At 34.6% G+C, this 576,716-nt stretch overlaps 1 protein-coding gene, 1 long non-coding RNA gene and 1 other non-coding gene across 3 annotated transcripts; 2 read left to right on the top strand and 1 right to left on the bottom strand.

Moving 5' to 3' along the window:
• Positions 1-6,312: 6,312 nt before the first annotated feature.
• LOC141510426 (U6 spliceosomal RNA) lies at positions 6,313-6,417 on the top strand. Its single transcript, XR_012474915.1, has one exon. It is a non-coding gene; the product is annotated as a U6 spliceosomal RNA (small nuclear RNA).
• An 88,292-nt stretch (positions 6,418-94,709) lies between these two features.
• SATB2 (SATB homeobox 2) lies at positions 94,710-308,889 on the top strand. The gene is made up of 11 exons (XM_074215380.1): positions 94,710-95,771; positions 97,084-97,311; positions 120,284-120,460; positions 178,579-178,705; positions 180,319-180,442; positions 191,745-191,847; positions 212,158-212,630; positions 237,747-237,959; positions 243,520-243,675; positions 267,024-267,221; positions 305,744-308,889. The coding sequence occupies exons 2-11, from the start codon at positions 97,143-97,145 to the stop codon at positions 306,203-306,205; spliced, it is 2,202 nt and encodes a 733-aa protein (XP_074071481.1). The 5' UTR covers positions 94,710-95,771; positions 97,084-97,142; the 3' UTR covers positions 306,206-308,889.
• A 35,675-nt stretch (positions 308,890-344,564) lies between these two features.
• LOC141522431 (uncharacterized) lies at positions 344,565-361,211 on the bottom strand. The gene is made up of 3 exons (XR_012478213.1): positions 361,045-361,211; positions 358,662-358,744; positions 344,565-344,680 (listed from the first exon to the last, which is right to left on the bottom strand). It is a non-coding gene; the product is annotated as an uncharacterized LOC141522431 (long non-coding RNA).
• Positions 361,212-576,716: the final 215,505 nt, after the last annotated feature.

Here is a 576,716-nt window from a genome sequence, read left to right on the forward strand (position 1 = left end):
GCACTGGGGTTGAAGGAACAGAGAGAACAACAACTGCTCATGTCGTCAGCCTGCCAACAAGAGTTGGAAGAGTGAAATACAACAGAATCCTTTGAGAGGCATGCTAGTGCAACTTGTGTGGCCCACAGCCTAATCAAGTGCTACATCAGGAACACAGAGCAAGGTACATATGGGACTCATTCTTGTCCTTCCTATGGGCTGGAGAAATGTATTGGATATCCCATTACACAGCAAAATGGCATGAGTACTGGAGACTGAAGGTCCAAAAAATAGTCATTTTATGTACTATATTAGACTTTCCCCCCAAATAATATGAACCAAAGTTGTTCAATGATTTTTGTGCTTTATTTAGATTTATTTATTTAGTCATCATTCCCTATAATTTTTGTACATCATATTTCTATAAGCATTCTATCACCATTTCCCTAAAGTCTGGGCTATATTCAGTATCCATCATGTATTACGCTTAATTGTGGAATCTCCAATTTAAGAGATGTGGAAACTTTGGAGAAGCTTCATAAAAGGTTGCAGGGTTAATTAAAGGGTTGAAGGAAAATAGTTATATAAAGTACAGTTAAGGGAAATAGCCTTTTCTAGGCTTAAAAATGCTGACTAGTAATACACATACAGCATATGAAAGGTTTTTACATGAAAAATGAAAATTAGTGAGTTCTAATCTCTATTTAGAACAAGAATGAGACATTTATCTGGAATGCATGAAGCATGAAAGATTTAGGTTAGACACAGGAGAAAAACTTTCTGGTTATAAGAATTGTTAAATTCCTTAGTTAAAGAGACATTAAAAATTTCATTTTTTTGTTCATTTCAGTTGTGTCTGACTCTCCACGACCCTATTTGGAGTTTTCTTGGCAAAGATACTGGAATAGTTTGCCATTTCTTTCTCCAGTTTATAGATGAGGAAACTAAAGCAAACAAGCTTCTGGTTAAGTGACTTGACCAGGGTCACACCACACAGCTAGTAAATGTCTGAGGTTGGATTTGAACTCAGCTCTTCCTGACTTCAGGCTCAGTGCTCTATCCATCTTTACCATCTAGCTGCCCTCCAAATTTATGTTATTAGGGTATAACTGGTACAGTTATGAGCATTCTCATGAGACGATTAGTAAATAGATCAGTCTGGGTGAAAAATCTCTTCTACTTGGATTGGTATTGTGTGATATGTTTGGATACTAGTGTTTTCACTCAACCTCAGAAACCTTATTTTGACTGAAATAGAATTTTAAAGTTCTTTTGCTTCTTGCTCATTTGGATTTTTAAAAATGTATTTATTCATTTTCATCCATTTGTGCATGCATATTTCCAAGTTACAAAATTTTCCTCCCCCCTCCCTTCCCATCCCCCCCTCCCTTCAGCAGGTAACAGTCAGGTTAGCCATTACATACATATTTTGTTAAACATATTTACAAATCAGTAATTTTTGGCATGAGGAATTAGGATTAAGGGAAAGAGATACATAAGAGATCATTTTTATAAGGTGTTCATCAGATTTGGAAGGGTTTTTTTTCCCCTGTGTGTTTTGTTTTGTTTTGTTTTTCTTCCTCTGGATGGGGATAATATAGTCCATAACTAGTCAAATACAGTTGTCTTAGCTCTCTGGACTGTTGAGAGGAGTTACTTCCATCAAGGTTGTTCCTCTCATAAGGTTGTTGATGTGTACATTATTCTCTTGGCTCTACTCCCTTTGCTCAGCATCAGATCCTGTAAGTCATTCCATGGTTCTCTAGAGTCCATCCATTTATGAATTCTTATGGAAATACTAATATTCCATAGTATTCATGTACCATAACTTGTTTAGCCATTCCCCAATTGATGGGCATCCTACTCATTTGAAATTGACAATATTCCAGATTGATGTCAATGTGTTTGTTTGTTTGTGTGTGTGTGTGTGTGTGTGTGTGTGTGTGTGTGAGAGAGAGAGAGAGAGAGAGAGAGAGAGATTATGTTAACAAGATGTTGGCCTAGTGTTGATCTGCATGACATAGATCTTTTTTTTTCAATTGTGAAGTATACACTAAAAGGTATTAGAGAAGAGAAGAGGGCATATTTGAGAAATTTGCAAAGGTAAAAATCAATAGATCTTGGCAACGGATTAGATATTGAGGGTTGGGGTGAGATATTTAGGAATCTAGGATGACTCCTAGATTGGTTGTTTGAGGGTCTGGAGGATGGTGATATACTTTACAGCAAATGGAAAAGTATGAAGGAGGATATGGATTCTCATCTTTCCAATTTGAGTAGAAATATATATCTGGGAGGAACAAACACATTTAGTACCTGGAGTTTTTTTGTGTCATACTAGAATTCATGATTTAGTTCAATAATACAAAACACCAGGATTTATTCATAAAATGTTAAAGTTTCTTGTGGTATTTCCTTATTTATTAAATATGCACTTTCATCATCTGGTTTTGGATGAGATTTTTTTCAAGTAATTTTCATTCAGAAACTTTCCCATCTGTGGAACAACTATGTGGTTGTGACCTGTAATTGAGATCTGCTGATAAACTTTCACCTGAGAGTCTGAAGTTACAATGTGGTTTTCTAAGATCTTGTTTTGAAAGACAGTTACTTCTCCTGTGAGAGGATGTTTCTATGTTAACAATGTTTCTATGGTAAGTGTTTCTATGGTAATAAAAGTGTCCTTCATGAGTTGCACAAGTTTGTCTCCTAATCACTATGTCACATTGATATCCTATTAGCTTTCATTCCTTAGAATAAGTGTTCTGAAACTTTTTTGTGTCTCTAATGCTCTGGAAGTCTGAAGCTTGAAGAACCCCTTCCCAGGATAATATTATTTTTTAAAAATTTTAATTAATTAATTTATTTTTCCAACTACATGCAAAGAAAGTTTTCAACATTCATTTTTCTGAAAGGTTTTGAGTTCCACATTTTTCTCCCTCCCTCTCTACCCTTCCCTTGACCTATGTAAGTAGACATATAGGTTATATATGAACAACTATGTTAAATATATTTCCATATTGGTCATATTGTGGAAGAAGAATCAGAACAAAAGGGGGAAAAGCCATGAAAAGAAAAAAAAGACTAAAACAAATTTTTAAAATTTTAAATAGTGTACTTTGGTCTGCATTCAGACTCCATAGTTCCTACTCTGGGTATAAATGGTATTTTCCATCAGAAGTCCTTAAGAATTTTCTTTGATTACTGTATTGCTGAGAAGAGCTAAGTCCATCATCATTGATCACACAATACTGTTGTTAATGTGTACAACATTCTTTTGGTTCTGCTCACTTCACTCAGCATCAGTTCATGCAATTATGTATATATATATATATATGTATATATATATGTATATATACATGAATGTATATATCTTTATATATAAATTCAGGGGCCAAAAGACCCTACAATGGAAGGTCTGGGCACAAGAATCAAACCTATTTTAAAAGTTTTTTGCCTTAATTTAAAATTAGCTTTTTTATGACAAAATTACAAGGAAGAGATCATATATGTGCTCTAAGATAATTGGCAAAGGGGAAATACTTTTATTCTGAGTGAACAATAAAAACAAAAACAAATTGCTAAGTATCAACTGTGCACAGAATGCTCTGCTAGACCCTGAGACAATGAAAAATTTAGAAAGAAAAAAATCACTACCCTCAAGTTGTTTATATTCTAGTAAATATAACCTCTGGCAAGACCAGGGAAGTCTTCAGGAAAGATGAAATTTGAGTTAGATCTTATAGGAATAATAAGATTTTAATGGGTGGATAATGGCAAGTATTCTGAGTATAAGGAAGAGCATTAATAAATACATGAGGTTGGGAAAGTACAAAAATATGTCCTTTAATTGGCAGGTAGAAAAAGAACTACAGAATCTGAGTTGTAAAAGAACTCAGAGATCATTTTGTCCAGTCCATAATTCCTCAATAATTCCCTCCAGAATATTCTTCCAAAGTGGTCAACCAGTCAACACTTGAATCCTCCAATGGAGACCCTGCCTCATCCAAAAGCTCCTTATTCCACTTTGGTATGACTTGGTTTGGACATCCCCCCCCCCCCCCTTATATCCCCTTATATATAGTTCTATATGCTAGTATCTTACATCCTTGCCTCTGGTTCTACCTTCTTGGACTAAGGTCTGACATCTTTTCCAAATGCCCAAATAAACACAAAGTCTTTAGATATGCTCTATTATAACACCCAACACCTTGTCCCCAAACTATAACCAAGTGGTTTTCTTTTCAGACTAAATGTCTTCAGTTCTCCACTGCATTGTCGATGTCCTTGCTATAATGTAGCAACTGGATTTGAAGTCAGTGTCTAGATATTGTCTGGTTACAGTATAATATATCACATCTCGTGCCTCACTTGTTCTGGACATTATGCCACTCTTAATTCAGTCTCCACTTCCAGGAGCATTCAAGCACCATTCTTTCATACCAAACTTATGAAGAGTGGGTTGTTGTTTTGTTTTTAAAGATTTTTGAATTTCTGAAGTTTGTCTAATCCTTAGGTATTAAAAAAAGTAGACTGATAATAATGGGCAGCTAGGATAGAGTGTCATGCCTAAAATCAGGAAGACTCCACTTCCTACATTCAATTCTGGCTTTAGACACTAGTTGTGTGACACTAGACAAGTCACAATCCTGTTTGCCTTAATATCCTCATCTTAAAAAAGGAACTGAAGAAGGGAAAGGCAAGCTTCTCCAGTGTCTTTGCCAATAAAACTCAAATGAGATCACCAAGAATTGGACATGACTGAATGACTGAACAACAATAAGCTAATATAAACCTGGAGAAATAAATTTGAGATAGTTTTCAATAAGTTTTGATTGTCAAACTAAGGAGTTTCAATTTAATTTAAGAGGCAATGGGGAACCATAGAAGAATTTTCAGCAAGAGAGTAATGTAGTAAGAGCTATGTTTCTGGAAGGTTAGTGGCAGCAATGTAAACAGTGGATTGGATTAGGAAGTCTGACTACGAGACTAATAAAAAAAAGCCCAAAAAGAAATAAAGTAATGAAAACTGAATTGGGGATGGTTACAGTAAGACTGGAAAGGATGAGTAGGATTTAAGAGTCATTTTTGGAGGTAGAGTAAACAAAATTTGAAGTAACGGATTGCAAGGTAGAGAGGGAGCAAGAAGAGTTCAAGATACTACAATTTTGAACCTAGATAATAAGGAGATAGTGGGGACATTTACCCAATCTGGAAAGGAGGAAAATGGATAGGTTTGGGGGAAATGGTTCTGAACTCATCTTTGGATATGTTGAACTTGAAGACCCAGGGACAAGTTAAAGTGGAAATACACTGCAGCAGGTGGAGACTTGAGTCTTTCCTCAAGAAATCAGTGCTAGAGAGGGAAAGGGGAGGAGATTTGGACATCACCTACTAGAAATTGAACTCCTGAAAGTATTTGAGAAGCCAAAGGGACAAAAAGAGTAAAGACAGAAGAAAAGATCACTGAGGATAGAGCTTCAACAATGTCTACATTTAAATGGCAGAAGGAGTAAGCAGAATCATGAGACAGAAAAGGGTAAAAAAATCTCAAAGTGGGAAGAACCAAGAACATACATCACATAAATAAAGAGAAAAAAAAAGCAGTTGTAAAGGAGTACTGAGTCAAGTCTGGCAAAGATATACTGCAGGGACATTCAAAAGCACTTAAAAAGCCCTTTGGATTGAGAAGTAATGCAATACATTGAATGGTGAACATGGTATCTGGAACCAGAAAGGCTCAGGTTCAAATCCTGCCTTTGACACTATGGTTATGACACTGGGCAAATGTTTAACCTTTCAGACTCAAATTTCTCATCTGGAAAATGGGAATAATCATACCCATGATTAATATTGATTAGTCAATCATGGGGTCACTTTGAGATTCAAGTAAGATAATGTGCATAATGTGCTTTGAAAACTTTAAAGTACTATATAGCTATCAAGTCATTATTGTATTAATTATTATATAATTTGACATATATCAATGATAATACTGGATGACATTCAATGGAGCAAAATTAGCCCCCCTCCTCCCTTTTTTGACAATCTTCTGTAGCAGGAATAACAGATTGGAAACCTGGAAGCATCAAGGGAGTCAAAAAACTGAATAATTACAGGAGAGCATTTCTGCTCCAATCAAGACTTTCTCCAGAGGCCTGTTTCTCCCCACCACACTGTACCAGCACTGTACTAGAATTTTTTGTGCTGGTGTTTTTGTTTTCTAGTTGCAGACCCAGTTTTTCTTCCTTTTTCTCTCTAACCTCATCCCCTATTTCTTCTGAAAGAGAGGCATCTTGCCAAATACAGTCTTTTCATAAGATCCAAGATTTAGTGCTCACTTCAGCAGCACATATACTAAAATTGGAACGATACAGAGAAAATTAGCATGGCCCCTGTGCAAGGATGACATGCAAATTCGTGAACTTCCAAGATTTAGAGAGTACCTTAGAAGTTATCTAGACCAAGTCCCTCATTTTTATAAATTCTATAGATTCCAGAGATTTGAAATGATTTGTCTGAGGTCACACAGGTTTGAATTGGAAGAACTGTGTTTACTGACTCTGAAACCAGGGTTCTATTGCAACTCTCTATCTGATTTCTATAAAATGGTTCTATGTCCTTTGCATTAGAATGAACTACCCTGTGGCTGTGCCTACCTAACCTGAACCTACTCTGATTATTTAGCAATGATCACGAGTCCTTAATAAGAGAAACTATGTGAAGTGCTAGAAAAATGAAAGCTGGCTCAGACATTTTCTTACTGTGACTAGACAATAGTAGTATCCTACCTCACAGGGCTATTGTGTGGATATAAATCATTTAGTAAACCTTAAAGGGATATAAGAATACACACTGTTATTAAGAACAAGACATATTACATGCCTGAAATCATACACAAATCCTAAGAGGAAGGGGCACATCTCTACTTCATGGGTCAAGTCAGAACTAGAGATAACTTGGCTTTTGGTGGGAAAGCCTCAGGCATCAGAATAGGTTGAGATCTTTTGGGTCTGCTCTCTTGCTCTCTTCACACTCTTGAATTTCTCTCCAGGATAGTTTTAATTCACAGAGTTGTAAACAAGAAGGTTCAAATTAGTCCATACAGTTAAACCTGTGTATTGTTGACTCAAAAAATTAGAGAACAATGATAAATGGTATATACTTAAGTATTCAATTACTACCAGAAGCTATCATAATGCTTGCACTTCATTAGACCTGAGAGAGGAAATAGTAATAGAGGCCTTCAATTTTTATTATAAGAGTAAGATATCATTTTTAAAGATTATGTAAAGGTCATCTTTTTTTATACCTCAGATCATTCAAGAACATATCAGATTATCTGATTTCATTTTATAAAGTCAATGTGTGAGTCAAAATGATAGCAACTCTGTTGGAAAGGTTGGAAAATCATTTAGCTACATTAGGAATGATTTGTCAAGAGCAGTTTTTTATAAAAATTAAAGACAATATATCAAAATAAAAATATTATGATTGAAATACATTTTAAAATACATCATGAATTTGTGTTCCATTAAAAATGCAAAAATCTAATAGAAAGATTACAATTCATAAAAGGAACATAGAGTCCAAAACAGAAATGGATATGGTTGAATATAAGCATGGACAGAGAGTCCTTTTTTGCATTCTGAATAGGTTATTCTCTTGCTGCTATCCTAACCCCATGAAGAAAAATATCTTTTCCTAAAGTGTATAATTACCCTCTGTCACTCTTAAATCTCCTCTGGTGTCTGAGCTCGTTTAATAATGGTGAACAGATGAGCAGAAATTAAAAATAAAGGGCTCCCACCAATTGAGCACCCGCACATAATGTACCTATAATGAGAGTTTGATTGCCAGTGCCCATTATTTCTGTTTCTGTCTTTTGGGCTATTACTGCAGCAGAGCCCTGGATTTCCAAAGGAATGCATCATTCTCTTCTGGAGAGCCAGAACAATTTACATGAATACAGATGTTAGTCCTTATTAGCAAGAAGACAGCATAAACCATGAAAAAGAGAATACCATGTGAGCCCACCCTATAATATCAGGGGTATATTCTCACCTAGAATACTTTTCTTAACTTGTGGTTTATTTTGTAATCAAAAAAAAGGAACTAGGAATCAAAATAATTTTTAAAAATAGGGGGAAAAGGAGAGAAATATTCAATTTATGTGTACATTAGGATAACAAGTGTTTCATATCTCTCCCTGCCTCCCTCTTGCATGAAGCAAGATAATAATATTATCTCAACTAAACCTATTCTTTCTGTTTAAGTTTAATTTTTATTGGGGAGGCTAGGTGGTGCAGTGGATAGAGTACCAATCCTGGAGTCAGGAGTATCTGAATTTAAATCCAGCCTCAGACACTTAATAATTACCTAGTTGTGTGGCCTTGGGCAAGCCACTTAACCCCATCACCTTGCAAAAACCTAAGAAAAACATATTAATTTTTATCTGCTAAGCATCTATTTCTTTTCATATAATTTCCCCTAATAGAATAGATTCCTAACCTGGATTCTTATGTCATTCTTATGTGGACCTCTTTGGCAGTCTGGTGAAGATTATGAATTTCTCCTCAGATTGTTTTTCAAAGCCTAAAATAAAATACAGATGATTAAAAGGGAAGCAAATTATATTAAAATAGTTTATTTGCCATCTAGCTATCTATTGTCTATCTTACAAATTCATTTACCAAAGGTTAAAAAACCCCATCCTACATCATAATTTTGGTGAGGAAGATTACAACCTCCTATTTCTTTATTATGAAGACATCTTGTCTTAAGGGCTTTAGTTTTAGTGATAAGATAGAATGACAAGGGCAAGTGGCCTTAGGTACATTTTAGTTATTGTTTACATGAGCACATTATGATGAGTTTTTACTAGAAAATTCTTGCTAGAAATGAGCTGGTCGGAGTTATCAAGTTAAGTTAAATTATTGGTCTGATTTTTGGGGAGAATTTTGGAGAGAAATGGGAATGGGGAGAGATGGTGAATTGTTTGATTATAATTTGAAGAAACTGCCTTATATTCCATGTGCCTCAGTTTCCTTACTAGAAATTTGCCTCTATCTTCTTAGGGATATTATGTAGATTGATAAATATATGAAGGATTTTGAGTTCTTCTGCTTGTGACATTGTGAATAAAGGGCATGGAAGGTAACACCAAAGAAGATGAAACATTATTATTTAATAACATAATTCTATCAAAATGCAATAAATGTAAAGTACTCAAGGAAAAATTCATCTTTTTTTGAAATTAGCTTAGTACATTTTCTTAAGGCATTCTGATGAATGCATGTTTCTGAGTGAAATGATAATAATAGTGTTGATATTTGAAATCTTAAAATTTCAGAAAATGATATTTTTCTCCAATGACCTATGGGATTGAGCATTAGAATGATGGGAGATTCTCAATTACCTTAAAATGAATCTATATAGTCTTCATTCATATGTCACTTTTTCTTTATTGTCCAGGGCTTTTCCTGTTCCTCACAATTCTTTGTGCTCTTTTCCTGTAGTAATTCCCTTGTAATATGCTGGGTTTTTGCTTTTCTATGAATGTATTGTTTCTTCCACAGTAGAACAGAAGTTCCTTGAGGTAAGGACTATGTATTTTTGTCTTTGCATAGTGAGAAGCTTGTTTATAATAGACATTTGTTGAACTGAATAGTATTTTCAAACACACACACACACACACACACACACACACACACACACACACACACACACACAACTGATCCTTGTCTCTGAACTACCTATGCCAGCAGCTCCAACACTTGTCATGACTATTCATCAGTCCTACAGTTTTTTCCCTTAATTTTCCCTACAACATTTGTTTCAAGTTCCCCTAAGTGACTCTGGGGCTTGGCTAAGGATCTGTATCCACTTCTGATTGTAGCTTTCAGCTCAGAGTTGGTGTGTGACTGTATTTTGAAAAGACCGTGGTTTTCTATAACCCCTGCAAATCTCTGATCTGTGCTCTTAAAGGAGGGCAGTCTGTTAGTACAATTTAATGTATATTAAGTGCCTTTCATGGGTTTAGAACTTGAGGAAATATGCAACAGACTTCCTCATGAAACAAGGGTGAATAGAACCAAACTGCGAAACTTAGAGTTTCAGAGGGCTAGCATACAAGGGAGTCCTGTCTACCTGGGACTTCTGAAAATATCTTTATACCAGCAAGCATTGCCTTCCTTATTTTAGAGCTAGTCAAAAATCAACAAACTGAAATTTTTCAGGGTAAAACTAATAGAAATGAAGACTAGAGAGATGACTTATTCATGGGAACACTCTATCTTCTTTCTTTGGCTAAAGGACAATCATTGGAACATAGTATAGCCTTCTATAGGAATCTGAAAAGATTCTGAACTCCAGGGAGAGAGAATTACCTAAGGAAAACTCTCTCTAAATGAGAGACTCAATGGACAGAACTAGTAACCATAATGATAAATCCTAGATTTGGGCTCTTTATTTAAAAATTTCAGCATTGATCAGGGCCTTAGATGAAGAGTCTTTACTTTAATGTTTCCATTGATAAGCATCTCCTTCATTGTCTTATGAGGCAGCCCATCCTATAATAATATTAACAACATCATTAACAACAATAATAAATAAAAAAATTTATCTAACATGTTCCATATTAATGAATATGACCCTGTGAGGTAAGTGCTCTTATTATCCCCATTATACAGATGAAAAAATTGATAATGAGAAAGGTTAAGTGACATATCTAGGGTCACACAGCTGATGAATATTGAATCAGTATTTAAACTCTCAGAGTCTTCCTAATCTAAGTCTTGCATTCTATTTACAGTGACACCCAGTTGTCTCTACTTCTGGACCATTCTAATCATTAGGGAATGTGTAGTTACACTGAGTCAAGATTTGTCCCCCTTGTGATTTCTACATAATGGTCTCAGTTCTACTTTTTGGGGGTCATGTAGAATAAGTTTCATCTTCTGTATTTTCTCATTGCCCTTTTTTCTTTTGAGGGTCCAGTCCATCTTGGCATTCTCTCTCACCCAACAGAGTCAACCAGTTGCCCAGTCTTACTGTTTCTATTCCCGCAATATACTCCTTCCCTCTATTCACATTACCTCATCAGGAAAATGGAATTTAACATTATTTGTACTATCCACGTGATATAATATTGGAAGGAAATGCATATATACCATATGTTCAACATTAATGCAATAAACTGTTTTATACAGTGTAAAGTACAATAAAAATATGAGCTTTATTATTATTCCACCCATAGATCATGTCAGGGGCATTGTGCTCAGACTCAGTCATGGCTGGTATATACCTGGAGAAGGTGAGTAAGAGAGTGAAAGAATGTGAAGCAAAGTTATATACAAGGATCATTTGAAGCTACTTGGGATATTTTACCTGGAGAAGAGAAGACTTGTAAAAAGAGGAGGGATATTTACAGGGGAAAAGGAGGAATTTAAATATTTAGAAGATCATCAAGCAATCATCTGTAAAATGGGAATCATGATGACCCCTGTCTCTCAAGGTTGTTGTAAGGATAAAATGAGGTAATGTTTGTGAAGTACTTTGAAAATGTTAAAGCTCTGTATAAATATTACCATTATATTTATTGGACAGAGCTAAGAAAAAGGTATTTTGACCATATAGATACAAGAGATGGAGTGTCATATAGAGAGAAGTAGTACAGTAGAAGTAGTCCATAGAATCTAGAAAAGGAAGTAATACACAGCAAACCTGGAAATGCAAAATGAAAGTAGACTATAATGGGCTTTAAATGCCAAATGGAAGAAATTGTGTACAATCATAAAGGTATTGGGGAGTAGCTGAAACTTCTTCAATAAAAGAATGACCTGGTCAGACCTGGGCTTGGCAGTTGGGTGGAAGTTGGGAGCCTCTTTTTCAATAGTCCAGGGGACAATTAGGGGTGGTTGTGTGGGAAAGAAGAGGATATGAGAGATGTTAGTGATAGAATCAGCAAGATTAGGCAACTGATTGGATATTGGTGGGAGTAGAGGCAAAGCATGAAGAAGAATGAAGAGTGAAGTGTTGAGGATGAGTTAAGTTGCAAACCTGAATGACTAGATGGGTAAAGATACCTTTGACAAAAACTTGAGCCATTTTTTACCCTTTATTTCATTTCATAAATACAATTACCTGCTATTGTTATGTCTGCTTCTACAACATCTCTTACACATTCCTGCCTCTACACTTATATAGCTAAGACCCTACATTAGGCCTTCATTGCTTCTTACCTATGCAATAGTCTCCTATTTGACAAGCATCTTCCCATTCCAAACCTTCTTCCATGCAATCATCAATATGATCTTCCTAAAGTGCAGGTCTAATCTTCTCCACACCTCCCCCCACCCCATAAACTGTTCAATAAATTGAAGTGGCTCTATTGCCTCATGAAGCAAATATAAATTCTTCTTTGAAATTTCAAAACCTCACAGTCAGACTAACACAGGACCTATCAGCCTCAACATTGAAGGATCAGAAGAACTGGAATAACATTTCAGAGAACTAAGGACCTGGGATTATGAGCCAAAATGTACTACCCTGTAAAATTCAGCACATATTGTTAGGGGAAAAGATGGATGTTCAATGAAATACAGGACTCCCAGAATTTCCTGTCACAAAGATCAGAACTGAACAGAGAATTCAATTGCCAAATACACAACTGAAGATTTATATAAAAAGGGTAAATGAAAAAAGGGACTGAAAAAACAAAACTAAAAGACAAGCTATAACAACTTTAACTCATTAGAACTTTACTTCTCTAAGGATAATTAGAGGGTAGAATATAATTGAAGAGAATGAACCTAAGGGATATAGGTTTAATTGGGTTTTGTCTCTCAGTTGAAGAGGTCCAAGATCACATCACTATGTTTGAGATAAAAAACACTGAAAAAAAAGCAGAAGTTTCAACTTTGACTTAAGTATCTCATTACACTCTGACTGACTTTAATTACAAGGTGCTAAGCATCTTGTCTAATGAGAGCATCATAAATTGTAAGGACCTGAGACAGTGTCTCTATCACTTACAATCACTTGTACAGTTCTCAATGAGACTTCCAAAGCCTCCCAGTACTTAGAGATCTTCAAGATACCTTCAGTTAATTAGATCAGGGTGCTTTGTGTAACAAGGGGTTAAGAACCCTGGGTGGGGGGTAAAGGGGGAGAGACAAAGGACCTTGGTTTACTTAACAAAGTTTTAAGTACCTTGGGTAGAGGGTGGGGAGGTAAAGTGAGAAAGAAAGTAGGCAGGTGGGGGGGAGAGACACAAATAGTTAAAGAAAAGATACGGTTTTGGAGTATACTTTGGCTTGTGAAGAGGACTGTATGTACTTGAAAGATATTTGAAAAAGGGGTAAGGTTAAAAAATGATTATAATTATAATTTGAAGCAATTTGAGTCAATGCTGCTTATAAAACAACCAAGTAAACAATCTGTGATGATATCTTGATAACAATATGAGCTTATCAAGCAATCAAGAACTGTGATTGATAATACCTGACTAATAATATTAGAGCACTAAGGGAAGAGGCACAAAGCTTTATAATTAGAGGGGGGAAAAGGGAGAATGTGAATGTTTTATAAATTCTATTCAAGAGATTTAGCCCAGTGAGGACATAAGATCCATAACCACTTGGATTTAAAAATCTAACAATCTACAGGGAAGGGGGAACTAGGAAAGGGGAAGATGAGGGAAGAAGAGACTGATAAAAGGGAAGGAAAGATATAAGTGAAAATAAATTGAAATTTAAATTTTTAAAAGATAAATCAAAGGGGAAAGGTAGTAAAAGTTTGGTGAGGAGGAATAAGAGAATAGGAAAGAAATAAATACAAATGGAGAAAGATAACATAGAGGGAAATACAGAGTTAGTAATCTTAATTCTAAATGTGAATGGGATGAACTGTCCCAAAAACCTGAAACAGATAGAATGGATTAAAAACAAGAATCCTACAATATGTTGTTTACAAGAAACACATAAGAAGAAGAAAGATGCACACAGGTTAAAGGTAAAAAAGGTTGGAGCAAAATATATTATGCTTCAGCAGAAGTAAAAAAATCTGGTGTAATGATTCTAATCTCAGACAAAGAAAAAGCAAAAATCAATCTCATTAAAAGGAATAAGGAAGGAAACTACATCTTAAAAGGCACCATTGGAAATGAAACTATATCATTACTAAACTAGCTTCTAGATTTGTAGAGGAAAAGTTGAATGAATTACAAGGAGAAATAGACAGCAAAACTTTAATAATGGGAGACCTCAGCCTTCTTCTCTCAGAACTAGATAAATCTAACAACAAAATAAACAAGAAGGAAGATGAGAAGGTGAATGAAATCTTAGAAAATTTAGATATGATAGACCTCTGGGGACAAAAAAGAATATAACTTTTTCTTGGAAGTACATGGCACCTTCACTAAAATTGACCATGTACTAGGGCACAAAAACCTTAAAATAAAATGCAGAAAGGCAGAAATAATAAATACACACTTCTCAGATCATGATGCAATAAAAATTACATGTAATAAAGGGTCAGGGGAAAATAAACCAAAAACTAATTGGAAATTAAATAACTTTACCTTAAATAATGGGTAGATCAAACAGCAAATAATAGAAATAATTGATAATTATATCCAAGACAATGATAATAATGAGACATACCAAAATTAATGGCATACAGTCAAGGCGTTTTTGAGGGGAAACTTTATATCTCTAACTGTCTATATGAATAAAATAGAGAAAGAGGAGATCAGTGAATTGGGTATGCAAATAAAAAAGCTAGAAAAAGAACAAATTAAATATCCCCCAATTATATACCAGACTAGAAATTCTGAAAATCAAGGGAAAGATTATTAAAGTAGAAAACAAAAAAACATTGATCTCATTAAATAAATCTAAGAGTTGGTTTTATGAAAAATCCAATAAAATAGACAAATGTCTAGTTAATTTATTTTTTTTAAAAAAAGGGAGAAGATTACCAAATAACCAGTATCAAAAATGAAAAGGGTGAACAAACCACCAATGAGGAGGAAATTAAAAGAGATAATTTGGAGTTACTTTGCCAAACTGTATGCCAACAAATTGGACAACTTGAGTGAAATGGATGAATATTTACAAAAATACAAACTGCCCAGGTTAACAGAAAAGGAAATGAATTACTTAAATAACCCCATTTCAGAAAAAGAAATTGAAGAAACCATCAATAAACTCCCTAAGAAAAAGTCTCCAGGTCCAGATGGATTTACAAATGAATTCTATCAAACATTTAAGGAATAATTAATTCCTATTCTACATAAACTATTTTTTTTAAAAAGGAGAGGAAGGAGGTCTACTAAACTCCTTTTATGATACTAACATGATGCTGATAGCTAAACCAGGAAAAACCAAAGCAGACAAAGAAAAATATAGACCAATCTTCCTAATGAATATTGATGCAAAAATATTAACTAAAATTTTAGCAATGAGATTACAGCAAGTTATTCCTAGACTAATACACCATGATCAGTTTGGATTTATATCAGGCAAGCAGGGATGGTTCAACATTAGGAAAACATTCAACATAATTAAACACATCAACAGTAAAACCAACAGAAACCATATGATTATCTCAATAGATGCTGAAAAAATATAAATATAATATAAATATAATAATAAATATAATATAAATATAAATATAACATCCACTCCTGTTAAAAACACCATAAAGTATAGGAATAAATGCAGTTTTCTTTAAAATAATAAATAGTATCTATTTAACACATCATCCAATATTATATTTAATGGGAATAAACTTGGAGCACTTCTATCACCATTACTTTTCAATATAGTATTAGAAATGTTAGCAGTAGCAATAAGAAGAAAAAAAAATTTGAAGGAATCAGAATTGGCAATAAGGAAGCAAAACTTTTACTCTTTGCAGATGATATAATGGTATACCTAGAGAACCCAGAAAATATCTAAAAACTCCTTGAAACAATTAACAAATTCAGTAAAGTGGCAGGATATAAAACAAACCCACATAACTCATCAGCATTTCTATAAATGAACAACAAAACCCAAGAGCAAGAGATAGAAAGAGAAATTCCATTTAAAATAACTGTAGGCAACATTAAACACTTGAGAATCTACCTCCCCAGGCAAACCCATTAATGGTCTCTTCCTTCTTTTGAATAATTATGACAATCTTTGCCAGTTTCTACTGCTATAGCACTTTTTTTATCCTCTGGAATTAAAAAAAATCACCAAGAACTGTTCCTCTATCATATCTAACAGTTATTTCTCTGTCATTATATAATGCCTCTGACTTTCATGACTTGAATTCATTACTACTATCTAATTAATTATCTTATTTTTCCAATGCCCTCTCACATTCTTTTCTTCTGTCTTTTATAGTCTTAACAATATAACAATAAAAATAATACTAGATAGCATTATCTAGCACTTGAATATATATGAAGCATTATAAAAATATTATCTCATTTGGTCTTCATAACAATCCTGGTAAGTGGGTGCTGTTATTATTATTTCATCTTGTAGATGAAGAAACTGAGGCAGAGAGAGAAATCTGAGTCTTGAACTCAAATCTTCCTGATTCCAAGTTCATCATTCTAAACACTGTGCTATCTAGAACATCCCTCTTGATAGGGGGTGGGGTAAGAAACCAAGAGAAGAACATAGTCTTTTTCTGTAATTTGTTTGAGACTGTGGTGTAGTGGCACGTCAAAAGGTAAAAGTAAATTTCTAATCATAGGTGCTACTAAGTATTCCCTTTCATTATTGGAGGATGATCAAACTGACCTAATAATATTCTCCATCTCTAATCTCAGTAAATACTTGCATATGTTGCAACTCTACATGAAATGATGAAAAAATAAATTTTCCTTGATTAGGCAAGACTATTGACAACATAAGTTGAATTTTTCTTCCTATGCAACAGTATTTGAGAATACTCTGCTAAAATTCAAGTTTGCTGATTTTCATATTCATTTCTCTTTAAATAGATAAAAGATCATATCTTTCATGATATTAATTTACCTTCTCTTAGTCCTCTACTTCTCCATTTAAATTATACCTGTTCTTTGAAAATGTGAGCCCATTTGAGCTCTTCAAGCAAGGATATTAATTTGTTTGGCTATCTCCTCTTTTTCTTCTTCATCAGAACGATGTTCCATTGGGGCATTACAATTGTCCTTGGGGTTTTTTCTATTTCTTTTCACTTCTTAGATTTTAAAAATCACCCTTTAATAATATAATTGGTCAATCCCACTATGGCAGAATTTCTTCAGATAGTTAAAACTCTGATCTGAGATGATTCGATTATATTTTAATGAGTAGTAAAAATAGTTTTTAAAACCAAGTTTGACTTTTGTTTTCTTTTTCTATCACCTGCATTTCCCAATGTATTCATTCTTTCTTCCCCTCTCAGAGAGTCCAATTCTTATAACAAAGAATTCTTAAAAAGAAAAACAGTTGAGGCAGCTAGGTGGCATGGTGGATAGAGCACCAGCCCTGAAGTCAAGAGGACCTGAGTTCAAATCTGATCTTTGACACATAATGATTGCCTAGCTGCATGACCCTGGGCAAGTCACTTAACCCCACTGCCTTGCAAAAAAAAAAACTAAAAAGAAAAATAATTCAGAAAAACTAAGTAATACATAAAAAATGATTATATTTCATGTAGTATTACACTCTTAAAATATCCCTCTGCAAATAAGCAGGGTAGGGGATATATTTTTAATATTTCTTTATGAGTCTAAGCTTGTTCATATTATTTAAATCACTCAGTTTTTATTGTTTTGCTGTATTTTCATTTATAGTATTAGAGTCATTGTATATATAATTCTCAAGAATTTGTTACTTCATTTTGCATCAGTTCATATGCTTTCCCATACTTTTCTATAGTCATCAAAGTCATAATTTCTTATTCAATCTATGGAAATTCATTGCTTTCCATTTCTTTGCTGTTACAAGAGGTGTTATAAATATCTTGGGATATAAGGAGACTTTCTTTTTGTCTTTGATTTTCTTGGGCTTGATAGCTAGCAATGGAATTTCTCAATTAAAGGGCAGGGATATTTTAGTTACTTTCTTAATTCCAAGTTGTTTTCTAGATTTGTTAGACTAATTCACAGCTCTACCACCAAATGTATGTCTTTCCACAGCATTTGCAACACAGACCATTCTTATCTTTTTCATCTGTCCATTTTCCTTTCAACCTAGATTTCACAACTTACCTTTTTAGATGAGTAAACTGCCAGCCAGCACTTTCTCTTCATTATTTTGTTATAGAAAATTTTTGTTCAGAGTTCAAGAGAATTGTCTAAGTTCATACACAGTCTGTACAACAGGGAACTTGAATTCAGGTGTTTCTGACTCTGGTTGCATTTCTATCCAATGTACTACTTTGTCTCTTTTGTAATAGATGCTTTTAAAAATATGTATTTGATTTTACAAGCATTGATTTATAATTAGATGTGATCTGATGAGGGAATTGAGAGGTCTAAGTGATTTGTTCAAGGTCACATGAGTCCCAGTCTTCTATCACCATATCCTACATTTTTTCCCCTGAACCATACTGCTGTACCCTCTTTATTTTTTAATGGAAACATCCCTTCACTTAAAAAAAATAAAAACTTTGTCACTATAATCATAGTAAGAAATGATTTACTGGTCCCTGAAAACTTCAGGAGAATATTCTTAATTGGGTCATTTCTACTGCTTCCTTGTTATCGAAATAAGGTAGCAGGAGGAGTACTTAGGATAAGAGTAAAACACTATAGGTGTAAGTCATCATCTTTCAGACCTTCTGTGGGAGGTATATACAACAGCAAAGTACATGATGACTATGTTAAAAAAAAACTTTCATCCAATTATATTTCACCCATCCTAGCTTTATTCAGCCTAATATCCCCTAAATTCATCACAACTTTGGAGAAATGTTTCATTGTCATAGGGATGGCTATCAGCACCCCAGCTTTAAGGGATCTAAAGAGCCAGTCAACCAAAGGTCCATATTAGCACACTCACTTTCCCAAGCAAAGACCCCTCACAATAGTTGTGCATGATAAGTCACAGTGATACCATGCTAATAGCCAAAAGGACTCTTGTTTGTTTGGGTTTTAAGAAGAAACGTAATTATCTGCTTAAGAAGTTGCACAAACAAAAGCCAAGAAAAGTATGAAATTTAATATTAAGAAAGACCTCCTAATAGAAAACCAGCCTAATGAAGCTCTAATAGAGGCAATATCACAAGGGCCACACTTTAAGTGGGGAAGACTTGGATTCAAGTCTCTAAAAAAAAACAGATAGACATAAGAAAAGAGGAGAGGAGAGGGGAGGGGAGGGGAGGATAAAAGAAAAACAAATATAAATTAGATTATCAGTCTTCAGGAGGGGAAAAATAGACCTTGTCTTTCAGCTGATGTTAAATCTTGATTTTAAACATTTATAAATTCTAGAATATAGGGTAGATCCTCTGTAGATGATTTACAGAAAGGAATGTGCATTACACAGTGAAGCAGGAAAATTTAGATCATATTCAAAATTTGGATGATACTGAATTGAACTCATTAGGATACCTAGAGTAAAATAGTTTCTGACTTTTATAAGGCATCCTGAATGCATCCATTTTCTTAAATATTTGCTCTTAAAAAGAAACCAAGGAATATAGAAGGAATAGAAAAGGGAAGGGAAAAAAGATTTGTTAAGCATCTTTCATGCATAATATTCTTTTTTTTAATAGGGATTGTGCTAACTGCTTTAGAAATATTTTATTTGAGCCTCACAATAGATGGATTCTTGGTGGCACAGTGGATAGAGTGCCAGACCTGGAGGGGAGAAAACTCAGCTTCATAGGTTCAAATATGGCCTTGCATATTTACTAACTGTCTGACTTATGGCAAGTGACTTAACTCTGTTTGCCTCAGTCTCTTCATTTGTAAAATGAGCTGGAGAAGGAAATGGCTAACCATTCTAGTATCTTTGCCAAGAAAATCCCAGATGGGGGAATCACAAAGTGTCAGACAAGACTAAACAACAAACCTTCATAACAACCCCAGAAAGTAGATAGTTCCCCTGGAAGCATAAGTTAAAGAATAAACATGTTAGTAGTACCACCAGTTAATAATTCACAAAGTGTTTATTGAATATCTATTATGTGCCTCTATGCTAGGTATTTTGATAAAAGATACTCAACAGACATAATTTTTATTCTTTAAGTACATATAATCTCAGTCTTGTGCAGAGGAAAGTGTAATGAACATAGAGGGGGAAAAACCTGAATTCACATCATAGCTCTGCTATTTACTAACCTTGAACATGCCTTAATCTGTCTCGGTCTTAGTTTCCTCATCTGTAAAATGAGGCAGTAGAATTAAATGACCTTTAAGGTCTTTCCTAGGTCCAAATCCATGATCTTCTGATAAGATCCTACATTCTGTGAAACTATTAAAGCACAAAGCAAAGGCAATATGTCATCAAGACAGACAATATAGTAGAAAGAGTAATGTAGAAGACTGAACAGGTTTTAGTCCTGACAGCCTAACAGCCTGAGGCAAATCTCTGTCTCATAGTCTTTCCACTTACAATTGTAAAATGAGAATAACAATATCTTGAATCTTCCCAACTATTTGGTGTCCACTGGGACAATCCCCAGTATTAAACTTTCAAGAATGTTTATGGATTATGAGAGGGGACTTTAAACAGGCAGCATTTAAGACTTGCTAGCACTTCTTTTTGGTGGACCCAAGTTTAGAATTATCTCTTCAACTAAATTAAGCAGTTTGATGTCTAGAAGGGACACAGCATCGAGTTCATTTGTTTCTACCATCATTTATATCTGACAGAGAATGCTTCACAAGAAGCATTTCAATTTGAGACAGTCTCTGCCACAGCACCATCTGCCAGTCTGATAAAGACAATCCCCTTTTAATTAGGAATATTGAAATGTTGGAAAACCAGGCCAACTTTTGGCATTAGAAAGGAAACTGGATAGTGGAAGGGGGATATATGGAATCCATTGAAGAAAAAAAATCAGAAGTTGGCACTTATCTGGAGATTTTTAAAAAAAAGGCACACCTTTCTGGACTGGACTATAAGCAGGTTTGTCCAGAGGCCATCACCTGGCTTCATTGTCTTCACTAGGTCTTGCCACATTATGTAATTGGATGCCCACAGATCATGGTGCCAAAGGGCCAGATGCATCATGAGGACTTTGCATTTGTGTTCATATGTTTTCAGCTCATTTCTTTTCATATGTGTTATTTTTTTTAATGAGAATTTGGCCACAAACTTGATCCCTCTTTTTGAATATGCAGTTCTTGGGCAGATCCTGGACATTTCTGCAGATGTCCCACCAAACTGGAATATGCTAAGTACACATTGTACCCTGATTGTGGTTTGTATTTTTACTTGGGACCCAGGATAAATTCTTTCTAAAATGATGAAAATAAAAATTGGCCATGACTCAGAACGGTTGCATTTGGAGAATATATAATTTTTGTGATTTGGCGTATGTTGTGCATGGAAGACAATGCCATTTTCAATCATTACAAGGTGATCTTACTATCTTACTCCTGTCAAATATAGAATTTTGTTTATTGGGGTTAAGCGATGGACTTAAGTGATATTGAGAATTTGGGACCAGAAGAAAAGGATAAACAAAAATTCTCTAGTAATACAATAAAAAATGCCTTTGTTTTTGATTTATTTGTTCCTCCATGGGAAGAAGATAAATGGCATATGTGCTCTTAGCCACCTCTGATTTGTTTCTTTAGGTTAAATAATTATTTATTACCAGAATTGCCCTTGATGGGATTGCCTGTTGACTAAATTTTCTGTGATGCTTTGATAGAAATACATTCTTCAATTCTGCAGAAATAAGTGCCTTAGAATTCAAAAATAAGACTCTCCTTGGTATCACAACAATAAAAGGAATAAATAAATGGCTAATTTTAGCTTTAACCAAATTGTCTCAGATTCCAAAACCTCAGATGAGAGGTTAATAAAGTAGCCTTGACAAGATACTTCATTATTCAACATTACAAAGTGCTTCTACAATTTAAAGTTATATGCGATCACTTCTTTTCTCAATAATGATCTGGAAGGCTGTAGCATAAGTAAAGGGATTAATTTCATTTGGATGGAATATACCAGAAAACCTAAATTATACATACATACATAGATGTATGTATATATATATATATATATATATATATATACACACACATATATATATATATATATATATATATATATATATGTGTGTGTGTGTGTGTGTATGTGTGTGTGTGAATATGACAAGATAGATAGAATACCAACCTTAGAATCAGGAAGACCTGAGTTCAAATCTTACCTCTAACATGAGAAGCTGTGTGACTGTGGCTAACCATTGTCCTCTCAGAATCCTGAGCAACTCTCAAAAACTCTAAAGTACCAGAATAGTTAATATCTACAATAGTTGAGGAAATTCTCACAACTACATTACTCCTCGTGGATAAAATTACAGGTGTAGACCACACATATCCATCCATACAAAAACATAAATCAGCTGCAAAGAATTGAAAACAAGCATTATTTGATGGCAGAAGAATATTTCCCCAATATTCTTGGTTCATTGTTGTATTTAATGCTTGAAGAAAACCAAAATGGCATCCCTATGTTGGGATCAAGATACAGTTTGTCTGGCTGTGGCAGATCACATCAATACAAATTAGGAATGCTCTACCACAGATCAGGCACAAATAGTTCATTTGAACATTCAGAATTTAGATGTCTCTAAATTTGTGCATTTCACATTTCCAGTCTGCTGTTCTATAATTATATCAGATATATGTATGCATATGTACATATATATGCATGCATATCACATAAGAACATATACATACAGGTAATTTGTTATTTCATCCACCTGGGAAAGAATTGTGATAGATGTCTTTATCACTCTGTTTCTCTGTTTCTCTCTCTCTCTCTCTCTCTCTCTCTCTCTCTCTCCCTCTCCCCCTTTCTCCCCTCTTCTTTTTCACCCTCCTTATTTCCCTTATTTCCTCCCTTTCCCCATTTATATTTCTATATGTACCACAAAAGTTTTAATTACTAGACTATCATAACCACTGTTATTCTTCCTCAATACTTCTTTTTTTCTCTCATCTAGAATTGCATAGATTCTACTTAAGAATATAAATTTGCAATCTCAAATGGATTGTTGAGAATAATAAAATGATAACAAGTACAAGCAATGGAGTCTAGTGGATAGAATTCTGTGTCTTGCAAGCAGAAAGACCCTTGATTCCAATTCTGATCCTCAGCTGTATAAACATGAGTAAGTTGCTTAACTTCTCTAAGGCTCAGGCAAGACTTAATCTACTAAATCATAGATAGTTGTGGTCTACTTGGTTGAAGGATTTCCAGGAGCTCCTTACCCTGACAAAAATTCAAATTCTTTCTGGTTTTTTTTTGCATAAATATGTCCATAGCATGCACATTTATTCATTTATCATAATATACTTTTTTCAAATACTCAATGGGGAAGCAGACAACAAGCATTCATTAATTGTTTACTTCTTAAAAATTAAAGTGTTTAAAAAATAAAAAAAATTGAAGTGTTTAAAGTTAAATTATGTTTCTACTTAAAATTTAAATGTTTATTATGAGCCAGATTTTGTGGTAAACACTAGGGATGCAAATCCAAACAAAAAGGAAAGGTATACTTACCTTTTAAAGGGAACACAAAAAGGGAGCTAGAAAGCATAGTGCAGGTAGGAGCTTGAGGTTGGGGAGGAGTACCTCACTGAGGCATGATACTAAAGTCTAGAAAAGTAGAAGCACATACCCCTACTGGGGAATGAAACTTGGCCAGTCTGGGCTTATCTCCAAAAACAGAGGTCCTAGAAGGAACCAGGGACACCTAGGTGGCATAGCAAGCTGAGCCTGGAGGCAGGAAGACTCATCTTTCTGAATTTAAATCTGGTCTCAGATTCTTACTCCTTGTGTGACCCTACCTCAGTATCCTCATTGGTAAAATGAGTTGAAGAAAAAAATGACAAACTACTCCATTATCTGTGCCAAGAAAATACCAAATGAGGTCAGGAAGAGTTAGACATGACCGAAATGACTGGATAACAACAACAAAGACAAAAAACAAAACACCCCCAAAAAACCCACCAATGGGAGAAGAGAGTTGACTTGGCAGAAGTTCTGGAGCGAGAAGGTAGTTGAGATTATTCCTCAATGAAGAGAAAATTCCCATAGTACACAATTCATCCATTCATGCCCATTCTGTGCAATTCCTATCCCTATTTTCCATAGGAAGTCCCACCCAATTTACTGAAAGCCTTCCTCATTTCCTTCATTCTGCAACACCACCAATATAGAGAGCAAAGGGCCTCCATCAATTACCCTTGATTCTCAGTCTTGCCAACTGTCTTTTTCAAATATTTCTTTGATGAAAATCTTTACTTTGCTTTCTTCCTCTGCTTTTTTGTAAATCCCTACTTCATAATGACTTATAGCTGCCCCCAACCACTCTCACCTCTCTATTGCCTTCTGAATGATAGTAATTTTCACTCCTTCCAAACTGGGGATCCATGCCTTGTAGTCATTACAATAACACTGAAAGAACACTGGTATGGAAAAGCTGAACTTTTGTTTGGGATCATTAAAAGAACCTTGCAATTCATCAAAGACAATCTGGCCTACTCTCTTCTTGTACTATATATTTTATAGTATCCACATGGTTTCATATAAATTAAGGAATTTGGTTGTTCTAGTCCCCACCTCATCTCTGTTTACTTACTGTGCATCACTTAAGTTAGAGTTTTAGATCTTTCCACGCTTCTCCGTATTTGTCACATTTGACATTTCTTATTTGTAATTGCTGCTCAGTCAACACTTTCTTGACCTCATGGATCATAACACAGGGTTTTCTTGAAAAGGGGGGTTTCAGGGGCAGCTAGGTGGTGTAGTGGATAAAGCACTGGCCTTGGAGTCAGGAGTACCTGTGTTCAAATCCGGTCTCAGACACTTAATAATTACCTAGCTGTGTGGCCTTGGGCAAGTCACTTAACCCCATTTGCCTTGCCCAAAAAAACCTTAAAAAAAAGAAAAGGGGGGTTTCCTTGAAAAGGATACTAGAATGGTTTGCCATTTCTCTCTCCAGAGGCAAACAGAGAGTAAATGACTTGCCCAGGATCTCATAGCTAATAGGTGTCTGAGGCTTGCATTTGCTATTTTTTTATAGCAAAGCAATATTCTATTACATTCATCTACCACAATTTGTTTGGCCTTTCCTCACATTATGAGAATCTACATTGATTCCCATTCTTTGCTAACAGACAAAGTGCTATTATAATTATCTGGGGACTTCCTTCTTACCAATGAGCTACTTGGGATAGATAGCATAGATTTTTATTGATTTTTCTCCTCCCTCAGGTTATAATCTCAAATTCAAACATTAAATCGTACTTCTTAAAGCCGCACTATCATATTAGGAAAGAATCATTGCAGAGCAAACAAACAAAAATGACACATCTTTAAAATTCAGGCAAGACTTAATAACAAAAAAAAAGTTAGTTTTTTTAATGAAAAAATAGTACAGGATAGTTAATGACTAGCAAAGACCATTGACCCTCCTTTTATTCTTCTTGCTAAGATACTAAGCTCTAAGTAAATATCGGTCTTGTCTGACAGAGCAAGGTAGGCTTTTCAATCAATGATTCTTGTTGTCACCACTATTTCCCTAACACAAACTTTTGTCTTTTATCCATATACTAGAAATGAACCAACCCTGCTTAAAATGTTATTCACAAGTAAAAGTAGATATTTTTGTGAATCTTAAAGATTAAGTAAGAAGAGTCAGTGAAGTATAATTGAATCAAGGTCTGGGCTTATGTTCATAATCTGAATTGAAATTTCACTTTTGAAATTCAATAACTATGTGATCATTTTTAAATCACTTAGCTTTTCTGAGTATCAAGAAGCTTCCTAGAATTTAATCTAATAAATCATGAGTGGCTGGGTCTCCCTTATTGAAGGGAATTCCAAGAACTTCCCTTTCTGACAAAATCTCAGTTCCCTCATATTTTTACATAGAAACGATAACACAAAAGAATTCTGAGCTGACTTGCCATTTCACTTTACAGTAGGAATATTAGATAAAAATATGCTTAGTTGGTTCAGACAAGAACTGCCAAGATTTTTCAAGCATGTCTCTTAATCTTAAACTCATAATAAAAAGGAAAGGAAAGAGAGATATCATGAATATAAGGAAAGTCTGGCCATTTGGCATGAGAGTAAGCCAACATTCTCAGTACAAAAACTTTTAGGACTCAGATCTACAATATAAGTAAAAAAGACCTGTTTCTATAGGGAAGTGCTACCTCTTGGGCTGGAAAAGTCCCACAAGGACAATAAGAGTATAAATATGAAAAGACAGCAATAATTTGATGTTGGATAAATGTAAAAAAAAAAGAACTGGCAAAAGTACAAAGTACAAAGTAAGGCTATGACTTTTCAGACCACAATGCAAGTGTGCACTAGAACCAGCTCAAACAAGTTCAAGAGAGGTGATTGTTAAATTATCAATCTGAAATTGAAAAACGTTATAAGTGAGGATTTGATTTATTGTTCTGTTGCTTTTCTAGATTTAAAAAGTAATGGGTAAGGGGAAATCTCAATAATGCAATGAATAGAGTACCGGCCCTGGAATCATTAGGACCTGAGTTCAAATTTGGCCTCACACACTTAATACTTACTTAGCTTGTGTGACTTTGGGCAAGTCACTTAACTCTATTGCCTTGCAATCCCTCCCCTAGAAAAAAGAATGGAAAAAAAGGTTATTAAAGTGCATTAAATTTAAAAGTATGCTGTGTGTAAATTTTTTTTCAGTCAGTTTTTAGATTTTAACCAGATATATCATTGTTTAAGGGACATAGTGAAATTTAAATTCTATGTGAATCAATGAAGGATATGGCAACCAAAAAAGTAATTTAATTTTTAAAAAGCTTAACAGATTTTGGATAACATTAACAGAACTAAAATATTCGATGTGAAGCAGGTGGCATTTCCATTATCTTCTACTCTATCTAAATAATATGTGTAGTATTATATTCAGTTCTAGGCACAAAATTTAGAAGAAAAATTGCCAAACTGGAACATGGCCAGAGAAGGTCAACCAGAAGTAACACCGACAATTAATAGTGTGCCAAACAGTGATGGAACTCAAAATTATCTCAGAGAAATATTAATTGGAAGAAATGAGAACATTTAGTCAGGAGATGACATGATTTAAGGTATTTGTCATATATTTTCAAATATTTTTTATATATATATTTTTAGAGATATCAGGAGGGAGTCATGATATTCTTGTTCTACTGGTGCCAGAGAGCAAAGGTAGAATGAATGAGGAGTGGTTACCGTATTAAGCAAGACAACAGTCCTATGAGATGTGCAATACCTCAAATCTGCTTTAAGTGTTCCAGAAATGTGAACTCAGTTCTAAAGAATGAGCACTGAAATTCAAATCAAAACAAAATACTGTCACCTTGAAAATGCCACCTTTGAAAGCATCCACCTAATTTCTGTAAGTGTCTTCCCCCCAAAGACTTAGTAAGGTAGAGTTTAGGTATGTTACACAAGAATAAAAAAGACCTACAAGTAAAAACTCTGGGTACCCTGATGTTTTGAAGAACAGCCATAGTTTTATGTGTGAGAAAGCTGGATGGCCTTCCATCTGAAGAGCTGCTAAATTGGATTCCCCTACCTGTTTCTTGACCTGTGGAGAAGTTTCTTACTGCAACTTTTCTCTTAACAGCAGTTTTTCTTTTCAGAAATACAAGGGCAAACAAACAAGCTGCTTGTCTTTAGAGCATCATTTAAAAGGCTGATGAGTTTATTTAAAATGTGGTAGACTCAGGGTGCTGGTGGGAGGGGATTTGGGAAAGTGACCAACCCTACCACAGACTCTATAGGAACGCCATGGCCCTCCTGACTTTCCACCCAGCCCAGTGTAAAAGGATGTGGGGGTGGGGTAATGTTTCCTACCAAATAACTCTAGCAGAGGATTAAACACATTTCTATGTGACTGTGGCAGATTTGGTTTTTATTTTTACCCCCACAGTCCTTAAATTACAATACTTCTTTTGATGCGGCATATGCACATTTTGGATTTTTAACTTCTAATTTGGATATATTTGGGGCTTTCCAAAACTCCCTCCTCTTTTTTGTTGTTGGGGAGGTGGGGTTTTTTGTTGTTGTTTTTTGCTTTTTCACTCAAGATGCCAATAAACATGTCTTTAGGGGGAAAAAGGATAAACTGTACTTCTATGTCCTCTTTGTTGTAAGCCTAATAAGGCTTGAAGTTTATATCCTAATACTGAATCTTTTTTTACCACCACATCTTGTGGAAGAATTCTTATTTTCCTTTAAAGGAAAAAGTCTAAAAATCATTTACTTTGCTTTTCTTGTGTGAAAATTCAGGCTATCTTTACTATGTTGCAGAGTTCAAAAAGACAGAAAAACCCAATAGCTTGATATCACAAAACACAAACTGTTAAGAATTTATGATGGATGGGGCAGCTAGGTGGTGCAGTGGATAGAGCACTGGCCCTGGAAACAGGAGTACCTGAGTTCAAATCTGACCTCAGACCCTTAATAATTACCTAGTTGTGTGGCCTTGGGCAAGCCACTTAGCCCTATTGTCTTGCAAAAAAAACTAAAGAAAAAGAATTTTATGACGGGAGGCTGCATCAAGAAATCAGTATCCTTTCTTCTTTTTCCTCCCATCCATTTCTATTCTTATTAGTTATAAAAAAAAAAAAGGAAATCATTGGTTCTCTCTGTGACATAGTTTCCTCATATGTAAAATGGGGATAATAATACTTGTACCACCTACCTTAGAGGTTTGTTTCAAGGCTCAAATGAGGTAATTGTTTTTAAACACTTGGCAATCCTGAAGTATAATACAAAAGCTTGCATTGCCCCCAGAACCTTACCCCAAAGACAGCAAAATTTAAAAAACCCAAAAATTTATAAAACTCATTCCTCCAGTAGCACAGTAGTACAAAATCAGTGTACAGCACAGTGCTAGGTTCATAGCAGTTTCATAAGAAATGCTTGTGTGAGGATGGAAGGAAGAAAGAAGGAAGGAGAGAAGGATGGAAGGGGGAAGGAGGGAAGGAAGGAAGGAAGGAAGGAAGGAAGGAAGGAAGGAAGGAAGGAAGGAAGGAAGGAAAGAGGGAAGGAAGGAAGCAGGGAAGGAAATAGGGAAGGAAGGAAAGAAGGCAGGAGAGAAGGAAGGAAGGAAACAAGGAAGGAAGGAGGGAAGGGAGGAAAATCAAACTATAGTAATTAATTTCCCTTCCTACACAACTGAATTTATTTTAATTACTTCTTGTATTCTTTTTGTGTTATGAATTACAAAGTTCATATGAGTACATTTTAGTATTATCTACCTAGGATATTTTTTTTTAGGTTTTTGCAAGGCAAACAGGGTTAAGTGGCTTGCCCAAGGCCACACAGCTAGGTAATTAATAAGTGTCTGAGATGGGATTTGAACCCAGGTACTCCTGACTCCAGGGCCAGTGCTTTATCCACTATACCACCTAGCCACCCCCCTAGGATATTTTTTGATCTGCTTTGTTCCAAATGCCAGAACTGCTAGTTACAGCTCTGTTGACATTTATAAACCAATATTATCACAATTATCATTATTAATATTGCACCTAAACTTGCTACAATTTTCTTCCATATTCCCTTCATTATTTCACATAACATTTGATGTTACATACATGTAACATCCCCAGTAGCTCCTCTGAATGTCATTTACTTGGTCTACATTCTGGTCTCTGGTTAACAGCTGTGAAACTGAAGCACAAAGATGTCCAGCAACCTACAAAGATCTCATCTTTGAATTAAGGGGATTATCAGTTTAGGAACATACAGGGTCCTGTTTAATTTCTCCCTTTTCTTACCCCACTAAGAATCTTGGCATTTTGGAGGTCACTGAGGTTAATCTGTCAGACTTTGATGACATGACTTTTTTTTTTTTTTTTGGTCTCTGGAGTCCTGTGTTAGAGCAAAGTAGATATAAACTGGACTTGTGGCTTAGCCTTGTTGCCAAGCATAGCTTTGTGTGTTGGTCTGACCTTTTCACTGGCATTATTGTAGCCTTGATTGAGTAAGTCTGTTGGTGGTATATTTTAGGAGAAAATAATTTTAGGGCAAGAACAAAGATAATTTCACAGTCACATCAAGTGGTCTTCATATTTCACTATATTTGAATAGTGAACAAATGTTCATTAATCATTCGGAATTGGAAAATGCATTTTTATTTTATTCTCTTTTTTTATTTAGATGTTTCCATATTCACTTTGAGTTTTGTAAGAATGAGTTATTATCCTCCAGCTAATGTTGAATTCTGCTTCTGAGAGAGTCCATTGCTGCCTAATCTTCTGAAATCCTTTATTTACAACATTTGATATAAATTATTTGCTATCTTCAATTTGTGCTTTGTTTCCTCTTCCAATTATTTTTTTTAAAGTCTATTCATCAGCAACCTAATCAAAAACTTTGCTTCCCTACCTAATTGATGACTTAAGACAAAACAGTCTGCCTCTGATTTCAAAACTTTCTCCCCTTTCAACGAATCTTTGATGTAAAAGATGTTTGGAATAAAACAGAACAGTACAGAAAAAAATAAAATTGAAGTGTATACATTTGGAGATTGAAAGAAGGGGGAAGCTATATGAAGGAACTTTTCCTAACTAATATACTCATGCATGGAAGCAAATAGGACAGAGTATATATTTTTTTTCTCTATTTATGTAGCCAATGTAATTCTATGACTAGCTTACTGTGTATTTCTCTATTTATGTCCATATATGTATGGAATCCATGGGGTTTTCTATGTGGGAGGATGTGTGGTCAGATTATATGGATATGTTTGTGTGTGGAGATGTATAGGGTGTATACAGGAAATTAGGAATTACAAACTCTTATGGTTTTGTTTTAACAGAGGTAAGGAGGCTTCCATTTTTCATATGAAATCATTTAAGCTGGCATCATTCTTGAAATGCACAACAAACATGAAACTGAAGCTATGTAAAGAAATGAAATTCTCACAAATAGTGCCAGCCTAGAAAAACTTGAAGACCATAGGGTTATAAGATTTAGATCTTGAAGGAACTTTAAGGAAGTTATTAGTCACATCTCCTTATTCCATTGATGAGATTCTAGGTCCCAGAAAATAAATATCAACTGGACCCATTCTTATTCTTCTCAAGAAGTAGCCAGGGATTATCTCTGCTTTATTTCTATAAAACTATAACATTTCAGGTCAATGCCCCCCCCAAAGTAAAAAGCTAATTTTGAGTAATTGCCCAATTTGGGCTGAGTATATAACCATCTATCCAGAGATTCCTAACCTTAAAGTCAGTAAATGTGGCTAACAGCCAGGCATTTCCAAAAAAACATGTAATTTGTATAATGTTGGGAACTTAAAAAAAGATACCAATATCCACAGATGGGAATTCTACCACATCAAAATCAACATGGCAAAGATAGAAAGAAATTAAAAATGTTGATTTCACCAGGAAATAACATGAATCGATCCTGATAGGAGTATTTCTCTCCTTATCGACTCCAACAATTAAAAAAAATCACCATCAGCTTTTTAACTTTTCTATCCCCCTTTCTTTCAGCGATCCCATGGTATTTTTCACATGACAGCCCAGAGTTAAAATGGTCTAATGATATATATGGGCTGTTCTTTCCATTTGAAAATTGTTCTTTTACCGTATTAACAGATGGAGAAAATAGGGTTCCAAAAGAATGAATAACTTTCACAAAGCTAAGCAATGGAGTGGGAGGATTAAATCTCCTGGCTCTCAGTCTAGTAAACTCCATCCCAGTTCAATATAATTTCCAACTTTGACCACATTAACTCAAGCAAAAAAGTTAAATGACCCAATGTGGGCCTTCTTCTTTTTCCTCATTCAATATCATTATTTCTCATAAGTCTAAAACTCTGGTTATTCATTTTCTTAACTATACCTCAGTTTATTCACTGACAAAAATCTTACTGCTATATATTTGTCTTGGAAATTTTTAAGAGAAGCAGATTTAAATCAAGGAATAATTTCCTAAAGTTAACTCACATTTCCTGGGTTCCACAGTTTTTACTTGGTGGAATGGTAAGTTTATATTCTTCCTTTTGTTGCTTTCTTTTGGGGTTATCTAATGTTTCTAGAAAGGAAAGAAATAATAATAACTTACTCCTTTGTAAGTAACAAAGCATTGTTAAAATAAGACTAATTATTATAATAAATATTTATCATAATGAAATGATCCTCTATAAGTTATGGAATGATTTACAAATATAACAGGTATGAGGTTGATTAGGCTTAGGGTGCTAATATCTCCAGCATTGCTTCTTTTTTAATTTTTGTAAGACAATGTGATTTATCCAAGGTCACACAAGTGAGTAAGTATTAAATGTCTGAGGTCACATTTGAACTCAGGTTATCCTGACTCTAGGACCTATACTCTATCCACTGTGCCACCTAGCTGTCCCTCAGCATTGCTTTCTTGTTACTCACAGGATCTACTTGGAGCTTAGGTTCCATCTGCTCTTGTCCTCAAGATCTATCTATTTAGATCCAACCATTTAAAATCACTTATACATCAGCATATAATAAACAAGACAATTTTATGAAATTAGAGAAAAATATGGTAATATTTCATATACTCCCAGGCTAGAGTTTGATTTTGCTTCCTAAATTCCTAAATTCCCTTTGTTCCCACAATTGATTCATGACATCTTCATAATTTCTATAAACCAATTTCACTGTCTTCTGTGTGTTGTCCCTCTACCCCCATATCCCTCCATTAGATTGCAAACTTCTTGAGATAAAGGATTGTCTTTCTTTTTAATAATTATATCCCCAGTATCACAGTGTTTGACACAAAGTAATCACTTAATAAATGTTTATTGGATTAGATTGGTCTTGCAGATTAAGACTGAAATCTGGTTAATTTAGTGCTTCACATTTATATAAAGGACTACTGGACCTCAGAAGGGAGCCAAGGCTCATCATATATGGTGATAACCATGTTAATCCCTCCATCCTTTATTCCTCCCACCCATTTCATCACTTCTTTCATCGAGGCTGGTGACTTTTGTACAGCTTTCCTTCACTTAAATCCAATTCATTTGCAAGTCATCTTCCTGATGTCATGGTCCTCTTTGAGAGTGATGGATAAACAACAACAGTTCTGTACCTGTTCTGCCTCCCAGGTACCAAGAATTCCAGGAAGAAGGAATGTACAAAGTTGATCAAAAGCAAGCCACTAAGCAGTTTTTTTGTGGAACATCATCCAGAAAAATACAAAGTCATATTTATTCAGAAGAAACTGTAATCACCTAAATATCATTCTTTTTTTAAATTATATAAATAATTTATTTCTTTTCCAATTACTACAATGATAGTTTCTACCAATCATTTTTTGCAAGGTTTTGAGTTTTACAATTTTTCTCCCTCTCTCCCTTCCCTCTCCCTCACCTCAACAGAAGGCAATTTGATATAGACTTTACAATTTCATTTAAGATATGCATAGATCAAAATTGAACGTGTTGTGAGAGAAGAAACAGATCCAAAAGGAAGAAATTTTCAAAAACATTAGAGATAGCCTAATTATGTAATACAAAAAGTTTGGTCTACGTTTAAACTCCACAGTTCCTTCTCTGGATACAGATTGTATTCTCCATCACAGATCCCCTAAAATTGTCCCTGATTATTGCATTGATGGAATGAGCAAGTCCATTAAGGTTGATCATTATCCCATATTGTTGCTGGGGTGTACAATGTTCTTCTGCTCATCTCACTCTGCATCAATTCATGCAAGTTTTTTCAAGCTTCTCTGAATTCCCATCCCTCCTGATTTCTAATAAAACAATAGTGTTCCATAACATATACATACATATATATATATATATATATTTATATCACAATTTGTTCAGCTATTCCTCAATTGCCATTTCCAGTTCTTTTCCACTACAAACAGAGCTGCTATAAATATTTTTGTACATGTGGAATTTTTGCTCTTTTTCGTGATCTCTTCAGGATACAGACTCAGTTGGTGGATCAAAGGATATGCACATTTTTATTGCCCTTTGGTCATAATTCCAGGTTGCTTTCCAGAAAGGTTGGATCAGTTCAAAACTCCACCAGAAATGTATGTGTCCCAGTTTTCCCACATCCCCTCCAACATTGATCATTTTCTTTTCTGGTCATATTGGCCAATCTGAGAGATGTGAGGTGCTACCTCAGAGATGCTTTAATTCACATTTCTCTAATAAGTAATGATTTAGAGCAATTTTTCATACGACTATAGATAACTTTGATTTCTTTCTCTGAGAATTGCCTTTGTATATTTTTGACCATTTGTCAACTGAGGAATGTCTTTTTTTTTATAAATTTGACTCAATTCTTTATATATTTTAGAAATGAGTCCTTTGTCATAAATACTAGTTGTAAAAATCCTAAACACCATTCTATTTGATAAATTTTGTGAGATCATTGTATAGCTACCAATAAACTCCATTTTATAGATGAGGAAATTGAGAAGCTTTATATTTAAAGGACTTGCCCAACATCACATAGGTAGCAAATAGTGGCAAAGCTGGCACTGTCATTCAGGTGCTTTCACTTCAGATGGAATCATCTATAATACCATTGTCCTTCAGTTTAAAATAGTATAAGGTATCATATAAATGTATCCTGTTAGGCTCTACCCTAATGACTTGGGAAAAGTAAAGGAAGGATGAAAATGTCACTAAGGTAGAGTTTCCATTGAAGAGACAATGTGAAAATAGTAGGGTATAACTGTGATTATTTGGAGTCAGTAGAGTAGAAAAAGGTTTAGGTATCCAATGTGTGCTGATCCTCAGGGAGTCTTTCCTGTCAGCTAAGTCAATGGTAGGGAGGCTAAGAACAGCTCAATAGACAGCATAACAGAAAAAGAAGTAGAACTAAGCAGATTGGACAGGATAAAGTGTTAATATTTGAAGAGAGTCTCATAGAAGTGACTAGAGAAAGTTTTAAAAACCTGAAATTGTGGAAGAGGACCAAAGGATTTATGTTCCTGAACTTCAATTCATGGATAGGTTTCAGACCTGTCTGTACTGTACAGATTCATAAACAGGAAATTAGGAAGGCTGAGGTAGAGAAAGGAAGTTAAAATTTTGGGTGGGGCTGATGTAAACTCTATCTTTTAATATTCAGTGTTGTAGTGTGGCTTCTTTAGGCCTTATCATCTTCCCTAGGTAAATTGTAAACTCCCTGAGGGTCCTTGCATAACACTATATATTCACACCATTTATTCATTTATTCATTCACATTCCTTCATTCATTTATTCATTTCTCCATTTACTTGATTATTCAGTTATTCATTCACATGAGGAGAGAGTTCAGATCTTAGTTCAGAGCTCATTGTTAAAGAAATTCTTTCTGTTAATAGAGATTAAGAACTGTTCTGAAACTTCATAGAGAACTGTATGGACCACAGAAATGTTGAATAACTTGCCTAAGGTCTCATAGCCACTGCATGTAGGAGGCAGGACTTAAAGCCTTAAGTGGGAATTTCCCCCCAGAGTGTGAACATTGCAGTGGGAGGAAGGGGTAATAGCCTGGCAATGCATAGATTCACAAGAGGATGAATCATTACCTCTTCTGGTGTTATTTTGACTACAGTTTAGAATGTCTTCGTTGCTGTAGTTTCTCCCTATCCCCTACTTGATCTTCAGTCACTACTAACTACAGATCTGAAAATGGAGACAATAATAATGGAGTATTCAGGAAATGTTTTAATTGTTATATATGGTAATGAACTGTATTACTCTCAATAATAATATTAATAGTCATGTCCCAGCTTGAGACTAATAAAATCATCAGAAATAAGACCAGTCATTTAAGATGAGGTCAGTATATATAAAGCATTGAAACCAATAATGAAAAGTTTTCTTTGAATTTAGAAGGTCATAAGGAGATACTGGAATATATAAGTAGGGCAAGAATGAGGTCTGAGTGGCACTTGATGAAAATTATTTTGGTAGCTGTGGTTTAAATGAATTACAGTGGACAAATGGCAACAACCCATGAGGACGAGATTACAGTAATCCAAGTGAGATAAAATAGATGCCTGGATGAAAACTGTGGCAGCGGAGCTGGAGAGGAAGGGACAGTCTCAATTGGTTTTAAAAATAGAAATAGCATGATTTTTATGGTTGAATGAATATAAAGAATACTGAAGAATTGGGGACTTGAATATGACTCTGCTGTTTAGAGAGGTCCAACAGAGTAATGGTGGTGTGAATATATTTGATGTTTTATTTAGGTATCAATCTTAGAATTTTAATGTAGTTTGATATTCAGTTGTGTCATTTCCCTCTTAATATTTGAACATATAACTAGATGGTGTCTCAAATGTCTTAGTGCAATTTTTAAGCTCTTTCAATTTTGACAACTTAAAACTACAGTCTCAGCTTGAGTCCATATATATGTGTATAGTATGTATTTTTATTCTTTCAAATTTTTGAGTTTCACTAAGACATTGATTCAAGATTATATTCATCTGAACAAAGGGACAAAGGACATATAAATAAAATGATATTAGGGCATTCAGGAAGAACAAGTCTGTAGGAGTAGGAAAATCTTAAAAATCTCAAAATCTCAGCAATGGAAGTGGTCGAAAAAGATATCAAGTTCAACTTATAGTAGGTAGAATGATCAATGAGAATCTTCAGTTAGGTAACTCTGCTTTTCTTTTAGTAACCACAGCCAAGAAAACCAAGGAATTCACTCTCCTGACTAATGAGAAAAGATTCTTTTAGAGACAGATGAAAAATATTGTCCACTTCCAGAGAGAAAACTAATAAAGTCTGAGCGCAGATTGAAGCATAATTTTTTCACTATATTTTTCTTGCTTTTTTTGTAACATGTGCCTAATATGGAAATATATTTTGCATGATTTAACATGTACAATTGATAACACATTGCTTGCCTTCTCAATGGGTGGGGAAAGGGTGGGAGAGAGGGAGAGACTTTGGAAATCAAAAAATTTTCTAAAATGAACTTTAAAAATAAATAGTTTTTTTAAAAGAAGAAAATAGAAACTCAGAGCTCAAGTTTCCACACAGTTATATTGAGTTTGGAGATTTGCCCCATGATTTTCTTCTTCAAATGCTTAATATTTGAATTGCATGCCATGGAAGTGGAGAAGACCTCTTAGTGAGAGAATTGTAGCCATAAATGGAGACAAAACAAAGGGTTTCTTTTTCCCTGGTTCTGTTTTAGACACCTGAATATTAGGGCTGCATATTTCTGTTTCTATAAATTTCTTTGTTTCTACTTATATCTGTATTAGGTCTAGAGTGGTTAATAGAAAAAATGTTAGTAAAATGATTCCCAGTCTTCTCTCCCAGCAGCAGTGTCAATCATGTATTTTGTCATCTCTTATATTTCCCTTTTGAATCTCAGTGTAAGTTAAACCCCCACTGTGTTCAGTCAGTCAGTCAGTTAGTCAATCATCAAGCACTTCTCACTAAGACAGTATACTAAAAAGTACTGAGACTTTTGAAAAAGTCAAAACCAATCCTTGCCTCAGGGAACTCCTATTCTAAAGGGAAAAACATCATTTAAATAATGAAGTCTGGAAAATATTCACAAAGGAGATGTAAGGGAATCTAAGAAGGGAAGAGATTAGGAGCTGGGGGAACCAGAAAAGAACTCTCATAGAAGATCTGTTTTGAAATGAGTACAGAAAGAAGCAGAAATAAGGAAGGTGAGAACATTCTACACATGGAGAGACAACCAGTAGAAAGGCATGGAGATGGGAGACTGAGGTCCTATGTGCCGAACAGAGACAGAAGTTAATGTGGCTGGTGATGGAGGGTGTGAAGGGAAGTTAATTATAAGAAGATAATAAGAGCAATAATAATGATAACAATAAAAAATTAGCATTACTCTGTGCTAAGCATTTCACAATTATGAACTCATCTGATCTTTACGAAAGTTCCAGAGAATGGGTACTATTTTTATCCCCATTTTACAAATGGGAAAACTGAGATAAACAATAGTTGTGACTTGCACAAAATCAACACAGCTAGTAAGAATCTGAGATCAGATTTGTACTCAGCTCTATCCTGACTCTGGTCCTATTCTAAAGCCACTGTGCCACCTAAAAGGGGCCAGGTTAAGAAAAAAATATTAACTGTCAAACAGAGATATTTATATTTGATCTTAGAGGTAATAGGGAGCCAATGGATTTTGTTAAATTTGTACTGAGGAAAATCATTTGCAGCTAGTTATTCAGTAGATGAATTAGAAGGTGATTTCAGTAGTTCAGGTGAGAGGTGATGAGAACCTGAAGAAAGGTGGCCTTTCTGTAATTGACAAAAAGGAATATAACTGAGAGATGAATCAATTTGAGAGATGGGAAGGTAGATTTGAGAATGGATTATATCTGTAGAACAAATGAGAGCAAGGAGTTAAGGATGACTCTACAGTGGTGACTCTAAGTGATTGAGAGGTTGGTAGTACCCTTGATGAAGATTCTCAAGAAGAGGTTTGGGGAAAAGATAATGAGTTCTGCATTTGGACATGTTGAGAGTAAGATATTTCCAAAACATCCATTTTAAGATATCAAAAAGGCAATTGGTGATGTGGAACTGAAGCTCTGTGTCATATATCTAAGGACCTTGGGGGATAAAGATTTGGAATTAGATGAGCTTTCTGTGTCTTAATGCTCACTCCTCTCTTCCAGGATGGCATATGAAAGACTAATTTCACTAATCCTACAACAAACAACCCATGAACCAGTCAGTTTCCTCTAAACCACTGGTCTCACTAAAAGTTTTTCCCATGAAATAATTTAGGATTTTCTTTAACTTTCATGAAATTCTTAGCAAATTTCCGGGCAATTGGTTCTGTGCTGTCACAGAGTCAGAAACAGGGCAGCAGCAGTTTATGATTAGAGAGACATTTCATTTTCTCTGGTTGTGATCCCTGTAGATTCATAGGTTTATAAAGTAAAGAATTGGGACATCTAGGTGACACAGTGGATAGAGTGCCAGTCATGAAGTCAGCAGGATCTGAGTTCAAATCCTGCTTCAGACACTTAATTACCTAGCTGTGTGATCTTGGGCAAGTCACTTTAACCCCATTGACTTGCAAAAAAACAAGCAAAAAAGAATCTCAGAAGCCATCCAGTCCAATCTACTCATCTGAAAGATGAGTAAACTAAGGCTCAGGTAAGGTTAAATGGCTTACCCTCATTATACAAGTAGCAAGTATCCTAGGCAAGTCCTCTGACTCTGTAGTACCACTTTGTTTCTCATTAGAGCAAAAGAAAATAGCTCAGATCCTTGATCTAAATCCTAGTAAGTGACCACCAGTTTACTATATATTCAGGCACAACTTTGTTCCTTTTTAATCATCACTCTGATTAATGAAACCACAAAGACTCAAACAGCTGGATTAAATCAATCAATTAAAGATATATAGCATTTATTTTTTTAAATCCTTTGGAATAAAGTGTTTTGATTGGATAAAGACAAATGGCATCACAGCAGAAATATGGTAAGATTAGTTGAAACAATCAGACATATTTCTGGGAGCCCAGAAAACTAATTCAGAATTGAACATTATAGCAACAGACCTGTAATGAAGAATCTCTGAGAGGGGATTTCCTTTAAGAACACTGGACTGAGTTTCTCTCAAGCCCCATCTCCAAAAATTGACCGCAAACATGAAAATGTAAGATCTAGAATTTCCAGGTGAGTTGAAGTCAGTAATAGTGCCCCCAGAGCTGTAATATCTGATGGCAGTATCTGTATTAGGAGCTTAAAAACACACTAAAAAAAAAAGAGCAGATTTCAGTCTCCACAAGGTACCTGACCCTTGGAGCTCAGCAGAGAGTTATAACTAAGGGGAACCTCATAAGAACCCCATAAAAGATAAGAAGGAATTCCAATACATGCACTTAAGTTTGAACTCAATCTTTTCAGGGACTTTGCTTATACAAAGGGAGAATGAGCACCTAGCTTGGGAGGATGTCTCTAGGAACTGTCATTGATATGCCCATTTAGCAAATATCCTTTCAAAAAGATTAATAACTGATGGTTAATTAATGGGATACATCAAGAAGGGCTCATGAGAAGCAGTTCTAGAAACCCAAACCTCTTGGGTTTACCCTAAAGCCCTGAAGGAAGAAATAACCAAACTTCCTCTATTGAACTAACTAGAAGTTGAGAAAGAAAGGAAAGCTACATTTTATTTGTCCAGATTTTGACAGAGAACCTCCTAGCCTATGATTTCATGCAAATAACAAGGTAGAGTCAAAGGAGGGGAGGAATTATGAGCTCATCATGCAGTAGAAGACCCAAAATGTCCAATCTTATTTAAATTAACCCTTGATATACTACAATAGGAATAATTTTTTAAAAAAAATTATCATTTTTGTTGCTCTTTAGGGTTACAAATTTAATTCAATTCAATAAGCATCTATATTAAGTGCTTAATGTGTTCTAGGATACTGAGAATAGAAAACAAAAAAAAATTGTTCCTTTAAGGAGTTTATCATATACTGGGAAAAGCAACATATATATATATATATATATATATATATTATATATATATATATATATACACATATATATGTATATATATAAACATTCAAAATATTTGCAAAACAATTTTATGTTCATTACCATTTATATATATATATATATATATATAGTTATGTATAGATATTTACTTGTTCTTCACAACAGCTCTCCTACTTCATAGGGAGAATCTCATCATACTTGTTTTATTCTCATTAGGAAACTGAGGACACAGAGAAATTAAAGGACTTATCCAAAGTTATGCAGCAAACTATTTGAATCAGGATGCAAAGGTAGGTTTTTATGACTCTAATTCCAATGCTTGCCAAGATTTCCTCTATGGCAGAAGTTCTTGAAATGGAGTACATAATTTAGATTTTTAAAATATTTTGATAACTATATATCAATTAGATGGTTTCCTTTTAATTCTAATTTATTTTATTTTATAAACTGAAAAAATATATAGTTTCTGAGGAGAGGTTCTAGGCCTCAAGAGACTGTCGAAGGAGTGCCATGTCATAAGAAAATGTTAAGAATTCTTATTCTAAGATTTCTGTCTATCCATTCCTCCACTATCTACTCATTGTGTTTATGAGGGGTTTAGCTCAGACACAAAGCATTTAAATTTGGAAGCATTATTAGATTGACCTTTATTCTTTCCAACTTGCTAATACTAAGACATCTTTCCAAATAAATTTCAGTTGACTTCTAGAACCACATAATTGGAATGTTCTTAGCAATCATGCCTAAAATTTATTCAAATCAGTACCAATGTTTCCAGATTTCATATTTCATCAATTAATCAATCAACTAGCATTTATTAAACATCCTTAATGTGTCTGGCACTATGTCATTCAATATTATCTCTTCACTGCCTTTAGTTTACTTTTCACCCTCTTTACCTATTCACTCTGGATAGCCTGGCCCCATGTTGCTGTGCTAAACAGTGATTCAAGCAGACAGGATTTGGAGGAAGAACTGAAAGTATTGACAAGAAGGGTAAACTCAGTCTTGATAGTCTCAATCTATCTCTTTCCTCAAAGTAGGCTTACTTGGGGATCACTTGTTTTAAGATGAACAAGAGTGTCACAGTTTAACATGGATCCTCTAATTACGAGTGTGTGGTCAGACCCCAGCTGTCAACAAGGTTTATATTCTCTGCACAAGGAAGCAGTTGAAGTCAGGGCAGAGGAGTGGGCAAGAAGATAATCAAGTGCTTGTCCTGGGCAGGCAGCCTACTGAATTTCTCCTCTGCTCTGTAATCTTTAGTGAATAAAAGGGAGGGATCTCAAAGTTTGGCTATGTCAATGAAGGATAATACTGTTAGGAGTTAGAGATCTTGGATGGGCTCCCATGAGTCATGCTTAGGAGGAAATCCTTTTCCAGACAAGAGGGGACTTAAAAAATAAAATAAAGCAAAAACCAAAAAGCCAGGCTATACTAGCCTTAGACTTTCTTTAGGGGACCAAAATTCAAGAAGAAGACAAAAACTGGAGATCTAATAGATGAAAAGTCTTGGGTTGGGAGATCACTTACAGATTAGGCAGGAGGACATAGGAATAGATAGGGAGTTAGTTGATTCTTTGCTTGATTCAATTTTTCAGATCTTGGACTTCAAAAAAAGTAGTGGCATTTATTCTGTTAGTTTACTGATGTGCCTCTTCCTGATTCCATCATGCCAGTAAACAAGCCAATAAGTCCTGAACGAATGTTCAGTAATGGAGGTGCCTGCTCTGCTAAACTAGTCTGGTCTTTTCCTAGAAATTTGCATATGGATATGATCTTACAAGCTAGGCAATTTCTGTCCCCTCTTCCCCCCACCTCAATGCTAATGTCATTTTTAGTTTAGACTTGCCCTGTGATTTCACTGGTATAGAGGACTGGAATAAGGAATTTCCAGTGAATAAACTCCCTCTTCCAATAGAGACTGCTAACTGTTCCACACTTTATAGTCTTAAAATAGTCTCCTGGGATGTAAAGAAGCAAGTGACAGTCAGTCACACAGCCAATATGTCAAAGACTAGAAGTGAATCCAAGTCTTTTTAATTTCTGTAATTGTTTCTCTATCCTTTAACCATCCTGCCTTTCCAGAGATTGTAATTGTACAATATAAAATAAAATAGAGATTTAGCTATCATCTAATTAATCTATAATTTAGATCTCCAAATGAACATTTTTTGGGTAATCATTCAATGATGATAATCCCATCCCCAAAATCTACTTTAGGACCTGAAAATCAACTTTAGTTAAGATCATCCCATTTGATTCTACTTACCAATGGAATTTGCACATTCAATGTCATCTGATCATCTTTAATTCAACAAAAACTTTTAAAGTGCTTATACTATGGAAGGCTGGATATAGATTGAGGTATTTGGTAGTACAGTGGAAAGAATATTGGATATAGAGGCAGAGTTGTGCTGGTAAATATTTAATACCTAGCTCTGAGAAAAGAGATAACATACTTGGAACTTAAATATGCATTATTCACGTTTTCTCCTTCACTTTCTTAAAAATAGGCAACCAGCAAAAAAGTAAATTGTCTATACTTGGAACATTTGCCTATTTCGAAGGTGTAAATGTTAACATAATAATGAACTGTCTCCAGTCCTCCCCTGCCTGGTGGCAGGAAACATAGTCTCCTCTCTGCCATTTGTTAGATGCATAATTTTGGAAAAGTCACTGCTCTCAAGTTATAGTTTCTTCATCTACAAATAGAGGAAAATACAAATTGTGCTGCCTACCTTCCTAGATTCCTGTGAAGACCAAATGAGCTCATGGATTTCTATTATCCCTAACACCTTAATATAGGGCCTTGTATAAACATGTGTGAATTGAATTGAACTGATTAATTCTCTTTTCTCAGGGAGCAGACTCATAGATTTTCAATAATCTTTTATTATCTTTGCTTCATTTTGTACTATATAAACAGTGGATGTGATATAAAATTGTTAGAATTATTGTCCCGCTGTTTAAAGGCCCATTATTGGAATTACAGGGGTATCTGAAAGATTTCTATGGGACACAGTTATTGCCACAGAATCTATACTGGTGAAAAGTCCTGCCTCCCTCAACACCACCATCCCTCCCCTGGAGATGGGCACACATAGATTGTGAACACTCAATAAGCAAAGAACAAAAGTCACCATTTGTTAGTTAATTCAAGGCTCCCAAAATGCATTCCTTTATTTTTTTGAGGGGTGGAGGTAGGATTTAGTCTGCTAATTTTCTTAACACTAATGATCTATGTGAACAAAAAAGAGGTTGTTGGATTATTTTTTAAAAATCTGTTATTTCTCACTACTCATAGCTATAAATAAATTCCATTGAAACCATATTAAAAATGAGTAACCCTTCCAAAAATTTTCCCTTAGAATGCATTTTGCTATTGATATTTTAGTTAAAAATATATTATATCTTAATTTTTTGTTAAGTGCTCCGAAGTAGTATGTAAGATGTAATTTGGAAGTTTCTTTGGAAATGAGTGTGGAATAGAAGTGATGGTTTAGTAATATCAACTTCATTAGGGGGTGGGGAAGGTAATCCAGAGAATGTTTTAAGTTTCAGAAGGGTTTAAATTTACAAGGGCATTATTTTTTCCTACTGAATTCCTAGATGTTGCTATTAAAAGATAGAATATGTGTAATACAAATATTTATATCCCAAGGGACAATTCAAAATGATTCTAAACATGGAAAGTTTATGGAGGAATCCAAAAAGCAAATGAATATGTAATCTACTTTCCCAGATTACATACAACATTAGTTTGATTGAATGAAATAACATTAACCTCATAATAAGGAAACCTGTACAGTTATGTTAGATTTCAATACCTGTAAATCTAGGATTAGGATATTAACACCATCTTTCTTTTTTAAATTTTTTTTATTAAAGATATTATTTGAGTTTTAAAATTTTCCCCCCATCTTACTTCCCTCCCCCCCACCCCCACAAAAAGCAATCTGTCAGTCTTTACTTTGTCTCCATGTTGTACATTGATATAAATTGAGTGTGATGAGAGAGAAATCATATCCTTAAAGAAGAGACAAGAAGTCTAAGAGGTAACAAGATCAGACAATAAAATGTCTGTTTTTTTCCCTAAATTAAAGGGAATAGTCCTTGCACTTTGTTCAAACTCCACAGCTCCTTATCTGGATACAGATGGCACTCTCCTTTGAAGACAGCCCAAAATTGTTCCTGATTGTTGCACTGATAGAATAAGCGAGTCCTTCAAGGTTGAACATCACCCCCATGTTGCTGTTAGGGTGTACAGAGTTTTTCTGGTTCTGCTCCTCTCACTCAGCATCAGTTCATGCAAATCCCTCCAGGCTTCCCTGAAATCCCATCCCTCCTGGTTTCTAATAGAATAATAGTGTTCCATGACATACATATACCACAGTTTGCTAAGCCATTCCCCAACTGAAGGACATTTACTTTATTTCCAATTCTTTGCCACCACAAACAGGGCTGCTATAAATATTTTTGTACAAGTGATGTTTTTACCCTTTTTCATCATCATTTCAGGGTATAGACCCAGTAGTGGTATTGCTGGGTCAAAGGGTATGCACATTTTTGTTGTCCTTTGGGTGTAGTTCCAAATAGCTCTCCAGAAAGGTTGGATGAGTTCACAGCTCCATCAACAGTGTAATAGTGTCCCAGATTTCCCACAACCCTTCCAACAACGATCATTATCCTTTCTGGTCATATTGGCCAGTCTGAGAGGTATGAGGTGGTACCTCAGAGAAGCTTTAATTTGCATTTCTCTAATAATTAATGATTTAGAGCAATTTTTCATATAGCAATGGATTGCTTTGATCTCCTCATCTGTAAATTGCCTTTGCATATCCTTTGACCATTTGTCAATTGGGGAATGGCTTTTTGTTTTAAAAATATGACTCAGTTCTCTGTATATTTTAGAAATGAGTCCTTTGTCAGAATCATTAGTTGCAAAGATTGTTTCCCAATTTACTACACTTCTTTTGATCTTGGTTACAGTGGTTTTATCTGTGCAAAAGCTTTTTAATTTAATGTAATTGAAATCATCTAGTTGGTTTTTGGTGATGTTCTCCAACTCTTCCTTAGTCATAAACTGCTCCCCTTTCTATAGATCTGACAGGTAAACTAGTCCTTGATCTTCTAATTTGCTTATAGTATTGCTTTTTTATGTCTAAGTCTTACAACCATTTGGATCTTATCTTGGTAAAGGGTGTGAGGTGTTGGTCTAATCTAAGTTTCTTCCATATTAACTTCCAATTATCCCCAGCAGTTTTTATCAAAGAGGGAGTTTTTATCCCAATAGCTGCACTCTTTGGGTTTATCAAACAGCAGATTACTATAATTGTCTCCTGCTTTTGGACCTAGTCTATTCCACTGGTCCACCACTCTATTTCTTAGCCAGTACCAAACAGTTTTGATGACTGATGCTTCATAATATAATTTTAGATCAGGTAGGGCTAAGCCACCTTCTTTTGCATTTTTTTTCATTAAGCTCCTGGAAATTCTTGACTTTTTATTTCTCCATATGAATTTACTTACAATTTTTTCTAACTCATTAAAGTAATTTTTTGGAATTTTGATTGGTAGGGCACTAAACAGATAGTTTAGTTTTGGTAGAATTGTCATTTTTATTATATTAGCTCTACCTATCCATGAGCAGTTTATATTTGCCCAGTTATTTAAATCTGATTTAATTTGTGTGAGAAGTATTTTATACTTGTTTTCAAAAAGTTTCTGAGTCTGTCTTGGCAAACAGACTCCCAGGTATTTTATATTGTCTGAGGTAACTTTGAATGGGATTTCTCTTTCTAGCTCTTTCTGCTGTATCTTGCTAGACATATATAGAAAAGTTGAGGATTTATGAGGGTTTATTTTATTACCTGCAACTTTGCTAAAATTGCTAATTGTTTCCAGTAGTTTTTTTGGATGATTTCTTGGAATTCTCTAGGTAGACCATCATGTCATCTGCAAAGATTGAGAGTTTTGTCTCTTCCTTCCCAATTCTAATTCCTTCAATTTATTTTTCTTCTCTAAATTGCTGAAGCTAACATTTCTAATACAATATTGAATAGTAGTGGTGATGATGGGCACCCTTGTTTCACCCCTGATCTTATTGGGAATGCCTCTAGCCTCTCCCCATTGAATATAATGCTAGTTGATGGTTTTTAGATAGATACTGCTAATTATTCTAAGGAACAGTCCATTTATTCCTACACTCTCTAGTGTTTTTAATAGGAATGGGTGCTGTATTTTGTCAAAAGCTTTTTCAGCATCTATTGATATGATCATATAATTTCTGATAGTTTTGTTGTTGATATAGTTGAGTATACTAACAGTTTTCCTAATATTGAACCAACCTTGCATTCCTGGGATAAATCCTACTTGATCATAGTGTATTATCCTAGTGATAACTTGTTATAATTTGTTTTGCTAAGATTTTAGTTAAGATTTTTGCGTCTGTATTCATCAGAGAGATAGGTCTATAATTTTCTTTCTCTGTTTTAACTCTTCCTGGTTTAGGTAACAGTACCATATTGCTTTCATAGAAAGAGTCAGGCAGAGTTCCATCTTTCCCTATTTTTCCAAAGAATTTATATAGAATTGCAACCAATTGTTCCTTAAATGTTTGGTAGAATTCACTTTTGAATCCATCAGGCCTTGGAGATTTTTTCTTGGGGAGTTCAATGATGGCTTGTTGAATTTCTTTTTCTGAGATAGGATTGTTTAGGTATTTAATCTCTTCATTTAACCTGGGCAACTTATATTTTTGTAAATATTCATCCATTTCACTTAGATTATCAAATTTATTGGCATAGAGTTGGGCAAAATAATTTCAGATTATTACTTTAATTTCCTCCTTGTTGGTGGTGAGTTCACCTTTTTCATTTATGATGCTAGCAATTTGATTTTCTTCTTTCTTTTTTTAAATCAAATTGACCAGGGGTTTATCAGTTTTATTGGTTTTTTCATAATACCAACCTTTGGCTTTATTTATTAATTCAATAGTTTTTTGATTTCAGTTTTATTAATTTTTCCTTTAATTTTTAGAATTACTAATTTGGTATTTAATTGGGGATTTTAATTTGTTCTTTCTCTATCCAATCCTAATGTCTCTCCCCAGGCTCCAGTCTCTTATGACTAACTTTCTATTGAACAATTCCTTACATCCAATGTGTCCAAAAAAGAATTCATTATCTTCTTCTTTAAATACATATCTATCCTAACCTTTCATATTATAATGGAATACAAGACAGTGCAATTCAACAAATACTTATTATGTTCCTGCTGAGTTGGGGGTACTGGGTTAAGCCTGAGGATATAAAGACAAAAAGGAGAAAAAGTTCCTGACTTCAAAGGGCTTACCTCATTGTATCAGCTTCTTTATTTGTCAAATGAATAAAGCTTTTCTTACTCTAAATCTATGCTGCCCAGTTGTTCTATTTAGTCATTTTCAATTGTGTCTAACTCATTATGATCCTGTTTAGGGTTTTCTTGGCAAAGATACTGAAGTGGTTGGTTATTTCCTTCTCCCATACATTTCACAGATGAGGAAACTGAGATAAGCAGTTAATTGACTTTCCTAGAGTCACACAGCTAGTATTTGAGGTCAAATTTGAATTCAGGTCTTTCCAATGCCAGACCTGAGGCTCTGTCATCTAACTGACTTCTAAATCAATGATGCTCTTGAAAGTTTCCTTTAGTACCTCTCTTTTGTGGATCTTTCCTTTGGCATTAATATACTCTGCTTCTTATCACGTGCTATATCTAGACCTACAAATAAAAAGCTATAAATGTAAATAACTTTTTTGTATATAGAGTTAAAAAAACATTTTTTGTTTATTTTCTTGTCTGTACTTATATGAGAGGAAAACTCAACTGTTCTTCAAAGCTTACCTCTCTCAATGAAATCTTCAATGATTAGCCCTATCAAAAAGGCCTCCACCTGCTTCACCTAAGTGGCATGGTTTGTATTATGTTTACGCCTTAAATTGGGAAGTAATTGATTGTATCTACATCTTATCACCCCTTCTAGATTATAAAAACTTTGAAGTCAGTGACAATATCTCATACCTCTTTGTATTCCTTCCAACTCCTAGTATAGAACATGATGCATCATAATTATTAAATTAATTAACATGAATGTTGAACATTTGAGAGATTTTAAGTTGTTTGTAAACCAGATTATTGATGAGTGTTCTTTATCTAATTACCACCCTTTCAAAGCATATAAATATATGTTTATATCTGCATGTATATAAATATATATATGTTGTATGTATATGTAGTTGTTCCCAATTAACTGTTCTTATCAGTCAAAGAAGGAAGTTAGTTTTCTGATAGGATTTGTTCTTTATCAAATCATGTTAATATTTATCTCAGGTCTGTGATCTTCCACACGGTTATGGAAAACTTATTCCCTGAGTTCCCAGAGAATAAAGAGCATGACAGCAAAGAAAAAAAACACATCCCACATGCTATTAATTATTTCTGTTGAAAAATATAAATATCCACATCAAAGGCATGACCGTAAAAGACTGATTCCATAAGCTATTCTCAAAAAAAAAATTGTCATTTTATAGTCACAGTCATAGGTCATGGATACATTTATAAATGTTATTTAACAAAAGTCCTAAGTAACCCCCAAACAATTCCTGAGCATGTTCCAACAACTATCATATCCATGCCTTCCTTCTTCTGCTCTTTTCCTCATTCCTTAACACTTTTTTATCATTTCCCACTATCTTCCCCCTCCTGTTCAGTCTTTGATGAAGTGATTACCTTTCTCTTTTCTAACACAGATGAGGAAACTGACGTTTCTAACATTTCCAGGAATAAGGCATTAATATTAGTCACACTCTAAATTCTGCTTTGGTCAGATATATATACACTAGAGTATTATACTTGGTTTTGGACCCCGCTTTTTTTTTTTTAGGTTTTTTTTGCAAGGCAAACGGGGTTAAGTGGCTTGCCCAAGGCCACACAGCTAGGTAATTTTTATTAAGTGTCTGAGATCGGATCTGAACCCAGGTACTTCTGACTCCAGAGCCTGTGCTTTATCCACTACGCCACCTAACCACCCCTAGACCCCACTTTTTTGAAAGGACATTGACAGATTGATAGAATGTGTCCAAAGGTGACAGTATGATTAAGTGCTTAGAGTTCATCCCATCTGAGGATTGATTTCAGGAAGTGAAGGTGTTTAGGACATAGAAGAGAAAATTGATGGAGAGGGGGATAAGGATGTCTGTTTTAAAAAATCTGAAGAATAGAGTAGCTAGGTGGTGCAGTAGATAGAACATCGGCCCAGGAGTCAGGAGTATCTGAGTTCAAATCCAGCCTCAGACATTGAATAATTATCTAGCTGTGTGGCCTTGGGCAAGCCACTTAACCCCATTGCCTTGCAAAAAACCTAAAAAAAAATTTGAAGAATCATCCTATGGAAGAGGGATTAGATTTCTTCTCTTTGACCCTGCAAGGATAAAACAAAGATCAGTAACTGAAAGCTGCAAGAGGCAAATTTAGATTTGGTGTCAGGAAAAAACTCTCCTAATTGAACTATCCAAAAATCAAATGGAGTGCTTGATTGGTGGTGGGTCCTCTCATACTAGAGATATTCTAATAAATGCTAGAGGTCTTTTTTTTTCTCCTATATTTTTTGGACCAGGTGTCCTCTAAAGTCCCTCTTAAATCTGAAATTCTGTGATTCTGTGAAGTCAAGGAAGGGACATAAATGCAAAATGGGTAGGGTCTTTCTCTAAGTGTCTGCAATACAAAAGAATGATAATTTAAGGGAATGACAGAATCTAGTGAAGTTTTTTGCTTTGCTTGCTTTTTTTTTGAAGGATTAAAAAACCTATATTATAATAATAGGTAGAAGGGAAGGAGTTTGTAGAAGAGTAAAAGTTGGAGAGGAAGAGAATGAGTAATAATAGAAAGTAAAAAGTTACCTCAAAAAAGGAAAGGTAGTCAATTACTATTTTATTAAGTTCCTACCTATGGGCCTATACTCTAGGGAGAAAGGGCAAAAGTCGAAATTTTAACAGTCACTACAAAGAATGGGATAGAAAGTTAATAATGGTAAAGTAAAACAGTTATCAGGGAGCACTAATTGATTTAGGTTCACATACAACATAATTTAGGAATGGCCCATCTTGAGCTTACCTTTTTTCTGACAAAGAACATTTAGATATTTATAACCTCAATCAAAGGCTATTTGATCAAACATTTATTTAATTCACTCCTCTAGATTTATTGAATGTGGAGTCCCTACACCCATCCTGCCTGTGGTCATCTTGGAAATGTCAGACCAATAGAGTCGAAGGAATGAAGGTTTCCCCCCTCAATACCTCTTGAATAGAACATTAGGAAAGATGCACAAGGAACTATACAAAGCTCAATTAATATTGGCTTGCAAATCACTTTTCTCCCAACAATTCTATTATTATTCTATTTTACAGATAAAGAAACTGAAGCCTTGAACAGCATTGCTGTTCAAAGTATATGTGTCTGGGGACAGTTAGGTGGCGCAGTGGATAGAGCACCAGCCCTGAAGTCAGGAGGACCTGAGTTCAAATCGGACCTCAGACACTTAATTACCTAGCCGTTCCACCCTTGGCAAGTCATTTGACTCCATTGCCTTGCAAAGACAAACATACCTTCCAAGTGTATGTATCTGAGACAGTACTTAGCCCCAGGTCTTCTAATTGTTCTTTCTGTTAAATCCACTACCTCAACTATAATTCTGGGAGGTAATAAGAAATATATAAGCAAAGTTCCTCATCAGACCTAAAGGAGAAAAGTCATTATCAACTGAAGAAATAAGAGAAAGCTCCTTTCTCTATCATATTTCAATAACCTTTGCACCCTGGAAGATACTGCCACCTTTTAACCCTTTCCTCTGATACATGAATTCCTCCAGGAACCTCTTTTTTTAAAGAAGGGTTCTGACAAGCCATGCTCACTCCTTCATTCCTCTCTAGGTTCAGTTCAGTGACTTTCCTGATTTCTTTTTTCATCTGGTGGGTGGGTGCCTTCCCCCCCTCTCATTTAATTCTGATTTTTAACTTTCTTCTAAGTCATGGATTTCCCCAATTAGAATGTAAGTTCCTTGAGAGACCCCCCAGTATTTTTCATCAGTATTCTCAGGGCTTGGCATAGTCATGTAACAGTGATAAACACTTAGTAAAGGCTGTGTCCTAACCTTGAAAGGACTCAGACTTTTAAGATCAGTTTAAAGGATGGGTTGGAATCATCTTAAACTAAATTATTGAGGGCTTTGAATATTGGTGAAAGAGTTTTAATTTTATTTACTAGATAATGAGAAGATACTTGAAATTTTCAAACAAAAGGAAAGAAAATCTCTCCTACCTCTTTGCCTTTAATGATGGTATATATATATATATACACACACTACCCCTGCCTAGACTACATTTCTTTCTCATTCACTTTCAGAATTGAAAAAAAATCTTTTAGGTTCTGATCAAGCATCACTTCCTATGTATAAGTCAAATCTGTGCTTTATATGTCCCAAACCACCCACTAGAACATGTTATCTCCTTTCTCATTGCTTTTCCTAGAGCTCTTTGCCTCTATCATTTCTTACCTTATATGAAAATGATCTAGATATGTCTCATATCCCCTCCATCAATCCCAGTAGAATGTAAACTCATTGAAAGTATTATTTAAAAAATCTCATATCCCTAGTACCTATCCTAGGGTCTTGCAGATAGTAGACATTTGAAAAATGTAGGTTTGAACTGAACTGATGAGATCAAGGCTTTAGGATCATGAGAATCACAAAATATTGGAGTCAGAAAGAGAGCTTAAAATAATTTATTCCAATACCTCTCATTTTTACATATGAGGAAAATTGATCAGAGAGGTTTAATGACTTGCCCAAGGTCACACAGCCAGAAAGTAGAAGAACTGGTGGTTGGTAGTTTGTAGGATAATTTAAAGGAAGGGAAAGTTTGTAGGCAGGGAGACAAATTAAAAGGCTATTGCCATAGTCTAGGCAAGAGGTAACAAGGGTCTGAAACAAATTAAAGGGAAAGGTTCCATCTGCAAATCAATTTTTTATAATGCTGCACACATTAGCATTTTTCCAGGAATGGAAGTTAATATGATTAGTCTCTAATTTCTAGACCCACCCCCCCTCCATCTCTCTAAAAAAAAAAGATCCTCTTGCCTCTGACTTTTTTTCCAGTTGTTGTTGACGACCACATTGAAGTTTTATAAATTATCCATAATCATTGCTATTGGTTTTACTATTTTCATTCTATTTCTTCTTTATAAATCTTAGAACTGAAATTATTAGGATGGACAGATTTAAACATATCTAAACTTTAAGATCTACTCTTAGAGGCTATGCCCTTCAGTTGCTGAGCTCTAATTTTTTAGGTGCTCTAATAATATATTAGAAGTTACATGACTACTGACAAAGGGTTTGGAGGTGCAACTAATTTGGTGGCAAAGGACTTGTTTCTGTATTTCAATTCTGCCACTAATGCTATATAACTATGGACAAATCATTTAATCACTCTGAACCTCCCTTTTTCCATCTGTAAAATGAAGAGTTTAGACTAAAATACCTTTAAATTCTCTCCCTTCTTTAAGCCTATGATCCTCTGGGGAAGATCCCCAGCAGAAGATAGCCTTGAAGCTATCTCCTCTCCTGCTCCTCATCCTCCTCACATCTCTCTCCCAGAACTGAACTTCCCTGATTTGAGTCTGAAAAAATAGTATATCAGAAATTATCCACTTCATTTCTTGCTTCAGCTCTTAGTGGCTTTATCTTTGTAAGTATGAACTCCATTGATCACCTAATGAATTCTATTTTATTGAAATGATTTTAACTATACTATTGATTTGTTTCTCCACAGCCTTTCCTCTTTCTATTCCTGTTCACTTTTGTACAGTTGTCTAATAAGCAGATTGAGCAATAAGCATAATAAAGAGAGTTGCTCAGAGGGGGAGAGTCCTTAATAAAAACAAAAGGAGGAGACATGGCTGTCTGTAGTCTCTTGTTTGTGTCCTTGTAATTTTTATAGGTTTGAGGGTGGAGAAAGTCGGGCAAAGTCCATCCTATACTGGGGCTTCCTTTTGGAAGCTGATCAGAGGTGTGTTTTTCATTATGCCATATTGGATTTTCTCATTCGAGAGTATAATTACCAAGCCCAGCCCTCAAACCACTGCACAAACATCACATGCTCCTCACACACATTTTTTCCTTTCAAACTGGCACTCACAAGCCCACCAGGACCCTGCCCACAGTAGGGTTAGTTTAAAATTCTTTTCAAATTCAGTTGTAACATGGCATAAATCCACAATCCAAGTATTATCAGCTGTTAAATCAATAGGATTATTATTATATTACAGATAACTAGATGCATTTAATGTATGATATTTATTATATTAGTCCATGAGTCAGATTCTCCCAGTTTATAGATGACTCCTTGGGCGTTGAGTACTTTGGAAAGCTGTATTCCTTAACTCTTTCAGGTCAAGAATATATTTAGTGCAGAAGTCAGCAATCAGCCTTTGAAGAATGGAAGACTACATTAGAGTACACACAATATATACATTTCCATTCCTCTATTGCTCTTTATACAGTGAAATGTTTGTTGGTATTTATAAAATTCCTACTAAACTCAACCTTTAACTTCCTTTTGAGTTTCCCATGCCAGGGAAATCACAGGTCTTTATAAATTTGGGATTTACATTTTTCTCTCCCACTTCTTCCTATATAAAGCCCTTCCAGAGAACAGGGAGAATCTGTGAGACACCTGCTTCCAGCCTGTCCACCTAAACCAAACACCCTTATCTACAAAACTGGGAGTCATTCAAATTCTCTGAGCTCTTTCTCTTCTCCCTGAAGGTTTTAAGGAAAGGTAACTTTCTGATTTCTTTTTGAATCAGCTACTCCAGAAAGTGTACCTTAGTGACCTGAAAGAGCTAATGCAATTTTAAAAATTGATTTACAAGCTGTTATTGATGCACTTAGGAGAATGTGACTCAATTTTAAGGTCTATAGGACAGGACATGTGTCTGTAATGATTATCTGGACTCCACCAGGTTTTTATGTTTCAACCTTACCTCCAGGGTTTCCAGTACCTGAGAGAGGAGTCTCTCATCTCTGCCAATGGTTCAAGCTTCCAATGATTGTGTTCCCCCAGTTTTAGGTATCCAACCACCTCACCTATATTAATCCATGTAATAGTTGGATCAACTTTGAAAAAGGAACATTTACTTCAATAGCAAATATGTCCCCTCCCCCAGAGCCTCAAGGGCATACTCTCCCTTACACCTACAGAGTCTCTGGGGAAAAGAGAGAGATTATTAGGTTCACCACTGAACTCAGTTCCTACATAATATTAGTTCCACCCCAGGGCCGTGGATTTTTAGAAATTTCTTGCTGGTCTGGTTGCAACATCCAGCCTGGAATCCTGGGCTCCTAGGTCCCTGTGGCTTGGGACCCCAAGTAAGGGACTTAATTTCCATTACCTAGAACAGAAAAACAAACAAACAACACTGACCCAAATAACAATCCCCTTTTTTATTGCCTCAGGGCTTTAGGAGGGGGAAAAGTGCCCACTCCCTCCATAACTCCCTTTCTTAGTTTACTGCCTGATGTCTCTGCTATGAATGAATGAAAGGGAGAACAATACCCTAATGAGGCAAATTAAAGAGTGGGCAGCTCTGACTAAGCAGACAATGGCAAGAGCCTGCTCCCATCATGTTATGGCTACCAACATCTCTCTCACAGGGGACCTGGCCATGCACCAAAGCCAGAGTACAGGTCAAATTGGGGTAGTAATAGTAGTAGTAGTAGTAGTAGTGGGTAGTGGTAGTGGTGGTAGTGGTACAGGATCACCCAGTATGGCATGCCCTCATCTGAGATGATACTTCACTCTATGAGCAAATCAGAATGGAAGCAGCTCAAAGGAAACATGAGATACATTAAGTTTAGAGTAACCATCCAAGGTGTTCACATGAACTATTTGTGCCTGGCCTATAATAGAGCATTTTGAGCTGGTATTGGTCTAATCAGCTTCCCTCAGATACACTGTAAATTGTCCCTATAGTGTGCCATTTTGGTGTTCTTTGATAACAAAGGACAAGAAACAACCAATAGTGGTAGCAGTGGTAATGCTGATAGTAGAAATGGTAGTAGTAGTGGTAATAGTGGTGGTAGTAGTAGTAGTGGTAGTAACCGGTAATAGTAGTAGTAGTGTTATTGATAGTAGGGGGATGGTGGTAGTAGTGGTAGTTGAAATAGAAATAATGACAATAGCAATAATAATAACAATACCTCAAAATTTGACCTTAACTAACCAAATGCCAGTCATTGTGAATGAGGTAAAAGTGAACTGAGGCGGCCAAGAATGTGTTTTTTTTGTTTTCCCTTTAGCTACTGATAGCTTCATTCCTATCTGTTGTCATTTGTTCTCTGTGACTCATACTGATCAATTAAAACAAGATCATGCAAAAGAGCAGAAGCCAAAGTAATGAATCAACATGTACTCCAATGTATATCCAACTCTGGGTCCTTAGTTCTGGGTCTCAGACCTCTGCTCAAGAACAATGTTCTGCAATATTTATCTTAAGGCTACTAGGTTGTGTGTTTAGAATACTGGACTGGGAGTCAGGAACCCTGGGCAAATCATTTAATTTCTGTCTGCCTCAGTTTCCTTCTATGTAAAGTGAGAATAATAAAAGCACTTATAAGGTCTTTGTGAGAAATGAATGAATTAACGTGTATAAAGTGTTTCTCAAATTTAAAAGCAATTTATAAATGCTAGCTACTATTATTTTTATGCATTATCAAATATTCAACAAACATTTATTATGCACCTATTATGTTCCAAGCACTCTGCCAAGGGCTGGAGATGTAAAGACAAAAATGAATATATATGTGCTATGTATGTGAGTTACACACACCCATATATCATTACAGAAAATCACAAGTTTAACTGAATAAATGTAAGAAATTTTGTTTGGCATAATGCCCAGAAGAATTTTTTTTCCTTGGTGTGCCAGACTGGTCTGTCAGTCCGAGACTAGGCTAAATTCTTCCCATGCCTTTTGTGTTATTCTCACCACCCCTGTTTTAATTGTTTTTGAAAACACAAGAATATTATAAAGAAACAAGAAACCATTTAAAACTGAAGCCAATTGACTGACTCTTCTCTCTTTTCACAGCATGGGATAAAATAACTGAGGAGACTTGCAAACTTGGACACCAATGCCTGGGGGAGATAAATAGCCTCATCAGAATTTTAGCTTAAAAATTCCATGCCAAAATAGGAATATTCTCCATCATGAGTTAGAAGTAGAATCTGTTGCCAATAGTTTTAATCCTACCAGACTTGACTAGATGAATTAGTGTTCTCATTAGAGTGAATGCTGCCACATCTCCCACCCATTGTCTCATTATCACCTCTGCCTCCCCATCAGTTTTCCAAGTCTTGCTGTCATCCATTCACTCTCTTTTACCAAGAATTCTTTATTTTCTCACACCCCTTTTCCATGACTACTTTACCAAATAAATTGATAGAGCAGAGTACTATAGTTAGTGGGTGACAGAACCCACTACTGTCACCAGTCCTCCATGATGTCCATCCTTTCTAATCCTTCCCTTCTTCCTTGATGAGGCTAAAATGGCAGCCAAAATTATCACAGTAGAGCAAGGGAGAAGCTAAACAGAAGCTTGCTTCTTGACTTCTCCTTCTTAGCCAAGACTCAAGTCTCTGCTCTGGGTTTTGGGTTTTCAAGCAAGTTTCTTTGCTTCTCCTCATCTGTAATGTCAGCTTATCCCTGCCTCTTCCTCAGAAGAGCTTGGAATGAAAAAAGAAAAGGAAGATGAAGGAAAAGGAAGCCTCTTTAAACTCTCTTTGTCATAACGTTTATTTTTTTAAGATTTTATATATTTCCTTTTCTTAAAACACTGACTTTTTTCCTTCATCTACCTTCATTATTTAAGTTGGGAGTATTGAAATAGGATATTGTGGTTGGAACCACTGTTGACCATTGGCTAATTCTGTTTGGTAGGAAGGGCCACAGCAACTGTTGTCATGTAGTTCAACACTCCAGATATCATGCAAAAATCTCAGTATTGGAGGACACTACTAGCTATCAGCCAATGCTCCCAAGCCTCTATATCTTCCCTTATGACTCTGCCTTTCATGGGTCATGATCCAACATCTTATATTTTAGAAATTTGGATGTGTACTTATTCAATCAGGTTTTGGGATCTCACCGACACTTCTCAGTAGGAAACTCTACTCCAGGTGGGTTTTTGGATCTCAATGCTACCACTTACCAGGAAACTTCACCGTTTGATCTGGTCATGATGCTCAACTTTTGAAGTCATTCACAAATGCCTGCTGTTTACTGTCCTTTAGTCATATTAAAAATGAGTCAAACCATCTTCAACTACACCTGGAGAAGCATCTCTTTTCATCCCATGAATACTCCCCAGCTCAGACAGCCACTATGCCTCACCTGAAGAAAAGCAAAAACCTGATAACTCAGTCTCTTTTCTGTCACTTTGATAAAATTTAGCCGATAAACTCCTAGAGCACTTCCATACATGGAAAAACCCCTCTAGAAGGTGGACTTCTGAGCATGTGTTGTAGGAACTCAGTCTTTTTAGTTGGTCTCTGAATCTCAAAGCAGTTGGGACTGGGTTTTGCTACCCAACTGGATCAGGGCGAATCCCCTCCTCTAGTCAACCTCACCTCAGTCTCTACTATCAGTTTACCCCTGCATTCACTCACTGCTTTAGTTGGACCTGGTTCACAAATGGAAATTTCAGCCTCTCTATCAAGGCCTTAACATAAAGAAATAACTTATAGGTGAGAATCATGTTAGCTTTATACTTGATTGTCATTTTGGTATTCCTATTTGCTGGTACCAAAGTTTATTCTGTGCCATCTCAGACCATTTACCCTGGGCATTTCTAACACCACAGGCATCTCTCCTCAAGTTTGTTGTGGGCCTATTCTCTCCTTGTACCCACCCCAATCTTCTCTTCCTGCAAATGTGGTGAGTTGGCTAACTTGTCAGTCAATAAATAAAAGTTACAGAAATAAATTTCTAAAATCTCTTATAATTTGGGGTTTAGTTTCCTTCTTCACAGAATCCCAACAGTAATCTGGACCTATACCCAAATGAACATTTTTTTCTGTTGTTGTTAGTGGTGGTGGTGGTGGTGATGGTAGTTGAGTCATTTTAGAGATATCCAACTCTTCATGACCCCATTTAGGGTTTTTTTTGCAAAGATAATTTAGTAGTTTGTCATTTCATTTTCCAACCATTTTGCAGATGAGGAAACTGAGGCAAGCGGAGTTAAGTGACTTGCCCAGCAACCCACAGCTAGTCTCCAAAATCAGATCTGAACTCTGAAGTAAGATAAATCTTTCTGATTCCAAGCCCAGTGCTCTATCTACTAATATAGCATTTCATTCTTGACTTGAAGATTTCTAGGGAGCAGAACCTCTTCAGGTTACTCATTCTTTGCTGGGATCACTCAATTGTTGAGATTGTTGGGATAAATTGTTGAGATAACTTGAAAAGATTTTCCTGATATCAACCTTGTTTCTGCAATTTCTGTCTATTACTGCTGGTTCTTGCCTTTCATGCCAATAGAATAAATTTAATTCCTATTTCATGGAGTAGTCCTTCCAGTATACAAAAGAATTTCTCCCTACCCATCCCCCAAATCTTCTCTTCTCTAGACAAAATATTCCCATTTCTTAAAACCAATTATTCTATTGCAAACACAAACTATTCCCAGATTATAATGGTCCTTTTAAAATGCAGAACTGAATATAGTCCTCTAAGATGTGTTCTGACCAAGACAGAGATCTTTAGCATCCCCAGCCCTGAATATGCCTCTCTTAATGCAATCCTGAGATTACATTAGCTTTTTTTTTGCTACATATTGCTGATGTATATTGAACTCATAATCCATTTAATCTCTAAGACCTTTTTTTTTTTTAAAGAAAATCTATCTGATCATACTTCCCTGTCTTGGAAGTAGTCTTGTACTTTTGAGGTTTTTTTTTTACTTCTACTCGGAGATTCTCTCTATATGTACATATACATACATACATACATAAAGCCCCATTGCATGTCATCTTCTTGGATTTGTCCTAATGTTTATTTTAGACTATCTAGATCTCACCGGACACTGATAATTACAGTGAAAAATGAAAATTTTCAATGGTATTGCCCTAGGTCAGGAATATTCCCCATCTTTATCTCTGCCTTTTAGTTTCCCTGTTTTTCTTTAAACCTCAGTTAAATTCCAATTTCTGGAAGAAACTTTTCCCATTTCTTTTTAGTCCTAATACCTTTCCTCTGATATCATCCCAAATTTATTATATATGAGTGTATGTATACACATACATAATCTTACAAAAACATGTATACACATATTTCACACATATATACATACCACACACATATATATGCTTTTATGCATACCCAACATATATAAAATCTTGCTTATATATAGTTATTTGCATATTGTTTCCTCCATTAGACTGTGAATTCCTTGAAAGCAGGGATTATAATTGTTTGGGTGTTGTTTTTTAATTGTATTTTGTATTTTTTAAATTGCCTTGCAAATCTTGTTGTACAGATTGTGCTAAAATCTTAGATCAGCTTTAAGCTTTAATAGTTACTTAAGATTTTTTAAGCTACTAAAGCTAAAAAAAATAAGTACATTAAGACTTTCGAGATACCCTACACTTGAAGAAATGAGTCCAAAGAGTTCAGATTATTGAATTGATTATTGATACTCCTGTCTTCATCTTTTCCCCTTTCAACAATTTTTGTCTGACTGACATCAAATATTGCAGTAATACATAACTCAGAGGACTCATTCACACTGTGATAATAAAATGAAAATTTGAAATCTTTTCAACAATCCTAAATTGAGGCTAAAAACATTAGTCAGTTACAGGATGAGAGAAAATTCATCATTCTAGCAGGTCATATGAAAAATACCTGGTTGATTGTAAGTTCAAAATGAGACAACAAGGTGAGTTGATTGCTTTAAAAAAAAAGCCATGCCATTTGATACTGCATTAATAGAAGCAGAGTATCCAAGCAAGGAAGAAGGTAGAATATAGATTTTACTCATCAGATCTTATCTGTAGGATTATTTTCAATTTGGGTGAGATATTTTAAAAGGGAGATTAAGAAACTATTGTGTATAGAGAAGAGTGATCAGAATGGAAAACGATATGGAAATTATATTAAAGGAACTATGTATATTGTAATATTTACCAGCCTTGTGACTGTGAGCAGCTCACTTAACTTCTATTTGCCTCAGTTTCCTCAACTGGGAACCTTCCTTAAATGAGATCATGATCATATTTACTGACCAGAATTGTTGGGAGGGTCAAATGAGATAATATAGTAAAGCACTTAGCACAGTGCCAAGAAAAACAAATTGCTGCATTGTTCATATCCAAAAAATATGTCTCATTCTTCATCCTAATTTTCTGACCTTTCTGGAAGGAAGTAGATAGAATAGTTGATCCTGTGGAATTGGTCCAGAGTTCTTAAGTCTTTAAAGTTATTTTCCTTTGTAATATTGTTGTTCTTATATAAATCATTCTCTTGACTTTTCTCACCTCACTCTGTATCAGTTCATGCAATTCTTCCCAGGTTTCTCTGAAATTATTCATATTATTTCTTACAACACAAAAGTATTATAATAATAATAATAGCTAGCATTTATATAGAGTTTATAATGTGCTAAATCATATGCTAAGAGTTTCACAGTCATTATCTCATTTGATCCTCACAACGATCCTGAGAGGTAGGGTCTATAGATGAGATAAATAAGGTCAACAAAAGTTAAGTGATCTGCCCAGGATCACACAACTAGTGAGTGACTGAGGTCAAATTTGAACTCAGATCTTTTTGACTTCAGCTCTGTTCTCCATTTATTGTACTGCCTAGCTACTCCACATACAATATTCTATTTTATTCATGTACCATAATTTATTAAGCAATTCTCCAGTTGATGGTTTCTCCCTTAATTTCCAGTCCTTTGCAACCCCTAAAGAGCTACTATCAATATTTTTGAGCATTTTTTCTCTTTCTTTGACCTCTTTGGGATTGATCCATGACTGGATAGAAGAATATGCATAGTCTAATAATTTGGGGGATATAGTTCTAAATTTCAGAGCTGATGTATATCACATCACAGGGCTACCAATGCCATTTCTAGTCAGGGAAGTCAATGAAAGAGTTTTTTTAGCTACAAAGAGAGCCCAGCAGAGGGTGCTGAGAATCTACAGTAAGAAAATGATGGCAGAGGATTCTAAATTCCTTGGCAACTGTCCCTAGGGCATGTTGGGAGGCAAGATAGAGAAGGGAAGACTATTGAAACTACTGTGATAAGAGTCCATTTCCTCAGTTTATGAGTTCAGAGTTTGGGTAAGACTGAGAGCTTATAAAAAATAAGATTCATGCCAACATAATGATCCCAATTATGGCCAGTTCTGTGATGGCAAAGCAGGCATGTATCTATGAAGTAGGGATAACTTACACATCCATAGAGTGTATAAATATCATCCCCATCTTGTTGGTAAGGAAATTGAAATTTGGAGAAAGATACTTGACTCAGTGTGTATCAGAGTCAGAATCCAAAGAAAGGTCTCCTGACCAGGTTAAGATTCCATGTTACTATATCTGAAAAGATGACTTCTTTGTGGAAATATACATATGAATATTCATATATTTCCTATAGCCAGCCATTCCATCATTGGAGATTCCAGTCCTTTAAATTATATCCATTGCATTGTCTAGAAATTTTCAGTTGAAATTTAAATACTCATCAGAGTTGAAATTTAAATGCTAATAACTGAATAAGTAATTGAACAGATAAATGAATGAAAAACATTTGTTGTTATTTTTTTATCAGATTACAGCTGTCATTTGTAAAATTCCCTAGAGAATGAAGCAAAACTCAAGCATGCTTTGTTGGGGAGAAAAGTGGAAGAATAAGATTCAGGAAATGGATTACTACTCAAATGGAAAAGGGGGGCCCTTTTGTCAAAGAGTCAAAGAGGAGTGCACAAATGGGAAAAGGAATAGCAAGAAGACAAAACTTCCTAGCTTCGTCTTAATAAGTTCTGAGTAGTATATATTGTTGATTGTTAGATGGCTAACTTCCTGACTGAAGTCATTTTGATGTACTTTTCAAGTGAAATACCAGGAGGCAATTCACAAAATATTGGAGACCAATAGAAGGACTAGTCCAACATATAATAATTAATAACACCAACAATTAATCATAATAACTATTATTTATATAGTAATTTAAGATTTTAAAAATTATTTTATTTTATCTTCATAACTACTCCATTTTACAGATGGGGAAATTGAGGCAGACAGAGGTTAAGTGACTTACTGAGGGTCACCCACTAGTGAGTATCTGAGGCTGGATTTGAATTCAGGTCTTCAATATTCCAGGTCTAATATCTATCTATTGTGCCATTTTGTTATTTTAACATATGACAAGGATTTGGGATCTGGGGATTGGTTCTAGAACTCATGAAACAACTGTGTTGCAGGATTCATTCCAATCCAGAGATGCTTCCAAGAAGTTCAGTGTTTGTATTTAAAGTTTTCTAAAAAGACTGAGTTTATTTTAAGAATCAGTGGGAGTTTGGATCTAATCAGAATCCCTAGACTAGATTAGTAGCCCTGTTTCTCCCTCTCTGTAAACACTAACCCCCAATTACCAATATTGGTTTTTTTAATTTATTCAAAAGGTTTGGTACCTGCTTGACCAAGGCTCTGAAAATGCCATAATAGTGAAGGCTTTAGGGGATGGGTTTGGGTAAAGGTGCCCAAATGCTAGGCACATGATGTATGGGCACATATTTTCCAGAATCAGATAGTAGACCAATGGGGCTTCTGAGTACTCAGAGGTCAATTCACTGCTAATAATTCCCCACATATTTAAAGAAGGAAAGGGGTTAGATCCCGTAAATGTAATATTCTATATATGTGATAATTTAAAGACTGGCTAAAAAAAACTGATCCCACTAACAATGCAGTCACAGAATATGAAAGCTGATTGGGACTTAAGAAATCTACTGTAATCCCTACTACATAATGGAGGTTAGGGAAGGGCAACCCAGCCATCTGGAAAATCTGAGTAAAAGTTTTTGGCCCTCACTTTGTACCAGAGAAGAAGCCTGAATTCTTTTCTTTTTCTTTTATGGAGTGTTTACAGTAACTTATTGTAAAATTTGGGTTAAGTATTTGGTCATAGGCCATATGTAGGTCAATGTTAAGCAAAAAACAGTATGAAAAAGAAATAAAACTATGAAATAAATATAAAAATTAAAAATGTGCTAAAGGAAAAGGAGGATCTGCACCTATAGGGATAGGATACTGGAGTGGTGGGAGGGTAGTCCCCCAAAGAGTAGTGGTAATTTCTTTACTGACTTGTGATATATCAAAACCACAATGGGGAAAGTCATGATGTGGAAGTTATAACATAGTCCAATCCATCATGTTGCTGATGGGAAAAGAGGTTTAGGCAAAGGATGCAACAATCTGAAAGTCATGTGTCTAACTATTTAGTACAGATCCCTTAAATGACCTGAGGATATTTGGTATAGAAAAAAGAATTATTGGCTCTGACTCCTGCCTCCAAATATCTGAAGAGTTGTTAGATAGAAGAGGGATGGGCCCCAAAAGACAAAATGAGGATCTAAGAGTGGAGGTTCTAGAGAAGCAGCTGCTAGTTTCATGTGAGAAAGATCTTTTTAAAAAAAAATTATATGTTTTATTTTTTCAATTACATACAAAGGTATTCATTTATTACATTCATCCTTTTGCAAACTTTTGAACTTCACATTTTTCTACCACTCTTCCTTCCCTCCCCTTCCCTTCCCCATGGCAGTGAACAATTTTATGGAGGTTGTAAATGTACAATTATGTTTAACATATTTCTAAATTGATCATGTTGTGAAAGAGGAATTAGAACTAAGGAGGGAAAAAAACCCATGAGAAAGAAAGGAAAAACAAAAGAAATTTTATGAACACACACACACACACACACACACACACACACACACACACACACACACACACACACTTTGCTCTGCATTCAGACTCCATAGTTCTTTCTCTGGATGAGGATGGCATTTTCTATAACAGGTCTCTCAGGATGATTCTTGATCACTGATATTCTGGGAGGAGCTGCTTCCATCATAGGTGATCATCTCACATGTTGCTGTTTAAGGAAGAAATTCTAACAATTAAAGTCTTCACAAATGAGCTGCCTCAATGGGTAGTGAGCTCCACATTCTGAAAGGTATTCAAGGAGGCTGGATAATACTTTAGAGAAGAACCATGCTTCACATAGGGATTGTAGGAAATTACCTTTGAGTCACCTTTCAACTCTTTGATTCTCTAATTCTGTGAAAAATACTTACCCTTATTTGCCATATTGCTAGAAGTCCATATCTTTATTATCTTTCATTGAGGTTTTTCTAAATCTGGGATCAGTAAACTATAGCCCCAGGATCAAGGTCAACCCTGCCACCTGTTTTTGTACAGTCAGTGAGCTAAGAATGTTTTTTACATTTTAAAATTAAATTAAAAAAAACACAATACATTCTTAGCTTGTGGGTCCTAAAAAAACAGGCAGCAGATTTTGTCTGTGGGTTGTAGTTTGCTGACCCCTGTAATCTAGAAACATGCATTCCCTAGCCAAGCAAGGTCTGTTTTTATTGTCTGAGGACTGGCCCATCTAAATTTGGACAGATTCATCCTCAAAAGGCAGGCTATCAGATGATGTTTGCTTATAGAAACTCAGTAAGATTGTTTACTAAAGAATAGAGGGGTTCCAGTCTTTTGAAACAGAGGATAATGACCTGAGGAGGCCAGAGGGCTTTGGGTGTCTAAGGATCAGCAGTGAAGATGACAAAAAAAAAAAAGAGTTTTATTGTTTGAAAAGGGTACTGCATTTAAATCCAAATGTACCACATTTAAATCCCAGCTTGGTCACTTATTGTGTGACCTGGGTCAAGTCATTTATTCTCTCTTTCTGATGTTCTTCATTTGCCATTTCTCAGAAGGAGATGATAATAGTTGCAATATCTTCCACAGGGATTTACTGGGAAGATCAAATAAAATATTATAAAAGGCATTATAAAATTAAATTATACATTTATAAGTTATAAATTTACAATAAATTACAAAATGCTATATAGATGTGAACCATTACTAATATAATATATTTAATATAAAGATAGACTTTGTCTGCTTCACAATTTTACATGAGGCTGGTCCTGGCACTAAAAACATCCAGATCCAGTGGGTTGACAGTCCTTTTGGCTGCCTCTTTAAAGATTTGTTTCTCTAACTTGGCCTTGATTTTTGTAATGGGCTGCAAGCCATTGTGGTTTGGGTCTGATTACAACAGTTATTTAGGTCATTTCTTCCTGATCTGGGATGAGGACATTTTAATAGGACTGCTTTAAATCATTCTCAAATGTATTAGTCCTTAATCACAATTAATGGGGGAGAAAGAGAGCCTTGGTCTTGAGTTGTCAGAGTCTATCTTTGGTTTTAACATATTTTGTTAATGCTTTTATAATTGTTGTTGTTGTTGTCATGATTGTTGTTGATGATGACTATGCTTTTAAATGAACTGGGGTTGAAAGAAGTTTTTCTGGTTATAGTTTTCAAACTAGTATTTTAGGAATAAAGGTACAACAGGACATAGTTGCCATGTTGTATATGTCACTGAATAGTCATCTTAAAGATGATTGAAACTGGTGACATGAGCAAGCCTACTCCTCTACACCAGAAGTTTTCATTTATCTCATTTTTCCACTTCATGTTCCATATGTATACAGATGACACACAAAACTAACTCTTTAAAAGCTTTCTCCCACTTGTCATTTTTTAAAAGAAACAATATTTTATTAGTTTTTAAAAATATTGTCACCACTTTAAAATGATTCCTGTTCCATCATAGAGCTTTCCTGTGTACAAAGGAAATATATGTATGCAAAACAAACTAGCACACTGACCAGGCCATATAACTCACTATGAACCTTATAGTCTATCACCTCTTTGCCAAGAAGAGGCAAAACACATTTCATCATCAGTCCCAGAAACCAAGTTCAATCAATGCATCAATCATAGTTTTTATGTATTTTTTTCTTTCTATTTTGGGGGGGGGGTTGCAAGGCAATGGGGTTAAGTGACTTGCCCAAGGTCACCCACCTAGGTATTATTAAGTGTCTGCAGCTGGATTTGAATTCAGATCCTCCTGACTCCAGGGTCAGTCAGTGCTCTATCCACTTTGCCACCCAGCTGCCAATGATTTTAATGTCTTTCAGAATTATTTATGTTCTTCCCATATTCAAGTTCTTCAAAACATTATAGCTATAAGATTTTTCAAAATGGACATCACAGTGAATCTCCACCTAGATATCTAGGACAACTAGAAAAGAGACAAAACTACTCATCATTCTTCCATAGTATTCTCCAGGACAGCTAAGTGGAAAAGTGGATGAGCACTGACTCTGGAGTCAGGAGGCCCTGAGTTCAAATCTGATCTCAGACACTTAAGAATTACCTAGCTGTGTGACCTTGGGCAAGCCACTTAACCCCATTGCCTTTCAAAAAAAAATCATAACATTCTCCAATGCTCAGTTTTCCTACCACAATGGACAAGTATAAACTGATGGACATTTGCCTGGATTTTACTTCATAATTCTGTGGCCACTTTATATCCTGCTCTTTTGAACTTTACATCTCCTGAATCTCTTTTCTTCCAGTCAAAAATCCCTGCCAGGGGTGGCTAGGTGGCACAGTGGATAAAGCACTGGCCCTGGAGTCAGGAGTTACCTGGGTTCAAATCTGGTCTCAGACACTTGATAATTACCTAGCTGTGTGGCCTTGGGCAAGCCACTTACCCATTTGCCTTGCAAAAACCTAAACAACAACAAAAAAAACCCTGCTAGATTTCTCAACCTAAATAAAATTGAAAAGTGGCTGAAATTTTCTTTGGTGCCCCTTTCTTTTTTCTACTTTCATTTTTTTATGATTCCTTCTCCCATACATCATTCACCCTGGTTCTCAGAGCTCTCCTTCCTCAAACATATAAACTTAATCAATGCTATTGATAGGTTGAGAAGAAGAAGAAAAAGATTATGATGTGGAAAATGAGGGGGTGCCCATCAATTGAGGAATGGTTAGACAAATTGTGGTACATGAATGTTATGGAATATTATTGTTCTATAAGAAATCATAAATGGTCAGACTCTAGAGAAGATAGAATGAGTTACGGGATCTGATGCTGAGCAAAGGGAGCAGAACCAAGAGAACAATGTAATATTAACAAACATCATTGTGAGATGATCAACCTTGATGGAGGCAGTTCCTCTCAGCAGTTCAGAGAACTAGGACAATCATATTAGACTGGCTAAACACAAGGATCTCCCTCCAGAGGAAGAAAAACAAAACAAAAACAATCAAAACAAAAAACCCATCTGATGGGGCGGTTAGGTGGTGAAGTGGATAAAGCACCGGCCTTGGAGTCAGGAGTACCTGGGTTCAAATCCAGTCTCAGACACTTAATAATTACCTAGCTGTGTGGCCTTGGGCAAGCCACGTGACCCCATTTGCCTTGCAAAAACCTAAAAAAAACAACCATCTGATGAACACTTTATCAAAATTATCTCTTATGTATCTCTTTCCCTTAATTCTAGTTCCTCATACCAAAAATGACTAATCTATAAATATGCTCATCAAAATATATATATATATATATATATATATATGTACAATGTTAACCTGACTGTTCTCTGCTGAGAGGATGGGGGTGGGAAGGGAGGGTGGAAGGAAATTTTATAACTTAAGAATATACACATGCATATGGATGAATGTTAAAAAAAATAAAATAGATTAACTTTTTGGGAAAAAAGATTATAATGATGATGATGATGATGATAACTACTTCAATGTCAATTATGGCAATATAGAAGAAAGGTGTGATCAAAAAAGTTAGAAGATGTTGCAGAACCATAAGAAACAAAAGAGAAGGGAAAACGTTTAAGTCTCTTCTAGTTCAATTAATTCAGTTATGTCCAACTCTTCTTGATACTGGAGTCATTTGCCATTTCTTTCTCCAGTGGATTAAGACAAATAGAAGTAACTTGCCCGGGGACAAAATAGTTATTAATCTGAGGCTGGATTCGAACTAGAGTCTTCCTGATTCTAGGCTTAGTGCTTTATCCCCAAATACCTAGCTGCCTACTAGATTCGTTAATAGTTTCATTTAATATTGAGAATTAGATAGCATAAGGGCTACAAGAAAGTCACTGGAGAACTTTAAAACAATAATTTCATTCAGTAATAGAGATATTAAAGGGAGTAATATGAGAAAAAATATTGTGAATAGGTATGAACAAAACCACTGGATCTTTGGATTGGAAGAAATCATAGAGATCACTCAGTTCAGGGATTCTTAGTTTCATGGATCTTACTGGCAATTTGGTAATGCCTATGGATCCTTTCTCAGAAATTTATTTCAATGCATAAAATAAGACTCAGCATTATTGCAAAGGAAATAAATTATATTGGAATCAAAATGTTTAAATAGTCATGAACTCCAGATTAATAACTACTACTTCCAATTTAATCCTCTCATCTGAAATAGGAGGAAATGAGAACACAGAAACCAAACTGTATAAAATAATTTGCCAAAAGTTGCATGACTAATAAGTAGAGGCACCAGAAAGCTCTGATTTTAGTAATTTTTCCTTTTTTGTACACAGTCTCTTGGAGTTCACCTTCTCTCATGGCTTCTAAGACCCATACGAGTTAGAGCTAAGAAAGAGATCATCTAGTTCAACCCTTTCATTTTACAGATAAGGAAACTGAAGTTTAGAGAACTAAAATCAGCCTTACTCAAATGGTGAGAAATGGGTCTTCTGACTCCAAATTTTATTCCCTTTTCTATTACACTATGCGTTTTAATAACTCTTCCTTGCAGATAGCTCCCAAAGCCAATCCAAATTTTTTGCCTGTTTCAGTTCTCTTTACATTTCTCTATAGGATAATTCAATGTGGATGTCCTGCCACCACTTCAAATTCAACATCTCTAAAATTGAAATAATATAATTCATGTATAATCTATTCTCAGCTACCTCATTTTTACAGATAAGTAAGCTAAAGTGCAATATTACATCAATAGTTAACAATAGGTGTGAGAAATCATGTTCATATCTTCTAATCTTAGTCCACTATCGTCTGTTTAGCACTAAACATCTTCTGCACTAATTTAATTACTCTGCCCTATTACATCATCAATGGAACTATCACTACCTGAGATTCTCAGGCCACAGTCACCATGTTCATTCTTCCCTTCTTATAAGCCTTCTATCTAATGTCATCAATCTCTCACAATCCTTCCTTTGACACATCTCTTAGGTTGGTCTCTTTTCCCACTGTTGCCACAACAACCTTCTTAGTCCAGATCTCCTCATTAATTTTTACTTGAATTCTAAGAGATTATTTCTCTATTTCCAATCTCTCTTTCTCTCTTTCCTCCAATCTTTCCCAAAACTAGTGCCAGATGCCAGATTATTCTTTCAAACCACATTTTATATATATATATATATATATATATTTAAAATTAAGGACCTTTGGGTTTTTTTTCAAGGGCACATAGGTAGCACAATCAGTAGAGCCCAGGCCCTGAAGTCAGGAGGATTTGAATTCAAATCCACCCTCAGACTCTTACTAGCTGTGTGACCCTGGACAAGTCACTGAACTGAGTTGCCCCAGTTTTCTTATCAGTAAAATGAGGATAATAATAGCACCTGCCTTCCTAGTTTGATGTGAGGACCAAATGAGATAATAATTGTAAAATACTTACCACAGTGCCAGATATATAATAAGCAATATAAAATATTAGTTTTTATTAGTAATATTATATCATTTTCTTTAAAAAAAATTTTTTTTTAAGTTTTTGCAAGGCAGTAGGGGTTAAGTGGCTTGCCCAAGGACACACAAGTGTCTGAGGTTGGATTTGAACTCAGGTACTCCTGACTCCAGGGCTGGTGCTCTATCCACTGTACCACCTAGCTGCCCCCACTTTCATTTTTAAAAACATTCTCTCCTTTACCTTCCCCCCCCAAAATCCTTTATAATGTTTTTAAAAGAAAGAAGGGGGAAAAAAAACAACTCAGCAAAACTAACCAACACATTGACCAAGTCTGATCCTATATACAATATAGCCATAATCCCCTACGTCTGTAATGAAAGGAGGAAGGTGCATTTCATTTTTCCCTTTCCTTTCCTGGATCAAACTTAACCATCAGAATTACACAGTGTCACTTTATTTTCCGTTCTATTTATATTGTTGAATTTGCTGTGTATTTTGTTTTCACTGAAAATTTTCTATACACTCTATTATATAATGTAGATTCAAGATTTTATTTTTTGCAAGGCAATGGGGTTAAGTGGCTTGCCCAAGGCCACACAGCTAGGTAATCATTAAGTGTCTGAGGCTGGATTTGAACTCAGGTACTCCTGACCCCAGGGCCAGTGCTCTATCCACTGTGCCACCTAGCCACCCCTGTGCATTTTGTTTTCCTGGATATTCTGTCTATTGCTTTGCTCAGACCTTATGTTCTTTGGACTGAAACATTTTACAATTACACAGCAGACGACAGAATAAAAATGTTTGAAGCTAGTTTAAAACTCAGACCTTCCTGACTCTAGGTTCACTTAGTCACCTGCATAATAATAACTACCATTCATAAAGTACTTTCAAATTTGCAAACACTTTACATACATTTTATCATTCAGGGGAACTCTATAGATAAAGGCTACAGGTATTATTGTCCCTATTTTACAGATGAAGAAATTGAGGATCAGAGTCTTTAAATGCTGTTAAGTAGTCATAAGCTAGTTAGTTAGTGCCAGAGGTGAGATTGCAGCCCAGGTCTATCCTGATTCTAAGTCTCCTACTCTTCCCAGGATGCATTAAAAGAACTTTAATGCTCCTCTTTCTACAGACTCATGTAACTTTCTGGCAGCGAGTCAGAATAATTTGTAGGTGATGCCCCTGCCTCTATTTTCTCTTTGTTTCTGTTCTCTCTCTCTCTTTTTTTCCATCAAATAAGAACATGCAAGTTCATAATAAAACAGATGATAGTTTTGCAAAAGTGCAAGGAAGAGAAGAACAGTATGTTACTGCCTCAGGCTCAGGAGTCCATCTTTATTATATAACAACCCTATTGGCCCACAATAACCCAGCAATTTTCACTTTAGTGGCTGTATTCCTAACTTTTTTACTGGCATGGTCTCTTCATATTCAATACATTATTTACTAGTATACAATATCACCTTAAGGCAAATGGTTTCTGGGAGTGGACAAGGTCTGGGAGTTCATTGAAATTTTATTATCTGACCTAAATGTAAATATGTTGAATGAGCTCATAAAAAGCCAAACAGTGAATCAAAGTGAGAAAATGACCAAATAGCGCCTTGGTTTTTTCCTTTCTTGGTGTTGTAGTTGTGGGCCACAGAAATTCTATCCATCCAAGTTCCTATGCTCCCAGTTCAGTTCCAGCAAATAGTAGGAAGGTATGAAAGGACGTAAGTGAAAAGTGGCTTGTCTTTTAGTGTGAATCTGAGAGATGAAAGAATGCCAAGGGACATGAACACAATGGGCTTTAAACCGTACCCTATAAAGTTGGAGTGGCTTCCACTCAGTGCCAGGAAATCAAGCCTTTGGGTGACTCAATATGGATTCTCTTGTTGGAGACCCATGCCCTTAAATGTATTGATCCGAGCGAGCCAGATCTGAGAGTTAGCTGCTACTCTGTTTTTTCAAGCTGCTTTTTAATGGACTGGCCTTACCCTGCAAGAAGCAAAGAAATATAACAGGGAAAGATTGTTTCAGTTGTGATGATACCTGGAGTCTGCTCCCTATCCCTACCTGTTGTGACTGGTTCCTTTTTTAAGAAAGAGAGTTAGTTATTACAAAAAAGAAACACACCCATTCCAGTTTTTAAATAACAGAAATGATAACTAACATTTATATAGAGCTTACTATGTACCAGTACTATGATAAGCACTTTATAATTATTATCTTATTTGATCCTCAAGACAACCCTGAGAGGTAAGAGTTATTCTTATGCCCATTTTACAGATAAGGAAAATGAGGCAAGAAGGTTATGTGGTTTGCCTAGGGTCATATAAATGTCAAAGGTTGGATTTGAGTTCAGGTCTTCCTGGATCCAATCTATAATGCTTCCTATGACACTGATAATTCTTGTTGTTCAATGTTTAGGTGAATGTTAAGGATAAACTTTGGATAATAGTCTGTCTCTCTCCATAATAGGAAAATAGGAAATTTAAGGTATTAACAGCCTGCCTGAGAATTATTTTCCACCCTCTGCCAAGAAAAAAAAAAATATTAGAATTGATCTCTACAATTGAATGGTGAGAAGTTATATGTAACTAAAGTTTGCCTTTGCTCCAACGGTGCTAGGGGCGTTTACTATGTGTAATCAGCAGTGTTCTCAGAACATGCTAGCTCCTTGGTAGTTCGTAACTAGTTCACTTTTTCAGGGAGGGACCCCTGACCAAAGGGACAGGAGTAAGGGAGTTTGTTGGTGAAGGTTTGAGGAGGATTACGCATAAAAAGTTCACCATTCTGCAGATACCCAAATACAGACTGTTTAGCTATTTGTTCCAAGGAAAATGGAATGTTTTAGACCACCTGAAGCAAAATGTCTACCTTCTCATCCATATGTTGGGGTGTGATTGTTAAAAGAAGGAAAGTCCATTCATGGAACCTGTGACCTATTATCATAAACAACCATGTACTTAAGCTAAGAAATTCAAAGCAGGAAGCTCATTCCTCTTGTATTTATAAAATAATAAACAAGAAAAACTCTTAATAACAATTAGATTACCTTCATCAATAATTTTCCACAAACAATATTTTATTTTTTCAAAATTTATGTATGCAATTCTTAAAATAAAGCAAAAACAAAACAAAAAACAAAACTTCAGTGCTCTGTTCCCAGGAAAACAATTCCAAATTTCCCTTTTAATCATGACCCTAAACTGGGGATAAGCTTCCCCCAAGATTCCAAAAAGTTCCCATTCCCTTTACCATGACCACTATGTACCCACCATCTGACTTTTTTTTTTTGTATCTGGTCGATAAAGGGAAATAATGATCAAGATGATAACTTTTTAGGCAGAAAATAAGTTTCTCAGACTGGTCCCAAATTCCACTATTCTAGGCATCATTCATCTAGTCTCTCAAGAAAGGCAGAAACTAGACCCAAGTTGGGACCCATGATTGGGGTAAAGTGCACCACATGCCATGGAAACACACACCTCCCCTGCTGGGTTGAGCCTCCTCTCCATGACAGTGCTCCCAGACTCCTTCCATAATACAGACTCTGAGAGTATCTGGCAGGAAGACAGAATAAGGTCGGAACTTACCATGGTGAGTAGGCTTTTCCTAGAAGATGGTGCTAAACCCAGAGGATTGAGTTAAATGAATAGAAATCTCTGGAGGGGAAAAAATATTTACATCCTTGTTTTGTTTTATTTTGTTTTAAGCAAAGCAGGAAAAATGAAATAGCTAATGTGAAATTGTGTTTGGAATACATTATAGTAAATTTCTGTTATTCAGTACAGTTCCAGCTCCCCCATATAGAGTTTTGAGAGAGGAAGTCTGAGGTTTGGTTTTATTCATTTTTTGTAACTTTGCTGTAGATACTATTGAGTATGTGGTAATTCCAAGGCAGATGTTACAATTCAGTTTTTCTGGGAGGTATAGTTGGCATTTTTTTTAAACAGGACTTGGATTAAAAGTCCTTTTCTCCCCCCTCCCTTCCCCAAGAGGAAAAAAAAAAACACAAAAGGTGAAAGTTTAATTATTGGAACTACCTGCATCCTTATTTTGAAGTTCTCTCCTGAAAATTAGAGACATCAGAGAAGTTTTAATTTTCTTTATTTCCATGAATCAGCTCTGAACCATCACAGGTTTGGGATAGGCTATTGGAGACCCCCCATTTGGGAAGTTAGTGTTTTTTGTGACCTATGAAGTCTATGCATGGAAAAGCCACTGTAACACTTCAATTAAGCTTAGTCTTTTGGTTGGGCTAGACAATATCATTTATGGGGATGTCCATTTGAAAACAATAGGGATGTATTCTTTCCTCTTGCAAATAAAACTGTATCTTTCTACCTTCCATTAAGTATGACAAAGTTCCTAAAAACATAATGTTTTCCCTGAATGTCTTCTTCACTATTTTCTTATTTTTACAGGAATGAGATTAGATAAAGAAATAAAATGGTCGGGGGTGGGGGGGGGCAAGACCAGTAAAGAATATGATATGTCCAATGCCACCCCATAATGCATTTGTAGAAAAAGGATTTCTGAGCCTTCAATTTTATCAGCCAAATGCAATTTTGGCTGATAGGATAAGTATTGCACATCTCAGCCAGCCTTGTGTTTTTTTCCTCTTCTATCCCATTCCCAAAGGACTTTGGAGAAGTGGAAATCAATAAATCGATCAGGAAGTTGTCTCATACCTACCTCAGTAATATCATGGTCCAATTTTCTAAAGAATAGTTGTTCATTATGGAAAGAGACTGAAGCATTTCCATTTAACAGCTCTATCTGTTTTTACTATAGTACAACAAAAACCAATGGAATCTTCTAGTGTCTTCATAAATAGCATTTTTTAAAAGCTTGAAAATCAGAAAGCATTTACATTTATGCATTTTTGATCATTTAAATTTCAATAATTTAGTATTAAAGCATTTATTAAATTCCTATTAAATTAAATCCCTATTAAATTCCTCATGTGCTGAGCACTTTCTAAATATTCTATCATTTTGTCTTCACTACAACTCTGGGAGATAGGTGCTATCTTTACTCCCATTTTACAGACGAAGGAAACAAACATATTGAGGTTGGGTGATTTGGTCAGGATCACACAGTTAGCTGTTTTTGAAACTATTTGAACTCAGGTTTTCTTGGCTCCAAATCTACAGCACTATCTACTGCACTGCCTAGCTGCCTCTATATTTTTCTAGTCATTTATCTATGGTTGCTATTTCACAAATAATATTCAGGTATATATCATTTATTTAATAACTTTTTACTTTATATTCAAAATTCTGAAAATCAGAATACATTTTCCCATGAATCATTTTAGGACATTTGCAATTTATTAGTTCTTCAGGCATCAATATCAGTCAATGTCAGCTTATTATTATTTTTGCTAGATATTTAATCATAAATAAGAATGTATTAAAGGACTTCTCATTAAAAAGAAAACAAGATCAAAGAAACCTAGGAATTCAAGGTGACATTATAATGTTTCTTAAGTGTTTGGGGATGAAAGGTGCCATCTATAGATATATTGAACACCAAGAAAATGATTTTATATATGACAGATATACTAATACAAATACACTTATGATTTATATTATATTTGTATGTGTGCATACACATATATGTATAGCATATTGTATTCTGTGAATATATGTGTTTGCATATGTGTATCTGTATTTTGGGGGGAGGGTTAAAATGTACAACCATTTCTTGTGAGAAAGTCCATTGAATTGATTGGATTGATACTGAGACCTTCAATTTTTGCAATCATGACATGGCGAAGTTCACTGGTGCAGCTGGCACAGTGTATAGAGCACCTACCCTGGAGTTGAGGGAGAAAAAGATAGAGAGACAGAGAGAAAGATTCCCAAGTATGGAGTCAGGAGATTTGGTTTTTAAATTTGGTAGCCATGTTCCCTAGAATAAATGATCAAATTCTCTGTGAGCCTTCACTTTGTTACCTAAGGTTCGTCATATTTTTCCTCCCTCTCTCACAGGACTGTTGTGCCCCAAGCGTTCCGGTAAGGCAGCACTGAATTTGGAATCAAAAGCTTGGATTCAAATTCTGTCTCTGCTATTTATTATTGGCCTCCTGTCTTTAGGGATTTTTTCCAACCACTTGACCACTAAATTCCATATGTAAAATGAGAATTATCTTATGCCTCCTAGGATTCTGTGAAGCAAGAGTTTTGGAAATCTTAAAGTGTTATATAAATGTGAGATGCTCTATCATCACCAACAGCAAAAAATCCACAGAGTTTAGTGAATAGAGAGATGATGACCCTGGAATTAAGTGATTGGTCTAGCCCATTAATTTCTTAGCACCTCCAAACATTCTCTAAAAATAGAAATTGTGAACAATCACTGATCAGGTTGGCAGATGGAGTTTCCTCATTAAGAATTCCCTATACAGGGGAGGCTAGGTGGCATAGTGGATAGAGCACTGGCCCTGGAGTCAGGAGTACCTGAGTTTAAATCCAGCCTCAGACACTTAATAATTACCTAGCTGTGTGGCCTTGGGCAAGCCACTTAACCCATTGCCTTGCCAAAAAAAAAATTCCCTATACAAGTGAAATTACAGTTCTAAACTTCCCCTACCCTCAATTCCATTTTAAAAACTGACACATAAGATATATAGGGATGTGCATCAGTTCTTAAATTTTCAGTGTGATCCTTTATACCTTGGAAACAGACAATTGCTACAAATCAGGACTTGATTTATTGTTCTGTTGATTTTTTAGTCTTGAAGTAGTTGAGAAAATGTTACTAATACAAATTAAATTTAAAAGTGTGCAGTTACTTTCCCCTTTTGGAGAACTGGTTGTTAAACATTTGCCAACCTATGTCCACTCTGAAGTTTTGCAAGGTACCTTACATTAGAATCCTAAAATGTGTAAAGATAGGTATAACATTAAAACCTATCTTTCTATCAGATTATAAACTTTTTACAGAGGTCAAAAACACCAAGAGTAGATGGTAAATCTTAATTTTTAGTCCCTCTTTTCCTCCCTCAATCCATTGTGCATAGTATTTTTTAATAACTGGAAGTTAAAAATACTATCAGTGAATATCTCAGCAGTAGAACTGTCCTTTTAAGATTTTCCCCATCAGTGATGATAGATTTGCATTTATTTTGCAAATTCTTTTGCAAAGGCCTCCTTGGCTACACAGGGAATTCTTTGGAATCAACAGAAGACTTCACCAAAGAAATGTTTGTCCTCCATTTCCGAAAAAGGCTATATCATCAAGGAGGTGATGTATGACAAGTACATGAATTGGATTTGAGTGAGGCAGAGCTGTGGGGCATCACCAAACTAACTTTCTCCTCCAGAGTCATCTGGATCCAGTGACTAGATATGAATCAGAACCACTAGAATTGGCCCTGTGTGTGAGGCAATAAGGGTTAAGTGACTTGCCCAAGGTCACACAACTAAGAAGAGTCAAGTGTCTGAGGCTAGATTTGCATTCCCATGCTTCTGACTCTAAGTTCAGTGTTTTATCCACTATAACACCTGACTGCCCTTTGCTAAACAAAAGTGATATAATCTATGAATGTAGAATAATAATAGCTACAGAGATCAAGCATTTGACCTTTTCATTATTAGTACTTTTTTTGGGGGGGGTATTTATTTTGGATGAGAATGTATCTAAATTATATAAAGTTAAAAGCTGAAAATTTTTGAATCCATCCCTGGCTTATGCTATCAGTAAGGAGAATTTATTTGTGGAACTGCTGGGTTGAAAATGGCATATGTGCAGACAGCAAAAGATTTGGGGCTATAACTTAGTACATGTGTTATATGACATTAAAAGTGCTGCATTTAAAAGGAAAGGGTCTCATTTTGAATCTTTGCCTTGTGAGTTACTGTCTACATCATTTAGAGCAAATCACTTCATCCTTCTAAGCCTCAGTTTCCTCATGTGTAAATTGAGAAATTTGAATTATAAACCTCTAAGCTTTCTTCCACTTTAAAATCTATGATGCAGGACTACACTTTGATTCCAGTTAAGATTTAAGGCTTGCCTACATGGGGAAAAAAAACAAACTATTTTATAGTTTAATGAGTGCTTATAGTAATATATGTTTTTGGAAACAATGATCTGTGGGAAAATGTAATGAGACAGGACTGAACAGCAGGAAGAATGAAGAAGTGGGAGTCCATAGAACTGGGTTTGAATTCTGCCTCAGTCACTTGCTAAGAAACCACTGATGAAATCATTCAAAGCCTTTTTTCCTCTTTTGTGAAATGGTACTAATACTTGTGCTATCTTCTTGACACAGATATTATGAGTAAAGTTCTTTCACAACTTTGTCACTATGTAAATGTGTTAGTGGGGTAGTAAAAGGAAAATAATCTCCCCAAATCTTGATATAAAACAAACAGGGACAAAAAGCGGTTCTCAACCAGAGAAATAACAGGGAAGACGATCTACTGATTTACTCTTCCCTTCACAGTCTTTTTAAAAGAATCACATTTTATCTTGTCTATACTTGGCCCACAATCTTAGACCAAGTCTTGATGAATTCTCTTTTATTATACAGTGCTGCTTCAATTATTCCTTTCAGCTTTGTGTCATCTGCAAATAAGACCAGCATTCTATCTTTGCCTTTGTCTAAGAACACTATTTAGATAACAGTCACAGATCTAGAGCCAGAAGGAACTTTAGATGCCTTCTGACCCAAGGTCCTCATTTTACCTATAAGGAAACTAAGGCACAGAGAGTTGTGACTTGCCTAAAGACACGCAAGTAGTAAATGACAGAGAGGGAATCTGAACCCAGATTCTCTTTAGATCTTCCACCACACCGTTCGACCTCAGGCAAACTGTAGTAGGGATTCTCATTTTCATTCAGGTGCAGATTGGACTAGATGATCTTTGAGGTTCCTTCCAATTCTGAAATTCCTTGAATCTTTGCTTTCATGTCTCCTTTTAGTTTTTCCTTTTTTTTTTTTTGTAAGTATTGTCTTTGGCAAGAGAGGAGCTTAGAGTTTCCCCTTTTGACAGGGTTCCTAAAGCAGGAGCTGTTCCCGGGAGCAGGTAAGGTAGTCTGTGGCACTCTGCTTTCTGGTTGGCCGAATTGGTGTAACTGGTGACCGTGGAGCCCTGGATGAAGGTTAGGGAGCCGGGCTGGCTCTGGCCCCATCCAATTACTCTGAGGCTGGGGGCAGTGAGGGAGCGGCGCCTTGTTATGCTTCCCCCTAGAGAAAACCAAGGGTATTGTCTATGGCGGTTACCCAAGGAGCAGAACCGCCCGCCCGCCTGACTGACTCCCTCCCTCCCAAAGTCTCCTCTGGTTCAACCCGTGCGCCCAAGGAGCTGCGGCAGGCAGAGCGCTCCATCCAACCCTCCGTCTTTGTAAGGAGCCTTTTCCTGCACAAAGCAATTAGATCCGAATAAACATTCGAAACAGCCACTTTGTAAACAAAGTGCACAATAGCTCCCCCCGTGTTCTGTAGCTCCGGGGTGACAAGAGGAGCAGTGAGAAATAAAGGAGGGGTGCTGTATGGGGAGGGAGGAAGGGGAGGGAACGAGGGTCAGGTTGCTGCCTGAACGCACACAGAGACCAGAGCGCTTCCTTAAGTTTCTAATGGAGTAGAAGGTTGTCCTTGGAAATTAAGTTCACATTCTCTGCGACGCAGTCACTGCCCACTCCAGTCTGGGTGAGAAGAGTGTTGTAGCAGTCCCGAAATCATGTGAATATAATACAGATCCCCTCTTTTAACACCTCAGTCACCCCTAGATTCTTTGACTTTCGTCCTTGATAGAATTAGGGGAATGAGTTGACGACCCAGACAGTAGTGGAACGGCCACTACGTAAGAGCAACTTTTTTGGTTCTATCTTGATCGCTAGTGTTGAATTCTGAGAGGTCAGGCTACTTCTCCCTTCAGGAAGACCAGAAATGCAGGGATTCCAACAGATCCCCTCCTACCCTGAGTTCGGTCTCTACTAGGCCGAAACTATAGGACCTTGGTTAACTTCGGCTGGTCTCGGGTAGGTGAAGAGGCACCTGGCAGCGGCCCTGGGGGCACAGAAGAGCTCGAGTTCGTCTGCTGGGTGGGTGGGGTGACCCCTTCGAACACTTTCTGCCACAGCCAGCCAGTGATCACTCATCGAGGTCCCCCTTAAGGGGGCACAGACTCATATTTCTGGGGCTCACGCCCGTTTCCAGTCCCGGGGACCTTTGCAAGTGGTGTGAGTACTGAGCAAATGAAAACCTGACAGTCAAAGAATAAACCATTCGAAAGGCAAACACCACAATCTCCTATATTAAGCTAACGTGCAAGGACAACCACGGTCTATCAAACAAGGACATGCTCCTAAAAAAGGAGGGTGAAATAAAAGGATCCTTGTTCTCTGACAAGGTAGACAGACAGGTCTATAGGTGAGGGTCTTTTTTTGGCCTTCGTTCCGTCGGCCTGCGGTTTTCTCAGGAGTCATGTGTGAAATAAAGACACTGTGGCCGTACGGTTTGGGGAGTCAGGCCCCAATGCAGGGAAGGCCTGGATCGCAGTGATCCGACCCATGGCCCTGCTAGTACAGTCCTGTGTCTTCTTAACATCACCTGTGAGGGAAGGACGGACACGGGCCTAAATTCTAGGGAGTTTAGCTAAGCTAGGAAAGATTTATTTGGGCGGGGACAGTCTTCAACCCCGAGTCTAAAAAAAGAAGAAGGCTCTTTTCCTCTCACTTCCTAGAGCCGACTAGACCTTAGGTGAAAGAGGCATAGACGTGACCCACACCGGCTTAGGCTAGATCATCGGGACAGTGGGAGGGGGTGCTGAGGAGGATTCCCTTGACATTCTCTGGGAGGGGAGGCAGAGATATTATGGGTGAGATCCATTGCCTCTTTACCTTTTTTTCTTCTTAAAGAACAATTTGGGAGAAGAAGGGGGAAGAGGTCACAATTATTTTTAGGCTTTTTTCCCTTTTAACTTACTACTGGTCCTAGCAAGAATAAAGGACAGCGAGTTAGTTTCCTTCGCATTGGCTTAACAGGTTCCCAGGCTGATCTGAGCTAGGCATTCTGAAGTACGTCGAACCCATTTTATTTTTCAAAGGTGGATCCCTACCTGTAGTCAGGATAATTTCCGCGTGGGTGCTTTATCCCACTCCACCCCTACATTCCCCACCTTGCTTTCCCACATACCCTAGTGATTTTGTGTTTCGACAGACATTCGGATCAAGACTTCCCAAACTTTTTTCTCCCTCCTTCGTTGGAGGTGGTACAATACCTCCCAGCCCACCCCACCCCCCCTTTTTGCGGAAAATGTGGGTAATGTATGTGAAAGGCAACTAATTCACTGTGTCTAGCAGCGCCACAGACATCCCGGGGGAGGGGGGCTTATTTAAAGAATTTGGTGTTTCTCTCTGAAGTTACCGAGGTGCCCATTAAAAATAGGAGCTTGTCTTGTTTACATCTGAGATGCCGGGTCTCCGGGACTGAGGTCTCCCAGAGAGCTAACACCTTGGTTCAGAGAACTGCAGAAGCTACAAGTTGTCACCCGGATGCACTGATGCGGTGAGTACCTATGGGGTTATTATATACCACCCTTATTTATGCTCCAGCATGTGACCCATCATCTCTAAATGGGCTTATTGCGAGTGACAGGGATCTCTATATTGGCAAGGCGGGCTAATTAGGTGGCTATTACCGTCTATGCTTTCAAGAAGGCAGAAGAAGCAGACAGGTAATCTATGTCCTCTTCTCTTCTTCCCTCTTCTCTCTCTCTCTCTCTCTCTCTCTCTCTCTCTCTCTCTCTCTCTCTCTCTCCTCTCCCCGCCCCCCCTTCTCACTCTTATTCTCTATTCCAAAGTTCAAAGATGAGGGTTTGTGACAGAGATCTTGGGTGATGCCTGTGTTTCTTGTTTAGGAGGGGTAGGGAGGAAGAATGAGGATCAGCATCTTCTAAATGATCAACATTTTTTTCACTTATATCTGGGGGAGGAGGGTGCTATGAGACAAGCAGAGGGATGGCTGGTTGGCGTCTTACTGGAGAAAATGGACATTTGGGAAGCTTATTTAAAAGACATCTCAGATGGTAACTTAATTTTTTTTTCCGGATGGAGAAAAGTCTGCAAGTATCATATTGGTTTATTAGTTTCTGCGTCTTTTCTTGGGGTTGGGAAGGAAGTAGCCTTTTCCCAGGTAAATGATCTTGTACTTTTTCATGATAGAATGATCTGGTTTTGGTGTCATGTCTTCCCTAAGATTTTTCTTAGAGGGGAGGACGATGCTTAGTGATATTTACAGTTCGAAGAGCACTGAACTTAGAAAAATAAAATTCTACTTTTGGGAGGAAGTTTTGGCGATGTTTATGGGTCCCCCCCACCCGCTTTACCCCCTCGTCCCCCCCCTCCCCCTGCAACTATTTCTATGAAATTTACCAGATTCCAACCTTAAGGCAAGAAAAAAAAGTGTTTCATATACAAAACGATCGGAGTATTTGCAGATAATTGCGAATGTCAAATACTCCGGTGTGATGACAAAGTGCAGAGATTCTTGGAGCTCGAAGCCTGAAGGGCCAGGGGCCAGCGCTCTGGGCAGGACCTCCTTTGGCCACCTAAACCCTGACAGGAGTCAGGGAGCCGCTGAAGGAGGGATAGAGGAAGCAAAGGCCAGGGGTGGGGGGTGGGGTGGGGGCGAGTAGTTCGGAGGAGAGAGAAATCAGAAACCAACTGGAGACAACTCCTGTAGCCCTTGTCGGTTCCTCCAACGACTGAACAATTTGTTATTCATTTTAATCACACTCGATCAGAGAAGGAAAGCGGGATGATTTTACAGGAATCACCCACTGGCACCTTCATGATCGTTGATTCACTCAGGACGCAAGTCATAATAAATGTACAGACCTTCAGGGTCCTATTCTTAATTGAGGAGGCTAGAACAGCACCTTCCTCTCTCAACACTCCGACTGAAGAAGAGCTTCAGAGTTCGTGGAACCACTCTCTAGAGCATACTTAAAAAGACAGGCATTTCTTTCTTCACACCCCACTTCCCCTCAAAAATGGAATGATCTTGTGATGCTTTCTGTGTTTAGGCATTAGATATTATTAAGCATTATTGCTGCAGTTTTAGAATAAGAACAAAGGGGTCTGTGTGTCTGGTTGGTTCGGGTGATTCTGACCCTTTCCCTCCTGGGGTCTTCTGAAAGAATATTGGGAACCTTCTGGGAATTACTCTGCAATTCACAAAAAATACACAAAAACAAATCCCTTAAAATTCAAAATAAACAGTAGAAGGCAGACCCCCATATGCTGAGAATACTGATCAAGGAGCATCTATGAGGCAGTTGGTAGAAAAGGAAACAACTGTTTCTTTCTCAATTTTACAGAAACTAAGTCTGTGGCTCCCCCCCCCCCCCACTTTTAAGATTACAAATCTGTTGAAAACTGAATGGGTGGGGCTTAAAACAAGGGAACTACTGAAAGGATATCCAGGTGAGAGGAGGATAGATATATACTCCTTCACACCCCAGCAATATTATGTAAGGATCTGTTAGGGGTATTAATGTCTCTGCTTCTTTCTATTAGTGGAGTGACTCTGAAGGTGATGGACTGTCACACATATATCTTTTTGCAAGAGGACCAGGAAGGAATACCACGGATTTAGCCCCCTAGGACTAATAGGGACCTCTGCCAACTGGGCCTATCATATAGAGGCCCTCTGGAGAAATCAATTCAATGAGCACTCATAACAGTCATCCACTGATAGAATACCTTTCTTTTTGAAGAATTTATTCAGGATGGAATGCATACTTTACTCAGACTCCTGAAGGTCTAGGGAAGGGGTGGGTAAGTGTATATTGGTATTGACAAAAAACTTGTAAATGCTTTGAGATGGTCTTTATGTGTACTTGTGGACTTTTGTCTCCCTATTCTACCTTTCATCTTCCCTATAGAGTGTGTACAGGTTTATATGTTAAATTATTGGATGGAAACTTTTAAAGTTTTATACTGAAGTTGTTTTGTGTTTTTGGTAAGGGTAAATAAGCTTTAAAAAATTTGCCATTCTACAATACCAGGTTATTTTGGAGGATGGGGTGGGGAATGGGGATGGGATGGAGGAGAGGAGATTAAAAAAAAAGGCACAGTTTCCCCAATAGTTCTCACCTTTTGAATTTGAGGATACCGAGACCAAAAGTGCTGGAAACCAGAATGTCTCCAGCAGGGAAGCCCTGGCAAGCAGGATTATAAGGAGCCTGGTTTCTTAGAGCAGGATAAACAGTCTTTCTCTACTTGCCCACATCCTTTTAAACAATTTGCTACTACAGTCTCAATCTTTGTATTGTAGTAAGATTTGCTGGAACAGACATAAGCAAAGTTCAGGAGCAAGATGCCTCACTTTAAAGGAGGCAGTCACTGGTCAGCTCAGTGGCAAAACAGTTAGGGGGTCAAGCTTTGGGGCTTCAAGTCTTATTAGGGTTGTTGTAAACTTTTAGTGTCTGTCCTGGAGCTTGAGTCCGACTGGGGCCCCAAACATGTAAGATCTGATTCTGTTTGACTTTCCAAATCAAAGTGCATTGATTGGGCCCAAAGAGTTCATGGTGCATAAATACTTTAATTAAACCTGCAGTAAACAGACAAATCACTTCTCACTCTTCCATAGAGAAGTTGGGCAGATCTCCCTGTGTCTGGTTGCAGCTAGATCTGGGAGTTGTTTAGTTTTTTTTTTAAATGAGAGAGAGAGAGAGAGAGAGAGAGAGAGAGAGAGAGACAGAGACAGAGACAGAGACAGAGAGACAGAGAGAGGCACACACACACACACAGACAGAGTTTGTGCCGGGAAAAAGCATTATTTTTAACACAGATAAACTGGAAAACAAAGTTTCTTGTGAACTCCAGGTGATGGCTTCAGGAAGGTATTGAATTTAGGTAGCTATGTGTCTTCTCCAGGATTTGTTTGTGCTACCTTCCAATATATTTCTAAAAAAGAAAGGCAAGGATAACGCCACATTGGGACAAATGCGCTGGGTGTACTTGAAGGATTGCTGAGATAGTCAAATCTCAGAGTATTACTTGATACTCTGGGGCTGCCAGCCTGAGTATCAATTCCTCTAGCGGCTTCCCCTCCTTCCCTCCCCCTCCTCCAGTCCCTAACTCCTCCTTTACCAGTTTTGGTTATTTTTAGCACTGGCTCGGCTCCGCAGGTTGTCCTGACCGTGGGGTGTCTTTTAGTCATTGCCCTTTGGTTACACCACGGATATTCTTTGTTGCTAGCCAAGAAGCCCTGCCTTGGCCACATTGAAGCCCTCTGATGGAGGTGCTGGGGAAGGAAGAAGCTGGGTTGTGGCAATGTGAGGAAAAACTCAGTTAGAAAGCAGGTCATGGAAGGAAACTTTGGTTCCCTGGGGTAGGGAGAAATTAGTGTTAGATCTCAGTGGCTACTAGATCACCACCCTCTTTGCCTATCCCCTCCGCCGCGGCCTCCCCCTCCCCCAACCCCTAGGATATGAAAGTTAGGGGGAAGAGTAAATTAATCAGGACTGAATCAGTGGTTAAGGAGAGTGTTTGATGGGTCTTGCCCTCTTGAAAGTTGAAGGAAAAACAGAAGCTAGAACTGCTCCCACGTCATCAGAATGATTTAAAAAGTGGTGGTACTATGGAAGCGGGTTCACATGAACTGTGCCAATAATTCCCCAAACCCATGTTCCTGGATAGATAAAATTACCTGGCAGATCTGTTTCATAACCTGAATCCAAATCTTCTAAAAATGATAACAGTGATTTCAGGTTAAGAAGTTTCAGAAAAGAATCAATAGTAATCCAATGGATTTTTCAATCGTCAGTATCTCATCTTTATAATATGAAGTTAATATGGCTCAGGAAATAATATATTCATTCATACATATATATCACATACATTCATGTATACACATTACATGTATCATATACACATCACACAGATATTATATAAATATGTGACATATTTTAATATGTATGCTTTTCCGAATGAGGCCAGTTTTCCATTCGTTTACATATTTGGATTCGATTTTTAAAATTGAGTGCTTAACATATGAGTCTAACATATCTGTCTCGGAAATATTATTCTTCATTTCTCTGGTGTTACACTAATAGGGTTCTAGTTTAGTAACCACCAAACCACTTGTTCAGGTGCGGAAAAGATTTACTAGATTTCTATTCCCCAAACCTGTCCTTCACCAATTTACCTAGCAAAATGTAAAGGAAATAAAGACCAAATTTCGTACATTCCTTAAAAGACGTTTTGCCACTAACATTTGGCAAAAAAATTGAGTTTTGATTTCATTTCAATTTTTATGCAGAATTCCACCGGAACTTAGTAATCAGACATTTGCAATGGTTATAGATAAGAATATGTTTAAATAGGGAGATCGAGGCAAGATGCCCAGGTGGAAAAATGCATGAAAAGTTTTAAAAATTGTCAGAAAAGGGAAAAATTATTTTAAAACAAACATCTAGAATTTATTAGATCATGAAAAACTTATTTGACACAGCACAATGTCACCATAAGACACAAATTGACCCACCAAAATGTAATAAAATATCTTTCTATTTGCAAGTGCATTTTATAGCTATCCCGATGGGAAAATCTAGTTGTCTTTCTATACATGATACATAAATATGATTAACTTTGTATGAATTCCTTTATGTTACTTTCCCCCTATTTTTTCTGAGTTGCTTTTCTAATCATTTTCCTTCTCCGAAACACCAATCAGACACTTCCCCACATTTCCCGACATATCTTGACGCAATATACGGGAGATTTTGATTTTTTTTTCCTGTTAAAGGCTTTCTTGGAAAACTCTCTTTCTGCGTAGACACAAACTCCTGTGTTCCCCAAATTTCGAAAATCCTGCTTGAGAAAACAGAGAGAACAAGTTGGAGAACTCGGACTCAATGAACAAACGAACACGAATTTCTTAACTTTATTGGCTTACTCGTAAAAGTCGTGATTAAAAAACACAATTCTTTTAACTGCTTATCTAGGAATGGGATCAAGTAACAGCCTCTTTCTGCTTGTTCCAAACTAGTAGTACTCTGAGCACAGGCACTTTGGGTCCCTTTATTTTTATCCAAGGTGTACGGGAGGCTCTAGGTAGAAACTCGTTATCCTCACATCTTTTACATTTAAAAGGAAGAGAGAAGCCTTGAAGTCTCCAGACTCGGGTCTTTATATTTTTAATTTCTTAAAGCAACGAAAAATATGATTTCAAGGCCAAAATGCCTTGCTGTGGTTAGGGTGCCCTCAAAGAAAGGAGTAGTCCCCGGGTGGAGATGCGGTAAAGACAAGTACAAGTAGAAAGGGACCCGCCGCGCTGGTTTTTTTACTGGAGGAAGTTCGGGTCTTTAGAGAAGATTCCGGGCCTTGGCTGAGCTCTCACAAACCTTTAGAGCACCTGTCCCTAGCTTTCCTGGCCCGGGCCAGATACTGGCAAGTGAGGGTGAGACTACTCTTCTCATCTGCTTTTAGACCCACTGAAAAATGGAAGGGCACGTTATAGTTTATTAGCAGTCAGGGATATTATTATTTTCTTTTATGCCGAGAGCGTATTTGGAAGGATGCTCGGGGCAACACTCCTGTGTTTTCTCCAAATATTTTGTCGTTTTTGTCCTGCGAGACTGTCGATCTTAAATTTCCTTCTAATGGACTATCTTATTAAAAATCAAACATCTCAGACCTGGCCGCAGCCATGTTTCACTCCAAGCTCTCGTGGTTTTTTTTTTTTTTTTCGCCTGGTGGCCTAGAGCTCTTAGAGAACAAAGCAAAGTGAGACATCAAGGCCCAACTCTTCAGTCCCAGGAGGCAGAAGAGGAGTTGGTTTCTGCTTCAACTCCAACCGGAGAAAGTGCAGGGGTGTGTGTGGGATGATGGAAGGACGACCTGGCTGCAGTCAGGTTTTTCTCTGCCCACTCAGCCTACCGCCCCCTTCTTCAATCACCACTTTTAAACCTCGTATATTCTGAGGAAGTTTGGAGAGGGTTAGTTTAATTAAATCATAATAAAGAAGAGAATGGGTGATGAGCCGAATCAGAAAGAGCAGAGGGAGATGAATAAGGAAAGAGAAAGGAAAAGAGAAAGAAGACGAAAGAGAAAAGAGGAAAAGAGAGAGGGCTAGAGAGAAGAATGGAATAGAGAAAAGGAATGAATGTTGGGAGAGGGAGAGAGAGAGAAAGAGGGAGAAGGAGAAAGGGGGGAGGGAGGGAGAGAGAGAGAGAGAGAGAGAGAGAGAGAGAGAGAGAGAGAGAGAGAGAGAGATCTCGGTCAGCCACATAGAATATCTCAGTCCCTTCCGTCTCCTCCGGCTGTGAATAATACTTCACCCTATTCCTACACCTCCCTCTCCTGCCCTCACCTTTCTGGGTCTCATCTAAAGCCAAGCCAAGTCAGGCATAGGAATGTGAAGACCCCCCCCCCCCAGCCCTCCTCCCATCATGTTTTAGAGGACTAGAGGATTGCAGATTGCCGGCAATCATTGTAAAGGGTTAGAAAGAAGGTTGGGAGGAGATGGGGTCTTGTAACCTGGAATTTCCACTACTCATGGTTAATTAGATTTTGTCTATGTGCCTGAGCTAGTATGTGTAGGGGTTAAGATACTTTAGAGTTTTCCTTTCTGCTAGTTAAGGCAGAATCTACTTATGTTTCTGCTGCATCGTTTTACTGAACGGGTCCCAGAGTCATTAACCCAGGTACCCCTTTAAACCCAGTAGAGTTGGCTGAGAAAGGTAGATGAGGTCTGCAGGCAATCTTGGCCTGGGACCGAGTCCTAACTAGCTCAGAGTTGACTCTGTGCCGACTTTCCTCGACGTAGCCCACGCGGTGGCGCTGTTTGGAGATGGAGCGGTCTCGGACACAAGGAGCAGGGCCTGGTCATCTTGGGGCGAAAGAGAAGTGAAGTTATGGCCCGGGGATAAGAGTGCGAGGACCCACACTAGGCTCCGGGCTTTAGGCGCGTCTGCAGCTGCCAAGAAGGACTGAGTGTGCGATTCAGCTGCACGAAAATGCTTTTTCAGAGGAGAAACACAATACCGGGGCTTCAGCTTTTCTCCCAATTCAGACCCAGATTTATTCAGAGAAAGAGGAGTGGAGTCTCATTTTTTTGGTATTTTGTCTTCCCCTTCTCATTGGTTCTCTCCCCTTCCCCCACCCCATTTACTTACAAATAGACCTGATTTACAGAAATTCGCTTCTCTCCAGCATATTTAGCAAAGCAACTTAACTGCTTGATCGAAATACCCTAGTTAAGCGGCTTATTCTTAAAAAGCGAAATAAACTAGGAATCAGTTCTCTGAACCTGGAGTCCTCCCCAGAATTCTCTTTGCCTCCGTCTTTCACATCTACTTCTATTTTGGGAGATGTAGAAATTCTCCACCCTCTTCTTCAAAGCTTCTTTCCTCCTCCCCCCCTTTTCCCCCATCCCTTTACCTGGTATACCCCAAACTCCCACACTTTCCTTTCAGTTCCTTGATTCCTAACGCTGCGAGGTTTTGAAGGCCGTCCTTCCAGATTTCTCATTTCTCAATGCTCACGATTTCTCTATTTTTCTTAGATTTATTTCTTCTCTCCCACCTCCATCTCCTTTGTTCTGTCCAGTCTATATCAAAATCTCACTCAAATCTACTTTCCTACCGTAATTCAATTGTCTTCGCCCCGGGAACAGTTAGTAACAACTGATACATAACTTTATCTCCAAAGCAGAGGATTTATTTTGTTGTCTACTCGTTCAGCACCCCTCCCCTCAAACCTCCCTCAGCCCTATTCCATCATAGTACCATGAGATGCGTTTTTTTTCTTTCGCTTGCCCCTTTTGAAGTTTGCCTGGCTCCTGTCAGCAGCACGGGATCCGTGCTGAAAATGAAATACGTTGGGTTTCTGTCCTTCTTCTTGGGTTTTTTGGAGGTTCTTTCCCCCACCCCCTCTACCTACCCCATCCGATCTCAGGTTCTTCACCACCCTCCGGTGCCGCTGGGAAACAAGTCCTTGTCCAGAGTTGTTTTCCCCTTTTCTTTATCTAAAGTAGATGCGCCTGTCAAGGCCCAGTGCATACCAGCCCTTCAGCCTGAAAGAATCTCGAAAGATACATGCCAAGCCCCGATTCACTTCTTTTTCCTTCGTGCCCACCCTCAGTAACAGTAAATTCTAACACTGAGAAGCTGTCTTCAAAGAAGAGAGCAGGAAGAGGCTGCATTAGTGAGCAGAAGTTGAGGGCCGCATTTGTGAAAAAACAAAACAAAAACAAAACATTTCTTCCATCTAGTTCTTCCCTTTCCCACGGCTGTATTTTCGCTAGAAGAAAAATACCCATTCCTATTCCCATTTTCCTGTGCTTTCAAATGCGATCTGATCTTACTCTTCTGGAATGTTTTCCACACTAGGAGTTGGGTTCGGAAAGATCCGGCACCGGCTTCAGAGATGTCTTAACTAATCACATAAAACAGAACAAAGGTTTCTCGGTCAGCAGGGGCATGCCTGTGAGTCTGGAAAGGAGTTATTTTAGATTTCTCGAGGAGTCAGGAAGGTAGCACGGAGTTGTGGACTTTTTCTAGACAAAATTTCTTGAGCAGCCCAAAACATCAACACCAAAAGAAAGGTTATTTACAAGGGGACTGTATATCGAGAAAACCCTGGCCCAAGAGAAAGAGGGACATAGAGGTGAAGGGGAAGGAAATAGTTAATAGAAAAATTCGGTCACTAAAAGTCAAAGGCAAAAAAGTAGAAAGAGAAGAGGCAATAAAAATAATATTTAGCCCCCCCCCCCAACAAAAGTCAAGTTTGAGTTCAGGTATCAAATAAATAAGAAATCTGAGCCTAATTAGTAAAGGATAGTCGCCTGAAGTAGTGTTCTTGCTGACCAAATGACCGAAAAACTTTCCCCTCAGGGAGAGAAAAAAAGATGGGGGGGGGGAGAAATCTGATAAGTACGAGATAATCATCTGAGAGAGCAATCTGAAAGGGAAAAAATGATCCCCAAATGTGGGAGTTTGATTTTATATGCTTCTGAACCTGATAACACAAGATCATGGAATTTAAAGCAGGATAAATGCATCTCGGATTAATGTATTAAAAGAGACATAATTAAAACCAAATCCTTTCTTTGATTTTGTTTGAAAATGTTTGGAAGAAAACCACTTGAGGTTTAGAAAGAGAAACCAAGCAAAAGAATAATAATCATTCATTTGTCCACTGTTTTCAAAAAGTAGAAAATTATAGCATAACATAAAATGTCATTTGATTTTTTATTGTAAAAATTAAATACGGTAGAAATGATGGGTTGCTTCAGCTGAAAGAAGGTCAATGGGAAAATTATGCACTGAAAAGCATATGCAATTTGAAACAGAAATGGCCTTTATTAGGAAAAGCAAGAAAAAAGGAAAAAACCAGGAAAACACAAAACTTTCTAGCATTCTTATTTTAAATCGAAAGTGCAAAAATTATCAAGCAATTATAGTTATACATTCATTGTAAACTTTTTTCTTGTAATGATAATCCCTCTTCTGCGTTTTGTTACCTATTGACTCATTGCCCTTTGCAAATCGAAAGTCTAAAATATTTTGAGATTTCTACAAGAGCTAAGGCGAACAAATAACTCAAAAAGGAAAATGACTTCTAATGATTAAAATGTAGTGAAATAGTAAAAGACAAATTGCCATCTACATTTAATCACATTCTTTATTTAAATCACCTTGCTCTTGCATTTAATCATTTAGAATCATTAGTTTCCAGGAAAACTTTATAAAATATTTACACTTTATAAAATATTAACCGATTAACAATACGGTTGTGTCGTTTATAGAAGTTTAACCAGTACTGTAATCGTGCTGTCGATAGAACTCTCTTAGGCTAGTAAGGGGATCTCGTTCAAGAAATGTAAATGAAGATCTTCCGACAGTGGTGTTTATAAAATAGCTCATTAATGGTTTTGGATTGAATCGTTCCAACCATCCGCATCATCAGTTATAATAATAGTGACGAATCAGACAGGAAAGATTCTGGCTAAATCATTTGCATTTTTTTTCCAGAAGTACTGAAGTCCTAATATCACCAATTCTTCTAAGTTTCTGGACACTGATCTGGAGGATTTCGTAGATCACCAACAAGGTAAGAAAAAAGAAACAGCAATTATTATTGTTATTCATTATGAAGGCATTGACGAGAAATAAGGTTTCCGATTTGAATCATACAAAGTTTTACGTTTTTGTTGAATTTCTTTGACCTACTTTTCGACATGAAAATACGGGAGGGGGGGGGAATAAGATGGTCACCCTTGCCAGCCAGTGAGTTAAGCTTTTAAAATACTAACTTGGGTTGATTTAATTCAACCAATCTGCTTTCACCAACTCCAAATTCCGCATGCCCTTTACCCAATTGACTCAACTGTATGGGAGACTAAAGTGTTGAAGGAAAGGGGGCAAGAGGGTGGCATTGCTTCAAAAAAGAGTAAAAGATCTTAGCTCATTTTTTTCCTGACCATCCTTTCTGCGGAGCCCTAAACTCCACTCTTTCTCTGGGCGGCCGGAGGCTCTCTTTCTCCCAGGCACCGGCCAGATGTTCTGGGGGCCCTGGCTGCGGGGTTGGAGCTACACAGAAACCTCTCTTTCTGCAGCTAGCACAGCTTCACTCCCCCCCCCCCCCCGTCTCCGTTTCCCGGGTTCCGGGAATCGGAGCTGCCCTGGTGGGCACCGCGGGGTGGAAACGTAGCCCCTTCTTTCCCTAGTTCTCAGATCCCCCCCCCCCCCCCAAGCAAGCCGGGCTTTCCAGAGGTGCCGGCTCCAGTGCGTTTCCCTAAACAAAACTTGATTTGGCCCTCTGGCGCCGCCATACAAGCAGTGCTTCTTAAGGGGGACCGTCTGCTTCGGGAGCCACAGGCTTCCCAGAGCCCCGGGGGAGAAGTGGACGTGTGGGGGGTTCCGAAAAGAGTGGGAGGAAGTCAGGCGGGAGGGGAGGGGTGGAGGGGAGGCTCTGAAGGATGCCTGCTTCTCTGCCCCCCCTTTCTCCGGGCTCTCTTGTCCTCACCGTCCTCTCCCCCTCCCCCGGTGGCGCGTGTGCCCGGCAGGCTTCTAGCTGGGGCCGGGACCCCTCGGCTCACGTGCCCTCCTCTTTAAGGAAGCCCGGGCCGCAGGGCAGGCCGGCGGAGAGGCTAAGGCCGGCCCGGCCCGGGGCTCGCGCCACCTTAAGCCGGGGCTGCCTCGGCGGAGTCGCGGAGCTCTCCGGGGAAGGGAGCTAACCAGCAAAAGTTTGGGGTGCAGTCGGGCGTTTTCGGGGACCGGCCGCGGGCGGCTCCGGTGCCCTAGTCCCCTCTCCGCCCGGGCTCTTCCCCGCCCGGCTCCGGGGTGGCTCCGGGAGCCTCGCAGTCCGCCCTGGCGCCCCGGGCCCGATCCTCCCGGAGCCGGGCCCCGAGGTGCCGGCCCCGGCGGCGGGAGGCAGCCACAGGCGGCCCCGCCGCCCCGCGCGCCTCGCCCCGCTCGGCGCCCCGGGGATGCCCTCGCGGCGGGGCTCCGCGCGCCTCGGGAGCACGCCTCGCCGCCCCGTGCCCCGCTATTGTTCTCGGACACCCGGCTCTTTCCCGTATAAAGCGAGAACGTGCATACGTGCCTGCCCCGGGGCCGGGATCCTCGGCGGGCCCCAGCCGGCGCGCTCCGGGCCGAGGGAAGCGCCCCAAACACGCAGGGAAAAGTTCCTGGCGGGGGCGGAGGGAAGCGGCGGGTAGGTGGGAGCTGGAGGGGAGCGGGGGGAGGGGAGGGCGGGGGAGGAGGTGATCGCCCTCCTATCTCCGAAGTCGAAAGTACTGGGCGCAGTTGACAGGAAAGGAAGCGGCGAGAGAGAAGCGGGCTGCTCCGGGTCTCCTCCGCCCGCGACGGTGCGGGGCTGCGGCGGCTGCGGCGGCCGCGGCTGCCTCCACCGCCTCCCGCACGCCGGGAGAGGCGCCTCCGCTGCGGACCCGCCTCGCCGGTCCTGGGTCCCCTCCGGCCCAGCCCGGCTCCGCGCCTCCCTCGGGGCCCTCCGGCCCCCCGGGCCGCGGGGCTGCCTCTCCTCTCGTCACTGCCCTTCCTTTCCCTAGCCTCTCCGGGCCGCCCTGAGCCTCTTCACCCTCCAGCTCCCATCCACTCCGGCTTTGCCCTCCCCCTCTCCCCCCATCCCTTTCCATCCTCCCTGCCGCCCCCGCCCCCACCCCCGCTTCTGCAGCCCGGGTGCAGTTGGGTCGCTCCGAAATGGAAGATTGATTGATTGATGTTTAATTTCCTGCCAGGCGGGCACCCCCTCCCTCTTTTCCCTCCCCCGAAACCTCCCCAATCTCCCTCCCTGCCCCCATTCACTTCCCTCCCTCATTGCGGTGGAGGAGTCTGGATTGGAGTTTTTGGTCGGCATTTTTTTTTTTGGGTGCTTGATCCCGAAATATCCCAGAGACTTTTTTTTTCCTTCTAAATTATTATTTTGAAGGAGCTAGATCTGGGGACTGAAAGGAAAGGGGGGGGGAGAGAGGAAATCGGAAACCAAGGACAACCCAAAAGGACTCACTTTGCCTGATGACTCAACGCAACTAATAATCATCTCCCTCATAGAGTGTCTCTCTCTGTGGCGTGTCAGTGAGTCCGGCTGGGCTGCTGCTGCTGCTGCTTGCTGCTGCTGGCGGCGGCGGCAGAAGAGGGAGAGACCCAAAGTGACATATCTGGGGCTGCCGCTCTCGCCTCTTCCTCTCTGCCCCCCCCCCCCACTTTTCTCCTTGATTGTAGCACCCGCTCCAGCTGCTGCCGCTACTACAGCTCTTCCTTTCCAGAATAGCAGCCCCTTTAGGAGCAGCAGCGGCCGCGGTCTCTCGGTTTACCCTGCTTTTTCTTTCTATGTATTGGTTTCCTTCCTGAAGGTGTGAAAAAGCCTGTTTCCCCCTTTGCCTTCGTCTTTCTTCTCCCTCCCCTTCTCCCTCCCCCAACTCCTCCGCCAGGAGCTCTATTGCCCCTTTGGTAGAATCTTTCTCCTCCTCCTCCTCCCCCATCATCATCATCATCATCATCATCCCCATCACCATCATCACAATCATCTCACAAGAAGAAGACATCCTGACCTAGGACCTTAAAACATTAGGACTGGAGGAAGAGAAAAGGGCAAGAAAACAGAAAGGAAGAAAACAAGAACGCTAAAAAGGGAAACAAGAAACTTTCCACCCTGGATTCTCTACTTTTGATCCATGGACAGAGCTCAGCTCAGCCAAGTTACAGACAGACTATAAGCAGTAAGTACAGAAGATAAGACACTCATACTGTATAACCATCTTTTATGAGTTACGATAAAACACGCTGGGTCAGATATGGCTCCATTCTTGACTCCCCTTCCTTTCTTTTCCTTCTAACAGCTGATTTAATTGGGAATGAATCGGTCCTATCCTCAGTCATCTTTCCTCCTCTTTCCCATCCTCACCTGGTTTCCGAAATCTTTATCAATGCGACTTTATCAACCGGTGAAATCCCCTTGCGAGTTCTGGCGCAGTTTGTTGTGTTTTTACTACTTTATGAAGTCAGCTGGCAAACGTGAACGCGGTTTAATTAAACGCTTTTTCCCTTTTCCACCCACCCCAAGGCCTCCTTCCTACCCAGCCCCAATATTAATTGGTGCGACCTGCAGGTACGGTGATGAGAGCATTGAAAGTGAAAAAGGCCCAGGAAAACTTTCTGAAGGTGTTCCTGAATATAGATTTTAATATAGATTGGCGTTTCATCAATGAGTCAAAATGATTTTTAACCTGTGTGTGTGCTCGTGTGTGTGGATACCCCCTCCCTTCCCAGTGAAATTCAGGGTTAGACAAAGATTAAAATGTTGCAAAATAATAATTGCAGTCTCTCCCTAGATGTAATAGAGATTACACTGGTAAATACCCAGAAGCTCTTTGAATGCTGATTACTGTTATTATAGATTTGGGTCTTTGAAAAGTTATTTGTGTTTTTGTATCTGTTTTTTCTTCCTTCTACAATGATTCTGCAAAAGATAAAGGTTTTTTTTTAAGGATGCCACGTTCCCCCACGTTTGTGCAGCATGGCCACGCAGCACCTAGTGCATCCTTCATCTGGTCAACTGGGTTTCTTGATAGATGTGCGAATGTGTGTGCACACCCCTCCCCCTTTCAGTGTATGAGTATGTGTAGTGTCTTTTTTCCCCGAAGTTCAGATCTTCTCCCGCCCTCACCCCGAGCACGGTGAGATTGTCACGCCCAGGAATGATTTATGCCAACGAAGTTCAAATGAATGGGCCACTTCTAGGAGCCCTCTGGAGCTTGCTTGTGCCCCGGCTGCACAGTTGCGAAGTCCGAGCGAGAGAGCTGGGCTAGTTTAGTGGTGAAAGCACTAGCTTCCGATCCACTTCTGGCTGACAAGTGCAAGCTTGTGTGCTACATGCACTCAGCAGTTGGACTTTATTTGGCTAACGCGGGAGGAGGAAGTTTGTATTTATTTTGTAAAGCAATGTATAACTGGCTTGAACATCTATCACGTGTGTGAGCAGTTTTTCCCTCTTTTTTCCCCCTCTTTCCCTCCCCCTCCTCTTTCCTCTAGGTCCTTGCTCATTTTATTGCGATCTGCCTGTGGGAACTTTGTCTCCGAGTCAAAGTAGCATGGAGCGGAGAAGCGAGAGTCCCTGTCTAAGGGATAGCCCAGATAGAAGGAGCGGCAGCCCTGATGTCAAAGGTCCTCCTCCCGTGAAGGTGGCCAGGCTCGAGCAGAATGGCAGTCCCATGGGAGCCAGAGGGAGGCCCAATGGCTCCGTGACCAAGTCAGTGGGAGGTAACCATCCAATAGTATTAACGTTCACATAACAGACTGGCAGCAAAGTGATAATGGCATCAGGGTGTCAGGGTTCATGTTGATTAAGCTTTCCTTCTTGGTGTAGGATTACAGGAAGTGGATTCCAGATTGTTAAATAATGCCCCACTTGCCTCTCATCAGCAAGTAGCAGCTTCATCTGTAAAGTTAAGACAGAAAGTGGTTTACCCAGAGGGTGGCATTTTTTGGGCACTTTGCCACTGTGTGCTGAGGTGTTGGCAGGTTTATGTCACAGCCAGCTAACTGTTTCTAGCTTTTCCTAGAGAGCATTTTTAGCAATTTTACTCTCTTCATGAGCCTAAAAGGGTCTACAGAAGAGATTAGGTTTAGGTGTGCTTGCTTTCACATTCTGGTCAGTAATGATCAATCTAATATACTCCATAGCTTCATTTTGCTTTTCTGCCAATGCTTTAAAGTAGAATAATCTCATTATTACTCTTCTTTTCGAATCTGAAAGTAAAAAAAAATGGGTCAGAAAAATCTGTGCTGAATTTCATTTTGGTCTCTGGATACTTATTGCTACCTTTCCCATGTGCCAGTAGTTACTTGGGGCGAGGGGGGAAAAGAATGATTGAAGCTTTTAAAATAATGAATTTGTAACTTAGTTATAGATTGCATCATAGCCTTTAAAATTAATGGACTGTGGGCATCAAGTACGTTCATTCATTCATTCCTGAAATTTTCATTTGAAGAAAATCCATAGTAATGTTTTGCTTGTAAGCATGATTTCTTTCCAATTGAATGGGAAAAAAGCCCCCCCAAAGTTAAACACATCAGGGCCTATCAATGTTAAGGGGGAATTTAGGGGGGGGAATTGTATATTTAAGAGTATTTTTTATTTCTATAACTTTTTGTGTCGTTTTTAGACATCAAATTTTTCTTGGTTTGAAACTTTGAGTGCTTTAGGATGCAGCTTACTGTAATACTAGTTTCATTCTCCCCTTTTTCGTTTAGCTAATGATTCAGTTCAAATAATAGTTGTATGATATTCTTTGGGGGGGGATGTTAGAAGATATAATTTGATGGAAAGGAGTGGAGATTTGTTTTGGGGGTTTATTTTTTGTCTTTGTTGTAAGTGTCCAGATTGTGTGTTTCTAAATGGATAATTTAATTCTGTCAGCTCTTTTTTTTAAAAAGTGAAGAAACAAATAAGTCATAAACATGTGTAAAGGAACGTATTTATTTTACCATCAAACCCTTCCCCACCTCCCCCCCCCTTCATTATTCTATTGTGGAAGTGTAACACTTTAGACACTTACCTCACTGTAATTGCCACCCCATGTGGGTAATTGAAGGTATTTACCCCCTAAATTTCTGCAGCTTAGCCACATACTGAGAATTTTAGATTTGAAAATTTACCCCAATAAAATAAGAAGAAATCTTTATGGCTTTATTTTCGGTAGCATTAAATTAATGACTAGTGTCATAGAGCAGTAGAAATTAACTTGGCTGTAAGTCTACTAAAATATTCTAGTGGGGCCATGTTTGAAAGGTCTCAATTCTTCACTATTGCATAGTGATAGCCCATTATTAATTTGATTTGAAAGTGTTTGTAATACACCAATAAGCTTGGAAAATAATAAGTAACCTTTTCTTGAGAGAGAATAAAATATCCCATGGGCCTTGTGATTAAGGAAAGAATGGGAACATGAAAGTTTTTTTTTTAACTTTCCCTTATGAAAGCAAGGACAAAACATTTTATGGCTATAAATTTTGTTTTATAATTATTACTCTGCTTTGCAAAAAGAATTGTGTAGGGGTTTGTGATTATATTAGTGGTTAAGATTGAAGCTGGCCTTTTTAAAGGAGAAACATTTCATTCAGTTTTACATGAATACCATCACAGTTAAAATTAAGGATTAAAAAATAACCTCTAGTAGGAATTTTTTTATCCTATAGCATATTATAAGCGTGATTTAAACTGAAATTTTGATATCTGGAGAAGGATGTTAGTTATATTTTTTACCAAATTTGTTTGTGCTTCTTCATTTCCCCAGACTTTTACAATACTCCAAATGTTGTGATGCTTTTGAAGACAAAATAGAAAAATGAATTTGTTTTGTTTAAATTTAGAATAGCTACAATAATCATTATTAAAGTAGTCAAATAATATAATTGGAAGGATGACAATTAAATTAAAAAAATAAATCTCACAGTAAAAATAGCATAAAATATTTCTAATTGGATTCCGAAATGCTATGTTATATTGTTGCCTTTTGTTCAAAATAGCCAACACCTTCAAGTTTGTACATACTGAAGAGAATTTTCACTCACCTGTTTTGTGGATTTAAATTCAAATGAGGTTCCAAAGTATACATTATTATAGCAATAATTGTGGTTTTATAAAACACAGATCTATAAATTGAAAAGCAATATAATGAACACACTTTTTGGGACTCATATTTAAACCTACATTTAAAAAGTATGCAAATGTTTATGTGCAAGTGAAAATATTCTAATGGGATGGTTTTATATAATCACTTCAATAATTGAAAAAGCTTTATGACCATCTTTAGTATTAGACTATAAAGAACATTCTTCTACCATGCCATCTTCTTTTAGCTTAGTTTTTTCCAGAAGTGTTATCAATTTATATTACTTCAGAAATGCATATTATTGATATTTCTTCAGTGATCTTTTCTATATTGTGGAAAATAGACAATCAAAAAGTGAAAAAAAGAGTGCGATGTCATATTTTAGGGAAACTGAATCATTTAAATCAACTTTAATGGTCTTAAAAATTCAGAGAAACAGGAAATATTAAAATTAATTTCATTAGAAATGATTATTTCTGCTGTTCATTTTGACAAAGATTGAGATGGAGAAGCATTATGCATTTTTATTGCAAATAGAAATTTCTAGTTGGTGTTTCTTAATTGTTTAGTTTTTTTGGATCAACTTTTATGAAAATTAGATACATATAATGAAAACATTATTATGGTGACCATAATAAATTAGTGTAGTAATAGGTACATAATCAATACTTTTAAAGTTGCTTTTACATAGGTGTTTTAAAAGTTTGATGTTTACAGTGTGGCTAATGTCAGCAGGTTATGCTAGAAAGTAGATCAGTTTTTCTTTGTCTAGTCCAACACTTTTTAGGATGTTTTAGTACTTATCTAGGCAGACTGTTTTAAAGCATGTATGCAATAAAATGTATATGCTCAGAAGTGTATGACTGGCATGTTTTATAGATAGTCTTCAGAAAAAAAGGCTAATATCCCTTTAAAAAACATATGAAGCCTGGGAGAGAGTTTAGAGCAAGCAAGAGCACTGTGGTGTTGACAGCTTTATATCCCTGTTGGGTAACATTCACTTACTAGAATTGGTGTCCCCTCACAGTTAGTAATTCACTCCATAAGGATTTTGAAAAAAGGGATGATTAATAGTTAGGGTAGTCATGTTTGTAAAATCATTGTTTAAAACTTGTGAATCTGAATATTTTTTAAAGGAGAAGATTATTAAGGATTTTGAAAATAAGAGTTTCAGGATTCCTTAACATATATTAGCATATGTGCCAAAACCATTCTTCTGTACATAGTTCAGTATGGCAAATTCAGATAGAAATGACTAGCAATACTAATGAAATACTAGGGAGAAAGCAGAGAATTGTATTTTTTCCAATTGAGATTGTATCAATAGTTTAACTTGAGTTTTAATAATTTCTGTTTTTCATTCTATTATTAATGCAAGCCTTTTATTTTTAATTATTGATTTAAAGAAAAAGTGACTTTCATATGAATTTATTTAAAGTGTAAGGATGGTACTCCAAGTTATTTAATTGTTCAAAAGAGGTTTTATACATTAGATTTTTTTTACTTTGTTCAGTTTCAGATATTTTTTTCATGATTTTTTTTGGTGTAATTTTCAAAGAAAATACATTGATATTTAGGTATAAGGTATTGGTATTCTAATATTTGTTTCATTCTTGAATTAGGATTTTAATATGCTTTTCAAAAAGATAATTCTATTTTTGTTAAAGGATTGTCTATCCAAATTACTTTTTTTTTTATAAATAGTTTCCCCGAAGAGGATGAGCTATCCTTCTTTGGTTTCATGTAGTCCTTTCAAAAACATAACTGTCTTGCAGGGAAATAGAATTGTTATATAACACATACTGATGTGGTCAAATAGAGAAGGAAATGTGATCAAGATTGTTCGAAAGATCTCATTTAGTGTTGAATATTGTCTACGACATCAGTTAGTTTAATTGTCTACATGTGGAAAGTTTTCTTATCAGTAAAGATTGAAGTAATAGATGCTACAATTCATCAGGTCAGGTAAAGAAAATATAGTAACTATTGTAGTGAGTTTTCCTTTATGAAATGATTATATCTATGCAAGTTTGTAAGTTACTTGGTGAATTGGAAACATATTGACAAGTTAATGTAGGCGTGAGCCAAAAAAATCCCCTCAAATTAATTTTACCAAAAATATGAACATAATATTTATTTCTCTTTATGATAAAATTCGATATCATTTCCTAGACAGAGAAAAGTGTCCCTTTTTTTTTTCCTGAAAAAGGCTTCATTTTTAGGTCTCTTAAATAGAATCAACTTAGCCTGTGGGGTCATCCAACATATACTCTATATTTTTGCTGAGATAGGAAAAGTAGCCCTAAGTGTTTTCAGCCTTTGGCCTGTTATTAAAATAAAGACATATTTGGTTAAAAAATATAGGCAATTGAACATGCACATTAAACAGAATATAGGGTATCCACCCATTCAATGTCCTAGGCATAATTTGATGTTTAAAGTATCTTTGGAACTTTAAAATTCCATTCTGAGAAACCCACTGACCATTATATATTTGAATTTTCAAGATCATACACAGTAAAATTAAAAAAAAAACTCTCACTATTTAGCAGTCACTTGAGGTATATCTTATACTTACAGAAAATGGCCAGTGCCATTTTATCCAGCATGTGGAAAACAATGAGTAAGCCCAAGATAGTTGGAATATCCAAGTCTGATTCTTTTTTCCCTTTATGAGGATGTGTGCCATTTACATCAATAAGGAAGAAAGGCAACTTTATTGAAAATTATTTATTGGATAGTTGAATTAAACATTATTGTTATTAGCGAAGTTCTAGTAATTCTACTAGACCTTTTGCACTGTTGGATGCATCTAAGAAGGTGGAAAGCAGTGGGAAATTTAGCAGGAATCCTAACTAAATGCCTTGATAAATTTATTCTCATTTTTAAAATGTGAAATATCAGGACATAGCCATCCTCAGTTGAAAGTGAAATTCATTTAGTAATAGTAGAGGATTTCTAAAAGTCCCCCCCCCCCCCCCCCCCCCCCCCCCCCCCCCCCCCCCCCCCGCCCCGGCCACCTTGGACTACTTTTCTGACGCCTTTCCATTCCAATTTAAATTACTACTAAAAAATGCACCAAGAAACAAAAATATCTATAAAGCCATAGTTTGGTACTCTTGCTCTAGAATTAGATGCTTAGTTCAAATCTGTCTTCTGCTTACTACTTATGGAACCTCTTTGATCATTCTCTTAATTTCTCTGATCTCCAGTTCCCACCTTATTGTATGAGTGTTTGTGTTTGTGTGTGTTTGTGTGTGTGTGTGTGTGTGTGTATGCTGTAAAGGGTAGAATAAATAGTTTCTGATATCTTTTGTACTTTTGATCCCATGAATTTATACCTATCAACATACTATGTGTACAATATTAATCATTCAGCTTATTTTTCTTATCTGCAGCCTAGAGCTTAGTTACTTATGGTACTCAATACAATAGAAAATATTTAATTTCATTTTTTCTAATAGATGATATTTTCTCCCCACCTTTTTTTTTTACCAGTGTCCCATAGTCTGGTAGCATTCATTTTCCCCCCTCCTTCTCCCCCCCCCTTAACCCCCCCCCCCCACAAATGCTGAGATACAATGGCATTTTGGAACATATTTGAAGATGGAGTGTGTGACAAAAGTTGTATGTGTAACAGTTTGTCAGTGAAAAGTGACAAGTGGTAAATGACAAATGAAACGCTGGCACTGCTACTCTTTATTTTGATAAAAATGTCTCAATTTGCAGTGATATAATACTGTTTCATATTATTTCATGAGTAGTGTTAGATGCATAAGTAGAATTTAAATTTTGTGAACGGAAAATTAGCAGCCCAGTTATCTTTTCAAAAGCTTTGGCAGCAAGTTTTTTCCAATCCCCTATCTCCACCCCCAGAGGATAGGAACAGCAGTGAATTATTGGACCTGACCCATATATTTTTTTTAACTCCTTATACTTATACTTCTTTCTTTTTGGATGAAAAGTCACTTCTTAAATAACTGAAAATGGTTACAAATAAGAGACCTTTCAGTTGGGCTTAAAATAAGTTAGAAAGTTTGCCCTTTAGTTTAAATTCTTTTATAAATAATTTCCTTTAAAATAAATACTAATTTGGATTGTACTGGTTAACAGTAGCAACCACTACAGTTTCTTAGTAATTTAGAGTGCATATAAAGATACTTGTGAAAAATAGGTTCTTTTGTTTCAACATGCATTCAGAGTTTCTAAAACATCTAGGGTGTGTTAAAATCATCATTTGATACAGATTTGTAATCTGACCATATTACTGAAATGACAGAAATACTCCAAATTAAAGTGAGTGCTTTAAGTGAAACTCAATTAAAACAAAAGATTTGAATCTTTAAAATTTTTGGAAAAATGATTTGTATCCCCAAGCATATTATTTTCCTTCATATTTCAAAATGCCTTCTTTCTTAAGTAGTATATATTTTCTAATTAGAATAAAGTGTTTAATATTGTGAAGTATTGAAAATACAATTCTAATAAAAGAACCTATGTGAAATTTTGCTGACATTATAAGATATATCTTACTTTTTAGTTTTTTCAAATAATTATTTGATGCTAAATGAAAATTTTATTTCATTTAAAAATTAAGAGAAAACAAAAAATAAATGAAAATGAAAAGAAAGTGGTCTAACCAAGCATAAGTGAATAATAGAGTTCACAATGACTTTCTATTTGTGAAGCTCTTTTTACTTTGAGGGGAAAAAAGAAGCACATTTGGAGCTGATAAAGTTGGACTTTTCTCAGATATTTTGGTCTAATATTCAATTCACATAATATATAGAATATCTTCAAAAGCAGAAATAAAATGCCTCTTGGTGACAATTTTTTCCTTTTAAATTTCTGTCTGCTATTAAAGTTAAAATTATTTGAAATTAAGATTCTCAAAAATTACAAAATTACAAAAATTGTTTTGTCAAAAATCAAATGCAGCAAGAATGGGATTATTGAAAACCAACTACCTGAATACCTGTTAATAACCTATCAATCAATGTACATTCCTTAGATATCTGCTATCTGCCAGACACTATGCAGTTATACTCTAACCAGACATAAAAAATAGGAAGGAATCATTTAGCTGTCATCATGGAGATTCAAATGTAATCATTAAATTACAATGGAAAAAACAGAACATTAAAATTGACATCTATGAGAACAATGCTGCTAATAGCAGGTCAACTACAATGAGAAGAGTTATGTCCTGAAGCTAATCAAATGAATAATAAAATGGAAGTCAAAGTAACAATTTTTGAAAATATTTTTAGTACATCATATGGTTACATAAAATCTTAAATGATATTAAAAAGTAGAATAAGATATTTGAAGTACCACTGGTAAAAATAAGAAATTAAGAGCAGAAATAAAAAGGATGCTTTCCTGTTACCATATATCTGAAATTAATGTCTTTTATACCTTGTCAATTGTACAGTGTCCACTAAGGGCTGCTCAGTCACTGAAATTTGCATAACTAGTTCAGTGTCTCCCTTTGTTCCACTGAAGACTTTACACAGAGATGAGGGAAAATGCCTAGAGGTTCTTCTGAGAATAAATGTTTTCTAAAGCTTTAAAATAGGAGACATAATTAGTAGTAATATTTTTATAGTAATATGAATTTGATCACATTAATCACAGATACATTTTTCTTTCTTTAAAAGTTAATTTTTTACTTTTTGGCTTTTCCTTTTGCTCAGAACCAAATATATTAGACAATTTGTAACTAAATATGGTCAATATTTTGTTGCTTTTAAGAATTTTTTTAATTCAAAACTTTTGTTAGTCTGAATTTCATTGTGATTTTCAGAATATTGAAAATATATATACACAAACTCAAAAGGAATATCAAAGGAGACACAGTTAGCATTTTTTTCATGTTTAGTGACCAAACTATGTGTTTACAATAAACTATATTTTCTTCAATTGATATTTCCACTATTCATAATATTACAGTGGGCAAAATTTAACATTTTAAATAGTTATTATATAAAAAATTCCTAGAATTAGATGATATTATTCCAACTTAGCAAGAACTTGCTTTTGTCATAATCCAAAGATGCTATCAGAGAAACATGATAAATGTCTCTTTAAGTGTCGTAGTAAAAGAAAATGACTTGTATTCTTAGACAGTGGATAGTTTATGTTGTTTTGGACCCATTTCCCAAGCAGTGATCGAAAACAGATTACAATAACAATTATACAGTCAGAAGATGCAATATCCATTTCTGTTTTAATTGAGTGAAAGAATAATAAAAACATCATTAAGAAAAATGAGGTGGACCTGTCATGCAATGTACAAATTTTTAGACTCCGAGAAGATGCAGAGTAACTGGAGTGCTTTTAGTTTACTTTGTCACATTTATTAGCTAAAATTGATTTGGTGGAAAAGAGCATTCAGCTCTGACATTTTATAAAGAAGGTCACAGGCGGAGTCCCTTAGAATTGATTGTTAATGAGATATTAAAAGTAGTTATTAGTTTTGCTTTTCCATTCAGGTTTGGAGAAAAATTTACCTTTTCTTGTTCACACATCATTTCTTACCCCCCCCCTCTTTTTTTTAAAATTAGGATAGGAAGCTTAACCTGTTAGAGAACTCCAGGTTTACCCCATGTTGACTTAAGTAGGAGTTTTGTCTTTATCACACAAACGTTGTAACTCAAGAAAGGCCTAGCTAGCTATGAATATAGGCTTCTTCACACTGCATCCCTACCTTCTGACCCAATTGAAGGAGAAAGATCAAGTAGAAGGGTTTTACTGACTGAACAGGGCCTCCTCACTTGTTTTTCCTTCAGCATGTTTGGAGGTGGTTAGGAGATGAGGGGAGGAAAATTGTAGCCTTTTCTTTTATATATCAGGATAACTCTACTTGTCACACGAGACATAGCAGGCTCTGAGCTCGATCAGCAATAATTTGGACCATTAAGTTGATAATCCCTAACATTGCTGGGCTTCTTGCTGACACTCCCCAGAGGTGTCCTTTCAACAGCTTGTTAGGGAACAGGAATGGAACAGGAAGAAAGAAAGGAAATTAGTGGCCAGTTTTCCACCTTTTTAGACCTTGAGTTTAATTTATTCACACAGACTCGGAGCTATTGGAAGCTTGGGTTATGGTAAACTTCACATAGACTGAACCAGGAGGTTGGGAAGTGATTCAAGGCAACCATGATAGTATGAAGACATTATGGCATGAAGTAATTTTTACTTTCTGTAGTAGCTGAAGCCCAAATTTGGACCCAGTTGGCAAATAGATGTATATTTTTGCTTGTCAAAGAGCACTTTGGTCCAGGAGTTTTAGATTTGTCTTGGACAGAAAAATGAAGCCACTGATAGAAATAAAGGAAAATACTAGAAATGATAATTTTTGGTTGAGACCTCAAAATCTCAGGAATATTTAAAACATGTCTCTTCATATCTTTCCCAAGATTGAGGTACCTAGTGCCCACCTCTCCCCCCCAAACATACAACATAGCAACAATACCCATTTTGTTCCTTGATTTATATTGCAGTGTGCTTATTTCAATTTCAGAAGACTAGTTAATATTTGCATTACAATATTTTTGTTAATGAAGTTTTTTAACTTTAAAATTTATATAATATCATTGATTGGTATTGCAAAAGTTATTGCTCCATAACTAGTTCCATTTTTTCATAATTTAACCATAAATGTTAATTTTAGATGGAATTTGGCTTAAAATTTCTTGACCCTGGAGGGAATTTTTTGTTGAATAATTTTTTAAAAGTTTTTTTTAAAAATACAAACATAAGACTTTCAAGAAAACAAATTTGTAGTCTATTATGTTATAGTCTAAAATATCATTTTAATTCAAAGTCAGAACATTTTAGTGTTTTTGATTTTAAAAAAATCCACTTGGTTCCTTGGATGCATTCATGTGTTTGTTGTTTATTAAGTACTTTAACTATTTTTAATTTGTATCTGTTATCAGATTTTTGAATTACTTTTTTTACTGAGTAATAATTGATTCTTTTTTGTTGTTGTTTAATCGATACTTTGTAACCCAAGAAACTTATATGGTAAAAATTTGACAATTGCATTTTTTGACTTCCTTGAGATGCTGCCAAGCAGTTCCTCTTATTGAAAACTGAAGGACATGGAGTAAATTCAGATTATTTATATACTGAGTTTCTATATGGACTTTCAGTAGGATGGGAGAAATTGATCTATTGGGAATCAGAATATATTGGTACATAATGAATTATTTTGAACTATAAAACTTCTGAGACGGGGCGGCTAGGTGGCCTAGGTGGCGCAGTGGATAAAGCACTGGCCCTGGAATCAGGAGTACCTGGGTTCAAATATGGTCTCAGACACTTAATAATTACTTAGCTATGTGGCCTTGGGCAAGCCACTTAACCCCATTTGCCTTGCAAAAACCTAAAAAAAACCCCAACCAAACAAAAAAAAACACAAAAATTCTGAGACATCTATTTAAAAACAAACAACTTCTGAAGTGCTTATGTAGAAGAGAGCTAGGAGGGAGGACAGTTTAAGAGAGGATTAGTGGGGTTGTGAATAGTGTTGCTATAGGAGCCAGTTTTTGCCCAAGGTATACAGTAGAGATGTTGCATTCTAGTCTCAGGAGTACAAAAAAATACTTTACCTCTTCTACTCTAGCAGACAGGTCATTAGAAGATCAAAAGTCATCCTTGGGTGAAGGGAGGCCCCCCAAAATGGAATTATAATTTCACTGGAAATTTAATGCTCCTTAAGACCTAGGAGAAGAAAGGACAAACAGGTTGTTCCTAGTTTTATTGACTATAAATCAATCACTAAACAATAATATAGTATAAGATTGTTATAAATGGATGTCCCTTTGGCCCCCTACTGCTTGACTCCTCCCCTCAAAATAAATCTCTGTTCACAATCTCAGACTTCAAGTTGGAGTCTGAAATAGACTTTTTCACCTGACTTGTAAAGACCCAAAAAAGTGGGATTAAAAAATTATTGATAGACTTCCAGTGCTTTCACAAATGTCTATTAGTTCTGACTTTGAAAAGCATAGAAATTGTAAGGAAAAAATTCTGGACTTGACCAAGCTTTTTGACTGCTGTGAGCTATTTGGGGAAGGCCAAATAGGTTTGTGATGGATACTATACAATCTTCTGTTTAATATATAGAATTCCAATTAACACTCAGTTGGTGTATAAATGTAACTCTTTTCACACTGTTCCAAGTAGTTAGTCAAAAACAAGCCACAAAGTAATTCCCCAGACCCCCAATAAAAAGATTTACAGCGAAATGATTCTCAGTCCCATAATGGGCCTGTTGTAGGTTTGTGTTTGATATTTATAAGGCTGAAATATACTCCATATACCCCAAACCAACATTTATTGTAAACAAGTTAACTGCCAACAGCTTATATTATGTCAAACATAATTACATTGAAGATTGATGCATAACTTGAAAGTAAGTTTGGGAGAAACTGATAGTTATTTCCTCCTAAGGGTTTTTTGAGTTCCAATTTTTCCTTTTACTTTGATATAGTCACATGGTAAAGCCAACTTTCTTATAGTCAGTTGCTGTTAAGCATAAATAATATCACCATGCTTATTTTCCAGATATGGAGAATGCTTTTCTCTTTTATCATTTTGCATATTGGATTTGCATTTTAAAATTATGTCCCATAGGCATTTTATGTATAGATTCTCTTTGGTTGAATGTATACAGTGAATTAAACAAAATGGCATTAAGATAACATGACTAACTGTTTCACCATAATAGATACTGAAAAGACATTTTGGACTACATTAGAGCACAGTAAACGTATGTCAGATTGAAAATAAATATTTTATGTCCCCAAATTATTTTAAAAGGAATTTTGGCATTTTATTTTATTATTTTGCCGAGTACATAATAAAGTGAGAACCCTTTTGAAATCGTAACTTTATATATATATACTATATATATATATATATATACACACACATGCAAGTATATTTGTGTATTCATATACACACACACACACACACACACACACACATACACTAGAATGCCAGAAATTTGAAAGAAATGAAAGAATACTTTGGTAATTGGAGAGTCTCAGGTTCAGAAAAACTCAAAGTTTGAGAGAGACCATTCTCTAGCTCAGTGCTCTTTTGATAAGACATTATCTTTTTTCTTTTTAGAATAAGAACTTTCCCTCTTTGATCTTGCCATAAGAAATTGTGTGTTGGTGGAATATTTCAAATTTAGTATCAAAAAGGGTATTTTTGTTTGTATCAGTGGTTTGTATCAGTGGAAAGCATTCCATTAAGTTAATTTAGGATGAAAATAGAATTTCAAGATATTTTGCATAATGTTAGTTTTTTTGACTGGTGCATTTCTCTATTTGTTTATTTCTTAAGGAACAAAATTTCCCTATCCCCAGGAAAATGATCTTACTGAAGAAATCATGAATCAGAATCAGAATCATGAAGTGGAGAGGAATATTTGACTATATCGCAAGAATGTTTGATCCTTTTTTTTAGTCAGATGCTTATTATTATTGTTCCTTTTTATTAATCTAATAAAATATCATTAATGGTATAATTGTGTATATATATATGTATATATATATACATATATATATACACACACACACGATTTTGGTCACCACAGATACTTGTATTTCTGTATCCTTACTTTTGTACGCAGGATTTTTTTAAATTGATCCAGTCGCAGTCACAATAGAAATACCTCAGTGATTGAAAACCAGAAATGCCAATATTACCTAAGAGAATTGGAAAATATTTATATAATAATTTTGTTTTTAACCTCCCTTTTCTTCTTCCTCCATTCATATTCTCTGCCTGCAAATCTTTGCCCTTTTTGAGAGCTTAATATAGGATTATCTTTCCTATATATTGTTTTCTGAGGCAAAATTCAGAAACTATGCTTTTTTTCAGAACATCTGGAAGATTGACTTTTAAGGGTCCTTTTGTTTAAAGATTTATGAATCTTATTTTCATTTTTAAATTTTGTATCTATTAAGTATCAATAAATTATCTGCTGTTTATACATCTAATCAGAGATACCAGTTTTTTTTTTTTAAAATAGGTGGCATTGTCTTACATTGACTGTTGCTGTGAAAACTCTATTTTATGCTTTTTTTATTTGATAAAAATCTCTTTATTAAAGTGTGATTTCTTTTGGGATTTTGTAACAGCATTTGATCTCAATTTTTAATAATTTTGATGGGCTCAACTCCCAGAAGAAAACATACTTGTGCAATGTTATATTCCCACCAGAAGCCTGGGTAGCTTTAAAACCTTGCCTTGCCCAGAACCAAGAACTTTTTTTTTTTTATTAATTCCTTCCCAGAGAACCCAAGTACAGCAGATCTTTCCATAATACCACAATGTTGAAATTAATCAAGCTGTTTGTGAAATTGTTTAAATTAGCTGAAATAATACCCAGGCAGACCAGAAACCTGGACTTGGAACAAATTAACTTTAATCTGAAGGCACTTGTTATGGGCTTTTACTCTAATTGTGGTATTTATTGGTGGTAAACAAACAACCCACAATGGATGGTGGGGAAAAATACATAGGGACCTCCATTAGCTTCATCTTTTACTTAGTGTCACTTTTGTTACTTTTTCTCTTTAAACCTGTACTGTGCAATCTTATTTACAGAATAAACAAAAAAAACCAGAAGTCCTGTCATTAAGAAATAAGACTAGAGACCTTTTAGATTCTAATTATTCAAGGATTGCATTTTGTCCCTCCACATCGTTGAAGGAAAGAATCCCAGTTATTTTTGAACTGGAGATTTTTAAACAGCTGTCAGAGATTTACATTTTATGTTGACTTCCAAGCAGCATTCTGCTATTTTCCTTTGGCCACTTTCCATTTACTAGTCTTGAATCCAGAAGGTTCGTGTTAGTGTAGTGTATGAGTAGAGAGTTGGATGGAGATGCAGGTGGAGCTAGCATTGGCTTTGGGATCTCTACAAGCACAAATCAGGCCATGGCATCAATGAAATTGCATGCCTTAGAGATGATAAATCAAATCTTGTTTGCCAACAGTGATCATGTATGGTGGGTCTGTGATCTGTCAGTCTTTTCCAAGAGAAGATATAGAAAACTCCTTCATTGAGTTGAGTTGAAGAAGGCATTCTCTTTCATTTGTATTGCTTAGAAGCATATTAGGATCACAGTGCTGCATTCAACAGAAGTATTCCACATGTTGTAGATGATTGAAGCATTGTAAAAGAATAGCAAAATTGATTAGTGCTTGAAGTAATAGATTGCTTCAGGCAGCCCCCTGAAGTCTAGAAGGCCATCTAACAGAATTTCAGCATGTTTGTTATAAGCATCAATTCAGTGAAGGAAAATAATTTTTATTTATTATATTTATGGAATGTTATAGTGCATAGAGATTTCAGGACATCTCATTGTTTCTATGCCTAGAGTCAATTTCATATTTTTTTTGCTGAAGAGACTTATGAGTTGAAGTAGGCTAGATTGGGCATGGCAAAGTAGTTAAGGCCTGACTGATTATAAGTTTAAAAAAAACAATTATAAAGGTTTTGTCTTTCTACAGCAATTCAACTTTATTTGGTCATTTTTAGGCCCAACTTAATGAAATTTCCATTTTCAATGTGGACAGACTTGCCCATATTTAAAATAAACTTAGGAGAATTGCATATGGTCTATTCCTAAACTCTCCAGGTTAAGCTTGACTCCTTTTCAGGACCATTTTGGTGATTTATATACCTACTTTTACCCTTAGGGGCTAGAAGTGACCTGATAAACTGGTTTGTTTTTTTTTCCCCTCTTGACCTTCAGAGGGTCATGTTTAGCTTCTCACATCCTTACTGGAAATTTTGGTAGTTTGGGTCTAGAAATGACTAAATAAAGGTATTAGGACTCTGGGGGAATGTACATTTATTTGAGTTGTTGGAGAGAGAATAGACAGTTATTTTGGAGAAAGAGGGTAGGTCTGAAGTAGTAGTCTTTAGGTAGTGTGGATGCACTTGTGGAGAAGCTGATAAAGTGTACAAAGAGTTATGGGAGGATGCTGCTGAATGATGTTACTTCTAATTTTTGTCTGTTTGGTTTCACACCCTAGCAAGGATATTTTTGTCATATAAGTCAGACTAATGTCTTTAGTGCCATGAAATATTTCTGTTAGGCTTTCACTTTTGTTCTTATATTCCCAATAACTTTCACTGTGCTCAGAAAATAGTTTAATAATTTTTTCATTCATTCATTCATTCATTCATGCATTCATTCATAGGTCAGCATTATGGTATAAATGGACTTTTGTGGGTTGCCCCAGGGAGCCTAACTATCATTTACAACCTTTTCTTTTTAATCTGGAAAATGTGTTCCAAGCAACTAATGTAAAAATTTTTGGAATGAAATATAGTTGTAAATTTGGGAGGTCTGGGAGTAGGGGAGGTCTTGCTTGTAATACAGAATGTTCTCGATTCATAGAGTTCTCTTAAATCCTGTTTCTGAGTGGAATTGTTCTTCAGTGCACACAGCCAGAGACTGTATTCAGTGTATAGTGCTGTAAAATGGGTTTGGCAGTGAGTGTTGGCAAGATATTTTTATTCATATCTTTGTGTGTGTTTGGAAGAAGTTGTGTAGCAGATAGTTTGCTGACTATTCTTTTCCCAGTAAATCTGTAGTAGAAAAGTTTCTTTCCTGAGCATAGAATTGTCTGAAATAGTTGATTTCTTCTTATATTCAGGTTTGGTATTTCTGGCTGTAGTTTTCCATTTTTCATTTATTTTGCTGCTTCATTGTCCTTAGCATGTTATCCCAGGTTGAGTTCTATTTTCAAAGGACAGATATGAAACCGCTTTCCCTAAAGCCTTTATAATCTGCAGCCAGCACTAGGAACACACAAGGTGAATGGGTCAGATATGATGCAGGCAATAGAAAATGGGAACTAGTCCTTGTAACTGCAATTCTTCAGGAAACAGATGGGTTTTTAGGAGTTTTTCAGAAAAATGGGAGAATAAATGGGAGATGCCTATCATTCTGTAAGGCTGGACTCCTATCATTTAGGAATCAGATTGAAGAATAAAAGGTGACTCAGAAAATTTTGTAAAATCATTAGTGGTAGCAAAGGTAGCTCTAGAACATATTTATACCAGACTTTATCCAGCTTGTCCTATCCTATTTGTCCTTTATTGAAAAATTGCTACTTCTTCTGTGTCATTATTAAGTATAATTTTAACTAATATTTACATAGCAAACTTTTGTAATGGTACTTATTTAGTGATTCCCCTCCCCTTCACATGCTAAATGTTGCATTTGTATGGTTTTCAGATTTTGGACATCTGTCTGTCATGTCAGATAAGACAGTCCATTTACTCTCCAGTTCATTGTGTTAATATGAGAAGTTAGCAGGAGTGGGAGTAGCACATTCCAGTATATTTGCTTAATGCTGTTGTTCTGAGGAATATATAGAAATATATAGAAAAATTAAAATGCTTAAAAATGTTAACTTTAATACTGCAGATGACAAATTAATCATTTCAATAAATGTACCAGAACACTGTGCCCCCCTCCCAACCAAATTATCCTTTCTCTAAATTCAGCCTTATATTGTCAGGATTAACCTTCATAACAATATAAAGTGCTATCTCCAAAATCACTTGACTATTCACTGCTGTGCAAACTATATGACCCTGGCTTAAGAATTTTGTTTAATAGGGAGAGGGAAGGAGAAACACTGGGAAAAAAATCTACTTATGAATACAAAAACAGATTGCATTCATTTTAGGAAAGAGAGAATCATAAATTTAGTTATGTAAAGGAGCTCAGAGGACCCCTAGCTTAATACCCTAATATCATAGATGAGGAAACAGAGATCCAGAGCCTTGGTTATGTGACTTGCCCAAGGTTACACAGGTAGTAACTAGTACAAGTGGAATTTTAATACAGATCCTCTTGTTCCAAATCTAACATGCTTTCAATGAAATGATGCTTATGAACTTTTTTTCCTGTTTTGTTTTTGGGATTTACCCAATAGTGTTAGACTCATATGTCATAGAACAGAGGGAGAGAAATAACTAGGATGACTACAAGTGTAGTCATATGCATATTTTCAGGCATCCTTTTTGGAGGGAGATATTCTGTTGAAAAACTTTGCTGGTGTTTTATGTTAGATAGCCAGCTTTTAATATAGAGTTATCAATGCCCTAGAATAAGTTGTATAAATTAAACAATTTTTCCTCATAGCATTAATGAATGAGGCCATTCATATATTATCAGTCTTATTTTTGACCTCATTATTAAGTTTATGATGTGAGTTACAATAAGAATTCTGGGAGGGGAGTGTGCTGAGAATTATATAATATACCCCAGTGGATAGACTAAAGTGATCTGTCCATGGTAGATTTTAATATCAGAGATCATGCCTCATTGTGTTTTAGATTAGCCCTGGGAAATTTCTAACTTAATCTCATTTTCTTCCTCTCTGAAATGGGTATAGCAATAATCCATTTCATAAGGTTGTATCACGGATAACACAGGGATAAAACTCTGATAAATGCTTTGCAAAGAAACACATGCATACTTTAGGAAAGTTGACTTTAATACTTTGATAATACAAATGACAAATTGTTCTTCATAAATAATGGAACAAACGATTATTAGTAAAATAAGTATTAATTTTAAAGGGGATTCCATTCTTATTCTGCTTCTATGGCAATGAAATTTATCATTTGTTCCAACAGCTAGAATGTTTTTTTTTTTTTAGAAAATGTTGAGAGTGATGAACTTGTCCTCTAAATTCAACTCCCTCAATTGTAAGGAACTTAAAAAAGATTTATAATCAAAGGTAACAAAGTTGATCATTTGGATATAGGCTTGGCTATAATTAAAAAATGCAGAGAGTTATATGTTGTAGAGTTGCTATATTAGAAAGATGACTTTCTTTTATTTCCTGGAACATTTTCCTTTAATTCCTGCACTCATTTTTTTCATTTACGTCTATGTTTTATTATTCTAATTAAAAATTTTAGTTCTTTATTTTAAATTAATTTTTTTAAATTTTAAAATATTTTCTCCAGAATTTCACACTTGTGGTTGTGCATGTAGCTTAATATTTTTCTACTTAGGGCAGAAAGAATACTTGTCTCTGTTTCTGACTGTCTCCTCTCTCTCTCCTTCCCTCTCTTTCCCTCTCTCTCTTTCTCTTCTTTTCTCTTTAAAGTTTGTTTCAGTGGGGTTTCCTATAAAGGAGTATTTTTGGGTATTGGGTATTTTTTGGGTATTTGGATATTTGGGTATTGGGTATTTTTCTTTACTTTCTTTCCCCCAAATCTTGTATTTCACTGTCATCCATTTTCCTTGTGGTAATACTCAGTAATCACTTTTCTTTCTACCTTTGTAAAAGTTGCATTACAATATAAAACCTTTATTTTTATATCATATAACATTTTATAAAACATTTTTATTAGGGGTTAACAGAGGTCAATTTTATTTTTTGTATAACCATTTCATATAAGGGGCTTCAGTTATTTTAAATATATTAGTTTAGAAATTATCTCTAAGTCCAGGAGATATATAGTGTCATCACCATCCTCTTATTCAAAAAAAGAAAAACTAAGACATAGCAAGGTAAAAGTGACATTCCACATTTCATGTTTAATGGGGAGACACAGCCAAGTCTGATCAAGAGCTTATGATACCATAATCATCTCAGAGAGAGGTTTCATAGTACATGGAAAGCACTTAGTAGTGCTATAGGACCTGATTTCAAATCCTAGATTGTATCCTTAGAAAAAGTAACCTAACCTGACTGGGACTTAGTATCTTCATTCTTAAAATGTGGAGGTTTGAACAATCTGATATTTAAGGTTTCTTCCAGCCACTTTTTAGTTGTATGATTCTGTGTGAGTTACTTATCCTCTCAGAATTTGAGTCTTTTCATCAAGGAAAGGAGGGGGGAGGATAATATTTATACTAGTTCATAAATTTATTATGAATAAATCACTTTGAAAACCTTAAAAGCACTATATAAATATAAACTGTTATATGTTTTGTCATTGTAGCAGCTAATAGTTAATAGATGCTTTTTTATTCATTGCGCTGTCTTAATCTTCTATAGCAACTAGTTATTGCTTCCATGCAGTTATCACTAAAGATAATGATCTAACTAAAAAATCATTGGAATTGAAACTACAACAACAGAGAGATCTTTGAAAATAATATCCCATATGCATAGTATATAATTTGTGCATTGGTTGATAATTCCATATGCGTTTTTGTTTAATTTCTAATGCTTCAGAAAAAAAATAACAGGACTTGCTTCAAGATCTTTAGTTGACCACAGAATTAAAAAGGCTTAGCCATTGAACATTTTAGGAAGTTTGGAGAAATTGAATTCTTTTAAATTATTTATATGTGATTTCTGACTGTCTATTACTTATTGACACCAAGAATCAGAAATAGACTTATAGCTTTGAAACCTATGTATATAGTGGTGTTGGCATGATTAATTTATGGAATTAAGTGGCACCACTGCATGTATTATAGGTTCTTGAATCATTAGGAATTAATAGATTTTCTTCAATTCAATAAATATTAAGTGTCTACCATAGTCATCGAACTGTGCTAAGCACTGGAAAAGGATCATATATTTTTTTGTCTGAGATGTAATGGCTTTTTCAATAAATAATCCCTCTCTTCCTGTTTTATCAATCTCAACTGGAAATCCTACACATAGGACATTCAGCAAATTGGAGGTACTGTTTTTTAAAACATCTAGCTGGTGTATGCACTATTAAACCTCTCAGGTTGTCTTGGTCTTTCTTTGTCTTGATATAAAGATAAAAACTGACCTATGTCCTTTTCTGGTTGTTCTAGTCATCATTACATGATTTCTCTTTCTGAAGATGTCCTTGCTAAAGTGCTTAAGTCTACAATTATGGCTACTTGATTTTTTCTGAGGTTGTGGTATTCAATGGTTTGCTAGACTATTGAAGAATCTTCTTGTTAATGAGGGTTGTTGTTTGTGATGGTAGAAAGAAATTTGGACTTCTTGAAAGTATTGAAAGGGATCGACTGGGGTGGCTAAGTGGTGCAGTGAATAGAGCACCAGCCCTGGAGTCAGGAGCACCTGAGTTCAAATCTGCCCTCAGACACTTAATAATTACCTAGCTGTGTGGCCTTGGGCAAGCCACTTAACTCCATTTGCCTTGCAAAATCCTAAAAAAAAAAGAAAAGAAAAAAAGAAAGTGATCGACTGTATTGACTATCTAATGAATAGCTGAGTTTATATAGAGAATAATTCATCACCAGAAGACTGGCCTCCCAGGTAATTCAGTTTTTTTATCCATGGGATTCCATGAAATAGATCTAGGAGGTAAGAAGTTTAAATAAGGAGATGTTGCATGATAGTCAAGATCTAATGTGAGTAATTGAGGAAAGTTTCTCAATTTCTGCTCAGGAAGTTTTTATAATCATTTGGTTACTTTTTGAAAGTTTGTGGTCAATAATTGTGGAGTAATCACATCCTCTCATATATTCTAATAATCACCACAACAACAATTGAACAACAATGATTTTAATACCTTATCATTTATCCAGGTTAAGAGATCTTGTTTCCTCCATTAAAAGTGGTGCTGTGGATAGAGCACTGATCCTGGAGTCAGGAGGACCTGTGTTCAAATTTGACCTCAGATATTAATAATAACCTAGCTATTTGACTTGGGCAAGTCACTTAACCTCATTAACTTGCTAAAACAAAACAAAACAAAACAAAATAAAAGAAACAAATCTGCTTTCTTTCTGTCTTCACCCAAAATCATCTCTCTGTGTATATATAGACACTATAGATACTAGTATTATATTGTAGTTCTTAAAAATTAGCCTTCAGCAGTAAGTCATAGGTATGGTATGACTTTATTGGACTGTTGTGTAGTCTTAATGATAATGATCATGATAGTTTAGTGATAACAATTCTTAATGAGTATTATTACCATTAATAATTATTATATTTAATAATTATATGCAATACTTATTAGCTTTAATAATAATAATTAGCACATGGGAACTAGTCAAACCATTTTATTATCTTTGGAACAAAAATCTAAATCTGTTTCACTATAATTTCCAGTATGTCTTCTTCTACCCTCTGGCTTTTAGAAGAACAGAATGAGTCAGTAGATTCCTTTTTAGGGATGGTAGAGGAAGGAACCTTCAAAATCACTGATTATGTGTATTTACATGTGACTTACATTTGTAGTTGCTTTACAAAACAAGTCATTTTTCAGAAGGTAGTCCTTCCCATCTGTCCTACCTTCCTAGTTCACAAATGACACATACAAATAAATGCATACATAAATGTGCATATATTCTTTGTGTCTCTTCCTATTCTCTTCCTCCAACTTTGTATTGCTTTGTTGACATCAGCAAATAAATAAAGCCAAAACCCCAGTGAAGGTTCTTGTTTCATAATATATCAAGAACAGTGGACCCTGTAAGGAATTATCAGTGTTCATTACCTCTCTATGGGAATAGCTTTGATCTTCTGATTTCTCTGCTGAGTTTAGATTTAAAAGCCCTTCTGACTTGTTTATACTAAAAAGCATTTTTTTAAAAAAAGCAAGCCTCCAGTGAATTACACATTGCTTAACATTTCACACTTTAATACAAAGCAGAGAAACATTTCAATGACAACAGATTTCCAATTAGCCTCTAAAAGCCAAAAAAAAGAGATTCCCTTTTCAGCTGCACCTGGTGTTGACAGTGCATTTTCTCAAAATATTTTGTAAGTATATGCTAATTTTAACATAAGTTCAATTTAAGTTAAAAACATCTAGGGTCAGGGGTTTGAGAGAACTTCTCTTGAATCAACTAAGATCAAATTGATCTATGGAATTAAAGATGGAAGGGACCTTAGATATCATTTAGTGCAGCAAAGAAAACTGAGCCCAGAGGGGTTTTCTGCCAAAGTCACACAGACAGTAAGTAGCAGTGTTAGAATTTGAATCAGGTCCTTAAACTGAATCCAGGACTTTCTTTTTCTATGATAAGGTTTGATAAAAATAAGAAAAATAACTTTTTATATTAATGTGATTATGTTTCATCTAAACTTTGTATCTAGAAGTGTTTTATGCATAAGAATTAATAAATGTTGAATACAATTTTTTTGATACATTTTTGTTTCTCTACACATTCAGCAGGATAGTGCTGATAATAATAGAATAGCCATGGTTAATGTTTTAGAATTACATTTATTTTTAAATGAACTTTGAGGAAAAAGTAAGCCTGATCCAAAAATATTAATATTGAACAATAAACATTTTCAAATTATAGAAAATCAGAGATCCTAAGTATCTTTCTGCTAACATTAACTTGTAGTCCTATAGTAAGTACACCAATGATTTGTCCCATCTTATTTAAAAAGAAATAATAGAGTTTCTACCACAACCCTTTGGCTAATCTGTTGCAGTATGGTAATACACACACACACCACACACATATACAAAATCCCCACAGATTTGCATTAGGCTGATGTAGTCAGGAAGCATGTTTAATCTAAACCATTTTAAAGCACAGATGAATGACTTTTATAACTCTCTCCCTCATCATTGTTTCTTATATTTACTTTGGAATATTTTTGTTTTGCTTTTGAATTTTTAAAAATCCATCCAGGTTTGATGATTCCTGTTTTTTGCGTGGTGGAGCAGTTAGACAGCTCTCTTGAATATGACAACAGAGAAGAACATGCAGAGTTTGTACTGGTTCGAAAAGACGTGCTCTTCAGTCAGCTGGTGGAGACAGCACTCTTGGCCCTTGGGTATTCCCACAGTTCTGCAGCTCAGGCACAAGGTATTCATATACTCTTCTCTCTTTTCATGCTCTGTATATGGATTTGGTAAACTAAGTTTCTTTGAAATCATCTTCTCTGAAGGGGATAAAGGACGATTTGTCACTCTCTGGACAAACAGCTAATATAACTTTTTTTCCCTCATTTGGTCACAGAAAAGTCTTATGCCTTTTGCTTGTTCTGCAAAGTATTAGATTATAACCTTCTAGAAATGCCAATAGCTTTCCTGCAGTTTCGCCACTCCCCACCCATTTCTATAACTCTTCTTGTCTTTAAGTCCTAAGATCTGTTGTCTCACACTCATTCAACCTATTAAAAGGTCAGACCACCTAGAAGAGGGAGCTATTGGTGTATGATGTGACCAAGTTAGACCTTCTCTTGTATTCATGACCTCTAAGTTTTACTAACAGATTAAAAAATAATAATAACAATAAACAAAAAACAACACACGCACCATTATTCTTGTTTTTAAAAAAGACAATGGCTCTATGCATGAAAAGCATTTTGTAAACTTTAACATGCTACATAAATACCAATTATTATTATGTTGTCTTTTTGTAAAAAAAATTGCACTATTTTTATGATTATTTCATTTTACCTATTTTATAAAAATGATGTATTTTAGCATGTACTGCTATCTTTGGTACACAATCATATACAAGCCATCCTGTGGATCTATTGTTTCATTCTATAGCTTGGGCCATTGTTCTCAAAAACCACAGAATATAAAACAAACAAAACCTTTAGGAAAAGACTGAAAATGAAGTTATCTCATTGAAATAATTATCCTTATGTGGTAAACAGAAATGCCTGAATGACATAGATCTATGTGAACTGTTACATCATAGAGAAGTGGTCAGATTATTGCTTTTATTTAACATTTGTAAAGTTTTTTCCTATGGTCAGAGATCTTTATTGTTGTTTTTATGGATCCCTCTTCACAATATTCTTCTGAGATTGGTTAGTAATATTTCAATTTACTGGTAGGGGAGCAATAAGATGCTAAGATACAAAACTGTATGGTAAGTGAGAAACAGAAATTGAAACTCCTGAGTTAAGGATGTTTTATTTATGAAAATAAATCTTAGACTTTTTGATTGTTTTAATTATGTATTTTAATTACAACTTAGTCATTCTTATATGCCACCTTCCTTCCCCCTTGCCTCAATCAAAGATTAAAGAATCCCAGTCAAATACAAGATGTGTTCTCCATATTGGGAGAGAACACCAGAAGAGTCTGAATTTGAGTGGTCTGCAAGCTTAGGTCCAGTAATGCTAGCTTAATCCTAGAGCAAACTACTTTAAAAGCAGCATGATAAAGGATGATTCATTTCCTTCCTCTGACTACTTTCCTTCTTGTGAGAGGGATTCAGTATTTGATCCCAAGCAAATTGCATACAGAGCGACACTGCTTTTATTTCATGCTTTGCACTTAAATGCAATAAAAGAAGGGTTTCCCCCCTTCTTTTTTTCTTAAACTCTTCATGCCATTTCAGGGACATTTTTCTCTCAATGTAAAGGTCATTGTATCCCACTGTTTCCATCCTGTTGTGCCAGCTTCCTGTTTGACAGCACTATCCATCTCAGTTAGCACGGCTGCTCAACATGTTGTGAGCTAACATGTGGAACACAGAGCATTAAGTGGCCAAGATTTGATTTTTGGCACCCAGTGAAGAAAAGGGTTTCCTTCACTGGCAACTTAGAATGAGGTAGCACTCTGCTGAAGTTGGTCCTATAGACTAGAAGCCCTACTTCTTAGAGCAATGAGAGATACTTTAGCAATATTTTATAAAGTGGGAATAAAAAATACATAAAAATTGATTTCTCTAATGAGAGGCTATTTCATTTTTGAACACTGAGTCAAGAAGACAGAAAGTGAAAAATATTAACTATCATGTACATGTTTTTTTCCCTTTCTGAATTAGCTTTATAATGCTACAGATGGATATACTTTATTCTCTAGGCAAGAAAAATGCTTATTTTTACCTTTTATTTAATTTCTTTCACAAGGGTCTATATTTTAATACACAAAACTATTGCTTTGGAAATATATGACTGAATGAAATGCAGCATTCTTTTTCTTTTTTTTAATGTAGGCTATAGATCTTAATTTTCCTTAGGTGATTACTTAAGTGGATTACTTCAACATTAATTTATTAAATATTAATTTCATACAGATAATTGAAATATGCTATTTGCTTTATAGTTATAATAAGACAAATAACACAAGTATTTTAAGTATTTATTTAAAAATGTTACATATATAATGCTATATACATATATATATGTATAAGCTAGATAGCCTTTTTGTGTGTTGACTATCCAAAACAGCTTAACAGAAATATGATTGTAAGCATAGGTATGCTAACAAATTTAAAATTTCAATCACAATATTTTATGTCATCTTTTTGTAAAAAACAAAATATTTAAGTAGTCATCTCATATGAAGGACAACTAGGTATTGCAATGGATAGAGCACTAGACCTGGGGTCAGTAAGATCTGAATTCAAATCCAGCCTCAGACGCTTATTAGCTGTCTGACCTTAGGAAAATCACTTAGCTCTTGTTGCTTCACTTTTCTCATCTGTAATTCCCAGAGTTGTCATGAGAATCAAATGAGATAACAATTGTAAAGCACTTAGAACAGTGCCAGGCATGTAGTAAATGCTATATAAATGTTAGGTATAATTATAATAATTATTATTAGAATCCTGGTGAACTGTCCCAAATTTCTGAGCTAGAAAAACATTTTAAAATCACTTTCTGCATCTTGAGAGAATAGTTAATTGTCGAAACAAAAGCAAACAGACTGCCATCACTACTTGTCTGAATCTATTCTAAAAATGAGAAATTGTGTCAATAAAAGAATGAGTGAAATGAATTTTGAAGAATGGGATCTGATAAAGGACTCAAGGGAATCTTTTTTGGAAGAATGATGCAGAATTGAATTGCTTAGGTAAAGACTTACTTTATGAACAAATTTCTGTGACTAATAATCAGGTCTTTTAAGCATTTTAAGTATACTTATCTATTCAGAGTAATCAACTCATTTAGATAGGAGAATATTCCTCTGAAAAATCTAAATATGCATCGGTAAAAGATGCAATTAATGAAATGGCACCCAGAAAAAAATTTCATAGTTACTTAACTTAGTTGAATACTTATTTCACTGGATTGCCAAATTAAATTTGAAGTATTAATTATTCAACAGTTAGGGACAAGGAGAAATGACTTTGCTGTTATAGGAGCAGGCTTTTGAATTATTCCTAATTTCCCCTAGTCCCTATCTCCTGACTTCACCCTATTGCCATGATATTAATGCCTGTAATTCAGCAGTATGTGATTAACAAAAGTCACCTGACCAGTTGTTTATGTTTTTGCCAAAAGTAGGATGATGACAGACCTTTTGCTTATCTAAGGGAAGATACCATTTGAGGAAGCAAATAATTTCTTGCTCTCCACTGAAGTATCATGGATTCACAGGAAGTTCTAACGATTTGAAAAGGTATAGGCAATCTGTGGCAGTGCTGCCCCTCAGTGGTATCTAAAGCAATGGCTTCCAGTTAATGACCACTTCCCCACCATATATCAGTGCCTTCTTTTCTTTATTCTTACACATTATCGTCTCATTTGTTCTTCTTATTTCTTTTCCTTTTTACATTCTTTTCTCTTTTGTTTCTATCCTAGGCTTGTCAGAGGAATTTTTAGGCATTCATGGCCCCTCTTAGTGATGATTGACAATCTCGAGGTTGTCTAGTAATTTAGATATCCACAGACTTTAGAATACAGATAACAGGGGTTTAGGAGGATTTAAGGCTTTCTGCTTTTACCACATCATCCCTTGTGTTTCTGTTGTGCAAAATTGACTCCTCTGTAAGAGTGTTTTTAGTCATTTCTTTTACTTTCAGTATATGATCATGGCTCTTTGAGACTTGTTTCTAAGTACTCTTAGTTAATTAGATGGTATAGTGAGTATAACATATGTGTACAATAAATATTTATTTAAGTATTTAAGTATTAAAACCTCCCTACAATGACTGACTGAATATTTGTGTGGTGCATATTGCTAATAGTTTATGAGTAGTTTAAAAAATTTGGTATATATAAGCACTTCTAAAATGTTTCAACTATAGGTCATGTAAGGAATATGTTATTCCTTGAGTGATATTTAATATGAATAATGAACTAGAACTAGGTAAGAAATATGCAGATATCTGGTTGGAAAAAAAGAAGGGATATTAATAAAAAGTTTAGAATGGTTGATCACGAGGAATTTCCTCCCTGTTTTCTAAATGGCTGTTGCCTCTTCCTCCTTAATGCTATGGAGGTTCTTTTCTAATTTTCTTTTGAATATTTTTGTGTCCATTTGCTTGGTTACTTCTGGAATTATTAAAGTTAATTATTTAAATTGATGAGAATACTACATAGTACCAGTTTAAAACAGTACTTTAATTATTAGCTCATATTTCCACTTACTTTTATTCAGAAGAATAGACATTAAGAAAAAGGTAACATTTTAAACCCAAATTTTCTTTAGAAATATGATCAGTTTCAGAAGAAAAATATATAACTAATGTTGTGTTTTGAGGTTTGATGAACATATATTTTCTTGAGCCATAAAGCGAATCTCAGCAATGAATTTTTCCCCTACCAATAAATTCATCAACAAACTTTTATTTAGTGCCTAGTATGTCAGGCTCTATGGTAGTTTTGGGGACATAAATCCAAGGAATGAAATAATTCTTTCTCCCAATCAACTTACAAGTGGAAGACAACAAAATAGATAGTAAGTAAAATCAAAGAAATACATAGAGAATACTTTAAAATGGTAATTTAAAGTAAAGTCAAAAGATTTGGGAGACAGATTAGAAAAGGCTTCATGTAGAAGGAGGCTTTATGAAAAAAAGCTTCATATTGAAATGTGAAGGATTCTATGAAGCAATTAAATGAGGTGGAAAGGAGAATGGAGTAAATTCTAGGCATGGGATATGATAGCTAATGCAAAGACACAGAGATGGAAGGTGGACTGTCATGTATGAGGAACTGAGAGAAGGCAAGTTTAGAAAGCAAGATGGGATTAATTGGGTTTGAAAAGATAGGTTAGGTTCAAATTAGGAAGGACTTTCAAAGTTAAACACAAAGATTCCTATTTTATCCTAGAGGAAATAGGGTATACTGGAATTGGAGCAGGAAAGTTACATAGATAAATCTATGTTTAATGAAAATCACTGACAGCAATGCATAGAAGAAATTGAGTGGGGGAGAAAACTGAGGCAGTAAGACCCATCATGAGGTTCTTGCAGAAATCAAAATAAAAGGTGATGAGTGCCTGAACTAAGGTGAAAGCTGGGTGAGTAGAGAGAAAAGGGAAGATAGAAAAGAGGTGGGGGTAGAAATAATAAGATGTCAATTTATTGAATACATGGGATGAAGAAAAGAGAGGAGTTCAGAATAGTGCTGAGGTTATAAATTTGAGAGATTAGAATTATAGTGGTATCTTTTAGAGAAATAGTACTGTCTAGAAGAGGGGAGGGTGGGGAGGGAAAAGGGTTAGCGTTCTATTTTGAACTTTGAGATGTTTTTGGGATATTCAGCTTTTATGTTTAATAGCCAATGAATGATGTAGGACTAGTGCTCAAGAGATAGTTACCTGTATATAGATCTTTGAGTCACCTGCATAGAGATGAAAATTAAATTGTAGATGCTGATTAGGAGAAGGGTAGGGAGAGAGCAGTTTTAGTTGAGGTGAGGTGTAAGAAGCCAGTTTGCAAAGGGTTGAAGAGTGAATGAGAGAGGAAAGGAAGAAGAGGTAGCAAGTTTAGATAACTTTTTCAAGAAGTTTGGCCACAAAAGTAAGTAGAGATATAGGACAATAGCTTTAGGGGCTGATAGGCTATGGTGTAAGGTTTATTAAGGAAGGAGAAGATGGGTATATTTGAAGGTAGTAGGAAAGGAACCTTTAGTTAGGGAAAGGGTGAAGGTGATAGGTAGAGATAGATGGAAGGGAGAACTGAAGGACCAAGTACACTTGTAGAAGTTTTAACCTTGTCATTTTCAGAGACTGGGGAAGGAGGAAAGAGTGGGAAAGATGTCAATGGATTTTTGAGTTGAAAAGAATGGGAGAAGAGGGCACTCATTTCAAACTATCTCAGTTTTCCTCAGTAAATTGAGATAAAGTCTTCAGTTGAGAGATGGGGAAAGGAAGGCATGGGAGACTTGATAGGGAAGAAAAGTTCATAAAAGTTTCTATAAAAAGTAAGATTGAAAACCATTTAGGAAGGAATTTTTAAAAATGCAGCAGGGAGGGCTCAGTTGAAGTTGGATAGCATGAATTCATACCAAGTGTGTGATTTCCTTCAGTTCTATTCATTAACAGATTAAGAAGCAGAAGGTGGGAATAATCCAGTTTTGAAATTTGGAGGGCAAAATATAGTTTAATGGGGAAAGGTGGAATAATAGGAGCTCATGGTCAGATGGAGGAAGGTAAATATTTAATTAAGGAAATGGAATAGTTGTGGGTATTAGTATGAGAATTGGAGATAATGAGACAGGTGTTAAATGTCTTAAGAAAGTTAGTATTTGGTATGCCTATTTGTGGTTGAAGCACCTTGAATAACCTTGACCATGTCACTGCCTTCCAGGAGACAGGGTAGTATCTGTCCATCACTTACACATTACATGCATAAAATTGTACTTCTTTGTCACCTATATTCCCTCCCACTTATCTTTCCCTTTCTCCTATTTCCTTCTCCTTCCATCATTATTTAAATCTCCCAGGGAAATTGATACTTTTCCCATACATTCTGCAACCAGAATTTCAGGGTCATTCTTCTTTGTACCTTTATTGTCTCTCAATTATTTGCTTTGCTAAACGAGCCTATTTACTTCCTCTTTTATCTGTTTCATCAATTCAAGATCTTGATGCTTTCTTTATAAAAAAAAACTTGAAATTCCTCCTTCTCTAGGAAGTCTTCCCTGACTATGTGAGAATGATTATTTCTGTCCTTGCTTTTAATTCTAGCAGACCATACTTTCAATATTTCATATTGAGAACTATACTTAGGTTTTATTCCTACTATATTCTCTCAATTGACAGGTTACTCTATGTGTGTGTGTGTGTGTGTGTGTGTGTGTGTGTGTGTGTGTGTGAGAGAGAGAGAGAGAGGGAGAGAGAGAGATTGATTCAGTCCTAAGCTTCTAGAAGGCAGTGATTTGTATATTATCTAGCACAGTTAGGCATAATGAATATATGATTATAATTATGTATTTAATTTCTTTGATGATGTACAAGGAAGGATATAATTTCTCAGGTAATCTATTATCAGATTATTTAATAAATCTTTTATAGCTTAAAACTGGCACCTTGAAGTAGAGCATCTGTATAAATGAACTGGTTTTGGTTTAAAACACTTTTTATTTTCATAAGATTAGCTATAACATTAAATGTGCAATTCCCCCCTCACTAGACTACCCTAGGCCTTAGAACAATTTTTTAGTTTATTGTGGAAATTTGAATGATGAATGAAAAATGTTTTCAGCCTTTATGAACATGCAACCTGAAGACTTAGCTGTGAATGAATCTTAAATGTTTAGAAGCTGTGACTATCAGCCTGAAAGTATTGAATGTCCTAGTAGCTAGCTATTAATATGTTCCTTAACCTCTTTACTATTATGTAAACTCATTTTGGATTAAACATTTCTTTTATTACTGAAAAATTCTTGACATTTATCTTCCTATATCTTCAGACTTAGACTACTAGGCTGGAAGTGTGGGTTCTATAGCCAGCCAACCAAGGTCTTGCTTGACCCAGGGGAAGCCATTTTCACCTCTCTCCCTGGTCATTTTCTCCAGTAATAAAATAGGACTAACTATACTTAGCCTTAGACTGATCCAGCTGTTAAAAACCATTCTGTTTTTTAGAGATCTCTGCCTTCTTTCAGGGCACAAAGGTAGTATTTAGTGCCTTGGGAGAACTAATACATTACCAAATATGACCATTATACTTCCTATCATCAGTAGGATCAGATCCATAAAATATTTTGAGCCCTTTGGAAAGAAACTACTCCACAAATATAACATATTTTTAAGTTTCAATTTTGTCAATCTACTTTTTCTCCACTGAGAGCATTGTACTCATATATTTCTCATATCAAATTTGTAAAAATTCTTATTTTCTGAAAAAAATTTTGTCTGCTTTAAAACTTACCGCTTTCCCCACTTTCCATAGTTAAAATGAACGATATTAGGTAAACATACAATAACCTTAAAAACAACAAATTAGAATTATTTTCAAAATACTTCTGAATTTTGTCATCATATAGGATACTAGCCAAAGTTCTGCTTACAAGTTTAGCTTTATTAGATGTTGTAATTGTCCTTATAGGCATGCAATAAATTCATAGTCTAAGAATCTTTCAGGAGACTCTTTTATAGGAAAAAAAACCACAGCAGAATAGCCTAGAAGGAACAGGGGAAAACCTAAATAAAAAGGGGGATGAGAAAAAAATCACTGAGGACATATATATATATATATATATATATATATATATATATATATATATGAAAGCTGGAATTTTTGGTCATTTAATAGTAGTATTAAAAATTATTAAAGCATTGAAAATGTTAAAGGCTATTATAAAATTTTGTTAAAAATTTAGAGAAAAAGAATAATTTTAATTTTGGTTTTCACTATATAGCTGAAAAAAATCCTTCCAGTTTAAATTGAGTCATTGTCATTAAGGTGTCTCAAATTTATTTTTCCCTTAATTTTTTTTGATTCAGTAATGTTCTTAATTCAGTTGATGTCTGTAAATAAAAAGATACCTTAAATTCCTCCCATAGGAAGCCAAAGTCATACCTACTTATTGTGTGATCTAGGACAAGCCACCTTCACAGTTTGTTTCCTTGTCTGTAAAATGGGACTTAAAATAGCACCTACTTCCCAGAGTTGTGAGGATCAAAAGAAATAAGATAAAAACGTGCTATTGTTTTAGAATTAATTAATATCTTTTGTGATTGAATTGGTACTGTCCTTTCTCTACTGCATTCCAACCCATCCTGCACCCCACCCCCACCTTTGCAAACATTCCTTTGTTGTCTTGTTCTCCATCTTGTAAAATAAACTCCCTAAGGACAAGTTCTGCATTATATTTAACCTTGTATCAATCATCAAGGGAGCATTTATTAAGTAACTACTATGTTGCAGTCACTGGGATAAGCATAGAGGATACAAAGACAAAAAAGAAACAATTCTTGCCTTCAAGGAGCTCATTAAGCATTTATAACAGTGCTTTGCACATAATCAGTGTTCAATAAATATTTATGGAATGACATAAAAACCAACGAAGTATGCTACGAAATCTAAATTAGTGGTTTCTACCAATTTCTGCTCCTTTTTTGGTTTGTTTAAAAGCAACTTGGTGTTTGGAACCAAAACATTTTTTTCCATAATTTGAAAGATTGAGGGGACTTTAAAGTGATTTTTAAAGATCATTTTCCCAATTAGAAATGTTTAAGAGGCTTTAAAAATGAATTCAAGCCACCCACATTTGGGAGACTCTTACCAGTTCTGTCCTTAAAAAGGATAACATTGGAAACAAGGTGCATATTTATAAATTTGAGAGCTTGGAACAAAGTCCTAATGAACAAGCTGCCTTTAAAAAAACAATTCTGTTGCTTTGACAAGGTGTAAGAGAGTTGAAGGAGTTGCTCAGTATTTTTTTTTAAATGTGCCAACCTTTGTCAAAGCTCTGGTGGTCACATCTTAAAATAATAGGTTTACAAACCTTTAATGATTCCCTTTTTTGCTTTCATTGGCTTTGTAGTCACAGAAAATCAGAAATCCCAGTTGCAGTTAAATATAAAGGAACAATTGAGGCCTCCTCCTTGTCTTTACCCATTTCTGGAGATGAACACATTCTCTAACTTGCCACATACACAGAAAAATAAGACCATACTGTCCTGGAAATGTTCTTGGCCCTTAAAGGAACTAATCATCAGTGTTCCAAGTGATGATATTCATGTAACATTTTCTAGGTTTTTTAAAAAAAGAACTCCCTATTAAATATATATTTTCATTCAACATTTAAAGTTATAGTTGCATTTAAAAACAAATTTTTGCATTGACAGTAGGGGAGAAACTAAGTGAATTTTTATAATTTATATTGGGCTTATTAACTTCTAAGCATAGAATTTTTTTGCTAATCAATTTAGCAAACATCTATTAATTGCCTACTCAGTATGGAGCACATTACTTTTTATGTTAATTCATAGATAATAGAGATAAAAAGCACAGAACTCCTTATTTGAAGATATCAAGCATTTATACTTCAGGATTTTTTCTATTTTTTCTCATTTTAAAAGCACATTTATCAAAAAGTTCATAAGTCCTCAACAGAGCTTGCTACCATTTTAAGTAACTTAAAGTTTTTTTAAGACCCTCTTTAAAAAAATCTACAACTTAAGTTGTATAAGACCTACATATTCTAAATAAATACATAATAGCCAGGATACTGGTTCTAGCTGTTAAACAGTTTGTAATATTAGAGGACTTGACTGAAGTGCTCACATTTCTAATTTTCCATTTTTATTCCAAAAAGTTGTATAAGACCTACATATTCTAAATAAATACATAATAGCCAGGATACTGGTTCTAGCTGTTAAACAGTTTGTAATATTAGAGGACTTGACTGAAGTGCTCACATTTCTAATTTTCCATTTTTATTCCAAAAAATAGATTACCATCTATCATTTTTCATATAAATTTATGCTTTTTTTAGATTTTTAAAAAATGTTTTAAAACTATAACATTTTCCTTTCAAGATCTTCAGATTACATATTTTATTGGTGTAGTGCTAATATCCCTATTTTTATATACCTACTACATTTAATTTTCATGTGCCAAATGATTAATATAGCAGTAATAGAACTGTTCATATATCCAAGTAAGATCAAGCAATTGACAATTTATTAATTAAATTTTTGGACAGTTTAAATATATGTAGTTTTAGGTAGGGCTCTGAATATTTAAGCCATTGATTTTCTACTTTTCTCCTGGGATGTATCTGAATGGGTGGGAAGAAGTGTAGTGGTATTTGGATGAAGTGTCCTGCTCACATTTGGGCATGGTGGTTTGTTCCTAGGGAGATAGATTTCACATGTCTTTAATATTGATTTAAATCCCAGTGCTTAGAAATGTGTTGTAACTGGAGGGTTAATTTTAGAGCTCTTATGTCAACCCTGTCATATCTTAGAGCCTGAAAGCCTTGTGTATGTTTCAAAGTTATAATTGGCAAAATTCAGAATGTCGCCAAGAGAAAATGTAGATTTTTGTCTGTCTGTCTGTTTTACTGTCTTTTACATGAACAACTATCTCCCAGGACATAATAACAAATCTGTGCTACAGTTTAACAAATATTTTACTCCATTTGTAAAGGATTCTTGCAGTAGATATGCTAATAACTAGAACCCTATGTCTCACATAACTTAGTTTCATACTCATCAGAGGAATACTTTTTTACATATTCTTTTTTGTCAGTTTTGTAAATCAAAGAATGAAATACTGGGAAGTTTATAGAAATTTCAAATCTCTGCCCTCAGTGATTTGACTGTAAGGAGCCTAATAATCTCCTAGACAAAAGTAGCACTCAGTATAATAGGAGACAGCTGAAAGTTCGGTCTATTCTTGATCAAACTAGTTTACTATCTGCACATGATGATTCCTCTGGATTCTGTAGGGTCCCAAGCCCATGTTAATAAATAATAATTTCATATGTCTAGTTTTATTATTATGAATATAGTGGTTTCTTGAAAAAATGATAGAGGCCTTTAAATTTTGAAAAGAAACTGTTTTGCATGTCTACATAATATAAAAGCTAGATAATATGAATTTGTACAAACATATCAAAAGATAGACTTTGAGGAGAAAAATAACTCTTTATAGTCATAAATTTTTGGAGCACTCCTTCAAGAATAGTGGTAATAAGAATTTTTTCTCTACATGTAGAAAAATTAAGACAGAGGAATTTTGTTTTACATACTCTGATGAAGACCTTAAATCTCTGATTCTCTACAAAGTAGTCTTATTTGTTGGGATACAGGAAGGGGGGAGAAATACATATTTTTATAGCAATTATGTGCCTGTCACTATGCTAAATGATTTTCAAATATTATTTTATTTAATACTCATTGTAAGGTGAACCCTGTTATTATCTTCATTTCATAGTTGAGGAAATAGAGAAAAATAAAGGTTAAGTGACTTGCACAGGATCATGTAACTACTAAGTGTTTGAGGCTAGCATTTAATTCAGGTCCTGACTTCAAGTCCCATGGTGGTTTTGAGAAGGTAGGACTATTAATATGTATTTTGTATCTTTGGGTATATAATTACAATTAATGACACATTATATTAATATACTACATATTTAGAAATCAGACATTTGTTAACTTTTGAATTCTAGAACATAGCTCTGAAATCATGAGTAAAGGGAGGGGTGGAGTGGGAAGGTTTGAAGTATCTCAGTAACAGAAGTCTGTTATTATTTATTGTAAAGGCAAATAGATCTATATAATACCTATATAGCTCTTAAGGTTATAGCATCATAGATTTAAAGTTATCAGGGACTTTAAAGTTCATTGTGTCCAATTTCTCCTGCCTCCATTTAACAGATGAGGAATTTGAGACCCAGAAATGTTAAGTGACTAGTGAGTGAGAGAATCAGAACTCAAACTCAAGTCCTGGAGATCCAAATCCTGTTCCAATCATACAGTGTCCACTCTTATTATTCAATTAAAATAATACCAACCTGTGAAGAAAGTGCTTTACCAATCTAAAAGTGCTATGAAAGTGTTTTTTAAATTTTAGTTAAATTCAATTAAATCACTGTTGATAAAAATAAAGCTTAATAATTAATTGCAGTATACTGAATTAATCATTTAAAATAACTCCCCTAAAGTTACTAAAAAATTATGTTTAGTATGTTCTGTTTATGAATGCATGTGTAATTAAAAAAAAGATTTTGACCCCAGATATTTAAGACACATTTTATAACCTAAAGGACAAGCTTCATTCATTTGGAAAATTTACTCATGTGTAAACACCTAGTTTTTAGTGAGACTGGGAGGCTTTGCTGAAAGTATTTCAGATTGAAGTACTTTTTGTGTGATAGAATGCGATTACCTGTGTGTATTTATCTCAAATGATTAAGAGTTTATTCAATTGTATTTTACAACCAAAATACCCATCCATTTTGGAATCAAAACTTTTTCTCCTGAGGCCAGAATTTGAACTAATAATAATATTCTATAGTGACCTTTTGTGATTTTGGTATCATTATAATTTTTGATTAAATTTGACATCATTTTAAGTAACCAAATTGAAATTCATGGAATCTAGATGTGCTATCTAGATACAGCATTTTCCTGTTTTGGTTAAAAAATAAAACAACTAAGATTAGACTTAATTTTATATGACTACTCTTCTACTTCTATGTGTTTATCAGCTGCCTTTATTTGGAATTGTTGGAACATACGTGAATGCTAACTAAGGAGATCATTGAAGTTATGAATGATTATTTGTAGGGCTCTCATAAAATGATTATTTGTAGGACATCTAGTCAATATATCTGATGCTCTGTGATCATGATGATCTGCCTCAACTGATGCAATACATATTTTTATCCTTTGAAAATAAATTCATTTTAAATTAAGTTCATGTCAGGGAAAATGACTAATTCTTTTAGGAGTTCTTTCTGGGCAGTGATTACTTTTCTTACCTGTATTGGTATTATAGAATTGCATTTTTAAAATTAGAAGACTACCAACATTGTATCATTCAAAATTCTTGTTAATTGCTTTCACATTTTGTTTTTATAATAGATTTATAGTTATACACATTTTGGCCTCCCCCCCCTTTTTTTAAAGAAAAAGTCCAATCAAAGTCCAATCACTGGGTGGGTTAGCTACCAAGTGCTTAATAGCTTCACAATAATAGTACTGTATCAAAGGTGTCCTGTGTGGGGCAGTTAGGTGGTGCAATGACTAGGGCACTGGCCCTGAAGTCAGGAGGACCTGAGTTCAAATTTGACCTCTGTCACTTAATAATTATCCAGCTGTGTGATCTTGGACAAATCATTTAACCCCATTACTTTGCAAAAAAAAAATCCCCAGTGGCCCCAGAATTAATAAACAATGACAGTGATTACCTGTGTGCATTTATCTCAAATAATTAAAAGAGTTTATTCAATTGTATTTTATAACCAAAATACCCATCCAATGTCAATTAAAAGAAAAATAAAGCATACAGTGTGATGTAGGTTTTTATGCTGTAGTTTATGTGGACTTGGGCTTATATTCAAATCAGTCAAATATTGATCAGTCATGGGATACTGAATCTAGAGATGGGCAGGATCTCAGAGGCCAGCTAGTTTCACCCTGTCTTTAACACTTGATTTTTTTGTGCCATCTATTAATCTATGAATCCACTCAGTTCTTTGTGCTTGATCTGTAAAAGAGAAACAGCAGAATTAAATGTATATATATATTTGTAGATTAAACATAAATAAGAAAGCTATATTTTTAAATCAAAAGTTAAATTATTTTTCTACTTTATTAAAAGGCATTTCTAATCATGAATAATGAGAGTATAATAAATTTTGGCTGAAATACTTGGCCCTTATTAATTTAATTAGATAAATTAAAAAGAGTTGGCTTGGTTTTGTTGTAAATTCAGAAAGATTAAAATAAAATTCTCCTTGGGAGTAACTCGTTTTCCCAAAGGTATTATTTAATATTCAGTAGGGTATAGTTACCATATTGTCCTCAGGTGCCCTAACAGAATTAATTTATTAGACAGGAAAGCATTCTCAAGCACTGTATCTCTTTTCTTGCTCCTCGCATAGGATTGGATTGGCTCAGTAATGTCTAGTCACCTCTGTGATTTTCTTTCTTATTTTTAATCTCTGTTATTTTCAGTATTGGTTCAGAAATTGCTTATTAAATAACCTCCTAAGCTATTAAATTTTGTTTTGTTTCTCCTGACTAGTTATAAATGCAGTTGGTCTTTGTCAAGTAATTAAAATATTAGGAGCTTGTATGATGCTTGACCCCAAAGGAGAAAACTAAAAGAAGATGTTAAACAATTTTTTGTCTTCCCCCCTTTCCTTTTGCTACTACTATAGCAATCTGAGTTCATTCTTTTTAACCTGAAATATTTTAATGTGTCTGGAAAAGTAAGATAATTTAATTTCATATATAATTGCATAAAGGATTATAAATTATGTTTTCTAAAATACCTATGACACTAAACCACCAAATGAACAGATAAAACTGATTTGTTCTCTGACAAATCAAGATATATGGCAATGTTTTCATTACAAATGCCATTTGTGTGGATAGAGTAGCTGAATTTGTTGCAATATGACACAAACTGTTTTCATTGCCTTTCACATGGGGTGTCCTGGGGTGATTTATAATGTGCATTAAAAGAAAAAAAGGAGCCCTTGTAAGCTAAAACCTGTGTTATATTGTTTAAGTCATAGAGAATCTATCTCTCTTGCACAGTCTTTTTTTTAAAAAATAGACTACTGTTTGGGAATGTTCTTTTATCCCATTGAGATGAATGAATCTTTTCAAGCAACAGGGATATTATTTACTAAATTATTTCTTTCTGCATTTAAATGTTTTCTTTGGAAAGGATATACTGATTTCTTCCCTAGAATAATGTTTCCTTAACATGGTTTATATTATAGATAAGTAAAATGTCTAAGCTCTTGGCTAAAAATTTCTAAATTATAAAGGCATATAATACATATGTATATATTTACTGAAAGGTTGGTGAAGCATAGTGGATGCAAGACTTTTCTTAAAGTGGGAAAACATCAAGTCTAACTTCTAACACATACAACCTATTTTACTCTGGGCAAATCATTTGAGCTCTAGTGTCCTAGTCAACTTTATTTTTGCTTTGTTTGTTTGTTTGTTTGTTTGCAAGGCAAATGGGATTAAGTGATTTGCCCAAGGTCACACAGCTAGGTAATTATTAAGTGTCTGAGGTAGGATTTGAACTCAGGTCCTCCTGACTCCAGGGCCATGTTATATCCACTGCACCACCACCCCACCCTCCCCCACCCCCAGTCAATTTTTTAAGACTATATCTGTAGAATAATTGTTGAGCTTTGTTACAGGACTTCTGATCATGATGGGGGGTGCTTCCTTATAATAATGAAATTAGCAGATGACTATTAATAATTAATGTTTTTATTTTGCTTTAAAGAATTTGAAAAGTACTTTACATACATTCTTATTTGATCCCACATTTCCCAATGTGTTCTCCTCTCTCTTAGAGAATGATCCATCTGTTATTACAAAAAGTGCAGTTCATCAAAATTAACTACCATATCAAGAAAGTCCGACACTATATTCAGTATTCTACACCCATTCTGCCTTCTTCCTGCCACTCCTCCCGTGATTCAAAGAAGACAATGGATATGCCTTTTCTTTGGGATCAAATTTGGATATGATAATTTTAGTGCATTTAGTTATCCTTTTTGCTATTTTTAACATTTATATTGAAATATGTCTTCCTAAATTTCTAGTTTATTTTTTCACTTCATATAAATCTTTTCATACGTTTTATGTTGCTTTTAGTCATTCCTTAATTATGCTCTACTGCATTTTTATTATTAGGAGTAGGGAGGAGAATTTAATTTTCTATTATTTTTACTTAAAGGAATCATCAATATGTCTAATAAATATATATAGGAGAGAGAATATATATATTTTTTATATATGCATATATATATATATTCACACTTATGGTTAAGTCATTCTTATTTTTTTGGTAGAATTGTTCAAACTGTTTTGTTCATCAATATGAAATATTTAAATTCAGAACTACAAAAAAATAAAATGTCATTGTGACACCACTTAAATTGAACTTGTCTTACCCTGGCAGTTTAGTGACCAGTGTGGGGATATGTCCCATTCAGAGCAACATCATCTTAAGTGTTTTTATTGTGATCTCGACCTTTGCACAAAAAGACTGACTAAAATTTTTTGTTCATATGTATTTTTCCTATTTACATAAATTAAGTTAGGCTGTGTTTTCTCTTGTACATCAAGAATGAACTTCTTAAGTTTATAGGTTTAAAGAAGTAAAATATTTTTTTGTAAAGTTCTGCAGACTGATAAATTTGCCACTGATTTGGTAGCCAAGAAGTTTTGTTCTGTAGAGTCACTTACATGCAGTAAGAGTGGATGCCTATTTGTTTACTGGGCAAGAAAATGAATGTTTTCTATATCTGAGGAATATAGGGATATGAAAATACTGAATTTGAATACTGTGGATTTAAGTAGAGTTAAAAAGGTCTGTGTTCATTTGGTATCATATTTACTTGTATAGATTGAAAAGAAAAATCAGTGACTGCAGTGTACAGAATCATATGAACTGAAATTTATAAATTGCATAATTCTAGATCAAATCCCTGATATATATATGTATATATATATATATATATATATATATATATATATATATATGAATGTAAGTGTATACACACACACACACACACACACACACACACACACACACACACGAAATACAAGTGTTTTGGATTTGAAGTCAAAATACTTGGGTTCTAGTCAATTAAATAGCTGGGTTTGGCCAAGTCATTCTTTTTTATTTTAGTTTGATGACATTGCAATAACAGCATTGTACTAGAAAATAATAGTAATCATATAGTGCTTTTAGGCTTACAAAGGCCTTTACATTGATTATCTTATCTGATTTACTTCAACGTTCCCTTCCAACCATGAAATTTTGTATTATTATAGAAAAATCAATGTGTTGTCTTTCAAATAATGAGGATGTTTCATATGTGATGTCAGTAGGATGTATATTTTTGACTTTTTTTTTCTTTCTGGCACTAGGTTTTTTTGAATGACTCAAGCCCTCATTTGCCTGTCTCTAGTAATACAATAAATGACCCAGGATTAGAAATAGAATATTTGGTTTTGGAATGATTTTTCTCAGAACAAAGTGACCTGGTTCAATGAGAATTAAGTTCAACTCTTTGTTTTTTAACTGAAATGAATATCCTTTCTTTGTGAGTCTTCTCCAGCAATATAAATAGCAATCTGTCCATGTTTACCCATCCTGTGGAACTTCTGTCCATATTTTCCCAAAAATTTGCCACAGGGAGGTTCCATACAACACACACATTACCTTCCTTATTCTCTCCTGACCTTGTGAGAGAATAGTGAAATACTCTAGTGGGCTGTCTCTTACCCATTCTTCTGTCAGTCTATGATCCCATCTAATCTCACATCTACCATATATTGCTCCATTATTCTTTGATACCCAAGGCTAGTTCTTTTGCGAGAGTTATATTCTATGTATGACTGACCTTTAGCTTTTTTGCCTAGTAATAATTAATTTTTATTGCTTCTTTATACTGCTTTTTGTTCTAAAATTTTTAAAAATATTCTGTTACAAAGTCAATTGAAAAAGTTATTAAAAACTTAATATCATTTATTTATGATACACCCAAATACAACAATTGGTTTTGAGATTATGAACAAAATAGTTTCTTATGCAGAAAGTGAAACTAATTAATCTAGTTAAATATTTTATGAAATACAAATTTGATATAAGCATCAATTATTATTTTTATTGATCTTCATTTTACACTAATAAACATATTAATATACTTTTCAATGAAGTTATTTAGGCTTTGACTATTTTTCCTAATTTTTTCACCATATCCACTAATATTTTTAAGTACTTATGTTGGTTAAAAAATTCTTAAATGATTATAGTTAATTTGATTTGAAGTCCAGATTCATAGACCCTAGCATAAAATTGTATATTAGTCTATGTATTTCTAAAGCTGCAATGATTAGTTCTTTTTTCTTTACTATCATATTGTACAGAAGTCTTGTATCATCACTGGTAGGGCCTTTCCTTTCACTGGCATGAATCATAGCCACCTCTATAGCTTCAGGAGATTATTTTTATGAATGGTTATAGCTCTCAGAATTCCCCAGTGCTGGGACAACTAGGTGGCACAGTGGTTAGAGCATCAGCCCTGGAGTCAGGAAGAGCTGAATTCAAATCCAATCCCAGATAATACTTACTTAGCTGTATGATGTTGGGCAAGTAAGTTAACATTACTGCCTTGCAAAAACCAAAAAAAAGAGAAAAGACTTCAGCAAGGCTCATTTACAAAAGTAATCTGCCCCATAACTTGCATAGATCCATGTGATTCACAATGTGGTTAGTACTCTTTATTAGGTAAAATTCAGGACAGAGATTTGATGTTACTGCATTAGAAACTTAACTTGGACTCATCCAACCCTGACTGAAGGTCTCTTTCTGCCTTAGTCTTTGACTGACCACCTGGTTTGAATGATGAAAGTCATCCATCAACTGTGTTCCTTCTATCACCCTGAAGGACCTCCAGGCCTTATCATCTGACACTTTCTACTTAGGTCTCCACTAAACTTGCCATTTCCCCTGCCTCTATGCCTTGCAGTCTCCTGACATTGTGATCTGATCTACTTATGTAGCTTAAAGACTTCTTCATTTTCCTTGACACCTATGTGCTGAAAAATTATTTCCCAGTTAGGGCATGAGTTTTTTGAAAGAAAGGTCTTACTTTTTTTTTCTGTTTTCTATTTCTTGCACTTGTTCCTAGAACAAAGTAGGTCCTTAATAAATGCCTACTAACTGATTAATACTTAGCCAGCACTTTTTCATATATTTTATTCCCCATAGTCTTGAGGTATTGGATTAGGATTTAGTGAAGATTTTGAATTACATTTAAAAATTTTATTTATACTATTCATGAATGTGGTTGTTGGATTTTTTTTACCTTTGATTTTTAAAAAGTAATCCCTGGTCTTATTCTGTTGCTTTGCTTAGTTGTGTAAGTATTTGGAAGGAGAGAAGACAATGTACAACTTTTCCTCAGCTAAATTACAGTAGTATGAAATTTATTAATCTTGGATCCAGCATAATTTTAGAGGAATTTTAGAGGCAATAGAATTTCATCATTAAATCATCTGGCTAGAAATTGTGCAATATTGTTTAATTCTTCAGAGCTGTCAATTCTTTTCTGAGTTACTGAATTAAAAAAATCAAGCAAATCTTAAGTTTTCACTGATTGTGCAAACAAGACAGATGTCCTATACTAATAGTATTGAATCTGATGTTACAAGATTAGTATTGGCAACAACAATACTAAAGTTTAATGTAAAAACAAAGGTTTATTAAAAATTTACATATATTTTCTCATTTGATCCTTACAATAACATAAGTCTTCTCATCCCCATTTTATGGATGATTAAACTGAGTTTTAGAGAGGATAAATTATGTGCTTTGTGATATGCTAGCAATACCCTCTTTTCTGACTCTTTTTCTTCTACTTCTTACCAGTATTGATGGTAGATAGATCATTTTATCTTTTTTGGCTTGAATTTCTTCATCTGTCAGATGGGGATTATAATTCCATTATTTGTCTATGTGGGCCAAATAAGATAGTATATATGAAGTGCATTGTAAACTTAAGCATTTCTGAAACCCAACTTTTGTTATGAATTTCCTTAGGCATATGATATATATATATATATATATATATATATATCTATATATATCTATATATATATATATCTATATGCTCCCATTTCTGACTTTATTATATTTAAGCCATCTCCAAACATCAAGATAGTCACATAGTCAAAAGTAACATTTATATTACTTTTAAAAAGCTTATTTCAATATAGCAAGTATCTTGACTAATCAGGATTCAGGCTTCTCTTTTCCCAGAAAATGCCATTTTCCCCATCCCTACAAATCTTTCCTGGACTTTTCAAGTGGTTTCAGAGGTGGAATTGTCTTTAAAAACATCTGAAAGATTACTAAGTTAGAGGAAGTGAGATGAATTTACTTTGGATATATTGACAGTTTTAGACCATTTGGTTCATTATAGAGTTGGGTTTTATAGGAACCACATTTTACAGTGTTATGATTTTCTATTCTACTGTTCTCACTTGAAATATCAAAAATGGATTAACTTGATGAATATAGTAATACTGTTACATCCCATAATATGTTGCTAAGGTAATATTATTTATATTTGTAGCAAATAGACAATGTGATTTTTCATGATAAAATAGTTCTGAGATAATAATTTGATTGAATCCCAAGTTTATTAAATACTCTTTTCCTTTCCTGTCTTCATCTTTTCTCCTATATATAACTCATAGGAGAAGGTTCAAAGACTGTTTGCATAGGTATGAAATATCTTACTCTAAGTATAGTTGAAAAGAATTGACATCTCTGAAGAATTTGAATGTACATTATTTACTTCATTTTAAATTTGTTGATAAATTTTAAATTCTCAGATTTTAGTCATTGCCTAAGAAAAAATATGTAATGAGTAGAGTAAACGAGAAGCCAAAAAAGCATATATATTCCATAGTCAAATAGGAACTTGAATTCATGTGATCTTGGAACAAAATAACATTTATAGAAATGTATATAAAATATGCCTTCAGTTAAAAGAAAATAATTTTTGATGAACTCTGTAGTACTATAATTCTTATATTTTTCATTAATTATGCATTTCATAATTCTTTATATAGTATTATATAAGTTATTTATAAATGTATCAATTTCTATTAATGTAAACAATTGAAATGTTTTCCATAGTGATCAATAGTTATGCAAACTTGTCCATGAATAATATGGACAAAAATGGGAAGGATAGCTTTCATTTTGGGTCAGTCTTTTTTTATTTAAAAATCTTGTTTTCCCTTATTTGTGTCATTTTGTCTTCTTTACTATCTTTAAATTGCTTACCAGCTGTACTATATTTGGCTACAGATCAATATCTTTCATTCTTTCCAGTTTTAAAAATCTCTATTTTGTGTTTCCTTAGTATTGTTCAGTGATCTCGATTATTCTAGATGAAGAATTTGATGCTTAGAGAGTAACTGGTTCCTTGTTAACTTTAACTGGGATTAGCCCTATTCTTACATACTCTCTGCTGTCCTCTGGTGTGACACTTGTTCTGCTCTCCTTACTTTTGTGGAACCTTGCTCATACCTGAATTCATTGAGTTGCTGCTTCATTTAGAATTGATAAGGGAGAAGTATGCTGCCTGGCTGTAGCGATCTTCTGAACAGAAGCCACACAGTCCTTCAAAGCAAAAGGCACATGCAGACTGTGGCATGTGACAAGAGAGGATGGTGCATGTTTTCTTGAGTGAGTGCTTTGACACACTGTGTAACAGCCCATTATCACTTGTGGTGGTGTCAAAACAATATAGCAGCCTGAACTGTAGCCCAGCTTACATGATTTTCCCCCTGCTGTCTGTCACACACAGTATCTTAGAACTCATTACTGTTTTGGCTTGGACTCCAGGGGATCAGAGAGATCTATAGTTAAAGTAGTAAAGGTTGAAGTGTCTATTGAGAACTTGTAACCAAGTTTTATTTATTTATTTTAAAAGTGAAATGCTATTTAGGCAGTAGAGAAATGAGAGTGCACTTAAAGAGATGTCTGAATTTTTTGTGATATTTAAGTTGATTACTTCATAATTTGGTTTCAGATTTAGAATTTCATTCTCATAATTATTTTACAGCAAATAATGATCTCAGCATACTTTTCAGTTTAATTGTTCTCTGGATGAGCTCTGGCTAAGTTTACTGAATCATAACAAAGATAATTAGAAAGGTGGAAAGAAAGAAATTCATTTGAAAATTTATTTTTATGTGGTAAATTGAAGTGTTGCAAATATGGATGTACTTTTGTATTAATTTGGATAAGTAAGAAAAACTTGAGAGATATGATTTACTCTTGATCTAGTATGTTCCTGCTGTACTAGCATCTCTTTAGAGTAATTCTAAATTCAGATAATTAGGTAAATAGCATTATTTATGTTATTTATATAACTCTATCCTAGAGTTAGTCCTACTGAACAAAGACAGACTTCCTTCTTTGATATGTAACCTTAATGCAAACTTAGTTTCCCTTTTATGATTTAGGGGCATCCCATATTTCTTATTTCACAATTAGTTAGAAGGTAATGAAAAAGTTGGTTCAGGTTTCTTTTCTTTTTTTGGTTTTTGCAAGGCAATGGACTTAAGTGACTTGCCCAAGGTCACACAGCTAAGGAATTATTAAGTGTCTGAGGTTACATTTGAACTCAGGTCCTTCTGCCTCCAGGGCCAGTGCTCTATCCACTGCACCACAGGGCTGCCCTCCCATGATCTTCTGATCCTACTTATTAATAAATATTTTTCTTATCTGCAAACATTATGCTGGAAGTGTGTGTGAGACAAATCAAACCATTACAGCTACTACCTCCCCTCAAATCTAGCTTTCTCTTTCCCCCTGCTTTTAGCTCAGTCACCATCTAGGAACTAACCCTTGTAAAGATATGGCTTGGTAACAACCTTTGCTAGTGGTACAATCTGCAATTCTTATCACTTCACTAAAATCTTATCACTTATCACTAAAATTAAAAATGGGGGGGGAAGAAAATTTTAACACCAAAATCCTTGATCTTTTCAAATAGTTCAATCTCATAAATGGATTTTTTCAGTAAAAATTAAGAGTAAAGATGATGCACTATCATCTATTTTGCTGTGTGGAGGCTTTTAATATGACTGAGCCAAAATTCATGTTTACTGTGTCCCTCATTGGAACGTGAGCTTCTTTTTAATAGGGATTTTCTTGCATTTTTTCTTGCCTTCAGAAAATTCAGTAAAGTCTATTACAGAAACTAAGACCTTAATTAATGCTTTTTTCATTCATTTACTCAGTTCATCATTCTTTGGGAGGGAGAAAGCTATAAATTGGAATCTTTGCTACCTTTGGGGAGTTTATGGTACAGTCAAGGAATAATAAGGCTAGTACCTTAGAAAGTAAGCAAGATAGTGTAGTAATGATGATGATAATACTAATAAAGTTTGTAAAGTATTTCACATATGTAATTTCATTTAACCCTCACAATAGCCCTGTAAAGCTAATGCTATTATTATCCTCATTTTACAGATGAGGAGTTGAAGCTCAGAAACATTAAGTGATTTACTCAAGACTATATAGTTAGGATATGCATGAGATGAAATTTGAACTCAGTTTTTTCTAATTCTAAGTCAGTCTCTGTCTCTGTCTGTCTCTGTCTGTCTGTCTGTCTGTCTCTCTCTCTCTCTCCTGCACCACTAAGGATATCAGTAAGTGGAAATATGGAAATATATTAGGGCTTCAGGCATAGTGGGAAGAGCGCTAGATTCAAAGTCTAATTTGGATTAGAATCTTGCTCTAGAATCCTTCTATGAAATAGGGCTAGTGAGACTTATATTACCAATGGTCAAGGCTATCATATATGTCATCATATGTAGAACCCCTTTCCTTAGATCCTACTTCTCTATTAAGCAAAGATAAAGTATGCTTCATTATTCACTAAAATGTTCTGATCATTTCTGTTCCTTCCTTTCACCAAAGCAATTGATTATGCTTGTCTTTCCCCACCCCTTGTTCAATGAATTAATTTTCATTAAAATAACTCTTAAAACCCAATCTCCTCTAAGGAATTTCGTTAAATTCTTGAGTGTAGAGATGATGTCTTTCTTTTAACCTACCTTATTTGGATGTCTAATCTAATATACAAATCTTTTCTCTCCCCCCCACCTCCCCTGCCCACGCAACTTTCTCACAGATTTTGAATTTATTTTTGTTTCCTTGTTAAAAAAAGGGTATTTGCCTTTGATCTGCACAGCTAAAATAAAGTTTTGGGTTTGCCTGTCTAAATATCCATTTGAATTTTGTATTTCACTTTCAGCATGTCTCTTACATGTTACTTGGCATCCATCTGTGTTATGTCTTTCATATAGGAAACGACCATATTTTTTGTAGTGGTCTTTGAATCCTACCTAAGATAACAGTCTGTGCAATTGCCATTTGAATACAGTATTGGTGTTTTTTTCCCTTTTCTATTTCCTTGTCCCCCTACCTATTTATTTTGTGAATAAAAATCATTTTTTTCTACTTTCCCAACTCCCATTGCTCATTTCCCCCCTCTGCTTGGAAAAAGGCAACTATTGCTGCTAGCACAGACTTTGCTAAGCAGCATGTACTTTGTCCTTGCCAGGACAAACAAAGGATTAAATTAAAAGAGAAGCCAGCTGCTTGCCACTGGCTAGGAGAATGTTGCGCTGTGTGTGTGTGTGTGTGTGTGTGTGTGTGTGTGTGTGTGTGTGTGTGTGAAGAGGGAGAGAGAGAGACAGAGGAAGAAAGCAAGTCAGAGAGAGAGACAGACAAACACCCACCCACCCACCCACAGAGAGAGAGAGAGAGAGAGAGAGAGAGAGAGAGAGAGAGTGAGAGAGAATGAATGCCCTTTCACTCCTTTATGCCAGCCAAGTGCCTATAACTTTCTTCCTTCTTATTATTTTCTTACTTCTGTCTTCCTTGGTTTGAATGCACAAGGTTTTTATTTTTACTTCTTTCTTCATATCCATACTTCTCTTCTTTTTTTCTACTTAAGTTACCCATTGCATTTTGAATCCTGGATGGAGACACACAGTAGTTAAGTGAGGATTCTGTAATTATCTGGTTCTTTTTCTAACTTTATACTTGGAAAGAGGAAATTCCAAAAGTAAATACTGTACTTAATTTCTTTTTTTTACAAGCAAACATAAATATACAAAGTGTTCTTTTTTAACTTTACTATATGAATAATTGACAAAGAAGGAAAACATTCAGATTCTAATTGTTATTGATACTGAGCGAGATACATGAACTTCAAATGCTCATAGATAGCCAAGAGTGACAGCACAGGAAGGCCTTGATAATTGCATAACTTTTTAATCTCCCCATTCTTCCTTTGTTGAGGATAAAAATATCAGTGAGAAGAATGGGAAGGTGAAACCTACATTTTTTTTGTTTGATGACTTAAATAGACTTATGTGTTTAATAATTGTCAATTATAGTGCTAATTTTAATACATGTAGTTAGAATAGGCAACCTTGGTATTAGGCTTTATTGGAGGGGGGTGCATAGGACATAGACTTACTATTGTAGGTAAAAAGAAAAGCATGGAAAGAAATATCAAATTGGGAATGAAGTAGTAACAAGGAGACTTTCTTAGATTGAAGGAGATGATATGAGAGGATGCAAAGTTTGAAATTAAATAGTAGTGTTGTCTGATTTGGAGATAAAGTGATGTAGTCAGAGTACTAAGGTCATTTGATCCCTTCAAAAGAAAAGAATTATACAGATTAAAGAAATATTATATATAGCAATTACTCTCAGAAATTCTTAATGAAGAGTCTTAAGCTTTCTAAGAGTTCTTAGGAACTCAAGAAATTTTACCTGCTGAATATAAGAAGTAAAAATTTTGTGGTTCTTTTATTTAAAATTATTTTTGGTTTTGGATTTACTAAGAGGAGAGCATTGGATTTTTAACCAAATGACAGGAAGGCAGTTTTTAGTCACATTCTTTTTTTTTTAAACTTATTGACTGCTTAGTTATAGTAGGAAATTTCATTGTAGAGTATAATTTCAAAATAGTCTTGTGATGTCATCATGGTTGTACATCACATTAAAAAAATTTCACTGATCACCAAAAGCAGCCAACTCAGAGAATAGATTGTTCATTCTTTATGAATTATGGTATAAAATCCTGCATTTGTGCCAAAACTTGAAGTGGAAAGCAATCATTTAGAAGACTGTAATTATAATCTTAGGACAAAATAAAGGATTTATAAAAATGAAAAGCTCTAATTTTTTTTTGTTTTTTGTAAAAAGAACTAATATCAGAGGGTTATACTATAAATATTGAACCCTTAGGAAGCATAAAGTTTGGGTTGATCGCATGTAAAGAGAACAAAAGTTTTGCTGGAATGGAAGGGTAGAGAATAAGCATTTATATGTATCACTACTATATAATGCCTACTATGTATTGGGCACTGTACTGACTGCTTTTTAAAAAAAATTCTAGAAGGTAGAGATTATTTTTAACCCTATTTTTAGGAAATGGAGGCAAACAGATTAAATGAGTTAATCCAGGATCCCATAGCTAGTGCATGTCAAGTCTTCTTTGACTCCAGGTCTAGTGTTCTATCCACTATGACACCTAGTAGCCTAAATAAAAGTAATTGTGAAGGCTATGATAATAGTAACTGGAAGAATCACAATTGACCTTGGTAGGAGATTACGCTTGACTTGAGCCTTGAAAGATTCCATGAAGGTGAGGAGCCAGTATATTCAGATATAGAAACAGCTTGTTCAAAGGCATAGATGTAGGAGGTTGGAGGAAACAGCAAGAAATAAAAGATTTGCACTTATCTGGAGAGAACTACTAGAGCTCTTGAATAGGTAAGTGTTATAGTCAGATCTATGAGTAAGGAAGATTATTTAGGTGGATGATGTATTAGAGAAGGGAGAGACCTGAGGCAAGATCCATTTCAACAGTCCAGGAACAGGAAAGTTAGCAAAAATGGTAGATTTTGTTGGAAAGATAAGGAGTTCTGAATTAAATATAGTGAGATAAATATATGATATCTAATTGGATTTCTCCAATATTGGTATCATAGGATTAATTTTCAGAAGAGAGATTAGGACTGGATATGTGTGTGTGTGTGTGTTTGTGTGGACTAGTTGAGATTAGCAAGAGGGAAAATGTAGAGGAAGACAGGAAGATGGTTTAGAACAGAGCCAGGGGTTACACCCATGTTTAAGGAATGGAACATGGGTATGTTTTAACAAAGACTGAGGAGATACAGGAAAGGAGAATCACCTCAAAGGAGTAGCGTTAAGAAAACCAAACAATTAAAAAAAAAGAATGACTAAATAATGTGATAGTCAGAGACTAGACACTTGACTCTAAGAGAATGTGAATAATACTTATTGAAGGCCTGAGGGCTGGGCAGTTTGACTCTAAAAGAATATTAAACAAAGCTTCTCAGACACGAAGCCTGGGAGATAGAAAGCTACACTAACCTGCATCAGAAGCAGCAGAGAGAGAAAGAGAAGAAAGTTTCCTGGAATGGCAGCAGAAGAAGCCAGATACCAAGCAGATATTGGAAGGGAAGGGAGAAAGACTGGAGAGATAATAAAGATAACTGACTGCAGAGAGATTATTTTAGGATGATGGAACAGCAGTAGAGGTGGAGCTGGCTGTGACTGATAGCTGTAATGGTGGACCTGAAGCAGCTGATAGCCATAGGGTGGAGAGAACTGTCTGTGTCACTGCTAAGGAGTTAGGGAATTGCCAGGAAAAGAGTTTTCTATCAATCTGGGACATCCTCTTCCCAGACTCACTGAAGGAGTGGTTTAGGGTTTTAGGAATAATGGACATCCTCAGAATATGAATTCTCTATCTCTTCTCTCTATCCCTGGTAGTTGCTCAGTTTTCTTTACCTGTGTGACAGTTAAGGGGAGGTCAATATTACTTTCCATTTGTTATGAAGAATTAAGAATAGTTTTATTGTATATGTTTTCTTTGTTTTGTTATTATTTTCTGGTCTTTAAGTGGAATCACATATCTTTAGGGGCTTGAGCAGAGGGTATGTTTTCCTTCTCTCACCTTAAATTTAAATTATGACATATGAGGTAGGAGATTGTGTAAGGCAAACAGCAAGAAACAGAGGGTTTTGTGTTTTATCCATAGGAAGCCACTGGTGTTTTTTGAATAGGCAAGTGTCATGGTCAGACTCCTGAATTGGGAATATTTCTTAGGCAACTATGGAATCCCAGGATCATGAAGTATGAGACCCCCATCATTGACAACTTTTGAGGGTAAAATATGTGACTAGTGTCATTTCCCATGAGATTAATGTGCTTTGAATGTTGAACAGTGATGTGTTTTGCAATATGACCCCAAAATTCATCATAGGTGATATTTACTGGCTCCTATTCATGACAAATTTAACCTCAGAGACTGGGAATCCTGTTCAAGTTTACAAAGCCACTTCTTCAAATCAAAATTAAGGAGTCTTTGGAAAACTTTAGGAATTAAAGGGAGAACAACTTGACTAGAATATAGATAGGTAGAAGTTTCATTCTTTAGTTATTTTGGTCCCTTTTAGCTTCAAAATGAACTAGCCCTCCTGCCCCCCATGAAAAATGGTTAGTAATATCCATAAGAAATTGTTTGCAGGGTGGCTAGGTGGTTCAGTGGATAGAGCACCGGCCCTGGAGTCAGGAGTACCTGAGTTAAAATTCGCCCTCAGACATTTAATAATTACCTAGCTGTGTGGCCTTGGGCAAGCCACTTAACCCCATTGCCTTGCAAAAAACCTAAAAAAAGAGAAATTGTTTGTACAAGTTATTAATGATTTCTTGGCCAAAAACGTGGGTAGAAGAGATAGAAAGGAAGAAAAGAGAAGTTGATTCACACAAACCTTCACAGTGATTCTTTGCAGACTTGTAATTAAATCCAGACTTAGAAGCAGTATTATTACATTGTGAAGATGAGCTAGAAGCTCTTTTGAAGTTAAATTTCCTAATGTTACCCCCTACAGTAGAAAGGGCTATCACACTGGGACCAATCTTTAAAAACAAAACAATACCAAACAGCGAATGCATGCTCCAACAAAGATCCTTCATGGAGATTCTGACATTCTTTGCAGGTGTTGCTAAGGCACGGTGGGAAAGAAAAAACTCATTTTGATTTTTAAAAGCAAGGTATTTAGAAATGTGAAATAGGCAGAGTTGGAGGGCACAAATTAATTTAGCGGTTATAATTGTGTTAGTTCATTGCCTTGTCCATGAAAAATAGCTATTCCTGAGGGAGGTAGCTTCACTGTGCAGTGACTTAAGGAGAAGGTTGCTCTATTGAAAATGCTCTCAAGTTTACAAATTATCTAAATTCATCTTTCTAACTATTATTTATCTATTTTTTTGCATCAATACATTTTCTCTAAAGTATTTTTATGGATATGCTTTATATGCCTGCTGCATCTCAATTTTCAAGTAGATGCAAATTTCTCTAGTAAAATTCACACAGTTGTAGTAAAATTGCGGCTTTCCTGTGTTTAGGAGACTGATGGTGAATGTTGAAAAGCTCAAATTAAATCTTTGAGCTACAGGCTAAAAATTTTAGAATCCTAGTATTGGAAAGGTAACTCATCTAGTCTAAAAGGCCAGTTCAGGAATTCTATCATAATCCTGATAGCTTCAACCTCTTCATGAATACCTTCAATGATAAGGATATCACTGTTTTGGAGGGTAGACTGTTCTTTTGTTTGAATATTCTTCATTATATTGAGCCAAAACACAGATTCATCCATTATTCCTAGTTTTGCTTCTAGAACATTAGGAAAGGTCTAAATCATTTCTTGTTTCATAACCCTTCATATAGCTGAAGATGCTAGAGTATCCTTTCTAAACCCTCTTTTTTTTAAAAAATCACTTTATAGTAGTTATATGTATGCTTGTGCTAGCTCTTTATTTTCCCATCTTGTAGACAAGAATATTATTAGAGACTTAAGTACATTGTTGAGATTAAGATCCATTATTAATTCTACTTGTCTTTCAAAAATGTTAAACTTTAGTAACTTAAAATAACTTAAAACAAAAAAGATTTGAAACATTTTCTATTAGCTTAGCAACCCTTTCAAAATTCTTCCCATGCTGACTTTTAGTGATCACCTCTTTATTTTCTAAATATTCACAGAATTATGTGTTAATTAATCCTAGAAATTTGCCAGGTATCTATATACAATTTACTTGTTTTTATTTTTTTATTTTCTTGGAAATAAATGCATCTTGAGTTTTTTGGAAGCTCTTAGAATTTCTCAGATATATGTCTGATTGGTGTTCTAGTCACATCTGCAAGTTTTTTCAATTCTCTGAGTTTGGATGTATGAATTCAAATAGAGTTGTTTGTCTTACTGGTTCATCTCCTATTTGAGACCTTAATGCTTCTCCCTCATATAGATCATCATAGAGAAGTCATTAGTATTAAGGGAGATCAGGAAAGGCTTCCTATAGAAAGTGAGATTTTACTGGGACTTGAAAGGAGCCTAGGTAAACTGGGAGGCACTGATGAGGAGGGGGAGCATTCCAGGTATTGGGAACTGTCACTGAAAAATATCTAGACAGAAAATGGAGTGTCTTATTTAAAGTAAATCAAGAAAGGCCAATGTTATTGAATCAATAATGTAATATAATGTATAAGAAGATTGGAAAGTTGGAGGAAAGAAGATTTCAAAGTTCTTTTAATGCCAAACAGGATTTTATATTTGATCTTGGTGGTTGAAGTGAGCTACTGGAATTTCTTGAATGGGGGTGGTGGGGGTGGTAGTGGTAATATGATTAGGACTGTCTGTGTTGTTCATCCCTCCTGAAGCAAACTAGTAAACTCTCTCATCTCTACACCTGAGGGCTCAATTTATTAATTATGAACCTAGCATAGGCTACTCATCATCATCATGGGACATTGTGGTTTAGAACTCCTGAGCTAAAAGACACCTGTTGATCTCAGTCTCCCCTTTAGCTGGGATTACAGTGACTCTTTTTTTAATTGAAATTTTACTTAATTTTTCCTGTTATATTCAAAGGTAGTTTTCAACATTTATCCATTGCAAGTTTATGAGTTCCACATTTTTCTACCACCCTCCTTTACCTCCCCCTTCCCCATGGCAGCAAACAATCTGGTAAAAGTTACACATGTACAATTGTGTTTAACATGATTCCATATTTGTCCTGTTATGAAAGTGGAATTAGAACTAAGGGGAAATAAAAACCATCTAATTCACTTTTAATAATGATTGCTTACTTTTCACCTATGAAGATTGGCCATTTTGGAAAAAAAAAAACAGAAGCAAATTGGGAGTTTAAAACTGATTTTTTTCCCCCTGCTAAATTTGTTAGTATTTTATCATTTTCCAGTTTGTTTCCTGTTTTCTTTTTGTTTTTGCTATACTTTGAACTATGTCCATTTTTTAAATTATTGTTGTTGTCTTGGCCTCTTGTTGCTTTTGTAGTTTTATATTTGTTCTTAAATATATGCTCTTTTTAGTTTTCTAGATATTTTTGTCATTTTAAAAATATGAGCCTTCTGTCTCAAACTTTTAGATTTTTAAACCTCTTCTTTCTGAAAACTTACTGAACTTGATTTTCCTAAGGATATCATACCATGCCCTGCCCAATATTTTCTGACTTTCCTGTTATAATTCTAAAATGATAGTCTCAAGATTTTCTTCTTCCTAATTTCCCTGTTAATTGTGGAGAATACCTCCCACTCACCTGGGCTTGAAATCTAGATATCATCCTCTACTCCTTTTTCTCACATCCAGTCATTTGACAAGTCCTATGTTTTGACTGTCTCACCAACTCTCCTATATTTTTCCTTCTGCCTCTTGACACTGCTACCACACTGGGACAGGCCCTCATTACTTCACTTGGACTATCACAATAGCCTGATAGTGAACTTCTCTGCCTCAAATCTCTTCCCACTCCAGTCTATATTCCACTCAGCTATCAAACTGATCTTCCTAAAGCTCAGATTTAACCATATCACCCCTTTCCCCTTATTCATAAATTCCAATGGCTTCCTGTTACCTCTAGCATCAAATATTAAATCTTCTGTTTCCTTTCCTTTCCCTTCCCGTTCCTCTTCCTCCTCCTCTTACTCCATCTTTTCCTCCTCCTCCTTCTTCTTTCTTCTTTTTCACCTTCCAATATCAGGGCCCTTTCCTACCTTTCCAATTTCTTTATACCTAACCCTGCATATCCCCTATGCCCATGTACTCTTTAGTATAGTGAGTGATACTTAATCTCCTTACCTTTCCTAATACAAAACATTCCATTTGCCAACTCCTGGTATTTTTATGGTGCCCTTTCAGGTCTAGAACTCTCTCTTAATTTCTAATTTTTTCTCTTTCCTGATTTCCTTCAAATTTCATCTAAAACCTTATCTTTTGAAATCTTTTCCTATTCACTTAATGCTAGTTTCTTCCTTCTTTGGATTGCTTCCAGTTTATCCTTATATATCTTGTTGGTTCATTGTTGGTTACATTTTGTCTCCCTCATTAGATTGTAAACTCCTCAAGGGCAGGGATGTCTCATGTTTTCCTTTGTATCTCCAGTATTTAGCACAGTGGTTGGCACATTGTAATGAACTTAATAAATGCTAATTGACTAAATGATTGACTTCTTTACTACTAGCCAATTCTTGGTTGATGAGAATTAAATATAGGGTAGCAGTTCCTTTACTGCTTTCTTATAAATATTCTGAATTTTGAGGGAGTGAGTTGATTTTGTTTCTTATAAGGTACCTCCATTTATAGTAAAATCACCCTTTGAAGGAAATGATAAAGTAGGAAATATAAAATGAGTTAAATTAACTTTGATATCAGTAGTATGTAAACACTCTGAGCATAGAAACTATCATTTTTTATCTTTGTATTTTCATTCTCTAGCACAGTGCCCATAGTGGGGAGGGAAAGAAGGGAATAAGTATTTAGCATCTGCTATGTGTGATATTATATATCTATTATATACATAAAATACACATATAATAAACATAACATAATATTTATAGATATTATAATTATAGATATATAGTATATCTATATAATAGGTACTTAATACTTTTTTGAAATCAGAAAATTAAAGAATAATTAAGAGTATTGCAAGTGATGAGTCAAATGATGATAGAATTTCAGTTTAGTTGCTTTCATTCAACAATTGTTAGCTACTGAGGATGCACAGAAAAAACTAAACAGTCCTTGCCCTCAAGAAGCTCATGGTTGGAAATATTCCCCTCATCTAGAAGAGTCTCCAAGAGAGCAAGAGATTCTTCTTGAATTTTACCTTGCTTTGGCTCTCAAGTAAGGCATGGCATACATGTTTACCTTTTATTTAGGAATATGTGTATTCTCTAGGAAGTAGTTTGATAAGTATGCAATGGAGTTATTAGACTTAATTTAATGGTTCTGGAAAAATAAGGAAATTATGAGAAGAGGTAAATTGCAATTATGTAAATAAAGGATTACACTATGTTTTAAGCTTTACTTGCTTTGTTATATATGCCTTACATTGTTTCCCTTCCATTTATTATTATATGACAACTATAATAACATAATTTTCTAGTGTGAGTTATGAAATAGTTATGCAATAAACTATTATTAGTGAAATTTAATGTTTTATAGTAGGAAGTCAATAATTAAAATGATTTTAGATATATTTTTAAAAATGCTTTATTTTTGAAACAAAATGTTGCTGATATATTAAAGATATCAAGAATACTCTACATTCAGCCATGGTGATGAAAGCCCAAAACAGTACATATGATATGAGTTTTAAAAAGCCTATAAAAATTTGAAAGGTATTTGCTTTAAGAGTTTTTAGAAGATAGTATAAGATATGATTTTTATCACAAGTAAATTGTAATACTTTGTGAAGGATGGATAGAGCCATTTTTGTTTAATTTTAAAAAAATTCCTTAAAAAGAAAAACCTCATTTCTTTTTACCCATCTCCCTGCTCTTCTTCCTTTCCCCAATTTTTCTTTTTTTCCTTCCCTGGTTAGTAGCCTCCGGGTATTGTACTTTTTCCTTAATGCTACAGTCTCTTAAGTGAAATTTTTTCCCTTTCATTTGAAAATATGGTTGCTACTTCTGAAGCATTTTATCAAACTTCTCCTGTATCACATGAAAGTCATGTATAGACCTAGTACAGGAATGAACTTCAGATGCCAACTGGTCCCAATTCCTCATTTTTTGGGTGAGGAAACTGAGACTGAGGGAAATTAAGTACCTTTCCCAAGATCACAGAGGTAGAAAGGCAGGATTTGAACCCAATTTATCTGATTCTAGAGTAGAAAATCTAACCATTTTTTGTATCATAGATATCATTTTTAAATGCATGAAATATGCATAGAATTGCAAAGGATACCAATTATATTGGAATACAATTAACAATTTTTTTCAAAGTTCGTAGAGAGCTGGTTAAGAATTCATGGTCTAAAATCTGTTCATGTACCACTATCCTAGTGAAGCCAGATAGCTAAGTGGTGCAGTGGATAGAGCACGGGGTCTGAGGTCAGGCAGACCTGAGTTCAAAGCCTGTATAAGACACTAGCTGTGTGATCTTGGGCAAATAACTTAACCTCTGTTTGCTTTGGTTTTCTAGCACCTACCTCCCAGGATTGTTGTGAGAATCAAGTAAGATAATATTTGCAAAACACTTAGAACATAGTAGACATTATATAAATATCCTTTTATTATTAGTGTTATTATTATTATCATCACTACTACTCCTCTACCACCCTGCCTCCCTTGTGATACACTGTCCTGTCACAATAGCATATTGAATTCATTTTTAGATCTGTTCCAATTCAATTTAAGGAACATTTATTAAGTCCCTACTATTTGTATGGCATTTAGACTCTTGGGAATACAAAAGCAAAAAAAAATCTATATTTGTGCCTTTAAAGAGTACGTAGTGTTATAAAGGCAAACTGTGTGCATAGATAAGTATATAGAAAATAAATCCATGATGAATGCAAAGCACTTTCAGGGAGTGAAAAGCAATGATGACTTCGATCAGGCGAGGCCGCTGGTTTATTTCAGGATAGTTCTATGTCTTTAATGGTACAAGTACAACAGTCTTGTTTGAACTGAGAACAACCTTAGTTCAGGGTACATTCTGTGGTATTCTATTTGCCAATTCACATTCAGTCCATGCATTTATAATTACTCAACAGTTTCCATGCATTGAGTCACTGCAGAAAAGCCACTTCTCTGTAGAACCTCATTAAGATTTCAGCTGTTAACAGATTTTATTTTATAGCTCCAGCTTTCATGATATTTTGATAGAAGATTTGGGGTGGTGTGTGTGGGGGGTATTATTTACAAGTTTTAGTTCAGAGTTTTTTCCTGTGTTACTGTCATAATTGTTTTAAGGCACATTTAAAGTGAGGAAAAGTTTGAGTGGTCAGTTAACTCAACTAGAATAATATGAAATCTTGTGGGAAGAAGAAAGAAGATAAAATAACCTCTTTACACTGATATTTTTTGTAATTCTTGTGGTGATTTTTAAAAGCATAAGTATACTTATGTATTATAAGTATAAAACAATATTTCCACAAATACTGCATTCGTTCTTTTGGAATAAAGAGACATATGAAGTACTGTAGCAGTACCCACAGCATTCATATTTATTAAGTGAATATACTTTCTTTATACTAACAGCATGGTAAATGAATAATTTCTGGCTTAAATGATACATTTTTTTTCCTGTGGTTGTGACCAAAATTATACAGAGTCCCCATGTGGAATTATAGCTTTCATTGCTCTTCCCCATGGTATTTTTAAACTTTCTTCTAAGTAATGTATACCATTTTAATTAAGGCAAGTGACAATTAACTTGGGGTTGTTGGTTATATCAATTAGAAGTGCCACTTATAGTCTGTCTTCTCCACATTAACATAATGTCTTAGACAGTCCACAGCATGGAACTGAGTTAAATTACCAAAGTCAGACCATTGTCATGATTTGGGTTCATGTTGGTGTCCTTAGAGTGAAAAGGTCTTATCTTTGCTTGTACACAATATTATTTAGGCTGTTTCTTTGAAATGCTTATTTCTCATTTGTTTTTGTTCTGTTCCATTGTTGTCTTCAGTATTTTCTGATTTAGAAGGTAATATCTCACTTGATTTATAAAACTTGATTTATAGAACAGAGGCATTAATGTATTTCTGTTGCCATTATTCCTCTACTCTAAATTAACCTTATCCTGTAGTAGTCCTTCCTTATTTTGAAGTTTTCCATATATATATATATATATAAATATATATATATTTATATATATATATATATATAAACAAACATGGATGCATGGTACTATGATCTTCTTTACTTATTTATTATTTGTTTTCTAGTTTCCACATATGTATGTATGCTTGTTTTCCCCAACAAAATAAAAGGAATCTGTTCAACTTTCTCTATTCACTGCACAGCTTGGTTCATTGCCACAGCTACATATATATAGTCACATGTATGTATGTATATATGAATATATATATGTGTGTGTGTGTGTAATTGTGGTTCAGCCATTTTTCCAGTAACATCTGACTCTTTGTGACCCTATTTGTTTTTTTCTGAGAAGATATTGGTATCCTTTGTGACTTGCCCAAGGTTACAGAACTAATAATTTCCAGAGGTCAGGTTTAGACTCAGGTCTTCCTGACTCCAGGATCAGTGCTTTATCCACTGTACTACCTAGCTGCCACATATCCATACATACAGATCATATATACATATATATTTGTATATAGTTGGGACCAAAAAATGTTTACTGAATGAGTCGTAAATAAAAGAATGTTTGCATTTGTCCTGCAAGCTTCAGACTATTTTGATTTTCTTGTTGTTCAGTCATTTCAGTTGTGTCCAACTTTTCTGTGCCCCATTTTGAGTTTTTTTTTAGAAAACTGTTGGAGTGATTTGCCATTTCCTTGCTTAGCTCATTTTATAGATGAAGAACTGAAGAAAACAGGATTAAATGACTTGCCCATGGCAACAGTTAGTAAATGTCTGAGGCTGAATTTGAACTTATGAAGATGAGTGACCTGATTCCAAGCTCAGTGCTGTATCCCCTGGATCACTTATCTAGCTACCCCATTTTGATTCTTCTTAAGTCATTATTTAGGGTTTTTTTTTTTTTTTTTTTTTTTTTTGCTTGTGAGGTTCCTTCAATATTTTGGCATTGCTGATAGAATGAGAGGCGTGGAGTAAGAAATATCTGAGTTCAGCTCCAGCCTCAGATGCTAACTGAGTGATCTTATTTTATTGTTTCTTATTATTCTAAAAGACTTCTATTTTATGTTATTGTTCATCAGAACTTAAGTATTTCAAGTAGAAATACAATATTAGAAACTTATATTAGAAACTTGTACCTGCAAAGTTGATTGAGATACTATTTGTTTCCAAGTGGCCTATGATATACTGTTTAATCATTTTAGATCACTTCTGAGGGGAAAGACCAGTGCTTGTCAAAAAATCTAAAATTGTTGTAAATTGATAATCTGTTTTGCCACTTTTCACTTAAATATGTTTTTGTTAAATGATGCTTCATTTGAATTTTAGAGAGTCTAATTTGATGATTATAATTATCTTATGATTGGGCTAAACTTGTCTCCTGAACAGTGTAGTTGTTAATGTACTTCATCTTCCCCAATTCAGGACCAGTCATTGAGGGAAGTGCCTAGTGCTCCTACTCCTGTGGAGAGATGCAGATATGACATTGGATCATGAAATAGCAACAATATTGTTTTGTTCCTTAAGGAGTTCATAGAACTGGGAATGAGAAGCATTAATATTCAATAACATTTTTAAAAACTTTTTTTTAACTGAGCCTAGTTTATATCATTTTAGATTTAAAAGAATGAAACTTAAGTTCAAGAATCAGTATATAGAGCACAGTTCCATTTTCTTTGTAGCTTTCAACTTTTTACTGATTCAAATTTGTCAGAAATGGATTAAATAGCTTAATAGGATGAAATAACATCTGTAGTATTGGGTGTTCACACCCTTTTAAGGAATCAGATTGGAAATTAAAATGTATGTATATACAGGTATCTGTAACACATGTGCAACACATTAATATATATTTACCTGTAAATATATGTACATATAAGATATTTATGTAGAGGTAATAAATTAATAAAGTCAAAGAAGTATCTAGATATGTTTCATCATTTTTGAATTTGGTACTATTTAAAAATGTGGGATGCAAGGTTTTATATAGCATTTCTATTTTTAACCCATTATGATTAAAATTATTTTGGTGAGAAATCTTGGCATTTTTTTTCCCTGTTCTCTCAATTAATCTTCTTAGAGTTCCATTCTATATTTTTTCCCTCTAAAAATTACTTTTCTTCAAAATTTTTTGTTAATTTGAATCTGTGCTCTCATCTATACTGTCTCTACTCCCACCCTGGCTTCTACTGAGTAATTTTTTTTCTATCCTCCATAAAAATGTCAGAAAACACATTTTTTTCTAAGAAAATTTCTTGAACTGATCATAGATACCTCCTTTCATTTTTGAATTGTTTAGACAGGAACTTCATTTCTGTGCAACTTTCCATAGACTTTATTTGCCAATACAGTCACCACTGATTTGTTTTTATATATGTATGTATTAGTATTAACATATGCATTCAATTTTATATATATATTTAATATTAATCATTATTACTCTCCATCATCTGCACCAATGTGGGATGTTTGAGATCAGAAACCCTTAGCAGAGAGAGTCCTGTTTCTATCTCTTTAAATTATTCTGGTCAGCAGTTATCATAATACTATCTATAAGTAATGACTAAGTATATAATACTTTAAAATTAAGCTTGTAAAATAATATTTTTCTCAATTTCTCATTGCATAATAGATTCATACAATGTTTGAGTTGGAAGACACTTTACTCATTGAGGAAAACTTTTTGCTTTGTGATTGACCTCATTGGTAATCTAGTAAAGCCAAAGTACTTATTTTTCAGAATGTTTTTAAATAAAGGAAATAAAGACAATTATAAAAGAAGTAAATTATATTAAAGTATAATTATCAAAAATATATATTTTAAAAAGTTGCCAGATCCCCTGGTTATGAACTTAAGGTTAATGCTACTGGTTTTACAGAAAGGAAAGGAAAGCAAGGTCAAAGTCATGAAGTGGTTCCTTTAAGGTGCTTTGGTGGCAGAGTGAACCTCCATGGGTTCTGACTGTAGTCAAAAACTCTTTTTATTCCCATACAATTTCTCTTTGGGATGTGATATAACATTATACTGTGATCTTGAGCATTCTGGTAAATGTTTTACAACCAACCAGCTCATGGAAAGGAGGAATTGTAAGCAAAACACGACTAGTTTAATTTCCATTATTAATATTTTCCACATCACAAATAAATATAAATAAACCTCTGATTTGTGGTATTTGTTAATTTCTCAAATGTAAATACAGAAAATTTAACAATTGAATTTCAAGAACAAGTTCCAACTGACTCCAGAAGACCCCTATATAATACTTACTAGACCATCTTTTCCTCAAATGTGTTCGTCTGTAATTAACTTTGTTTTCATAGAAAGTAGGAGAATTAAGTTAAAATTAATTTCCAGTTAACACCTTAAGAGCAGGAAAGGAGATATATTTCTTTTTGGAAGGAAGCCCTTGAATATTTATTACAATAATTTGATTTGCTGTGCATTCCTTTTTCTATTTTCTATTTTCTATTTTGGTGGTGTGTTATCACTATGTTAGCTAAACATCCATCTAGGAAGAGTGTTGGGGGAAAAAAGCATGAAACTAAAGGATTAAAGGAAAATGTATATGCCATCAACTCTCTGGCTCTCTCCCTCTGAGGTTTTATGTATGTTGTGCTTCAAGAACCAAATAAAAATGAGTTTAAAAATAAAAAAGATGAGGGCGGCTGCAATCTGCTCCATTTTATGCAGATTAGGTATGGCCCTCAGGCTCCTGTCAAGTTGCTAATATGGCCTTCAGATGGGCAGAGTCTGAGCCCATTCTCTTGTAAAATTTAATTTTACTTTTTAGGCATAAGTTACAGTGTAGTTTACTTCCTTCTTAATCACCAAGAGTCAAATTACACTTTGTGACAGGTTTCCTTGTTTGCAGGTGAGGGAGTTCAGAACCAGGCATATGGTACTCTACTGTTCATTGTCCTTTCTCTCCCCCTCCTCATCTCCCACTTTCTCCTGGATTACCGTTTAAAGAAAGATAGAATTTCTAGAAATCAGTGTCTGGGGGACCTCCATTGTCACTGTGTCTACTTGTGAGGGAATTTATTCCCAAGTTCATATGCAAAATGCTATTTTTTTGTTTATTTTGCCCAAACATTGGACTTTGTGTATCTTGAGATTACAGATCAAGAATGTGAGCATTTGAGTTTTTTGTTTCTGGTAATTATTTTGCTGGATCATTCTAATGGTTGCTCTGGATAATATGCAGGGTAGAATAGGTGATACATTAGATACCCTGCAACCTAAGAAATGAGAGGGGAAAATAAGTAGGTAATTATTAGCCATGATCTTATGACTGTAAAAATATTAAATATAGATATGAGCATGATTATTTTATAGATAGAAAGGAAAGGTAGTTAAGTGCTGTAATGGATATGTACATATAATTGAAGTTCAGGAGACCTGGGTTCAAATTCTGATTTAGGTGATCTCAACTGGGCAATTTACTTAATCTCCCTTAGCCTGAGTCTCCTCATTTATAAATGAGGATATTAATACCACCTACCTTATAGGTTTGTTGAAAGGACTGAATAACATAGCACATGTAATTCTTTGCAAAACTTAAAGGGTTATATTAAATGCTGTTTTATTATATTTTATTATATTAATTATATTATATTATGTTGTTATGTTATGCTATGTTATGTTATATTGTTACTATGTATGATAAAGATGAGTATTTATTGCTAATTTCCTTAAGCATTTATAAAGCACCTACTATTGTTCCAACACTGCACTAATTTCTGGGAATACAAATGGGTGAAGACAAAGCAAAAATAAAGAAGCTGAAAAGTAGGAAGGGAAGGAAGGCAAGAAGGGGAGACTTAAGGCAAGATGAATCCAGAGGAACATGACTGGTAGAAAATGAAGAAATGAGTGATCTGGGCACCCCACTGAAGTAGAAATGTGGGGAGAAATTTTTTACTCCCAGCCCTCCAATGAGAGGGAACCTGTGGGTAAAGCTGAGATGTATGTTCCAGGACTAACATGATCCTGAAGGATGTAGAAGTTCCTGAGGCACCCCAGAAAAAGTACAGATGAGTGAGAAATGAAGATCAGGTCCCATCATCCTAAGAACTACAAATGTAGTTTGGATCTATCTCCAGACATTGGGCCAACAAAGTAGAATGATAAACAAAGACTTAAGATGTGAAGTCGGTCATCTAAATCCAGCCCAGACTAGAAGCAGAAAATATAGCATGGCCAATGTCTCTTTTGAATAAAGGCTAAATTTAATTTCTGTTGCATATGTATCCATATTACCAGGGAAAGTACCACGTCTCGAGTTTTCACACCCTGGCATGGTTAGAGAGGAATCCTAGAGAGAAGTAACTATGAATGTTTTATAAAAATTTCCTTCACAAGTTCTCAAGATAATGACTTCAAAAATCTATTTTGTGTGAGAATAGAAAGCTTGTTTCTTTTAACATTAAACATATTTAATCTCTGTTGTCCTGGAAAAGATAAAAATGTAGATCAAATTAACAACATAGGTATTTTCAGAATTGTTTAATGACCAGACTAAAAAACTTGTGATTTATGAGTATTAGTCAACCTGAGGAGAGTCTGGCTGTGACTCAGTTTTGTTTGGAATGTTTGTTCCTGATTTAGAAGAAGACATAAGTGGCATCTTTATCAAATTTATGATAAGCTGGTATTAGAATGACAGCAGATATATTGGATGTCAGAATTGAAATCTGAAAAGACTTCAACTTTACTCTTTCTACTTTTCTTTTTCTCTATTTCTTCCACCTCCATCACCCACTGTGCCTGGTTCACACACCTTATGGATTAGTTATCCCTTTGTGTTCACTCGGCCATTGATTTCCCTTTGAGGAAAGTTGAGAATTTTTAACCTTGCTTTCAGTTTTCTTCATAATTTGGTGAGAAAATTAATTTTTCTCACATTATTTCCTTTTTCTCAGATGACCTGCAGTATTGATGGTCCTCCTTCTGCTTTCCCAGTTATGTGGCTTTTTTCCCCATGCTTTTCCCTTTACCTGAACATCGCTCTATCTACTTCTCTATCTTTTAAATTCCTAGCTAAATCCTACTAAAAATGACATATCCTCCAGGAAGACTTCTCTGATCACCTAAATCAGTAATGAACTCTCTCCTCTCTTAGAGTGTAAGTTCTTAAAAGCTTTATTAAAGTTATTTTTATATTTCTCATATCTCCCCATTGGAGCTAAACTCAGTGAGGACGGGACTATTTTATCCATATAGCTACTTCAGGACTTAGCATACTACTCTGCATACCCATATTAGTGATTAATGCATACTGAAATAAACCTATTAAAATAAAATTTAGAAAGGATAAATATAAAGTCCTATATGTGGTTTCAAATTGGAAGCAACATGGTATAGTACAAAGTATTTTGAACCTTCAATCAAGAGAGACCTGAGAATTATTTATGATATTTAAAAATATGTGAGCACAGGGTAAGCCACAACAACTCTGTGCCTCAGTTTCTTCATTTACAAAATGGACAATATGGCATCTGTGTGGTAACTACCTATATGCAGAGATGTTTTAAGACAGTGCATTTGAAATACCTTATGAATACTAAGGAATTTATCAGCAATTTTCAAGTAGTCAATGCAAATTAAAGAACCTAGAGCAGCATGATATAGTAATCCAAAGTAATCTTAGGCTACATCCATTAGAACTATACTGCCCAGGATTTTAGGCCTGTAATATTTGACTTCTGTCAGATCACTTCTTGAATGTTTTAGTTCTGGGAGTCACATCTTAGTGAAGGCTTGATAATTTGGAGCATGATCAAAGAGATAAAGGGGTCTCAAAAGCATGCTATGTAATGAGCAGTTGTAGTAAATAGGGGTTTAGACTCAAAATAATGTCCTTGTGATAGCTAGAAGAAGGATTTTACTTGCTTTGCTTGGATTAAATGACAAAAGGAGGACTATGGATTTTAAAATCCCAGGGAAACAGATTTAAAATCCATATGAGCAAGAAATTCTTAGGGAGTAGAACTTTCCACAAACAGAATGGTTTGCTTTGGGAGATAGGGGTTCTACACTGGATATCTTTAAACAGGGAAAGGGTGACCATTATTGGAAACACTGTAGATGGGATTTCTATCTGCTCAGGAATTACCCATGAGAAGCTTTCTTGTTATTCTGTAATTCCTCTCCATACCTCCTTCGAAAAAAAAAGTAAAGTGATATAGTAGAAATATATTTGGTTTCTTGAAGGATTCTTATAAAAAGTTATTTCAGAGAAGGATATGTACCCGCATTCTTTTACTACCTAATTTAAAATGGAATTTGGCAAAATAATAGGCATTAAAATTATGTGATAATGACATTTTAAAAATTTAGATCCTTTTTTTGTTGAAAGGATGTGTCTAGAAAATTATGTTTTCCACTGATTATTTGTGCTAGTTTGAAATACAATCAACTTTGAAAGGCATAACAAATTACTGAATATTCTTAGTTCTTTTAACTGACTTAGATTGTATAGTATATTAGAAAGTTTTGCTTAATCAGAATTGGAAATGCATTTGTTCATTTACAAAATTTGCCCAGGGCATCTTAATCTTAAATGTTATTTGGGGCAGGGGGAAATGGAGGATCACATAGCTGTTTTGTCATAGTGCATATTTGATGGACTGGTTATAAAATTTTCACAACAGTAAAACAATACTGAAATAGCTACACTTGAGGATGAGAAGGAAGATACATAAATCTTTTTTACATAACCAATTTAATATTTTCCATCATTATATAAGACAGCATAAATATAGGTATCTCAATTCATTCAGTTTATGTCAAATGTAGTCCCCACCCTTGACCTTTTTTGCAAGTGAATATTTTTCTATCTCCACCAATAATTTGGTTAAAACATGTGTAAAGTGTTTGTTTTTTTAAAATATTTGATGGAAATAATTTTCACAGCTAATGTTTCTGATAAAGGGCTCATTTATAAAATATATAAACTGTGTCTAAGTGATAAATGGTCAAAAGATATGAACAGGTAGTTTTCAGATAAAGAAATTAAAAACTATTTATAGTCATATGAAAAAATACTCCAAATCATTTTTGATTAGAGAAATGCAAATCAAAACATCTCTGAGACACCACTTTACACCCATCAGAATGGCTAAAATGACCAAAAAGGGAAAGGTTTAATGTTGGAGAGGATGTGGGAAAACTGGGACACTAATACACTGTTAGTGGAGTTGTGAACTGATCCAACCATTCTAGCAGCAATTTGGAACTTTGCCTAAATGGTAATAAAACTATGTATACCCTTTGACCTGGCAATACCACTACTGGATCTGAATCCCAAAGAGAGCATATAAAGGGAAAAAGACTCACATATACAAAAATATAGCAGCTCTTTTTGTTATGGCAAAGAATTGGAAATTGAGGGGCTACTCATCAATTGGGAAATCACTGAATAAATTATAGTATGTGAAGTTTATGGAATTCTCTTGTTCTGCAAGAAATCATGAGCCACCAGACTTTAGGAAAGCCTGGAAAGACATACATGAACTGATGGTGAGAAAAGTGAGCAGAACTAATGTACACATTAATAGTAAGATTGTGAGATGATTAACTATTGATGATTATAGCTCCTTTCAGCAATTCAGTGACCATGGATAATTCTGAGACACCTGTTATGGAAAATTCCATTCACATCTAGAGGAAAAAAAACAGGGAGTCTGAATGCAAAGCAAAACATGCTATGTTAATTTTTAAAAATTTCTTTCTCATGTTTTTCCCCCCTTTAGTTCTAATTCCTCTTTAATAACATGACTAATGATTGTACATGTACAACCTAATAAAATAATAAAGAGCATTGGGAATGGAAAGATCTGTGACAGAAACTTTTATAAAATTTGATTTTTCTAATTGTCTATGTCTGAACATACATAGTCTCTATCCTTTTAGAAGACCTATGGGGAAAAAATGACAGCTGTTTTATATAGAATTTGCAATGAAACATCATTCATGGTGTTAGTTTTATTTTGGAATTAAATCAAGACTCTAGGGGTTAAAGATAAAGACATAAGGTAACAGATTCCTTTGGGAGTTGGGAGCAGGAGTCTTTTTCCAACTCTGTCTCTTAGGGATCAGAATACGTTATCTTCTGACACCACTCTGCTCCCTTTTTAAAGCTCTGAGGAAATGTAAACTTAAAGGCTGAGGAAGGGGTCCCAATATGTCACTTTTAAATAAGATTTATAGTAATTCTTTATAGTAATTTATAGTAATTAGTACTTCTAGTTATTGTAATAATTGTGAATTGTTGCTTCCTTGTGAATTGTTGCTTCCTTATGAAGTGTCTAAGACTAAAGGGCTGTGGTAGACCACATTCACTGAATGCATAATTTAGATAATAGATTTAAAGCTGCAAGTGATCTTAGAAACCATTTACATTGTTATCCCACCTAAGCTTCTTAAGTGTATTATCAAGGGGTGAAAAATCAATGGATTTCTATTAAGAGGGGCATTCTGTTTTTGCTTGAATAAACCAATGTTCATTCATCTTGATGAAATTGAATACAGAAGAATCTTTTTAAAAGTTCCTTTTCTAATTTTTGTTCCTTCCCACTGTGTCCCACAAATATAGCTAGATGAAAGACATTTCTACCCAGAACCTGTCCATTTACCAGATTTATAGACATAGCTACTTCATTCATTTCATTATCAATAGAAGCAGAAAGTTGTTCTGGTCATAGTTCACCACTCCTAATGGTTGTATAGCTCCCCCCACCCAAGTTTAAAAGTCTCTTCAGAACAGATGTGTTACTTACTTTATAATTAACATAAGAAAGTAGTAAACTAAAATTTTGTATTCATTCCTATAAATTTAATTTGTTAAGGGCCTAACAGGCCAGTTAGGTGGCACAGTGAATAGCATATCAGGCCTGGAGTCAGGAAAACTCATCTTCCTGAGTGCAAATCTGGCCTTAGACACACTTAGTATCTGTGACCCTGGACATGTCACTTAATCCTATTGGCCTCAGTTTCCTTATCTTTAAAATGAATTGGAGAAGGAAATGGCAAACTACTTCAGTATATTTGTCAGGAAAACCTCAAATGGGGTCTCAAAGTGTTGGCCATGACTGAATAACAACAGGGATCTACAGGACCTTTGTCCTTTTAGGGAGAATGTTTACTCAACAGAACAATGCATTAAAAAACTCTAAACTCTGATTTGAGTAACAATGACATTTTGACTTGCTTGGTAGTCCATTGAATGTTGCTTCTCTCAATTAATTGGCACATAATCAACTCCTATGAATTCAGAATTTTTTTAGTATTTTTTAAAAATTTAAATATAAACCCATCTCAACAAAAAAGCTGGCTGCATGCCATTTTTTGGGGGGGGATGTAATTGAATGAAAGAAAAAATCAATATTCCAAATGAATAGTGACATTACTTCTCTTATTTTTGAAAGCTTGACATGGTTTTTTTTAATAATGATAAACAAGTCCCTGGAGATGAGGTACATATTTTTCTTGATATTTTGTTAAGCCACTTCACATTTTAGTGACATAATTGTTTCAGCAGGTATCTTGAAGTAATATAGTGGCCAATGAATGAAATTCGTGTTTTTCTCTAACTTAATAAAAGTGACTTTTCACCTTTTATTGATTTGTTTTGATTTGCTTTTCAATCTTTACTTACAACTCATTTACATTGCTTTTTAGTTTATTAAGAAAATTTTGCTAAACATAGGTGGATGTCATATCATGTCACAGACATAACCACCTGATTTGTTTTTAGTTAGCCACCACAGACTGACTATTCTAGTAGCTAATAATCTAAAATAAATAATAAATAGTTTTTGCAAGTTTGCTGATTCATAAAACACTGTCATTCATAATTTTTATCTACTTTATAACTTTTTATCTTTTTAACCTTTTTTCATGCCACTTCATCTGTGGACTTAAAATAACTTATACCTCTCTACTCCTGGAAAATAAGAATCTCAGATTTAGACATGCACAATTTTCCTATTCTTTCTGCTTACTTTGAATAGTAGCATCATGGAACTTTTCAAAAGACATAATTGTTGTGGCAAATTATCATGGAACCCAAACAGTGGCTCTGTGATTTTCTCAACTTCTTCATCTCATGCAGATGTAAGAGAACACAATTTATCAACTTTGGAGTCTTCCAGATCATCTTCAGGTGTTAGAAATAAGCATCATGAGAATAGGGCAAATGACCTTTTATTTTTGTGGCAAGTACATAGCCAATTATGCCTCAAAAATCTAGATAGGTCATCAAAGGTCTCTGTCAGATGTGAGGCTATGTGTCTGTGGAGACAAACCTGAGAGAATCACTTAGGGCACAGAAGTTTGTTAACATATTGCAGTTTTAATCAATGCAGAGAAAGATATTGATGTCTGTAAAGTTAGACCTTGAGCCATTCATTGGTGTGGTTCAAAAGAAGTCATACACTTGGTTCTTACACAAAGAAAAGCACTGTGCTAGATGGAAGAAAATTGATAATTAAACTGGGCATGGTCTTTGCTCTTATTGAGTTTAAGGTCAAGAGGACCTGTTTATCTTCTCCCTTTAGAGCTTATATAATAGGAGAGAGATGAATTTTGAAGCTTCATGCAAATATGCATATATATTTTTGAATATGAAATAAAGAAAAATGCTTCATAGTCAAGACTCATGTTTGATAGAGGAAGAGATAGAAAAAGACAAAAGTATACCAAAAGAAGCTAGAATTTGGGAATTTGTAGATATTGACAATTAAGCAGAGGCAATTTTTCTGTTGTCCTAGAGTTGGAAGTGATCTTAAGAAGACTTCTAGGCTAGTCACTTGTAACCAAAAAGCTTGAGTAAAACAAGCAGAATGACATATTAAAATCTAAACAAGTAATTGCTCATCCCTTCAACCTAAAGGAGAAACTACCATCTGTTATACATTCTGAAAGGTTTGGCATTTTTAAGGTTTTTTTTTATTCATTTAATGTCTTGAATATTCCCACAAAAGAATTGAGAAAATAGGATAGGAAAATGTGAATAAGGACATATTATTATTTTAAATACATTAGAACCTCTACAGTAAAAGAACTCCTTTTTTCCAGGATGTTTTTAAGGGACCCCCTTTTGTTGGGAAACTCCAAAAGAAAAACTTTGGCATTTTGTACTTGTTACTACTGCATTGGCCTCTTGGTAATACAGATTCTCAACAAATTACTGTGAAATTAGTTGAGTTGAAAATGAACAAAATATATAGATTATATTAAGTGACTTTTCCCCCTTTATGTCCATTGGCAGCAGTTTAACATTCAGCATGTCATTAATGGTAGAGTCTGTTACCTTACCTTATGGAAATAGAAAACAATGTATACCAGGAGAAGGAATGGAATGTATAAGTTGCAGTGGACAGTGTTCACAATAGTGGTGGGCACAATGATTGGGTGTCTTCCAAGCACTAAGTTACTAAAGAAAATACTGTTGGAAAGCTTTAGCCATTGGCAGAAGGAATACATGTAATTGGCATAAAGAAATGAAAAGCAACTGTATTTTTAAAATTCCATTGATAGCTCTTAGCCTCTGAGAACACTGGTATAATTTGAATTATGAATGGCATCTGCTAAAATGCAGTGTAGTATGTTTGTCACTTAAACCTTTTGCTATAATTTTGATTACTGAAAATATTTAGTTTAATGATTTCTGTGGAAAATAATGATGGAAAATCCTTTGTGTCAATATATTTTTCAATATGGTAGGAAAACAAAATCATCTTTTCCCTTTCCCTTGCAAAAATTAGTCCTTTAGCTTAAAACTTGTGTCAGATATTCATTTTAGGACATAAAACATATGCTCGAGGAGATATCTTTTTACCCTGTGGTAATAGATTGATGAATAAAATTTTGGAAAGAATAGAACTTAAGTAATTTTGTGCAAGGTTATAGTCTTCATTTGTTATATTCCATTTTAAACAACAATCTTATGAAATAAATAAGTGAGCATCAACCATGTTTTTTTCATATCCTGGCCAATATTTTGGCTGTTTTTCAAAAGAATTGGAATTTTGAAAATTAAATAAAGGTTTCTGAAATACCAACTTCAGAAAGTTTTATTTAATTTGGGAAATTCTGTCCTTTTTTCAATAGGTTCTTTATTAATTTAGTCTTGTTACTTAGTGCTTATATTAAATAATCTAATAAACGTCAGGGTTATAACATAACGTTTCCCAAATGTGAAGCAGCATCTATTACATGAGACAAAATCTTTACATGGTAAGATGGAAAAAGCATGTATAGAGTTACAGGCACCAAAATGGTACTGTATGTATGTATATATATGTGTGTGTGTGTGTGTGTGTGTGTGTGTGTGTGTGTACATACACTTACACATATATGCACAATACATATATCTAATTATATATATTTATATATGTATATACACATCTATATACATATATAAATATATATAATTAGAAGACTTTAGATTAGATTCAGGCAAGAAGTAATCAACCCTAAAAATATATGAAAACTTGATTGTGAAGCTATATGTCATCACTATTTTTATCATGACAGTTTTAAAATTTGGTCTTTAGCTTCATTACCTTCATGACCTTTTGAATGGTCATTTCCCTTGCAGTGAGAGAGGATCTAGGGTTAAAGAAATAAAAAAAAAACAAGTGCTCTTATCAGGACAGAAAGATTATTATACACAGGGAAAGAAAAGCCCTTAAACACTTAGCTATTCTGCCCATGTCATTGCCTTCAAATTGTTTGGCTTCCCTTTGTGAATAATTCCTCAAGTGGTACACATACAGTTGTCTGCTGGGACAAGATATTATTCATTCAAAAGGTGTGGGTGTACTTGTTGATTTTAGATAATGTTTCCATAACAATAAAATCTCATAATTTATTCCTGCTTGTCTCTGAATTATTTATTAGCATATAGAGTTTGGTGGATTTTTTTGTTGTTTTAAACATGGGATCAGGAGTATTGTTGCTTATTCACCAATATGTCAATGTGCAGCCTCCCTTAAAATGTTGTCATGGGTTTCATTCATTGGCATTTGTAAAGTTCCTGGAATCATATATAAAACACTGAAGAGTGTTATTTCATTGTCCATCTATGTCCACACCAATATAGGCCATTTAGAATATATTGAGCCCTGAGAATTAACCTAGAGCGTACTGAAGAGTCTGGTTAATTATAAAAAGTAGTATTAAAATGGAAAATATGTGTACTCAGAAAATACTCTATTGTTACTACTTTCTCTTTCTTCCTTGAGAAGACATTCCCAACACTGCTTTAACAATAATAACTACAAATTATGCCTTTGTGCTTCTATGGTTTGATGATATACTACAGTCAGGCCACAGGTTAGAAACACAGGCTGAGTTATTATATACTGCTGGGTAGTGATTTCCTGTGAACTGATTTATGGATAAATAATTCTATGTTCTTATTATATAGGACAGACAGTTTTTAATTTCTTTAACAAAGCACAGCTGAACAACAGAAAATTATGTGCTCCAGCATAGGGACAAGACCACTCTGAAGAGGATAAACAGATGCAATCAGTGTCACAAGGGCCTACCCATCATACAAGGGGCCTCATCAGCAGTTGGTGTATTGTGGAAATAATGCAGTGAACTGGGAGCCCCTAGGCTTAGTTATTCTGAGACCAGAGTTTTTATTGACAGGCATTTGTAGAGATCTTTACCAGGGAGTTATGAAATATATAACACCGGCTTTTGGATATTTATGCCACTGTTTCATTTCCCTGGGCTAAGTTTTCATTGTGCTATTAAAATCAGTGTTAAAATGCACCTGGATTATAGGGAAATTATTTGTAAAATGACATTTTTACACAGTAACAAGAAATATTATTAATAGCTACCCTTATTGGTCTGTATATCTTTAACTTGAAAAATAGTCCTGTGGGTTTTGTTTTGAGATAGTTATTCTGTCTGTGATCATTTTCTGCTAGTCAATCCATTTATATACCTTTTTTTTAAACTAACTGGTACATGCTTCATATACAGAAGGGGTATTTATTACCTTTCTGTCATAGGTGATAGAAGAAAGTTTCCAGGGTAAATGGTTAAAAAGTGGGGAGATGGAACTTAAAATTCCCTAAGGTCTCTTTCAGTACTAAAATTCTAATTCTAACCTAATTTTTTCCCATTTTTAAAAAGAGGAATGATAACATATCTAGGGATTATGAGGAACACATTAAATATGTAGTATAGGAAAGCATGTTAAAGAAAAAAGTAAATGCAATATAGAAATATTTGAAGGGAAAAATGCAAAACACATAAAACTCAAAAATATTGATATGTTACTCTCTCATTTTCTATGTCAGTCAAGTCAAGGGCCCAAGTGAACAGAACAGGTACTAAGCAGTACTCTATTTTGTGAACTATCTTCTAGCTCCTAATTTGAAGAGAATAATTGTTGTTCAGGTAAAAAGGGAGAATAGAAAATGAAAAATAATAGTAACACTTTTTAAATGAAGTTTAGTGTGCTTTATTGAGCATTGACTCTTGATTTAGAGGTCCTGTATTTTTTTTTAAGTTTTTTTTTTTAGCAAGGCAGTGGGGTTAAATGACTTGCCCAAGGACACACAGCTAGGTGATTATTATGTGTCTGAGACTGGATTTGAACTCAGGTCCTCCTGACTCAAGGGCCAATGCTCTATCTGCTGCACCACCTAGCTGCTCGAGGTCCTGTATTTCAATCCTACTTCTCATACTTATCACCTTGGCCAGGTCAACTTCCTCCATTACAAGTACTTGACTAAAATCATCCAAAATCCTTTCCAACTCTGGATCTGTTTGCTGTCTGTGATCCTAAAGGTTGTTTTGCCAATGACTTCAGCACTTATAGCACATGATATAGCACATGCTCTCTATAACTAATGAAAAGAACTTTAATTCAACTGAAAATTGGCTGCTTTTCCTCCAAAGCAGAGCTTTAGTAAGATATATCAGGCAGGAAGTTCAACATTATACAGAGTTTTAAGTGAGTTCCTAAAAGCAAAAAAAAAAAAAAAAGCAAACAAACCCCAAACCCTCAAGTTTAATAATTTGTAATAGTTATTATTTTTCAAAGCAAACACTATGTTTACATGTATGTATTTGCCTATAGTATAGTGAAAAGAGCATTAAGATAGGAATTAGAAATCCCAAATGTCAACTCTGTTTCTAATGTATGTGACCTTAACCAAATGGTTTTACTTCTCTGGGCATCAATTTTCTCATCTGAAAATTAGAAATATTGGAGTAGATAATCTAAGTTTTCTTCCAGTGACAACTTTGTATAAGTATTTTGGTGATGTAGTTAGTAGAAGTAAATTACTCAATTAGATGGCATGTTCCTTGAGAGCACAGACTGAATTTATTGATTTTAATGTCTTACAATCACGTCTTGCAAAACAGTATATTGAATGGATGCATGAATGCAATTGGCCAGACTTCTTTTTAGATTATTGTTTTTTGCTTGGAGTCATTATGTTTTAAAAGTTCAATTCTCTAGGACAAAATTATCTATTTATATCTCCACATAAATATACATATGTATGTATATGTACTTATATGTCTATATGTATATAAGGTACTTCCTTATATATGTGCATCTATATATATATATACATATAAACATATCAAAATTCCTTGAAAAATGTTAAAACAGCATAAAATAAAAGTTACAAAGGCACAGAAAAAATTCTTGAGGATGGGGAGCATATTTTCTTTTTTCCCCCTACAAAACCTTAGAACAGCATCACATATAATGGACAGCATCACATATAATGGACACTCAATAAATAATTGAATATATAATATTTCCTGGATAATAAAAGCCCTTTTTACCTCTTGTTTAAATTAAATGTGGATTTTAATTCTTCCTTAGTAAGTAGTATTAATTAAAAAATCCTCAAAATGCTAATTAATTTTTAAAGTTTAAAATGAGCCTATTATTAATATGTTTGCATATCGGAGGTTGATTATGATAAAAGTATAGCCATTTAGTCTAATATTTCGTTTCTTGGAGTAAAAATCACTCAAATAAGTCACCATGTAATTGACAGATATTTAAGATTGATTTAATACTTGATTTTTTGAAATTTTTGTCTGAACATAAACAATTTTAATTTATGAAGTATTAAAGTGTTTAAAAACAATTTTGTATGAACTTCAGCTCCCCACCTGAATTCTGTAATATGGAATCAAAGATTTCAAACAGTACCTATCCACCTGTCATAGTACCCAGCACACAGGTACTCAGTAAATATTTAATGATGCTGATAAAATTCCTGTTAGAAACAATAAAGTTGATCCAAGGAGCTTTGTTTATGTGTGAACTATTAACAATTTGAAAGGTTATACTTCTTAAGTATCTCTTCATAAACATAGATTATTATCATTCCCTTGTTTAGTCAAAGTAACTAAGAGAATGATGGTACTTTTATTAGAAATAAGGAAGTCACCAGGTAAACTTGATCTGGAGTGGTGGATGATGAGTTCAGTTTTGAAAGTGTATAATTGGAGGAGCTAGCAAAACATTCAGGGGGACATATCTATTTGTCAGCTGGGAATGTGTGAATAGGGTTCAGGAATGAAGTCAGGATCTTTCTGACTTATGAGTCCTTCTACAGAGGCTAGCCAATGAAGTGTAGAATTCGATGTGGAATAAGAAAAGATGGATGAGGAGGTTGGAATCTTAGGGCATGCCAGTGTTTAGAGGATAGGAGGTGAAGGAAGAGTAAAAGATGAAGGAAAAAAAAAAGAGCACTCAGGAAGGTAGAGGATTAGCAATGATAATACAATGCCACGTTAAGTTTTAAGGAAGGAAAGTCAAAGAGGGTATAAAGATAAAAGATTGAAGTATTTGAATCTTTGTAGAAGAGCAATTAGACTTATTTTGCTTGTCCCTTTAGGGCAGAATGAGGAGAAAATGGAATTTTTCAAGTGACAAATCAGACTTGATGAAAAATATACAGACACACACAAACTTTAAAGCTGCATGAAAGTGAAATGACTGATGCAGGAGGTAATGCATTTTTTTCATCAGTGGTCATCAGGGAGATGACCACTTAATAGGTGTAGTGTATTCGTATTCAGTTATGGTTTGGACTAGATTTCATCTCAATTCCTTTTCCAGTCTTAGGTCCCATGTCCCAGGGACAGAGAGAAGGCTTTTGAATGTGGTTCCAGTGAAATGATTGGTAATGGCCTTTGAGAGGTTGTTTCAGTAGTAGAATGAATAGAAGTTGGCTTATATAGGGAACAATAGAGGAAATGGAGAACAAGGAGTAGAAATATGAATGAAGCTCTTTTTAAGGTTTGGTGATGGAAAGTTATGAAAGAGAAAAGGTGGTAGTTTAATATGTGGAAGGACTGCAGAAAGAAATTTTTTTAAAAAAAGCTTACAATAGCAGAAACTTGAGCATGTTAGGAGACAGAAGACAAAGGAGTAGTGAAGAGAGAAAGATTGAAATTGTTGAAAACAGAGAAAATAATTGAGGTTGGAATTTTTGTTGTACTTTCTTAAAGATGCCAACAGGTCCTTGAAAGATGAATGAATGAATGAATTAAGGAGGAATAGGTACTGAATCTGAATCTATAAAAGTTCTTAAGTAAACATCTTTTGAAAGACTTTATTAATTTCTCAGATCAAAATTTAACAAGTATTCCAAATAGTATGTTAAGTTTATGCAGTAGAAGGAGAATTCTAAAATGTAACTATATAAATGGATTTGCACACTTTGTTGAGATAAAAGCATTCAGGAAAAAAGATCTGTTCAAATAAGTAAAGCAAACTGGACAATATCACTGCATTGATCTAAGATCCTCTGCCTATTAACTCTAAAACCAAGGCTCCTAATCACTATGCAGGTAGATGCAATATGGTATGGGAGAAAATGCACACACCTTGTGAAGTTGCTTGAGAAAATAACATGCATCAACAGTTTACTTCCAAGATGTACAGAACCTGAGGTAGGTTTTCCATGTGACAGCAATAAGTTTTGTAACACCTGTTTGCATATGTGTGTGTGTGTCCTTATGAAGATAGGTAGGGAATCAATCAAAGTAAAAATCAACATTTCTTGTAAGGCAATTTGTGTATTATTTCTCATAGAGTTTGGTTTTTAAAATGTAGAGGATCATTTCCAGTGTGGAATTCATTCTTAGTAACTGAAATAACCTTTGCAAAAACAAACAGAAAAAGAAATAACCTTTGTAATAATCCCTCCCTTTCTTCTTCTCTCACTCCAATACTGTCAGCAGCATATATATTTGAAGATGAAATTCTCTTGTTTTGTGCTGTCTGTAATTGAATGGAAAAAAAGACCTTTTAAATGGGATCAATTTAAATGCATCTTTATGGACTATCTGTGTGATGCATCTAACATTAGGAAAAAAAATTTAAAATTGAGGAGTGGTTTTAAAAATAGGTATGTATGTATGTATTCTTTGAAATGTTTTGTGTTATTTTTTGGGGGGACCTTGTTTTTGACTTTGAGATAGCTTATAAAAAATAAAATCAACTAAACCACATCTCACTGTGTCACCGGCTGGTGGACTCTTGATGTTCACTTCTTGGCTGATATATGTTGTATGCTATGCACTTTTCATTGTCATGGGAGAGAATGTTAAGAAAACTATCCCCACAAGAAAAACAGCTTCTCTTGGCAAGGGAAATATGACTTAAGGAGCCAGAACTGGAGACATACGGCGATATGAATGAGATCTGTGTTACTTTGCTGGATCTGAGTCCAGGCACTATTTATATTGCAGCATATTCAGCACCAGATTGTTAAATCTTAATACTGAAACAGTGCATCATTTTAATATTTTTGTTCTGTTTATTCCCTGTTTTCAAGCATTATGTCAAGCATTACACATTCATTTATTCAATCTTGGACAGGCCCTACCCTTTCCAGAAAGTTCATTTCCTATTACTGCAATATTGCCTAGTAGCTTGATATTTATGTGATGGGGTTTTCTTTTAAATCTATCAGGTGCCCTTTATCTTTGCTAATGAAAACTTAGGTGTAGTAGTTTGTAGCTACATTTATAATAGCATCACTTTTGACATTAAGCTATTTGGTTGGGCTGTTTCTAATTTATCAATAAAACTTAACTGTAGCATAGACTAGTTTCTAATAAAATTCTAACCATTAGATTGATAATTCATATAAATTACAAAAAGCTGCTATGTCTTTAACTTCATCAGTACTGCATGGGTCCCAGCCACCATGAGTTGACCTATACAGTATCATCTTAACAATGATCTCACTTATTCTTATTTCCCTTTAAGAGTAACCCCCACCCCAAACTTTAGGACTCTCATAAATGTAATCTGTAATAAGGGTTTCTAAATGGGAGGAGGGAAGGGGAAAGGAAGGGAAACAATATTTATTAAGCATCTACTATTAAGTATCACATACACTTTACAAATGTTATCTCATTTGATCTGATTTGATAATGTTAAATAACATACTTAGAGACAATGGAAGAGACCTTGGAGGTCATCTAGACTAATCTTCTCATTTTTTTCCAAATGAGGAAACAGGTTCATGGAGATTAAATGCTTGCTCATGATTGGTCACACAGATAGGCAGTGGCAGAGCTGGGCTTCAAATTCAGGGCCTCTGACTACAGATCCAGTTTTTGCCCATGTACCATATTATTTCTTCTGTTGTATGTTTATAGTCTTCTTTAGGAAACACACAGAGAAAGGGTGCTATTGTCACTACAAAAAGCTGGGGTATAAAAAGGAACTTGAAGGCAACTCTGCTATTTTTTGATCTGTGGTCAAGTATTGTGCTGCTGCTTTGTGCCAAGGAAAGCAAACCCTCTGGCTGGTGAAATACAGATCTGGAAGTGAACTCTAACTACTTCATCAATTCCAAATGCTATTCTCACTGGGAATCACACCACAGTCAGGATGTAACTGTGTGCTAAGCCCACACACAGGAATTTTTCTTGTTCAATTCAAAACCAAATCTTGTATTTACTTAAGTTGCATTTTTTTTTGTCTGTGAAATCAGTAGTCTAGAATATTTAGTGTTGGTCTTAAGTTAGAATATAAAGACTTTTGGGAAGGGCAGGAAGGAATTTTATTTTTTAATATCTTTTTGATTTTCTAAGCAATTAAAGAAACAGGGAAAAACCTTACAAACCATGATTGCAAACCTCATCTTTTTTCCTTACTTTCCTGTAGAGGTAGGCTTAGTTGTCAGGAAGAAAGAAATTGCTTATTGCTCTGTGATATAAAAATATCTTTGAATTAGTCCTTGAATGCTGTCTGTTGTATGACTTCTGTAACATTGAAAAGATTTAATAAATAGCACATAAATGTTTATCTTTTTCTTTCCTGCTCAGGAATAATCAAACTAGGGAGGTGGAATCCTCTCCCCCTCAGTTATGTGACTGATGCACCAGATGCGACAGTAGCCGACATGCTACAAGACGTCTATCATGTTGTGACATTGAAAATCCAATTACAAAGGTGGGTGTCTCTGAACATCTGTCCTTTCCTATTCTCTGAGCTGCTCTGTCTATCATAGCATTTCTACAGAGATTAGCACATCCTGTCTTCATTAATTTCAGGGCTTTTGATGAAATGAAAAGGAAAATTGAAGGGAAGAGGGTGTTTTATCAAGCATCTTTACAGTTTTCATTCCAACTGTTTTATATTTTGTTTTCTGAAGCACTGAAGTGGGAACCTGAAGGAAGCTTGATCAATCATTAAAGATCTTTAGCCCTGAAAGGGAACTTCCACAACCTCTAATTTAATGGGTCCTCCAGGCCTGATTAAATGCTTAGCACATTGTATTTGAAAAATAAACATCACTGCTTTTCCCAGGATTTGAATTTTGAAGGGGCTGGACTGCATTTTTATGATATGCTTAGGATTACTACCTAAGAGCTTAAAACTTTTTCCCTTGTCTATGATGGACTTTCCAGAGAGGAGGAAATTTTTTTCCTCATTTGAACTGGAAATTACTACTTCTTTTTTGATATTTTTGAACAATTATGCAGCTAAACTGAATTCTGTATTTTGTCATGTTGCCTTAGTGCCATATCTTTTAAGCAGATCCTTCCTTTTCCCTTCCAGGATATTTCAGGTAGTATCATCCTCAGTAATATCACTTGCCATTTACTAATTGGGTTTTTTTTGTTTGTTTATTTTTTTTTTTGGTCCCATTAGCATGGGAGTTTTAAATTGGGTTCATAAAAAGCAGTGGCATAGTGGAATGAGTGCTGACTTTGGAATTGAGAGATGTGAACACTACTACTCTTTGCTCTACTACTCTTTGCTCTACCATTTGCTAGATGTGACCTTAGGTGAGTCACAGACACCTCTTTAAGCCTCAGTTTCCTTAATCTATGAATGGAGGTCCGTATTATTTGGATAATTTTCTTAAGATGAGATATTGTAAGGCATATGTTCTGCAACTTCAATCATCAAATAAATGCCAGTTGTTATTTAGTAGGCTCCCCTACTAACATAGGCTTAGCATCTCTGCTCTTTTGTAGGAATGTTCTAATGTTACTTACTGGAACAGCCAACCTGTGAATATGCAACTAGCTTCTTCAAATTGTACTGGGGGTTGGGGTGGGTAAGAACTTAAGGTTTTCTGTAAACTTTCTTACAGTGCATTCAGTAATTTAAGATGACAAAAATCATGTTCCATATGTTTAGGCTCATATTACCAACCCACTTTTCATCTCCAGATTAATTAAAATATCTTTTCCCTCCTCCTTTCCCTCTACCCCCCTACCCCAAAAATTGCATTGCCTCATGTCTAAAGTGACTGCCTTTCCCAAGCATTTGTGTGGCCTTATTTAAACAGACCGCACTGGGCTCCATCAAACCCCAGAGGAAGCAACTTTGTACACATGTTACATCATTTAAGTAGGAATGGATCCCATTCTTGGCATAGAGAGTCTCTCTCATATTCCCAGCAAGGTCATTTCCTAACAACAGTTCACCTTGAAGGAAAAATCTAAGTCCAGGAGGGACTCTCTAAAAGTTCATTGGTCTTTTGTTAAGAGAGCGCAAAGTCCTTGTGTAGGAGATATTTCCATTTCATTCATTCTTCCCCTTGTGTTTTTCAGTTGTTCAAAGTTAGAAGATCTGCCAGCAGAGCAATGGAACCATGCCACAGTCCGCAATGCCTTAAAGGAGCTGCTCAAAGAGATGAATCAGAGCACGTTAGCCAAAGAATGCCCGCTCTCCCAGGTCAGTTTTGCAAGTTGTTGCTCTGAGCAATATCTATATCTACATCTATATCTATTTTATATATATATGTATATATGCATGTGTGTGTGTGTGTGTGTGTGTGTGTGTGTGTGTGTGTGTGTGTGTATCTTAAACTTTTCCTAGTGGGCAGATATAAACTTTTCTACTTTAAAGTTCTACAGATAACTTCAGATTTTGTGACTAATTCTTCCTATGAAAATATACAAATATCTATTGTTCAGTTGTTTCAGTCATGACGCTCTGTGTCTCCATTTAGGATTTTCATGGCAAAGATGTTGGAATGGTTTTCATTTCCTTCTCCAACTCATATGATAGATAAAGGAACTGAGGCAAACAAGATTAAGTCACTTTCCCAGGGTTGCATGGTCAGTAAATGTAGGGATTCAGATATGAACTCAAGTTTTACTGAATTCAGATCCAGTGCTCCATTCACCGTGTCACCCAGCTGCTTAATTTTTATTGAATTAATTGTCTAACTCCTGCTATTTCTGCTGCAGTTTTTTCTTAAATCTATACATAATACATACATACACACATACCTATATAAACATATGAATGGTTAGTTAATATTGTGGGGAGAGAGGAGGGAAAGAACACCTTTCTCATTTTCATAGTCTACCCTTGCACTAGACAACATTTTTCTATCATTGCTCAAGTTGGGTGCAGGTGAAACTGGGAACACATTGTTATTATGTTCACACAATTAGAAAACCAAATTTGATATTCTATTTCCTAATGAAATTTTTAGAACTTGATTTACCCAATGAATTAGGTCCATTGGAGTCATTCTGGCATGGGGGAGCTTAGCTCAGAATCCTAGGACCTAATTTTCAATCCTGCCTCTGAAGTTTATGACCTCTGTGTCCTTAGACAAATTGTTTCACTTCTCTAGGTCTCAATTAACTCGTCTGTAAAATGAATGTATTTAACTATATGGTCCCTGGGGTCCCTTCCAGCTCTGGAGTTATGATAATATAAGCTCTAGGGTTTAAGAATTGAAGGAAGGGGTCAGCTAGGGGGTGTTGTGATTAGAGCATTTCAGGGTCAAATATGGTCTCAGATACTAGCTGTGTGACCCTAGGCACTTAACCCCAATTGCTCCCCCCACAAAAAAACAGATCAAAAGAAAAAGAATTGAAGGGAGCCTGAGAAACCTGCTTATGTCATAGGAAAAATATCCTGATTCTGAAGACCCATAGATGTTGATTCAATATATTACACGTGTGTCCTAAAGTTAATTTTAAAATCTGGATCCTTTGAGGTAGAATATGCTTACCCCATATGCTATATGGGAAAGCCATCATAATGTAAAGTTGTTCCCCCTTTCTCAAATGTCTGGAAGGAGCCTCAGGGATTGTCTGACAGTCTAAAAGCCTGTATTCATAGTTTTTTTCCCCTTTCACATATATGTTTGCTTATCATCATGACAAAATAAATATTGAAAGTCATTGTAACAACTGGGACCAGACAACAAATACATTTGGGCTCAATTTTCAATTGTTTCCTAAATATCAGTTTTTTTGGTATGGGTATAGGAAATTGCAATCATAAAATATGTTGTTCCTTGTCTAAGCTAGGGAAGTGCTTTCCACTTGTCTCCCAAATGAAAGAGAGCTTTCTTTGATTGGATGTGGGCAAGTACCTGAACTGCTTACAAATGAATCAGTTTTTAAGGCAGAACACTCAGAACATATAAAAATTTTAGTACAGACCTTGACTTCAGTTGTCATGAATGTACCTATGTCTAATGTCCATTTAGCTTCAACAATGTTTTGGAAATGAGATAAATATTGGGGACAATGATTTAATGGTACCAAACCACACACTTTTATTTAAAACAGAGAATTCAGTCACATTAACACAATCAATTGATTTTGACTCTTGTTTTGCTTGATTTTAGTGTATACTCATTATCTGATTATCTGGTGCTTGGAGCTGATTGACACATGTGGTAAAACCACAGGGACAGCTCTTTAAAAAGCAGACTGATAACATTGTAAATGCATTACAGAAATTTTATCACCTATCTAGCCACCTTGAACACTCTCTTTAGCTTTTCAAAGTTCCATGGCTCATCCAGAATCTAGGAGGTGGAACTATGCTTCAGTTTATTCAACCATAAAATGCTATAGAAAGCTTTTATTGAGCCCTGGAAGGAAAAAGACTAAATATTTGAATCAGTAACTTTATGTAGTTACAACCTTTGTCAAGGGAAGAAAGAAAATTGGTTGAGTTATGCAAGGAAGGACAGGTACACCTTTATATAAAATTATCATGACCCACAGTCTTCAATAACATAACTAATACATATGTGGTTTTCAACTATATTGTTCTTCAGCCAAAACATAGTAATCAGCCCAGCTTGAATGTTTGATCTTTATTTATTTTATAACCCAGTGGGATAGTAAACAGCTTAGACAAATAGCTCACTTATGAGTTCTTGTGTCTTTATTAGGAGTAGCAAAGAAGCATCAACTTAATTATTATACCTAGCTGCTTCTGAATATGAAGTATAAAAGGTCAGAAAAAAGTCATGAGAATGTTTAAATTTTTAGCTTAAACTTCTGTAAGTTCAAAGTTACTGTCACTTTGATTGATTCACTCTTCTAGTATCTTAAAGAATGATTGAAAAAGCATTTGCTAAAGATTTCTGTGCCAAGTGCTCTGTGAAACGTTGGGACTAGAAATAGAGAAAGAAGACAACTGCGGCTCTTAAGGGACTGATCCTCTAAGTGTACAGTACAGAATCCTTAGGTCAGTGGAGTCCAACTTCCATTGGAGTGGAGAGGTGATTCTTGGCTTTCTTCAGCAAGAGTGGGGATTGGATGGGCAGAGATGTCAGTGTTAAAATATCAGAGGGAGGAGATTTCCAAGAAAATTGGGAATAGTTCCAGGGTGAGATAAGGGGAAGCAGTACCCCCTCTTGTATCATCTGTGACTGGCTGAAGCCTTTCAGACTCCCTTATGGAGTTTGGAGCAGTCTGGAGGAGTAAGGAAGAGGATGGGAGGTTTCTTCTTGAGACTACTTTGATTAGGTCTTGATGAATGCCTATGCTGGGCTAGTGGAATATGGGTCCTGCCTGGCACTGCCTTAAAGAGATCAATGATGTATAATATATGCATGTATGTAATGCATGTATGAATATGGATGCATATGATATGCATATATATAATATACATACATGTTTGTGTATATGTCGATTAGACACACTATATTTACTAGCTAGATCTTAACATAGAATTTAGCAGATTCCTGATAAGGAAAGAATTGGTATTACATTTTGAGTATATTGTTGAAGTCTTTGCTTCTTGTCCTTTGGTCAGCCATCCCTTATTTCCCCTCTATTTGCTATCTGTAATCCCAGATCTCAGGCATACATTTTTTTTTGCAAGGCAGTGGGGTTTAGTGACTTGTCCAAGGTCACACAGCTAGGTAATTATTGTGTCCAAGGCTGGATTTGAACTCAGGTCCTCTTGACTCCAGGGCTGGTGTTCTGTCCACTGCATGACCTAGCTGGCACCACAGGCATACATTTGGTCACAATTGCAACATGGAGGTTTGTTAGTTATACAAATAGTCTTTGTCTTACCCTCCTAAACAACCTTGTTATGATTTCAGTGCTTTATAAAAGTCAATTTAAATCCTTTATGGTAAAATTATTGACTCCCAGGAAGGTATTTTTCATTTATGACCATTATTCTGGATCTTACTTCCATGACCCACTCCTGCAATAGCTTCACCTGAAATCATGTTTTTTACCATAGACATAGAAATCAATAAAGTTTCATTATTAGACAGATTTAGACTGTTACCCTGCCCACAAACTTTCCCATATCCCTTCCACACACAGATCCTCTTGCCTATCTAGGTTATACCATCTTATTTTCTCCTTTGAAGTTGTTTATAAAATGTATGTATGTATTTGTATGTATATATATATATATGTGTATGTATGTAATACTTCCATAACTGAAGCAAGAAATTATATAATTTCAAGATTGAAAAATTTTCAGTTATTCAAGTTAAAAAATATATGTTACATGCATCATACCATATCTTCTTACTGGCCAGTATATTTCAAAATGTCATTGATGTTTAAAACAACAATGACTATGTTACATACTCTCCTAAAAAATTTCCTGCACCAAACCTGCATTAATATATACCATTTTTCAAATTGGCTAATTATGTAAAGAAATGATTCAGTGTTGCATGTGACTTGGTTTTCTTATATACTTGAATGGATGATTGGATTTTCATACTGTCCCTGTGATAATTCACCCAAGATTTTTTTTTTGATAATTTAATGATATTTTTCTCTGATTGTAAAGATTATAATTCCTCTTAGATAAGGGATACAGTTTGATGGAAACTGATCATTAAATGACCTGGGTCAATGACTCTTTGGGATATGAAGCATAGTCTGGTTTGGGGTCAGCTTATTATAGTAAGGTAGGTAAATCTGCAATCACTCAAGGACACTAGGCTCTAGTATAGGAGTTCTAGTTCTGAGTAGATTAACTTCTTAAAGGACTTAGGTCAAAAATTAGGGGTAACTCATCTAGCTTTCTTATGCCAGTTATTGTATTGATCTGACTGAAATGAGTACACATCAGAAATGATTGTTTCTACTTCCTTTTTTTCCTGGAGATACTTTCCTAATATCTAAATAGGAAATTGAGCAATTTGTCTATTGGCATCAGGTAGTTCTTTCTTTCAAGGCCTGTTTGGGAGTTTAGGAAACTTTAGCAGTAATACTGCTGATGAAAGGCAGACCTGTAAATATGCCTTCTTAAGTTTAGGAATTCTTATTTAGATAATACTAAGTATACAGAGAAGGGTGCTATAATCTTGGTTTGATGCTTTTGAAATTTTTCATAAACTGGGTTTAAACTTGAATCACAACTATCAATCTCCAGGGCAATTTATATTTGGTAGATTCATATCTATTCTTCCTCTACCTCTTGACCCACAATACAAACACCCAATTAACAACCAAAATCAAAACTATCAGTGTGATATAAGTAAAGTTTGTCTAGAACAGACAGTTCTAGAGAAAATAAGATGGTACAACACAGATAGGCTAATGAGATCTACATATGGAAGGGATATGGGAAAGTTTGTAGTCAGAGTACTGTCTAATTCTGTCTGATAATGAAATTTTATTGATTTTTATGTATATGGTATATATGAACCTTAATAATTTTCAAAGCACAGCTGGTGATTTCATTCTTTGTGTGCTAGTTCACTGCATACCTTGCTTGCTTTCTAGTTTTTAAATTAACAAACAGTCCCATAAAGTTCAGGATTTAGGGTAGCCTCTTTGATTTTCCAGGAGTAGCTTTGCTTATCAGAAAATGATCTCTGTGATAATTTGGGGTCAATCTATAAGCTACACATTACGGAGACTTTTCGAGATAATAAATTCCTATCTGGCTTATTCTGAAAAGAATGAACTTTGCTTTTTTGTGACTCCTACTCAGATGCATGTATCACTTACTCATCCCTTCTTTGAATCTGGAAACATTTCAGGAAATCAGTTCTTTAACCTGGAACTTAGGGGACTTTGTATCAGGATATAGTAAAGCAGTAAACATTGCAAAGGTCTTTCCAGATTTCTGATTGATGAATTATGGCCAGGAAATATGAGAAAGGAAAAGTTATCATGAGAAGGAAGAAACCTTACCTTTTGTGTTCTCCAACAATGCCTCATGATATTTGTTTCTTTTATCCCATTCAATACAAGACCTTCTTGGCATCACCAGAAACACTTAATCCTGTTTAAATGATGACAAAATAAAAGATCAATTAGCTTGATCATTAAAGTCAAACTAATAGTCAAGTAAATGAAAAACAAAGCTAATCAAGTGTTCTCTAGGCAGAACAGATGATTCCCCTAAATGTTTTTATTTTTAACCAATTTTTCTCAGATGTAGAACTAAAAAGAACTTCAAGGGTTAAACTAATCTCGTTATTCCCACCCATTTTAATGAAAAGGAATTTGTATCCTAAGAACAAAAATGACTTACTCAAGACCAATCTCTGGTATCAGAACCAGGATTTGAACAAAAGACTTTTCACTCCAGACTGAGGCCACATTGCTCACCATTTGTATCCTGTGGATGGTCTAAAAATTTATTTTTTATGGAAGTTATGTGTGTAGCCTGAGTTCATTTATCTTCTTATTAACTATTATTATTAACTATTAACTTATTAACTAGTGTCATATGTTATTTAAAGTATATTTTATTACACGGAAATATTGTATTTGATTCATCAACCTCACAATCTCATTCGAAGAACATATCATTCTAAAACCATACAGACTCTACAGACTATTCTTTCCTAGAAGATAAAACTGTCAATATAGACAAGAAACTGAGACCATGACAACTTCAAACCTCTAATTCCTTAGATTAGAAAATTCCCAAATGAGTGAAAAGGGAAAAATTCTCTGTTTTTTTTTTTCTGGCCCGTAATAACCAACTTGTTAGCTCAGGAATGCCTATACTTGACTAGATGAGGATTCATATTACTACTAATGGAAAATATAATCATTTACTTTGCTCTAAAATTTTCATTTTAAATGAAAAGATCCTAGTTATATTATGTACTTGAATCTAAGATGCCCTTAGCATAAAATTGATGTTCAAACCATTAAAGAATTATAGTTATATATTTTTTTTTTTGTTTTTTGCAAGGCAAACGGGGTTAAGTGCCTTGCCCAAGGCTGCACAGCTAGGTAATTATTAAGTGTCTGAGGCCAGATTTGAACTCAGGTACTCCTGACTCCAAGGCCGGTGCTCTATCCACTGTGCCACCTAGCTGCCCCAATTAAAGAATTATAAGCTAAAACTTGAGAAGTTGTTAGGGGAAGAAAATCTGATTATTTGACATTTCTTTATTGGGCAGACTTCTTTCCAAGTATGTCATACAGATAATTTTAACTTTATTCATTATAGCTATTTCTGTAAACTTTGAAAATTTTCTTTAGGTCACATAGTTTTATCTAATTCTAAACTCCTTATTTTGATTTGTTTATAGATAATCTGGTGTTACAAATTTAACATTTTTATGTGTGGCATTTTATCTCTAGCTTCCTCTCAATGAATTTTCTATACTGTCAACTCTGTGATAAAGTTATTAATACCTTCCTTACTTTATGAATATTTTCATCCTTAACCTTCATAAATATCTGAAATAAAGTGACCTAGAGTATACAGCCAATATATAGGAATTCTACTTGACCTTGGACAGGAGACTTCATTCCGTGTTTATATCCTGACTTTTAAAGCAGATATCACCCCTCATTATCAGAGGGGTCATTCATCTTATGGAACAGTAAATATTCATGAAGTAAAATAAGTTGTATAGTAATGTGAGATCATTAGAGGAAAGATCTAGTTAGACATGAAAATCCATGTCATTAATTATTAATGGTAGAATCATCATTTGCTACTGTTTTCAGTTTAAATGTTCTGAAGGATGACTCTCTTAATTTTGGTAGACTCCCATCCCTGCATGTGCATGTATGTAATATATTTATATATCTATTTAATTAGTACACATTTTTTGCATATGTACATTTCTCTCTCTCTCTCTCTCTCTCTCTCTCTCATTTTCCTTTGAGACTAGACCGTGTTGAAAGTATAGTGACCATTGAAAGCATAGTGACCATTCACTGGCTCTATCCCATCATTGATTCACATGAGAATTTTGACCTTTATTTTTGATTTGGACCAGTCCCTCCTTAAGCACCCTGATTACTGCCCCTTCCCCAGGGGTTTGCCATATTGGTATTAAACTTAATATGAACATCTGATTTACTTTAACCCAATTGGAGCTCAGAATTCTCAAATCCATGTAATCCATCAGCCTCAGACTCTAGGTAATAGGGATAATATGTGTGTTCTACCATACTAATTATATATGGGGATAAGAGAAAGTCTGTTGCTGCTATCTGAAAGTGAGTTTGAGGGGGAAAAATCTGTACCAAGGGACATTGAACCCTGGAACTCTAAAAAAATAGAATTTGACATGAGATCTTTCTGTCTTAGATTTCTCAAAGGGTTGATTACTTAAGTTATTAAAAGAAAAATTCCTGTTTTCCACAGTAAGATCATTCTATAGGATGGACCCTTGATAATTTTATGGTGAGGTTCTGTTGAATTGGATTCAAGTAATGAAAAAAATGTACTATGTATTTGAGGGTCATTTCATATATGTTTTAACCTAGCAACATGGAAGAAATGGATCTTGAAAGTCAACTAGCATGTGCCTTTATTTTTATGACATCTAATCTTTGCCCAATATTTCCTTGCAAAGAAGCTTCTGTGGCCCCTTTTTGGGAAATTCTTTCCAGCATCTCAAAAAACCTCATTATAAGGAAATTTTCTTCCTGTTTAACCTAATTACTTTACTCTGCCTCTTAAATCTTTTTTTTTGTGCCATGCAACAGAGATGAAAACCAGCTTATTATTAACCTTTGAATAATAAACTGGGAAAACGAGCAAGGTCTATTGTATGTGAGAATAACCTACCCCTTTCTTTTACATGAAGGATGTGAAATTTCTCTGGTATTGGGACTTTGCTAATCGATCAGGAAGAAGCATGCTCATTGTTTCCCCCAATCTTAGGTATCCATTAATACTAGGATACTTACAATTAAGACCAGAGCAGGAAGGAAGCAGGGCTTATCAACAAACAGAACAAGGAAAGGTGAGGTTGATTTGGAGTTGAGATTTAGAGCAGTACAGACATGGCTCCAAGTGAAGCCTGAGACATCTTCTATTTTGGTTTGCTTTCTAGTCTAATTGACCACATAGTTGAGCTCAGTGGTCTTGCCACTCAACCGTGACTCCTGCTAAAAGAGTGTATCCTCCCCTGCTTGCCAAGTGGCCACATTCACCCAGATGAAGTGACAAAACAGAAGCATCACAAAGACATTTGCATGGTGTATGCATGATTTTGTAGAAACTTTTGTCTACTTTTAGATAACTTTCATATGAAAATTTTAATAATTATTTCTACAATATGAGATTTTCTCAGTTCTCTTTCACCATGTAGTTATTCTAAAATGATCTCTTAATGATCTTTATATGCCCTTATCTCCCCCTTTAGGATATAAGCTTATTATGACTAGGGAGTGTTTCAATCTTTGTACTTGTAAGTGTCTAGCCAGTCTGTAGTAGGCACTTACTAAAATTCTTTCTGATTGATTTTCCTATATAAGAACAGTACATCAGAAGAGAAGGATTCATAAATTCCTAGAATGTTAGCCCTGGAAGGGAGATTGGTTATCTGGTCCAATTGCTCTTTACTTTTTGAAACTAGCACCCAAAGATGAATAATGATTTGCCCAAGGTCATATACCAAGTTCTTGGAAGAGTCTGGAATAGAATTCAGACCCACAGACTCATGGATCAGGGGTTCCAGTGGGCTATGGGAGTGGGCTATTTCCAAGCTCAGAAACAGGGGGATGGTAAGGTGAAGAGGTCCATGAGACAAATTTATCAGCCTGCTTAATGATCAGCAAAGGAGTGTACTACATCTACGGCACTGAAAATTAATGCTCTGATGAAATGGGGAAAATCACTGAGTTATATTACTTATTTTACTTAAAATATTAAAATATATGTACTCTTCAAATTCTGGGATGAACAGATTCACTTATCATTCTCTCTCCTTTGATAAAAGCTTGCTTATTAGAAATTGGTGTCAAGGGATATATCCTCTACTAAATGCAGTGACAGCATGGGAAAGGAGCAAAAATACCATCATGTTAATGGAGATAGCTTTTTTGGGGGGGAGGTGTGCTATTTTAAAGGACTGATTTTAAAGTGCAGCATTAGAAAATAAAAAAGCCTCAGAACTGTATGAAATCTGGGAAAACTCAGAGTCACTTGAGGTACTACTAGAGTTAGACCCTGGGCCAAGTGTGGAGTGGAAGCCAAGAGCAGATGTAAGGTTTTAGAAAACAGTGCCAGGATCGAATGAGAGACACATGAGTTTGATCCTGCAAATGGGTAGCATTTTGAATGACAGCTTACAGGGGACTGCTAGAGTTTCAATCTCTTGGTAAATCACTTCCATTGTCTTGATTTATTGGAATCCCCTTTATCCCTAGAACTATGTAGAAATGTCATCAGACATTTTTCTGAACTTCTGAATGTCTGGGGCTGATTTTTCTGAAAAATGTGATTTCAAGAAAAGACATAAAAACTTTATGTGGTTCATCTGATTTCTTGGTTGTTTATGTCCATACACGATTGACAAAAATACTCTAGCTCTGGCAGAAATAAAACATCAACAACAGCAAAAAAATCAAACTAAGACACATGCAAAACATAGCCAATCAGTATAAATTGAAAATTGGCAAAAGTCTTTCCCTCGGTTCAAACATACATGCCCCTAATATGTTCATGCTAACTGCATATTTCAAAGGAAAAATTTACTTTTAGCTATAAAACCATTGTTTCAGTTTGTTAATCGAGGTCTCAGATGCAGGTTATGTTTATCTTCTCTTTCTAAGTAATATTAAGCAACATTTATAAATAAGTTGATTGACAAAATGGAAAAACTTGGGGTTGGGAGAAGAACGGATGAACACAGTAGAGAAAAGGGGACTGAGTAATCTGAAAGTTTCATCTTGGATGGTTGAAACCATACAGTATTACTTTAGTTTACTTTGCTCTAAATAGTACTTTTAACTTTTTTCATTTGGTGAATTTTCACCCAAGTGTTAATCACACGTTTCTATAAATTATATTAATTTAACTTATTTGCCTAACTGTTGTTCTGCAGTGAGTAGCACGAATGTTCTCAGATTCTTGGCTGTGTGGTCTTGTTGCAGTTGGAAGCGGAACAGAAAACATCTGAAAAGCATTATTTGGATTTTGCATGCTGGAGCATCTCATCTTACCTTTAGGATCTGTTTCCTAAATCACAATTATTCTCACCCATTGTGTTTAATCTTTGTGTCTGTCCTCCAGTATGAGACTGACTCTGAATAGACTTTTAGAGGAAAGACACTATTCAAATATAAACTGAGAGATTCCCCCTAAGTCTAGAGGCTTTCCCTCTTTCTTTTCATTTTAGAAATGAACTCAGATAATTTTGCCTGGGAAAAGAAAATAGGAAATAAAGTTGATTTTTTTTTGATGAGACTATTTTAGAGTTAGAAGATGTAAGGAATGGTTGGTATGAGCAATATAGTGAGTCCTTCAATGTCAATGAAAGAATTTTTAGAAAGAATTTTGAAATTTTTTTTCTTTTTTCTAGAGCATGATTTCATCCATTGTAAATAGCACATATTATGCCAATGTGTCAGCAACCAAGTGCCAGGAGTTTGGGAGATGGTATAAAAAGTACAAGAAGATTAAAGGTAATTCACCTTAATTGTTTTTAAAATCTCTTCTCAAATCTTCTCAGATGAATTGTTTTTTGGAATTAGTACTATTAATAAGCACTTAATAATTAAAAAATATAGGACCACATGTATAATTTCTCATAAATTAGAATATTTAAATCTTTCTTTAGCATGATCTAAATTCAATGCTTTAAAATCAAAGTATGGGGGCGACTAGGTGGCACAGTGGATAAAGCACTGGCCCTAGAGTCAGGAGTACCTGGGTTCAAATACAATCTCAGACACTTAATAATTACCTAGCTGTGTGGCCTTGGCAAGCCACTTAACCCCATTTGCCTTGTAAAAACTTTAAAAAATAATCAAAGTATGTAAGAATGAAAAGTAGTTTAAAGAAAATGCTTCTGTTGCATTGTTTATAATTGATAGTTTACATAGAAGGAGCACCTGTCAAAGATTCAAACCTATATCTATATGTCTATATAGCCAAAGATATAGGTAGATATATAAATAGATGTGTATCTCTTTATATATATATATATATGTATATATAAATATATATATATACATATTTGTTAAATGACATTATTTATTTATTTAAAAAATTCAACTGGTATGGAAAACATTTTGTTCAAGAATATTATGTATTTTTTCTTTTGAGACTGAAAGAAAACCTTTTTAATACTGCTTGACTTATTGGAATTATTATGATATTATAGCAGATAAAATTTTGTTAGGTGGTAGTACCATATTTATTTGCAAATAACTATAAAGTGAGTTTTGATCCTCCTAAATAGCTTTTTCATGTTATTGATTTGTCAGACTCTTTAAAATAATATTTTCATTTAAAAATATTCCTTTTTTAAAATTTTCAGGGTATTAGAAAATGTCAAAGAGTACGTGTGATGATAATGCATTTGTTAATGTTCCTTGCATCTTGAAAGATTTAATTTTTTTTAAAGATGACTGACTAATGCTGAAAAGGTTCTGTTTTCCATTCTGCATATATTTAGTGCTTATTAATCCATTCCCCTTTATATGTGTGTGTAAATATTGCCTTATCAGCAGCTAACTCTCTATGTAAGAGCAAATACCACTTTATGGTGGGTGAATAGAAACAATTGAGTTTGTTTTGCAACCTGGAGATCTTCTTTGGAAAGACAAGCTTGTAAAATAATTCTTGTAAGATAGTACACATTTTTGTACCTGTTTACAAGGTTACCTTTTAAGAAGTATAATACTGTGGCTATACTTTTAATTGTATGAAAAGAATAACACCTGTCTATTTGAACTATATTTATGAAGAAAGTCAAGGTGTTGACCTACATATGGGAAATTAAGCACACTGAAATTGAATTGATATATTTCTTCTCACCCTATTCTAAAATTGTTAGGACTCTTTTCTGGTATGAGTACTTTCTATATGGTATTATTAATATTGACCCCTTGAGCAGCATACAAATGAATAGCTCCTTCTCATTATAAAACATTATTGTGTGGTTCACAAGTGTTTCTTTCTGTAAATGCTCTCCCAAGTTTTTTTTTTTAAGGGAATTTTTTTAAGTGCTTGAACATATCCTCTTGGCTAAAAATCAAAAGAGTTATGCAGTTTCAAGGTCATTTGGTAGATCATATTTACTTGCTGTTATAAGCAAATTGCAATGTGCTTCCTATTTCAATAGACCAGGGTGTAATGCCAGTTTCGAGGGACTGGAAGCCCTTCACTGGAGTGTTCTCACAGTTGCCACTACAGATTCCAAGGGTTTTTTTTTTTTTTGCATCTTCCACTTTCTTCCTTTCTTTCTTAGAACATTCAATTCTAAGCTCTCTCCCTTTTTTAGTTAGTAAGTGCACAGTTAAAACTTTAAGTGTAATAAAATCAGAATGAGACCTTGATTTCAATCAAAGGGTCAAGGATCCGAACCTAAAGAGTTTGCTTGACACTAAATACACATATTGTTCAAAATGATGTAACTAGTCCTTGCTGTTGACAGTGTGTCTGTGTGTGATGTGTACACAAGTGTGAGTGTGTGTTTATGAGAGAGAGAGAGAGAGAGAGAGAGAGAGAGAGATAGGGAGGGGGTGATGAAAGAGAATGAGAGTAGGAGGAGAAAAGGGAAGGTTAAGGTATGTGTGAAGTAAACACAAGCTGCCATAAAACAGTTCAAGTGGTGTTGATTCATCAACCAAAGGAGTGGGAGGAAAAATAAAGAATTCATGACAGGTATAATGATATATGGAAAATAAACATTCAGAGAACTTCATTTAAATAACTTTCAACTCTCATAAAAGAGAGTTGTATTATTTTGGGTACATTTGGTTGAGAGTACAATCTTTTGTGTGATTCAGTTTTTTCAATTGTGGTTCAGTTAATAGTAAAACATTTTACATGTGAAAGATGATTTGTTTAATAAATTTCTAATTCATATATGCTTTTTTTTCAAAATTTAGAAGAGGTCCATGATTTTCCAAATCTGGAAAACAGTAGTAGGAAAAAAAACCCAGAAATTTGCCTAGGACTATAAAGGGCTGATTTTTGTGCTCTTTTCTTCATTCCCATCCCCAAGCAGTCAATTTCTATGTACAATGGAAGAAATGTAGTACAGAAGAGTTTCAAAATAACCTTAGTGATGTCACGAGCTAAATGCAGGGTACAGTGTTAAATATGTTTCCTATTATCTGCTAATGTCTGTTTTAATAAAACAGTGGGAACTAAATGGTCGCTTCTTAATCAAAACCATGATTTCCTAAACATAAGCTATGTGATTCCGTTACAAATTGCCACATATAGATCTTTTAGGTCAAACTTTTTTTCCTTTCTCATAGAAATAAATAAACAGTAAAATAATTATATACTTTGAAAGATCAAAGTAAATATGACTAAAACCCAACAAAAATAAAAGTCCACTGGAAGGAGAAAAAAAGCATCAGATTGCAGATTCTATACCTAATGCTTAAATAAATATGAGAAAGTGAATAATCAATAATTTGATATCATTAACAACAGATGTAAAAGCTATATACAAATGGAATTGTACAAAATTTGAAGTAAACATTCTCAGTATGCGTTTTGTTGGACTTGCTGTAAATATAGCTTAACTATTTATACTTATTCCTTAAAAAGTCCTAAGTTGGTTTTGCTTAGTATGTTAACTTTCTTTTCTGTAATGATCACATTAGGATAGATTGTTTTCTTTTCTCTTTAATTTCAGAGACAGTTATGGTTTACCCAGAGGTATTGGAGTTACTATTAATACTTAAAAAAAATAAACAAATAGGCTGCTTTTGTATGTCCCTGTTTCTAATTCTCTAAACCATCTACCTAGTTGTTTTGTGATGTCAGACTATTGTGGAGGGTGATACAATGGTAAAGAAATTGTTCTTTATTATTCCATACAGAGTACTATAATGTCATTCTCTGTATAAATGACTGTTTTGTAAGCCCACAATTTTGAATTTATTATATTGCTATAGAAAACATGGTAATGATTGTTTGATTATTGAAAGTTTTACTCCCAAGTGTTGTTTTCATTGTTGTCTGACTAGATATAATCTATTCTGAATTTGAAATATTTAGATGTTTGGAAAATTATTGTTATTTTTTTAGAAGTTACTTTCTTTTTATTTGATTTTTTTCCCCAGGGAAACATGCATTTTACAGTACCTGTAAACACATCAATATGTTTACACTGATTTGTGAACTCAGTACATTGTGGAATGTTGGAATACTCATCAAACCCAATGTAATATGCAACAACAGCAAGAGAGAGGAAAACATTAGATTAGGACATTTTCATGGTTAAAAATACTCATAGAAGCAACTTTTGAAAGATGATTTTATTAAATCAAGTCATTGCATTTGTTCATTTTATTGCTACAGCAAACAAGGCCATTTTAATATTGTAATACCTTTCATTTATGTTTTTAACTGATTGTCTTATTCTGCTCATCCATTGAAAGTTTTTATGTGGACAAAATTTTTAAATAGAATATGGAGCACATTTCTTTGTGCTATGATCATAGTTAGAAATATAGAAAATAAATTTATGACATCAGGCCTACTTTTCTATTTACATCATCAGAGATACTTAACACTTCTAAAAGAAAAAAAATTAAATGCACAACAAATATTTTGGAAAATTATTTTTAAGAAGGGTGCCCTATATAGTAACTGTTTTAAGGAATTTGAAAGTGTAAATCTTTTAAAGAATTGTTTCCCTTTGTGACTATATCATTTTAATGATGTAGTTCACAAACACCATCAAATACTAAACACTTACTGAGAGCTCCTTTTGTGAGGTAACCAGACTATTAATTGGCAAGCATTTTATTAAGCTGCCAGGTTTTATGCCAGGTGCTGAACAGAATTGTCCCAGCAAAGAAGTACTCATATAGAATACTTTCAAATTAGGTCCAAATGAGGAATTTGGCATTTAGGAGATATCAATTTAGTTTGAACTTAAAGTTTTTTTTTTCTTTTACTACTTTTGAGGACAAAGCAGGTTGTTTTGTAATACTTGGGCAGTTTAGAATTTTAAATTTAATCTCATCTATAGTCCATGAATTAGGAATTAGTGAATCATTGGAAGTTCATCTGAATGTTGTTAAAGCTGTCAAAAAATTATTTGTCATATGATACTGTTCATGGACAAAGTGGACTAAGCCATGCCCTCCCCAAAGTTAGGGTAAATGCTTGATCACTTTACTGTCATCTTTTTTTTTCCTCCTCGTTATTTTGCAAGATAAATCTCTGATTGTTAGCTGCTACATTTGTGCATTTGACTTTATTTGCACAATGTGGAAGCTGGAGTGATTTTTCAAAAACCAATGTTACTTACCATGACTGCCTTATTCCAGTAATCAGTGTTTTATCTGACCCTGTCTGATCCAGTCTTGTAAGATCAAACGTCCAGGCCAGCGAGCAGACAGTAAACAAAGCCCATGAAGGGTTTTGGTAAACATGAAGATTAGATGTTGAATGGAAATTAAACTCCTTGAACTATTCCTCTGCACTAAAGTGGTTAAGTGGGTTGTGATTAAAAGAAATAAGTAATTATGATCATTATAGTTGAAATGATATAAAGTTACCACATTTAAAGCACCCCTTGTACCCTAAAATGATTCTGTCATTTATAAAGTAGTAGCTCAATATTGTAAAGAAAATTCAGTGTTTCCTTTGGGTTATGCCACAAGAGAGTTCAGGCCTTTAAATATGGTAGGACAATCACTTTAATATCATTATGATCCTGTCCGAATGGCCTTGGGTCCCAGGTAGGATTATCACTTTAATATCATTACAGTACAATCTGAATAGCCTTGTTTCAGATCCTGTTCTGACCAGATTAAAATATTGAAGGGGTTCCCCCACTCCCAACCTAGATATAAGAAAGCTTGGTTCTAGCTGCACAGGTGCTTCTTTGGTCAGAATATTGTTATTCATAACAGATCAAAGAAGCAGTAAACAATATTTCATGTTTATGCAATCTTTGTGCCTAAGTATTTAAAAAAAGAAATTTGATCATCTGATCACATTACTTAGTCTTGTCAAGGATGCATTATGGAAACACCCTTCTAGCAGACTTGTAGATAGAATTAAATCCAATGACTCACTAGCAATCAGTTCTATTTAATCCCTTACCAAAGCAACCCCAAAGAAAGAGGCCATGTGAATTTGATGAGAAAAGTTATGAAAAGTATATTACAGTGGGGTTCATTCCTTTGGCAGTAGTCTAGTAATCTTGTTCTTTTTTTATCCTCTCTGTGTATGTATATGTGTATGTATGTGTCTGACTGTCATCTGTCTGCCTATTTACATGCCCCATTTCCTTAGATCAACCCAGACAGATTTGGAAGCTAGGAGAGTGTGACCTTAATGTATGTTCTGTTATCCATAAAATAAAGATGTATATTTTACCTCTCAGAGATTGTTATGATGAATTTTATGAAATTTAAGAAAATTAAACACTTCAAATTATTCCAAAATAGATACTATGAATTGATGGCCTGCAGGGTAAAAGGTGGAGACATCCTTTAGAATATTTGATTAATTGGGCTATTAAGATTTTAGGTTCCTTGATCTACACTCTAGTACTTTTTTTTTAAGGTTTTTGCAAGGCCATGGGGTTAAGTAGCTTGCCTAAGGCCACACAGCTAGGTAATTATTAAGTGTCTGAGGTCGGATTTGAACTCAGGTACTCCTGACTTCAGGGCTGGTGCTCTATCCACTGCACCACCTAGCCACCCCAACTCTAGTACACTTAAATAAACTGTGTCTGGTGAGGCTTTTTAGAATTTGATGAAAGTCTGAATGCTTAAAAAGTACTAAAGAATCAGCTGAAGGTCTATGAAGTCTTCAAAGTCTATTATATTTCAGAGGTACATAATGGCTTTGTGGATAGAGTACTGGCCTAACATACTAACTGTGTGACACTAGGAAAGTTACTTCATCTTTTTTTGTCTAGGTTTCCTTAACTCTAAAGTAGGAACAATAATAGCACCTGACTCATGGGTTGTAAAAATTAAATTAGATATTGGTGAAGCATATGCCAGGTATACAACAATGTTTGATCAAAGTAGCTCAAAGGCTTAGATGATATTTCAGAACCACTATAGAGGGAGATATTTAGATTAAACTAGATATCAAACTTCCTATAAATTCTGATCCTATCCTCAATATTTGGGGAGCATTTTAGGTCCCCAAAGATCTCATGATTCTCTGTGGTATAAGCTTAAAAATTTGTCTATTTCCACTTCATTCTCTCCCCCCCCTTTCCAACTAAAGCTCCTCAGACAGAAAATGAACACCCCTCAATGAATACTATTACTCTTCTTTGTTCCCTAGTTGATTAATTTAGGCATGAATATATTCACTTAATATGGGTTCTTGTTTACACATCTGATAAATTGTAGCAGTAATCTAATGTTCATATTTGACCTCTGACTAGGCATGCTGCTGACTACATTCTGTTAATTATAGAAAATACATCCTAGAGTAGTGAACATCGCAACAGTAAGGGAAAGAGATAGAGATTCTTAGAGAGATCTCTTGCTGCTAATTAGTCCCTGGGATTAACAAACATTTTAGTGGCAGTATTACTTTTCTTATTAAATGAACATCAGGATTTATGTATGATGTTTACAAAAGATAATTTTTTAAAGATTTTTTCAGCTCGGAATGGCATTAGTCCCTGAAACTGGTTAACAACCATAAGTCTCATTCTATTTTCATTTCTCAATGAAAATGAAATTGTTTGTATTTGTAAACAGAAGAGATTTTAATAAATATATAGATATCTTGTGGAATAATGCTCATTTGATTAATTTTGATTTCAAAGACTATATGGGAAAATTACAAAGATCATACTGACAAAGGAAGAATTCTGCTGAATATGAATGTTATGATTTATTGATACTTGGAAGAGGTTATGGACCCCCCATTTATGGATATATTGGTGTATGAATATATAGCTCATATATAATTGATTCACAACTTCTCATTCATGTTCCCCACAAATCTTTCTTAGAGAGAATACTCAACTTATTGGAAACCTTCCCCTTTTCTCTTAATATCTCAATGGTTTTCCCTTTTGACTTTCACAATTCAAGTGGGATTCCTTATTATGTAATGAAACACATTATTCCCTACTTTATTGAGAACACAGCTTCATAATTAAAATGGAAATCAACTTTAAAAATATAATTAGCTATATAAGTATTTGCATTTCACATAATTTTCTAGGACTATTCCTAATAAGTAAAGGAAATAAACTGACAATGGAAAATAGTTTGAAAGTAAAAAGGGCAATAGTATTCCAAAGAGGAGAATTGAGAATATAATGTTGGTAAAGTGAGATAATATTATTTTTTTCCCAGGCAACAGAATAGTTTGAGATTTTTATTACCAAATTGGCAGAGGTATCTGAAACTAAATTGCTTTACAGTCAAGGTATATGTTCCTGTGGTGTTTAAATGATGGAAAAAGGATGCTGATAATAAGAGGGAAAATCCACCTAAGGAAACCAGTCACATGGTATGATCACAATGCCCACTGGTACAACCTTGGTTCTAGGGTTGGAAGCATTTCCCTTACAAGTCTTGTTTTATTAGAGAATTATAACTTGGCTCTGACTATTCAGCCTGAGGCAGAGCCTTTCCAAGCTAAGTCTCAACCCAGAAACAAATTTTCTTTAACAAATTTAGAGGGTGAAAAACAAGGAATTACAAAAAACCCTTTAGGTTTGGGATTTCTGAAAGACACCCATACGCTGAGCTTTGTTTTCTTTTGCCCTACAGTCACTTCAAACTGCTTATGTTTTCTTTAATTATATTTAGTGAGACCTTTTGGTTATAGTTTTTTTTTAATGGTGTTGGATTGATGTCAGAGAAAAAAAAGATACTGCATGTGAGTCTTCACTTCTCCCAAATTCTACTTGTCTTAACATTGAAAAGATTTCATAATAGAAATTGATTTTCCCCTTAAATTTTCCTATTACATGAAAGAAAATAAGAATTTTCTTCAATTATTGGGTTTTATTTTGGCATTAGTACTATAAGGTGTGGTTCTAGTCTGTCAGGGAAATAGTTTTTTTTTGTGAAACAAGTTTTTAGTTTAGCAATGGGGTGGTGGTACAAAGTGGGTAAACTAAGAGGGCTTTTTCTCATACTCTTTTCAGCTCTTGGTTATTCTTTCCTTTGGATGTGATTTTTCCTCACCAGTCACTTCCCAGGAGCCTTCTCCCTCTGGAAGAACCACTTTCCTTTCAGTTTTAGCTTTTGGATACAGTGGGAAGAAAGATCCCTACACTCCATTACTAGGCTAATAAGGGTTCCTACAAATACACACATCATTTAGTAAAGTGATGACCTAACTTAAGAAATAAAACAAATGTTTAAATACAGAAATGTAAACAAAGTTTTTTAAAAAAAAAGGAGAATAAGTTTTCCCTGTCCTCTTTCTAAGAGAGAGGAGAGAATGAAGAAAGAGAAGACAAAGAAAGATCCCTGGCTTAGGAGTCAGGAACACTGAACAATTCCTGTAATACAGGGAAAACACTATACTTTGTGAATGGTGGACTGCACCACCAGGGGCTTGGAATCTCTAGGCCTCCTTCAGCATAGCTCCTTTTGCAGCTTCTGCTCCAGACTGTCATACCCCATCTCATCCCACATTGTTTCTTGGTTTCCCATGTTCACTCCTTAGTTTGGGAAGGGCTGGCTCATTAGCCAAAATTAGGCTCGCTCTCTCTCTCTCTCTCTCTCTGTCAAGGTGAGGTCAGATCTGGGGGATTTGAGGAGGGGAATAGTGAATGAGAGGATTTCAACATATCCGCTGACAAACCTCTCTAGTATCCTGTTAGAAGTGAATTTATCACATTGAAATAGACTGGTTGAGTACTAGCTTTGCTCAATGTGAATTTTCAGTAATTGTTAGCTATGATCCTCTTCCAATGTTTTAAGAGTTTGTTTCTTTGAAGTTACTTTGGCATTGTCTTTCTCAGGTGACTTGACCTTTTTATTCTAGTTTGACTTTAAAATTTTCAAAGAAACACATTATGTCTGCATATATATGTATGTGTGTGTGTGTGTATGTGTATATATATATATATATATATAATATTTGTAAAGACTGATGTATGATCAAAATAATGAAATTTTGGAGCTACAAGAGATCTCAGATAATATTTTGTTCAACTGTTTCTTTTTAGTTATGATCCTCCAAGACAAGATCTTGGAGATTTAGGTGTCTGAGGTCACAGGTCTAGGCAAAATTGGGATTCATTTTTAAGCAAACAAAACAAAGATTGAGAATAGTATGCATAGCTAATATTACTTTTCTACTGATAAGGACTAAAATAAATTTCTTTAATACTTGACTAACCAACTATGCTATGGAATTGCATCAGCTAGAAATGTCATAAGCTTTGGTCAGATATCTTATTCTCATTTACATGGGCCAGACATCTGGATCATTTGGAACAAATGGCTGTCCATGTTTTCAAAAATACTATACACACAGTGAATCTGATTAAAATGCTGAGAAAGTGGTCCTGATTTTTTTGTTGTGATATAGACAGATTAACATTTTTTCTCCTTTAACCTGACTCCTAATATCTTCCAGAATATGCTACATTAAGTTCTCCTAGGAAGCCATACCTTAATCTCTCATATTTTTACCTTCTAAATGTATATGTGCATTTTATATACAGTATGTACACATAGCAATCATAAATATGAAGAAATTAGTCCTTTTTGCAAATAGGACAGAATTTATTAGCTTGTGTATCTATTCACTAAAAACTGTGTGGGATTATTTATCATCAGACTCAGGTATATGGTTGTTTCCCCCATTAGACAGTGAGCTCCTTGTTACTTTTATCATTCTTTCTATCCCTAGTGCTTAGTCCAGTGTCTAACATATGGTAGTCCCTTAATAAATGTTAATTGATGAACTTACACTCTGAAATTCCATTTAGTTATATTGTACAATAATTAAGTTGCCAACTTGGCTTTGTAGGTCTAAAGAGACCTGTACTTTTCATAAACACAATGTGCAAAATAGTGAAACCTACTAAAGGATACTTGTGAGACTTTCTGGTCTTGAGAAGAGAATTTTGTTGAATTTGAACACAAGGGGAGGAGCTTTGTTTCCCTTTCTATTTTAGTGTTATTTCTTTTTAAGTCTTATTCTCATGCCAATTAGTGTGTTCACATTTTAGATTCCTTTTCTGCATGTGAGTCATAGTAAATCTTTACCTAACTTTCTCTTTAAGCACACATCTGGCAGTCCTTACTTTCTCTGTGCTGTGTTCTGGGTCTTGGCTCAAGTAATAAACAACTGGGCAACTCACTTAATCTCTCTCAGTCTTAATATCTCCATTGTGCTCCAAAATATTTTCCTAATTTACCTTTCAGATAGTTGTGAAGTCAGTCAGTCAATAAATATTTAGATATTTGTTAAATACTATAGTACGAGGCACTAGGTTTAACATGGGAAGTACAAAACCAAAAGATAGCCCCTGCCCTCAAGTAATTTAGAGTTTAATGGGAGAAGTCAACACATGAAAGGAAACTGAAAAAGAGTGGGGTCAAGGAAGATATTTGGTTGGAGGATATAATAGAATCCAATTCAAAGGAGTGCATACAGCTGGGCGAGCAATGAAGAGAGGACTAACCCGGGAGTCATCTTTAAATTGATGCTTTGGGACAAGTTTTTTGCTCTCATCAGAACCCTCTGATTGGAGGGTACTCAAGATACTCAAATGCAAGTTGTTTTTGTAAACTTAGGAAATAATAGGTTCACCATATCTTATTTGTTGGAATTTTGGATGTATTTTTGACTCTTACCTTTCATATACAGTCCTATCAATTCCAAGACCATAATATCTTTTCTTCCTTTATTCCATTGTTATTTATATATATGCATGTAAATATATAGATAGATGGATATATTATATAGCCTTTCATTCTCCCATGAATTTTTTTCAAACCTCCTAAATGGATTGCTCTTTCTACTCCAGTTCATATCTCTTACCACTTTCATAAACTGTGACATGGCTATGTCACTCATCTGCTTAGAAATATTCAGTGGAACTTTAACACTTCCTAAATAAAGTCCACACTCCCTTGCCTAGAATTTCATGGTATTTTACAATCTAGAGCCATACTACTTTTACAGTCTTATCAATCAATTTGTTGTTGTTTAGACACTGTTGTGTCCAAATCTTCATGACCCCATGGACCATAACATATCAGGTCCAATACTGTCCACCTGATTTTCTTGGCAAATAAATTGGAGTGGCTTACTATTTCCTTCTCTGTTGGAACTTACCAGTATGACCTGCCCATCTTGGGTAACCCTGCCTGGCATGGGTCAGTGTTTCATTGAGTTGTACAAGTCCCTCTAAAATGATAAAGCAGTGTTTTAGGAGAGGTATTAATCAGTTGGCCATCATTTATTAGATACCTATTATATTTTTCATAGTAATCCCCTTTTCCTAAGGTCCAAAAAGTTGAAAAAACTGTTTTCTAGATATGTTCTAATACCTTTGTGCCTTTTCCATAGACTATTTTCTTATGTTAATAATACTCTTCTTGTTTTTTGCCTATTCAATTCTTTCCTATTTTTTCCATTAAATATTTTATTTATTTTGAGTTTTACAATTTTTCCCCTAATCTTACTTCCCCCCACCACTCCCCACATAAGACGATTTGTCACTCTTTACATTGTTTTCATGTTATACACTGATCCAAATTGAGTATGATGAGACAGAAATCATATCCTTAAGGAAGAAACATAAAGTATAAGAGAAAGTAAAATTACATAATAAGAAAAGGTTTTTTTTTAAATTAAAGGTAACAGTGTTTGGTCTTTGTTCAAACTGCACAATTATTTCTCTGGATACAGATGGTATTCTCTATCACAGATACCCCCAGATTGCACTGATGGAATGAGCAAGTCCATTAAGATTGACTATAGCCCCCATGTTGCTGTTAGGGTGTACAATGTTCTTCTGGTTCTGTTCATCACACTCAGCATCAGTTTATGTAAATCCTTCCAGGCTTCCCTGAATTCCCACCCCTCCTGGTTTCTAATAGAACAATAGTGTTCCATCACATACATATACCAGTTTGTTAAGTCATTCCCCAATTGAAGGACATTGACTTAATTTCCAATTCTTTGCCACCACAATCAGGAGTGCTATGAATATTTTTTGTACAAGTGATATTTTTAACCCTTTTTCATGATCCCTTCTGGGTATATACCCAGTAGTAGTATTGCTGGATCAAATGGTATGCACATTTTTGTTGCCCTTTGGGCATAATTTCAAATTGCTCTCCAGAAAGGTTGGATGAGTTCACAGCTCCACCATCAATGTATTCATGTCCCAAATTTCCCAAATCCCTTCCAACATTGATCATTGCCCTTTCTGGTCATATTGGCCAGTAAAAAAATAATTTGTCCTAGAGGTATAAAACAGATGTAAACCAGACAACAGAAGGCTTCCCGGAGGACCATCAATTGTATTTATCTTGTAGATACTGATTTATGAGTAAGTTGTTTCTCCTCCATTAGACTGGAAGGTCCTTAAAGGAGGGACAATTCTTGCTCTTTTTTGGAGATAAGGGAGAGTATTCCTGATGCTTAGTAAAATTCCAAAGACATAATAAATGCTTGTTGTCTTGGTTAAGTTCATAATAGAGGTATTGTTTGTTCTGAGCCTTGAAACTATGATCTGGGAGTATGTTTCAGGTATGAGGGACAGACAATCTGGGTGAAGGCTTAGAAATGAGCCCTAGAATTTGTAGTTGAGAAATCTTATTTTTTTTAATCAAATTATAAATATTAAATTCTTGCTAATGTAAAGCACTGTGCTAAGTCCTGAGGTTACAAAGAAGGACAAAAGACAATCCTTGCCCTAAGGAAGGAGATGAGAAAAGACATAGATTAAAAGGAAGCTAAAGAGTTGATGAAGGAGGGAGAAAAGGAGAAGGGACCGTATGCTGAAATCTTTGATTCATTTGTTGCCTTGGACTTCCTCTTTAAATCAAGGATCTGGAAGGAAGTTTCCATCCTTTACCCTCTCCAGACTTCATCATGTCATCAATAACCAAGTAGTTAACATTTATATAGCACTTACTGTGTTGGACACTAGGCTAAGCTCATTATATTTATTGCCTCATTTCATCCTCACAACAATTCTGAGAGATAGGTATTATTATTAACTCTAGTCTACAAAGGAGAAAACTAAGGCAAACAAAAGTTAAGTGACTTGCTCAAGTTTTTATAACTAGGAAGAGATGTTGGATTGAAATCAAGTATTTCTAACCCCAGGCTTGGCACTTCTTCACTGTTCTACCTAGGCAGCCCCAGAGGATTGGGGAATGAGGTATGACTATGATAGTTTAATCTTACAGGAGAATGAGTTTTTGGAGGAAACAATGAAGACTGGGAAAGCAGCTAGGTAGAAAATGATCAGCAGTGTGACTAGGGCCATCTTCAGTACATTAAAGAGTGAAGAAGAATGGAAATGAACAGCATGGTTGTGGTTTCTGATGGTACCAAAGTTCTAAATAGGCACTTACCAATCATTGAGTTGACCAGAGTCATCGCAAACTAGACCTACTATGGCTGGTTGTCATGAGGAAAAATTTCAGATTTGGTAATTTCTCTTGTTTACTTTCTATTAATCTTGTTATCATATGAGCATGAATTCTAGGACTGGTCCATTTCATAGTTTGACTTAATTTCACAGCTTAGGGCTTTTTGGTGGTGATCACTATTTGGAAACTGAGTTGTCTGTTGATGGTGGTTGAAATGTGTGAAGAAATCCCAGCATTCATCATCTCTTCTGTTCATTGAATAAATAGGATTCTGTCCTCTATAGTTATGCTGCCAGGAAGTGATGGATTGGACAATAATTTGACTTCTTCTAGGACTCCTCAGGGATGGATCAGTCATCTGGGAAGTATTCTGCTTGTGGGTCATTCCCCCTTTTCTGTAATGGTTAGAGCATTTGTTTGGATTTAATATATCAATTCTGGCTGAACTGGGCATGGAGTTTTTGAAACTATACCAGACTATAAATAGACATCATCTTCTTGACCTTATTTTCCTTAGTGAAACTGTTAACCAAAGACTTGGACAAAGCCCTTTGGCTTTAGGTATGAATCTTCCCAATCAAATTCTATTGAGTTTCAAAGTGAGCCTGATGACTAGTCTCTGATGGACCTTTCATTGAGAAGTTTCTTTTCCTGAGCCAGTAAAGAATCTTGTAATATGATATCACTATTGTAAAGCATGTCCTAATCTGAGTTTGAAAGGGAGGTCTTGAAATGGTCTCTAGTTACCCAGTTAATTATAATCTTCTACCTGATTTGAAGTGATGAGTAGGGAGCTGAACTGAGGTGGGAGCTTAACTGAGTCAAACTAAAGAGGAAGGTCTGATGGGAAGTTTTGAAAATTATTTTGTGTTTAATCATACATATCTATGAATAAAGTTCCAAATGTTTTGTGACTATTTGCAAAATGTTTTTTTCTTTGTTTGTCCACCCCTCCAAGTCAAGTTAGAATTAAATACATGGAAGGCCAGAGTCCAAATAATTTGCTTAAGAAAATTGCAGAACCTATTGTCATCTTCCAGTAAAGAGTTCAAATCTTTTGAAAAATATTTGAGGAAAGCATGACAAGACAAAATAATAATTTCATCTCTTTATAAACCTATGAGAAATACTAGACACTTTAGTCAAAACATCCAATCCGATTGGAATTAGCTAGAAGACAATCCATTTTTCAGCTCAACCCATATGTCCTTATGAAAGTCAATAAAACATGTAAATAGACATATTAATCAACAAGAATTTATTATGAGTCTAATATATTCCAGAGTGCATCCTGTGAATTCAAATACTGTGAGTGAAGCAATCCCAATGAGTTTACAAGTGATTAGCCACTTGTATAGTTTTTAGAAATATGAAATTTAACTGTTTAATGTTATTTTAGATAAGATTAAGTCTCAATGTGTGAGTATTGTAGATTGAAGAAATAAATAATTTCTTATAAAGTTGCCATTATCTCAGAGGACAAAAATGAAAAATGAAATAGAAATTTTTTTCTTAAGAGATAAAGCAACATGCATTTTTAAAAGTAATTTTAGAATATAAACCACTAAGCAAGTTGTGATGTTTGGTCATCTTTACAGCACAATTAACTAAGTGCAATGCTTAGTAATAGAGTGTTCTGATAAGATTTTATTTTTTTTCATTAACTTGCCAACCCCTTTTAAATATTTGTTGAAAATAAACTAGTTTGATTTTTTGCTGGAGTAATAGTATCTATTACCTCCACTGGCTCTGTCTTTGCTAATTCAGGATTTGATAGTGTCTTATCCTGAAGAGCAAATTTTATTGAGTACCTATGTAATTGTGGATTATATAGGGAATTAGAACTTTAGAATTCTAATTAGAATTAGGATAATTTTAAAGATGCAAGGTAATGCTGAATTTGCACTGACCTTAAGATCTATCCTAAAATAGAACATGGGCTGGGCTGCACTGTGGATAGAGTACTGAGTCTGGAGTCAGGAAGAGTCAACTTCCTGAGTTCAGAGCTGGCCTCAGACACATTCTCTTTGTGTGACCCTAGGCAAGTCACTTAACCTTGTTTGCCTCAGTTTTCTCATCTGTAAATGAGCTGGAGATTGAAATGGCAATACATTCCAGTGTTTTTGCCAAGAAAACCCCAAGTGGGGTCACAAAGAGTCAGACATGATTGAAAACAGCTGAATAAAAACAAGACTAGAACTAATATTTTCTTTAAATTCTCTTGTATCTATTTTTCTTTTGAAAGAAGAGAATGGGGAGGGACGACTAATCTAATAAAGAGAGAACTTTGGTTCATTAGATGCTAGTTAGTTGAGAAATTACCACGTATCTATAAAACTATTAATTAGGTATATAAAAATTGCATTACAATATGAATTGATAGGATGACCCTAAACAACGAATTTCAACTTTTACTACTTATTTCCATAATAAAACATAGTTAATTTGCTTATCTAGCAAGGATTTCATGAAAGCTATTGATAAGTTTGTAAATAGTTTTTAATCCTTTCAGGTATAACTGAATGGTAAACATAGGTTACTATAATAATATAAAATAGAATTAAGTTAACTATTACTTTAAAATAACATTTTCATTTCTTTTTTGTTTCTTTTTAACAAATAGATTTATAGATTAAAAAAGAAAGATGGATATGACAAAGTAATGCACACGAATGCAAGGAGGGAATTGCTTTTAGAATAGTAGTCATTAAGGAAGTAATAAAAATGATTATATAAACAACTTAGAATACAGATAACTTGAGGGAAATCTGCTCCCAAATATATCTTTGTCTTTCTTATGCACTTTTTATATTGACACTGGTCATTGAAATAACTTGATTTTTAAAAATGTCATTGCCTATCTAAAGTGCTATGAAAATCCTTGAAATAGAATGCAGATTTGAAGCAAATTCACTCTTGTTACTAATTTAAATAAATTCCTACAGAATTTTAACTCTCTAGCTAACCATGTATGTGTTTAAAAACCTTGAATCATTTGAATGCTTAGGAGCCATTCTGGAGCATATTTATCCTAGCCCCCTATATTTGGACTCAGAAGACCTCCATTCAAATCCTGCTTTTGTACTTAGTAGCCCCATCATCATGGATGAGAGTCTGTGCTTAAGGTTTCTTATTTGCAAAGTGTAAATATTATTACTTGTATTACCTGTCACAGGGATTTCATAAAGACTGTACTGTGTAAAAAAAAATAACTTATAGGAATATGAGAAATTGCTATGACCTTGAAACCTTATATATGGCATAGCTTTCATGGGCTAGCTGTGGAGACTGAGAGAATCCCTGTGAATTGGGGTGCTTATAATTTGTCCCTTAAGTTTCTTGGAATGTGCAGTCAGCAGCATGATTTAAGTCCTGTGAAGTTTGATCTGAAACAAAATCTTCCTGAATTCTCTTGAACCAATCAGAAATACTAAGGAGGCCCTAAACTTATGTAGGTTCTTTAGGGACCTCTCTTTAGTTCAGGATGCTTTAACTAGGAACAGGAGAGTTATTGAACCAATTCTCGTATTGTCAAGGGCAGAGTGATACTATGACCTTATGAACCAGTGAGTTGCTCATCTGAATAATATTATCATGCATGTATCTTGCTGTAGATATAGTACAATAGATAGTACAGTAGAATCACTGTCACTCTCTCACTATCTCATGGAAAGGTAATTTATTCCAGTCTGCTCTATCTTTGCCCTTTGCCTCCAATTCAACATAAGAAACTTTTATTAGAAACTTTCTGCCCATGACAGACATTTTTTGAAGAATTTAAAAGAATTTTAAACTATAAGAAAATAATTAGGATACTGAAAATAGAAAACAAACCCCTGAACCTATTTTAATTAGCAAATGCTAATCTCACTAGTTATCTCCAATTTAGATTTACTTCTAGTGTTCTGATGCATAGTAGCAGTATATTGTCCTTTTGTTAAAGTTCAGTGATTCTAGCAAAATTATGAAAATGTTTATAGATAACAAAAAAGAATCTAAAATTGAAATCCTCAAAATTTTAAAGGAAAAAGAAGGTGAAAAATATTTTCTCAAAATATGCATTTCTATAAGTAAAAAAGGAAAAAAGACATTTGTCTTTAAAAATCATATAAGGGTAATTATCACCAATTATTTAATACTCATTGATAACATGCAATCGTATCCTTATCATAAAACAAGATTTTTGCATCATGGTTACATTCTAGGGAAGTGGGGGGAACCTGGTAATGTAGTGCTATGGAGACTGTGGAGTCATAATTTTGGAGTTCGAATCCTGTCACCAACATTTACTACTTTTATGATCATATAGATCTCAGTTTTCTCCTGTGTAAAATGAATATAGTAATACTCAAACTACCTCTATCACAGGAATATAATGAAAGGAATTTGTGTTGTATATATGCTTATGCTATATGCTCTATATATGTGTATATTTATGAATTATTAACATTTTCTGAAATATAAGCTTTTAAAATCAGTTATCTGTTAGCTGATAAAAAGTATTTAAATTTTAAAATACTGCAAAGATTCTGCTAAAGTTTTTTTTTTAAGTAGAAGGTTTTATCACTTCAGAACACTCGGGAACTACATCTCAATCTTATTGAGGGAATATTCTATGACTTAAATGCTCTATATTGTGAAAGAATAAACAACATAGAAAATGATTAAGTTGTCAAGAGTTTACATATTGAATTTTAAAAAAATGATTAATAATGGGCCAAAAAATGTAGGATTCCTAAAAAAAATTTTGTCCTCAAACCCTACTATTTGGAAATTCCTTAAGAAATAATGTCATTTGGGGTGGCTAGGTGGTGCAGTGAGGGCGGCTAGATGGCTCAGTGAAGGGAGGCTAGGTGGCGCAGTGAGGGTGGCTAGGTGGCACAGTGAAGGGCGGCTAGGTGGCGCAGTGAATAGAGCACCGGCCTTGGAGTCAGGAGTACCTGGGTTCAAATCCGGCCTCAGACACTTAATAATTACCTAGCCTTGTGGCCTTGGGCAAGCCACTTAACCCCATTGCCTTGGAAAATCTAAAAAAAAAAATTTCATTTAATAGAAAGAAAACTTTTGCTTTGTGTCTTTTTAAGATCAGACATCATTTTTGTTTTAATTGATCCTTAGATGAAAATATATATTGTGATATTGGGGGGGATGGCTTAAGAATTTGAATATGATAAGACTTGGGCTTTCTTTGCTTCATTTGCCTAGTGAGGATAAGAATGATATCCTTTGTAGAATTGTATAGATCAATTAAGAATATCTAGGTCTTCTGAATTTTCATTATGTATGCTGCTGCGTTTGGTTCTAAGAGCACTTAGCTCAACATTTAATTAATATATAAGGGATATATATTTGTATATATCCCTTAAATGGGAGATAGTTGAAAGGTGTTGCACATTAAAAATGTGAAAGCAAAATGGTAACCCATATTAGAGTAAATTTAATTGCATGTAGAGGTATTTTGTGATTTGCTCTGACAAGCTTTTTTTTACCTACCTTTAAATTTCAATCACTCTAAAAAAACAAACACATACAACTCTTTTTTGAAATAGTTTTCTTTTTTTATTTATTTAAGGCAATGGGGTTAAATGACTTGCCCAAGGTCACACAGCTAAGCAGTTATTAAGTGTCCGAGGCCAAATTTGAATTCAGGTCCTCCTGCCTCTAGGTCCGGTACTCTATCCACTGTGCCACCTAGCTTCCCCCACAAATAGTTTTCTTCTTAAAGCAGTTAGCTTTTAAGGAGTTTTAAGGAGTTTTTAAGGAGTTATTTAAGTTATTTAAGGTGTTCATTGTTTTTATAATAGTAGGTTAGCAGTTAATTTGTTGGGAGATATTGTCCTTGTCATTTCCTGATGAGAATAACCTAGGGAGTTGATGGAACTTTTGACTATGGAAAGAGTTCAGATTGTATAGTTGTTGTTTTTTCTCTTGGTTATTTCAGTAAAATTTAATATTGAAGTAATTTCAACAAAGTGAAAGCAGTCAATGGTTTGATTTGGAATCTTCTTTTAGTTTGTTTAAATGAGGAGGCTTTTACACGTGGGTGTAAGTCATTTTCCCTTACAATATTCTAAAGGTACTTTTTTTTTTACCTTTGTACACATTTGTTGGGGGGGGGATCTATTTGAACGTAATCATATGACAGAAGCACGATAATTCAATATTAGCTATTTTTGGTATTAACTACTTGTTTTAAAATAACAAAATTTCATTTTTATCTTTTGACAGTGGAAAGAGTGGAAAGAGAAAACCTTTCAGACTATTGTGTTCTGGGCCAACGTCCAATGCATTTACCAAATATGAACCAGCTGGCAACCCTGGGAAAAACTAATGAACAGTCTCCTCATAGCCAAATTCACCACAGTACTCCAATCCGAAACCAAGTGCCCACATTACAGCCCATCATGAGCCCTGGTCTTCTTTCTCCCCAGCTCAGTCCACAATTGGTAAGGCAACAAATAGCAATGGCCCACCTGATCAACCAACAGATAGCTGTCAGCCGACTACTGGCTCACCAACACCCTCAAGCCATCAATCAACAGTTCCTGAATCACCCCCCCATCCCCAGAGCAGTAAAACCAGAGCCAACAAACTCTTCAGTTGAAGTTTCTCCAGACATTTACCAGCAAGTCAGAGATGAGCTGAAGAGAGCCAGTGTATCCCAAGCAGTGTTTGCTAGAGTGGCATTCAACCGTACACAGGTATTATTTTCTTTACTTTTATACTTGCATTCCCAATGCTAAGGGGTACATAATTGGTTCATTCTGTGGTATGAAAATGACTGAGAAATAATTGTGACAGTCTGGCATAAGTGCTATAAATCCTTCAATATGAACAAGGTAGGTTTTCTACTTGGTTAAATATCCACACTGGCGGACTTCACATTTTCCTATTATATTTAATGACAATATAGTATAAATCCATATTAAGCTCATTATATATAAATTTTTCCTATAGAATATTTTTGAATGATTTGATAATGAATTTAATTCAAAGAAGATTGTGAATGTTTCTTTTAATTGCTACATTTCTCTTCACTGTTGTCACAGAGTCCTTTAGCAGCATTGCTCTAGTCTATAGTGATCAGAATTGTATAAGAAAGTTGTCTCTAATAACACTATTACAATCCAGTATGGTGAAGTATCCCCAGACAAAATAAGGAAAAAAAATTAGAATCCAATTTTTTATTTTTTTATCTTTATAATACAATCTTTTGTGTTGCTTCTGGGAGTTTACATTTATGCACATGAAGAATCATTTCATGACAAATTAACATTTTGTTTTCAGGTTTATTTGAAGACCTGTTTGTTTATATGCTTGCTATGTATAAAATTAGAAACATGGTTGTATATCATTTTGAATTTTAAAAGAAAGATTGGATTAAATGGTGAATGGATTAAAAATAGATTTATTGACTACTTACTAGGTACTAGGCATTGTGCAAATTACAGGGGGCAAAAATATAAGCAAGCAGGAACTTCTTTGCAACTCTGGATCTTACATTCTAAGATGGGGAAGACAATAGATCAAGGGAATCTGAAAGGAGGATGGAATAAAAGTGTAGAGATGTCTGGAAAGAGGTTTAGGGTGAAAGCTGAATTATCAGAACTGAAGACCAAGGAGCATATTTTAATGTTGGGGTGGGGTGTAGAGAGAGCAGGAATGATTTTTGGATGATAGCTAGAGGCAGAATACCAGGAAGTGGTGTGGGAACTTGGTTCTATACAAGTTAGGATACAAAAACAAGTGACCTAGGATAACATCCAAGATTATTTGGGGAGGAAAACATCCAAGATTATTTGGGGAGTTGTGGTTAATGATTATCGTGTAGCCAATGGTTATGGTGAGCCAATGACTGCGGTGTTAAGTATATTATACAACACTTTTTATCCAAATGGAATGAGGCAGGACTAAGGACCCTATTGGCATGAGAGTTTAGTGTTTGGACAACTAAAGATCTTTCTTAGCCTGTACTTTTTGTCCACTTTTATGGATTAATGATTTTGGGCAGGGAGAGAATTACCATCTTGAAAACAAAAAGTTTAAAAGTCTCTGATTGAAGCATGGAAGCACAGTTTTGTTATTTTCCTTTTTCCATTGAAATTTTAACATGACTCTACTCTGAAAAAATCACTTTCAATCAATGTGAGTTTGACTTCATGGACTAACCTTGAAGGTATCAAATGGAAACTAGGTAGGAATGTATATATATTTCCTTTTAAAATTCTGTTTTCAATTTAGGAGTGCTTTTCATCCCATGAGGATCATAACCTGTTATGTATAAAGCTTGACATAATCAAGGTAGATGATATTGACAGAATGACATATTTTGAACTTAGGCAGGAAGTCACTGGGCCTTATATGATCGAGCTTCACTATCAGATTTAGTGGGTAAAAATGAGACTATTCAATGCCCCAGGAAACCAACTTTTTTTTTTTTTTAATTTTGTCCTTTTTATGAGAAGTTCAATTAGGATAATCAGCCATTTATATATGGTATAATACTTTAAAGGAAAAAAAGGGCTAGCACAATACAGAATAGTACCAAAGTATAACTTGTATGAAATAAATCTTTACCTCTTATCTTCAGATTGCAGTGAGAATTAAAAACCATCTTTTTATATTTGATGGATACCAATAGCAAGTTATGATCTTTTAACTTAGTTGGTTCCTATTTAGTATAATATATTTTTAATTCACTGAGAAGTTTCAAGTTCAGTAATGTCCATTATATATCTATTATCAAATCTAAGATAAAATGCTTTGTATATTTTGTTATACAACAATTTATATTTCCATAATTCTTTGTATATTTGCATAGAAAGGCAAACTATGATACATTTAAAAAATCATTTGTGCATGACATTCACAATTTAAAAATGTAGCATATAAAGTGCTTCCCTGCTTTTTCCTTTGAAAAACACTTTATCCAAAGTATATTCATTCATGTTAAACTTTTTTCTCCAAAGACATATTTAAGGCAAATGCTTCCTTGTATATCTGACCCATTTCTCTTTAGCTGTATATGTAAAATAATGAAATTAATTAATAGAAATTTCTCTCCCCACAGACTATCTTTAATGAATTTTAATCAATCAAGTCTCAGTAAAAAAATCATAAAAATACAGCTTGTTTGAGAATCTGACCCTCCACCACACTTTACGGCAAATTCTTGGTTCTTTGTGCAGTCAAATAAAACTAGCTTTTATCAATACAATGGTTTATGGGTTTTTTTTTCCTTATATCATCTTTAATTTGATGACACAAATATATATTGTCTAAAGAAGAAGATATAATAAGTAATATTGGTTTTGGGGAAGGGGAAATTTTTAGGAATATGAAACATCATCAGACATCCCTGGGGGGGGGGGGGACTAAATTCACATTATAAATAATTCTGAAAACCACCATACCAGAGAACTAGATCAGTAACATGGCTACAGGATTCATATTATTTAGGTGGCAGTCTCTAGATCATCAGAACCTTGATCGCAGAATAGTTTTGGGCTTCAGGTAAGTCCCATTGATTTATGTAAATCAACAGCATATGATTTAGAGTTGAATGGGACCTCAGTCTTACCACCTCATTTTACAAATGAGGACAGTGAGGGTCAGAGAGATATAATCACTTACCAAAAGTCTCACAGCTAAAATATAGCAGAGCAAGGATTTATAGCACATTAACTTTATTAGATGCTATTTTCTCATATTTTGGCTTTCCTTACATTTTCTTCACATTTTTTTCCTGAATGGAAAATTTACCTGCATGCTTTTCTTTTTTCTGAAGAGCCAGATGAATTTTTTGTATAACAAGTATTTATTTTAAAAATTATGAGATTGAAGAGTTATGATGAACCTATAATATTATGTCATGCACATAAGTGGTAACTTAACGGACATTCGTAGATTATATGAATAATTATCACAGGCATTTGGGTCAGGGTGACAAAATGAAACAATATGTTCAGAGGGATTTCAGTTCAGGCTGTATCCTCTACTCAAAAAATCATAAATCCCTGTGATCTTTTATTGGAACTAAATTTGCTCCATCTTAAAATTCTTCTCAGTGTTATTGATGATCTCAAGTTATTGATGACTGAAGGAAATGTGTGGTAGCAAAACCAAAACTAAAAACACTGTCATCAGCATTATCTTTAACTTATACATCCTACTGATCTTTTAAAATCCAGGAAGCCTGTATAAAAGTCTGCTAAGTTTGAAGAATGACAATGATGTTCTTTATCAAAAATCAACCAAAAATAATTCTCAGGCTTTTCTTTTTCCCCTTTTAACACTCACTCCTTAAAAAAAGGCATTGGATCTGGAGTGACGTGATAACCACCCAACTTCACTTAAATTTTAAAAACAGCTCCATATATCTGAACATCTAGTTTTGTAGGAGTTTTACTAGCTAGATTGCAGATCACGTGCACAATAGAAATAGACTAAGTTTATTAATTATTATTATTAAGTTATGTTTCCAATATCCTATCACTGATATCATTGATGAAGTCAATAGTAATACAAAAACAGAAGACCAATGTTAGCACAATAGGTTAGGGTTGCATTTTAAAATGAACTATTCAGACTTTCCTGCAGTCTAAATTTCTCTGTTTGATGTGTTCCATTTCACGGATTAGGTCCATGGACCCCTAGTAGTTTATTTGCCAACTTTGCAACATTGACACCTTTATAGTACATATATATATATGTATATATATATGTGTATATATATATTTATGTATATATATATATATATATATATATACACACACACTCTTGTTCATACTATCTAAATGTTCTTTTACTACAACTATTCCTTCTTGTCCTTATATACAATTTTTATTTATCTTATGACTATGTGAGGGCTTAATTTTACTTTAGAATGATTTTGGTATATACATTAACCCATAATTAAGTTTAGCTTCATAAAATATGTACAACAAAGATTGCTTAATAGATAAACTACTCTATAATTTATTTGAAAATCCAATGACCTACATATTCAGATGCTCAGAAATTCCCTCTTACTAGCATTGTTTCTCCCTTAAGACCTCCCATCTGAACAAATTTGTTAAATGAAGTAGAGAAAGCTTTGATCCAAACTATGCTAAATCCATTGGAAAAAAATGCCTTGTCACACATGAGTCAGAGAAATACAATGTCATAAATGAGAAATTTGAAGTATATATTACTCAGGTGATTCTAATATACTAGTACTAGTATAGAATGCCTTGTCTTTATCAGTAAAAGCAATTATATTATTTTTGTTTTTACTTGGTGAGATGGTTGCACATCCCTGAATTTTATAGAAGATGAGATTGTTGCTTTATCCTTTCTCTTCGTTTTCACCTTGCCCCCCCCCAAAAAACTTTAGCTTATCACAAGCTTAATTTTCATTTTTTTGGATACTGAATAACTTCACTGGGCCAATTTCTTAATGCTATGAATTCAGTAGAATTTACTGTAATAAATAATTTACTATTATTCTGAAACAGAGTCAGTAATTTGGAATCTCTTTTTCTTCAGTAACTGAAAATAATCACTGATTTGGCACTAATTGTAACCTTTGTTGACCTATTAGGGAAAACTTGCATCCTAGGTGTACTCTGATATGTGTGTTAAAAGAAGTCCTTCTGTATGCAGTTCCTTTTCCTGACCTGTCCTCATTTGATTATTTTTTTATTGGAAACATATTAAAGCCACTGTTTTCTCAGCAAAACTACATATTAAGACAAACTTAGTTGCCAGTATCACAAGTATAATTCATGAAATCATACAACAATTTAGAATGTTATCATTGAGTTGGAAAATTGGATATCATAGAGGCTGGCAGTTATGTTAAAAAGCAAGGAACTCAAATTTCTCATGTAAGGTGGCACTAGTTAGACTTTCATAGTTTGATTACCATTTGTTTATATCATATACATGTCCCAAATTACCAAAATGTAAGATTTCACCAGGTCTTCCTTGATCAACATCTCGAATTTGAAAATGATACATTAACAAGGCCCTCAGAAGAAATAATATGTGGAAATATATTGAAATTATAGGGATTTAGACAGGCTACCTGGCCAGGCTTTTTTTTTTGGATCTTTTTTGTGGTTCTTTTTTTTTAGGAAAAGTGCCCTTGAACTCTTTTATGTTACATAGTTTATTGAATGCAGTAGATTATATATAAAAAATTCTTTTATAATTTTCAGAGCCTATTTCCAAATGATATCCGCTGGTGGATATCACTGTTTCTCTGTAGTAAGTCATATTACAGAGGCTAAGAAAGTCACACAGAAACAGAGGTAGATGTATATCCCAGGGGTCTTAACTCCATGGTCCAGTGCTCTGGTTATAAAATCACAGGTGAAAACCTGTACAGAAAAGGAAGTCCATCCATTGAAAACTTGACTCTAAATATGAAATGTTGCAGATCAGGCATGAACATTTTATTGAGTTTCAAAATAAATAATATACAAGCTTTTGACTCCAAAACATTAAATTAATAAAGTGGGAAAGCATGATACTGCTTGCTTTTGAAAATAACAAGCTTTCATTTTGGACTCACTGGCTTGAATTCATAGATTAAAAGATTATTATGTTAGTGTTAATATTTTCTAGAATAACAGAGTGTAGGAACTATTGTCATCTGATAGCAACTTGGTGATCCAAGTGGAGCTTCCATGCTTTTTCCTACTGCAGTTTTCTCATTTGGATATTGTTTCATACTATCTAAATGTGCTTTCACTAAAAGTATGACTTTTACTAATTAACCCCCTTTTTGGCATTATCTCAATTGAGAAATAGGTGTTAACTGGACTTTTGAGACTAAAAGAATAATTATTGAATTTCCACTAGGTGAAAGACACAGGAGAGGGGAGATGAAATTTCAGTATGATTTTATAAATTGTATTTGTGATACTGGCATTAAGTTCCTCTTAATATGTGGTTTTGATGACATAGACATATTCTCTGCTGCCCTCATAGAGCTTACTACTTAGTAGAGAAATAACATATATATATACATACATACAAACAAAGGTTACTAGTAAAACGCATATAAAACTAAGGAATGCAGAAGAGGGAGAGAAAGCATTCAAACTGAGGGGATCAAGGAAATCTTCATGAAGAAGATAGAACTGGAGCTGGAATTTGAAGAGTAAAAATTTCAACAGAATGCAGTATAGGAATAAATGTATATTTATGAAGTCAAGACTAGAAGCACAAAGGTAGGAGGTGTGTTCAGACACTGGTAGGTAATAAAATTTAACTAGTTTGTGATGTGTGTGTGTGTGTGTGTGTGTGTGTGTGTGTATGTATGTATGTATGTATGTTTAGGAGAGTAGAGTAAAATACATTTGGAAAAGTGATTGAAGGCGGATTGTAGAATGACTTACCTGGCAGACTAAGGCATTGGGATTTTATTTAATTAAGCAATAGGGAGTCACTGAAGTTTTTTTTAATTTGAGTGGGGGAGGGAATGATTTGATTTCTGCGTTAAGGAAAATTAATCTCATAGCTGGTTTGGGGCATGAAGAGAGTAGAGTGACTTATCAAGATGCTATCATGGTAGTCAAAAGATAAAAAGTATCTAAACAGTAGCAGTGGTAGCAGTGAGAAAGAAAAGTAGGATTTAGAATGTTAAAGACATTGGAAAAATGGAATTTAGAGAAAATACAGAATTTATAGTGTTTTATCTTATGCAGTGATTTTTGTAATATCAAAATTTTTAATGTTTATTGATTATTAAATTTATAATGAACATATAAAATAACATGTATATGTATATATATGAACAAGTAACCTAGGTTAGGAAATTTCTTCACTTATTTTATTTCCCAAGTATTTTTATATTTTTATGTAAATAAAAGCTGTATTTTAAAATTTTTTAAATGGTTGGGAGGAAATACAAGCATATTATCACCTTATATCCCCAATATAATATAGACCTATTTCTAGAGATTGCCTTTAAAAATGTGGTTGAAAAAATTATAATCCTTCCCTACCCTACTTAGAATTGGGAAAACTAGTCAATTAGTACAACAATAAACCTGTTCATATATTTAACATATAAAATACAATAAATAAGGGTCAAAATGACAAGTTTTGGATCAGGATGATGAGAATGCTGTTAATGGAAATATAAATTCATAATAATTATGCATATTTGAGTAGAATTCTATGTAAACATATTGTGTTTGAGGTGTTGAAAGGACTTTTGAGTGGAAATTCCAGTTAGTTGATAATGTACTCTGACACTAAAGAGAGATGATGGGAGTAGACATAAAGATTTGTAGGCCAGAAACTCATTGGATTTAGATTTGAAGGGGAACTTGGAGGTCATTTAGTCTAAGCTGTTAATATTATCTTTAAGAACTTAAAGCTTAAAGAATAATAGTAATAAAATTTTTATTTTAATATCAAGGAGATACATCTAAAGTGAACATTCCCAGCAATTTCAGCAAACTATGTCTCTTCTGAGTCCTCCAAGGATAGAAGATTGTTGCATTTCCATATGCATTAGCATTTATGAAATAGAGAGGTGTCAAGTAACAACATTTGCTAAAATAAGATACAAAGATATGAAATAAGACATTATATTAGTTCTTTGTAGTTTAAAATCTTAGCATCTTCTGTTGTTTCAACAAGATCATAATTGTACATTTATCATCTTACTGAGAGTGAAACAAAAATATCCTCAACACTTGACCAAATGTTGACCAGTGACTCTTCAGGAGAGTCATTTGCATTAGCTGGAGCTAAAAAAGCTCTAAGTCTCATATATATTCATACATTCAGTTGATCCTTATCTTCTACAGCCATCACCAGAACACATTGAGTGAGACTGTGTTTCCCTTCCCTTCTCTCTCATACTGTAGCTACTCATTTGATAAGAAAACAAATTGCAAAGACATAGTGAAGAAATGGGAGCATCTATTGTATAACTTCTTTTTGGAAATTTGGCAGTGAAATAAATACAGAAATAGGAGTACATAAATTAAGGGATTTGCAGAGGAGAATAGTACAGTATAGAGGAAATTCTGAGTTTGTTTGAAGGCAAAGGAAAGGAGCCAGTGAAGAGGAAGGAATTATAGATACATTTTTATTTCATAATCTGATAATCTTAAGCAATAAAAATATCCAAATACTTTTTAAGTCGGGAATTAGATATATCAGTAGCAGTACAGAAAGAAAATAATAAAAATAACTAGTTATTTTTATTTAGGATCTTTCAGGATCATCAGGAAGGAAAAGATATTGTACTTTGTTCTAGGAACTTATGACCCATATGAACTCTTCTTTTAGAATGAGGGGGTCAATTGACTTTCATCTTCACATTCAGATTTCATAAAAATGTCAAAGATGTCCTCCATGTATTTTTACCCTGAGAAGAGTATCAGCTTATTTTTTTTTTAACAAATAAGGGATTCTTCATCATGTGATAATGATTTCTTCTGTTAATGATTTATTCAGATTTAGACCAGCATCATAGGTATGAAAGGTTTCTTGTACTAACTGACCAATTTCCCAAATTCTAGGTAGGGAAGGATTATAGTTTTGCAACCACATTGTTAAAGGCAAATCTTTAGAAATAGACCTATATTATATTGGGGATTTAAGGTAATAATATGCTTGTATTTCCTTGCAACTATTTCAAAACATCTTAAAATACAGGTTTTATTTACATTAAAATACTTATGAAATAAAATAAGTAAAGAAATTTCCTAACCTAAGCCACTCATTCAGTTGAAATTTGAGTAACATTAATGGAATGAATTTATTCATTAGAAATGCAGACAGAGAACAATATAATTGAATCTGTTTGAAGATAAGTGTAAGTTAAAATTTAGTTAGATGATGATATCATTTGCTAAAAATCTTTGTGCCTAGATTTCTATTACTACAACACAGAACAGTTTTGGTGAAAGAGGAATATCCCATTCCTTTATATCAATATTTGTAGAAGTACCTCCTTTAGAAGTATGGACACAAGGTGAACGAGGTCTAAATATCTCTTCTGAATCAATAAATCAAAGGCATTTGATGGGATGGGATCCTGAAAGGAATAAAGGATTAAATGAAACATATATATATATGTTTCATTTAATTCCTTGATCCAAACGTGATCCTGATATATATATCAGGATCACGTTTGGATCAAGGAATTATAGTCATGCTCTGTGGGACATGTGTAAAAAGGCAAACCAATTCAGATTTTTGTATTCTAGTATCAAACCAGGATATATCAGTTCCGTCAAGCTCCTGAGAAGGAATTGCTTGGGGAAGACGTGAAGATCCTCTCTTCTCCTTCTCCTATCCCCTTGAACAGAAGAGGGTCTTATGAACTTTGAAAGATTTGGAAGATTTCAGACTTACCTTTGGCATCCCAGCCTTCTACTTAGTACCTCTACCTAAAAGTTAATTGAATCTGGCTAGAAACTGATATCAACTACTATTCAGTGGGGGTGGGGTGGGTAGCAAACCTGAGAAAGTTTATGAATACTAGAACATTCTCCAGACCTTCAAAGTTTCTGCTAGTTGTAGTATTTACCCTTTGGAGACACAGCTTGCCATTGCCAATATAGTTTGAAAGATTGACCAAAGAGTGAGGACTCTACTGAGATGTTTTTGTGTTTGCTATATTGCTAATATCTAAGAATTATTGTATAGTATATTAAGTGCAAGTAGAAAGATCTAAGTTCAAAACCTGACTCAATCATTAATTATGTGTAGAACTATTGGGAAAAATAATTTATTCTCTTTAAACATCCATTTTCTTACTTATAAAGCTGGAAAATGTTTTTTGTATGTAGTATCTGTATCAAAGGTTTTTTGTGAGGATTAAATGAGATTATATATATGAGTGTATGTGTATATATATATATATATATATATAACCATATAAAATTGCAGTTTTTAACTTGTGGTTTGTGAACTTTAAAAATAATATTTTGATAACTGCTTTTCTAATTTGGTAATTCTATGCCTTTGTCTTATGCCTTTAAAAGCAACATTCTAGCAGGGATATATAGTCTTCGCCAAAACAGCTTGCTTAAGAACCCCTTATCTAGGGAGAAAGAAGAAGAGCTTTGGGATACACCCATGATAGTGAGTATAAAAAAGATGATGCTCCAGCAAAGGAGACAAGAAAGGACTGTTTGAACATATAAGATAAGAACAAAAGAACATCACAGAAATCTAGAGAGGGGAGAGTATTTGGGTATTAGATGGTTGATACATTGATAAAATCCCTCCTGTATATGCAAAGATTATTTGTTTTTTTCTGGGAAGGCATTTTCTTGCTGGGTGGGAGGGAGAGGGAGAGTTTTGATACAACTAAAACTTGTAAAAAAATTTGGGCAAGTAACCAACTTCTGTTCTACTGAGTTACTCAAAGAAACCAAGAATAATCAGGAACTTTGAACTTTTATAATGAAATAGTCATAGTGCCAGCTCCTTTATATTTCTATAAGGTTTCTGTGTGTCCAGATCTGTGGAAACAAGTTGTTATGTGAGTCTAAGATAACTTGATTACTTCTTTATTTTTTCTTTTGTGGTGCAAGATGGCTAAGGTTTGTTTCCTTTGGTTTTAAGTGACTGGTATTCCTGTGCCTAAGGCACACTTGTAGTTCAAAGGCATAGACAAGCAAGAGGGAAAGAGAAAGAAGATATAAAAGGTTGACTGTTTCACTATACCTATCACTGTTAATATAGGCAGATAGAAATGATAAGCTAGCTTGAAATTTATTCTAAGTAATTGTGCATCCTCAAGTGTGACTTTTATAGAAATAATGTAGATAAATATTCAAGGATATTTTGTATCCTAAAATCTCTACATAATGTCATGATTGTTTTATATGTGTGTAAGGTGGTAAAAGTGAGTTTTCTCTAATGTACAGGAAGGAAAAATCTGTCTCTAAGAAAAATGTTTAATTTTATAAATTGTAGATTTGAGGTTTATGGGATATTTGTTCCAACAGCAGAGTTCACAATGCCCAAAATTTCAGTTTCCATTAACTTAATTGTATTCAATAGGCTGAATGACAAGATCCTGAATAATCTGTGAGTCAGAGGTTCAATACATGCTTAACCAGAGAGTGGACATCTATTCCCCAGAAACAGCGGAATTCTTCAATGTTTACATGCACCTCTTATATGACTGCTTCCTCCATCTAATGTCTTTAGTATGCCTAAGAATAGAGCCTCACATGTGTATTCATATAGACACATTTGAGATATGTAGTTTTTAAATTCCATCATGAATATATTTATACAAGAACATATTTGTGTAAATCATGAATGTACATATATATGCACACTCTCATTTATACATAGAGAGGGCATTGCTTTTAGGTACTCCCTCTCCTACATAAAAAGAGCCATATGCATCATCTGTCTTTTCTAATAAAGAAATATTGAAATAAAAGAGAGACCTTATTAAACTAATGCAATAACAACATTTTCTTTGAGGATTTAACACTTCATTTTTAATAATAAAAATCAAATTGTCATTGTTGTGCCCTGTATACATTTTATTCAAATCAGACTAAACACTCTGGCTTTGTGGCTAAGCAAGGCTCTCCAGAGAGAGAAGTATTTTTAGCATTAGACAAATGAGCTTTAGGAGTCAGATTTGTAGCAGAGTTGTAGGCTGTGAATATGCTTCCAAGGTGAAACCTTTATTATTTTTTTTTCATTTTGGATCACAAGAGGAAAAATGACTAACAGTAGTATTTAGAGTCTGAAGAGAATGAAGACCATGAGGGAAAATATTGTCTACAGTAAGGGAAGTCAGGTTACTTATTTAGCTGTTAGAATGTCAAAGTGTTCTCCTGCTGTACAATTTTTCATTGTCTCAGCTAACCCTGGATTAACCTCTAAAATCTAAGAGATTCAGTTCAGTTTTTGTGCCTGGCCCAGGCCTTTGGTATGAGCAGGCTTTCTCATGAGAATTCTAGTACTCCTGGCTCTGATCCCAGATGGACCTAGGAATTTCAAAAGTGTGTGAAAATGAAGACTAATGAAAATACATTAGCCACTGGTTAGATGCACTCAGGGAACATACTCTTATCTTTTTAAAGTAACTCATTGTCTAAGGATGCTTTGTTGAGGAGATTGAATATGAATTCTTCAAGAGGTATTTAGTCTTCCATTGGAATGAAAAATTATCACAGTCAAAGCAAAGTATTGATTATAGTAGCTCCAGAAAAGTAAAATTTATATGTAATTCTTTATCAAAACTAACTAAATTAAAAGAATTTAAATGGTTCCTTTGTTGTACCTGATCTGTTTTACTCTATTCATTTGTGGGGGATGAGTTAAGATGCTAGCCTCTACTGTGTTCATGCTTTTGACAGTGATTATCTTTCAAATAAATGTTACCCAAAAGTAAACTGAATTTTTACCTATTAGCTATACTTCAACCTTTAGCTGTTAGTTCTTCCATGGCCCCTTAAAAACAACAACAGTTTAAAAACATTGCTTTTTTGTCTGTTGCACATGTTGTATCTCTTCCTCCTCTACATTTTACATGTAGAATGTAAAATACTTAAGGTAAGAGACAGTTTGGTTTTTCTTTGTATTTCTAGCACTTACTATAGTGCTTGTCACAAAGCAGGGACTTCAGAACATTAATTATTTAATTTTCAAACTTCTTTGAAAATGTTTTCTATTAATAATAATAATAATACTCTTTTTTTGCAAGGCAGTAGGGTTAAGTAGCTTGCCCAAGCCCACACAGCTATGTAATTATTAAGTGTCTGAGGCTGGATTTGAACTCATGTACTCCTGACTCCAGGGCCTGTGCTCTATCCACTGTGCCACCTAGCCACCACAATGAAAAATATTCTTAAGAAAATACTAAGTACTTAAAGGAGTGAAATTAAAATTAAGTTTTCAATGAAAGCTTTGTCTGGACTTTTACTTACTGGACTTTTAAAATCAGAATTCATAACCCTTACAAACACCCCTGATCTTCTTATTCCTTTTGAAAGGGTATAGAGAGCAGTGGACTTGGTTTATTTCATAAATTTAGTGGAAAGTTCATTTTCAATAAAAACAACAGGTTTAAATGCAGTGAAGTAGAATAAAATGATTTAGAATCTAAGGATCTGAATATGAGTGCCAATTTCAGTGACTTTCTGAGATCTTGGACAAGTCAACTTCATTTATCTGGGCCTTAATTTCCTCATACTTGAAATTGAATTTATCTATGGGATAAAACTAGATGGTCTCAGCAGTCCCTCCCAGCCAAGGACTAGAATGTTATTAAATTGGATCCATTCTTCTTCTTCTTTTTGTTTTTTGCAAGGCAATGGGGTTAAATGACTTGCTCAAGGTCACAAAGCTAGGCAATTATTAAGTGTCTGAGGTCAGATTTGAACTCAGGTCTTTCTGAACTCCAGGGCCAGTGTTAAAGTAACTCATTGTCTAAGGATGCTTTGTTGAGGAGATTGAGTATGAATTCTTTAAGAGGTATTTAGTCTTCCATTGGAATGAAAAATTATCACAGTCAAAGCAAAGTATTGAACACTGCACCACTCAGCTGTCCCGGACCCATTCTTTAAAAATGAGATATTGCAGGAATATAGAACAAAGGATTCTCAGCTGGAATTATAAGTTTTCATTTCTTTAACTCAGCATTTCCACTGTGTGACCTTTATCGGGGATGCTAACATCCCCACAGGGAAAACTGATGGGAGAGGATTCCTGTAGCAGGTTAAACTTTTGTGAGTTTATTGACTATGGTAGTTTGAGGAAATGACAGAATTACTGCTTTTATGACAGAGTAGTAATGTGGAGGGCATCTTGTGCCATTATAGATGGTGTCTGAAAGCCAAAATATCTTTGCTTCCTCCACAGAGTCTTTTTTTTTTTTAGAGTTAGAAATTTAGTTTGGGTGAATTATGGGATTTCATATCATGGAAGTTTATTGCCTAATTAAGACTATAATAGATGCGGCATGATTTGTCATAAGTAGAGAATCTGAGAAGTAGAAATTAAAAGTTTGAAGTCAGTAAGATAAGGTTAAAATCGTGATCCTCAGAAATTTTAAAATGACCTTGTTTTAAGAACAATTATAGTCTTGAGTCTATAATTTTGTTTGTTTGGATATTGCTTAATGAAATTATTGTCAAAGGAAGTAGCCATCTCCCCCAATATGTATCTGTGGTAATGTATTAATATAAAGCAATATGTACTTGTGAGAAAAGATGAATATTTTAGTTTAACTGCAAATATAAACAAATATGCTATTATGCCATACACACAGAGGGAACTTTCTGAACAGGACAGTCATTAAGAATTTTATTTTTTTATTCAGCAAATTATTCAATGTTTTAATTACTGAAAAAGTGATTAAAATATGATGAAAAAGAACTTGTTTGCCGATAAAACTTGAAGTGTGCAAGAATTTTTAAACAGCTACAATAATAGGACTCCCCCCCCAGCCTGCCCCACCCCAATCATCTCAACCAGCTGTACATAAAAATTAAAGTTTGATTTTATATGAGTTAATACATAATGTTTAAATTACCAAATTTTTCTCTACATGGTAAATGAATATTAGTTGGAATGAAGTGATTTTATCAAAGGAATGCTACAGCAATTGTATATATTACAACAAATGTGTGAACATTTCAGGTTCTCTTTACTACCTTTCATCTCACCTGCCACAACCAGAAACATAATTTACAGAAATGAAAACAATCTCCAGCTAGTTTGAGCTTCTCTCTAAATAGAATCACTTAGGTTTGACTGGACCAGTTTTCCCAGCACACACCTGGTGTATATCACTTTAAAAAATAAATTATGCCTCATTAAATTACAATTAAATGGAATCATGATCATTTGTTTTTCTGGAAGGAAGATGTTTTGCATATTGAAAGCCTAATTTGTTGCAGGTGACAAAAAGGCTGAACAGATTATCTAATACCACTTCATTTTTTTGGGGGGGTGGTTATGCTTGCTTGTTAGTTTGTCTAAAGATCAATCCTTTAAAATTATAGACACATAAAATATCTTATGTTTAAGTTTTAAAACATTGTGTCAGTTAAAACAATCATTTTTACTTTCTGTTGATTTAGCTATGATGCTTTATTTTCTTTGGACATTTAGGGAAAAGGGTGTTTTTCTGATTCCACATTATTATCATATGCTCAAGAGGCACTTAACTCCTTAAATTGGAATAAAATAGAATATTTAAAGATATTCTTTCATGATTATTTAATAAACAAAATTGAGAAAAGCTCTATCTATGGTGTTTTGTGTTGATAAGCAAAATAGGTGTTGTAGAATTGGACTTTAGGTCCTGATATGCATAGTTTAGGCAAGTCTAATCTGAAAAACACCATGTAATCTCAGGTGATAGTTTTTAATCATGAGGGGAGTAGGTGGAAAATTCTTAAAAAGTGTCTCAAATATGCTTCTTTGAAGCCTAGAATTTTCAAGTTGCAAGAGACTTGAAGGATCTAAGCCAATCAACTCATTTCCAGATGAAAAAATTGAATATATTAATTAATTTGTCCCATTTCATAAAGTCATGTCCTATCCAAGGTAATTTACACTTTTGCATAGTACATGTAGTAGCAGCTAACATTTCCATCCCATTTTAGGTCAATGATCTTAAAGTTATTATAAAATGTTTCTATAAAATAATCCTGGGAGGTAGATACTACAAACAATGTCCCCAGTTGGCAAATAAAAACAGTAACATTTTAAGAATAATAATTACCTTTCTATGAAGTGTCAGGGTTAGGGTTTTAAAACCATTTCTATGATTTGGAATCATAAGAACTTTAGAAATTTTTCTGACTCTACTATTCCACACCATGACTTCTGAGACTTGTCAGTGTGAATTCTGGGAGCAGAGAACCCAAAATAGCAATTTAAAAAACCTTTAAAATTCCTTATAAGAGTTCTATCAATAAAGAGTTAAAAGATGGCATTGGTGGAGACAAGGAGGAAGGGATTTTGAGATTAAGTGTTCTTTGAAGGTTTATTGAGACTTGAATAAGCATTTATGTGTCACAGTGAATAGAGTATTTACCAGTAGAGTAAGGAGGACCAGAATTTGAATCCTGCTTCAAACACTTGACACTTACCTGAGCAAGTCACTTAACCCTGATTACCTTGCATCTATGGTCATTTCCAGTCAATCTGATTTGTATCTGGCCACTGGACCCAGATGACTGGAGGAGAAAGTGAAGCTGGTGACTTAGCACAGCACCTCTCACTCAAATCCAATTCATGTGCTTGTTATGGTATCACCTCCCTGATACCATGATCTTCAAAAATGGACAAACATCAGGAATTCATGACTCATCTAGTCTCATCATGGGCATTAAACAAGCTGTTCACATGGAAAAAATGGTAAAGATATTTAAAAAGAGGTATCAGCACATACTATAACCACTTCTGAAGACTATTTAATAAATATAAATAATTTAACAAATATAGAAATTTAGCAAAAATAACAAATATAAATAATAAGATGGAAACCAAAAAGAGTGTAGAAAATTGCTTCAGCCAATAAACAAGTGATTTAGCAACCAAATATAATACTGTCTTGAAGTATAAATTCATTTATAAGAGAGTTGTTATGAGACTCAAATAAGATAACATACATAAATCACTTTACAAATCTTAAAGTACTATTTTAATTATTAATATTATTGTTTCAATTTTCATATTTTAGAGCAGAAGTGGGGAACCTTCAGTCTAAAGGTCATATTGGTCTGATGATGCCAAGGCAATCACAGGCATAGCTTGAAATTCTATAAATCTCTAGCCTTTTTAGGGGTGAATTAAATAAATGTTTGTTTGACCCAAATATAGCCTGCAAATAATGTTATAAATATTCAAATGGCCATTGGGAGAAAAAAGGTTTCCTCCCCTTTTATAGAAATGGCAATGAGGGGTGGCTAGGTGGCGCAGTGGATAGAGCACTGGCCCTAGAGTCAGGAGTACCTGAGTTCAAATCCAGCCTCAGACACTTAATAATTACCTAGCTGTATGGCCTTGGGCAAGCCACTTAACCACATTGCCTTGCAAAAGGAAGGAAGGAAGGAAGACCCAACTAAACAAAATTGTCTCACAAATATTTGAAAGTGACACTTGGAGGACAACAGACAAAATGGAAAAATCTGCTATTAACTTTAAAGCAAATTTCTATATCATATTTGAACTCTAATAATACAGTCTCTGATATACTACATAAGGAAATAGAAATAAAGAAAACAAAGATATGAAGAGCTGCTGGACTAGATAAGCTTGAATGAATGAATGAAAAACCTTTATTAAGTACTTTTTTTAAAAAAAATAAAGCACTATGCTAAGCTATAGGGAGACAAAGAGAAAAACACGAAATTTCTTGCTCTCAAGGAACTCACATTGTAATAGGAGACAATTCCTGGATTTCAGCTTCAAGTAAACTGCACAACCAGGTGTTACAGTGGATAGAGTGCTGGGCGTGAAGTCAGAAAGATATCTTCCTGAGTTCAAATCTGGCCTCAGACTGACTAGCTGTATGACTTGGGTAAGTCACATAACCCTGTTTGCCTTAGTTCCCTCCTCTATAAAATGAAGTGGAGAAGGATATAATAAACCACTCCAGTGGCTTTGCCAAGAAAACCCCAAATGGGGTCAAGAAAAGTTGGAAATGACTGAAAAATGACTGAACAACTTTCATAAGTAAGATGAGAAGAACGAAATGAATGCTAACTATTAAAAATTGATTTATAAAGCAAAACATCTCCAACAAAGTGGTTCTCATTAAAGTGTCAAAATAATATTACTCCTGAAATAACTTTACTTGACCCTCTGATTATTGGTATCAAATGAGACACAAAATAGGAAATCAATGATATAAATCGAGCTTTACTAATGTCATAGAGAATGTCTAGTCCAAAGCGTCTGCATAAATCGTAACATTCTCCAGATGTTTCTGTTGGCACATGACATTGTGTTGATTGCATTAATCTTCAAAACACTGCAGAAACTATTTTATTAGATCTTTAATCATTAAAAAGAGTTTGGCCTAAGGATGTAGGTAGAAAAAACAAAATAACTACACTTTGATGAATTGGATGAGCAATGCCTATTGTTAAAACCTTGATATGTGGCTAATAACCCATAATTAATTTTCTCCAAAACTGTTTATGGATACTGAAATGGATCCTGAATTGAAAGGGAGGAGAGTGGGTTAAATAGCCTTGGGGAAATTGCTCATTTACTTTCTATTAATAACTTTTGGGCATCTTCCTATAACAGAGGTTTAATTTTTGAAATAATAATTTATTTTATGACTCTGGATGGTGGCATGAAATAGAATACAGTGGTAACCAGAAAAATACAAAGATACTGCCCAAAGGGCATTGATGAGGTAAGTGGTAGGTTTGAGTTAGCTGAAGCACTTTACCAAAAACAAAAAATATTGTTCAAGAATATCAGCAGAGTAGAAAAGGAGGTGGCCTGGCTCCCCTGTGTCAAGAGTAAGGGATACCTGTAGAACAGTCTGTATGGTCCTTTGGTTTCTACCCAGGGCCAAGAGATCCAAAGGAAATCTCCCACCATAGTAATGTATTTACTTGAGGACATGAACAAAATTTGTTTAGGATTAGAGAATATGAATGACTTGCAATCCATGTTATTTGAGTGGATGTTTTGTTGAAGTCACAAATCTATCAAATATCAAAGTTGAAGGAGAAACAGGCAGGCTGAAAATTCTGCCTAGTCAACACAGGGTCAGTAGACTTAAGACTAGGGCTTGAAGCTAAATAGTCATAATGTAAATAATTGAGATGGAAAGGGGTTCTTATGCAAAAATGACTGAGATAGTAATTTCACATAAAAGTAATTCCTTAGTATCACAGGAAATTTAATGTTTGGGCTAATATTTTGGTTTTTGAAAAATATGTTGTAATTATGTAAAAAATTCACTTAATATGTTAAAAATCAGAGAAATTAATAAAGAATAAGGCAATTTCATTTGCTTTTGATAAATTTAGTGAATGGTTTCAGTGATGCGTGTATATAGCACATTGTTTAAAATATTCATTTTTAAAAATATTTATTTTTTAAGAAATTATCTCACTTCTATTGACTTTTTCCATCCTGCCACCAGTAAACCATAAAAAAGCAGAAAATCCTTTTAACAAATATTCATAGTCCATTACCTCTCTAGTAGGAGGCTTGTTGCACCTTCAATCCTCTGGATTTGTGGTTTATCATTGTACCAGTCGGAGATCTAAGGTCTTAAAATTGTTTTTCTTTGTAATGTCATATAAATTGTTCTCCTAATTTTGCTTTCTTAAATTTTTATCAATCCATTAGTGGTCTTCATAGTTTCTTCTCAAACTGTCTATTTTGGCATGACTCATTGTACTATTCCATTTGTTCTACAATAATTCATTTAGCCATTCCCCAGTAGATGGGGACCCCCTTCTTTTCCATTTATTTTCCTTTTGTCTACTAAGAAAATAACTATTATGCATGCACATATGGGTTCTTTTTCTATTTGAAACATTCTTTCTAGTTTAAAAGTAAACTAAAGCTCTGATTTGACACCTATGCTTGATAAATAAATATCAACTCCAAGCTAGCACAATGACTTGTACATAGTAACTGTTTAATATATACTTGTTAATTGATTTTTTTACTTCTTGAATAATTTAATTTTTGTTTAATGTTCTCCACATTCTTATTTTTTTCATTCTGTACTATTGCTAGAAATATTATAAGCAATAATAACATCCTAGGATTGATCCATGAAGATTTTTTTAAATGTTCATTGTTATGTCCATCTCTTCAACACCTTATGTGCCCTGGCACATGCTCATATCCAAAGAAGTCCCACAGAGAACTGGTGTTAGACATTCTGTTGCCCTGTGCAAATGTCGTCTCCCATACAATAAACATGTTTCCTAAGCTTACATAGCCTTGGCTAATCTGAGGAAGGAGCTGTAATCATCTGTCCCTTGAGAAGGCTATGCTAGTTGCCTGATATGAGGAAAATACATAATGACCACTTTACTCAATAATTGCAATATGTTTTATTATCATTGATACAAAAATTTAATAAGCCATATCCTAGCTGATTTATGAATTTTCTTAATTTACAATCTCTACTGTATTTGCATGCTTTTTTTCCCTGAGTTCTCCACTACATCTCAAAGCAAAAATGCTTTACTGTATTGAGGTATTAAATGACATTTTCTTTATCTCAAGCAATATAATCAGACTGTCAGAAATGATGCCTTCTTCTTGGTTGATTGATAATCAGAGCTCTAGATGCTATGGTGACATATATTTCTATTTCATAAGTGTCTAATTTGGGGATTAGGTAAAACTTTTAATTACATATAGATTTATTTTCCTTATTAATTAAGTTTAGTGATTTATTATTATTTGTTGTATGGTATCTGTATTTTTTTTGTTTTGTGTTTCACTTGACACCTATGGTTTGGGAAACTCACAATGTGATAATCCCCTCTGCTGTTGCATGCTGGCAACTCATTTAGTATTAGAGAATTTCCTGGGGCACTGAGACATTAAATGATCTATCCATGGTCACATAACTACTATGTGTAAGAAATTAGATAAGATTTTTTGATCCCAGTGTCACCCTTTGAATATTATATTATGTATTTTTTCATGATATTTGTTATACATTTCCTTCTTTAGTTCATTTTACTGATGAAGAAACTAAAGGAAATGGAGTTAAGTGACTAGCCCAGGGTCACACAGCTAGTCAGTATCTGAGGCTAGATTTGAACTCAGAGAGATGAATTTTCCTGACTCCAAGTCTGGCACTCTACCTAGTGTGCCACCTAGCTGCCCCCCCCCCCCAGATTTAGATAACTTTCTGAATTTAAAGAGCTGAACGAAAATAAGCAAAGAGATTCATTCACATGCAAAATAAAAATTTTTCTTACCATCCTTTATCCACAGATTATTAAAAATAAGCCTTATAATTATTACCATAACTGTTTATAGTTCAATTAAATATCTTTATACTTTTTATTTATATTTATTTCCTTGTTCTGATTCCATTTATGCATCACAGAAATATCTGATTAATTACCTTATGAGACTTTGAGGTACGGAGGTAGAACTGGCACCTTAGAAATCATTCAGTTCTTATCCATCCCTTACAGGTGAGGAAACTGAAGCCAATGGAAGTAAAGTGACTTGTCAAGCTCACACAGAGTAGTGTCAAAGTTTAGCTTTGGGTCCATGTCTTCAGATTCCATATTTTTCCTACTATATGATATTGCTTTCTAGTTATATTTATGATTAGACCCTCAATTAGATGAGTAAAACAGAAAATAATTTATTCCAGTAGTGCTTTAAAATATGAATGTTTCTCTGCTACTTTTGTTGATTGAGCACTAGTTGTCATAGAAGTTCTGTCTTCATTTTCATATATATATGTATATGTGTGTGTGTGTGTGTGTGTGTGTGTGTGTGTGTGTGTGAATTTGAATTTATATTTCTATGAGCTTATCCAGAAATACTTGTGACTTGAAGTTTAGGTATATTTAAAAGTCAGACAGAATGCAACTACTTGTGAACGTTATAGTATAGTTTACCATATTAGGCCCATGATTTTTAATGAATTGAAAGTAGTACCTAAGACATAGTTTTTTTCCTTTTTTTGTGTATTTTATTTTTTCTAATTATATTGTAAAATATTTTTCAATATTCACTTTTTGTAAGCTTTTATTTCACACTTTTAATTTTTTCTCCTTTCCTTCCACTTTCCTCAAGACAGTAAATAATCTTATATAGACTTTTCACATCCAATTATGTTAAACATAATTTTAAAAAAGTGATAATAGTGTGCTTTGTTCTCATTCAGATTCCATAGTTCTTTCTCTGGATGTGGATGGCATTTTCCATCACAAGTCTTTTGGATGTATCTGTGATCATATATTATTGAGAAGAGCTAAGTCTATCATAGTTGATCATCCCACAGTATTGTTATTGCTGTGTATAATGTTCTCCTGATTCTACTCACTTCACTCAGCATCAATTCATGTTTCCAGGTTTTTTTAATCATTTGCTCATCATTTCCTATAGAATACTAGTATTTCATTATATTTATATACCACAGCTTTTTCAGCCATCTCTTATTTGAACTATCCCCTCAGTTTCCAGTTCTTTGCCACCACAAAAAGAACTGCTATAAACATTTTTGTACATATGGGTCCCTTCCCCCTTTATATGATCTCTTTGGGATACAGACCTATGAGTGATATTTCTGGATCAAAGAGTATGCATGGTTTTATTGTCCTTTGGGCATCGTTCCAAATTGTTCTCTAGATTGTTTGGATCATTTCACAACTCCACCAACAGTGTATTAGGGTTCCTGTTTTCCCACAGTTCCTCCAAAATTTATGATTTTAAGCTATAGATTTGATCCTCATTTTGCCACCATAAAACAGAAAAGGATATTTATAGAAGATATCTACTTGAAGGTGCATCATAATTTTCCCTGGCTATGCTTACTAGAACCATCTTATAAGATACTTAGCCTTAAAAATCTGTCCAAAGTATGTTAATTATTGTCACTAAATATTAAAATTTTATATTCTATTATAAAGATTACTGTGAGACACAACAAAACTAAATTTTAATAACTTGAGATTTTCTAAAACACGTTAACTCAAATATTCCTTTAAGAGAATTCTTTAAAGAGTCTTTCATCTTTGATGATGTTAGAAATTTGTAGTGAGATGAACTCTGGAGGCAATATAACTTAAAGAAGAATTGACTTCTGATTTTAGAAAGAAAAAACAAGTTATGTAGTACAAGCTTTTCTGGGAACCAGGAGTGCTACTTGCTGCTTCTAAAAGTGTGAAAAGAAGTCTGGATTTCCCCAGAACCCATTCAGTTATAGGCTATTTTTACATGCATATTCACAAATGTGTGCATGTACACATGCACTTCTATAAATGTTCTTAAGCTTGTAAGTGAGACCTTTGTTGTCAGTTACATTCTCATCTAAAAGATATTCAATCACTTTTCAGTAGAACCTTTTCTCTTCAAGTAAATTTGAAAATGATTTTCTTACTAACAATCAATTATGCCAACTCTTCCCAGTCAAGTCAAAGTATTTTGCCATTCAAGTTGAAAGATAATAGTTAGCATATCATTTGTAATAAGATGGTATTTATTGTTTCCTCCCTCCCTCCCCCTCCCTTCCTTTTCCCTCCCTGTCTTCTTCCTTCTCCCTGCCTCCTTCCCTTTCCTTCCTTTCCTTCCTTTCCCTTCCTTTTTTATTTCCCTTCCCTTTCCTTCCTTCCTTCTTTCCTTCTTCCTTCTTCCTTCTGCCCTTTCATTTTTGCATTATGAAAACTCATATCAACATCCTTATAGATCCAGTTGTTTCATTTTGTGTTTTTCTATATCATATTTTACTCAAATTTAGATTATCTTATAGAATACTGTCTTTAGATTGCAGGCATGTGATAGTGTTTTTAACTTTATTACACATTTCTCACATCATATTGTTATATAATAAATTTTCTTTTCTATTTTTACCTATATATTAATCATTAGGTAGGATACTTCAATGTTAGCTTGCTTTCTTCATGATTTTGCTTATTATATTCCATGTATGTGATCTCAATAGAACTGCTGATTGGCTGTGATGCTTCCATGTGTCAATTTTGCAAGTAAATTCCCAAAAGGATTTTGGAAGTATCCTAGATTCTAGTTCTTTGAGACTCTCCCATCTTTGGGCCTCTTTTTCTTTATCCAGACTTGCTTTACACATTTTTTTCTGTGAATCTCACTATAACATTTACCTTTACTTCCATGCTTTTATAAAACATCAGTATTTCATTTAAACTTGTACCTTTGATTATTTTGCAAAGATTGTAAAATTCACAAAACAATATATATTTTATCCTTTGGGTAGCATTGGTATGTGCTAGTTAATGGAAGGCAAATTAGATTTTAGAGTCCTAGGATCTAGGTTCAAATCCCTGTTTTTCTATTTACTAGTTCTGTGGCCCTGGACAAGTCATTAAAATTTTTAAGCATGATTTTTTTTCATGAAAATGAAGAAAAATAAAATAGAATGAAGGGGTTGGTCTAGATAGCTTCTGAGGTCTACATTTTTTATTCTATTTGTTGCTTTTTGTTTCTCTGCTACTTTTTTGAGTGATACTAGTGTTTTTTTAGATTTAACTATCTTGTTTACTTATGGAAGCAATTAAAGGGTTAACATTTTTTACTTCTATAGGGTCTTACATTTTTCTTTTTGTCACAAATTTACCCTCAAGTGACATCCCTGAGAAAACAGTGGCCGGTCACACAGAAACTCAGCCAAACTTTTTTTTTAATCGATGTAAATCTCCTGTGCCGTTTAAATGTCGGAACTAAATTTACCAAACTTGGCAGATATGTAAAGCTAAGCAGGACTGCCAAGTGTTCCCAGTTTCAAGCAGAGATAGTTCTAACAGTTCCTGAAATACTTGTAGGAGGCACCTGGTGGTAATTGCAGTTTCACAATTCTTCCCAAGCGCCTACCTTGCTATCTGGCATCTCTGCACACAGATGATTATTACAGTGATGATAAAGTGTCAGAATAGAACAGTCCCAAAATAAAGCTCAGCCCCCAGAAGATAAACACATTCCCACAAAATATCCCAACTGGAGAACCCTTAGGAATCAGATAGAGGTTCCTGACATCACAGCCCAGCTGGTTATAACAAACATATTAAACACACACACACACACACACACACACACACACACACACACACACACACAAACACACACGGCTTCTTTATTTATTTATTTTTTTAATTTTGAACCAGGGGTTGTTGTCTGAGATTCTGCGTAAAGAAGAAGACCCTAGGACAGCCTCCCAATCTCTGTTGGTAAACCTGAGGGCCATGCAAAATTTCCTCAATCTGCCAGAAGTCGAGAGGGATCGTATCTATCAGGATGAGAGAGAGAGGAGCATGAACCCCAATGTGAGCATGGTATCTTCAGCTTCCAGCAGTCCAAGCTCCTCCAGAACCCCCCAGGTAAGGTCCTAGTCCCAATATTCTCTTTTTAACTTATTCTGCTACCTGTCATATATATATCTTTCTCCTAAAATGGGGATACAGTGAGTCATAGGTAATCTAATTGATTGAATTAATTAATATTTTTATTGTATAAGCACAAGTGCATAAAAACAATGACATGCAATGATATAATTCCTTTCTCTACAGGGTTCCTTTAAGATGGATTTTGTTATTCTAAATGTTCTTTTTTGACATAGCTGTAAAAGAAGAAGAAAAATAGGGAGGGATATTAGATAGTTGCAGCTCAAATATATATTGGGAATTTTACAAAGAATACAATGCTAATATTCCCTATCTACAGGAAAAATGAGTTTTGTGAGGGAGGTAACTATTTGTTATTACTTGAGATTACCTTCTTAGATTGGCCCATCTATGGGATTCTGAAGACTCATTCATCTTTTTACTCAAAATATATCTTTCTAAATACCATTCTCTCTAAGAGCCTTCCCACAAAAGTCACCTTTTAGAAGTTGTGTGTATGTTCACCAAGGTCAAGTCATTCCAAAAGTCTCAGGTGAAAGTTCAATGGAGATCTGAGCCATCTCAATTCTGGTTGCAACTTTTATCCCCTAATTTCCTATGTTTTAGTCATCACATGGCACAGTCATCTTGATATATATATATATGTGTGTATATATATATATATATATATATATATATATATATATATAGCATATAACATAGCTATATTATAGATAAACATATATATTATAGATAAGCTCTAATTGTTAAATACTTGTCATGTACACATGTCCATATCCATGATATCTTGTTCAGTTTCTATAAATCTAACTCTATTAATTTTTAATACTCTAGTTATTGACAGAATGCTCTCTGAACTAGACACAAAGACAGCTTTGTTTTTAACAATACTTAAGGTTGTTCAATAACACCTATGTCTTGGCATTTTTATATATTTTAAAATGTCTACCCTCTATAGAGATTATAGAACCTTCTATTTAGTGTTGGATTAGGGGCCAGCTAGTCTGTATTTTGCTCTTATTTCACTTATAAGGAAACTCAATTTTCAGGAGTTCATGACTTGCCCAAGGTCATACAGCAAGTAACGGACAGAAGTAGGATTTGAACACAGGTCCTCTGTCAATCAAAAAATTGCCATTTATTAAGCACATGCTATGCTAGGTAGTGCTGGTGATATAAAAGGAAGCAGAAAGCAATCTTTGTCCTCAAGAAACTTGAAAATCTAATGAGGGAGACAACACACAAATATAGATAGATGGCAGATAGTTGGATGGATGGATAGATGACAGCTAGATGGATGGATAGATGACAGATGATAGATTTGTATCTGTCTACATTTATGTATGTATGGATAAATAGAAAATATTAACAGAGGGAAGTCACTTGAATTAAGAGGGGTAGAGGAAGGTTTTCTATACAGATTTTAGTTGGGACTTAAAGCTACAAAAGTCTGTGGTGAGAACAGAGCAGGTAGAAGGAGACTGGAAAGGTAGGAGGGATCTAAGTTATGAAGGGTTTTGAATGCCTTCTAAGGACAATAGGTTGCTGCTGGAGTTTGTTGGATAGGGTATGGTGATCAGACCTGTGTTTTAGGAACATCATTTAAATGGCTGAATAGAGAATGTATCACACTCTTACCCTCTGGCTCTTGCAGTAATCTAGGCCAGCACTAGAGTGGTGGAGATGGAAGAGGAGATAAAAGGGAGGATTTGAAATAAGTTGCAAGGGTGTGATCAACAAGTCTTGCCAACAACTTGGATATGGAGAGGATATAGAGAGACCAGGAAGAATCCAGAATGACACCTAGTTTGGCAGCCTGAGGGAATGGAAAGTTGCCCTCTTCAGTAATAGAGAGGGAAGGAGGTAGGAGGGTTTGGGGGAAAGATAGTAAAGATAATGTTTCATTTTGTATATATTGAGTTTAAGGTGTTTGCTGGATATCCAGTTCAAGATCTCTGAAAGGCATTTGGAGATGTGAGATTGGAGGTCAACAGAGAAATTGGGGCAGGAAAGGAAGATTTGAGACTCATCAGTTATAGAGATGGTAATTAAATCCATGAGAGCTGATGAGATTTCCAAGTGAAGTAGGCTAGGGGGAGAAGAAAAGAGGGCCTAGAGGCTGTTGTCTGAAGGAGGATCCAGATAAAGAATAGTCAGATAAGTAGGAGGAAAACCAGGAGAATGGCATCCTGAAAACTTCCAGAGAAGAGAGTATCAAGATAGAGTGGTCAGTTCTATCAAAGGTAGCAGAGAAGTCAAGGAGAAGGAGGATTGAGAAAAGGCCATTGGATTTTGGCAACTAAGTGATCATTAATAACTTTGAAGAGAGCAACTTTGATTGAATGATAAAGTCATAAACCAGATATAAGGTGTTAAGAAAGTGAAAAGAGAGAAAAGAGGAGACCCGGATTTTAGACGGCCTTTTTAATGAATAGAAGGGCAGAAGAGATGATTGCAGGAAGGATCAAGGGAGGTTTTTTCCCAGGATAGAAATGGTCATATTGTAGGCAGTAAGAAGTGATCTAGTAGATGAGAATTATGGAAGAGGCAATCTATTAAAGATGGGATGGGATGGAATGGATTTACCAGAATAAGCAGAGGGTTTACCTTTGATAAGGAGCAAGACCACTTCATCACATGAGACAGAGATGAAGGAAGAAAGATTGCCAGAAGGTATTAGAGTGATAGATGGGCAAGAGGAGAAAAGAGAAACCTCACAACAAATGACCTCAACTTTTTTCCTATAAAATATGAGGCAAAGTTCTCAGTATGGCTAATATCAATATCCTTGCACATTGGTTAATTATAGCTTTTGGTTTCCATGTTCTAAAAATGAATCAAACAAAGGATTACCTTTCTTGATTGGAGATGTGTTGCCTGGCATTTGTTTGCATTTTTGAATTAGTTATTCATTAGGGGAGTTCTTAATTTTTATTGCATTTATTCACTATAAAATACAGACTCACCAAAATCAAATTGAGTATTCCATAAGAAAGTCCAATCATATGTTCTTCATTCAGTTATTAGTGTTTCCTATATTTTTTATTAATACTTAATAACATCACTGATTTGATTATTTTGTTTATATCTTTTAAATTAACTTTCTAACAGAAAATGTATTCTAGGAACCTTGTTGAAGATATATTATCTTTCAAGTATGAAGCTTTCTGTTATTCTAGAAGTAGGAATAGTTATTTGCTTTCTCCATTCTGTTGAAAATTCTAGTTTTAAAGTTTCTAGATAGAAGTATCCTTTGGAGACAATATAATTTCAGAACTTTCTGAGCACTTTTGAAAATAAATTTTACTATTTAAAAGTGTTGCATGAATGTAGTCAAAACACTTTCATAACATTCTTCTTTTGCTTGAAGGAAAGGTGAAAAAAATCACAGACTTTAAAATACTTACACTACTATCTATTCAGAATAGAACAAAAACTTAGCTTTCACTCTGGTGTGATGACAAATAGTCTAGACAAGACATATAATTTTTTCTCCAAAACCAACCACTTTGATCACCTAACCTTTCTCTCTCTCTCTCTCTCTCTCTCTGTTCTTCATGTATTTTCTTTTCAGGAATAGTATATAAGGGTAATCAGAGAAAGTTCTCCATGAAAATATTATTCAATTAAAAAGAAATTCCTCCCTCTCCCAAATAAATCTGAAACATTTCCTACCTTCCCTCTCTTAATTAACTCTTCAATTGGCAGCCACAAATTCCCAATGGATATCCCTTTTATTCTTTCTGCAGCTCCACTCAGCAAACATTTATGAAACACTGGTTATATGAAAGTTCATTTTGAGCCACATTGGCAGTAATGTCCTTTCTATTTCTAAAGTCATGATCCTGTGAGCTTAAGAGTAGGATTTTTCCTTATCATGAAGACTGAGTTGGAGAAATCTTTTGAGTCTGCCTTTAGGAAGTAGATAGGCTTTTTAGTCAGAAAAGGGGAAGTCAAGAGTCACTGGAGATTTTTGAGGGAGTGTATTGGATGTGGTAGATGTCATTCTTGATTAAAAGATACCACAGAGCTGAAAGGGAGATTGAGGAAAAGGAAATTAATTAGGACTAATTAAAAAAGAATATATGAGGAAGTAGATTTAGTTTATTATTAAAAAGACAGAGGAAGTGAGTTAGACCATTGGTAGTATGAATGGAGTTTGCATTTTCTAATCCATGTTACCATCCATTGCTTGGCATAAGTTTATGAAACTGTTTAACAGAGATCTCAATGAGCAAAGGAAAAGCATTGATAATATTAGAAGATTGCCATGACCAGCTTCCAAAACCCATTACAAGTGGATGTCCCAGTGCCCCCAAAATCTTTTTCACTTTATATGTTCCTCTAAATTTGTAAATAGTCTGGGACCATACATCCTTCCAGATCCAGGCACAGTCCAAACCAAAGGATAATTATTCCATAGACACAATAGTAGATAGAAAATGTTAGTTATTCCTTCTTTTCATGTGGTAGGGAAGTCATAAAGAGGGTTGGGGATTCTGTGGAGAGTGAACAGGCTTCCTCTAACAAAGTTCTACTTTGGATGATGATATGTTACCAATGCTCACTTACCCAGGACATTGATTATCATTTGTTGCTCAACATCTTAGTTACTGACAGTGGTTCTAAGAAGTTCACAGTTGAAGGTTGTGAAGCCCCCTAGCCTATTGTCCCTCCTCATCTAAGCCTTATTATGAAGGACCTTTATTGAAATGGGAAGTAAAACCTGTAGCAACCTTGTGGATAAAATCGATACAAACATTTTAGGATTGTATAAGTCCTGAGGAGCACAGACACCTTCTGTATTGTCCTTCATTTGTCTCTGAAGCTGATGGGAAATCATTCAATTAAAATGAGCATGGCAGAATACATAAAATCACAATATGAGTTTAAGAAAATGAAAACGGCACATCAAAGGCATTCTGAAGCCTGGTTTTATGAAATGAAATTTTGTTTCATTTCCACTGATTTCCTAGGTGAAATTAGGTGACTGTCTGGGTAGCATAATGATGATAATGATGAGAAACCATACATACTCAAATGACATACATATAGCTTTAATAAAGAATGAGAGAGACTCAGGGGAGTGCATTAAATTGAGTAATAATTTATTATTTAGAGACCTCTTCCCATTTACTCATTTTTTATGGGAGAATTGGTTCTTTCTTCAAGGTTTGCCATTTTTAGGAGGGAAATGAGTAACTCAATATATGTTTTATAGTTTAGTTTTCCAATTAGACTTTAATGATTGCTGATAGTTTATTGCCCAGGCTACCTGTCTTACCTGTGAACCATTCAGTAGACAATGACTGAGAGGGAGAGAACACAATGTTGACAGGGCCCTGAACGTCCTATAGGAATGCACTGCAATTATTTCCAATCACAATTAACCTGATTAGAATAATGGACAGGAAGTGTCCCTCTGTAGCTAATGCAGTTTGGCATCAGCTGACTGAAATCCTTTGATAATTTCTGCACAGATGGCTGGGCTGAAAGCAGCACTTTTTTAATTATTATTTTCATGGTCTCTTGGTAGGCCAAAACCTCGACACCGACAACAGACCTCCCCATTAAGGTGGAAGGCGCCAACGTCAACATCACAGCTGCCATTTATGACGAGATCCAACAGGAGATGAAAAGGGCCAAGGTGTCTCAAGCCCTGTTTGCCAAAGTGGCTGCCAATAAAAGTCAGGTGAGTGGTTTTTAAAAAAGCAAATGCTAGGGCTGGAATTAGACCTTTTTCCTCCTCCCACCAATAAAAATACATCTGTTCCTATAATAATAATAACAATAATAATCCCCAGGGAATCTGTCATGTTATGCCTTTTGTCTTCAGCATGGCTTACATTATGGTTTGCTTTTACTTTCAACAGAGGACAAAATAGAATCCAATTCGTAATCCAAATTTAAATATTATATCTACACATGTATGTGTATATTATATATATTTCTATAAACTTTTATTATATATGTATAATATATAATGGAGATTGCATGTTTACCTTTTATAATATGTGTGTATTATATATATATATCTTTTGTCATATATCTATACATATGCACATGAATGCCTTTTGTCATATGACTATGCACACATACATATATGTCAATATATAGACATATGCATAGATATAACAAAAAGCAATGCTGCATTCTCCATATTTTCAAATTCTCAAACTTACTCTTCTTCATGAATTTAAGTTAAATCTTGAATGAACAAAACAGCATGCTTACACTATTATAGCCAGGTAACATCACCTCCTTCCTTATTCCCAGCAGGGGAATGACTTACTTTGTTATAATAACCACTTCTCACAAGCCCTGGAGACACCTTGGGACATCAGGTGTTTCTTTTATGTGTAAAATACAGTTGTTTTTCCTTCAGAAAACATACATGGGGGAGTCCAGAGTAAGTGCTAAAATCCTTAAAGGGGAAAAAATAGCTTATCCAGTAACATTTTTCAGAGTATAGGAAGTGTGGTGAAAGTGGTGCTCTGGGGAAAAGGGTAGACAGCTGCTTAGCTTTTTTTTTTTTTAATTTTTGAAGTAGCTCTATTTGATAGGATATTATCTGACTAAACTTGTTTAAAGGGGTAGCTTCTGACCCATCCCAGGATCAGTATATTTAGTATCATGTTAGCTTATAACTGGGGAAACTTCTGAAAGATGAATCTTGGAATAAACACAATTTGGTGAAAGCATATGTCTGAGTCCGGACTCTCTTTGTGCTTAGATTCTTGGCTCTGACTCTCTCAGACCTGAATGAATAACAGACCTCACCACTCTTCCATTTATTCATTAGTGACATAGAGTTTGTCATCTATCATGTCTTTAGTTGAAGAGAAAGGCAGTTTGTTAAATCTTTTTTTAATCAAGAAAAATATAATTCAGTTTTAATAAAAATATATAATCAGAAAAACAAAACACAAAAACATATTACCAATAACAACATAATTATTTTCACATTGCTTTGGGAGCAATATATGTGATTTAGTTTTCAGGTACAATATAGGGGAAGAAATATCAATAATGTTCACTGAAAAAAATGGAATTGGAATGTGCCAACTCTTTTCTAGGTAGTAGTCTCTTAAGATAATCATCCTTATCATTGAAGTCCATGAATTATAACATATAAACATGAAGTCCAGCAATATTATGAAATACATAAAAAGAAAGTGTTATCCAAACCTTTTGTGCAGTTAAATGCATAAAATCCCAAGGACCACATGGCAAACTATAATGAGAGTTGGGGCTGCTAAATGAATAAAGCTGTTAAATGCATAATGCCACTTGGCAAAACTACTGTGCGTTTAATGGTTTTCCACTGTGTAATAAAGGACATATGTGGTCAATGTGCAATGTGGATAAAAACTACACAATTGATTTTGCAAACGTGGGCCTTATTCTTCATTTCGTGTAAATATCAGCATTTTATATAGTTCTCTGAATGCCTACTTTTATAAGGAACCTTCAATAATAACTGAGGACCACAGAGGGTGCGACTCACTCAGAATGTCTGCAATCTTCCTGCAGATTTTATACTCTGAGGCCTGGAAATAAGGAGTCACAAAATCACCCAAAATAATTTTGATAGCCCAGTAATTCTGGTGTCTACCAATTAGTGAAATCTCAGCCTTGCCACTAATTGTTATTTTCCATTAAGACTGAAGGTAGCAGCTTTTCCAGAATTTAGGAGAAAAAGACATTTTCTAGATTTTACTCTGATGGCAACATGTTGAATGTCCTAACCAGTAGATAAGCAGACCATTATATAGAGGATCTCAACTAATTTAACATGAGTTTATATAACATTCAATAAACATTTAATAATAATAGGTAGTATTTATGCAAAAATTCAAGGTTTGAAAAGCACTTTACATGTGGTCTTATTTGATTCTCCTTTGTTTGGATTGTATATTCCATACATGGTGCTGGGTCTTGTCCCTGCTTTCAAGGAGTTTGCATTCTATGTACACGTTGCTTTTTCCCATTAATGATATGAGTTAGGGGTGTGCTAATAACTGAAGATCAGAGAGGTCATGTCATCTTTTCAGAAGCCAGTAGTCAGTAGCACAGAAACTCTGAATTTGTAGCTGTGTGTGGTAGTTTCAGATTCTTAGTTCATTGTACCAATTCTTGTTGTCTCTCAATGCAGCACCACCATCTTTACTCAGGTACTGAGGTGTGGAGTTGGTTGTGAAGGTGAGAAGAGGAGGGAGGGATGGTGAGTGACTATGGGAGTGATCCTATAGTCCGTAAACCTTTGTTGTTTGTTGAAAGAATCACAAAATAAATGGGGACAACCACAGGGTTATGGCAAGAGACCCAAACTAGGAACTAGATTTCATTCTGTTACTATCTTTATGACTTTGAACAAATCATTTAATTTTTCAGCTTTGGTAATTCATTTGTCAAATGACTTGTATCAGGAGAATTCTTTGATCCTGTCTTTGAATCTTATGATCCCATTATGTCCTCCTGTAGTAGACCCTGCTCAGAGATCTCTAGCTATGGAACTGAGATTCTCATACTGATCTCTTTTTCTTGTGTGTTTATTTATAGCTTTGGTGTCAGAAGGAGAGTATCTTTTTACCTTTTAGATACTCCCAAGGGAAGAAACATGTGCCTCTAGAGAAAGAGGTAATAGTGGGGCTAGATAACTCACTGTCAAGATCAGATGCCTTCTTTCTCCTGGAAAGAATGGCAAATAATATTTTAATATGCAGGAGACTGGGAAATTGCACTTGGCCACTGGTAAGAGATGTAAGGATGGATTGAATTTGGTCAGGCAAGTAATAACTCATATTTCTCTCCTCCCCTCCCCTCCAACCCCTCACCAAAAAGGAAAAAGACTCATCTTTCAAGGGATTAACAAATTCCTCTTTCAAAATGCAAATGCCCCCCAGAAGACATCTGCTTTAAAATGAGAATAATTTATTAAAATGTGAAATTTTTTATTAGGCAAACAGGATCATTTTCTGGATCTGTGAGGGGAAGAGAATTTTGAAGGGCTCAGAGCAGAGGGAGAAATTTTGTAGTGAATATCTGCTTGGGGGGGGGTTTATATCTCAGAGGATAAAAAGATGGGCAAGAGACAGATTTGACCTTGGTAATTTTGCTTAGTGTCCATTTAACAACTGGTAGTACACTGAGACTCACAGCCAGTTAAAGACTTTGGGACATTTGCAGGAAGCTTCAGATCTCAGCTTTACTCAGTTTGAGCCTATTGCTCAACCAAGGCTAGCCCTGCCTTTCTTTTCCATTTCAGATATTGAGTTTCATTGAATTCTCATCCCTCTTTCACTCAGGTGACAAAAAAAGAAAAGGAAGAGAAAGATTCTTCACCATCTTCTTCATTTTCACCATTGTGGTATTACCAGTACTATTAACAGTATTATCTAATATAATATTCTGTAGTGAAGACTGAAGGTCTTGTGTACATCCTTTTGTGAGTCTTTTCATGGAATCATAGACTTAAAATGGAAAGGATCTTATATACCATTGTCTCACCCTTTCATTTTAAAGATAAAACTGAAGCATAGAGAGATAAAGGGACTTGTCCAGAGTCACATAGTTCTGAAGTGTCTGAAGGGGAATTTCAACCCAATTCTTCCTGATCCCCCAAGTATGGCAACATCTTTGACAATACACTATTCCTCTCAGGATTGTCACTCAAATCTATTGAGCAGTTAGATAGTGCAGTGGACAGAGCACTATTCTCAGAATCAGGGAGATAGGAGTTTGAATCTAGCTACTGATGCTTAGCTGTGTGACCTTGGACAAGTCACTTAACACTGCTTCACATCCAAGGCCATCTCCAGTCATCCTGATTCATATCTGGCCACTGGACTCAGATGGCTCTGAAGGAGAGAGCGAGGCTGGTGGCTTAGTCTAGCTCCCCCCCTCACTCAAATCCATTCATGTGCTTGTCATGGCATCATCTCTCCGATGTCATGGTCTTCTTCAAGAATGAAGGACAAGCATTAATTAATTAAGTAGAAAGTAATTTCAGAGCATTAGATGCATAAAGGGGGAATTTGATATCACATCTTTAAACCACTGAATTACAGAGTGAACAGCTGATGTAATTAAATCACTTCAAAAGTATCAAAAATATACTAAATTATAAATTCCTATCAGACATTTTATTTATTCCTTATAATTATGTCATTGTAAATGTGTTGAAAAAGACTCATCTTTCAAGGGTACCATTCAAATGTTTTTCTCTTCCCTAAAGCTTTCTTTGATCCCTCCAGGTCCACTGATTTTTCTTTTACTTATATATTGCCGTTCTTCATAAACTAAGATGACACTTTCGGTGACTGCTCTTTATATAGCTCAGTTAATATATCACATCTGTCAGTGATTTGAAGAAATATTAGTAAATTTTAATTTTTATTACTATTTTTGCTTTTATATAAACATTTCTGTAAGACCCTAGATTGTGAGTTTTGTCTAAATTACTTGACAGTATAAGCCATTTAAACATGCATGTCTTTTAAGAAAAGAAATAGTTAAAATCTTCCCCCCCCCCATTTAAAGTTTATTCTCCTTACCTCAGCCAGACTGGAAGTACAAGGGTCATTCATGGACCCAATCTCATAACTGATCACCACAGGATCATTGACCTGGTTTTCAATGTGGGCCAGTTACCTGGCCTTTCTTAGATACCCTAGTGGTACCTCTCTATGAATTCTGCAATATGGCAAATGACTAAGAGCTTTTTCTGAGGAAATGTAATATAATCCAAAGAAGATTAAACATAAATTCAAATCCCTCATAGGAGATGTTGTATACCTGAGACAAATCATTGAGCTTCTATTGAATATAATTTTCTTAATCTGTAAAAATGAGGATAATAGTGTTTGTGCCTCACAGAACTGTAGATAAAGATTAAATGGAATCATATATATTAACTTTAAATTTCAGCTCTTGGTATACTCTTTTCTTGGAGTGAGTGCAATTAAAAATATTAATAATGCTTTTGATTATAGAACTAGCCTCAGAGTCAGGAATATATGAGTTAAAGGCCCACTTATGACACATACTTGTTGGGTGACACAGGACTACTCCCAACTTCTCTCTTTAAGATTCCATTTCCATTGGTAGAAGTCTGGTTTTGTTTTACAAAAAAAAGAAAAATATATATAACCATAAAAAAGTATCAAAGACCTGATTTTAAAAAAAGAATTCACTTGAGGTCATTTGTAGGGGGAACACTGATCCCTCCTTAGTTTCTATGGTAGATTGGATTTCTATAAATTTGCTATCATTAGAAAAGTATCACATGTAGAACTTCAGATCATAAGTTTTGCAATTAGTAAGAATATAAAATAGTTAAAACTTTAGGTTGGGGGGGGTCAATAGTCTATTCTCACTTATTGACTATAATAGCTAGCACATAGTGTGTGTGTGTGTGTGTGTGTGTGTGTGTGTGTGTGTGTGTGTTTGTATGTGTGTGTGTATGTATATGTATACATATTCTTTTTTTTTTTTTTAGGTTTTTGCAAGGCAAACGGGGTTAAGTGGCTTGCCCAAGGCCACACAGCTAGGTGATTATTAAGTGTCTGAGACCGGATTTGAACCCAGGTACTCCTGACTCCAGGGCCGGTACTTTATCCACTATGCCACCTAGCCGCCCCATTATGCCACCTAGCCGCCCTATATATGTATACATATTCTAATTAATAGTTTAAGATTTATAAATTACCTACATTATCTCATTTGATCCTCACAATAGCCCTGTAATGTAGGTGCTACTATTTTTATTTTAAAGATAAGGAAACTGAAGTTAGGAGTAAATGACTTGTCCAGGGTTCCACAGCTAATAAGTGACTGAGAAGATATGAACTGATCTTCTAGACCCCAAGCCCACCACTCACTGCAGCAGCAGCACCGCCATTTTCTTAAACTCTTCTATTATCCACAGTACTTTTGTGAGAAAAGCAGCAGAATATACTGAATAAGAGAGTGGTCTTCAAATCACAAAGATGTGGATTCAAGTCCTATTCCTGACATGTGCTCCTACTGTGACATGGGAATGTTACTTAACCTCTATGTACCTCAGAAATATTTCAATGACCTTTTGTTAAAGAGGAGTTGCTGATCTAAATCATTGAAAAACTCAAAGATCCAGACCAAAAACAATTTAAAAATTATATATATGTATATATATATACATATATATATATTTACTTAAAAGAAATAAAGATGGCATAATAATAACAATTCACATTTATGTCATGTTTTAAGGTTTACTGGAGTTGATACTCAATTTTCAAAGGGAACAGAAGTTTTCCGGGAGGTCCTAACAAGCTAGAAAATACACCCACCAAGGAGTCTTAGAATACAGAAGAATTTGAGGTTGACAAAATACTTCCCTTATAACAACCCTGGAAGGAAGATAGTAAAAGTAGTTAACCCAATTTTATATTATAGATGAGGAAATTGAGGCTTAGGTGGGAGCAGATGATAACCCAGGTTTTCTAAGTCCACTCCAATTTCCACTATTTCCTAATTCTATAGGTAAACTTTAAAATAGATATTTTAAGACAAATGTAATGAATATAAAATAATTTTCTCCAAGTGGAATATCTATCAAGTCATGTCAATATGTCAGCAACTGTGCTAAGTTCTAGAGATTCAGAAAAAAGACAGAAATAGTCCCTGCCCTCAAGGAACTTAAGAGTCTGATGGTTAGGGAAAGACAACATGCCAACAGCTACATACTTACAAAGACAATTCAAATGGAAGTGACTCAGTTTCCTGACATGGCACCCGTAGACTGTCCAGGTTTCACAGGCATATATAGCAGTGAGGTCAGCACAATGGCTCTGTAGACCTTCGGTTTTGCAGTCAGTCTAATACCTCTTCTCTCCCACACCTTCATTTTGAGCCTCCCAAACACTAAATTAGCTCTGGCAACGTGTAGGTCAACTTCATTATCCATATTAATTGCAGTTTCCTCATCTGTAAAATAAACTGGAGAAAGAAATGACAAATCAACCTAAGCATTTTTGCCAAGAAAACCCCAAATGGTATCACAAAGAGTTGGATATAGAGGCGGCTAGGTGGCGCAGTCGATAGAGCACTAGCCCTGGAGTCAGGAGTTCAAATGAGGCCTCAGATGTTTAATAATTACCTAGCTGTGTGGCCTTGGGCCACTTAACCCCATTTGCCTTGTAAAAACTAAAAAAAACTAAAAAAAAACCCTAAAAAAATAGAGTTGGATACAACTGAAATTACTAACAACAAAAGAGAATAGAACAGATCATAGATATATACTTAGGGGCTAACCACTATTAGTGAATGGGAGATGGATTATGATCCACTAAAAGGGACTGAGTAAAACCAGTGTCAAGAAAACAGAAAAATGAGTTGATGGTGTCAGAAACTTCAGAGATTTCATATAGTATATGAACTGAGTAAAAAAAACCCCAAATCTATTAGATGAAACAAATCAACAAGCATTTTAAAGTGCTTGCTATATGACAGACACAATGCTATGAGCTAGAAATACATATACAAGAAGAAAGGCAGTCAGTCCCTGCCCTCAAGGAGCTTATGTTTCAAAGGGACAAGAGAACACATATAAAAAGGATAGAAAAAAAGGGAGGGGGTTTAATTTTAGGAGATGTTCTAGTTTAGAGAGCCCTGAAAATAGACCTGAGCATTTTCCTTAAAAATGAGATTTCAGGAGGAAGCAGCTAATTAGAGGAAGGAGTTACAGGATGGAATGAAGTATTGTATGGTGGCTTCTATAGCATGGTAGAACAAGTACAGAGAATTAGGATTGGAATCTAGGTATTAGTGGTAGTCTTGATGTTAGTATTTTGAGTAAAGTTGTGGGATCAGAAATCAAATTGAAAGGGTTGAAAGAGTGAGAGGGATGACAGAGTCAAGAAGAAGGTTTTACAAGGATTCGAGACACATGGGGATGTTTAGATACTATGAATTACACAAATTTACTATGAATAAAATATTTTGGCATCCAAACTGGACAAAAATAAAATTTCATGTAGATGGTGAACTAGATAAAAAGTTGCCCTGGAGTCAATAAGACCTGAGTTCTATTCTGATCTCCTACACTTACTAATTCTACCAGGAGCAAGCCACTTAACCTGTTCGTCTCAGTTTTTTCAAATGTAAAATTAGAACAACAATACACAGGGTTGTGTGAAGAGCAAAAGAGATAATAATTGTAAATTTAGTGTATTTTAGTTTGGGGGCTGTCATCCTGGAACAAATCCAAAGTTTATTTTTACAAATTAAAATGTATTGCTATCAAAGATACACATACATTTACACAAGGATTAAAATAAACCAAGAAACATTTATTTCAAAAGAAGAAAAACACAAAACTTTTAAAAACTTATACCAAAATACTATTGAAATTGAACAAATTAATGTTATTCAAAATCTCAACCTCTATCTACAAGCAGTATTGCTAGCTTAAACTCAGAATTTGTCCTTTAGAATTATAAAGTCTTTTCTTTATCCCTCTCCCTACCACTAACCCCAACCTCCAAGAAAAAAAGTAGGGATGTCATATATCAAGAGTTAGGATTGGTACATGAAATCATGTAGTATGCAGTATGTTAAATTAAACACTTCTTTTTGGTCTCAGTTTGGGTTTCAACCTTCATGGTACTATAGTTGGGTCTTCCTATCCTAGTTCCTTATTTAATTATGGGAATGTTTCATGTTCTAAACAATCCTTTGTGGGAGAACCTAATTAGTTGTTAATGAAGATAAATGATCGAGATCAGATGCATTTTTAAAAGCACAGGATCCAAACCTTTGCTTTCACACACTCGTTGATATATTTGATGTATTAGTATATATATGTATGTCCCTTTAAAGCATCTTTTAAATGTTTTGCTGCCACCTAACCAACCAACATTTCTTTGTCCATTCTACTTGTATTGATTTGCCCATTGTTGGGATTTGAAATATTATATGACAGTTTTTGAGACATAATTTGAACAGCCAATAAGATTATGGAATTAATGCCAATGGAGTTATACTGGGGTTTGAAGATATCCAAAGGTTTGGAAAGGAAACTTGTTTGAGATCAAATACTTTCTATTACTTTGGCATACATAAAATTGCCTTTTCTAAGATTTTTAAAAAATATATATTTTCATTCTGTACTTAACCAACATCAAAGTGGTCATTTCCATATACCTATTAGAATAGCAACGGAATGTTACGTATAAACTTTGGTTTTCTATCATACACACATATAACATATATATCTATATATATAGCATATGTTACATAAAGTTCAACCTAGAGTTTTCAGAGCTGTCCTCTATGTCTTTGCCTTCATTATTTTTGTTTTCATTACCCAATCCAATCCTTTCTCACCCCCATTAGAAAACAAAGGCCTTATAACAAATATGCCTAGTAAAACAAAATGAATTCCCACATTATGTGTCAAAAATGCATGTCTTATTTTGCTTCTTGAGTAATCATTTCCCTATCAATTTATGACTGATATGTTTCAGTATCAGTCCTCTGGAATTGGGTTGCCTATTGCATTAATAATAGTTATCAAATCTCTTAGAATTGCTTCTCTTTTACAATGTTTTTGTCATTGTAAAATTATTATTCAGGTTATACTCATTTCACTCTGCATTAGTTCATGCAGTCTTTTCAGATTCTTCTGAAACTGTTCTATTACATTAATATATTCATTATATTACCTTATCATAATTCATTACTAGGTGGTGCAGTGGATACAGTGCTTGGCCTGAAGTCAGATAGACTTATCTTCCTGAGTTCAAATCTTTCCTAAAATACTACTTAGCTGCATGATCCTAAGGAAGTCAAATAACCCTATTTGCCTCAGTTTTCTCATCTATAAAATGAGATGGAGAAGGAAATAGAAAACTACTCCAATATCTTTGCCAAGAAAACCCTAAATGAGTCACACCAGCTCTCAAACCATATTATAAAGAAGTTGTCATCAAAACAATCTGGTTGGGACTCAGAATTAGAGTGGTGGTTCAATAGAATAGATTGAGTAGACAATACACAATAGCAAATGATTATAGTGTTTGATAAACTCAAAGATCTAAGGTTTTTGAAGAAGAATTCACTTTTTGACAAAAACTGCTGGGAAACTGGAAAAGAATATGACAGAAACTAGGTAGAACCAATATCTTAAATCAAATACCAAGATATAGTCCAAATGAGTACCTGATTTAAACATGAAGGGTAATACCATAAACAAATTAGGAGACTAAGGAATAGATTACCTGTCAGATCTATGGAGAAGGGAAGAATTTATGATCAAGTAAGAGATAAAGAACATTATAAGATATACATATATACAAAAATCCACTGCAACTAAGATTGGAAAAAAGCAGAAATCTGGCAATTTTTTTATATCAAATGTCTGATAAAAGCCTTACTTCGCAAATATACAGAAAACTGATTTAAATTTAAGAATACAAATAATTCCCTAACTGATTTTCAGACAAAGAAATCAAAGCTACCTATAGTCATATGAAAAAATGTCCTTAATCATTGATTAGAGAAATGCACACTAATTCTGAAGTACCAACTCATACTTATTATATTTGACTAGTGTTACAGAAAAGAAAAATGATAAATATTGGAGGGGATTTGGGATTGGGACATTAGTGCACTGTTAGTGGAGTTGTGAATTAATCCAACCATTCTGGAGAACAATTGAAACTATGCTTGAAGGGCCATAAATCTGTATATACCCTTTGACACAGCAATACTCCTACTAGGTCTTATTCCAAAGATTGTTTTTTTTTTTTAAAGGGAAAAGGCCTATTGTACACAAATATTTCTTGCAGCTTGCTTCAGGTAGCAAAGAATTGGAAAGTGAAAGGATGTCCATTATTTGGGGATGACTGACCAAGTTGTGGTATATAATTGCAGTGGAATACTATTGTTCTATAAGAAATTATGAGCATGATGATTTCAGAAAAATCTAGAAAGACTCACATGAATTGAAGCAAGTGAAGTGAACAGAACCAGAACAACTCACACAGTAACAACAATATTATATAATATTAACTGTGAATGATTTAGTTATTTTCAGTAATGCAATGATCCAAGACAGTTCCAAAGGATTCATAATGAAAAATACTCTCCATCTCCAGAGAAAGAACTGGTGGAATTTGAATGCAGATAAAGCATACTATTTTTTTACTTTAGGTTTTGTTTATGGTTCTTTTTTGATTTGTATTTTCTTTCACAACATAATTAATATAGGAATGTTTTGCATCTTTGTACATGTATAACTTATATTAAATTGTTTGACTCAGGAAAAGAGGAGGAAAGGAATGGAGGGAGAGGATTTGTAATTCAATATTTTAAAAAAAATGAGTATTAAAAATTGTTTTTAATATGTCCTTGTGGAAAAAAAATAAAATATTTCAAAAGAAAGAAAACCGTAAGTGGAATCAGGAAGAGTTGGTCATGACAGAAAAACACATAATTTAACATTTTCCCCTTAGTTTCTAGAACTTTGCTAATCCAAAAAGAGCTGCTATAAAATATTTTTTGTACATATGTCTTTTTTCCCCCCCTTTCTTTTAACTATTTGAGATTATAGGCCTACCTAGTAGTGGTAAAGCTGATTTGAAAAAAGGTATGCACAGTATAGTGACTTTTGAGGGCTAATTCCAAGTTATTTTCCAGAACAGTTAAGTGTGCTTCTGTGTTTGAAGTTAGGAAGACAGTTCAGATCCATCCTTAAACACTTCCTAGCTATGCAGGTCAGGAAGTCACTTATCCTCTATTTGCCTCAGTTTCTTCAACTGTAGAATGAGGATATTAATAACATATATGTCATGAGATTGTTGTGAGGTTCAAATGAGAAAATATTTGTAAAGTGTTCAGCACATAGTGGATGCTGCATAAATGTTTATTTCCTTTCTCTTTCCCCTTCCCCAAAGTGTATGTAACAATCCATAACTCTATTAATAGTTCTATAATATGTCTGTTTTTCTATAGCCATTCCAGCAATTGAAATTTTTATTTTTTTTCATCTTTGTCATTTTGGTAGATATAAAGTAGAACCTCAGAATTAGTTACTTACATTTATCTAATTATTAGTGACTTTTTCCCAATGCTTGTGGATAATGTAAGTTCGTTCATTTGTTCATATCCATTATGAAATGACTTTTGCTCTTAAAATTTGCATCCCATTGTTCTTGTATAGAAACTTGCAGCCAAGATTTTTTCCCTGCATTTCTCATCTAAATTTAATGGCATCAATTTTGTTTATCAATTTTATTTAATAAAAATTTTACATTTTATTTTATGAGATGATCTTCTTTTCCTTATTTGATCATGAAATCTTTTCTTATTCATAAATCTGATCCAAAAAGGCAATTTCTTCCTTTCCCTCTAATTTTTTTATGATACCTTCTTTTTTAACATTTTCTTGTATATAATTTTTGCAACTAATAGTTTGAGCTTGGTCTCTAAAGTTGCCACTTCTCTTGATTGATGAAAAAAAAAGTTTCTATGACATGATACCCAGCATGGGTCTTTATTTGTGATACCTAAATGTATGGTTGGAATAAAGCCATTTCATTTGTTTTCATTTGGCACCGTGTTTCTCCTTCAATTTTTAAAATTTTTCCTCAACTTGCCTTTTATGCAAAGTCAGTTCAGAATAGAGGAGAGAAGGCTGTTCTTGGAGTTGGAAAGACACTGATACTGATGCACATTAGCAAGCCATTTTTCATCTCATTGCCTCTCTAAGACTATACATTTGTCATTAGAAGTAGAGGGAGGTTGGATCTGTGATTTCATTGGCAAAGGACACTCCTTGATTAGCTATTTCCCTCAATGCAGATCAGTGCCTTCTCTATAACTGCAGTATGAAATTTGCCTAGAGCTCTGAGGGTTCAGCCTTGCCAGGATCATACAGCCAATTTATGACAGGCAGAAATATAGTTTATAGTTATTGACAAGTGGCCTATCTGCATTTGTAGAAGTCTCACTGAGTGATTTTCTACACTAGTGAAATCACAAGTCCAGACAAAAACTTCAATAAAAAATCCTTCCAGAACTTAAATGAAGAAACAAAATGAGAAAGGTCCCTCCTCTGTACAAAATAGTAGATTTATTTTTCAGTCATTTCTTTAACAAATTGTCCAAAAAAGGAACCTAATCTTAGCTGTTATGAGGTCCTGCTTGCCTCAACTTCTTTGTCCTTTCAAACACCAAAAACTGTAGTATTCTTCTTAAATAAAACCCCCATTACTCTCAATTACAGATTCAGTTTTACAAGCGTATCCACTTAAATGTTCAACTGTGAAAGATATGATGAGTATACCAAGATTTGAAGAAAGCAGAGGGGACAGCAGAAAATTGGTTCCCGTGAAAATACAGCTTAGACCTTTATATATGATTTTGAAAAATAAAAAAGAAGCAGATCATTTTTAGTTACCACATTCAAGGTATAAAATAATTAACCTTGAACTGTAACAAAATCCTTAGTATAAAGTTTTTTATAAGGTTTAGATGACCTTCTAGTCAAGAATTCATTGAAGCCCTTGACAACTCTCCCTTGTAGATAGCCTTTTATCCATTTCAGCTTTCTTGATTAGGTTATCTTGAATCATTAGGAGGTTTATTTATTTTAATAGACACTTATTGGATTCATGAAAAGAGAATTCAGTGACTAAGAAACAAGAGCTGAATATTATCTGGCTCATTTCACACTTCAGAAGAGTTGCAACCATCTGAAGAGAAATCCTTTCACAGTTACAAAAGTTTGTTTTGGGACTTTGTGTGCTTCCATTTAGAAAGCGATCTGTCTGTGGTTAATAATGTGTTTTTTTTTTTCCTTTTGAGACACCCATAAAACATTTCTTTTTGGTTACATATGCTGACATTTTCTGCATTGAAGATGTGGGTGAGGAAATGGCCTTTTATATCGATGTTGTGAGGAGTCTTGAATCATTCTCCCTCAGAACTGTTCATTTGCCTACTCATTCATTCACTGCATTTCCTAGAGAATATCAGTTAAGGAAAAAATACATTTGTCGTTTTTATACTTAATTGAATTCAACAAACATATTCAGCAGACAATTACAATGTGCCTACTATGTGTAAGAAAAATGGGTGCTGGACAAGATGTAGAGATGAATGAGATATAGATCCTGCTGCTGTGAATCTAATGATTCATCAGAGCAACAAAGCTAATCTAATCCTATATTTGGTTTGTTTGAAGTAAAGATATATTATGCATCTTTGATGCCTCACGTTCTTATTGGGGCATGGCTGTTTACCTTTGTGGAAAGCCAACTTTTTTGGATTGTAACAACAACAATAATGCAATGTTTAGAGGGATGAACTTGGAGTAAGGAAGACCTTGGTTTGTGTCTTGCTTCTGACACACAGTCACCATATGACCTGAAACAAGTCATCTAACAACCCTAAGCAACTTTCTAAGAATGTGAATTACAGAGGAGCAACCTGTTTGCATCGATGAAAAGAGTTTCCCACTTTAGCAGTTCTTTAACTAGTGAAATCTTAGGCCTGAATAGAATCTGTCCACACACACACACACACACACACACACACACACACACACAGGCCCTACCAGTTTATAAAATATTTTTATATTAATACAGTAATGGAAAATATAAGCCCCTAAATACTAACATCATCACTTTACAGGCAAAGAAAAGGGCTCAAAGTGGTTAATAATAAAATAATAAAGTGAAATATGCTCAAGGGTACTTGACCATGAAGGGTCCCAGATTCTTAACTTCCACCTCTATCATTATTTCCCCTGCTTGAGCTGTCTCATAGATTTTAGTTTAACCTTGGGACTAGTGCAATACGTTGATTTCTGCTCCCTAGATAGATATCTTAGGAGCCAAATGATCCATAGGAAATGGGGTTGGGTTATGATTTACATATTCATACATATGTTATAGTTATATGTGTTTATATAGGCAGCTAAATTCTACAATGGATATAGCACTGGCCTTCAAGTCAGGAAGATCTGAGTTTGTATCCTGGCTCAGAAATTGAGCAACTGTGTGAGCTCGGGCAAATTAACTACATTCTCAGTTTTCCCATCTATAGAATTGGGATAATAATAACACCCATCTCCCAGGGTACTTGTGAGAATAAAATAAAATGATATTTTAAACCGTTTGGCAAACCTTAAAATATTATTTAAATGCTTGCTACTATATATTTATACAATATGTTATATGTCATATTATATATATTGAGTTTATATTTTACATCAGTGGGAGTTATTTTCCCAACTTTTTCCCTTTAGTCAGTAATTCTTTACTCTTATATAAAATTCTCGGCTCTAATTCTTCTAATCTGATAGATTAGAAGTGTCTGTGGGTCCCTATTAAAAGAAAGAAAGAACTATTAACATTTTTCAAGACCCAGCCCACACTTGTTTTATTTTCTACAATCACTGGATCATAGAATTAGAAAGGGACTATAAAGATAACTTAATTCCTTCATTTTATATGTTTTACCTAAAGAGGTAAAACTTATCCAGTTTACTGACTTATTATCCAAGGTCACACTGTGGGTAAATACCAAAATTGAAAGCTGAACCCTGTTCATTTGATTCTAGATTCAGTGATTTTTATTCTATACTATGAGATCCTCTTCAGTTTCTTCTAGTAATTGTTTGGTCATCTACTTTTCCTAATAGTGTTGATTTGACTCCCTGTTATAAACCAGTAACACACGAGTATTTCAATGTTTTAGTTTTGTTCCTAGGAACTCTATTGGTGGTCATTCTAGATTTTCCATACATATATTTTATATCATATCTACTTGGATAAGATTAAGCATATTTTTCCTTAGTAAGTTTTTTCCTTTTATAGTTCTGAAGTAGCTATCCCTCTTGAAGGAAAAATAATATTATCACTATTTTCCCAATGAAGATTCTGAGGCATTAAAGTGACTGCTCTTAGAACCTTTCCATGCATTTTAAAATAATCTAATCTATCCTATTTGATGTACTTTGTTTCATAGACCTAGTCAAGTCTTAGATTTCCTTACTATAAAGGACCTCCCCTTCTTGAGTTTTATTCTACTTTTAAAACTTTTCCATATTAGATCAATAACACTTGCATTATTATTTTCCTCTGTGTAATACTTGCCCTTTCTCATACACTTTCAGTATAAATAAGATTTATTTTCCTTAAATCCCATCAACTCAACAGTAGCAGAAAAGAAAGGTAAAGAAAACCCATTAAAAATAAATTAAAAAAAACTTTTTAGTGTAGTATTTTTGGTATTTGTAGAATAATAGATCATTAACTACTAGAGAATGAAGATCAGGTACCATTGTCTTCATAGTACTCATAATGATGTGGGTCTTCAATAAATATTCAGTAAACGGATATTTCAAAATCTATTCAACAAGTACTTATGCATTCCTTCATTACCTCTACCGTAGAATAACTCTCTTTAAGTCATAGCTAAAATACCATCTTCTGCATGAAGGCTTTCCTGATCTCTGTAATTGCTAGTGCCCTCCCTCCCAAGCTTGTTTTTGGTATAGATGTATGTGCATTTACATATATTAATATAAAATATAGCTAATGTAAGAACATTATATATTATATACCCATACATAATATATTCTATATATTTATATTCATAAATGCATATACATATCATTGACTGTGTGACCTTGGGCAAGTCACTTCATCCTGATTGCCTTTTATCCAGGGCCATCTCCAGTCTTTCTGATTCATATCTAGCCACTGGACCCAGATGACTCTGGAGGTGAGGCTGGTGACTTAGCACAGGCCCTCCTCACTCATATCCCATTCATGTGCTTGTCATGGCATCAGCTCCTTGATGTGTTATAGTCTTCTTCAAGAATGAAGGACAAAATAATTATTACACATATAGTATGATATATATATACACATACATATACATGACAGCTAAAACACACCTGTATCACATACTATTCATACATGTTTGATATATATGTTCATTTGTATATATGATATACATGTAGTTTTTACATTTATATAAATATAGTTATATTGGTATATTTGCATATATATGCAAATTATCTTTGTTTTTCTTCATTCTACATTTATTTTGTTTTTGTTTATACATGAACTTGTGTGTGCTGCATTAGAATGTACATTCCTTCAGATTAAGGATTGTTTCATTCCTTGCATTTATATTCTTAGTACTTTTACATTGGCTAAAGATATAGTATGTGTTCAATAAATGTTTATTGATTGATTGACTAAAAAAGCAAGAATATCTGAATTTCAAGTCCTGCCTCTAATGCACAGAAGCTGTTATCTATAGTAAGTTTCAAACTCATTATCTCTCAACCATTAAAATAAAAAAACATTCCTCGTCTTTTAAAAAATCAGTTTTCTTGTCAGAGACTGCTACTCCAATGGAATAGGTCTTCATAAGGAAAAAAAAAGGTTTTAGATACAGTACCAAATCCTAGAGATCCAGATATAAAATGAACTTTCCTTTCCCTCAAGGAGTTTGCATTCTGATTCTCAATAGAAAATCAAGAGCTACTTCTAAGGGAGAAACTGACTTGGTTTGAAGCCAGGTACAAAGATCTATCTCTAAATCATCAATTTTTTTATGATGCTAATAACATTTGGCTTAGGGAAAAAAGGGTTACTTATGCTGTTTATGGTGGCTGCTAGCCTATATTGTTTTGGGACTTTGTGTTTTTCCTAAGAAAGTGAAGCTCTTTTTCAGAGTTTGATGTATTGACAAAGTGGTCTAGTAGAAGGGCTTTTCTATGTTAAAAGAAGCCTAAAGGAAATGAGAAAGGATCACACTTGAGCACTAGTACTTCAATTCACTATTATTATAATCAGAATCTATTGGGGAAGGGGAATGGGAACTTTGGACCCAAATTGTCCTCATGGTCATACTCCTGAGTTTCTATTTCTAACTTTTAAAGTGTTGTGCAATTGTGAGATTTAAGCATTTCACTTTAGTTAGATATGGAATTGCTTCTTTAACAAGATAAATTGCAGGATATTCATTCACTTTATGACAGAATTACCATAAGTTATTTTAAATAGCAACCTCTCTTAATAGATTTAAAATACAGTTTGAGTTGTGAACATTAGCATCCTATGGATTTATTTAGAAATTTGTTGATTGTATTGAACGGAATATACAAGCATTGATAGCAAAAATGTGTAGTAGTGCACATATTGAAAGTATGGTTGGTTTATTTTCTTTAGAAGGTAGATAAATTTAAGAGGAGAAAATGGTGAAAATTAGATATAATAAACCAGTGGATCAGGATCTTTAATTGTTTATGTGAAATTTCCAATTTTGGAGTTACAATTTTGGAGTTTGGCAGTTCCAGATTCCTATATAGTAAGGTTAGGTATGCTTTTCTTTTGTATGCTTTGCTTCCCCTAGGGTAATAAGGAAGAGGTAGTGATTCAGAATGTTGTAGTGGAAAGAATACTAGATTTGGAATCCAGAGGTTTGGGTTGGAATCCTAGCTCTGCTGTTTAGAAATTGTTTCATAGATTTTTAGAGCTGCAAAGGACTTTGGAGGTAATCTAGCCTACTTATTTTAAAGAGGAAACTGAGAGGTCCAGAGAGTTTTGGTGACTTCCCCAATAAACCCAATATTGCGTTAAATCCCTGTGATTGTTACCTCTAAGATAAAATGTAAATCCAACTGTTTTTGGCTATTAATCATCTTCACAACTTGCCCACATCCTACTAGCTTTATTATACATTATTCCCTTTTGGTACTCTAGAGTCTAGATAAAGTGGACATCTTGCTGTTCTTCACACCCTGCTTTCTCTTTGTACTACCAATGGCTATTCCCCCATCTCTGCAGCATTTTCATTTCTGCTTTACCTTAAAGACTCAAATCAGGGACTAACTTCTTTAAAAATCTTTTCCTGGTTTCCTCAGCTATAATACTCATTCCCTTGAATTTATTTTGTATATGTATTGTTAACTCTCTCCCCCCTACACCCACTTGCCATCAGTCACAATAGAATGTAAGCTTCTTGATAGCAGAGAGTGTTTGATTTTATTTTTCTTGGTATCTATAAAGCCTGAGAGTAACAAACTCATTAAAGATAGCTAATAAATTATTGTTGATTGATTATCTAAATCCACACAGGTGGAATTTGAATCCAGTCCCTCTGACTCCATACCTAGTGCTCTTTCCATATTATCTTTTACAATCTTTGACAAGTCTCTTAAACTCCCTGAATCTCAGTTTTCTTCTTAAGCAAAATGACAAGGTTGGGAGGAGAGGACCTGGGATCAATTGGATGATCTAATGTTCCTTCTACCTTTTTAAGATCCATGCATATCCTATAAATCTGATATTTTTTACTGAAAAGGTAGGGTACTGATTTGTGTACTAGCTATTTATAAACTTATACTTGTGCTTATTTTCTTGTCTGAAGGAAGTATGGTATTAAAAAGTTAATTTGACCACATATGTATATAGTCCACCTTTAGTCACAACTTAAAATTAACCCAAGCAGAGAAGATAGCATTGCAAATATTTTTCCAGACCAAGTTATGGTCAAAGGCCTATCAAGCTGACCAAGACTGGACACTGGATGAAGTTCTGCGTCAGCATTTCTGACATGAAAAATAATTCTCCTGGAATGCTCTGCATAGGGATCAACAACAACAACAAAAACTACTTGAGATTTTTAACAGAAAAAGGAGATTTGTTTATTAATAATTCATGAGTTCCCATTGAACATGCACGACAGAAACAGTGCTATTCAATAGAGAATACTGTCATCTGTCACTGTTTTATTTGACATTTACACTTTTTTTTTTGCCTGATCCTGCAAAACTTTCTTGGATGGCATGCAAAGATTATATAAATGAAAAAAAAGGGGGGAAAAAACCTCCAGCCCAAACCAGGAGACTTCATTTATTCTAAAAGGGTTCACAAACCATTATGAAGGTATTATTTTTGGTAGAGCAACAGTATTGGCATTTCTCCCCATATAAACCACCCTGCCAGCTAATAATAGACAGTGTATAAGATAGATAAGCATCTCAAATGAGTGGGGTGAAGGATAATATGAATAAGTAATTGGAGAGAGGGATAAGAAAAGAGGTGAGTGGATAGATTTGTTGAAGTTAAATAGAGTGAAAAGGGTACATCAGAATGGGGGGGACAAATGAGGAAAATGATAAAAATAAATTGCTGTTTCTGTCACAAGATAAATATTTAAAAGTGGCATCCAAAGTAGACCCACTAGTATAAAATACAGAATCATAAATCGGGCAGTTAGTAGAATGACAAGTTAGAGTTCGGACCACCTTGCAATCTCTTGCTAATATTAGGCTCATGAAAATCTTTCTGCTCTGTAGGTTAGTTATTATTTATAAAAATCACAGAACCAGCTGATACATTCATAAGCTAATTATTGTAGCAGCTGGGTACACATGGTGCAATATGTCTGAGGCTGTGAAGTATCACAGATTTCTTGGGGCCTGCTGTGGTGGGGGTGTACTGTTGAAGGCTAGATCCCTTAATCTGATCAGCCAAGCAAATACTTTGTGGGGAAACTAGATTAATAACCCTCTAAATACCACGAATGTGCTTCACCTTCAAAACTGGGTTCTCCTAAACATGCCATTAGCTTAGGACCATCCGGGAATTGAAAGAAGTTCTCTAGCTTCCTAAGGACAGGGCCTTGTCTGACTCTGCCCCTGTGCCAGAAATTAATTTGGTTTGCTTCTGTCTGCACACATGGTCACACTTGTGTCTAATCTGCTCCCTAATAGCCTCAAGGTCAGGACCTTGCATGTTGCTGGGCAAATTGAGTCCTATCCCTCTTCAAGACTAATGGCAGAGAGCGCCCAGTCTGTAATGAGGCCTGGAGTGTTGTTCTAAGTGATTGTAATGAGTGCAGATGAGAGCGGCCCGTATAAATCAAAGGCTGCCATGACTCTTGTGAAACATTCCAAGTTGTATGAGTGGAGATACCACTCAGCTGTCACCTGTCTCCTTTCAAGCCTAGGCCTCCATCACAACAGCAGGTGCCATCTTCCTGAAGGTCCGGGTCTTTCAGAACTTCATCTTTTAACAGATGTAGTTTTTTGTTTTTATTTTCTGTTAAATGATTGGTCTTCATGCTCTCGCATCCCCTGGGAGATGTTAAACATACCTGTTTGAAACATTTGAAAGAGTTCGGTTGGAGACTTATTCAGATCTGTGAAAAGATAGAGAAATAGGAGCTTATTTTTTTCCACAGATGGTTTAATTTTTCATTTCAGAAGTTCCTTCCTTTGTACAAAAAAGGGCCCTTGAGAAAACACTTTGGGACTAGGAGATTTTTTTTTTTTTGGAAGGGACAAAAGTTGTAGAGTTCTAAATTTTTATTGATTTTTATTGAAGTACGCATAGATGCACACAAAAAATGTACAAATTAGTATATAGATACACATATGCAAGGATAGATATATGTACATTCTAGGAAACATATAATGTTTCTCAAAAGCCAGCCATCACCTGACTTTGGAGGTAGCCAAAATAACTACGAAAATACTTGGGGATGAAAAATTCCAGGCGGATGATCAGCTATCTCCTTTTCATTCTCCCTCACCCTCTCACCACCCTCAGCTCCCAGTCTACTGCAAGAAAAGATCAGGTCTGCGCAAATGTGGCCTCTCACTTGTAAAAACAAGGCAGTGTTGTGTTACAGATTAGTTTATAAATCCCCAGTGGCTTCACAGTTCAGTGCCTACAGCTGCTGCAGATGGGCCTGGGTTTTTGTCTCTTTGCTGTGCTGCAGCCGGCAGTTGAAGGAGAAAATGGAATGATCAGGTTATTAACATGTAGGCCATGAGGAAGAGGCTGCACAATGAGAACAGCTGGTGTTGCTGTCTTGGCTGATGCAGCGGAGATAATCAAATCTTGCCTTTTTTTTGGGTAAAGGCAGAAGACAGTGGAGAGTTAGACAAACAACGGCTTATGATATTATATGGGGTTTTTATAATGCATGTCATGAGCTTTCATTGGCTTGTGAGTTATGGGAGGGTTTTTTTCTTTTCTTCCTTTTTTTTTACTTAAAAAAGTTAATGTAACTTCATGAATACCAAAGGTAATTGTTTTTTAAGCTTTATTATTTTGGAAAAGCAAGAACAACAAGGGCACTTCTTGATTGAAAAAAAAAATTAGAGTTATAGCTTGGAAATGATGGGCTAGAAAGCTACTAGGTAAAATATTTTGACATGAGTCAGTAAGCGATGTTGACAGCATCCTCTCTATTATTTTCATATAATCCATCATTATTTGCATTACACTCTCTTCCTTCCTCATGCAGTTGCAATAGAAAGAGAACATCCCAACCAAAGCAGTAAAGGAAACCTTGTCCTTTCTTGTATGGGTGTGATCCTTAGAGGAAAGGTACCACTTGACTCTGAGGTCACTGACAACTGAAATATGGTCATCAAAAAAAAAGATAATTACTGAGAAAAAAGTTTGATATTTTTGTCCATTTTTGAGTGCCATCCCCCCATTTTTTAGTGTTCTTAGCAATTACAAGAAGACTACATTCCCTTTCATAATCTTTATATTTGATTGCTTCTGTTCTTCAGAACTTGCCCTTTTGAAACATGGATTTGTTTTTTTTTTACCCCTTTCTCATGGTTGAAAGGTCAACCAGATAATTTTGATGTATTTTTGAACTGTAGTTCACCAAGAGTGTCTTTTGAAGTTTGTTTTTTTTTTTAATTATTATTTTGGGGTCAATCTAATCTTTTTTCCTTTTTTTCCAATTATTTTAAACTTAAGGTTTCCTAAGTTCTAGAGGATAAGTAGGAAAATAATTAAGACACTGACCCAAAATGTATAAATAAATAAGAAACTGTGATTTCAGGTTTTCTGATAGTTCAGGGTATATAAGATGAATGATCTGACTAGGTAAAGGGGAAGAACTTAGAAATACTTGAGTAGAGCCTACATTTCATTTGAGATCAAGAACATCCATGATTCATCTCCCTTTTGGAAGTTAATTTTTGTGACCTTTTCTTTCTAGGGTTGGCTGTGTGAGCTACTCCGCTGGAAGGAAAACCCAAGTCCAGAAAATCGCACACTATGGGAAAACCTGTGCACCATCCGCCGCTTCCTGAACCTTCCCCAACATGAGAGAGATGTGATCTATGAGGAGGAGTCCAGACATCATCACAGTGAGCGTATGCAGCATGTTGTCCAGCTCACACCTGAGCCTGTACAGGTCAGAGCAGTAACTTTCATCAATGAGATTTTATGTTGGTAGCAGTTGTAAACACTCCTAAGAGAATCTGGTTCCAGTTTTCTTCCTGCCTTGCTGGCTGTCTGGCAGAATGAGTGTAGGTACACTAATGCTCATTTCAAAGGCAGATGTCCTGAGTTCTAAGAATTGCCCACCTGTTTGTACATCTGTACAGAAATAGTGATATGAATATTTAGAGTTGGAAGAGACCTCAGAGATCAACTGGTCCACCCTCTTCTGCAGATAAACTAATTGATACTCATTCACTCAACTGATGAATAATGTAGTCAGGATTCAAACCCAAATCCCTCTATACTGAATCCTGTAATCTTTTTATTATACCACTGCCAAACTAGAATCATTTTTATCTATGATATCACAATGCCAATTTCACATGAAGACATCATATTTATACATAACAAATAGTGGTTTTAATCCTAACAGAAGATTTTCATTAATTTAGAAATGTTCTCAAGGAATGTTCTAAGACAGGGGAAGGAAGCAGCTATTAGGGAAACCTTTACCTAACTTGTTATGTTCTGCTTAAGTCATCTGATATCTAGATTTTTAATACTCAGTTATAGTTCTTACATTTTGTCTTTTTTCTCAGGATTTACTTTTCTCTTTTCTCAGGGGTGACTACTTTTACCCTGATAAAGAGCCCAGAACAAAATGGGTCTGATGAACACCATCTTAGGCAAGCTGAGTGTTATTATTTTTGGTACTTTCAAGCAATGATTTTTGAATTCCCGAAAGAAAATTTAAGAGAAATAGTTCTCCCTCTTAGAATCATAGGCATCCAATCTGGAGGAAACTTTAGAAATCATCTGATTCAAGAGTTCCTTAACCTGTGATTTTTTTTTAATATTTTGATAATAGTATTTCAAGCCAATTTGTTTCTTTTGAGATCCTGTTTTATTTAAGAAGTATTTAAGAAATTAAGAAGTTTTAAAAATTTAACAAATTATTCTGAGAAATTAGGTTAAAGAGGTTGGGGTCTGTGATACAATAAAAGATTAAAACCCCCTGATTTAACCTAACCATTTAACGTATTGGAAAACTGAGATCTAGCAATTTGAAGTAACTTGTTCATTTTATGAAGCTAGTCATTGGCAAGACTAGAACTAGCAGTCAGGACTATTGATTCTAATCCAATGTTATTTCCTACTAGGTATGACTATGATTCATTTTTTTTTTCACAGTGATCTCCAAAAAAAAAACCTGGGCAAATGCCAAGGTAGCTATAAGGCATAACATCCACATGCCAATTCATTATTTTCCTTTTCTTAACTAGACAGAGACCTACCTCATTTAACTACCAGAACATCTTACCCTAGAATTCTAAATAAGTCTTTTGGAGGATCTTGATAATCAAGGGATCATTGATACTTTGAGGATAGCAAGTCTAGGCACAGTTAAAATCCAGATTGAAATGGGTAGGAAATAACTGAAAGGTACCTCATTCTAGATACCCTTAAATACTCTTAAATTCAGACATTCAGAGAAGCTTGAAGCAAGAACAAGAATATATAGCATGTTATAGATTTGAGAGATTCCTGAACTACTTCTGTTCATCTATCTTATTTATTGTTCTTCAGTTCTCGTTACCATGTACTTCCAAAATGTCTGGGTTTTTTTTTTTTAAGTTTGCTTGTATGAAATAAATGGTATCAATAGATAAACAATGGATCTGTGGGTTTGACTATGTTTTTGTTGGCACACCAGAAATTATAGACTCCTTTGAAAGTAGGACTAAAAGCATTTTATAATGACAAAGAAAATCATCAGGAATTGATTTGTGTTTGGTAATTTATTTATTTAGTTTTATTTTCAACTCATGTATACCTGTGACTAAGTTATGTAAATTCTTTGAGTCTCATCTGCAAAATGAAGATAATAACATTTCGACTCTCTGGCTCCTGAGGTTTTGATCAAATACTGTATAAATTGTAAAGAACAATGTAAACCTAAGTAGTGATTAATTGATTAAAGGTTCTATTTAGCACTTAGAACTTGCCCCCATAATGATTACAGATAAGGTTTTAATTTTTTATTTTTAACTAAAATGACCTTGATAATTTAGCCTGCTTAAAAAGAAAAAAACAGCCTTTTTCACATAACCTCTTTTTTACACTGTCTCTGAGTGACACTGCTACATTTATATTTGTCAGCAAGTTACAAAGCTGTGGATTAATTATTTATTGCAATCATAATATGAAAAATGAAGAAAAATAAGTGGAACCAGCTGGCAAGTAAATATAGCAGAACTCTTGAGACTGTTGAATGCAGTTGGCCCAGCACATGTGATCTGGGGAGGACTATTCTCTGCAAGACCTTTGCCATGTATCTTGAATGTCTGACTCTAAAAGGTGGACCATGAGGGCTCCTCCCTATCTCTTTATATACCACCTCCTTGAAGTGATAAGATAGTTCTTGGGTGTTCCTCCAATGCTTGATGTTTTTTTCCATCACAACAATTTGGGGTCCTAATTATTACTTGTGGCTCTTAGTGTTATGGTGCTGTAGTTCTATAATTGTGTTTTCTGATGTTATTACAACCTGAGGCCCCAGAAGTGAATGAATACCCTTGACATGTGACCAAAAGAAAAAAAACCCAAACAATTGGGTTAAAGTATTCTTTATTAGCAACTCTACCTCTAATTGTGAAATCTAGAGCAGAAACATTAAACCTTGCCTGAAGTCAGGACTGGAGATTGAAAAACCAAGAGGTGTTGGTTGCTAGTCCCTATTTTGACCACATCCTCTCTTAATGTGGTAGAAAGCAAAGGGTATTGTTTATAGTATGAATGGGTCACTGAAGAGATTTGATTTGGGGCACTAGTCAAATTGTGCCTATGCCTGTTGTACCTTATTCCTTTATTAGGTTTCTACCAGAGTATTTTTTTCTGTGAGTAATTTTGTAAACATATTCATCTTGAGCTTATAGATGCTACATTTTTAGAACTAGGATTTCACTTAAAGTTCTATTCTATATATTAAATAAGGAGAGAATGGATGCCATCAGTGACAGTCACTAGCATATTGAGTTTGCTGACAAAATTGAGTTGTTCAAGGATTTAAAAGCATGTTTAAATTTCTTATAATTAGTGTAGAAAGATAATGTGGCGCAGTAGATTAAGAGCTGGTCTTGGAGTTAGAAAAACCTGCCCTGGATACTTATTGACTGTGTGGCCCTGGGCAAGTCACCTAAAAGTCTAAGTGCCTCCCACCCCCAACCCTTTAAAGTGGAAGATTGCATACTAATCTGCTTTGCTAGAGGCTATGCTTCATTAGTAGATTTCTACACTGATAAAATCCAAGGATCAATTCAAACAATAATTAGTTTCAAAGAGTTGCTATTAATTTTATAAAAGGATTTAAGTATCCAAAAGATAGCAATTTGTGAGGATGGGGGGGTTACATCTATTAAAAAACAGTATTAGGTTTAGTGATTCATCTAAAGGAAATAAATAAAAACATGGCCATACGTGAACTTGTTAAGTATATTCAGTTTCCTGTATAACACTAAATAATTGGAGTGATTGCATTTTTCCCTTTTGTCTATGTGATTTGGTAACATTTTGGAATCAGACCCACCCCCCTAGGATGGGAATCTTATTTCAAATCCTGAAAATCATTTTGCATTTACATTACCATCTTGAAGCAAACTTATTGGCATCATCAGCATGTTCTAGAGCTTCCTTTGTTAATTGTCACAAAAAAAAGGCAAATTACTAATGCATACATGAATAACTAGAAAAGGAAGTTTGCAAATCTAGGTTCCAGGTTACTAGGAGACAGATTTGTCCCCTCTTTGACTCATCTCCAGTTCTGTGTTCAAAGCCTGCTGTTTGAAAGTGGTTCAGGGTTTTGAAATCCCACCCCAGGTCAGTGCACACAAGCAAATGAACACTGGCTACTTTAAATGAATGAATGAATTCAGTAGTTCAGATGTTCAGGTGCTTTAATCACATTTGGGGAGGTTGGTAGTGTTCCTGACTCACAAAAAAGACCATACTAAGATGAATATTTATTAAATTCTGTATTGATAGATAGCAAGCCTCTGAGTTAGGAAAAATATGGGTTAAAGCTATGCCTCACACATGCAAGTTGACATTGGATAAGTCAACTTTTAATTTCTCAGGACCCCAATTTTCTAAGACTCCAGTTTCAGAGCAGTTGTAAATCTGCATTGGTAAGAAGCAGCTGCCTAACTTAGGAGTTCTTTACACTAATAAAGTCATAGGATCAGATCCCGTTTAGTTTTGCTTTACTCCCTCCAATAATAAACAACAACAATCTGCATCAATGCTTTCAAGCAAAAAAAATGCCCCCCCCACCTCCCTCACCCTGACCTTGATTTATTCAAGGTTTGAAATTTGTCATTCTACCATAGAAATTCAGGTAATATCTGGAGACATATGAAGCTTTTTCAGTGAACTAATTCTAATTCTCTCCTTCACAAAGATTAACTAAGAAGCATTTCCTGAATATCTTCATTTGTTTGGGGGTTTTTGTTTTGTTTTGTTTTGTTTTTGCTAGGCAATGGGGTTAAGTGGCTTGCCCAAGGCCACACAGCTAGGTAATTAAGTGTCTGAGGTCAAATTTGAACTCAGGTACTACTGACTCCACTGCGCCACCTAGCCTCCCCAAATGTCCACATTTTGAAGGAAAAATTTTCTGGTAATTAGAATAAGTAGCCAAGAATTTAGACTTTCTAATTTTTTTATTTGTTGCTTTCATTTTTTGGTAGGTGTCCTAGGCCAAGTCACTTCATATTTCTGTGAAATTTAATCTCCTTTAAAATGTTTTATTGACTACTTTTGTCTCATTTTTCACATTTTTCCAGAAGAACCCTCTCTGGTAATGACATTCATTATCTTCCCCCACCCCCCCACATCTTGTGAACTTTACTATTTCTATGAAGTACATATAATCATCCCTCTATTCACAAAAGTTCACAACCATGCCTTCACCCTACTCCTTACTGTCCCATATTCCACATTCTGAACAGTTGTAAGGCTTGTCAGCTCTCCCTCAGTAATACCTCTCATGTTCATTCCCTTCTTTCTGCTTAATGGCCTTCATCACTCTCCCCTGGACTATTACAATAGTTGCCTAATTGATCTCCCTGTCTCTAGGGATCGGCAAACCACTTAATAATGTAAAAACCAATTTTAGCTTGAATCTAACTTGGTCATAGTGAATTATGTTTTGAATGTATTTCTGTAGACAGCTTATGAGAAATTTTCATAATTCTAAATTTGAAATTGGTGTCAGACCAAATTTGGACCCATATGCCATAGTTTCCTGATTCTTTTCTCTTTTCTCCATACAGTTGCCAAAATAATAATTCCAAAGCACAGATCTGACCATATATCTTTCTTGCTTTATACACTCTGGTGGCTCTCTACTATCTCTAGGAAAGGAGAGAGAATTTTGACTCTTCTTTGTTGATGGTTATAACTTTTGATTTTGTTCTATTAATTTTTATTGCTATAGTTAGCATTTCTAGAATCATGTGAAATAATTAGTGAAGAGAGGGATTTCCTTGGTCCCATTCATAACTGGGAAAATTTCAAATTTTCCTCCCATTACAAACAATATTACCAACGTTTTAAAGTATATCCTTTTTAATCATAATAAATATGGTCTTTTCCATGATTTTTTTCTCTTTGCTCACTCTTTTTTAATATGTCAGCATTGTATTTGTATTGTTTTGCATCTAAGGGAATGATAATGCATTTTTAATACCTTTATTATTTTAAAAATTAATTTTGCTAATTGTTTTTCTAATGCTGAACCAATTTACATTTGGTAATGTGTTGAAACTACTTCACAGCTCTGCCAATGGTTTACACTGGGTTTACAAACAGATTTTTTAACACTAGTGTTTCCTATCTTTCATCATTTTGGTCAATTTTCATGTTGTGAAGTGAAACTTCAAAGCTAGTTTAATTTGAATTTTTTATATTAGTGATTTACAGCTTGTTTTCATATACTCATTTATAGTTTGAATTTTTTTAAAGAACTGTTCATGTCATTTTCTGATAATTCTTTTTGATTCCTTCTATAGGTTATAAATTCACCTTGTTTATTTTTTGTTTCATTTCTTTTATTTTCCTTTTTCTTGATTAAATTAGCTAGTTATTGATTAGTTTTGTTAAAAGAACCCTAAGGGTTTTAAAATTTCATATTATTTTCATTATAAAAATTTTCTCTAATTTTAAGATCATTTTTGGACTTTTTGAATTTCATTTTAGGATTCATAATTTTTTTTCTGTTCTGTTTAACTTCCCAACAAATTTGTTGGGCTTCTTTTATTCTCATTTGTTAATATCAGTTATAAGTGATAAGTGATAGAAACTTTTCTCCAAAGAATGCATTAGTTAACTCTCAAAAGTTTTGATGTGCTTTCATTGTTACCATTATTTTTTATATAGATATTTAGAGATTTGATCATTTGCATTTTGAGTTAATCATTATTTGTAATGTCATTATTTAGCTCGTATTTTCCTCATATTTCCTTTATATGTTGCAAGTTTTATTATGATTTGATCTATAAAGTATACATTTATTATTATCTGTCTTCTATATGTATGATTCCTTTATAACATAGCAAATGATTAGTTTTTGTAAGAATTCTATGGATGCTAAGAAATGCTTATATTCTTTATATTTCCATACTGTAATTAAATTGAGCTTATCCAATGATTCATTCATCTACATATTTTCCTTTTTCTTTACCATTTTGATGAATTTTTCCAGTTCTAAGAGAAGAATTTTAAAATATAAGTCATAATTGCATTATCAAGTTTTTTATTTTCTCTCTCTCTTTCTTTCTCTTTCTTTCTCTCTCTCTCTCTCTCTCTCTCTCTCTCTCTCTCTCTCTCTTTTTCTTTCTTTCTTTCTGCCTGGCTTTTCTTTTAAGAACATAACACTATGGTATTTGATGCATATACATTTAATATTGTTAATTTTTGAAAAATAATCTCTGATGCAATTAAGCATAATGTAGTTTCACTGTCAGTTTTTATTTACTGCCTCATTGGAGATCATGATTGTAAGTCCCTGTTTTTTTAGGATCACTTAAAGCTTGATAGATTTTATTCTTTTCTTTCGTTATTTTTCTCTATGTGTCTGTTTTAAGTGTTTTTTCTTTACAGAAAATTGTTGGATTTCACTCTCTTATCCATTTCTCTTTTTTTTTCTAGGAGGATTTAATTCATTCAAATTTATAGCTATGATACTTATTTGTGTTTTCTTCTATTGAGCACATAAAAACTAAACAATTTTAGCTACTCCTTTGTTTTGCTAGCACTAACATTTCCTCAAAGTTCTCCCACCTCTTTAGCTCTTGTCTATCTCATTTTCCTCTTAGTATTATTCTCCCCAAGCCCTTTGCTTTCTTTGTCCTTCCCTTACTTAGTCCAGTTAGTTCTTTCTCTTCCACCCTCAGACATTCTTGTTTTTTAGTGACATTCATTTGTAATAATCTTATTGAAGGAGTGATATTTTCCTTCTGTTCCCTCCCCTTTTTCTTTTCCTTCAAAGATTCTGTAGAATTTCTCAGAGTGGTAATTATTGATGGAGGTTCTCATTGGGATGTAAAGAAAAGTATTCTAAACCCTTGTCTGGTTGCCTACTCTGGACATAGTGGATGTGACCTACTCTGCCTTTTTACCTCTTTCCTCATTCCTTTTGATATTATGCTTTGAATTTATAATTCCTTGTTTTACTGTATTTTCACTCTGCCTTACAGATACCCTACCCTTCCTTCACAGGTGGGTCTTTCAGTATTTTTCCATTTTGCTTCATTATTTTTTCTTCTGTTTCTATATTTTTGTGTTTTAATTCTGCTTCTTTGTTTTGGAGAAAATCAATTGTTAATAGAATGTATCTGTAGAATTTCCGCCACCCCCCCTCCCCCCGTAGTGTCTTGTAAGGTTTCTTGATTTCTTCTTTAAGAATTCTTAACTTTTCTCTCTCTTTTTTTTTTTTTTTTGGAAAATTTCCCTTGATTCTTTTGTTCTTCTGGACCATTCAGGAAGTTTTTAAAGATGATCTATTATTATTTTGAGGAGTCTTGCAAAATTTGTTGTGATAGTTTCATTTTCCTCAGAGGAACCGGATGCATTTTTCTTTCCAATGTGGTGACTATGTTCTTCAAATGCTTTTTAATTTCTACTGTTCATTTGGATTAAATACTGAGCTTGTATCAGCAAATGATAAAATCTCTAAATATCTATATAAAAAATAATGGTAACAATGAAAGCACATCAAAACTTTTGAGAGTTAACTAATGCATTCTTTGGAGAAAAGTTTCTATCACTTATCACTTATAACTGATATTAACAAATGAGAATAAAAGAAACCCAACAAATTTGTTGGGAAGTTAAACAGTATTTCATAGGAAATTTGCACAAAAAAAATACTTGTTAAGAATTTTTTTTTCCTCTAGGAAGCTCAGTGCTATTTTTACAGTCCTTCCGTAGTCCAAAGCCTTCTAGTCTGTTCTCAGACAACAAGGATTAGACTGGGTTTGTGTCCTTTAGAGGTGAGGGTGATGAGATGTAACTGCTGCATGGAGACTCCAAGTGTCCACTGTCATTGAAGCTATTTTCCACTTTTGTCTTTTCAATTCTTCTGCCAATTTAAGGTTTAACTGATTCCAGAGGGTGGATTGAGGAATTGAGGGAGGATGCCCCAGGACAGAGCTAAGAAGAGAACACTGAGATGTCTTTGCTGTTGGTTCTCTTCCCCACATATTAATCATACTTTATACTAACTATGTATTTTCTCCTGTGGCACATAAATGATGCAGTGGAGAGGGTACTAAGAAGGTACTTCTGCCTTAGACACTCACTTAGCCAAGTTACTTAACTTTTCAGTTTTCCTTTATCTATAAAATGAAGATAATATTAGCACTTACTTCATATATAGTGAAGATCAGATAACATGTAAAGTACTTTGCAAACTTTAAAGTATTATATAAATATTATTGTTATTAATGATTTTTTATATATTTTGTATATGCTATATATTTCTGTAATATGTTGCTAATTTCCCCTTCCCCTCTTAACTTGTTTTCCCCAGACTTTTCCCCAACAGCCGCCCCATTTGTGTCTACTACAACCCTGAGGTTGTTGTTCTGAAATAGCAGTTTCAGTTCATCCTGGTAATATAGTTTCTCTTGAGAAATTATTAATTCCAATTAGTAGGGTGCTTAAAATTACACAATATTTATAAAGTCTTTTCCTAGTCTGATCTTGGCTTGAGTTAAGGGAATGTCAGGAGTCCAGGAAACCAGAAGTAGTAAGAACAATGGGTTAGTAAATTGATCTTCATTTATTTTTCAGTAAGACAAGACTGGCAAGTTATTTCCTTTATGTACTTTTATTCTTATCATTGGAGTTTTCTGTTTGAGGAGTTTTTTTACATCTATTATATGTTCTGTCTTCTCTTTTTACTTCTATTATTTGTTCTGTTTTCATCTCTTTCTGTCTCTCTGACTCTGTCTCTTTCTATCTATTTCTCTGTGCTTTATCTTGGGAAAAACTTTAACTTTGCCACCTTCTTAGGGTTCCCAGATTTTTCACTCTAAAAGCAAGGATAACATTAAAATTTCTATCTCAAAGCAAAGAAACAGCTTTTTTGTGCTCAATTCTGAGAACATATAAGATGATGCCAAAGTACAGGGTGACAATTTAAAGTTCTATTTGAAAGTTTGGTATTATGCTTTTTAGAAGTCAAAATATATTTTATACTGAAAACTATTTTGTACTGTGCAGATAATTACATTTATTTAGAACAAGTTTCATAGGAAATTACTGATGATCAATGAACATTATGTACTGTGATCTTTTATATAAATCAGGATAGCATTTCATAAGATAAATCAGTTTTATTATTGTTAAGCAAGATAACCAAGATGAGTTAGGTAGTATGGTATTGTAGAAATGGTAGTATGAGAATGCTGACTTTTAATTCCAACTCTGCTATTTACTAACCTATATGTCCTTGGACAAGTCATTTAACTTCAACTATCAAATAGAAATACAGGATTGTTTATGGCTCAAGAGAGACCCTTGATATAAAAGAATTTTGTGAATTGTAAATTACTTACCCTTTGGGGGTTTTTTTGGTTATCTTATATAACCCCCCCCCCCCCAAAAAATCCAAACTCTGTTGGTAATTTACCTACCACATGAAATGCACTGGTTTTTTTTTTTTACCAGATGACTTCATATTACAGCTTCCATAAGTATTCCTATAGGATGGAACCAAAGAGAACTTTGGTTTCCTAAAAATTTGACCTTCTGCAAGTGATATATTTTTAAAAATAACTTCATGATGCTATACATTATTGTCAAAGGAAATAATTCCTATACCAGGCCTCAATTTGTAGCATATTGCAGCATACTCCTTAAAAACTGTATTGATGATTGCCTCAAAAAGGAGATTTGGTTTAGTAGACAGAGTACTGGTTGTGGAGTTAGAAAGACCTGGGATCATATATTATCTGATATACTTATCAATTTTGTGATCCTGGACAAGTTACTCAGTCTCTCTTTAAAATGAAGGAGTTGAACTCAATGATTTCCAAGGTTCTTTTTCCTCTACATCTATGATCCTAGTCTTGAATGTAGTTTATAATTGTGCTTTTTGTTGAAAAATTATAATGGAAATGGAGAAAAATTATATTTCAGGAACTATGTTAAACATTGGAGATTCAAATACATAAAGGAAAAAAGGTACATATTCAAATGTGAGAACAAGTTTATATATAAGTATATATATGAAAGGCTCAAAATGAATAAATTCAAATAAAATACAAAGTAATTAAATACAACATAGTTGGGGAGGGAGAGAATTGGAATAAAATGCTACTTGGAAGTGGAGTGAATGCAGGAGTGACTTTTAGTAATGGGGATAACTAAGACAAAGGTATAGAGATGAAAATTGAGGATGAACAGAAATAAGTCTTGTTTGGCTGGTCACAAAGTGGAAGAAGTTAATAAGCACTGTCCAATTTGACTGGAAAGATAGATTGAGATCAGATTGTGGAGGGCTTAAAGATGAAAAAGAAGAGAGTCTCTAAGAGACAAAGGTAATCAGCATTCAAAATAGTTTGAGAAGGAAGAGAATTAAGAAAAGGGCATCAGCTTTGGCAATTAGGAGATCATTGGTAACTTGGGAAAATGCAATTTCAATTGAGTTGGGGAAATACAAGCACTTGCAAAAAATCAGTAATGATATAAATGAATAAAAGATCTTCATTTGAATGGAGAGAAATATGGAATAAAGGCTTATACTTGTATAAGCTCCCTATTATTTGGTCATCAATAAAAATGCTGTTGTCTTAATTTTGTAGATGAGGAAAATAAAGATCAGAGAAGTTGTGACTTGCCCAGTGTCACACAGTAGGAATTAGCATAGTTGGTATTTGAACTTGGGCATTGTTATTTCAAGTCCTACTGTAACATACAACCTTTTTTACTTTCGTACAGTTATTTTGTGTAATCATTTTACATCTCCATTTGTAAAGTCAGCAAAATTATTAGTATTTGGTCTATAACCATGAATAACCTATATTTGGACTAACATAATTAATAAAAATGATAAAATGGAGTCGAAGATATTTTGTTCAAGGTCAGCCAAAAAAAGGATGCTAGTGTGATGGAAAACAAGGGCTTAAAGTTAAGAGATCCAGCTCCATTTAGCTTAATGCTTAAACTCATTTTTTTTCCACTATTAAAATATGATTAAAATAGATTAGATGCTCTCTATGGTCCATTCCTGTATTAACATTCTGTGAATCAGGGTTTCTGAGTTAGGCACAAAGGCAGAATTCATGGACCAAATGTCTAGCAATCCAATCTAGTACCAACACTAACCCAAGCATCTTTTTTTCCCCTCATTAGTACATTTTGTTGTCATTCTTCTTCTGGTGATTGCTTGTTATTTTGATTGAAAATTACATGTGTGTATATAAATATACAGTAGGGGCAACTAGGTGGTGCAGTTGGTTAAGGGCTGGACTGGAGTCAAGATTCATTTTCTTGAATTCAAATGCAGCCTCAAATGTTGATTAGTTGTGTGACCCTAGGCAAGTCATTTAACCCCGTTTGTCACAGTTTCTTCATCTACAATAAACTGGAGAAGGAAATAGCAAACCTCTCCAGTATCTTTGCCAAGAAAACTTCAAATGGGGTCATGAAAAGTCAGACATGACTGAAGTAACTGAAAGACAAGAGGAAGTAAATATTCAATATTTTCTCTTTATCTGCTGTTGTTAGTTACTCTGTATGATTTGTGAAGATGGTAGACTCCCTGGCTACACACTTATTCCTGTTCTGTTTGTCATCCATCATTGCTCTCTTGGCTTTCTGTATTTTTTTGTATCCCTTTTGGGAAAACAGCAAGAATTGAAATATTTTGACTATTAGGCCATGGTATTCTGAAATAATACTTCCTTTTTCTGGAAGGATTTAGAGTATTATCTAGAGTGCAAAGACTAGTAATATTTTATTTAAATAAAGTTGAAGAGTAAGGAGCAGGCTGAGGCTAAGGGAAAAAAGTGGGAATGAGAAGTTGGGAGAGAGCAAGAAAATGGAGAAAGATGATAATAGAAAATGAGAGAACCTTAATAAAAAAGAATTTCTGGATATGTCCACTGACCTTTTTTTTTTTTCCATGCCAACAGCGTTAAAATTTTATCATGTGTACTGGGAGAGAATTCAAGCTTACCTTTGTTTTTCTATGGGTGTCTTGAGGAATAACCCCCACCCCCAACACAGAACAACAGGGATTCCTAGACTGGGTGGGAGAAGTACATAGGAGCCCTTCTTTTGAGTATTTCCACTAACAGATCCAAGGCATCATCTATTGGTCGTGACCTTCAGACAAGTCACTTACCTCTCTGAGCCTCAGTTTTCTCATTTGTAAATGGATATGATATTTGTGCTGCCATTGTGAGAATCAAATGAAATATTAGGAAGTCACATTGAAATCTGGAAAGTACCATAAAAAATAAGTTAGCAAAAATATTACTTTTACAAATTGCTTTTTAAAAAGATACTTTTAGGATGCTTTTATATATTTGTTAAAATTTCATTTAGGTATCAACTGAGGAATGTTTTTCTAGATGTCTTGTCTGCTGGGCTGAATTAGAAGTTAGTAGGCTCTTGATATGTTTCTATGTCTACTTTTGAACAAGCTTCAATTTTTCCTTGTTCTGTTTTTTTACTAGATGCAGGACTGGAATGTTTTCAGGATGGATTGACTAATGAATGTAAAATGAATTGAGCTTTCTCAGTGGTGTGCTGAGATTACCTTGCTATTTTAAGGTATTAAAGCTCACAGAGCTTTTGAGTCTACTCCATAGAGTCCAAAGTGATACAGCACCTTGTATGATACTATAATGCCTCACACATGCTGATCGGTGATTAACCAGAATTTTTCAGAAAGACTTGGTAGGGAGTAGTCACTAAATGCATTTTTCTCTCCTTTTTCCTTGGTGGTGATCCTTTCCTCCTCATTCTCCCCCTCTTTCTTCTCTCTTCTTTCCTCCCCTTCCTCCTCCTCCTTCCTCATATTCCTCTCATTCTAGTGACTTCTCCAAGAAGGAGCTTTATTACTTGTCACTTTAATATTGGGCTAATTCATTGCTAATTGCTTGGACTGAAAAAAACTCCGACTCAATTGGGAGTATGTTAAATTCAATTGTTGTCCCTGGTGTATCACAGTGTATAAACTGATCCTCATGAGGAGGGAGCCATTGTTATAAAAAAGCACTTGATATTCAAAGAAGTAAAACCTGTATTATCTAGCAGAATTGTTTCTACCTTATAGGTACATGATGATTTAAAGGTTCAATGTTTCCATCAAAGAAACAAAAATGTACATTCTGGGGTGGGGGGAGCTTTACTAAACCTTACTATTCTCATCCTTAGCATATATTATGACCAGAATAGAAATATTTATTTCAAGTATCTTGATTTAGATTGAGCTACTAAAGATGATCATAAATGGAAAATTTTTGTAACTAGAACAATAGAGGTTGTTCAGCAGACCCACTGTGTATATGTTCATCTCCCTCCCCACCCCTATTTGCCCCTAACTTGTTAGGGGTTCATGAAAGAGCATATGCAGGAAACTCTTAATTGTGTGTGTTTTTTAAATGAAGTAAAAAAAAAGAACATGTCATCAACTCTCCTCATGAAGTGCTACAACTATTGTTTGCCTTTGGGTAGTGGAGGTGGGGATCTCACGACATGCTAAAAGTGAAAATGACTAGATGGGTTTTTTTAAAGGTTTTTTTTTTTTTTTTTTTGCAAGGCAAATGGGGTTGAGTGGCTTGCCCAAGGCCACACAGCCAGGTAATTATTAAGTGCCTGAGGCTGCATTTGAACCCAGGTACTCCTGACTCCAGGGCCAGTGCTTTATCTACTGTGCCACCTAGCCACCCCAACTAGATGTTTTAAACACTAATTCCACTTAAAAAATAAGTAACTAGTTTATGGGCAAATTTAAGCTCATGGAAAGGTATCTCTGCTTGGAATTGATTGTAAGATTTTTTATATTAATGCACTTAAAAGATAAGGACCAATTCAACAGAGGGGAATTCAAGAGTTTAGCCAAGAACCATGTTAGCACATAAATTGTGAATTTGTAATTAATAAAAGACAGATCAATTGTGTTGTCATTCACATTATGTTATTACTACAAAATAGTTCATTTATTTGGTCTTACTATATCAGTGTTAAATTTTTTTTTGTTTTTTTTAGGTTTTTTTGCAAGGCAAATGGAGTTAAGTGGCTTGCCCAAGGCCACACAGCTAGGTAATTATTAAGTGTCTGAGACCAGATTTGAACCCAGGTACTCCTGACTCCAAGGCTGGTGCTTTATCCACTACGCCACCTAGCCGGCCTAGTGTTAAATTTTTTTTAAAGATTTCCTGGACTCAGAATGGGAGGAGATTTAGAGATCATCCATCCATTGCCATCACTTGTACTTACTACAGCATTACATGCCAATACTATCTCTATAAAGATAAGGAAAGAGGCATGAAGAGGCAAAAAAGGATAGTTTCACGTTACACAAAAGTTAGTGGAAAAGCTGGGATAATACACCAGGTCTCCTGACTTCTTATCTTGTGTTTTTTTCCACTGAATTTTATCATAGGAAAAACAGATGAGAACCTATAGTGGTTATAGATTCATCTATCTCATGTGGAACAAAATTCTTTAAAATAGTAAGATGTCATTCAAAAGAGTGCTAGATAGCAGATTTTTTTAGCTTTCTGAAAGTGGGAAAGAACATAAACTTCTTTCTAATACTCTCTTGGATTTCTGTTATTATTTGTTAATTCTCTAAGCACACTAAAATCCACCAAAAATGTAGATCTAAGCAACTTTATGAATAGGAACAAATCTTTTTAGTCATGTCAAAGTATTAAATAAATATCTAGTGATATTCAATATTATGTCAAAATTATGGGAGACACAATAGAAGAAATCATAATGACCCTTAAAGTGGAGAAGCACAGAGGAGAGATACCTTCCAACTTTTTAAAGACTTATAGGCTATATCTGGAAGGGAAGCAGAATTATCTCATGTAGCTGGATTAAGGTACTGATGATGAATATCTTAACCAAGAGCCTTCTATAGAGTTTTATAAGTATAGCTCAAATGATTGCCTGAGTTTTTCCTAAATTTCACTGCTGAGACATCTAGTTCCAAGTATACTTCCCCTATATATTATTACTGCCTCCTTGGTATTTGTTTTACTTTTTAAAAATTCAAAAAATTCAATAATTTCCTGCTGAGGAGTTGGGAGGTCTCTGTTAGACACAAGGATAGGATGTTTATGTGCATATAGAGATGCATACATATTCACATGTATATAAATGTACTTATATGTATAAAACAGCTATACACATATGAGTGTGTACATGACATAGTCCATACTTTTGTAGAGATTACAATCTAGTAGGGGGATAAGAAGAAAACACAAATAACTACAATGAAAATATATATTGAATTGACTGTAAAAGAGATATACTATGAAAGTTCACGGAGGGTGCATTTGAGTTGACCTTTAATAGATGGATAGAATTTTTTTTTTTTTTAGTTTTTGCAAGGCAATGGGGTTAAGTGGCTTGCCCAAGGCCACACAGCTAGGCAATTATTAAGTGTCTGAGACTGGATTTGAACTCAGGTACTCCTGACTCCAGGGCCAGTGCTCTATCCATTTTGCCACCTAGCCGCCCCAGATGGATAGAGTTTTAAAAATCAAAGAAACCAAAGGAAGTTATTTTAGGCAAAGGAAAGAATATGAGCAAGAAGTACAGACTATGTTGGAGGGACAAAGACTTATCTAAGTGTGAGATGCTATCTATGGTAAATGGCAAAGAATGTGATAGATAAAACTAGAAAATAAAAACTAGGGGAAAAAAGCCATTTGCAGATGGCCTTGAATTCTAGGTTAACAAATGTGAATTTTACCCTTGTAGGCTTTACATAATAGGAACCACTGATTTTTTATGTCTATTTTTATAGGAATTAAAATATTCTTTCATTTAAAAATGTGACTTCTATGCTGGGTGTTGGTTCTATTTCGTGGAGTTTTGACCAGTTCTTTTCTGTCGCTCTCTAAGCAAACGCTTTTCTAAAAACTTAAAGTATCTGAAGGAAACTGCCCCATGGAAGCAAATGGCATTGCAGAAAAGCCATCAAACAGTAACAAATAATGAACTCTGAGTATCAGTCTCTGAGATAACCAATTGAATTTCTTATGATAGATAGTTAATACAATTGCAATGGAAAGTCACTGAGTTTAACTGTTGTAGCCAACACTACCTACTGTGCCCTCTCAGCTGTTTCTGTTTAGTGTGGAAATCTAATGTAGCTGAAAACTGCTGCTGATTTGTATTAAGTTGAAGTCTGGAACTCCCATTTATAATGATAGTAAAGCGCTCTTTCAATTAAAGGAGCACTGCCAAAGTTCTGAAATTAATTTATTTTATTATTATTCCATCTGACCCCAGAGATGGGAGATCAAGCAAGCTAGATAGGTTTGACAGCTCCCAGGTCACAAGTTCAGTCTCTGCACAAGTGGATTCTAGATGTAATCTTCTGCAAATTATTTGACCCTGAACTTTTTGAGACTGAGTCTCTTTACTGATTTGTTCCATGGGTCATCCTGATAACATAAGAGCTAAGGGGAGGTGGGGGAGGGAGGGCAAGTGAGTAATAATATACAAATCTTATATTAGTTCAGGCTTAGACTAGGGGTTTTTAACCTTTTTTTGTGTGTTGCAAACCTCTTTTTCAATCTGATTTAAAACATACAGACTTTTTCTCAATAATTCTTAATTGAATAAAATAAAATACATAAAATTCATAAAATTAGAAAGAAAATCAATTATTTTGAATTAAATATTCTTTATGTTTCAATATGCTTTATTTTTTAACATTTCTTATTTTTCTTCCAATTGCATGTTAAAACATTTTAACATTTGTTTTTAAAGTTTTGAGTTTCAAATTCTATCCCTTCCTTCTTCCCCTCCCCCACTCACCCGAGATAGTAAGCAATCATATATATAGGTTATACATGTGCAATCATGTAAAACATGAAGTAAGACAGTTTTTTCTCATCCAAGTTCATAGACCTCCTGATATCCATCCCCAGATTACAAGTTAAAAATTCCAGGCTACACATTGTAAGCAGATATGAAAAGAACACCAAGACTGGCATATAGCATTTTCTAAATACATAACATTTTTCAATCTCATTTTGAATGAAAGGTTGAATAGACAGGCATTTATTTAATACCTATTATATGGTATCATGGCACTAGTTTCTAGGGGCACAAATGTGATTCTTAAAACATTTCTCTGTGATAATTACTATTATGTTTCCCATTACAAATGAGAATATTGAGGCTCAGAGAAGTCTGATGTGGTCCAAGATTACACAGCTAGTGAGTGAGAGTTTGAATTTGGGTTTTCCACATTTTATTTAGGTACCAGGACATAAAGCCCTAGCATGTGTGTATGTATGACACTCTAACCTAAATATTGTTTATATTGTGATTACAGTGAAACTTGAGGGAGGGACCCTGCTAGTAACGACATTTATTTATAAAGACAAAAATATACAATATTATATATTCAAATGGGATAAGGACAAACCATAGTCTCTTAGGAGAATTTTATGGGTTAGCTGAAGTAGCCTCTTAGAGCCTTTTATGATTAGAATATAAGAATTCAGGACTGTTGGAAAGAACTGGAAAATGAATTTACTACCAAGGTAACATCAAAAAAGTAACTTCTATTTCTCAGAGTCTCACTTTCCTCTAATGTAAGAACAAAAAATAAAAGGAGTATACTATATAGCCTTTAAAGTCCTTTAGAACTCTACATTGAAGATCCTATGAGCTGTAAAATGGAAGTTCTATTAGATGATTTATCTCTAGGGTCCCTTACTCCTTAAAATCTAGAGTCCTCTAACCCCCAGTACAGGATGAAATTCACTGAAAGGGCTGAGTGATTTACAGTTTCTTCAGCAGATACCAAGTAGCATCACTTTGTGACAATATGACCGTCATATCTGAAGCACCTGTCTCCTAGTTTTAAAAAAAATCAGATCTAAAAACCATCTAGACCAGAAAAACTGGATGGTACCACTTTTCATTTGATTTTCTAGAGATTCTTAAAAAAACAGTTCAAAGTGTTGTAATTTTATTTTTACCCTTCATGTGCCTGCTCATGGAATTCAGGATATGCTTTTGTTTATATAATTTTGTCTGTTAACACTAACTGTATACACCAAACTTGAGTAATCTGGAACATACTGGTTCTCTCATTCCCCAATTATGTGGTGCTTTAATTGATTCAGTAAGAAGAAAACTTGACAGTCGTGGTAAATGTTCAAAATGTAGATACTCTCTAACCTATGATACATGTAAGTTCTTAAAAGACTAGTATATAGAGGGTCCTCAAAATTTTATAATAATTTAGTTTAATAAATTGTCAAAGTATAACACATAAAGCATGTACAATGATTACATTCAATTAATGTTTAGAATACTGTTATAGCTTTTCATGTCTTTTCATTGTAACTCAGGATTTCTAGGTATGTTAGGTAGGTAGATAGATAAATAGTAGCTTAGCATTGTAGGTTTACTGACATTTGAAAACTCTAATTTTGAGCAGCTCTGGTAAGAAAGGACCTTAAATCTTCCCTCAAAAGTTGTGCTCCAAAACAATGATAAAAACAATTAACAAACAGCTCTGTGCTGGCAATATAAAGAAAAAACTAAAATAGTCCCTGCCTTTAAGTGGTCTATATTATTTTGGGAAAAATATAGCATGTAAATCAGAACATGCAAGATGAACACAGAATTAATGAAAAATAACCTTAGAAGTAATGGAACTAAACCCTGAGTGATCAGGAAAAGCCTCCTGTAGGAGGTGCCATTTGATCTAAGTCTTTTAGAGACAAGGGATTCTAAAAGTCAGAGGATGAGAAAAAGCATTTTTTTTCCCATAGGAAACAAAAAGGACAAAAGCATGGAGACAGGAGATGGAATACGGTCTAGGAACAAGACAGCCAATATGACTAGATTGTAGAGTGGAGAAGAGTAGAATTAGATAAAATAAAAAGTGATCAGGTTGTGAAAAACTTTAAGTACTGAAAGACTTTATCTTTTTTTCCTTGAAGTAATAGGTTACCACTGGAGTTTATTGAGTAGGAAGATGATAGCTGCAGTACAGAATGGATTGGAAAAGGGAGGCTACTGCAGTAGTGCAGGCAAGAGGAGATGAAGGGCCTGAACCACACAGTGACTGTCACATGATAAGTGCTTATTAAACATTCTATCCATCTTTTATAGATCTGTCTATTTTATCTTTTTGTCTATTTAAACTATGTTGGTGGTTGTATAAGTGGAGAGTAGGGGACATATGTGAATGATGTTATAAAGAAATTGCAAAATTAGTAACTGATTTGATATCAGCATGGAAGAATACTTCAGTTGCCTCCTGCTTGAAGAGAAGAGAGCAAATTTGTTCATTCTTAGGATTTTTGAGACATATTTTAGCTCAAACGGTCAACTAGTGGACAGTAGGTTGATTTTAATATGCATAAACTGTTGTTGTTGTTTTTCAGTTGTTTCAGTCATATCCAAATTTTCATGATCTCATTTGGGTTTTTCTTGGTAAAGATAATAGAATGGTTTGCCATTTCCTTACAAATGAGGAAACTGAGGCAAGGAGGATTAAATAACATATCCAGGGTCATATGGCTAGTAAATGTATGGGGTCAGATTTGAATTCAGGAAGATATTGAGGCCTGGCACTGTATCCACTCCACCCTCTAACTTGCTCAGTATATAAACTACTAACCCACTATTATCTGTATTTTATTTACAAGAATCATTCAGACTAGTTTGGATTCATTGTTTTGGGTATGCTAGGAGATTTATGAGCTACTTTCCATATAATTTCTCTATTTAAATATATATGCTCTTAATATTTCAAAAAGGCATGCAGCATGTTCTATATAAATACACAGTCTAGTCTACTTTACATAGTCGTAATCCTCATCCCTAGAATTAAATGTGGTCAATGCCTACTCTCTATTAATCTGCATTTGCAACATTACAGAGTATACTGAAATGGTGCGGTACAGATGGGGAGAGTAAGTTGCTTAGTAGGCACAGAACTACAAAGACAGAGTTCAAACACATGACTTCAATAAATAACTTGGGAAGGGGAGGATTAAAAATTAAATTATTTGTTTAGAAAGTTTAAAGTCACCATTTGTGATCATTATATTACTGAAAGGAAATAGGTTACTGGATTTTGCATTTTATTTCCCTCCTCCTTCCTCATGTTTTGAATTAAAATCTAAAGACAGACAGATAGAATGTGTGTATATGTATATGTTGGTTTGTCATGTCATGGAAGTCTCAAGTCCCAAGAAGTCTCCACTCAGGTCCCAAGAATGATCCTGCATTTCCCAAAGACTTACTTTAAATCCTTCACTGTCTTAGCAGATCACTGGTAATTGCATTTTTATAAAGGGTACAAAAAATCATCTTGACATCACCTAGTGTTTTTTCAACCATACCAGACATCCAATCTTTTAAAATTTTCATATATAGTCTGTATTTTTGGTGGTTTGGTTTTTTTTTTTTTTTGATTAATGGTAGTTTTATTTTGTATTCAAAGTCTTGAAAAGAGAAACCAAAAAAGAATCTTTTTTTTAAACCCTTAAATTCCATCTAGCAGTTGGCATATTTTTCTTTGAAAAATTCCGAATTTGACTATATCATGCTTTGGATTAAAAAAATTACAATCAAATCCCAAAGATTTTTCAAGAACTCTTGGGCATTTTAAAACACACACTTCAACATGCACTGGGATAAATAGCTCTTGGTAGCAATGCTGCAGAAAATGAAAGGAAGTTAAGAGTGTGTTGTTATAGGGGAAAATTCATTTTCTGACATATACCATTGGGGCTTAATACCCAATCATAACCATTGCAACCAGATGAACAGAGGAAAAGTTCTCGCCATTTTCTTGGCATGGGCATCAAAAAGGTGAGAAGTATTCATTCTATCCTCTAGAAAAAATGTTAGATTAAAAATAAGAATAATTTTGTATTCCATTAACTCTTCCTGAACAAGTGGGATATTTTGCAACCCATTTCATTAAGAAATGAGCTAATTATATACCCCTAGGAATTGGAGATTTTAATAATACACAATAAATAAAATCATATCTAATAACTTAACTGGTTTTAGTTGGCACCATCATCTCCTAGCTGTACAGTGACTGAAGCAAAATAAATAGTTGCAGCCTTTGAAAGCCCAGTTTCTATTTGCTAAGTAAACTTGGCTTGCTTTAAATTCCTCAGTGTACAGTCATTAATACAATCCTCTTTGACAGCATTTAATTAAAGTGCTTTTCTCTATTAAATTCATTAAATTTTTTTTTAATGTACAACTGTTTTCCAGATGCTGAACGGCAAGGACTTATAAACTGCATTTTAAATAACTTCTCATTTCTCTTTGTAAAGTGTTTATTAAATTCAATTTAGAAACTGTTAAATATGACTTGGGAAAGAAAGCCAGCTTTCAGGGCATGTTCCTATCATTTCAGCAGTTTCTTTTTTTAAAGTAAATGTGAGTTAACCTCACCTAAGTGAGCATTTGTAATTTGCAATCATATTTTTACAAAACTCAGTGAACACTGATGTCCATACACAAACTGAAACCACGTAAAGAAATAATTTCCATTGGAAGGCTAGAGAATTTGCATTGGCTTTCTGCAGGTCCTTAGCTTGAACACATTTGCCTGAAGGGACAGAGGGAGGGCAAGAGGGTTGTGCCTCAGTATTAATACATTATTGACAGCTTAATGTCTTGGCACCTAGTCAGCCTGAGAGGTATAATAAACAGGAAGCTGTTGAATGGCAGAGTAGTCAATAGCATTTTCAATCAAAACCTTTCAGTTAATTGCTGCTTGACCTCAGAGATTTCCTTTAGGAAGTAGTCCTTAGTTCAGACCAGAAGGACCACATTGCCTCGCTGAAATTCTTTAGATGACAGTTTGATGCCTACCATAACAATAATGCTTTGTTCTTTTGTGAGGTGCAGGAGAATCACTGACTGCAAGAACTGGATCAGACCCAAGGTCATCCAAGTCCCACATTTCACAAATCCCCTAACTTCCTATCTGATGCTCTCTCTATTTTGCCATGAATAATGATCAAATACTTGTTCTTTCAGGCAAAACTTTTTAAGATGCTTATGGAAAGTTGTTGGCTTCTGGTTTCATACTAGGATTAGGATTCTAATTGGGAATATGAGATGAAGCTTCTCAAATCTAAAATTCCCTAGATTTGCCTCCTAGTAGGTCCATATACTATGCTTTCAGTATAATCTTTCTTTTTACATATAATCATACCAGTCCTCTGATCGGAAATCTTTAGGGACATCATCTGCCTCCTAAATCATTTTCATATTCTTTTGCCTGCCATTCAAGACCATGCCCAGTTTAATCCCACTCTATCTTTGTATCCTTATTGAATATTACTACCTCTGATCTTGAAACCAAACTGGCATAATCAGTTTCCATGGTTTGGCTCAAATTGTTCTCTAGGCTTAAATATTTTGCCAGTCTCCAAACTTCTCCATCTCCCTTAGTCTGTTCAATTGCTACCTGTTCTTTAAAGCCCAGATAAATGCTACTTCTGTCAGGAATATTTTCCTGTTTCCTCTGGTCAAGAGCTATCTTGTCTTTGTTTTGAAACTCTGGCATATATTTTAATTTCATATTATATATATATATATATATATATATATATATCACCATTATCTCTGTGTCTTATTCCCAGTGCACGAAGCTTCATGGGTTGGGACTATGTCTTACCTAACTTTGCATCTCTCCTGGCATCTAACATAGTACTCTTCCTATCTCTCATCGAATATTTGAATGGAATTTAAATTTCAACAAACCTATGATATGTGGAATAGTGTGCTGGTGAAGGGCACAAGCATTTATTAAATTATATTAAATGATAAGCTGATGATGCAAAGAAAGAAAAATAAAATCCCTATCCTCAAAGTACTCACAGGCTGATGGGGAAACAAAGCATATGTATGAACAAGACATATCAAAGGTAATTTGGAGATTTTTCTTTTTTTTTTTTAATTTGGAGATTTTTCTTCGGAAGAAGAAGTCACTATGATTAAGGAGCAACAAATTTCTTGTAGAAAATGGAACTTGTGTCGACTTGAAAGAAATAAGGAGACAAAGATGAGAACAGAGAGCCCTAGGCAGGGAAGGTAGCCAGTGAAAATGCCCAGATTTGGTAACTTCCTCTTGTGTGAGTAAGAACAAATAGACCAATGTTACTGGATTGCAGAATACATGGAGGGGAGCAAAGTATAAGAAGACTGGAAAGATAGGAAGGGCCAATCATGAAAGGCTCAAACAGAGGATTGTATATTTGATCCTAAAGGTAACAGGGAGCCACTGTAGTCTATCAAATACATAGGTGACATGGTTAGACCTGAATTTTAGGAAGATCAATTTGACAGTTGAGAGGAAGATGGACTAGACTAGGGAGACACTTAAAGTGGGAAGACCAACAAAAATGACATTGAAACAATCTAGACATGAAGTGATAAGGGCTTGTACTAGACTGGTGGCATTGTCATAGGAGAGAAAGATAAGGAATAAGATTAGTGCTGGATAAATTATCTGAGAGTCATCTTCAAAGAGATGAGAATTGAATTCATGAGAGCTGAAGAGGTCACCATGAGAAATAGTGTAAAGGAAGAAAAGAAGAGGCTCTAGCACAGAGTCCTTAGTTGATGTGACCTGGAAAAAGATTCAGCAAAGGAGAATGATAAGAAGAGATCAGACAGGTAGGAGGAGAGACAGGAAAGAGCAATGTCACAAAAACCTAGTGAGAGAAGAATATGAAGGAGAAGAGGGTGAGCAGCAGTGTCAAAGTCTGCAGAGACAATAAGCAAAGGTCATTAGATTTGTAAGTTAAGGGATCTTTGGTAACTTTGGAATAACAGTAAAACACATACTACACATCCTAACAAAATCTTGGCAGCACTTTAAAGGCAAGAAAGCAGGAAGCCCAAGGGCAGTTTGACTCTAACTTTAGACCATCTACTTTGTTCTATTGGGATGGAAGGGAGGAATATTGAATGTAGATAAACCTACTTTAAAATTAGATTAGAAAATGAACCATTTAGTTTATTTTCCCTTACTGATCTTTCAACAGTTCTTTACCCAGCTCTATCACACATGCATGAAGGATGACTTTAATTACTCCAGTTTAAATTAGAAAAGTTTGGAACTTTTATGACAGTGCAAAATGTGTACCCATAGCATTTTGTCATCATTTTAGTTTCACTTTTCATCTTTTACTTTTTAATAACCAGGTTTTAGTTAATGGGTCCTTAGTGATTTCATGTTTTACTTTCTTTATCTGAGTATGTATCTCTGGCATACTAGAGAGAGGGTTAGTCTTTGAATTAGAACATGTGAGTCTTACTTCCAATTCTTAGAGCCTTTGTATGTATTAATGGTTGAAGCACTTCTTTCAGTTTCTGTTCCTCCTTCTTGAAATGATGACAATATTTGAATGACTGATCTCATGGAGTTGTTGTGATTTTGTAAATCTTAAGACCCTACAGAAATTGGAGGTTTAGTCCAGTCTGAAACATTCACTAGCTCTGTGACCTTAGAGAAGTCACTTAACCTATCTGCCTCAATTTCTTCATCTGTAAATTGGAGATGATAATAATATTTAGTGAGGATAAATAAGTTAGTATTTGTAAAGCTCTTTGCAAACATTAAAGCACAGTCTAAGTGCTAGCTAATCTATATGTGAATGACAGAGGCGTACACAACATTATTGTGCTCCATTATAATTCAGCTATTTTCAGTGATATAATGCATATTTTAAAAACTCTCACACAAGAATTTATCTTACGTTTGCACTGCCATTAAGCATGGTGCTGAGGAGGCCACATGAGCTTAATCTTTTATTTTACATCTCATATTGAAAGTTTGCATAGGTTTTCTCCTCTCCAGTGGTAGCACAGTAAACTTCAGTGGAAATAGTAAATGCTAAGGAATGCTAAGTTGCTTAATTTCCTTGGAAAGCTTTAACTTTTTTTTCACTTAAACACTAGTAGGGTAATAATAGAGGCCTATGATCATTTTAGCTTTCCATATATCTTCACAATGAATTTTAAACAACAGATTTCAAATTCAGTTGTAGTCAAGTGTCTCTGGAAGGCAAGAAGAATGGAAAGTTCCAATTTTGGGAAGACCTAAGTGAGGTGAGAGTCCCAGCTTGCCCTCTGTGAGAGACAAGGGCCTAAATTGAAAAGAATGTTTCATACATCACGATATCTAAACTTAAATGGGCACCAATCATTTGTACTGCTCAGCAGTTGATCCTAGAGCTTAGAACCCTAATAACCCAAGGAAAGGAATGTGGCATCCCACTTATCATTGGCAGACATAGGAGACTAAGGGTTTAAATAATTCTCTCCTGTGCCACCTTGGTTTTGATCTTGTGGTGGAGGTATTCATGGTATTTTTAGCTGTTTTTTAAAAAAAATTATTTAGGGCAGTGGGGTTAAGTGACTTGCCCTAGGTCACACAGCTAGGCAACTAAGTGTCTGAGTCCAGATTTGAATTGAGGTCCTCCTGTCTACAAGAGTGGTGCTCTATCCACTGCGCTACCTACCTGCCCCAGCCTTTATAGCTGTTAAAGTGTCAGATGAGGAAACAGAGGTCCAGAGAAAGGAAGTGTCTTGCTTATGCTTAGCAAGGAGGACTAGGATTTGAACCAAGATTCTCTGACTCTAAATCTTCTTTTCTTTTTAATATAAAACCTCTTACTGAAACTATAATCCTCCTTGTCATAATGCCTCTTCTCCAATAGGCTCAACCTGAATGTTATGGCATAGAACTATAGATTAAGGCAAGAAACAGGTTTTTTTTTATCTTCTAGAAACCTGTCTTAATTCTGCCTTCTGGTTATACCTCTCAACCTCCACTGACTCCCAGAAAGTTTTTTTTTAAGGAAAAAAAGTTGGTCAAAAAGTCATATGATAGTGTCATAAGAGAACCATAAGTCTAGTATTTTTATTGTTTTATTCAAGATACTTCACAATTGCATTTTCATCCTTTGATTTACTGGCAGGTAATAATAAAAATACTAAATCAAATTTAAATTAAAAATTAGAAACAATAAAAATAGTTTTTGTTTGTTTTTACTTTTGTTATTTATTAGTGAAAGCAGTATGGAACAGTGGGCAGAAATTCTGGAACAGGGAAGACCTTTCTCTGATGTTAAATAATGTATAAAATCAAGCAAGTAAATTTACTTCTCTGGTTTTGAATTTCCTCATGTAAATTAAACGGTTGGACTAGATCATCGCTAATGCCCCTTTTAGCTTCCCCAGCTCTATAATTCTACTAACCATTCTTATTATTTAGTGATTATGGTAAAGTCCCATTTCAGATTGGGGCACAATGTTTTAATTATTCTAATTTTTTGATTAATTTACTATATATGTCACATATATTACAAACATTCAAAATTAGAATGAAATGAAGTATACAGAATTATAGAATTTCAGAGTTGGAAGGAATTTAATCCAACTAAGTCCTGAAAAGGAATATGCTTTACAATATAACCAATGAATGTTAGCCTACCTTCACTTGAAAATCTCCAAGGAAAGAAACTCACTACTTCCCAAGGCATGGGAGGGATGGCTCTGGTTTTTAGGAACTTTGTCCTTCCATTAAACCCCTATCTGTCTCTTTACAACTTCTGCTCATTGCTCCTATAAGCCTGTCCAATTTCACCTGTCCAATTCTCTTCCAGGTGAAAGCATGTCAAATAATTGAACATTACTAGTATGTCTCAGTCTTCTCCAGATTAGATAGGTGGTTTGGTAGACAAGACACCACCTGAATTCAGGAAGACCCAAGTTCAAATATGATCTCAGCCATTTATTACCCTGGGTAAATCATTTAATGTTCATCTACCTCAGTTTCTTCAACTGTTCAATGGGGATCATAAAATTACTTCCCTTGTTTTGAGGATCCAATGAGATGTCTGTAAAGGGTTTAGAGCAGTTACTGGTTCATCCTATAGACCTGTCCCTTCAACATACATCATGAACTAAGACCTTTTAGGTTTATAATGTCTCTTCTCTGGACACTCTTGTTTTTAAGGTCCTTTCTAAAATGTAGTGTCCATTACTGAATATAGAATTTGATCAGGGTCAAGTACAACAATCTGATCATCTCTTTTTTTTTCTGGAAGCTATACTTATCTTAATGCAACCCAAGGATAGATTTAATACTGAAACTTTATTAAACACAGTTTAATGTCTAGACCTTTTGGGCTTTGTATTATCCTAGAGTGTGTCAGGGTCATCATTATTATAATCATCTTAAGGGCATATACTTTGTTATCTCATTGAAATATAAACATTGCTTATTATATAGAATGACAGATTTTTAAACTATAGTCACAGATTGGTTTAAACCTATATTTATGCTATACCTCTGAAATTATTTTTAAACTCTGATATTATTATGGTTCCTGAAAATACTAGTAGAATTAAAATTAAAAGATCAATTAAGCATCTACTAAGTGTAAGGCACTATGTCTAGTCACTGAGGATATAACGATAAACATTAACTTAATCCTTGATCTCAAGAAGTTTGTAAGAATAGGGGTAAGATATGAGATGGGTATAATATTCATATAAATTTTTTAAGTTCTTCAAGGACTGTGGTTTGGGCATTCTGGATAAATTTGTTTTATTTGAAAAATCATTAACACTAAAGGAATGCAACTGAATCCTCACATAGAAATAAGTTATTTAGAATTTTAAAAATAACCCTATTGTACTAGGCACTCAAGGAATTGAAAGTCTATTTAATGCCAAGTTTTTCACATTTTCCATGCCTTTCATCTTCAGAAAGTTAAGTATGCCAAGCATACTAAATCTAACAGAAATAGATGATGAACACAAAAAAGATAATAAAATTAGGTAATATTTCATTATGCTATCATTCTTTTCAAGAGCTAAATCACAGAGTAATTTTTTTTTATTCTATTTCCAAACTGCTGTCTTCCATTTCATTTACTGTGGAGGGAATATTCTTAAATAAATTGACTTTATTTACCTATTTGACTTTAGAAGTTAATAAACTTTAACATGTAAATATATATTATATATATGATTATACTAAATATATGTTTTTTAAATGATGATAGCTAATTATAAAGCACTTCTTGAGATTTGTTTTCTATAAAAGGAACATTTATACTTTTATGTATTTGATTCACTCAGTAGAGTTTTCTGAAGTTCTAGTATTAAATGTACTAGTAGTTACAACTATATAGCAAAAAATAAATCCTGATGAAGTAGTATTTTATTGGTGAACATCCATCATTTCAGTTAACTATCATGGGCAGATTGTTCTGACTTCCAAGTCTAAGCACTTAAAAAAAAAAGTAAAGAAAACAGATTCTTCTGGGTCTATGTGTTAAGACTTTGTACCTTTTCTGTCATATCTAAAATGAAATGCCTAATTTAAACACATCCTCTTCTTAGGTAACCCAAATCTCTGTTAATCTGAGTAGTGAGAAAACTACACAATTAGGGAAATACCATTTGTGTCATCATTGTTATGGGCTTCATCATATCTTTGCCTTAAATGTTCTACTTGACTGAGTTTTGTCAAGGAAGATCTCATTTAGTTTTTTGAGCAAATTCTGATAAAATCAGGAAAACAGTTATTTTTAGCTTGGCACAGACAAGAAACAAGGAATTGAAAGTCCATATTAATTCCTACAATGTTATATCCCCCCAATTTGACTTTTTGCAATTATAAGAGTGTTTTGCTATAATCTCTTCAAATTTTCCAAATTACCATATTATTTAACTAGTCAAACATATAACTTTTTAGTTTACAAATAATCTCTTTGAATCATATGTCATTCCTGTATTTTAATTGGAAATTAGGTATATCATTTTAGATTAAGAATTTAGTTCCTTTCTATGCAAAATATCTTGCATCTAAACAGAACTTTTTTTACTTATCTTTCTTGCACATTTCTGTGAAGTGTGACATGTAATATGTGAGTAGATATTCACATTAATTCTGGCCCTATTAAAATCTTCCCTATAATTTTAAATCAGAACATATAAAGATGATGTGTTTCTATTTCTGCTCCTGCAAAATGCAGAGCATTATTATAATGCCCATCCACATTGCTGTTTTAAAGCTAACAAAAGGTACAAGAAATTTGGTAAATTAATAGTCATACCACTGTAGATTTCCTTTACTTAACCATAATATAATAAATGTCAGGCTTCAGATTTTATATTTTTTGAAATAAAAACATAAATATTTGTTATTATTGCCCCATCTCTGGCTTGATTTGTTGCTTGTGACATTTGATTAAAAGGGGGCATAAACTCTAATCAACATGGTTTTGGGGAATGTAAAAAAAAATATGAATCACTTTTTACAAATGAGTTTCATTTCTTGGGAAATTTCCAACATAGGGTTAATAAATCCAAGAAGTTTGGGAGGAGGTTTGAATAAATATCCTGGCTCCTTGGTGCTTATCCAAACTGATCATTATCGAAGTCTACATTGACATACTATTTGGCTGCCCCTATGAAGTCTGTTTTAATAAACAGTAACCATTCTCAATCTTATCCACTTAGAAGTTAAAAAGACCCCAAACCTTGTTCTGACATTTTTACCTATTGGTTAAAAAAATCAGCTGTCTGAAGTAATTCTTTCTTCTACTAGTATTTTTTAAAGAATATATTCAAATGTATATTTTATTATTTTCCTACTTGTATTATTTTGATTTATTTAAGAATGAAAACTGGGGAACTCATCTCATTAATTTAATTTATAAATGATATTCAATGAAAAGCAATTAGCATGGCTTTATTAGATGCCTTCTAGGTGACAGACACTGTCTTAGATGCTAAGGACATAGATACAAAAAAATAAAACAATTCCTACTCTCAAGGTGCTTACATGTTCTAAGTGTGCTGATAATGAAATTATATGTAGGTTTTCAAAGAGCTTTTGAAACTAAGTAACTGGATGATTAAATTAGTATAAGAGGCAATGGGATCATTTCTTTAAAATGGAAATTTTGCATACTTTTGTAACCATGTCTTTGATCATTTAAAATCCAAACAACTTAAATTTGAGCTTCTTAATGTCATTACTAATATCATTTTTCTAGTCTACCCTACCTCTTTAGTTTTTCTGTAGCTCTGTTTATAAAACTTATCTTTAGCTTCAAATATTGGTAACTTTAAAAACAGAGTGATTTAGCTGATAGTTACCCAGGTCTCAGTTTAAATTCTTCTCTAAGATAAAATGACTATGTGAACATGGACAAGTGAATTAACCTTCCATTGGCCTAGAAAACTCTCTAAAACTATAAACTATAGACAGATTGCCCATCAACATTAGCTGATAGCGTTTTCATGCTAGGAGTTCCCTAAATCAATAAAGTCATAGGAGAACAATAACAACAAATGGTGACTTTGTTCCCACATGCTAATTTGAAGGCTCCATGCCAGATCTGCACTATTTTTTCCTGTCGTAAAAACAAAAACAAAACCAAAACAATCTCTATAAGACTTGTGTTTTGGGTTATTCAGTTAAGAAAAAAAATAAAACTGAATCCCTCTAGCTACAACCAGTTTTGTCAATGCCTATGTTATTATTTCCTCTTCCCTTATCATCAGACATTTCCCATTGGATTTTTATTTACTTTGGTAAAAACAGCCAACTTATATAAGGCCCTAAAAAACTCAGTAAAAATGTTTAGATGATCATGATAATGAAAGGGAGAATATAATTACAATATATTAAATATTTATATGTGAGTTACCACATGCCTGAGTTCTACCTAGAGGGATCTTTTTTTTTAACCACTCATATTCTTATTTCAATTGAGACATACTAATTCATTTTAAACCTATTAACAAAAACCTACTCTCATTCATCACAGCTTACCTCTATAGAAGGATAACAAGCAACACGAATCACCCCATACATGGTGTCCTCAGATTTAATCCCAATAGCATTAGTTGGTTGATCATGATAGAATATTAACTAAGTTCGTATTTAGTTGTAGAAAGAACATTCTTCTAGGTGCTGGTGCTCATGCAGAAGTTAAATAAGTCTGAGTCCCTGTCCTTATGGAATTTTTACTCTAGAGACATCATGAAAAACTCTAAGCTCTTGAAAGTAGTAACTTTATTCATCTGTTTTCCTTCCTGAGCAGCTAACACCATGAAGAAAACTAGATCATTCTAAAGTACGACCAAAGTCATCTTGTTTTTCTTCCTCACAAATGATAATCCATCTCCAAACTCTGTGCATTTTCACAGTCTTTCTTCTCAACCCCGCTCCATATCTGAAACATTCTCCCTCCCTCCTTAACTGTACCTTTCTGAAACTCTGCTTTGTTTCAGATTTTGGGATTACCTGCTACCTAAAACTTTTCTTGTTCCCTCATTTACAAAAGCCTTCCCCCCCTCAAAACAAAAATAAAAATAAAATACTTTTTATTTATTCATATACATATATGTTTGTGTTTTGTGTTTATCTCTATTTATACCTATATCTAATTATATACCTACAAACACATATATAACACATATATTTAAGTGTTCTCCACTGATAGAATATAAACCTTTTTTTAATGACAGGGACCATTTCTTTTTGATTTTTGTAACCCACAGCATCTAGTTTACACTTGTTGCTTGATTGAGTCATGTATTTGTTGAATTAAATTGACTAAATGTTTCTTTATGAGTGATATCACTTTTTGAATAAATTTAAGTTGTTCTACTTTCAAGATAAAATGACTGTGAGATCATGGGCAAGTATAATCCTTCAGTAACTGAGAAATTCTCTAAGACTATAAATTATAAAAGAGTTGCTTATCTGCATTGGTTGATGAATTTTTATTATGATTATTAGAAATCACTGTTAAAATTCTACTTGATATTTTTTCATGATATGGGAGAGGACTGAATTTGTTGAAGACAAAGAACAAGCTTTGGCAGGTCTTCCTGAGCAAAAGTTTGTTGCTCGAAGATAAGCTTTTTTAAAAACTTCAAGCAGTTCATCTTCAAATTCATTGTTAGGTGATGGATATTTAATTGATACCAGTTTGTGGAGACATAGCAAACTGGTTTTATGGAGGAAATATTGACTATAGAATCCCAGGTCCTTGAATTATAAGTAAAGTTCACACAAGTGGAAGACCATGCTAGTCAAAATCATTTTTTAAAAAATTTCAGTAATATATTAATTGCAGTATATACTGTTACATTTCTCTTCTTTGATTCCTAGTCTCATATATATATATATATATATATATATATATATATATATACATATATATATATATACACATATATATTTCTAGAAAGTTATTAAGCTACATAAAAAAGATGTGACAGTACCTTTTAGTTACAATATTAAGGGAAAATCAGACTAAGCTAAGGCTGGATGAAACGGAACACACTTTTCCATGTCCATCTTTCTATCGTTTTGCAAGTTGGTATCGATTTCTCTTGACATGGTCTTCTTTTATTGAGTACTGTCTTTTTTTTAATCCCCTACCTATAGCAGTATTTGCTAAGAGCAATTGTAAAAGGAAACCAACTTATATTAAACCTGCCTGAAGTCACAATGTAATCTAACACCTGTAGTCTGCAATTTGTCATCACTTCATAGATTTTTTTTTTAATAACAGATTTTCCCAAGTTTTGACCTTAGGATATAGTATAATCTTTCCTTTTCTCTCACTCTTCCCTACCTCCTCCCCTCTACCCCTAGGCAACAAAGCTAAACACCAATCTTTAATACAGTCTTATTGTGTCAGCATGTGAAATTACAACCATAAGGATTAACTCAAGAAAAATAATTCAATTGAAGTTAGACCTAGTGTTGAACTATTTATCTGAGTGAATATTTTTTAGGTGACAGCATTTTAAATCGAAAAGCAGCAGAGCAGATAGTAATGCCTGGTCCAATTTCTCCTACATGAATCCTATATTCCCTTTGAAGTGACTTAGTTTATAGTGATATTTTATACCCATAGGTTCTGTTTTGAGATTTTGGGTAGGAAACATTGTTATCCTCTGTGGGGAGGAGGTTGCTGGGCATCAGATAGCACCATGTAAGACATCGCTAAAAAGTCAGACTTAAAAATTGAAGAATGTTGAAAATTGACTTTGAATGTTAAAGAATGGAGAGGGGTAGAAAGAGGAGAAATAAAGAGCTTGGCATTTTAGACCATTTTCAGATCTGGTATGGTATGACAGTTGTGAAAAGCTTATAATATTTCTGGTATTTGTTGCTGAATCCCATAAAATGATTACTTGAGAGACTGAAAAGAAGATAAGATATTGCAAGTGATGTAATAGGATGCCCACATTCCTTGTTCTCCATGTTGCTATTTTTTTAGAAGTCTATTTGTTGTTTCCCTAGAAAATTTTCTAAACAGAAGAGATCTTAATAGATGTCTGATTTAGTTTTAATTTTGTAACATTTTTACTGGCCTAGGAAAGTATTGTAACTTACTTTTTATGCTGTGCTTTCCTCATGATAGTCCTGAGAAGTAGGTAGGCAAGTATTAATTGTCTCCTTTTTATCAGCTGGAAAAACTGACACTTAGGGAGGGAAAGAGACTTGTTATCCATGGTCACATAACTAGCAAATATTGGAGCCTGAATTTGATTACAAGCTTTCTGACTCTAAGTTCTGGTTTTGTTTGTTATATTTTCCTCTATTACTTCATCACAAGTACTACTTTTTTCCTTCTTAGAAAGATGATAGCAAAATTTGAAATATCTGGCTCAATAATTAAATGGTACTTCTCATTTGTATCTTGGGTTAAACTTGCAGAGAGAAAAGAAACCCACCTTTTCTTAAAATTCCTATTTTAGAGATTGAAAAAGAGAAATAAGACATTGCAACTATTGATATATTTTTCATATTTTTGCACATTTTGAGAAAAGAAAGATTTAAAAGAAAATAAATACATTGTACTGAAGCTTTGGTAAAACAATTTTTATATCAAATGGTTCCTATTTTTATTCATTGTTATGGTTTACATGGGTAAACATATATCCCCAAAAGGAAATAGTGATTATCTCATTTCCAATATTTTTCAACAATATCAACATATATTAAAATAGAATAGTCATAGTAAATATTTCTTATAATTTAAATGTTTTGAATGCTAAAGAATCACAGAACATTTATAGTAATTTATTTAATGTTATTTGTTCAAATTAACCAGATCCAAAGCTCAGGTTATCTGATCACTTAACAGTAATGCAGAGATGAGGGACATTTTCCTTTAAGTTTAACTATAATAGTTATATAAATTAGAAAAAAGAGAGGGCCTAAAAATGAATGTCATAGGAGTCAAAGTTGTACTATATGTTGAAACAAAATCTTAGAACAATAACAACTATCTACATTCTGGTTTTTTTTCACATTCTGTTTTGTTGATAGATTGACACTACTGTTTTTGACCTGAATCCAAGGTACCCATCCAAGGATTCTTCTTAGAAATAGATGTGATTAGTAGGTAGAATTTATACATTACTGATTATATGCCAGGAACTAGGCTAATTATTTTATAATTATTATTCCATTAGTTCTTCACAACAATTCTGGGAGTTGGTTGCTATTATTACTCCCATTTTACAAATTGGAAAACTGAGATAGAAGTTTAAATGACTTGACCAGGGTCACACAGGTAATTAGGCTTTATTTGAACTCAGGCTAATTTCAGGCCTCTAATACTCTAGCCCTTTGCCATTTAACTACCCTAATTAGTTATATAACATTATTATGACTCCCTCCCTGTCACCCACCCAACTTTAAGCATTCTACTCTCTACAATCACCTGCTTTGTAGTTTCTTCCTTATATTTTAAAAAACATCACAACCTTTGCTTGTAAGCAATACAAAGTACCCCCCAAATGGTATACTACATTATATATTTTCCTAAACTTAATCATTCAATATCTTACTTCCTTCCCTGCAGGCTTATATTATATTTTGCACATGGCTCCCAGCTGGTTTTCATTGTGGCCTTGAAAACATATTTGTGCACTGAGGGCTTTAGGAAGAGTTACTTTATCTTTTTTGTCAACTTTGGTCATATTAGCATTTTTGTCCATTTTGTTTTTTAAAAATCATTTGGTTCTGAAGGCAAAAAGTGTATCTCTACAGAGGGAGGGTTTTGGTGTACAAGTAGGTTTCAAATTGTGTTTTGAACATATTTGTAGTTTTTTTCAACTTCATATTCCTCCCATAAAAATACTTACTTGGAAGCAGTAATTAATATGTCATGTGGAAGAAGGATTAGATTTTTCAGCTTAATGCAAGAGGGAAGATAATAATAGTTGAAAATTTCAGAGTAGCAGATTTTAGCTCATTGAAAAGAAACACTTGGTAAGAATTACAGATATCCAATTTAAACATTCATTTCAACAAGAATTTATTGAGTACCTATAATGTGCAAGGAATTACGTATGTCAGCAAAAGGAGAAGCAGGAAGACCAATCTCTGGGATATGTAGAAAAAACAGTGATGTACTTGTGTTGTGGAGTAGTGGTAACAAGCCAATTCATACAGGATGACTTGTTGCTATTCATTCATTTAGTTGTGTCCAAGTCTATGTAATTCCATGGACTTTATCCATGAGGTTTTCTTGGCAAAGTTTAATAAATTTACAAATGGTCTTTGGGAACATAAATCATTTTGTAAGTTGAAATGGTCTGTTTTGTTTCTATGATATTTCTATTGGGAAAGATTTTGGGGTGTTGAAAGATATCTAAATACTCAAAAAAACCTTTTTTTCATTTTTTTGGGAATCATTGACTTCCCTTTTAATATAGCAAGAAATATCATTTCTGGGGCGGCTAGGTGGCGCAGTGGATAGAGGCCCTGGAGTCAGGAGTATCCGAGTTCAAATCTCGTTTCAGACACTTAATAATTACCTAGCTGTGTGGCCTTGGGCAAGCCATTTAACCCCATTTGCCTTGCAAAAACCTAAAAAAAATATCATTTCTATGCCAATATCATTTCATGTTTTTAGCATTTTGAATTGTTCAAAGATGGTAGAGTTATCGAAGTCATCCTTGATTGAAATGTCTTAAAATGCTGTTTCATCAGGGTTAAAGAATTGTTGACTGACCAGAAAAACATCTAATATGTTTCTATTTAGTTAGTTTCTGTTCTAAAGATTCTGTTTTCAAAAAACAGGTGACAGGCATAGCACACTTATTTTCCAATGCCTGCTTTAATCATATTAGCAATTGCCTAAGTTAGACCCAGTTCAGAAGTTTTTCAAGGGCTATTAACATATATCCTGACATGATCTCTGTAAGGAAAGACTTCCAAGTTTTTTTCTTCTTTTTTAAAAACTAATTTAGAAAATGGAGTTTTTAATTCTTTTTTTGTTTTCTAATTAGCACAATTTTCTAAGAATGTGCTTAATATATGCTTCTGACATATATATTATATATAACATATCCATATGTAGTATACTTTGTGCATCTATATATGTATATACTAAAATTCCTATCACTAAACAAAATTTTCACTTGTTGATGGAGGTTCAATTATTAGAATGTTTTCCAGGGTCATGGATTATGTCAAAAGTATGAATATCTGTATGTTACCAACACTGAAGTTGCTTGAGTATCATTAGAATGCTGAACTAATTACTTTGGCATTCATTTTTTTTTGCTGATATTAGTTTGCCAGAGTGGACCACATGAGTTTACTCTTAGTTGGATGTTGTATAGAGAGAGTGCCAGCATGCATTTTAATTGGTCAACCTTATATGGACTTTTAGCACTAGACTTTTATCATCCAATGCATCAGAGTTCTGTCTTCTACCAGCAGTTGACATATTATTGCAAATATATTTGATATCTTTCAAGCTGGTTTTGCTGTTATACAGAGTTTCAATTTCTTCCATTTATTGTATTGTTTTTATAATATTATATTTGCTGAATTTTCACTAAATATTTGATCTAATTCTCAATAAAACTACCATTTAAATTCTAATGGAAACCCATTTTAGTATCTTGTGATGGGGTAGATAAATGAGTTTTCTTTATTTAATTATACTTTTATTTTTGTTATTTAATTGAAACACCAGCTTTGGAGGTTGAAATATTTTAACTAGGAAGATGGTAGTACATAAGTGCTAAGAAAAGTGAAGACAAAATCTATATGTTTGTTTTTAATAAAAATTAGCCCCCCCCCTTTGCTTACTACTTAGGCAAATTGAATTTTCCCCCTCTTCTATAGAAAGTGCTAAATCAAATACTCAGACTTTTAAAAGTTCACATAAAATATAAACTAAAGCGAGGGATGTTAATGGAAAAGTGTACTGTAAAGTGCAATAAATGTGTGCTAAGATAAAAAAAAGTACTTATATAATAAAGGTTAACACTAAACCAAACTAATTGATGCCTTCTGAATATGGGTATCATAATCTGTCTGCAGAACTCACATGCTAACAGAAAAATTAAGCCCTTATTATATAATATTATCATTATTAGTACTGCTATAATTAATAATTTAAAAGAATTATAGGCTTTTTTCCTTCTGCTTTGCTCCCAGTCTTGTTTCAAGGAATATCAGTCATTTTGGCATTGTACAAAATGTCATTTGTACAATGGATTTTTAAGTCCAACAGAAATTAAGATTTCTAAAAACATGAGTTTCAGTGCTCATTATCTCTACTTTTTAGGAGGTCATTGTCCAATAGTTTGAAAGTTTTTTTAAGAAATAAACTTGAAGATATAAGCTAAATGTGAATATCTATTTTTAATTATTAGGTTCTTCATAGACAGCAGTCTCAGCCAACCAAGGAAAGCTCCCCTCCTAGAGAAGAAGCCCCACCTCCACCTCCTCCTGCTGAGGACAGTTGTGCCAAAAAACCTAGGTCTCGCACCAAGATCTCCTTAGAGGCTCTGGGAATCCTTCAAAGCTTTATTCATGATGTGGGTCTCTACCCTGACCAGGAGGCTATCCATACTCTTTCTGCTCAGCTGGATCTCCCCAAACACACCATCATCAAATTCTTTCAGAACCAGCGGTACCATGTGAAGCACCATGGGAAGTTAAAAGAGCATTTGGGCACTGGGGTTGATGTAGCTGAGTACAAGGATGAAGAGCTGCTGACTGAATCAGAGGAAAATGAGAGTGAAGAAGGCTCAGAGGAAATGTACAAAGTGGAAGCTGAGGAGGAAAATGCCGACAAAAACAAGCCGGCTCCCCCAGAAATTGACCAGAGATAATGTGAAATCACACCATGGAAAGCAAGACATTGGTCCAAGGATTTTCTGTTTCTACTTTCTTTTTTATTTTGTTTTGGTTTTTAGGTTTGTTTTTTCATATTTTTTTAAAAAAATTTTCTTCCCCTATTTGACATTTCTTTGTTGCACGGGATACACGTGCAGACTGAAAGAGTTCAGTATTGCCGAATTAGTCATCATCTTGACACAGACACTTGAGTGTTAAACTTTTACATTTGACTGGAATAATTGTAATCACATAAAACTATGCCTTCATTATCCTTGCACTTATGGAAGAAATGCAAAGCAAGTTCTCGGAAGAAAAGATCTATAAAAATAAATGAAGGAAACTACAAGTGTGTGTGTATATGTATATGTACATATATATATATATTTACATATATATATTAAAATTGCATGGGACAGAGATCTTTACAATCTGAAAGAATAGACTGTGAAATGGGTTCTTAAAGACAAGACTTGTTTATGTATTAAAAACCACTTCACAATGAGTTGCTTTGGCTTTTTGATAAACTGCCGCCTGCTCTCAGGGTGTGGTGACTATTTTTTGAATTCCTATTTATTTTCTATGTTTGTCCCTGATTTTTTTTTATTATTCTCTACCTTCCTAGCTGGCAGCTTGATGATGGTTAATTATTGAGGTATCTATTTAACAAAATAAATCAACACTGCCAAAAATAAGAGAGAGAAATGAAAATGAAGTGAAAATAAAAAATCAGGGCACCTTAAGAAGACAAAGTCCAATTACTTTTTAAGACACAATGCACACTTAAAATGATTCAACATGTTCCGTTACTCAACTGGTCCTTCCTGTAGTGAACAGATGAACTTCAGTGGAACTCAAAACAAGCAAATGAACATCAGTGTGGAAAAGCTTGTCCACTAGTGAGGTCATGATAAAATAGCATTTTGAGATTGGCTGCATGGAATTCATAATATAAAATCAAGTTTTATCATGGTATTGAGTTACCTGTTCTCAGCTTCAGAGCCTAAAATGAGTAAATCTAATCATTTAATAATGCTTTATTTTCTTTTTAATGAAAATAAAAATCCATTTTTTTCTCCCTGTAGAATTGCAAATGAGAAAACTACAGCTTGAAAAATACATTTGGTTTAAAATACATTTAAAAGAAAATGTACAGTTGAAGGGTTTCCTGGTCTGTATCTTCCTCAGAGTTACCCCTGGTTAACTGTGGGCTCTCTCTGCTTCCCGTCCTTCTGTCAGTGGAACTAAATGTTTCCAGTCAGCATGACTGGCCCTCCTGAGAGAACTTTTTTTGCTAGCAATTGTGCAGTCTGGGCAAAGAAAACAAAATAATTTCAGTAGAATCATCTCCTGGTCACCAATGAATATTTACCCTTAGTCCTCCACCCTCCTCAGTGACCACCCTAGCTCAGAGATCCCATCAGACCAATAGGACTCCTGCAGGTTGACTAACTCTTCCATGGAAAGAGCAGGCAAGCTCCATTCTCCTGGTATTTCTACTTTGTTTTGGAGTTTCATCTCCACCCCACCCCCCCCAAACTTCAGTGACATTATTCCCACTTCCATTAACAACAATTCCAAGAGGAGACTTCACTTTCAATCCTAGTCTACATGAATGGAATCCCTGCTTTCAAGTGGCAGGCAGTCATCCCTCGTACTTTGATCTTTTAAGTTGTGTTCTCATGCAACCTTGTCAAAGACCTCATGCAATATCATTTTAAAAGTTATTTTCTGTTTACTACACAAGCATTGTAATATAACTGTTAATACTATTTATATATTTGAAAGGTATAAAAGGTAGGATAAAAAAAAAACCTCTATGTGTAGATATTTACTCAGAACTTACACTATACAGGGAGAAGACATGTTGCAATACAAGCTAATTCTAGCTGCTCAGTAACCTCTGGAGTTTTTAAAGGGACATTTTCCTGTACTTTTTCAAATAAAAATGTTTAGAACTTATCTTGACATGAACGTCACATATCTTTGCAAAAGGATGGTTGTTTGCTACTAAGCTCTAGTGCTCATCCTTTCTTTTTCTGTAGTATGCTGCAGCTTTGATCCGAAGTTCCAATGGTTGCTGCTTTATGTTCTCCTCAGAGTTACTCCTTCAAAATTGTCTTCTTACACTGTTGCTGAAATCACTATGTACATGTAATGGAAACTGATTTTTGCCAAGCTCTTGCAAGGTGGTTCATCTATTGATGGCATCAGCATTTGGTATCCTTTACACTTCAACCAAAAATTTATTAGGTATTTTTCAATGCTAAGTCTTGCCTTTTATTTTTAATTTCACTGCCAAGTCTGCAGTGGTTCAAAGTGAATCTGTGGGCATTTTAGCCTGTGGTCTTGCCAGAACTTTGCGAATTACAATGCATATATGTCTATTTATTCAATATCTGTCATATAATATCTATTTGGAAAAAGAAACTTTCTCTTGTAGTGCCTCTTGACAAAGCACAATTTTCCGCCTTTTTTGTGAAATAAAAAAACAAATTGTGTTTTATTGCAGTATCAACAATGTGAATAAGGATTAACATATTGTAAATGTTCTTTTTTTCCATGTAAATCAACTTTATCTTTGTTATCACTAAGTGATAATTAATTTTTAACTTATGTGCATTGTTAGGCTGTTAGAATTTTTTGGTTGTTGAAATAAAACGCATTCAATAAATATGACTTAATTTGTCAAGTAATTTACTGGGCCTTGCTTTCATTTCCATTGAATTTTTCAAGGGAGCAGACCTTTAGGGGGAAAAAGTTCTCCTATATAAGAAACAAAATGTGATCAGGACAACCATACTAGCATTTACAGATGTTTAAGTTCTATGAGATGCATGGATTTAATTGCATGTGTGTCCGTATATGTGTCTCTGTGTATATAAACACATGCACGCATACTTCCTGTGGCTCAGGGCTCAGAGGACCATTTAACCAATCATTCCTAAGTATGCAAATCCAACTCAAATGTATAAAGATATATTTATGAGCTTTCTCCTTTATTTTTCTAGGGAATATTTTCTGTTTATAATTAAAAAACCACAAATGACTGCGTGTCAGGAAACTTTTGGAACACATATGTCCATGGTTAATGGACATAATAAAAGTCTTTTATATTTATAGACAGGGCATCATAATGTGTTCATGGAGGAATGCCGGAAGGATTGATGTATCTCAAGAAATGTGTGAAAATGATTTTTTAGAAAGTGCTTACAATGGAAAAAACTACTCAGAAGACTAAAAGTGAATATAGTAGGAACAAGTGCCTAATTCAGAATGAGCAGAGACCATGGATTAAAACTTTCTTTTGTTTTTCTTTTGATGGTGTAAATTCTCCCTCCCTCTGGCCTGTTTTACTGCATTGGGCTACCCTAAGGATGGAAGTGGTTCTTACTACCTAAGTCACACTTTATATGAACCATCTGCTGCCTTCTCTACTTCCCTGTCATCCTGCTGTCAGCCCACCAAAAAAAAATGATAACCTTTGTTTTTATGACAAGCCCATAGACATAAAAACATGGGTTAAGGCCCATCTGTGTTAATAATTCTGGGAATATTAAAAGTCATTCAACATTGGTGGAAATGTCAACATACTTTGACACCAATTGGAAAGTTAAGCTTTATTTGCTTTGAGAAGTTATTCCTCACATAATCATTCGGTTTAGAAAACTTGACTTAGATGATATGAATAAAGTAGAGCAAGACAGTAAAATGAATTCCCACTTGTGTATATTTGCTGGCTAACCCAAAGCAACCCATTGAGATTGTGTATTCAATCTACAAATCTACTTCTGCTGTGCCTTTGTTTTTCCTTTGTTTTCAAAAAGGACCAATAACATCATGGGATGATCTTGACTTGTTCTTGAATTTGAGTTCCTGAAATTCTGTTCTGCTCATAGAGGACAGCACCTTCTTTGATTTGGAAAATACTAAAATGGTAGGGTGATGCCTTTTGATTCATGAGTAAATTGGATTTAATGAGACAGAGCTGTACCAAGTCTTCAGCCTCACTTTCTCTAGTCATCAGAACCCAATGGCAAGACAAAAGTCAAAATAACTGTCAATATATTGGGATGCAATGGATGACCTTGGCATCTTCAGTGTCTAATTGAATTCTTGAGCACTTCACAATTTCTGCTTTAGTCACTTTCAAGGCCTTTGGAACAAATTCTTCTCATTAACCCATTCTGCTGAGGGAAGTCCTCCCATGCTTGGGGCATACCCCCCAACTCACCAAAGTGTTACCTGGGTGTGTATTACAGTGTTTAGCCTCTTGGAGTCATAGATGAGAATTGGGTGGACACCAAAGGTGGATGAGCTGCCCTGAAAAGGACTTGGCAGCTCTCACAGTAAGAGGGACTGAACAGTTTCTGCATGTGGACTGTTCTTACATATGTAAGGGAGTTTGGTCTATGAAGACCCAGACTAAGGAAAACAATTTCTGTGGTAGGAGGTGAATCTGATTGCTGCCAATCCATATAGAGGCTTGAGGAACCTAGAATTACTAATTCATTAAAGTAATTGGCATTACTAAAGTAATTCTAGAATTAATTTTTGCATTTGATGCAGAGAAGGTATTTTGTGATTGTTTTTAAAGAAAATATTCAAATCTGCCCTAATATAAATCCCAAACTTTAAATAACTGAAAGACTTAATTTTAAATTCAGAGGAACTGAGTTCAAATTCTGGTTGTTCTAATTAACACCTGCCTGACTTTGGGGAAAGCCCTCTCTGCCCTCAGTTTCCTCATCTATAAAATGAGCAGGCAGGACTAAATTATCTGTAAGTTCTTTCCCCTTCTAAATGATTATATGATTGCATGATCCAATCAGCCACACATATTTTTGAGCGCCCACTATACTTAGAACATCTTGCTAGGTATTTGAAAGATTTATAAGTTAGATAAATTATATGAATTATAAGTAAGATAAATATAAAATATATGGAAAAGGGATGTCAAAATTCTTCCTCCTTAATAAGAACATTCTGGATCATGTCCAGCAAGAAAATAATTCATTTTCACTTTAATGGCATTTCTAGCTATTTTTTTTAGGTTTTGGCAAGGCAAATGGGGTTAAGTAGCTTGCCCAAGGCCACACAGCTAGGTAATTATTAAGTGTCTGAGACCACATTTGAACCCGGGTACTCCTGACTCCAGGGCTGGTGCTTTATCCACTGTGCCACCTAGCCACCCTTAATGGCATTTCTAATGAAAATCTCATATTAGGTAGGTAACAGACAGGCCTTGGATCTTGTCTCAGTTTTGCTTTTTAGAATTTCCCATTTTATCTTGGGTAAAATATCCCATCTCTTTGAAATCTGTTTCCATATCCATAGAATGAGTGCATATTTAGTTGTATGGACTATTGACCAAGTCATTTCATCCCTTGGATCCTCAGTTTTCTCGTTCTTAAACTGAGGACAGTTTAAGGACTTGTCTTTGTTAACTCATGGAATTTTAGTGAAGAATAGGTTTAATAATATTTGTGAATTTGCTGTATAACTGATAGGCAACTGAAGTGTTAATTCATCCATCTGACAAACATTTGTTGTCAGTGATGTGGAAGACAAGGTGTACAGTAATGAGGAATTTGGAGATTAAAAAATACTCAAGAGTCTAGTGGATAAAGTGCTGGACCTGAAATGAGGAAAACTCAACTTCCTAAGTATGGTCTCAGATACACACTATCCATGTGACCTTGGGCAAGTCATGTACATCTATTTGGCTCAGTTCCTCATTTGTAAAATGAGTTGGAGAAGGAAATGGCAAGACATTGCCACATCTTGGCATCTTTGCCAAAAAAACCTCAAATGGAGTCATAAAGAGTTTGACATAATTAAAATGATCCCACAGCAATAGCTTTACACTCATACAATACCTCCCTTAGTTAAGACCTTCATGGCCTTTGACCTAGATTGTCATAGAAGACTTCTTTGTGTCTCCCTGCTTCCAGATCTCCTCTTTCCTGTCTATTCATCACATATTTGCCAAAAGTCATCTTCTAAAATCACACTACTGATTATCTACTGATAATCGCTCCTCCACTCAAAAATCTTTAGTGGCTCACTGTAACCTCTAGGAAAAATACATAATCCTCAATTTTAAATTTCTCTACCCTCTGTATCCCATCTTACCTTTTCAGTCTTATTTCATATTGTTCTATTTTGAGACAAACTATTTTATTAGTGGTTCCCCACCCACACTATTCCATCTCTTCTGACTCTTTGTTTTTGCACAAGTGGTCTCCATGTTTGAAAGGCTTTCGTTTTTCACCTTTACCTTTTAGAATTTCTAGTGTCCTTCAATGCATAGGTCAGATCTGAGTTCTATTTGAGGCCTTTCCTATGGACTAGAATCAGTTCAGTTTTCATGCTCTTGATTTGTCTGTCTTTCTCCATAGCTTTTTATGTACTTTGTGTTTGTATGTGTTCTGCTTACATGTACCTAGTGTAATGCAAGCTCCATTGAGGTAGGGACTATTTGTTTTTTTAAAAAAAATTATATTGTTAACAACTAGCAGGGTCTTATATAAATTGCTGAATTTAATTATCTAAAAGAGAGGTAAAGCACATGAAAAGAAAAATCAGTTCCAGTTGGAATTATCAAGGAAGGCTTCAGGAAAAAAAGACATTTGAACTGGTCCTTGATAGATAAGTAGGATTTAAGTAGGTGGAATCTGGAGGGAGAAAGCAATTCAGAATATGACTGAGAAAGCAGGATGAAATAACTTGAAAGATGCCAAGTGATATTTAAGCAGTTATCTTTGTTTTATTCACTGACTTTAATAATTTTCTAATGAGATTATCCTAATAAGGCAAATTAGTATCTAGAAAGCTTTAAAAGATTTTAAACTCAGAAGTCATGTCTGGGAAAAAGAATGTATCCAAAGACTAGACTCAATTTTACATAGGACCTCAAATATTACTAAATTAATTTTAAAAATTGTTTTTTATTTTAGCTCATTACTCTTTCTGACTACTGAACTTGCCAGCAAGAATGATAAAGGGAAGAAAAAACTTATTAATCTTACCAGTATAGTGGGAAAAGACAATGTCTTAGTTCTGGTTTAGAAATACTTAAGGCAAACAGATATAATTAATTCTCTAGTCAACATTAGTTAAGTGCTTTCTCATAGATACTGGGTTTAGTGCTGAGGACATATAGAAAGATAAATACAGTCCCTGACCTCAAGGGATTTATTCTCTAAAGCCAAGAAAAATAAAGAATTAGGGAGTTTGATGTGAGTAAGGATAAGAGGAGGTTGAGTGCCTGAGAAAGATGGTGGATTGCTCCCATCCAATGTAGGAGACAGAAAGGTTTGTAGTGAAGTCCAATGTAGACAGAGAAGGGAGTGATTCACTTGACTAGTAAGAATAGGTCAAGAGTGAGGTGAAAATGACCAAATATCATAGCTCAACTATTTTTGGTAAGAGGTAGCTTTTTGAGTAAGTTCAAGTAAAATGAATTTTAGTAATAACGAGTTCAATGTAAGATCTTCATAGCTAAGAAAACCTGGATTTAGATCCTGATTCTGACACATGCTTGCTACTTGACCCTGGGTAAGTCACTTAACCTTTCAATACTAGAGTACACAACTCTCTAAGACCCCAAGTTAGGGAGAGCTGCATTGGTAGAAGGAATCTCCTGACCCGGTTGTTGTTTATGTCAATTAATTCATAGATCCAGTCCGTATTCTAAGGGCCACGTGGCATCTGTGATGTGGCATCATTTTGACAAATCAAATTTTAAAAAACCTAATCAGTAAAGCAATCTTGGGAGTTCCAAAGGTGGGTTATGAATTCATTCTCATTGTCTATGGGCCTCTCTTTCAGAATCAAGGAATCATCTTTAAATTATCTAATTTGCTTTCTACTAAAATAATTCCTTTGGTGACTTTAAGAAAGATTTAAAAAGTTATCTTGAAAGTTGAAAAAAATAATCACAAAAATACATTAGCACTGTAATGGGTAGTTCAGTGTATGATTAATTAAAGATGTAACCATAACTTATTCAGTACCCATTAAAAAGCATATACCCATTTTAACACAAAATAGTGTGGATTAAGTGAACCATGGGAGAATTGCCTGTAGATATAGCTTGATTCTCCACTTTATGTTTAGGAAAACCATAGCAACCTGCCCTGGAGGAAAAGAATATAATTTCTTTTCTGTCTACTTCCTAAATAAACCCCTTTGTTTTTGTCTATTTCAGTATGAGTATAGAGAGGAAAAGATCTTCTCTGCCAGGGGCTAGATGGCATAGTAGTCATTTCTGATACTTCAGCATAGCATAATTGTTCCTAAGAAGTTTGGGCCTGCTCCCATCTGAAAATTTTAGAAAGTGGTTGTCATTGAAATGAGGAAGATTTAGGAAGCATATGTACAAAATGTAAGTTTGGACTTTTTTGACTGCTTTAGTCAGCATTACTAATATGTTAGCACTCCAGTGCTTCATTGTATATATATGATCCCATTGACATGGGATTTCCTTCTAAAGGAGCAAATAATTTCAACCCACACTCATCTTTTTCCATTCCTCCCTTGAAGATTCATCCATTATGTTGGGAGGACTTCTTCAAAGTCTATTGAAGTCTACAGATTGTCCACTTGAAATCCCTCAGGCTTTTTATAACCTAACTGGCCCACTTCCAGATAAATTTCTGAAGATAACTTTTCTCCTACTTTCTTTGTAATCCATAATTGGAATAATGTCATGGCCTAGTAATACTCCTTATCAGTCTTTCCATGGTTCTCTGGGTGGTCTACAAATTTGATTTTTTAAAAGATTTTGGAATTTCTAGATTTGAACCCATGTAGCATCACCAGAAGAATTTTGGAATTAAAAGAGGGATTTTTTTGGTTTGTTTCAAAAGTAGATTTAAAGTATTGTGTCAAAACTATATATCTCTTTTTTCTATTCCCATACAAGTCTGAACCCAATTTGTCCCATTGTCTATCTGCGAGGTCCATCTAAGGTATAAATATGCATATTCATATATGTATTTAAGTATTTGGGTAAATATGTGATATAGGCTCTCTCTCTCTCTCTCTCTCTATATATATATATATATATATATATATATATATATATCTCATCTTACTATGTACCTTATACTAAGCTTAAACATTCTACAAATATTATTTCAGTAATTGCTCATAACCCCATGAAGTATCTGCTATTATCATTTCTATTTAACAGTTGAAAAAATTGAGGTAGACTTGTTCAGAGAGATACAGCTAGTAATTGTCTTAGGTTGGATTTGAATTCAGGGCTTTCTGACTATAGAATCTATCCATTATGCCACTTAACCAATTATATACAAACATACACATGTGTGTGTATCTATATTTGTGTAAATATGTGTGTTCTACTTTCAGAGAAAGCAAATGACTATGGTGTTAGTAAGGTCTTAAATTAGTAAAGTCTTAAATTTCTAGTGAAGTCATATTTATTCAGATATTTCTTGTACCATATTCAAGGTGTCTGTCTTATGCATATGACTAAACAATTTATGTGTGTATAATATATATATTATACACACACATACAATATACACATACATGTATGAACATACAGCGGAATAGGTATTCTTCAGACACTTAAATTTTACTCTCTGGGTTATCAGATTCTGAACACTTGAATGAATCTTATAGGAAGCTCTGCAGTATTCTGGGGCTTACAATGTAATTTGCGATGAAGAGCATCTGGATGACAATACTTAAAAGATCATTTGTTTCATTGGTATGGTTACTCCTTGTGGAGATTATAAATCCTCCTGCCTCTGTTGAATTTGGGAGTGACTTTTATTCATGATGTATCAACCTCCTGGAGATGTCCTTCTAGTTATTTATTTCAGCTGGTCCCCATATGATAATTCAGGTCTAGGTCTTTTTTCCACTGGCCTGGCCTTTGGGACACTGGGTTCACTTCCATTCTCCAGTGCATTATTTGAATGGGGTTTCAGTGGAGGTCAGAAAAAAACGAGAAGACAAAAATTTTGATATGTGTGTAACATACATAAAAACAACATACACATACACACGTGGATGCATACACAGTTATATATATGTGTGAATATATATATATATATATATATACACACATATACATAAAGTCACTGAATTTCAATGTTGGAAATGAACTTAGAAGTCACTTTATCTTAACTTCTAACCCCTTGGAAGACTCTCCTATACTCTGGTTGAACAAATATTGAAAAGAGGTCACTATTTCACAAAGCAGTCTATTATATTCTTGGGAAGTGCTAATTGTTAGAAATTCTTGCCAAAAGCTGCTTCCCTATCACTTCCATACACTCCTGCTTTTTACCTCTGGGACTACAAAAAATAAGTTGAATCCCTTTGTACATCATAATCCCTAAACAAAGAGTCAAAGATTTGAGAAAGTTTATCATCTCTTTCTCATATTAAAGTTATATGATGGATAGGGAATGTGATATTCAGATAAAATTGATGTGTTGGTTAATTTTACTAAATTGCTCTTTCAAAAAAATTAAATAAATTAATTAATTACTGGATAAGAGGGAGGAACATTAATGTGTTATGCTTAAAATGGAGTTCATAAAAATAAGATATAAAAAGATTGATAAGGAAAGGTATAATCAGTGTTCTCTACTTGCATAGCTTAAATTTTTAGTCTTTATTTTGGACATCAGTCAGCAACAAAAGTTTCTAGATTTGATAGGCTTTTTGGCTCTGTGTGTGTGTATGTGTGTTTTCATATATATATATATATATATATATATATACATATATGTATGTATATATGTGCATATGAGGCTTGTCCATGTGAAGGTGATGAAGAAGCCCACAAAAGCAGAGCAAATAACCAAGGAAGAGAATAGAGAAAGGAAAGAGGATACAGGAAAGTCTCTAGGGGAGTACATCTAAGTTTTGGACACCAAGAGATTGACTGATCAAAGAAACATAGGTATTATGAAAAAAGAGCAGAGTCAAAAAGGACAAAAGAATCTGTAGATCTATTATACCTCCAAACAAAGAAAATGTTCAAGTGTGATTACAATGGAAAGTACCAACAGTTTATAATTGGTCTTTCTCAATTAGTCATATATCCAGGGGTTATAACTACATATAGGGGCCTCATTTTCAAAATGAAATATTAATAATCTAGCTAATTCAACAAGCTAAGTAATTTAAAATGAGGTCTACAAAGATGAAGTAATGCGTCATCTCTGCCCTTGAGGTTTTTAAAATCCAACAATTCATTCAAGTGTCCTTTTCAAAGTTTGTCCATGAATTAACAAGGGTCCTTAGGTGAAATATCTACTGACAGAAGAATCTAGTCAAGTCAACAGCATTTAAATGCCTGCCATGTGCTAGGAATCTGTGTTAGAGATGCTCAATTAGAAAGGTTTCCCTGTGCTTCGAAGAACTGTGGTAGACGTTTTAATCAAATTGTTGGATTAATGAAGGTTGTTCACTTAGCAAATTGCATCCCAAATATTAGAGTGACATGACCAGAAAAGAAGGGTTGAGGTCTCCCAATTGCTGAATGAACATAAAATTATTTCTCAATAGCATTGTAACACCCTTTACTATATTATGAGCTAAAAGACAAGGTTGTAAACTTGAATTTGGTGGCATTATTATTATTATTAGTTATAGGAAATCAATCATGAGGGACAAAATGTTGTCTAAATTTTTTCTCCCACAGGAAAGTAAATTCATTTAACAAGATACTATTTAAATCTGTTGTCTTTGTAACATGGAGTTTTCATGAACTAGCATATTGTTTGTAGTAAAAGTCATATTTTAATGTAGTGTGTGTGGTGGAGGCTGTTAGCTATAGCTTAATAACTGAATATAACTGCTCTAATTGGATTATGAAGTCTGTTTACTTTTTAAGAACTTTATATAACTTCACATTTCAATTCTTTCACCTTATAACTACCCTTGCTCTTTTTCCCCATTTGTAATCTGTCTCTGTCTATAACCCCCCGTCTCTGTATCTCTGTGTTTCTGTTTCTGTCTATCACTCTCTTTTTCCCCAGAAGTTTTAAGTGGAAAAATCTCCTAATTGGTATTTTAAAAAGATGATGATTTATGTTTTATTCCTCTTATGTTTATATTTTCGTCCTATTATTATTATGAATAATAATTCAATATCAAAAGCCTGTTACAGAAATTGAGGAATTGTAAAGCTAGAATAGAAAAGAAGGCACCCCAAAAGTAAAGCTATAGAAAATTTCTACTTATCTATAATAGTTACAATAAATCCAACATTGTGACCAACTGTTGTTGGAATGACTGAAAAACATAAAGCTAGTGAACTTTTAATATAATGAACATTTTTATATAGCCAAAATGTTTCTATAACCACAGAAAGTGATTCCCTCAGTCCTGACAAGAAGCAAAGTACAAAAGCAAAAGTGGCTGCTTGCTTCCAGTGCTGAGTCTGTGATTAACTCATATAAGAAGATGGTGCAGTGTGCAGCCTCTTAAGTAGTAGTCTGAATATAGGCAAATTACTTAATCTTGTTGGGACTGAGTTTCTTCATCATTAAGAAGAGAGGAATATAATAGATGGCTTTGAAAATTCTTCAAAATTTAAGAAAACCTTCAAAATTCTATGATTCTAAGGATTCACATTCATAAAAAATATTTATAGCAACTCTTTTTGTAGAGGCAAAGAATTGGAAATAGAGGGGATGCTCATTATTTGGGGAATAGATGAATATTATAGAGAAATTTTATTCTGTAAGAAATTATGAGTGACTGAGCTTCTGAAAAGTCTGAATAGACTTACATGAACTGATGCTAGATGAAGTAAGTGGAATCAGGAGATCATTATACACATTAAAAGCAACATTGTGTGATGATAAGCTATCATAGATTTAGATCTTTTCAGTAGTACAATATCAAAGACAATTCTAAAAGACTTATGATGGTAAATACCATCCACATCCAGAGAAAGAACTTTGAAATCTGAATGTACACTATGTCATACTATTTTCAATTTTTAAAATTTGTTTTATCTTTCTTAATCTGTTTTTCCCCTTTCTTCTTTCACAACATGAGTATATCATAAATCAGATTAGTCAATGTCAAAGGGAAGGGGAAGGGAAGGGAAGGAAGGAGAAAAATGTTCAATTCAAAATCTTAAAATAATGAATGAAAACTATCTTTACATGTAATTGGAAAGAAATTAAGAAAAAAACAGAAAATCCCAAATTGTGTCACAAAGAGTTGGACATGATTGACAAAAAATTCTATGATTCTAGTAATAATAGATGCACACCTGCATTTATACCACAGGAAAAAATGAATAAAGGGCTCTTTTCAGTTCAATTAAAGAAAACAACTGATGAGTGCCTACTTTGTCTAAGGTACTACCCTGGGCTTTAAGGGAATAAAAAAAATGGATAATAGTAGGAGCTACAATCTGGTAGCAAAGTTAAACAGATAATCAATTAATTGCAGTATAAATTATCCATCACAAACATCAAAAGCAAAAAATTATGGTATAATACTGAGAAAAAATAACAAACCAATCAAAATCTAATCAATTTTCTGTCATTTTTCATTATTAATTGGAAGCCTACTCTAAAAACCAAGACTTTATCTATATTCATTTTTTTCTAGGCAATGGGATTAAGTGACTTGCTCAAGGTCACACAGCTAGGCAATTATTAAGTGTCTGAGGCCAGATTTGAACTCCGGTACTCCTGACTCCAGGGCTGGTGCTCTATCCTCTGTGCCACTTAGCCACCCCAAAAGCAAGACTTTAATGACAGTTTCCTGCACTCCATATCTAAATCTTTCATTTCAAGTTAAAAGTACTTTTTTGTAACTTTATAAATTCTAAAAAATTAAAGTACCTTAAGCAAAAAGCAAAATTTTCTTTATATTATCTACCTTTCTCAAGTGCCTGCCAGAGTGCTCTGTGGGGTACAAGGACTAACTAAATGTTTGTTGAATGAGAGATGTAAGGAAGGAGAAATTACTTCTGGTTATGAAGATCATGCAAGACTTTGTTCACAAAGTAAATTGAAACCAGAAATAATCTTTGAAGGATGGAGAATTGGGCTGGGGATAGAATAGTGCTTTCCAGGCATAAGAGAGAGTGTGAGGAAATAGGGAAGTGAAATAGGGCAAGATGAGTTCAGGGAACACTATATGAAGGAGAACAACAACAACATCAAAAACAACTAAAATAATAATAATAATAATAATAATAATAACAACAACAATAATAATAATAATAATTTACTTCATTTCAAAAAGCCACAACATCAGGTGATGCCATGACAAGCACATGAATTGGATTTGAGTGAGGGGTGCTGTGCTAAGACAACAACCTCAATTTCTCTTCCAGAGCCTTCTGGGTCCAGTGACCTGATATGAATCAGGCCTACTGGAGAGGGTCCTGGATGAGATGCAATCAAGGTTAAGTGACTTAAAGTCACACAGATAATAAATGGTAAATATCTGAAGCTTGATTTGAACTCCTTTCCTTCTCTCTCCAAAGCCAGTGCTCTATTCACTGCACCACCTAGCTGCCCTAAGAAGGGGAATAATCTAAAATAAGACTAAATGAGTAGACTGGAACCAGACTGTAGAGCTCTTTGAATATTAGGATAAGGAGTTTGCATTCTATTCTGTAGGCTTTCAGAACCATGGATCTAAACTGTGAATTAGGAAGAATACTCCAGTCAAAGTGTGATGGTTAGATTGGAGCTAAGAAAGGTTAAAAGAGAAGTAGGTAAGTTGAAGAATATCATAATCATTCAGATGCTCTCCACCTGATGTTATCTTCCATCAACTCTTATGACTAAATTGGATGAACTTAGTTAATTAAATGTTTTCCCTCATTACAATGTGAGCTCCATAAGAGCCTGACCATTTTTTCCCCCTTTCTTTGTAACCCTTGCACTTGGTCCATTGCCTAGCATTGACTAGTAAATTAATTGATGAAAGGGCCAGGACTGTGGAAATGAATGAAGACAATGTAAGTGAGAATGTAAGGAGGGAATGACTCTAAGAGTTATTATGGATGTTGGACCATAGGACTTTGTAATTGATTCCATGTGGAAGAGTGGAGAGTTAAAGAGGATTTGCTTTTTTTGAGCAAGGATTATTTGGGAGGATGGCTGACAATAAAAATAAGTAAGTTAGAAAGAAGGGCAGGTTGGGCGGGAAAATAGCCTCTTGTTTTTGGATACAAGGGATATTTTAGGAGTTTAGTTCTTACCCTTAGCAGAGGTAAGCTCATAGATTTAGAGCTAGAAGAGAATCTAGAAAGCATCCAATTCAACTCTCTTATTTTACAATTGAGGAATAGGTTAAATGATTTGCCCATATTCACACAGGTAATAAATGGTGGAGCTGGAATTTGAACTCAGGACTTCTGATTCTAATCATTGCTCTTTCCTTTACACCATTATCACCTGAACTGAGAATTAGCTTGGGGTGATGGAAAGACCAATGGATTGCTGTTGGGGTTGGGATGATGGGGCCTAGACTTAATCCTAGCTCTGCTATTTATTTTATGACCTTAAACTATTCTTCCCTTCATTACAATATAAGCTCCTTGAGGGTAGGAGTTGCCTTTTTTATTTGGCTTTTATTTATTTAGCACTTATTATCATATTGGCCGACACATAGCAAGTGCTTAATAAATGAATGATTTATCCATTTATCTCTATTTAACTTTGATACAAAGATCCATCTTTTAAACTGCCAAGATTCTTTTTGGTAATGCTGGATGGTTGTGATCATTGAAACACCAAACTTTCAAAAGAATCAAAGGTGGGAGTGAGGCTAAGGTCAATGAATTTATTCATGGTATGAACAAATAATATGCAATATATTTCCAATGATAACCTGTGTTTTAGAAGCAACATAAGGAATATAATTTGGAAAATGTTTTATTAGGGAAAGACATGGCCTACTCTTGTAGCAAGAGGGATAACCTATAACCCATAGAGGAGCTGCACTGAAAGCCATGAAAAAAAGAAAGGCATCCAGCCCAATGGATAGGCTGACTGGGAAGGATCTGTGGGAGAATAAAGAAAAGGATGACACAGAATAAAATGTTTGGAAAGGCTGTGATTTTTACTGTTAGAACAAATAACCCCATTGATGAGATTATAGCTCCATCTAAGAATTCATTTCAAATCAACAGACATCTCTTAAAACCTTATAGAGGTTTCTGGTGTTTGCTAAAGGAGCTTGGCTTTGACACCTAGTTGGTACAAATTATCTCTAATTATATACACTGAACATCTTAATAGAGGTTATCAATAAATGGGAGGGAAGTGGCTAGCATGGTTTAAAGGCAACATTCCCAGAAGCTCCTTCTCAACCAGAAGTTTAGCATCAAATAGGTGTGGCAGGCTTACAATTTACCCTGGTGGTTTCTAAAGGAAGCCACAATGGACTATAATTCCACTTGAGATGGAAGAGGTAAAGACATTTAGGGTACTGTTCCAGTTACTTGTGGGGTATGTGCTATGTTTGTCTTCCTGAATGAAACAGCCACTAATTATGTTGAACTATTTCCCTATGTTATAAACTGAGAAACTAAGGGGCAAAAAAAGTAAGTGAATCTCCCTAGGTGGGGAAGAACTATAATATATATGTTTTTCACAAGGAAATCTTATAACTTTGCTTTGTCAGAACTTTTTTTTTCCTTATAAGACAAAGTATTGTTTTTCTGTATAACCAATGGCCTATCTATTTGGAGAGGTTGGATAATTTTTTATAATATATATTCTTAAGCAAGAATGCATTTACACATGTTTAAATACATTTGTATTTGTTTTCCTACAAATTTGTATTCCTATTTGTATTTTTATTATTCCTATTTAATGGGTAATGCTGCAGAAGCAGCAGCTTTCCACTTAGTGGAAAGAAAGTAATAGAGAGAGTCTTCCAACACACATGTTCTGATTAGATGAAAAAAGCACATTGGTTGACTCTGCTGCCTCATAATTCTTTGTGTTTTGATCCAGTACATTAAATATGGCTTTACTATTTGTTGACCCTGATGGAGGCTCTTTTAAAAAAAAAGAAATTGACTTCTGTTTGTTTTGCTTTACTTTATAATTGGATTCTCTTAAGGAAGGAGTTTCACTCCCTATTGTCTGGGTTGAACAGGACGACATGGGGTATAAAAATGGTCCAACCATATTTTGAATATTGCCTAAATGATAAAAGTGATCTCTGAGGCCTTGAAAGCCCTTGATGCTAGGCTTAGTGTGGAATGTTAGGATAGCAAAGAAGTAATTCTTTGGACCCAATGCAGAGAACCTCTAGAGAATGTCTCTTTTGCTAAAAGTCTATAAATAATTTTATACACACATATACATATATTTGTAAAGGTAAAATGATACATGATATACACAAATAATCTCAGTAGAAAGTGAGTAAAACTAGAGGGATTGGGAAAAGCTTGGAATAGGGGAGCAGAGATTGAACTGTACCTCAAAGGAAGCCAGGGATTTTTAAAGCACGGAATGCATTCCAGACAAAGGGGATTGTATATGCAAAGGCCCATTATTGTTAATAGTGCTGGGGCTATGCCATTTAAACCAACTGTTGGTATTCTTTTCAGAGGGGAAAGTAAAATGACTCTTTTAAAGGAAATTTACAAGCAATGGTAAAAAATTGCTGTCTTTTTTCATCTGTTCATAGGTCTCAGCAGAGACAAATACCTGGAGCAATGTGTATTATCTTTTAGCCAAACATTGGACTATTTGGGGTTCTCTATTCATTCTCCCAACATGCCAGATGAACAACTTTTACTGTACATACTTTTAAATGTATGTTACTCCTTTGCATAAAGCCTCTTTGGCTACACCTCAAACCCAGACTAACCATTTGTTTCAAAGAATAGCTAAACATTGCAGCATTTGCAGAAATTCAAACCTTATCAACATATTGAGCTTTTACTAAGTCATGAATTGTTGATTTCCAGGCTGCAGTGCTCCTGCATATTCATAGCTCTTTTTATCCAAAGATCTTCAATATTCATTTACTACTGAGTAGTAGGTATACATTATTCAACTCCATTTACCAAGGGGTAAACTGATGCCTAAACAACAGTTCTCTAGAAAGCACATCATCTTTCCTGGACATGGGGGATTCAAGCTTCATTCTAGATTTTATTGTAATGTTTCTGAGAGAGCTGATATAAAAACCTATGTTATAAAGAAAATAATATATTAAACATTAGAGGAAAGAGAAAATAGTCTTAACTTTGAATTGTCCTCTTGAACTCAAGCTTCTGGTGTCAAAGGTTAATTGACTTATTAGTGCCTCTTGAACCTGGTAGAACTCAGCTAGATATCACTCTTTTGATCCAATAACCAATTAGCTGAATGGATTTGCCTGTTATAAATTCCACTCAGTCTCTCTTGCTTTTTATTAAGCTTAAAAGAAAAACAAAAGTTGACTTCTTATTTCTCTCCTTAATACCTTTTATTCTTTTAATTTTCTATTACTTAATTTCTTTTTCCAACTACATGCAACAGAAGTTTTCAACAATCTTTTTTTACTTTTTTCTCTCTTTCTACTTTCCCTCCCCACCTCATGATTTTTTATAGAAAAATAGTGCTCCATCACATTCATATTCCATAATTTGTTCAGTCATTTGCCAATTGTTGGACTCAATTTCCAATTCTTTGCCACTAGGAAAAGAGCTGTTATAAATATTTTTGTACCTGTGGTTATTTTACCCTTTTCATGATCTCTTTGGGGTATAGACCTAGTTACTCAATTAATTTGTTAAGAAGTTCACCTTCATCTACCTCATTCTCTGAGTGAGGAATTAAAAACAATAAAATTATTAGAGAACCTGGAAATTGTAAGAGAAAGATAGCCTTACTATAATTTTGAATGCATATTATTGCATGTTAGTGACCCGCTTCAAAGGGAAAGTTACCACAAATGGTTAATAATTCATTATTCTGTTGATCATGTAGTTTTGGATTTAGTCAGCCTCCTTATTCTTTTAAAGACAAGGACAGTGTATGTCAGGGGTGGGAATTGAACCATTGAGGTCAAATCTCAGATTGGACAGGGAGTTGGAGGATTATGATTTTAAAATTAAACCTACTACTTAGAGTTATATTCATTAATATGCCCCTAAATACCTATGAGAAAATCTGTCTTTTAGTAGAGTGTATATAAAAATCTAACAGTAATCTGCCCAAAGATGATAATTGAATTAATAAATAGTTCATATAATCATATACATACATATGTATGTAAATATACATATTTACATATATATAATAAATAGGGAGCTAATAAACTCACCAAGTTCAATATTACACAGAGAGAAGATAAGAAGGCACAGACTAGAGCCTTGGAATTTGTCCACATTTAGGGCATCCTCTATGGATTATTATCCAACAAAGGGAGCTGTGATACTGATACTAATAGTCTTTCAGTATCTGACCAATCAAATAATTGGCAGCATTGAATTGGTGGTTATGGTGAAGGGTTTGCTTTGCAAGATATCCTTTTCCCTGTACTAGAATTTTTCTATCCCATGGACAGAGAGGAAACAGGACTATTAAAGATGTTCTGGAGATGGATTGGCCTGAAGTTGATCTTGCTTCCTCCTGTATCAACAAGGCACCACAATGCATCATCAAGGCCAAACAAGCACCAGCATGTGATATTTGATGACAGAATTCAATAAATCCTAACTTACCTCTTGATGGACTAAGCATCAATTCAGACTTTCCTCTTAGACCTTCCACTTCTGAGCTACTCATCAGTATGATGATTGGCAACAGCTTTAACACAGAACTCATTAGATGCTACGGGAACCATGAAGCTTTCCAAGGCTGCTGGGGCCATGGGAAGATGCCCAGTAGGAGCGTGCTGGGAGAGGGGGTGATGCAGCTCCAGCAGCTCCAGAACCTGGATCTGTAACTTTGGGATAAGGATTGGCCCTGAGAACAGGGTAGGTCTGGTTGGGGGTGGAGTGGCTAGACTGGATAGTCACAATTAGGAGATCCAAGTGAGAGAAATGTCATAACAGCTTAGAGAGGGGTGAGTACTTTGGAAGACAGGGAGGTTAACAATGCCAATTCTCCAGGTCAAGTTATGTGACGACAAGAGAAGTCCATTGGTTTTAGCAACTAGGAGATTACTGGAAATTAAAAAAAAGATCAATTTCTGTTGAATAAGAAATAAAGATAAAGAGGAACTTGAGAAGCTAGGAAGGATGAAGATGCTCAAAATGGAAATAAGAAAATTCAGAAAAGGGTTGGTTTTGTTGGGAAAGACAAAGTGATCCCAATCACTCCATGATTTATTATTCTGGGCTACTCAGTTTTTCTCATTCAAAAAAATGATGTGTGTGTCTCTGAGTATATGTAAAGTGTAGAGGATGATGAGATAGAATGAATGACTGGGAAGTTCTATACCTGTAGATAAAGGCTATAGAAACCACTGCTGACTGACATCCTCTGACCCTGGATCTCCATTTTAGAATGCAGAGCCTACTACCATTGAGGTGATCCAGAGAGAGAATATTTAAGAACACCCAGAGCTGTCAATGGTTAGATTGCTAAGCTTCCTGAGTTTAGTGTTACAGCATGATGCAGCCACAGAAGGCCAGTTGTTGGTATGAACAGGGTGTTGAAGAAGTTGGTGTGAGTTGTGTAATTGGCTAAGGAGAAAAGAATGGAATATGACCCATCCATCCATCCTCTGGTTCATCATCCACTATTTGGGAGTCAAGCAGTGACCTCCATTTTGAAAACCACTTTTTTAAAGGAAACAACTAAGAGAGATGATGTATGAAACTATGACAATCATCTATCATATTCTCTAGTTTCTAATATTCTAAATAACCAAGTCAATAGCTGAACCTGTTTTCTTTGCCCTTTTTATGTCAGTGCTCCAACAATCAACTAACATGTCTTTTCACTGTATCTTAAAGAAATAATAGCAATTTTAAAGACAACGCCATCCTGAATTCAATGAAACAATTTAAAAATGTGCATATATGAATACGAGAGTAAATTTTTTTTCACAGCCTGAGATTCAAATAGCACATAAATGTGACTTGCTTTATATAGTATCATAGGACTAGGAGTTAGAAGGGACCCTTGGAAATTATCTAGCTCAAACTTCCTTGCATATACAATGAGGGAACTGACACCAAGAGAGGTTAATAATTTTCTCAAAATCAAGAGCCTTGATTTGCCTCTAGGTCTTTTGATCTCAAATCTAATACAATACCACAAGGCCTCTTAGCAAGAATCCTGTTGGAGGTTAGTAAATTTGTGTTTAGATGGAAAATTTTAACGTTAAAAATTCTAAAGTTTAAAAACCTGAATCCTTAAAACAAAAGGAATGCTGTATTTAAAGGAGACTTGAGGTGAGATAATTTTTTAAATGAAGAATTCTCTTGTTTATACAATTTCTGGTTAAATCTAAATCTGTATATTTACTTATCAAGTTTTCCAAAAGAGAAGCACCCTTGTAATTACTACCCTCTCCCATCATTTTTAGCCCAAATTACATCTTCAGTGCTATACATACATCCCTGCATGTTATTTTATCATTTATACATGTGAGCCTGGGCCTAAAAATGATACTTCCTATATTGTCTCAAAATGTCTAGTCAGTCTATTCATGTAAGAGAACAGAATGTCAGAGTCAAACTCTTCTACATAAATCTCAGAGAAAAATTTTGCCCTAAAGTTGTATTGTGTGTGTTCTATATGTATTGCAAACACTAAAAGCAATTATTTTCACATGTTGAAATAGATCAAGATAACAATACACTCCTCTGTCTTTTTCTTGCAGCCCATGTGTGTACACACACAATTTAGAGTAAACCAGATGTCTAAAATGAAGATAATTCTTAAAGCCATATATAATAATTGGTAGTTTCTTATGAGACTTTATTAGGGAGTGGGGGGCATTTATGGATTTAACGTTTATGGATTTGTTTCCCTGCTTCCATCACCTTTTTCTTTGGGTGGCAAGAGAGAATAAATAAGTCTGTATTCCCTCATCAGAAACAACTGAGATTTTCCTTATTGACTCAGGATTAACATGGCAAGAAACTGCAGATACAGTTACAAAATGCCTAGAACCTTGGGTCACTTTGAAGTAATACCATATCCCAAAAAAGGGGTAGTGTGATATAGAAGATAAATAGCTAGCCTTAGGACCAGTAATACTTACCTCTGATACATAGCAAATATATGACCCAGTACCAGTCATTTAACTTATTAGTGTTTTACACCAGTGGTATAAAATCAAATAGAAATGGAGTTCATTAATCCTTATGTAAGGATCTCTCAGGGCTACACATTGGTTTACATTTATGTTTTATTGAACTTTTGTTTCATTAAATATTTTTCAATAATATTTAATCCATTTCTGTTGACACATAAGAGTGTCGCAGACCTCATCCATTCTCCAATTCTCTAATTCTCTAAAATTACAGAGAAGGAAATAACCTCCCTTACAAAGGATTTGCCTCATTAATGAAGTCACAAGTTCAATGTCTATTCGTTTAAAAAACTAACCAAACCAAAAAATGCCCCCAAATGTCCAGCCTTCCACTTTTCTCATGTCAATCAATAAACATTTATTAAATAATTCTATTAGGTACCAGGAACCTAGTTAAAGGCTGGGGCAATGAAAAAAATCAAAAGACAACTGTTGCTCTCAAGAAACTTAAAGTCTAGTGGGGGTGACAATATGTAAACATCTATATACAAATTTTATGGGATAATTTGGAAATAATTAACAAAGGGGAGGCATAAACATGAAGGGAAACAGGGAAAGACTTCTTAGGCAAGTTTTTAACTGGACTTGAAGAAAGCCAGGAAGCTGATGGGGGAAAGAATTCCAGGTATAGGGAAAAGCTGGTGAAAATGCCTGAAACTTAGAATTTCTTATCTGAGGAACAGTCAGGAGATCAGGGTCATTGGATCACAGAGTAATGGTAGGGGGGGTGGGGGGAGAAGAGGGAAAACATTGTTGACTTTCTCACAAAGTGCAGTTTTGTATTTTAGGAATTACGTTTCAGACTAAGGCTAAAAAGACTTCATTTCTTATACTGATAGTATGGCTTGCTTTATTTCCTTCATGGTGAAGAGGGGGAAGAAACTTCTGGGAGTTTGAGTGATAGATAACAATATAAAGAAGATCTTTAAAAAGGTGACTGAAGAGGGTAAAAATCATTCTTTTTGTTTGTAGAGTATGATGTTTCAAAGGATTTGACCTAAAATTGGCAGAAAGTTGGACTATATAGCTGATTTCAGTGTTGCAAAACACAGAGAATGGAATAATTGATTTGGGCCTGTAACTGAATATAATGAGCAGCAATACCAGAATACTGATCTTCTAAATGTAAATTGATCCATTGCAGAGGAGTGTTGAGATCAATGTGTGCGATAGTGATTAGGAATAAAGTTCTTTGCAGCAAGTCTCCCAGAAGACAACAGACATCATAGATGACCATCTGGGCAACAAGATAGATTTTTAAAGCTTAAGTGGTTCTAAATGCCAACTTCCTCTCATTTCCACACTTTCTACAGAATAATTTGCTAAAACATATCTATACAAAGAGAAAATAGGAAAAAAATTAAGCAATAGGAGTTTAAGAAATCAGATTGACATACCTGAAAATTGAGGATATTATATTATTATTGCTCACATATTTAGAGTTGGAAGATTCTTTAGATTGAGGCTATACAGTCCCATTTCCCATCCCACTCCCACACATACGGATGACATCTTTCATCATAAGATATGGTAGCTTTTGTTCTCGATTGTGAAGAGCCTGAGTCTCTTAATTTAATGCTAAATTCAATTATTTTATTTTTGGTCTTCATTCTTATTTTTCCATCTCTTTTAAATTGGGAAAACAAATGAACATATTTGGAGGAATTTTTAGCTGTGGAAATTTAGCAATTAATAATAGTTGATATTATTTTATAATTGGAAAAACACCTAAAATGAATTGTTTCACTTATTCCTCACAATAACCTTGTGAGATGAATATTACTCATGATATTATACCCACTTTTACAGGTGAGGGAACTGAGGTTCTTAGACATTAAGGGGCTTACAACTTGGGTAAAAGAACTTGTAAATATCAGAGACAAGATTCATAGACATTGGATCAGCGATTTTGAGATGGAAGCTAGACTAGGTCATCTAGTCCAAACTCTTCATTTTATTTTGGAAGGAACTGAGTAGAATCAGGATTTCAATCCCCAAATTCCTCTTGACTCCAAGTTCACTACTTTTTCCTACTATACCTCTATACTCCAATTCATTTGGTTAATTCAGGACTGCTTTTGAGGTTTAAATATTGTTTATGGCTCTCTATACTCTTTCTGTGCCCTTTTGGATATCCAAGGATGAGGGAGAAAACTAAAGAATGCTGTCCCTTTCATTAGATTAACAGAATTTCTTGCCACTGTCAACAGTATGGGAACATTTTTTGATGTTACTTATGTTAAGATTACCCATTTAACTTTATCTCTGTACAGTGAATGGGGTGAAAGAAAAATTGACCTTATCTGAATTCTTCATGATTAATGACTTGTAATTCTCCTTCCCCCAAGATATACTTTAAGATTTATCATTTATACATCTAGGATTTTATTACTCCCTTACTTCTGATACATTTTTGTATTTTCCATCTATCCTGAAGGTGTTTTATAAGGAGCTTTGTAAGAGACTCCTCCCCCCTCCTAGGCATTATGTTACATGTAAGCATACCCCATTGTTCTGTAGATCTGGCAAGAGCACATGTACATCATTTCCTACTGTGCTGGGCAGGATTATGCGCATGAATTGTTGGTGCATTCATATCTGTGTGAAAAATGTACATTTCATGTTGCAGTGAATGTGGAATGTCAAAAAAGGAAAAGCACATAAACCACATAGACAAAACTGCATTGCATTAATGCTGAGGACTTAACTCCACCAAACAAGGAAATTCCAAATTAAGGTTGAGCATTCAGGACCACACACTCCAGTCTCAGCCTCAGCCCACACTAGTAGGAACTTAAAGAATGAATCTGTTTTGTTACCTTTTTAATCTCACTTGGGATATTCTGGAGCTTAATTTGAACATTAAACCCTGACATACCGAGAAGAGAGCAGTGCTTACCTTTAAATTATGCCTACCATATCCAATGTCAAGACAGATCATACTCTTCATGAAAATGTAAAAAGAATTCAGGTGAAAGAGGTCTCTACTGCAAAAGAAAGAACAGGACACAATTAGAAATGTTCTGTTATGTTGAGATACTTAAACTTTAAAGGTTTTAGGAGATAAACACCCAAAGTAAGGTGAAAATAAAAGGAATAGAATTGTTGTAGAGAGGAGTAGAAAATGTGGGATTCCCTACCAGTATGTCAAAAGTGTGAAAAATGACTTACTTTGCGACTGCTCTGATCAAAGAATTTAGAGCTGGGAAGAATTTAGAGATTATTTAAATTGGTTGCCTTTTTTGTAATAGATAAAAGCACCTGAGGCTTGAGAGGCAGTATACATAGTGGATAGTGAGTTGATCTTTCAACAGTCAAGAAAGCTTGGATTTGGGTCCTGGTTTTGATACCTACTGAACTAGTCAATTGTTTTCTTGGCAAAGAAACTAGAGTGGTTTGTCATTTTCTTCTCCAGTTCATTTTACCAAGGATGTAGCCAAGAAAAACAGGGTTAAGTGCCCAGGATCGTAGCCCATGTTAAGTGTTCAGAGAATAGAGCTGAACTGAGGAAGACAAATCTTCTTGACTCAGTCTATCTACTGTGGAACCTAACTGCCCCAATAATCACATTTTTTTTTTTTTTGGTGAGAGGGAAGTTGTTGTTCAGCTATGTCCCAGACTTGGTGGCCCCTTTATTGGGGGTTTTCTTGGCAAAAATATCGAAGTGGTTTGTCATTTCCTTCCCAAGTTCATTTTGAAACTGAGGAAACTGAGGCAAATAGGATTCAGTGACTTGACTTACCCAGTATCTGAAGCCAGGAAACTGTGCCACCTAGCTGCTCTACTGGACATGTAATTTTAGTCAAGTCACTTAATCTCTTAACTCACCATATGATTCTCTCAGATTGTACATTGCAGAAGGGTTGCTTCTAACTCAGCTTACTTACATCTACCTCCTTTTGATACTTTTTATGTATGAAATGTAAATAGTTGTTTTGCCTTTTTTTTGTCTTCCCAGTTAACTATTTGAGGCAAGGATCACATTATTGCTTTTCTTCATATCCCCAGTGCTTGGCTGTATGTAATTAATATTTTTTTTGACTGAGGGATTTCCTTTAGTAAAGGAACTTTCCTCATTAGAAATTTCCTATTCCACTGAGATGATTGGTCCCGTTAAGAAACAACCAAAAAAACCCCTCAAAAAACTGTCATTCAGAGATGTTATGTAGCTTGCCCAAGGTCCTACAGATACAAAATAATAAATTGGGTATTCAAACACAGATCTTCTGATTCCTGTGGGCAGCTGGATGGCCCTGTAAGATAGAGTAGTGACCTTGAAGTCAGTACTTCAAGGATGGGATGTTTGAATCCAGCCTCAGATACTTGCCACTTACTAGCTATGTGACCTTGGGCAAGTCACTTAACCCTGATTGCCTTGCATCCAGGGTCATCTTCACTCATCCTGATTTGTATCTGGCCACTGGACCCAAATGAATCTGCAGGAGAAAATGAGGTTGGTGACTTAGTACAGCATCCTCTCACTCAAATCCAAATCATGTGCTTGTCATGACATCACCTCCCTGATATTGTAGTCTTCTTCAAAAATGAAGGACAAAAACATCAAACATTAAAAAATTCAACATTCTGACTTCTGTAGCATACTACAGGAATATGTGGGCAGCTAGGTAGTGTAGTGGATAGAGCACCAGCCCTGGAGTGAGGAGGACTGGAGTTCAAATCCAACCTCAGAGGTGACACTTACTAACTGTGTGACCTTGAACAAGTCATCTAAGTATTGGCCTGTGTGATTTTGGGAGCCCTCTTCAGGCTCTGTCTATGGTCCTTTGAGCTCTGAGTCAATCAGAGCAATCAGAATTTAATAGGGATAAATGTAAAAGCCTATCACGGAATTAAAAAAGAAACTGTATAAGCAGAGAAAGGGAGAAGTAGATCATGTAACAGTTTTGTATAAATGTTGGATGAATTTTAGTTAATAACAATGCTACTGTAAAGAAAATCAATATAACTTTCAGTTAGATTAGTAGTATCATTAGTGTCTAGTAACGGGAGTAAAAACCCCACTTGACTCTGTCTTGGTCACACAACACCTAAAACATTACATTATGTCCCAGGAATCACATTTTAAGAGGGACATTGATAACTGGGCTCTATTGAGGGTCTGATGATCAGAATGTTCCTATTAGACCTAAAAATCTTGTCCCAAAAAAAAGAATGGCTATAGAAACTGGGAATGTTTGGCCTAAAGAAGAGTTCAAATTAGTGGGTGCCCTCAAACACTTTGAGGAATGTCATACACAACTTCATAACCTGGTTCCAATTTATTATTTAAACTTGTAATTAATTTTTTTCCTCAACTGGCAGGCATGCATTTTCTCTCTTTTCTCTCTCCCCCCGCCCATACCTTGGTGGTGGTGGTGGTGCACAACCTTCTGACGTGAAACCTTGTTTATATTTTACAATATAGTTAAATTGGCCATTTTTGCTCAGAAGTAATCACAGAAAATCAGGACAATTTTGGATATTTAATAGGAAAAACCAGCTGTAAGTAATAGACATTTGTATTTACTTTGCATATTTTTTTGCTGTTTAAGTGCAGATTTAAAACAAATATTTTAATGGCCTTATTGTTCTGAATTAATGGTCCTTCATCTTCAGCTTCTCCAGTGCCCTTCCCCTGGCTACTCCTCATATTTGGAACACATTCTCTCATTGCCTCTCCCTTTTATAGTCCCTAGTTTTCTTTGAAGATCAGCTTAAATGATGCCTCCTGTATGAGATCTTTTCTTACTTCTACAGCTCTTCATGTCTCCTTCCACCCAAGCTTAGTTTGAGCAAATTTTGTAATATTCCATATATACATGTCCCCTATGATAGAATATAAACTCCTTGGAATCAGTCATTATTTCATTTTTGTTTTCATATCTCTTGCATCTAACAGTGTTTAAGAGGAATTCCATGCAGAAATATTTTAGCTGAATATAATGAAGAGTGCAGTGAGATAGTACAGTGGATAGAGTACCAAACTTGGAGTCAGGAAGACTCCTCTTCCTCAGTTCAAATTTAGCCTCAGACACTAGCCTTGTGATCTTGGGCATGTCACCTAACCCTGTTTGCTTCAGTTTCCTCATCTGTAAAATGAGCTGGAGAAGGAAATAGTTAGTCACTCCAATATCTTTGCTAAGAAAACCCCAAACGGGGATCACGAAGAGTCAACATGACTGAAAAGGACAACAAATAAGAAAGAACTTCATTTGAAACGATATTTGAAACGAGAATCTCAGAAATGAGATTCCTCCTGAGAGAGCAAAGGAAACTAATGAATTGCAGTCCTCAATGCTGGCTTCAAATCAGAGGCAAGATGACCATTTGTTGGTGATATTATAGGAGAGATTCAACCAGTAAATAGAAATTGGATCAAATGATGTCTTTGATCTCTGTCAGCTCTAAGATTCTATAATTTCCTTATTTTTTTTCTTTCTTAACTTGCTAAAAGCTTTTCTGAAGCTTCTGCTAACTAATTTATGGATAGGGTCTTATCTGAACATTGTATCTTTCCCACAGATAAGCAATACTGTTCTCTGAGCACAGTAGGCACTTAAATGATTATTGAATCTAAATTTGAAGTAGTCTCATTTTATTTAGGCAATTTGCCAATTTTAGAAAATAACTGCTACAACAGGGCAGATGAACAGGTTTACCATATTGCTACCTATATATATATATATATATGTATATATACATATATTATACCACTAATATGTTTTGTTGGAAAAATATAAGTTTTGACTAAAACAAAGTTTCTTAGCATTTTTTAACATATATATTTTTAGATTTTGGCAGTCTAACTAAGCCTATGGAACCTGTCTTGTAATAATGCAGGTGTGTGTTTTTTAATACAATTGAAATTTTAATAGAATTGAAATTAATACAATTTAATGCAAGATTTCATTTAGAAATTAGTAAAAATAAGATGTATTTTTTGATCCAAGTTCTTAGACCCTTAGAAATCTATCCATGGACCCCATGTTATTACCCTATGAACAAAAGATTACATTTAGGTTTTAAACAAGTCAGATTTGAGTTAAAATATATTTTTCTAGTTTTTAACTTTATTCATATAGAGGAAGAGATGGAGGGGAAAATCTAATAAAGAAGTCTCAGAAGAAATGAAATTATCTATCCTTTTAAATTCTATATTTTTTAAGCCTTATAATTGTAAAATACACATAAGAAAGTGGAAGAACTGGTTTCCTTATAACAAACAAATGAATTGCCTCACATAAGATTAGAAGAAATTATGGGAAGAGAGGGGGCACAGAAAATTAATGTTCAAAAACTTCCTCGTTAGACTCTGACCTATTTTCCCAAATTTTAATCAATCATCATTTGAGAGGCAGTATGATTTAATGGATAGAAAGCTGGTATTAAAGTTAGGAAGACTTGGATTCAAATTCTGCCTCTGACATATACTAGTTAGGAAAATGATTTAATCTCTCTGTATTGAAGGCAATTGTACAAGTTTCAAGGAAGCTGCTAACTTGTAAAACTGGATCTGACAGGATGAGGTTTCCCCCCACACCATAGAAATCTGAATTCCAGTTTTTCTCTCTGTCCCTACCTTATTCTCAATAGTAGAGACATACTGGCCCATTCTTATCAAGATCTCATTCTTTTGACTGGAATGGACTGCCAGTTCATATCTACTTGACAAAATAAACCTTTTCCTCCACCTAGATCCAACTTAGGTTTCTTCCATAAAGTTTTCCCTGATTTTGCTAAGTAATAAAAAGAAAAAAAATATTTCTCTTTGCTAACATTTCTTGTAGTACTTCAGATTTCTCCTTTAAAATGTTTCCATTCTGCCACGTGTGTGTGCATGATATATTCCTCCTATTAGTTTTTAAGTTTCTTAAGGGAAAAACTATATTGATTATCATCTTAGTATCTCCAGTATCTGTCTCAGCTTGTAATAGATACTTAATAAATGTTTAGGTTGAACTGAACTGCATAAAAATATTCAGTGAATTAAGAATTCTAGAATTTAGTTGGATTGCTATCCCTTTTCTTACTTCAGAAGATAATTTTACTAATAAAATATATTGCAAATTTATTTTTTAATCTAAAAATAAAACTTTACCTTAATCCATAGTAAGTTTCATCTCAGATTTATTCTAAACTGTCCAAATCTATTTAGATACTAATTCTGCCATCCAATGTATTAGTTCACATTCCAGGCTTAAAGTTGTTTGCAAATTTGAAAAACATGCATTTACTCAAGCCTATGCCTTTACTCAAGACAGTGATACACTTTTGAATCAAATGGATACAATCCCTCTTCCAACTGGACATTGACTCAAAACTTTGGATTTGGCCATTCATTTAATTGTAAGATTCCCTTATTGTCTTATCAGCTGTTTCACAGTTGATCATAGTTTCTATAAATCTATCATGAGAAACTTTGTCAAATGTCTTTCATAATAAATGTCAGAAACAAACTATAACCCTGGCATTAACATGATTTACATTTGATGTGAACAATCATATTATCTTCAAACAAGAAATTTATTGAATTATTGCCCAATCACTGGACACCGAATCATTTCCAATATTTTAATGTAACATTAATTTAAGGCTACTCAAAATATTTTGCACAGACTGATCAAAACAGAAAATGAGCCAATATCACATGAGTTATTACCAATGAATGTTTGCTAACTCTTAGTGTTAAACATTAATAAGTTGCTCATCCTGCTATTCAGAAGACATCTGCTGGTCAGTTTTTGTTTGAGGACATCATATTTAGGAAGGCATGTATCCTGAAGAGGGCAGACAGGATAGAGAAAGTAGTGGAGACCAAGGAACATTTGAAGGAACTGGAAATGTTTAGTCTAGAAGAAGAGAAGACTTCAGGGTACATGACAACAGTTTCAAAGTATTTGAAGGGTTGTCATGTGGAAATGGTTTACACTTGTTCTGCTGGTCCCCAGAAGGCAGGAACAGGAGCAGTGATTGAATGTTGTACAGAGATGGTTTAGGCTTGATGCAAAGAAAAATATCCTAATATTTCGAGCTGTACATTAGAGAAAGATGTTGTCATAGTAGGGAATGGATTCACCTTTGGTGGAAGGCTTTAAGCTGACCACTTCTCAGAAATATTGTTGGGAGATGGGATAACTTGATCATGTATAACTGAGATTTTGTTACATGGCTGTGTGTCATATACAGATTGAAAACAGATGCTGTCTTTTTTTCATAATTATCATAGATTTTAATTTTGTGTTAACTATTTTTATTTATTAATTTTGTGTTAACTATTTTTATTCTTTAAAACCAATTCCAATTTTCCTAGGCAGATAAAACAATAGACCCATTTTTATTACTATGGCTTAAGAATGGATTTGACTGATTGAAAATTCATTTTTGTAGAAAATAAGATTCAACAGAATTATTTGGAAAATTGGAATTTTAACTCAACACCAAGTTCTCTCAGTTTTCCTCTTTGGAGAAATGGTTTTAATCCAGTATAGGAGACCTAAGTTTGAATCCTTATTTTAATAATAGATCCAGAACTCTGGATTACTTAAAATTTTAAATATGATTAAATTTTCTGAGCCCTTTTTTATCACCTGTAAAATGGAAAAAAATTAAAACTATAATATCTCCATTATACCAAGAAGCAAACCTTTGTTTGCCACTTTTGATTGCCCATACCTTTTTAAAAAAGAGTATATAGATGTATCCATTTGTAACTTTTTAATTCTTTATTTATTCTTAGTGAATCGGGGCTATTCCAAGATGAACTGATTGTTTTAACATCTCCCCTTGGTGTTTCTACTGTCTGAATTTCAGAGATTGTGGCTGCCACTAAGATGAGCTGATTATCGGGTTCTTGAGAAGACAGGGTTGTCAGGAGAACCACCCCTTTACAGTGATCTAAAAAAGTGAGCTAAAAGTTAGCTAAAGTGATCTCAGGTTTTTGATCTCTTTTTTAACTTTTTCTTTAAGACTTTTTTACTGGATTAGGACTGGGGTAAGTGATTTCCTTTCCCTTCCCAAATCATGAATGGAGAAGTAGAGGTGAGAAGCTGGAGATAATGGCCTCTCCCCATTTCCCACTGAAGGTTTTCCTAGACATCATCTGGGGTACTGGAAAGGTCCCAATAAAAGTTATTGCCAAGTGAGACTATTCTTCTCACTCTCCTCTGCAGATGCATCCATAGACATTATGGGAGAGTTTGGGATGTCTTTAGTTCAATATGACTACCAAGCAACACCATGCTTTCCCTGTCCACTTCTGTACTATAGATTGATCCAGTCCTTGTTGAACCATTTTGAGGGATTCAGCTAGAGTTGCTACCAAGATAGAAGAGTTCACTCGAACCTTCCTACTAATACTCCTTTCCTATTTTCTCTTCCTAGTTAGACTCTCAATCCCAACTTTGAGACTCCAAATCTCTGCACTATGCCAAATTTATGGCTCATTTCCTTCTTTTAAAGGGAAGTGGGCCATATCCCTCAGACTTGGTGAACACAAGTATCCAAGGAGTCCTGGTCATTTTCATTTTCCTTGCAGTTTAACTTTTCTATATCTTTTAATTTCCTCTTTTAAGGCAGAAGTCCTTGAGATCTGGACTGTTCTCTTTTTAATATTTTTATCCCCAATGCTTAAACTAGTGTTTGACACAAAATTTTCTTTAATAAGAATTTTTCTTTCGCTCATTTATTCATTCATTCATTCATTCATTCATTCATGTTTTTCCATTTGTCTGAGCATAGATAATACCTTTTAAGTAGACTTTTCCCGGGTCTAAGAGATGACAATAGCTATTGAAATAGTGGAGCATCCAGGAAAATTGCATAGAAGATCTATATGTTCGCTCTTAGGTAGTATTGTAGTTCAAAGTACTGGATCTGAAGTCAGAAAGGTCTAATTCATAGCTAACTTGATATACTTAGTAGCTGTGTAACCCTAGGTAATAAGTCACTTAGCCTCTGTCTGTCTTAGTTTCCTCATCCATAAGATGAAGATAGTAACACCTCCTTTCAGGGTTGCTTTGAGGATAAAATAATATTTGTGAAACATTTTGTAAATCTTAAAGTTCCATATAAAAACTAGTTGTAATAAAATCTACAATGATAAAGTTCTTATAATTTTCATTATTATTATACCCACAGTTTAGTAATAGACCCATACAAGTTACGTGTGAAGCAGTAGGAAGTGTGCAGGATTTAGAATTTAATATTCAGGGTCAAATTTCCTTTTTTTTTATTTTGCTATCTGAGCAGGTCACTCAACTTTGCTGGGTCTCGGTTTCCTCCTCTGAAAAATGAGGGTTTTGGACTGAATAGTTTCTAAATTCTCTTCTACATCTAAATCCATAATTTGGACTTTCCCATTGCAACATGTTACCTATTTACAAAAACCTATTGCAATTAACCTAAGTTTCAACTGAATAAGCATTTATCAAGATTCTAGAATAGTCTACACTCATCATCCTAGGTAATGGAGAAAACAAAGATAAAAATATACATACATACATAATTTCAAGTGGGACAGGAAGGGAGAGCACTATGAATTAAGAGAATTAGGAATAGTCTTTCTTAATTATGGCACTTGATTCAGAGACATTGACAATGACATGTTTTTTTCACAAATGAATTTCAGTTCAATAGTATCCATCACTGATCATTGCCTCTGTGATATTTAATAATAAAAATAGCATTACACACATATTCTCATTTGATCCCTATGATAATTTGGTGACATGGGGGGCTATCATCTTTAATTTACAGAAGAGGAAATTGAGCTCATAGGAGCTCCTTATGGGTGGGGACTGTGTTTTTGCTTTCCTTTGTATTTCCAGCACTTAGCTCAGTGTCTGTCACAAGAGTAAGCACAAGAGTAAGTATCATCTTAGCTATTATTGTTGTTGTTACTGTTAATATTTCATCAATACCCTCAGCAGCTTCTGCTCCTCTGATTGGAGGGTGGGAAGTTAGAACAAAAAATTCCCTCCAAGGTCTCCATTTAAATAGGTCTCAGAAGTGAGCTACTCTCCCTGAATTTTTCTCAACCATCATTATGTCTATTCTCTAGGTCTGTTCTCACCACCCCATCCTGCTTTTCAGTTTCCTTTTCCTTGTATCTTTTCCAATTAGATGACAGCTTTCTTTGGGGCAGGGACTGTCCCATTCATATTTCTTTCCTCAGTTCTTAGCACAAAGTCTAGCACATAGTAGACACTCAATATATGTTTATCATATTGTATAAAGTCAATGCTTGTTAACGGAAACAGTAAGCAATATCTAAGTTTGGCTTCAAACCCAAATCTTGCACCACAGAAACTTTGGGCAGTGCAGACTCAATGACTATAGCTATGTAGGCACAGCAAAGTGGAAAGTGGAAATTTTCTCCATCTACTTCAATTTAAAGGCCACTTGTTTCCCAGCAGGATGCTTTTGTCACCATGATTAACTTTAACTTTGCCAAGTAGGACAAAGCCTGAGGCAACAAAGGATATTTAGCTCTTTGTCTGAGGCCACAGAATAGATTCTGCTGTGGTTTTTAAGATGATCTCAGTTCTGCATTCAGGTCACTAGATAACCCTCTTATCTGGAGCACAGGTTATCATTGCAGTCAACAATGGTGCTCCAAGCAGCTGGTTCTCCTTTGAAGCCTCACCTATAAATCCTTGGTAATCCAAAGAGCAATCATTCTTTGGGTAGACTAGAGCTAGTGCTGATCCATCCTGATATCCAAAGTCATCAGGAAACTTAAATGTGGAATTTAGGCCTTGAAGTGAGAGGTAGTTGATGACATTGTGAATTAATTGTAAAATGTCTTTGAGCTTTTGGCCTACTCTCAGCTCAAGTAGGAAAAACAATATCTATAAAAACATTATATTAACTGTCTTGGCACTTGTTTAAAGTCAAAACCTTTGTAGTCTGGATATTGTTATTTAGGGATCTAAATTCTTACTCTTTCTAGTGACTTTTGGAGGTATTTATTACCTTATGTAACCTTGAAAAAAATGCTCAGGATCACCTGGAAGACTTTAAAGTTGAATGGTTAGATAAAAATAGCCTATAACTTTTCAGATTAAAGAACTCATAATTTAATGGGAAAGATAATATTCAAACAATTATGTACATTCACAATTTCTCCAGAATAAATGGAAGGCAGCCAGAGTTTTCCTCCCCTGGATAATTGGTCCATGTTTCCAATTATCTTCTTAAAGTCTGGTGGCTAGAATGAGGGACTTCAGGTGTGTTCAGAGTAGAAGAGTAGAATGGGATTATCACTTCCTTTGTCATTGGTGCTCTGCTTCTTGTAATGTATCATAAAATTATATGAACATTTCTGGCTGTTATATTACATGGTTAATTCACTTTTAGTTCATATTTTACTTAAGCCCAGATATGTTTTTTTCATAACGAATTTTGCCTGCCTATATCTTTTGCATCTTATACTTGTGGAACTGATTTTTTTCAAACCCTTTTGTAAGGTGCTAAATTGAACACAACTGAATTCATCTTATTATTTATTTTATTTTCACTCATTCATTATTCCATTTGACTCATTATTCTGGCTGGTCAAGGTTTTTTTTTGATCCAGATTGTCATTTAATTTTTAGATAATCACTCCTAGGATTGTTATCTGGCAATTTGATATATGATGCATGCTTTTAACCAAGTTTTTGAAAAAATGTTGAAGACTTCTTTCTAAGGTGGCACTGAGACATCAATTCAGTTTTCTGAACTTCAGAATGTACCCTAACATGAGAGGGTCAGGAGACACTGGTGGTGATGGAAGGGAGCAATGAGAGAAATGATAAAAATTACTGTATATTTTCAAGTATAACTCTCATTTAAATATATTCACTTTTTTCCCAAGTTGTCCTCCCAAACCCTGGGTATTGTATTTCTTCCCAGTTTCAGAAGAGAGGCAGCTAAGAGAAGGTCAAAAGTGGGGAGCTAGGGATTTTCCTCACACAATAGGTAATTTTGAGGATCTCTGGAGGAAAGCGAAGAATGCAAGAAGAAAAGAGGAAGGTGGAAGTGCTTCCCAAGGACCCATGGAACAACAGGAGGACCATGGTGATTGTGACATCTGCATTTCCTTTCATCAAACCCAGACTTCCACCAGATACTATGACAGATGTCCTCTAAACAAAAAAAATCACCAGACTTTATTGTTGTTGTTTTTAAATCATGAGTTCCTCATGAGGAACTGGTAGTCTTACCCTTTCTCCTTATCTTACTTTGGCTGGTTTTAAGGGACATTCATTTCTGATTGTCTCCTTTAAAAATGTTAAATATTGCATTTTATAGGCGTGTCTTGTGTCTCACAAAAACCTATGGTTGAGGGGTGGCTAGGTGGCACAGTGGACAGAGCACCAGCCTTGGAGTCAGGTGTACCTGGGTTTAAATCCGACCTCAGACACTTAATAATTACCTAGCCGTGTGGCCTTGGGCAAGCCATTTAACCCCATTGCCTTGAAAAATCTAAAAAAACAAAAACAAAAATACCTTGTAGTTGATTGACCCCCATCCTGACTTTTCAAGGTAGCCCTTTGTTTGTACTAAGGGACAACAAAAATGTGGGACAACTCTAGATGTCATGCAAAAAAGTGACTTTTCCCAGAACAGTTCACCTCCCCTTGTCTCTCTCTCCCTACTTCCCCATTATTAGAGAAATGCTTTGCTCTCTAACAGTAGACATAATCCCATGCCATTTCATAATTACACTTACAAGACCAGAATTAATATGAATTTAGACCCTTTAAAAATCTGTCTCATCAAATGTGGGCCTAATATAGTGATTAAAGGTTACATTTTAAAGAAATCAAAGCTTAAAGTCAGTAAAATACAGACTTAGAATGATAGGAATTGTTCAGTATGGTATTGTGCAAACAAGGTCAAATGTGTTTCTGTGTGTGTGTGTGTGTGTGTGTAAACTTGATATGGATACAATCTGCCCCTGTCACTGTCAGTTAGGGTAGCTCACAACAAAAATGAACTATATTAAATACTTGGGTGTGTAGTGTGTGTGTGTGTGTAAGCCCTAAATCAGAAATTAAAAGTTCCATATCTTTTGTCTTTTTCTCAGCATCATTCATTTTGATAGGTAAAATAAAATAAAACTTGTATTTAAAAAATGAAATAACTCAAGAATGATGATAGATGATAGATAATTTGAAATATTCAACAATTAAATTTGCAATTGTGAAATATCCAAGCTTTATTATACTAAAATGCTTTAAAGGGTATTGGAGGTAAAGGAACAAATACCAATTTTTCTCAATGATAATATAAAGCAAATTAATTTTATAACATAATTGCTGAATATTCTTTTTAAAAAACCTGAATATTCTGACAAAAATAATTACAAGGTCCTTAAATTCATATTCCAATTCAAAATTTTAAAGTGACAACACTTATAGAAAAGTTAGAACTATAAATAATAATTTGAAAATATTTTCATATACTTCATTACTTTAAAAAAATCTACTCTGAAAATTAAGGGCCTGATTATTCATTAATTAACCAATCTGCAAAGGTAATTTACATTTTCTTTTAAAGAACTAAACATTTCTAAATATGAAAGGATGGAGAATGTATTCTCTGTGGGAAAAAATGAAAACTTTGCTTTATATCTGAACAAAAAATATTAATAAGCTAGTTTTATGAAAATATATTGAAATAGGCATCAGAACAGCAACAGAGCAACAACAACCATAAACCTTTTGGCTACAGGTGACTATATGCTTCTGTGACTTTTTTAAAAAAGTAATGCAATAAGATATTAATAACATTTTATTTGTATGAAGTGGCATTTTTTGCTGTAGTTGTTATAAGACAAAATAGAGATCTCAATTAATTGGTAGAAAAGCATTGTGAACAGCAATATCATTAATTGCATTTTGAGAAACTGAGCCACAAAATAAACTCATTCATTATCTTAATAGTTTGTTAATTGTTACTTTTATTACTTTTTCAATTTATACTTTTATTATAAGCACTAAAAACATACCATTAATAAATGCCATTTTATTTACTGTTTGGCTTTGAGACTATGGTGAATTTATACTTTTACATTATAGAATATGAACTAAATGATTTGTCTAGATTATTTTATGAAAAATGTAATGAGGAAAAATGGGACAGTTTTATTTTAACATTACTACATAAAATTTAGGAAGCAAAGTTATTCAATCCGTGCTGAATTCACCCAACTCTCTAGAGTCCACATCTCTTGATATTGTCTGTAAAAGAATGAAAGAATGTATCAGATGTTTTACTAAAATTTAGGATAAAATATTTCTATAACATTTTCCTTATTACTAGTCTAGTAACTACATCCTTAAAAAAGAAAATAAATGAAATGAAGTGTTTCTTATCACAATAAAAATTGAAACTATGAAAAATTTAGAGAATTTGAATACAGCATCAGCACTATAATAAACACAATGACTAAAATAGTGTAAAGAGATATGATAACAAAATGAAACAATATTTTAATTATGATTAAATTATAATACTCAAGCTTGTCTTTAGCCAAGAGTTGAAAAAAATTTCCTTCACTCTCTTTATTAAAGAAGTAGGGTGCTATAGGTTCAGAAGAGTAGACTATCATGTAATATTGCTTCTCTCTATTACCAGTTATAGCTGGTATATTGGCAGGGAAATGGAGAGGAGAAGAAATGCTATCAGGAAAAAATGCCATGTGAAAGCAAAAGGAAATAATTTAAAAAGAAACTCAAAAAGGTAAGGTTGAAAACTGATTTAAGGAGGAGGAAAAGGTCAAAGTGAAAACAAGATTTCAAACATAGTAAACTGAGCAAATGCCAGTCTGTTAATGAAAATAGTAAAGTCAAAAACAGGAGTAATTTCAGTAGGGAAAAAAAAATGTGTGATACTGGACAAGTTGAGTCTGAGCTACCAAGCATCCTAGATTGGTAGTTTTCACAAGGTAGTGAATGGATAAAGTATATTTTTGATGATGGAATTTAATGTTGAAAAATGTTTACATTTGCTTTTGTTTTGTAAAGTTTGATAAATCAATATATTGCTTTTGTTGTTATTTTACTTTCATTTGTGAACATTTTTCTCTATCTTCAATCTAATGTCATCTTTCATAACAGAGAAGAAAACAAATCAGTTCAGTAAAGCAAATCAATATATCAACTGAATCTGACAGTCAACAATGGTGCAATAATCTACACCTAGAGTCCCCAACTTCTGAGGAAAAAAATGAGAGGGAAGTGCATTTAAAATTTTTCTGCTCTGAGACCAAGATCATTATAATTGAAGTGTTCAGTTTCTTTTTATTATTTTTTTCTGTTTACACATCAGCAAAAATTTATTATTCTATTCTGGGTGAGGCATTAGAGACAGAAATGTCAAAGTAAGGTATACCCTGCCCTTGAGGATCTTACATTTTCCTGGAAGAGAGAGATATAACAGTTTCATAGATAAGTAGCTCATATATACATTCATTGCATATTAATACACATAACATGTATCTATAAACATATGTGTATAAACATAAATATTTATATGTATATACATATATGCACACATACACACATGCACACACAATATAAATACAAAATGACTAGGGAAAGCTAATATCCAGAAGAATTATCAAAAGCCTTCTGTAGGAAGCAGATGATAATTCTGTTGCACCTTGAAATCAGCTAGGGTTTCCAAGAGAGGGGAAAGAAAATAATGATGACTTTCTTCCCTCAAAGCCCAAAGAGGAAATGACAGTTGAAGTCATATTCAAAAAACTGGTTAAGGATCAGATGTAGCATATGTACATATTTCAACTTTTTTGTGGATCAGGTCATTCAACAGCACTTGAAGATAATTTATTATGTACCAGTAATGTGTGATGAGCTAAACTTGGTGCTGAGGGAAATACAAGAATAGATAAGACAGAATCTCTGCCCTTATTGAACTTTCAATCAGTTAAAAGGCACATGTAAGAAATGTGTATCTCCAGTATCAGTCAGTGCTTTATATAAACACTTAATTCCCTTAGGAGGTGAAAAACTAATAACTTCTCATCACTTTTCAGTTCTCTTATAACTGTGAAAAGACCTCAGGCACTTCTTCATATCCTAGTTTCTTCAATGTTATTTTTTTATTTTTATATTATTAAGCTTTTCATTCTTCACAAAGTTCTACTGGCATAACTCATCATGGTTTGAAGATTACTGGGGGTTCTTGAAGGGTATGCCAATGGACCATGCACTTTGGTAGTTTCTTTCACAATGGAAAGATTTTAGAGACAGTCCCAGTTACAAACTGTTGGCTAACGAGGACCAGCCTGACTGAATTAAAAGGGACCCATTGCCTTTAAAAATCTGACCATTTAGTGATAGCTTATTTGGACATGTCAACCCACTTCTTTACTCTACAATGATCCTCATTCTTGTATAGTATTCTGCTACTTTTACCATGATAGTGGAGAAGATGAAAAGGAGCAGGGTATGCAAAGAATTGGAAAATGTTTGGAACACCTCTAATAACTCATGGTATCATACATGAGATCCAACAAAGTGGACATGTTCCTGAAGGAATTGAATCATATCAATATTGAATAAAAATGAATGAGAGTTAAGTGGGAGAATGGATCACAGATTTTTCTTTGAAAATACCAAGAAAGGGAAAAATAAATATATATTTGGGCCTGTGATTATTTCTTGTCATAGTGCTTTTGATAGGCATTTATAAATAGGACCAGTATGAAGAAAACAGCACATTATTTTCCAACATAATAGTTAATATTTATATAGCTCTTTAAGATTCACAAAGTGCTTAATATGTGTAATCTCATTTGATTCTCACAACTCTGGTAGGGATGTGATATTATTATCTCCATTTTACAGATGAAAAAGCCAAGTCTGGGAGTACTGAAGTGACATATTCAGATAAGTGACTGAAGCAGAATTTGAACTATCTTCTTTACTCCAAGTCTAGCATTCTAGACATCACTATGCCACCTAACTGCCTTTACCTTTCTTACAGTTGGCAAGATCTTCCATGTCCCTTTTTTCAGATGACATAATGCTGATATCAAAAAGGCCAGAAATATTGCAGGCTTTTAAATGAGGTTCAAAATCAATCAAACAAGCTCAGCCTAACTTGTTCCATAGAGTAAAAATAAACTAACAAGTGGGTGAAAAATGTCAATTGATTATCATATTTATCTATATTCTTATGGAAGAGACAGTATGGTAGTACTGAGAGAGAACTGGAATTGTATTCAGAAAGATCTGAATTTGGTCCTGTTTCTGAAATTACTAAGTGTCAGAATAAGGTGTGTGACTAATTTAGAGTGCTCCAGAAATTTGTGAGACAAAATTACATTATCTTGCTGAATTGGAAGGAGTCTCTAGATCAGGAGATCCAAGATGATTACATATCTGGACTGTTCCACAAGCCCCAACCCCTGCCTAGCTCAATTCTTATGGGAATGTTATAGGATTCTGAATCATGGGATATTCCTGTCTTCAAAGAATGAAAATTGTGGATTACTCAAAGGGTAATGGAGAAGCACATAATGGAATACTTGCTATTAATGAAGAACTACTTGGGAGAAGTGATATAAAAAGAGGATACCATCAGAGAAATGTTTGATTAGAAAAGGAGTTGACTTAGTTGAATAGTGAGAACATGACATAACTGCTGCAAACCCTGTGTGCTCAATGAACATCAATGTAAAATCATGAGAATTACAGAAAGCTCCCTGTATTTTGGGCAGCTATTCCTGGAGAATACAGGATGAAAAGTTGAAAAGTCATGGATGGTTTGCAACATACACGCTTGCAGGGAATATATTGATCAGATTACATTTATTATAGCATCCATGGAATTATTGAGAAAAGAAGCAAAAATGTTTTTGACTTATTTTGTTATACTTTATATATATGTGTGTATGTGTTTATATGTACATATATGTGTATATATATATGTATACTGTAATTTTCACTGGTTATCTAGATTTTGTTTTTTATAAAACAGAAATAAAGTTGATCAGGAAGTTAGATATGCTCTGGTACCTCACTCAGATAGTGTAATGGTCCACTGCCCACATTTCCACAGCTGTGTAAAACACAGTAAAAGAAAACTGTGAAAAACATCCTTAAATGTCCCTATTTACAGGATTTTCAAAGCATGTTTACTTTACTTTTATATTTATTCCAATAGGGAATAAATAACTTTCTGAAACTTCCTATTCCTTAAGCTATTTCACAGTCTTACCCACATGCATGCAATGAGTGTACAACTACCCTTGTATTATGTATTGTGTCTAATGAAATTAGCTTTTTACTTGCCCCCTGGCAATCTTTGGAAATAAGACAATGGTCTCAGTTGTTTATTTCCTGGAGTAATGTTTATGATTAACTAAAAAAAAAGAGAGAAATTCCTTTTCCCTAACTCCTAATTTTTCATAATTCCTTACAATTGTTGAATACCTTATCTTTCTTTAATATATCCCATGCAAGATGCTAACTTCAGTAACATGATTGTACATGTATTTTTGACCACAGAGAATGAACTACCGTACCTAAAGAAGTTAGCCTTGCCAGCAGTAGGAACTATTTCTTTATGGAAAGACTGAAACAGAGCCAGAAAAACCTGGATTCAAGTCTCTCCTATTGATTGTTGGATAAAACATCAGCTGATTTATTTTAGACAACAACCCACCATTTGCCTTAGTGTATGAAGCAACAAATGTTTTCCACATGTGTCTAGAAGACTATTATTAGTATACTCAAGGACTCTATGAAATACTCAGGAAATGTGAGTAACTATATCTTTCCTGATGTTTTGATGCATTGACTGAACATGTGTTCAGTGTAACCTTATTTAAGGACAGTTACCTATGCTGGTGAATTTGTGGGATGGAGTAAGACCCTATGAAGGACTGAATATCCTACTGACCAAGGACTATACTGGCTTTTGACCACAGCTACCTGCTGGATTGTGTGTGTGTGTGTGTGTGTGTGTGTGTGTGTGTGTGTGTGTGTGTGTGTGTGTGTGTATTTTGTTTTGCTTTTAGTCCAGAGAGGCTCATGGTATTTAAACACTAGGTTAAAATTGGATGACAGTCTATTCACTAAATGATAAAATCTTGGGGATTGAACATGGGTGATGAGTTCTTGAAATCATTACGCAAAAACATATTCTAATTGGTAGCAGAGATGTACCTCCGATATAAATCTGAAGAGGGTACTGAATATGTCTCAAAAATATTCAGTGGCAACTTATTTCTTCTGGTATAAAATATAATCATCCTGGTCTAGCCTTTTAAGGTACTCCATAATCAAAGCTACCTTTTTTAGCTTAATTCTCTTTATGTTCTATGTGTCAGCCAACTAGATTGTTTTTTTTCCCCCCTGAACTCAACATTAATTCATGCAGGCTATCCCCTGTGCAAGGGATCTCCTCCCCCTTTCTCTTTCTATCAAAAATGTTCTCTTCCTTCAAGCCTTTTCTCATTGCCTGTTTTCCTCAGTGTTCTTCCCTTCCTCAAATTTCCCTATGCTCTTTTTTTGGGGTTATTGCCTTTGTCCAGAACAAATCCTAACATATTATACACCTTTGTGTGAAAGTTGTAGTTCCCCTGGGTATCATATAATTTCCTTGAGGATAGGAACCATTATTCTTTCATCTTTGAATATCTACTGTATAGATCAGAGCCTTGCACATAGTATATACTTGATTCGGGCTTGCTAATGTAATTTAAATGGAATGCAGGGCTCAAGAGTGATGGATATCAATTAGGAGGAGCAGAAAAGGATCAATTAAATAAGGGGTGCTTTGGGCAGGGGGAAGGCAATCTACAGCAAAAACTTTTTGTTGAGCTTCATGGTAGGATTAGAACTGCTTACTTCCAAATAGATATTTTAAAATAGTCATTCTATGAAGTCTACCACTAGAATTTTTCTCCAGGCCATCAACATCTGAAAGAGGGCATGTTTCCTCTCTACAGTCCTCTGTTGGCCCTGAAATACTTGCCATGACAATTCAACCAAAATTTGTTGCTCACAAGTCTTCTCTCATAGTTCACATTCTGGCATTAATCTACACTAGTATGATGACCCCCAACCAAGGTGGATTATCCACATTGTCTTGGATACCTAAAATGTCTAGGGTCAGAGGCAATAAAGGCACACTTGGCAACCTTAGGGATTCTTATCCTTTCTGTTCCCTTCACCACTCTGGAAGTTCTAGGTATGACTTTCAGCTAGGTCCAGGACTCTAGAAGAATGGCAAGTGAGACAGCTATTTTTCAGAGAGAGAAACTTCATCAAAGTTCTAATAGTTCAGTATTTTCTTGAAACAGGCAAATCCATCCAGACATCCTTCTTTTCAGAACTCAGTGCTGCCTCTTTTTTAAACCAAAAATAATACCTTGTGATTGGAAACATTTCAATAACATTATTTGTGCATTTTATTGAAGCCAAGGTTACAATTAATCGCGTCACCAGGAATTTCAGACATTTAAACACAGTCTTTATTCTTCCAGAGCCAACCACATCCCTGGGCAATTATTCATCTATCAAAATGCCTTCAAACCAAGCCCTAAACCAGAGTTGGGATGTTTATTGTTGGTGGTCCTACTCACAATAGACTCTTGAAAAGTACCACGAATACCAGGCAACCTGAACCTGAAACTCGGGAAAGGGCTCCAGGGAGCTCTTCCTCCCCTACGATCATGTAGTAATTTGCTACCTGACTTGTGCCTTCTACTACTAGTCACTGCCAATTTGGTTAGGTCACGCTGTCTCCCTGTCTGATGATTTTGAGCATTTAACAGAAAAGGGCAGAGTTTCCTCTCCCTCAGAATCAATTCCCCTCTGTCATATGATTCCTTTAGGGTTTCCATTTCAGTAAGCTTCTGAAAGAGAGAGACAGAGAAACAGAAGTGAAGGTGATGAGGAAAGGGAGAAAAAGGGATAAGGGGGAGAGAGAGAGAGAGAGAGAGAGAGAGAGAGAGAGAGAGAGAGAGAGAGAGAGAGAGAGAGAGAGAGAGAATCAGAGGGTCAGAGAGACAGAGAGAAGCAGAGAAAGTGACATGCACTAAAGGAGAGAGTCAGAAAAAAGCAAGATTTAGAGAGAAGAGGTATGAAGGGAGAGAATAGAGATTGAAAAGGAAAGAGAACAGAAATGACAAGAAATGAAATAAAAGAGAGAGTGAGAAAAGGTGAGAGGACAAAAGAGAGAAGAAGAGGATAAGGGAGGAAAGCAGAGGGAGAGGACAGAAAGAGAGATAGAGATAGAGAAAGATAGAGAAATAATGCAATATCTGTGGAATAGAAATCAATAAAAACAAATATGGAAGAAATGTTTACTTTTAAAATATTCAAAGTTCACTTTGTTATGCTTGAAATTTCTTTATTTCTTTTTAATTGTAAGGAATTATAAATTCTTCATCTAAGGTGGAAAAGGGACTGATGGTACATAGGTTTAAATGAGAACAGGAGAAGGGTTTCCATCTTTGAAGCAAGCTTGCCTTTGCCCTTCATTTGAGGGAAGTGAGCAGGTATGGATAATAACTTTTAAACTGTCCACAAATACATTTCCTTTTTAAAATGGGAACTTGTGTTATTATCTCCATCAGTCTGAAGAGGCTGATTATTTCCTGATCCCTTTGAACCATTTCTTTCTGCCTCTTCTCAATGGAAAAACAACTTATTGTTTGTTTCTACAAGTTAAAACTACTGATATCGTTTTGCCCCACTCCCTGAGGACACTTGATCAGTACTATTGTAGAATTCATTCATTTATTATATATGTTTTCTTAGTTCCTTATTACCTTGGTTAACGTCTAAGTAAGTGGTTCCTTCCTTGGTCAAGTTTCTACTTACTATATTTACAGCAGTTTATTATTATTATTATTATTATTATTATTATTATTATTATAATCACTTTAAGTTTTTCAAAGTATTTTGAAAATATTATCCTTACAACAGCATCTGGGAAATAGATGTATGATCACCCTCATTTTATAGAGGAGGAAACTGAGGCAGACAGGTTAAATGATGTGCCCAGGGTCACATTGTTAATGAGTGTCTGGGCAGGATTTTAACTTTTCTGATTCTATGGCCAGTGTTCTTTCTACTATACCAATAAGCAGGATTCCAGAGGACTTAGGTGACTTACAATAAATGGCAGAGTTGAGATTCAAATTTAGGCCTTCTCACTCCAAATCCAGGATTTCCATCAGGTTTTGTTGCCTTTTAATTTTCTCAGCTGTGTATATAGAGAATAATACTACTTGGACTATAGTACCTATCTCAGACAGGTTATGAGGAGAAACTATTTTTTTTATCTGGAATTATTGAGAAATCTTTCTCATCCTTAATGGACTATTTCAGATGCCATTTCCTTTCTACCCTCCATCCCATTCCTGTCTCCCATCTACTCTCCATTTCTGCCTTTAATCTCTCTGAACAAATTTGCATTATGATTATCCAGGCCCCTGTTTTATTATTTGGCTTCCTCTTCAAACCAACGTTCTCACATCCTCTCAACTAAGGACCTTGTAGACCTTATAGAATATTTTTCACTGAGTAAAGTGAGGTCATTTGCCATCAGCTACTTCTCCCTTTTTATTCATTTCACATCACTCAGAGGCCTCCCCAAACTTTCTCTTCTTTCAGGGAAGAGGTGAACTCTTTCCTTGCCATGGTCATCTTTCTTCCAAGTCTTCTCCAGCATATTGCAGCTCTTCCTCATTATTACATGTACTATTTTACCATCAACCTCTCCTTATCTTCAGATTCCTTTCCTCCTGCCAACAAACAAATCCAAACCTCTTTTATCCCTCACTAATTATCCCTTGACAACCATCTCTGCTAGCTACTGTCTATATCTCTCCTCTTCAAACTCTTGAGTGCCTCCACTTCAACTCTTTTCTTTCCTTTTTTTAAGGTTTTTGTAAGGCAATGGGGTTAAGTGGCTTTTCCAAGGTCACACAGCTAGATGTCTGAGGTTGGATTTGAACTTAGATTCTCCTGACTCCAGGGCTGGTGCTCTATCCACTGCACTACCTAGCTGCCCATTCTTCATCTCTTTTTCAGTAATGATTTGTATCCCCCAGGACATAGCACTGATTTTGTACAAAGCAAGTACTTAATAAATGTTTTATTTATTCAAATGGAGAAAGTCATGAAATTGCTAACTGTGTTTGCTACTATTTTATGTTGCATAATCTTAACTGGTACCTCCCTGGAACAAGACAAATCTTTTACACCTCCCTAATTAATTCACTATCCCACACACCACAGTGGCTTTTTTAAGCTTCATCCAACCTTCTCTGACTACTCTTGCCTCACTTATTAACTGAGAACTTCATCTCATATTTCACTGAAAATATAGGTGTGAGTTTCCTCTTCTTTCCTCACCATTCAGGCAACTTCACAATCTACTTCATTTCCCTGTTCCACATGAAGAGACAGGTCTTCTTGCCAAAACAAAACCTCAACAAACATAGCTGGCCATGTTCTATCCCATCTTCTCCAGAATTTTGCTCCTACTCTCTCCCATTCTTTCACATACCTTTAATCTCTTCTCACCTACTTCTTATTTCCCTACTGTCTACAAATACACTTCTTTCTTTCTCATCTTCAATAAAATCCTTACTTGATCTCACTACCCCCAACTGGCAATATCTCTCCTCCCTTCTGTGGCTAAACTTCTTGATAAAACTGTCGACAATTGATGTCTTTAACTTCTTTCCCTCTCCCTCTTTTCATAACTCTATAGTTTGACTTCTGAACTTATCATTAAACTGATAACATTCTCTTTGGTATTCCTTTCTCCCTAAGTTTTTGTGATATGACTGGTTCTCCTCTTACCTATCTTGTCACTCCTCAGTCTTCTTTGATGAATCTTTATCCAGGACAGTTTCACTGAGGATATTCCCCCAGGTTCTGTCCTGGGCCCTCATCTTTTCTCCTTCTATATTATTTACCTTGATGATCTCATTACCTCTCATAAATTTAGTTTTCACCTTTCTGCAAGTGATTCTTAGATTTACTTAATCAACCCTAACTTCCTAACTGACTTCCATTCTGAATGACATTCCATTTTTCTACTTGAATTAGACATACACTTAAAATGCCAAAACTGAACTTATTATCTTTCCCCTGAAATATTCTTTTCACCATCCTAGTTACTCACTCTTGCATCTTAGGTATCAAACTCAATACACTGCTTTCAATTCCCTTATCCAAACTGTTGCCCAGTCCTCCCTTCATAACATCTCACTATCAGTCTCCTTCCCTTTTCCAATTCTGCTACTATTCTTAGGCAGGCTTTATAAAATGACATGTAGGGTATTCCCTTAACCAGATGGCAAGTACTCCTGATTATTATTCTAACTGTCTAACAGTTTCTTCTAGTATTTGCTAGTTCTTTTTCTATTAATCCTAGGCATCTCCCAAGCTGTTTTCCTGAACCATTTTCTCTCTCTCTCTTGTTAGCCATGATTCTCATGAATTCCATTGTCATCGTTGTGCAATCCATATAACCTGTTTCTTTCTGTAGCTATCTTTCAACACCAACAGCTTCCTTTTGGGTGTCTCAAACGAAATCTTAAAAACAGAACTCATACTTTCCCTCTAAACCCTCCCCTTTTTTGAGCTTCCATATTACAGTGGAGCTACAACCATCTTCCCAGTGGCAAGTCCTGCAAACTCAATATCAGTCTTGACTTCTTCACATATTCATGACTTCTCATATATCCAGGTCATTGTTTCATTTTTGTCATTTCTAGTTATATAACATCTTTTGTACAGCAAAATTCCAATTAGTGGGGATAATAAATTCCATGAAGTAATGTTATTATATAAATATGCAACATTTGAAGTTATATGTAAAATGTGGCATTGATTTTAGCCCAGTGTAAATATGAAATGAAAAGAATTATGTTTTGACAATTGATGTAATATTAGAGCAAAGAATAAGAAAATATACTTTTCATTCAAGTTCATTAGAATGTAATGCAGTAGTAATGGAAAGGAAAATTTAAAAAATAATATATATATATATATATATATATATATCAAACCTAAAAGATAAACCTGCACTAATGAAATGATAAAATATTATTGTCATTTAAAATATTTTATCACTGGAGACTAAATTTATCTTTTCTTTTTTCAAATTTTCATAAATATGATCATAGATACAGAGATATCTATATCTTGGCTAGTTTGCATGCTCACATTCTTACAAAATAAACCAAATACATTTGGATGACCTGGGGAATTATCTAAAAATCAGAAATGATACAACTGTCCTTACTTTATTTGTAAATGGGTTAAAATAACTTGAAGATCAATTTATAAAAATGTTCATCCATGATCTTTTATTTGATCATCAAAAAACAGGAAAAGATCTATGGTGGTTGTCTGCCAGGGCTTGAGTATTTTGAAATAAAAAAATAAACATTGGTTTTAGAATAAAATCCCCTTCTTCATTATTTCCTAATAAAAAGTGTTAAATGTTCCAAGTTGTTGTTCAGTCATATATGACTCATTGTGACCCCATTTGGGGTTTTCTTGGCAAAGATACCGTGTGTTTCAAAGAATGATAAAACTTTCCATTTCTATAAGCAGTTGCCTTGTACTCTTTCAGCAAGTTCTAGTCTTGGGTCAAGTTCACAAGCTTAGAGGTTTTGTTTTGCTTTGTAAAGGGTTTTTTTTTAATAACTTCACAAAGATATTTCCAGTTCCAGCCCAATCAATGGCTATTGGTTTTAAGGAAGCCTTTTTATTGATGCAATGTTTACAATGAGGAATTCCCCCTAAAATATTCTATATAATTCCAGTGGAGAACAGAGAATGCTGTTACATTTTTGTTCCCGGTTTGAGGGGATGCTGATTTTGGGTAGTCTTTCGCAAAGGAAAAATTTAGTCTTGATGCAGGAAAACTTCCAAACAATTGCAGTTATATGTTTTAAAAAACTGAATTGGCTGCCTTAAGGATTAGTAGGTTCCCTCTCATTAAAGTTCTCTAAATAGAGGGTTATGTACTTTTGAGATATGTTATAGGAGGAGTTATTTTTCTAATATATGCCATATTTTTCATAGGTAGAGCTACTTAGGCCCCTTCTAAATATGTCTCTTGGCATCTTGCCAAGAGACCCCACAACCTGCCTCCAGATCCTAGACACTGAGGTCACTCTAGATTCTTCCTCTATTTTTTCACTTGTAAAATGGGTATTATAGTACCTGTCCATTTAATTAGTAAAATTGCTGTATGCATGTCAGATGTGGAAGTGATTTTAAAAAAAGAACTATATGAATAATCTGTATTTTGAAATCAATTTCCTTTAAACTCTATAATAGAATGACGGCTTTAAATAAAAATGTCTAAATATCCATGTTTAGTTTCCTTTTTTTTCTCTTTTTTTTATTCAAGGATAGCAATTCCTGTTTACAAGGAACTAACCTTCTAATGGAGGAGATAGAAACATATACAAGTGTATACCAAATAAATACACGGAGAATAAATACTTATAGTTACAAAGTAATGAAATACAAAGTGGTTTGAAATAATTGAGAAAATGAAATACAACCCATCTGTTATCCATGAAAGTACAAGTATAGTCAGTATTGTTTCTCAAAAGACTAGTTTTAAAATTTTGTCGCAGTTTGTCTCAGAAATATATTGAAAATAGAATTTTATATGGTTATGATATTTCAAAACATAAATATTCTGATGGATTTCTCTGAGGTCATTTCACACTATTTTTCTCTATCTCCTTGATAGCAATTCTAAGTAGATTTAATATCTGCTGAATATGAAATTTTCCAGGATCTATTCACTTCTGTCTTAATTCTCTGGTGCATATCATATGCAGATTGATTGCCTTACCATTTTCTCATTTCTTACCATTTTCTCCAGAGAAACTCTGGAGACACCAAATTAACCTGAGAAGATCTAGCTAGGTCTCCCATGAGACTTTGGTCCAGTCTCTTTTTTGAGGGTTCATGATCCTTCATCATCTGCTACCAACAGCTGAGCTTGTTGGATATTCAGTGAAAATAATTATAGTACTCTTTGGGGTCTTCTGGAGGGTCCCTGAAGATGGGCACTGAATAAGCTTCTTTAATAAGAAAGCAGTGCTCAATCTAGTTGGACATTCTTTGGTTCCAGATTGCAGGTTCTAGAAGATCAGGAGTAACCTCCCTGAACACAATGTTTATTGAAGAGATTGGCATTAATGCTTTCTGAAGCTTGTGTACATTTGGGATCTAGGGATTTTCTGTGGCATATTCTGCCCCAAGAAGTATTTTAGCTTTGGGAAAGTAAAAGCAGTGACAGAGTGCATAAGGTGGGCAAGATCCTGCAGGTCTGCTCTTTTCCACTATTCCAAATCCCCAGTCCTCACTGCTAGCTCCATCTCCAATTGCAGTCTTCATTTTTTTTTTTCAGTTACAACCAAGGGATTGAAGAATGAGGAGAAAATGATCCTACCTTCACTCAAAAATCAGTTTTGTGAGTCTAGAAGGTAAGTAGGCCTTTGTGAGTATTTTTGTTTTCCCACCCCACCTGGAAGTGTACCCTACAGAATGATTTTTTCCCATGAATTCTGAATAATTATTTCTGTTACTGTCTCTTATTTTCTTCACCTCCATGTCTTTTTTTTCCCTTTTCCCCTTCCCCAATCTCTCTGTTTTTGTCCACAGCCCCCACCCCTTAAGGGTTCCCTTCTCCCTTACCACTATATCTATATACTTTTTTCTTCTAATATAGAATAACAGTGCCTATGCATTATAATCTCAGCTGGTTGACAATTCATAATTCTTTTAGATTGTTCTTTCTCCTCCCCCAAACTTACTCTATGGCATTATTTCAGACTAATCCTTTTCATATTTGGAGTGAAATTATATAGATAAGTAGATAAAATATTTAAATATCTATTCTTTCCCAGGTATTGTTTGCATAACAATGTTTTATCAAGCATGTAGGCATAAATACTAGCTAAAAGAAAGACAGTACCTCCCCTCAAGGAACTTACATTCTAAAGAAAGAAGAAAACAAATTAAAGTAGTTGGAAGGAGAAAGAGAAAGTCTCCAAAGGAGCAAGGTGGAACATTAGTCCTGGAAGGGGAAAGGGGTGGGGGCAGCTGACTGAAGTTAGAAATGAGCATGACTGGCATGAAATCTACCTCATATGAAGGTTGAGGGGTCAGTGGTAGCAGGGGCAGTACTCACCAGCTGAGGGTTGTTGAGGCAGAGGTGGAAAAGTAGCTCTGGGAGTCAAACAATTCATGAACTAGGAAACAAACTTCTTCAATCTATGGGAGGAAGTGTGAATAGAGTAGCTGCTGAACAAATATAGAGCCAATGGGTAAATAACTTCAGAGATGTTTTTCATAGCTCTTGAGAAGAATGCAGGGTCTCAAAATGGATGCCATAAGGAGGATTTGGACCACTGACCAAGATCTGTATCTTGGTTTTTTAGGACAGCCTGGCCTCTATGGTACCAACAATTAAAGGCAATCACTCAAAGTGACTTGCCCCTGGTCCTGCTGGGCTACTTGTGCCCCACAACTTTTGTGGTTTTGAGCTACAGATGTCCTATTTGTTGTGAAGCCTAGAACTAGTCTACAACGATGCTGACAACCTCTTTCAGATCTAATGTTTTAAGTCTACTTGCAATAGGATAATAATTTGAAAATCTCTGCAAAATTGAGGAGCAGGCACCCAAAAGAATGACTTCCAATGGATTATAATAATGTATAATATGTAATAATATATATATATATGTATATATATATATATATATATATATATATATGTAATGTATAATACCTTCGGTTCATTTCACAGTGAAGCCAGGGTTGTGACCTGTGCAATAACCACAGAGTCCTAGAATTCAAAAGCAAGAAGGGACCTTGGATATTAATTTAGTTAGATGTCAGTCTAGAAGCTAAAATCCATATGAGTGATTGATTCAGCTACTTCTATGACATATTTTGCCCCCTTTGATGCATCTCAGGTGCACTTTGAATATTAAGGGGAAAAATCCCTCTTTAAAATGGGTTCTTTATGGTAAACAAGTGACAAAGAGAAGGAAGGCTAATCTGAAGAGCTTCCTTGTATACTCCTAGCAGAAAGTGTCTCCATAGCATGTCATCCAAGAAATCCTCCAAATTGCAATATTGAAACCCACAGCTCTGCAATACATGCCCCAATGCTATGGGCTTGAAGCATACCAGACTGTGAATTTGAAGCATAGAGTTTAAATCTCTGTTTGATGACTAACAGTGTCATGGAGAAGTATCCTTTCAACAATTCCAAAAACTTATCAAATTCCTTAGTCATTCGTGAAACAGGAGCAGTGATAGATCTTACCCTGATGGATATGTGGGTCCTACAAATATTCTAGAACAGAGCTTGTTCTTTCTTAGAGACCTCTATCTTGCTTATTTCAAAACAGAACCAAAGTTCCTGTGTATAAGAATTTTAGGTAGCTGGCAATTTATATCTCTTCATTATATTTCCAAAACAGCAATTTTTATCACATAAGGTACATTGTGATTCCTGACTGGAGATTATTATATTCAACTGCCTTTTCTTCAGCAGGTGACATAGCCTGAATGCTTATACATGTCTTGTGAGAAGCTTCTATTCATTTTAACTAAGGGGAAACAGAAAACAATTAAGAAGCAATTGACGTGTACCACTAGGAACCAGGGTTCATTAGAACAATTTAACTGTAGGAACTAGATTAATCTCCCAGGATTGTGAAATTTATGACTTGAAGTGACTTGACTAATCCTTTGCTCTAAACTGATAACTGCTATCTTACTAGCTGTGTGGCTCTGGGAAAGTCACATAGCTCTGATTTTGAAAGAAAAGAAAGAAAGAAAGTAAGAAAGAAAGAAAGAAAGAAAGAAAGAAAGAGAGAAAGGAAGGAAGGAAGGAAGGAAAGAAGGAAGGAAGGAAGAGAGAAAGAGATAAAGAAATAAAGAAAGAAAGAAAATAAGAAAGAAAAAAGAAAGAAAGGAAGGAAGGAAGGAAGAAAGAAAATAAAGAAGGAAGGAAGGAAGAGGGAGGGAGGGAGGGAAGGAAGGAAGAGACAAAGAGAAAGAAAGAAAGAGAAAGAAAGAAAGAAAGAAAGAAAGAAAGAAGCTGATAGCCAAGTTGAAGTTTTTTGCACAAAGAACAAAAGTAATAAATAGCAGAAATTTTACCAGACTTTTACTAGTTTTCCCCTAGTGCTGGAAATGTGATACCCCCTCTTCATCCTTAATCTTTTTCACCTTTAATAAAAAGTTTTGTGACTCTCATTATCCTAGTACTTTTTGTACTCTAACTACCCTTAAAATGCTATGACATTAGAGAAAGTTACTTCTGGGCTTCAGTTTCCTCATTCATAAATTGAGGACATTTATTTTGGGGTAGGGGAAAAAAAGAAAGACAGATGGCAACATGGCTAGAGTAAATGACCATCTTCCATAGTAATTTTAATTATTTATGTGTGTTTAAATGTAGTTCAACATCGACCTCTACTTATACACATATGTGTGTGAATATATATACATATATATACATTTATATTATAAATACACATTCACATATATGCACTTACCAAGGCTTCATGAGGTGCTGAGATTTGTTAGTGTAAGATGCAGATCACCCTCTACAGATTCAAATCACAATCCCTACCCTTTCACAGACAGTTTCAAGAATTGTTTTGACCAATAATATTCATCCCTTTGTGGGCAACATTATGGGAATGAACTTCCCAAAAGTAAGCTATGACCACCCTCAGATAATAGTGCTTCATTGTCTGGAGCCTTTATGACTTCAAAGGATGTGTCAGAGTTTGAGGTTTACTGACTTTGCTGTCAATAATAAAATGTCATTCCTATGTCATGAGCACTTAGTGGAGGGTATACACTAGAGACCTTCAGTGAGGCATGGGAGAAAGGTGGTCTTGACTCTCTCCTCCCTCCAATGCCGTAGCTATGTGATCAAGGGCATACACCCCCTCTCAGTGCTCGTACAGCAGCACTGTGAGTCTCTAAATTATTGAGAATTGCTGACCTGGATCAGCAGAGGGAATTTGCCCATTAGAAGTTCCTAACAGCTATGAAACAGCAGTTCCTAAATGAAAATAGAAATTTTCAAAATAGACTTAGAGCTAGGAGGGACTTTAGAAGCTACTTAGTCCCCCCCCCCATTTTGTTAATGCAGAAATAAGCTCGGAGAGGTTGTGACTTCTCTATGCTCAGGCAGACAGTATATAGAAAAGGTAAGCTCTGAACCTAAGTCTTGTGGTCCTGGGACTCATCTTTCTGAATTCAAATTTGACCTCAGACACTTATTATCTGGTTGATCCTGGGAAAGTCACTTAACCCTGTTTGTCTCAGTTTCCTCAACTGTAAAATGAGCTGGAGAAGGAAATGATAAACCATTTCAAAATCGTTGCCAAGAAAAGCCCATGTGGGGCCACAGAGACATGACTGAAATGTCTGAACAACTTTCTGACTCCAAGTCTCCTTTAAGCACTACACTAGATTTCCATTTTTTACATGTCTTCTAAGTAGGCATTTTGCTTTTCATATAAAAAAATAGCCTGACTAAGTGTGAGGAGTCTACCACTAGTTTAGCTGCTGGGTGCTACGTTAGCCATGATAGCCATGATCCTCAGTTTATGAAAGTATAGATAAGCATCAATCTGCATGGTTGTGAAGCCACTGTGAAAGATATACTATACTGAGGATAGATATGAGTACATATCATATATCTATACATTTATAAATTTCATTATACAAAGGAGATTTATATTCTTTTATGAATTTCAAATTTTAAATAATACTTTTAGTTTTACAAACCACTCTCTGTACAATAAGCAGTGGTACAACAGAGTCAGAGACCTGATGCTTACACTGTGATGTTGGGCAAGTGATTTTATCCCCCTAAACTTGACTTTGCTAATTAGAAAAATAAGAGGTTTGAACTCCATGGCTTCTGGGCTCCCTTCCAGCTCTAGTGAGTTCTATAAACAGTATGAGATAGGTTAGGTAGGGAGGTTAGGCTAGCCATGGGATGGTTTGCATTGTTGTTGTTCATCATTTTTCAGTCATGCTCAACTCTTTGATACATCATTTGGGGTTTTCTTGGCAAAGATACTAGCATGGTTTGCCATTTCTTTCTCCAGTTCATTTTGCCAAGAAAACCCCAAATAAGGTCACAGAAAGTCAGAAATGACTCAGCAACAAATCTCCAGCTCATTTTACAGATGAGTAAACTGAGAAAAGCAGGGTGAAATGACTTGTCAGGTCCACACAGATCAAAAGTGTCTGAGTTCAGATTTGAACTCAGGAATATGACTTTTTGATCCCAAGTCCAATATTGTATCCACTGTATCACCTAACTAACCTCCAAGATTTACATAGTAACTCTCATTTAACCTGATACAACCTAATTCAATGAATATATATTAAGCACCTACTAAGTACAAGGCAAGTTGTGGGAATATAACTAAATGGGAAGAAAGTCGCTACTTTCCATAATCTTACATTTTACTATGATGAAATTCATGACACTTTTCAAACAGTTTGCAAGATCATGTATAGATTTATTCATGCTACATAAAGTATGCTACTTTGGTAGAGGAAACATTTCATTTTGAAATGTTGACTACATTTAGGAACAAAGTCTGGTGGGATTAGATTTAGGAAGATGGTCTAAACAACCCCCAAGAAGCCCACTGCAGTAGCTGACATGTGTACCACCCTGGCACATCTGTGAACTTATCTTGAGAGCTCTCAACTATGGCTAAATGATCCCTAGGCTGCCTTTAGAATAATTAAAAGCAAATGGAAAATAGTTCTCTGGTATTATCAACAGCATATCAACAAAACTTATGTCTTGAAATGTGCATTCAATTTCTAATATTAAAAAAACATACTTAGAACCATATGGTGGACATTATCACGCATCTTTGTGAAATTAGTAGGGGACCTATTTGAATAACCATTTTGTTTAGATCAAACTTAGGGAAGAGTTTTTTTCCTTACTGTCTCTACTTTCCCCTGCCTTCTATTCCTATCTACCATCCCCCATATTCAGAGATGAGACATCATAAAGAAGTCTGTGTGTGTTTTTGTGTGTGTGTGTGTGTGTGTGTGTGTGTGTGTGTGTGTGTGTGTGTGTGTGTGTGTTGGAAAAGACACAGTAACTTTTGACCAATTGCAATCTCTGGCTTGGGAAATAATTATTTGGGAAAATGGGCAAGTCAGGATGATATCAATGTCCAGAAAGGAAAAGAGTTTTCCTGGCACATAGTAGATGCTTAAAAAGTACTCATTGGATTGAATGATTATGTAATAGACATAAATACTTTATTTGGTTTGTTTGTTTTTTGTCTCAAACTTTAAAATAGGGGAGACAGTTGTACTCCTTTGTCTGATCTCTTAGTCATTCCTGCTAAATGCACAATCATCATATGTTGGAATTCTAGGAGAAAAGTTTTTAGAATTTTACCCAATTAGCTCTGAATCTTGGGAAAGTTAAATGAATCATTTTAATTTTATTTATTTCTCCACTTAGAGTCATTACATAGAAGTAAATACTTGGTAAATGAAGTTTTCAGAAATGAATGAATTCAATGGGATGGGTACAATTTTTTCACTTTTTTTCTTAAACTAGAGAATTACACCAAGTAGTTTTGCATTAGAATTCTAAAGGGTATAAGAATATATTCTTTTTTACTTGTGAAATATCTTTAGTGAAGAGATGAGTGTATAAATGTTGAATGGAGACTATAATAGAATCATAGTTAAAGAACTAGAAAGAATTTCAGAGGCCATTTAGTCCAACACTTATTTTACAAATGGAGAAACTTATCCAAGAAAGTTAAGTACTTTGAATGATAATATAAATCCTGTAATATCAGGAATATCATGGTTTCTGAATCCAGAACCTCTGAAATGGTGTTCTTTCTTATGTACCCCAAAGAGTAAAAATCTAAACAGCCCCCCAAAAACTCTGCATGTCATAACACCACCAGATGCTGCAGTAGCTAGAGCATGGACAAGGAGTTAGGAAGACCTGAGTTCAAAATCTGTCTCAGATTCTATTAGCCCTGTGACCGACCTATCCTCTGTCTGCCTTAGTTCCCTCATCTGTAAAATGGAAAACTACTTTTCAAATTGATGAGAGATAACAAAGATTTAATATTTGTGAAGTACTTAAATCACTTTATAGGTGCTGGTAATTATTGTTATTATTATGTATTAGTCATCTTCTACCTTCCCCCCCCTCCCAAAAGATAAGTTTTATCCATGCCCTTTAGTTTTATATTACACTCAACAAGTACAAATTTTCTACTGAACTTGAGGCCCAAGTATCACTGTTGCTCAATTTGTATTAACATTTGTGATATAGTTACAATTAGGATTATTCCTTGAGAAAAAAAAAAAAACTTAAGTACTGGGTCATGTATAATATCCCTCTGGCTAAACTTCCTTCTTAACTGGGTATACCAATATGTTGCACAGAGATACACCAGACCCCAGGGGACTTGGTACAAGTAATAAGTTCACTCTAATTAAAATATTATTTTTTCTTTCTTCTTTACATTTAGAACTGGAGAATCATAGAGCCATTCTCAATGTGCAAGTATGCTCAATGTTTGTTGAGGTAGCATCACTTTCTCTCTTTTATGTAGGCAGAAATAGTGGTGCACTCATTCAGCAAAATATCCTACCTATTCTCTCACTTCTACAAAACAACTGCATTGCCTATCTCTCTGTGCTAACAGTTGATACTTTTAGACCCCAAAGAAACCGCATTTCTTCATCAATTATGAAATCTTCATTTCAAACATTAATAATAAAAGACAAAAATATTTAGGCAAATAACTTCTAAAAGAAAGACAGTATGTTCATGTTCAACTCAGAATAATAGAATCATTAAAATAGAGTTCATCAGAGATAAAGGAAATAAAAGTGAGAAATAACCATGAAATTAGTGGATTTAGTCTGCCTTGAGTCAAACTGAACAACAAAAACAAAACCTCTTCACTGTCAGGGCTGAATCAGCAAATAGCAAAAACGCCCAAAGGATCAACCCTGTATTTACAACCCACTTGAGGTTTTCACGCGGACAGAATAGTCACTAAGTATAGATGATCCTCCCACTGCTGGTTTGTACAACTTCAAATTTGTCCCCTTCTTTGGTCTGGGCCTTGGAATACATTGGGTTTAGCCTGTGCCACTTAAGGATTTTTAGTTGATGTTTCATCTTTTGTAAAGAGGTAAAGCTTTTTTTTCCCCTTCCATGAGAAACTCTGTGGGTGACTCACCTGAGTGGGTTAATAAGAAAACAGGAAGAACTAGTGTGTGGTCTAATGAAGAACACAGTGTTCTCTAAAAGATGGACAACCAGATCTGCCACTTTTAAATTCAGATAAAATCATTTAACTTCATTTTGTATTAATTTCATTAGTTATAAAATCAGGTCATTAATATACAAGTTTTCCTTTTTTCTCTACATCAATCAGTGAATTAATCAATACATATGTGTTGGAGATTCTATGCTAGGTGCTGCAGAGATACAAAGAACAGTCTCTGCTCTCAATTTAGTTACCAAAATAGGGATGTGTATATATATAAACACACACACACACGTGTGTGTGTACATATCTGTACTTGTATGTAAATATATGTACATTATTTACATGTATTATTTATTTATATCTATTATATATTTTTTCTATTAATATCCATCTGAAAATATGACTATACAAGACATTTAGAATCATATAAGTGATTTATGAAGTGCCATACAAGTTCAGAGGAGGGAAAGGTTGGAAGGATTTTCCAGAATGCTTCACAGAAGAGGAGCACTGAGTTTCAAGAGTAGATCAGATTTCACATAAGAGAAATGTGGACAAAAATATGGACATGAAAAAATTCAAGGCTGATTTGCAAAGCAGTAAATGGATGAATTTGGTTTTCAAATATAGGAAGAAAATAAAAGATGGAGTTGGGAAGGTAAGCTAGGTCTAGATGGTTGGAAAACCTTAAATTTGGTAATTCAGTGGGAAACCACTGAAGGGTTTTAAGGACTATGTTGTTTTAGGAAAGTATTCTGATGGTGGTATACAAGACAGACAAGAGGCAATTTTCAGTAGTTGAGAAAGTATTAGATGTGAAAGTAGGTAACCTAGGTCTTATCCTAACCCTGGTCATTATTTTCTATGTGACACGGAGAAGTCACTGAACCTCCTTGAGTCTTAATTTCCTCATTTGAGAAATTGAGATAATAATATTTGTGCAATGATTGAATGGTAGGAAGTTAATTATAAACAAAGTATTCTATAAATATATATTACTATTCCTGTTGCTGCTACTGCTCATGCAAGTAATAGTACTAAAATGCATCTATGGTGCCATTAATTCTGAATATTGTTTTCTTCAATGCATTTTGCAAAATTCTATTCTCCAGTATCCATGTCTAATTGTGGCGTGGAAGTGACTCTGGTCTCTCAAAAGGTAAACTCTAACAGGTTCTTTGTTAATATTGAGCTGGTTTTTAGTTTTGTTTTTGCAAGGCAATGGGGTTGAGTGACTTGCCCAAGGTCACATGTCTAGGTAATTATTAAATGTCTGAGACTGGATTTAAACTCAGGTCCTCATGACTCCAGGGTCAGTGCTCTATCCACTGAGCCACCTAGCTATGCCTAATATTGAGTTGTTTAAGTCATATCTGATTTCCCAAGAACTTATTTGGGGTTTTCTTGGCAAAGATACTGGAGTGGTTTGCCATTTCCTTCTCTAGTTCATTTTACAAATGAGGAACTGAGGCAAACACTTAGGTGACTTGCTCAAACTCAAATAAATGTCTGAGGTTGGATTTGAACAAAGGTTTCATATGTGTAAAATAGTTCAATAATAATAATAATTAGCATATATATATATATATATATATATATATATAGTACTTTAAGATTTTCAAAGTGCTTAACCCTTTGAATTAGGTGATTTTTATTATCCTTATTTTATGTATGAATATTACCCTGGGGTTAAGTGACCTGCCCAGAGTTGCACTGGGAAGGAATTTGAATCCAAAGCTTCTTAACTCCAAGCATGCTAGGTGTCATGCTATTCCTTAATATAATCAAATCATGTAAGAATAATGATTTTAGGGCCATCACTTTTTAGATGAAACTACCTTAGGATAATTACTTTTTTATAGTAACATGTTTGCTCTTATGGCAAAATCCCATTACCTAGGAAGTTACATTGCACTGAAGTTCTCATATATCTTTTCCTCTCAATGACATTGAGAAGACAATCTAAAGGACTGTGACCTTAAGTCATTTTTATTGTACTGAATATTTGTGTACTAATTATTGTTTAATCATAAGGCATTTTTCCTTTGGTTCTAATTCAGTTCTTTATTTCATCCTTTGACTTACATGGACATCTTTATTATAATTTACTTCCTGCACTGTACAGAAATGAGTACTTAACCAGAAAAATTCAAATCTATGAGTATGCATGATGAAAAGTGCCTGCTTATTATCTACAAAATCTAGATCAAACACTTCCTGAATGTCTGCTGCATTTTTTCAGACTCTATATGTGAGTCATGTCATTTGGCATGGATCCCTAACTTCCCAAACCGCCCACATGGAAGGCCTTAACCAGTCTATATCCTAGTTTGTCAGCTCCTATCATCTGACTGACAGAGTATAGTTCACTTTGCATTGATCATTATCCCCTTCGTATTGCCAAGGAAACAGATGGAATGAAAGAAATAGGAATCAATAAGATTAAAAAGTTATATTTGATTGGTCTTCCTACAATATGTCCCTTCATTCTAAAGCCAACATATTAAGTAGGATGAAATCAAACAAATGTGTGGAGGTCCTTGATTGCTTTATTGGTGGTCTGATTTATCCTAGCTTGTCTCTTTTTTCCTTTGCATTTCCCCCTCCCCTCCATTTATAATATTTGTCCTGGGCACTTCCATCCTTGTAGTCACCATTTTGGAGTCTGCATGTTAGAAAACATGTAAAAGGAATCAAAGATACAGGTAGATACAGTAAACAGCTGGCGACACCCTTAGCAAGAAAGTTTAGGGAAAAAAGGTTCATGAGATTTTTAAGAAGGGCTTTCACTATAGTGGTCATTAGATTTGATTGCTTTTCCAGGGTTCTGAATACCTAGGACATAAAATCAGTTTAATCAAACTTAAGAGAATTGAAATCTCTCAGATCTGGAAGGTGTCTTAGTGTCTAGTCCAATCTGTACTTGACTAAGAATACCATATACAATAGACATGACAAATCATTCAAACTTTCCTTATAGATATCTAATAAGAAGGAATCCACTACTTGCTTAGGTAGCCCATTCTAAGGAGAGTCTGAGAATAGTCCACAATGTTATTATTTAAATCATGGCAATATATAGGCTCAGGATACTCTGTGGGTTTGAGAAGGAGCTAAAAGACCCAATGTCATTTGTATTGTTGGTGTCACTACAATGGAGAACCTTCACAGAAACACAATATTTCCAATTCTATTTATGTATTCTGGATCTCTAACATTCCTAGGTTTTTAACACTCCTCTAACATGATATGAAAGTAAAAAAAAATTACTCAAAGTTTTCAATTTGATATTATTGCTATCAACTCATGCAAACATATATGAAAGTAGAAATGAGACTAATAGACTGCCTTCTGTGTGGGGGAGGGAGGGAAATGAGAGTTGGGGAAAAACTGTAAAATTCAAAAATAAATAAATAAATTTATTTTAAACATTAAAAAAAAGAATGAAGGATAGACATCATCAACATCTACTCAGACAAGTCTGGGAAAGTGTTGCTTCTCCCTTTTGTCAGACAGGTGAAGTGGACATTGATAAGACTTTTTGACCAAGATTTGAGTGATTCATATCATATACCCTAGGACTCATTGTTACATAGCCCAGCCCTCATTGTCATATTTGTTTTCTCATTAATTGTTAACCAATCACAGCTGATTGTCACCCTCAGAAATATCTGCTTTTTCAAGGGCATATAAACTGTGATATAACTGCAATTGGGATCTTTGGTCTAGGAGAAAAATGCTGACATTATTAATAAAATGATCAAATGATCCAGAAAAAAAGAAGTAGAAATGAGTTATTTCTTAGATTTGCAAAAATCATAGTATATTTCTAGTAAAAAGAAAATTATACAGCTATTCAATATTTGGAAGGAACAACCTACCAACTTGCTTCTGAAAAGGAGAAAAAGTCCTGCTTTGTCAAGGAGAAGAGAATTAAATGGGTAGCTCTGATACCAATTTCTTTCTTTATTTTTTTTTAGGTTTTTGCAAGGCAATTGGGTTAAGTGGCTTGACCAAGGCCACACAGCTAGATAATTATTAAGTGTCTAAGATCAAATTTGAACTCAGGTCCTCCTGACTCCAGGGCTGGTGCTCTATCTACTGTGCCACCTAGCTGCCTCTCCCAATTTCTTTTCAAAATAGGTCTTCACACATTTCCTTCCCCTTTCCTTGGACCAGACCTTTCACTTAAATGAGAAAATGACCTCTGTCTGTGTAGTTCAACAACTACTCTACTACTTGCCTTACAGAGTTTAAGTGATTTACCCAACTTCACCTAGCCCATGTCAGAGGATGAATTTGACCAGATCTTCCTGAAATCTTAGGCAACTTTATCCACTAAACCAGTAGTGTCAAATTCAAATAAAATGGATCCCTATGGAATTTATGTTGACCTGGAAAACCACAAATTAACACTTTTATTTATTTTGTTAAACATTTCCCAAATTTATTTTAATCTGGTTTCATGGCTCCACAACTTCGAGTTTGACATCCTTGCTCTACCCCATGATGCTCACACACAAATCTAGTGTATGTGTGTGTATGTGTGTATGTGTGTATGTGTATGTGTATGTGTGTGTATGTGAAATCCATCATCTCACCTTTACAAATTGTTATTTTATTTTCTTGGCCAGGCATCAACTTGGACAACATATCTTCTGAAGTCTCTTTTAACACTGAGATTCTATCACTGTGAGTCAGTCAAAGTGAACAACTGACAAGATTTTTCACATTTTACATAGTATATAGCCTAAGGGCTTTAAAACAATCAAACATTTATTTATTTAAAATAATTTATTTTGTATTTTTCTTACAAAGTCTTCTATTTTCTTAAGACATTTCTTAGCTATAGGAAAGGTAATTGTTATATATCCTTATAAAGCTCCTAGAATAATCACACTTTTACTAGGATCTCTAAAATGAAACAAACCACCATAAAGCATATGTCACTTAGCCTAATCCCATACAGCTATATAGTTTCAGATTAGTCTACCAAAAAATTCAAGCATTTTGTTCAATGATTCTCTATTCCTTTATGTCCTTTGGTCTTCACATTGAATCTTACTGTTGTATCACAAATGCCTATACTTTCAACTTTCCCTTAGGTTTCTGTGGCTCAGCTGTGCACATCTTAAGGTTGTTCAGGATACTAAAGGGTGGACAGAATCCTTGAATGGTTCATGGACCTTGTCATAAGGAACAATAGACACATGAGATGGAAACTGGAAGGTGGGTAACTGAAATATTCCCTGGATGGCAGATGTTAAGAGTCCTGTACAGGTGGAAGAGTTTTTCATTATTATCCTACTAGGCTTTATGTTGGGTGGTTGAGCTTCCATAGAAATGCTTACAATGCTCTTATTGCTTGAATCAAGGTTAAACATACAACTGCATAGCAATGTCCCTGGCCCCTTCGTTAGTTCTGTTTTAGCTCCTCTCCAACAATGTGTCATGTAGAACAATATGATTTTCATGGAATTATAATGGTCAATAGCTAGTGAATTCATGGAAGAATTTCAATTTGGATATTTGAAGAGATTGATTCACAGATTGCCTCTGGTCTTCAGAATGAAAATATATTTTATAAGACTTAAACAACATGGCCTTTTATATAAAAAGCAAGATAACAGTTGTACATGAGTTAAAAAGAGATAGAGGAGGTGAAAAGTAAATATCAGTCAGTCAATAAAAGGTAAATGTACTATTAATACTATATCTGGAATACCAAGTCCGTGCTAATTAATCTCAGACAAAGGAGAACCTAATGAATTCACTGAAATTTTAGAAAAGAGAATTAAGAGTGGCTAGTACCCATAAAATGGATTTTTTCACCCAGCCTCTTATATAGCAAATTTGGCACTCATAAACAAACAGACCGTGTGATTGGCATTTAGTTCATATAGGCAGATCTGTCTCTTAAAGGATCAGAATTAGAGATGCCTTGCAGGACATTATGGGGATTATAATTATAATAGGCATTTTCAAAGCTCTTTACAAACATGATCACATTTAAGCTCCTACAACCCTTTAATTAAATAGATATTATTATCCCTTATTACATGTGGGAAGGCTATGAAAGGTTAAGTAACTTGTTCATAGTCAAACAGTTAGGAAGTGTATTAGGGAAGATGTCAGATTTCTGCACTCTATAATATGCACTTTATTCACTTGTCAACAAAATCACTGATAGCAAAGGACTTGGGAATGGCTCCATAACAGCACAGGAACACAAAGTTTAGGCAAAGACCTAAACCCAGACCTGTAGTGTGTGTGAGACAGGAGCAATCTTCTCCCTTCAAGTAGAACATAAGCTTCTTGAGAATAGGGGCTGTTTTTCTGAATAAATTAATGAAATACTTCCCATTCCTTTTTGCTCCTAAGAAGCAAAAAAGATTTTACTGAACAGTAGCACTGCTTGTTTTTTATTGACAAGGGTGATTATAGGAAAAGGTCTTTAATTCCTACTACCACATTAAAAATTAAGTAGCAAACAAAAAAAAATGAGGAAATTGAACCTAGCATAATAGATGCTCATTTCTCCAAATTTTGTGAATAGTAAATTTCCAGTAGTTTCTCCAAATGGTTGCTTGAAATGCTTTGTTGTTCAATTATTTTCAGTTGTGTCCAACTTTTCATGATCCCCACTTGAAGTGGTTTTTCATTTTCTTCTCCAACTCATTTTAAAAATGAGGAAACTTAGGCAAATGGGATTAAGTGACTTGCCCAGGGTCAATCAGCTAGTAAGTCTGATGCCAGATCTGACCTTAGGAAGATGAACTTTCCTGCTTCCAAGTCAGGTATTCTATTCATTGTGCTATCTACTTTATCTTAATTTTAATTTGTATCCAAATGACTTGGAACATAAAATTGAAAAATGAGAATTTTGGTCATTCTATCAAGTATTTGTCCAACATGATCAAAACAATCCATTGGACAACATTTTGTCATTGATATGATTAAACAGAGATATAACATGATAAAAGTCTAAGATAAAGCATCATTTAGCAGAAGCAGTGGTCAAGAGATGTCAGTTCTACTGGAAACAAGCTCTATGACCTTAGACAAGGTACATGCCCTTTCTCAGTCTCAGTTTCTTCATTTGTAAAATGAGAGCATTAGTCATGAAGATTTCCGAAGGCATTGCATTTGGCATCTTGCAGTTGCTGTCTCATTTTTTTTTATTAACTTTCAAGTTTAGCTCAGTGATGCAACTGATTAAAAAGTCTCTAAAAATTCAAAAATCATTTTTCCCTAAACTTCCCTACAAAATTACTATCCTTTCTAAACTAAAATATCCTCCATCACTTTGCCCCACATAATGAATTGGCTGGTTAGTGGATTGAAAAAATTAACCCATTTTTGGAATCATGTTTAACTTTAGAGGGCTGTATGCTGTGGAATACAATATATTGGATAGAGAGTGGGTCTTGAAGTTGGGAAAATCTAGGTTAAAATGCAGTTATTCAATGTAAGGGATTGTTGTGTGTGGGAGTACTGTAAACTTTCATCACCTGATGTCCTCAAGCACCAGAGCACTATTTTATTGGTGGATTGGAGAGTACCACGGGAGTGGGAGTGCACCAGGGATTGGGGGGGGATATTTAAATACTTGTATTTGGTTTAATAAATGGAGAACTAGGAGATCTTGGAGATCTTAATGGAGATCTAGGAGGTCTTGGAGTACTTGGAGAACTTGTCTACCTTGTCTCCCACCCTTCAACATTCACCTGGGTAAGGATAAGCCAGCTGGCAGGAACCTAACACTTTCTGAGCAGCTAGTCTAACAGGAACATAACAATTCAATCAGTCAATATGCATTGATTCAGCACCTACTCTGTACCAAACACTGTACTAAGCTCTAAAGATGCAAAGAAAAGCTAAAACATGATCATTTTTCTCAAGGAACTCATATTTATTGAGGAAGACAAATAATTATGTATTTATGAGGTCAAATATATTAGGTATAAAAGAAAAGCAATCTTAGATGGAAAGGTTACAGGGGTGATGGTGGTGCTGGTAGGAACTTGAACAATTGCTAGAAGTCAGGATTAGAGTTGAATCATGAAGCAAGCAAATGCTAGCCAAGAACTAGGAGTGCAGAGGTTGAACATTTCAGACATGTGTTCAGTCATTGCAAATGTACAAAGAATGGAGATAAAATGTCAGCTGGGAGGAATACCCAGAATATCAGAATAACTGGATTATAGAATGTTTGCAGAGGATAAAAATTTAAGAAGAATGGAGAAGTAGGATAGGTCCAAGGTTTGAAAGGTTTTAAAAGCCAAACAAAGGTTGTTATATTGGATCCTGGAGAAAACAGGGGATCACCAGTGTGATGGGTAGATCATGAGACCTGGAATCAGTGGGATCTGAGTTTAAATCAGACCTCATTCAATTATTAGCTTTCTGATACTGTGCAAATCACTTATTCCCAGTTGCCTCATCTATTCCAGTTTTCCCATCTTTAAATTGGGAATTCTAATAGCACTCTACCTTCCAGGGTTGTTGTGAGGAAAAAATGAAAAGTTTGCTATTTACAAAGCACTTTGCTTTCTGTCTGGCACTTAGTAGGTTTTCAGAAATACTTATTTTCTCCTCCCTCCCTCCCTTTCTTCCTTCCTTCCTTCCTTCCTTCCTTCCTTCCTTCCTTCCTTCCTTCCTTCCCTCCTTTCTTCCTTCCTATCCTCCTTCCTTCCTTTCCATTCCTTCCTTCCTTCCCTCCTTTCTTTCTTCCTATCCTCCTTCCTTCCTTTCCCTCCCTCCCTCCCTTCCTCCCTCCCTCCCTCCCTCCCTTCCTTCCTTCCTTCCTTCCTTCCTTCCTTCCTTCCTTCCTTCCTTCCTTCTTCCTTGCTCCTTTCCTTCCTTTCCTCAGGGGGTTGACACAGTCAGATGTATACTTCAGAAAAATGCTGTGAAAATATAAGTATAAATGGAGAAAGGGCCTAAGTCAGCTTCTGATTCATATTAATGGTGTGTGTGCTTGTGTATCTGTGGTGTGTGTGTGTGTGTGTGTGTGTGTGTGTGTGTGTGTGTGTGTGTGAGAGAGAGAGATCCTGGCCTATCCTCCCAAGAGCCCCAAACAACTGTTCAAAGACTATAAATTTCAAAGCAAGTGTCTACTGTACAAATAGAGAAAATTCTTCTCTAGAGTTCATGTATAACCATGAAATCATAGATATTATCTTATTAAAAATGAAACAAAAAATCTCAACAACTTAATAGTATAATCATTTTCCCCAGAGAGCTTTTGACTTATCTCTCACAATGCTTGACACCTTATTCTTGATTAATCAAGAAGTAATTATCCCAAAACTTTGACTGTGTAAAGGCTTGAAATTCTCTTTTTGCTTTTCAGTCATCACTTGGACATGACTCTTCATCACATCCTGATGGACCTGAAAGGGCTTGAAACTCAGCTCAAACCTTCTAAAAGCTTTGGGTAGATGATTGATAAATAAATGGAAGTAAGGAAAAGGATATTTTGATTAAAATGAGGCTGCTGATGAGGAAGACTTGGCTTAAACTGATGGAGAGAAAATTGATCATAGAACAAAGATATGGAGATTTTAATGTACTGTATGCTCAGTTTGAGTCAATATTATGTGCAATGAGTGGGGTTGGGGGAAGGGAAACCAAAAACGATTTTTTTGTTTATCTTCTTTATTTCTTCTGACCAGACCTCTAATTTCATCAAAGCAGAGAATTCTCAATGTAGAAACTCAACTCTAGGGATGTGGATCAGAAACTTGCCATCTCTAACTTTTAATCTTAGGAAGTTACCTGAGGGCAATGAGAAACACATAACTATCTATGATCATACAGTGAATGATTTTCAAGGTGGAAAGATTTGCCATTGCTCAAATGAGAAATTAAAGAAACAGTAGTAGGATGCCTGCAAATTTAACCATACCTTGCAGAACAGTATTCAGGAGGGCAGCTAATAAATAATATGATATTTATTTATGAAGGTTGAGAAGAAGTATAATATAATCAAAAGTGAGCAATGGAGTCAGTAAAACTTGAATACTAACCCTGCATCTAAAACATAGAGACTATGGACTATGGATAATCACTTATTCCTATCAACCAAGACAACTTTCCAAGAATATAAATCTTAGAAAAGTTGTTGATTTGCAATTGAAGTTAGGAGTTTCCTCACTGAAAATTCCCTGTCTTCACTAAAATCACAGATCTAACTTCCCCCTTACCGAATAAATAAAACAATGAACAATGCTTCAAAGTCACCATCCTATCTTGAGAACTGAAATAGAGGTTTTGACCAAAAACTTCTCTAACCATGGATAATACCGTGTACACAGCCAAAGCCTGTGTATTCCAGTTGTCTCCAGGGACTAGAAAAAAAGGAAGAACAGAGAAGGGGGGGAGAATAGAATTTCAAATCAGGGAATTGTCAGGACCAGATAATGGCAATTTGGGGTTCCTAAGTAAGTAGACAGCTATCAGGTTCGATGATAATAACTGTTATTGCTATTAATCTTCATTAGCATCCTCCTCATCATCACCACCACTAGCATTATTCACATTCATATAACACTTTAGGATTTACAGAACACTTTAGAAATATTTTGTCATCTCATCCTTAGAACAACACTATGAGGCTGGTCCTAATATTGTTCTTATTTTACAAATAAGGAAACTGAGGCTTAGAAATACTGCTGACTTGCCTGAAGCCACATAGCTAATAAATATTTAATCAATTTAATCAATAAATATTATATTTAATAAATATTTAATCAAGTATGACACTAAACATTCTACTGGAAACATATGAATGAAAAAAGTAGTCCCAGATTTTTGCTTTCAAATATGGCTTGTGGATAAATGTAGGATACAATTAGACTTTGATTAGAATTTTCAACAATACAGCAATGAGGTAGCTGGTAAAGCAATGATGAGTCCTGAACCTGGAGTCAGGAAGATCTGAGTTAAAATTTTGCCTCCACTACTTTTTTAGCTATGTGACCCTGGGCAAGTCACTTAACCTCTGCTGCCTCAATTTCCTCATCTGTAAAATGGGGATAATTATAGCACCTATATCCCAGAATTGGTATGAGGAACATATGAGATATCTGCAAAGTACTTTCCAAACCTTAAAGTGTTATGTAAATTTTGTTGGTATTGTTTAGATGGGGTTCTCTTGGCAAAGGTTCTAGAGTAATTTGTCATTTCCTTGTCCAAATCATTTTATAGATGAGGTAACTGAGGCAGAGTTAAATGACTTTTCCAGAATTACATAGTAAGTGTCTGAGATCAGTTGTGTTATCAAATATCTTCACTGAGCACCCTATCCACTGTACCACTTAGTTGCCCCATATAAATTTTAGTTTTATCATCATCATGGTCATTATTATTTTTAGGGAGTTTTTACTCAAGATCTGACTCTTCTGTATGCCCACACAGGCTTATCTTGCATATTATGTCTTTGCATTGATGTGGCAGTAATATTCCTAAGTCTCCCTAATGCTTTATTATGTGCACAAGCACTGTGCTGCTTATTAGAAGCAAATACAAAACTAAGAAGACTTTTCTTGCCCTCAAGGAACTTATATTTTATTAGTGAAAGAAAACATTTTTTAACAATGTGCTCTGGTAAGAGGAACTATCATGGAGCAAATATTACTGGGAAATGATGTGGAGGCCAGACTATGGACAAGAAAGAAGAAAACTTGCTAGTTGGGGTCCAGGGTGATTCTGGAATCAGAATTCAAAATCCTGCGGGGAGGGGATAGGAAAATGATTGAGGAGAGAGTCTGGAGAAAACAAAGTAGCTCATTTCTGTGATCATCTCAAATACTATTTTTTTTCCTGAAGCTATTTTTTGGTCCTGTAACAGATCCCACACATCTGTCCTTTTGTCTGACACCATATAAGACTTGATAATCACAATTTATTGGTCTCCAGGAGAAAGAAAATCAATGTACCTTTTATTATTTGATACCATCTTGAAAAAGCCATCATAAATAACACTAATGTCTTCTTTTCCTGGGGAAGAGAAGGGGAGCATTTATAGAAAAGAGAAAAAATGCCAGGAGCAGAACAGAGTTCTGTATGCAGTGTTTGTAGATTTGACCAAGGTCTTTGATACTGTTAGTCATGGAATATTATGGAGAAGTTCAACAATACTGTAAGTCAATTCCATGATGACATGCTTACCCAGCTTCTAGATGGTGGACAATACTCATGAGATTTTTTTGGTCACCAGTGGAGTGAAACAAGGATATGTCCTTGCTCATACACTTTTTAGCATAATATTTTCAGACATATTATTAAATGCCTTCACTGAGGATGACCACAGCATCAAGGTCAGTTTCCACACAATCAATAAATTCTTCATCTTGAAAAAGTTAAAAGCCAAGACCAAAGTGGAGGGAGTTTTGGTGCATGATCTTCTGTTTGCAGATGATTGTGCACTCAAAGCAGTCTCTGAAGCTGAGATATAACAAAAGTATGGCTCAATTCTCTGCTGCTTGTGCTAATTTTGGTCTAACAATTAACACTGAGAAAACCCAAGTGTTCCATCAGTCAGCACTACACCAACCACCTGTGGATTCATTGGTTACAGTAAATGGAAAAATTTTGAATACTGTGGATAAGTACACTTACCTTGACAATATACTTTCCAGGGAGGTACACATTGACAATGATGTTGACACACATTGCCAGAACTAGCTCTATGTTTGAGAGAAAGTGTGGGAGAGGTTAATTACCTCTTCTAATTACCAAATTGAAGACTTGCAGAGTCGTTGTGTTGACCTCATTGCTTAAGCCTTTGAAACCTGGACAGTCTACCAGTGTCATGTTAGGAAACAGAATCATTTCCATTTAAATTGTCTTAGGAAGATTCTGAAGATCACCTGGCAGAAGATACCAGGTTCTTTCTTGAACTTCTGCTAAGCTTATAAACTCTACTGCAGAGAGAGCAACTGCAGTGGGCTGGCCACATTCTTTGAATGCCAAACATACACTTGTCTAAAAGACTATTTTATGGAGAACTCTCACAGGTAAGTACTCACAAATGGAGGTCAGAAAAGTCATGTAAGGATTCTCTTAAGAACTTTGTAATTCATTGTATAGCACTGACACAGGACTGTCCATCATGGCATGTCCTCATCAGAGAATGTGCTGTGATTGAAATAGCTCAAAAGAAATGTGAGATGTCCAATTCAGATAATCTTTCCTAAATGTTTGTATGGACTATTTATGCCTGACCAATGGTCGGGCATATTGTTCTAATCAGACACAGTCAGACACACCGTGTCTTGTCTCTAACCTAGTGATGTCATTTTGAATCTCTTTGAGAATGAAAGACAACTGTGTATACTGCTAGAAGATATTTTCCTACAACTTCCAGGTGCATCAGAATGGTTGTAAGATTCCAAGCTTTTAGGAATCTTTGCAGAATCAACCCTCTGTAAAAACTCAAAATTAAACTTACTCATCATGCGGTCACTTACATTATCTGGTATACCCAGAAGTATTGGATCTAAAAACTGAGACAAGCAAAAACAAAGAACCCTTTGGCTGTGAGAAACCTACACTTCTTTGTGTAGCTAAAGCAGCACTTCATGCAAAAGACATTTTCTATTTCTTTCAGGCATTGGTATTCTCTCTTTCCCAATTATTTTATTTTGCACACATTTTTCATTTAGTCCACCACATATATATTTTCCCCCAGATAATGTAGGCTCCCTAAGAACAAAAATGGTTTTATTTCTGCCTTTATTTTCCTAGTACAACATCAACTAGGTACAGTTGTGTATGGAGTCTGGCAGAATCTTCTTTCTAAGTTCCAATATGGCCTCAGACATTTACTATCTGTGTGATCTGGGACAAGTCACCTAACCCTGTTTGCCTCATTTGTAAAATAAAATGGAGAAGGAAATGGCAAACCTCTCCTATATCTTTGCCAAGGAAACCCCCAATGGGGTCACAGAGACTCAAGCATGATTGAAAGTGACTCAACAACAATCACCCCTAGCATAAGGTTTAGTATATAATAGGTGCTCAAAAATGCATTATGGAATTGAAATCAGAGCTTATAAGTCAAGATGCCATCAACAACAGCTTTAAGAGTTATCCAGGCCCCCTTCCCATTGGAAAGTTGTCCTTGAATGAATAATATGCAGCTTCTAGGTAGGACTAGTCGTGTTTTTCAAAGCTGCAGGGAAGGACCTTAGCTTTCTTTTCCTTCCCCTTCAAAGTCTACAAAGTAACATCCTCTATTTGACTATACAACATAAAAATCATAATGATTTGGGCCAAATTTCTTGCAGTGTCTGCCTGGAGCCACCTTTTAAAGCAAAGGACATTTAAAACTGAGGAATCCATGAAGGCATGGAGAAAATAAAAATACCTGTGGTGAGCATGCATGTAATAGCAAGGCCGAGCTGGCCCGCTGTTGTAGGCCAGCAGGGCTATATGAAAAGAAGTCTTTGGTAATAATTCAACTGTAATAATATGCCTCATTTAGAATGTATTAGGAATATGTCCCTGATAATGCTGGTTTAGAAAGAAAGAATGCATCAGGAAATTATCTCTTCATTTGAGTTTATTAGGAAATTGTGTATCAATTTACGCTCAATTGCAGTTAAATTACTCTAATTTATTACGTTATACCTTGCATGACTAGTAAAAATATACACAGTATAAAATGGGGGCTTGCATAAGATGGCTGTGATATATGGATCAGGAGGTTGCAAAGATACAAGGATTAGAGGAAAACTTCCTTCATTTGTGCCGCTATTTAGTGTCTAGTGGTGTAGGACTGGTGTTCTTTCCTCTCTGTCTGTATTGTGTGGGATAAATTGCTACGGCAGGAATCCTCCAACGTCTCAAGAAAAATATGCTTTCTTTAAACTCATGCACAGGACATCTTTTCGTTACTATAGGATTGTTCACTTTGTTTATTTTGTGCAGCTGTTTGCAAGAGAAACATAAGGAAGGGTTTTGGAAACAATTGATTTTTTTAAAAGATTGGGAGTTAGCAAAGCTTTGGAGATGTTCTCTAATCTTCCCATTTGAATTTAAAGCAGCTCTGAACAGCCAGTTCATTGTTAGGTGTTCTGATTATGAATGGAGCACCTCTGTGTGAAACTACCAAGTTTCCTCTTACAAGAGCTTCCATGCAGAAAATAATCTTTTCATTTCCCATCTTCTACCTCCCACAAAGGGAGAAGAAACAAAAAAGTCTACTTTATGCAAACCCAAGAATATATGGTTTAATCTCTTGTCTGGATTGGCCAGATCCAGCTGTGAGAAGTGATCTTTTAGCCATTTACTCTGATGTCCATTGATGATCTACTTTTCTGGAAACTTAAATAGGCTAACTATATCCTTTTGTCTTAATCACCTTCAAAAATTCATATTGAGCAGTGTAGATGAAAGACAGCAAAATAGAAATACAAAAGTCATTGTTCTGAACTTATGGTTTCAATTTTTGACTTATCTGTAAAGGCATATATGAATGTGAATATATTCATATTTTAGTGTGTATGTGAATAAAGTACTTTCTGGGAATGTTTGAACAAATTTTGTTCAAAGAAAATGTTATTATATTACTGTGTGCCATGAGATGTGATGATATGAAGAATTTAGAGATCTTTCAAGAAGAGTGGAGAGAGCAGTGCTAGGAAAGCAATTGCCAATCAATCAAACTGCAATCATTTATTAAACACCTACCTAATTGCTATCCATCTCCAGAGAAAGAATCAGTAAATCCTGAATGAAGATAAAAGATACTTTTTCTTTCTTTTCTTTTTTTTTGGTCTGTTTTCTTTCACAGAATGGCTTAAATGGAAATGTGTTTTGCAAGACAACACATGAAAAACCTATGTCAAATTGAAAAGAAATGGAAAAATTGTTTTTACATAAATTGGGAAAAATAAAATACTAAATAAGATTAAAAAGTTAAAATGCCCAACCAAGGACCAAGCTCTGTGTCAGGCACTAGAGATACTAACACAAAAGTGAAACATTCCCTAGACCACTGGACAAAAGGGATAGAAAGATGAGCTTTGATTTAGGAAAACCTAGGTCCAAGTCCTATATTAGACATATACTAACCTACCATGGTCAAGTTTGTTTTGGTGCTCTGAGGTAATTCTCTTGAGACCATAAATTATTGATCTGCTTTGGTGGAGGAACTTTCCGTATTATGATGTAGACTTAGTTTAAAAACAAAACCAAATAAAACAAAACAAAAGCAATCATAAAAAGACTGATTACTTTAAACTTCATAAGATCTGGGTCCATCTCTTAACTAAACTTTGCATTTACCCTAGTGTTCTACAATTTTAGGTGCTTAATAAATTTTTATTAAATTAAACTGAGTTCCATAGGATTGACTAATATAAGAGAAAAGTATAATGACAAATACTGGAGAAGAGATGTAGAAATTAGAACACTAAGGCACTATTGCTGGAGTTATGACCTGGTCCTTCTATTCTGAGGAACAATTTGGAACTATGCTCAAATAGCTATAATACTGTGCCTATCCTAGCAATATCCCTATTAGACCTGTACCCCAAAGAGATCAAAGAAAAAGGAAAAGGATTTATGTGTACAAAAGTTATTTGTAGTTGCTCTTTTTTTTGTAGTAGGAAAGAGGAGGAAAGATATTATTAACTGGTAGAATCATGGAACAAGATGGTGTGGGAGACCCTGGAAAGATAAAGTAGCAAGAGATTGTGGGATAATGAATACGAAATTTAACAAAAGCAGTTGTTTGAACTTTAACCTTGAAGTTTTAGATATTTACAACTGAAAAGATTGGTATGACAACCAGTTGAAGATGTTGCCTAGAAAAATCACTTCTTACAAATCTGAAATCACCAGTATAGAATCTTAGGAGCCTTTGATAACATACAACATGAGGGGTGAAATTAGGATAAAAAGTCAATGAAGTGGGGCAGCTAGGTGGTGCAGTGGATAGAACACCAGCCCTGGAGTCAGGAGGACCTGAGTTCAAATCCAATCTCAGATACTTAATAATTACCTTGGGCAAGTCACTTAACCCCATTGCCTTGCAAAAACTTTAAAAAAAGTCAATGAAGGTGAAAACAAAGTTGCAGTTAGAGAAGTAGGAGAGAAACCAGGATAGTATGGCATCCTGGAAATCAAAGGAAAAATTACAATAAGTAGTAATTATTTGATTCAAATAATGCAGAAAGGTCAAGTTTAGAAATGGTCATTGGATTTATTGATTAGGAGATATTTCTGACATCAAACATTATATTATCTCTCCTGATACTTGCAGTTATTAGTATTCAATCATATCTGATTCTTCATGTCCCCATATAGGGTTTTCTTAACAAAGAAACCACAAAGTGGTTTGCCACTTCCTTCTCCAATAACAGTCTTTACCTATAATTCCAGCACCTATCATTATTTATTTTCATAACAAAAATCTCAAATAATCACAATGCAATCTTTTCTGATTTATGTAGTGAATCAGTCAGATCTTATAAGGCAATCCTAAATTGTATCTTACAGAGACATGTCATTTGTTAGCTTTCATTTGTTTGAAAGTGTTTAAAAAACAACTTTCCTTTTTGGTCTTTGGCTATTTCTACTACTGTCTTTCTACCCTTTCGAAATTTAATTTTTCAAAATGATTTTTCTTCAGACTCACATTGCTCCACTCATTATCTAGTATTGTCTAAAAAAGTAATGCTGAATGGGTTAGATAGATGATTATTTTTAGGAGAAAACTGATAGGGAAAGACTGAAGGATTGGCCTAAGGCACGAAGTAAGTCAATCAAAGACCTATTATTAGAAGCTTGGAAGGTTTTTTTTTTTAAATGTTATTTTAGTTAATGTGGTCATTCCATTTCCATTGTGGCTAGCTATTCATTATTCATACTGTATTCTTCTCTGTCTGATTATGACTGTATCAGGATAAAACTAACTGGTATTTTATGTCTCAGAACATTTTCTACCCTTCTTGCCTCTTTCCTCCCATCCCCAATTAAAAAGTTAAAAAAATACATATAACCAAACCATTGGTTGCTTTTTCTACATGATGCTAAACATCTGGCTGGCTGGATTTTCCCTGAATCAACCATTTGTTCCAGAGTCCTATAGACACAACCATTTAGTTAGTTTATGTTTCTTGTTCTTCCTCCTCTTTATCCCTCCTACCCCAATCAAATATGCATGCATTATGCAGGACTTATAACCAGAAAACCTGGGCATGTTGACAAGCATGCTACACAAACTCAGAACATTTACAAAGATGGGGGGGTCTTTCCTTCTCTTTAATTGCAAGGCTATGCTGATTTTTAGATGTAAATGTTTCATCTAGGACACTAAAAGAAGGTATAAGGAAATGACTCTTGAATCACCCAAAATCTGTAATTTAAATTGCTCTTTCAGGTACTCTGCTGATCTGAATATTATACTTCTTAGGAAAGTCTTACTGTTCGGTTAACAATAATTGATGATATACCTTTATATAATATTGAAGTTTATAAAATGCTTTATATATGTTTTCTCATGTATATATATATACATATATGTATAAATATCTATATACACATACAAATATAATTACACACATCTCTCTCTATGTATATACATATATATATATATACATATATATATATATATATATGTAGATAAGCTCTATGTGGTAGGTGAAGAAAATTGTTGATTTCATTTTATTGAGTAGAAAAGAGAGATTTGGAAATTAACTCTCTAGACTTAACCAATTTAAACTAGGTAGCAACCAATGGCTGAATTCCAACAAAAAAAAAAGCTTATGCTTATTGGTCCATTTTCATTATTTTCATATTATGAGTTATATAAAAGAAATTCTAAAAAGGATAGAATGAACCACATTTCCTTTTGTATTGTGAAAGTGCAAGCATAAAGATTGAGTCATATAAGATGAATAATACAAAAGATAGCTTTGCTAATAGATTATTAGCTCCCATTCTTTGTTCAATCCACAGGTTATTTTTCTCTGGTGAATTGTGTAACCCAATAAACCATTTTTTTGGTTCAGAGAACATTTTAGTTCTCATGCTCCCAGAAATTATTTCCATTTTCTTTGTTATTTTTGTTATTTTCCTCTTTTATTTTTCTTCATTCTTACTTTTCATGACTGTTTCTAAATCTGAATTTTTTCCTTATTATTTTCTTTTATTTTTTCATTTTATTACTCCATATTTATTTATCTTCCCTTTGTCAAAACATGAGTCCACGGCTTTCCCCACACAGATACACAGACTGGAAGACACATGGAAGGACCCAGAGATGAGTAGGAAAATTCAGAAACTTTGGGAATAGAAATTACTCCATCACATGATGAAGAGGATGAAGAAGGGCACCATTAGGCAAAAGAGCCCCATGACCTCAGCCAGGGCAAAGCCCAGGATGGTGGAGGAGAAGAGCTGCTGCTTCAAGGTGGAATACCTGGCATAACCCAATGATGAGACTTCCAAACACAGTCCCATTCCCAGCTCCAGAATCAGACACCCCACAGTAACAGCTCCAACCTCGATGATCTTGACAGCTGTGTCAATCAATGTTCCTTGAGACAGGGTTAATTTGGAATTCACATCTGGGGACAAGTAAAGTCAAGAGACCTGATGCTGCCAAAATTTTGAGGTTCTCATCTGTCCAAACCTCTGGCCATCTTAAACCTCTATCTAATTATACTCCCTCTATAACCTTTGGTGATGACAAAGGTCTGGGTACCTATATGTATTTTGTCTTCATATAAGAATATAAACAGTTTAAACTTCACATATATATGCATATGTATGTATGTATATATATATATATATATATTAAATTTATCATTCATTTTTATGTATCTTGACTTTTCTTTTTGGATGTCAAATTTTATACTCAACTCTGGTCTTTTCAGCAAGAAAGCCTGGAAATTCTCTGTTTCATCAAATGTTCACCTTTCCTTCAGTGGGAATATACTCAGTTTTGTTCGGTAGTGCAAACCTAGATACTTTGACTTTTGTAATATCATATCCTAGGACTCTTCTTAAGAAGACCTATAATCTCATCACACCAGGGCCTGAATGAGCTGTAGAAAGTAATTAGCAGAGATAAAAACTGGAACCCAGGTCAGTTTTTTCTAGACTACGTATTCTTTCTATTTCATACTCCCTCTATTAATAAGGGACCTATTAGATATGGAAGCTGCCTTTCAAGGGCTGACAAGTGTTATCTGTCCCCAATTAATTCAGTTCTGAAAAGGTATAACAGAAAACCTTTAAGAGAATTAAAATATCCTCAGTGACACAACCATGAAATCAAGCAGGCATACTTTCAATCTCTTAATCAAGATACTGGCACCACTTGAAAGCAGATCAAATTCACTTCCATTTTAATGCTTTAATAAATAAAATAATTTTTTAAAAGTCAGTAGAGAAAGACTCTAGATTTTTCCACAGTGTGTCTTAACCTTCAAGAACAAGTTATTATAGGTAATTAATTATTTTTACCAAACAAACCCAATGCTATGTGAGGTGGCATTATTTTGGGGGAAACATATGCATATTGTAAATTTCATTAAATCCTATTTATTTATGTTCTTCACTACAAAGAAGCTATTGACAGTTGATTATATATATGCATATATATGTGTATATATATAATATATATAGATATAAAACTTTTATCCATAAGCATGCATTAACTCACAAAATTCTATTTTTTCATGAATAACAACTCTGAAAAATTAAACACCTGAAAAGTTAGTAACAAAGAAGAAAAAGGTTCCTGTATATATTTTCTTCTTTAGTTTGTGATTAGTGAAAAACTTGTCTAGGTTTAAAGATTCTATAATTTTGAATACACACTTTCTCTTCAGGTTAGTGTGGCAGAATGGATAGTACTGACTTCAGAATGACAACTAGATTCTAGTCTTACCTTTGATACACCATCGAACCCTGGACAAATTATTTTCCCTCTTAATGCCCTGGATAATTCACTAAAGTGATAAAATACAGTATAGGTTCAAATCTACTTTGATGGGAGAAGTTTCCTCCCTATACTGGGTCCATATATTCCTATTACTATAAGGTTATTTTTTTCTTATTTCTGTAGTCCAGCTTCAATGATTGATGCCCCATTTGTATAATAAAGAAGGAACCTCAATAAATGAAGAGTTTTGCTGTGGGCTTATTGATGATATTGTGATTAGGAAGATAGAAAGGACAAGACTAGAAGATGGATTGATCAAGAAAAGCACTGTATTGGAAATGTTACTTGAACTAAGCTTTGAGAAACAATAGGAATTAGGGGAAATGAGGTGGTCCAATGGATAGAGCTATGGCCCTAGAGTCAGGAGGATCTGAGTTCAAATTCAACTTAGATACTTGATATTTAGTAGCTATGGGACCTTGGGCAAGTCATTTAATCTGTCTACCAAAACCTAAAAAAAACAAAAAAAGCAAAAGAGAAAGAATAGGAATTCTAAGAAATAGATAGAAGTAATTAAGTAGAGAAAAGGTTTATGGGATGGCCTTTTCAAAGGTATGGACTAGGATATACAAAAGTGGGTATCTAGGATTATAAACTGACTGACCTGACAGGACCATTAAAGTATATGAGGCATATAACATAAAATATTATATGAGTCTGGAAAGGTAATCTGGAGTCCAGTTGGGTAGAGCTCTAAATGCCAGTCCTAGTGGCTTGCAATTGTTCCTAAAATCAAAGGGATGACCCAACTTCTTAAATAAAAACAAAATGGTTTAGAAATACCACTTTGGCAGCTGTGTGGAACATGGTATGGAGAGGGAAAGAGTAGACCAGAAGAGGCTATTATAAAAGGTCTGGTGAAGAGGTATGAGGGCCTGCATTAGCCAGAGAACCATATGAATGGAGAAAAGGGAACAGATAGGAGAATAGACAAGATGTTTAAGAAGAATTCTTAACTATTTAAGAATAGGCCTTGAGAGGAAGGTTATAAGTCAAAGATGACTTTTGTTCTACCAAAGAGAGGGAGTAGAAAATTATTGGTATCCTTATCGAATTATGATAATTGGGAAGAGAAGAGGATAGTGAGCTCTGTGTTGAACTCTTTGAGTTTGAGACCTCATTGTTATATTCTCCAAAGCTTGCCCTCAAACACTTGCCTAGAATGAATTTTTCATTCATTCATTTATCCATCCATTCAATTATTTTTGAAAATGGAAGAGAACAACAACAGAAAATAGAGCTGGAATTACAAATGATAAAATAAATCTTTTCTTTAGGATAAAATAAAGCTTTCCTTGATCAATCCATCTTCAAGTCTTGCCCTTTCATCTTCCCATGTACATAGTATCCTCTAGTTCAGTTATTCCTCACCTCTCCCCTGAATGATTATTCATACTTTCTAATTGGTCTCCCTGCCTCAGGTCTCTCCCCATTCTAATTATCCATCACTCAGTTGCTAATGTTGTTTTTTTCTGAAGGACAGAGCTGCTATTGCACAGACTGACCTGCTCAGTGAACTTCAGTAGCTACCTATTGCTTGCAGGATTGAATGTAAACTATAGTTTGGCATTTAAAGCTCTTCATAACCTGTACCTTTGCAACTTGTCCAGGCTTTTTAGACTTTACTCATTGACCCTTACTCCATGATTCAAATACACTGGTCACCACTGAATCAGAGCACTCAAGGCAATGGCTATTCCCCATGTCTCCAATGCTCTGTTTCCTTATGTTTCCTATGATTGATAATTTCCCTGACTTCCTTCAAGAGTCAGCTCTAATCTCACCTGTTTAGACAAGGCTTTGATAGTCCCCTTAATTGCTAATTGCCTTCCCTTCTCAGGACACCTTCCAACCTACTCTATAAACATCTTAATTTGTATCTATGTAGTTTATCTAAGTTTTCTCCCACTAGAAAGTACATTCGTTGAATAAAAAGACTGTGTTTTGTCTTTCTTTGTATTCTCAGACTTGGGGTGTAGGATGAATTCAAGGAAGACTAGTACCTCTGGGGTGAGCACTGCTGAGCCCTTTTTAGGGCTACTTTCCACCTTTTATTTCCACCTGATCCACCTAATTTTCAAGTGTGGTTCCTGTTCCTAGAGCATATACAGTGGTCACATCCTGGTAAACCCTTTTAGCAAACAGGCTACCAGGTTGAGGTTAACCAAGGGAGTCTCAAACCCATTGGTGAGTTATGGAGGTGTCTACCCTGAGCAGGTTAAGTCTTCCATGAGAACAGTTTATTTCAATGACTATGAAGGCAGCTGAAACAAGTGCTGTGGAGTGCTTAGAGCTTGGTTAGATATTGAATAAATCTACTGCATCTAGAGACATCACCAGTTGTCTTGACTCTGTCTTTCCATAGGACCATGATGACTTTGAAAGAGAGATGAGGCTGACAATCTCATGTAATTCTGCCTCACTTAAATTCAATTTACACCTGAGTCTAAAGACATCACCCATACCACTTTACAGTTCCTATTTCAAAATCCTGTGGCAACAGTCAAGTGATGAAGCAGCAAATGCAGATACACTGGGAGCTATAGTCACAACCCTGAACACAGGTGACCCAACCCATAGGGTTTTCTCCTCACTGGTAACAGTAGTGGTATTTAGTAGCTTCCTGGGTATCTGAGCAGCCTTTTAACAATCACATTGCACACCTCCTGGTGTGAGGAAGGGGCTAGAAAAGGTGCTCAAAGATTGTGTGCTTACCAACCTTTGCCTGATCACTACAGCAGATAGGTACAAAAATGTACAAAAACGTCATCAAAGAAGATTCTACTCACCATCAGTCATGGAATGTATGCACACTCATAGAAAACACAAGATCCAATAGATCTGAAAGATCTTGTTGTATGAGAATTCAGCAGGTATCATATCCAACTGGTTTTTGGTGAAACAAGGGTGGCAAATATAGGCCATATTACTGAAGTCAGAGTTGGATACGCTTATTTATGGAGTGACCACAGTGAAGGGGAGTGCCATGAAGCTGGGGGAGGCTTTGCAATAAAAACTAATCTAGTCAACAAATTCATGTCTACCAAAAGGAGTGAATGAAAGGCTCTTGACAATGTAAATTGCAAGAAAACATTATGTCACCATCATCAATGCCTATGTTCCCACCATGACTAGCCCTGTTGAGGTCAAAGAAAAACCTGGAGATTATGATCATCAATGTACAAGAGGACAAGCTTATAATTCAGGGTGACTTTCAATGCTGGAGTTGGCTCAGACCACCAGAGATGATAGGGAGTTCTTGGAAAGAATGGAGCTGGAAACAGCAACAGCAATGGTCATCTATTAACTGAAGACATGTGCATCTCATGACCTTCTCAACACAGACATTCTCTTTCATTTACCTCAATGTAATAAAATGTCCTGATTCACCCTTGCAGAAAACATTGGCATCTAAAAGAATCTGTGATTATAAGGAGAAGACAGCCAAAATGTGAGAATAATGAAGGCAATATGTTGCACAGAATACTGGACTGATCACAGATTCATCCTTTCCAAGATAAATATTCACATTCAACTGAATTAGCAGCTACATGACAAAATGACTATCAGAAGAATTAATGTCAAGAGATTAGAGTACCTTTCTGAGTGGGAATAATTTGCTGCTAATTTGGAGTTGAGTCAACCCACAGTTGACCACAGTGGAGCAGAAAAAGAGTGGACCACTTTCAAAGATTTGTCATTTGCTCATCTGCATCAGAACATTCACAAATATCATGGTTTGAAGAAAATTATGGGGAAATGCAGAAGTTGCTAAAATGAGAACTCCACAGGGTTTACCAGCAGGAAAGTTCATCCATTTTTAAGAAGGCAGTATTAATTCCATCAAAAGTAAAGTCTAGGTGGAACTGAGAGAGATTCAGATTTCTTGCTTCAGTAGGAAAGCAGATGAAATTCAGTTTTATGTGGATAGTTGCAATACAAAGTACTTTTATTATACTCTGAAGGCTACTTATGAGTCAAGGACCTATAGGGCATCGCAAATACTCAGTGCTGATGGAGCCACATTGATCAATGATCCTAGAGAGATGGACTAAGTATTTCAATAGTATTCTTAACAGATCATCAATCAATGCAGAAGCCAATTACCTTCTTCCTCAAGTTGAAGTTAATCCATCTCTAGCTAAAGTTCCAACTGTAGAAAAGGTTTTGGATGCCATTAGACTCATTTCAAGTGGCAAAGCACCTGATGCAGATTCTATTCCAACTGAGATCTGCAAAGTTTGGAGGAGGGGTCCATTGCTCATACAAAACCTGTCTGAAATTTTCCAGGTTATATGGCGTGAAGAGATTATCTCTCAGAAATTCAAGGATGCCTCCATTGATCATCTCTTTAAAGGTAAAGGAAATATATTGTCCTGTGACAATTTTCAGGGATGTTTCTCTCTTAGTCAATGATGATAACTTGGAAGATGGTCACCTCACTGAGAGCCAGTGTGGCTTCAGAAAGGGTTGAGGAAGAGTCAGTATAGATTTGCTGCCTGAAAGTTCCAAGAAAAAATGCCAGGAGAAGACCATATACAACATATGTAGAACTGACCAAGGCCTTTTATAAGGTCGGTCATGAAGACTTATGGAGGAGTTCACCAGTATTGAACATCAATTTCATGACAGTATGCTTTACCCAGGTTCTGGTTAATGGATGATACTCTTGTGATTTCCTGGTTACCAATAGAGAGTGAAAGAATTCTATGTGTTTCTTCCCATATTTTTAACATGATCTTTTCACCCATGATATCAAATGCCTTCACTGAGAATGAACATGGCATCAAGGTCAGCTACTGCACTGCAGATAATTCTTCAAATTGAAAAAGCTATAACCTTAGAATAAAGTGGAGGAAGTATAATAAGTGCATAATTTTCTGTTTACAGATGACTGTGCACTCAGTGCAGCTCTAAAGCTTAGATATAAGATAGATTCTCTGTTGCTTGTGCTTATTTTAACTTTATAGTGAGTACCAAGAAAACACAGGTACTCTATCAGCCAGTACCACACTATCCACATATGGAACCACTGGTTAAAACCAATGGAGAAGTTTTGAATACTGTGGGTAAGTTTACTTTCCAGGGAGGTACACATTGATAATGAAGTTGGTACTCACATTGCCAGGGCTAATTCTGAAAGAAAATGTGAGAGAGAAGTGGTATTAGACTGTCTAGCAAAATAAAGGTCTACGAAGTCACTGTGCTGATTTCATTGTTGAATGCGTAAGAAAACTGAATAGGTTACCAGTGCCACACCAGACTCTGAATTGCTTCTAGTTGAATGATTTTAGGAAGATTTTGAAGATCATAAGATACTGAGCTAAACTACCAATCATTCATATGTTACTACAGAGAAACTAGGCCAAATATATGTTTGACAAAAAGACTATTTATGGAGAACTCACAAAGGTGAGCTCACAAAGGGGTTAGAAGAAGCAATAAAGGATATCTCTGAAGATCACTTTTAAGAATTTTGGAATTGATTGTACAGTATGGGAGACACTGACACAAGACTGCCCAGCATGGTGTGCCCTCATGAGAGAATTCCATGAGCAAGGCAGAATTGAAGCAGATCAAAGGAAACATGAGATATATAAATTTAGAGTACCACCCTGGGTACTCACATAGACTATTTGTGCCTAACCTGTGGTAGAGTATTTTGAACTCATATTGCTCTGATCAATCAGAATGGGATACACTGTAACTTTCCTCTAACATAGTAATGTCATTTTGACCTTCTTTAATAATGAAGGACAAGAACCAAGCAATTCTCAGACTTAGTATGTATATCTATGCCTATGTCTGTGCCTAAATCTGTCTATATTTGTTAGTCAGTTGTTTCAGTCATGTCTAACAAATTTTTGTGACCCCATTTTGAGTTTTCTTGACAAAGATAATGGAATGATTTTCCATTTCCTTACCAAGTTTATTTTATAGATTATGAAACTGAGGCGAACAGGTTAAGTGATTTGCCCAGGGTTACAGCTAGGAAGTATCTGAGACTGGATTCGAACTCATATCTTTCCAACTCCATGTTTCACATCTATCTCCTGAACCACCTAGCTATGACATATCTATTGAAGCAGATCAAAGGTATAGATATATACCTATATCAATTTCATCTATATCTGTATCTATGTTTGTATATATTTCATTTTCTGTATTTATGCCTATATACTCTATATCTATATCTCTATCTAAATCTATATAGATATATGTAATATAAATGCTTCCCCATTCATTGCCTAGTCCATAGCAGGTATTTAATTTATACTTTCTGATTGAACAATTAAATACCAATCATAAAAGCCCACATTACCATAATATTTTAAGGTTTACAGAGTTCTTTTCTTTAGTTTCTTAAAAAAAGTGAAGATTAGAGAGATTAGTTTGTTTTGTCTATAGTTACAAAGTCAAGAACTGGTAGAGCCAAGGGAACAGGCCATGTCTTTTGACTCTGAGTAGAGTGCTTTTTGCACTACAGAAGTTAGAGTGGCTTCCAAAGGCATCCTAATTTTCCTCACATACTCTAAGGAGGCTCCCTTTTAGAGAAGGAGACATTGAGGCATAGAGAGTTAGGAATCGAAAGCAATGTCTCTCCAATCCAAGGACAGTATTTTCTATCCTGATTAATTTATAATGAAAAGCACTGAAGCTCTACCAACAAGTGCCAACTGTAGGCTCAGTTATTGTTTTTCTAAGCAATTATGCAGCTCTTTCAAAGGCTGAAAGCTTAACTAACTTCTTGAATTACCATAGTTCTTCCCAACATTCCTTTGAACCAGGTCAGAATTGTAAATTCTCATTTAGAATTGAGGAAGATGAAACAGAAAACTTGGATACATGTGACACTGGTTAGCCAAGTTAAAGAAAATTGAATGGAAAGAATGAACAGTGAATGGGGCAGACAGCAGCTATTCTGCAACCAGTCATTTCCAAACCTTTTTAATTATTCACCCTTATCAAGAAAACATATCTAATATCCACCCTTAATATGTTTGTTTTCTTTAAAATAATTATATGAATCTGTTCCATGCTAATATTTGGATTCATATGACAAAAATAGAAATTAAAGAAGGATAATACTATATTTAGTTGTAGAGGTAATAGGAAGCCACTGTAGTTTATTGAATAGATAAGTGATATTGTTAGATTAGTGTGACATTTATAAAGGTTTGAGAGACATAGTTTCTGAGTAATGTAGTTATTTATTTAGAAATACATGTATCAAAATTACTTTATCTTTTTTACTTTGAATTTTTTACAGTTTACCCCCCTAATCTTGCTCCCCCCCACCTCGCAGAAGGCAGTCTGTTAGTCTTTACATTGTTTCCATGGTATACATTGATCTAAGTTGAATGTGATGAGAGAGAAATCATATCCTCAAGGAAGAAAAATAAAGTATTGTGCCTGTTTGTTGCACTAATGGAATGAGCAAATCCATCAGAGTTGTTCATCACCCTCATGTTGCTGCTAGGGTGCACAATGTTCCTCTGGTTCTGCTCATCTCACTCAGCATCAGTCCATACAAATATTTCCAGGCTTCCCTGAATTCCCATCCCTCCTGGCTTCTAATAGAACAATAGTGTTCCATCACATACATATACCATATTTTGTTAAGCCATGCCCCAATTGAAGGACATTTACTTAATTTCTAATTCTTTGCCTCTACAAACAGAGCTCCTATGAATATTTTTGTACAGGTATTTTTTTATACATTACTAAAATATTCTTGTTTAAAAGTAAACATAATACTCCCCCCCCCCCATATAGACTCTCATGAGAAATAAAGTAAAGGAAAGAGAGGAAAAAAATGCATTTCAGTCTGTATTCTGCTACCATCAGTTCTCTCTTTGGTGGATCACATTCTTTATGATGTCTATCATAAAAGTTATTTCCGTATTTTTCCACTGTTGCTGTTGCTGATAGTAATTCCCTCCATCCATTCCTCCCCACTACCATATATTGTATTTTCTCATTCCTTTCACTCTGTCCCTCTTATAAAATGTGCTGCAGGGTAGCTGAGTGGCACGGGGGACTGATCACTGGCCCTGGGGCCAAGAGGCCTCGAGCCCATATACCCTCCCTGAGACCCAGCAACCACCCGGCCCCATGGTACCGGACAGGCTACCCAATCCCAGACTCTTACGAGAAGTAAAAAAGGAATTATATTATATCTGACTATTCTCTCCTGTGATCTACCCTCTCCTCTATCACCCACATCACCCCCTTCCCCTTTCCCACTTGTCTCCTTTTTATTCTAGATGTCTATACCCCATTGGGTGTGTATGCTGTTTCCTCTCTGAACAATTTCTGATGAAAGTGAAGGTTCCCTCATTCCCATTCACATTTCCCCCTTCCATATCATTGTAAAAGTTCATTGTAATATATATATATATATATATATATATATATATATATATATATATACACATATATGTATATCTTTTATATGAAATGTTTTAGCCTATTCCACCTCTCCTTTCACTTGCTCCTAGTACATTTTCTGTTTAGCCATTGACTCCATTTTAAAAATATATTATATCTCCAAATTCAGCTCTCTCCTGTGCTTCATCTATAAAAGCTCCTTCTACCTGCTTTGATAATTGAGAGGGTTCATATGAGTATTATTATCAGTATCATTTTTCTATGCAGGAATACATGCAGTTCATCATCATTAAGGCCCCCATATTTTATCCTTCTCCTCCACTCTCATTGCTTCACCTGAGTCCTGTATTTGAAGGTCTGTTCAGCTCTGGTCATTTCAACAGAAAATTTGAAATTTCCCTGGTTCATTGAAAGTCCATCTTTTCCCCTGGAAGAGGATGTTCAGTTTTGCTGGGTAGTTGATTCTCGGTTGCATTCCAAGCTTTTTTGCCTTCCAGAGCATTATATTCCAGGCCCTATGAGCCCTCAAAGTAGAAGTTGCTAAATTTTATGTTATCCTAACTACAACTAGACAATATTTGAATTGTTTCTTCATGGCTTTTTGAGATATTTTTTTTGCTTGACTTGGAAGTTCTGCAATTTGGCTACAATATTCCTGGCAGTTTTCATTTTTGGTATCTCTTTCAGGAAGTGATCAGTGAATTTATTTCAATTTCTTTTCCCCTCTGCTTCTAGAACATCAGGTGATTTTCTTGGAGGCTTTCTTGAAAAATTGAATCTAAGCTCTTTTCCTGGTCATGACTTTCAGGTAGCCAAATAATTTTTAAATTATCTCTCTGGATTTGTTTGCCAGGTCAGTTGTTTTTCCAATGAGACATTTCACATTTTCTTCTAGTTTTTCATTCTTTTGGTTTTGTTATATTGTTTCTTGATTCACAAAGTTATCAGTTTCCCTTAGTCTCATTCTGTCTTTTAAGGAATTATTTTATTCAGAGAGTTTTTGTATCTCCTTTTCCAACTGACCAATTCTGCTTTTAAGGCATTCTTCTACTCATTAGCCTTTTGCACTGCTTTTCCCATTTGGTTTAAGATGGTTTAAGATGTTACTTTCTTCAGTATTTTTCGGTATCTCCTTCACCAAGTTGCTGACTCAGTTTTCATGATTTTCCCACATCCCTCTCATTTCTCTTCCCAATTTTTCCTCTACCTCCTTTACTTGATTTTCAAAATCATTTTTGAGCTCTTCCATAGCCTTGGACCAATTTATATTTTTCTTGGACATTTTGCTTTGACTTTCTGAGTGCGTATTTTTATTCTCCATAGGAGGATAAGTAATAGTTTATAGTCAGATTTTTTTCTTCTGTTATTTACTCATTTACTCACCCCATGACTTGATTTTAACTCTTTGTTACAGTGGGACTCTTCTTCCAGGGTGGAGTATGCAAGCTTTTGAGAGATTTTGCCATTGTTTTCAGGCACACCCCCAGGGACCTGCAAGTTCTCAATTTCTCCAAGGTCTTAGGAGAGGCTCTGACTGCTCTCCTTGCCTGTGCTCTGGTCTGGGGATGACCACAAGCACTCACCTCTGCCCTAGGATTGTGAGAAGGATCCCTGCTCTGCTGCAGGGAGTAAGTTCTGTTGTGCTTCTGTTCCTCCTCCTGGGACTGGGGCCCCAGGACACAACTTGGATCTAGGTTTAGGCAAAGCAACAAAGTCCTGCCTTAGGGACAGAAAAGAGACCTCTGCAATCTGTCTTCCCGCCCCCCCCCCCCCTTGTCCCCTTACTGTCTATGGGTTGAGCACGCTGGAAGCAGCTGTCAGATGACTCCATGTGAGTGGCCCCCCAGACTTGCTCCTGGTCCTCGGGGGTTAGGTCTGTGCTGGACTGGGCTCAACTCTCACTCTGGTGCAGCAGAGTTTTCCTGTTGATCTTCCAAGTTGTCTTTGGCAATCTCTGATTTGAGAGAACTGGAAACTACTTCTACTATCATGAACCCAGGTGCTCCCAGGGATCCAGGTGCCCAGAGGTCTGTTCCTGGATGGGTGGAGCCACTTTGCTTCAGCTACAACCTAGACTGTGCTGCAAGCCCTTTCTAACCCTGGTGCAATAGACCCTTCCCACATCTTCTAACTTGTCTTGGGCTGGAAAATTGTTTCAGTCAGTCTTTTTGTGGGTTCTGCCACTCTATAATTTGATCAGTGTCATTATTTAAAGTTATTTGGAGTGGTCTGGGGGAAAGCTTACTGAGTCATCTTAGCTCTTCCCCCCATTTCTTGATAATCTAATCATTTTATCAATAAGACTTTTAGAAGCTAGGTGGTACAGTGAATAGAGCATCAGCTCTGGAGTCAGGAGGATTTGAGTTCAAATCCAGCCTCAAGACACTTGACACTGCTGTGTGACCTTGGGCAAGTCACTTAATCCTGAATGCTTCACATCCAGGGTTATCTCCAGTCATCCTGCTTCATATCTGGCAACTGGACTCAGTTGCCTTCAGAGGAAAAAATGAGGTTGGTGATGTAGCATAATACCACCTTGAAGCACAGCACAGGGAAAAACTACACTAGACTTGAAGGTCTTGCCCTTTAGCACAGTAAAGACAAGTACATAGAATGCTGCCCATGTGCAATGAGTACAATCTAAGCCACTATTTGGCTGCCCCTGTGGTATATGTATTGAAGAATACTGGGACCAGGTGCTAAACTACTCCCCAAGTACTACCTTTGTCTCACCCACCACAAAAATGCATTTAAACAAGGTCCTCCAGAATGGAGGTCTCTTTCCCTCCCAGCTCTTTCTTGCTTCTGTGAGCTGTTGTGCTTTGTGTTGAACTTTACAAGTCTGTAAATTAAGATCTGAGTTTTTTACAACTCCTGGGTTGGTTGGGAGTTTTTCACTCCCAAGAACCCTGATCTTTTTCTGGTGTCACTGCCCAATTTCTCTGTCATCACACTCACTCAAGTCCATTTCACTTTCTTATAATGACATCACCTACCTGATGTGAATGAAGGGCATCATCTTCAATAAGATCAGTTTTCTCTCCTAGAATAAAGCCAACCATGGCAGTGGGCTCCCAATTGTACTAATGTACAAATACATTACTAATACAATACTAATTGTACTAATGTACTAATGTACAAATGTAGTAATACAATATCGAATATTGACTGATTTCACCCTTGGACAGACCACTACCAATTATACCAGACCATTCAAAACTTTGGGTTATCTAGACAAAATAATCTGTCTCCACCCAAGTCTAAGTAGAACACAAGGGGCTTCCCTACCTTAGATTAAATTCTTTGTGAGGTTGGTCAGGGTCTCACAAAGATCAAGAGAGTTAGTGCAATCTCACCATCAGTAATGTCCTTCAAGAAAGCTAAACTTTAAAAAATTAGGAATTAAGAAAGGCAGAGCCTCTGAATTTTCCCAAGATATTGGTTATTAATAATCATTTCTCCCATTAGTGCTTTAGGAAAATCATTTAGGCAGCTGTGTGAAGGATGAATCGGAGAAAGGGAGAAATTTACTACAGAGAAAACAATTAGGAGGGGAGATATGATGAGGGCCTTAACTAGGGTGGTAAATGCATGAGTAGAGGTAAAAAGCATGGATGTGAGAAATTTGTAAGTAGAACTCTGAAGATCTGGCACCTAATTGATTATGTGAGACGAGAGAAAGTAAGTAGAAGATGACATAGATACCTCTTTTTAAACTTTAAAAAAAATTTTTTTTTACCAAAAATATATTTTCATGTGCAGTGAAACATGAGAGGATTCAGAGTATAAAAAATTAATTTTTATTTTAATAAAACCTATATAATAAATATGATACATTGTATTCAAAATTGTCCATCTAGTCCAACTCTCTAATTTTATAATGAGAATGATGTTATCCTTTGTTCTTGAAGACCATGATATCAGAGAGGTGATGACAAGACAAGCACATGAATTGGGTTTGAGTGAAGTCACCAGCCTCACTTTCTCCACCAGAGTCATCTGGGCCCAGGGGCCAGATATGAATTGGAATAACTGGAGATGACCTTGGATGCTGGGCAATCAGGATTAAGTGACTTGCCTAAGGTCATACTGCTAATAAATGTCAAGTGTCGGATTTGAAATCAGGACCTCCTGACTCTAGGGCTGGTGCTCTATCCACTATATTACCTAACTGCCTTACAAAATGAAGAAATTGAGGCACCAAATGCTAAAATAAAGTGAAGGTCAAATAGGTAGAAAATGAAGCCAAGATTTTAATTTAGGTCCTCTTACTTTAAATATAGTCATTTTTCAATCATACCATCCTTCAAAGGAACCAACTCTGTCTATACAACTAAAGGTTTACCTAGGTGATACTGTGAAATGAAAAGTACATAAAAAGATGGTTATCTATTTATCTTGTGTCTCTATAACTTAATCTTTCTATAGCTAACTATATCCATCATCTATGTATTTATGATCTACTTATGTCTATGTCTATGTGTTATCTTTCTTTTTATATTTATCATCTGTCCTCTATCTCTCTGTCATCTGTAACTCTAGCTCTATCATCTGTCTATCTCTTTACATATATATCTACCTGTTTCTATCTTTGCATTTTATCTATATCAATATGTATGTATCCATCTATCTCTTTATGTGTTTCTCCATTTATTTGCATATATATCTTTTCTCAAGAATCCTACAGCATTGTTTATATGTTCATGTAAGGAAAATGTAATAAACCATTGCCAAGATTGAGGTAAACACACATTCTTAATTCCTGTAGGGAAATAGAGTATTGTTGTTAGGCACAGAGAAAGACATGATTTTGGAAGTCTTTCTGATTTTTGAGATGACTTAAGTGGTATTGTTTTTGTTTCTCATTCATAGACTCACACCCTCCAGAGTTAAAAGCAGGGGTTATCTAGAGGCAGAACTGATCATTAAATTTCAGTGTGAACATTTTATACCACTGAAATCCATAAACCACAAAACAGAGCTTGACTTATTGTTTTGTAGATTGTCTAGGCTTAAGGAAGTGATGAAAAAATGTTAATAATGCAGATTAACCTTAAAAGGGTACCTTGCATTTCTATTTCCTATAGAGTTCTTTATGAAACATTTACCAGCATATAACTGTCTGAAAGGAAAGAAGAAAACTAATATTTATTAAACTCATATGGTCTAAGTCCAGTGCTTAACACTTTATAGATATTATCTCATTTGAATCTCACAGCAGTTCTAGAGAATAGGTGTTACTCTGATTACCATTTTATATTTGAGGAAACTAAAGCAGGAAGAGATTCAGTGACTTATTCAGGTCAGCTAATAAGTATCTGAGGACATACTTGAACTCAGGTCTTCCTGATTCCAGGTAAAACACTTTACCTATTGTGCCATCTACCTTCTCAGTGTTTTCCTTGTCATCATTATTACTCAAGCTATACTATCTTCCCTTCCCAGTTTCAACCCTTTAATGAACCAATTAACTTCACATTTAACAATTAAACTGAAATTCCTTGCCCCTTTGTGCTTTGCTGATCCTGCCTTGCCAATTTCCATTCATAGGTTATTTTTCTGTGTACCACCTTCATTCCTTCTTGTATTGAATAGAACTGAAAATTTGACTGGATAAACTACAAATTTATATAAATTGGACTTCAGACCAATTTATATTCCCCTATATATAAAGTCTCTGAGGCTTTACATATAGGTATTTTCCCAGTGTTCTCTTCTGATATGGTGTTTTGATCCAACTGATTGCCAGAGTAGCTTTTTTTTTAATTGAAATTTAATTTAATTTTTTCAATTGCACGCAATGGTAGTTTTTCAACATTTCATTTCAACATTCATCAAATTTATGAGTTCCACATTTTTCTACCATACTCCCTTCCTTCCTCTCTCCCCATGTCAGTGAACATTCTGGTAACAGTTGTACATGTACATTACTATTTAACATATTTACATATTAATCATTTTGTCATGTAGACAACTTGAACTCAACATGTCCAAAACTGAATTCACTATCTTTCTCACCAATGCTCTATTTTTCTTAACTTCTTGTTATTGCTAAGGTATCACCATCCTTTCAGGTACCTAGGCTCACAGCTTTGGTGTCATTCTTGACTTCTTATTTCCACCTTATCCTACTTTCCAATTTGTCACTAAGCCTTTTAATTCTACCTTTGTTATCTATTTTGCATCTGTCTTCTCTTCTCTGAAACTGCCAATATCTGGTATAGGTATTCATCATTTCACATTTTGGATTTAAATAGCCTGCTAGTTGGACTCCCTTCATCAAGTCTTTCCCCAATTCAACCCATCTTTTTTTTTTTTTTGCAATGCAATGGAGTTAAGTAACTTGCCCAAGGTCACACAGCTAGGTAATTATTAAGTGTCTGAAAATGGATTTGAAGTCAGGTCCTCCTGACTCTCAGGTTGGTGTTCTATCCATTGTGCCACCTAGCTGTCCCACCCCCATCTTCTAATAAGATGTCAAATTGATTTTCCTAAAGAGTAGGTATCACCATATTACTACCTTATATAATAAAGTACAAGGCCCTACTATCATATCTAGGTTCAATTATAAAATTCATTATTTGACATTCAAAACTCTTCATAATCTGCTTTCCTACATTCTTTCCAATTGTATTACTTCTCTCCATGTACTTTTTGACTCAATGACACTGGCCTCCTTGTTAATATTCAAAAATGAAACTCCATCTGCTGATTCAACATTTTTATTGGCTATTATCATACCTGAAATTCTTTTCTTCCTCACTTCTGCCTTCTTGTCTCCCTGGCTACTTTTAGGTCTCAGGTAAATCCCATCCTCTACAGCAAACCTTTACCTGATCCTCCTCAATACAATTTGTTTAAATATATAATTGTTGTGTGTTATCTCCCCATTCATCTACTTGCTCAGAGCAAAGACAGTTTTTTCTTTTCACCTTTTCTTTGTATTACCATAGGTATTTAGGCTGTATTGCTGCAGTGCTTAGAACTTACTAAACATTTCATAAATATGTTGATCATGAGATCATAGGATGATCCAAATATTGCATGAATTAATGCAGGCAATGGGGCACTTAAGTGAATTGTTGAGAGTCACAGTTTGTAAATCTCAAGGCAGAGATTAAAATTTTGGTTTTCAAACTCCAAAACAATTTCATTCCACTAGAAATAAGGAAAAGTGATGCCACTACTCCAATATGATTCAATGTTTTGTGTATAATTCTTTTAGTGTCACCAATTAATTTTGTAATAATAATCATGAGTATTTTAATTAGAATGTTGAATATTCTTAAAATAGGGATGAATTTTTTCAAATTATCTGTGGAGGGTTTTTTTTTAAAGAAGTAATTAGGAGATTTTAGTAGTAATCATGGATTTTCTGGTAGCAATGATAGATTTCTAGTACCAGTGATTTGTTTTTTGGTAATAGTATTAATTTTCTGATAGGAGTGATAAATTTTATAGTAGTAATTAGGTGTTTTCTAGGCCTAGTGATGAATTTTCTGATAGTAGTGATGGATTTTCCAGTGTTTGTCATATATTCCAATAGGCATGGGTAGAGGAATTACCTATAGTGATTAGATCACAAATCTACTGTACTATTAAGATTTACTGTACTGTTAAGCAGGAATTTGTACAAAACTGGTTAATTTTTCTTGTTTCATCACTATTTTGGCCAGAGGTACAAATTTGAGAGGTTTTGAGAGTCAGAAGTGTTGCCTATAACTAAAGACCAGAATGTTTAGCCTTATAAACTCATCTTGGCCTATTCAGGGATCTGTATGACCTTGGTTTCATTAGGACCTTGATCTACCATTATCCTATGCTATTGACTGACTTACTAACTAATTTGCCCAGAGCTCCGCTCCTACTCAACTGACACGTGCCTAGAATTTCTCAGCTTCCCCAAGAGAAAAATGATTCATAAAACTCCAGATAGTGAGTTCATTGCCACTGGATTCTTATTTTTCTGGATTTAGCACTTGTTCTTACAACCCCAATCCCTTTTGTTTCTGAATTCTCCTCTCCATCTCTCTCTCTCTCTGTTTCTGTTTCTGTCTCTGTCTCTCTATCTCCCTCCTCTCTCTCTTTCTGTCTCTCTCTCTCTCTCTGTCTCTGTTTCTCTCTCTTGCTCTACTTCAATTTCAATTTAAGTACCAATTGAGTATATATATATATATATATTATATTTATCACTCTACCAGATAATATTATACTTGTCTCTATAAATGGGCTTATTTTTCTCTGTATTATGACTTTGTTTGCCCCCTTCTTCTCCAGTCCAGTTATATTCACTGAATTATTCTAATGAATTTATGTCATCAATTTGAAAGACCTCCCTTTCCCTTCAGTGATTCATATTACAATGCATCCATTCCTGCCCATTCTCAATGAGTCTTGTTCTTATCCTACCTTAAATTTTTCATAAGAGCCAACTTTTTCCTTCCTCCTTTTTTCTTGACATCATAAAGGCATCAGAGGAGTACTCTGTCTGTTCAGTTGCATCTTTTTGCTTTCATCATGAAATCATGTAATCTTCTATTCTTGTTGCAAAATTCCTTAGTGATATCTACTTCTCTTCTCTTCTTGTTGATTGTGTGTTGCCATCTGCTAATTCCTGCCCTGTTGTCACTCTGTTGTCCCCTTTGTGACTGACATCTTTAATTCTTTGGAGGCTGTTTTACTATAGGTCATTGCCATACCATAGCACAACAAAAAAACCCCAGCTCATCAAGCATTTAATAAGTGCTTATAATAAATTAGACACATTTCTAGGAACTGAGAGTACAAATACAAATATAAACATATTACCTGCCTCCAGGAAGCTTATATTCTAATAAAGGAAGTTACATAAAAAAACTGAAAAGCATGGTGAGGGGAGTGCTGGGGGAGACAGGAAGAGATGAAGGTAGCAGGAATAGTAGAGAAAGTTCAGAGACTTAGGAGTCCAACTTAAAGAGGAATAAAAATAAGGTAGCTTATAAGTTCTCCTTAAAAATGGAGTTCTGGAAGAACCAGTCAATCCTAGGGAGCAACCACCAGGGGTAGAGGATATTTCTAATATGTGAAGTGCAAGAAAAGAGTGACTTTCCAGGGTGATGTAGAATGTTGGCATTAGAAAGCTGAATCTTCACTTTCTTAGGAAACTTGGTTTCTTTAAAAAAAGTTTTACAATTTTCCAAAGGCATGCTCTCTTCTTCCTCTTCAATTTAGGGTCTAAATGCAATGTCTATCTATATTGTCTGTCCTAGATAGTTGAATTTATGAATAAATTCTAGAAGTTGTTTATCCAAATACTCATTGCACTCTGGGAACAGAATATTTTTCATTTGCTAGGTTTTTTTTGATGAGTATTGTCAGGTCAATCTTCACTGAGCAATTACATAACTCTCCCAGCTTAACAATCAAAAAAACTTGAAATTACTATAAGGATTTTCACAAACAGGAGTAACTATCTTGAAGACCTTAAAATAGAAAAAGATTCTCTAACTTGGATTCTGTATTGAATCTCTTGCAGCATGGTAGAAACATCTTTGGTAAGTATATATCTCTTCTTTTGTGCTTGATGTTGTATGTAATCAGAGTCATTCAATATGGTTCTTTTTACTATTATATATTGCAAAGAAATGAATGCATTTTATAGGTCTAGGAGAGACATCTTGGTGCAAAAAAACAGAATATTGTTCTACTGAGTCATTTATTTTGAAATGAATATTTATGTATTATTTTTGAGTTAATTTTGAAATTGTAAAAATGTGGACCATTCTTGAATATGAGCCAAGGCTTCATCATTGTAAAAACCTGTTAGTTTCATAGTAAAATGAATAATTTATTCATAAATGACAAAGATCGTTTAAAAGGACAGTAGATTTAAAAGTCATCTTTTATTGTTGTTTTCTTAGCCAATATTGGGACAGGGCATTAGTAAGGTTTGAGATTTTCACCCCATACCTTTTTTAGTTTTTGCTTATTCAAATCTCTTTCTATCTTCAAAATGTTCACAATTGCATCACCTCTAATATATAACTCTCCTCTATTTATATTTTGTCCAATCTGGCTGCTTTTAGTACTATTCCTACGTCACTGAAAAGAACATCTGGGTTTGTGATTATAGAGTACACATATGGTGATTCCAATTTTCCTTGATGGAGAAAATAATTTGTTATAATTATTTTAACAAATATTCTTCATTTTCTCCTGTTTATTGTCCTCTTTCTGTTTTCATCCTTAAATGCCCTTGCTTGGTTGGATATCTTCCCAAGCATTCTTTAAACTGATTTTACCCTCCACTGCTTCTCTCTGTTTTATGAGATGATTCTCATAAAAGTTGGCAACCATCTTTCTTCGTAAGAGTTTATAAAGAAGTTGGTGTTCTAAGCTAGTGTTGTCTTTGGCAGCTATCTCTTTCTGTTTGGCAAGAAAATCATATTTGTTGACTAAGGTACTTAATGAGCTCTTTTGGTTTGTTATAGCAATGAATTTATACTAGTGAAACTTTTGGATAAAATTTTTATAGATGATATCAATATTATTTCTGTTGTCCATTTCCCATTTTTGATTGTCAGTTACTTGTTTAAAGAGTCTAGGATTAAATTGTATCAAATTATATTCCATTTTTTTCTGATTGCTCTTTTTAACATAAAGTAAAAGAAAAAATTATTTTTGACTAATCAGGGATATTTATTCCTGTTTCAAATTTTCTGAAGATGGCATTAGTATATGGCCTGGAGAAGGCCGTATCTGAAGGTAAGTCCATAATTGCCTCTAAACAGATGGAAATGTGGCAGTTTCGCCCCCCTTGAACTGCAGGTGCTTTTGGGTACTTGGTAGAACTTTGCAGATTTTATAAATCTCTGAGAGAACAAAGGATTTTGCTTTGGTGTCATTTTATTATTTGCAAAACAATAATTTATATATAATTATTTTAATGTTTATAGACACTTACTCTCCAAATATAAAATTTTTAAAAATTAATATGCAAATAAACATGCACAGGTCTAAATTTTGGGAATACAAAGAAAGCCCGAAAAGCGTTCTTTTCTTCGAAGAACTTACATTTTAACTGGGGGAGGCAAGAGTTAAACAGTCTCAATGGTATGTAATCTCACAGGAAAAAAACCACTAGCATTGAAAGGTATTGGAAAGACTTCTTGCAGGTGAGACTTTAGCTGACTTGAAGGAAACCAGAGAAGTCAGGAGGTGGAGACATAATGTCAGAATAAAAAAAATTGCCTGATGAATTTGGTTTTTGTTGTGTATACCTTCTAGGTTTTGGGGAATTCCCTTTGGGAAGATCTAGATGCATTCTTTTTTTGCTTTGAACTTGAATTATTTCCCTATTTATTTAACTTTTGGTGTCCTGTCGGATAGACTGGTACAGACTGAAGTCTACCCATGAAGAGTGGATGAGATACCTAACTAAGCCCATGATGTCTCTTGGTGAGTTTCACTGGTTCTTTCCTACTCCACCAGGAGACAGTCTTCCTGGAGAAGAGAATAGGCAAATGGATTACTTCCATAATCAGAAATTAAGAAACAGCCTGGAATAAAGGAAAGAGACATGAGGAAAGAGGAAAAACATCTTTTGCCATGATCTTTGGACTTTTATGTTTTAAGGGAAGATGTCTGGCATTTTTGAAGCTTTTAGAAGAAAACCAAAGGTTAATAGAACTGTCTAAAGAAAGCAAAGCAATCATTATGGTTCTACTCACTGTTATTTATTAATCCATTCTTATTAAGTGTTAACTTGAAAAATTAACAATGTAGCATATAGATGTGGAAAGGCTGAAATGAATGTTTAAACAATTTGTGGGATTTAAAAATTTTTGAATCATTAACTAGACTATAGTTAATTGATATTGGTCTTTAGCAAAATTTCCTTCTGCACAAGAAATTAATTTTGACATTTTTGTGTGTTTTTGGAAGCTCTTCTTACTTATATAAGCACTAACTTTGAAACATTTGTTCTAAAACAGATATCAACAAAATTTTCCATTGACTCTCCCTCACTCTGGGACACCAGAAATACTTTGCTTCTTCTTCTTCTTCTTCTTCTTCTTCTTCTTCTTCTTCTTCTTCTTCTTCTTCTTCTTTCTTCTTTTTTGATGTAAAAAGGATTAGTATCTTATTGGGAGTTCATTATATTTATTTTTCTAGGTCAGGTAAATAGAATAGTTCTCAGAAAATATTTGTAAATATCTCGCTTTTGCAAAAATAATTAGGACACTTCATCAGGATAAAGTAAGTTTTGCTTTTTTAACTGAATATATTTTCTCTTACTAATTGAACTTTTCCAAAGAATTAATTTCAGGGCAAACTATTAGAGTTTAAAAGAATTGGAATAAAGCATAATGACTTTTACATTTATTGGACTCTCTGAGATATTAATATGAAATCTTTTAAAATTAAACTAAAACTAAAATAGATGAATTAGATTAATTTAATTTCATTATAAATCTATTCCCTTTGTAACAAACTCCACTGGGCTCAAAGATCCTCTTTATAATAAATGCTGCTAAACACTAAAAAATTGTGAGAGAATTTTGTTGTGACAAACATTGCTAGAAAATATTTCTCCATATATATCTTTTAAGGACCTTTTTACCTCTTAGATTTTGTGATTTTGTGGGATAAAGGAATAGATTTAATATTTAATCTTCCTCTAGTGAATTAGCAAGAATAGTATGAATTCAGTAGGACAAAGAAAGAAATCCACACCTCTCATCATGCTTCTTTTCTCTTCTATTCCCCTAGATTTTTTTTAAAAAAGTTTTTCTATTCTCTTTTTTCATTACTTTTATTTTCCACTGATTTTTTTCCAGTCTTAATAGAATAATCCTTCATATCAAATAAATATAGTTAAGGAAATGAAGAAATAAATTATCATTGTGTGTATGTATATTATGTATTATATATATATACATATATATATATATGTATATATATATATATATATATACATATAATACCTTCCAGACTTGTATTTTTCCTTTTTTGGTAGAAAGGAAGGGAATATGCTTCATTATCAGACTTCTGAAATCAGGAAAGATCACAGATTGATTAGTGTTCTCAGAGTTTTAGATTCTTTTTGCCTTTACATTATTATTAGATTGTTCTGGATAGGCTTACTTCAAGTTGAAATAGTCTCCTCAAGTCTTATAGACCTACTTTATGAGGGCATTATTAGAATCGGATGAGAACATATATAAAATTTTTTACAAAGAGTGAAGAACTCTATGTTAGCTATTATTTCCGTCTTCATCATCATCAGCAGCAGCAGCATTATCTTCATCATCTCCTTTTCCTAGTAGTATGGAACCACAAAACAAGAAAAAATGAATAGAAAAAAATGGAATGTTGATTAGTTCTAAGACTGAATCAAATCATATTTCTCACCCCATTCTTTGACATTTAGGTACATTTTGGTGCAGAAATTCCAAAGAAGAGGGGTTTTTTGTACTATAGGAAAAGATCTATTAAACTGAACTGATTTGTTAGTGTGTTCTTAGCCTGTATTTGAATTCTCTGCTCTTTCTATTTTGCTTTCTACAGTCTTAAATACATATTTATTTTTTAAAATACATATTTCTTTTTAAAAAAAATATTTTATTTATTTGTTTTTCCAGCTACATGCAATGATAGTTTTTACCAATCATTTTTTTTTTTTTTTTGGCAAGGCAATGGGGTTAAGTGGCTTGCTCAAGCCCACACAGATAGGTACTTATTAAGTGTCTGAGGCCGGTTTTGAACTCAGGTACTCCTGACTCCAGGGGCCTGTGCTCTATCCACTGAGCCACATGGCCGCCCCCCCCAATCATTTTTTTTGGTAAGGTTTTGAGTTTTACATTTTTCTTCCTCCCTTCTTTCCCTCTTGCTTCTCCCTGACAAAAAGCAAGCTGATATAGACTCTACATTTATAACCATAGATTCATACTGATCATGTTGTGAAAGAAGGATCAGATCCAAATAGAAAAAAGAAAAAATCAGAGTAAAAATGACATAATACATAAGAAAACTTTTAAAAATTGAAGATAATAAACATTGGTCTTCATTTAAATAGCACAGTTTCTTCTCTGGATATGGATGGCATTTTCCATCACAAGTCTTTTAAAATTGTCTGATTATTATACTGCTGAAATAAACAAGTCCATCATGGTTGATCATTGCTGCATGTTGTCAGTGCATATAATGTTTTTCTGGTTCTGCTCATTTCACTCAGCATCAGTTTATGCAAATCTTTCCAGATTTTTTCTGAAATCCTATCCCTCATGATTTCTTATTGAAAAATAGTGTTCCATATACAATTTGTTCAACCATTCCTCAATTGATGGGCATCCTCTCGATTTCCAGTTCTTTGCCACTACAAAAAAAGAGCTGCTAATGCATATTTTGGTACATGTGGGATTTTTAGACTTTTTCATGATCTCTGCAGGACACAGACCCAGTGGTGGTATTGCTGGACCAAAGGATAGGCACAATTTTAAAGTCCTTTGGGCATAATTCCAAATTGCTCTCCAGAGAGATTGGAACAGTCCACAATTCTACTAACAATGCACCCATATCCCAGTTTTCCCACTTTCCCTCCAGCATTGATTATTTTCCTTTCCAGTCATATTGACCAATCTGAAAGGTGTGAGGTGGTACCTCAGAGATGCCTTAATTTGAATTTCTCTAATCAATAATGATTTAGAGCAATTTTTTGAAGTTTAATTTTTTTTTATTAATTAGCCCTTGTGATATTAAATAATATTTCCTGGTTTTCCACAGGCCTTCCTGGGCCTCGTCAGGCCCCTTCCATCTTTGGTCAAGGTGGAAAAGGCCTCTCCAGTGGATGAGGCAACTTTGACCTTCTCATTTTACAGAAAGGACATCTGAGGCCCTAGGGAGCCAGATGGGAGACCAGGGAAGAGGGAAGGTAAAGAAGGACGATCTCCAGGGGATACTATGTTTAGTGGAGTTGGTCTTTCCCCTCCCCCCTCCCCTCCCCTCCCCTCCCCCGCCCCTCCCCTCCCCTCCCCTCCCTCCCCTCCCCTCCCCTCCCCTCTATCCACATCCAGGAGCATCAGTCTCAGCCTCAGCCCAACAGGCAAGGATTTCAAAGGAAGAACTTGGAATCCAGAGGAAATTTCAGTCCTTCCCGTCATAGAGCACCGGGGGGGCAGGGATGGGGACAGGTAGCCTCGGTCTCCGCCACGAGGAGCTGGTATTTGTCTGAAGTGTCCATAAAGCCATCTCCGGCCTTCTTGCAGTGGACCAGCTTGCCCGTGACCATTACTTCGAAGAAGTCGGTGCCTCCGAGGTGTCCTCGCCATTCAGGGTCAGGAGCCCCGGGAAGTCCTCCTCCAGCTTCTTCTGCAGCACCAGGTACTTGGGCTTGTAGCCTCAGGCGCCACAGTAAACCACAGGGACATGCCCTACCATGGCGGGGCCCGGCGTGGGGGAGGCCTGGCTGGGCTGCAACGATGGAACGTCGGTGGCGCCGCGTCCCGAGTGCAGAGCAACTTTTATATGACTATAGATAGTTATGTTTTCTTCATCTGAGAATTACCTTTTCATAACCTTTGATTATTTATCAAATGGGGAATGACTTTATTTTTTATAAAGTTGACTCAGTTCTCTGTTTTAGAAATGAGTCCTTTGTCAGAAACACTAGTTGTAAAAATTATTCCCCAACTTGCTACATTTCTTTTAATCTTTGTTGCAGTGATTTTATTTCTGCAAAAACTTTTTAATATAATATAATCAAAATTATCCAGTTTATTTTTATAAGTTCTTTATCTTTTCTTTGATCATAAACTGCTCCCCTTTCCATAGATCTGAGAGATAAACTGTTCTTAGTTTTCCTAATTACAATATTACCTTTTATGTCTAAATCCTGTACCCATTTTGACTTTATCTTGGTAGGGGGTGTGAAATGTTGGTCAAAGGCTAATTTCTGCCATTCTATCTTCCAGTTTTCCCAGCAGTATTTATCAGAGTGGGTTTTTCGCCCAGTAATTGGAATCTTTGGGTTTATCAAATAGTAGATTATTATAGTCATTTACTGCTATCTCTTTTGCACCTCATGTATTCCACTGATTCACCACTCTATTTCTTAGCCAGTACCAAACAGTTTTGTTGACTGATGCTTTAGAATATAATTATATATCTGGTATGATTAGGTTGCCTTCATTTGAATTTTTTTCCATTAATTCTCTTGATATTCTTGGCCTTTTATTCCTCCATATTAATTTAGTTACTATTTTTTTCTAGTACACAAAAGTAGTATTTTGGAAGATTGATTGGTATGACACTAAATAAGTAATTTAATTTACAGAGAATTGTCATATACATTAGCTTGATCTATCTATGAGCAATTGATATTTGTCGATTGTGTCACAGCATTTCTGAGAAAAGGTAGGTCAGTCACAGATGATCATTTTGCAATGCTGCTAGTGCTTTGTATAAGGTACATTTCCCTTCGCATCCGTTTGTATAAGTTTTTTACTTGAGAGAATCATGTTAATCATTTCCCAAAGCAGGAAAGCATTTCATCTCAATTACACCACTATTTGGGCATAGTTCCAAATTGCTTTATAGAAATAGTGAATCATTTCACAATTCTTCTAATACTGCATTGTCTGAAGTTATTTTAAATGGGATTTCTCTTTCTATCTCTTGCTGCTGTATCATGTTAGTAATAAATCAAAATGTTGAGGATCTTTGTTAGTTTTTATTTACTGCAATTTTGCTAAAGTTGATAATTGTTTAGTAGTATTTTAGATGATTTTCTAAAGTTCTCTAGAGTTACCATCATAACATTTGCAAGAGTGAGAGTTTTGTTTCTTCATCACCAAATCTAATTCCTTCACTTTCTTTTTCTTCTCTTATTGCTAAAGCTAGCATTTCTAATACAATTTTTGAATAATAATGGTGATAATGGACATCCTTGTTTCACCCCTGATCTTACTGGAAATGCTTCTAGGTTATCCTCATTACATTTAATGCTTGTTGATAGTTTTAGATAAATCCTTCTCATCATTTTAAAGAGCATTCCATTTATTCTAATATCTCTCGTGTTTTGTCAGGAATGGGTGCTATATTGTGACAGCATCTATTTTCAGAATCAATTGAGATAATCATATGATTTCTGTTAGGTTTGTTATTGACATAATCAATTATGCTGATAGTTTTCCTGATATTGAACCAACTTTGTATTCCTGGTATAAAGCCTGCTTGATCATAGTGTACTATTCTAGTGATAACTTCCTATTATCACTTTGCTAATATTTTCTTTACGATTTTTACTTTCATATTTATTAGGGAAATTGGTCTATAATTTTCTTTCTCTGTTTTGACGCTTTCTGATTTAGTTATCAGCACCATATTGATGACATAGAAGGAAATTGGCAGACCTCCTTCTTCCCTTATTTTTTCAAATAATTTATATAGAATTGGAGCTAATTGTTCTTTGAATGTTTGGTAGAATTCACTTGTGAATGCATCTGACTCTAGAGATTTTTTCTTAGGGAGTTTATTGATGGCTTGTTCAATTTCTTTTTCTGAGATAGGGTTAATTAATTATTCAATTTCCTTTTCTTTTAACCTGGGCAGTTTATATTTTTTCTTTATCTTTTCTTTTCTTTTTTTTCTTTTTTTTTTTGTAAGGCAGTGGGGTTAATGACTTGTTCAAGATCACACAACTAGGTTATTATTAAGTGTCTGAGAGTGGATTTGAACTCAGGTCCTCCTGACTCCACGGTCCATGCTCTATCCACTGCACCACCTGACTACTCCAGCAGTTTATATTTTTTATTAATATTCATCCATTTCATTTAGATTATCAAATTTATTGGCATACAGTTGGACAAAATAGTACCAAATTATTTTTAATTTCCTCCACATTGGTGGTGAATTCACCTTTTTCATTTTTGATTTTATACTCTTTTTTCTTTTTTTAAAACAATTTAACAAAGGTTTATCTATTTTATTATTTTTTTTCAAAAACAGCTCTTGGTTTTATTTATTAGTTCAATAGTTTTCTTGCCTTTGATTTTTATTTATTTCACCTTTAATTTTCAGAGTTTCTAATCTGGTATTTAATTGGGGATTTTTAATTTCTTCTTTCTCTAAGTTTTTTAGTTGTTTTTTTTTTTTTGCTTAGTTCAATGATATCCTATTTCTCAATTTTATTCATGTAAGCATTTAGAGATATAATATTTCCCCTTATAACTGCTTTGACTTTATTCCATCAGTTTTGGTACATTGGTTCTTTATTGTCATTGTTGTGTTAGAATCTTAAATTCTTTCCACAATTTGCTGTTCAATCTGCTCATTCTTTAAAATTAGATTCTTTTGTTTCCAATTAATTTTAGGTCTATCTCTCCATTGTTCTTTATTGCATGTGATTTTTATTGTATCACGATCTGAAAAGCATGCATTCAATATTTCTGCCTTTCTGCATTTGATTATAAGGTTTTTATGCCCTAAAACATGGTTAATTTTTGTGTAGGTGCCATGTACCACAGAAAAAAGGTATATTCCTTTCTATCCCCATTTAATTTTCTCCAGAGGTCTATTAGCTAAGTTTTCTAACATTCTATTCACCTCCTTAACTTCCTTCTTGCTTATTTTATGATTAGACTAATCTAATTCTGAAGGAGGGAGGTTGAGGTCCCCCACCTGTATAGTTTTGCTGTCTATATCTTCCTGTAGCTCATTTAGCTTCTCCTCTAAGAATTTTCATGAGATATTGTTTGGTTCATACAAGTTTAGTATTGAAATTGCTTCATTGTTTATGGTACCTTTTAGGATGATGTAATTTCCTTCTTTATCTGTTTTTGCAACTGCTTTGTCTGAGATATGGATTGCTACTTCTAATTTTAAGTATGCAACTCTTGAACTAGAAGCTTTTTGAGAGCACTATGCCTTTAAACTTTAATCTTTCTTAATGTCCAAAAGGATGCTTAATATATAGTTGAAGCATTGTGCATAATTCTTGCATTGATATGGATATACATAGTATTAATAAAATTTTGCTTTTTATAGCAATAAGTCAGATGATCATTCAGAATAGTGTTTTTATTTCACTTAAAATGAGTAATGGAAAGACTATTGAACTTGAAGTCAGGAATGTATGTGCTTGAATCCTCCCTCTGACATTTACTATGTCAGATGTGTGATTATGGATATATTATTTAATCTTTTTAGCCTCAGTTTCTTCATCTTTATATTCAGGAAAATGACACCAGTACTGTCTATCTCAGAGTTGTGAAATTCAAGTTCTTTTCCTAACTTTAAATGCTAGATAAATGTCAATTTTGTAATTGTTGTTATTGTTATCAAAATCTGAAATGTAGACCTTTAATATTTTGCATTTATATGAAGTTTTAAGTTTGACTTTTTCCTCAGCACAATTCTCTGAAATATGAAAATACAATTTCTGAATCATATGACCAACAAGGCAAGAGCCATCACAATTGTTGCCAAAAAACCTAAGCAAGATAACAATAATATGAATTAAAAGCAGAGACTATCAAACACTAACGCATGCCTTTTCCAATAGATTACATGCTTTGGCAGGACATGCACACTAACATGCAAACCAGACTTGTACTCTCTGACCATTAAGGTATTTCTCTGGTGCTTTAATCTATAGAAATTGTACCTCACCCTTGATGTTTCCTCATAGTTATATTTTTAACTAGCAGTGGACCTGTTTATCCCTCCATATGAGAAGAGAGGAATCAGAGAGAAAAGCTATATTTCTTATCTGCTTAGGAAGATCCTAGAATAGAACTACTTTGGCCTTCACCAATTTGTACAAAATAGTTCCTGCTAACTCAGTCCAGGCATAAAAACAAAGAATGGGAAGGACCTGAGGAAGGGTCACAATGTCCATGATGTCCTGAACCCTAATGGAAGAGGGCTGGATCCAATGTGGGCAAGTTCTGTTTAAATAAGATACTATTTGGTTTAGGAGATGAAGTTGATAAAAGCAAATTTCTTATTATACTGTATAAACTGAGACAAGAATGGAGTTCAACTCTAGTGGTAAATCTGTTATTAAAGGGGATGCTTCAGAATTTAAATGACAAAATATATTTAGAAAAACTAAAATTAACAAAGATTTCAAGAGTATGAACATTTACTTGAAATCTTAGAGAATACGATAAATTAATAGAGATTATAATAAAATTATAAGTTATGATTTTCAAAGCATTCAAGAGTGCAAACTTTTCCAATAAGATATATAAGATAGGAAATTTAAAAAATTTTAATTGATTTTTGAATTTTACAATTTTCCCCTTAATCTTGCTTCCCTCTCCCCCCAGCCCCCAGAGAAGGCAGTCTGATAGGCTTTACATTGTTTCCATGCTATACACTGATATAAATTGAATGTGTTGAGAGACAAATCATATCCTTAAGAAAAAAAAATAACATAAGAGATAGCAAAATTACATAATAAGAGAACAGTTTTTTTTAAAAAAAATTAAAGGTAATAGTCTTTGGTCTTTGTTCAATCTCCACAATTCTTTCTCTGGATACAAATGTTATTCTCCATCGAAGATACCCCAAAATTGTACCTGAATAACAAATGAAATTAAACCAAAACCTGATAAACAAAACCCTGTGGAGATTAGCAAGATATTTTAGAAGAGTTCAAGAGAGAAATCAGGGGCGGTTAGGTGGTGCAGTGGATAGATCACCAGCCCTGAGTTCAAATATGGCCTCAGACCCTTAGTAATTACCTAGTTGTGTGGCCTTGGGCAAGCCACTTAACCTCATTGCCTTGCAAAAACTACAAACATAAAAAAATAAACAGAGAAATCAAAACTTTGAGAAATATTAGGGAACAAATACAACATGGACTTTGTGGACTGCACAATAGAAATACTTGGTAGAATAGAAAAACTGTAATCCATGGTGATGAGAATTCTCTCTAGATTAGGAAAAGAATCATAAGCCTCACAGACAAACATGAAGTAAAAAAATTGCAAACTTGCAAGAAAGAGATAATGCTGCTAAACTCCCTAGACTTTTTAAGTGAAGAAAACAAAACTCAAATTAAAAGAATCCATAGACTGAGTCAGGGTAAAATACATAAAAAAAAATCTATGCTTTGAAGTCTAAAAAAAAAAACCAAAAACCCAAACAACCCCCAAAACATAGATTGAAATGATTAATTTCAGTCAATAATGAATATAATCTTCAAAAATAAAAGAATAGAAATGAAGATAATACAAAAATATTCTCCATTCACAAAAATGGCAGAAGGGAGTGGAGTATTATATTCTGAAGGAAAAAGGACCTTAATATTCATCCTCGAATGATACAGTCTATAACTTGAGCCTTAATAAATGATAAAATAAGGAGATTCAATAACAGAGTCATTTGAAGCAATCCTGGAGGAGAGAGGGAGAAAGGAGAGAGACAGATACACAGACAACATAGAGACAGAGACAGAGACAGACAGAGTCAGAGAGACAGAGAGAAATTGCTAAGTTGAATAAAGCTCCAAAAACTAAGAAAAAAGCTGATAAATGATTAGATGGAGATTAAAGAATATGGGAGAAGAGCTTGTGGAATTAGAATAGCCTAGAAATAGATTAATTAAAAGTAATTGAAATGGCAATGTGCTGATTTAAAAGAGGAAAGGGAAGAAAGTAAAAATTCTTATTTAGAAAAATTATACTAAATAGAAAAATGGAAGAAAATATAAATAGAACTCTAGTAACTTTAATGAGAATAGATTAAAGACTCAAAAAAATAAGAGTGGCAGACTTGACAAGAAACATATCCAAAAAAAAAACCAGATAAAAGAATACAAATGAAAGACTAGAGCAAATTTTACTGTTCATCAAGCAGGATTACAATCACTCTATCAGCCAAAAGCAATAACAAAAAATTTTACAATATATACAAAGATTATCATCAACAAAGAAAATACTAAATTAGGCTCAAAGAAACCAAAAAAACCCAATACCAATATCATATGGTTCAAATGGCACAGTATCTAAAGGCAAATTTACTTGATACAGGTAATAAGTAAAATACAGATAATAAGTAAGATAATAATAAGTAAGATACAGATAATAATAACAAATGATAATAATAGCTTCTCCCAAAGTTGGACAAATCTAACAGAATGATAAATGAAGGGGAAATATAATTGGACAGATTGATGGAAAAATTAGAGCTATGAGTTTTGGCACCTTCTAAATGGGACCACTAAAGAATGCACATATTTCTCAGTATCTGAAGCATTTATTAGGGAAAAGAGAAACTACAAATTAAAGGAAAAAAGAAAAAATGCTAAAGACATTTTTTATTAGGATAAAAATATTATTACAAGTAAATTCAAGGACAGCTAGATAGTGGATAGTGCACTGGTCCTGAAATCAAGAGGACCTGAATTCAAAACTAGCCTCAGACATTTGCTATAGTTGTGTGACCCTGATCATATCACCTAATCCCACTTGCCTTTAAAAAAAAGAATAAATTCAAGAAGCACAAAAAATACAGACTGATTATAGAGTTAGTAATGAAATCCTAAGTAAAGTGGGTGAAAAAAAAAAACAGTAAGATAATATTTATGTGAAAGATGATGCTAAAGATGAGACACCATGCCAAAATTTCTGGAATGTGGGTATAAAACAGTTCTGGAGAAGGGGATAATATAAATACATATGTATGTATATATGTATGTATCTGTTTATCCATCTCTCTCTCTCTCTCTCTCTCTCTCTCTATATATATATATATATATATATATATATATATATACATACATATATATATGTATAATTCAAAATTGAAAAGAAGGTAATTAATGACCTGAACATGCATTTATGACAATTAATATGACATTTGTGACAATTATATACTACTCTACATTAAGTTCAAATATTATTTTTCTCATATTTTGATATAATTTGAGCCCAGAAACTGAGGCTCAGTGAGATTAAGTGACTTTATCAAGGACACAACTAGTAAAATAAAAAAAAACCTGGATTTGAACCTAGATTTTTTTCCCCCTCATCAAGTGTAATATTCTTTTTATAGTATTGTGCACTCCCCTCAACAAAATTCTAAGTGAAATAATTTGCTAGGAACAAAATAGTGAGTTAAATGTATAGTTTCAAGTAATTCAATTCTATCAGTACTTTTAAGCACCTACTATGTATCAATCATTGCCCTAGTGATTTAAAAGACTCAATGAAACAGTATCTGCCCTCAAGTAATTTATATTCTACTAAGAAGTGGTGGCAGAGAACAACATATAGAAGAATGGGTAAGTGGATATGACTAACATTTTGGCAGATATATAAATAAATGGATTGGAGAGAGTGACAAAGATATCAATTAAAACACTATTGGAATAACTCAGAAGAAAATTGATGACTGTCTTTTCTAGGAGGTGGATAGGTTTAAGGGTAAAGCTAATACTAAAGAAAAAATTTAATAATCTTTAAAACATAAAACTCAAGTATGATTAGCTACTTTTGGAGGGACAGTTACAAAGTTATTTAATAATCCTAATAACATATTATTGGGTATCTGCTTTCATTTTGAGATCTACAACATAATCTTGAAACAAATATGTTAACTATTTGAGAAAACACATACACACTCACATGAATACATATGCACAAGAGGAGCAAGATCTTTCATCAATCTATAGTTTTTAGGCAATAAACATTTATTGAAATATTGAAAAACTTTTTTCAATAATCAAATATTTTTTTCAGTGGTGAGAACTGGGAATTATGATGCTGTTTGTGTTCAGATTTCTTTCTCACCAATGCAGGGATAATATTTTAAGGGGTTAGGTTTCACATTTGATTAGTCCAGAATTTGATAAGTCCATGAACTTTCAGGATATTTCTATGCAAAGTCATAAGATTTTAATTCTTTTGATAGAGCTCTCCAATCAAAAATATTTTCCCTTCAACTAAAATAATTGTTTCAACATTAGTTAGACTTTGTCTTTAATTCTACATGGGAAAATGAAGGAGTTCAAAATAGTTTCTGCCTTCTCTATTCTTGGGTTTCTTTCTAACCCTTCCCAGTGGCTTCTAATATTTCTCAGAAATTCCCATGTATGAAGTAAACATGAAGATATTCTTAGTATATTTAACAGCTATTATCATGGGAGAAGAATGGATTTAATATTAATAAAAATAATTCCCACTCACTGCTGGAATAAATTAGTTTATTTTTTAAAAAGTTTCAAATTGTTGATTATTTATAGAATGCAAACTATTAAAAAAAAGAGGGAGAGAAGGAAGAAAAGAACTTTTGTGGATGGTTTTTGGCACCAGACTTTTTTTGTCAAAAGAGTTCAGTAATGGTTCGGCTCAAAAACCAAATCTCATAAACTGAAATAATTACATTTAGCATTTTGAGATTTGTGCTTCACTGCTTCAAAGCCCCTTTAAAAATTCACAAATAAAATCTGTAAGACACTCTCATGAGAGAGGTAATTGGTCTTGCCCCCTTATTTCCTTAGAGGAAACCCAGGTCTCTTGTCTTTTCCGGGAGTCTATTGTGACCATATCAAGAGTCACTTAAGGAGTCACTAATTTTTAATTATATTCTCATTCCATTTAGATAGGGCTATATAAAATATCCCATCATCTTTTTTTTTAAATCAAAGACATTTGAAATTATTTCTAAATATAAATTCATTGGTTCTATTTTCATAGTAGTATTATTTGTTCTGCAAAATGTCCCAAACAAATCCAAAGTAAATAGCAATAGGAAAATGGGTGAATATAGCAGTAGTAATGGTAACTAACATTTATCAACCATAAAAATAAGAAGACCAAAATAATGCTAAGAATAACCTATATATATATATATATATATATAAACATATCCACATATATTCTTATATTATATATAATATATTTATATATTATAAATAACACTGTGTCTCCACACACACATAAATGATAATTTAGACCTTTAATTGAATAGAAAAATTGCTCCATGTATAATGAAGATGGTATAGGATGGATATTTAAATCAACCACACAAAAGAAATGCTTAAGATACAAAGTATGCATTGACAAAGACACAAAACATGAATCAATAACTCATATGTCTTTTTATAGTTTTTTGGGAGGTTTATATTTAAAACAATATATTATAGAATTGCTAAATAGGCACCTGATCTTCACTTCAGATTTACACAGTTCTCTTAAGATCTATATCCTGGATAACCGAGTCAGGTCTTGGATTCATCCTGCTGTCATCTTATCAAAGAAGAGTATAATTGTATAACAATCTTGCCATCAATCAGTTATTACCCAAATTCTCCTGACCTTTCAAATTTATCAGTTTCATAATCATTATTTGATCATTCATATTAAAGGAAAGACAAACAATGCAAAAGAAGGATTAGCAATCCAAAGTCTCAAAATCACCCAAGGAGCACATATGAGATCCCTGTCCTCTGTGATAGCAGAAAGAAAGAGGAGATACATCAAAGTAGAATTGGCAACTTAATTAGAATCCCTCATTCAATAGCATTTAAAGCGAGAGACAACTTTTACTATTACTCTTCTTAATATGTGTCATGGAAAACTCTTGGATTTCTCAGGTAGAATGGAGTCATTTCCTACCTTTCTAAACGTTATGGTCTCACTCAATTGACAAAAATACTGATGCATCACTTGAATTGAGTCTGCATACTGTGATTTCCCTATATTGATTAAAGTATAAGTCTGGTTTCCCTATCTTCCCTTATGCTAAAAGTAAATAAAATCTTTTCTTATTTTACAAGATTGTCCAAGAAAATACTCTTTAAACATTAAAGTTACATAGAAAGGACAGCTTTTATCATAGAACATCAAAGCTGGTAGAGGTAATTTGGTCCAACAGACTCATTTGGGCTCCTGGGTAAGATGAAGCTCAGAACAGCAAGTGTTGTAGAATCACTGCATTACCAATTTGCAAGAGACCTTAGAAGAAAACTAAGCCAACTCATTTCTGAAGAGGAATCCTTTCTAAAACATTCCCAATGAATGGTGATTTGAGAAAGCCTCCATTAATAAGAAACTTACCCTTTTTCTAAGGGAATATGTTCTTTTTTTTGAACATCGACAATTTTTAGACCTTCATTTGCCCAAGTCCCCATAACTTTAAGAAAATTCAGCACTGCTCTAATAAGGAAAATAAAATAATTGCTAGTATTTTCTCCTCCCTTTTCCTCTTAAATTGCCTTGCATTACATTATGTTTACTTAAAAAAATTTGTATCACTTAGTAAAAAGTGAGCCTTGTGAATATAAGAGTTGGTTTATGTCTTTGTATATCCAACTCTTGGAAGAATTCATTTGTTCATATTAGGCACTTTAAAACATTTAAAATAATTGATTTGAACTGATGATTGACAACTTACATGAATACATAATTCAACTTTCAATTAGAATTTTCCAGTTGTTCATGAACTTGTTCATGAAATGGTATCTAGTATTCTATATTTGGATCTTATGGCTCAATAAAAGAAAAAATAGATAAAATTTGTGCAAGATGAATGTGGTTCTTGTTTATGAAGAAGTTTTGTTGGGGGAAAAAAAGGTTATATCCCGGAATACCTATGTTCTCTTAGTCTTTTGCTACCTTTGAGAGTGCAAGATCTCATTAATGAATGAATTCAATAGAAATTGGATTATACTATGGTTATAAATTCAGTTTTTAAATTCTTTGGTTAGATTCTAAGATCCATGAGGACAGTCATCCTATCCAATCTAAATTTGGAAAATCTTCCAATGTCTTCCATAGTAATCTTCGTACAAGTAGACTCTTGGTTATTTGTTAAATTGAATTGAACTCTTCCGGTGCCTTCTTGTTCTGAGAGATTCTTGCCTATGTTTTTCCATAAACCCCCCATAAAAGGCCTAGAGGTCTTTTTTTCAGAACTATGCCCTGGCTTTGAGCCATTGCCACAGGCCTTCTCAGATGGCTATAAAAAAATACTTATTTGAGAAATCCTTGCTATATATTTCCTTAGTAAGTCTGTAAATTGGGAGGGAAAAAAGAGGAAAAGGGAGAGGCCCTCAGGGAAAAGAATTGGCACAGAGCTGAGAAATAAGTGGCAGATGCAACATTAGAATGAAGTTTAACCTCCAAAATGTGTTATCCTCATATTATTTTAAATGTAGCTCACCTTTATTTAAAAGTAAACCACGTTGCCTAAAGCTATCAATGCTTGTAGAAATGACAATTGAAGCATTATGTAATAATTTTACAGTTATTCATCAGTAAGTGAATAACAAAATAATAAGCATTAGTGTTTGCTGAGAATTATTGGAATTTTGGATTGCCTATAAGACCACCCAAACATTAGACTAGATTGTTAGTGTGCTTAATTTATGCCATTCTTCAGACATGTGCTTATTATTCAAACCTAATGCAAGCCAAGATATTAGTTCAGTCCTTCCTAGGAGGTTCCAGAGTGGGAATGTCAAACGCAAATAGAAATTGGGGGTCACATCTCCATACATAAGGATCTTTGTGGAATGCATATCAATTTCACTTAAAGATGAAATTTTAGGGGCAGCTAGGTGGCGCAGTGGATAGAGCACCGGCATTGGAGTCAGGAGTACCTGGGTTCAAATCTGACCTCAGATACTTAATAGTTACCTAGCTGTGTGGCCTTGGGCAAGCCACTTAACCCCATTGCCTTGAAAAATCTAAAAAAATATAAAAATGAAATTTTATCTATGTTTTAATATAATTTTGCTTATTTTAAAATTACTTCCAATTACATTTTAATCTGGTTGAGGTGAAAATTGGAAATGCTATGGGCCACATACATGTATTTGTCCCCATGTATTTGACACTTTTGTTCCAGACTATCAGGTTGTTGCAAAGATATTTGACTTTCCATTTCACATCAACTTTAGCTTTTTCATGTCATTCACCTGGATACTTTCTATGTTCTTTTTATCCCTTTTCATCCTATTTAATCAATATATTTCCTTCCACTGTCATCTGATTGCTTAAGTGAGGCATGGTTGAACTTTTTGGCTCCCAAAAGTCTCCCAGTATTCCCCCTGAGACAGTCATTACAAGCTCAATGTGTCTAACATAGAAATTGGGATTTTTACTCCATAAACTAATACATCATCCAAACTTCCTTGTGTCTCTTGAAATGTCCATTCTCTTCCCAGTGTCCCTGGTCCACAGCCTGGTAGCTAGTCTTTGTTCTTTTTTTTTTTTTTTTAGTTTTTTTTGCAAGGCAATGGGGTTAAGTGGCTTGGCCAAGGCCATGCATTTAGATAATAAGTGTCTGAGGACGGATTTGAACTCAGGTACTCCTGACTCCAGGGCTGGTGCTCTATCCACTGTGCAATCTAGCTGCCTCTAGCCTTCGTTCTTTCATCTAACTCATCATTCATCATTAGTTATCAGTAATTTTAAAGTTAAGTACTAACTTCCCAGCCTGGCATTTAAAGCTTTCCACAATCTGGCTACAACCTACTTTTCCACATTTGTTTCTATCTTTCCTGTTTTTGTGAGATAATATTTGTTAAGCACTTAGAACTGTGCTTGAAATGTGCAGTAGGTGTATAATTAATGCTTCTTTCCTTTCCTCCCACACACACTTTATATTTCAACCATTAGTACACTGGAATACACATTCTCTCATTTAGCTTCTTGACCTTGTCCAGATACTCTTTCATGGAATGTGTACCCTTCATACCTCTGTGTCTTAACTTTATGTTCTTGCCTTCTTCAGGAAACCTTTCTCAATTCCCTTAGTTGTTAATGATCTCTTCAAATTATATTTTATTTATTTATGTTTCTTTGTTGCATCCCCTGATAGTGTGTAAGCTCCTTGAGAACAAAGTCTTAATCAACTTTGGAAAAGGGGACTTTGCATTCTTAATTCTATCAACTGTTGGTGAATTCTGCCATACAATTCTTACATCTGTGGAAGACCAAGAATGTAGAAAATATGGGCCTTGTTCTTAGATCAACTAAAAAGCTAAACAAAAAAAATCTTAATTTTGCTTAAAGGAGAGATTTATTGGGAACTATGAGCAAATAGATGATGGGGAAATTAAATTCAGAACTAACATTAATATTGATATATGTTGAACTACTGGGGATATAAAATATTAAACTATTAATGAAATAACAAGCCCATAAATTTATTGAATAGACCTTCTAAATAAGGAAAAGAGGCTCCATAGCAATAACCCTAAACATATAAAGCACACAGCATTCCTGTAAAGAACATTATAATAGAAACCCTCAACTTAAAAACAAGAACATGAAAACTTTTCAGTTTCTAGGAAGAGAGAGAGACAGAAAGTCAGGGCCAGAGAGCCAGAGAGCCAGAGAGACAGAGTGACAGAGAGAGAGAGAGAGAGGAGAGAGCGAGAGAGAGAGAGAGAGAGAGAGAGAGAGAGAGAGAGAGAGAGAAGCAAAGTTCTAACTATTTCTAGATTAAAATGTCACATGCTTCTAGTCCTATGCCCTCTTAAAATCTTAGATGATTTCAGCTCATTCCCAAAGGGTGATCCAGTTTTTCCATTGAAAGCTCTACTAACAAAGAAGTCAGTTTGGAAAAAAAAAGGGAAATTTGGGTCTACTAAACAGAAAATTACCCAATTCAATCCAGTCCACATGACACCTTGGACATTAAAACTGGGAATCAAGGGGAATCTACCCTATCCAAAACAGAAAATTGCCTACTCAATATGTGATCCTCCAGAAGAAAACTTCTGTAGTGAGTGGAACTAAAATAAAGGGGTAGTGGGCTCTTTTGTCCCATTGAGCACAATCAAGAGCATGTAGTTGTAACAAGGGCAGTTCCAAAGGGAGCATAGCCAGGGACCAGTGTTACAATGAACTTTCATCTTTTCATTACTATTTCTAAGATAGATCCTTTAGTAAGTTATACATTTAATAAATCTTTATTGAATTGAATTGAAAATTGATTAAATAAATCTTAATTTCCCTCTACTTTTAGAATCATAGACTCAAAAATTGGAAAGTTTGTAAAGTTCATATACTCAAGCCTAAAGTAGTCTGACTTTTATTGAATCCATGTTCAATCCTAGTGATTACATACTTTCTGAGTGCTTAGGCAGTGTGGCTTAATGGGTGGAAAGCCAGGAAAACCTTGGTTCAAGTCCTTCCTTTCTGACTGCTCAAAAATATATCTGTCATATTGATCCATTCTAAAAATTTTCAGAGAACTGAGACTTTTTTTGTCACTGAATCATTTCAGTCATGCCTAACTTTACATGACACGATTTGGAGTTTTCTTGGTAAAGATATTGGAGTTGTTTGCCATTTCCAGATCATTTTAGAGATGAGGAACCGAGGCAAGCAGGTCAAGTGATTTGCTGAGAGTTATACAGCTACTGAGATTCTGAGGTCACATCTGAACTCAGATCTTTCTGTCTCCAGGTCCAGTACTTTATCCACTGAACCATCTAGCTGACTTACATCAGACTTGTAAAACTAATTTCATGTATCACCTTTTTTCTTTTATCCTTTTCAAAAATTAAGAAAAAAGTATTTTATAATCTTCTGGCAACTGCTGAATTTCTAAGTGTTCTTAGTTTACTAGGCATAGTTTCACTGAGAAATTCTTTATTTTGTATTAGTACTTTATTCCCCTTATAGTCAAATGAAATTTTTGAGTTTTGGCCTCTCCCCACTTTGTTCTATTGATACTGTTTGTGAACTGTGCTTTCTAGACATATGAAACAGCATGCTACCTATTCCTTAAACTCAACACTCCATCTCTGGTCTCCAGGAATTTATTGTTTCCTGTGTCTAAAATGTAATCTTTCCTTGAATTTACCTTTTAATAACTTTGTCTTTGTGCAATTTTAACTCAGTTGTTATTTCCTTGATTTTATTAGTGCCTCCTTCTTCAATTTATCTTAAATTAGACTTGTGTATCATTTCCTCCCCCTATAGCAAAACAAAAGTTCTGTATTACTCTCTTTGTATTTTCAGCACCTGACATAGTGCTGGAGTACACAGACATTACTTAAGAAATGTTGATAGGGGCAGTGAATAGATCACTTGCCCTGGAGTCCAAAGGACCTGAGTTCAAATTTGGCCTCAGGCACTTAACAATTACCTAGCTGTATGACCTTGTGTTAGTCACTTAACCCTACTGCCTTGAAAAAACTAAAAAAAGAAAAGAAATACTGATTAAAGTGAATTATTAAATTTAGTCAGTATAGCTATTTTCCTCCTTCTAAAAGACAATTTTTAAGTAGTGTGTATGCCTTTTCTTTCCTGTCTCCTTAAATACAAAAGACAATTTAGAAATTACAAGTGTGCTATGAAATAATTAGAAATGAGAATTCTATTAATAATTGCTATTTATACTAATAACAATAACTTGCCTTAAGTCCAGCAAAAAGCATTATGAGGTACTCATTTCACAATCACATTGAGGATTTCAGTTTTTTTATATGCATCATCTCATTAGAATACCACAACCACTCTGTGAGATAAGTACTCCATATGTTATGACGCTGATTTTACAGATTAGGAAACTGGGATTTAAAGAGGCCAAATGACAGGTCTATGGTTACCCAATTAGACAGTAACAGATACACAAGAGTCTATGGTTCCTTGCACTCTAGCCAGCCTGGCATTCCAGTATGATCCTATCAGAAATTCAGAAAGTCAAAGACAAGTAAATAAGTAGGAATATTGACAATTGTTCCAGAAAGATATATCTGAAGAGGCCATCAGTCACATATTCCCAATTTGATACAGAAATATTTAATTGTTGCTTACCCTTGATTTGTAATGTGAATGAGATGGCTTACAATTTTGAAAGGTTGAGATAATGCATTATAAGATATTAAGTGACTAATTAATGAAGTTGATAATGAAAATGCTAGATATAACATACTTGTGTTTTATAAAGCAGGAAGATTTAAAATCCAACATATGATTATTTACCTAATTCTATAATAATTTGCTGTCCTCTACACCTAGCACTTCTTTCAAAGTACCCAGGGGCTGATTTAGCAACCAGATGTCTTCTAATAGGAAATCAACTTGGCATAGAACCAGATTTTAACATACCAATTATCAGTTAAATGGTTTTTAAAAATCAGTAACAAATTATGAGAAATATGCACTTAAAATTAAATTTTTAGCTTTAATTGTTGAGTTTGGCAGGAAATTATATATATATATATGTATATATATATATATATATATATATATATATATACATATATATTATATATAGTCTGAGAAATGACTTTCCATGGTAGTTGGAATGCCATGTACCCATTGAGTAACAATGGATAGGAATCTAAAGCTGTTCCATATCTTTCTATAATAATCCAAGAAATTGAAGTGCTCTCTCTCTCTCTCTCTCTCTTTCCCTTTGTTTCCTTGTCTCTTTGTCTGTATGTCTGTCTGTCTGTTTCTGTCTGTCTGTCTCTGTCTGTCTCTCTCTCGTTCTCTTTCTCTCTCTCTCTCTCTCCCTCCCCCCTCTCTGTCTCTCCCTCCCCCCCTCTCTGTCTCTCTGTCTGTCTGTCTGTCTGTGACTGTCTCTGTCTTTGACTGTCTCTCTCTGTCTCTGTTTCTCTCTCTCTCTGTTTCTCTCTATCTCTCTCTCATCCTCTGTCTCTCTCTGTCTCTCTCTCTCAGTCTCTGTCTGTCTCCCTCTGTGTTGCTCTGATTCTGTCTCTCTGTCTCTTTCTCTCTCTCCCTGTCTCTCCCTCCTCTCCACTTTTCTTTCTTTAGTCCTATAGGAACTAATTTTTTTGCAGTTAGATTAATGTTTCTTTAAGTACAGCTGTGAAAATTTCACACATTATGAGAAACAAGTAACATGTGACTTCTTAGTGTTTTGAATTTCTGGGGGAAAAATCTCTCCTACTTGAAGCTTAAAAGAGATACACCCCAATGTTTATGTGGGTGAATGAGGAAGAGCAGACTTGTTCAAAATTTACCAGTGTGCTGAGTTGTTATGCACATGCTGTCTCTGCTTACAAAAATGATTAAATGTCTGAAGCTGTGAATTCATGAATCCAAATGGATGAAAGGTAGATGTTGGCTATGTTGGCAAATGTTTTAACTTTGTCTCTGATTCAAACTGTTTGATATACAATATTAAAAAATAAAACAAAACTCTGAATGGTTTGAGGAACCCTTAACAACTTCCTTGGGAGGTGGTGCTCTGTGGAATAAAATCAGATTTTTCTCTCAGCTACATTTTTAAATTTAATTGAATTTTTATTGATAAATTTTGCATTGACAAAAGTGTATACTTATAAATGAATGTACAAACAGGCATTCCATTTCTCCCATCAGAGTAACTGGAAAACAGTTAAGTGGAACCACCTAATATATGATTTTGACCACACATGCCTTTCACCATGTTTGTGGTTTAATGATTGTCATAGCCATTCCACAAGCATTTTAGTGCTTATTATATGCCAAGTATAGTAAAGAGAAATGCAAAAACAAAGAAAAATCACAACCCCCCCCCCAACAATCTCTGTTCCCTGGGAGAGTACATAGTAATTGAGGAGAAAATAGCCAAAAATCTAGTTATATAAAAAATGTATACAGAGTATATGAAGAAAATCTGAAAAGGGAAGGCTCTAGCAATTGAGAGATCCAGGAAAGGTCTCTTGCATAAGATATAATTTTAACTGAACAATGAAGGTACCCAGGAAAACTAAGAGGTAGAGTTTGAGGAGACAGATCATTCCAGGTAGGGGAGTCAGTCAGTGAAAAGATGTGGAGATGTGAGAGCTAGCCTTTTGTTGCAACAAAGCCATTATGATACAGACCAAATTCCAGAGTGCAAGAAACTAAATAAAATTGAAGAAAACTTGTTCAAAGGTAGAAATGTTAGACTATGAAGAGCCTTAAATGTCAAATATTATTTTATATTAATTCTGTATATAGCTTGCTTGCAGGTTTCTCTTTCACCAAATTCTAAGCTCCTCAAGTGAAAGAATTAGTTTTTTTTTTTTGTCTTTCCTTGTATCCCTAGTACTTAGCACAGGATTTAGCACACCATAGATAATTAATGAATATTTATCAACTTATATAGCTAAACATAGGAGCTTATATATGACCTTGAAAGTAGTAAAAAGTGTTATGAAGCACACCATCCATTTCCAGAGGAAAAAACTATGCAAAGCAAAGCATACAATAGTCACTTTCTAAAAGCCCTATTATATTTTTCTTTTTTCTCTTGGTTTTTATACCTTTGCTCTATTTTCTTTTTTGCAGCATGACTAATGGAAATATGTTAAACATGATTCTACATGTTTATCCTGTATCAGATTTGTCACTACATACAGAGAGGGAAGGAAAGTGAGAAAAGAAGGTGGAAAAATTTGGAATTCACAAAACTTGTAAAAGGATTAATTTTGAAAACTATTTTTGCATGTAATAAAAAATAAAATAAATATAATACAAAGAGAAAGTAATAGGAATAACTGAAGTTCACTGAGCATGGGAATGGTATGACTATATATGTCAGAAAAATCACTTTGGCAGCCAAGTGGAGGGTGGGTTATTGGGGGGGGGAGACTTGAGACAGGGACCATTTAGAAGGTAATTGAAACAATTAACAAATTGAGTAAAGTAGTAGGATATAAAATAAACCCACATAAATCATCAGCATTTCTATACATGAACAACAAAACTCAAGAGCAAGAAATGGAAAGAAAAAGTCCATTTAAACTAACTTTAGACAAAATTAAATATTTGGAAATCTATCTCCCAAGACACACCCAGAAACTACATGAACACAATTTGAAAGTGCTTCTCATCCCAATAAAGTCAGATCTAAATCATTGGAGAAATATCAATTGCTCATGGTTAGGTCAAGCATAAAAATGGCAATTTTACACAAATTAAATTACTTTTTCAGTGCCACACCAAACAAACTACCAAATTACTGCTTTACCAAGCTAGAAAAAATAGTAACAAAATTCACCTGGAGCAACAAAAAGGCAAGAATAGCAAGAGAACTGATGAAAAAAACTGTAAAGGAAGGTGGCCTAGCTCTACCAGATCTAAAACTATGCAATAAAGCAGCAGTCATCAAAACTTCCTGGTACTGATTAAGAAGCAGAATAATGGCTCAATGGTTTAGCATAGGTTCAAAGGAAATCACAGTAAATGACTACGGCAATCTACTGTTTGACAAACCTAAAGATATTAGCTTCTGGGATAAGAACTTGCTATTTGACAAAAATTGGAAAGGGGTGGCTTAGGTGGTGATGGGGTGGCTAGGTGGTGCAGTGGATAGAGCACTGTCCCTGGAGTCAGGAGTACCTGAGTTCAAATCCAAACTCAGACACTTAATAATTACCTAGCTATGTGGTCTTGGGCAAGCTATTTCACTCCCTAACCTTGCAAGAAAAATCTAAAAGAAATTGTTTGGAAAAGTGGAAATTAGTATGACAAAAACTAGACATAGACCCATATCTCACACCCTATACCAAAATAAGGTCAAAATGGGAACAGGATTTAGACATAAAGGAAGACACCATAGATACATTAATAGACTAAGAAATATTCTATCAGATCTATGGAAAGGGGATAAATTTATGACAAACAAGAATTAGATACATTATAAAATGCAAAATGAATGATTTAAAATTAAAAATTAAAAAGTTTTTGCACTAATAAAATGATTGCTGCCAAAATTAGAAGGAAAGAGAAAGCTGGGAAATGATCTTCATAGCTTAGAGTTCTGATAAAGGACCCTTTTCTAAACTACATAGAAAATTACATCAAATTTATAAGGTTAAAATCATTCCCCAAATGATAAATGGTCAAAGGTTATGAATAGATGGTTTTCAAATGAAGAAATTAAAGCTATATATAATCATATGATAAAATGATCCAAATCATTATTGATTAGAGAAATGCAAATTAAAACTACAATGAGGTATCACCTCATACCTATCAGATTAGCCAAAATGAGAAAAAGGGAAAATGATCAATGCTGGAGAAGCTGTGGGAAGATTGGGTCATTAGATGCATTACTGATAGAGTTGTGAATGGGGATCCGATCATTCTGAAGAGCAATATGGAACTATGCCCAAAAAGCAATAAGAATATTCATCCCCTTTGACCCAAAAATTCCAATTCTAGATATATGTCCAGAAGAAGTCATAAAAAAATGAGAATAGTCCTATATGTTCCAAAATATTCATAGCAACTCTTATTGTAGTGGCAAAGAATTGGAAATTGAGGGGATGCCCATCAATTGGAGAATGGCTAAACAAGTTTTGGTACATGAATGTTATTGTTCTATAAGAAGCCATGAATGGTTGAACTCTGGAGAAGCATGGAATGACTTACAGGATTTGTTGCTGAGCAAAGGGAGCAGAACCAAGAGAACAATATACACATTAATAGCAACATTGTGAAATGATCAACCTTAATGGAAGCAGCACCTCTCAGCAGTTCAGAGAGTTAAGACAACTGTTTTAGACCGGCTATGGACAATCTAGAGGAAACTAAACCAACCAAACAAAAAGGAACCCTTCAGAATCTGATGGACGCTCTATAAAAATTATCTCTTATGTATCTTTTACCCTTAATCCTAATTCCTCATACTTAAAATGACTAATCTGTAAACATGTTTATCAAAAACATGTATGTACAATGCTAACCTCACTTTTCGCTGCTGAGGGGAGAGCGGTGGAATGGGAGAGTGGAAGGAAAATTTTTAACTTAAAAATATGCATGTGCATTTGGATGAAAAAATAAAAAAAATTGATTTTAAAAGAATAAAGTAAGTGTAGTAATCCGGAGAATAGGTAATGAGAGCCTGAACTAAGGTGATGACTGTGTATGAAAGGAGAGAAGGGGGCATGTAAGAGAGATATTATTTTGCAGAAATAAGATTTGTCAGTATATTAGCTATGTGGGATGAGTGAGCATAAGGAATTGAGTATGTCAATGAGGTTATAGATAGGTAATTCGAAAAGAAAAATGTCAAACTTCTCTGATATAAATGGAGGGTCAAATAATTTTGCACATTTCCTCGATTATAGGATTGTGTAACTTTAGAATGAAAAGAGAAGTGGGGCAAGGGTAGAGTAATGGCAGATTCCAGTAGTTATTGGGTATGACATGGATGAAATTTACTAAAGTATTATTACTTTGTGGAATAAAATTGAATTCTCTTCCATTTGTATTTTGAAACTTAATTTAGCAAGGTGACTAATTCATTAACAGTTTAGAACTAATCAGATACATAAAGAACCAGGAGAAAGCTTTTTTTTTTGCAAAATATTTAGAGGGAGAAGGTGATCTCCAGGGGAAAAAAGACTGCAGAGGGAGGAAGAAAAAATCAGGTTCATGTAAATGTCATTGGATTTGGTGATGGAAGCCAGATTGAAAAAAATTTAAAAGACAGAAGACAGAAATTAGAGTCACCTAATGCTTGATAGCTTTTTCTAGGAATTTAGCCATGAAAGGTATGAGAGATATAGAATTATAATTATCAAGGATAAGTATATATAATTTGATTTTTGTAGTTTGATTCTAACTTTATTTTTTTTTTTGACTAGGATTTTATTACTTGTGTTAGGCTTAATTTATATATTGTGGTCATTGTGTATATTATTCTTTGTTGCTCAAGTATAGAAATACTGACAATTTATGAATATTTATTTTGTATGCTAGTAAATCATAAAATTATATATAAATCAAGACCTCTTGCCTTCTCCTACATGCATATTCCTTGCTGTTTTTTTTCTATATTAATAAGATAACAAACATTTCTACTTTTATAACAAATAATGACAGAAGCAGCAGATCACTTTCCTTCACCATTCGTGCAATTAGGATTTCTTACAGTATTTTTGTAATATAAATAAAGTGAGCTCTTGATTTTAGAAAAAAATTCATTTGATTATATTAAATATTTACTTTCCTTTTCTTTTTAGTGTTTTTAATATAAGTAACATATTTTCTTAAAGACTTCTATTTTATTTATTAATATAGTACAATACAATACAATACAACACAACAAATAAATATAATATAATGTAATTAATATATTATAATATAATTAATATGATATAATATAATCAATATAATATAATATGATATAATATAATATGCATTTATTTATTAATATAATTCTTTTTATCATTAAAATTATTGTACTAGTAGTTTCCTTAATGTTGAGAAATCTTCATTCCTACTTTCACCCACCCCAGTCATAATTAATAATTTTGTAACTTCTTTGCTAAAACTTAATTTGATTTTTTTATATGTCTTTCCATAATTCATCTTTTCCTGATTTGGGTGTCTGTACCAAATTTATATCATAGGAGTTTGGAAAGGTACTATCATTGGTTTTCAGTTTTTCAATTTTAATTTTTTAATTAATATTTTATTTTTCCAATTATATGTTCATTCACTTGCATATTTATAAGTTACACATTTTTCTTCCACTCTCTGTTTTCACCCCCTTCCCCTCAGCATCCAATGTCTAGTAAAAGTTGAACATGTAGTTTTGTGTTTAACATATTTACACATTAGTCATTTTGTGTATGAGGAACTGAGACTGAGAAAAATAAAGAAAATCATGAAATAGGATGGAAAATCATGAGAAGTTTTAAAAAAGTGAACATAGTATCATTTTAGATTTTTTGATTTTTGTTTTGTATTATTTTAGTTTTTATCTCTGGATGTGGATGGCATTATCCATAATAGGTTTTCCAGGGTTGTTCTAGATCTCTGAATTGCTGAGAAAAGTTGCATCCATCACAGTTAATTACAATATTGTGATTAATATGTACGTTGTGTTCTCTTGGCTCTGCTTCCTTTGCTCAGCATCAGTTCTTATAGTTCTTTCCATGCTTCTCTAAATTCTGACCATTTGTGGTTTCTTGTACAACAATGGTACTCCATAATATTAATATACCATAATTTGTTCAGCAATGGGCATCCCCTCCATTTATAATTCTTTGCCTCTATAAAAAGGTCTTCTATAAATATTTTGGAACATTGTAGAACTTTTTCCCTTTTTAAATAATTTCTTTTGAATATAGACCTAATATTGGTATTGCTGTCAAAGGGCATGATCACTTTTATGTCTCTTTGGGCATAGTCCCAGATTGCTCTCCAGAATGACTGGATTAGTTCACAACTCCACCAATAGTGTATTAATGTCCCCATCTTCTCACAGTCTCTCCAACATTGGTCATTTTACCTTTAGTCATCTTAGTCAATCTGATAGGTGTGAGGTGGTGCTTTATAGTGATTTTAATTTTCATTTCTCTAATCAATAATAAGTTGAAGTTTTTGGAAAATGATTATATATCTATATATATATCTATATTATAGATATATATATATCTTTAATTTCCTTAATTTGAAAACTGCCTGTTTATATGCTTTGACGACTTATCATTTGTATCATTTATCATGTATCATTGTATCATGTACCATGTATCATTGTAACCTTATGAATTTGATTCAATTCTTTATATATTTTAGAAATGAGACCTTTATCAGAACCATTAGCTGTGAAAATTGTTTTGCAGCTTTCTGTTTTCCTTATAATCTTGGCTGAATTGGTTTTATTAGAGAAAATGTTTTAATTTCATGATCAAAATCATCCATTTTGCAAATTATAATATACTCTATTTCTTGTTTCGTTACCAATTTCTCCTCTTTCTTTAGATATGACAGATTGAGTATTTCATGATGTCTTAAGTGGTCTTGCACCCACTTTGACCTTATTATGCTATAGAGAGTGATATGTGGGTCAATGCATAGATTTTGCCATACTATTTTCCAGTTTTCCCAATAATTTTTGTCAAATAGTGAGTTCTTATCCTAAAAGCTTATGTCTTTGGGTTTTCAAACAGTAGATTACTATAGTCATATTCTACTGGGTTTTTTTGTACCTATTCTAATCCAGTGATCCAGTACTCTGTTTCTTAACCAGTATCAGGCAGTTTTGATGATTGCCACTTTATAGTACGTTTTTTAGATCTGGTACAGCTGGACTATCTTTTGTTGCATTTTTTCAATTGCCTTGATATTCTTTTTTTTAGGTTTTTGCAAGGCAAATGGGGTTAAGTGGCTTGCCCAAGGCCACACAGCTAGGTAATCATTAAGTGTCTGAGACCGGATTTGAACCCAGGTACTACTGACTCCAAGGCCAGTGCTCTATCCACTGTGCCACCTAGCTGCCCCAATTGCCTTGATATTCTTGACATTTTGTTGCTCCAGATGAATTTTGTTACTATCTTTTCTAGCTCTGTAAAATAGTTTTTTTGATAGTTTGATTAGTTTCATACATAATATGTAATTTAATTTGGGTAGAATTGTTATTTTTATTATATTAGTTCAGCCTAACCATGACCAATTAGTGTTTTTCCTAATGTTTAAATATGACTTTATTTGTGTGAAAAATGTTTTATAATTGTGTTCATACAGTTTCTGGGTTTGTCTTGGGTGGTAGATTCCCAAGTATTTTATGTTGTCTACTGTTACATAAATGGAGTTGCTCTATCTCTTAACTTGCAATTTGTTGTTCATATATAGAAATGCTGATGATTTGTTTGGATTTATTTTATTTCTTTCTACGTTGCTAATGTTAATTGTTTTGAGTAGTTTTTTAGTTGATTTTCTAGGGTTCTCTAAGTTTACCATCATGTTGTCTACAAAGAGTCAAAGTTTTGCTTCCTCATTGCCAATTCTAATTTCTTTCAATTTCTTTTTCTTCTCTTATTGTGAAAGCTAGCATTTTTAATACTATATTGAACAGTAGTAGTGATAATGGGCCTCCTTGTTTTACCCCTATCTCCTACTTTATCCCCTTTACATACAATGTTTTTTGGTTTTAGAGAGATACTGCTTACTATTTTATGGAAAATTCCATTTGTTCCTATACACTAGTGTTTTTAATAGGAATGGTTGCTGTATTTTGTCAAAGGCTTTTTCAACATCTATTGATATAATCACATGATTTCTGTTGGTTTTGTTATTGATACATTCAATTATGTTGGTGTTTTCCAAGTATTGAACCATCCTTGCTTACTTCATATAAAACCCACTTGATTATAGTATACTCTAGTAATAATTTATAATCCCTTTTTTAAAATTTTATTTAAGATTTTTGCATCAATGTTCATTAAGGAGCTTGGTTTGTAATTTTCTTTGCTTTGGCTCTTCCTGATTTAGGTATCAGCAACATTATTGGTATCATTAAAGGAAGTTGGAAGAACTCTTTATTCTTCTAGTTTTAAAAATAGTTTATGTAGAATTGGAATTACTTATTCTTTAAATGTTAGGTAGAATTCACATATAAATCCATCTAAATGGAGATTTTTTTTTCTTAGGGAGTTTACTGATGGTTTCTTCAATTTCTGAGTTTAATTAAGCATTTTATTTCTTTTTCTGTTAATTGGATAATTTGTATTTTTGTAGATATTCATCCATTTCACTTAGGTTTTCAAATTTATTGGCATACAGTTGAGCAAAATATCCCCGAATTTTCTCTTTAATTTCCTGCTCACTGGTGGTGAGCTCACCCTTTTCATTTTTGATACCAGTAGTAATTTGGTACTTTCTTTTTTTACATCAATCAAAGATTTATCTATTTTATTCACTTTTTCATAAAACCAACTTCTTAGTTTTATTTTTTAGAACAAAGGTCTTCTTGCTTTTAATTTCATTAATTTATTCTTTGATTTTTCAGATTTTTTAATTTGGCATTTAGTTACAGATTTTTAATTTGCTTTTCCTAGTTTTTTAAGGGAATGGCATGCCTAATTAATTTATCTCTATTTTATTCCTGAAAGCATTTGTAGATATAAAATTTCCCCTAGAAACTGCTTTGACTGCATCCCATAAATTTTGGTATGATGCCTCATTGATGTCATTGACTTACATGAAATTGTTGATTATTTCTATGATTTGTTGTTTGAGTTATTCATTCTTTAAAATTAAGTTCTTACATTTTCAATTAATTTTTGTTTTATCTTCCCATGGCCATTTATTATATGTAGTTTTTAGTTGTATCATGATCTAAAAAGAATCCATTTATTATTTCTGCCTTTCTGCATTTGATAGTAAGGTATTTTTAATGCTCTAGTACATGGTTAATTTTGGTAGAGGTGCCATGTACTGCAGGGAAAGACCTGCAGTTTTCTCCAGGAATTTATTATATCTAACTTTTCTAAGATTTTATTCACCTTCTTAAACTCCTTCTTGTTTATTTTTGTGGTTAGATTTATCTAATTCTGAGAGGAGGTTGAAGTCCCCCACTATAATAGTTTTGCTGTCTATGTCTTTTTGTAATTCATTCAGCTTCTCCTCTAAATGTGTGGCTACTATACCACCTGATGCATTTCTGTTCAGAAATGATAAAATTTCATTGACTATGGTATCTTTTAGGGGTGGCTAGATGGCACAGTGGATAGAGCACTGGCCTTGGAGTTAGGAGTACCTGAGTTCAAATCCGGCCTCAGACACTTAACACTTAACAATTACCTAGCTGTGTGGCCTTGGGCAAGCCACTTAACCCCATTGCCTTGAAAAATCTAAAAAAAAACAAAACCCCAAACCAAAAAAAAAAAAACCAAACCAAACTATGGTATCTTTTAAGAATATGTAGTTTCTTTCCTTATCTCTTTTAATGAGATCAAATTTTGCTTTTGATTTGTCTGAGATGAGGATTGCTACCCTAGGTTTTTTTAACTTCTGCTGAAGCATATCATATTTTACTCTAGTTTTTTTTCTTTACCCTGTGGATATCTCTGTGCTTCAAATGTGTTTCTTATAAACAACATATTATAGGATTCATTCAATCTGCTTCCATTTTATAGGAGAGTTCATTCTATTCACATTTATAGTTAAGATTAATAATTCTGTATTTCCTTCTATGTTATCTTTCCTCATTTGATTGATTGATATGCACCCTTGCCTTATAGTCCCTAGGTACCCTCCCCTCTTCTGTCCCATTAGCAATAATGGAAATTCTCAAGCATCATAAATCACATCAAATTATAATTGATTTATACTGCTCCCTCTTTTCAGGTACCTTCAATGGACACACAATCTCTATGAGCCAAAGCATCATGCAACTTAAAATCATTTCATGAATTGATTGTACACCTCAACCCCCCACCCCCAGCAAACTCCCTCCAATTGTAACCAAAGCATCAAGCAAAGCAAAATTACTTCATGATCTTTTCAGTTCTATCTATCCATCCATCTCTATAATTATTCCAGATTTTTCCCTACTCCACCTAAAGTATTGGGTACATTTTCTCCTTCTGTCCCTTTAGCACTCTAACCATTAGCACTGCAACTCTCCTTAACTAAAATATTGGGTTCTGTCTCTCCCCTTATCATACTCCAAATATAGCACTATGATCCTTGTTAACTAAAAATATGGAATAAGAAAATATCTCTTCCAAATCTATTTATATCCTACATGTCTAAGTACACTCCCACCCTCTGTTCCCATGAAATTATATATAGACCCTCTGTAGGAAGTAGCACCTTCATGATCAATATTACATCATGTCTCATTTATTCCCATATCCTCCAAGTACTATCTCTTCAACTATATTCTACCCTTTAACTCTCCTAAAAGAAACAATTCTCAAAGGTTATAAGAGTTATCTACCCTTTTTAGGGATGTATACAGCTTAATGTTCTTGATTAGTGTTTTTGCCTTTCTGATTTTTTTAGCTATCTCTTGAATCTTTTATTTAAAGATCAAATTTTCCCTTCAGTTTTGTTTTTTTTAATCAGAAAATTTTGGAAGTCCACTATTTCATTGAAAATCCATCTTTTTTCCTGGAAAGAATATGGTGAATTTTGCAGGACAGTTAATTCTTGGTTGCAACTCAACATTCTTTACCCTCCAGAATATCAAATTCTAGGTCCTCAGATCATTTAATATTAATTTAAGCTGAAAGTCCTGAGTAAATCTGATTTTGTTTTCTTTGCATTTAAATTGCTTCTTTTTTGGCTGCTTGCAGTATCTTCTCCATTAGTTGAGAATTCTGAAACTTGACTAAAATTTTCCTTGGGAGTTTTTATTCTGTGGGTCTCTTTCTGGAGGCACTCTGTTTATTCTTTCAAGATATTTTGTCTTTTTGATCTAGTATATTAGGGCAATTTTCCATGATAATCTCCTGAGAGATATTTTCCAATTTTTTTTTTGATCTAAGCTTTTGGCTAGACCAATAATTTGTAAAATATCTCTCCTGGATCTATTTTCCAGGTTTTTTGTTTTTCCAAAATTTTTTTTTTACATTTTCTTCCATTATTTTCAGCCTGTTGATTTTGTTTGATGGATCTTGGTGTTTCATAGAGTCATTAGTTTCTATTTGTCCAATTCTAATTTTTATGGTCTTAATCTTATTTTCCTCAGTTAGCTTTTGTGTTTTCTTTTCAATTTGGATAATTTTGCTTTTAAATGAATTTTTCTTTTTCAGTTGATTGTTATTCTTTGATGAGTTGTATTTCTTTTCCAGTTGGTTGATTTTATTTTTTGATGAGTTATTTTCTTTATACCAGTTGGTCACTTTTACTTTTAAAACAATTGATTTTTTGATTAATTTTTCCATAATTCTCTTGCTTGGCTCTCATTTTTTTCCATTTATTTTCTTCCTCTCTTCTTTGGCTTTTAAAATATTTTTAAGCTCTTCCATGAGGTTTTTGAATTTGAATCAAATTTATAAACTCCTTTGACACTTTTCATGTAGGTTATTTGTCACTGATTTCTTCTTCCAAGATGACATTTTTATTATCTCTATCTGAATAATAGCTTTTTATGGATAGCACTCTTTTTTGTTTTTTTTGCTCTTTTTGGGGTTCTTTGAGTTTAATCCTGAGCATTTTGGTTAGGGCTGGGTTTTGGTCCCTGGCTTATTGCTTGCCGATTGATTGTCTATGCAGCCCAGGCATTACCTATGCTGAGGTTTATTTCTTCTTTTATGTTCAGGCCTTGTCTAAGCACTGTTTTGTCCCCTATGCAGTCCTGTCTGTTACCCCAGTGTTCCCAGGTCTCAGACTTTGGTTTTAGGACCCTTCCTGCTGACCTGATATGTAGCTGAACTGGGACCTGGGCTGTTATCTAGCTTCCTGAGACTGGGTTTTTATCTAACTTCCTGAGCCTGGGCTGCTATCTAGCTACTGATATGGGAGCTAGGCTGCACTGTGACTAGAAGCATCCTGCTTGCTTTCCCACTTTTCTGCATAACTGGGCTATATTTCTTTTTTATCTTGGAAAAGGAAGACCTTCATTGAAGATCCTCCATAATGTCTAGAGTTTGGGACTTGTTTTGCTCTTTTTTTGTGGGATCTGTAACTTTAATATCTCTGTAGAGGCTTTATTTAAAGTTCTATTAAAAAATCTACAGAAGTATGCTAGCTTCATGCTACCATCTTAGCTACTGATTTTCAGTTGTCTAAATGTATTTTGTGAAAACTTTTAAATCTATGAAAACTAATGCTGTTGTTGATATTCTCTTGGGAATACATATTTATGGCTTGCTTAGTTTCTCCTGATGAGAATGTATTTTGGGGATTCTCTATTTCTTTTTTTGTTATTTTTTATTATATTTAAAAATATAACTATGTTTTAGTTTTCAGTTTTTGTTGGCATGCACTAACATATTGAAATTTTTGATAATTACACTTGTTTCTTATTCATCAAATATAAATCCCTTTCTATTTTTAATCTTAATATTCCATTTTTTCTTTCTTTGATTAAAGTAGTTACTGATTTATCAGTTTTTCTTCTCTTTTCAAAATTAGCTTTTTGCTTTATCTATAATCTAGCAATGCCCTCCCAATTTTATCATTTAAGTTTCAAAACTTTTTTTGTGGTTACTAATGGGTTATTAATTTTTTAGTTTTCAACTTTTATTTATTTATTTAATTAATTATTTTGCAAGGCAAACAGGGTTAAGTGGCTTGCCTAAGGCCACATGGCTAGGTAATTATGAAATATCTGAGACCGGATTTGAACCCAGGTACTCCTGACTTCAAGGCCAGTGCTTTATCCACTGCACCACCTAGCCACCCCAGTTTTCAATTTTTAAAGAATCACATGTAGAGGCGTGACTAGGTGGCGCAGTGGATAGAGCACCAGCCCTGGAGTCGTTGGAGTACCTTTCAAATCTGGTCTCAGACACTTAATAATTACCTTGCTGTATGGCCTTGGGCAAGCCACTTAACCCCGTTTGCCTTGCAAAAAATTTTTTTTTAAAAAAAGAATTGCATGTAGAATTTATGATACATTTTTGTTGTATTATTGTATTTTATTTTTTACATTTCAGGCATTTACAGATTATTCCCACTTTACAAAAGGTGTTACAATTAAAGTAAAGCAATTTAGTAAAAATGAAAATTACTGCCTTATCTGAATGTACCTGCAACATTCCACATCAACTTCTGCCCTCATACTTAGGGACTTCAACATGCATTGATTCTTCCTTAAGTATCTTAACCATTCACTTTCTCAATAGTCTAACTTCCTATGACCTCTTTTTCTTTCTCACATCATTCATACACAAAGATGATCATATTCTTGATCTTGCACCCACAAATGTACCACCTCCATATTAAAAATTCTGAAAACTTTTCACCTAACTACTATCTTTTGACTTTCCGTTTCTTCCTCTGACTTCCCTAACCAAACTTTATACTTCATCCATACTTTACCTTTTAATTCCTTGCCACTTCAGTTCTCTCCAAGTTATCACTTTATTACTAGCCAGTCTCTCTCCTTTCCTCATCTTGACCCTTTGGTAAACTACCCTATTGCTACACTGTGCTCTTCTCTTGATCACTCCTGCTATTTATTCATTGATTTTATTTCTATACATGCGCTGCTGCATAAAATCAGAGAAAATCACACATCTGTTCTGAATGGATCCACTATAAATCTAGGTTATGTCAACTCAACTGGGCTATCACTGCTCCTAAGTAATCCTTCTAGACTTCCCCTTCAACTCACTATCCTACATTCTACAGCAGCTCTTCCAAACTTTTTAATATCTTCCTCCTCACCTCTACCCCGTTAACTGGGTAGAGAAGTGATCTTATTAGACTTGTATGCTCCTTCTCCCACTTCTCCTCTTTTACTCATCTCATATCACTCACATCTTTTACAGCTATCTGTTTGTGAGGAATGTAGAGTGTTGTTGGTCTTCACAGGATGGAGATGCCCTTTGAACTTCATTACAAGGAGGGAATGGCCCAGCTAATCACAAAACTGGGAGAGTTCTCCTAATGCCATTCCAAAAATGACAAATCCAAGATTAGAAGAATCTAGTCCTCAACCAGTCAAGAGTTTATACAATTAGGTAATTGAATATTATCCCACACCCCCCCATGACAATTGGGGTTCATCAGTATATCATGTGTTGTATGATGGGGGAATTATATTAGGTATATGTGTTGTGGAATGGGTGGACCTCTTAGACTGTAATTCAGATTCTTAGAGCCTATGAAAATCCAGGTGGGAGGGGAAAGAGTTTCTAAAGACCATAAATTATCTGATATTGTAATACTACCTCATGCCTCCCATCTCACAGGGAGAGGTAGTTTTTACTCCTCAATCCCATTCTATAATGGCTCCTCTTTCATCGCAATCTATTACTTATTTTCAATGTCCTAGGGTCTGTTGATTCTTTCCCTACTGCCTCTAAACATATCTCTCCAGTTTTCAAAATCCCCTCACTTACTCATTCCAAACTGCTGACTATCATCCTATTTCTCTTTTGGCATTTTTTAAAATGTGGCTAACTCCTCAAAGAGGCCATCTTTAATAGGTATCCCTACTTTCTCTCTTCACATTCTCTTCATACTCCCTTATAATCTGACTTCTGAACTCATCTTCCCATTGAAACTACTCTCTCTAATGCAATCAGTGATCTCTTAATTGGCATATCCAGTGGTCTTTTCTCAATTTTCATTCTTTTCTACTTTTCTGAAACCTTTGACACAACTAATAATCCTCTTCTCCTTGATGTTTTCTTTTCTCTGGTTTTTTCAGGACATACTCTTCTCTGGTTAACTATCAAATTATTCCTTCTCATTTGCCTTTGCTGAATCCTCATTCAGATCCTACCCAATAACCATATCTTGGGCTCTCCTCTACTTTCTCTATACCACTTCTTTCAATAATCTCGAAAGCTCCCATAGATTTAATAACTAATTTTATGCTAAAGATTCTCAAATCCATCTATCTTACCCTAACCTTTCTGCTGACTTTGCATCTTTAATTGCCTTTTAGGTATCTTGAACTTGATGTCCAGTAAACATTTTAAACTCAACTTGTCTAAAACTGAACTCATCTTTCCTCCACACCCCCCCCCCCCCCATCTAATTTCCCACTTATTGTTGAGGTCACCACCATTTTCCCCATTTCCAAGCTTGATGTCATCATTGAGTCCTTACCATCTCTCAATTTTCCATATTAAATCTATTTTTAAGGTCTTTTAATTTCATTTATGCTGCATTACTCCAATATGCTTTATTCTTTCCTCTGACATTGATTATCTTTACCTGAAGAAGGAAATCCTAACCTCCATAGAAACTCCACCAACTTTCAATCCCATCTTGGTGACTCCCAAGCAAATCACATTCTCCTTGGAGACCCCAAACAGCTACCAATCCCTATAGAAACCATAGCACCCTGCCTCCTATATCCCATGCCTTCTAAAAAAGACTTGCTTTCCCCACTACCCACTTCTGGAGTTCGCTCAGTTCCAGCCTGCTGTAATTTCCCCTCATTAAACAGCTTTGTGTTTACCTCTGTTTATAGTGCTATCTTCTTTGTAAACACAGGTTCATCTTTTGACCTTTCACTAAGTTTGTTTGAAAGATTTTCATCTGTAGTGTCTTTTAAAATAAATACTAATTCACTTTACCCCGTCCCAATCCTTAGTCCTTTCTTACACTCACCTTTCATAGGAATAACACATAATGTTTCTGTTTCTACAAAGATTCTTAGACAAGTTAGGACTTCTGAAGGACTATAGAGTTATCTCTTCCTTGTAGTATATAAATATTGAGTCATTATGTATCCTTTAAATCCTCCTGGGACTTGTTTATTTTTTTTAATTAATAATAAGTTGTATTTATATAGAGTTTAAGTTCTACAAAGTGCTTTATATCAGTTATCTCATTTCATTCATAAAACAAGCCTAGGAGGTAAATGTCATAACAATTACTAGAGGAGGAAGTGATTAACTGAGACTGATAAACATTAAGTGACTTGCCCAGAATAATTCAGCTAGGAAGTATCCAAGATTGAATTCAAATGAAGACATTCTTGAATCTATCTCCAGTGCCACCTTGATGCCCTAGTTTGTATTTCAAAGAGTTTGCTTATTGCTATCTTTTTTTAAAGAAGGATTAGCAGTGCTTGATTTTTTTGTTGTTGTTGTTAGCAATCCATTTTTTTTTTTTTTTTGCCATGTAGGACCTTACTTATCTTCCAAGGAAAATTGATCTTTCAATTTAAGTTGTTTCCCAATCTTTTTTTTCTTATTTGGCATTTACTATTCCATTTTTCCCTTTTATTTGTCATAATAGTGCTTAGACCTGGGTGATTTGAACTGATTTTAAAATATATAAAATACTTATAAAACTTTATGATGAAGAAGCTCTGGAACAGATGTTCTTAATCTTTTTCTTTTTTTTTTTTTTGCAACATGTACCTCTGGCATCCAGTAAACCCTGTGGACCCCTTCTCAGAATAATGACTTCAAATATGTAAAAAAAGATATAGAGAATTATAAAGAAAATAAACTATATTCAAATGAAGTCATGAAATTTTTTTTTTAAATTCATGGACCTCAACTTAAGAACTCCTAGAACTTGATGCTTTCATTTTAGGTTGCATTAAATTAGAGGTTCTTCTATGATTAATTTCTGGGCAGTTATCTCCTGTGATTTCCTGAAATCTGGATTTTAGGTTGTAATTTGAGTCAGAATAAAAAATTTGGATTTGTACCAACTGGGTTCAATTGGAGGAGTTCCTTTATGATATAAAGGAATATCATAGATTGAAAAAAAGTTTGACAGTCATATAAAAAGCTAAAGTTTCTCCTCATGCATTTATTTTAAATGTTTTCTTTCTCTGTTGAGAGTAAAGAATCCCTGGACAAACAATAGATAGTCAATATATTTTGGATAGATTGATTGAGAAGGAAAAATCAGCAGCACATACACATTGCCTTATATGGCTGAAAACATTATGTCAGACACATAGAGGAGAGCAAATGGAATATGTATGGATAATTGTAGAATTAATTATCACCTCTCTTTTCTATGACCCTATGTTTAATCCTAGCCAAAATACCTAACAAAAATAAAACTGCAAGGATAATAATGGGCTCATGTTGAAAACATGAGATTTTCCCCTGTATTAAGATCTAATGAGAGATATGGAAAGCTTGGCAAATTTCAAAGATGAATTTATGGGTGATTAAATTATCGGTAAATAGTAAATAGGAAAATTGTTATTACTGGAGTAAGTCAGTTGAGGATATAGAAGGCTAAAGATAATTTAATTGTATGAAGAACACCTTTGACTTTTTGGTAAATGTCATGTTCCATTGAAGATAGGATATGAATGCAGTATGAGGAAATTTGCTACTATAACAGTATTTATATAATATATTAACATTTTTAGTAGTAATGTAACAATTTTTATTGGGTGTAAAGTACAAGGGTTAATTATATATATGTATATATATATATATATATATATATATATTATAAAGAATGCTTTAAAATTAGAATCAACTAACAAAAGAATGCAAATTCTTTTTCTCCATGGGAAGTTCAGTATTGCTTCATACTAGTGATGTTCTTATATTTAGATTTATTCATATCATTCTTTTGCTAAAAATCTTCAGTGTTTGCTTATTGTCTCTTGGATTTGCTTGCTTTTCAAAGCCCAGGCACACAGTGGATCATTTGGATATTTATCATGGCCATATTTGGTCATATATTTAATGAATTCTAACAAGCTGCTAGATTTATTGAATTTCGTTTGCCATCTGTGGTTACCTTGGTAATGACACACCTATAAAGAAACCAGACCAGAGGTTCTCCATCCCTGCTCTAAGTCATAACTCTATACTACTGTAAGCTATACCCTCTCAGTAATAAAGTGTTTTCCACTTTATCACATATTATTCCCCACATATCCCAAACTGTAGCTAAATTTAACAATTTTGTGAACCCTGAACATACTGCCTTCTCATTCTGCTTTTCCTTTGTTCAAATTTCTCCTTATACTTGAGACCTCCTTCTCCCTAGTCATTGTATGTTGAACTCAGAACCAATCAATGAAATAACATTTATTAAGAGCCTACAGGCACAATACTAAGTAGTGGAAATAAAAAAAAAAGTGTTGTGATTACATGGGGAGAAGTCATCCTCTTAATGCTTAAAATAGGAGATACTACTACTTTTATGTTTTAACACTTTTTAGCAATAACAACATAATAATTTCTATTGGGTGAAAAGTACAAAGGTCAAACATTTCTAATAAATAAAAAATAGAGTGTGATTGCAGAGAAAATGGGCCATAACTTAGTCTAAATTTATTTATGTATTTGTCCTTTTATGTATCTATTCATCCATGTATGTATTTATTCATATATGTATGTATGCATCTATCTTTCATCTATCTATCAACTATCATCTATCTTACATCTATCTATGTATCTATGTATCTGTCTATCTGTCTATCATCCATCTATCTTAAATGGAAAGTAATTTTAAAGAAGAAGGTAAGAGCTACTTGGGAGATTGATAAAGAGTTCCTTCAGAAGATGAAATTGGAATTGAATTTTAAAGGAAGTCAAGAAAACTGTAAAATTTTAGGGAGCTTTGTGAACAGAGTAGAATTGGGAAGATGAGTCCAAATATGGCCTCAGAGAATTATTAGCCAAAAGACCCTGGGTCAAGTCACTTAACTTCTGCCTGCTTTCTGTAAAATGGGCATAAAAACAGTATCTATCTCCCAGGGTGGTTGTGAAGATAAAATGACTCGATATTTGTAAAGTACATAGAACTATATTTGGCACATATTTAGCAATAATTATTTCCTTCCTCTCTCTCATTTTTTGCTGTCAATTTTTTTTGCTTTGATGATTCTTTTTACTTTCCAGTTTGAGAGTTGTGAACAATAGTAAGACTCTTTCAGATTAATTCTCTTTACTATATATATTTTTTCTAAACTCATTAATTTACTTTTGTAGCAATCAATAAAAATGCTTGGTAGAGGACCTACTTTTTTTCTTCTCTCTCTCTTTTTTTCAACTTTAGATAACTACCTCAAAAACTCTTTATGATATAATACTCCCTTAACACTGTCAAAGTTAAATGACATAATAAAAAGTGCTTTCTCCCCCTCCCCCAAGAGGCATGGAGATCTTTTAGTGCCATATTTGCTGGAATGGAAATAAAAGATCCACTTAATTTTACTGAAATGTTATAGAATTATTCAGGAGGAATTTCTTTTGAATTATTTTTAAAAGAGAAAGGAGACTTTATTCCTATAAGAACATTCTTTGTTTTTAAGGTTTTATTGATGCTTTTTTTCACAAAAAATGCCAAAACCATATTCCAATAGCATCATTTCCCATATTGACCCCATCTTGGTAAAGTGAAGGAAAAAACATACAAAATGTTCATATCTAACCACATATGCAGCATTCTACTTCTGTAGCTCATTGCTGTACATCTGTGGGCATTTTTGATCTGTGACTCATCCATTATTCCTAACACTCATACTCCAAAAGATCTATGATTTCATTGGGATTGCTTTCTCTTTCCATTCACAAAATTCACCCATGCATTAGGGGATCATTTTAAGAGCTATTTTGTTTGCCTCCCCCATTTGTAATATATTAACCAATTCTCTATTGATGATTCAAATCCTACTTGACCCAGATGGTCCTCAAAGAACATATACATAACCTAATTGAGTCAGTGCTTGAATGGTCTCATACTTAATAGGATTAGTCAGGGAAAGTGTTCTACTGATTTAGCCCTGAAGAAGCCATAGTCACCTTCATTTCATGATGAGAAAATGATATTAGTGATGGATAATTTATAAAAACAAAAGGAAAAAAAGAAGAAAAAAAATTTTCCCTTTCAAAATGAAAATGATGTGACTCTTTGGACTACTCTTTTTAGGGTTCTGGGGAATTTCTGTGACACTGCTAATTATTATACAAAATGACCCTTGAATCATTCCAAATAATCATTCCAAGCTGACTTTGATGTACTCATTTAAAGTATTAAATGTGTATTGGATTTTTGTTTTGTTTGTTTTGTTTCATTTTGTCTTAGAAAGATACCAAGAATATTGTATCTTCTGATAGAGGAAGCTACTCCAGTTATGAAGAAAAACTACCTGTTGTTTTTCCCCCTCAACAGGGGAGGGAGGAGAGTGCAAAATTTTGGCATTCTCTATCAGTGTTGTCTGTGAGAAGACAATCTTGGTAATGATAAAAATCCTGAAAAAAAAATACTAAATAGCATATAGCCAGTCAAATATGGAGTCTAAGGTTTAATAAAAAATCAAAATCAACAGAGAAAATGCCTTGAAAATAGCAGGAGTATTATTGTGAACATCAAGAGAAAACCATGATGGAAGAAAAATTTTTTTTTCTTCCCCTCTTTTGATCAAAAGGACAGTAACAGACAATCTCCTTTCAGTGCAGAGGATGGGGGAAGGAAGAAGCAAAGAACATCTGCTCTAAGGAGTCACTTGAAAGGTAACCATGCAATAGCGTGGGAGAAACATCTGTGCAGTGTGAAGTTGATGACAAGTAGTGCAATGCAGACAGGCTGATTAGAGGGAGGTGGAGAAGAACTAGAAACAGGTCAAGAAGGAGAAATTTAAGAGGCTCTCTTGGTGTCTACTTGCAGACACTTTGTCTGAAGTATTTTTCCAGAATTTGGAGGTAGGTTCTGAGAGAGTTTTCCTACCTGTCATTGACAATCTGATGGTCCTTTAACAATGGAAGTTTCAAAAATGTGTTGGTATTTCTGGTTCAGAGTTCACATTAAACTGACATTAAAAAATGACCAAAAATGAGTTTCTAATGCAAATGACAAGAAAAATGAAATCTGAAAAATCATGAAGAAAATTAATAAAAATATCAAAATTTATAACTTTTGCAGTAGAGTTTCTATTCAAACATTCAATTAAGCACTGTGTGTCTCTTTCCCTGCTCAAGACAAAGACATCCACGAATTTAAAAACAATATGTTGATAAAGGTTATTTCAGTGTGGTTGCTTTCATTTATATTCCAACTCAAGTCATTCATCATGTCTTCTATAGCACCTTAGCAGCTTTACCTGTTTTCTGATTGCCTCCCTTTCATGTTTGTCTTCCCCTCTTAGAATTCAAGCTCCTTGAGGGGAGGAACCTTCTGATTTTCTCATTTTATTACTGATGCTTAGTGCAATGACTGGAACAAAATGAGTGCTCAATAATTGCTCACTATTCAAACATTTATTTTATGAACTTACAAAAATAATCCAAAAAGGAGACTCTAGGCATTCACCAAATTGTCAAAAGGGTTATGATTTTAAAAAAGGGGTAAAAACAGTTGTTATGGGTTTTCAGAATATTTAAAAACTATGTAATTTGTGTGTTTAAAAATAGCCAAAAGACTCTCTCCAACACTATGTGGGTGGTAAGAAAGAGGAAGAAAATAATATAAATTCATAGTGTCTAATGATTTATTAATGAGTGACATCCTCTTTCTGGAATGTGGGTTGCTCATTACATGTGTGTACAATCATTTATGGATGAAGGAGAATTTTTTTTGCCATTTGATCAAGAAACAGAAATATTTCCTAACTGCAAAAGGGGAAGCAACCCTCCTTTCTTAAACCTAGACTTTTGTAGAAAAGTTGGTAATTAGTATGGGCCTCAATACTTCTCTTATAAGTGCATTGTCTTTGATTTATACATGTGAGGTGAATTGGTTTTGTTGAACTCTAGTTCTGCAGGTCTTTCAATATTGAGGGTACAGTAAACTTGGCAACATTGAAGGGCTAAAAATATCCTATTGGATGATATTATACTATGATAGGTTGATAGGCCAAGAGAAAATACTCCATGAATTCTCCATTAAAAAAGTAACTTGCTTGAAGGCAGAGACTTTTTGTTTGTTTTCATATGTATTCACAGTTATTAACACAGTACTGCCTGTCTTTCTATCAATCAATCAATTAGTTAATCAATCAGTCAATCAGTCTATCTATCTGTCTGTCTGCCTGTCCATCCATCCATTCCTTCTGTCTATCTGTCTAGATGTCTATTTGTCTATTCATCTATCTATCTATCTATCTATCTATCTATCTATCTATCTATCTATCTATCATCTATCTAGAACAAGGGTTACATGACGTGGACTATATGGCAATCAGGTGAAGCCTATGGACCTCTTCCCAGAATAATGTTTTTAAATAATTCAAGGAAATGTTAAATTTCAATTATAGGTTAGTGAAAATAAGAGTATATGTCTCCTCTATTTAATTTTCCCAAACTCCTAGCAACTCTGGTCTAGAAAATCATAGGAACTCTTGCAACTTTATGTCAAGTAACCCAAACAGCAACATGGGGGTGATAATCAACCCTGATGGACTTGCTCATCCCTTCAGTGCAACAACAGGAACAATTTTGAGCTATCTGCAATGGAGAATACCATCTGTATCCAGAGAAAGAATTAGGAACTTTGAACAAAGACCAGAGACTAATACTGTCAAATTAGGGGAAAAAAAGCATTATACTATTATGTAATTTTTCTATCTCATAGTATTTTTCTTCCATAAGAATATGATTTCTCTGTCATCACATTCAACTGAGATCAATGTATAACATGGAACCAATCTAAACACTAACAGAATGCCTTCTGTAGGGGCTGGGAGGAGGGAAACAAGAATGGGAAAAAAAACTGTAAAACTCAAAATAAATAAATAAATTCTTCCTTTAAAAAAAACCCTTTATGTCAAGTGATTCCTACAGGATTGTTATTCAGTCATTTCAGATGTGTTCAACTATTCATGACCCCATTCAGGGTTTTTTTTTTTAGCAAAGATACTGGGATTGGCTTTTCATTTCCTTCTCCAGGTCATTTTACAGATAAGGAAACTGAGGCAAACAGGATTAAGTGACTTTCCCAGTAATACAGAGTTTGCAAATATCTAAGGCCATGAATTCAGGCAAAGTAGATCTTCCTGACTTGACCCATCACTATATCCACTGTGCCACCTAGTTGCACCTGTTATAGGAAAATGGATTTAAAGGAATAGACATTATCTAGGACACATTATCTAGGATAGTTTAACACGTTATCTAGACAACTATAACCCATTAATCCACATCCCTCATTGTATGGATAAAAAAGCACAAGACTCAGAGAGGTGAAATTATTTGCCAAATTATTTGCTGGGAGTTGACAGAACAGATTCAAACCCAGGCCCTTTGACTCTTGCTTTCACCTGAGAATTGATTCATATTAGTAAACTTGTCAAATTTTTGCTTTATATAATTTGAAGCTGAAAACCTTGTGGGAAACCTAGAAATCTTCTAGGATGATAACTGAGATCCTTACAATAATAAATGTCATGGTTCCATTTTGGCCAACCAAACTTGATCAGAGGTTTTTTTTAGTGTTTGACAACTGTTTAGTCTAGCCCTGAGATAAACATTGGGTATTTGGACACAGCAAAGCAAGGTAGCAAAAAGATATGAGGGTAGTGAAAGAACCAGAATAACCAAATGAAGGAAGAGACAGTGCAACTGTAAACAAGGTATGTCAAAGAAGATCTATGAACAAAGCAATAGTTTTCATTGGTTCAGAGAGTAGAAGGGGAACCTGAGGTCTTTTTAACCAGAGAGCTCAGGGTTTAGGTTCTCCAATGGATTCCCTCTGGAGGAAACCTGGAATCCTTTAAAAAAAATTTTCTGAAAGGGAGAATGTATGGCAGGAGAAGACTGGCATAGTAGTGCTGAATTGTAAACTGTTGTAACTTTTTTTCACATATTTCTTGTTCTTTAGAGGGAGAGACTGAAATTGAAGTTATCAGTTCATTCCCATCCCCTACCTCATCCTTTCTCAGTCTGATGAAGTCTAGTGACCCCTTCTCAAAATAGTGTTTTTTAGGATTGCAATGGAAACTTATTAAAGTGATATAAAGATTTAATTTTTCTTTAATACAAATTCATGAAATCTACTTATGTACCATTAAGATTTGTACCTAAAGCTTTAAAAGTAGGTTCTTATCTGTATCTAAGTCTCATTTCACTCTACAAATCAGAAGTCTACAATATACTCTTCAGACACTTGAGTGACTTCTAATTACCTCCTTTATCAGGCTATAAACTCGAAGTTTTAGGGTTAAAATTCATCCATTTCAACCTTGTCTCATTATACAAAAGAGGAAAAAACCAGGGAAGTTAAGTTCCTAGTCCAAAGTCACATATGCTTGCTGTGACTTAAACGCAAGACTTCTAAATCCAAATCCAAAACTGTTTCCACTAAACCATATTGTTTTAAATTCTATTATAGAGGAGGTAACATGGTATAGTAGAAAAAATTCTGGTTTTGGATTCAAAATGACTGCTACTTGTGTTCTCTTGGACAAATGATTTTCCCTTTGGTGAACTAAGCTCAAATAATTAAGATGAAAAGAGTAATTTTTAAATTGTTTTTCTAACTCTAAAATCCTGTGTTTCTTAGCAGGTTCTTTAAAACTCTTCCCCAATTATCCATTCATTATATAATTACCTATCTATAAAGATACTGTCCATGGAGATTATTGGATTTAAAACTTGAAGAAACCTTTGAAATCTATTTTATTTTGTTCTTTTTATTATATTTCTTTATTAAATAATATTTTTCACAGTACAGTAAAATATTTTTATAATAACAAATATCCTGAAAACCTTATCAATTATGACAATATTTTCTTGCACTTATTCATAGCATTTTTTTTTGTCTCTAATGATTTTTTCCTTTTTTTTCATGCAAGCTCTTCTTGGTGTCTTTAATCTTTTTCTAGCAGGAACCAATCTAACTTTTGTTGCCCTTATTTTTTCTGCCTAAGTTAAGATTAAACCAAAGAGGTGATATGGTTTATTATTTTATTCCCTCCCTTTCCTTCTATTCAAGAATTTTTTTAAATCGATGACTCCCATTAGAAGTCTTTTATAATGCAGCTATATGTTGAAGTTTCTTTTCTTTATTATGCTCAAGTGAGTTGTAATCTGCTGGGCTTTAATTATGATGTCTTTTAAGTGAATTAGTCTTTTCCCCACTCTTATAGATTTCATATTTTCAATCACTACTTCATTCTTAGCAGATCTAGTCATTTTATTTGCATCCTTTCCTGGAATTTAAAAAATTTGTATTTCTGTTAAGTCTCTGTAATTCATAAAATTACAATGTCTTTGCAACTTATTTCCTATACAAAGCTTTTTCTTATATCTTCTCAAATTATCTTGTATTTATTAGTAGATTAATAACTGACCGGTAAAGTTCCAGTCTTTGCAGCATACTCAGATTGGTATTTTCTTGTGAATTGTATAGAACATACCTGCTATTCCTTTATTGCTTCCTATCTAATACTTCGAACTTTGAGGAATCATATTTCCAGACAAATGTGATTGAAGGACTGGAACTCTACTGACAAAAAGTTTTAAGGAACCACCAGGGTTTATAACTCTTGAAGTTCTGATTTGAAACTAAATTTTCTTTTTTTATTTCAATAATATTTTCCCCAACTATATGTGAAGATAGTTTTCAACATTCATATTGTAAAAGTTTTTCACTTCCTTCCAACCTCTGGCCCCTCCCCAAGGCAACAAGCAATCTGATGTAGGTTATACATGCACAATCATGTTAAATATATTTCCATATTAGTCATGCTTGAAATAAGAATCAGAACAAATGGGGAAAACCACAAGAAAGAAAGAAAAAGCAAATTAAGAAAAGTGAAAATAGTATTCTTTGATCTGCATTCAGACTCCATAGTCCTTTCTCTGGATGTGGATAGTATTTTCCATCACAAGTCGTTTAAAATCATCTTTGATCATGCTATTGTTGAGAAGAGCAAAGTCTGTCATAGTTGATCATTAAACAATGTTACTATTACTATATAAAATCTTCTCCTGGTTCTTCTTGCTTCATTCAGCATCAGTTCATGTAATTCATTCCATGTTTTTCTGAAATCCACCAGCTCATCATTTTTTTTATAGAACACTGGTATTTCTTTACATTTATATAACACAACTCATTCAGCCATTCCCTAATTGATGAAAAGCCCTTCAATTTCTATTTTTTTTGCCACCACAAAGAGAGCTGCTATAAATATTTTTGTATTTATGGGTCTTTTCCCCTTTTTTTCTGATCTCTTTGGTTTACAGATCTAGTTATAGTATTGCTGGATCAAAGGGTATGCACAGCTTTATAACCATTTGCCAGAATGGTTGGTTTAGTTCACAACTCTACCAACAGTGCATTAGAGTTCCAGTTTTCCCACAACCCCTCCAACATGTATCATTTTCCTTTTCTGTCATAATAGCCAATCTGATAGGTGTGAGGTGCTATTTCAAAGTTGTTAAAATTTTCATTTCTCTAATCAATAGTGATTTAGAGGAATAATTTATTATGACCCCCTTCAGAGCATCCTTGGTCTTCTGCTTCCAGTCCAGTCCCTAACAAGCTATTCCACCTGAAGCTATTGTTCTGTGATATCTCTACAGTCGACAAGGGAATGCAGCTTGGGATCTAGATTTAAAGCAACCAGGGAAAATAGTAAACTCCATGATTGTGAGATAGAGACACAGTCAGGATACAGTTTACTTGGTCAAAAGATCAGTTTAAGAAGTAAGGGTTGGATTGGGGTAGGAAAACCTTTTTATAATTGGCTAACAAAAAATAAAGACTTTAAATTAAAAAATATATCTATGAATTTTGTATTCTATATATAAAAAAGAAAAAAAGTTCAGAGATCCCACAAATAAAAAACCAAAAAATACTTTAACTGGAAGGAAGAAAAAAAAATGATGGCAAATCAGCCAGGGGAATGAATGACTATGTCTAAACTTTGAGGATTGGAGTCACAGAGGACTTTATGTAAAGAAGCTTCCACCCTAGGATGTTTTCAGGTAAGCCCCAAACCTCAGAGAAAATGTGAAATAGACCACTGCTTATTCTATCAGTGAGAAGAATAGTAAGTATTACCAATTTTCCCAGTATGAAATGCATGATGTGGGGGGGGGGGGGGAAGTGAGGAGTCAGCAAACAGATGAAGTGGAATTAAAGTTTTTAGAAGCATGTTTTAAACTTCTAATTTTGGGGGGTTATTCCTTGGGCCCTCCCCATTTATTTTTTAAATTTAACAGTGATTGTAATGAATATAGAAAGAGGCAGTTCCCACCTACAGAACCCTCAGCATACCCTTATAATGGGTAAGGGAAATTGTTCTATAAATACTCACCAATGAAGGACACTTCACAGTGTTATATACATAACAGGAATCATGATGTTTACAAAGTACATTATTTCACTTAACTTTTTTTTAAGACAACCATATTGAATTCTAAAGATACAGAAAGATCTACAAAAGTTGGCTTATAGAAGTTAGAGAAAGGTTCATTTAAAAAATCAGAATACAAAACTGAAATAGTAGATTTCTATAGTTGTTTACTTCTGTTTCTTTTGTACCTAACCTATTCCACTCTACTTCTTAGCCAGTACCAAATAGTTTTGATGATTATTGCTTTATAATATAATTTTATATCTGGTATGGCTAGCCCACATTCCTTTCAATTTTTCATTAATATTCTTGGTATTCTTGACCTTTTGTTATTCTATATAAATTTTGCTATTAATTTTTCTAGCTCTACAAAATAACTTTTTTTGTAATTTTTGTAGTAGCACTAAATAGATTAAGTTAGGTAGAATTGCCATAATATGCCACATTAGCTTAGCCTACCAATGAAAAATTGATATTTTTCCAGTCGTTTAAATCTGACTTTATTTGTGTGAAAAGTGTTTTATAATTGTGTTTACATAGTTCCTGGGTTTGTCTTGACAGGTAGATTCCCTAACATTTTAAATCCTGCAATTTGGCTAAATTGTTAACTATTTCAAATAGCTTTTTTAGTTGATTTTCTAGAATTCTCTAAGTATGCTATCATATCATTTGCAAAGAGTGAGAGTTTTGTTTTCCCATTGCCTATTCTAATTCCTTCAATTTCTTTTTCTTCTCTGTTGAATAATACTGTTAATAATGGTCATCCTTTTTTGCACCCCTCATCTTATTGACTTTAAAAATAGTCTGGAGAAGGGGTTCTTAGGTTAAACCAGACTGCCTGAGCAAATTATGATGCAAAAAAATTGGAAACCATTGTTTTAAATCATGGTCTTACATGAAAATATGGGAAGAGACTCAATTACTTCTCTGGAAACCAAGGGATAGAGTTGTCTACATGAACCAGGTTACAAAACTAGTAAGTGTCAGATCTGTGATTCACATGCAGATCTTTTGGCTCCAACTTCAGTGTGTTAAATCTCCTATTCATCTTGTGGATGACAAGTTCACTTTAGCTACCTAAGTAAGACTTCCCTCTTCTTCTTTGTCATCTTGCCCAACTGGAACATTTTCTTCTCTCCTTTTTGCAAAACTGGTTACTTTGCTCTTTTCAAAAATGTTTGACTCATTTAATTCAGAATCCCTTTCTGACTAATTGACATTACATCTTTTCAGCTAGAATCTCCTCAGAGAAATTGTCCATTGTTCTCAGTTCTAGTATGCATGCTTTCCTTTTGGGTGTTCTTTCATGTAATAATAGACAAGTATAAAACATATTCAGGAAAACCAGAGTTCTAAACTTGTCTTAGATACATGTGTAGCCTTGAGCTAAGTAACTTCTCTGAGGTTTACTTTTGCCATCTGTAAAATTGAAATAATAATACCAACTCTTTGTTGCAAAGATCACATGATATAATGCAAATAAGGTGCTTTGGAAACCTTAAATCCTTATGTAAATATAAATTATTATTATTATTATTATTATTATTATTATGTTTCCCTTTTAGATGATGAAGGTCTATTTTCTATTCTCTTTTACTCTTCCTCTATAATGGGTAGAATAACGAGCTGTGGGGAGTATAGGCTCAGTTGTGACTTTATCAGCAATTTCCTGAACCTTGTTTAGCAACTTATTGTCAGGACATTGTTTTTCCTCCAAGAGCTAAATTCCTCACACAGTTTAAACCCATTTCCTTATTCTGTCATCACTAGATATGGAGACCAGCTGTAAGAGTTCTTTACATAGCTTAAAAGCTATTATTAAACAGCTCCTCACTCTTCTGTCCAAGCTGAATAATCCTGGCTTTGCCTTCTAAATCTAATTTTCCCACTCATTAATGATTTTGAGGACTCTCCTCCGAACTCTAGCCATTATTTTTTTTAAAACAGGAGATAAGTTCTGATGCTAATTCTCTATGGCCAAAGAGGAACTTCAAAGAACTTTGCCTCATTTTCCAGTTTCACAGGTATTTTTGGAAGATCCATTTTCTAGGCAGTTTTTGGAAAATGTTTCTTGAGGAAACCAAGTAGAGCAGAAGGTGGAAAAAAAAGTTATATTAGCTTTGTATGTTGAAAGATGCTTCCTTAATCTGATTCCCTAATCTAAATCCCTTTTCCCTCTGAATACAGTGAATTGTTAGTTAATACAGTCCTGTAGTAGTAATATAACCCCTGGAGAATTTGGGGAAAAGATGTACTAATTTAGTAAAAATTAGCTCAAGAAAATCAGTTAAAATAGATTCAATAAAATTAGACAGTGGAATAATTGTCAAATTATCTGATTTGGGTTATTCTATCTTAAAGTCTTGTGCCCTAGTTTCTGTGGGAATAAATCATCTTTAGTTGATCTGAAGAAGTTACTCTGAACAATTGGTTCTCAGGCTTCAAGGCAGCAAAAATGAAACTTTTCCTCAATTTGTATCAACAGTAAACATATCTTATTCTCAATTGACTTAAGTGTTCACAAGACATATTACTGACCATAAGGTTAGGGGTGGCAGTGGATGGGGTTAAGCATCAATAACTTGTAGAGAAGAGAGAAACTTGCAGGAGCAACTGACAAACTCAGAACAGTAGGATGGTAGAACTTGAAACAGTTAAGGTCAAGGTCTAGTGCTCTCCAAACTTTTTCATTCTATTAGTTCAAAAGCATACATTCCCAATATATTTATGTTTATTCATAAATTATAAAAATATACCATTATACTAGTAATCACATGTATCCTAAAGCTTATACAAAATATAAATTTAAAATGAATGAGAAAACAATGAAATACTATTTGATTCTAGAGTTGATAGGAAACCACTGAACTTTATTGAATTAGTGAAGTGACATAGTCTTTCTTTAACTTTAGGAAAGTAGATTTGGAAGCTGTGTGGAGAATGATTTAGATGTAGTTGTTCTTAACCTTTTTTAAAATTCTAGATCCTTTTAGAAGTCTAGTGAAGCCTAAGTACCCCTTCTCAAAAATCATATTTTTGTTTTTTCAAGAATTCATAATTTAAGAAAATGCTAAATTTTATTTTATATCTTCTTTTATATTATACTAACCCTTATTGAATTTATTAAGAAGGTTGAATGTGTTGATTTTTGTATCTTGACATGTTATCCTACACTGTCTTTCACATTAAGAGTACTTAATATAGTTGAGTCTTCCAAAAAAAAAGTTAGTGAAAAATATCTTAACTAAGTAGATCACTCATGGATCCTTTGGAGGGTTTCACTTATCTTGTCCTGTGAATCCCTGGATTAGAAAGAGGAGATACTGGACCTAAATAGGAGGGCTTGAAATAGTAAAGAGCTGGTGAAGCCTTGAGCTAGGGTGGTGACTAGAGAGAAGGCAACAGTTTAGCTAAGAGAATGGTGAATTGATAAAAAGGAACAGATGATAAAAAAAAAGATGGCATAGCTGTATAAACCACAGATTTGTCAACTGATCGAATATTTAGGAAAGTGTGGGGACCATAAGATATCAACAATGGTGGGAGATAAAGTTAAACATTTGTTAGAAATAAACTCTGTGCAAGGTTATCATTGGGAAGGTAGAATGTGTCCTCTCTTGCCACCTTTTGGCTCATCATCACATATTTCTTAAGGGTAAGATCCTGGCATCTTTGGGGCTGATTATTGCCTTCCAAGATACTAACCTCATCTTTGTAAACCACTAATCAAGTTCAAAAATTATGTTTTACATATGAAGAAATTGAAGCCAAAAATATCAAGAATATGGATTTGGAGTCCCAAGGCATCTTAAAAGTCATCTTACCTCACCTTTTCATTTTATATATGAGGAAACTGGTTACCTGTGGCCACCTTTGCTTCCATTGACCAAATGGTTACATGACTAAAGAAAAGCAGATTTAGAATCCATATTGGATGACCAGTGTGAATCTTTTCCCAAAGTATTTTAGTGTCTCCCGAATGTGGGAAATAGTTTTCCTGTATACAGAACATTAGCTCTTTTAAGAAGAAAATTTTTATTCCAGATACTCAGTAACCTTGCTCTTGGGAGAAATTTGTTCACATATTTACAAATGTAAAAAAAAATGATTCAAAGAAAAGTATCAAACATTTTACTTTCAAACAAATTAAAGAATCATTGTTATCTTTTCTTAAAAGATCTAATAGGGAAGATACTTCATGGAAAGATTTGCTTCCTTTGAAATATGTTATTTCCAATTGTTGTTTCTTCTACATTGGGATGCTTTCCCAGTTGCCATCAGCACTTAGACCCAGAAGGGAGAAATAAGATGTGAAATAAAGATATCTGTGGGAAATGGAAGAGTCCATGACTTAAAGATTTTTTTTATACCAATGAGTGGTGAAAAATAAAAACAACATGTTCCAATTCCTTTATCTAATTTCCCACTCCCACCCCTCTTCTCTGTTACCTGTGAGTCTTCTCTGTTACCTGTGAGTCTTCTCTGTTGTTTTAGGCCATATCTACAATTCCCATTAACCCCAAATTTGTCAATATCCCTTTCTTTCAGTATTCAGAGACATTATGAAATCTTATCTTTTTCAGAAAAGCTTTTCCCATTGTTGAAAACTTGCATTCTTCTCCATAACCATCATTCTATGCTCTGTGATGCAACACCCATCGCTGTATACATTCTGCCATGCCTTATTTGGCAATAATCTGTTTTCTCAGTATATCCAGTATTTATATACATGACCTTGACAAAGCTTTTTCTCAACAATTATGTATCTCTCTTATATCACAGATATGTAGTGGGCACAGGTATTTTCTTACTGTATTTACCATTCACTCTATCTCAGATTCATCATCTCCTCCTGTCCCAAACTGGTCCCTCTTCTGTCATCATTTCTCTGTTTTCCAGAATGGAGATCTTTGAATCAACTCATTCTATGTTTTTTCCCCCTCAACAATCAATCAGACTTCAAGTCCTGCCAAAGGTTCTTTTGAAATATCATATCTCTTAGATTTGTCTTTGTTCTCTCTGGTCACTGCTTTCATTCTTCTAACTGGATTATCACAACAGCCTTTCCAGTTTCTCAACCTCTAATTCTTCCCCTTATCTAATCCATTTTGTACAGTGCTGCTAGAATAACCTTGCTAAGGCCCTGCCTCCAGCATATTGCTCCCCTACTCAAAATAACATATAATATTCTTAATATATCCAATCTAAATTCTTTTTCCTGTCATTTAAAGCCATTTGACATTATCAAATAACAAAGTCTCAAAGCTTCAAAAGACCTTCAAGTCATCTGGTCCATTGTCCTAATTTTATACATTTCAACATCAGCCTCAAGAGAAGTGACCTACTCAAGGTCATATTCATGTTCGGTTGTCTTAGTCATGTTAGACTCTGCCTGATCCCCTTAGGGATTTTCTTGGAAAGGATATTAGAATGTTTTGCCATTTCCTTCTCCAACTCATTTTACAGATTGGGAAACAGAGGCAAACAGGTTTAAGTAACTTGCCCAGGCTACCCAATTAATAAGTTTCTGAAGTTGAATTTGAATTCAGGAAACTGAATCTCCCTGACTCCAGGTCTAGTGCTCTTTCTTCTAAACCATTTTAGTTGCCTCTCTCAAGGTTATACTATGATATTTAATAATAGCTAATATTTATAGTTTGCAAAAGTTGAAACATTTTTGCTGCAAACTTAAAATTTTGCAGTATATGTATAAAAATTGTGAGATAGATTATTACCATCCCTATTATCATCCCTGTTTTAAAAATTTACATATCTCATACCTCACAACAATTCTTTGAGATAGGTGTTAATGTTTCCATTTTATAGATGTAGGGGAAATTGATGTCTGGGGTTAAATAGCCAGTAAATTAAAGATTTTGAATTCTAGTCTTCCTGATTCAAAACCAGCACTCTCTGCCACATTCACTAGCTATCTGACTCTAGGTGAGGCACTTGGTCTCTATGCTTTAATTTTCACATTTATAAAATGTCCATTATAGTAGCAGCCAGGATCATGCTATAATATTTGTAAAATACTTTGCATATCTTAAAACACTATATAAATGCTAGTTGCTGTTTTTATATAGATAGACTAATGGTGATGGGAAACATTATGATTTGTTCAAGGTAATAGCTAGTATGTAATAATCTAATTAATGCACCTTTCTCTACTGGAGCACTAGTATGAATATTTCTTTTATATGATCATGTCTAATTCAATATATTTTCTCTAATATACATGCATTTACATATATTAATGTATGCATTATGCATTTAAATCTATGTATATATCCACATATGTGAATATACACATATGGATGTGTACATCTGCATATATTACATATATATAAAATTTATCTTTAAATTTTAACAATTTTAATTATTCATTTATAATTCAATTATCTTTCACTAGAGTTCTAGCTAGCCATTTCTTTCTTGATGGGTTTGCCTGAAACTATTCTCAAATAACTAAGTAGAGGTATTACCTTTTCCACAAGTATTACAATATTTTCTTTTTAGTTTCTGTTTCTCTTCTCAGTGATATTAACTAGCCTGGATCTAAATGGGATCCAGAATAGTAATTCTATGAGTCTGGAGAAAGGACTTATGGGAAAATGTCAACATTTTCTAGAAAGGTTTCAATCCAGTGGGTATCAGAAAAATTAGCTTCTAATCTTACTCTGCCAGTGACATGTTGGTTTATTTAAACCGTAATCCTAATTTTGGGAAAGAATTAAGATAATCTTTTAAAAGTTCATTTAGATGATTTTAGCACTTAAAGTATTAGGGGGAATTTTATCTTGGGAGTATGAGGAGTACTTTTTATAAGCTGACTTTATGTACCATGACTAGTCATCCCGATAAGACATGTATTTGAGCCACCAAAATAGAGTTGGGCTGAATTAGTTGAGTGTGTGAAATTCCTTACATTATAACCTTGCATAGTTGGGACTATCCTATCCCTAACAACATAGCTAGGTGGATAGAGTGCCTGGCTTGAAGTCAGGAAGACTCATTTTTCTGAGTTTAAATCTGGCCTCAGATACTAAATGTGTGTCCCTGGGCAAGTCATTTAACTCTTTTTACTTGAGTTTCCTCATCTGTAAAATGAGCTGGAGAAGGAAATGATAAACCACTTCAGTATCTTTGCCAAAAAAACCCAGATGGAGGCACAAAGTGTCAGGCATGATTGAAAATGACTGAACAAAAATTCCTAATTTACTTACAACTAAATACTAATTATATGGAGGCCATATGGTACAATGGAGGAAGCACTGACTCTATAAAACCTGGGTTCAAATCCTACCCTTGATACTTATCATCTGTATGATCATGGACAAATGATTTTATCTCACCAGGTCTCAGTTTACTCACCTAAAAATGATGGTGTTGGATGAACAATTCTGCCCTGAACTATGTCTATGAACCCAGCAGTCTGAATGAAGATAATGTAGCAGGTATTTAGTAAATGTTTATTGATTGACTAAATTCCTTTGTCACATTATTGCTTAGATGATGTCCTTTGGTAGACTGAAGCTTCAAATAGGTTTGATAGCTAACCTTCGAAAATTATTTCAATTTTTACAGTCAAAATGATTAATTTGTTCAATTTACTGTATTTTATTGAAATATCTTTTTTCTGGAGCTTTTACCATGACCTCTGAAAATGACATATTTTCAAACTTCATTATTAGCAAGAATAGAGAGGGAGAAAGAGGAGAGAAAATATAGCTTATTTTCTTTTTTAAGAGTCTTAATGTAGAGTTCTAATTCCTAATGACTACAGGACACCCTATTGCTCTAAATTTCTTTGTGAATTAAATACCTGAAGTATATTAATCATCATCATCTCTGTGATCTTGGTAACCAAAATGGGCTGTTGCTAGCCTGATCACTTAAGGGAGATGAAACGCCTGTTGGCTTTTGGGCTGAGAAACCCTCTCCTATTGCTCTGGCTTAGGTGAGCCTTTCTTTATTGGGACATAACATCTGGTAGACCACTTAAAACATGTGAATGAGGGTAATTGTCCATGGCACAGGTGTGCTCTCATTGAAAAGATCTTGTTTCATTCTAAAATGGACATGCCTGCTGGTAATTTATGAGGTTCTCTTACTTTATGGTTGTGTTTCCCTTGGAGAATATTGGTTGAACTGCTTTTTCTCACTTTTGCTTCTATTTTTTTTAATGGAAGGGTTGGCTCTTGAAACTTTCTGATATTCACTGTAGCACAATGAGTAAAAAAAAAATCTGAGTACCAAAGAAACCACTGGCATGTATTTATAAATGAACAACATAGTAAAGAATAAGCCAGCTCTCTTCCTGTGACTTTCAAAGCTTTCCCCTATGTGAAATCCCATAGAATAAATACAGTAGTTTTCTTAAATATCATGTTCCAGTACATACCACCTACCTTCTAATTACCATCGAAACCTAGCTAATGAGTTGTTAGGGTATTTCTTACTTTCTTTCCACTTTTTTTCCCCTTAGAAACAGAAAAGATTGCTACTGCATGCATCCAGTTTTTACTTGTGAATATAAAGGGTAGTATCAACTTTTCTTTGCTTTTACCTTCCCCTGATCAGTCACCTCATTTCTTACTGTGTACAATTTTGTTCTGTGAAATGGTTCGTTCCCATGACTGTCATTGAGCTCTTCCTCTGGTGGAGATTGGAGGATAATCTAATGCATGGTAGGTGTCAGCAAATAACTGATAAAGTTCATTAACAGCCCACTGAACTATGGACCCATTTACTAACAGAGGACATTAGTTTTATACTTTGCCCTCAATTATTTATAGTACAAACAAAGTTATTTTCCTTTTCTGCATGTGCTGTTATTTACAGCTTTAAACTATATCTTTGAAGGGAAGATATTAAAAATGTAAAGCATGCCATAGTAGGTCAGTAGTAGTCTATCTCTGGTAAGAGCAGGATACTTGTTTTATATGTCTTTTTATTTCAAATCCCCTTCCTTTTTCTATTGATGCAGTATGGTGTCATTAAAAAAAATACTAGACCAGGCCAGGCGATATGGTTTTAAGCTTTGTCATTTAACAGTTGTGTGACAATGAAGAAGTCATATCCTTTCTGAGTCCATTTTCTAGTCTCTGAAATAGATCTGTAATATTTTCACAGTCTTTCTTAAAGGTCAGTTTGTAAGAAAACTTGAAAATATCATATAAAATGAAATTTTGTCTACTTCTGAAAAAAAATCATAGAAGGGAGAATTCATCATCTGGTCCATACTGATAACCAATCTTTCCCACTTAAAGATGCATTTCCAAATAGTTTGAAGCTGAGAGCATCCTGATTCTGATCACTTTCCTGAGACTGGCATAGACCTCTCTCTAGTGAGTTATCGAATTACTATGCTATACTATACTGAACTATATTGTTATTAGTGTTACAGAATAGATAGTGAATCAAATCTAAGTTTTGAGTCAAACTTAACCACTCCTGCTTTTAAAATAATGTTACTGTTGGCAAGTTAGATACTTCAGTGGATGACCCATGTAGATAGAGATACAAAAATATGCTTATATATAGTTATGAGGACTCATTTTATTATTATCATCTTCCTGTGGGCAAGAAGAGATAGAGTGTAAAATGGATAGACAGATGGCTTCAAAGCCAGGTTCAACTCTTGCCTCACCTCGCCACCATACCAATTATGTGAGCCTGGCCTGTCTTCAGTGTCATTCTCTGACTATAAATTGAAGAGGTCTGGTCCTTATCCCTATGGCATAAAGGAAATAATAGAGGGTACATTTGGCTGACAGAGATGAGGAGTTTCAAATGTCACGAATTAAAAACAGCTGAGATCCCTCATTTCCCTCAAATATAAAAAATAGTGGGGAGATGCACTCAGAATATGGGGTCAAATCTCTGTGGCAGACATTTGGAAAGGTGTCATTTACACAGGATGAAATAGTATGGAGAGATTATAATCTGCATTTATGGAGGAAATCATAGGAACCCCTAAGGTATCAATGATATTCCTTAGTATTCCTCTGTGAAGAGAGCTAACATCCCTGAATTTATGTAAATCTTTTTATAGCTTTGTCTTCTTCATCCTACCAAGGTAAAAAGAACTTGCTGTTCACAATACTTATATAAATGAGATTTTTCTCTTTATTCACTTAAATCTTTTAGAAACACTTCAAAATCCTCAGTATTTGTCTTAGAAATACTTCAAGATTCTCTTACTTGTCCTGCTAACCCTTGCAGCTTCAACTTTATTTCTTCTTCTTGGCTGAAATGTTTAAGTTCTATTTATTTGGATATCTCTGGAAGAAAATACCTCTTGGATCTTGGCCATTGAAAGTCCTGCAGATGTAGTCACTTAGCTAAAATGAACTAGGGTTCTAGTTTCTAGGGTCCTCAAAAAAGATGAAACAAAAAAAATTATCCTAAGGAGAAATTTCTGACTTACTTTAGAAAGTCTAGGTGCTAAGGACTTCTGATTGGTGACTGTATTTGGGATGGGAGCAGGAGATAGGAGGTAAAATAGACAGTAAATGGGGTGGTTGAATTAGGGCCTCCTAGAACTGGGAGTAATATTGTAGAGAAAGAAAACTGAATTTGGTTAACTATGATTTGTTAGTATTGAAAAGAAGTCAGATATTTTATAGAAAGAATAATTAAGTAGATTTTTAATTCCCTTCATTCCATCTTTTACTTTCTCCAGAAAGCAAGAAAGGGGGGGGGAGAAAAACAGAGACAGAGAATAATTACAAATTTAATTGCTTAATTAGAAAGAAATACCTTTAATTTGGTATCTAGCCTAAAAGCCCAGTTCTTAAGAGTCTGGGGAAGAAGGAATTCTAGAGGTATATTTGGTCACTATAGCTTATCCCCTTTCTCTCTCAAGTCATATTCTAGAGCATCCTAATATTACTCATGAAAATGCTAAAGGGAAAGTCTAGGCATTGATAAACTATCATTCAATGTCCAAGCCCAGGAAATATTTAAAATGTTGAGTGAAGGAGTCAAAGAAAATCTGAAGCTTCTATGACTTCCACATCCTTCTGAAATTGGATGGACTGGCCAGGCCATGCTTCAAAGGATGTATTGGCTTTTTAAGGAAGTCCAGTAAAACTTCTAAGATAAGGAAGAGAAAAATCCAACCAATGTTCTAGTTCACTAAAGAGCTTTTTTAAAAAACAAGTATTATATGAGTTAACACTGGACTGTCTAGGAAACTAAAAGTGGAGAAAAACATAGTCCTTTCATTCCAGGAGCTTAGGATTCAAAGATGCTTCTTTCTAAAGTTAACACAAAATCAGAATGGTGAAGTGCTTATCAAAATTTCAAAGAATTAATTCAATTAATTAAATATTAGATATTTAAGAAGGAATAAAGAGGACGTCTGATTAAGCTGAAAAGTAAAGATATGGGTAGAAAGGCATCACAGAGGAGATGCTAATCCAATAGGACCTTTGTAGGATGACTTTCCAATTCAATCCAATTTGAAAAATATTTTAATTGTCAAGAGCAACATGCAGATAGTATGTGTCAGTGGCAAGACTTGAAACCAGTTTATTCTCATTCTGAGATTGACTCTTTGTTTACTCTATCCTAGCCTAAAACCAAGTAATTTGAGGCTAAGAGCACTACCATCTATAGGGGAGAGTGCAATCCAAGTATAGGCAATGGCATAAATAAAAAGACAAAGTAAAATATTTCAAGATGAATTTGAACAGAAAATTTCTGCAGTAATATAGATTATGTGAAGGAGAATTCATGTAACGTATTAGTGAAAAGGATGGTCATACTCACTATACGGAGTCACATAAATCCAAGAGCTAGGAGTTTATCATAAAGAAATTGTGAGGGGCGGCTAGGTGGTGCAGTGGATGGAGCACTAGCCCTGGAGTTAGGAGGACCTGAGTTCAAATCTGACCTTAGACACTTAATAATTTACCCTAGCTGTGTGGCCTTGGATAAGCCACTTAACCCCATTTGCCTTGCAAAAACCTTAAAAAAAAAGAAAGAAATTGTGCTTCAAGAACTGAATAGAAACATTGACAAAGCATAGTGCTTAAGAAATAGTAAGCACTTAATATATTCTCTTTCTATCTCTATCATTATCTATCTTCTTTAACTTCATTTCTATCAACACTTTCTAGCGCTAGCTCTCTCTCCATAGGCATTTAGATTTATTTCACCTTGTTTATTCTACCAAATGGGCAGGAAAAAACTATGGCCTCTATTGGAAAATCAGTAAATCCCAGGATGTAGACCTCAGAGGCTCATTCTGGTTTTGGTGTCCTGGTCATTTGTCCATTCACAGCATGTGACAACATAGCTGAAATATTTTCTGATCTCAAGCATGGTGAAAAAAAGGATTAATGCTTTACCTACCTGAAACAAATGCAGGGTTTGCATGGTCCCTTATATGATGTGGATGTTTTATTATTGGTGCTCTTGGGACAAACACAAATATTAGTTATCTTTTCTCCTATTAATTATTGTCACACAGATTTAAGGGGTCAGAGACTTGGAAGTTAATGCCCCATTAAGTGTGGGAAAAGTAACACCATGCACCTCTTGCAGATGTTATTCTTTCTGGTTGACTGCAGACCAATTGTTTTAACTCAATCTCAGCATGCCAGGACAGTGTTGATTTGCATAAGGCAACTCTTTTCATTGTGGGAAGGGTCAAGCTAGAATGAAGACACAGAGTCTCCTACCTGTGTATTGTACACTTTCTCTTGTACTTACTCTTTGTTTAGTTCCTAATCTTTGAGAATCTTCCTTTATATTGTGTCCTCTTGCTTCTATCACAGAAAACATTTATAGCCTTGGTTGAATATGCCAATGTGTGTCTGCAGCTTCTTTGGTTTGCCCAAATGAAGACTTCCCTTAAAATTTCATGTGTCCCATTATTGATACTGCCATTAGTGGAGATAGAATGGTTCAATGGAAAAAAATCAAAGCACCTTGATTCAAGCCCTAACTCTGCTACTTACTACTCTGTGTGGTTCAGCAAATTGCTTAATCTCTCTTTGTCTCAAATTTTCTTAATTGTAAAATGAACTAGTTCTTCCTACTTTAAGTCTATGATCCTTTTTTAACTCAAATTCTAGTGGACTAAGAAAATTAACTAAGTGAGCTATAGAATCTCCCTGATTTTATTCTAGTAAGCTATCTTTACATAGGAGCTCCCAATCCTTCAAAATGAGGAAGCCTGTAACTTAAATCCAGAAAATAATTTCCTTTCTGGAGCTTCAGAAAGATTATTAGAAGCAGTGGAAGAATAGGGTAAGTGATCTCCTTTTCACTTAGAACAAACATTAAGTTTTCCAAATACTTTTCTCCAGCCCTTCTGTTCTGGTGTTGCTACTGACAACTAGCTCAGTTAAAAGGGGATAATTTTGTGGAGAAAGAAAAATCATATATATAATCCTCAATATTGAATTGTTGGGGACAGCTAAGTGGTGCAGTGGATTGAGCAGTGGTCCTGGAGTCAGGAGCGACTAAGTTCAAATCCTTAGTACTTAATAACTGTGTTTATATTTTACAGTGGATAAGATGCAAAATACATCAATAGGTGATGTACACACGTAGATGAAAGCATGACTCCATCAAAATATTTAATTCCATATTCAAAAGAAAAATCAGTAGTGGACACAAAGATTCAGGGGAAAGGTTGGTATTCCAGTTTCTTCTAGGCTTACCTTGGAAAGATTATTTCACAAAATTAAATATGTAGTCAATTGTTGTCAAATAATCTTTTGATGATTGTTTACTCTCTAACTGAGCAGGCAGCCTGAAGCTCCTTCCAAGTCTATAAATTACTGCTTCAGTCTTCTCTCCCACAGTTCTGACTAAATAATTGAATGGGACTATTTCCTTAAAACCATTTAAACATCAATCTTCCCTCTATGGAAGTCAGAAAAAATGAAGGCAGTCAAGTTTCCACTGTAGAAGATATTCTATTTCTTAAGTCTATAACCTAGTAATGAATTATCCCCCTTGCCTGATATGTGCTTCCTCCACATCTATGCCAATCTGACATTTCGACTTCTTTCAGAATTCATCTTGGAGGACACTTCCTCTGCTAGACCCTTCCTGACATTTTTAATCCTTAGTTCTCTCCCTCATTTGAAATGAAATCAGCTAAACTTTGAATTTCCTTACCTCTCCATATGTCATATATAACTCCTTCAGAATATTAGCCTCTGGAAGCTGTTTTTTAGTTTTATGTTCCTATTGCCTAACATAGTGACTGGCACATAGTAAGTGATTAATGAAATATTTGTTTGAGGCTGCTGCTCTTCAGTCTGAAAAATAATTAATACAATCTTCTCCATCACATATAGTATTCGTGGTAGAGACAATTATTTTAATTATAGTGAAGAATCTACAGTGTACAATTCAAATCTTATGCCTTTGTAAACTGCTACATAAATATGAATTCTTATTTTTAAGCTTACATAGTTCCTTGTATGTCTCCAACATTGAAGGTCACAAATTTAGGAAGGCAGTATACGATAATGAAAAGAAGACTGAAGTAAAAGAAACTGATCTTAGGACTTGGCTTTTCTAGAATACAAAAGTAATAGCCAGGGTAAGTAACACAACTTCTCTGGGCCTTGTTTTATCCATCTATAAAATAGGTATATTGTACTAGATGATTAGTTAGGTGGAGCAGTGGCTCGAGTGGCTGTACTTGGAGTCAAGAAGTCTCATCTTCATGAGTTCAAATCTAACCTCAGATACTTAGTGACTGTAACACTGAACAAGTCACATAACCCTATTTACCTCAGTTTCCTCATCTGTAAAATGAACGGAAGAAGGAAATGAAAAACCTCCAGCATCCTTGCGAAGAAAACCTCAGATGGGATCAGAGTCAGATATCACTAAAAAATGACTGATAGACAACTCAATAATTCTAAAGATTCTTTCAAATCTAAATCTTTGACCCTATAATGTTTTAGAAAGCAACCTGAAATTTAGAGGATTTATACAATTTATCATTGGTCACTCAGTGAACATCAAAGTTTAAATGTGAATGTAGGTTTTGCTTACTCTAAGTAATCTATGCCATGATGTTATCAGTCACAGGTATCTCTATTCCCTCTCCTCTGAAAACTTTTTATAGTCAGACAGCTAACCTCATCATTCAACTGAAACTGTTTTATCCAAATCCACTGCTCTTTAAGTTGTCACATCTAATTGTATTTTCTCTATCCTCAAACTTCTTGACCACCCTGCAGACTTTGACCTAATCATCTTCTATCTCCTATTTTTTTCTACATTTTTGTGACACAGCTCTACTATTCTCTTCTTATTGTTTGACTTCTCCTCCTCTTTCTCTTTCCCTGGATATTTATTCTGGTCATTCTTGTTTGCTGTAGGTTTTTCCCAAGGCCAGTTCTCTTGTCTTTCCCTTCTATACCTTGTAATTTTTTCATTTCCCATGGATTCAATTATTGCACCTTTGAAGATGATTTTATCTATTTATTCAGTCCTAATCTTTCTCCACACCTCTGGTCTCTTTATCTCCAGCTGTCTGTTAGACATCTCACAAGGAATATCCTGTAGACACCTGTCAGAAATTGAACTCATTTTCTTTCTCCTCAAACCTCCTCTCTTAGTAAATTCCATTTTACTGTTGAGGGAATAACCATTCTCCCAGTCATACAGGCTTTCAACCTATGTGTCAACCTTGCTTGATACCTCATTCTCACCTCCCATATCTAAATAGTTGCCAATTCTTTTTGATTCTGTTTTTGAACTGTACATCCTCTTCTCTCTTCCATCAGTGCCACCTCATTGGATCAGGACCTTGTTAATTCATGTCAAAATTTTTACTCTAGCCTTTTGGTTGGTCTCCTTGTTTCATATTTCTCCCTATTTTGGTTTATCCTCTATTGAGTTATTAAAATTATTTTTCTAAACTGCAGGTCTGAACAGTTTTGCACCCCTATTAAATAAATCCTAGTGATTCCTGTTCCCTCTGGAATCAAGTAGAAACTTTTCTTTTTTATCTTTTAAATCCCTTCATAATCTAAGCCTTTTCTACCTTTCAGGTCTTCCTATATGTGCTATGTTATAGTGACAATGGTATCCTTTTGTTAGTTGCACAAGACCCTTTCCCAGCTCTATGCATTTTCACTGATTGTCTCTTAGACCTGGAATTTTCTCCCTCCCTGTCTGCCTCTGAGCTTCCCTGGATCCTGTATATATCCTGCTTATGCATAGTTGTTTGCATATTGTCTCCTCCATTAGATTGTGATTTTCTCCAGGACATAGTCCGTTTTTGCCTTTTTTTCATATCTTCAACACTTAACACATTGCTGGATCATAGTGAGCACTTAATATGACGTATTCACTGGACTTGGGTCAGTTCCTATACCCACCAAGTCGCAGATCCTTAGACACAAGTAGTTAGAAACCAGTGCAATCACTTTTTCTTAGACTGATAGATAAAAATTCAGAGTCAAATTAAGTAGAAAATTAATTCCCAAAAGAAACCATAGGATTATTCAGAGGTTTGGATAATTTCCAATTATTGAAATGCTTTAAAATTTGTGGTGGGTATCTTTTATTTTGAGCATTTGGTGTCATGTTGGATAGAATGCTGGATCTGGAGCCAGTGAGACTCATCACCATGAGTTCAAACTGGTTTTAGAAACTTTCTACCTGTGTGACCCTGGAGGAGTTAATTAATCCTGTTTGCCTTAGTTTCCCCTTTTGTAAAGTAAATTGGAGAAGGGAATGGCAAATCACTCCTGTATCTTTACCAAGAAAGCCCTGAATAGGGTCACAAACAGTTGGACATGTCTGAAATGCCTGAATAACAACAATCTTTAACTTTCATCTGCTCTCTTTGCCTTTGCTTATGCCCATCTCTAACTGGAATATTCTTCTCAGCTCTAAAACTTTACTTTCCTCACAGTAGTAATCTCCAAACTTTTTTTTTCTTGCTTCCAGGAAGCCTTTTCTCTTTAATTCTCAGGAAGCCTTTTCTCTTTAATTCTGCCTGTTCCTAACCTTTCCTTTCTTTGATATCTCCTCAAACACTGGCATTTGTCCTCTTTGGAAATAAAATAATAATTGTTTCTTCTTAAATGTTATTGGATTTTTTCAGACATGAATTTGTGAGCATCTAAGCTAAATGTTGTGAGCTTGAAGGCAAAGATAATAACCTTTATTTCTTTTGTGATGTTCAGGGTTAAATTCGGTATTCAGCACAAAAAAAATGGACCCTTAGTGATGTTCTTCACTTGACTGCATGGTTTTTGAAATAAGCATCTTAGATTAGTTCATCAGGATCAGGATAGCCATTCCAATTGATTTGCAATGGAAAGGGACAAAGTAAGAAAAAAGAATACAAAGTAGCTTAGAAAACAGTGGAAAGCAGATAGAATAATAGAATTATAGTCATTTCCGCAAAGAAAATCCTATCAAGTACCTTAGGCCACTAGTAGTCAATTTGTCCAAAGATAATTTGATTTTGGAAATAAGCAACCTTTTACTATCTGCCCCTACCATAGAGATACCCCTCAAATTTCACACTCATCAATGATTATAGGTCTGCTTCAGAGAAGTGATCTGACACTTGGGTTACCTGAAAACTTGATATAGTGGGTAAAATATTAAAATTAACATGAGATAAATCATGGGTTCAAATTCTTCCTCTAAACCGTATTCCTTGGAAAATTACTCCTCCCCCCACTTCCTCTAAGCTTCCATTTCTTCATCTATAGAGAAAAAATGATAATACCTGTAGTACCTGTTTCACAGGCTCATAGGAGGCTGGAATGAGATAATAATTCTAAAGCATTTTGCAAATAACTACATTTTTATGACTTACATGCATTAAAAAGTCATCTTTGCTTGAAGCATATAAATATATTTCTCTCCCCAACAATTTCTGTTTCACCAAAGTCCTCCTCTCCTGCTGCTTTCCTAGTCAGGTTAAACATGGGATTGATTTTCTGATATGGTTTGATGAGACAGTCACAGTGATGTTTGTTAATTTGTGCCACAAGCAATCACTTTGGATGATTCTTTTAAATCATCCCCTCCTGAATGGAGGGAGCAATCACTTTGGTTTATCTTCATGTATGGGAGACTTGTCAACCTTCTAAACCTATGGGATAATAGAATACTAATTGCCTCTCTTTGCTGTTGGGTGGCCATCACGTTTGTTGAGTTTTAATTCAAGTTAGTGGGTGGCACATAGGTTTAAGCATTCCATCACTTTAGTGGCTGAGGGGATGATGGGGGAGAAGGGTACAAGAGGATAAGGATGCGGGATCTACCTCTGAGTTGAGATTCTTAAATAAGCTGAAAGGTTTCCCATCCTAGCAACCCTCATGAAAATACATAGAAACACATCTGTCCCTTATTTTTCAGCTCTCTTTATGGTGAGTCATCCATGTTCTTAAAACCGTACAATTACGCATGCTAACAAGGGAAAAAGAAAAGTAGATAATAAACTTGGCAGTAGTAATTTAATGAAACCAAGCCCATCAGTGGTTTCAGACCAAGAAAAAGAGATTCAAGAATTCTTCTAAAGATAAGCATAAAGGTTTTAGTCCACTTCAAGGAGAAAGGTAAAAGGGATATTCTTTCAGAAAATGAATGTAGAATAGCATTGAAAGATAGAAATTGTACCTACTTCAGGGCATTTTCTTCTGGTGATAGCAGAACTTGGCAAAATGATGTATACTTCTTAGAGAATTAGATAGAAAGTAATCTAAAATGTTAAGAACTAGGGAGGGAATCAGGAAAGTCATATCTCTGATTCCCAAGGAAATGAGAAAGGGCACACAAAATTACCATATATAAATCCTGTATACTGGCTTGGGTTTCTTCCCCAAACTCCCACTACCTTTCTCATTTTGCTGAAGCCAGAGTTTTAAAAAAGAAAACTCTGGAGGATAAGAAATCATATAATGTTATTTATAAGCTGCAAACAAGTAAATTCATAAAAGCTATAATGAAAGCAATAAGATACGCTCATGGAGTTAAAGATCTAACATACAGAAAAATAAGTTAATATAGAACTTAAATTTTCCTCTTTGCTTTTGCATATCAGCATACATATATCTATGAGTATCTATGTGTGTGTGTGTATATATATATATATATATGGAGGTGCATAAGTAAAATTGTAGGCATTAATAATTGATTTTATGTTTTCAATATTTTAAGGCTCCACTATTCCTCCAAAGTGGGTAATGTTTCTTCCAACACAGATTCCAACCCTTCTCAGCTTTAGTAAATGTTAGTTATTTTGGTCAAATCAATTCATCACTGGCTGAACTTTTAGTGACAAAAATCTTTAAACTTAGTTAAGTTCTATCAAGTTTTGCAAGATGAGGCTCATTCACTAAACTTTCAAGCGTGGTAAGACTTCACAGATTTTGTACATTGTTAATTTTTCAGAACTTGAAGGAGCCTCAGTTCCATGGTACAATGTCAGAAGAAAACCTGAGAAGAATAATTTAAAATCTAATCTAAAAAATTAAATCTTAAAATCTCTCCTTTGAAAGTAGTTTCTGTTTTAGGGCAGATATTAATTCAAGCTAATTCTTGATTCTTACATTATTAGTCTCTGAAAGATCTCAAATGAATTTTGATTTTTGCAATTAATAATTACAAATTTTCCACCATTTTAATTTTGAAAAAATCAGAAATTGATTAAAATCAATGAGTCAGTGAAAGATTTTTCTTAACATGTGAAAGTGAGAAGTGATATCTATATCCAATTCAATTTTGTAAGTTCAAAACAGTGAGAAATATGCAAAAAGGTAATAAAATTACCATTTACTATTATAAATACCTAAATTATCTACAAAAATATGACAAAAGACTCTATCTGCATCCAGAAAAAGAAGTGATATCTAGAAACATGTATAAAGTAATTTCATACACACATACACGCATATATACATATCTGTATATCTAAAGATTGGGAGGGAGGGAAAAGGGAAAGGAAAGAATTTACATAATAACTTTATTGCATATTTAAGGAATAGCAAGTTTTTTATGATATATTTTCAATTTCATGTGCAATCACCCTTTCTTATTATACTGTAATTGAAATTCTTGTTTTAATCTATGTTAAAAATAAAATACATACAAATTTTGAAAAAAGAAAAGAAAGAAGAAAGGAAACAACTTCTCACAATCTACATTTCTCAAAAACCAAAACAAAGCAGAAGGCTAAAATATCAATATTTTTCATAATCACTCCTAATGGTCAGTCACTTGACATTTATTAAGCCCCTACTAACTACGAGGAATAAATATTTATGAAGCTACTTCTATGAGATACAAAGAAAGGCAAAAGATAATTCCTCCTCTCAAGGAATTCACAATAAGAGAGTTGAAAACAACTATTATCAGCAAGCTATACATAAGATAATTAAGAAACAATCACCAGAGAGAAGGCACTAAGGCATTATTTTTGCCCCAGGTTGCCATTATTGTGATGATTTCTTAGAATAAATCTTTAGCAGTGCTTCATGCAGAATATCCCATTCCTTAGTATGATAATACAGAAGTCTGGCACTAGGAATATGGATAAGAAATGGTCCCCAGATTTGGATGAAAGTGGGGTCCAGCAATATTGAATCTTTCCTTGTGTTATCTAGAATAGAAAGAAGGGATTGAATCCGGAGAAAGGAAATGACAGATTTAGAATACAAAAATGTAGTGGTAGAAGAAAAGTAGATGGAAGAATAAGGAAAGACACCAAGGTTGGGAAACCATAGTAGTTCCCTACTGAATTAAATTCTCCCCCATTCCTGTAAGAATATTGTGAATAGGGATTATTTTATTATTTTTACATTTATCTCTAGTACCTATTACAATGTTTAGGAAATTGTAAATGCTTAATAAATATTTATTGATAAAACCAAAACAAATTTTCCTAATGCAAATCAGATAGAAAGGATTTAAATATGATAGATTTGCAAAAAACAAGATGAAACAAATATCCTGCATAAACTAGTACAGAAAATAGAATAAGGGAATTGCACAGAAACATTGAAAATAAAATATAAAGAATAAGTTAGTAGAAAACCCAGAACATTAATCTCAAAGAAACCTCTAGTTTAATTCACAAAGAAACCAATCAGAATTCAGAATGTCACCATTAACCAAATAATATTACAGACAAGTAGGAGAAATCTTTTTCAAAGAGGAAAACATCCTAAATACCCTGATTAGATTTTATTCATAAAATATCAATGAAAAATTGAAATATGGTATCCCTAATAGGAAGTATGTTTACAACCATAAAATAATATACCTAGCAAAATTGAACTTATTCATTTAAAAAAATAAGTCAACAAAAGGGCAAAATTTAACTTTCCTTTGGAGGTGAGTAGGAATTTTCTTTTCTTTTTGTAGGATGTCACTTGCTTAGAGTCACATAACTAGAAAAAGTCTGAAGATGGATTTGAACTCAAATCATCCTTACTTCAAGGTCATCACTCTATCCACTGTGCCATCTAACTGCCCCTGTGAGCAGAGATTTTCTGAGGAAATTGATTAACCAAAAAAGAATATTCAGATACAGACAATATGGGGAGCTCCTGAGAGAAAATACCTTCTATGTAACTTAAAGGCCTGGAGAGGACTCTGGAGCACTGAGATGTTAAAGGACTAGCCCAGGATTAAGTAGTCAACATGTACCAGAGACACAATTTGAATCTAGAGTTCTCTGCTTCCCTTCCAACCCTCTCTCCCCTATGAAGCTCTGATTTAAGAGAAAAAAAATAACATGAAAGAGGTAAATAAGGATAGCTTAGGAAGGTGGAAAAAGTACAACTTAAATCAATAATTATATAGCTCAGGGCTATACAAAGCTACTTTTTTTTAACTTTCAGTTTTCTTGAGTACAAAAGATATTAATGAGACCATCAAAGGCAAACTTTAAAGAGAATCAGAAAAAAACTCAAAGGTTGGAAGGAAAAAGAACTGACTAATTATTTGATTGCAATTGTCCTTGGCAAAGGACTATTTTGTTAGAGGGAGCTTAGAATGTTCAGAAGTTCTCTGTAGGCAGGGTGCTATGCTTTTACACAAATATGCATTGTCTGGGGAACACTAGAAGAGACATTAAAAGCACTGGCACCAAGATCCAAAAGTTGGGATGTGTAGATACATTGCTCCCATAAGGGTAGACAGCTCTTTTTGGAATTATGGGACATCTCCTTCCTTGAGTTATGGACACGTATGAGATCATACAGATAGTTCCATAAGAGATTATTATATAATCTAAGGAACTTTGGTGAACAAGCTTTCTGGGACCACATTTGTTTCCAGGGGAGAAGGCACCCCTTTCCCTTGGGGAAATTATTATCAAAGACAGACAGATGGAGAAAGGGAAGACAAAAGTCCAGAAGGATAATAGGCTGGTGCCAAGATGGGCATATGGTGAGTGGAAGGACCCAGGTTTGGCTAGCATCCCATGGGTTTAGATACAGAACTTCTCCCATAAGATTATACTGACTCCTTCATGAATTATTATTTCTGGAAATGAAGCTTCCCAGAAGTTCCTTCAAATAAAGAAGAGGGTAAGGATAAAAGAGGAGAACTCCATAATTAACTGTTGACTAGTATAATAGAGAAAGGAACTTGTCTAATATTCTCTCCTTCTACTATGAAATTCATAATGAGAATTAAGGAAGAAATTTTAAGCACAAAGACTATGAATGAAGGATTAGATTCTAGAGTATTTTAGTGGGGGAAAGGAGTAAGGAAAGGAATAAATTAATTTAGCATTTATTGAAAATAAAGGAATCTTACTCAGGCTAAGATATTGAGTGGTTGGGGCAGAAAGATATATCTCTGAGAGGAAGAAAATGGAGCTAAGATGGTTGCATGAAGGCAGGAATTACTGAAAACTTGTTCCCCCAAAAACTCCACTGAGCTTTGACTCTAGCCAAAATTTAGAGGGGCAAGAACCCACAGAAAGACTAAGTGATACAATTTCCCAGTCTAAGACAGCTTAGAAGTTCTGTAGGAAAGATCTGTTCCACTGGCACTGGGGGTTGGAAAAAACTGCTGTACAGTCACAGCACAGCTAGGCCAGGTGCCTAGATCCCTGGGGGCACTTGGGTCCCTGGCAGAGGGGTTGGTTTCCAGAACTCCTGGCCCAAGGATCAACTGGAACAGCTTGAAGGAGTGGTAAGAGAACTCTGCCTCACCAGAGTTAGTGGTGATTGAGCACTGAGCATCAGCCTCAGAGCAGCCCTACAGTGAGAACTTGCAGCCGTAATTGGGTAAGCCAGCCTGCACCTCCAGAGTACAGTCCACAGACAGTAAGGGGGTTGGATAGATGGCAGAGGCCCCTCTGCTCTCCCTGGGGCAGGACTCTGCTGTTTGCTCACATTCAGATATAGGTTGCAGTTCATGCCTCCATACCACCATAACTGAGTTGGGACCCTCTTCACAGCTCCAGGGCAGAGGGGAGGGCCTGTGGTCATTCACATACCAGAGCACAGGCAAGAGAGCAGTCACAGCCTCTCATAAGACCTTGGAGGAATTAGGGTCCCTATGGGTTGTCCCAACGCCCCACTCCCCAAAACCTTGGAAGTGCAGGAAATTAGTCATAGCCTGAGGAAATGAGCAAACAACAGAGAAAGGAGAATGGGACCATAGAAAATTACTTTGGTCCCATGGAAGATTCATAAGATGACAAAATCGAAGCTTCTGTACCCAGAACCTCTAAGAGAAATAGAAAATGGGCTCAGGTTATGGAAGAGTTCAAAAAAGACTTTGAAAAGAAATTAAGGGAGGTAGCAGAAAAATTGGGAGGAGAAATGAGAGTGATGCAGATAAATCATGAAATCCAAATCAGCAGTTTGGTGAAAGAAATACAAAAAAAAGTACTGAAGAAAGTAATATGTTAAAAACCAGTTTAGGCCAAATGGAAAAAGCAAAAGAAAAGGCAAATGATGAGAAGAATGCCTTAAAAAGCAGAATTGGCCAGCTGGAAAAGGAGATAAAAAAAGCTATCTGAAGAAAATAACTCCTTCAAATGCAGAATGGAATTAAAGGAAGCCAATGACTTTGTGAGCAATCAAGGAACAATAAAACAATATCAAAAGAATCAAAAATTAGAAGAAAATGTGAACTATCTCATTGGAAAAACAACTAACCTCAAAAACAGATCCAGTAGAGATAATTTAGAAATTATTGGGCTACCTGAAAGTCAGGACCAAGAAAAAAGCCTAGACTTCATTTTTCAAAAAATAATACAGCAAAAGTTCCCAGAAGCAGAGGGTAAAATAGAAATTGAGAGAATTAACTGATCCCTTCCTGAAAGAGATCCCAAAAGGAAAACTTCCAGGAATATTATAGCCAAATTCCCAAACTCCCAAGTCAAAAAAGAAAATACTAAAAGCTACCAGAAACAAAAAATTCAACTACCATGGCTCTAGAGTAAGGCTTGCACAGGATCTGGCAGCATCTACATTAAGGACTCATAGGACTTGGAATATATTCCAGAATGTAAAAGATTTTGGTTTACTACTGAGAATCAACTACCCAGCAAAACTGAACATCTTCTTTCAGGGGAAAAGATGGACTTTCAATGAAACAGGGGACTTTCAAACTTTCCTATTGAAACACCAAGTTTGATTTCTACATACAAGACTCAGGGGAACCATAGGGAGGTTGATGAGGACCATGAGGAACTTAATTATGTTGAACTGTTTGCATTCCTGCAGAGGAAAAAGATACTGATAACTCATATGAACTTTCTAATTCATAAGAGCAGTTAGAAGGAGCATATATAGACAATGCACAGGAAGGAAATGAATATAATGGATGAAGTCAATGGGTGATAAAGGAAAGTACTGGGAGGAAGAGAAAGGAAAAGAAGAAGGGGGCTAAGACATTTCACATAGGAGTCAAGAAAAAACTTTTTCAATTGAGTGGAACTGGAGAAGGTGGGGGGGAATGAGTGAGCCTTCATTCTCATCAGAAATGATTCAGAGAGGAAATAACATACACATTTAATAGGGTATAGAAATCTATCTTACCCTAGAGAAAAATGAGAAGAAAGGGATGAGATAAGGGGGATTGGGGGGGAAGGAAAGGGGGAATAGGTGATAGAAGAGAGGGAAGGTCATGGGAGAGGGTACTCAGATACAAAACATTTTGAACAGGGATAGGGTGAAAGGAAAGAGAAAATAGAATAAATGAGAGTGGGAAGGAATAGAGCAGAGGGAAATACAGCTAGTAATAGCAACTGTGGGAAAAATATTGAAGCGACTTCTTTCGTGGACTTATGATAAAAAGGACAATTCGTTCCAGAGATAGAGCCATTGGAATCTGAACGTAGACTGAAGTGTTCTCTCACTATTCTTAAGGTTTCTCATCTTTTTTTGGGGGGGAGAGGGGGTTTTATGTTTACTCTCACAAGATTATTGTAATAAAGTAAAATATATATAAACCAAAAAAAAGAACACTTTTAAAAAGATTTCTCAGAGGAAAACTAAAAAGAAAGAAAGAAAGAAAGAAAGAAAGAAAGAAAGAAAGAAAGAAAGAAAGAAAGAAAGAAAGAAAGATGTGGCACTGAACTTTTACCTTGACTTAGAATATTAAGAAATTTGAGCTTGGGTTGGGTAACAGAAAGAGAGTGTCCTATGTAGAAGGTAGGGACTAGATCAGTATAGGATCACACACTGAAGGGATATAGTATGATTTTTTTCTTGTGAATGCATAATTAACAGAGAGAAATATGAAAATCTACTATACTCAATTTTAGGTTAGAAAAGTTGAGAATTTCAATTAAATTTCTATAAAAACAAATTATTCCAATTAATAGGAGCTAGAGATTGCAACAATATAGTTTCAGAAAGATAAAGTCATAAATGAACTACCAAAGAGATCAATTACAAATGGTTTGTATTAATGAATTCCATTAATATTTAGAGTCCCTGATATAAAAAATATTCTCTATATGTTCAAGAATAAAGGACTCTTAACAAATTGTTTTTATGGAAAAATATGTTCCTGATATAGAACACAAAGAAAAATATAGAGATAATTATCATTTACTCTTATTGATATAAAACTATTAAGTGAAATTTTAATAAAAAAACTTCAGCAACATATATGTATATGCAAGTTCATATATATACTCTTGTGGTAGTACTGAATGATTTCATATATACATATGAAATATGTATAATTTTTTTTAATTTTAGAAAGGTTTTATTTATTTTGAGTTTTACAATTTACCCCCCCAATCTCACTCCCCCCACCACAGAAGACAGTTTGCTAGTCTTTAACATCATTTCCATAGTATGGATTGATATAAGTTGAATGTGATGAGAGAGAAATTATATCTATATTTGCATATATGCATATAGGTTACATCCATAGATGAAATTATTCTGTATAATCTAGCTAGATTGTTAACGGGATTTCAATGATCATTCAACACTCAATCAATGTAGTTTTAAGCTTTGATCATTAAAAAGTTCACCAAGACTTTTTTGATACTTTGTGTAATAAAAATAAAACCACATGATCTCAATCTTGTACAGATATATCCTTAGCACTATTTTTTTAAATGTATAGATATATAAAGTTCTCATTTATGTTTAGAACCTGAAATACATAGGATAATCGAAGACTTTCTTTTTGGTATGATCAGAATCGGGTATCTAAACTCACTTAAAAAAAAGAATTTGAAAGCTAGAGTTTTTCTGTTTGCAGATGTGCTTTGCCAGCTAGATGGTTCCATCTGTTACTGAGTTGGGTCAAGATGATTTGGCTACTGTGATCACTCCTTCCCAGACTGCATTATTGTTGGACTTGATTGGCTTGATTGCTAAGCAACTTGCTTTTTTTGTTGGACTGAATCAGTAGATCACTTGACCTCTGCATTTCTGAAGACCTGGGCTGCTTATGTTACTAGAAAGGGGAAACTGATGTCAGTTAGATCAAAAAATATGTCTGGGGGTAGCTAAGTGGTGTGGTGGATAGAGCCCCAGCCCTGCAGTTAGGAGAACCTGAGTTCAAATGTGACCTCAGACATTTAATAGTTACCTATCTGTGTGACCCTGGGCAAGTCACTTAACCCCACTGCCTTGCAAAAACAAAACAAAGCAAAATGATATGTCTGTCTTATAGTTGCTGCTGTCTGAGGTGGACCAGGAAATTTGATGATCTGCTGAGATTTCCTTTGGATATGGTGTCTCTGCTACTTAGGGCAATATGATGGACTCACTCTTTGGTGGGCACTTATGGTCTTTCAATATCTTGTCATGGTTCTGGTTCCATAGATTGTGTTTCAACTTGCCCAAGGTCACACAGCTAGGTAATTATAAAGTGTTTGAGTCTAGATTTGAACTCAGGTTCTCCTGACTCCAGGGCAGGGGCTCTATCCACTTCACTACCTAACTGCTCCTCCTTTTACTCTTTTTGACTGATGTATTGTTCTCTTAGCCACAACCACAACCCTTTACCTAAGATAAGGGTTATCACTGCTAGGCAGGACCTAAGACAGGAGTGGGTAGACTTCCCTGTTTGACATTTTTCCTGATTTTTTAACTAAGTTATTTTAGGAATGATCTCAGGAATTTCTTGGATTATGGTGATGAGTCCTGATTCAATCTTTTTCACTTACCTATGCTCTATAGGAAACCTAATGTGATTAGTGGGTAAGGAGAAAGATAAAAAGAATTCTGTGTCCTAAAGACAAGTTAACTCTCTTTGTTGACTAGAGAGAAAGATAGAGATCTAGTGTTTATTGTGGTGCCAGATTGTAGATTAGGTTCTGAAAGTACAAATACAAGTAAAAGAAAGATAGATCCTGTCCTCAAGGAGTTTCTATTGTAATTAAAGAAAGAACAGAAAAAAGAGCTGAAAAGTAGGAGAGAGATGCAGCCAAGGTAGAAAAATAATCCCAAGAGTCCAGGTATAGATTAGTTTTGAAGTGAGCAGAGCTTGCATGTGTACTTCCACAAACAGTGATTCTGGGGAAGAACTCACCAACTGGAGGAAGAAATAATGATGTGAAGGCATGAGCAGTTTTTAAAAGATCCTTTTGTAATGGCAAGTGTGCAACACATTATAGCATATGTATTTAGGTCATTGTATCAGACAGTTCTGCATACCTTTGAAAGAATATATTTTATGTAGATAAATATATCTATATATGTTTATGTTGATACGTAAAAATATCTATTTATTTTATAGATATAGTAATATACTTATGAAGGAAAATTTTTAGTATTATTTTCCTCAAAAGCAACTTCTATTTGAATACGTATTAAGAACATTTAAAACTTTGCAATCAACATCTGTCACCTTAAAACATTCTACTTTAAAACTAATTTGAAATCTTGACAATTCCTTAAATACAGGGCATTCTTAGGTGACATGATCATAGAATTACAGAATGAGACATATCATTGACCTCTACCCCTATTTTACAGAGGAAGAAACTGAGGTTTAGATACATTGGATTGTTTCAATAGTAAAACTGGGTTTTTGAACCCTGGACTCTCTGAGTCCAGTTCTAGTACTTTTCCTACCATGCTGGATTACTTCCCCAATCATTTTAAATTGTTTATATTTGATTGTAGTGCATAAAATTCCTTCATTTCTTTTTTCCCAACATGGTTAAAACCCTCAATTATTATACAATAAAAGGCAATGATTAAGAATGATTACTGTCAAGGGTCATAAATCATGATTTCATGGACATTTTGGTTATATGACATATAGATATCAAAATTTGGTGTAACATGATAGTGACCGTAAGTCCCACAAGTTGAGATAATAAGGAAATGATAGAATTCTTAACTTGAAATGAATTTTCTTCCATTTCTCTTGCTTTTTGATCATTCTGGTCTTTATTAGGGTTCAGTGTAAGACAAATGTTAAATGAAAATTGTCAAATTTTTATTAAATCTCAATATAGAGGGAGTACTGTACTATAAGAACTGAATTACAGAGTTCAGTTGGAGAAGACATAGTTCTTGTCTTTGTGAAACCTGAATCTTATTAATTCTCAGTCTTGTGTAAACTTCAAGTCTTCTTTATTGCAAGTCTTAGAGCATAGATAAATGCACATAGATAAAGATATGCATTTTTCCTATATTCATCTAATTATGTAATGAGAGATCCCTTACCAATTCAAAACAGTATACTGACCATAGTTTTTGCTCAATCTGCTTATCACCATTTGAGAGTACATGTTATTTGATAGTAATTTATACTCTCAATATATATTCTACTAAGGGTTGACAAACTGACCTCTTCTAGCATGAAACACAAAGTATGACTTATTAAGGTCCCTGCTGTTGGTTGTCATCCTTCTTCCTAGAGTGAACAACTAGATGGCACAATGAATAGAGTACTGGCTTTCAAGTCAGGAGCACCTGAGTTCAAATTTTACCTCAGACATTTACTAGCTGTGTAACCTTGGGCAAGTCATTTAATCCTGATTGCCTTTTATCCAGGGCCATCTCCAGTCATCCTGATTCATATCTGTCCACTGGACCCAATTGACTCTGGAGGAGAAAATGAGGTCAGTGATTTAGCACAGCCTCAAATCTAATTCATGTGCTTGTCATGGTATCATTTCCCTGATGTCATGGTCTTCTTCGAAAATGAAGGACAAAAAACATTATCTTACTAGAAAAGGACCAAAATGATGTCACAATGATGGGATCAATGTACAGTATATCCAACTGTGGCTAATCAGATCTAAACAACTCAGAAGGCTTTACCACAGGACAGGCAGAAATAATTGATGTAAACATTTGGAATGGAGAGGTCTCCAGATTTGCACATTTCACATTTCTTTTGAGCTACTGTAATTCTGCTTGGCTCAAAGAGCTCAGCATTTTCTTTGATGTTGGCAGTTCTGAGCCAGTGTCTCACAGTCAGTACCAAAGAGACTTTGAGAGTATCCTTTTAGTGTATCTACTGACCTCTTTGTGAGTGTTTGCATTGTGTGAATTCTCCAAATTAGTTTCAGGCAAATGTACACTTGACATATGAACAACATGGCCAGCCTATCAGAGCATTCTACTCATCTTTTAGGAAGTCTACAAATTCAATTCACCAAGGTTTTATGGCTAATTATATGTAATGTTCTATGCCAGTTGCACAACAGATAGGGCAATGAACTTGTAGTTAGGAAAAACTGAGTTCAAATCTTGCCTCAGATATTTAGCAGTTTGTAACCTGGACAAGTCACTTGACTGTCCTCTCCCTCAGTGTCCTCATCTGTACAATGAGAATAATGATAGCACTTACCTTCCAGGATTGTAATAGGGATAAAATGAGATAATCTTTGTTAAGTACTTTGAAAATTTGAAGTGCTCTACAAATTATAACTATTATTACTCAGTACTGGAGCTTCAGAAACATAAAGAAACCAGTCTTTGCTCATGAGGAGCTTATATTCTCCTAGATGAACAAAACATAGGCTTATATAATATATTACATATATGACCTCATCAATGTAGTCATTTCTTCTGGTAATACATGTTTGAAACTATCCATGCTTGCTCATTCTGTGCAATTTTAGATCCTATAGCGTAAGTTGAATACAGGAAATTTTCCCAACATATTGAGAGCTTCCTCAAGTTCTCTTCATATGCTAAGAATATCAGGTTGGACACATATACAGACAAATAAATATATCATTTTCCTAACATATACAGAGGCTTTTCAAAGTTGGAAGAAAGTGCTAACAGACAAATTTTTGTGGTGTGAAGATGGAGGAGAAAGATCAAGATCATGACAAGAAGAGTATAGCAAGTAGCATAGTGGCAATGATTTTTAGCTAGATAGGTCAAAAGACTATTATTAATTTATAAAGTCTTTCAAGACTAGGTTTACTTAAATCAACAAGCAAGAAGTCCACTGTCCACTGACTGGCTTAATACCACTACCAGTTGGCAGAGAAGCTTTGACTTTCTCTGATTCTGACCTGTGGAGGTTCTCCTTTTCTTGGTAGCCTAGGGACTATGTTCCTGAAGACTCATCATATTGATGTCAGAATGATTCTAAGTACCAGAATCATATTACATGGTCAAAAGCAGAATGTTTACTGTCCCTCAAAAGTTCTGATTTCAAATAATCTACTAACTTCAACTTCCCTAGCAGTAGGGATTAAAGGCATATGGCACCATACCTGATTTTCAGTCATGTCCTCTTTTGAGGTTTTTTTGGGCAAAGATACTGGAATTTCTTCTCAAGCTCATTTTAAGGATGAGGAAATGAGACAAACTGGGTTAAGTGACTTGCTTAGGGTCACACAACTAGTATGTTTATGAGGCAAAATTTGAACTCAGGTCTTTCTGACTCCAGCTCCAGAACTCTATCCAGTGGATCACCTAGCTGTTCTCATAAAAGTATTCCAAAAGTCAGTGGAGTATTATGATTTTAAAGTTGAAAACTTTATAAAGACTTTGAGGATTGTCTATTCTAAAGGATGACATGGCACCAACCCACACAGCATACCTGATAGCATACCAATACCAGTGCTATCAAGCATTTATTTTAAGATTAACATTTTCATTCTTAACAAAATCAAAAAAAATTATAATTTAGTTCTTTTAAGAATTCAATTTTTAGTAAAATCTCTAGGAAAAAAGGTAATTTCTTGAAAAAATTCGAGTGAAGCAGAAGTGTTTATTTTCTCTAAGTCAGAGTTCTTGTGATCTTCTAAAATTTATAAGAATTACTGTTCTCAGGGAGGCTAGGTGGCGAAGTGGATAGAGCACCGGCCTTGGAGTCAGGAGTACCTGGGTTCAAATCCGACCTCAGACACTTAATAATTACCTAGCCGTGTGGCCTTGGGCAAGCCACTTAACTCCACTGCCTTGAAAAATCTAAAAAAAAAGGATTATTGTTCTCTCCTCCCTCACCTACTCCAAATATACTACATCTTTTGACTCTAAAAAGCACAATCTTAATGAAAGATATATGATAGTCCATGTGTTACCTCTTTCAGATTTACTTCTAAAGTCCTTCATGCACTAGATGTGGGTCAGGAATAGTTTTAGGGTAGTAGTTTTAGGCAAATGTACATTTGTGGGAGTGTAGACTATGGAATTAGAAGAGATATCAGTGACTACACTTGCTAAATTTTGTGGAGGGGAATCATTTCATATTTTACAGACATAGTACTTCCTCAGTGAGAGATCACATATTCAGTATGGTCATCTGTTGGTACCTCTAGCATGTTCCCTGTATTTCATCATTAGTACTTTTGACATCTAAGTAGCCATTCCTATAGGCACTAAAAATGGATCTTGAAGATTGTCAAAAAAGCATATGAAAATAGCTTATTCAACCACTGAAGAGTAGAGGAGTCTGAAACTTTTATTTATTAGAAGTGTTTTAAGAATCATATATTTATATTAAGGCAGTTAGATGATAACTTCTGGTCTGAAGTCAGGAAGACCTGACTTCAAATTTCGTTTCAGACATTTACTGAGATGTGTGACTCTGAACAAGTCACATTACCATATTTGCCTCAGTTTCCTCATCCATAAAATGAACTGGGAAAAGGAAATGGCAAAATCACTCCACTGTCTTTGCCAAGAAAACTTCAAGTGGGGTCATGAAGAGTTGAGCACAACTGAACAACAATACCAATATTTAGCTCAAGCTAAATTCTTGGGGAAGTTGGATATTAGAACTAAAAGGGACAGAGAGGATGGAAACTGGGGACAGGGAGAGAAGATTCTTTTAAAAACAACAACACAAAAACAAAACAGTAATAACACCTAGGTTTAAAAATCCTGCCCAGCACAGGCTTGACAATCCTTCTGATAGCCCAAATACTATAAATTTAGTTGAAGATAACAGAACAGATGGAAAAAACATATGGCTTGTAGGTAGTGTGTGGTGGTTGATATTTGTGGTACATTAGGGGAATTTATTTTATTTTGTCTCTTTCCTTGTGTAACTTTGTCATACTTTACTAAGTGAATTTTATATTTTTTTACTTAATCTATAATCAAGCTATTAAAATCTCTTCGTGATTTGCTGTAATATATATATATATATATATATATTTGTATATATATATATGAGTAGCTTTATAAAAACTTTGGTAATCCTTATTCCAACTCTCACTCTCTCTGTCCTGGGAAAACCTTAAAGATTGGGCTGTATTTCTATTATTTTTGGTCCAAGACCTAATTCCAATATGTTTTTCCTAATATTAATTTCTAGTTTCATTTATTATTTCCCTTATATCATTAATTGACCCAATGATCATTTATACAAATGACATCATTTAGCCTATACAAAGTCACATTTACTGACAAGCTATAACAGGAACAGGAATAAAAACATCCCCTTCAAATGGGTGATTCACTTTCCCCTATATTATTTTGGAAGTGAAGACTACCTTTAAAGGGGTTGTTACAAAGCATTTGTCTCATCATCTCCCATCACTTCTTCTTGCTTGCCTTTGAGCTCTTGCTACACTGGATAAAATAGGTTGCATGGCTTTCTGCAATTTTTGCAAGGATTTCCAACACTGAATGTCCATGGGCCATGGGCTCATATCACACACACATACACACAAATAAACACACAAGCATATATATATATATATATATATATATATATATATATATATATATATATATATATGGACATGTGTATGTTTGTATGTATGTATGTGTGAATATATATGTATTTCTAAAATCATCCTTTTATTGGTTCCTCCTTTCCATCCCAGAAGAAGTTTGTTATACAAGTAAAACACAAATCCTCATTAAGCAATATTATTAGATTGCTGGCTATTTAGCTATACTCATAATAGCTTATACATATATGTTCTAAAAGAAAAGTGATACAGGTGAAGGAAAAAGTTAGGTATATAAAAATAATTCATTCTGATCTGAAAAAAAGCTAGGGAATTTGATCTCAGATATTTATTCCCATTTCAAATGAAACTCAGTCCTAGATTTAAAAATCTACATCTGGTAATGCCAAGATTTCCAAGTAGATCTCAGTTTGTTATCCAAAATTAATGCAAGAAAGGATACACTTCAGCCCTCTCAAAAGTCTGAAAAAAAACCTAATGTACTGAAAATGGCAAAAGATATTGTGCCATTATGAAATCTAACTTTTTTAAATTTTTAGGTAGTTAAATGTCTAGCAAATTGTGAAATACTCCTTAGTTTTTCTGAGTTGTGATATGACATCCTCAGGTAAACACATCAATAATCTTAAGATTTTTCAGAAGGAAATATACAAAATATCTACATACTCATATATACATTCATTCATACATATATATGTACCTATGTATATGTATATTATATCTCAGTCTCTATTTCTACATACACATATGCTTCTTAAGCCTTAATGAAAAGAAGAAATGAATGAGCATTTATCTTTTTTTGGAGAAGATGGACAATCCTGGTAACAGCTATCATTGGAGATGAAAAGATTTAAGAAAAAAGATAAAATTCTCATTGCTGTCATAAATTTGGTATCTAGGCTCAATGAGGAAGCACAGCACATGTATAAAAATTAATTTTGTTTTTGAATCATGAACAGTCTAACTCATAGTCCTTGTGATTTTTCTGTCTTTATCAGAAACCCCAATCCAATTCTATTCTGTTTTATGGCCCTTCCCCTCCAAGTTTTCCCTTATGTGCATAAATCCTTTTGTTGGCATCTAAATTTATCTTTGCAAACATCCTTTCTGAGCTCTCCATTCTTTTTATGTATTACTCTCCTCCACACACTATACTGGCTTAACTCCATTTCTTACTCACAACATACCATCTACTGTTTTGCCATTTAGCATTGACTGAATTCCATATCTGGAAAGTTCTGTCTCCTCAATTCTACCTCTTAGAACCTCTGGTTTCCTTTAATACTTGATCAGAACCTCAATATGCAGGAGTCCTTTCGTAGTACCACTGTTGTTTTTGCCTTTCAGCTATCTTCTATGTAATTTACATGGATTTTATATACAGCTATTTAAATTCATATTATATCATGCATTAGAATCTAAGCTCTTTGAGGGAAGAGATTGTTTTCACTTGTCTCATTTCTATTCACTTTTCTAGTGTGGGAAAAATGACTTAGATTTAAACTTCTGAGAGTTTAAGTTTTTCATTCATCCTGAAACAGGGAAATATGTCATCTGGAATGAAATTGTTACTAAAAATAAAACCTGCACCAAGAGGAGGGAGGAAACTCTGCCACTCCTCTCCCTATCCCCCTACCTTCAGACCTGAGAACAGTAGTATATTAGTAAGCGGTAGTGACAGCTTCAATTGTTTTCATTCCTTAGTCCTAAATAACTGGAGAGGCTAGAGAGGTTAAAGTGACAAGCAGCAAGGTTTAAGGATCCTTTTCATTTCAGGTCCTTATGATACCTTGCTGGGACCATGGAGAAGCTGAAGAACTCTTTTTAGCTGGGTTGCAATTGATACCCTTTTGTATGTGTGTTCTTTCCTTTTATTGTATTAAAAATTGAATTTGACTAATCTTATTTCTTGTGCACAGCTGTAGTTGACCCTGTGCCCTGCATTTCATGGTTCCTTCCCTTCCATCCTCACTGTCCCCCCCCCTTTTTTTTTTAACAATGTAAGGATGCAGAAGAACTTTGAGAACCATTTAAGAAAGAGGGACCTTTCCTAGTACATTTACACACCATTGCCCACAACAGGTAAATGAGTAAATGAAATTAACTATTCTCAAAAGAAAACTTACAATCACTTGAAAGAGTTCTCCATATCACTAATAAAAATATATCAAAACAATCCTGAGGTTTTACCTCATACCCTGAAAACTGACAAAACATGATGACATATCTCAACAGTCAACATGGGACAACATTTCACCTATATGCATAAATTTTTTGTTGGCATTTAAATTTATCTTTGCAAGCATCCTTCCCTAGTTCTCCATTCTTTTAATATATTGCTCTCCTCCACACACTATACTGGTTTAACTCCATTCCTCACTCACAATACATGATCTACCATTCTGCTATCTTGCATCGACTGACAGCTCCTTAGTCCATTGAGTTTTCTCTTTCTGACTCTTTCTAAAATTCATGTACTATAATTTATTTAACCATTCTCGAATTGTTGGATATCTACTCTTTTCCAATTATTTTCTATCACAGAAAATACTGCTATGAATATTTTGTAGTATATAGGGAATTTTTATTTATTAATGACTTTCTTGGGAACGTAAGGGAATATAATCACTAACTACTCAAATATTTCTTAACTACACTTCCAAAGGCAAAATTGCTATGAACTTGAACTTTTCAATCTGACCCATCAGACTAGGAACCTAAACTATTGTGATATCTAGTCACATTTTTGGCATATATTTAGCATTTAAAATGCTTACTAATTGATTTATTATTTAATGTTACCTTAGGGAAAAGAACACTTCTTTGAAGATAACATAACTCTTAATAAGTTGAAGCTGTTGAACAATTGAAGGCAACAAGAGAATGACCCATATTCAATAGCTCTGGCAATAGAGACACCCACCCAATCACCCAGAGTGAATAACTCAGGACTAATTAGATTATGCAATTATCTAGAGGAATCATGTTCTTTTATTTCTCTTTCTTCTTCTAGTAATACATAGATAACTGGAGTACAGTTAGGAGGAAGTTCTTTATGCAGGTCAATATGAGAGTTAGACTTTTTCCAGGTTAAATTTTCACACAGTTTAGGTAATGAATTGAGAGGAATACTTAACCATTGGGTATAAAAGATAAAAAGAAAGTTTCCAATATTTACTAAAATATTTATATAGGACTTTCTGCAATAACAAAAAGCTCTAAACAGTGAATGCAAAATGATTGGATTATGCTTGCATTCAAGATGATTCATACATATAGTGGAAAGTGACTGCACTCACAGAAAGGATGAATATGATAAGAACAAAATAATGTGAACTGATAGATGTGAAGTGAGTAAAACTACAAATAATATACACAATGAGGATGACAATGTAAATAGAAAGAATATTGACTTGAAAACAATCTAAAGACTATATAATTAGTAAGCTTAGCCCAAAAAATAGAGAGATGAGAAGGCACCACCCTTCTCCCTTTCTTTACAGACTAGCCAATACCATCAAAGAATACTGTATATGACTGGTTAATATGTTGATATAATTACACATATGTGTATGTATATACATAAAGATTTATATATTTTTGCTTAAAAAATTTGCCATTTGATCATTTCTCTTCTTATCTTAGATGTATTAATAGTGTCTTTGCAGACACTTTTTAGTTTCATATACTCAAAATTGTCTATTCATCTTTTGTAATTACCTCTATCTCTTCTTTGGTTATGCATATATATACATATATACATATATATCCTTCTGAAAGCTATGAATAGTTTATGATCTACTTTTTTATTTTTTTATACTATAAACTTTAATATTAAGGTCACATATCCATTTATAATGTACTGTGTAATTTGCTATAAGATGTTAGTCTAAATCTAATTTCTGCCTTGCTGCTTTTCAGTTCTCCTACCAGGTTTATTTTTTTTTAATCAAATAAGAAGTTTTTCCTTAGGTAATTTATGTTTTCTAATTTATCAAACATTAAGTTATTGAGGACCACTTGATTCTGATTCTCTCCTGTTTTGTTGGTTCAACTATTTCTATTTTTTAACCAGTGTCAGATGCTACTTTATGAAATAGATTTCACTTTACAAATTAGGTTTCCCATCCATCCTTACTTCTTTTCATTGTTTCCCTTAATATTCCATTGGTTTTTGTTTTTGACTAATCTTTATGTATATATATATATATGTATAAATATATATTTATATATATATATATATATATATATTTTATGTTTTTGCAAGGCAAATGGGGTTGTGACTTGCCCAAGTCCACACAGCTAGGTAATTATTAAGTGTCTGAGGTCAGATTTGAACTCAGGTATTCCTGACTCCAGGGCTGGTGTGCTATCCACTGCAACACCTAGCCACCCCCCTAATCTTTTCTCAAATATTTAAATGTTTTTCCTTTTTTTGGCTGTTGTTTAGTCATTTCAGTAGTGCCTGACTGTTTATGAACCTCTATGGAGTTTCTTGACAAAGGTAGAGTTTTTCCATTTCCTTCTCCAGTTCCTTTAACAGATGAAGAACTGTGTCAAATAGTGTTAAGGTTAGGGTCACAGTTAAGTGAATGTCTGAAGCCAGATTTGAACTCAGTAAGAGAATTCTTCCTGACTTCAGACCTGGCACTCTAGCTAGTGCATCATCTCCTTAGTAATTTGATATCACTTTAAAAGTGCAAATTGACTTTGATAGTATTGTTGTTGTTATTATTTTTTATTTCTTTAAAGAGAACTTTGCTATCAGAGCTAAACAAACTTTTGTGTGCTTTAGTAAGTAAATCCCCAAGTATTATATGCATTTTTTAATTTTTTTGGAATGGGGCTTGTCTTTTGATTTTTGCCCAAATTTTGTTAATATTATATAAAATGCTGTTGATTTTTGAATTTTCAACATATTAGCAGTAAATATTAATACTTTTATATCCTCTTTCCCTGTCTTTATTCCTATAATTTCTTTATCTTATGTTATTGTTGTTGCTAGCATTTTCAGAATGATATCAAATAATAGCAAGAGCGAAGTCATCCCTGCTTTATTCTTTTATTTATTGGAGCCTTTTGGTTTTAGATAAATGCTTTTAATTATGCTATTAAATATATCCCTCTTCTTGTAATCTAAAGACTTTTAGCATAAATGAGTATTACATTTTATCAGAGGCATTTTTTCTGCATATATTGTTATAATTGTATTGTTTGAGATGTTTGGGTTTTCATGGTGATTGTGTTGATTCTTTTCCTAATGTCAAACCATCTTTACATTTTTAGTATAAATCCCATTTAGCTATGATAAATGATTTCCTTGATAAATAGTTGTGTTTTGACACAAATTTGTTTAAAATTTCTGAGTCAACATTCATTAATGATATTGTCCCATAGTTTTCCTCCTAATTAAAATATTTTTTCCCTAGCTTAGGCATTAGAAGCAACCTTTTAGCTCTTCTGGGTTGCATTGCCCCCAAAATTTGTCGGACTGCTTATAAAATTTAATATTTATGTCAATCTAACCCATGTTACCAATAAGTACAATAATAAAATGTAATGATGCCACATGAATGAGCTTTGAGGGTCACATGGGTTGAATACACTTTCATTATACAAGATTTGTTTCATAAAATGATTCTGTTAGAGTGAATTCTTTTTCAGTTTTTGAGAATAATTTGTGAAGTCTAAGTACCAACTGTTCTTGAGAAGTTTGATAAAATTCAACTGTAAATCATTCAGAAACAAGATGAATTTTTTTCTTTCTAAGTTCCTTTTATAGGAACTAATCTAATCTATTCATTTCCACTCAGATTGAATAATTTAACATCTCTATCTGTTTTTGGTAGTGATTATTTTATATTTTTGAAGGCATTTTATTTCTTTTGTCCTATCAGTCTTACTTGCAAATTGTTTATGATATGATCTGATTATTCTTTTTATTTTTTCTTCTGATTTTGTTGTGATTTCACCTTGATATTTGTTGTTTTGTTGATTTGATTTTCTGCCCTCTTCTTTTTAACTGCATTAGCTAAAGATTTAACAATTTTTAGATTTTTTTTTTTCCAATGCGATGGGGTTAAGTGGCTTGCCTAAGGCCACACGGCTAGGTAATTATTAAGTGTCTGAGGCCGGATTTGAACCCAGGTACTCCTGACTCCAGGGCCAGTGCTCTATCCACTGCGCCACCTAGCCGCCCTCAAGATTTAACAATTTTATTGGTTTTTTCAAAGAATCATCTTCTAGTTTTATAATTTCTTTGTTTTTTCCACTTTACATATCTCTTCTAATTTTTTTAACATTCTCTTTTGTGCTTATTTTAGCTTTGCTTATTTGTTGTCTTTCTTATTTTTAAAATGCATATTCAGTTCATTAATATTTTCTTTTTCTATTTGTCAATCATATTTGCAGGGATATGATTTTTTCAGTGAGGAGCAACCTTACCAAAATACCAGAAATTTTTAAATGTTGTTTGATCATAATTTTCTTTCACAGAATTGTTTATGATTTCATTGTTGAGTTTTTGTTTGCACCAGTATCTTTTGTTTGTACCCCTTGAACCAATGCCCATATTAATTGCAATATAATCTGTAAAGATTCTGTTTACTATTTTTGCCTTTTAACAGTTATATGTTTTCTGTACACTAAAAGCTTCTGTTTCTGTATACTGAAACATGGTCAATTTTTGTATAAGTTCATTGTAGTATTGAAAGGCACACACACACAGACACACACACACATACATATATTATTTTGAGATCTTATTTACAAGACCTCATATGTCTTTTAACTCTTTCTCTAGCAATTTGCCAGTTCCATATTCCCCTTTTGTTTTTCTTTTGTTTATGCATATTTAAAACTGAGAGGAAGAGATTACTTCCTATCACTATTCTTTTGCTATCTGTCATTTTGTTGCCCACTTAATGTTTCCTTTATAAGTTTGGAAACTAAGTCTTTCGGCCATATAATTTAATAAACTTATAAAATATTATTTGTACTGCATTGTTTTCTATGGTTCCTTGCAGCATAATGTAGTTTTCTTTTTATCCCTTCTTTTGAAATTTTTCTTTCTTTGCTGGCATAAAAGCAACTCCTTAATTTTGAATTTGTTTGATATGTAGTTAATTTTTTCCTTCCTCTCAGTTTTATTTTGTGTATGATTTTGTTTTCTAAATATGTTTCTTAGAAGCAACAGATAGTAATTGTTTTCCTTATCCAACTTGTCTCTTTTTCATTTTTTAGATATTTAATCCATTAACATTTAAAGTTATTTGTGTTAGTTTATATTTTTCTCTGTTGTTTGTAACACTGGATTTTTAAAGTTATAATTTTTCCTTTTGCTTTCAATACAGGATCGTATCTCTTAAGTTACTTTAACTTCATCTTTTTTAAAGATGTCCCTATTCCTACTGATTCTTTTCCCCTCACTTATGATCCCTTTCCCATTTATTTCTTAGTCCCCTTTGGAGTTTGGCTTATGAATTTCTTTTCATCTTGTTAATTCTTTCCCTTTTTTTTCCTGTCAGTCAAGTTGATTCCTTTTCCTCTTCTCTCTTTTAACTTTAATCTTATTATTAATTTTTTAAATTTCATTTTTGTATCCTTTTTTTTCAGAGCAAGTTAATCTCATTCTCTTCATTATTATTCCTCACTACCTACTCTAGACCCTCTTTCTGTTTCATGAGTCCTATAATTATCTAGTGCTTCTTTATTCTTTTTATCCCTCATGGAATTAAAAACCTCCAAATTATTCATTCTAAGCTCTTCCCTTGAGGAACTTTCTACTACTATTTTGTAGAGTTTCCCTGCAGATTTCCCTTTCTATTGTGCCTAACAGACAATACCAATATATGAATACAAATGCTAAATTGTTTCCAAAGAACAATACTAATCCCTTTAGGTGACAGAAAGGATCCTGTACCATGATGGTTCAGCTCACCACTTCTCTATACCTATACAATACTTTGGTTACATTATTTCCACTTTTTCCTCAAAGTCTCCTCCCTGGATCCATGACCTTCCACTCCTTTATGTGTCAATTGCTCACAGGATTTCTAATTCCTCACTTTCCAAGGCAGGAGGTATAATTTTTTTCAGTTTTCTTCAATCCCAGCTTCATTGATGACCTCTTTCTGATCAGGTCCTCATTTCCTAAAACTGATCTGGTTCCATTCAGTTGATAAATTGATGTTTGGTTTTCCTTTTGAGTGTACTTGCTATTTACATGTCCAAGAAGGTCTCAGTTGCATGAGTAGATAATTTAACTGGTGGTCATCTTTGGTACTATGAACTTTTGTCATTCTAAATAGAGCATGTCTGTCCACTTTGTTATTTTTCATTATATTTTCCCTATCTCATGACTTCAGTTCTGGGCAACTAGGGGATTCTCTCTTGGTTTGCTTCCATGACCCTACTTTTGAAGGTTCTGTTACATATTTCATTTGGGTTCTCTAATGTGGATCTAGTATGTCAGTTTGGGCAACGGTTGGTTAAATCAGGACAACTAAGTTCCTGAATGCCTGCTAGGTGCATCTTTCATTTTATGGGATCCAAAAGCTCATAGGTCACACAGGACACTCTTCTTTTACCATCATTCTTTAAATATTTCTGCTATATGATATTCCATTTACTAACTGGTTAAGGTCTCCCTCTTCAACTCTTATCTCCTAACTTTCCAAGCATCCTCTGAATCTCCTTCTGCATGAAACATTTCTTGGTCTTTCTCAATCTTTTCTTATCTTCCCTTCCTGTTCATGTTGCTGCCTTTCAGGATTGTGCTGATAAATTTAACAACAATCTATATAAAAAAAATATAGTACAACGCATTTTAGTTTAAATGGCATTATTATTTCTTCCATCACTTTCTTAAGTCCAGACAACCAAACCAACAATAAATCAAGCCCTGATTTGAACCATTTGCTCTATAAAAAGTTCCTGTATCCTCTTTGCCTTCAGCATCAAATATGAAATACTCTGTAGAGCTTTTAGAAATCCTTCAATACTTACCTCTGACTGCTTCTTCAGTTTTCTTATATTTTGCTTCACACACTCTGAAATTGAGTGACACTGATCTCCTTATTCTTCTTCACAAAGAAATTATATCTCACCACTCCTGAGCATTTTTATTGTTGATTCCTCATGCCTGGAATTCTCTCCCTCCTCACCTTCATATCCCCACATTTTCTTGTATTCCTTCAGATCCAGGCCATAGTCTCACCTTTTGAAAGAAGCTTTTTCTGATTCTTCTTAATACACATCTTTTACTTCTAAGATTATTTCCAAATGACCATTTATACATTTTGCTTGTACATAGCTATTGGCATATTATTATGTGAACTCCTTGAGAATGGAGATTTTCTTTTTGCTTTCCTTTGTTTCTCAAGGCTTATTCCAGGGATTGGCACAGGCTAGTCACTTAACAAATACTTATTGATTTGACTTGACATTCTAGAACTTACTTTCTCATGCTGACCAGAAACAATATTTTGACTCAGATCTCTGATTTGGTGTTGCAATGACCTCTTCAACTTCCATCAGTCCCTGATTTCAATCTCTACCACTTAAAATCAGTTTTAGGGTCTGCCTCTCAATAAACTGCTAGCCTTCCCAGATTGCAAACCGGTGACTTTTATTCAATTTACAACTCATCCCAGGTTTTTAGAATCTCAACCCTCCAATATCTTTTGGGTTTCTCATAAAAATGAAGATGGTAAGGCAAATACAATATTAAAAATCAATTGTAATCATGGGAGACACATCCTCCTTTCATGAATCCTTTGTTACAATTTCTAACCTTTATTTTATGTACATATGCATATATACATGTATTCACACACATATGTATATACATATATGCATACATAAATGTATACAAATATAAATATATAAGCCCATATGTACATGAATAAACATGCATACATATACACACAAAATTATGTGCTTTCCAGAGAAGTGGTACTGTATAATGTATAGAAAGCAGGGTTTCCAAGTCAAAAAAAACCTTGGTCCAAGTCCTACTTCAGATGAACATTGATAATATCATCTTCAAGTACTTAATCAATCAATGCTCCAAATAATTCTTAAAGTCTATTACTGACAGATGTAGGCTGTCTGCATTGGTAAAGGCACTTTCCATATTTTATTACCTAAGTCATCTAAATCTATTCCTTGACTCCCAAATAGTCTCCATATCCAACATTTACTTATATAAATTTATATTTAGCACTTATGATTCTAAGAAATTTTGTTCCAAAGACCGTGTTTATAATTTTTTGCATAACCTAAGTTCTTAGATCAATGTGATGTTCTTGATAGCTACTTAACTTTCTAATGATTACCCACAACAATTTTAAGCACACAAGATTATATAAAAGTTGGGTGGGCTATAGTAATTCAGGACAGGATTTTTAATCATTTTAGGAAGAGGTAAAATTTGCTACTTGAACCAGAAAATTTGAAATAAAATTGACTATGGCAATAAAACAATATAAAATAACTAAATATATATAAAGATCATTATCTGAAAATTGTTATTACTATGTTGTAAAAAATGTATCCTATCCTGACTCATTATTAGAGTATAATCTTTTTATTGATCTCTCATCTTCTCTAGGTATTTCCTTATATTTATGTGAAAACATGAATACTTCTCTTTCTATTTAGTCCACTCGTTCATTGTCCCATGACCAGCAAGTGTGCCTATCTCTGGAGAGATAGGATCATGTCAATCATGACAATCTTACTATTGCACAGATGGATAAAATAATTGCTTTTCATTGTTGAATAAACTGATTAGGATGCAAGCTCAGACTCCAATTGAAATCACCCTTAGTATAACTCCAGTGGCACATAGGAAGACCAAGGATCAAATGGACCTCACCAAACCTCTTCTTCTCACACTTTAATCTCTTCAGCCAATTGTCCATATTTTAAAAGTTTTTTTATTCCATATAAAAAAGTTATTCTAAAATCAATGTTATATCCAGACAATTGTAGGTCACAGTTTAATTTGTATTAATGTTGAGTTCTCTAGAATATTTTGAAGTCTCTATTTATAGTGTAAAGATTTGTTGTCTATCAGTGCAAGAAAGATAATGAACTTTTTAATATGTAATTCTGGTAACCAGGTCATGTTTTTATAAGTATTCAGTAGGTACTAAGTGTCTACATCTTGTAGTGATATGCTCTATGGTCACTTTTATTTTCTGTATCATCTTTCCTGATCTTGAAGTCTGAACCACTAAAAGGATTAAACCATTTCATAATTTCTTGTGGTTAAATACCTGATCCTAAATGACCCTATAAATCTCTTCTCTTTTATAAACATCTTCACTACTCACTCATTTGTTTAAAGTATTTTTGTTGACATATTGTTCGAGTTCATGAACCTGTACCTATAGAGGAACTTTTGATTTCATTGTTGTATCTTTTTTCAGCAAGACTTTGTAATAGTATAAATGACCTGTTGGGTACTGTTAAAGAATTTCTTGTTTTACAGAATCCACTTCCTTTACACTCCACTGATATCATCTTCAAAAACTCCAAAATAACACTACACTGTAATGAGGGTCAGAAGAGGATTAGCTTCTTAATTATACCATTAAAAAAAAAAAAGATGTGTTGCTCTTAGCTATGACTGTTAATTGTTTAAGGGGAGAGATCAGGTTTGTTGTTCTGTTTATATTTCTCTTCATCAGATAGTTCTACTGCTCACATACCACGAATACCTAAGACATTTTATAAGACATAATTCCTATGTTAATGTCCCTATTCTGGGATAGTAGAGTACATAGAGCACTGGGCTTGGAATCAAGGAAGATTCATTTTTCATGAGCTCAAATCTAGCCTCAGATTATAATCGTGGTGTGATCTCAGGCTAGTCACTTAACCCTGTTTCCTCATCTGTAAAAGGAACTAGAAAAGGAAATGGCAAATTAATGTAGTCTGTCTGCCAAGAAAACCTTAAGTGGGGCCACAGAGAGTCAGATATAGATGAAAGCAGCAACAACAGCAGTAAAGCCCTAATTTACCTTTATTCAGGTAAAGCCTTAATTAATTTATCTTATCTCACTACTGTTCTCATGCCTGTACATTAATCTTTAGTAGAGATGATCATTAAACCTGCAGTCCTCTATCCACATCATATTTGCATAGGGATGCAAGACAAAATTCATTTAATTGCAGTATTGATCCAAGAGGTGTGAATGAGAAATGTTTTGCATCAGGTTGAATAAGAATTGCAAAACACAGCATAGAACCTGGTACATGATGAATACTTAGTATGCTTATTTTCCCTCCCCTCTTTGCACCCCTATACCTCTCATGCTAAATATTATTTTAGAAATTAGTGGAACATACCTGGAAACAAGTACACAGTCTTGTATATTTTGCCAGCCATGTAACTTTACTTAGGAGTTGCTAAGAAAATTGGAAAGAAAAAAAGAAAAATCTTCTTCTTGAAATGACTCTAGAAAATCAAAGATCCGTATTGTGAGTGCCTCTAATAGACTAGGTTTGTTCGATGCTGAGTAATTAAGATATAGGCAAAGACAAACAAGTGGGTCAATTCTGAGGAATTTCTCTTTGCATTCTTTGGAACTAATAAGAGAAGAAAAATTATATGTTTAAGATGAAATATTATTACTTAGGAATAACAAATCTTTGTTTTACTTTGGACAAGTCTATCTAGGACTAAGGTGTTCTTATGCTAAAAACAGAAAATCAATCTGCCAGTGATGAGTTCTAGGCCAAATCAATGTGTTTATATACTTTTTCATCAGTCTCATACTTGTGCTACTTCCTATGGCTAACAGTAGATGAATATGGTAAAGGGAGAATAATGAATGAATTTAGTCCTCAGTTGTCAAGACTCTATGGTTAATTTTTATATTTTCAGACACACTTGGGGGAAAAGTTATTTTGAAAATTTGCTCAAGGTTAAAGATGCCCCATTAGCAAAACATGGAAATTTTTTTTAAAGACCCCTGTCTTCCATTTCCAGTTTGCTGGTGGGGTTGGGGAAGGAGAACTAATAATGTTAAGTAATATATACATGTATACATAAATGAATACATATGTATATATAAATATGTGTGTATTTCTGAGATGAGAACAAGTCCTCAAAACACAGGACTGGGGATAGTCTCAAAGGGAATAGGTTGCCTTAAGTGTGTTCTTGCTATTGAACTTTTGAGTGCAAGCTGGGGAGGCTAGTAGGGAGAGGAAGGTAGTCTTTGTTTTTTTATGGGTTCATTTAATCAGACTTGTTTTATCCCATGGGGAAAAGATAGTTACTGTTTACAGAAATTTGGGGAAAATATTATACATGACACTTTCTTTTTTTTTAGGTTTTTTTTTTTTTGCAAGGCAATGGGGTTAAGTGGTTGCCCAAGGTCACACAACTAGGTAATGATTAAGTGTCTGAGGTCAAATTTGAACTCAGGTACTCCTGACTCCAGGGTCAGTGCACTGCGCCACTTAGCCACTCCTACATGGCACTTTCTGTTTAAAAAATGTTCTAAATCACTAAAAATAAACTAGATGATTTTGATTACATTAAATTAAAAAGCTTTTGCACAGACAAAACCACTGTAACCAAGATCAAAAGAGATGTAGTAAACTAGGAAACAATCTTTACAAATAATGCTTCTGACAAAGGACACATCTCTAAAATATACAGAGAAATGAGACAAATATTTTAAAAAAAGCCATTCCCCAATTGACAAATGGCCAAAGCAATCCATAATCATATGAAAAATTGCTCTAAATCATTACTTATTAGAGAAATGAAAATTAAAGCTTCTCTGAGGTACCATTTCACACCTCTCAGACTCACCAATATGACCAGAAAGTATACCAATCATTATTGGAAGGGTTGTGGGAAATCTGGGACACTATTACACTGTTGGTGGAGCGGTGAACTCATCCAACCTTTCTGGAGAGCAATTTGGAACTATGCCCAAAGAGCAACAAAAATGTGCATACCCTTTGACCCAGAAATACCACTACTGGGTCTATACACTGAAGAGATGATGACTAAAGGTAAAAACATCACTTGTACAAAAATATTTATAGCAACCCTGTTTATGGTGGCAAAGAATTGAAAATTCAAGTAAATATCCTTCAATTGGGGAATGGCTTATCAAACTGTGGTATATGTATGTCATGGAACACTATTATTCTTTTAGAAACCAGGAAGGATGGGAATTCAGGGAAGCCTGGAGGGATTTGCATGAACTGATACTGACTGAGATGAACAGAACCAGAAAAACACTATACACCCTACAGCAACATGGGGGTGATGATCAACCTTGATGGACTCGATCATTCCATCATTGCAACAATCAGGGACAATTTGGGGCTGTCTGCAATGGAGAATGCCATCTGTATCCAGAGAAAGGACTGTGGAGTTTGAACAAAGACCAAGGACTATTACCTTTAATTTAGAAAAAAAAACCTGATATCTTTTTGGCTGATCTTGCTATCTCTTATACTTTATGTTTCTTCCTTAAGGATATGATTTCTATCTCATCACATTCAATTTGGATCAATGTACAACATAGAAACAATGTAAAGACTGATAAATTGCTTTCTGTGGGGGTTGTGGGAGGGAAGTAAAATCAGGGGAAAATTGTAAAACTCAAAATAAATAAAATCTTTAAGTAAAAAAATGTTCTAGAAAATCTCATAAATGATGTAAATGAACTTTGATAAGCTATAGTCAGTGCCAGGAACAGGTGTGGTGAGATAAAAATGGGGAATATAATTCTACAATTTCCCTGCCCCACCCTCATAGGTGAATGATTTAATAGTAATTCATTTCAGGTTTCTAGAATAAATAATGAACATTGCTGTCATTGGGAAGGCCAAGGTGTGTTCACAGTGCAATACTGAGGCTTAGAAATAGAAGAATTCTAAAAAGTCAGTGAAATTGTGATTCTAAGAATTTTTACATGCTATGAATTCTTCCATTTTCACACACAAGAGGGTGTTTACAGGAATGAACTTGAGAGCCACAAATTAGGAGATTAAAGAATTATAGCCTAATTGGAGATTTCTAAGTATTCCTCTATTATCTGAAGGATATTAATTTTTGCATTATTCCAATTTCTTTTTTAACTTTCTTAATTTAATATTTAGTTATTCTCATTTTGTACAAATAATGTTTTTTATACATTAATAAAATATTCTTGTTTAAGAGTAAACAAAATAACCCCTCTCCCAAAAAAATATAGACTTGCTTGAGCTATAAAGTAAAGGGGAGAAAAAATTAAAATTAAAATTAAAAAAAAATAGTGATAATTGTAGGTATGGCCAGGTGGCGCAGTGGACAGAGCACCGGCCCTGAAGCCAGGAGCATCCGAGCCCATATCCGGCCCCGTACACCCAACAATGGCCCAGCTGTGTGACATGCAAACCACCCCAACCCCATTGCCCTGCAAAAAACAAAAAAAAAGAAGAAAAAAGACCCGAAATAAAATAAAATAGTAATAATAGTATGGGTGGTTGGGTGGCGGACAGAGCACCCGGGTCTAAATCTGGCCTCAGACACCCAATGGTCACCCTGCTATGCAGCCCCAGGCAGGCCACCCAGCCCCATTTTCCCTGCACCCCCCAAAATAATAAGAATAAAAATGTGCTTCAGTCTATGTTCCAACACCACCAACTCTGGCATGGGTGGATCACATTTTTTATGATAAGTCCATCACAAAAGTTACTTCCTTATTTTTCCACTGTTTCCATTGCTGATCCCAACTCCCTGCTTTGGTATTTCTCCACTTCCCATTTCTTCATTATAAATGTTTCACCCTTATAATATCTTGTTTTTAGTGAATTTATTTTCTGGAATGTCTTGGGGCAAAAAGGACCTGAGAAGAGAACTAATTCTCAGAAAAAATCCACTTGAGGCTAGAAACATTTTGTCCTATGATGATGGTTATGGCTTTGTACCTCTGATTTCATGTTTCAAGGTCCACATGGCCAAGTTTTGCTTTGAATGCTTTAACCAACTGAATTGACTGACAGAAACTGGGATTGTGTCAGTAAGATTTCTTGGAATTCTTGGAGTTGGAATTCCTACCAAAACACAATCTGGAGCATTTGGTTTTGATTGGTTGATTATCATTTATCTGACCCTATATTTTATGTGCAGATAACTAGATCACTTTGCATGTGAGCTACCTCATAAAGGAAAAAAATCATCTTTATGGATCCTAGAATTGGGATATGAAGAATATGAGATGTGAAATTTGGTTTCTAATTCCAATTCATTATTTATTTTGAGTTTTGATTTTTAATTTTTATAATGGCCACTTATGAAAGCCCCCTCTTAAGATATGGAGTTAATGCCCCAATTCCAAAATACATTTATTTTTATTTATTGTATTTATTTTTTAATTATGTAAATGATATCTTCCAGACCACCTTTACTCCCTGCCATCTGCCAAAGAGAGGCTATGAAAGACTTTATGAGGCCAGAGATTGTTTCTTTTTTGCCTTTGAGGTATCAGACCCTAAAAAATATGGTTACAATCTTCAGTGATAGAGGATAAATGCACATTGGAGGGAAATGATTTATTTGTGGTATTACATATGTATAAAAATTGTTTCATATTTAGGAATACAAAAGTAAAAGTTATAGTTTCTAGTGAAGTGTTTGTGATCTAATTAGATAAAAATATATAATACAAACAGAAAATAATAGACTTCACAATTAAACTGTCACATATTAAGCTCTCAAGAAGTGGTTGCATAGATTGTAATTTATATAAGATTGTATATAATACAATTTATAAATCTTTAAACACAATATAAATCCTACTCACAGTCTTTATTATTAGACATTAAGAACATAGAGAGAATCAAGATAAACAACAATGTAGTTAGATACAAGGAAGACTGAGCCAGAGGACATTTGCACTTGATGAGATTAGAAAGAGTTTCATTTGTGTATTGAAGGAAGAGATGCTCTATAAGGTGGAAGTAAGGGTGTGTGTGTGATAATAGTCAAGTTATGGGGAATGATTCAATAGAAAGATTTTTGGGGATAATTGTGAATGTCATCTGAGAAGTAAAAGTCGAGTCAAACTTACTTCCTCTTCAATGAGAGCTTCCATCTTCTCAACAAGATTCTTTACCGATTTCTTCATCTTGTACTATTTGAACTTCATTTATAGTTTAAAATCTTTCTCCTAGCCAGTTTTGCTTTTTGAAATTGTTAATTTAATCATCATATGTCTTGGAGTTTGAAAAGTAAGGAGTTTTTGTTATCTAGAAGAAATTTATTTGATCAATTGGTTCTTTTTTTAATAGATCCAAAAATTTTTGATAGGGTTGCTATATTGTTTCCTGTATTGCAGTTTAAAAAGTACTATATTTTTATGAGATATCTATGATCCTTAGGTTTTCTATGTATACATCATCTTTAAATTCATTGCTTTGATTTTTGTAGAGTTTATCTGTTCTTTTAGCACTGTTGCCCTCTGCTTCTTTTCTTCTGGATAGTTTTTATGTTCCAAATTATTAATCACTCATGGATTTAATTTTGTTTCCTATTCTGATAATTGAATTTTTATGTTTGCTCTGGGTTCTGAACAATATTCATTGCTAATTTCTTTTTTTTGTTTTCAATTTTCATCTATTTTATTTATTTATTTAATAAGTCTAGAGTTCTCATTGTTCCGTGTTCTCTTGGATTTTTACAAGGTTCTTTGTGTCATCAGGAATTAACTTTTTTATATTTGGTTATATTTGTTGAGAGAGCTTTGTAATCTCTGCGAATTTCTCATCCTCCTTTTAGATTTTTAGAAACTTTGTTGATTTATTTGCTGAGTTTTGGGTTTTTAATGAGCATAGTCCTTTTGAAATGTTAGTGTTTTAGTACATTTTAAAAAATGTTTTAAAACTATTTTCCTTTCATCCACTCTCTGCTTACTCTCCATTTGATGGTGTGCGCCCTTAAAGACAGAGTTGCAAACTGGTTTTAGTTTCCTTAAGTTTGGGGGTATTTAAAAATGTTGCCCTATAAACCCTTTTTTGAGTGTCCTTTGGGGGAAAGATCCACCTGTGTTCAGCCTTTTTATTCCCTTTAGATCTGGTTCAACCCTATATATTATCCTTCATCCCAATTCTTCACTTGTTGCTCTTTACTTTTCTAAAGGATCAAATAAGCATCCACTGCTTTCTGAGAGGTGATGGAGAAATCTTCAATCAAACCTCTGCACCTTGGGAATCTCTAACCTAAGGTCAGGCCCAGTCAATAAGAAGCATAATTTCACTTCCTTCTACCTACTTCCCCTCCCCACTTACCTCCTTACTTTCACTGGGCCAAGTCAATACCTGCCACTTCTTTCACTGTTAGAGAGTAGGCAAGAGGTAAAGTGTATTAGTGGAGTCTCTGAATCAAGGTGATTCGAAGATTAACTCATTTATTTGTGTGTCCCTGCTAGAAGCATGGAGGTTAGTAGGGAAGGGGCACTAAGTAAGCACTTTAAAAGCTAGAGCCTCCATTCTTTCTTTTTTTTTTCTTTCTTTTTTTTTTTTTTAAGGATTTTGCAAGGCAATGGGGTTAAGTGGCTTGCCCAAGGCCACACAGCTAGGTAATTATCAAATGTCTGAGACCAGATTTGAACCCAGGTACTCCTGACTCCAGGGCCGGTGCTTTATCCACTGCTCCATCTAGCTGCCCCCCATTTTTATATTTTTACATGCTCTTTACTCCCTCTTGGATATAAAACTCCCTAAAGGAAGGAAATTCTTCATTTTTTTTATTCCTATCACCTAGCATAATATCAGATATATTGTTAGAAGGCATTTGATAAGTGCTTGATGATGAATGAGTTGATAGACATGGATAAATAACAAAGAGGATAATGTGCTACACAAACTGTGTTGGAAAAGTATTGGACATTCTAGTTTCTATGGCCTAAGGTGGGATTTAACATTGTATAGTGGCTTTTCCCCTTCTTTGAAAGTACTTCAGTGGTGAACTAGAATTAACAAATCCATAAATAGATTTCCTACTTGTTACTCAGGCATTTAGTCTGGCCTAGATTTTGTCCCAGAGAGTTAGTTAGACCTTACTAACTAACTAATTAACTAATGTTCCTCTCAAAGAACAGTTAGAAGTTAATGAGCTCAAGTTCAATTTATATCTTTTCCAAGGCTAATTGTTTATTTTAAGTAAAATGCACTACTTGGATTTTAGCCACTACTAAGCAGTAAATAGAAAAATGTTATTTAGACTCCATAGCTATGTTTAGATTTTCCTATCTGATTTTGATACTGTTACTAAGAGCATTTTATTTCAAACAAGAAATTACCTTTCTTCTAAAACTTTACATAAGGTCAGTTTGAAAGAGGAAGGAAATATCTGTTCATACTCCAAGGAATGACCTCCACAGACCAGTTTGCCCATATTATATAATTATTTGCCTTTTATGTAAATATTTTAATTTGAATATTTGTGTAATTAAATTTCAAATATTAGATCAAAATATCTTCAGAAGCTAAACATTACCATGCTTACCATCTTAGATATTCTAGTTATAAATCTTTTTTATTCCTCTGTCATTAATTTGTTTTAAAATAAATATATACAATGGAAGTATATTTCTTTTATTTGGGCGTATTTTCAAGGGTAAACAGTGGGTTTTTTTTCCTTGCTACTTTACAAAGGTCACATAGCTAGTAAGTGTCTGGGACCAGAACTGAACTTAGGACCTCCTGTCTTCAGGGCTGGCACTCTACCTACTGCCTATCTAGGTGTCTAGCATCCAGGGTAATCTCTAGTCATCTTGATTCATATTTGGCCATCCTCAGATGGCTCTAAAATAAAAAAATGAGGGTTGTTAGCACAGCACAACCTTACTCAAATCCAATTCATGTGCTTTATTATGGTTTTCTTCAAGAACAAATGACAAGGTTGGCTAGGTTGCACAGTGGATAGAGCACCTGCCCTGGAGTCAGGAGTACCTGAGTTCAAATCTGGCCTTAGACACTTAATAATTACCTAGCTGTGTGGCCTTGGGCAAGCCATTTAACCCCATTTGCCTTGCAAAAACCTAAAAAAAAAACAAATGACAAGAAAAACATTGTAAAACTCAAAACCTTTATTAAAAAATGATTGGTAGAAACTATCATATAATTGGAAAAGAAATAAAATATTTATTTAATGAACAAATGACAAACATCATCGTCATCATCTTTAACATCATCATCATCATCATCATCACCATCATCATGAACATTCTGATCTAATCAGATTGACCTCTTGACTCTAGGTTACATTATATCCATCTTCTTTATGTCTTCTTTCAGATTGTTTTCTCTATTTGGAATTCCCCTTGATTTCTCCTCTACTTTTCAAAATCCTACCCAACTTTCAAAGGTTAATTTCTCTCCCCTTTCTTCATGGCTACTGCAAGCACATAGTATTATTTTCCTTCCCTCATTGTTTAGTATTTCTAGATATCTCATTGAATAGAAAGTTGTCCCTGGAGTCAAGAAAACTTAAATTCCAATCCTGAATAAAACACTTATTATCTGTGTGACTTAACATCTGCTTTCATTTGCTAAATAGGAAAATAATAGTGCTTGTCACATAAGGTTGTTGGGAGGAAGAAATAAGATATTTGTAAAATGCTTTGTAAAAACCCTTAGAGGGCTGTGCAAATGTTAGCTATTAATTATTTTTATTAATTATGGTAGTAACAGTAGCAGCAGCAGTAGTAGTAGTGTTAGTGGTAGTAGTAATGATCATCTTAGTCTTAGTAGTAGTAGTACTAATAATCAATAATAATCAAAAATAGTAACTATATTGATATTACTGCATACCTTAGTCTATTTGAACTGAATCTTAGTTCTTTAAATAGTAAGTTTAAAAAAAAACATATATTAGATGAATACATTCATATATTTAGATAAAATGCATTCATATTTTTAGATGAATACATTAATATAAATTAATAGTAGAGCTAGCACGAGGTGACTGAAGAGTCAGAAAATCTGGACTCCAATGTTAGCTTTTTTTTTTGGGTGACCTTATTCAAATCACATATCCCAATCTGGACTTCATTTTCTGCATCATACAAAGAGGAATTTTAGATACATGATTTCAAAACTCCCTTCTGGGTATAAAGTGTTCTGCCTTTACAGTTTGCACTCAGTATCAGTCAGTTACTCCTGTGTTAATAATCAAAAACTTTATATCTTATTCAAATGAAATTATTATTCCTCATCATTATATAGCACATAGAACCTTAATTCATGAACCAAATATTTGAAGATTTTTAAACTTAATACTGTCACAAAATTCTTTTGTAATTGCTTTGAAATACCATACCTTGGAGAGAAAAATGACAAGTCCCAAAAGGAGGATGGAATACTACTGGGTTTTCAGAGGAGGGAATGTATCCTTACAAACCCTATTAGAAGCCTGCTGGAAAATTCTTATAATTGTGTGATGGTGTGCATTTCTACTTCTAGTGGTAAAGCCTGTTAAGCCTTTCTCAAAATAAAGTCCTTAAATAGGTTAAAAAATGTATAAGGTTACAAAGAAAACCAATTATATTGAAATACAGTAATCAAAATATAAAAAATAAAAAAATGGATGCTAGGTTAAGAACTATAATTGTTCTGTTGTTCTTTGAGTATTAGGTAGTTCTTATAAATAGACACATAACTAGAAAACTGGCTTTTGTAAAATGCATAAATGAAATTTGTCTGACTCCTTCCCCAAGAAGAAGTTTTTATGTGTTTTCCCTATATTTTATAAAGACAAAAAGTTGTTTGTGATTGTTTTGGAGTCAGAGAGAATCCAGTGATAAAAATTTTCGCTTATCAGATACGATCTTTTCTCAACTTTTAAATTTTCTTTTTTTGTCATGCATAGAGACAATATTTGGGAGCCAGATAATTTTTTTTTACTGTTTTGTTCCTTAGGGAAAAAAATTAAACAATTTTATATTCTTATTGAAAATAAAAATTAATAGAAATTTGAATAAATTTTCAATGTTAACAGTCCCCAACCTTTGAATCTGGAAGCATGCTAGACTAGCTTGTCACTCATAGCTTTCCTTGGAAATTTAAAAGTTTTATATCATCTCGGAAATGATCCATGGATGTAATAGGAACTTATTGAGAACTACAAGGAAAAAGTTGAATGAAAGAGCTACAGTGTTCATACTACATCTATTCTCTTACAGAAAAATGTCAAGAAATTATGTAATTATCATATGCAAGTAAAATTTCAAAAAATCATCATGGAAATTAACATAATAAAAAACCAAAAATTTTAAAATTATCATTGAAATTAACATAATAAAACAAATTTAATTTAATAAATGAGATGAATATTTATGCTATAATTACCAATAGGACAATGGTAGAAAATGTGAAGTATTTTGCATTCTTATTCAAGTAACTTCTCTATCTTTCTTCAACTTCCCTCTTCTTCTACTCCCTGGCTTTCTCTTTTCTCTGTGTTAAGTTCTTGCCAGAATTTCCATTTTGAGGAAGAGTCCAGATCAGTTATTCTTGATCACTACATTCCTAAATAGATACTACTCCTCATCCCTCTTTTTAAACTTTCTCTTATATTTTGACTCCATTAGAATGAAATCTTCTTGAAGGCAGGAACTGTCTTTTAACTTGTGTCTATATTCTCATTGCTTAGCACATAGCAAGTCTTTAATGAGCACTTCCTGACTTTATTTGAATGTTGATGTGACAAATTTATTTCATTGATATCTTCTTTTTGTTGATATTCCTTCTTACATACATACTAAATTCACCAGAATTGAAAAGGATCTCAAACCCATGCCAAATAAAGATCAGTAGCAGTAACCAGAGATAATTAACTGGAAAAGACAATACTGGATGTCAAGGGGAACATAACTCTCTTAAATACTTGAAAATCTATCAAATGGGGAAAGGATTATGCTTTGAACTGCTGAAATTCTTTTTTTTAATCAATATTCACTGAAGATGTAGACAACATGTTTTTCAAATTTGCAGATGACATAGAAGTGAAAGGAAAAACTAATTGAATGGGATGAGTCAAGATTGTAAAAGATCTTGATAGCCTAGAATATTGAACTATATTTAATAACATGAAATTTAATAAGGTAACAAATGGTATATACAAGATGGGGCAAGTAAAGGACTTCAACTAAGTATGAATTGAGGGTTTCAGTTGACTGAAAGATCAAAAAGAGGTCAGTAATGTGATATCAATCAAGAGAACCAATCTGATTTTAGGCCACTTGAATAGAGTCATAAAGTTCAGATCTGTGAGGATAACCCATTCTATTTCGTCCTGCTCAGATCATGTCTAAAAAATTATTGAAAAATATAAATAAGCATAAAAATTAAAATGCAGACTTTAACTTGGTATGTGTAAATAGTTGAATAGAGAGACTTGCAATAGAAGATGTAAAAAGAAGCAAATGCAATAATCCAGAAATGAAAGAGCCTCTCCCAAATTGCTCTCTGGGCTTTCTCTACCACACCTCAGGAACCTCATCATCCTGGAAGGTTATTCTAGCCATGTCTTCATTATTCCTGGGATACATTTTAGACTTTCTCTACTGCATTAACTACTTTCCCCCCATACCCCATCATTTCCAGCAAATTTATTTGTAATCTTTCACTGTTAGAGTATAAATTTCTTGAGGGCAGGTATTATCTTTTTTTCTTCCTACATTTATATTACCATCCTGCTGGTACAGAGCAAGTACTTAATAAATGCTTGTCAAGTGAATGACAAAGAAGATGAAAATTTGTGAATTTTAACCTAAATGTAATGAGAAACACAACCCCAACTTTTAAATCATATTTGACAATAGCATTAATAATATTAGTATGCATAAAACATTACATATAGTACTTCATTCATCTTATATATGATGATTCTAATCAAATTCATTTATTTTTCAGATTACATATTATGTGCATTCTATCAGTAGGTCTTTATACTTTGGATTTTGCTAATTCTTTGTGCTTAAAATGGAAAATATACAATATACAAATGCACATATATTTATCGTGTTTTATATGTGCATGTGTAGTATCATTTTTATGCTTAAATTTGTCAATTTCAACAGGAGAAATAAACATATAATGATTCAAAAATATATGAAACTACTGTAATAATACTATTGGAATTACTGTAATAATACTTGAAACCAATTTCAAGAGCATGACAAACATGGACTTATCAATCATCCCATCATTTCTAAGAGAAAGGGAAAGATGGGAATGGCAATTTATTTCATTTTGTGGGTAAAGCAACTAAAATTGGGAAGTGAATTGACCATAATCAAATATAAGCCAACAAGTATTTAGTAAGCAAATACTCTGTACATGGAACTGTAAGAGACTTTAGAGATATGAAGACAAAGGAAAACAGTCCTGTGGGGCTTCCATTTTACAAGATCATAATCACAAAGGGCTGTAATATCTCTTGAACCACAGAGCACCTTCTCAGTTCCTTCAGTCTGTGTAAAGTTCGAAACTTCTGGAAATGGGAACTCAAAAAATAAAAAGCATATGATGTAAGAGACATGACAAAAATTAAAAAGAAGACCATTTGGTTTCTTAGTCTAGATACAGGATACCCTAGTACTGGCCCCATTCCATCTTAAAATGGAAGTTTCACCTCCCACCCCATCTTCCCAATACCCAGTCTCTGGTAGCAATCTAATGGTCAGCTTGGAGGGATATTATTTTAAGGGCCATTTGAATATTTCTTGAAATTTTTTTGGTTTTTCTATCATATTAATAAATAAAACTTTTATTACAGAACAAAAGTGGAGCAAAACAACAACTAAGATTGAACAAAAGAAACCAAATAAAAAATTAATTGTTCATTGTTTGTCCTTTGTTCTCAAAGAGGACTACTGGATCAGGAAGATGATGCCATTATTTGTAAGTGAATTGGTTTTAAGTGAGGGAGGGCTGTGCAAAGTCACCAGCCTCATTCGCTGCTCATGAACCATCTGGGTCCAGTGGCAAGTTACCATGGAATCGAATCTCCAACATTCAGTTCAAAACAAAAAGAAGGGATTTCAATTCTGTCAAAAGAAAAGGAAATTAAAAAAAATGAGAGAGAAACCGTTGCTATCCACATGACTTGATAAACCTGTCACTGAAAATGTAAACACAGTATTGCCAAGGGATTTTGTACTTTTACAGCTGCTCTTTGATAATGCGAGAGAAAAAGGAATCCTTTATAGCCCATGATTATCTGCTTCTAGTTTATTAAAGACATAAACTTGGGCAATTAAAGGACTATAAGTTATCGTCCTTGAAAAAAATTCATATCTTAAATAAATTCTACTAAAAAAACCTTATGAAATTAACAGGAAAGTATCCCAGAATCAAAGCAAGAATTCAGTTAGGAGATGAAATTATCAACTTATCAGGAGAATCTGGCAACACTGATTATATTCTTTGTAGTAATGGGGGATGAAAATAAATGCATATTGCCAGCTATTATGAACTTCGTAATCAATGTTGAGATTACCTGACAATAAATACTTTATACTATCAGTTTTCTTAGTTAACATTTCAACAGTGCATGTGGATTTAGTACTTTGATAACATCTATTATAAGTTGATGAGGATAAGAATGCTAATTAATATTGATTACATTCTGCTTATTCTTAGGAACTGGTGAAGTTTTATATTCCTTGAATTTATATTTTGAAAGTTCACTTGCTTATCTCATACTTAAACCAAATAAGAGGGAAAAAAATGACTAATTAGTAAAGTACTCTGGATCATAGATTTAGAAGTAGAAGAGACTTTGGTTGTCATCTATTTTAATTTCCTCATTTTCCAGAATAAGTTGTTTGAGATTCAGAGAGTGACATGATTGCCTTAAAATCATATAGGTAACTCAGTGGGGGCAGTAGGACTTTGAACCCAGATCCTTTATCTTTAAATCTAACATTCTTTAAATCATAGCAAAAAATCAAGTGTTCAGATATCACATCTGTTTTGGTGGCATAATTTGAAATGATAGCCTGTATTTTGTTTCTGTTTAAAGTTTTGGAATTTTTTAAGTTAAAAAACCATTGAGTAAAATATAAGGAATATTTCCTTGTATTTTCCATTGTTCACTACATTTAAGACAGAGACAGAGACAGAGAGAGAGAGAGAGAGAGAGAGAGAGAGAGAGAGAGAGAGAGAGAGAGAGAGAGAGAGATTTGGCTTTGATACAACATGTAAAACCACTGAATGCTCATAAATGACTATTCCATAATGTACAATCATCACAAAGAAATAATTAAAATGATGAAAACTGTTACTGTCATCAGTAGTTTCTACAACTTTACATTTTAGATATTCTTAATTCATTAAAAGGTCTAATCTATGAAATTTGTCAGCAAGAGTATTGACCAATATTTCTAATTTGACTTTTATTTTAGATATATAAATAAACATTGGTAGATAGATAACTATTGATAGATAAATGGAAAGACAGAATGCGATAGCTCATTCAAGCATTATATGTAGGTAATTTAATCATTAGATATTTATCCAGCTTTTATGGACTTATAGACCAAACTATGTGCTAAGTCCTATTAGCTAACATCATATAGTACATATTGCTTTGCAAAGCGATTTACTTGTTACCTCATTTGAAATTTGCCTTTAATAATGTTTATAACAATTGCTTCTTATTTTTCCTTTTTCATTTAGTTTATTCCTCATTACATTGTATAGATAGTCCTATATTTCTGTGAATTCTCTTTTGCAAATTTTCTTTTTATTTAATCATCAATAAGCACAGTTATTTCAATATGCAGATGAGTTTTGAATAATGAAATGAAATTCTGCATGACATATATATATATATATAAAATGTATTTAATAAGTATAAATTGTCCTAATTGTTCATAGTTCTGCCTGTCTTCCTTTGTGTTATTTTCTATGCCTTATCAATATTTTATATACATTGTCTTTAATGGCACAGTGATTTTTCCTGGTACTTCCCAGTCCATAGTAGTGCTTGTGAATATTTTCAAACAGATTCTTTCTTGATACCAAAGGGATCAAGGGCATGGATAATATTCTACTTTCCTTTTCATAAACCCCAATTGTTTTCCAAAATATTTGTACTAATTCCCCAGTTTCACCATCAGATTATTTATTTCCTTCATTGCCTCCAACTATAATAATTAAAAAATTAAAATTTTTATTAATTTGATGATTGTAAGACTATAAGTCTTACAATGATGATAATTTTAATTCACAGTTCTTTTAGTAGTAGTGATTTGGGGTACTTTTAAGTGATGGTTGTTGATAATTTGTATTCCTTCTTTTGGGAATTGTATGTTCATTTTCTGATATCTAATTTATTGAGAAAGGATCTTAATATTATGGATTTTTGTCAATTTTATCTATATTTTTGGTGTATCTCAGAGTGCTTTATTAGATATGATTATAGGAAAGCATTATGTTTATATATGCAGGTATCTCTTTTAAAATAGATATTCTTGGGGTGGCTAGGTGGCACAGTGGATAGAATACCAGCCCTGGAGTCAGGAGTACCTGAGTTCAAATTTGGCCTCAGACAATAATTACCTAGCTGTGTGGCCTTGGGCAAGCCACTTAACTCTGTTTGCCTTGCAACAACCTAAAAAAAATTATATATATATATATATATATATATATATATATATATATATATATGTATATATTCTTGCATGTGTCTCTTAAAATTAATATGACATGATTCTCATGTATGAAGCAGGCTAGTGTGGGACATCTAAGGATTGAGTAACATGAGGTAAATCAATGTGGTGCAAGGGAAAAAATACTGGATTTAATTCTGAGAACCTGGGTATGGCTTTACCTATATGACCTTGGATAAGTCATAGCTTTACTCATCTGTGAAATGAGAAGGTTGAGCTAGATAATCTCAAAAGTCCTTTCTACTTCTATTATATATCAGGGGGGTTTAACCTTAGGCTTTACAGGCATACAATGAATCTGTGGATATATATTTGAGGAGAATCTGTGTACTATTCATTTTGTTCTAAAAAGTATTCTGAGGTATGCATCGTACACACAAACACAAAGATGTACACACAAATGTTAACACTCCTTCAATGCACTAGATTTAATTGAATTAGCATAGAATAAGAAGATAGTGTTCTGCTCTTAATGAATCAGAGAACTTTTGGGCATTAGATTCCTTACAGTTAATGTGGATGGATAAGAAATGCTGCTCTGGGTGAGGGTCCAAGTAACTATGAGAGAAGAAAAGTGTGACATGAGAATTTGGTTAAGCCTGAAATGTTTGTAAAGGCTTTGCAAACATTAAAATACTATATATTTGTTAGTTGATATAATTAAAAAAATTTAACATAAATGTATATAGAAGAATAATTTTTCTTGATACCATAAACACATAGCATTTTCTCCTTAGAGCAAAGCCGAACTCTGGTTCTTTTTTTGTCTTGAATACTTCTAAGTGGTTCCTCTGTGCCCATGAAATGTGCCCAGGTCTAAAGACCATGCCTGTCTGCCCTTTCTCTTTTCCCTTACTCTTTCCATTCTTTTACTTCTCTCTCCCACTAAGCCAATATAGTTCATGGGGAAGTATATCAGATGATGTACCAGAGAAAGTCTTCAGGGGAAAATATTCTTCAGAATAAGAGAATATTGAGCTCACAAGCAGGGAAGTTCAGAAGGTTCCATGTGGATGAGTGACTGCCCATCCTCAACCTGTCATTATCTCAACCCTCTCCTCAGAACTGGGAATAGCCTTGTACTTCACTATGCTTAAGAAGCCTTGAAATAGCAGTACCCCTAGATTATATGCCCTGCTTCCAGCCTACTTCCCATAATTTAGTCAGTCATATCATAAGCATTATGGAAAAAGCTCACACTAAGATCAATTGATGGTCAACCAAGGCAGAGTGTGTCCTTGGGCAAATCACTTAACCCAATTGCCATGCAAAAAAAAAACGATTCACCTACCCATTCCTCCTCATCATAGATTCTATTCCTGACCCAGCCTGGGAAGCCCTCATTGAGTACAGTTCTTGTCTAACAGTGATCTGGCAACAGTTTCTGCAAGTTATTTCAGATCTTAATTCCTCAAAACTCCTGATGTCTTAGAAAAGGAAGTTGTTACCACAAAAGTCCTTGGCACTGTCAAATGAATTAATGTCAAAAAATTATATAGCTTGACCAATGGAATTGAAACTAAAGAACATGCAATATCACCTGCTTTGTCAAATCCTAAGAATCACCACACCTCTCCAACTACCTTACAATTGGGACCTCCTATGTATGTTGCATTACATCCCTGTTAGAATTCCATTTAGAATGTGAGCTCTTTGAAAGCAGGGAATGTCTTTTCTTCTTGTAATTCCCAATTCTTAATACTCATGCATTCCAAAAGTATGACAATGGAACTCAAGTCTCAGGCCCCAAGAAAGGGCAAGGGTGAAATGGGTGTTAGTTATCTGGTTAACTCTACTTGGATCGGGTTAACTCTACTTGTAGAGGGTTACCATCAGGTGATGGAAATCCCAAAGCTTTAAATTATCTAATAAAATGTAAAGATGCTGCTATTTGTACCAGGTGGAGAGACTGAAAATTCCGATGAAATGGAAGAGCTTTTGAAGGTCATGTATATTTAGGAATGGAAGGCAATTATAGTGTCTCATCTTTGATGAAAACAAATTAGGTATTGAATGTTTACTAGGCTAGAGTTTCTTATACCAGTCTTCAGTTTTTGTGAAAGGCTTGCAATTCAGTTTAGATTGCTATTATCCATTTTCTCTGTAGCTTTTCTAATTATTTAGCTTTTCTATTCCCTAAGCTTAGCAGAATTAGTGATCAGAAAGCTGAGCTGTCAACAAGGCAGCATCACTCAATGAGTTCTGTGCAGGCTGAGAGGTCAGGTCCTGAGCATCTCTAATCACGGATGTGTTATTGACATTTTTAGCAATATTGAGTAAGTCACTTAAACCCTCTGGGTCCACTGGGGATAATAATGCTGCCCTATTTCACTTAACCTCTATAATAACGTTGAACTATATGGCTCAGTTTCTCCTACTGTTTAATAGCAACATATTAAACTTTAATACCTAGTTTCTTCATAGACATGCTATGCATACTTATACTTGAAGTAATATCTCAGCCCCTTCATGGTATTCAAAGTTTTATTAGTAGAGTGCCGATCCAGTACAAAATTACATAACACGATGCATGACATTTGGGTTTATATGAACAAATGTGCTTTAACTCTGGACAGATTTTATTAGAATAACATCTAAACTTAAATTGAGCTCAGTGTTTAGCAGCTTGCCAGACTGGGATGCTCTAGGGGATGCAATATTTGCATTGGATTTTTCACTTAAAGTTGTCTTCATTCTGAATGTTTGTTTTTCTTGCAAATGAAAATCTTGTCCCGATTTTGGGGGTTGTGTGTGGATAGAATGAGTTAATTTCAATGCCTCTAGGGAAGGGAAAAAAGATTAAAAAGATATTTTTTGTCCATTGTTGATATTCTGCATCTAGAGAACTGTTTGAAAAGGAAAGAGGTTTGTAGTGCTTTAATCCAAGGTTGCTTTCAAGAGATGATCCTCCACTACTTTCTGATCTTGTTCTGATATGGTTAGCCAGAGGGCACCTTTATTTTTCTTATCCAAGGAACTTAAATTTAGATCCATATTCAAAATTATTCATAGGAAACCAATGTCCATACCAAAAATATTGCTTGTTTGACTTCTACCTACTGGTTAATATTTGGTGCTTAGACTTTAGTACATTTTTTAGGAATTATACTAGTGTATTTAATTATTATGTTAAGTATCAAAAAGAAGAGAACATTCTTTATTCCTACTCTCTAGTGATGTTTTTTTCCCTCCCTTCTCCTTCCAGTTCCCCTTTATATGTTGTGTCTTCTTCCATTAGAATGTAAAATTATTGAGGTCATAGACTATAATGCTTATTAGTTCTTTAGCACTTAGCAGACATATAGTAAGCTTTAATATATGCATTATCTATTTATTAAATCTGAAATATAATCATTTAAGTAAGTGGAAAAAGAATTGTTTATGATGCATGTTTGTTCTATCAGTTTACTTGGATACTTCTCTATACTTGTAAATTCGGGTAATTGCTCTATCATTGGAGAGTTAGTGAAGAGTTTTTGTTTTAAGTTTATGCTTTGAGAAGTACCCAAAACATGGGGTGGCTAGGTGGCGTAGTGGATAAAGCACCAGTGCTGGAGTCAGGAGTACCTGGGTTCAAAATCTGGTCTCAGACACTTAATAATTACCTATCTGTGTGGCCTTGGGCAAGTCACTTAACCCCGTTTGCCTTGAAAAAACCTAAAAAAAAAAGAAAAGTACCCAAAACAAATCATAACTTTGTAGTCAATAACTTATTAATCCATTGACCAAAAACAATAAAAAGCAGTATGTGGTAGAATTGAAAGTTATCTCAGTTGTATTTGAAGTCAAATGATCTGGGTTCATGTCTTAATAGTGACAACAGTGACATCTTTGATTCTACAATCACTAGTCACATATTTAATTTCCTACTTGATGATACCATTCTTAAAGTTTTATTTAAACATTTAAAGTTTTTAGTTTTTCTAGTTTCATGCTTGCAAATTGGACAAATGAAAAATCAGGGAAGTTTACATCATTTGGAAGATGCTGTTCAGACTGAAGATTAGAATATAAAGTTTTTATTTCCTAGCTCAGAAAGTCCACTTATTAAATGCCAACTCTGTGTCAGACACTGGGCTAAGCATTGGGATTATAAACAGAGACAAAAGCAATCCCTGCTAGTCCACATTCTAAAGAAGGAGACAACATATAAATACTTAAATACATATGTGACATATACAGAAAATACAAAAATAATCTGAAAGGGGAAGGCATTAGCAACTGGAAATGAGGGAAGAGACCCATGATAGATCTCAATGGGAAGCCACAAAAGCTCAGAAAAGAGGGGAGAGCAGAGACTTCAAGTCATACAGCATGATTCAGAAGATAGTGTCACAGTTCAACAAACAGACCAGTGTAGTGGGACAATAAAACATGTGAAGGACATAAGGTATAAGAGGGCTGGAATGGTAAGGAAGGGTAAAGCTATTAAGAGGAGTAAAGGTTAAGCAGAAGAATTTATGTTTGATCTGAGATAATAGGAAACCACTAGAGTTCTTAGTCATTCAATCAAATAATATTTTATAGTGCCTGCTACAGGCACTTTTAGCCAGAAAGTCCCTGCTCTGAAGGGCTTCACAGTCTAATGGGGCAGGGGACACTATGAAAAATCTAAAAATGAAGCATCTGCTACTTTTCAGGGGATCATTTTAAGGAATGACAAACAATGAAATGAGAATATGCTTAACATAGCACTTAAACCATTGTTGTGGGGTGTCACAAATGATTTTTAGAATATTTGACCAAAAAAGGAAACAGCTATGAATAAATATACATAGGAAATTTGGGATAATTTCAGAGGTAAGGCATTAAGATTAAGAAAGAATGGGGGAGGCTCCTTGCAGAAGATGGAATTTTAACTGAGATTTGAAAGAAAGTAGGGAATCTAGAAATTGGAAATGAGGAGGAGTGAGAACATTCCAGGAATGGGGGACAGCCATTAAAAATGCCAAGAAGAAGAAGAAGATGGGGTGTGCAAGGATCAGCAAGCATCCAGTGTCACTGGTTTACACTTTGTGAAGGGGAGTAAAGTGTAAGACTTTTGGAAAAAGAGGAAGGGGGAAGATTGTAAAGGGCCTAGAAAGCCAAATAGAGGATTTTTATATTTAGCATTGAGGTAAAAGTAAACCATTATTCTTTATGGAATAGGGGAAGACGATACAGTCAAACCTTCATTGTAAGAAGGTTGATTTGATAGCTTAATGGGGATGAATCAGAGAGAGGAGAGATGATTTACTCTGGAAAAAATCATTTAAAAAAATCTTCTCCAACATTATTCATACTCATGTCACATAATGTTTGGGGTATTGTGCGATTACAGGTACACTATTTTACATTTATATTTCACCTTATCCCCCCTTTCATGTGTAATGGGGAGAGCTCTCAATATTCATATATCTAATTGTATCACTTTAAAAACAAATGTGAAGTCTGCTAAGTAACACTAAGCTATAATTATGTTTTCTTCTTTAATTTTGACAGATCCTAAAAATTCATACTAGAATCATGGTCAGACTCAACAATGCTGGATTAATATAACCTTCTTTTATTTTTCCTTTTCCAAAGAACAGCTGCAAAGAATGACCACCTTTGTCTAGTATTCATGAAAAAAGTCTGCTGCTAATTACCAGAGTAATCGTACTGAACCCAGATGTTGGCAGGGAAAATGGAGCTCATCCTTGGAAGGCAGTGTCTGTAATGTAAGTTGGGCTTGTTGTGTCAGGTTTGCCAAATATTTATATATAGCAAGACCCAATTATAACTGTTTTTATTTTTTACACTAAATGAAAATCTAAAAATGAAGCATCTGCTACTTTTCAGGGGGTGGGGAATGACAAACAATGAAAGGAGAATATGCTTTAGCATAGCACTTCTATTATATCAATCATTGGTGTGGTGCTACAAATGGTTTTTATATATCTGACAAAATAGGAATATAATCTATGTTTTCATGATTTGATTTATAGACTTAAAAACTTTTAACATCATTTACTCACCTTTAAAAAAGTGATGATAGTTGATATTTTCCTTATTTTCATATGCAATCAGTAGCTTCTGTTTCTAAAATTTGGTATCAGTCTTGCATTTTTCTTGAATACCAATGACATGTCAGGTATTGTGGGCATAGAACCAAATGTAAGATCCTGGTCTTGCCATAAAGGACATTGCAAACCAATTGTGGATATAATAAACAAACAAACAAACAAATAAATAAGTAAATAAACAAACAATTATATGGAATATATTATCACAATAATATTTAACATTTGTATAACATTAAAAATTTACAAAAATATTATAAATATGTTTATATAAATGTATTATTTCACTTGGAGATCACAATAACCCTCTGAGATAAATTATACAGGTATTAAAATTACATTTTATTAAAAGAACTTTACAAATATGATTTTATTTGATCTCCGCAACAACCCTAAAAGTTAGGGCTATTGGAAACAGTAATGGGGTGACTAAAGATGACACAGCATTACTGTGCAGAAAATGTTTTGTAATCCTTAAATCAAGACATCACAAGGTACTGAATAGATAATTACTAATATAGCAGTCTAGATAAAGTTGGTTTGTGAGTTCATTTGTTCAGAACAAGTATAAGAATTCAGGTGATTCCTCCTTAGCTATTTTCTATTAATAATGACTGCTACTGGGGGAATGTCCTATGCTGGGGCCATGCTCATCTTGTAGATGAGATCTCACTGAATTATGCTGGCTCCTGACTCCTGAACATGTTTCATCCTGATAATCTTCATCTAATAAGGGCATGTATCTTCCTGAGATCCATGCCATATGAGCAATAGTCAAATAAGAACTATTACTGTTATTATAGGGTCATAACCTTTGAACTGGAGGGAACCAAAGCAGTGAATCTCTCCCCTCTCCTTTTTGTATATGAGGAAACAGAAGCAGAGAGAAATTGAATGCTCAGCATTGCATAACTGGTAAGTGTCTGAGGCAGGATTTGGTTCTACTATTTAATCATTGAAACTTCCCACATTAAAATGCCCTATCTAGACACAACTATGCACTGTGAGTAAACTACCCCTATTAGAATTCAGCAGCAGAGACAATTTTTTGAAATTGTATCCCTTGCACTCTCATTAGTGTCTAGCACATAGTAAATACTTTAAAAAATATTTTATATTTTTTAACATTCTTTTCTGTTTAAAATTTTTATGTTTGATTCTCTTCCACCTTCCCACCCCAGCCCTATCCATGGAGAAGAAAAACAAATTAATAACAGTTATATATATGAAGTGATGTAAATTTTATTTTCATATTAGCCATATAACAAAAAAAGTCAAAAAAAGAGAAAAAAGTATTTTTCAATTTGAAGATTTCATCACTTCTCTCTTTCCTGAAGTGGATACCATTTTTATGTTTTATCAAGAATACTTTGAAATTGTCTTGGACGTGTATTAATCAGGGTAGCTAAGTCTTTTTATTAGCATTGCTCTTACTCTGCAAAGTGATCTCCTGATTTTTCTCACTTCACTTTGTTTCAGTTCCTAAAGGTCTTGGCATGTTTCTTTTTTTAAACCACCCTCTCCATCATTTCTTATAGCACAATGGTACTCCATCACAATCATATGTCACAACTAGTTCAGTCATTCCCCAATTAATGGGCATTCCCACAAATTCCAATTCTTTGCAATCACAAAAAGAGCAGCTATAAATATTTTTTGTACATGTAAGCCCTTTTCTTTATTCTTTGATCTCTTAGGGGTAATGGCCTTGTAGTGGTATTGCTAGGTCAAAGGGTCGGAAAAGTTTGGGCATTGTTTCAAATGTTTCATTAGAATGATTGGACTGGTTAGTAACTGTACCAATAGTCCATTTATGCACCTCTTTTTCCTTATCCCCTCCAGCATTAGTCATTTCTCATTTTCTCTGAGGTGGCACCTGAGAGCTATTTTAACATGTCTTCCTCTAATCATTAGTGACCTAGAGCATTTTTTTACAACTATAAATAACTTGGATTTCTTCATCTGCAAATGGCATGTTCATATACTTCGATAATTTATCAACTGGGGAATGGCTCTTCTTTTCATAAATTTGATTCAATTCCCTATATATTCAAGAAATGAGACCTTTATCAGAGAAATACGCTCTTAAAATTTTTTTATATTGTTTTATTGTCTAAGGCACCCTTTTAACAAAATGTAGTTATTCTGATTATGTCTTTTAATTAGGTTTATTTTTGTCTAGTTTGAGAACAGAACAACTAGGTGGACCATTTCCTGTGTTTAGAATCAGTAAGTCTTATCTTTCTGAATTCATATCTGACCTCAGACACTTACAAGTTATGCGCCCCTGCCATGTCACTTCAGCCTATTTGTCTCAGTTTCTCATATGTAAGATGAGTTGGAGAAGGAAATGACTCTAGGCAAATGACTCAAGTATCTTTGCCAAGAAAACCCCAAATGGGATCACAAAGAATTGGACTCACCTGAAATGACTGAACAATAACCAAGTCTGAGATCATGATTGCTTTTTTTACTTCAACTGAAGTATAATAAATTGTACTCCAACCCTTTATTTTGTCTTTGTATGTGCCTTTATTTTCAAGGATGTTTCTTGTAAACAAAAATCACAAGATTCTCCATTCTATTCTCTACTTCTGTTTCATGATTAGTTTCATACCTTTCACATTTTCAGTTATGATTACTAACTATATTTTCCTCCATTTCATTTTCTTCTGTTTATCCTTCTCTCTTTTGCTTCTGACCATTGTATTCCCTTAACCCATGCTCTCTTTTATTATCTCCCCTCTCTTCCATATCTCTTCTTCCCCTCCTATTTCATTTTTGAGAAGATAGATTTCTATACCTAACTTCGTATATATATATATATATTTCCCTTTTTAAAATTATTCTGGTAAAAGATAGGATCAAATATTTCCCAACCCCCACCCCCATTTCTCCCTTCTTTAAAAAAATCTGTGCATACCTTTTTTTAGATGAGACAATTTTCCCAATTCTAGCTTTCACTTATCCCTTTTCCTAAGTGAATTCCTTTTCCCCCATTTTTTTCAAGATCATCCAACATATTTGGCTCATTCCCATACTTTCTATCTATGTAGACTCTTTCTAACTGCCCTAATAATAATAAATTTCTTAGAAGTTACATCTATCATCTTCCCATTTAGGAATATAAACAGCTTAACTTTATTGAGTCTTTGAGTCCTTTATACACTTTTATGTTTACCTTTTTGTAGTTGCATTTTCTGTTTGAATGTCAAATTTTCTATTCAGCTCTAATCTTTTCATTGGGAATGCTTGGAAGTCCTCTATTTCAATGAATATCCATTCTTTCCCTTGAAGGATTATACCCAGTTTTTGCTGAGTAGGTGGTTCTTGGTTGTAATCCTAGCACTTTTGCCTTCTGGAATATCACTTTTTTAAACCCTCTGTTCCTTTAACAAGGAAGATGCCAAATCTCGTGTGATTCTGATTTTGACTCCCTGATATTTGCAATAGTTCTTTTTGACTGCTTGAAATATTTTCTCTTTGTCCTGGGAGTTCTATAATTTTCCTATAATATTTAAGGAATTTTCATCTTAGAATTTCTTTCAGGAGATGATGCATGGATTCATTCTATTTCCATTTTATACTTTGAACCTAAGATACCAAAGCAATTTTCCTTGATAATTTCTTAAAATGTGATGTCTAGATTCCTTTTTAAAAATTATGACTTTAGGTAGTTCAATAATTCCTAAATTATCTCTCCAATGATATATTTCATTTTTTAAATATTTTTTTATTCTTTTGATTTTAATTTATTGTTTCTTGGTGTCTTATAAAGTATTATCTTCCACTTGTCTAGTTCTTTAAGGAATTCTTTTCTACAGTGACCTCTTGTACTTTTTTGCATTTAATATTTTTTTATTTGCCAATTCTGTCTTGTAAGGAATTTTTTTCATCACTGAAGGTGCTCCTTTATTATTTTGTGTTTGTATCTCCCTTTCTTTTTAATCTTTCTCTGGATGTAGATAGGGTCTTTTTTCACTTGTCCTTTATAGTTAATTTGGATATTTATGATAGTCAAAATAACATAAATTCTCAATAAATACTTTTTCATTCATCTGTTCTTGGAAGAAATAAACTGTATCTTAAAGCTTTGGGGCAGGTAGAAAGAAGCTGGGAAGCAGAGGGCATTCAGCAAGCAAATATTTTTTTAACAAAAGTACAGAATAAAAGAAAAGTATATAAATATATATATATATATATATGAGTAAGTAAGTATATGCAAATGACTAAAATAAAGATTTTAGATATTAGAATATGAGAATTCAAGTTAGACATTACCTTACATATATGAAGCACTTATCAAATATTTGTTAAATTAAATTATCTGAATAATAAATAATGGTTAACAGAGGAAGGATTAAGGAATTTTGATTTTATTTTGTAGGCAACTACGAGTCATTAAAGGATTTAAATTTAATTTTAAAAGTAATATAATGAAAAATACATATTAGCAAAATTAGTGAGGGGTAATATGTAGTATATATTAGAGGCAGGAGAAATCAAAGAAAAATATTTTAGATATCTAGGAAAAGTGACAAAGACCTGAACCAGGGTCAATTATTATATGAAGGAAGGAAAGAATTTGAGAATTATTTTAAAGAAGGAAGTTTGATGAATTATTGGATATATGTCAGGGGGTGGGGGGTGAGCACAGATGAAGAGACCTAGCCCTGTTATGGGAATGGCTGAGCCAAAAGTTAGAGAGCTAACTGGATTTTATTCTCATCTACAGTGTTTTTCCTTAGCTCTGATTTCCTTATTATTCCCTTAATTCCCAGATATAAATTCTCTTCTTGACTTCATCCTAAAAGTATCATCTCCCCTTACTGAATTTCTAAGGTCTGTGAAGACAATTTGAAAGCTACCACCTGCATTTGACACATAGTAGGTGTTTGATGCATAATATTTTTATTCATTCATTTATAACTAAGAAATTTCATATTGGTGTCTGCTGGCATGACTTAGGCTTCAGTTTAGGAGGAGGAGACTGGTGGTCTCTCTATGAAGGAGATGAAGCCTCATGCCTCAGTGATTTAGTTTTTCATGTAGAGCATTTCTTTGTTATTTGACAGTTTATTCAAAGGAAATTAATCGAACATTATTGACATGGAAAAACCAATAGAGGCAATCAGGATACAAAAATAAAATTAGAGAAGTGACTTCTACACACATCATTTTACTAAACATTAGTGTTATAAATGCATAGCAAAGGTTCACATTGCTCTGAGAACAGGAGGAAATTGTATCATTGATTAGTACATACCTTCAAGATATATATATATATATATATATATATATATATATATATATATATATATATATATATATAATATGATGTGATCTCTGCTCCCCCCCCCAATCTCTTTGTAGGACTTTCCTATACAATTAACATTTCGAGTAAGGAGAATGATTTCCATAGAGAAAGAATCCTAGGAAGAAAAGGATTTTAATGGGAAGAGATGAAGAGACCTTGATACTCTGTAACCTTGAGACTGAATGACTAAAAACTTAGCATTGTAGTATATGGTAGTAGGCAGAACTTAGAATCAGAGTGACCTGGGTTCAAATGATGCCACAAACACTTTAAAGTTGTGTGATTCTGGGTAATTGAATTTTTTAAACTTCATTTTCCTTATTTATAAATTGAGGGCATTGGGTTCATTAATCTCTAATATCCCTTCCCAGGTCTAGATCCCTTGTCTTGTTGTGGCAGTCCCATCAAAAAGAATTAAGCAATTAAAAGATGGATGTGTCCCATGGGAGAAGTTTAATTTAGTTTTAGTCAAGTTTGAAGGAAATGGTGATATGTCATCCATAAATAAATGTTTAACAGGCAAAAATAGTTCTGCAGATATGGATATGGGGAGTGAGGTCGGGCTGTAGATACAGATTGGACATTATAGGAATTTAAATTATAGTTTAATTGAATCGAAGAAGAACAACAAGAGAGAAATTGTAGAGAGGAAAATGCACAAAGACATAAGAGCTGAATCTTGGGGAATATGCACTTTTATGGAGGGAATGAGAGGAAGATGTACCAGAGTGGAAGAGAAATATAGGGTTATGTTACAAAAATGGGAATTAAATGGGAAGTAAAGAGTAGAAAATGGAATTTTAAAGAAGAAAAAGTAAATCACTTCAAAACTTATGCTTAGATTAAAATGATTGCAACCTAAAAATATTAATTGGTTTATGAATAAAGGAAAGAGATAAACATTTAGCACCTACTATGTTCATGGTTCTGTGTTAAGTGCTTTTGCTACAAATAATATCATTTAATCTTTATAACAATCCAAGGAATTAAGTGCAATCATTGTCACCATTTTATAACTGTGGAAACTTGAGACAGGCAAGAGGTGTAGTAAATTGTCCAAGTCATCTAGCTAATACATGTCTGAAGTTGCATTTGAGTGCCAGTCTTTCTGACTCCTGGTTGGCATCATTGTAGACTTTACAAAGAATTTTAGTAGGAATAATTCAGGTAAAAGTCATCTTTTACGAAATGTGGGAGAGAATGAGTGATGAGGAAATACAGGCAATGAGTGAGTTCTACACTTCAAAAGATATTTGACAGTGAAAGAAAAGAAATAAATTGAGTGGATAAGTTAGGGGAAGCATGGTGGGACCGAGTTGCAGAACAAAATGAACGTTTTACAGAATTTTAGAAGATGGGGTAATGAATGTATAATTGAAGCCTCCAAAATGCCAAGAATTTGAGAGATGGGGGAAATTCAGAATGGTTGGATAAAATGACATAAATTATAGGTTCAAGATACTGTTAGAGAGTGGAATTGATAGTCCAGGTGAAGAGACCAGCTTCAGAAAAAAGAAGAGTTACTTTCTCCCCCGAGATGGGAATGAGAGAATAAAAGAATAAATGAACAGATAAAAAAGCTTAAGGTGATTGAATAATTTTGTTAAAGATATTTTGGAGGTGCTAGACAACAGGAGGACCAGATACTAAAATGAAATTGATTGCATCTTACTAGACATGAAACAACTAGTTGTTGACATAGAATTATTTAACAATTAGCTTTTGTATTCTTTCAGACTAATAGCTTGGCAAGAAATCCAACTAAATCAAAACACTTATGTAGGGAAATAAAGAGTAAACTAGCTTATCAGCATTTCTAAAGCTCACCATTTCCATCCACAATTATGACGGAACCAGAATATTTGGATTCTAATATCTAATATCTAATATTAGATGGGCTATATAAGAAAATAAAAATGAAATTTAAGAATGTGAAATAAGAAAAAGTCATTGTACTAGATTTTACTTTTATAAATCTGTATACTGGAGGTAACAGGTCTTAGAGCAATGACATTAATTTTTTAAGATAGCTCAAAAAGGAAAATATGCCTAAGGAATAGAAAAAAATGTGGATTATATTATTACCTCAAAACTCAGCTAAGTCAGTATCAGAACATACTGATGCAAATACTCATCTATAAAACAATTATGAAAATGGTCTGCAGACATGCTAAGAATGTTTTTAATGAGAATATAAAAAGACATAGGCAGGCTGTCGCTGATTTTTCTGGAACGAATCACATTTAAGTTATTGAGTAAGAGTTGTAGAAAATACATAATTCTAATTTTTTATTGTTGTTGATTTTTTAAATGATAAAATCAAATGTAACCTTAAAGTCTCTGCTCCAATTAAGTGTTACCATGCAAATGTATAGATCATAAGAGATTGATGTTGATAGATGCAAGTGCAGGAATAATGTCATTGAATCATCCTCCACTTATCAGTGTCAGGTGAGGTCTAAATAAAGAGAACTTTTTGCCAAAACATTCATCCTGGAAAATTGTGTGTGCAGAATGTAAGTGGAAGAGGGATTCCTTATATTATAAACTTCTACAAGAGCTCTTGTTTGACTTTATGCTTAATCCATGAAGCCTAAGACACTAAAATTTCCTCAATGAGATCTATGGTCACTCTAAAAAGATTGGTCTAGTAATTAATGTGAGTTGAAAAAAAAGATGAAGCATCAGAATTATTCAGAATATAAAATGCAGTTGAATAAGTGACCTTTTGACTTAGTTCAGCTATACATACAACTTGGTCAGATACTGTAATGAACAATTCCTTCCTTATAGAAATGACTTGGGGAAAGGATGGACTATATTCGATTTATGGAATCAATTTAGACTTTCAATAATCCCAATGACACCATAACTCACAATTTAATTTAATTTAATTTTTATTTAAAATAGTTTATTATTTCCAATTACAGGTAATGATAGTTTTCAACATTCATCTTTTAAAATTTTGAGTTCCACATTTTTCTTGCTCCTTCCCTTCCTGTCTTCCTCCCCCCAGACAGTAGTAATCTAATATAGGTTATACACTTACAATTGTATTAAGCATTTTCATATTAGTCATATTGTGAAGGAAAGCTCAGAACAAAAGGAAAAACCATGAGAAAGGAAAATATTCAAAACTTAAAAAGTGAAAATAGTTTGCTTTGGTCTACATTCAGACTTCATTGCTCTTTCTCTGGATGTGATGGCATTTTTTTTTATCACAAATCTTTTATAATTGTCTTTGATAGCCTTGGGCAAGCCACTTGACCCCTTTGCCTTGGAAAAAACCTAAAATAATTTGTCTTTGATCACTGTATTGCTAAGAAGAGCTAAGTATATCATAGTTAATCATTTCACAATTTTGTGGTTGATGTGTACAATGTTCTCATTCTGCTCACTTCACTCATCATCAGTTCATATAAGACTTTCTAAGTTTTTCTGAAATATGTCTGTTCTTGATTTCTTACAGAATAGTGTTCCATCACGTGAATATACCCAACTTAGTTCAATAATTCCCCCTATTTTATTGGCATTGATAGGCATCCCCTTAATTTCCAATTCTTGCTACTATAAAAGAACTTGCTATAAACATTTTGGCATATATACATATATATATATATATATATATATATATATATATATGGATCTTTTTCAGTTTTTTGTAATGTTATCTTTGGCATACAGAGCTAGTAGTATTTCTGGATTAAGGAATATGCACAGTTTTAGGACTTTGGGTATAATAACATCATAATTCTAATGATGTAGTATGAACATAAATCATGAAATGCCACAAACTGAAGAATCAAAATTTCAGGCACTCACCAGCACTGAACAAAAAGTAAGTTAATCTACCCCCCCCAAATATACATAATTCAGTAAGTGTACAATCAGAAAAGTACATGATCTAGATGATCTAGGCATGTATTGATAGTAAGGAAGAACAAATAGATATATTTAGATTGTTAAAAATCCTTAAAAGAAAACAACCAGTGTTTTAGATGACACAGATAAGAATTTATAGTAAGAAGTAATGAATAGGTTGGTGTCTGAACTGATAAAAGGAATATTTACATTAGTGAGATCACAGATCCATTTAAGTTTCAATCATATGTAAATAAGAATAAGTAGCTCTAAATAAAGGTCTGCAGGGCCCAATTGTGTGTACAATGTGTACATGGAAATTCAAAATTTTCACAGTAATATAGAATGACATGTTTTGGGAGAAATCACTCCTTTATGCAGGTCAATTTAAAAAACCATAAAGACCCAATTGACCTCAAGTTTATTTTTTCCCTCACCTTTTTTTTAGTAATTCACCTATTGTCACATTTTTTATTTTTTTGAGTGGCAATTTGGTTTATTTATTGAATAGTATTATAATAATCTTGTTGTGAGAATAGACATAAACCTTTCTCTCACCCCAAAAGATAGAAAAACCTCTAGAATAGTGAGAGAGACAAAAAAATGTAATTCAGTCTGTGTTCAGATTCCAATGGCTTTGTCTCAGGGATGAGTTATGTTCTTTATCATAAGTCCACCAGAGAAGTTGCTTCAGTATTTTTCTCACAGTTGCTATTACTAGCTATATTTTTCTTCACTCTATTCCTCCCCATTCTCATTTATTCTTATCTCTCTCCTTTCATCCTGTCCCTGCTCCGAAATGTGTTGTATCTGAGTACCCTCTCCCACAATCTTCTCTTCCATCTATTACTTCCTCCTTCCTCCTCTTCCCTCCCCCCATTCCTCCTTATCCCATCCCTTTCCTCTCATTTTTCTCTAGGGTAAGATAGATTTCTATACCCTATTAAGTGTGCATGCTATTTCCTCTTGGAGTCATTTCCTACAAGAATGAAGACTCACATATTCCCCCTTGCCTTCCCCCATTCCACTCCACTGCAAAAGTTTTTTCTTGACTCTTTTATGTGAAATATCTTAGCCCTTCTTCTTCTTCTCCTTTCCCTTCTTCCTAGTACTTTATTTTATCCCCCATTGACTGCATCTTTATACCATAGTATATCATTATATTCAACTCCCTCCTGTGCCTTGTCTGTATATGCCCCTTCTAACTGCTCTTATAAATGAGATGGTTCATATATGTTATCAATATATATTCTTCCCATGCAGGAATACAAACAGTTCAACATCATTAAGTTCCCCATAATTAATCCTTCTCATCACCCCCCTCTATGCTTCACCTGAGTCCTTTACTTAGAGAACCAATTTTCTGTTCAGCTCTGGTTTTTTCAATAGGAAAGGTTGAAGGTCCCTGTGTCATTGAAAGTCCATATTTCCCCTGAAAAAGGATGTTCAATTTGGCTGGGTAGTTTATTATTGGTTGTAATCCAAGCTCTTTTGCCTTCCAGAATATCATATTCTAAGCTCTACTAGCCCTTAACATAGATGCTGCCAGATCCGGTGTAATCCTGACTATAGAGCCATAGTGGTGTTTGTTTCTGGCAGCTTTTAGTATTTTCTCTTTGACTTGGATGTTTTGGAATTTGACTGTAATATTCCTGGGAGTTTTTCTTTTGGGATCTCTTTCAGTAGGTGATTGGTGAATTCTCTCAATTTCTATTTTACCCTCTGCTTCTAGGATATTAGAACAATTTTCCTGTATTTTTTCTTGAAAAATGAAGTCTAGGCTCTTTTCCTGGTTGTGAATTTCAGGTAGCCCAGTAACTTTTAAATTGTCTCTTTTGGATCTGTTTTTGAGGTCAGTTGTTTTTTCAGTGAGATAGTTTACTTTTTCTTCTAATTTTTGGTTCTTTTGGTATTGTTTCTTGATTTCTTACAAAGTCATCAGCTTCCTTCAGTTCCATTCTATATTTGCAGGAGTTATTTTCTTCAGAGACTTCTTATTTCCTTTTCCAGCTGACCAATTCTGCTTTTTAAAACCTTCTTCTCCTCATTTGCCTTCTGGGTTGTTTTTTCCATTTGGACTAAACTGGTTTTTAAAATGTTATTTTCTTCACTTTTTTTGTATTTCTTTAATGAAGACTGCTGACTTGGTTTTCATGATTTATCTGCATCACTTCATTTCTCTTCTCAATTTTTCCTCTACCTCCCTTAATTTCTTTTCAAAGTCATTTTTGAGCTCTTCTATTGCCTGAGCCCATTTCTCTTGGAGGCTTTGGATACAGAAGCTTTGAGTTTGTTATCTTCTTAGTGTGTATTTTGATTTTCCATGGGAGGAAAATAATTTTCTATGATCAGATTCTTCTTTTTCTATTCTCTCATTTCCTCAGGTTATGACTGATTTGTCAGACTTCCAAGGCCTTGGGGGGCTTGGGGGACACCTCACAGGGTCCTCAATTCCTCCAAGGTCTTATGGGAGACTCTGACTACTCTCTTGCCTGTGCTCTGTTATGTGGATGACCACAGGTGCTGCCTGCTTGGCTATGGTAGTATGGGGGCCTAGACTGCGACCTGGATCTGAGGGTGGGCATACAGCACAGTCCTGCCCCAGGGATAGCAGAGAGACCTCTGCAGTCTCTCCCAACCCCCTTACCATCTGTGGTCTGGGAGCTCTAGAAGTGCTGGGTGGCTTTGCCAATTCCCACCGAAGATTCTCACCACAGGGCTGCTCTGAGGCCAGCACTCTACTTTGTATCTCATTCTGGTGTAGCAGTTTTCTCCTCGCCCCTTCAAGCTGTCCCCAGTGATCCCTGGGCCAAGAGGTCTGGAAACCACCCCTTCTGCCAAGGACCCCGGTACCCCCAGGGACCCAGGTGCCCCACAGGATGTTCTTGGAAGGCTGAAGCTGGTTTTTTCCCCACCTTTCTTACAGAGGAATTTTGAGAGTTTGGTGTCTGTGATTGGGATGGGTAAGGACAATAAGTGGGAACTGATCCTTTCCTTTCTTCCTAATCACTAATGATTACCTTTTAATGAAAAACATGGGAAATGTACTATATGTGCTTGAGCTCATATGATCTGAGAAAGAACCTCAAATTCCAAGTTGCCTTTTGCCTTTCCTTGTCCTGATTTCTTTTTAAAGGGACAGAATATGGGTGTTTTACCATATCAAATATGCCAATATCTGACATAGTAATGATTTCAAGAGATTTTAGAGAAGTAGTGAAATAGGTCCACATTTTCTTGGCTATGGGGCAGCCATAGAGATCATTTCCTGGGCAGAATAATTCCACAATCAGTGGGGCAACATGATTTTATTTGTTTTAAAATTAAATATGATGATATAATCAAATGTCTCAAAGAAAGGCTCACCATCTTGTAAGTACATTAAATTGATCCAGAAAGTCCCTTAATCCCATCCCTACCTCCTGAGCTGGTTCTCTTTTAGGTTGAGAAGGCATTACTATACAAATATTTTAAATGTTATGGGTGTATGCTTTGTTATTGATACATTTGATCTTTAGCCATAAGAACTCTTAAAAATCAAGTGCTACCTTAACAAAACCAAGATATATTTTTAGTGGGATAATGAATGACGAGAAAGTCATGAAAATTGTACATTTGGGAACATGATCACCACTTTTCCAGTAAGTTATAGTGGATTTCTTGGAGAAACTGAACTATATATGTTTATACAGGAACAAAAATGTGTGTATAAATATGCATATCTTGGCTTTATACCTCTTTTCATACCTCAGAGATTATGAGCATACTTTGCTAAATCACTACACATGTCAAAAATGCCTTTGCATGGTACAAAATCATCTTTGCAGATGCTAAAATCATGAATGGAAGCTAATCAAGGGCTTGGGAAGCTCCTGGGACTCTTTTAACCTTCTCTTGTTCCACCTTGGTTTTATATGTGTGTATGTGTGTATGTGTATGTGTATGTGTGTGCGTGCGTGTATGTATATGTAAAATTATATATGTATATATATCTATGTATATATATGTATATATACATATACATATACATATATATATATATATATATATATATATATATATATATAATCTTGAGAGAGAGAGAGAGAGTAGGTAAACCAAAACATGATTATCATTTAACCAAAATAAATGAATAAACAAATAAATATAAAACTAGTTTTTGTTCTTGAGAGGGAAGTCATGTTGAATAATTTTTTTTAGTTTTTGCAAGGCAATGGAGTTAAGTGACTTGCCCAAGGTCACACAGCTAGGTAATTATTAAGTGTCTGAGGCTGGATTTGAACTCAGGTCCTCCTGACTCCAGGGTCAGTGCTCCATCCACTGCACCACCTAGCTGCCCCCAGTCATGTTGAATATTAACCAAGTGTCCACTGTAGCTCAGATTTTCTTAGGCTATACCATAACTAGTAATCAAGATTATTTTTGCAAGCATAGAAGCACAAATATTATAGCAAATTGCCTGAGACAGACTTTGCTTATAATCTAACCTAAAAATCATTAATGACTATAGAGATTGGCAAAATCTAATTCATTCTAAGGCATATGACTGAAAAGATAATATTATTGGCATTTTTGAGGAAAGAAATTCCCAGATTATAACTCTAAAATACCCATCATAGTATGCATGTATGTATCTGTCTATATAGTATATATGCCCATATGCATATATAATTTCTATTTATGTATAGCATATATCATGCATATATATATATATGTGTGTTTATATATCCTGAATTTTAGTAGCCAAATTATTTCATAGAGCTGAAAAATTGGTGTTTGTACTTACTTTTGTTGTTCCTTTCAGGTAAGACCAGTACTAATCTGTGATAACTGGTACTTTTTCTTTATGTAGGTAGGTGTTCTCACCTACAGACTCTAGTTTGGAGCTTATAAGCTTTTTGTATTATTAGTATTGAACGGTTATTAGTTAATAGCCTATAATGCAATCCCTCTTGTCATAACATGATGAAAAGTGATCAAGAAAAGTGCTTTGTTTTTTTAGGCTTGGTGAATAAAGACATATATTTCAATTTCTCCACAGGGAATTCTCAGCTGATACTTTAATTTGTGCATGAGTTAAATGTGCAAAGGAAAACATGGTGACAAATTGGAGGAGAATTTTATTACTCTTTAATATGATAAACCAAAACTTAGCTGTGTGATTCCTCTTTGCATTAATGGGTGTCATGGGGATAAATAAGCATTAGTTAGAGTTGATAGGGATCTTAAAGGTCTTCTAGGCCAATTTCTTTATTTTACAAATGCAGATTTAGAGGAGGAGACTAAATTTGTTGTCCACATTCAAATAGCAAAGCAGCATTTGAATCTATCTCTAAATCCAACAGGCTTTTTGTTGTTATTGGTGGTGGTGGTGGCTTTGGTTTCTTGTGGATGTTGTTTTGCTTTTTGCTCATTATTTAAGTGGGAATTGGACTAGAGGGCATCTGAAATCATTTCCAAGTCTGAAATTTTATAATTTTGTGATTCTCTTATGGACAATGAGAACTTCAAGTGGTTTCTAGACTTCAAGAAATCAAGAACTGAATGATCAGTTTAAAATCTCTGGTTTGATCTTGTCATTTCTACCTCTACAACATACCTCATGTTTGTTCTTTTGTCCATTCATGCAGCTGCCATCTTCAGGTTCTCAACATCTCTCCTGAATTGGGCTCTACCTCAAGATTCACTTTTTCCTTCCTGCCTATCTATGCCCCCTTCTTCTCCTCCCCAACTCCATCCCTGCCTCTAATCCATGTTCAACATGGGTAGCAAAACAATTTCTCTGATTCACAGAATTGACCATTTCATGACCTTATTTAATAAACTCAGTAATTCTCTGTTTCCAAACATATATTCCTCTATTTGGCAAAGCTCTTAACAACTTCCTATCTTTCTATTTATCATAGACATATACATATATATGTATATATATATTCATCTCTAATAACTGTGATTTGGGTGTACTGGCCTGCTAGCTTTTCTTTGTGTATGATACTGCTTCCCATCCTTCAATGTCTTTCCTCATCTCCCTCTCTTAGAATCCCTGAGTTTCTCAAGAATCAGATCAAGTGATACTTTGAGTGAGAAGTAAGATATGAGTATCTTCCCTTCTCAAACTAACATATCTACATGGTAGTTATTTTGTATACAAAAACAAATCTGTTACATTTTTGTTAGCAGTTAGATGATATTTAAGTTTGAATGCTCAGGCTGTATGCAAGAAGTCAAACTCAAGACACTTACTGTGTTATCCTGATAGTTCACTTAACCTTTATTTACCTCAGTTTTGATACCTGTAAAATGAGAAGAATATCATCAGTTCTCTATGTTGTAAGTTTATTATGATATTTTTAAAGTGGCATTATATCAGCTACTTAATGTTTTCTTCCTCCCTTTCTCTCTCCCTTCCTTCCTTTATTGCTCCCTTCCTGCCTTCCTTTCTTCTTTCTTCCCTTCCATTCTTCCTTCCTTGTTCCCTCCCTTCTTCCCTTCTTTCCTTCTTTCTTTCTGTATAGGCATACATGTACATTCTCTCTCCACACTATTATTGCCTCAAGAGATACCACTCCCTTCTCTCTCTCTTCTCTCCTCTCCTCTCCCTCCTTCCCTCCTCTTCTTTCCTCCCTCTCTCTTTTTCTCTTTCTCCCTCTCTCCTTCTCCACATCTCTTTTCCTTTCCCTTTCACTTTTTCTTCTACCCCCTTCCCTCCTACCTTCTTTCCCCTCCCCCTTACATTCTCATCATTTCAAACTTTGAAAGTACCATATGTATGCACACATATAGTATTGTGATCCTTAGATGTTTAGAAGCCAACCCTCATTAGGAAGACAGCTGGTGGTGTGGTGGATGGAGTTCTGGGCCTGTGGTCCATTCAAATTCAGTCTCAGACATTTACTAGTCATGTGACCTCAGACAAATCACTTAATCTATACCTGCCTCAGTTTCCACAATAGTAAAAAAGGGGCTTATAATAGGACCTGTCTTACAGGGTTGTTGTGAGGAATAACTAATAGTTTTTATAAAGCCTCTAGTATAGTACCTGACACAATGTAAGTGGTATATATATATTCTACTTCCTTCTCTTGACCCCCCCTTTTCTTTGTTCTCTAATTTTGCAGTCATAGAAATTAGAACTGGAAAGAGGCATTAATGATCATCTAGCCTAATTCATTTATTTTTTCAAATACATAAATTGAGTCCCACAGATGGGAAGAAATGTGCACAAGGTAATTAAAATGAGATTTTTTTAGTAGAAAAGAACAAGGAAATATCTCTAGTCTTTATTCCTGTCTTGTAATGTAGTCTATCAGTTTTTCTTTTTTTTTTCTGTTTTGGTCAAGAAACTATGATTTCATTCATGTATGGATTTTCTAGTTATAAAGACCAGTAGTTATCTAAAAGAGATGATCTCAAAAAATCTTTGAGACTTGTCTGAAATGCACAGGCTTTGGGATGCTAGGCTAGTCACTTACCCACCTATTGTTTCAGGTTACTGTCTAAGACTTTAAGTTACAGAACAGACACAGTTCCAGTTCCACAGAAGAAGCTCCTCATTAGGAGCTCCCTTTAGTGTTGAAATCATAGATCTAGTTAGAAACAAAATGCTGACATACTGAAATGGTCCTCTTTCAATTTCTCTAATAATTGCTTTATCTTAATCCCTCTTTCTGTTACTAGCCCAGATGAGCATTGGATAAGCTGTTTTATTTAGCACATCTCTTAGAGTTACTGAAGTGTCAGAATGCACCAGGTAGGCTGCTGGAGGCACCAGCTGTACTGGAGGAGTGATGCCCAAAACATCTGGGACATTATTCAGTATGAAAGGGGCTGAATATGGGAATGCATTTATGTTAGGAGATGTGTACATCTCCTTTGATGAAACCTCAAGCTTGTGTGGCTTTAGGATTTTTTTCTTCATTTTCAAACATGACAAGATTTCACTTGAAATTTCTTTGTCCTGTAAAACTCTTAAATCAAATTGTCTTTTTTTTTTGATATCCAGTTCTGAGAAAAAAAAAAGCTGTAATAATTGAAGGCTTTAGTTTGAAGATTAAATTAATCTTCATAGATTATGACATAAATCATCTTTTGGGTTCATATCATCAATAATTTCCAGCATTGTGCTTCATCCCCTACCCCTCTTCTTTTCCTGGTGTCTGCAAGGTAAGATAGACTTTCTATGAAATGAAAGATCTGGCAGCAGATTTTTCACTTTTACAGAAAGAATCTTCCAAAGTTGAACTAGAAGCAGGATTTTGAAACTTAGTCAATAATAACTAAAGACAATACTGGTAAAGATCTCATTCTGTGTGAAGAATGATTGTCATGGAGAGTGGAAATGTACAATGATGAGAACATAGAAATTTAAGATTAAACTATACATATAAAGATCATTAACCAATCTTACCAAATACTAGTATGAACCAGTTGTTTATCCTTTGGACTTAAGAAGAAAAAGCAGGATAGGAGGAAATAAATTAGAGTAATTTTGTTTTAATTTAGTCCTTAGAACATACAATTTTCCATGGTAACTCTAAATTCTTCTGTCATATTCCATAACCAATCTGTTGCTTTCTTTGTCCATTATTTCCCCACAACATTTTTTGCATGCCCGACCTTCTCACAAGTCATAGGACCACCAATGTAGTGCAGGCCCTCACCACTTCTTATCTGGGCTATATGCTAACACCTTTCAAATTGTTCTCCCAGCTTTCAAAGTTTTTGACATCTTCTATTCATCAGTCACATAATTGCCAAAATAATCTTCCTAAAACACAGCTCTAACCATTTTTTCTGCTTTACCAAGGACTTTTACTGGTTCCCAATTGACTCTTAAATTAAATTTAAAACTTTTCCTCTCCTCATTTGAAGCTCTTTGCAATCTGACTACAGTCTGAATTTCCAGGCTTACTTCATATTGTTCTATACAATGTATTTTATTTTACAGTCATATTGAACTGCTTACCTTTCTGAATCCACACATTCCATATTCATAGGTTGTTCCAAATGCCTAGAATTCAATTCTACCTTATGGAAATAACTGGGTTTTTTTTTTAAAGTCAACTCAGGTCCCACCTCCTACAGAAAGCTTTCCATGATCCCCTATGGATTAATGCTTTCCACCTCCTGAAATTACTGAATTACTATGCATCTATTTTGTATATATTCTGAATCTATCTATCTATCTATCTATCTATCTAGCTAGCTAGCTAGCTAGCTATCCGTCCATCTATCTATCCATCTCCCTCTCTCCCTCCCTCCCTCCCTCTTTTCCTTCCTTCTCTCTCTCTCTCTCTCTCTCTCTCTCTCTCTCTCTCTCTCTCTCTCTGTCCTTTACAGAAGAAGAATAAAAGATCCTCAAGGACAAGCACTATTTTGTTTGTCTTTTACCTTTATACCTAGGAGAGTTATATTCATATAACTTATTAAAGATTTAATTGAATTAAATTGGAAATCAAATGTATGTCTAAAGAACGCAACTGCCTATATGAATTCAGTCTTTAGGATATTATTCTAGTAGTTTCATTTAATTAAGAAAATGTACTTACTTTGTAATTTATTGGTGGCCTTCTTATGCTCTTGAGACTGAGACTGCAGAAAAAATGAAATATTTGAAGAAATTGATTCTGTTCTTTCTGTAGGTTACAATTTTGCTGATAGAAGAAAGAAGCTCCAACTCAATGCCTTATTTCTTTTCTGGTCAAGGGTCCTGAGGATATGGTCTGTGAAGATGTCTTTTAACATAATGTCACTTACTCAGAAACCTAATTTTTCATTACTCTCTGTGGTGTTAATGGAGGAACTATTGCTCTAGACTTGGACTAATTTTTTTGTCCCCATTTTCTTCTATCTTATCATCCTAGACTTGGCCAGTTAACTGCTTTGGTTATTATTTTATTGCAATTTCTCTCCTGTCTCTTCTTCACCTTCTCTTCCCTCTCTCTCCCTTTTTTCTTCTTCCCTCTTTCTCTCCTCCTAATTTATTTTGCTTAAATTCTTACATAAGAAAAGGGATATGGATTTCTAATATCTCCCCATCTGCTGAATTAAAAATAAGGACAATATTATAATTTGAGTTTTTTAGGGATTATTTCTTCTAATTGTAGTAGTGGGACAGCTAGGTGGTGCATTGGATAGAATGTTTAGCCTGGAAGTCAGAAAGACTCCTCTTCCTGAATTTGAATCTGACCTTGGATATGCTTAGTTGTGTGACCCTGGGCAAGTTATTTAACCTTGTTTGCCTCAGCTTCTTTATCTGTAAAAAAAAGCTGGAGAAGAAAATGAGAAATCATTCCAGTATTTTTGCCATGAATTTCTCAAAAGGGGAAAGGAGAGTCAGACATAACTGAAAAATAACTAAGCACTGACAGCAAGGGACACATAGGTTAAAAGTAGCTATCACATAAGAGAGAAATATTACAGTTACAAAAACCTTTGAAATTATTAAATTAACTACAAAAGTCCTATGAAAGAAGATATTACCTTGTATCCAGAAAAAAATTGATAAATATAATACAAGTAAGTATAGAAAAAGTCACACCATTTAAAAAAATTACAAAAGAATGTGATCAAGTATAGCCATTCACAATGGCATCAAGGGAGAATTACTAACCAAATATGAGACAGGAAAGATGAAAAAAGATAAAACAGAGGCATGTGGGATTAGCTGCCTCATCAGGTTATGTGTTTCCCATTAGATCAGTAGGTATTGCAGGGCATCTAGATAGTGCAGTGGATAGAGAACTGGCCTTGGAGTTAGGAAGACAGGAGTTGAACTGCACTCAGACACTTTACATTTGCTAGCTGTGTTACCCTGGCCAAGTCACTTAACCTTGATTGGCTATCTCCAATCCAGATGGTTCTGGAGGAGAAAGTGAGTCTGGTAGTCTGGTCACTTAGCACAGTCTTCCCCCCACCCCAACCCTGCATGCAAATTCAATTCATGTGCTTGTCAAGGCATTGCCTCACTGGTTGTCATAGTCTTCTTCAAAAATTAGGGACAAAGCATTATTATTAATGGTAGGTACTGCAGTGGATAGAGCTAGAATCAGGATCCTGGAACTCAGGAAGATTTGATTTCTAATCTAGCCTCAAACACTAGCTAAATGGCCAAGTTATTTAACCTCTGCCTACTGTAGTTTCCATGAATTTAAATGAGCTTAACCTATAGGGTTCTTATGAGCATCAAATGAAATATCTGCAAAGGAAGCAGTGGCTTGAACTCTGCCTTTGGAGTCAGGACGATGGGAACTAGAATCCAGCCTCAGACACTTGACATTTACTAACTGTGTGACCTTGGGCAAGTCACAATACTGATTGCCTCACATCCAGGGCCATCTCCAATCTCCCTGATTCATAAATGGGCATTGAACCCAGATGACTCTGGGGGAGACAGTGAGGCTGATGACTTAGCACAGCATGGCCTCACGTGCTTGTCATGGCATCATCTCTCTGCTGTCATGGTCTTCTTTGAGAAGGAAGGGAAAACATCAGCAGCAGGATAGTGTATGGCACATAATAAGCGAATAATAAATACTTGTTTCCTTCCTTTCCAAACAGGAGATTTGCAAGTGAGAGTTCGTTGGGGAAAGTTGTTGAAGGCATTAGACTTTTGCAGTGGAGGGTGCTGGTCTGATGAGGTTCTTTCTAACACTGAAATTCTCTAATTTTATGTAATGGAAAGAATGTGGGACTAGAATTGGCAACCTTGGGAAGTAGGCCCAGCTATGACATTAAGTATGAATGATCCTGAAAAGTTACTCCTTCTCTCTAGACATTTCTTAATTTTCAATTTAAAAAAGACTGCTTGGACTAAAGACTTTTTGAAATCCTTTTTAGGTCTAAATGTATGAGCTTTTATTTTATCCAAGAAAACTTTTCTGTTTCCTTTTAGCCAAAAGGAAATATATTTTTCTTCTGAATGAATGAACAGTGTCACCTATTTCTCTTAATGAAATCACACAATTATTTGTGTACAGTGTTCATATAGACAAGCTGTGTCTGACTTGTAGAATTTTTGAAGCTCATATTGATTTTATTTTGCCAAGAACTCCTCAAAAGGGGAAAGAAGATCAGACATAACTGAAAAATAACTTAAAAATGACATCAAAGGACTCATAGCAATTAAAGGTAGCTATCACACTGAATCTTGATTGCCAAAATGATGTCATTTTGGTACTTTCTGAGAGTGAAGAACAATAACCATTTGTGTACACTTTTCATCTACCTCTTGGATTATAGCTTCAGAAAACCAGAAGTCAGGTATTATTCATTTTTTACATTTTCCTTGATCCTTACCCATCCTGGGTGCATATGATATCATTGCTGAATGAGTCTGGAATAATGAAAAAAAGATAACTGAAGTTTTGACATCAGTGTATCATAGCTGTGCACATGAATATATGTTGAAGAGTCTATTTTATTAGCTTCCTGAAAGTCAGCCATGTGCTGTAAATCTTCAGAAGAGGGAACCCAGACAAAGTCCAGTAAAATATGTGAAGTCAAGCTGTAGTTTTAAATGGACTAATGAAAAAGAACACTGAGCTGGAGTTCAGCTATGTCAACTATTTCTTAGTTTTTTTTGATCATAGTCATTCATGTTTTTCATACATAATATGGAATAATAAAATTTGTACTTCCTACTTCTCTGGGTTGCTATCAGAAAGGGTTTTGCTTTTTGTATTTAAATGGGAGATTTTAGAGAACTGTCTCCTAGAATAATTGAGATGAGCTAATTGTTGGTTGAACTGTACTTGGTTGTGGCCTTGATATTATAACCAAGCAGTTAATATTTTTTCCTTCTTCATGGATGGGTGAATTTCCTCATTTTATATAGAAAAGGTGGGTGATAGATATTATAATATTTAATCTTTGAAATTAGAGTTTACAGAATCACTGACAATCAGAGATGGAAGATGCTGCAGAGAACATTCATTCCAATTCATCATTCATGAAAATTCCCTACCTACCTGACAAATGGTGGTTAGTTTCTGCTCAAAGCATCCAATGACCTAATTAGAAATTCTTGAATTTCACTTTAACATGGTTATAATTATTATAATTTTTATGGTCTTTTAGTTTTTTCTTTCCTAAATCTATCTTTGAAACTTCAAAAGCCACAACTGAAAAGCCAACTCATTTCAAAAATATGGAAAAATAGCGAACAGTTGGTTGCTACTCTCCCCTCCCCTACAAGTAGTTGACAACATGGTGAGCTTGAAAATAGTTATAATACTTTCCTTAAGGCAAGCAGAAAGAACAACAGATTTTACCTCAAATAAAGGTGAAAAAAGTACAGTGTATCAAGTACATTTATCTTCAGGCTAAAAGTGATTAAAGAAAATTGGTTAAGAGGGAATTGAAACCCAAGATAATGGAAGAGATGGTAAGAGAGCATCTAGGTTTTCAAAATGAATCTATGTGTCCTGAACTGGAAAAATTAAATCCCAGTGTATTGTGAAGTAGAAGGAGGGGGATCTGGTGGATGTAATGGCCTAAACTATGTCAGCAATATTTGAGGAATCATGAAGAGCTATTCTTTCCCTATGAAAGTGCCATGAGACTCAAGATAAATTCACAGTGTCCTGATTTTCAATGTAAGAAAAATATAGAATCTATAGACAATGATATTAACATTTATATTAATATTTATTCCTTGAATTATCTTAGAACATATTTTTAAATAGTTGGTTTGTAAGAATTTAAGGAAAGTAATTATCACAAAGTATCAACATTGATTCCTTATCAGAATTATTCTCTCTCTCTCTCTCTCTCTCTCTCTCTCTCTCTCTCACACACACACACACACACACACACACACACACACACACAGACATTCTCTCTGATAAAAAATATATATAGACATATATATGTATATATTGATTTCACTTACTTCTGTCTATAATGTCTATTCTTATAGAAGGAAAACTCTTTAGAGTTGTGACTGTCATTTTGATTTTGCATCCCAGGGGACTTAGTAAATAACACATAATGTAATTTAATAAATACTTAGTAATTGCTCATTATAATCAGTGTCTAATAGCTTTACTTTCATCTATTTCCTAGTTGTAATCAATAAATTACTTAAATTGGTTGTATTTGTCTAAATTGGATTCACCTAATATTTTTATTTTCTTTTAACTTTTTATTTTAATTTTCGTTCTAATGAATTGTCTGACTAAACCCAGATAGCTGATTTTAAAATAACTCCCACATCAATAAAGAAACATTTCCTATGCATTAAAATTAAATACATTACATTCTATGTGATGCTATCGGGTACATGGCATAACTAGTACCTTAAAATTATTTTCTTGAATTGCTCATATTGTATCTATCTTTATCCTTTGGCCTTTCTCATTTCTTTTACCAGATTCATACTTTCTTAAATTTGTTTTTGCCATCCCCACTTACATCCATCTTTTCATTTAAGTCATCCAAGTGTGTTGATTTGATTTGTAATGCCCTGAATTCTAGAATGATCAAATTTTCAAAACCAACTAAACAACTATTATTTTTGTCTTTGGAAAGATGTTAAAGGTAACTCAGTAAACAAAGATTTTTATTCATTTACTATTATTATTATTATTATTTATCTCCCCAAGGAGAGTCAGTGACCCATCTTTCCATTTAATATCCTATTGTTTACTGGTTTTCTTCATAAAAGAAATGATAAAGCTTGATATTATGCAGATTTTCTCATAGAACATATCTACTTATTGGCCTTTATAAAAGACTTTGCAGTTAGAACACTGAGAGCTGAGCTAATGTTTACAGGTACCCTATAAACTGTTTCAACTACTTATTATCCTTATGTTATTTCCTCTGTTAAATTGTGACCTCCCTGAGGGGAAAAGTTGTTTTTGCCTTTTTTTATTCCCAATACTTAGTACAGTCCCTGGTATATAGTACATGCTTAATAAATGCTTATTGATTGACTGATTTTGCCACAGTCTGCGAAAAGTGCATGTATAGATAATGAGGGCTCCTTTGTATGCATCATTTTTGATTTGCCATGGCCAAATATCTGATCATAATGTAGTCATTCTACAGTGGAGGTGAGCTTCTCTGTGATTAGGTGGGACAATATTCAGAAAGCAGAGATTGTCAAATGTCTTGATTATACTTCAATTCTTTCCAGTCTGATAGAATCTTCCAGGCTTTGCAGCTTCTTGTAATGGACTTCAAGAACTCAAGAGTCCTTTCTTGCAATGATGAAGCATCAGGTTAAGATTTTTTGGATGAGAGCAAGAGGCAGCAGAAAAAAAATTTAGGAGAAAAATTTCCTTATGCTTCTCTTGGTAAGGGTAAGTGAAACAGAAAATGAGTACTCCCCTTGAAATCCAATGGGAAGAAAAAATTCAAAACATTGTTCAAATATCTCTCACAATTTAAAATGATGTAGATAAATATTTTCCATTTCCAGTTTCTGACCAGGATGGGAATCAAACATATGAAACTACCACTGGAGAAGTTATGTTTGTGGTAGCTCTGGCCTGAAGCAAAGGTAGAAGCGCCAGAAATCTCATAGGAAAGTCTGTTTTTGGCCAGCTTTAGGGCTCACTTTGGCAGATTCAATTGGTTTGGATAAAATTCAGAGAACCATTTGAACTTTTGGTTTTACTAGTACAGACTGAATGTGAACTCTGAACTTTCTGAGATCTAACTAGCCTTACTTGTCTCTGTCATCTCATTGTGTGTAACTCATCTGGCAGAAGAGGTCCATTTTTTAATGACAAACTGCTAGCTTTCTGTATTCTGACTCAGGTCCCTTTTTTCCATCCAATTCCATCTGGACATTTTTGCAAAGCTTGGTAATCCTTCACATGTTTCAGATGCTTTATATGTATTGAAAAGGCATTTTCATTCTGCAAAATTACTCTAGATATTGGTTATTCTCTTTTGGGAGAGAAGTGCTAGGAACTTTCATTCTATGTAAGGATAAACTTCTGCATAATTAGAGTTATTTCAAAGTGGAGTTGACTGCCTCACCAGGAAGTTATTATAAAAAGTCTTAAAGTTAAGGTTTAATTAAAATGTTATTGAAAAAGATTCTTGCCTTTCAAGGACAGGTAGCTTGGACTTAAGTCTTCTGTCCTTAATGGGATGGTATGTAGGTCTGTTTGGCAGGATTAATTCACACCTTGTATAATAGTTTTTATAATCTTGTTAAGTTGGTGGAAGAGAAGACTCAGTGCCCAGATATAACCTGTATTAATATTCAGTCATAAATTTAAAATATCATATTGAATACCATAGATTATCATTTAGAATACCATAGAATATCATAAGAATGCAGGCCTACTAGTCTAACATTTTACTTTACAAGAGAGGAAAATGAAATTCAGAAGAGTGGGAGATTTGCTCATTGGTAGTGAATGATGGATTTGAGGAAGAATTTGAACCCAAAGTTAGAATGTTTTCTATTATGGCTAGCTTCCTCTAAAAGACTCTTGAAAACACATATTCATACTTTCAGTGAACACTTATTAAGGTATACTGGGTCCAGGTAACTCTGGAGGAGAAAGTGAGGATGGTGACTTTGCATAGTCCTTCCTCACTTAATTTGAAGTCACTTGAATGTTATACCATCACCTCCCTGATATTATATTCCTCTTCAAGAATGAAGGACAAGGAGCCAAGATGGTGACAAGAGAGGATCGTCTCTTAGGGACTTTCTCTTAAAACTTGTAAGCTGAGGACTCTAACTACATTTTTGAGAGACAGAATTCACAGAGGGACCAAGTGAGGCAGTTCTCCAACCAAAGGTAACCTGGAGAAGAGTGGAAAGGCTTGGCTCCACAGGGTCAGAGGGGTGGCCCACCAGAGTGGTGACCTGCCAGTAGGAAGGAACTTCAGCCTCCGGGAGGCAGCCCCAGGGTGCTGGAGCCCAATTCACAGCAGTGGGGGAATTTCTTGAACTACACCCCAGGGAGCACCAAGCACAAATTGGGGGAACAGCAGGGGACCTCTGCCACAGCAAGTACATGAAGCCCAGCCTTCAGAGTACACAGCGAGCAGCATGGTCATGGCAGCCCAGATCCAGGAACAGAAAGCAGAAGCCAGTAAGCAGGAGCCCCAAGGGCATGAGCTCACTGAGCCTAGGGAGGGGAGTGAAGAGAGAGAGACTGCCGAGTTCTGTCCTCTGTCCCTGGAACAGAACTATGGGGTTCTAAACACATTCAGATCCTGATCACAGTCTAGGCCCCCCCATAGAACAGCAACCCCCCCCCCCACCTCAGCCCCATGGCAGAGGGGTGTGCTTGTGGTCATTTACAGACCAGGAGGGAAGACAGAGCCTCACACACTCAAAAGCTCAGGAAGCACCCCCAAACAAGGCACAGGCTGGGGAAATGAGTAAGTATGTTCACTGAAAGTATGAATATGTGTTTTCAAGAGTCTTTTAGAGGCAGCTAGCAATAATAGAAAACATTCTAACTTTGGGTTCAAATTCTTCCTCAAATCCATCATTCACTACCAATGAGCAAATCTCCCACTCTTCTGAAAAAAAGAGGAACGCCATTGAAAAATACTTTGCCTTTAATCCCAAGAAGGATCAAAACACTCAATCTGAAGATGAGGAAGCACAAGCTCCTGCATCTAAGGACTCCAAGAAAAATAGAAATTGGGCTGAGGCTATGATGACTTTGAAAAATGACTTTGAAAATCAAGTGAGGGAGATTGAAGAAAAATTGGCAAAGAGATGAGAGAGATGTGGGGAAAACATGAAAATGAAGTCAACAGCTTAGTTAAGGAGATCCAAAAAAATGCTGAAGAAAATAACATGCTAAAAACCAGCATAAGTCAAATGGATAAAACAGTGCAAAAAGTTATTGAGGAGAAGAATGCTTTAAAAAGCAGAATTGGCCAGATGGAAAAGGAAATAAGAAAGCTCTCTGAGAAAAACAAATCCTTCAGACAAAGAATAGAACTCAAGGAGATTGCTGAATTTATGAGAAATCAGGACACAATACTTCAAAACCAAAAGAATGAAAAATTAGAAGAAAATGTGAAACATCTCATTGAAAAAACAACTGCTCTGGAAAACAGATTTAGGAAAGATAATTTAAAAATTATTGGAATACCTGAAAGTCATGATCAGGAAAAGAGCCTTGACATCATTTTCAAAGAATTACTACAGGAAAATTGCCCTGATATCTTAGAAGCAGAGGGCAAAATAGAAATGGAGAAAATCCACCGATCTCCCTGAGAGAGATACAAAAAAAAATCAATTCCCAGGAATATTATAGCCAAATTCTAGAACTCCTAAGTCAAAGAGAAAATATTACAAGCAGCCATTTCAAATATCATGGAGCTGCAGTCAGGATCACACAGGACTTAGCAGCAACTACATTAAAAGCTCATAGGGCTGGAATATAATATTCCAGAAGGCAAAAGAGCTTAGAATGGAACCCGAGAATCAACTACCTAGCAAAACTGAACATCCTCTTCCAGGGAAAAAGATGGACTTTCAATGAACCAGGGGAATTTCAAATGTTCCTGCTGTAATGGCCAGAGCTGAAAAGAGGGTTTGACCTTCAAATACAGGACTCAGGTGAAGCACAGAGAGTGGAGGAGAAGGGGAAAATATGAGGGACTTAATGATGATGAACTACATGTATTCTTGTAGAGAAAAATATACTGAGAATACTCATATGAACCTTCTCATTTAATAGAGCAGGTAGGAGGAGCTTTTATAGATGAAGCACAGGAGAGAGCTGAGTTTGAAGATATAATGTGGTGTAAAAGCAGAGTCAATAGATAAAAGGGAAATATAATGGGAAAAAGAAAAAGGAGAGGAGGAATAGGCTAAGATATTTCATATGATAAGATTTTTCTTTATTACAATGAGCTATTTCAATGATACAAAAGGGGGGAAGGCAAGGGGATATGAGGGAATCTTCGCTCTCATCAGAGGTGGCTAGGAGAGGAAACATCATAAATACTCAATGGGGTATAGATATTTGTAATAAGAAGGAGAGAAGGGGGACAGGGGGAAGGTAGGGATGTGAGTGATGGAGGAGAGGGTGGACCATGGGGGGAGAGTGGTCAGACATAACACATTTTCTTTGTTACTTCTTGCAAGGGGCTGGAATTGGATGGCCTGTCCAGGACCACAGGACTGGGTAGATGCTGGGCCTAAGGGGTGGCATGTGGGCTCGGAGGCTTTTGGCCCCAGGGCCAGGGATCTGCCTGCTGTGCCACTCAACTACCCTACAGCAGAGACAGAGTGAAAAGGAGAGAGAAAATATAATACTTGGTAGTGGAGAAATACGAATGAATGGAGTTGCGATTAGCAATAGCAATGGTGGAAAAATATGGAAGTAACTTTTGGGATGGACTTATCATAAAGAATGTGATCCACCCACGACAGAGCTGGTGGTGTTGGAACACAGACTGAAGCACATATTATTATTATTATTATTATTATTATTATTATTATTATTATTCTTTTTGGGGGGGTTGGAGGGCAAATGGGGCTGGGTGGCCAGTCTGGGGTCACATAGCTGGATGATTTTTGGGTATCTGAGGCTGGATTTGGACCTGGGTGCTCCTGGCTCAAGGGCAAGTTCTCTGTTTGCCACCCGGCTGCCCCTACTATTATTGTTATTACTATTTTATTATATTTTGGGTATTTTTTTTTCATTTCTGCAGGGCAATGGGGTTAGGGTGGCTTGCATGGGGTCACACAGTTGGGTGATTGTTGGGTGTATGGAGCCGGATTTGGGCTCGGTTGCTCCTGGCTCCAGGGCTGGTGCTCTGTACACTGTGCCACCTGCCCATAACTAAAATTATTACTATTTTTTACTTTTTTAATTTTAATTTTCATTTTTTTCTCTCCCCTTTACTTTATCATGCATGTGGGTCTATATTTTTGGGGGTATTATGTTTACTCTTAAACAAGAATATTTTATTGATGTATGAAAAACTATTTGTACAAAATAAGAATAAATAAATACATTGTGTCTGAAAAAAATAAAAAATAAAAATAAAAAAGAATGAAGGACAAAGGGACAGCTAGGTGATGCAATGGGTACAGCATCAGTCCAGCAGTCAGGAAGACCTGAATTCAAGTCCATACTCAGATACTTAATAATTACCTGTGACTTTGGGCAAATCACTTCAGCCCATTGCCTTGAAAAAAATCAAAAGATAAAAAAGTAAAAATAAAAACAAAGAATGAAGGACAAACAACAACAGCAATGGGTCTACTAAGTACAAATCATTCTTCTGACCTCTGGGGAAATACAGTTAAAGACAAAAGCTTTCAGAAAGATCTTAGATTCTTTAGGGTAGAGGAACATGGAGATAGACATTAGTATAAAATAGTTACCATGTAAACGCAAAACAGTTTGAGATGGAAGGGTAAAGGAGGGATAGCACTTATGTTTCAAAGCATGGTATGATATAACAGATGGGGATATAGGTTCCCTTTGCCCTCTCCCCCCAGTCTTTGGAGGTCCTCAAACAGTGACTAAATGACTACTTTGGGGGTATGCTTGAGTGATGATAAGTTGCTTATATGAGTTAGAGTGGATGACTGTTGAAGTCCCTCTCAACCTTCAAATTATGTGATACTGAGTCATGTAAAGCAAATGGTGTACTGACTTTCTAAAAAGGGAAGAGAACAGGGTCTATAAACTATAGATTGGTAAATCCAACTTTGATTTTTGATAAAATTCTGGAGTAGAGATTGTTAGCAGAAATTAAGAAAAGAAAACACCAATTACAGAGTCATTATGGTTTCATTTAGACATGTTCACATTTCTACCTCCTTACTGAAATACCTGCCTCCCTACTTCAATCTATCCTTTCAACTACCAAAGTGATTTTTCTGAAGCATAGGTCTGACCCTGCTGCCCTCCCTTTCCCCCACCTCCTGTCCATGCCCAATGAGTTCCAATGGCACACCCTGTTATCTCCATGATCAAATATAAAACCCTAGGTTTTGTGTTTAAAATTCTTTATAATGTAGTCCCTTCCTATCTTTCAAACATTTTAATATTTTCCCTCCCTCCATAAACTTTATGATCAAATTACATTTGCAGTTCTTCCAATAAAATAGTGAATCTCCAATTTCCATGCCTTTTCACTGACTGGTTCCTATGTACAAGAATATCCGCAAGTGTTCGAAGGACTAGAATAAAGACAGAGAATTAAAATTGATCAGTTTGGCCCTAGAAGAAAGAACCAGAATCAATGGTCTGAACTTATGAAGATGCAAATTAAGTTTTGGTGTCATGAAAAGTTTCCTATCAGAGTTGTCTAAAAGTACAATATGCTGTCTAGAAAATTGATGAATTGCTTCTTAGAGGAATTCAAGCAAAATTAGATTATGTGCTATATGCTGCAGAGATGAAATTTCAAACATAGTCTTCAACAGTGAGTGACTTGAACCAGATTAAAATTCAACTAGGAAATATTTAACAATATAAATAAAAATATAATAAATCATAGCTAAAATTACATTTGGAAACAAGTCAACACATAGTTGGTATGGATCTTTATGGACAGATTAGTGTCTATTTCTTTCCCCCAATTCCATCTATTTGAATTTGATGCCACTGATGCAAAACATTACTAGATACTATTGTTCTATTGTACTACTAGATACTATTGTAACTTCAAAATTTTAGATTCAATGATTGTGCAATTTTGTAGACATGTGGTTTCCTTCATCCAAAATAGATTAGAAGTCAGCTACAAATTAGTAGATAAAATTAGCTAGTTACTTGCTGCTAAGACATTTGACCTAGATATTCCTGAGTTTGAGTCTACCATGATATTGATTATTCCATTTTGTTTTCTCTTTAACTATAGTAAAGGCCTGAAATAATACAATCATCGTTAAAGGAGGATATTAGTCGTGACCTTATCACTATTTTAAAATAGTGATTTCTATTCATTACCTCTATGGCATAAGATCAATTGAGATAATGGATATATGGGGTTTTGTAGTCATAAAGCATCATATATACATTTAAACTATCATCATTATAATTAACCATAATTTTAACAACACCCAGAAGTTGCTGTTGTGTCTGTGCATCAAAATATATAATATCATTTATAAGGGGCTCTAGCAGACATTTTTCTTTATATTTGAGTTTATTCTGAATAATTCTTTCAATTTTTTAAACATTTGTCTCCCAAACCTAACATGATTATATAGTAGACAACATTATTTATATCACGTTAGTTCTAATTTCACATTTCTTATCCCACCATGAAATTATTATTATATCTTCTATGAAAATCCTCTCAGAGATGGGGTAGAGCCAAGATGGCAGAGTGAAGGCAAGAAATCCCAAAAGTTCTCCCCCAGACCACTCCAAATGGCTTTAAATTATGACTCTAATCAAATTCTAGAGTGGTGGAACCAACAGAAAGATTGAGTGTAATAATTTTCTGGTTCAAGGCAACTTGGAAGATCCACAGGAAGGGTCTGTTCCTTTGGAGTTGGAAAGGACTACAGTGAAGTCCTGACTGCACCTGAGCAAACCAGTTCCAGTCATCTAGGAATAGTCCACTTAGTATCTAGGTCCCTGGAGGGTGCTTAGGTCTGGGGGCGGGGGAGTAGGGAAGGACAGTTTCCAGACCTCTCCATCCAGGGATTGCCAAGGAACTTGGAAAGCCAACAGAGAAACTCTGCCACACCAGAGTGAGCCCAGAGCCTAGGCCAGCCAGGCCTCAATGCAGCCCCAGCCCAGGAACCAGAAGCAGGCTTGCAGAGCCACCTAGCAGAGTATTCCGCCCACAGACAGAAAGTGTGTCAGAGGAGACTGCAGAGATATTTCTGTTATCCCTGGGACTAAACTCTGTTTCTTTGTCCATATTCAGATTCAGTTTGCAATCTGGGGTCCCATACTGTGAGAATAGAATAGGGACCCTCCTCACAGTTCCAGAGTGGAGGGGAGTTCTTGTGGTCATCCATAGACCAGAATATAGGCCAGGAGAGCAGTCAGAGTTTCTAATAAGACCTTGAAAGAATTGAGGTCCTGGGGGAGGTGTCCCTGAAAACATTTGTAAAAACCCTCAGAAGTTTGGAAAAAGTGCACACTTCACCTGGAAGCAGGGCCCCACCTTAACAAAGAGTTAAAATCAAGTCATAGGATGGGGAAATGGGCAAAAAGAAGAAAAAGTATATTACCATAGAAAATTACTTTGATCCCATGGAGGATCAAAATACACTCAGAAGATGGCAAAGTCAAATCTCCTATAATCTAAAGCCTCTAAGAAAAAGTACGAATTGATCTCAGGTTATGGAAGAGGTCAAAAAAAAGATTTTGAAAACCAAGAAAGAGAGGAAGAGGAAAAATTGGGAAGAGAAATGAGAGCTATGCAGGAAAAATCATGAAAATCAAGTCAGTAGCTTGGTGAAGGAGACACAAAAAAATCATTGAAGAAAATAACATCTTAAGAACCAGTTTAAGTCCAATGGAATAAGCAGTTCAAAAGGTCAATGAGGAAAAGAATTCCTTGAAAAGCAGAATTGGCCAGATGAAATAGGAGATAAGAAAGCTGTCCAAAGAAAATAACTCCTTCTAATCTAGAATGTAGCTAAGGGTAAGCTGATGACTTTGTGAGAAATCAGAAAACAATAAAACAAAACCAAAAGAATGAAAAACTAGAGGAAAATGTGAAATAGCTCATTGGAAAAACTAATGAACTGGAAAATACATCCAGAAGAGATAATTTTAAAAATTACTGGGCTACCTGAAAGTCATGACCAGGAAAAGAGCCTAAATTTTATTTTTTCAAGAAATTTTTCTAGGAAAATTACCCTGATATCCTAGAGAAGCAAAAGGTAAAAACGAAATTGAGGGAATCCACTGATCACCTCCTGAAAGAGATCCTAAAATAAAAACTCACAGGAATATTAATAGCCAAATTCCAGAACACTCCAGTCAAGAAAATAGTAAAAGCAGTCAGAAGGAAGAAATTCAAATATTGCGAAGTTACAGTCAGGATAACACAGTATTTAGCAGTGTCCAAATTAAGGGCTTTATAGGGTTTGGAATATGATATTCCAGAAGGCAAAAAGTGCTTGGATCACAATCAACAATTAACTCCCCTACAAAACTGAACATCGTTCAGGGAAAACAATGGACATTCAATAAAGTAAGGGACTTTGAAACTTTCCTGATCAAATAAACAAAGCTGAACAGAGTCTGATCTTTAAGAACTGGACTCAGATGAAATGTGGACAGGGTGGACAGGAAGACCAAATTATAAAGGATTTAATGATATTGACCTGCTTATATTCCTGCATAGGAACTTGATACTTATAGCTCATATGAACCTTCTCATTTATTTGGGCAGTTGGAAGGAGTATAGACAAGGAATAGGAGGAGGTAAATATGAACATATAATATAGAGTTAATGGGCAAGGAAGAAATATACTAGGAGAAAGGAAAAGGAGAGGTAGAATGGTCTAAGATATTTTATGTAAAAGAGGCAAGATAAAGGGGGGAGGTGAGGGAATGAGTGAGCCTTCATTCTCATTGGAAATGACTCAGAGAGGAAATAACATATAAACTCAATAGAGTATACAAATCTATCTTATCCTAGAGGAAAAAAAGGAAAGAAAATGGATGGAAGAAAGTGGGCAGCAAGAGGGGAGGGGGAGTGTAGGTGAGAGAAGAGAGGGAAGATTGTGGGAGAGGATAGTCAGATACAACACACTTGAGGAGGGACAGGGTGAAAGGAGAGAGAGAAAAGAATAAATTAGGGTGGGGAGGAATAGGATGGAGGGAAATACAGCTAGCAATAGCAACTGTGGGAAAAAATATTGAAAAAACTTCTATAATGAATTTATGACAAAGAATACAATCTATCCAAGAGACAGAGATGATGGTATCTGAACACAGACTGAAGCACACTTTTTTTCTCTCACTTTATTTTTCTTGAGGTTTCTCTATCTTTGTGGGGAGAGGGGGTTGTGTTTACTTTTATAACAACACTATTGTAGTAAAGTGAAAATAAATTATAAAAATATCCTCTGGAATGTTAGCACACTTTTCTACAGTGTACATAAAATCACTGTGTCCCATTTATGAGCCTGATTAGACAAGTACATCATTTTTAAAGATATGGATGCTCTTATTATTTCCTTAAGAAGAGAGTTTGTAACCCTATTTGTGACTTTAATAGTCTAAGGAACTCCTGAATTTTGAACATGCAGGCAACAACTTTGCTAATTATGATCTAAGAGAGTTGTCGAGATCACCAAGAAGTAAAATAACTTGCCTGGAGTCACATAACCAGTACATATGATAGGCAAGATTTAAACACAGGTCTTCTTGATTTTCCAACAAGTTCTTAATCCATTTTGTCACATTTCCTCGCTTTGTCACATTAATAACTATGGCATACTCTGACAAGAAAGTCTGAATTCAGGTTGTCACAAAAGCCTGCAGGGTCAAGGGCTCAAAGAAGAAAGAGTCGTCCACAAACTTTAGACACAGCACAGGTATTACTTCCCCCTTGCTTGGCTCTGTTGAGTATTGGGTTAAATCCCAGTTGGTTAGGAGAGAAATAGATGGAAGCAACAAAAAAATGGCAACTCCAACCCATAAGTTTATTATCATTCTCTATGGCCTCAACCCTGCCTCTCAATTTTTCATTGTCTCCTTATTGCTTTTAGGATAAAATACTAAATCATCATTTTGACATTTACAATATTCTGCCTTTTGTTAACCTTTCCATTCTTAATTAGTTTGACACCATTCCATTTCCTGCTTCACTGCTTTTGCAAAGAGGATTCCATGCTTTTGACATTTTCCCTATCCTCACTTCCTCTTCTTGCAATCTTTCTTCACTTTTAGGTAAAGCTTAGGTTTCTCTCCTATCTAATGTTTTTCTTGATTCTCCCCAATTACAAGCACTTTCTTGAGTAATACATTAAAATATTCATTGTATTTATTTACTTCCTTACTTGTGGTATATTTCACTCCCTTAATCACCAAAAGTATGTAATATTGCATAAGGAAGGGAATTGCATTTCTACCTTAGTATCCCTATCACTTTGTTCTGTGCCCTGGACATAGTAGGTCTTTATCCCTATTTGTTAAAATTAGAAAATTGAACTGAACTGAATTACTGAATATCCTTCTAAAGTATTCATAGTTCCTGCTAAATTGACTAATTGATACTCTGTCTCATTACAGCATGTCTTTGAACAGGATATCTCCTATACTTCTAGTGTTCTTTCCTCATTGCCAACTAATAGATTCCTTGACTTCATTCAAAATTCAGATCTATGTGCCACACTCATACTCTCCAATCTTTTTCCCATTCTGGGAGCCCAAGTTTCTGATTTTTGAATATTCAATTTATTTTTCCACAGCCCAGACCTTTCCTATTTCTTTTTAGTCATCATTATTTCATGCTGTTTCCCATTCTTCCTCTTTCTTTGATCTCTTTAACTCCAATTTGGAAAAGCCATTATATTCTTGTATAGGATCTGACAATCAATTACCCTTTGACTCCAGTCATCATTCATTCTGACTTCTCCATCCAAAACATTTTCCTATATTCTCTCTTTACTTACTAGAAAATAAACCCCTTGTGGGCAGGATCTACCTTGTGTTAATTTGCATTTAAATCTCTAATACTTAGCACAATGCTTAGAACATAATAATACATGATATTTCATTGATTTCATTAATTTGTTCTTTCATATATACATCTATAGGAAATTTTTCTTGATCTTCCTAGTTGTTAGTGTTCTTACATCTTTGCTCTTCCATGGAAGAGGTACCCCATTCAATTCCCACCCAAGTTGAATATAATATTTTTGAGGTTAGGAACTATCTCCCTTGCTTACATTTATGTTTCCAGTAGGTATCACAGTACTTAGTACATAGAAAATTCTTTACAAATGCTTTTAGCTTTAAAGAAAACTTTAAAATTTGATTCACAAACCCTTGGTGATAATTAAAATTCTATTTGTATAAATGAGATTATTAATCTTATAGGTTATTCTCTATACCTATCCTTATAGGTATGTAAGGAAGTGAAATCATCATTATAAAGGATATTTATGATCTCGGAGTTAGTCCTGAAAACTTTTCCTTTGGAAAACATATAGTCCTAACTCTACACCCCTCTCACTTCAATTTAGAAATGGGAAAAAATGAGATTTAAAGAAGTTAATGAACTTGCCCAAGGTCACATAGGCATTAAGTAGCAGAGCCTGATTTTTAATCTAGATTTTTTGGTTCTAAATCTATTGCTCTTTCTCTTGCACTTTTACTGTAGAAATTTACATACCTTAGTAGAATGGAACTTCACATATACAGGCACTGTTTCACTTTTGTTTTTCTTGTTTTTCTTGTTGAGTTATTGAGTCATCTGTAACTTTTCCTGGGTTTTCTTGGCAGAGCTATTGGAATGGTTTTCCATTTTCTTCTTCAGTGTGTTCCCATTTTACAAGGAGGAACTAAGGCAAATAGAGGTTAAGTATATTGCTCAGGATCACATAGCTAGTAAGCATCTAAAGCTGGATGTGAACTCAGATCTTTCTGACTCTAGATTCTATCTGTTGTAGCATTTAGTTGATGTTTGCATATGTATCTCCAGCTTATTGATTGATTGAATGAATGTTTGATTCTGAGGGGTTTTTAAAATTTATTTTTGTTAAATAGGTACCCATAACTCCATTAGTACAGCGAAATATATTTGAAAAGGGCATTGGGTTAGGAATAGGGAGATCTGAATTTTAAAATGATCTGGCACTTAATTAACTTCTTGCAGATCTAATGGGGATTAGATGTTTACTACTGTTACTATCATTGCTACCATCTCCAGAACTATTGCTGCCTCTGCTGATACTACTGATTCTACTATTATTATTAAAGTTAGAATTTATATGGAGATTTAATATTTGCAAAATCTTGTCACAGTTTATCTAATTCAATCTTTTTAACAACTTTAAAGTCACATGCCCTTAATATCTTTATTTTGCAAATAAGAAAATTGAAGCTGAAAGGAGCTAAAAAACTCTTCCAGGAACACACTACTAGGAAGTGTCTGATGCAAAATCTAAAACATTGCATTCCTGACTGTAAATTCAATTCATAATTCACTCTATCACCTAATTTCTTTTATGGTATCTTCAAGTTCTAAATCTTGTTATGTTAGTGAGTATTTTCTAGTGATGTTCCTAGTGGCACCAATGGTTTGAGAACACCAAGTTTTAGGACATCTAGTAGAAATTCCCAGATATTCTTCCATTTCAGATTTTGTTAAAAGTGGTTTTAAAATAAAATATTTGTTTAATGCCTAACATAAACATAGAAACATAATGCTAAATCATTCAATAAGGGGTCCAACATGTGACCTGTGAGTTAAATGCAATTTGGTTAATCTCAGATTGTTTTGCTGTTTGTTATTCCATTGTTTTAGTTGGGTTTGACTTTGTTATCCCATTTAGGGTTTTGTTAGCAAAGATACTGAAATATATTACCATTTCCTTCTCTTATTCATTTTATAGATGAGGAGACTGAGGTAAACAGGATTAAATGACTAACCCAGAATCACACAGCTAATAAGTATCTGAGGCTAGGTTTGAACTCAGGGAGTTGTTTTTCTGACTCCAGAATTGGCTCTCTATCCACTGTACTGTCTAACTGTAGTCAACCTAAGAACAAACAAATAATTAAATAAAAGTAGGCCTTCTATCACCTCCCTCCACAATATAAGTTTTACCTAATATCCTAGCCCTAAATAGACAGGTAGAGGCTAACAGTGCATTATATAATTGTCTGCTATTTTGCATTAGAAGGGCTTAGTCAATTATAAATTATAACTGAAGCTAAGCATAGCCATATGGTTAAATTTATTTATACTTGTTCTTCATGGATTCTTGATGAAATGACCCACCCTTGCCAAACATAGGTATCCTTAATCTAGTCTATCTGACTTTCTCCAACCAGGCAACACCTAAATTATTAAAGACCATTAGAGAATGTTGGGGGAGAGTTCTGTTCTTAAGCAAAAAGCCCTCTTACATGTGTTTTTGGAGGAGACATGAATTGGACTAGGGGCAGGGGAAAGTTGACTTTATTTCTTGGGCTTTATATCTGACTCACTGAGGGATAGCCAGAAGCTGCCCAACTTGCTTGTTCAGTTCTTCCACCCCATATGAAGGATAAGCCCATAAATAATGCATATATACATAAATATATATATATATATACATATATATATATATATGTAAAAGTATATGCTCTCCTTATAACCACTCCAAGCCTGCCTGTTGACATTGGCAGGCACCCAGATGCTCTATTAAATTCAATGATTTGTCCTTGGTAATGTAGTCAATAAAGATGTGAAGAATGAGTCCTGACTTTGGTGATTCATTCTGATGAGAGTTGGAAAGGGCTTCAAATAAGTAAGCTAGCATTTATTAAGTATCTATTATGTTGCAGACTAGCATGACTGCTGTGAAGGTTTGCCAAGCTGCTTTCAGGGTTGCTCATCCACCTTTGGTATCTGTCTGTCATCCAACTCTCTGCTGTGGCTCTAAGAAGTTGCAGCATTTGCAGAGGGAACACCCTGAATAACCCATTGTAGAGGAGTAGCTAAACCAGGTTAAGGGTAACCTGGTGAATGAGATCAATTTGGTTAGATGGAGGGTGAATGAGAATAATTTGTTTCAACAGTCATGAAGGCGACTGAGGAAGGTGATGTGCAGGACTTAGAGCTTGATCAGGCAGTGAGGATACCAAGGTCATCCACTGCATCCAGGGATATCACCAGTTATCTTTTTTTTTGCCATCACTAGTCAACTTGACTCTTTGTCTGCCACTGAACTTCAATGATTCTGGAAGAGAGAGTAAGGTTGATAACTGTACACCTCTGACCTCAAATTCAATTCACTCACAAGTCAAGACATAATCATCATTGGTTCTCTTCAAAAATAAAGGATAAATGGGCAGCTAGGTACTGCAGAAGATAGAACATTGGCCCTGGAGTGAGGAGGATTTGAGTTCAAATTTAGAATCAAACATTTAATAAGTACCTACCTCTGTGACCTTGGGCAAGTCACTTAACCCATTGCCTTAAATAAAAAAAAATAAATTAAAAAATGAAGAATAAGCAACAAGTAGTCAGTTAAGAGCCATTCCAACAAGAGCTAGTCTTCTGATTCATACTTGCCAAAGACTCTTCAACCTGCGGGAGATCAGAGAGATGGCATATCATCACAGGATTTCTCCTGGGCTCATCTCCCAGTGATCCTGAGCCCCTGACAACCTTGAGACAACGCTTTTTTCGTTCATCTCTCATTACTAAATCCTGTGTTCCTATTCCATTTGTGAGATTTTTTTCCTTTTTTTCAAGGTTCAGTGACTTACCCAAGGTCGTACAGCTAGGTCATCATTAAGTTTCTGAGGCTGACCTTGAACTCAGGTCCTCCTGACTCCAAGGCCGGTGGTCTACCCACTGTGTCACCTAGGCACCCCATTCCCATTCCCTTCAGCTCAGTTTTCTAAAGTCACACTCTTCAGTACTCCCCTTCCACCATATTCTCTGGAATGTGCACTGTTTAGAAAATAACTTACTTTCACATTCAGTGTTTTCCTTTCCCACTCCTTTCAACTCTATTTTGCACTCAGATGTGGCTTCCTACTGAGGATACAGCTTCCCTGGTCACCCACTCCATCACTGGCTGAACTGGCTCATTCCTTTAACTCATTGGAAGACTCCTTACTCATATGACCACTGTCAGGTTCCCCTCTACTCCCATCTTTCAGTCACTTTTTCTCTTTTGATATTCACTCAGTCTGTATTTACTACCCAATCAATATTCTGGTCAATGATGTTTAAGAACCTCCAAGACACTTTTTCATTCCTCAAGTTTAGTAACTACTTCCCAGTTTTTTCTCTCTCTTTTCAGCTCCTGTTCTTTTGCTAGGATACTTCTATATACATATTGATTCTCCTAAAAAGCCCTTTCCTCCTGATTTCTCAACTTAACCTAAAACTCAGACATTCATATTCTTAATCTTGCCATCACCCACAAATACTCCATTTCTGAACTGATGAACTTTGAATTTCCCTTTCCTGATCCCAACCTTCTGTCATTCAATCTCTCCCTTTGCCTAACAACCCCAAACATGGTCTCCAATTGCTTGAGCCCTTAATTCTTTTCCAGATGATCACTTCTGAGTTACACTCTTCTGCTTTCCTCATTTTGAGCCCTTAGTGAACCAATTCAACTTTTCACTGTCTTCTTTTAAATCCCTTGTACCCTTAATTCCATTACCTATTTCTGTGCTCCTTCCTGCTCATGTCTTACCAAATAAATATGGGAAAAATGAAATTATGCTAACTGAATACATTATAAATTTATATTACATAATTTCAAGTGGACTTCACTATGAAAAGGAAGTTTTTTATACCTCCATAACCTATTTACTATAGTACTGGGCACCTTTCCATTTCTCTTCAAAGTGCTCTTAGATCTCTCTCCTGCCACCCTCTTAGCTAAGAATATTGCCTTATATTTCACTGAAAAAAAATCAGTTATTATCTGAGAACTTTCTCTCCTCCCCTTATTGTTCTCCATTCCTTGATAGCCCAGATGCCCTTTGCCACAATCTCCTCCTTTATTTCTGTCACACATTATGATCAGGTAAACCCATTCACATTGCATAAGGGATCCCATTCCATCTGATTTTTCCCGGTAGATTGCCTCCTCTGTCATATTCATTCTCTCACTTATCTTCAGTCTCTTTTTGTCTAATGACTAATTCCCTATTGTCTGCAAACATGCCTGTGTCTCCCCCATCCTCAAAAAAAATACTTCACTAGCTCTCATCCCATATGTCTCCTTTTTATGACATCTTGAGAAGGTCATTCACAGTTAGTGACTTTGCTTTCTTTCCTCTCATTGCCTTCTCAATTTTCTAAAATCTAACTTTTTGGACTCATCCTTTAGCCAAACTGTTCTCTCCAAAGTTATCAATGATATCTTTATTGTTTTTCTCAGTTCTCAGACTTTCAGATCCCTCCAAAGTCTTTGACATAACTCTTGTCCTTCATACATTCTTGTATCCTGGTTTTCTCTTCTCCCTCTATACTATCTAACTTTTTCTTCTCATCTCCCATGGATTTAATCATCATCTCTATGCTGATGATTCTCAAATCTAATTATCCACCCTAACCTTGCTCCTAACCTCCAGTTTTACATCTTCAAATAACTATTGGATATTTTATATTGTATGTCCCATGAACATCTTGAATCCAATATGCTCCAAACTGAACCAATTCTCTTTCCTGCAAAAAATCCCCCTTCCCTAATTTTTCTTATTACTTTCAAGAGTACAACATCCTCTTCATCACCCAGACTCACAACTTAGAGATCATCCACAACTTTTTACCCTCTCACTTTGCCCTTATAACTAATGTACTGCTAAAGCCTTTTGATTTTACCTTGATAGCATCTCTCATATACTTGCCTTTCTCTTTTCCGACCGTATGTTGCAATAGCTAGCTGAATGATCTCCTTGACATTAACTTTTCCCCACTCCATCTGCCAAAGTGAATTTGCTAAAGAGCAGGTTTGATCATGTCTGCCCACCACCACTATATCTACTCAATAAATTCCACTTGTTCCTTATCACCTCCAAAATCCAATTAACATTGTCATTTGGCATTCAGAACTTTTTATCAAATGTCCCCCTCCTTTTTATTCTTTTTTACACTTTTCTCCACTCCTTTCTCCAACCATGTATTCTGAGATCAAATGACATCAGTCTCCTTGCTGTTCTACCTCATGACTCCAAGCATTTCACTAGCTATCCCCCATTTCATGGAATGCTTTTTTTATATTCATTTCCCACTTTCCCATTTTCCTGGCTTGCTTTAAATTCTAAAAGCTTACTTTTTACAGGAAACTTGCCCCATCCTTTTGAATCTATTTCTTTATTTTATCCCACATATATTTTTACATAGTTGTTTGCATATTGTCTCCATTAAACTATGATTTCCTTGAGAGTATGTTCTGTTTTTTTTTGTCTTTCCCTCAGTGATTAGCACAGTACAGATTCAAAATCAATGTAGAAAGAAAGCAGAATATTGGGAATCAATGTTTACAAATATTTTCTCTGATAAAATGTATATGATTGTGATGGAATCCTACTGTGTCGTAAGAGAATTTTCTCAAAATTATAAGAGTTTTAAATCATTCCTCAATTGATAAATGGTTCCAGATATGAAGAGATAGTTTTTGATGAAGAAATTAAAACCATAGTCATTTAAAATGATTAAAGAAATGCAAATTAAACAAATTAAAAGAATTTCAAGATATCATCTCACATCCATTAGATTGGCTAAAACAATAGAAGGAGAAAATGGAAAATGGTGGACAGCACATAAAAAAAAACTAGGATATTCACATAGTGTTGTCAGAACTGTGAACTGATCCAAACATTTTGGAAAGCAATCTGGAATTATACTCCAAGAGTTATAAAATTGTGTTTTTGACCCACAATAATCACTATAAGATCTATTTCCCAATATGGTTGAAAAAAGGGGAAAAAAACTATATGTTCTAAAACAGGACTGTCCAACCTTAGGTTATCTTAGGGCCACATTAAAATAATATAATTATTTAAGGGCTGCTCCTGGAATAAAAAAATACAGTACACAATAATATAGTAGTATAAAGGTTGTCTTATAACTTCTGAGAAAGTATGGGAATATGCATCATCCATATGACAGGCTAAGGTGCAAAGTGTGAAAACAAACAAAAAAAACAACAACAAAACAGTATTGACTAGTCTGCATCATACAGACAGAATGCATCCCATAAATCAATTGAAAATTCTGTGTGTGTGTGTGTGTGTGTGTGTGTGTGTGTGTAAGCCAAGATGGTGACAGGAGAAGAGCCTTTCTTAGGTGCTTTTTCTATATAATATTTCAAAATTAATAAAATAACAACTCTAAATTTTTGAGAGACAGAACCCACAGAAAGATCCATTGAGGCAATTCTTCAGCCCAAGATAACCTGGAAAATAGTGGAAAGGCTCCTTTCCATGGGGTTAGGGGGCGGCCACCAGGGTGAAGGAACTTCAGCCTCCCAGAGGCAGCCCCAGGATGCCTGGGTGCCACAGCTCACTGCAGTGGGGGCAGTTTCCTGACCTGCATCCTGGGGAGCACCGGGAACAAATTGAAAGATCAGTAGGGGTATCTCTGCCAGAGCAAGTGTGAAACTGAGGCCTCAGGGAACTCAGGGAGTAGTGGTAGTGGCCCCAGCAGCCCAGATCCAGGAAATAGAAGCAGTTGGAGCTCATAAGCAGGAGCCCCCAGGCAACTGAACCTTGAGTGCTCAGCCTACCAAAGTTAGGGGAGTAGAGAAAGACTTTCAAAGTCTGTCCTCTGTACCTGGAACAGGACTCTGAGGCTCTGACCACATTCAGATCCTGATCACAGTCTAGGCCACCCATAGAACAGCCCCCCCCCCCCCCCAGTCCTATGGCAGAGGAATGTGCTTGTGCTCATTCACAAACCAGGAGAGAAGACAGAGCTTCACACACTGAGATCCTTGTTGGGGGGGTGTGTGTCCCAATAATACTCAAAAGCTCAGGAAGCACCCCAAAACCAGGCACAGGATAGGGAAATGAGTAAACAGAGAAAAAAAGAGAAAAACCATTGAGAAATACATTGTCTATGATCCCAAGAAGGATCAAAATACTCAATCTGAAGATAAGGAAGTACAAACTCCTACACCTAAAGACTGCAAGAAAAATGGAAATTAGACTCAAGCTATTACAGAGCTCAAAAAAAGATTTTGAAAATCAAGTAAGGGAGATAGAAAAAAATTGGGAAAAGAAATGAGAGAGATGCAGGAAAAACATGAAAAAGAAGTTAGCAGCTTAGTCAAGGAGATCCAAAAATGCAGAAGAAAATAACATGTTAAAAACCAGCATAGGTCAAATGGATAAAACAGTTCAAAAAGTTCTTGAGGAGAAGGATGAGCAGAATTGGCCAGATGGAAAAGGAGATAAGAAAGCTCTCTGAGGAAAACAAATTCTTCAGATCTAGAATGGAACTAAAGTAAGTGCTGACTTTACAAGAAATCAAGACACAATACTTCAAAAACCAAAAGAATGAAAAATTAGAAGAAAATGTGAAACATCTCATTGAAAAAACAACTGCTCTGGAAAACAGATTTAGGAAAGATAATTTAAAAATTATTGAGAGTCATGAACAGGAAAAGAGCCTTGACCTCATTTTTTAAAAAATTTCTACAGGAAAATTGCCCAGCTATCCTAGAAGCAAAGGGCAAAATAGAAATTGAGAGAATCCACCTATATCCCCCAGAAAGAGATCCAAAAACAAAACAACCCCCAGAAATATTATGGCCAAGTTCCAGAACTCCTAAGTCAAAGAGAACATATTACAGTCAGAAGGACACAATTCAAATATCATGGAGCTGTAGTTTGGATCACACAGGATTTAGCAGCAACTACACTAAGGGCTCATAGATCTTGGAATATAATATTCCAGAAGGCAAAAGAGCTTGGAATGCAACAGAGAATCAACTACCTAGCAAAACTGAATGTCCTCTTCCAGGGAAAAAGATGGACTTTCAATGAACCATGGGAATTTCAAATTTTCCTGTTAAAATGGCCAGAGCTTAACAGAAAGTTTGATCCTCATCTACAGGACTCAGGTGAAGCATAGAGAGTGGAGGAGGAGGGGAAAATATGAGGGCCTTAATGATGATGAACTGCATGCATTCCTGCATAGAAAAATGACATTGATAATACTCATATGAACCTTCTCATTTAACAGAGCAGGTAGAAGGAGCTTTTAAAAATGAAGCACAGGAGAGAGCTGAATTTTAAGATATATATTGTAAAAAATGGAGTCAATGGCTAAAAGAGAAATGCAATAGGAGTAAGAAAAAGGAGAGGTGGAATAGGCTAAGATATTTCATAATATGCTTTTTTTTAATTACAATGAGCTGTTGCAATGATATGGAAGGGGGGAAGATGAGGGGGAATGAGGGAACCTTTGTCCTTATCAGAGGTGGCTCAGATAGGAAACAGTATATATACTCAATGGGGTGTAGACATCTAGTGTAAGAAGGAGAGAAAGGAGACAGGGGGAATGGGGGGGGCAGGGAATGTGAGTAATGGAGGAGAGGGTGGACCATGGGGCAGAATGGTCAGATATAACATATTTTCTTTTTTACTTCTTACAAGGGGCTGGAATTGGATGGCCTGTCCCGGACCACAGGTGAGGTGGTTGCTGGGCCTTAGGTTTGGTAGGTGAGCTCAGGGTCTCTTGGCCCTAAGGTCAGTGATCAGTCTGTTGTGCCACTCAGCTACCCTACAGCACATTTAAGAAGCTGGACAGAGTGAAAGGAGAGAGAAAATACAGTGCCTGCTAGTGGGCAAGTATGAATGGAGGGAATTACAATCAGCAATGGTAACAGTAGAAAAATATAGAAGTAGCTTTTGTGATGGACTTATCATAAAAAATGTGATCCACCCACGACAGAGCTGGTGGTGCTGCAACACAGACTGAAGCACAATTATTATTATTGTTATTATTATTATTATTATTATTATCTTATTTTATTTTATTTTTGGTGTTTTCAGGGCAATGGGATTGGGGTGAGTTGCCCAGGGTCACACAGCTGGGTGATTGTTGGGTGTCTGGGGCCGGATTTGAGCTTGGGTGCTCCCGACTCCAGGGCTGGTGCTCTATCCACTGCACCACCTAACTGTCCCTATCATTATTATTATTATTATTTTTTGGGGGGTGGATTTGCAAGGCTGGTGGGGTTGTGTGGCTTGCCCAAGGCCACACAGCTGGGTAATTGTTGGGTATCTGAAGCTGGACTTGAACTCGGGTGCTCCCGACTCCAGGGCCGGTGCTCTATCCACTGTGCCACCTAGCAGCCCTTATTATTTTTTTAATTTTAATTTTAATTTTTTTCTCTTTATTTCTCATGAGGGTCTATATTTTTAGTAATGTTTAAAAAACATCATTTATACAAAAAGAAAAATAAATATAATAAAAAAAAGGACCATGCCAGCCAGGTTCCTTAGAGATTTTAAGAGAATCTCTCCCCTTTCCTTCCCTCCCTCCCAGTTGCTTCTTCCTACTTTCCAGTCCCCTGCAGGAGTTCAAGTCTGTTACAACACTGCTCTCTGGTCCCCTAGTCCCTGGGTCTGAGCATGACCTACTTCAAGAATTTTGATGATCTGAAGGGGATAATCCATGGTTGTACTCTCTTGTAATAAACATCAGTGAAATTGAACCAAAAAGAAAATTCTGTGCAATATGTTCCAAATTTAATACTGCTCAAAAATATCAAAGAAAATTAACATCAACAAGATTATTTATTAGCGATGGAATTAAAAAAATCTAATATGTATTTCATACACTTATTATTTTATTTTTTGCTTGTGAAAATTAAAATCCACAGACAGACCCCATAAAATCTCATTGTGGGCCACATGTGGCCATGGGCTATATTTTGGACAGCCCTGTTCTAAAATATTTATAGAAGTTCTTTTTTACAGTTGCAATGACTAGAAATTGAGGGCTTGTCTATCAATTGGAGAAAGACTAAACAAATTGTGGTATATGAGTGTGATGGAATCCTACTCTCTTGTAAGAGATGATGAGCTGGTTGATTTTAGAAAAGACGTGAAAAGACTTGCATGAAATAATAAAAACTTAAGTGAGCAGAACCAAGAGAATATTTTATACAGTAATAGCAATATTATTTGAAGAATAATTGTGAACAACCAAGTTATTCTTTGTACCATAAATACTCAAATCAACTATAAATGAAGAAACTATTCACTTCACTAATAAATAGAAGGACACATAGCATAGTTTAACTTAATATTTATAAAGCTACATCAAATGGTGGTCTCTATTGCAGAGTAGAAAAAGAGAGAGGGAAATAGTTTGGAACTTAAAATGTAGCAAAAAAATAAATAATAACAAAATAAAATTCATAGACACTGATTGATTTAAACTAACTCATGTGAAAAAGAATCCTCTTTACTACCTATGCTATCATGTAATAGCTTACTTGAGGGCCTCCAGTAGGAGGGATTGACCACCTCTCAAGGCAGGTCATTCCATCCAGGTATACCTTTGTATACTTTGTGAAAACCTGAAACCAAGCCTAAATTTGCCAACTTGAAGCTGACAAATTTGATATCACGGGCTCTAGATTTAGAATCAGGGGGAAAAAACAAATAAACAAACAAACAAAAATTACTCAAACCCACAATTTGATTCAAATTCTTTCTCAGAAATTTACTGTTACTGAGGCTAAGTCACTTAATTCCTCTAATTCCCTCTTACTGTCTGGAATTCTCCTTTTTTAAAATTTCTTTTTCTTAATCATTTTGACTTCTTTCAACAATCCTCTTAAAACTACTGCCTTCCATTTTTTTTATTATTTCTAATATATCCTGTGTGTATCCTATTTTGTACATAGTTTTTTTGGTATACCCATTGCCTGACAATTTTTTTTTGTTTGACATATGAACAGAAAGTTGAACTTAATGACTGTTCAGATACCTTCTAGGGCTAAATTTATGATCTCAATGTCTTTCTAATTCTCTTTTTGGGGACCAAGATGAATAAATTTGATTCATCTTTCAAGCAGTGTTAGGGAAAATGTGACAAAAGAACTTTTCATATCCTTTAACACTTCCACGCTAGTTGCCCAGTTTGCCTCCACATAAAGCTTATTGTTCCATTATGAGATTGAATTGAACATAGAAGAATTTCAGGCCTTACCAGAATGGTAAGGAAGTTCAATTGTAGAGGCTTACAGTGTCTTCTCAAGGGATCCTATAGCTGCCTCAGAGCATCACTTTGCTTGTTAGTGCATATGCCTTTTCTTGACTTCATTTGGGTGGTACAATTGTCTTCAGTCTTAGTGTCACCTAACTGGCTGTGTGTGGCAAGCAATATTGATAAACTTACAAGAGATCTATAGTCTTCATTTAGGAGTCCATATTTTGCTCTTCAGCCTTTCCCCTAGTCTAATGACATTGTCATGTCTTTGGAATTTGTAAGGCATTTAAGAAACTTTGTTTTATATAGCATTCCTCCTTTCCTTCAGGAGACATTTGGACTTGTTAAAAGTAGTTTGTATCTTAATTATTTCATGCTCTTGTTTTTATTATGCAAAATTATTCAGAATAAAACATGCATCTCCCCCCAAAAAAGGTAACATGTGGACAGTGTTGCAAAACTCCAGGTGGGAGCTGTGACTGTCATATAAAAATGACATATGTAAAAGTTATAAAATATACAACTGAAGTGTCTGAAGGAGAAAGGTGTCATTTTGGGGAGATTTATTCTCTAAGACATAAGAAAAAAAGGGAAATGCTCCCACCTGTTCCTACAAGAGGTTCTCACTGAATTGCTGTGTTTAACAGCAATTTGTGTGCTGTATTACAAACAGCTTAAATGAAAAAAACAAAGACGAGCTCTTGCCTTCTGGTGAAGAGACCAGTTTAAAAAAAAATGATGTGTCGTTCCAGCATTGATTGAGTTCACTGAGCTATTTAAGAAATTTCAGATCCAAAATAAAGTCTAGGGATTTGAAATCAAGAGGGCAATGATTTCTCTGGTAGAGGAGAGGCAATGTTGTGGAGGAAAGAGAAAACCAGTTTTGTATAGAGGAAGACCTGGTTTGAGTTCCTACCTTTGACAGAGTATTCTGACTATGTAATTTGATTAGTCATATAATCTCTCAGCAACCTAGATAAATCCTTGATTGAGTAAGTTATAGTGTTCAATGTGCATGTATCCCCTTGGAGTTCCCCACAGAGGTGAAATTGCAGGTCTGAATAAATAACAAAATGCCTAAATAAAGTACATTCTTGGGCTTTGTAATTTTAATGGAGTTAGCTATTTTCTTATAAATTTTATGAAAAGCCCAGTCTTTTTTGAGAAAAACAAAATGAGTTCAATTTGAATGGTTTCATCTTAGAAGAAAGCAAATTCTTTCCATAGGTAAAAAAAAAAAATCATTCATGCAGACTTAGGATTGGTCCTCAAAATAGCATGGCAAATATTTCCAATTCAAAGGAGTAACAGATGAAAAAACTTTTTGACAACATGAAGAAGAAAAATGTGATGAAGAATAAAGCTTTTCTGAGGATGTGCATGGGGTTCAAGAAGTAAGTAGAGAAGAGCAACAATGATAAAATAAAAAAGAAATGGTACCCTGACTCCCAAGGTGATTGCTGCTGGCTGGAACATAAAATCACTTCTCATAATTAAGCAAGAAATAAGGACTTCTCATCGGCACTTCATTTTCATAGATGCAAAAAGTACTCAGATGTGCTTTTCAAATACTAGGAGGGCTCTTGTTATGTACGTGGTTAATCATGTTTGCTAGCAAAGAAACACATTGTAAAGTGCACTTGACATTGAAAATATGTCCCATGTGGCAAAGAAGCTGATTCACTATCTCCAGATAGTGGAACCATAGCCCAGTGATGTGATTTAGTCATTAGAAGGCTGATTTTGGAGTCAGGGAGTCCAAGGTTCAAGTCCCTCCTCTGACACATAATAAAAGTTAGCAAATATGTAACACCTACTTATGTAGTCAGGCAGGCACGGTGGATAAAGCAAACACTGGGCTTGAAATCAGGAAGACTCATCTGCTGGAGATCAACTTCAGTCTCAGACACTAGCTGCATGATCCTGGGCAAGTCATTTAACTATGTTCACTTCAGTTCCTCCTCTGCAAAATGACATGAAGAAGAAAATGGCAAACCACTCCAGTATCTTTGCCAAGAAAATTATCAAATGGGATCACATAGAATCTTATATGATAATATAATATAATACATATACTTATGATATATAATATAATATAAATAATTAGTACATCTTTTATAATAGGAATTTCACTAAATGCTTTAAAATATTATTTCATTTAATACAGCAATCCTGTGATTTTGGTGTTATACTCCCCATTTTACAGTTGAGGAAACTAGAAGTTAAGTGACTTGTCTAGGGTCAAACAGCTAAAATTTGATGCAGATACTTTAGGAAAGTTTGTAATTTTGATGGGTAGTTGTTGCAGACAGCAAATTTGGGTATGATAAAAGAAAAAATATTCTTAACAATTGGACTGATCCCAAAGTAAAATGGGTTGCTTTTGGAGATGAGTTCCATTTTCATAAAACGTTTCAATGGAAAGATTAGGGAGCAACTTGCAGGAAATGTTATAAAAGGGATTCTCAATCAGGTAGCCAGGACCTGATAACTCTCAAGTTTCTAGCTTCCATCTTGAAGATTCTGTGGTTCTCTGAAATCTGGTTTAACTACTGACCTTAGGCAGATCCTTTAACTTTTCTGAGTCACTTTTATCCTCTTTAAAAATGAGGGAATTAATTAGATGAGATGGGGCTCTTCTTACAGCTCTATGAAGCTATGAAAATATATTTGATCTCCTCCACATATTTTCCTGTATTACATTCTATAAACAGATCCACCTCACAGAAAAAGACAGAGAACAATGATCACCCACTAAGAGAGCTTAATGAATGGTTGTCTTAGTTGCCAAAATCACTCTAAATAGATTGAATTCTTGAGAATTGCTAACATTTTTTTCTTCTAGTCTGTCACAATAAAGTCAACTTATTGAGGAGATATGGGAACAAAGGAACAAAAAATTAACTTATTTAGAATCCTTTAACTCACTTTTGAAATGAAGTTCTCAGGCAATAAGTGCAGCATACAAGGAATCCCAACTGTTTGAATTAAGAAACTTATAAATATTTCCCCTCCCCTGCCCTAGTGGTGTCGAGAAACAAAAAAAGGCGACATTTTTATAAGTGATTTTTACTTCAAAATTTTCCTCAATTTGTGTGCAGTGGATTTCAACAGAATGTAATATGCTTATTTTTGATTCATTTGCATTTAACTAAAGATATTTTGTAAGAGCTCTTTGATGTCTAAAAGGCCTTAGGAGTTTTTGAAGTCCATTCTCTAAGTCTTTGAAGATGGATGTTAGGTTTCAACTAAAGTTTCATAGTTCCATTCCAGAATAGCAAATTCAGTTTTGAATTCATAATGTAGAATTTGAGCAAGCTTGTTTTCTTCCATTAGAATGTCCTCCATTGTAGGGACTTTTGATTGGAAGATGAACCAGAGAAGGGTTGAGGCAATCCACCAGATGCCCATGGCTCATTCTCACCTAAAACATTATTCTTTCTTGCACAGACACTGATTTGTGTTTGAAAAATAACAACATCTGGCAGGTCCTAGATTTAGGTTTAAAATAGGTACCATGAAAAATATTATTACTGATTTTCACAAATTTCATTGGCAGTAAATGTCTGCTTAGTTGTCCAATATAAGCACCCATAATTTTCTCATCAGTCAGGCACTACCATTTTCTTTCAGAACATTTTTTTAAGGGAAAGATGTAGGTCAGCTTTACTCAACTGTTTATATCCATACTCTCTTGCCTATAAAAAATAGACTTTATCCCTTGGAATGGCTTGTAAAAATACACAAGGCACAGTTCAATTCCATATTCCCACAGAATTCCAAATTGGATTCTGAAGAAAAGATGAATTTTTCAGTGTCTTCCTCTGAGGGCCAGATTTATATAAGTTTTAGCTCTTATATGGTGAAGGTGGTTAAAGCTAGTTATGACAAATGAAGATGTATAATCACGGACAGAAAAAAAAAGATAGCTTCTTTTGAAAAGGCAAAGGGTAATAGTATTTATAATGTTACTCTTTAAAGGACTGCACTATCTTAGTGTGTGAAAGTCTTCAATCAGTGAACACTGCTGTTCTAAGAAAAAATGTCCTTATGATCCATTTAAAAATTAAGAATACTTATAGTTCTTAGCAGGTCTAAATTTCCCCATGGGCAAGTGGAGATAGAAGTGGCAACCCTACCTAATGGGTTATTTTAAGATCAAATGAGAAAATTAATTTAAGATATTTTGAAAACCTAAAATGTTACATAAATTGAGCTATCAAGGTCCATTGGATTTATCTAATAGAAAAAGAAAATTTAAATGACTTATTTAGGACCATATCCGTTCTGACAAAAGGGGAATGGGAAACTTGATTTCAACTTTTCTTACTACACCATAATTATATTATGTGTTTCTAAAACAGTAAGATAATGACCAATTCTGTTTATTTCAATTAATGGATCAATTAAAAAGTAAATGTTCTCTTTGAGTGCCCTCCTAGGTCCTTGAGCTCTGGGATAGATGATCAATAAATACTTCTTGACTGACAGGTATTAATTTGGTCCAAGAATACTTATCTCTAACCAGGAAATTAAAATGAGAAAGATGCAACTCAAATACAGTGATTAAACCTCTTAATTATGCTAGAAGTAATTTTAGATATCAGAATTTTAAAAAAATGTTGATGTCACATCTTTGAAACAAATCTCTCTAAGGTTCTAAATACATCCAGTTTAATGGAAATTTCCTGATTTTCTCTTTTTTTGTTAAATAAATATTTTTGAGATTTTTTTTCAAAGAGGTTAGAGTAATGTATTTTCATTTGTGAGCAAGTAAAAATAGGACTTGTTTTTAAAGGAAAATGTTATACTTAAAGTAGATTTATTGGTGTAAGCCTAGCCCCTAGTGGACAGGAGTCTCTGGTACAAACCCACACACACTGGCTTAGTTAGGTACATCTTGGAACAGCTGCCTGATGAAACTTTAAGGACTTCCAAATGAAGCAGTCCTTCAAGAGATCTGTTAGAAATAGTACCATTCTAACAGTGTCTATAAAAGATTTTAATGAGCCCTTTTAATGTTTTGCTATGTGACATTTTTAAAGTTCTAAAGAGTAATTTTGCCTCCCTCTTATATTATGTGCATCCAATGGTGAGAGAATACAATTTTTTTTCAATCTAGACTAAGATTAAATTCATAGTTTTCCAGTGGACATTTATTTCATGTTCTTTCTCTTACCTTCCTATGAATAAAGTAGGCAAATTTTTGTTTTCAGCATCAAAGAATCATATTTGCGTGTTTAAAAAGGGAGTTATATTATTTGTTCTTTATAAAGATATCTATACCATACATTTCCTACAAGTTAGAAAATAGACATAAAAGTAAACAAACAAATAAGGATTATTCTTATACATGTAATGATTATGTATATTGACAACAGTCAGTCAAAATTTTCTAGTTTCCTTTATATTATAAAATCTATTTCAGGGGTAGGTATAACTATTACATAATCATTATTCTGAGAACCAATAATTAGTTACTTGCAAGTGATTTCACATCTCTTGGGCTCAGTTTCTTCATCTATAATTGAGCAGCTGGGCTAGAACTCCACTATCCCTTCTAGTCCAAAGTTTTATAATTCTTGATAGAGCCTGAAGACCAGGATCTGGGTCCCATCTTTATAACATTATCATTTATTGACTGAGCCACAGAACTTTCCAAGTCTTTTTTTTTTAGTTTAAAATAAGAATAATGATACTTTTATGCCTTAACCAATTGATTTGCTGGAAGGACATTTCTTTG

The sequence above is a fragment of the Macrotis lagotis genome, chromosome 1, assembly GCF_037893015.1.
Source record: "Macrotis lagotis isolate mMagLag1 chromosome 1, bilby.v1.9.chrom.fasta, whole genome shotgun sequence".
NCBI lineage: Eukaryota > Metazoa > Chordata > Mammalia > Peramelemorphia > Peramelidae > Macrotis > Macrotis lagotis.

Coding starts and splice junctions, on each gene's coding strand:
- SATB2 (XM_074215380.1), top strand. CDS start 97,143: ATGGAGCGGAGAAGCGAGAGTCCCTGTCTAAGGGATAGCCCAGATAGA. Junction 120,461..178,578: donor TTCTGCAGCTCAGGCACAAG/GTATTCATATAC, acceptor TTTCCTGCTCAG/GAATAATCAAACTAGGGAGG. Junction 191,848..212,157: donor AAAGTACAAGAAGATTAAAG/GTAATTCACCTT, acceptor ATCTTTTGACAG/TGGAAAGAGTGGAAAGAGAA.